At 43.8% G+C, this 576716-nt stretch overlaps 1 protein-coding gene across 2 annotated transcripts; it reads left to right on the plus strand.

Annotated features, from left to right (window-relative positions):
* The first annotated feature begins 341 nt into the window (after nt 1-341).
* On the plus strand, nt 342-239847 carry Arhgef28 (Rho guanine nucleotide exchange factor 28). 2 transcript variants are annotated; one of them, XM_052159966.1, is made up of 34 exons: nt 342-381; nt 59354-59501; nt 82777-82960; nt 85523-85703; nt 91521-91587; nt 106634-106689; nt 107176-107236; nt 138821-138942; nt 141105-141376; nt 146112-146316; nt 148830-148941; nt 152628-152670; nt 155492-155615; nt 155881-156013; nt 165472-165527; nt 166591-166639; nt 168680-168824; nt 168905-169032; nt 170660-170800; nt 174644-174891; nt 179868-179990; nt 181016-181133; nt 183569-183823; nt 185662-185738; nt 189935-190113; nt 191079-191170; nt 192126-192308; nt 194286-194417; nt 197562-197662; nt 200272-200310; nt 200411-200458; nt 205523-206008; nt 207083-207377; nt 239546-239847. In XM_052159966.1, the coding sequence occupies exons 1-34, from the start codon at nt 349-351 to the stop codon at nt 239713-239715; spliced, it is 4806 nt and encodes a 1601-aa protein (XP_052015926.1). In that variant the 5' UTR covers nt 342-348; the 3' UTR covers nt 239716-239847. The 2 variants fall into 2 exon arrangements, with proteins under 2 accessions (XP_052015926.1, XP_052015925.1); XM_052159965.1 differs by lacking the exons at nt 342-381; nt 59354-59501 and adding an exon at nt 61448-61741.
* The last annotated feature ends 336869 nt before the right edge of the window (nt 239848-576716 follow it).

Genomic DNA, 576716 nt, shown 5'->3' on the forward strand with positions numbered 1-576716 from the left:
CTTTGGATGTTTGTATATAGGACGGCTATGTCCAACTGAGTGCATTTTCATTTTGGGTATAAACTAGAGATTGAGTTACTGAATGGTGATTTACATTTTTGAAGGGCTCCCATCCTGTTTTCTTGGGGAGAATAATTTTATATAAGATGGAGTCCCTTTTCTATATCCCCTTTTAAAAGGGGGTGTTGAGAATGGACTCCAGTTCTTCGTGTCTCTGTAGCTTTCTTAAGCTCTGTACCCCTTCCTCCCTAATGCTGGTGCTGAACTGTGGGTCCCAGAGGGCTCTGAGGGCTGGTGACGGGCTCCCACCCTAACGCTCCTGTTCTTTCCTTTGCAGATGCGGGAGCCATGGAGCTGAGCTGCAGTGAAGTGCCTCTTTATGTAAGTCCCCAAGCACTGGGCTTTAGGTCATCTGAGTGGCCTTCTCTAACCTGAAACCTCCTGAGGGAAGTGGGGGAGAATGGTTTACTTACTATGGAGTCGAGGCCTTTTCAGAATACTCAGAGCATTGCTAAGTCATGTGGTTTTGTACAGCTTTTTAAAATGGCCTAGCTTCTATTTCTGAAATCTAGGTTTTATGATTATGATTATTATTGCTATTATTATTATTTTGAAAAGCTATGTAATTTCCAACTCATTTGGTTTACTTTTATAAGTCATTTTTGTATCGTTTATTTTGTGGTAATTTTCTAATAATAGTAAAAAGTGATTTTCTGTGTGTGATTTTTGGGGGTTATGTGGGTCTTTTTTTTTTTTGAGAGATGCCCTGCTGCTGGTGGTAGGACACCTCCCCTCAGCTAGGACACCCTCCCCTCAGCGAGGACACCCTCCCCTCAGCGAGGACACCCTCCCCTAAGCTAGGACACCCTCCCCTAAGCTAGGACACCCTCCCCTCAGCGCAGACGCCCTCCCCTCAGCTAGGACACCCTCCCCTCAGCGAGGACACCCTCCCCTCAGCGAGGACACCCTCCCTTCAGCGAGGACACCCTCCCCTCAGTGAGGACACCCTCCCCTCAGCGAGGACACCCTCCCCTCAGCGAGGACACCCTCCCCTCAGCGAGGACACCCTCCCCTCAGCGAGGACACCCTCCCCTCAGCGAGGACACCCTCCCCTCAGCGAGGACACCCTCCCTTCAGCGAGGACACCCTCCCCTCAGCGAGGACACCCTCCCCTCAGCGAGGACACCCTCCCCTCAGCGAGGACACCCTCCCCTCAGCGAGGACACCCTCCCTTCAGCGAGGACACCCTCCCCTCAGCGAGGACACTCTCCCCTCAGCTAGGACACCCTCCCCTCAGCGACGACACCCTCCCCTCAGCGAGGACACCCTCCCCTCAGCGACGACACCCTCCCCTCAGAGAGGACACCCTCCCCTCAGCGAGGACACCCTCCCCTAAGCTAGGACACCCTCCCCTAAGCTAGGACACCCTCCCCTCAGCTAGGACACCCTCCCTTCAGCGAGGACACCCTCCCCTCAGCGAGGACACCCTCCCCTAAGCTAGGACACCCTCCCCTCAGCGCAGACGCCCTCCCCTCAGCTAGGACACCCTCCCCTCAGCGAGGACACCCTCCCCTCAGCGAGGACACCCTCCCTTCAGCGAGGACACCCTCCCCTCAGCGAGGACACCCTCCCCTCAGCGAGGACACCCTCCCCTCAGCGACGACACCCTCCCCTCAGCGACGACACCCTCCCCTCAGCGAGGACACCCTCCCCTCAGCGAGGACACTCTCCCCTCAGCTAGGACACTCTCCCCTCAGCGAGGACACCCTCCCCTCAGCGACGACACCCTCCCCTCAGCGAGGACACCCTCCCCTCAGCGAGGACACTCTCCCCTCAGCTAGGACACTCTCCCCTCAGCGAGGACACCCTCCCCTCAGCGACGACACCCTCCCCTCAGCGAGGACACCCTCCCCTCAGCGACGACACCCTCCCCTCAGCGACGACACCCTCCCCTCAGCGAGGACACCCTCCCCTCAGCGACGACACCCTCCCCTCAGCGAGGACACCTTCCCCTCAGCGACGACACCCTCCCCTCAGAGAGGACACCCTCCCCTCAGAGAGGACACCCTCCCCTCAGCGAGGACACCCTCCCCTCAGCGACGACACCCTCCCCTCAGAGAGGACACCCTCCCCTCAGCGAGGACACCCTCCCCTAAGCTAGGACACCCTCCCCTCAGCGCAGATGCCCTCCCCTCAGCGCAGATGCCCTCCCCTCAGCTAGGACACCCTCCCCTCAGCGAGGACACCCTCCCTTCAGCGAGGACACCCTCCCCTCAGCGAGGACACCCTCCCCTCAGAGAGGACACCCTCCCCTCAGCGACGACACCCTCCCCTCAGCGACGACACCCTCCCCTCAGCGAGGACACCCTCCCCTCAGCGAGGACACTCTCCCCTCAGCTAGGACACCCTCCCCTCAGCGACGACACCCTCCCCTCAGCGAGGACACCCTCCCCTCAGCGAGGACACCCTCCCCTCAGCGACGACACCCTCCCCTCAGAGAGGACACCCTCCCCTCAGCGAGGACACCCTCCCCTCAGCGAGGACACCCTCCCCTCAGCGACGACACCCTCCCTTCAGCGAGGACACCCTCCCCTTCTTCTTGCTCTCTCACTCCTGCACCTGCTACATACACCACTGTATTCTCCTAAAGAAGACAGAATACTAAGATTTCTGATAATAATAATTAAAGGAGACGCCTTCTGAGTTACTCTAGTGTCTGTAGTTTTCTCTCCAGATTGTGACTGGTGGGTTATAAAATGTCCCTTTGGTCTTGTCATAGTTAAGGATTAAAAAAACCAAAAACAACAAAACAAAACAAAACAAAACAAAACAAAACAAAACAAAACAAAACAAAACAAAACAAAACAAAACAAAACGGTCCCAAGACTAAAGTGCGAAAGGTTCCCCAGGCTCGTGCTGCTGCCCATCTGGTTTCTCCCTCTTTCTGGCACTGACTACACCCTGCTTCCTCTTCCCCCCAAACAGACAATCCCCCAAAACTATCATGTTATAGAAAAAACACAGAATCTTATACCTGTCATCCTCCTGCTGTAGCTGTCTGAACACAGACATCCTGGGCAGGACAGAATAGGAGAAGAGCTCATACACTTGTCTGAGGGACAAGATTTTTTATTATTAGTTAATTTGTTAATGTTTGTTTACACCTGAAACGATGATGCTGCTCCTGCTCCCTCTCTCACAGAGTTGCTCCCCACTTCTCCTCTGACAGGGTGGGGCCCCAGCCCCCCCCCAGCCCCGCCCCGCCCCGCCCCACCCTGGTATATCAAGTCTCTGCCAGATTAGGTGCATCCTCTCCCACTGAGACCAGACATGGCAGCCATGAAGAGAGCTGCACGTTGACTGCCTGTGTGCCCAGGGCCTCTCCTCCAGGGTTCTTTGCTTGGTGGTTCAGACTCTGAGCGCTCCCAGAGGTCCAGGTTTGTTGACTCTGTTGGTCATCCTGTGGGGTTCCCATCTATTTAAGGGCCTTTAATTCTTCCTCCAACTCCTCCATCAGTGTCCCCGACACTATCCACAGTTTGGCTATGGGCTTCTGCATCTTTTTTAGTCAGCTGTTGGGTAGAGCCTTTCAGGACAGCTACACTAGGCACCTGTCTGCGAGCATAACAGACTATTATTAATAGTTAGGGACTGGTGCTTGCCCATGGGATGGGTTTGGAGTTGGGCTGGTTATTGGTTGGCCATTCCTTCAGTCTCTGCTCCAACCCTGTTCATCCCTCCCCTATTCCACCCAGTTCCCTCCCTCGCTCCCTCTACCTCCTATGATTATTTTATTGAGGGACAAGATATTTAAATGACGCAAGCATTCACACGTAACCTTTCTAATTACCAAATGTATGCTGATTAAAACACAAGAAAATGCCAAGTAGTATTAAGAAAATAAGTCACAACCTCAGGCCATCTGGTTGTTGCACTGCGAGATCACTATAGCATCATTTCTAAGGCCTAGACTCCTCCTCTTATTTCTGAAGCTGTATCCTGGCTCACCCTGCCCTGACAGATTCTATCCCTGGCTATCTGTGATCTCAGTCACAGTGGTTCACATTGATGTCATTTCAGTTGATACTGTACAAAATAATTGATTTCACAATGATTTCATTATGAAGTAACACACAAAGCTGTTATGTGAAGGGAAAGACACGGAAAGGTCTGTACATGATAAGATCTGTGTAAAAATTAATTTTAGAAGAACTCAATTAATGACCTGGGCATCTGCTGGGGGTCCTCGAACCAGGGCATTGCTGGATATCAAGGGGTGAATGATTTCGTGACCTTTTCTCCTAGTTCACTGTATTTTGGTAGATAAATTATATATATGATTTATATATCATGGGTTGTATTCTGTACCCTCATTGTATAAACTAAAACTAGAGGAAGACAATAAAGCTGGAAGCCCTATGTTTAATCTCACCATGAATTCTCAGCCCCGTTGACAGTTTGATGCACACTCTTCCAGGGGTCTGTCTGTGTCTGTGTTGGATTTTATCACGAGTCCTCTCAGCATTGATTTCTGTGCTTCAGTGTTTGCCCAGTTGACTGTGAGGCACCATATCTCTTAATTTTGGTACTTTTTATGTAGTTTTGACGATCTCAGTTGTTTTAACTAAGACATGCCCCATCACAAACTGTGAAGACTTAGAACAGATCAGGATGTTGTCTAAAATTACCTGACAATTATATGTATTTATATCCCGTGAAGTAGGCATTAGTATTTTTAAAACAAATTTTAAAATTTTAGCCACTGAAACAGACTTTTTAAAAATAAATTAATTTATGTGATTTGCCTCAGGGAAAATTAGATCATTTGTATAATTTAATAATTCCAGAAGGCAAAACATCTATAGAAATGATTCCCTAGCCTCTATTCACAGCTCAGAAAAGAGCACTGCATTCAGATGGTTCTTACAAGTAACTTCTTGATTCCTTTGTTGGGCCTGACTTGTTCTTGTGACATTCTTACAGTTAAAATGCCCCCGCCCCATGTTTCTACTTTGGTATCACTATGGATAACTCTTTCTAAAAATGATAGAGAGATGTCTTTCTAAGTACAGATTATCTGTGGATATGAATATATGCTTTTAAATTCCCCATTATTTTGTTTGGTAGGAAGGAAGCTTTCAGTTTTAGTTTTCTAACAGCTTTCTTCTATTGTGTCTTCTTTTTTCTCTCTTTTATTTATTTATTTATTTTTTTTTTAAGAGAATGGTGTGTTCAGGGGCTGAACTGTTTGGTCTTTTGGGAAGATAGGGGCTGAATTCTGGAAACGTGTTTTCACATTTTTTAATTATGTTTTTGTTGTGTCTAGTTTCTCTTTTTTTCCTGCTTGCCAGAAGTTTTAGCTTCTATTATTTTTAGTTCCTATGAGCATTTTTAAGCTATGCTGACCACCTTGTGCCCACAGTCCTGTTGAGATAATCTTCTGTATTTTCCTTTAAGTACAGAGAAAGGACACACACTGTTTTTCTATTCTACTAGGAATCTATTTCAGAAGGAGATATGGATGCTGTCTGTGTTTGTTCAACTTTAGGGAGGTGGTTTTGCCATAGTTTTAGGGATGTTGGGATACTCATGAACTTAGCTGCAGGCTCACACGAGTTTTTAAACGTGACCAAGTATGGGTGGTCCATTGAGACTCTATTATGAGAAAAGAGAAACAGACCATGGTCAGGTCAGAGGAGTGGAGGAGTGCCCCTCCAGGGCAGCCAGGAGGGCGTCTCCAATGGTGATGTGTGCACTGTTGGGGTATAGGCATTGGCAACCAAGAGGGCATCTCCAATGGTGATGTGTGCATTGTTGGGATGTAGGCATTGGCAGCCAGGAGGGTATCTCCAATGGTGATGTGTGTACTGTTGGGGTTTAGGCATTGCAAATGCAATAGGCAGCCTTGGAGCCGGTGGTCTGGGCTTCATGCTCATCTTGCCTCTCCAGTGATTACTGCGGTGTACTTCAAGCTAGCAGAGCTATAGAGGTGAGGCTCAGAGATGTGTAAGCCTGGAATGGTACCCAGGGCACCCAGTCTGCAATGTTTATTTTATGTTTAAGACTCTTTAACTCTAAAATATCATCTCAGTACAGGAGAGAAAAAAAATGAGTATCTGTTTTCCAGAGTGTGGGTGTACTTTACTCAATGAACTGACTTCCGGTTCTATCCTGGAAAAAAAAAAACAAACTGATTCAGTTCTTCTTCATGGTTAGATAATGCTCCATTTTTAAGGTATATGGTTTGTTTTGTTTTGTTTTATCCATGCTAATGGGAACCTGGGCTGGTACTCTTTCTTTACTGCCACAATGAAGGTGGTGTGCAGGTGTCTTGGCTGTGTGCTGACTGACCTTCTGGGGTGTGTCCAAAGTGAAGTTGAGGGCTATTTGGTAGTTTCATTGTTACAGTCGGAGGAGAATGGGGCAAAAGAGGGAAACGGAGACTGGATATGAAGTAGATACATTCCACACATGTATGAAAAAAATATATGTGGTAATCAGAGATTGTTTTACTTCTAGATTCTGAAAAGATAAGTCTTGTTATATTGCTATAGTGCATAATTATGTAGGCATGGAAGTGAGTTTTAAATGAGAGGTCATAGTTCATGTTTCATTCAGCAACTTTCAGATACATGTAATGTCTTGAATTTTAGCCTTATAATTGTGATAATAATGAAATTAGGATTTATTGTCTTATTTTCATTTTTTCAAAGCAGTGTGTTAAAAATTTTTAACCATAAGTTTATAAGAACAAAGATTTTATTTCTGTCTTTTCTTAAATTCTGGCCAATCCATAGGGATCTTTACAACATCTGCCGAGGTGCACCTGTGTCTTTTCTTGCTGGATCCCTGTCTGACATGTGGTACTACTGATGAATTTGGAGTCAGCTTGGGGAGGGTAGGATCATTTCTCTCTGGGGCAGCATGTTGGCTGAACAGTGACGTTCTCTTAGTAACTCACTGCCAGTTAAGTCTAAGTTAATCTTCTATTCCTGTTGCATGTTATGTTCATATTATAATTTTATTTGGAGTCTCTATCCTGCTGAGCGATGCTGGGTTTCCTGGGCTCACTGAATGCCCTAAATGAAGTTGTAACCTAGTATTTAGAGACCTGATCCATACCTGAGGGAGCTGAGCTAACTTCTCCATCCATTTTCCAGTAGTCTGGATCTTTGAGCTTATGTCGGTATCTGGCTCAGCTGAGACCTAGATACCGACCCATTAGAGGTTTGTTAGAGGTCTGAGGGACAGGTCTCAGGCTGCCTGGTTAGACTGTTGGAGTCCCACGGCTATTTCCTAGCTCTGGAAAGAAGCTTCCTATTGAGGCAGTAAGTGACTTGCTGGCTTTGTTCTGCCATCACCAGGCAGACATCTCCTTCCGGACTCCCACAGAGGCCCACCAACTTCTGGTTCCTGCTGAAGGAAATCCTGTCCTGAGGCCTGCCCTTTCTCTGTCTGTAGCTCTGCATGCCTCATGACTGGCCTCTCATGTCCCTTATTAACCACACTCCTGACTGGCTTGGCCTGACCACATCATCTGGGAATCTGTGAAAGGGCGCAAGTCACCCTCAGTTTGATGATGAGGAGGTTAAAAGCTCCTATATAGGGTGACGTGCTTCACCATGTTGACTCTACTGTCTTGGAACTATGACTGCATTTGCAAACTTTGCATTAATAGTTAACCTACTATACTATACTATATATAATAATACATAAATATAAAATTTATAACAATATCATTTTAATGTATATTTAATTTAAATTTATAATTTAATGTAATTTTGATATAATTAACTATAATATACATATATAAAATATTAGATACAATATAAACATATATAATACACACATGTGTGGTATTTATATATTTATAGTATATAAACAAAATTATAATATATAATATAATATATTGTATATTATATTACATATAAATATATATTTGTACATGTATTTTCCATAATATGTTTGTGGAGCAGTTAGTGGCAGTTCTTTCAGTGACTTTGGGTTTTTTCTACCTTAAGTGGTGGATAAATAACAGTGACTGTCCCAGTCATTGCTCTGTCACCAGAGCTTCATTTTCTCAGGCACTCAAGGGTGCTTATTGGGCCGTTCTTGCCCTGCTGTCTTCCTTGAACTTTCTAGTATGATAGTGACAGTATTTCCTGGTCCTTAAAGTGTCTCACTCTTTTCTCTTCTTTTTGTCCTCAAAGATAGTGGTGACCTATGTATATCTCTTGCCCACGACAGATTAATGAAGCTTTACCAGCAGACTCTAGCAAAAGGCTTGACTTAGAAACCCAATACAACTCCTCCATTAGCTTCATCTCCATCCAAATTCCAACGTACACATGGCTTCTGAGCACAGCGATGCTTCTGGGCGCTCCTCTCTGTCCTACATTCTGGGGAAAGCTTGAAGGTGAGGTACTTGGGGGTCAGCGTGTTGGGGCTACGGTGTCTTTTCAAATGTGTGCCGCTGAGAGTGGAACCAGGAGAGCCTTCTCCTGGAGTCAACCTCTGGGCCCCATGTTCACTTTGTGCAAGTTCTCAGCGAATGTGTGACTCCTTCCTGTCCTCACTTAGACACAGTGGCTTGTGCGTCCTCTATCAGTTGCGAGTTGTTGGGTATCGCAGACACTGCTGTTTAACCTGGGCGTGCTTAAGTTGGCCTGCTTCAAGGAACTCTTGCTAAAACTGACTTAAGTTGAGCTTTTCCCACTCTCTTCTTCTCTTTCTTCACTGCTTTTGCATATTTTTTAAAGCTCTTTTCTTTTTCACCTACTGGCTTTCAGAAGAGTCAAATTCCACAGTGCTGACATTGTAGCCACAGAGCGAAGAAGACCATGAGTGACTATTTCAGTTTGCCTGGCCAGCAGCCATTTTGCCCATCCCTACAGTGCCGGGAAAGGAATTTCCATCTTTGAGCTTTGAGGTCTTTAAGGACCAAGTGTTCTTAAGTCTGCTTCTCCTTGCTTCCCTATGTCGGTGACTTCTTGCCATTCTGGGTAATGTGCACCTTTGCATTTTTAATAATTTAAAGTCATCGTCTCAGTTTTTATTACATTTAAACATTTTTCCATGTGTATGCACACTCACGTATGTACATATGGGGGTAGTTGGGGGCGCATGCCACAGGTACATATGGAAGTCACAGGGTAACTTGTAGGAGTTGGCTATCTCCTTCCTCCACGTGGATTCCCCAGTTGGGACTCAGACCCTCAGGCCTCACCCGATGGACCATCTTTCTGACCTAACAATTTGATTTTTAAACATAAGTTACCATCTAAGGGGATATTTTATGCCTGATGGTTTAAGTCTCGACAGGGAGAACCTTAGTGGGAGAACCTTAGTAGAAGAACAGAGATGTGATCTGGTCAAAGTGCTTTATGGAGGTGTTTTGGGAAGCCAGTTCTTCCGGAAGGCTTCCCCTCCCTTACCCCAGGGCGTGCATGGTTTAGACAAGTCGTCTTAGCACTTGCTTACCTCCCTCTTCATAACTTGGTATGGTCTGGCTTTAAGCCTTTTGTTTTGACTGAGGCCAATCTTAGAAAGGTCGTGCATTATTTCTCTTTAAGATTTTTTTCACTCCTTTAAGTCTTCATTCAGCTCCATGTATTGTAATATTACAGAGCAAGAAAAGAAAAAGAGGCTCCAGGCTCTGGCCATCCTCTAGTTTACTTAGGAATGAGGAGATGAAAGTGAGAATCCCAGCTAGTGGTGTGCACAAAAGCAGCAGGGAGCCCCGCGTGGCTGTGCTAGAGAACGGTGTGTGTGTGTCTCTGCGCGTGTGAGGAAACGTGCACACAGATGTGCTCCTAGACAGTGTGGACCTGTGGGTTCACAACAGCGGAACCGGAAAACAAAGGTCCTGGGAGAGGGCATGAACTTCCGGTGTTAGAGGAGCAGCATGATTGGTGCTGTCAGTGCTTTGTGAAGGAGAAGGCAGGTGAGTGGTTCGAGGTGGGCGTGGCCGGGTCAGGAATAGCTGCAGTTACGGGGTAATGCAGAAAGTGTGGGCGCAGGCTCCACAGAGGATTGTGTGATCTGATTAATGATGAAAGGGCTCCATTTGGGGTCCCTGACCTCCTGCCTCTCCCACACCAGTATCCCAGAGCCGTGTGTGAGCTGCGCATCCTGCTCTAGCTGCATGGTTTTCTCCAGAGTCCTCTCTCCTCTCCTTCTAGGCCAGCTTATCCCTCTTCTTCTATTAAGTCTCCTCCTTGAATACACCCACATGTGGCCCGCCCGCCCTGCCCTCTGCACAGGCCGCCCCTTCTTTTTCCATGGACTCTGTTTGCTATTATCCCTCCGTTATCCAGCCTTCACTTAAAACCCAGATGGCGATTGTTTGTTTTTAAACAGCAGTTTTCAAGTTTCTCTGTAAAGTAGCCCCCTTTCCAGCTTCCTGACCTTTGTTGCACCAGTCTCCCAACGTCACATGAAAACCACAGTTTTCTGAGTCTTCCTCGGTCCTTGCAGTGGGTGGGTACATCTACAGCACCCTTGGGTACTGGGGCTGCCCCTTTCTGTCCTTGGCAATGACCCTAATTCATGTTGGACCGTGGCTTCTGCCCCTGCAGAGTTTTCCTTTGCTTTGATTTTGCGAGGCCTTCAAGCTTCCCCTGGGGCTCACCTGTCCTGTTGCTGCCATATCATCTCCTGTTCTGATTGGACAAGTCCCCTCTCTGCCTACACAAGGCTGTCTTCTCTCTGTCTCCAGTCTCTTAGTTCTGTGGCTTTACCCAAGTCCCTCCCTATCACTTCACCACGTCCTAATATCTTCTGGTATTCCGTGCACTTCAGTCTCCTGTGAATTTTTGTTGATTGAAGGAGAGCAGACTGCCCTCTGACTTTCTATAAGGCCATTTGAGGGGTGGCTGTGTCTCTTTTGGGGAAGGTCCAGCTGTCACAACAGCTGCTGATAATTCAAGGTGGCTCTTGATCGTCGTAGGGACAGCAGAAAGCCCACACACTAGAAGTCCTAGCCATGCTCTGGGTTCTTAGTTTCTCTCAAATGCTGTGTTTCATTCTATCCCAGCACGTTTGTGTGGCTGCTTCCTTTCTGGGCTCCTGTTTCCTCTGCGTTTGTGTAACTAAATTTATCCCACACAGGCTTCAGCTAAAATGCCAATACCTTCAGTGAAGTCCTGTAGACATACTTTATGCTTTACATTTTGAAGGAGTTTACTCTTACTCTCATTTCATTTCTCATCCATTAAATGTAAAAGCATCGAAACGTCAGAAGTTAAGATGATTTTGTACACAGATTTCCTTCTACTGCCTTATTACTCAGTAACTTAAGTAACACATAGTTCCATTTAGACCCCTCCCCTGTGTAGTGACTGAAGCGCATGGTGTGTGTGGGGATATGCTTTATATTTTTCAGTATGTATGTATGTATGTATGTATGTATGTATGTGTGTGCTTGTGCCACAGCACATGAGTAGAGAGAGGTCAGAGGAAATCTTTCTGGAGTTGCTTCTCTCTTAACTCCATGTGGGTTCTTGGGATTGAATTAATCTTGTGATAATATCCTCATCAATGTGTCAGCTCTAGAGCACTGTTTTATTGTGAGTCTTTGTTCTCTCTCTTTCTTCCTCCCTACCTCTCCTTCCCCCCCTCTTTTCCCCCATTCCTCCCTCCCCTTCCCTCTCTCTGTTTCCCCAGTAGGTATGTGACCACCATTGTTTGGGACAAACAATGAGAGTCATTGTATTGATTTGTTTACTTTAGTATTCCAGGTACATAGCAAGACTGGGGGTGGGAAGGAGTGGGGGGAGTCAGTCAGGAGAGGTTGTAATCATTTTGGGAGAAACATGTCCCAGAGTTTGAGACTTTACTAAATTTCTGGGCACTGTGTGTATAAATTTTGTGAGGGAGACAGATCCTTGTTGGGGACTAGAATTCAAAAGAGAGGCTGTCTGTGAAGGGGCAGCTTCTGAGCACTCTCCTTCCCTCTCTAACAGATTCTTACAGACTCCTCCCACTCAAGGAACAGTCTGCATGAGTCATGTTATGTGCACTTAAAAAAAGGTTTTAAAAATGTGTGTGTGCATGCATGTGTGTGTGTATACACATGTGTGTGCATGCACAAGTGTGTATGTCACATATATGTGAGTACCTGCAGAATTCAGAAGAGGGTGTCAGATTCCCTGGGGCTGGAGTTTCAGTCAGTTGTAAGTAGTTCAATGTGGATGGAAAGAAGCAAATACTGGGTCCTCTAGAAGAGCAGAAGCATTAACTGCTGAGCCCTCTCTCTAGCCCCACACGAACAGGCTATACAACAATAGTTCTTAGCATGCTTCAGTAATATTTTCCAATAGTCATAGCTGTTTTGAGCTACAACCCTGAAAGAAGTTGAGCCACTACCTTGCTAGTTTAGGGTATTGTGTGGTGTCTTACAATGTTTTCTCATTATCTAGTTAGTTCCCTAGAACCTCACATGACTGACAATCATGATGGTCTCAGTGATGCTGAGAGGTTAGCCTTGACATTGGTGCTGCCATTAATTGACTGCAGGTGACAGGTACTTAGTGAATTACAGGTGGGGACGGATGATGAGGCCTAAGTTTGTGTCTCTTGAAAGGTTGCCTTTTAGAAAAGAAGAATAAACTTATAAATACAAAACTAGATAAAAGTGAGTACTTATAATGAGAAATTAGAAATTATAAAAACTGGCAAATTCCATAGGTTAAAACTTCCGGATTCAATTGCTTCTTGTCTCGGTATTGACATGCCCCCAGACTTTCCAGGGCCACTCAGCAGGAAGAGGAATGTCTCAGGGGAAGTGCATGGAGAGGAAGCAAACATTATTAATTGTAGTTGAAATGTCTACTCCTACCCTGCCATCACCACCCTTACCACCTCAGAGAATAATTTTAATTCTTTTCTGCAATGTAATTCACACTAAACACTCTGGACAAATACCAGATTATTACAAGCGAATTCTCACCATCACATGCTGTCTTCTGCTGGCATCTGAGGTCTACTTCAGCCTTGTGCAGGTCAATTTTGATTGCATTCTGGAAGTTGCTTCCAGTTGTAGATGCATTGCTCAGGGTCCCTTCAAGGGTTTGGAAGACACCTTATGGACCAAAGCCCCAAGGTTTCCTCCCTGTGGTTGGTGTCTGTCCCTTGGGGACTCTAGCTTTATAGACAAAGGGAAAATGGGCTGTCCTGCCCTTGAGACTTCACAATTAGGGAATCCATTACTGAGAGTGTTAATCATGATCACTGTGACTCAGGGCTGGATAGATACACATCAAGCTTCCTTCAGAGAGTTCTTCTCAGGGGAACTTGTACAGGGCTGGCTTTAGCACTGTGAGCACAGTTAACCAAAGATCATTAGGAAATAATGTGGCCAAGGGATGGGGCGTGTGTTGACTGGGCCAGAGGGCCCTAGGAGAGCAAGGACCTTAGGCTGAAACAAGCCATTGCACCTCCAGCTGTCACAGGGCGAAGTGACCTCGGAGCAGGTGGCCTACACCTTCTTCCTATACCTGACTCCTACTGTCCCACATTCTGTGATGTCCCGTGCGTTCTTCAAATTCTTGACTTAACTTTGCACACTTCACTTCTTTTAACTATAGAGGAAAATGACAGAGACTGTTTGTGGAGCTATTTTTGGGGAGGGGGAAGAATCGGCAGCCACAATTTCTTTTCCAGAGGTAAGGGTAGGGGAGAAGAAGAGTGAGAAGGGGCGGGAGAGAGAGAATATGAGAGGGAGAAGAAGGAGATGGAGAGAGAGAAGGAAAAGGAGTGAGAAGGAGAGGGAATAGGAGGAGAAGGAGTTGGAGGTCATTTAAGAATGACTTTGGGGGGGATGGGAGCGGGATTCAGGATCAATTGCATATGGAGACCAAAGACTGAAGTCTTCTTCTCCAAGACATCAAAGACGTCCATGTCAGCGTGGGATTGGAAGGGGCAGGATGGTAGGAGCAGCCTGTGGAGAACCCAGTCTCTGTGGGGGACCTGGGTGTGGGAAGGACAGAGCCAAGGGAGAGGTGATGGTCGGCAGAGGCTGTGAAAATCAGCACTACTGAAAGGGAATCCATGCGAGCCTCCTCCGACACAGTCATTGTCATTTAGAATCCATCTGTTGTTGTGGAAAACAATTTTCTAGGACTGGGAAGCATAGCATCTTATATTCTCATGAGAACAAGTAACAAAAAGCCCACAGGGAATAAACTGAGGTGATTACTGAAGAATTCATATTCAGCAGGGATTTTGATCAGATGATGTAATAAGCTTGTATCATTAGAGTACTGACTAATTTAAATATACTTGAATATTCATAATTAGTTAAGGGCATGTGCAAGTCAAGGAGGATTCGTTGACTTTTATCACTTCTAGGCCGTGTATGGAAGGGATGATACGGGTTTGGGTAACTGAAAATGTTCTGCATGAACTGGAGTAAACTCGCCCAAGCATGGACCCATTAATGCTAGCTGTGCTACTTTTTGGTGGGAAGTTCAAAACCTTATTTGATAGCAAGAAGTTGTCTCTTTTTATCTTGACTTGTGACTTCATGGCTCTTGACCTCATGGACAGTCTTCATTAGATAATCAAGGTGTTTGGGAGATGTGACTTAGGCTTAGAATCACTGTGCATCAGAAATGTGTCATGGAATAGAGCCCAGTAGTGAGCATGTGTGATAATATACAAAAATTGTGTGTGTGACTTCAGGCTTACAGACAGGTTGATTTCTACCCAGAGTACCCTGTGTCTTTAAATTGAAATGTAAGAGGTGTTTGAACATAGATGGAAAATGGTTAAACACACTCTACTGTAGAAGATACTGTGTCAAAACCCTTCCCTAGAGAGGAGGGGAAGCCTGGAGGAGCAGATAAAACTAGTGCTCATGGCTAAGAGTGACCTGGCAGGTAGGTGGTCAGCGAGGCTCTGTGTTTCCAGTGGAGGCTGAAGTGGGAGGAAGTGGGAAATAGCCACTGGATCACACGTGGTCCTGTGTGAATGAATGGGAGGCCACTGGATCACATGTGGTCCTGTGTGAATGAACAGGAAGCCACTGGATCACATGTGGTCCTGTGTCAATGAATGGGGAGCCACTGGATTACATGTGCTCCTGTGTCAATGGGAGGCCATGGATTACATGTGGTCCTCCGTCGATGAATGGGGAGCCACTGGATCACATGTGGTCCTGTGTGAATGAACGGGAGGCCACTGGATTACCTGTGGTCCTGTGTGAATGAATGGGAGGCCACTGGATCACATGTGGTCCTGTGTGAATGAATGGGAGGCCACTGGATTACCTGTGGTCCTGTGTGAATGAACAGGAAGCCACTGGATCACATGTGGTCCTGTGTCAGTGGGAGGCCATGGATTACATGTGGTCCTCCGTCGATGAATGGGGAGCCACTGGATCACATGTGGTCCTGTGTGAATGAATGGGGAGCCACTGGATTACATGTGGTGCTGTGTTAATGGGAGGCCACTTGATTACATGTGGTCCTCTGTCAATGAATGGGGAGCCACTAGATCACATGTGGTCCTGTGTTAATGGGAGTCCACTGGATTACATGTGGTCCTGTGTTAATGAATGGGAGGGCTCTGGATCACATGTGGTCCTGCGTTAATGAATGGGAATGTGGAAATGGTTTTTGGAAACTTTTTGATGATAGATAGTTGCCTGTATCTTTCATGAAGGAGTAGATAAACTATGACATATTGGTGTATCTCCCTCCTTTCCTTCCGTCATCTGCAAATGCTGGCCATCACTGATCTCATCCTCATGTCTAAAATTTTACCATTCAGAGAATTTGTTTTGCGATAGGGTCTCCATGGCTGGTCTGGAAACCGCGATGTATTTTAGACTGGCCTTGGACTGACAGACATCTGCCAGCCTCTGCTTCCCAAGGACTGAGATTAAAGGTGTGAGCCACCCTGCCCTGCTTAAGAATTTTATGTAGCTTGGAATTGAAATGTTGAGTTCTGACGCCACCAGCCTTATCATATTATGCAACAGGTGACCTTTTGATACTAGTTTTTTCTTTTTCATCTAATGTGAGTGATGCTCACAAGAGACAGCCAGTGTGCTGCAAATGTCCATACTCCATTCTTCTTGTTAAGTAATATTCTGTGGAATAGGTGTGCGAGTTTTTATCATCTTGGGACCTCTGCAGGACTTTTGACTGCTTCTAGGCATAGGCTATTATGCATAAAGCGACCATAGTCAGTTTTATATCAACCTTAGCTCAGTTATAACTTGAAACTCCTTGACATAAATCTGCAGGAGCATGTTTGCTGGCTTGTGTAAATATATGCTTACTCTCTAAAGGCACGGCCAAGCTCTTTTCCAGGGGGTAATAGCATTGGACTTCTCACCAGAGTGTGCAATGGAGAGACCCTGTCTCTTGCATCCTTGTGAAGATAATAGCTTACTATAGTCCACTGCACTTTTGCTTTATTTTGATGAATCATATGTAGTCAAACATAGCATTTCCACCATTTGTGTTATGTGTGAGATGTATGCATGTGTACATGTGTGTGTGTGTGTGTGTGTGTACAGGAATGTGCACACGTGTGCATAGAGACATCCAGGGGCTGACCTTGCTGTCTGTCATGCTCCATTACATTTTTTGAGACAGAGTCTCTTTGTCTTTCTGAACTGAGGACTCACTATTTCAGCTAGATTTGATGCAAGGCCCCGGAATCTTAAGTCACCTCCCATGTATACCTCTTCTGGGATTATAGATAGGCTTACCTTTTCTACATGGGTGCTAGGAATCTGAACGTAGGTGTGTGCCTAGCCCTTCACTGGCTGAGTCATCCGCACAGGCCCATTTTTGAGTGTAGCTCAGCGGCACTAAGTACATTCCCATGGTCAGTCATCCATCCCTGCATAGGTCTCTGAGACTTTTCCTCGTCTCCCTCTAGAAATCCTTATCTCCTAAGCACTAACAGCAGACCCAGTTCCTCACAGTCCATGGAAGCCACCATTGCCCTTTAAAAACATCCCTATGGACTTGATTATTCTAAAAACACGAATGTACGAATATCTGTTCCAGTTCTCCCTTTAATGCTTTGGGTAGATACCTAGAAGCAGAATTGCTTGGTCATGTGGTAAACAAATGCTTAGCTGTTTGAAAACAGGCCAAATTGTTTCCCACAGCACTGGTGTGGATTCACCCTCCACCAGCAGTGCACAGGAGACCTATTTTTCCCATGTCCCCCCCACCAAGACTGATTTTATGTTTGTGTTTGTGTTTTGAATGAAGACGTCCTGATGGGTGAGAAGAGACGTGGTGTGGATTTCGGTGATGATGACATAGATGGACATCGGGAGTGTTGGGCATCCTCACCAGAGTTCCTCAGAGCTTTGTACACTAGACCTTGGCCAAAAGGCAGGGACACAATCCTCAACCTCTTCGCCTCATAACCCATGTCTGCACTCACTTGGGGGTAACATTAGTGTCACTTCCTTATCCCTGTGACACAAGGAGCACCCTCCATTGCAGTGTAGATTTAGATGAAATACCAGCTTTACATGGTGAGTTCAGTCAGCTACACAGACTCTGAGCCCAGTTCAGAGTCTGCTCTTCAGGTTGAATCCACTGAGTATCTTACATTTTATGGTTGTGAGCCTAGCCTTTAACAGCTGAGCCATCTCTCCAGCCCTTCACTGAGTATCTTTATGTACACCAACATATGCATTTAGAGTCGTTTGAATCCATCTGAAAGCTGGCTTACAGAGTAGAGGCCTTGAGAGATGTGGTCATTATTGTAAATGTAGCTGTTGTGCAGAAAACATCATAGGTGAAACTTAAGCAGGCAGGGCACATGACATTTTATGGCTAAATTTGTGTCATTTGGTCAAATTGCCTTAACTGTGATTAAAGAAAAAAAAAACAATTTTCACAGTGCCTTATAGATCTAACTTAGAGGGTCTTATTTATTTATTGGTTTTTTTGGGGGGGGGTTCAGAATTCTCTGACCCTCCCCTTATTGATTCTGTCTCAGATGCATAGGAGAAAAACCCTGGAGTCCTTAAAGGTCCAAGTGACAGAAGTGTATGTGGTAGTCTCCTGTGGGAAGGAGCTACAGCTCCCAGGCCCTGGAGTCTCCAGCCCCAGGAGTCCCAGCCAGAAGGGGAGGCAAGGGAAGGTGACAAGAGGGGACACTAAGCTCATCAGTGTCCTTGCTGACCATTGGCCACCTGCAAGTCACCGGAGGGGGAAGGTTATGTATACATCATCTTTTCCTTCTGATTTTTAGTTCAGGAATTGCAAAGTCTTTAGAATTTTATCCTCTACCAGAAGTCAGCCAGCCGGTATCTCTCTCCCTCTCTCTGTGAGATGACTACTGAGTATTTTTAAATAGAGTATATTACACTCCCATGCTCTTCAAATCTCATTGGCTTACTTTCTTCAAGCAACACAACCATGCTCTGATGTGAGTGTGTGGAGGCATGACTACATGTGGGGACCAGGAGAGTGCCATTCAAGAAAGACAGTCTTGGTGAGGCGCTGATTGAGGAAGTCTGAGTTACTACCAGGGTGTTCCTATGCTGTTCTTATGATGGTGAAGGCTTGGAGGGTCTGCTCATTGTCCAGTGGATCTTCTAGAACTACCTAAAGGATGGCTGCAATTAAATCTCCCTAATATATATATATATATATATGTGTGTGTGTGTGTGTGTGTGTGTGTGTGTGTATGTGTGCATGTTTGTGCTTTCACATATGTACCATGGTGCATTTGTGGACCAGATAACAACTTGCAGGAGTCAAATCTCTACTTCCACCATGTGGGCCCCGGGGATTGAACCCAAGAAGCCTCTTTACCTTCTGAGCCATTTCTCTGGCCCAAATGAAAGGTTTCTAAAAATGTATGAAACACTGGCTATGAGCATGTGGTTGTGGCAGCTTTGATGAGAAGGTTGAAGCATGTTATGGTAGGGTAGCAAATTTCAAATCTGGAGTAACAGCCAGCCGCCATGCAGGCTTACTAAGGACAGCAGCACCTTGAAGAATTTCTGACAGCAGTGTGTGGTAGCTCATATATGTAATCCCAGCTAGTGAAATATGGGGGTGGGGGAACTGACCTTGTGGTCTCTAATGGGCCATGTTTCATCACCCATCAGTCTATCCGCATCATTGTGAGTTTGTGATTATCCAGGGCTTCTGGGAGCAGCACAGAGTCAGCTGGTGTGGAGTTCGCCCGTAGCCCAGTCTCCAGCAAGGTGTCTACACTTGCTTGTCAGTGTTTCATGGAGGTAAGAGAAGAGGGACAAGAAGTTCACAGACAATTTGAGGAGAGTAGGCAGGACATTTTTGTGGAGGAATTGGAGGAATTTAAAGTGCAGGGAGCTGAAGTACTTAGGCATTTTAACAGCACGGTGCTTTGTGGCCTGAGGTTTCTTTCCAAAAGCTCGCAGTCCCATGGATTGCTTTGTGTCTAGCAAGGCATATAAGACACAAAGAGATGGAAGCCACAACCCCACTGACTGGGGCATGAAAATCAGTATGCCGAAGAGAGGGGACTCTGGCCGGCTCCCAGGCTGCACTATATAAACAGCAAGATACAAAGACAACCAAGTGTCCATCAACAGATAAAAGGATCTTTAAAATGCTGACTAGAAAACTATTCTGCCTTAAAATATAAAACAACCAACCCAGAAAATGAAATTTTGTCATTTGCAATGACACTGAATCCAGAGGTCAGTGCGCTAAGTGACATGAGCCGGGTAGAAAGAGACCAATGCTGTAAGGCTTCGTTGCCAGGTGATATCTCAAAGTCAGACTATCAGAAGTAGAAAGTCAGAAGATGGCTCCTAGAGGCTGAGGGGGAGTGAATGGGAGGAAAGAGGGAAGCTTGGCCAGTGGCAGTCTCAGGCAGAGAATGTGCATTTCAAACCTGCTGCAAAGGATGTCCAGAGTTGTTCTCAACCACATAGAAGTGTTTGAGGAGAAGGCTATGTTACACAGCCTGAGCTAATCATTCCTCCAAGTTTAGAAGGATGCGCTCGACACATGCACTGTGTAAACATGTGCAGCTCAATTCCTCAGTGTGCAATAAAATATGCACTGAAAGGCAGGAGCCATCCTCGGTAACTGACCCAGACTTTCAATCGGTCCGAAGAGCCGGGTCCACTGAGTGAGTCTCTCCTCCCTTAGTGATGACCCGGGCAGCGGCCCTCGTTCAAGCGCTGCTCCTGTTTCCCTCTCTCTCTCTCCCTCTCTGGTTTGTTTTTTGTTTTGTTTGTTTGTTTTTGTTTTTTAATATGACATTTGATGTGAGTTAAGCAGGTCATGGTTTATCCTGAGTTATCTGCAAATGCTTATTGACTGAATTGTTATAAGTCCTGTAATTAGAATCTGCCTCCAGATAGGTTTTTTCTCTGTAGGTGTGTGTGTATGAGTGTCTGTATGTGTGTGCGTGTATGTGTGTGTGTGTGTATGTGTATGTGTGTGTATGAGTATGTGTGTGTATGTGTGTGTATGTGTGTGTATGTGTGTATATGTCAGTGTATGTGTGTATCAGTGTGTGTGTGTGTGTGTGTGTGTGTATGTGTGTGTGTATGTATGTAGGTATATCTTGGATGTGGAGGTGTGGAGGCTCATATCATTCTTTAGGGAACCATTTACCTTAGTTTTGAGACAAGGTCTCTTACTGGAATCTGGGGCTCACAACAAGGCTAGCCTGCCTGGCCAGCTGCTGAGCTCCAGGATCCTGCTGTTCCTACCTCTGTGCTGGCACTTACAGGCATAACCATCACACTGACTTTTTGACTGGGTCCCAGAGGGCAGAGCTGTTTCTTCCTGCTCATTGGTACACACTGTGCCTACTGAGCTGTCTCCCGTTCCTCTACTCCCCAGTGTCCCATCAGTTAAAACCTCCCTTTGGCTCTGCTCTGATTAGGTTTATTCTTCATTCTAAATCTTGAGTGTGGATTGTAAAGGAGGGAGAGCAGGGCAGTCCCTAAGGAGACAGGGCCAGAGGAGATCCTGTTTCTGGCTGATTTTCACTGTGTGAGTCCCTGGCCGCTCATAGGTCATATGTGTAGACATGTCATCACTACAGGCTGACTACCATTACAGACAACTGAAGGGGCTGCCTAGTGCTTCTTAGAAAACTGAGTACACACCAGGGGATGCCTGTAGTGTCCCCTCATAGCAGGTTTCAGACCGCGCATATGCCCTTGTCTCCAGACCACTGCTTCACTGTGAGGGCAGCTTAGCTTAACTCAGGGGAGCGGAGACTCAGCAGAGGGTCCACTGGTCATCACAGTTCTTCAAGGCAGGACAGCGTTTCCACACCTCCATCATGTGGCTCTGCATTGGCTCAGAAAAGCTCCTTGGCTAGAGGGACAGGAATAGATCTTAGAGGAAGCAGGTGAAATCAAGGTTATTGTCCGTAGCCTCTGGGGAAGGCTGTTCAGAGGAAGGTCATTTACAAGAAGCAGGGTGAGATGCAGAATAGCCTGGACAATGATTTTGGTTTCGCTGCATTAAGGTTAACATTCTGCAGGGAAACAGCGCCATATGAAGTTTCAATTCAAAGTCATCCACAGTTCTTTCGACTTTCACTGGAAGAGATTGGAGGGCATCTGACTCTGAGCTTGCTGCCTGGTCCTGGTCCTGACTTTGAGTTTGCCTGTTGGTTCTGATTCAGGCCACTAACTTAGGCCTTGGATGGTGACTGCATAGTCTTAGGTTTGCAGCATTAACAGAAGGTCTAGGTCAGCCAAGAACTCTGGGGAGTACCCCACCCCCCATGTGTATCCTGGAGGAGAGCATTGGGCGGTAGTGTGGAGGGAATCAAAATGCAGGGGGACACACAGCATCCCTGTAGGTTCCACACCCCACTCCCCACCTCTACCCTCACCCCACCCCCATCCTCTCTCCTTTCTTGCTGTTCCTGCCTGCCAGCAGCAAATAAGATTTTCTGGGCATGCTCATAAGTGATGTGTGGTTGCAACTCTTGACTTGAGTAAATAGGGGTATGTGTCCTGTGTGGACTTTAAAGGTAAAGTCCTGGGGTCCAGAACTGCCTTCTCTCTGCAAACTGCTACCTGGGGTAGGATCACATCTGTTCCATGAGATCGGGCACTCCTGCTGACCTGGGTCCTCTGCCGAGAATGTGGGATTTCCCTGTTGCCCCTCAAGGGAGATTACCCACGCTGCACTCTGCATGAGCCCCTGCCTATGTGATATCCCTCTGGGGTCTTGCTAGTCCTAGATGGTCCTATCTTAGATTATAGCTGCCTGTGACCAGACCAGAGCAGAGAGGCAGATGGAAAAGTCCAAGATAGGGAGGGTGCTTTTGCTCTGTTGTTATAGTGCCTCTGTATGCATGTCAGCTGTGTACAGAAATGGTAGCAGGAGATAAGTGGGTGGCTGTGGTTTGGCCACTCGAGAGCCTGGTGAGGATATTAGCTCTGCCTCTCTCCAGGAAGTGGCAATCCTAATCAGTTCAAACTAGGAGGCTAGATCTGAGTTGACTGGGGAGTTCTAGCTGATAAGATCTCAGAGCCCTTGGGACTGAATCTGAGCAGATATTGGGGGATTCCCATATGCAAATATAAGCTTTGCCATAAGTATTGCTGAGTGGAGTCATATGTTCAGTTTAGTGTAACCATCCCAGACTAAAATGCTCTCTCGGATTTTATAACTTTTTATTTGAAAAGTGACAGTTTGTTTTTATTTTTGAGATGAGTTTTTGCTGTCTTGGCCAAATTGTACTAGAATCCTGCCAATTCAAGCCAGCCTCCTGCCTCAGTCTCCTTACTGGCTGGTACTTCAAGTATATCTTAGTTCCATGTCTGGCCTTATAAAGTTGGTTTTAACATATAATGTACTTGATTCTCTTTGGAGAATAACTTTCCTGCAATCAACAAAACAAAACAAAATAAAACAAAACATTAGCACCACTCTAATTGAATAACAAAACAAAAGCAAAGAGGTTCCCCTCCCCCCCCCATTTTGTAAGAAGAACAACCTATACATCTCTGGGGAAATAGCAGTTATTGATGCTTCATCTAGCCATGGATGGGACTGTTTTCCTGACTCTGGTCCATTCTGATACTTAGTCTTTGAACTATTTTCTCTGATAGTGAAAATCTTGGCTGTCATTATCTACAGCATTTTTAATTATTTTTCCACCAGTTTACTTGTAGTAGTTTTGGAGTATTGCTGACCTGGACCGGAGAGACTGCAGATATACCTATTCGAACACAATCTCCATTCCGCTCTTCTCCACCTTGCAGTCAGAGCACAGCGGCCGAGTCTGCTGCCTTCTTCCATAACTCTTTCCAAGTGGTCCCAGCACACATCTGAAATACAGTTGGCCCATCACTCCTGTTTGTCGTCCATCCCCGGACCCGGATCTCCCACAGTCCTGGATGGTTTTTATATTTATTTATTTATTTATTTATTTATTTAGAGACAAGGCTTCTCTGTGTAGCCCTGGCTGTCCTGGAACTCACTCTGTAGACCAGGCTGGCTTCCAACTCAGAAATCCGCCTGCCTCTGGCTCCCAAAGTGCTGGGATTATAGGCGTGTGCCACCACCAATACATAAAATAAAATTTCTGAATTATAGAGTTCTATAAGTTTGGCAAAACAGACTTGCACCAAGCAGTTCCGTCAGCTCTCTTGTTTCTTGTACCAGCCCTGGCTGTCCTGAAACTTGCTTTGTAGACCAGGCTGGTCTTGAACTTAGAGATCCACCTGCCCCTCCTCCTGAGTGCTGAGATTTATGGGGACTGGCTTCCTTCACCCAAGCAACCTTTCTACCAGCCTCTTGGCAGCTGGGACTGCAGCTCCCTGAGCAGCTTCTCCGTGGTGTCAAACACTGTTATGTGCCTACCTGACACCAGTGGGTCTTCTTCAATATGGTGCCTGTAGCCACATATTTCACTTTCCCACATTTTATATCAGCTCACTTGTTTTCCTGTCGATTTGTAGAAGTTCTTAAATATTTTGTATCTCTTCAGTTGTGTGATTTACAAGTATTTTTTTTCTCTTGGTCTGTGGCTCATTGTTTTCAGGACATTTACAATGGTTCTTGATTTGTTTTTCTTTTTAAACTGACTCTAGTTTACTGAACTTATTTTGTTTTTTAAAAATTATTGCATGTACTTTGGGTGTTTGTAACTGACAATGCATGTGCTAGGGCAAGCCTGTGGCAGTCAAAAGATTCCATTTTCTTCATCACCACTTGGGTTTGAACTCACATCATCAGGCTTAGCAATGGTCCCCATTACTGACTGAGCCATCTTGCTGACCCTAAAATTCTCCTTTTATGTGTCCTATATTTGGTGCTGTATGTTAACATTCTTTGTCAAACATGAAATCCTTCTGATTTTCTCATTTTCTTTTAAAAATCTCCAGTTTTGTATTTACATTGAAATCCATGATGCTGCCTCAGAGTTAAATTTGGTTTAACACTAGGTATGTACTATCTTTTGAATACATGTTTCAATTGTTACAATGAATTGTTACATTACAATTGTTCAGTTGAAACAATGTATCTATTGCTCAGCATCTTTTGTTGAGATCATTTTTTTCATATTAAACTGCTGTTGCAATGCATTACTATAAAAATGTCTTCTGCATTCTAAAAGATGGGAATTTGCTGAACCCCACAGTCAGAGTAAATAATAGACCAGGAGGTCGTTTCAGACCTAAGACTGCCATCCTACTGTGTGCTCAAGCCTGCTTAACAGGTTTTAAAAGAGAACAATGTTAACAACCAACCTTACTTGCCTTGGGCCTAGTTCCACTTTTATTTGAACAGAAATGGTTTCTCCTTAAGTACTGGAACACATTGTGCTTGCGATATAATAAATAGTCCTGTTAGACACAGGTGGTTTTGTTGTTGTTTTGTTTTGTCTTGTTTTGTTTATACTAAGCTGAGGTGCCAAATGCACCTTTATTGCTATTAAATTTTCTCCATCAACAGCTCCGTATCTACAGACCAGGACCAGGGTCGGTCCTGCTAAAGCTTGCCTGATTTCTGCAACAGGCAGAGTCTGAGGTTTCCTGCAAACTTGGCCCAGTTTGCATAGAGCTCTTCCTTGTTAGCCAGTGAGAAAAAAGTTGAAGCCAAGCATCTGGAAAGGGCAAAGATTTCAGTGAGCTTTCCCCCTGAGCTCTCCGCATGCCGTGTACACGGGACAGAAGAGTCCTCACGCAGCAGCTGCTGGAGCAGAGGCATGCTTTCCCTGCTTCCACGTCTTCTAGGCTCACAACGCAGGCATGGGCTGGCTTTCTTTCCCTTCTCTCTCTCAGGAGGTCAGACCCACTGCCCAAGCAAACCAACAGATCAGTTCCAGCCACTCAGACAGCAATCAGTGGGTTGTACAACACTGCAACTCTGTTCTGAGCCTGGATATCATTACTATGTGTATTGATCAGCTGAAAATAATTATTTAAATAATGAGCATTAATAAAAGAGGGGTTTCTTTACTTACCATTTCTTGTAGTATTCCCACATATAATTACATGCCCTTTCCCATTCATTTGCAAATAGAGGAAATATAATAACCCTAAATGAATTGATTAAATTCATAGGTAGAGAGTATATGCTTATGAACACATTTGATAATATTGCTATTATTCTAATTTTAAAAACATAACATTTTTATCAAAGTTTTATCAGGGGTCAGATTCATGGTCCGAACAAGCCAACAACACATCAGTTCCAGCCACTCATTCTCTCAGGACTATTGGCATATCTGGCTTGTTTTTGCATCAACATTTTAAAGTATTTCCCCCCCTTATATCCACCTTCCCTCTCTCCTCCAACTTCCTTTCTTTCCTCTTGTTTTCTGGCTGCTGATTGGCATTGAGGGTCCAGGACAAAGTGTCAGATCCCAGCAGAGACAGTTTTCTTCCTGACCCAACTTAACTTTGCCCCTTGGGAGTTTTGAAGGGTGGACTCTGCAGGGACAGACTGTGGTAGACAGTGAGCATAGGAGAGGAAACTGGTTACCAGTATCTTTCCAGTCTGTTGGCTTCAAGTCTGAACAAGTAGAGGTTTCTAGTAGAGCTCTCCTAGATGAGGTCATAAGGTCTACATGAAGCTTGCTGCTTAGAAGGCTGAAAACTGAAAACATGTCACATTGGGCACCAGCCAGGAATCCCCATTGTGAGTATGTCTTATGTAGAAAGCCATCATGGACTTTTCACGGTGAGTTAAGTAGTCTCGATTCTTGTCTGGAAGGAGGGAAAATGGATTAATGTGGAGCTCAGGTGGAAGAAAGAAACCTTGCTCTGTTATTCATCATGAGTCATCTTTGGCCGTAAGAAGAAGAGGAAGGGAGGGGAAACTGGGGAGACAATATAAAAGGCAGTAGATGTCTTTAAACAGAAATTATTAGTTCATTGGTTCACCGTCAGGGAAAATGAAGGAAGACAAGAGGATGTACCGGCCTTGGATTTTAGCTGTAACTAGAACGGTTGACTTGCAACGGTTGACTTGGGAGACCCGGGTCAAGCTGTCTTCCAGCATTGAAGGGTCTGTTTGGCTCCTAAGTATCTTAGTTTGTTCACAGGGATAGGAGGGTGGTGGTTAGTTGGCCATGTCAAGTGCTTGGGTCAGCAGTGGGCACGAACCGTAATTATCATTATCTGTGGGGTCAGTTAGGGAGATGGCCCAGGTCATTTGCATAGAAAAGGAAACAAGAGGATTTGAAGGGCAGAAGATTCAGCTTCGAGGTTTACGTGTTGGAAGATGGTGACTCAGAGATGACAGAGCTCTGACATCCGTGTTGGGACCACCAAGTTGGATAAAAAAAGCTGAAGGTGTAAAAAAAAGAAAAAGGTGGTGAAACAAAAATTGATCATGAGCCCATCTCCAAGGTGTGCTGAGCATTGGCCTGTGTTCGCTGGGGATGACCTAGCATCAGATTAGGGTGCCTGGGAAAGTCCGGGCTCAAAGGAGATGACAGTGCCAGCTACGACTGTTCCACGCCATCGTGTGGTTATGGATATCTTCATGCTTCTTTATGGTTCCACGTGCATGTGTGTTTGTTTAGATAATGGTATGTATTAGATTACTAGATGTGCATGGATCGTCACCTAATATCTTTGCAAATATGTATGTGCATGCTACCTTGGCCCTGATGAACATTCAGAGCTCCTCCAGGGACCCTAGGCGGTTTTTTTTTTTTTTTTTTTTTTTTACTGCCCTTCCCTGTCTTTCTACTCCCCCACAGTAAGCTTTGTTTCCACTCCCATCATCAGAGATTAATTTCATAGAGTAAATATTTGAGCCAAATGTTTTTCTTCATAACAAGCTAGTGTTAAAAGAAAGTAAATTTTCTCAGACTGTGTGGTGTTTGCGTAGAGGGCTTTATTATTGTCCTCCAAGTGGCTGCTCCCTGGGGTTTATTAACTCCTTATGGCTCAGACGCAAAACACTTTTCCCCTTGGGTGAGTCACATCCCTTACTGTAAGCAATAGAAGTCTGCATCATGTTAGACAGAACATAATGTAGATGGAAGAGGGCTGGAAGGCCAGGCAGAGGACAGAGGCAGGAGCAGTGCAAGGCCCTGCCATTGGAACTGCAGTGTGGATGGAGTCTGCACAGGCCAGGGTTGCTCCAGAGCTGGCCCAGTGGCTGAGGTGCTTTGCGGACTCCCTCCCACGTGGCTTCCTGTAGCTCTTGTGAATAGTCTCTAAGGACTCAGTCATTGTGTCATTCTATTCAAATTCACAGCCTGGGAAGGGACAGCTGAGCCTAGGCCCTATGACTTCCAGGGAGCAGGGGAGGAAATGCCCATTGTGAGGTAGGGTCTCTCCCGCCACCAGGACTCACTCACTCACAATGGGCGAGTCCCTCAGATAGGAAGGCAGTTTGGATGTCTTTCAGACCAAAGAGAAACAAAACAAAAACTCCCTAATGGCAAAGGTTCACAGCGCAATAGGGTTGCTCATATTCCATCATTTTATCACTAGTTCAGTGATGTTTAGAAACAAATCCTTACTGTAAAGGTGGATTTTGACCAAAGATCACAGCACATTCTAATGCAGTCTAATACACAGCACATTGCATAGCAGGCCCCAAGTGCAGTGGGTAACAATAAGCTGTTCTTTGGATAGCAAGCCATCTTTGGAGACCCTGACAATTAACCCTTAGATGTGGGGCTTTGGATTTTCAAAGAAAGTTGTTCTGGTGTTGTCAGGAAAGTTATGCTAACATTGTAAAGAAATTTTACTTTTTCTGTGACTGAGAGGTGATGGGCCTGCCAATCAGAGTTCTTCATACACTTGAGTGATGTCCCTCACTGTAGGGGCACAATCAGTGCCTACAATATGGGTTCCTTTAAGCTTCATTTTAAGAAAGAGGAGAATCCTGTCTCCTTTAGACTGCGTGATTTTTTGGAATAAAGACCAATCTAAATTTTATTCACTTGCCCTCAGGAAGTTGTCTTAGTTACTTTTAAATTGCTGTGGTAAGACACCATTGTTGTGATCATAAAAATAGAAAGTGGCGTAAGAATATGTTCCACGGGGTGTGGGAAAGGGGTGCCTCAGTGGGCCCATGCCGAGGCGTCTCTTTCCCCTGAGGGACCAGACAGTATAGTATAGAATAGAGTTTATTCAGGGCATGGGGAGGGGAGTTAAGGGGGTAGGAGAGGCAGACAAAGGTAGAGAAGAGAGAGTAGAGAAGTAGAGGCCGGCCATGACCACGTGGAGAGAGGGGGAGGGGGAGGGCAAGAGAGAAGCTAAGAGAGTAAGAGGCAAGAGCAGCAAGAGAGAGAGAGGGAGGAGGGGCAAGCAGCCCCTTTTATAGTGGGCCAGACCTACCTGCCTGTTGCCAGGTAACTGTGGGGTGGGGTTTAGACAGAATCCTGACAACCATGACCAAGGCAACATTTAACAGGGCTTAAAATTTTGGAGGATTAGAGTTCATAATTAGTAGGGAAAAGACATGGTGGCATAAATAACTAAGAGATTATATCTTGATCTGCCAGTAGGAGGCAGAGAGTGCTAACTCAAAAAAAAAATGTGTTTTGGAACCACAATGCCCACCCCAATGACACACTACCTCCTAATCCTTCCCAAATAGTTTCACCAGCTGGGCACCAAGTAGTCAAACATGAATCTATGAGAACTCTTCTCATGCACATTACCACAGAAGGTAAAACCTTCTCAGGGAGTGATAGACTTTTTTTCCCCTCTTTAACCCTTAGATGTGGGGCTTTTTTCCCCCTCTTTTTCTTCTTTAACGGATCATCTACCACCCACCAAATATCTTTATTTCCTAAATTAATCCTAACCATTAAATTGTTTCCCAAAGTAATAATGTAATAATGCATTACCTGAGAATTATTGCTTTGTGACAATTTCTCCCTCATTAGTTGAAATGATTGTTCTGGAGACCCCCTCAGATAACAAAATCTGTAAGTATTCTAGTCATGTTACAATCTCTCTCTCTCTCTCTCTCTCTCTCTCTCTCTCTCTCTCTCTCTCTCTCTCTCTCTCTCTCCTGTTATGCTGGGGCATGAGTCCATGGCCTTGTGCATGCTAGGCAAACATTCTACCACTGATCTATACCTTCTTTATCCCTCTGTTTTTGGCGATAGAGTCTTGCTTTGTAGCCAAGGCTGTCTTGGGCTTACTATATACATTAGGCTGGTCTGAAACTTGAGATTCTATGTATGGCTTCTGCCTCCCTGTTGTGATGCAAGGATGTGCCACACCCCCAGAATCCACCATATGCTTTAAATCATCTACTTGTAATACCTAATGCAATATATATGCTTCGTAAATAAATTGAATTGTTTAGGGAATAATGACAAGAGGAAAGCATTCATGTTTGTTGCAGACACATTTTCTTTCTGAATATTTTTCATCTGAGGTTTGTTGAGTCTATAGATTCTGAGCTGGAGCTTATGGAGAGCTGACCATACTGTCAACACAGAGATCTGAATTTGAACCCAAGTCCGCCATTCCTTATTACACTTCTATGTATGATTTTACACACACGGCACGGCCCTTTGTGCCGAGGTTTGATTGTGCTTGTTGTTTTGTCTTGAGCAAATCTGGGTGCAGATAAGGCTCCTGAAACAAGGTCCACTTCTCCGAGCAGTGGTGGACTGCTCTAGCCGTGTTTGCTGCAGAAGGCTGTGGCCCCCGGGGAGCTCCTCAGGCGGCCAGCAGAACAGCTTGTGTTTGTTGCTGTTTCCTTGTTATGGAAACACCACCTCTCTCGTACATGGCCAACCCCAGATGCCACAGTTCTTAGTGACATTCTTCAGACTTACTAGTGTATGTTTTTCTAGGTTGTCTACATTCATATCAGTGCTCAGAGATTAAGGTCGTTTGAAGGAGTCCTTGGGGGAAATGTTTGTCTCCGCTTATTGAATTTGGCTGAGAAGTACTTAGTTAAGCTAAATTCTAAGTTAAAATTCTGCGAGTTCTGAGTCTTAGGAAGTCCATGTTTAGATTGTGGACTTTTGAGTAAAGGCCTCTGTTCTTCCTGAACTTGTTGTTTCTCCTTGTTTCTTACTGGGGCTGGGGACATAACTCAGTGATACTGTGCCCAGCATGCGTCGTACCCCTGGTTCCATGCCCAGTGCTGGAAAAAGAAAAACAAGGAAGAAGGCTATTGCTGTGGTGGCCATGACCTATTTGCACACTTAGCAAAGAACACGTTCCTTACTTGAGTACCTGATGAACTCAAAGCACTGAAACAGAGGAGTAAGGATAGATTTGGAAAAATCTTGCCCTTGGTGTATGCTCAGGTAGCCCCATAGACTGCATACCTCCATAGTTACAGCTCCCAGTGATAGCTTGTCGATGTGGCTGTGCCGCTGCCCTAACAAAACAGATTAGTGCATGTGTTTGCTTCGCTCTTGTCCTGTAAGCCTGGTCCAAGCCCTTCTCTGCCTTTCTTTCTTCCTTTCCTTACCCCGATTCTTTCTTGATGAATCTGCCTCCAAATGGTTTGTATCCGTTTATCCGTTTATCTGAACTCCCTTATTTTTACTCTCTTGGTGTTACGGCTGCTGTCCCAGTCTTCCTTGTAGCCCCTGCTGGCTAATCTCTTTACAGTTCATCAACACAGTGTTTGGGAAATACTAATATGGTGTCACAGCTCAGGCTGTGTGTGTTCTAATGACGTAGGAAAAGAACCTATTGCATTCCATTTTTGTTGACTGTCCATCACACCTTACGGCTTCACTGATTGCCACATGCCAGATGTTGTAGGTGGGAAAAGTATAGAAATAAGAGAGTAATGGTTTTCTGGATGTGAAGGAGGAACGAGAAGCCACACTGCTGTTGTGAGCCTTCGAGCGTCTTGTGTGAGAGCTTGTTCTCATAGCAATAAGACATGGTAAAGGGTTGTGGCTATCAGTCATGGAAATGACAGCATCCCACTGAAAATTCTTTATGGAAATGGAACTTGTGTTCTGCTTATTAATTACTGGGATTATAGATCTCCCAATGCTGTGCTCAAGCAAAAAGCTGGGTAATTTCTTCATTTTTTTTTCTAAGCAAGATTTGGGGTTCCTGATTCCCCTGACCACTGGGAAGGTGATAACAAACGGAGTCAACTCTGACATTGGCGGTCTGATGCAGGCACGGAAACAGTTCCTTCCAGTTTTGTATATTCATTTAGTTAATAGACACTCCTATATTTGCCCTCCTTTGGGCTCCTTTCCTGGATGGTGTCTGCATGTTTGAGGAAGCAGGGCCCGAACATGGCAATCTCTGTTTCCGTGCTACTCCTCAGTGGGTTCTCCGTCCTTGCTGCTGTTGGGTTGTAAAGTCATTTTCTTTCAGCCATGTCAGAGTGTGACTATTGTCTGACCTTGCTTATACTTCTCAGTTCCTACAGACATCCTTCTGAATCCCTGCACATCCCTGTCAGGCCTTTCATTTGCCTATGGTCTGGTGGTCATCCTTGAACCCTCTGCAGTTTTCAGGGACCGCTGCCCTTCAGCAGGACCTGCTGTTTGTTGATGCACTGCTGGGTTTATTTGTGGTGGACTTGTCACACCATCCATTCCACACCAGCACGGTGTCTGGTGGGGAAAGCTTCTGCTCTCCTCACTAGGCTATCCTGCCTCCGTGTGTGTTATATGTGGAGGAGGAGGAAGTCTAGGGGCTTGAAAGTCTAACCCAGTGTTTTTCAACCTGTTGGTCACAATCCCAAACGGCCACAGGAAAACACAGATATTTATATTACGATTCAGAACAGTAGCAAAATTACAGTTATAAAGAAGCAATGAAAATAATTTTATGGTTGGGGAACAATACATGGGTAGTGTGGTGGACTGTGAGAGGAAGCTTGGTAAGGTTGAACTAAGGCTTGAAGCCCCAGGGACCCCGAAGGGACAGAAGGAGCCTTGCCAGCTCCTGGCACCAGGCCCCGGTCATGTAGCACAGTCTTCCATAGAGAGAACTGTAGCCATCAGTCATGTAGAGGTAGTGCCCCCCAGCCTCTCCACACGTGGATGAGGTATCTCTGACATCTCAGACGGAGCCAATAAATAAGAAGCACCTACTGTCAGACCCGATTCACCCCCCAAAACTGTATATAAGATCCTATCCAGAAGGAATAAAGGTGTGGGAATTACTCCATCATCTGAGAGCACCTGTCACAAGAGTTGTAACACTGCCTGGGAAGAGAAGGCTCTCCTGGAAGCTTTCACTACCAGAAGCTCCCCCATACTCTGAGCTCAGTGCAGCAGGTACAGTGTCTCACCCCAATAGTGGCTGAACAGAACAGCGGGCAGCCGGCAGCCGGCAGCCGGCAGCCAGCAGCCAGCAGCCAGCAGCCAGCAGCCAGCAGCAGCAGAGGCACTTCTCCTCCTGCTCCTGCCCTTTCCCCTTAGTTTGAACCCTCCCACCTGGCTGCGTCAGAGATCTCTGCAGATACCCTCAGTACACAGACCAGCACACAAGGAACTGTATTAAAAGGTGGCAACATTAGCAAAATTAAGAACCACTGGTTTAACCTGACAGAGCTTAAGGGCGTGGGTGGAACTGGACAGCAATGGGGAGATTTGGGGTTCCTGATTCTCCTAACCACTGGGAAGTTAGCGATAACACAAGGTGTCAGCTCTGATATTGGTGGTCTGATGCAGTCATGGAAACAGTTCCTTCTGGATTTGTATATTCATTCAGTTAATAAAATACTTCGACACTCCTATACTTGCCCTTTGGAGACTTGGAGAGATACGTGAGGAGAGTTCATGGCAGTTAGACAAGAGTTTCAGAGTCATATTTCCAATGTTTAGACTTCTCTGCACTCACTGCTTCTCGCAGAAGGCAAATACGTGTGTATAATGTCTCTCAAAGTTGTCAGCAAACAAAACATACATTGCTTAGCTCCCACAGCACCAGAGGCACTGTCTGTTGCCACTTTCCTGATGCTGTAGCTCTGAAGAGCCTTTGAGGGAAGTGGGCCAGAGTCTGCAGCTTTATCTGCAATGGGCCTATTTGCACAATTCTTCTTCCTGGGAGAGGCTTGGGTTTGTTCCATCTGTCATTCCTCTTTAAACTGAAACGTGGGACATTGTGTCTGTAGTTCACTCTGCTATGTTCTGGGGATCTGGAAAGCAGGAGACTGCTAAGTTTGCATCTCTCCCTTCTTTCCTGGGCTGGACTTGAGGGATCAGGGAAACCCCAGGGCTGACTTCTACGGTGTCCATGCGAGCTGCATGGTATGAACTTCCAGGCCAGACCCCTGTGGATACAGGTTGGTCTTCTTGCTTCTATGTTTTCCTGACCCTCCTGTGGGCTGGGGGAACCCTGGCTATGCAAGATGTGATTCACAGTTCCATTAAGCTTGCAAGGAAGGAGGACCCAGGCCCTCAGCACTTGGGGTTGCCCTACTGGGCACGGACTTTAGAGCTAGTTTCTTCCCAGGAGTACTCTTTCTCTGAATATTGTTGAGGCTTTTGCCTAAAATGAGTCTGAATTTATCTTGTAAATCTGGCTTCTTTTTAAAAAAATGTTTATTTTGCTTATCCTTGAGAATTTTATACATGTTTATCATGAAACATAACTATATAACTGCCTCCAGTTTCTCCTCGCCAAGTCTACCCAAATTCCATGAAACATGGCCCTCTCCTGACTTAATGTTTGTTGTTGCCTGATGGTGGTAGGTATTTGTGTTGACCATTAAATTAAATCAGTTTGTTTGTATATGTATGAGGGTGGGACCATCCTTTGGAACTTGGGAAATCTTTTAGTTGCCACAATCAATCAATCAATCAATCAATCAAACAAACAAACAAACGAATGAATGATTACTCCTCCTATACTACCTGCCAGCTACCAACAACTCCTGATTAAGAGATAGGGCCTAAAGGGTGCCTCCTCCATTTGTCTGGATATTTTTGACTGGATCAACCTCATATAGGTAACCCTAGTTGGCAGGGGTTCATTAAGTACAACAACCATGTCAAAACCCTCCCCACTGAAAGAATTCATTACTATGATTATTTTGATTAGCAGGATATTTATTTATTTATTTATTTATTTATTTATTTAATTCTTTGCCTATACAGCTAAAAGTTGTCAAACTGTGCTTGAGAACTGCTTAGGAATTGTGATTCCATCCATTTCTATCTTTCTGTCAGAGTTGCCCTTGGTATGGAAAGGCTTGGCTATGGTTCCTGTGGTCTATGAACTGGGGCTGAACTTGTCTTAACTTGGAAAATCCTCTGCAGTCTGAGGCACACATCATTATATTTGGGAGCCTGTCGAATAGTGTCTTTTGTGCCTATTCACTATGAACTGACAAATAATTCATCAGTCGCTCATGCATACAATTGACCCACGAGGCCTCAGGAACATCAAAGCCTGTTTCTCTGGTAGACTCCCTGCTTGGGAGACTGCAGAAATGATCCATTGTGACTACATAACCAAAACCCTCTAGAAGGAAAGGTGAGGGGAGAAAAGATAGAGGGCGTTCTTGCATTTCCACAACCTGCCTTGAAGCCCGCTGGCTGTTTGTATGTAAGCCTTTTATCTAATTTTGACTTACTCAGAATGTTAAGTATGATTTTTTTCCTCTTCAAGGCTCACCGATATTATAAATGGCATGTGTCATTTTGCCAAGGCTGGCTTCATATTTGCTAAGTGGCTGCCTCTGGTCTTGAACTGCATTAAAGCCCAGAGAATAGAAAAGGCATGTGTAAAGTTAACAGCTGCTTGTGTGATATCTTGGGAGTAAGGAACATAGGACAAAAGAAAGGATGGTGTGTCTGGGTCGACTGGAGAGAGGTACCACACACATGTGCACACATGCACGCACATACATACATACAACACAAACTACACATATATACATACACACATGCCATACATCTAAGCACACATGTGCATGTAGATGCCTGAATATATATACACACATACATACACATATAAATACACATGCATATACATACATATACACATAATACACATACACATATACATGCATACATGCACACACATGCACATATATACATACAAACATGCACATGTACACACACATGCATACACATGCATGCACACACATACATACATTGTTTTTCTATGCTTTATCTTTTAGGGAGTCTTTCTTTGCTTTGAGTAGCACATGAAGAAGGGGCTGTGAATTTTCTCACTCCTATCTATGCGTTGTTGGACATTTGGTTAGCGATATAAACTTACCAGTGCTTCTCATGGCACTTACTAGTTTGACCTCTGGAAAACTCTGTCTAGAAGCAAACAGATAAATGTCTAGTTTTTTGATAGATTTTTATTCGGAATTTCAGAGGAAATGAAGATATACAAGATGTGCACGTGCACGTGTGTGGCAGTGCATATCTTTATAAATATTAGAAGATAAGGCTAAGTTTAAAGGTAGCCATTCTTTGGTGATCTGGTTGGTTTTTGTTTACATTCTATTTTGTATTTTTAAATTATTTGTGTGTGTGTATTTATGTATGTGTGTGTGCAAACACACATGCACATGGAGCTAGAAGTCGATGAGTGTCTTCACCAGTCACACTCCACCTTATTTTCTAAAGCAGATCTTCTCCCAGAGCCCACCAGTTTAGCTAGACTGGCTATCTAGCAAGCCATGGGCCTGCCTATCTGCACCTCCCCAGGGCTGGGTTTGCAGGCACAGTGATGACCAGTTTTGTTTGTATCTGAGCTCTGGTCTTTACCAACTGAGGCATTCCTCCCCCAGCTCCAGGTAACCCAGTTTGTAAGTAAATTACAATAGGATACCTGATTTTCCACTTTTTAACCTAAGTCTCCCTTCCTCTATTCTCCTTGACCCCCACCTCATTTTCTTTGGTGTGACTTGGTTTTTGAGACCAGGTTTCAGACAGCACCATCTGACCTTTGTGTTTAGCCAAGGCTAGCCTTCAACTCCTTCAGCCCTGATCTACCTGCTTCTACCTCCCAGTGAGATTATGGGTGCATGACTCTGACCAGCTGGAATGTAGAGAGTCTTATTAAGGCCTTAAAAATAATTTAATATCTTAATTGGCCAGAGTGTTCTCTTTCAAGAGTATTAGTTTGCCAGGCAGCCTTTCCCCTATTGTATGGTGTCTGCAGTCCACATGCTGATCTGAGAAGGCTGGACGATCTTTTCAGGATGTGTCCCACAGACTGGAGGGATTATGCAACTGCTGCCCAGTCATGTTTCCTGCACCTGTCTGGGCTACGCTTTCATGCTCTCCATAGAAAACAAGTCCCATACCTTCCATTTGGAGAAAAAGAATGTTTCTTTAGAAAAACATTTTTCTTGCTTTATACAAACTAGTTTGCACATCTGTGATCTCAGTATGACTTTATAATTGGCAAGGATTCAATTATGGCTCCCTTGTATGTGCTTTCAAATGAAAAAGAAACAGAAAGAATCTCTCTCTCTCTCTCTCTCTCTCACACACACACACACAATTTAGGTGAATGGAAAGTTCCTTGTTCCCAGATCCAGCTAGGGCCTGTGGGTCTTGACCCCTTTGGGAGTGAAATGACCCTTTCACAGGGGTCACTTAAGACCAAGCAGAAAACATGCTTTTACATAATGATTCAGAACAGTAGCAAAATTACAGTTATGAAGTAGCAATGAAAATAATTTTATGGTTGGGGTTCAACACAACATGAGGAACTGTATTGTATGGTCAGAACATTGGGAAGGTTGAGAACCACTGATTTAGGAGAGAAGCTGTTTGCATCTCCAGTGAGTGACAGACACTTTTATAATGCCAAGAAGGAGTGGTGAGCATAAGTCTGAAGTGAGACTGACCAAAGCGGCCTGGTGACCACTTGGTCGTGTGTATGTTGATAGAGAAATGTTTGGGCAGAGGAGAGAGGAACTGGCGGTTGGTGTGGCTGGAGCTCTGGCTTCTACAGGGACTCTGCCCTTGAGAGCTGACAGCCAGCATCTTCAGCCATTGTTCCTCAGCTTCAGAGCCTCCTCTCTCACTCCATGAGATCTCTCATGGCAATCACTGGCTTATGGCAGTCCAGCACAGCTGTATGCAATGCACACATCTCTATGAAAAAAATCCTCATATCTGCTGGGTGTGGTGGTGCACGCCTTTAATCCCAGCACTTGGGAGGCAGAGGCAGGTGAATCTATGTGGTTTTGAGGCCAGCCTGGTCTACAGAGTTCCAGGGCAGCCAGGGCTACACAGAGAAACCTTGTCTCAGGAAGCAAACAGCACAACAAAACCAACAACATCCTCATATCTGTGTCTCATTCCTTCACAGTCCTGTGCCTATGTAATATTCACATAAGCTTTAAAAAATAACCTCCCAGCTCTTCCCCATAGGAACATTTTGGAAAATAATTTCATAGAACCTATATAATCTAGATGGGAATATACCTTTAGTTTTAAAGGGTGATTACTTGTAAAAGGCAAATTCATTAGGGTACAACTTAGACACAAAACAGTTTAAAACACCTGCTGTCCATGGTCAGCACTAGCATCAGGTGTACAATGTATCAATCACCCCCAAGAGTCAGGGCTACTCTTCACCTAACCCCACTCTCACAACTGTCCATCTTTGTCTTCTTGATAGTCATAAAAACCAAAAGGAACTTTCCAGGTGTCATATCAGCAGAATCATGTGTGTCTGTGTCTGTGCAATGTGAGGTGCTTCCTCTAGGGAAAATTTGAAATTTCTTTGGACATTCTAGACTCCCGAATTTCCTGTCTACTGGGTATGACTTGCCATATAGTCTCACATAGTTTTCAAATTATGTAGATACTAGTTTACTATCTGCTGTATGGATACATAGTATCTTAAACCAAGCCGCAACAGTTACAGCTTTTGTTTTCTTTTAAAATAGTTGATTATAGGGACTGAGGATGTTCAGTGGTTGAGACAGCATACTGCTCTTCCAACAGGATCTGAGTTCAGATCCCATCACATCATGGTCAAGGGTATGGGGGAGGCTTACAATCCCTTCAGGGGATTAGATTCCCTTTTCTGGCCTTTATGGGCACCTACATTTACATCCACAGGCCTTACCACCCACCCAAGTACAGATATAGTTTCAAATCTAAATTAATCTACAACCCAGTTGATTGGAACTTGATATTTTAAAATCATTTAATCATTTTATATGTATGGGTATTCTGCCTATATGTTTGTCTGTGTATCCTGTATGTACCTAATATCTCTGTAGAGGCTAGAAGAGGGTATCAGATCCCCTGTAACTGCATTACAGATTATACATGAGTCCTTAAGGCTAGTCATATTTGGTAGACAGGAAATCCAGAATCTTGAATGTCCAAAGCAACTTCAAATTTTCCCTAGAGGAGGCACATCACATTGCACAGACACAACCCATGCACACACAGAGACACACCCACACATGACACCTGGAAGTTCCTTTTGAATTTTATCACTACTATGCAGGCGCTGGGAATTGAACCTTTGGTCTTCTGTAAGATCTCTCCAGCCCCCGATTTTCTTTTTCTTTCTTTCTTCCTTTCTTTCTTTCTTCCTTTCTTTCTTTCTTCCTTCCTTTCTTTCTTTCTTTCTTTCTTTCTTTCTTTCTTTCTTTCTTTCTTTCTTTCTTTCTTTCTTTCTTTCTTTCTTTCTTTCTCTCTCTCTCTCTCTCTCTCTCTCTCTCTCTCTCTTTCTTTCTTTCTTTCTTTCTTTCGTTCTTTCTTTTTTTGAAAAGCATTTAAAGATTCTAGAATGTGCCATCCTGCTCATTGGGAAATGAGGGGACCTAATGGAAACTGATCTGTTCACTTGCCTCACTGGCAGATTAGTTTGGTGTGGCTGTGTAGCATTATGGTGTGTGATCAGTTTGCCAAGCTCAGTGGAGGTCACCAGGAATAGATCCAGCAAGAATTCTATGCTAAGCATGTTTCAGAGCAGCTGCATATCGGCAGCCTTTCCAGTTTCTATAGAAATGAGAGAAGGACCTGTTTCATTGAAGCTGTAGTTTGGTGCCTTCTTAAGTAACGTTGGCATTAAAGAACCAAGTAATGTCACCAGCCTTGTAAGGCTCTTCTGTGGGCCTGCAGCCCGTGGTTGTTTGCTCTCCATTTTGAGTGGTTTAATCTAAGCACATTAAGTCCCTGCCTTGTTCTCTCTGCAAGGAGACAGACATCTGGGTCTGAAAATAAAGGCAGGACTCTTGTACAAGGAGTCAGTGTTTGCACTCAAAGTGAAAGTGTGCAGAGGCTCCTGATGGCTCTCAGTTTTCTGAGGGACATTTGGCATTCAGAGATTTGGGAGAATCATGGTTTTTAAGTTCTAAAAAATAAAAATAAAAATAAAAGTAAAAATAAAAATAAAATAATTGTTTTTGAAATCTAATAAGACAACAGCCCAGGTCATTAGAGAATGTTGTGTTCTAATATTTTTAAAAATTTCTATAATTACTTAGTTGATTACATGTATGTTTTTTGTTTTCACGTGTATGATGTTTTGCCTACATGTCTGTCTGTATATTATGTGTGTGCCAGGTGCCAAGAGAGTGTGTCAGATCCTTTAGAATTGCATGACAGATGGTTATGAGTCACCATGTGGGTGCTGGGAGTTGAACCCTGAGTCCTGTCCTCATTGTGGTGACTTGAATGAGAAATCTCTCCCAATGCCTTGGGTATCTGAATATTCACTTTTCAGTTTTTAGTGTTGGGAGGCTTAGGTGGTATGGCGGTGTTGAAGGAAGCACAGTGCTGGGACATCTGAAGGTTTGCACTTTCAGCTTCCTGCTCCTGCGGCCACTCCTGATGCTTTGGGCAGGCGTCCTCACTGTGATGGTGGTATAAATAAATAAGCCAATATAAACTCTTTCTCTCATAAGTTGTTTTTAGTCTTGGTGTTTGCCACAATAACAGAGGAGTCACCATGTACATTGGTATAACTGGGAAGGAGAAATTGAGTTAGACTGTGGGAAGAACTTCCCCCAAAGCCAGGGCTCTGACGATATCTTTTTGGAAACATATAAAGAAAAAAAATAGAGTGATCTGTATGGGTAATTTGTCTCCTTGGTTAGAATTAAGAGAAGTTGTGAAAAGATCTATTGTGACCACTTTCATTGTGAACTTTCCTGACTCCCCAAAAGAAAGGAGTTCTTGTTTAGCATGGACATCTCCTTCATCCTGTGTGCAGGGACTCTTGTGTGCAGGAACTCCCTCTGACAAGGGGAAAAGATGTTATCTATGCTCCTTTAAATCTGGCTAATGCTGTTGGCAAGTTGTAGTTATTGCAAAGTAAGTTTTAATTGTTAGTATTTTAGTTTTTATTGTCAACTTGACATAAACTAGAGACACCTCGGAAGGGGGTTGGGGTGGGGTGGGGTGGGGTGGGTCCCATTGAAAACTTGCCTTAATCAGATCGGCCCACACCCATCTGTAGTGAGACTTTTGTTTTCTTTAAAAACATAGAAATGTTATGTGAATATGTTTTTTGTTTTAGTCCCAGGTGTGGGACTGCTTCAGACTGTCCACAGCCGCTGACTGTGATTTGCCTCACGCTCTGGCAGGGTGTCATTTTCCCAGCTGCAGATAGTTTTTGCAAATGTATGACTTGGGAATTCTGGGGACTCTTAAGAGGGTATATAAATGCAAGCGCTACAAGAGAGGTGCAGTGGCTACTTCTGCTTTTGCTGCAGCTGCTATCAGCATGGCTGCCACCCCACCCCTACCCCACCGCACCCCACCCCTACCCCACCTCCACCCCCACCCCCACCCCCACCCCATTGCTGCTACTGTCACCTGCTGCTGCAGGGTGCTGCAGGTGTTGCAGGTTGCTGTTACTGTTGCTGATTTCTATTTGCTGGTTGGAGATATCTTGACAATGAAGAACAAAATTGCCTCAAGGCACTCAATGCTCCCAATCGGCAGGAGGTTATTGAACAGTATCAAAGCCCCCTTTCTTCTCTAGCCTTCTTTCTCTCCTGTCTAATGTTGGGGAGCTGGAAGGGATTATGATGGACAAGGGTGGTAGAAATACGAACTCACAAAGTAACCCAAAGTCCAGTTACAAACTTGCAGGAGAGACCATCTTGGCAGATGACTGATGTGGGTCCCACTGTGGGTAGCACCATCTGAAGCCTGGTGGCCTGGGTCGTATAAGAAAACTAGCTAAACACGAGCCAGAGATGGAGCCAGAAAGCAGCATCCCTCCATGGTTTCTGCTTGGCTTCCTGGTTTGTCTCCAAGCCTCAATGATGGATGGTGACATGGAAGTGTATATCAGATAATAAAGCCTTTCCTCCCCACGTTGCTTTTTGGTTATGGTGTTTGTTACAGCAGCAGAAAGCAAACTAAAAAACAAATGTTAATAATTTTAATAGACTCAATCTCCCCCCAATAATTCTCTCCTTTTGTTTTAGTTCTGACCCCCAAGATATTGTGTGGTAATTCTGCTCTGTCCTGGATAGATTCCCTGGAAAGTTTCAAAGAACTTTCATATCTCCCTGCAAGTGTCTCTGTGTCGCCAGCCTCAAAGTGTGACTTTGAGGGTTGTTACCATGCATACTCTTCTAACATTAGAATGGTGTCCCCTAACATTGTGAGCATGTGGTGTTCATAACTGGACAGACCGCTGCATTGCCTCTGCTCAGTGCAGGAGGAAAGGCCACCGCCACCTTCCCTGACCACAGGCCGTCTTGATGAGACACAGCTCAGTCTGGACAGCTGCGTCGTGTTTGATGACCCAGCCTGCGCTCACAGCATCCTGTATCTCCAGGTCCTTTCTTCAGCAGCAGTGGTTAGCTGGGCCTCTTCCACTTTTGCCATGCGGCTGGTGGTCTGGACCCCAGCACGGACAGTCAGTGACGCTCTTCATAGTATGAACCATCTTTGCATTCTCTTTGAATCTTGGTTCATCAGAACCGACCCTTCTAACCTTGTTTCTCCCACTGGCAAGTTTGGTAAGTACATCTCTGCCTTCACTGAGGCACACTGAGAACAGCACAGAGGGCCACTTGTTGCTTCAAAGGTTTCTCATTCTTAAGATAATTACCTCTTTGTTTTATCCCAGTATAATAAGGAAACAGGCTAGTGTGTGATTAAATCAGTGTCACAATGGTAGCTTTTTTTTGTTAACAGTGCCTAGGCAGATTTCAGATAGACTCTTTCACTTTCCAAACTTGAAATTTGGTTTTTCTTTCAAGCCAGATAGGCATCTCTGCTCTTCTTGTCTCCTCCCCTCCCCTCTCTTCCCCTCCCCCCTCTCCCCTACCTTCCCTCCCCTCCTCTTCCCTCCCTTCTTTTCCTTTCCCTTCCCTTCTTTCCTTCCCTTCTTTCCTTTCTTTTCCTTTCTCTTTCTTTCTTTCTTTCTTTCTTTCTTTCTTTCTTTCTTTCTTTCTTTCTTTCTTTCTTTCTTTCTTTCTTTTCCTTCCTTCCTTCCTTCCTTTCATTTTCTTTCTTTCTTCCCTTTTTTCTTTTACTTTCCTTCCTCCTTTCTTTCTTTCTTTCTTTCTTTCTTTCTTTCTTTCTTTCTTTCTTTCTTTCTTTCTTTCTTTCTTTCTTTCTTCCTTCCTTCCTTCCTTCCTTCCTTCCTTCCTTCCTTCCTTTCTTTCTTTCTTTCTTTCTTTCTTTCTTTCTTTCTTTCTTTCTTTCTTTCTTTCTTTCTTTCTTTCTTTCTTTCTTTCTTTCTTTCTCTGACAGAGTCTTACTATATAACCTTAGCTTGCCTGCAGTAACCCTCCTGCCTCTGCCTTGATAATGTTAAGCTTGAAGCTATCACTGAAGATTAACTTGTTAACGATATATTAAGGGACTGTGGATGTTCCTCAGATGGTGGAGTCCTTGCCTTCCATTCTCAAGGCTCTGGGTTTAGTCTCTAGCATGGCATAAACCCTTGTGGGCAACACATTCCTGTAGTCCTACCACTTGGGAGGTGGAGGCAGGACCAGAAGTACAGGGCAGTCAGCTATCTAGTGAATTCTAGACTAGCTTGGAATTTCTGAGGCCAATAAAACATTTAAAAAGATATATCAGAATTATATTGGGGAAATATCAGAATATTATTGGGAATATTATGGAAAATAATATACTGAAGGCCTCTTTGAATTTACTGCCTACAGTGAAGCTGGCCTAGGAGGTTGATGGACATGATGCTGCGGAATGCTTTCTGCCACAGAGAACTGTACGGTAGCCAGTGCTGAGCACAGCAGTGGTCAGGTTGAGAAGGAGGGTCCCCTGGGGAACCTGGCCAAGGTCACCTGATGATGGTGCAGCTGGACCATCCAGGCTAGAGCATGTCTTTCAGTCCTGCTGCTTTCTGTGGCTGTCCTTTCTGCCACCTCCTTGGTGTTCAACACCAAGGCTGATGATGTGACAGAGTTGACCACACCTGTGTGGAGTTGTTCCCACGAGCATTGATATGTGAAGGTCTTTTATAAGCACAGCACAGTCAAGGTTGTGGAGAATGAAGATGAGCGAAGAATCAGGTAATGACAGCCATCGGTAGTGAGCCCTACGTCTGTCAGTATATATGGAGGCCTCCCAGTGAGAGTCCAGTAAGAGTCTCTGTTGACTTCCAGGTAGTTGAAGAGTGTGTGAGATCACCATCCTGGATAGCTCAGTCTCTCTAAGGACCTGGGCACAAGATGTCAAGAGGCTTCCTGGCTTAGCCTCCTAACAAGCTGTAGTGCCTTGGACAGACTAACTTAGTGATACCTTAGCCTCTCTTGGCCTCCTTATTTATCAAACAGAGATTATAATGGACATCAGCCTCAAAGAGTGGCGTGATGAAGCTGAGGGCTGATGGGGTGTGGCCGGCCACGGAGTGGTGATCTGGGATGCCCTGCTCATGGAAAGGCTGTCTGTGGGTAGTGCTGACACTGTCTTCAAGGCCATGTTCTCCGGACAGAAGGAAGTCTGTAGCTTCAGGAGCACAATTGCCTCCACAGGAAGCTGTCAGGCTGAAATGCTCACCTGTCCTGGCTCGCCGTTACATCTGGGTAAATGCTAAGTGAAGACTGAGAAATCCCCATCCCATAGAAATCTCAAGGTTTCCTGTTTTTAAACGAGTCTCTGTTTCTTTGTTCCTCCTTATAGTATCCTTGCTTATTTCAGTGCATGAGATGTGTTAAGTTTATTATTTATTTAGGGCCTGATCATGTTCTGAGGATGGGGCTGGTGTTTTTTTGACGTTAGAGAGGCAGGTAGTTTCTTTCTCTAATAAGATGTCCAAATTCTAGTGTAGCCAATTTCCCCCCCCCCCCAAATTATTTGGACTATTTTTGCCAGCTCAAGAGAATAGAGCTCCAGGCTCTTCAAAAGAACTTGTTTCTGGTGATGGTGGGGACTTTAAATACCCAGGATCTGTCTACACTCTAGCAATAGTTTTAATCTTGAAATAGGAGTAAGTAATGGACGGAGATAGGCCTGAATTTGAATCCCAGCTGTGACCTAATTTGCTTCACGTCTCACTTTCCTCATTGTGAAAGTAGGAGTAATAGAAAATACATGAACTTCTCTGAGGATTGTGTGTGTTGGTGCCTGTTGTTATCCACTGAATAGATAGCTAATCTTGGCTTTAGATTCGTTTACTGAGGTTCAGGGACAACACAAAACACTAACTCCATGTTATATATAGCTTATAGTTAACTTTATTTTACAGCTTACAGTTCTGTTCAGAGGTTTTTATTTTTTAAATTTTTTAAATATTTATTTTATGTGTGTGAGTATTTGTTTGCATATGTGTCTGTGTACCATGTCTATGCCTGGTGCGCACAGAGGAAAGAATAGGGTGTTAGGTCCCCTGGAGCTGTAGTTACAGATGGCTGAGTCAACATGTGGAACACAGGTCCTCTGCAAGAGCAACTAGTGCTCATAACCACTGAGCCATCTTTCCAGCTTCTGTTTATTGAGTTTTAAAGTAGAATTTAATGAAATCTCAATTTAGCCTTAAATTTCTATCATATCCTGATCTGTCTCAGGCAGAGTGTTGTCAGTGTCTACTTTACACAGGGCACTGGTGCAAAATGCCTGTAACCCTACTGGGTGGGTCCTTAAGAAGCCTGGGAAAGTGATTGACAGGCAGGCAGTTGGCTAGGGAGGGAGGAAGGGAGGTGGAGGCCTACAGCCCGCCTTCCACTGTAACTCTTCCTCTGTAGGGGCCTTTGAGACAAGAGTAATGCACTGGGCTACAATTCATAATGGATGCAAAATACAGCTCACACCGGTTACCACTGTCCCACACAGAAGCAACTTACTTAAAAGTTGGTTTGTTTAAGATTTAACAGTTTCGATTCAAAAAGAAAAATTTGTTCTTTGAGATTTCCTAAATTAGTCACTTTTTTAGACTTTGATGTTTCTTTTTTTTAAAGTTTGTATTGGATCTTTAATCAAACCATGGAAAACATGCATCTCAGCTGCACAAGCTGGTGCTTTTTATAATGCTCATATGATGTGCTTTGATTTTTTTCTCTTTCTCTGGTTATGGCCAAAAATCAAAACAACAACAAAAGGCAAAAACAAAAAAACACCTAAATCTCTTATCCAGAAATGTTTAAAGCCTGACAAGAAGACTCTATTTTTAGCAACTGCATGCTCAATAAAATTTAGCATATTGGGTGTCAACAGGAATGCTTTGATTTCTGTAATTATTGGGAATTTGTTTACACTGACTCAAAGGAATTATGTGTGCTGTCTTTATGTGGGCAGAAGGTTGGGAATTGCAGTCTTGAAGGAGTAAAAAACTGGTTTAACAAATTTGAGGGCCTCTTCCAAGAGATGTTTCAGATCTAAGCGACAAGATCTGAAGATGTGTGGCAGCTTACTTGAGGAAGAATATTTTTAAGGGCACAGGGTCTTGTGTAGTATCTTGAGATTATTTTCATTTAAGGAAATAATTAGGAACCTCTGGAACAGTCAGAAGAAGCCCATAGTTAAGGCCACCACACAATCAGTAGGTTTCTGTTTAAACAGTCGGTTTAGAAGGAATAGGGTGTTTATGGAGTGAGATCTGTCTTACTTTCTGATAGGTAGGTTAAAAAGCCGTAGGTCTCTGGCACACTTACTTCTATTTGGGATTTGGGTCATTTCAAAGGGTACAAGCTAGAGTGATGGCTAGGTTTGATTGTCAACATCTTTGAATTTATAATCACTGTACTGGCTAGTTTTGTGTGTCAACTTGACACAGGCTGGAGTTATCAAAAAGAAAGGAGCTTCAGTTGGGGAAGTGCCTCCATGAGATCCAGTTGTGGGGCATTTTCTCAATTAGTGATCAAGTGGGGAGGGCTCCTTGTGGGTGGTTCCACCTTTGGGCTGGTGCTCTTGGGTTCTATAAGAGAGCAGGCTGAGCAAGCCAGGGGGAAGCAAGCCAGTAAGAAACATCCCTCCATGGCCTCTGCATCAGCTCCTGCTTCCTGACCTGCTTGAGTTCCAGTCCTGACTTCCTTTAGTGACGAACTGCAATGTGGAAGTGTAAGCTCAATAAACCCTTTCCTCCCCAACTTGGGGAGGATGTTTGTGCAGGAATAGAAACCTTGACTAGGAAAATCACCATGGGAATGAATCCCTGGGTGTGTCTATGAGGGATTTTCCACATTAAGTTAATTGAGGTGGGAAGACCCACATTATCTTGGCACTATCCTATAAATTGGTGCAATCATTGCTCTCTGCTTCCTGATTGTGGATGCAACGTGACCATCTGCCTTCTGTTCTTGCTGCGTAGCTTCCCTGCCATGAGTAGTTGTATCCCTTTGGGGGACGGAGGAGAGGTGAGAAGGGGGTGTGCTTTATAAAAACTTTGTGTGCGGGAAGATATTGCTTAACCAGTATTTCCAACAGGAGTCACTGATTTTCTGACTTTCTTCTCAAGGTTATTTTGGTGTGTTTTGTTTTAAAGTACATTCTTCAAATTTGATTAAACTTGGGTTGCTATGAGATCAGCTCCCTGTGCAGTGCCTTCTCTGCCTTAGACATTCTGAGGGCCTTATGGCAGACATAGAGCCCATAATCAGATCATTCTGCCCTTTTCTTGGACTCTTGTTTTTAAAATACTTCCCAGCCACAGCTTGGTGCTGAATTCTTACTACCTGAATGGGGGTGGAAGAGATGGGTGCCGTGCACAGGCCTGAAAGGCCATGGTGTTCCATACTCTTTTCTTCCTCAGACTGGTTGAACTGGAGAAGGTAAATTGGGAATTAGGTCGCAGTCTGCAGAGCCACAAGGTAGGGGGAGCCTGGGTCCTAGACCACGCCTGGGGGGTGGCAGTTACCCAAACACCATTTGGATGCGACTGTTAGATGCCAGCTTATTGTGATACCAACAGATTTGTGGGGTCTCTGTAACCAGCAGCTGGGTCAGCTTTGTGCTGCTCCCAATGACACTGAATTTAGGGTGGTGCTACAGCTCTTTCCATTTGGTTCCTGTGTTTGGGCTCCTTTTGAGGTTCCAATAGATTGGCTTTTGATACCCATCTTTATTTCCTCCCCATTCACACCATTCTCATTACTTTCCCTCCTGATTAAACCCCTACACACCTTGGCACTCTGATGTCAACAAACCACCACACACCTTACCACTGTGATGCCAGCCTCCATGCCTGACTCTGAGAGCTCTCTGTGACTGACCCAACAGAAAGTGGCTTTTGGTCATTGAACCACATTCTTATTGTTTCAAAGACTAATTTTAGAACCATTTTAGATTTACAGCAAAAGTGAGCAGAAGGTGCAGAGATTTCCAAATGTTCTCTCCCTCCACGCATGTGTGGCTTTTCCCATTATCAACCCTTCACCAGAGTGACACATATATTATATTCCCATGAAACAACATCAACAATCACCTGAACTCTATGGTATATGTTGGAGTCCTTTTTCGGTGTTGTGCATCTTCTGGGCTTGAGCTAAAGTGTAATGGCACCTATCCAACATTGCTCTATGAACCACTGTGTTAGCTAACGCTCATTGTTGACTTGCCTTGGAATCACCTGAAAGACACACCTCTACATGTACCCATGAATGCATTTCCAGAGAGGTTTAAGTGAAGAGGGAGGCCTTTAGTGTTGGTGGTGCCATCCCCTGGTTGAGTAAAGCAGCAAGGGAACTGAGCACCAGCAGACGTTTCTCTCTCTGCCTCTTGCCTGTGAGTGATGTGACCAGCTCTTTCAAGCTTCTGCATCCATGCCTTTCCTCCCGCAATACACTCAACCCTCAGACTATGAACCCAAGTCAATCCTTCCTTACTGAAGTTGGACTTAGTTGGGAATTTTGGCATAGCAACAAATAAAATAATTAATACAATAGCCTGCTGATTTACAATTTCCCTGCTCACTATTTCCCCGGAGTCACTAATCTTTCCCCATTTCCACAGTTTTGACTTTTTCAGATGCCATATATTTGAAGCATACAGAATATAGACTTTTAAGATTAAGATGAGCACAGAGGATTCCTAGGGTGACCTTTGCTCTTCTTATGGTGCCAAGCAACTTCAGATAACAAGTACAAGGTTTTTGCATTGAAGTTGAACATTTTTCATATTTGATATTGCACCAGTGTCTAATGATCCTTTATACCTGAGTTTACTTTAGTAATGTCTGTACAGCAGAGACCCTGACAATGTAGGTGTCTTCAGAGTCACCTGTCCTGAAATGCTTTGTAAACAGTTTCAGGTTGTATATGCATGTTGATTGTTTGGAGTTGACATTATAAAAATTTGAATCTTGTTAATCCCAGTAGCCACAGCTGAAGTGGGAGGATACTCAAAGCTACTCTAGTGTTTAAGTTAAAATGTCACAGGAGCCTGCCTCAGTCTCTACAGACAGTGCTCCATAGTGATGCCTACTCAGATCTTCCCTGGACTGACACACTGACTTCCTCAGGTTTAAATTTCCCTGATTACGATTTGCTTTCAACAAAACAACCAGAATGATCTTTTCAGTGCCAGATCTTGTTAATTTTCTATTTAACTTGGACTCACTGGACAAGTCCTTCGGATGGCTTCTGCTTGTCTGTGACCTTACCTCCTGTGCCCTCTGGAGTGTGTAAGCAAACTTCCTTGATGTTTCTCACACACCTCAACCCTTGTTAACTTCAGGGCCTTTGTGCTTGCTGGCCTTTCTGCCACGTATGCCCTTGCATAGACCCGCATGGCTCTGCCCCTTACATTATCTAGGTCTCTGTTGAAATAGCACTATGTTAGAGTCTCCTCCCTACTATCTGAAGCGTCTCTCTCCTTTCCCACCCTACCTTCATCAGCTCCAGAGTACTTCTTGGATGCCCAATTATTTATTTATTGACTGTGCCTCCCCACTAGAAAAAGTTTGACAGGGGCAGGCAGGTTGTTTGTCTTAGCTAAAGTACCTAGCATATTCCCTGTCTGTGTCTTTACTATAAATAGGTGAATGGGGACATTCAGTGTCACTGCTTGAGGGACCCTTGAGCCATTTACTTACCTGCAGTGTCTGTCCAGTTCATGGCAATCACTGAGGAAATGGGAGGAATATTCCTGACAGGATTAACTGCACTCTCCGGCCTTTCTCATTTAGCTCTCTGGGTCTGTGGTTACAGTTGTTACTCTCACACTGCTAGGCCTTGTGCTGAAGAATACAGGAGGGCTGGACCCTAATTTACTTTGGCCAGATGACACCTCTGGAGAAGCCAAGGTTTGGCATCTCTGTAGCAGGTCTGTTTCTTTCTGGCTTAGAGCCCCAAACAGTTGACCTGAGGAGAGAGAAACAGAGGGAGGGAGAAAGGAGGGGGCGTGGAGATCAAGAGTGCCAGAAGGAGAACAAGACAAAGAATGTACCAAACAAAGGGCAGAAGAAGACAGGGCTGTCAAAAGCAGCACCTAAATGGCCAAGCCAGGCTTGCTCTGCCTGAGCCAGTGGAGGGTAAGACACGCTGTCCAGGTGGGGCTGGGCTCTCCAGCAGGGCCTCTTCCTCCTGCCTGGGGTCCAGCACATGGAAAGACAGACTTAGCAATGTGAAGATGCGTGGCTGGTTGGGAAGGAGGGCTTTGGTAAAGTACCTCCACTTGCCACTATCAGGAGAAGATGCATTGTAAGGTGCATCCCACCTTTGCGCAGTTCCTGATGTGTGGGCACCCAGTCAGAAGCCCATTTTCTCCCTGCTTTCACCCTATTCCTTCTTAAGACTTCCAAACTGCTGTCCCTGGCAGACTTGGATCCAAATGAGCTTTGTTTTCTAATCTCTAAATCCACGGTTCTGATGCTGAGAACAGCCAGATTCTTTATCTTGCTTGGTACTGCTTGATAGGGTCTTCAGTGCTCGTAGGGACAGCCTGCTCCGTGGTACAAGTATACATGAGGCATGTGTGCTGCAGGCAGAAGAGGGCGTTCTGGCTCATCTGAAAAGTACAGTTCCTTGCTGCTGTAGCTCCTCAGAGGGTCTTTCTGTGGAGCACAGTGGTCTGCCCCTGCGGCAGGATGGTTGCAGCACTGTTCTTAACCAGGGCAGATCAGTTTACTAAGACTTAAGGCTCGTTTTGTTCTGTATGTTGGTTTAGGTTTGGCATGTATACAGCTGTCAGCTGACCTATCCTGAACATCTGGCAGCGTTTGGTTTAGCATAACCCCACAGTCCTCAAATGTTAAATAATTACAGTGTGTGGTTGCTTATCTGTGTGGGTCTAAAATGACTCCAAAGTGTGCAACCTCACAGCGTGGTAGCCAGGTTGTTTTTTTTTTTTTGCTTTGCGTTAGCTACTAAGGCATTTAAGTCAATTATAAAAAGGGTATGGGGAAATATTTCCTTAGACCGTTGGTGACTTTTGTCATGGATAGAATGTTTCCTTCCATTAGGAAGCAAAGGGTCTGGACTTACAAGTCAGAGGGACCTTAAAGACCGGAAAGAGATTATATAGAATTTTTTATTGGAGAAATATTTTTCTCAGAGCATTTTAGGGAACTTCAAAATATGAACCTTAAAATAATTTACAATTATGATTTTATTCTTTGAGTTTAAATTCATTACCTACGTCCACTCAGCTGAGGTTGGCAGTTTGGAGCCTCTCCAGGATCTTAAAATTTGGTTAATAAAATCCACTAATGCAAATAGCAGTCCTTTAAGATTTAATTTAAAAAAATAATAAAAGAAATGCGTATCCAAGATGAAATTTGAATGGCGTGTTTGCAAATTCCCAATAGCCTTCCATTAGAACCACAGGGCTCTGTTGACTTCAGTCTGGAAATCTCCGGTCTACTGAACATAACTGAGTTAAGCACCAGACCAAAAGCACGGGAGGAATGGATTGGAACGAAATGTGCTCAGTTTTTCACAGGGAAGCAATTCCTCGTAACTCTGCAGCAGATGGTATGGGCTCTTGGCTCTTGGGACTGAGAATGGTTTAGCGCTGTTGTCTTGTGGAGTACACAGATAAGCCGAACAGAAAAACAACAACAGCCACAAACACGCCCCGTCTCTGGTAGTGTTCATTCCCTCACTCCGAAGCCTGACAGCTCTCCTCTTCTCTTGTCCTCACAGCACTCTCACAGAGCTGGGCTCTGTCCCTAACCTTTCCCTCCATTGTCTGGGTTCTCCCCAGGGGCATGCAGGACACATGGGATCCCGTGTCAGTGTGGCAGACCCTCAGATATTTGCAGTGTGACTGTTTACCCACCAGTCTGCTCTTTTCTGACAAAGCAGCTCCGGTTCCTCCCATTGTTTTCCTGCGACGACAACATGCCTTTTACATTGCTTTGGCATCTTTGTCACTTTCCTCTAAACACGTGGCCGGTTTCATCTGTTTTTATACTGAAGCAGTTCGTGGCCTACGTGTGTCTGACAGGGTAGGGTATAGCTGGACTGTACTCCTTCCTAGAGGAACTACTAGGTTTCTCCAGTTCTGAGCAGGGCAGAATTGAATTTTGTATCTCTCTAGACTGACTCATGATAAAAGATTACTGATCAAATTCCCATCTGTGATCCCTGTGTCCAGTTGTTAAACACAATTTAAAAAAAAGTTATTTATTTATTATTATTTGTTTGTTTGTTTTTGTTTTTGTTTTTCGAGACAGGGTTTCTGTGTGGCCCTGGCTGTCCTGGAACTCACTCTGTAGACCAGGCTGGCCTCGAACTCAGAAATCCGCCTGCCTCTGCCTCCCAAGAGCTGGGATTAAAGGCGTGTGACACCACTGCCCAGCTGATTTATTTATTATTATATGTGAGTACACTGTAGCTGTCTTCAGACGCATCAGAATAGGGAGTCAGATCTCTTTACAGATGGTTGTGAGCCACCGTGTGGTTTCTGGGATTTGAACTCAGGACCTTTGGAAGAGCAGTCAGTACTTTTACCCGCTGAGCCATCTCTCCAGCCCCAGTTAAACAGCATTTAATATGACTGATTATTTTGAGACCAGAGGAATAGTAAAAAAAATACAGAAATAGAGATGGTAATGTACCTTCCTTCCTTCCTTCCTTCCTTCCTTCCTTCCTTCCTTCCTTCCTTCCTTCCTTCCTTCCTTCCTTCCTGTGTACCCCAACCTGACTTTGAATTCACTATGCAACTCAGACTAGTCTCAAATTCAGAGCAATTCTCCAGCCTCAGCCTCCTGGGCATTGGGTTTACAAGTGTGTACTGCCGTGTCCATCTGGGAGTGGAGATTATAATTTCTGTTTTCTTACACTCTACCCTGTGTTTCCCACCATCTGTTGTAAGACTCAGGTATTTGTGTTCAGCATCTGAGTCTTTGTGCTTATTATGAAATCTTTATGTTAATAATTTGGAAATTAACCGAATTGAGGTGCCTTTAAAAGCCACCTTCTGAAGGCTAGGGATGTGGTAGAAGTTTTATCTAGTATTCATGAGGCCTTGGGTTGGCTCCCCAGCTCCAGAGTCAGAGAGATGTACGGCAGGGTCTGCTCTGGTCTTATAGGGAATATCTGTCTTGAATTAGTCTTTACTTACTTTTGCTGTTAGAGAAACAAAGGTCATTTCAGTTGCAGAGTGGCCAATCAGTCCATTAGGAATGAAAGTCATGATGACCTTTTGGTTTGCATGTTTATCCTTTCTGATGTGCTAAGTTTAATGTACAAGTTTCAATAATGGATCACTCCCCGAATATAAACACACGCCTGTAATTTAATGGTTATTATTTTCATTGATAGATGATTACTTTTGAAATTTCAGTTTTATTTTAAATAATATTTCTGTTCCGTGTGGGGCTTCAGGTTGTCTCGTGAAGCACGTTGTTTCACTGTGTGGTGATGTTCTGTCCCTTTGGTCCTTACCATCCTATCCAACTCTGATGTCCCGAAGAAGGACCTTTCAGTTCCTCCCTTCCCCAGTCCCTCCCTGCTGAATGGTGGCTTATTGCTGTCCATTTCCTCCTACCTGGAGGTGGAAATCATTCCTACCCCAAAGGCAACTGCTGTAGAGATGTTTCGTAAGTCTGTTGACCTATAAGTAAGCCAGCCTTCATATATATATATATATATATATATATATATATATATATTCTCATATCTCATTCCATTTTAGTCAATCTGTGTTAACATTAATTTTGTTGGGTGTTAAGTTTAAATAATCCTGGTATTTTACGCTATAAAAAATGAGATACCGTATGTACCTTGTATTGCCTTCTAATATTGTATTTATCCTTACATAAATGTCGCTGTCACATGTGTCTTCAGGGAGATAAAAGAGTACTGCCCCCATCCATGGATTTCAGGATGAGAAGCATAGAGGCCTGAAATCAGCATAGGGTGGCATCCCTCAGGATGTGCCAACCGTGCATCTTAGAGTAGGCTCTCTCACTGGCTGGGAGCCTTCCAAGCAGGCAGGGCTGGCCAGACAGTGAGCTTCAGAGCTCCATCTCCCAGATGGAGCTTCAGAGAGCCACCGCCCCTGCACTGGGATTGCAAGTGCGTGCCACTGTGCTTGTGTTTTTGTTTGTTTGCTTTAAATGTGGGTTCTGCGGATGAAACTCAGGCCCTGGCGGTTGCTCACGGGCTGTCTTCCCAGTGCCCATGGTTTAAGGAAATTCTTTAGTTACACACAGAAATTTGAAGTGAAATGCTGTCAGCTCTTGTCGTTTCTTTAGTATCACAGGAAGACCAATGGGTGTGATGAATTGTGAGAAAGAGAACCAGCTTGCCGGGGAAGCAGAAATCAAGAGACACGATATTGTGTTTCCGACCCTAGAGTCCTGAGCTAGTTATCCGAAGACTCTGTGGTGTGTTTTAACTTTCTTATAATATGGCAAGGTTATCCTGGGGTTTTGTTGTTTAACTTTTCAAAGATTCTGCTCCACAGGGGAGGCTTGTACAGAATTATTACAATAACGATATTTCAAATATAAAATATCAAAATCTTGGTAGTTCACTTACACTGTAGTGTTAGTGACAAAATAATGTATTTTATGGTATGTATTAGACAGCTTTCATAATTAAACAGAATGAATCAGTTTTCATTGGCCTGTCTTGTGCTCCTGTCCCTGACTCTCTCACACAGGGGCTGGGTATGATATTTGAATGTTTTGGGAATATAGTAGAATATGTTTTAAACATCTTATTAAAAGTTGACAATTACCGTTTAAAAGCTGTAAAAATGTTTTGCATTTCAATTTTGCCTGTTCTTATAAAAGCTAGCACTCATAAGCCTTTAAAAATCTTTGAGCCTTCGAAACGATCATGATGACTCATAAAGTGGAAACAGCCTTGTGAATGATGCTTACGTGTGCTGAGACAGCCTAACGCCCACTTATAACCTCTGCACGGTCCTAGATTGCAGAAGCCCACCACAAACAGATGCGCCATCTTGTTCTCATTATGTTGGCTTACTGCCCAAGCAAGCTATATAGTTTAGAAGCTAAACAGAAAAAGTAGCCCGGCAAATAATACTGTCGTTGATGGGTTACGACTATATGCAGGTGCCCTACGTGATGGACAAAATTAAGGGAACATTAGTATGAGAAAGTCCAGTAATTAGGTTAATATAGTCACCCTAGAGAGCAGATTAAGAAAAAAGTCCTGAAGAAGCTGAGAACTTTTCTTACCAATGACATGAGATACCACCATACTTATTTTTTTGTCTTGTTTTTTTTTCCTTTTTTGAATGTATTTTTATTGGATATTTTATTTATTAACACTTCAAATGTTATCCCCTTTCTCGGTTTCCCCTCTGCAACCCCATCCCCTCTCCCTCCCCCTGCTTCTATTAGGGTACTCCCTCACCCACCCACCCACCAACCCACCCACTCCTGCATCACCGCCCTGGCACTCCGTTACACTGGAGTATCAAGCCTTCACAGGACCAAGGGCCTCCCCACCCACTGATGCCAGACAAGGCCATCCTCTGCTACCAATGTAGCTGGAGCCATGGGTCCGTCCATGTGTACTCTTCGGTTGGTGGTTTAGTCCCTGGGAGCTCAGGAGGTTGGTTGGTTGATGGTGTTCTTCCTATGGGGTTGCAAACCCCTTCAGCTCCTTCATGCATTCCCCTAACTTCTCCATTGGGCTCCTGTTGCTCAGTCTCATGGTTGGCTGAGAGCATCCATATCTGTATTGGTCAGGCTCTGGCAGGGGACAGCTCTCAGGGGACAGCTATACCAGACTTCTGCCACCAAGCGCTTCTTGGCATCAGTAATAGTGCCCACCATACTTACTGTGCAGTTTTCATATGCTCATGTGTCTGTTTCTGGTCTCTATTTTGCGTTCTGTTTCCCAGCCACTGTCACACTGTTTATAAGACCCTGGTTTTATTCTTTATTTCGCTTTGGTATGGCAAGGGCTTATCCACTCAAATATTATTTCCTCTTCAAATCGTCACTCTTACTTATTCTTCCAAAGAAACTTTCGAATAATTTTGTTCAATTTTCTTTGAAAACGTTCAGTTTGGGTGTCGAGTGGACTATGTTAAATTTACAGATTAATTTGAGGAGATAATCTGGCCTTGCCTGTCTTTTATTGTTTCCAGAAGTTTCAGGGAACTATTATTTTTAGTGATTTATTTATTTTTATTTTTTTCTGCGCTTTGATTTTTCTTGCCTGCGTGCATGTCTGAGTGAGGGCGTCAGATCCCCTGGAATTACAGACAGCTGTGAGCTTCCTTGTGGGTGTATAGGGAGTTGAACCTGGGTCCTCTGGAAGAGCAGCCAGTGCACCTAACAGCTGAGCCATCTCTCTAGCCTCTTAATGCAGTATTTGAGAATGTTGTAAGCGAGGCCCAGTTCATAGAGAAGAGCTAACACACCCGTCTGCAATTGTGACTCTGCCATTGATCCATTGGTTTTATTAGGACAGGCAATTGTTTTCAGTTGGAAGCAAAGCCTGCAGCTGAGTTCAAATGAGAGCAGGCATAAGGATTGTATGTGCGAATTCCGGAAATGGAGTCTCTCTACCACATGGAAAGTGAGTGGTTTCCAAAGAACAGTGGTAGACTTCAGTGGCCACAGTGGCCAGAGAGACCTCAGTCTCTGCCTGGGGTTGTCACCTGCAGAGGATTATTTGCACTCACAAACTCAGCCTGTTCTTCCCGTAGCCCCCTTCCTCGGGGTCTCCTACACGGCTCGACTCAGTTGGTTTCTTTGAGCCTCCTCTTCCTTTTCCTGCCTACCAATAGTCTTATGCTTCCTCCATCAGATCCTTCCTCCGCCATCCTCTCCCACCTGCCCACATCCACCTCAGCTCCTGGTATTTCTGAGGTTCGTGTGATTACTACGTAGGTGTTTCCTTTTATTTTGCGTATCATCTTCTGTGCTGGGACACTAGGTCACCTCTCTTGAGTGGACCCATAGTCTTTCCTGTCATAAAGCATGGAGTGGTTCTTGAGAGGGAGGAACCATGTATCAAGACAGGGGAGGGAGGGACTTGGGATGGCCGTGGCGAAACTCTTGCCTAAGAGGTAGTTCTTGTTCACCTGGCCAAAAGAAAGCCTCCTCTGACCCGTGTTTGGAGTAGATGCAGATTAGATATCTTTGTGGTCCATGCAAATCTTTGATCTATTTATACAATCTGTTCTGTGTTTAAGAAAGCTACCATAGCGGCAGGTCAGAATCTATCTGTGGAGAATTAACAGCCCTTTAGCGACCAGGAGCAGGAGCAGAGCTGGCTGCTCTTCGTTTTTAGGAAATGGGAAGCCCGTCTGAGTTTCCTCTCTCAATCCTGTCAAATGTGTGCTATTGTTTTGTGTCTTTTGCTTCTCAGCTCTCCTTCCTGTGCTCTTTCTGAAGCCATTGTATGGGAGATTTTCCTTGGCACATCACTTCCTGTCAGGTCCGTTCGTGGGACACATGTGTGCTTGCATGCAGAGACAGGAAAACTCAGAACCAAGTACCAGTGTGTTTTTTTCCCACAACTATGATTTGTATTTATGGTAATCTGAAATTTTAGATGCCTTGCAACTGCAAGCCAGTATGAAAATGCTTTTTTATTTCAAAACATTTTTAGGTCGAATAATGATATAGTCACTGGAAGGAGGAGCTTCAGACTGCACTTGCTCCCCTGAGCCTGACTACCAGCCTTCCAGTGCCATGGTGCCGGAGGGACTCGAGTCAAGCTGACACCCCTGCCCAGGAGACTTAGCTCAAGTCTTCCTGGCTTCCTTTCTCATTCATCCCAGGGTGAGAAACTGGCTTTTTGTTGTTGTTGTTGTTAGGCAGCTACACAGACAGCCAGAGTCTTCTCCACTTTGAATAAGCTCTGGAACCTTCTAGAACAGATGGCTCTTCTACTCCTTGCTTTCTTATCACCGCCCTGCCATTCCCTTAGGCGGAGTGCGTCCTTTCTCCCCAGAGGCCTGCTCTGTCTGGACTGCCTTTTTGTACTTGAGGCAGGGAGTATCCTGACTCTTTGAGGCCTGCAGGGTCCTGAGATGATCTGGCAGGCTTGGGTGCCAGCTAGCTAGCTCCTCATGTACTCGACAGGGCTAGCCTGATGTCCCATTCCTTTGAAGGACTGCTTCTCCTTAACATCACTGTGCATAATAAGGTTATCTTGTATGTGAAATACCACTATAAATATGAAGGCTCTATGTATATAATATATAGGACATATAATGGAGAATCATGAGGAAAATGAAGAAATATTTTCCAAGGTCGGGAGTTCACATGGATATATGTGCATGCTCTTAGGAAGAACACATGCCCTATGCCAACAACACTCTGGAAGGCTTTGTACTAACCAGAAACTCCTAAGGCCAAGGATGAGACCAACCAGCTGAGAAAGAAGGCTCAGATATCACTCAGAGGAGACGGAGTCAATGCAGTGAATGAGCACTCTTGTTTTTCTCTTGCTTATCTGAAAATGTCTGTGAATATTTATGGTTCTTGCAGTGTACAGTAGTCTAGCATATGCTAGGGCCTGAGATAAGAATAAGTATCATTTATATACTATTAAAATATACATTTATATACATATACATACACACACACATACACATACGCATACACACAAGCATATGCATATGCATATGCATATACATATACATATACATACACATATACATATACTTATAGTATGGAGGCAGCTATTTGGATGAGCTTGCCAGGACTAAGCCAAGGCAGACACTAGTAAAGAGGACCCAGGGCACATGTCCTTTTAAGAGCATGCACTTACACGCATGTGAACTCTTGACCTTGGAGAATGTTTCTTCATTTTCCTCATGATTCTTCAATATGTTATATGTTATATATAATATATCTATATAAACCTTAATGTTTATAATGGTATTTTACAAACAGGATAACCTTATTATGCACAGTAATGTTTGGGACATAAGAATAGATCACAGGAGTGGATCTAGCAAATGGAACAAATGACTCTTTCCTGTTCCTTGATCTTCTTCAGCTGTCGGAGCAGCACCGGCCAGCCCTGACTCCCATATTAGACACATCAGGAAGGTGTCACTTGGAAAAGAGTTGTGAAAAGAGGCTCTGTGACACTTGAGCTCACTCACGTGCAGTGCATATGACAGGTGTCAGTGCTGTGGCTCTGCGCCCCTCCCTGTGGTTTCTCAGAGCCAGAACAAGGAAGTGTACTGATGCCCAGACTTACTTATTTTTCAGGGACAGAGGACGGTCTATGCAAACTTTGGCAAAAACGTGTATCTTCCCGAAGATGCGGAGTTTTACTTTATTTATGACGGGTCGCATCAGAGGCATGTGGTGATTGCTGAGCGAGTTGATGATAATGTTCTCCAATCTAGTGTTCCAGGTGAGGAGGTCTCTTTGGGATGGGGTGGGAGACATCTTCCCTCCAGGGATATTTGCCAAGTAGTGAATCACAAGGAAAAAGAAGAAACATTCTCCAAGGTCAGGAGTTCACATGCATGTGTGTACACGCTCTTAGGAAGGACACGTGTCCGGTGCCACCGACTCCTGGGGCCCCTCCACTAATATCTGCCTTGGCTTAGTCCTGCTAAGCTCTTCCCATTGGCTGCGCCCAGCTCTCAAGGTCTAGCGTCCTTAGATGGAGCCAATAGAGGATGTGCCTTGAGTCACCTCCTTTGTCCCAGCCTGATGCCTGAGTTGGCTCAGGACAAGCTGACATGACAGACCATGTCTTCATTCTCCTTCCTTGTTCCTCTGTGGTCTGCCTGGCAGCCCCAGGACCTCATAGATAAAAAAAAAGACAAAAACAAGTGCCTGGCAGTGGTGGTGCATGCCTTTAATCCTCGCACTCAGTAGACAGAGGCAGGTGGATCTCTGAATTCGAGGCCAGCCTGGTCCTGCATTTTCAGGACAGCATTTGAGATACACAGAGAAACCCTGTCTCAAAAACTGAAAACTAACTGAACAAAGAAAGAAATCAGAACCCCTCCCTGCTGTACTGTGTTAATGACTGCCTTTCCTCTGTGAGTCCCCTCCCCTCTCCCTTTTACTCTGGTAAATAAACTGACCTCCTTTATGCTCCTAGTCTCTTTACAGTTTCTTTTTTAATGAGCAGCTTATAGAGAAAGAATAAAAACAATGAACGCACCCCTACTGACAGAAAGCGCACTGCTTTCTTTCTTTCTTGTTTACACGGAAGGGCCAGCCTCACTGAGCTCCTATATGCAAAAGCAAGGCTTTCTCCTTGTCTGTGGCCTGCTGGAAGTGAGGGCCCTTGGCTTCATTTTGACAGGTTTCATGGGGTGAGCGATGGTATATTTCTTAACCTTAAATTTCCCTGATTATATTACTGTTAAGGAAACCTTTAAATGCGGGGAAATGGTTAGCTTTACCACCATAGCCTTATCAATGATAGAAATGTTCTGCAATGTGTAATGGATAGGTACAGGGTAATGGGATGGCATCTTTTGGGCCCCTGCTTTTGAGAGTCATTGTGAGGATAGCTGATGCTCTTGGTTTTTGGAACTCTGGCAGTGTAGCCTGGAGAGTTGGGCAGGGCAGGAGGACACAGACCTATGAGCACTTGCCAGTGGGTGTGAGGACATCATGCCCAAGGGCCTGAGTAACTCTTCTCAGTCCAGTCATAATATCATGATCCCAGGGTTTTTGGGTGCTATTGACACTCTTGGAAATTCTACTAAACCCAAAGATACGTAGCTGGGCAGGTATTCACCAACTTGATTATCAAAATGGGAAATGGAGGCAAGGAGTGAATGAAGGGAGCAGGGTGATCAGCCACACAGGAGCCATTGCTGGAGGCCCCCCCCCCCCACCCCGGGGAGGTCCTGCTTTCTGTTGGATATGTTAATTTATATACACTCTATTTAGTAATCTTCATGCCCCATCCAAAGCAGTCCCGTGGAATTCGGGCGCACTTCTATCTGTCTCTGATGCAGATTAAAAAACCTGTAATCTCAGTCACTGGCTAAGAGTGTGTGCCCCAGTTGAAGCAGAGTAGAAAGAGGGGTGATCCTTCAGATGGTAGACTGGAATCCAGGGATTGGGTAGATGTTGAAAGATGAATTGGGGCAAATGGCTTTGGCTGGTGGAAAGAGTCTCAGAAGTCCCCAGAGCTCCTAAAGGATCTTTTAAACTCCAGCGTCACCAAAGTAAGATGACATCAGCTCATGGCTGCCCCCACCCCAGGGATGGTAGCGTTGAGAGATGACAGCATACTTCCTGCTTGTTCCCTGGAGAGTGCTGCCCACCCACGGCTACTGTGTGACTCCTGTAGATATGGGCTGAATGGTTAATTATCTTGTCATTTAGGTCATTGGCTTCAGGAGACGGTGATGGTATCTGTGTGCCTCTGCTCAGAAGGGTACTCCCCCGTGACCATGGGCTCTGGCTCAGTGACCTACGTGGACAACATGGCCTGCAGGCTGGCTCGTCTGCTGGTCACTCAGGCTGACCGACTCACGCCCTGCAGTCACCAGACGCTGCTGACTCCGTTTGCTCTGACGGCAGAAGCGCTGCCGGCCTTGGATGAGGAGCTCGTGCTGGCCCTGACCCAACTGGAGCTGCCTTTGGGCTGGACAGTCCTGGGAAATTCCTCCCTTGAAGGTAGGTCAGTGTCAGAAAACTCCAATGTGGGCCAGCTTTCCCAAGTTTAGAATTGTCCTTACAGTTTACTGTCCATTTCTCTGGGTAGACTTTAGTTCCCAACTCTTAGCTGAGCTCTTAGCCCTGGTGTGGCTGGGTTCTCTGAGGTATTCAGCTATTTATCCCTCAGCTGACTGATGCCCCTGTTCCCAGGAAGTCTGGGGAGGAGGCATTCCAGGGCTTTGCTTGGGGTGGGGGACTGTTTCTCTATGTCCAACTCTTGAGCTTGTGGCTTCGGACTGTGGCTCCAACTTCCTTGCCTAGTTTCTTGCCATGAAAAGGGACCAGCGCTACCATTATCCCGATAGGAAACAAGAACAAAAAAGAACTCTGTGGAGTATTTGGAAGAGATGCAGGGTGACAGAAAGGCAACAGATGAGCTGACTGATGAACAATGCAGGAGTCAGGGCGGAGAGGTGAGGTGGCTCAGTGGAGAGTGCTTGCCGAGCAAGCGTGAAGACCTAAACTTGATCTCCAGCACCCACATAAAACGATGATCATTTGTAACCCCAGCACTGGAAAGATGGAGGCAGGAGGATCTCTGGGGCTCTCTGGCCAGCCAGTCTAGTCAAATTAGTGAGTTCTAGCTCCAACAAGAGATATTGTTTAAAAAAAAAATCAAGGTGGGTGACCTATGGGAAACAACATTCTGCCTTCCACATGCACACACATCTGAATGTATGCACACACACACACATACACACACACACAATATCCAAATATATGCACATGCATGCACACACCCACTGTACACACATACCATGGTGCATACATGAACATACACACATAACACACAAATGTATACTTGTGCATACACCCTCACTGTACACACATACACATTGCACACACACATGCATACATATACTACTGTATACACCCTTACACATAGCACACAAATATATACTTGTGCACACACACACACACACACACACACACAAAACTCCCATACACTCATATGTACACAGACACACACACACACACACACACACATACACAAAACTCTCATACACTCATATGTACACAGGAACACAAGCTTCAAAGTCAATGTTATCCAGGGTATTTATAGTTTAAAATTTTAATTGAAAGATGGATTAAGGTCATTGCCAGTCTGAAGCCCTGGTCTCAACACAGTGAATTCTAGGTCAGCTAGGACAAGGTACAGACACCCTGTCTCAAAAGTACTTTAAAATGGACACACATTTGTATGGGTCTGTGGAGTATGCTGTGATAATTATATACATGTAAATAATGCAAACACAGTAATTATTTCCATTTCCTCAGACATGTAATTTCTTTATTTATCACATTTGTATTAGCTTTTAGAGTTACTAGGGGGGTGCATGGATTCTTGTTCTACTGTGTTAGAATGCATGGTGAGCTATGGAAGTCATACACAAGCTAATGTGGGCATGAAGTCAAATTCTTCAGTAGATGCTCCTTTTTAAAACATTGCTTATATTTGTTCATTTAGACTGTGTGAGGGAGAGGGGTGCAGCTTTGTGTCACCGTGCACAAGTGGAGGTCAGAGGACAAGTTTCATGAGTCAGTTCTCTCCTCCCAGTATGTGGATTCCACAAATTAAACTTGGGTCATCAAGTTTTGACACCAAACACGTCTACGCACCGGGTCATCTCCCCAGCCCATCGGTAGCCATGCCTTAAGGTGGTTACCAATGATGTAATGTTATTGGAAAGCCAGAGATGTTTGCTTGCAGACAGCATCTATCATCAACGTGCAGTTTTCTTCTCATGACATTCATTCACTATATTGGATGATACTACTTGGATAAGTTTGATTCTTGATACATTCTGGGTGTGACTTGCAGGTTAGCTTAAATTTTTGTCATTGGTAAGATTGAACATACCAATTTAAGTAAAGGGTTAAACAGAATACTGAGGCCACCATCTACAACCAAAGAGGATATTCCTTTCTCCACTCAATCAGAATTATTCTAACCCTTCTCAGGGTACTTATAAACGTTTCTGATTTTATAAGACCTTGGATAAGAGGTCATGAGTGCTTCCAGCATCGAGCCCACCTAAGCCATGGAGCGATTTGCATTACAGACTTGCTGCTTTGAGTTTTCCAGGGCAAGATTCAGAATTTAAGATTTTCTAATGTCTGTGGATTTATGATATGTGTATGTGATTGCCCAGTGGATTGACAGTCGTGTGTGTGTGTGTGTGTGTGTGTGTGTGTGTGTATGTTTGTGTATGTGTGTGTATGACTTCCCATGATGTGTGTGCATTTGTGATAGAAATATGCAATAAAATAAGCTCAGAGAAACTACAGCTGCCAAATTCCCTGTTGCCATTTTTCTAGGCTATCTGGAGGTCCATGTTTGGGTGAGAGAAAAAGGGAGGCGGCTTCTTTCTGTTTGATAGGGAGACATTTTACTCTATGGGAAAATAATTCTTAGTGTCATAGTTGTTAAACAAAAGTGCTTTCAAATCTGGCTAAGACCTGACCTTGCGAATTTTGGAATTTCCTGACTTTGGGGCTAAATGTGACCTATATAAATTACTTTATATTTAAATTGGTTTTTCCTAGTTAAATCACATTTTATTTATTCATTTATTATTAATTTTAAATTGGAATAAACAGCAATGGGTTTCATTTTGGCGTTTTTGTGGTAGTTTGTTCTCATTTATTCCCATACCCCACTAGCCTCCCTGCGTCTCTGTCCTCTGTTGGTCTCCTTGCTCCCAGTGACCGTGGTTTCTACATCATGGGTGGTCCATTGTCTCTTTCTTCTTGTCTTTCTTCCCCAGCCTCTCTCGAGCTGTTTTTTCCTCATGTTGTTGTCCCCTTCCGTCTCCTGACCTTTACCAGTATAATGACGACGTGAGGACCAGGCCAAGGGTTGGGCCTGTGGGAATTTGTGTTGTATTCCTGGTGGGGACATCAATCATAAGCACAATCCAGTTTCCTTCCCAGCAATTGTGTTTTACATTTACTTGTTTTAACTGATAGAAACATAAATTTGTTTTTTACTATTAGTTAGTGCTGTGTAGCATTTTGATATGCGTGCACATTGTATAATGTTTAAATCTGGTTAATTATACTTGTCTAAAATATTCAGCATTTCTTTATGTTTAAAACTTTTAAAATACTTTCTTGTAAGATTTTGAAATATACAGTTGTTGTCACACAGGGAACTCTTGTTCCAAACCAGCTACAGCTTAACAACTATTGATCAGCCCTTCCCTTTACCACCTCCCCTAGCCTCTGGGGACCATCATTTGGTTCTCTGTTTCTATGACGTAATACTTTTTGGGAGCCCACGTGTAGGTTAGATCACGTGGCACTGGTGTGCCTATGTCTGGCTGCTGCAAGGTGACTGGGTTTCATTTCTTATGGGTGAATAGCATTCCATGTTGTGTATGACTATGTTTTCTTTAGCTGCTCATTACTGGTTGTGGATTTTATAGCCCTTGTATTGGGGTCTGCCTGAGTACATGCTGTAGAAGCTTCTCCAGCTGACTGTCTTTCCTTTGTGTATCCAGTAGTGGAATTACGGGGTCACATGGTTGTTCTCTTTAGGAATTGTAAAGGACCCTACAAACTATTCAATTATCCATTCTAGTAGCTGCCAAAAACTATTTAAAAACATCCCTTGTTATCTATTTTTAATGATTTCTTTAGGTATAGATGTTGTGGTACAAGACGAATTTAGTTAACTTTGATAATAGCTTTGTTGTAGAAGGAGTCTAACCTAAGGCCCACCATGAAACGTTACTGTATTCCTTTACAATTTGTGATAAATATCTCACTCTTTGCTTCTTACTTTGATGGCTAACAGGGAGAGACAATATGTGAAGCACTGCGTCCCTTAGAAAGGCAGGGTCTCCCAAGGTGATGATGCCCAGCCCAGGCTGCCGCTGAGGACCATGTCTGGGTCTGTGGTATCATTGAAGCCGGGGTCTGTGTTGATGTCTGTGGCCGGCCCAAGGGCCATGCAGATGTCCATGGTCTGTGCTGCAGTGTAAGGCCATGTTGGTGTTCATGGGTCAGGCTGCAGCCTAGGGCCGTATTGATGTGAGTGGCCTGCACTGCCACCTGAGGTCACGGTGACGTCAGTGGCCCAGACAGCCCCCGAGGACCTTTTCTGGGTCCATGGGCTCACTGAGCAGGAAGGCACGTTCATGGTTTGTGTTGCTGCCAGAAATGTGGTGGCCGGTGATTTGTGCTCTCACCAACCGTGAAGAGCCAGTAGGCTGCTTTTGCTGTGATATCATCGCTGACTGCAGATACATAGTTGAGAGGAAGAGACTTGGATAGCTTCTGTGACAATCCCTACCTCCCCCTCACCTCCAAAGTAACAGCCTAACAGGAAGCCACTGAAAAGGACTTTTAAACAGTGTGATGTGGATGCTGAAGACGAGCTCTCCACAGTTGATGGCTTCTGGCAGAGGGATGGGAAGAGGGGAGCGACTCAGTCCTATTCAAGGGGCAGTCCACTGAGAGTGCTCCAGTGACTATATAGATAACACAAATTGACTTTTATTTTTTAATTTTTATTTGGGGGTGGGGCTTGGGTCACAAGGTGGGGGAGGGACACGGAAGGACTGGGAAGGGTATGTGATTGGGGTACATGATGTGAAACTCCTAGAGAATCAATAGAAACGGCATGTTGGAAAAAGCAAAGCAAAACGAAGCAGGGTCCCCTCTTGGCCCGCATCTTACCCATCATCGGTCCTGATGCATCTTCATTATGCACGCAAGAGAAGGAAGTGTCCCAGGTCTTATTTAATTTCAGGCCTTCCATTTAAACTGCACATCCATTTCATAAAATCAAACCCATTTCTTCTTCTAAATCACTTTCACGATAGAAGCTTTTGCAGGGCCTCTCTCTGAAACTCCTAGTTTGCAGTAAGAGGCTGGATGAAGTAATAGAATCACCCAAGAAGATGTCAGTTTGTCTGCTTTGGTTTTGCCTTTCTTGCCTGTTTGTGATGTGACAGACATGTTTTTGAGGAGGTTGGCATGATGTAGACAATTAGGTTAAGCTGGGAGAAAATGTTCTAATGTCTTACTGATTTGTGCTCAGCTGATGTTTGAGTTGAAGCCTCCTTCCTGTTCTACCAAATGGCTTTCCTGCATTTGTGTTCCCAGAAGCCTAATAGGGAAGGCTGGTAACCCAGGCTTTGCCAGGGGAAGGCCACCATGTGGCACAGTAATTCTTATGTCACTGGTGAACAGTTACTTCTTGCCCAGCCTACTGAGAGATACAGCTTGTCCTGTGCACGCTTTGTAACTAGAGAGCAAAGATCATGTAGAAAATATTTTTCATATATATTAATGCATACATAGTGATATCTAACAAATTGACAGATTGACGATGTGATTTGTGTAAAGTGTCCTAGTTAGAGTTGTCATTGCTGTGATGACACACCACAACCAAAAGAAAAGTTGGGGAGGAAAGGGCTTATTTGTCTTACACTTCCACACTGTAGTCCATTATTGGAGGAAATCAGGAACTTAACGGGAAAGGATTCTGGAGGCAGGAGCTGTTGCTGTGGCCATGGAGACGTCCTGCTTACTGGACTGATCATACTAACTTGCTCAGCTCACTTTCTTATAGAAACCACCAGCCCAGGGATGGCACCACCCACAAAGGGCTGGGCCCTCCCCCTTCAATCACTAATAGAGAAAATGCCTTATAGCCAGTTCTTACTATTTTTCTCAATTATGTTCTCTCCTTTAAGATAATTCTAGCTTTTGTCAAGTTGACATGAAACTAGCCATCACATTAGGGTAAATTAATATCATGAAAGATTAATTTGGACCCCTCTGAAGGTGTAGGTGGGTTAATTACTTCAGGGTCTTCTAGGCAGATGTTCTTTTATCCCTAACGGAATGGCATGGTGTGTTAGTCAGGGTTCTCTAGTCACAGAACTTATGGGTAGTCTCTATATAGTAAGGGAATTTGTTAATGACTTACAGTCTGTAGTCCAACTCGCCAACAATGATCAGCAGTTGTGAATGGAAGTCCCAGAATCTAGCAGTTGCTCAGTCCCACAAGGCAAGCAGTGAAGAAGAGAGAGTCTTCCTTCTTCCAATGTCCTTATGTAGGTCTCCAGCAGAAGGTGTGGCCTGGATTAAAGGTGTGTATCACCAAGCCTGGATCTGAGACTTGCTTTGTCCCAGATGACTTTGAACTCAAAGATCTCCTTGCCGTAGTCTCCTGGTATTCAAAGCCACTATGCCTCAAAATCTCCATGCCAAGATCCAGGTCAGAATCTTATATCTCCTAGCCTCAAGATCTGGATCACAGCTGAGCTTTCCAATTCTGGATTGTAGTTCATTCCAGATACAGTCAAATTGACAACCAGGAACAGCCACTACCCATGGGTTCTGTCAATACTCACCAAAGACATTAAGCTTGGCGTTATCAGTGTTGCTGAGAACTGAATCTACAGGAGAAAATATTAAATCTTGAGCAAAACAAAGTTTGACCTGTCAGGCTGCTTTATGAAGTCTGAAGAGGTCAGCTTTCTTTCTGCCTTTGTAAGTCATTTTATCTACAGAGAGAAATCAGAGGTTAAGCAAATTGGTCCTTTCAACTTTTCTTCAGGGCAGTCTTGGGCTTAGACATAACCCATGTAGCTAGGAGGCTATTTGTACTTGCTATGTGAAGATCCATCATCAAAGAGGGCTGATTAGAGGTACTGGTGGGACCCAGTGAAGATGTGTTAGAGAATGGAATTTTGTACATATTTATTTCATAGGTCAGATCTAGAATATATTCTCTAGCTAACTACACTCTCTTAGATTTAAACTTGAATCTAGAAATTAGAGTTATGACTTACCAGTTGCAGAATGCAAGTCCTTGAGAGCAGGTCTGTCTGAGCAGCATTTTGTTTGTATAAGAACCGGTTACAGCATGAAGGAAAAACAGTGTACATTGCCATGAGGCATACATGTACAGTACAGGGAAAGCAACACTATGCAATCACAGTGGAGGCAGCATTTAGCCTGGCCATGCTCTGCTAGGCAGAGTCATTAGCATCCCCTGAAGAACACTCGGTTCTCTGTGCACTGCAGCCAATGAGAGGAAAGGCACACAGAGCCCACGGGACTCTAGAGGACTGTTTGTAAGATTAAGAGGCCTTCAGTAGCTGCAAAACTGTCTGGATCATCAGTGTTCACCAATGGACATCTTGCCCATGCCACGTAGACTCACCATCTCTCTACTAGGCAGCAACAGAAAGGGGGACATGTGGGTCAGCAGTGTGTGCTGAGAAAACTTGCTCTTCCTCTGTGTGGGAAAGAGACCTGCAACCTGCAAGAAGCCAGATTGGTGAGCACTTGAGATAAAGCTGGGCCCTTTTTGTCCTTGAAGCAGGAGGGATGGAGAGCAAGGCTCAGGGGCAGGCACTGTTGACTGGGCTGACATCCCTGTGCTCCAGGCCTGAGGAGGGAGGGCATGCTGGATCACACGGCTTGCTTTCTGGCCTGCAGATCATGGGGCCTGTCTGTTCTGTCCTTCTACCTGAAGCTTTGTACTGGCCAACAAGTTTCAGATTGCAAGAGCTGAAATACCAGTGGGCAGGAAAGCTATACATACAAATTGCCTGCTTTTTTTTTCCCTCTTGCATTTTGAAATTAGTGTATTGTAGGAAACAGTGGATCCTGGCTTTTTTTTTTTTTTAAATAAGAAGTAATTGTTTATGTGTTCAGTACTGTTTTCTAGCCTTCTGTTGCTTCCAGTATTTTTTCTGGGGCGGCCATTTCCATCCCTTAGTTTCTGACATATTATACTGGTGTTCTATTCCTTTGGTTGCTAAGGTAACCTACAGGGTGCACACTAGTGCCAGAGGACAGAGTTCTTTGGAATGGTGCCTATGGTAAACATCTATGTCAAATTGATAGAATTATCTTACAGGGCTTAGGGTTGTGTGTAGGCATCCTTTAGGGAGATTTAAATCCCTAATTTAAAAAAAATGTTTTCATTGTCTCCCAAGCCTGTTTTAAGTTCTCAAGGAATAGGATTTCTGGCAGTCAAGAATCAATGCAGAATTGAATTCCTTAAAGAGGAGAACTTTGTCCTCTCCAGATGGAGTTGTTTTGCAGTTTAAGTTGCTATCTCTTATTGGGCACATTCCCCTTTTTAGAAACTGTGACTTCAAGAAAAAACATCACAAAGTCTTCTTAAAAATTTATGTTCCTGACAAGAGACATGGTTCAGTGGTTCAGAGCACTGATTGTTCTTGCAGAAGACTCGAACTCAGTTCCCAGCACCCGCATGGTGTCTCACATGCTGTCTAAAATTCCAGGGTATCTGATGCTCTCCTCTGACCTCCACAGGCACCAGACGCACACATGGTGCCCAAACATGGATGCAGGCAAACACTCATACATGTAAAATAAATATTTTAGAGACTCCGCTTCTGTCTAGCAACAATGGACCTTAGACTTGGAAGAGAGACCCATATCCCTATTCTCGTGTCCGGGAAATAGAACATAAGGCTGTATTTGGGTCACTTTCTCTCCCAGTTATAAATTTCAGGAAAAAAGGAGTTTAAGTGGGAGCTTTTCTTTTTGAACGCCCTACCCTGGTGTGCTCCCCACAGGACCCCATCCCTGAGGTTTTGTAGTTACCTCTGCTGGCCGAGACCCATCCATGTCCCGCTTGCTCTCGGATGCTCCTGAACACATAGGAACTCATGACAGACTTTGATTACACACAAGCAACTAGATAATGACAGCAGCTGAGGACTCATTTTATGGTTACCTTTAAGTGGGGGAAAAGGTGAAAAGTTTCAGTGTTCTTACATTTCTTAATAGGGTTTGAATGGGGGTAGCTGTTCTTGAGCTGCTTTATTCAATAAAAAATGACACACGAGTTTTAATACCACCAGTCTTTGATGGTTAAAAGCACAGTGGCCAAAGGTGAGTGGGGAGACTGGAAAGTGGGCGGAGCAGAGGGTTGGATTCTTGCATGTCTGTGTGTGTGTGTGTGTGAGTGTGTGTATGTGTGTGTGCATGTGTGATGTGTGTATGTATGTGCATGTGTATGTGCATATGTGATGTGTGTATATATGTGCGTGTGTGCATGTGTGCTGTGAAAGCCCGAGCCTGGGGCATGAGCCTGGATCCTTAGGGTCTGTGCAGCTCATTTCCATCATCATTTTTTTTTTGGTTTCCTAAGGGGTCTACCTTTTCATGTCCTCTTCTAAGACACCTATTTTTGGCTTTTTCTTGTTTTACAGATTATTTTTCGCTGTAATTCTAGCTTTCTGAAATTTATAGTAGGAATAGCATAAATAGTATTTAAATAAATCCACCTCTGATTCTTTAATAATGGAATTTTGTATAAATTTGTTTCTATTAAAATGTTAACCATTATTATCTTTTTATTGTTGGCTTTAGTACAGTTTCCTTCTTTTTTTCCTGCTTTATTTTTTTATCCGATATATTCTTTATTTACATTTCAAGTGATTTTCCCTTTCCTGAACCCCCTCTCCCCAAAAGTCCCATAAACCCTCTTCCCTCCCCCTGTTCCCCAATCCAACCCTTCCCACTTCCCTGTCCTGGTATTCCCCTACACTGCTGCACTGAGCTTTTCCAGGATTGGGGCCTCTCCTTCTTCTTGGGAACCATTTGATATGTGCATTGTGTCTTGGGTATTCCAAGCTTCTAGGCTAATATCCATTTATCAGTGAGTGCATACCATGAGTGTTCTTTTGAGACTGGGTTACCTCACTTAGGATGATGTTCTCCAGTTCCATCTATTTGTCTAAGAATTTCATGAATTCATTGTTTCTAATGGCTGAATAGTACTCCATTGTGTAAATATACCACATTTTCTATATCCATTCCTCCGCTGAGGGACATCTGGGTTCTTTCTAGCTTCTGGCTATTATAAATAAGGCTGCTATGAACATAGTGGAGCATGTGGATCAAGAACCTCCACACAAGACCAGACACACTGAAACTAGTAGAAAAGAAACTGGGGAAGACCTTTGAGGACATGGGCACAGGGGAAATTTTCCTCAACAGAACACCAATAGCTTATGCTCTAAGATCAAGAATTGACAAATGGGACTTCATAAAACTACAAAGTTTCTGTAAGGCAAAGGACAGTGTCAAAAGGACCAAATGGCAACCAACAAATTGGGAAAAGATCTTTACCAACACTACATCTGACAGAGGCCTTATATCCAAGATGTACAAAGAACGCAAGAATGTAGACTCCAGAGAGCCAAATATCCCTCTTAAAAAATGGGGTACAGAGCTAAACAAAGAATTTTCACCTGAATAATATCGAATGGCTGAGAAGCACCTAAAGAAATGTTCAACATCCTTAGTCATCAGGGAAATGCAAATCAAAACAACTCTGAGATTTCACCTCACACCAGTCAGAATGGCTAAGATCAAAAAGTCAGGAGAAAACAGGTGCTGGCAAGGATGTGGAGAAAGAGGAACACTCCTCTACTGCTGGTGGGGTTCTAAGCTGGTACTACCACTCTGGAAGTCAGTCTGGCGGTTCCTCAGAAAACTGGGAATGATACTTCCAGAGGGCCCCGCTATACCACTCCTGGGCATACAGTTTCCTTCTTAAGTACACTGCAGTTGAGGCCACTTCAAGCTTTTGCATTGTGGGAGGGATAATGGCTAAGAAGGAGCTAAAGTTTTGGAGGAAAAGAAGGAGTCTCAGTTCTTGAGGCTCTCCCTGCTTCCTGAGTGACGTTGGGTCATGCGCCAGGCATATTAACTCATCCTTATCACAGGTACCTTATAAACATGGGATGAATATGTCTTTCATGGTTCAATTTAAAATGAAAGCTTTGTTGAAATATATTTTACATTTTATAAAAGTTGGCCATTTATATATAGTTTTATGAGTTCTGCAAATTTCTACTCCTTTTCTTAGGGATTGATTTTATTGTTTTAGAAACAATATTTTTATTAATCTGTTGATAATTTCATACCATGCTTTTCCCTCCCCTACCTCTCCCCCCATTCTCCCTACTTCATCTCTTCTTTTCTTTTTCCTTTCCTTTTCTTTCCTTTCCTTTTCCTTTCTTTCTTTCTTTCTTTCTTTCTTTCTTTCTTTCTTTCTTTCTTTCTTTCTTTCTTTCTTTCTTTCTTCCTTCCTTCCTTCCTTCCTTCCTTCCTTCCTTCCTTCCTTTCTTTCTCTTTCTTTCTTTCTTTCTTTCTTTCTCTTCTTTCTTTCTTTCTTTCTTTCTTTCTTTCTTTCTTTCTTTTGCTCTTCTTTCTTTCTTTCTTTCTTTCTTTCTTTCTTTCTTTCTTTCTTTCTTTCTTTCTTTCTGTCTGTCTGTCTTTCAGTCTTTCTTCTTTCTTTCTTTTTCTTTCTTTCACTCACCAAATCCAATTTATGCTATTCAAATACCCCTAGGTGTGTGGCCATCTGATGGACTGTAGTTGATCTAACAGAGGGGCACACCCTCAAAACAAACAAAATAAACTGACTCTCAGCAGCCACCTGTAGGCATACATTTTTTTGCCACCTACTTTTAATAAGAGTTCGACCTCTCTTCTAGCCCACCACCCAGCAGAGGTAGTGGAAGAGTAATTCGTATGTGGGGGGAAGTGGACCCGTTCGGCAATAGTTCTTTGGGAGCGAGCTTGATATTCTTTGGCAGTGGTTCAGCCCTGTGGCAAATACCAAATATGATCTAGCAGCTGCAGACCAGTCCTCTAGGAAGGCAGACCCCAGGCACGAACCAGCAACTACAGTCCAGTCCTTTCAGCAAGCAGACACCAGGCAGCTGAAGTTAAACCCTAAAGAAGCTGCCAGGCTCACCGACTGACCTGAGGTGAGGCCTCAGGAGCAGCAAACTGCCACAGGAGCCTCTTGAGCAGTTCTTGGGCGAGTCTCTCTCAATGGCTGCATCATCACAAGTTGAGCTCAGCAAGGCAAAGGCAAACCAATGCATGCCTTGTTGTTAGCGAAGAATGTCTGGGTGGAGCAAAGCAACCCGATGCTCAAGGCTCCTCCCCCGCTGTCTGTGGGGTCATAGTTTCACTCCTTCATCAAGCCCTCGTTCATGTGTCTGCTCTATCCAAACATCCATTCACCCGTGTCTGCTTAAGGAAAACAGTCTTTCACGTTTGCTTTGGCAAGACATCCTTATACCTGCATGCCCCAGCAAAACAACATTTGACATAACAAACTTTCCAAAGAACTAGAAGCTTCCACTTCAACTACCAGTTGTCAATTGTTCCTCAGCGAGATGAGGCTTCATGCCTACCTCTTCCTTTGCATCCTGGGGCTCTACTTATTGCCCTGGTATGAGACATCAGATGCCTCAGTCAGAGCTTCGAGCTTGTGTGGGTCTGGTCAATGCTGTCACAATCACATAATGTTCATATGTGCAACTGCCCTGTTGTGTCCAGAAAATACTATGTCATTGGAACCATCCACCATCTCTGGTTTGTAAAATCTTTCTGCCCCTTCTTCTGCAATGATCCTTATGCCTTGGGAGGAAGAGGCTATGACGTCTGCAGTTCTATTGAAACATCTCTCCAACCTGCCCAGCCTCACACAGCCCTTTGATACCAACTTCCTGTTTGGTCAATTCTGCTTCCCTTCTCTCTCTTCCCCCTCACTGGAACTGCCCTGGCTGATTGTGACCCTGACGCTGAATGAATTGGATAAAAATCTCTCAATGATGCTGTAGTTCATTCCCTAATATTTTAACATTTCTTTGCCTGGGATCTGGGACCTGAGGCTCTGATGTCTGGTACCAGGGCAATAAGCAGAGCCTGCCCAGTTGTAGATTATTGGCTAATTTCCTAGTTGTACTTGAATTGAAACAACTACTGCTGACTTCAAAAGGCTAGCTGCAAGATAAATCCACTCTTTTCCTGCTTGTCAGTAATGCAGTAAAAATTGCAATGCATTTTCTTTTGAGTCCTACAAAAAGCAGGGTCCCTGAAAGGTCAACAAGGCATGTGTCTGAGGACTCTGCACACCCGAGGTGTGAGGGAAGAGCAGAAGCTGCAAGCGAGCTCACTGCGAATAGATGGTGAACCTGAAGAAACATTAGTCAATGAGAGAAAAATGGATTGCATAGTCTGGAAAGAAAGTCTGGGATAATTGGTGTTCTTGACACTTAATGACAGCCTGCTGCCCCAGGCAGGGGATTGCAGTTAATTTGTCTTAATGGCTCATGTCGACTACTGAACTGATACAATTACAGGGCGTACTAAGCCAGAGATAGTTCCCTTCAATTATGCTTTTAAATGGTAACCAGAGAAAAACTGTTTCCAAACACGCCACAGATCTATTTAACAATGACAGTAGACTGCAATTTTTTTTCCCGATTTCTTATATTAGAAAGATCGTGTATTGTTTGTGAGAACCCTGGCTTGTATGTTACTTCTGACATTCTGAGGTAGTTAGCTGGGTCAATATTATTTTCCCTTATACAGACCAGGCAATTCCCCAGAGATGAAGCTCCATGAGTGCCCACATCCAGGTCTTGAGCCTTTTCATTCACTGCCCTTTGCACTGTGCAAGGTCGTGTCTGGATTCTTATTACCTAGTACTGTTGCCTGGGTTGTGCTTTTCAGTTTGGAATATCTCTATAAGTGGAAGCCAAAGTGAAGTCTTCATCTTGGAAGTCTAATAGACTTTTCAGTGTTTCAACTATTTAGATCTAGTCCCAGAAACTAAAATACGGCCAGGTCCATCTAAGTTGTAGACACACAGGGCAGAGTCTCTGGGATGATGGTTCATGATTGGTATTTTCTGAGACTCTTCCCAGTTAGCTATGGATATGATCTGACTGTCTCACATGTATCGGATGCAGAGAGAAACCTCAGGCAAGCATGGCCTACCATAGTGCTAATGACTCTCCATGCCTCCTCTTTGGTCTTAGGATCTAGTTATGGTTGCCGTGTTGGTCAGCTGTGTGTGATGTTCTGTATCTTTCTTTCTCATAAACACATTTATAGTTGTGATGCCTACTTTAGAGTCTCCAGCATCCCACCTTCTATACTGAAGACTGGTTGTATATTTACCACTGGAGCCCTGTGCAGACTTCAACAGTAGAAGATGCTGTTCTGCATGGCCCATTGTCTTAGTTTCCCTGACAACCTTGCAAACATCTTAGAGCCTGTGTGTGTGTGTGTGTGTGTGTGTGAGTGTGTGTGTGAGAAAACAACCTTTTCTCCTATTTTCCTCTTGTTTATGTACAGTTTGCTCTTTGTATTTGGCATTCTATGAACATTCCGGGTCATGATACCTTGTAGGTTGGGCAAATGGATAAGTTTTCTTATTGGCGCATAGTTTTCTTATTTCCTCCTATAGTCTTTGTGTCTAAGACTTAGGATTCTAGCTCACCAGACAATGATTTTATAGACAGGCTTTATTTTATTCTGAACACAAATGGGTGTGTACTGTTCACAGGGAGAGGCCACATCCATTTACACTTGGGTTTGGCACATAGAAATGCTCACATTTAATATTTGTCGGCTGCATAACTTGGGAGCACAAGTTGAGACCTGCATGATTGTGCAGCTTGGGAAATTGGTAGAACTTGTTTTAGTGAATTGGTTGTATGTGAATGAAAAGCCACTGGTCTTCAAAAACTTACTGTGCTGAACACCTTCCGGTAGTGGCTTCCCTCAGGAGTTGCAAAACATTACTAAGTCCAGTTCCTGAATGTCCTTGTGTTTTAAAAGGATTTAAAACTGTCATTTGCTTCTAGATTTTTATCCTCGTCCAGTGTTAGTCTTAACCTTTTGCTAAGTGTTTAAAGCATTTCCTGGCTTAATAGGGCTTTCAGTGAAAAAGAATTTGTTAAACTCAGAGGGCTTTAGTTACTTTTATCCTTTGGTAATATTCTTTTTAGTTGATCACAGTTCTTCAGAGCGGATTGGGAAAACCGTGCTCTAGAAGGCAGACCTTACGGATGTATTTTGATAAACACTGACTTCAAGAGCTACAACCCCAACTCTGGTTTTGTGTTAGAGTTGCTAGGAAATGTGTCTGCTCACACCCTTCTTCAGATGTCCTGATTTAATTGTGGGAGGGCCTTGAGTGTTTACCTAGTTTTAGAAATCTTATTCTTAGCCGGGCAGTAGTGGTGCCCGCCTTTAATCCCAGCACATGGGAGGCAGAGGCAGGCGAATTTCTGAGTTTGAGGCCAGCTTGGTCTACAGAGTGAGTTCCAGGACAGCCAGGGCTATACAGAGAAACCCTGTCTCTAAAAACAAACAAATAAACAAACAAAAAAAAAAGAAAAAAGAAAAAGAAGAAATCTTGTTTTTAAGTGTGGGGTGTGTGGGGGGGTATGTGTGTTTAGTTCTGTGGCTAATTTTTGAAATTGATTGATTGATTGATTGATTGATTGATTGATTTAGTGTGTCTGAATGTACTATAGTGCATGTACGGATGCCAGAAGATTCTCTCCTTTTACCATGGAGGTCCTGAGGGCAAAACTCTGTCCACAAGGGCTTCTCACTGGCCTTGTAATTTAATTTATTGTTATAATACTATTATATAACTATTTCCCTTTTTCTTTTCTCTTCCTTCTTATTTTTCTGTGACAAAACAGCAAGACCAAGGCAACTTAGAAAAGAAAGAGTTTAATTGGGCTCATGTTATAGAAGGTTAGAGTCCATTATTGTGAAACAGAGGCACAGTGGCTGGAACGGCTGAGAGCTCACATCTCATGAATAGGGAGAGCTGACTCAAAGTGTCACGAGTCATTTGAAAGTCTGCCCCCAGTGACATATTCCCTCCAGGAAAGCCATGCCTCTAATCCTCCCAAAACAGCCATCCCATGAGTTTGTCATGGGATGTAAAATACAGGTTACAGGTTTCTTTATTACATAATGTAATGAGTCTATATATATGTATGTATATATATATATATATATATATATATATATATATATATATATAGGCAGTGACAATGAGGTCCAGAGTCTTAACTAATTATGTTTTAACTACTTTTATTAGCATATATTAACTATACAAAGCAATTTGGTTTCATTCACTATGACGTTATTTACACATATACATTGTACTTTGAAGAATCTGGTTTAGTTTGCCCATGTCCTGAAATTTTCAGTGAGGCTGAATTAAAAACAATGGACAACATTATTTGGACACTGGCCTATTTAGGATGTGATATGGTAACTACTTACAACATTGACCAAGATTTAGATGCAGAGAGAGAGAGAGAGAGAATCAGAGAGAGGTGGAGAGAGTGAAAGACACAGAGACAGAGAGCACAGACAGCTGAAAACTGAAGTTTGTTGAGGAGGAATGGATCTTAAGCCTGGGTGGGTGCTGAGAGAGTCAGATGGTGAGGTTAGTATTGGTAAGAAGAAGCCCTGGACACGGCCTTGGGACACTCGGGAAGAAAGTCCAGGACTGCTTACAAGTAGATTCCCAGAATTGCCTTTTAAGACACAGAGAGATCAACCACACAGAAGCTAAGGTGGACTTATGACAGTTAATTTCAGTCGTCAACTCAAGTGGGTTAAGAAACAGCCGGGCGCTAGTACTGAGGCTTATCTTTGGGTTCATCCAAAGAGCACTAATTAAGGAGACAAGACCTGCACTGAACGCAGGGGTCATCATTCTGATGGGCAGGAGAAAGCCAGCTGAGCACCAACATCTGCCTCTTTCTGCTTCCTGATTGTAAACACAATGCTCCCAGCCACTCTAGGCATCTGTCCCCACGCCTTCCCCATCAAGAAGGACCTTTTTTTTTCTCAAACTATGTGCCAAAGTTAATCTTCCCTCCTGTGCGGCTGCTTGTCAGATAGTTGGTCACGGCAATGAGACTGGATGAGTTCGATCCTTTTTGCAAAGAAACTGATGCTCCCCAGTATGAGGCCTGTGGAGACAGAGCTTTGTCCCCTGTTAAGGGCAGATGGGCCCTCACTGTTCTGAAGCAGGAGTGGTTTATTGAAAGTCACAGCCTGTTTGGTTCCTCTCTGTGTTTGGTTGATCGTGTTCCCAGGGTGGCAGAAGTCCTACCTTTTAATGTGCCCCATCAGAACAATTATTAGTAATTCTGCCTGAGTCAGGTTACTTCAGATAATGCCTAGTAGTACTAAGCAAACACCAAGAGACATTTATTTGGTTCTTTTTTCTTTTGTTCATTTAAATTAAACAGCCCTACCTCTGCCAGATTGTATGATGCCTTTCCACAGCCTGTTTTCTTGGGTGCTGTTAAGAAATCTGAACCTCTAACAAGCAGAATTATTTATGTATGTCATGTCACTTCCTATCACAAGCTGTTTGCCCTCTCCATTCTGAACTTTATACTGCTCAAGAGTGCTCTCTTTCTAATGCTGGCAATTTTATTTATGTGTTCGCTTTAGCCATCAGAAGACTCTTCCCTCCCTGCCTCCTCTTCCTCTTCCGAAGTAGAGATCTTCTGAGGCTAGGGGAGAGGGAACAATGACCTGTGTGATTCTTTTTTTTTTTTTAATTTTTTTATTGATATATTTTTTATTTATATTTCAAATGATTTCCCCTTTTCTGGGTCCCCACTCCCCGCAAGTCCCACAACCCCTCTTCCCTCCCCCTGTTCTTCCATTTACCCCTTCCCGCTTCCCTGTTCTGGAATTCCCCTATACTCTTGCACTGAGTCTTTCCAGAACCAGGGGCCACTCCTCCATTCTTTTTGGACATCATTTAATATGTAGATTATGTCTTGGGTATTCAAAGTTTCTAGGCTAATATCTACTTATCAGTGAGTGCATACCATGATTGATCTTTTGAGACTGGGTTACCTCACTTAGTATGATGTTCTCCAGCTCCATCCATTTGTCTAAGAGTTTCGTGAATTCATTGTTTCTAATGGCTGAATAGTACTCCATTGTGTAAATATACCACATTTTTTTGTATCCATTCCTCCGTTGAAGGACACTGGGTTCTTTCCAGCTTCTGGCTACTACAAATAGGGCTGCTATGAACATAGTGGAGCATGTGTCCTTATTGCATGCTGAAGAATCCTCTGGGTATATGCCCAGGAGTGGTATAACAGGGTCCTTCGGAAGTGTCATGTCCAGTTTTCTGAGGAACCGCCAGACTGATTTCCAAAGTGGTTGCACCATCTTGCAATCCCACCAGCAGTGGAGGAGTGTTCCTCTTTCTCCACATCCTCGCCAACACCTGCTGTCTCCTGAGTTTTCGACCTTAGCCGTTCTGACTGGTGTGAGGTGAAATCTCAGGGTTGTTTTGATTTGCATTTCCCTAATGATTAATGATGTTGATCATTTCTTAAGGTGTTTCTCAGAACTTCGGAGGGCTGAGACCTGTGTGATTCTTACTGTTCTCTCAAATTAGAGATGCTGGACAGACTCCTCCCTGTCCCCCCCCCCCCCCACACACACACAGAGGAGGTGCCTAGGATGAGCCAGCCCACAGGCCTGGAAGTTTCTAGAGGAAGCAAGGCTCCTCTTCTTACTCAGCTGAATATAGTCAGCAGAGCCCCAGTTCTAGAACAGTGCAGCAGACAAACTAAGGAATACCACTGGCGCAGCTGGCACCGCATGCAAACCTTTACCAATGCTACGATTTTAACACCATGGCGTTAGTTATTTTTGTCTCTCAGTTGTGTTTTCCACAGAAGAAAATTGCAACCTGTACAAACATGGGACATTTTTCACCCTGTTCAGATGGGGATTTGTGATATAAAAATTCTGTTCACTGTGGCTGCTGCATGTCTTGTGCTAATAGGCTGTCCTCCACTGGTGTGTGTGCGTATGTGTGTGTGTGTGTGTGTGTGTGTGTGTGTGTGTATGCAGGTGTGTTTATTTTGTTACCTGATCCTAACAATTCTCTTCCTGGTTATTATTTAAAATAAGAAAAATATGTACAGATGTTGTCAGGCTTGTCCTCTGGGAATCTGTTCACAATGAAAGCCATGATTTACTTACTTATTTATTTATTTATTTAGTCAAAAACTCTTCACGGTCATAACTTCAAGGGTAAAAGAAAGATCAGTTCTTTCATGCCTAGTGTCTATGGGCATTAGGTTTAGTTTCCAACATCTGAAAAGGGGAAGCCAATAGTTTTGTGATTTTCAAAAGGATGAGACAAAGCGTATCAGACAAATGTGTGGGAACTGTGTGCAGCCTGGCTGCAGATGTGTTTGTAGATGGGTTGGTATTTGGGCTGTTACTTCACTGTGGAAGGGGATATATGCTATGTCACATGACAAATGACAGAGCAATATGCAGGGAACTTGGTGGTACTTTGCTGTGCCAAGGACCCACATATGGGTCCTTGTCTATTTGAAGTATAAAGTCCCATAGTCACTGATGTCGATGTAGAGAGAGCAGGTTAGACCCGTGAAAATGCAAACTGAGCACTTTTGTTTTGTATTCATGAATGGCGAGATATTGCCTCCGTTGTGTTGGGTTCAATGTTCTCTCCACAAACACTCTTAACACTGAGAAGGCAAAACTGTGTGTATTGCTGTCATAGTGAGCCAGGTAGCCCTGCTACAAACCCTTAGTGGTTTCAGGGGCTGGGGGTGGCCAGAGAGAAATTCTCTGAGAAACTGAAGCCTGGTTTAATAAAGAGTTTTTACTGAGGGAGTAGGGGTAGTGATGGTGGGGACAGATGGCAGGTTTGGTGGGGACTTCCTTAGGAGTTGTCAAGGATCATGTTTAAAATTGTACTTAGGGCTTCTCTGTACTGTCTGTTGGTGACTCCTGCTGAAGGGTTGATGAATCTCTTGGAAAATGTTTGCACTAAACAATCTCTGGTCTGCTTGGAGTCTCTGGCAATAGTGAGGTTATGTTAATGAAGACGGGAACAATAAGATCATGGTTTTGTGGACAGTGAGCTGTGTGGGAAGCTGGCATGTTTGTCCTTAAAGACCCAGTTGTATGTGGGAAGACAGTTTCTGTTGTGAGATTCCATGTAGGAGCTGTGTGAGAGAGAACTGAGAACAGTGGGTATTCCATAGAGCAGCACAGTCAGAGACAAAACACTGATTCTGCAGGGGTTTGCCATTCATGTGTAATATCGTCTCATCCGCAAATGCTTAGCAAGAGTGCCGTGCGCTGTGATGCTCAAGGAATCCCATAGGACAGCAGGCATGTGCCACCACAGCCAGCTTGGGTCAAGCTTTTTTAATGTAAAAATGTTTTTTTTAGTTTATATATTTACAATATTGTCTATCATGAACCACCTATGTCCTAGATATTTGGCTAATACAGTAGGGATACAGGTATATAAATACTCTACAGATTATATATGAAGTAAACATACATATACAATTGAAACTGCAATAGCTAATCACTTTTAAGTTCTTCAAGTACTTAATGGCTTTTTGCATTGCCAGCTACTGTTAAGAAGGAAAACCATCAAGAGCCTGTCAGCCTACACAGCGAGAGTCAGGAAATGATCATAACACACAGCACTAAACACTGCAGAGGAAATCATCATGAGGCTGTGGAGGATGGCCAGTCAGGGGCATCATAAAGGTCCAAGCCTCCCTGCAGCATAGCCCCAGGGTGCCATTGGCATTGTAGTGTCTCCAGGGATCTAAATGCTAGGCAAAAGTAACATAATGAGGCTGGAGATGACCACAGTCACAAGTGCTCTGGGCTTAAGAAACTGCCTCTGTCATGGCCTCACAGGAGGGATGAATGGGGGAACAGAGGCTTCTTTGTGCTTAGCCTTGATGGCTTCTGTGGCCGATCTTCTTCATGGATACCTTAGAAGGTGACAAGTGTGTTTCCAAAGGATGATTTTTCCTGAGAGCCTGTGTCCTCAGGCAATGTTCCTGTATCCTTAGTGACAGAGAGCAGCAAGGTGTAGCATGGTGGACAGGAGAGCCAGTACCAGTCATGAGTGCCCTAGTGTGCCCCCTGGCTCCGTGTCCTCCAGCAAACCCAGGACCGCGTGAGGTCAAGATGTGTTGCTTTTGGTTCCTTCCAGATCTGATCTTCTTTTATACCCAGCACATCATCTCTTTAGGAAAAATGTACAAAGCAAACTTTATAACTGGAGGAACTAACATCACACTTTTTCTTTTCTTCAGTATCTCTACACAGAGAGTCTCTCTTGCACCTGGCTGTGCGATGGGCCATGCCTAAGCTGTTCCATTTCCTCTTGTGTCTCCCTGGAGGAGTCAAGGCCTTGGAGCTACCTAATGAAGAGGCCACCACACCATTAGACTTAGCGTTGCGTGGTGGACACTCCACACTGGTGGAAGACATCACAAAGTGAGTTCAATTGCTTGATAGTATCTCTCTTAGTCCATGTCTATATAAAGCCTGCCAAGCGTTACAGGGAAATGGAGATAAAGAAGACAGATGCTAATGTTATCTTATTGTTTTTTATGGCTAGTTTTCTTGTATACAGTATGTGTGGCTAGTGCATAAGTAGATACCTTTGTTGTGAGTACTTTGTAAGACAGAGATGGGAGACAATGAATACAAGATTGGCCAATCAGTAACCTACACTGTCTTTTGGATTTTATCTTCAACATTATTTCCTAAGCAAAAGTTCTGAGTTACATCCTTTTATGAATATGATTAATTTTAGTAATAATCACAATTAATAATTACACAGATATGACCATTTATTTTATGGCTGTCTCATTTGAAAGTTGGAACTGTTATGCTTTCCTTACTGGACTATTTCTAGTCCAATGCCAAGGTTATAATTTTCATTGTCAGAATAATAGGCAAACCCTATGGGTTGGTCACTAGGGTTTAGTTAACTAATATAAGGGAAACAATTGTGTAATTGTCTGTGTGGGAGATGTTCTCAACACTCCTAGTAACTGACCAGTGGATTATGTGCCAGATGTTACTCTAAATTGTGAAAGAAGAAGTCATATATAGTGATTGCCTTGCTATCACATGGTAAAATAAAAATTATAAATAAAGTACAATCATTGGAAATTATAACATAAAGTTTAAATATTTTTAGACTATTATTACATGGTATGTCTTAGTGGAATGACTTTTCTTGTTTGGTTTCATATAATTCAATGTAATTAATTTGATGCAATTAATTAGTGGTAATTTGATGCCTAAGTAGCAGAAACCAGAACTTTCTCTTTCTCCTCCTCTGCCTTATTTGATCAAATAGTCATTAACCAAGGGACAAAGTCTCTCCAGAGGGAATTGTTCTTTCCTTTGCTTATGAACACAATCCTGTTTTCTATAAAGAACAAGGCAAAAAGGTGTCCTTTGACTGAGGGGCGGTATCTGGTACAGAGTTATCCCTGGAGAGGGACTCCTTCATCTGCTGGTTGCTTTGTATCACCTTCTGATTCCAACCCTAGAAGATACTGCATGTTTTAAAATGTACATGTTGAATAGACCCATTCATGAGTGGGATTAAAAGTAAACTCAATTCTGATCCTGTGGTTATAGGATATAGGATCATATGATGGAGTGTCTGTATTCTAAATTAACCAGAGCTAGACTACTGCCCAGGCTCATGGTCCATTCACTTCAGTGGCTTATTGTCATGACTTGTTTTCTAGAAAAACTCTGGAATTAGTGCAAAGACTGCATCTCTGAGTACAAGTGCTCTTTAAGAATCTCTTTTTTTGTCACTCTGGATAATGGAGATAGGTCAGCTTAGAGGTTCCTTGATTTTAAGTGGAAGTGTGTCCTGTGGACCTATTTTAGATTGAAAATAACCCAAATTGCATTTACTGTAAACACACCCCAATGCATTTACTATGCCTAGCCTCCTCTACATTGCTGGGCAATGCTGTCCACTGTTGAGAGATCAGATTTTAGCTCATGGCTGTGTAGCTGACTGCCAGATGATGCTTTCTGCTGCTACCCAGCACCTGGAGAGAATAATATGCCATGTATACGTCTCTCTCCAGCCTGGGCAAAATCAAAATTCAAAACCTGACAGTAACATTTCTAATGAATTCATGTATCTTGTAGAGCATTGTAGCAGTTGACAAATTAGAAATCAAGCCATCACGAGTTACAGGCTCATTAATTCATTTCTGTAAAGCAAATACTCATTAACAAAATGAGATCAGGCCAACAGGAAGTGGTAGAGCTGGTTCTCTAAAGTGAGGGATCTGGGGACAGTCTGTTGGGATGTGACCACAAGATAAACATGGATGTTTTCATCCTGGGCATCTTTACTGTTATTGCCGGATCTTATAAGCTGTGCTCATTTACTGCTGTAATTCCAGCCGTTGAGAAGGTGTATAGCTAACATAGGTGTTCTTAGTCAGCCAAGACAGATGAGAAAATAAGCTTATATTCAAGAATTTAGTTTGGGTATATCGATTCATTGTTAATGACCTATATAACTTAACCAAATTTATGCATGTTTTAATTTGCATAAGGACATGATTTAGCGCAGTGGTACCAGTGTGTTAAGAATATACTGGTTGTTTATCACGTCTAAACCTCACCACACTCCCTGGAGATTCTATCTGTTTTCCATTATAATTACCTGACAAACTATTGGTTGCCAGCTACTTCATTCTCTGTGAGCTCCATTAAAGGAAGAGGCATCTTTTCTGATTAAAAGGAGAGTGAAGTAGTGAGGTTAATCTCCACGCTTTAAAATCAGGATAGTTTCGTTATTTTATGGGAATCCTTAAAATATACGTTCTCTTTAAAAATACCGCTAAGGAAAAACAAAGATGGCTTGACCGGGATCAGTTTCCATGAGCTTGTGTAATTGAGTGTGTAAGTGACTTTTCAGGATCGTTTTCCATTTGGATTTCTAATATCGGGGCAGGGTGGGGAATGGGATCTGTGAAGCTGTGTGGATTTTGACTTGTGATTTTTCAGTTTCCAGGGTAGCCATTCCCCAGGCTTCTCTCGACTGCATCTTAATGAAGATGCCACTCTGCAGTTCGTTCATTCTTCGGAAACATTGACTCTGACTGTTAACCACACAGCCGAACATCTGTTGGAAGCCGATATCAAACTCTTCCGGAAATATTTTTGGGACAGGGCCTTTCTTGTCAAGGTTTGTATTATTATTCTAGTACTCAATGACATCTGTTCCTTTAGTAACTGAGGAGGCCGTGCATTGTTTTAGAATGGTGTTTTGTTGTGGTAAATCTCCAATCCAAATATGTCCTGACAAAGAAAACACAACTCGGTTAATATGAATACATGCTGTGCACCTAGATTACACAGATCTATCTCCATACCACCATCTTCCCCATCTATGAGGCCCCTTAGAACTTGCAGTTTCCCCAAGTCAAGTGCTTCTGCTCTGCTCTCCTTCTACCTCCTCCTCCTCCGTTGTTCTCTCTCTCTCTCTCTCTCTCTCTCTCTCTCTCTCTCTCTCTCTCTCTCTCTCTCTCTCCCTCTTTCTCTCTCTCTCTCTCTCTCTCTGCCTCTGTCTCTATCTCTCTTCAGATCTACCTTTCCCTTGGGTGGGAGATTTACCGAAACAGTGCCTGTTAGCTAACACTTTCTTTTCCTAATGAAAACTTGAGGACTTGGAGTTAGAACCTGGCTTGGGTCAGTGGAATGAAGACCAATATAGATTTATGTGGCACAGAATCAGTGGTCCATACACAGAGCCAGGAGTCCACAGATTTTTGTTTCTCTTGCATTTATTTTGTTGGTTTTATTTTCTGAGACAAGGTCTTGCTGTGGAGTCAAGGTTAACCTTGAACTTGCAATCTTTATCTCTTTGTACTTGAATTACAAGCCTGTGCCTCCATAGCAGGCTCCCACAAGTGAATTCTATTATTCTAATATTGTATTTTTTTGTACTTATTGATGGTATTCTAATTCTTACCGAAAACAGTCGATAGCATCTACTGACGGGCTTTCCTATGTGGTTTAATCTTCTGTCCTGTTTGTGTACCAAAAGGACAGGTGAGAAGGCAGTCCTTCCGTTTAGAGATTTACCCTTCTGTCATGGCAGTGACACGAGATAGGAAGGCTGTCACAGCATGCCCATCTCAGGGTTAAAACACTTCATCACTCTTAGTAGCTCATAAACTCTCAACAAATATAAAGAATATTTTTACTCTTTTCTTCATTTGCATCAAGCAAACTTTGTTTTGAATGAAACAGGTTCATCCTAGTGCCCAGTGCTCAATGGCCCTCAGACTCACTGTCTAGACCCTGTGTCCTCCTGGGTGTCTGCTAAGTAAGACGCAGTTTTCCTCAGCTGTACAGCCTTTCAAACAGATTCAAACAACAACCCAGGGAAACAGAGACCACAGACAGTCTATCATAGCCTTTGGCTTCTATGTTTATCTTATATAATCAAAGTATAAATACAATTAAAATGTTTATATGTCAAGTAAATATTATCAGCACATCCCATGTGGAATTTTATTGAATTGAAGTGGAATATACTCTTCAGAGTCTGATCTGACTCCCATTGAGTTAGTTGTAGGAAATTTTGTGGGAAATTTTCTGTCATGTAGTATTGTATTTAGTATATGCAAGTGAGGGCTTAGCTTCAATTTATTTTCATTTCTCTCTTCATTTTAGTTGTTATTGAATGATGCTAAAAACCTCCAGCCACTCATGTGGCTTCTTGTAAAAGTATCAAATGGTGACAAGTCCCCACCAGGCAGATGCTGGGCACATGTTCTCAGGAGGGATCTGTCCCCAGAGACCCCAGGGATAGAGCCTGGCAACATACATGGCCCTGGGAGAGCTCAGCAGAGAACAGCGTGGCACACGGTGACTAAAGCAGAGCGACTAGACAAGCTCTGTGTGCAGCAAGCACACTGCGCATCTGCATCCTTACAGAATCCTTCAGCCGGTCTTGTATTGCACACACCTGAGATACGGACTTTGGGAAAGGCTCAGGATGATGAAATGAGATGGCATCATCATGTATTATAGGGGACTCTATAGCAATCACAGCAAGGGAGTGGATAGAACCAGTTAAAACCTAGGTGTGGTGGCTCAGTCCTACAATTCTGTTGCTTAGGAAACTAAGGCAGGAGGATTGCCGTGAATTTGAGGTCATGCTGTGTCTTAATAAACAAACAAAAATAATCAACTACAATGAAATAACCTTTTGGCCCAACTGCCCTCACGTTCTTTATCCTTCTTGCCTTGAGGATGTTGCTGGGTAGTGAACAGAGAGACCGGAAGGTAGGGAGAAGGTCAACCTCCCTTTAGACGTCCAAAGTCATTCACTCCAACTGGCTGACAAATGATTCTATGTATTCTTGAATTTAAAATTGGTCATGCTACAACATATGCGATTATATGTTATTGTAAGTATAAGCAAGAGGCAGATCATTTAAAAAACATATTATTTTTACTTTCTATGTATGCATGTTTTGCCTGCATGTGTCTATATATAATATACTGAATGTGTGTCTGGTACTCTTGGAATCAGAAGATATCCTGGAGCTAGAATTAAGGGTGGTTGTGAGTTGCCATCTGGTTTCTGGGAACTGAACATTAGTCATCCGCAGTAGCAGCAAGTGCTCTTAACCACTGAGTTATATTTCTAGCCCCAAGAAACAATTTTTATTTGGAATGTCTGTACTACATTTAGACAACTGTGGACAATAAGTATTAATGTGATTACATATGGAATATGAATACAGTGTATTTGTGCTACACCAGGAGTGATGACTTATAATTCTATAATTCCAGCACTCCAGGGGCTAAGACAGGAAGATCACATGTTTTAGTCTGGCATGGGAAACATACTCAGATCCTGTTTCAAATCAAAAGAAGGAAAGAGAGGGTAGAGGGAAGGGAAAGAAAAAGAACTCAAGCTTTATTGGATCTGTACTGAAATTTGTTTTTGTATGACCATGGTCTGAGCAGCTGCTCTGTGGGCATGGAAACACAGCCATACTCTGCCCCCTCAAGGAGACATGTTCATTCCAGGTGGTCTGAGCTTGCCTCAGTCACCTTCAGCTCTCTAGAGCTTAATCATGAAACCTTGTCAAGTCCCGAGGTTGTCTCTTGGAACTTTCCGAAGCCACATTTGGTCAGGTTGTTACTGTTTTGTATTTTCACTCTGTTGTAGAGCTGATGATAATTATACCAATGGCAGTGTGCAATAAAGACTTGTCTTAGATTCTGATCTATTGCTGTAAAGAGACATCATGATCAAGGCAACTTATAAAAGAAAGCAATTAATTGGGGGCTTGCTTATAGTTTCAGAGAGTGAGTCCATGACCATCATGGTGTAGAGAATAGATCTGGAACAGTAGCTAAGAGCTTACATCTGATCCACAAGCATGAGGCAGAGAGAGTGAGAGAAAGAAATAGAGAGAGGGGGGCAGAGAGACAGAGAGACACAGAGGACAGAGAAAGAGACAGACTGAGCCTGACATAGGCTATCGAAGGTGTCGGGGTGTGACACTGGGTGTGTGACACTCCAACAAGGCCACCCCCCCAATCCTTTCTGAACAGTTCCACAATTAGGAACCAAGAATTGAAATATATGAGCATATGGGGGGCCATTCTCATTCAAACCACTACAGTATTAAAAGTAAAACTGTTGCTAAATATCTAAACTATAGTGACAGATGTCAAGGAATTTGGGCTGTCAAAGTGGCTCTGCAGATAAGGGCACTTACTGCCAAGCCCGATGACTGAGTTCCATCCCCAGGACACATCCAGTGGAAGGAGAATCTTCTTGTACAAGTCGTTCTCTGCTTCACACACATAGCAGCACATACATGCCTCACATAAACACGCACATACACAAATAACTTAGTGAAGAATTTGAAAAGTAGTTTTTCTCTACATATATGTGTATGTATAAATGTATATAACACATATTTGTTTAATTTGTTGCATGTGTTGGGGCTTGAACACAGAGCTTTTAATATATGCACCCTGATCTGCCATAGGCAAGAACTTGCCTATACATTTAATGGTTTTTAAACTATCTCCTTTTCACAAAACCTCTTTGTATTTATTGGTGTGCTGGTAAATTTGGTTCTAGAACCTCGATATAATGAACAAATCAACTAAGAAATTTAAGTTTTTAAATCTGTATTACGAAATATTCACCAAAATAAAAGTTTGGTTTTTATACATTTCATTTATAAGGGGGAAAAAGTTAAGTGTTTTATTTTCTGTTTAGTCAGAAACTCGTGTTGTCTGATACCCTTTTCTCACACAGTCTTGGTAACTCCTTTCAGTGAAAGACAGGGATACCAGGTCAAGGCTGTCCCTGGGAAAATATGTGGCACAGGGTTGTCTGAGGTCTTGATCTTGTGTGATGACCCCTCTCCTATTTCCACTCCTCACACTAGGCGCCCTCTCCCACCCCACCTGTTCCAGTTTGCTTTCTGACGCTGTGATGAATACCACAACTAAAATCAACTTTGGGAGTAAGGGGTTTATTTGGCTAACACTTCCATTTGCCAGCCCATCACTAGAGAACATGGGGACAAGAACTCAAGGCAGAATCTTGAAGGCTGGAACCACAGAGAAATACTGCTAACTGCTAGCCCACTGGCTCGCTCTCCACTTTCTATCCTTATTAAAAGTAATAGTTTTTAGATTATTTGTTTTGTTTTATGTGTTTGGATGTTTGACTGCATTTGTATATGTGTACTGTGTGCATGCCTGATACCTGCAGGGTCAGATGAAGTCATCAGAGCCCTTGGAACTGGAGTTATGGGTGATTGTGCATGCAGGTGTTGGGATGAGCCCAGGGCCTCTGGAAGAGCGGTGATGCTCTTAACTAATGAACCACCTGCCCTGATTCAGTTAGCTTCTTTATATAGCCCAGGTCTACCTGCCCAGGGACGGTGGGTGTTGTCTACAGTGGGCTAGGCCCTTCCACATCAATCATCATCTTGCAGACATGGCCATAGGCCAATATGAATAAAACGTTTCTTCAACTAAGATGCCCTCTTCCCAGGTGACTCTAGGCTGTATCAAGTTGATAATAAAATTTAACTAAGTTACACTTCTTTAGTAGTACCCATTGTAGACTTGGCCTAGTTCTTTCCTAATATGTGAGGCCCAGAAGAGGGAAAATATTTCTTATAGGGGGCACTGACAGGGGTAGCCCATGGTGGATGCCTAGACACACAGTGCCCTTTGTGGTGTTGTATATTGGGTACATTGTAGTGTTGGATATTCTGACCATAGGATGTTGAGATAGTAAATGAGGCATTCTATTTACCAGCCTAATAGTATGCCTGGTAGGATTCAGCAACTATGTTAGTTGTGTGATTTTCCACCTAACGAGACTGAAGGTTTCTTGTAGAACCTATGCTAATACCATTTTTGGCCACTTAGCTGTTCAACCAGTTAACACAATTCTATATTTTGTCACATTTTCATGGGTTAAGGAAGTCTCAAAAGGAAATCATTATGGTCACGAGAGGGTAGCTTTTAGCTGTGGCCCTGGGATGGTTCAGTAATTTGGATACAGCCAGGGATAGCCTGTGCTAGCCTGCATACTTTTTTTTCCCTGCAGTCAGTCTGGATAGGCCCTGACTGTGGTCCTGCCTCCTCATTCAGTCCCCTTATATCCTGTGTGTATGATGGTGGATATAGAATACTCCAGAAGGACAGGTGTACACACACTCAGCTCCCCCTTTTTGTCTCAAGATCCTGTGTTGGTTCAGACATGGTGCCTCTGAGAAACTTGTGGTTATAAACTGCAGAAAAGTGAGGGTTTGTGGCAGGGTTTTTGCCTCTGGCCAGCTCTTTTTGTACTCCTAGGACACTGGCTATGCGTTCCTTTAGCTTACCTTCTCCTCACCCCATGGACTTCCTTGCCAGCTCTCCCAGATTGTGATGGCTTTGCCTTTCTTTTACATATCTGGAACCCAAAATGATTTTCAACAATTTCCCCCATTTTATCTTGTAGGCTCTTGAGCAAGAAGCCAAGACAGAGAGAACAATCATGCCTTCTGGAGCTGTGGAGACCGAAGAAGGTAAGCCTGTTCCTACCCCATGTAGGGAACCCAGAAAATGTGGGGTTACTAACCAGCCTGTTGATGTGTGCAGCAAAGAACATAGCAGGAAATGAGGGGTGTAGAGACAAGATCCGGGGTCGTGGGGAATGCGCAGAGTGCCGGATTTTGTCTGCTTCTTACTCAGCATTTGCACCATGCTATTTGCTAGCCCTGGACCAGGTCCTTGTGGTCCAGATCTTCAGGGCTGTCCCAGCACAGTCTTTACTGGTGTCTCCCAAATGCTTCTGGTTTCCTTCTTCCAAATTAACTGCGTTCGTGGTTTGAGACAACCCTCTGTTCAGTCAAGCTTTGTACAATTCCTCCTCTGGGCTTGGATGGTAGATCTTCAGGAGGATGCTTCCAAAGGTACGAAAGTGCCTTTGTTGTCACAAGGAGTAGACAGTACTGCAGTCGTTTAGAGATGAGGTGTAGCCGGGCGGTGGTGGCACACACTTGTAATCCCAGCACTCTGGGAGGCAGAGGCAGGTGGAATTCTGAGTTCGAGGCCAGCCTGGTCTACAAGAGTGAGTTCCAGGACAGCCAGGGCTATACAGAGAAACCCTGTCTCGAAAAAAAACAGAGAGAGAGAGAGAAAGAGAGAGAGAGAGAGAGAGAGAGAGAGAGAGAGAGAGAGAGAGAGAGAGAGAGAGAGAGAGATATGAGGTGTGATGCGTCAGGGGTGTTTGCCAAGGGTCCAGAATGTTCCTGACAATCTTGGTCCTACTGAGCTGATAGCAAGGTTAAATTCAATTCTGCTAATGGTGGGAGTTCCCACGCAAGATGATTTTATAATACAGTGTTATTATTCTATTCTACTTAAGACACGAGGAATCACTCAGCTTGCCAGCAGGAACACCATTTGCTCCTAATTTTATTCAGCATGGCTGGGTGTTTTGTGAGGTGCGAGGGGTGATATAAAAGCCTTGCTGTAGTTCACACATTTTCCCTATACAAATAATTCCGATAGTAAGTTGAATACTAAGTATGCTTTTATTATAGGAAGCATTCTTACTTGGCTTTTTGCATATTATTGTGCTTCTCGTGGGAAATAGAATCTTAACTTCCCTCTAAATCCAGGCAGCACACAAATCCAATCACCATGTACACAGAAAACCACTGGCTTCTTTGTTTTTGTAGTATAAGTGTGTATTGGGGTGGCGTGTAAGGAGACCAGTCCTGCTTGGCCAAGGCCTTCCTCATGGCTGCTAGCACTTAGTTCAGCTCCTACCACTTCCCCAGTGCGGATGTGTGGCCGCCCTCTTCTTGATGAACTTGAGCATGCTTATCACTTGGACACCCTGAGCAGCAGCTCCACAGCGCACTGGTAAGCCCATACGCCTCCCGGATCAAGTCCGGCTGGAATCCATGTGCCTGGTGAGGAGCTTGATTCAGCATGTTGCTGTTCATCAGGGTGTGGTCCTGGTTGGGGTGCGGTCCTGGTTGGGGTGCATGGCCATGAGGCAAAGCAGGGCCATGGCTGATGCTTTCTGGTGGCACAGGAAAACACTGTTAACACTGAAAACAAGTGATCTTATTCTCAGTTTCCCTTTGCTACATGTTATATTGTCTCTATATTATATATAATATCCAATATTATGTGCAATGTATTGTGCATATATAATATATATTATAGGGTATATAATATATTATATATGATTATATTTATATTATTATATATTATAATATATTATAGGATGTTATATTGACATCTTTATTTTGAAATTATATATAGATATAAATAAATATTCATATGTCAGTGAATTATTTCTCTATTCACATAGAATAGAGAATTAATTATCTATTTGATTTTGGGATAATGATGGGACTTCATGAAGTATCAGAGAATGTGATGGAATGCCAATCTGATGGGACTGAGATGCTGGAGTCAGGGACAGATGTCAGATCCTTATTTCTCCATAAGTGTTAACAGCTGGTTAGTACTTTGATTCTGCATTTAATTAGCAGTGCAGGGTACCTGCATTCCAAGTATTTAACAGTTAGTGTAAAATCAGGCCCTTGGCCTCCGTGTTGGCTGAGAGAAGCCTTGGAGGATGAGCATTTATGAAGAGCTGCTGGGGTCTGGGTATCATCCATGCACACTACACTTGCTCCTGGGTTAAACCCGAGCAACTGAGCTTCCTGCCCTGCTGCTTCCTGGGGCTGGAGTGGGGCTCGGAATTGCCTTGGCTGTGTTCTCTGACCACTGCTGCTCTGCCTGCCCAAGGAGTTAGTCCGAGTAATGTTGTTTGTCTCTTGGAAGATTGTATAAGAAACTTCTTTCTAGTCTAGTGTCAGGAGCCCTGGCTTCCCCTAAGCACTTGGCTCATTCTTTTTACTGCTGTAACTGTGGCTGATCAGGTTTCTCACTTGGCTGACAGACAGACTTGGAGGAAAGTTTCTGAGCTGCCAGGTCTGAGTGTTCACTGCATCTTTATATCACCTAAATTCCTTATGCTCCACCCCTTTTACAAGTCAACTTCAAAAGTTTTTTAGAGATCATCTCACTTTATACATCTTTCTTCCCTTATTGTCCACCTTCAAACTAATTGAGAACAAAAATGAAGTCTATATATAAACACTGGATTTTGGAGTTCTTGAGCCCAGGGGGCTGATAGTTGTGGTTGGACAGGAAATCAAGCGCTCTGGGCTGAGAATGGTAAGAGCTCCATTTGCAAAAATTGCCTCAAGCATGTTGTAGCCTGTGACAATGGCAGAATCACGGTAGGCTGCGTGGAAGACGTGCCCTTGGAGGTGGGATCTAAGGGAGGGAAGGGAATTCCAGCTAGTGGAGATGAATGGGAGAGAATATAGGTCATTTCCCATCTGCACGCCCTTGTGTGGTGGTAGAAATACCAGCAACACAAGCTTGAGGGCAGACAGATTGGCAAGAATTTTAGAAGAACTGGGGGTGGGGTGGGGAGCTGGAGCTTTTCCCTGAGAATTCTGGGAGCTGCCAAATGGAAGCCAGGACTATAACTTGGTGAGGTAGGGATAGATGGATGTTGTCTAGGGCAAAGAGAGGCCAAAAGAGTATTGTCTTGGGTGAAGTGGGAACATATCAATGTTGTGGGGAGAGTGATGAGTGTAGTTGGAAGGGGACACAGGCCTTCTGTGCCTGGAGTATGTTTCTAGGTGGACTAGAAGGCAGGACTATGCCACACAATGTACTCAGTTTAGACAGGATGAGTTTGATAGGCCTATGGGACAACCAAGTGAACAGGACTAAAGGCACCAAACCCAAAGAGTTTAGCAAGAACCCCAAGTCTGCTCTAATCCACATAATTTAAATTTTGTAGACCTTCTAGATGATGTGTTGAAACAATGTTAAGAGCTGTTTGCACCTTCCAGCAGAGGGCAGTGTTTGACTAACGTGAAGGTAATTGGGTTTTCTCCTCTTCTATGCCTACCAAGATGTAACTGGAAGAAAGGGAATCCTGAAGATAAAAGTATCCTCTTTTATTTCTTCTTAATGCTAAACTAAACTTCTCTTTGCACATTAGAAATTAGACAATTGTGCTTCTCTCCTCCTGCTGTGGTAATAATCAGGGTGGAAACTTTAAACTGGTGTCTGTAGCTGTCCTAGAGTAAAACTGTAATAACTTTAGCCTGGAATTAAATTTGCTGTCTTTATGCCTGTGATAAATGATTTTATTATTACTATTGTGAACCAATTATGGTTTTATAATTTCATGATTGTTATTGTGCCTGAAGAATAATCAGGAAGTTATTCTGAACAAATTAAATAGACCTGTCTAGTCACTGTTCTATTGCTGTGAGGAGACACCATGACCAAGGCAACTCTCGTAAAAGGAGGCATGCTTACAGTTATAGAGGGTTAGTCCACTATGGTATGAAGCATGGTGGCACATATGGTGCTATAGCAGTAGCTGAGAGCTGCATGCTGATGGGGAGGGGGGCAGAAGGAGGGAGGGAGGGAGAGAGAGAGACAGACAGACAGATTGACAGAGACAGGGACTGACAGACTGGGCCTGGCATGGGCTTTTAACACCACAAATCCCACTTCCACCCCCAGTGACACACCTCCCCCAGGAAGACCACACCATCCAATCCTTCTAATCCTTTCAAAGAGTTCCACTCCCTGGTGACTAAACATTCAAATACTCGAGCCTATGGGGGCCATTCCCATTCAAACCATCACAGGCCCCAGATCACTGAAAAAGTAAGCTTCATTATCTCACTTGCCTTCTCAGTCTTACTCAGGCTCTTACTCTTAGGATTTTCCTTTTTCTTTATTTTCCTAATCCCCTGAAAGAAGGTCTCCTGTATAGACCAGGCTGACCTTGAACTTGTTACGTAGCAGGGAATGAAGTTAAGTGGCTTAGCCTCTGCCCTCCACATCGCAAGCATAAAGCTGTAATCCACCACACCTGCTTTATACCCTAGGAGTTTCTGAAGAGTAATGCCCTAACCTAGTCTTGGAAGATGCTCTGAAAAATACAACTTCTTTTACCAATAGTACCTAGCAAATGCTCAGCATGAAACCTTAGAGACAGCTGGGTCTCTAAGGTTTCATGCTGAGCATTTGCTAGGTACTATTGGTAAAAGAAGTCAGGAACTTGTGTAGCCTGTTCAACTCAGATGAGCAATGAAAGACCCTTGGGAAGTGGTCTGAGGAAGGCACTCTGGAGAGTGATGCTGTTCCGCATCTCTCATCTCTCCTGCCCCTTCTTCACAGGACAAATTTTGTTCCACTGCCACCTGGCTTCTCAGCATCTGTCAGCACAGTGGTGTTCTCTGCAAAAGGTCTAGGGAGGCATCTTTGCAACTACTCATAGTCACCTTGTGCATGGGAAGCCTTCTTTACCTCCTAACACTCTGCCAAAAATTTCTTTATATTCTTAGGCTTTTGAGATCCAGCTTTTCCCTTATCTGAGGCCACTTGGCTTCTCTGTCTCTTGAGTTATGAGAATAAAGTTGTAAGCTGCCACACTTGGTTCCCACAGCTCTTGGTGCTGTTAGAGGCACTGCCTGCTTACAGCTAATTGGTCATAAGAGAAGCTCAGAACCATTGCAATCCCAGGAACCACGGTTCAAATCCAGGTTGTGGTTGTTGTTGTTTGTTGCTGCTGCTGCTGCTGCTGCTGTTGTTGTTGTTGTTGTTGTTGTTGTTGTTCTTCTTCTTCTTCTTCTTCTTCTTCTTCTTCTTCTTCCTCCTCCTCCTCCTCCTCCTCCTCCTCTTCCTCCTCCTCCTCCTCTTCTTCCTCCTCCTCCTCTTCCTCCTCCTCCTCTTCTTCTCCTCCTCTTCCTCCTGCTCCTCCTCTTCCTCTTTTTCCTCCTCCTCTTCCTCCTGCTCCTCCTCTTCCTCTTTCTCCTCCTCCTCTTCTTCTCCTCCTCCTCCTTGCTCTTCTTCCTCTTCTTTATAATATTTATATTTATTACCATATATTAATTACACAAATGAGTAGATTTGATTATGGTACATTTAAATAACATAGTTTGATCCATTTAAAAATTGTCTTGCAGATGGGATAAACCATCTGGGTGGTATGCTATCTCAACTTCTGTGTGTCACTGGTCTGTGACTTTATTTTAATAGCTTCTCCCTTTAGTATTGACTTCTATAGTTTCCTTAACAAGGAAATGGAATGGGGATTGGAACATGTGTTCCAACCGGGCGAAACCATTTCCTTTGGAGCTGGGCGGGCTCAGTAGTTGGCCTGAGTGGATCTGGTGGAAGAGGCCAAGAACCCAACACAAGACACTACCTGAGCAGGTAGCATGAGTCCTGTGGCTTCTCTTCTTGCATAGTCTGTACTTGTGTGTTTTGTGCCTACTCTGTACTGGGCACTCTTGTAGGTCTGGAAATTCAGCAGTGACCAAAAGCAAGCAATGAGAACCCTGCTCTGATCTTTACTCTCAATAATTTCTTCCAGCATTTCTGAGGACTTTCTGTATGCCAGGCCCTGTTTTAGGTACTGAGCATGTGGATGTGAACTGAAGGAAGTTGTGTGTACCCGAGGAGTATACACATTAGTGGCCATGAGGAAGAGACATTTCTGAGCATTTAGAGTTGACTTTTCTTTGTGATTAGTAGCTCAACAGAGATTTGGCTTAAGTAGCACATCTTGTCTGGGCAGTCAAAAATCAGTCAGTTATCTATCATTCTTCCCTGTTCACTGTGATATCCCAACCACTCCCAGCAAGAGAATCTATTTATTGCTTGTTCATGCCGCTCGCTGGTCTAGAATCTTCTCTGGTGTTTGTGTGATGGAAAAAGTGTAACATTAGGATCATTGCCTGGAAATGGTAATCTCAAGCTTTGTCACTGGGAAGTTTGTGGCTTACGTGCTCAGACTCGTCTGGCTGCCAGGCAGCCAGCAGCCAGCTCAGAACTCAGCCCTGCCATGAACTGGCTTTTTGGCATTATGAAAGCTACTCAGCCCTGTCTGCCTTTCTGGCAATGGCGGGGGAGGGTAGAGGGGAGCGAAGGCGGGCACCTTGCTCAGCATCTCTCCTATAGTCATGGCCTAGGGCTTGATGCTTGGTTCTAAGTGTAGGTTGTGTTGCCGCAGCCTATACCGAAGTGTAGGTGGTGATTTCAGTATGTATTATGAGATACCAGGGCATACCATGTGTGTCATAGTGACTGAAGTGAGTGGATTCTTGCTCGAATGTTGATCATGTAGCTTGTGAAGAAACGGGGCTGGTCTCCATATTTGAGTGTTCCTGTGAGTCAGTGCTGGTAGAGCACAGTTTTCTTCCTAACATATTTTATTTTAAATATTATAACTTGGGGCGTTTTAGAATGGTCACATGTTGTGTAAGTATATCAAGATGTAAGTCCTTTAAGCCAGGGCTGTTGTGGGCTGAGGGTGTCTATCACCAAGGAAGCTGTTTTCTGAGATACAACCACCTCCTCCACTAGTTTGAAGTGTCTAAGGCCTGACGAGTGTCATTCACTAGGAAGCCGAGGAAGCTGAGTAGCGGGGCATGCCTTTAGTCCCTGTACTTAGGAGGCAGAGGCAGGGAGATCATTGTGAGTTTGAGGCCAACCTGGTCTACAAACTCAGGGCTATAAAGAGAAATCACATCCTGAAAAACTAAAAAGAAAAAAAAAGAAAAGAAAAGTAAAAAGAAGAGAAGGAAGGGGAAGGGGGAGGAAAAAGAGGAACAGGAAGAAGAAGAAAAGGAGGAAGAAGAAGAGAGAGTAGAAAAATGGTTCTGGTGGCTGAGAAGGTGGGATGGTAGGGAGAGGATGGAGGTATTATGGGGAATTTGAATGAGAAGTGCCAACATTCTGACATGTAAAAGGAACATAGTGTTCCATAGCACAGCAGGGTGACTGTAGTTTATAGCACCTTAGATATTTTAAGGACTAGAACAGAGGCATTTATAGGCTCTGAAACCTAAGGCATGGTGGAAATGTAAATTTCTCTGATACATTGCATGCATGTAAATATATATAAACCTATGTCGATGAAGAGAATTGTTAGCTCCTTGAGAGTTTCATATAACTTGTTTTGATCACACTCACCCCACTTCCCCATCTCTTCTCAGATTTAACACCTCCCTACCCTTCCAACTTTCTGTCCTGTTTTAACCCTTCAAGACTAATTTTCCCTGCCCAATTATTCTTGGATTTGTGGTCTTCCACTGGAGTGTGGTCAACTAACCAGGGGCTATATTCTTAAAGAAATCTGCACCCCGCCCCCATTTCTCCAAGTCCAGCACCTAACAATTGCCAATAGCTCCAGTCAGTTAGGGATTGGATTGTGTGCCCAATACCCACCTCCATGCTGGGATTTTGTCTGGTGTTTGCTGTCCCAACCACTGTGAGTTCATATGCATACTATCTTGCTGTTCACAGAAGACAACATGTCATCCCCCGCATCTGCCTCTCCCATTCTCTCTGCCTCTTCTTCCACAATGCTCCTTAGGGCTTGGGAGGGATGTATTATTTACATATTTTAGGGCTGAGCGTTCTGCAGTCTCTTAGTTCCTGCATCTTGGCCAATTGTGGGTCAGGATGTTAATCATCATCTAGTGTAAATAGAAGCTTCTCATGACCATTTCAAAATGTATTGATCTGTAGGTATAGTGACAGATGCTGGCGTGGATGTAGGGAAATTCATATTCCCTCACATATTCACTTGTGGAGGTGGTGCAAACGGTACAGCCAATATAAAAATAAGTGTGGAGATCCCTAAAACAAAGTTTTAAAATTACAAAAAGACTGCAGAAAATGTTCCTCTAAGCCCATTTTTTTCTAGGCTTTCTTTAGAGATTTAGCTTGCCACTCCATTTTCCCTAAAAGGATATTACTTTCATTAGCAAAGGCCCAAAGATAAAGTAAAGATAAAGATAAAGCTAGGGTGTCAGTCTGACAGCATGCTCATTTTGTACATTATTAGAATAATACTGGCTTTCCCCCATGCATAAATGAAAAGTCTTCTCACCTTCCATTATATCACAGAATTGAAGGGTGGTGGTTTGAGCTGGAGGGAGTTTTACCGACCATCTGCTTAGACCACCTTCTGTAGCTCACAGCCTCCCCCAACCATGGTTCACCACAAATTTGTTTCCCTCTTAATTTAGAGTCTTTCTTCCAAATGGGTCAAATTAGCAGGATTGTGACGAGTATAAAACATAGCTAAGGACTAATAGATTTGGAGAGCTTATTCTAAAAATGTAGCCCTGTAAATGACATTTTTATATTCTAACTAGCTTGTATAAGAGACATACAGCCCTGACATTTTATTTACAAGCTGTAAGCCTAGTTTGGGCAGGTTTTGAGCTATTCTAACTTACACCCCAGCCATATGTCCCTGTCACTTGCCATTTCTCCTGGTCACGTGCTTGTGACCCATCTCCTCTCATGGCGGCCTCCTCCTCTCCGCTGTGCCCTTTCTCCTTCCCTGGTCTCTCTGGAGACCCCTCACTTGATTCTCAAGCCCTGCCTTTCTCTCTCTATGGCCCAGTCACAGGCTTTAGCCATTTATGGATCAACTAATTTGGGGAGCTAGGTTTGCACAACGAACACTGGTGTACATGAGAATTCTTTAATCTTGGGGCAGGCAGATGGATCTTCAGGTATAGAATTTAGCATTTGAATACATCGCAGCACCAGACCAACCTCAGCACAGCCCATGAAGTCCTTTCCTGAAGTAGACTCTAAGTGAAGAAGGGACATAAAAGCATTTCTAAACTAAATTTACATTTTGTTTATCTCTTTGAAAGATGACTTACTTCATCTTACTGAAGTAGTTGATTAAACTAGGAAAAAAATATGCCCTAATTTTACTTTGAAATCTAACAGCTTTCTAAAAGCCTGTGCCTATTGGTGATTAGTGATTTAATCACAACCAAAATTTGAGGCTGAGGTTCTCTTCCTCAACCCATGCTGGAATCTTTCACTCTTGAGAGCCTATGGATAGAATGTGCACCGATGTTCATAAAACATATTAAACAGAACCATCATGTTACAGATGCTCAAGAGGAAAGAGGGCATGTGTCTGCACGCGCTTTGTACAATATTTTATGTGATAACTACGTTTAAAATAAAAAAATTAAATTTCCATTCTACATGATTATTAATTGCTCATTAGTTTCTACCAGATAAGTTTTTCTGAAGATCAGAGCATCAAATGTTTTTTCAAAATGATTCCAAATGTTTCCCTAAACATTTTCAGAATGCCAGTCAGGTTTGAAGCTGAACTCAGAAGTACCTTTGGGGAGGGGGGCTGTCCATGGCATTCATTAGCATTAGGTTTTTTTCTTCATGTGGTGACCTTTAAAGTTGAGCCAAGGAAATGGCTTGGTGGGTAAACCTTGTGCTTTCTAAGTGTTAGAACCAGAATTGAGATTCCCAGAACCGACATTCAAAGTAGGGCCAGTGTGGAGGGTTGCCTGTAACCTAGGCTTTCCAGGTAGAGACGGGGTTTATTGGGACAAGTTGGCTAGCCAGAGTATCTTAACAGGCAGCTCTGGGTTCAGTGAGAGATCCTGACTCAGTAAACAAAGCCCACAGTGACAAGACACTGTGTCAGCCTCTGCCAAACACATGCCCATGCTCTTGGGAACATACATGAACATTTGCATATGTACAGCACACACGCACATGTATGCAAAAGTAAAAAATAAACATTAAACTGTCATGAACTGTGTTTTTGGTTGAGTTTTAGGTGAGATGTGTTCATATCCAGAACTCATCCTTAAATGTTTGATTTTTTTTTTCCTCCCAGTGCTTGACACTTTAGAATATAGGGACTGCCTTCACACCTGCTGGTTTAAATTCTCCCATATTTCATATATAGCCTCTTTTTTTTTTGGTGGCAGATCATCCTGTTTTTTTTCACTCAAGATCATTTGGAATATGTATATGAAGAATAATTGTGTAGTTGAGACATTTTTTTTACATTTAATAAAACTGGAGTGGTAGATTGTTGTGAGCTGATTGATGTGGGTCCAGGGAACTGAACTCAGGTTCTCTGAAAGATCATCAAACATTCCTCACCACTGAGCCATCTCTCCATAACCCCTTAAGTAAATATTTTAATCGTTAAAAAATAAAGAACTAAGCCCTGGATGTGGACAAAGAGAGACCTGTTGATGATGTAAAACCACCAACTCTTACATCAGTCAGGGGCAGGGCAGATGTCCTTTGTTCTGCCTAGCTTGATGCCTGGCTTGGGGGCCAAAGCTGTCTTATGCCTGGGACTCATAAAAATCAAATCAAATTGAGGCAGCGCAGTGAAGGGGGAGGAAGACAGACAGAGAGCTGTGGACTGCCGTGCCGCCCACAGAGCTGCCTTCCAGGGCATGACACAGGAGGGTCGTATACACCTGCTTGCTGTCACACCTGCTTGCTGTCAGCACGGATGGAGGCTATCACCCTGGGGCTTGCTGGCTGCATGGCCAGCCTGTACCTGGAACAACCACAGTGTGAGTATGTGGTGGTCAGGTGGGAGAGAAAGAGAAATGGAGCAGAGAGAGAAGAGAGATGGAGACTCAGGGTGGAGAGGAGGAGCCTGTTGTGAGTGGGGACCCCTGTTACCAAGGTGAGGTCCCAGCCAGAGCTACCTCTAAGGGCCATGTCTGAACCTGTAGCTACACAGCAACAGGGGTTGGTATCAAGGTCCCTGGCTCATGGAGATGAACCATGGAGACGTCCCTGAGAACATGGAGATGTCCCTGGTTGGGGCAGCCACCAGGGACCACATGGATGCCCACGGGTTATATATAACTGGCCCCTCCCCTCCCTGGATGCAGTGCTTTGGAGAACTGGGCCCATCTGAGTGGGCTCTGCTCCTCGCTCAGGCAGCACAGTGGAGCTGGCCCTGGCAGCTAGGGTGTGGCTGAGCCTGCCCCGGGGGTGTGTGTGGGAGAGCTGGCTCCACCACCCATCTGCCATGGGCTGGCACGGGTATAGAGGTGATGCCCCGCCTCCCACCTCTCAGCCAGGAAAGCTGCCCACGGGCTCATGAGGTCAGGAGAGCCGTCCCTGTCTCTCACCACTGCAGCACCAGGGAGAGCTGGCCCTGGTGGAGGAGGTGCAAGTGAACCCTCACCATGCCTGTGCTGGTCTGTGCATGACATGTCTGTGCTGGTCTGTGCCTGACACGCCGTGCTGGTCTGTGCCTGACATGTCTGTGCTGGTCTGTGCATGACACGCCGTGCTGGTCTCAGGTGTGGCCAGTAGACAGGAGAACGGAAGAATAGAAGGCTGGCGGACCCTCTGGCTCTGCTGAGAACTTTTCTCCTGCTCCTTCCTTTCTGGGGGGAGGGTCCTCGTGGTTAAACCACAGGGCAGTTGAGAGAGTTCTGGCTCATGTTTTGTTACCTAAGCCTAGACTCTGGATCCATCTTGCAAGAAGATGTAGGAAATCTTGTCCACAGAGGTGAGCTTTTCTCCAGGCTAATCTTAATGAGCCACTGATATTAATCTTACAGCTATTTAACCCTGGGGGTAAAAATCCCTGGTTAAAAATTGCTGGTGCTGTGTCATTAGTGAACATATGTACTGGAGATTATCTCTTGTTTTTATTATAGTCTGGCATTTTATTTTTTTAAAAAAAAACATGTTTATCAAGTTCGGTAAGTCTGATTTAGAGAGGTGATCCTTCCTTCTGGGTGGGCCTTGAAGACAACATTAATAGGCCCTTAAAGCAGGCCAGGTAGAGTTACTGATACTGTTATCCACGAAGGTTACTATAGCAATGAGTAGTTTGATTGCACTGCACAATGGATGGTACCCCGGCTGGTGTAAAAGGAGCCCACTAATTTAGCAGAAACTCTCCTGCGGCAATTTAGTGAAGCTGGAATAGAATAATCCCCAGATTCTCTGAAAAGCTCCGAGATGTCCCTCTGGTGAGCATCTCTGGTGAATGAAAGCTGTGTTACTGGTCTGAACCTGCACATCTTCATAGCACTTAAGAAGTAATTTTAGGGTGAGGATTCTTATGCATTTGAAAGTTTCTTTTTTAAAGCCAAAAGTGATTATAATGAGAACCTGTCAGTTTATTATGGAGTGTAGTCGATTCTAAAAACCTTGAGCACTTCAGTGTCCCTGAAACATTTTACCAAGTGGATATTTTATGTCGAGTGCAGCCCATGCCTCCTACCCTCATCCTTCCTCCTAGCCTATCAGTTTGCTTTGCTCCTAGCTTTGTTGTTACATACGTACATGCATGCATATGTACACACATACATGTATATACATAAAATCTAGGAACCAAAAATGGAAGAAAATATATAATCTTTATCTTTCTGAGACTGGCTTCATTCACTTAATGTGATTGCCTCCAGTGCCTATTTTTCTATGGCTGTTGTTTTAAAAGGCAGAAAGAGAGGGGGGGGGAAAGATCACAGGAGACAAGGGCGAAATGTAAGGATGGAATGCTGAGATCATGGGGTCAGCCTTTTTAGGGGGTAGGAAGAAAACTGAGTGAGCCCTTTGATACTGCAGAAGATTACAGGCCACATCCTGTTTTCCAGGGTGCTCTTCAGGATAAATGCCGGCATGTGTGGGGACACGTTAGAGATACAGTGGCCCGGAGCGGCTTTAAGGGCATGGCACATCCAGCAGGATGGAGCTGCACGGTCCCCTTCCTGTCTGGTGCAGATGTGTTCCTGGAACCTTTGGCTCTGTTACTCCCTTCTTTCTGTGGCACGCTGTAGCTGTCGTCGTCGCTACTTGAAGTTTTATTATGTAGGTTTGAGTTTCCAAAGGGACTCCGCAGCAACACCTGCGTGGCAAACACCACGCAGGCGAGTCTCAATTCCGTGCATCAGTGGACTGGAAAACCTTGCTTTAACTTTTTGCTTGGCAAGTTTGGCGCTGAAAAGGCGCACTCCACAGGCAAACCCCGCCCAGTTTCACTTGCAGGGCTGGTCTTCATGCAAATGTTACTCTTCTGCCACCTGGCGACGAGATTTGGGAAACGCATTTTAAAGCTGGCATTGATGTTCCGTGTACAAGCTTTTCAGGCTGGGCGTCTGTATTCTCCATGGAGAAGAGCTGACATAACCACACAAAACTGAGGTTTTTACGTTTTGATCATGAAACCTAATATTGCGTATGAGGTCATGATCAATACCATATGTCCACTGTCACTGCAGCATGGCTTGCCTGATATAAAATAAATTCAGTTATTCTTTTTAAAAAGTCATTTACTTTTACCTATGTGTATGTTTGTGTGTGGATGTGCATAACATGTATGTGTAGGTTCTAGTGGGGATCAGAAAAGGATACATAAAGTTATCAGCAGTCGTGACTGCTGGGAGCAGAACTCAGCTCCTCTGTAACACGGGCGAGTGCTCTTAGCATCTGGGCCGCCCTGTTCTTGCCTCTCCCCTTCTTATTTGCATCCTGTCGTCCTTATTGTCTTGATTTGCCATGGAGAGCTGCATATGTAAGGGCTTGTACATTTTCTATGAAATGTAAATGAACCCCCTGGCAAAACCAAGAGCTTAAATAAATCCACTTGGAGGTTTGAGGCAGTAGGTGACCGAAATTAACAGGAGCAGCAAATGGAGTAAGAAACGTCCAGTTTGTGAACTTTCTGGGAAAATCCCTGGCATTTCCCTAGGACCACATCCAAAAGGTCCTGGAGGCTGAGAAGCCGAGATTCCGGAAAGGATCCGAGGCCCAACAGGGTTGTATATTCCTATCAATTCAGGTGAAAGGTTTTCAGCTAATGACCCTGCCAGCACTGATTCTTTCCGAGGCTAAATCTGCACCGTGGTTATTTTGACTGTTTTTGGACTTGTTTCTGGGAAACTGAGTATTTGGGAACAGAACCAATCAGTCAAGGGACAGAGAAAATGCGCCCTCACCTGGGTTTCCTGTTCATCACAGAACATCCTGAACACTGTTTCCAGGAAAAGCTTGGTTGGGAAGGGGAGCACCTGGGGCATCTGTGGCCAGTCACCCCTTAACCAGTCTGGCCAGCTGTGTGGTGTGCTCCACTTTCAGGACTGCAGAGGGGACAGCTGGGTGTCTTTTGGGATGAATTAGTCATTTTTCTTTTCTTCCACTGACGTCTGTGGAATCCAGGGGAAGAGAGAGTAGGATTCCCTCCGGTGGGTACCAGTCACATCCTCGCCATCTGTTAAGAGGCTGGGGGGGCGGGGGAAGAAGCATCCTTTCTTTGCAGTCAAGGACACAGATGTATTTAAGGTACACCCCTCCCCCACCCCTGCCATCCCAGGATTTCCAGTGAGAGCTCCCTGCCTTGTTTACAAAGTAGCACAAATAACACTAGAGTGAGTGCGTGCAGTCAGGTGATCCACATACTTCCCTCTCCAGTAGAGCTGCCTGTTAAAGAGGCTGATCTAAACCTAGCTAATGTGTGCAGAGGATCTTGGGTGACTTGTATATACCTGTCATGTATTTTTGTCTTTCTTTCTTTCTTTCTTTCTTTCTTCCTTTCTTTCTTTCTTCCTTCCTTCCTTTCTTTCTTTCTTTCTTTCTTTCTTTCTTTCTTTCTTTCTTTCTTTCTTTCTTTCTTTCTTTCTTTCTTTCTTTCTTTCTTTCTCTCTAACTAAAGAATGATTTTTTTTTCAGAGGTTAGGAATTTGGAGCCTGGCAGATCACCATCGGAGGAGGAGGAAGATGGAAAGGTGAGGAGATGGTGGTCCCTGTCACCTCTGTGGATCTCTCTAGAGTTAAAGTAGGTGTGACAATTGAGCGTGTGTTCACAAAAATCCACAAGGAGGCAGGGGTGTGCCCCGAATCCGATTTCTTTTATGAGGATCACAATGGGGCCACATGTTACGACCAAGCCTTGCTGTCTTTCTGAGTTGTCACATAAGCACAAGGTGACCAACAGTCCTCCCCCCCCCCCAAGCATCTCATGCCCTGATGTTTGCTGACACTGCTCTCCCCGTGGCCAGCGTTCAGGTGTGTGTGAGCTGGACACACATCCTTTCCTGATTTTTAGCTCTCAGTGCTAATTATAAACACAAATGAGTCTCCTGTTTACGTGTTGCTATTCCAGCGTTGTGCTTTTTATTGGAGTTTTCCAAGAGCGTCATTCTGGCTCACGAGAAACAAACAACGTGGCAAAGATGGGATTTAATGAAATTCCTCTCCTGTGTCTGTTTCAGAGCATCAAAAGCCAGGTGGATGAGCTGAAGGACCGCGATGACCAGGACCGCCTAGTTCTGGGTATGTTCCAAAAAACGCCGCATTGCCTGCAGCCAGGGGTGGGTGCTGTGGATCGGGCTGAGGAGAACAAAAAGAAAGTGTGTTAGTATGGAACACGCCTTGCTGAAAACTGTGCTTGCTTCTCTCAGCCTTCCTAGGTCGATTTTCTTTAGTGTTTCAGTTGTAACAGTACAGCTTGAGTTTACAATCTAAAATACACAGGAAGAACCAAAAATATTCCCTCGGAGTTTCGCCCTGCCGCACTTGGGGATGGTAGTTGCTATAGTTACCTCATTATCTCAATGTGGGTGGTGGGTACCGGACCGGAAGCTTCTTTTCAGGAAGCTCCTGAGCATGGAGAGTGGACTTTGGGTGCCATTCTGCCTGCTACACAGTGCTGCCCAGTGTGTCCTGCAGAGATGAGCCGGTATGGTGTATTCCCCACCCCTGGGGTCTCAGGAGAAGGCCAGGTGCTGCTATGGTGTGTGGGTCCCTTAAGCCTGCGAGAGGGTAGAGGTGATTCTTTCCATGGACCTGGACATTCTCATTTATTCACATGTTCTATACCCTTCTCCCTGGGCTCGTCCCCTGCTTTCCCATACCCATCCCTGGAATTACGTAGAGGCCATCGGAGTCGACTGAAGTTTGGGTGGGAGGACTTGGGCCCAGACACCAGCAGATGCCTAGCGACTGGTATGCGTGTGAGCCTTCTTCAGGTGCAGTGCAGCTGAGGCAGTTTGCACACCTGCCTTAGTTAGGGTGTGCATTGCTGTGAACAGACACAGGAACCATGGCAACACTTACAGAGGACATTTACATGGGGCTGGCTTACAGGTTCAGAGGTTCAGTCCATTACCATCATGGTGGGAAGCAGGGCATCTTGCAGGCAGGGATGGTGCTAAAGTTGCTGAGAGTTCTATATCTTGTTCCAAAGGCAAAAAGGACAAGACTGTCTTGCAAGCAACTAGGAGGAGGGTCTCAGAGCCCACTCCTACAGTGACACACATTCTCCTGCAAGGTCACACCTACTCCCAACAGTGCCACACCCTACGGGCCAAGCATATTCAAACCGCCGCAACCCTCGAGGGGCACGTGAGAGCAGAGCTGTCTTGGAGTTGGTCCTTTGGGGCCAAGGCAAGTCCTCAGGCTGAGGAGAGTTGAGGTGTATTATGCAGCAGGGGTGGCTGACATGTGGAGGCAGCACGAGCAGCTCGTGAGGGGTTCCTGGAGGCTCGGGCATTGTGCTTGGCATCGGTAGTAGACACGTGTCAGAGCTGTTACAACTGTTGGGAAATCCCGTAGCCTAGAGCAGGCCAGGAGGAAGCACCCACAGCGTCGGTTGAGTGTGTAGCTCTGGGCCTGGCCCTTTGCCAGCGGTGGTTTGCTGGCTGGCCTGGCCTGAGGAGCCACTGACCTTGGAACAGAAACTTAGTTGTGTTCCGAGCAGTATGCACACATCTGTTACTGTTGCTATATAAGGTGAGAATAATAATTTACGTCCAGAGCCCACAGCAGGGGAAGAGGAAGGAGGAAAAAAATAAAGCAAACATGGAGAACTGGATGCCTCTCGTGGGCCCCAGAGCCTGGAGTGTGGCTCTTATTCACGCATACAGGATGTCTCATCTGCAGATTGCATCACACTCTTGGGAATGTCAGCTCTGAAGAATGTTTACGCAGACACATTGCTCGGGGAGGAGGGGTTGGCTGTTAAAAGTATTAAATAGTGGGATTATTTTTAATTTGCGACTCTAAAACCTCTCCCCAGTCTCCTACTGGTGTACTTGTTAGGTGAGAAGATTTTTGCTTTGTAAACTGCAGTAACCCTGTCTAAGCTGAGTGCTTGGTCAGTGACGTCATTGCATCTGAAGATGAACATTAGGAAGGCAGAGAGAGGGGGGGGGGGGAGGGAGAGAGGGAGAGGGAGAGAACGGATACACAACATGGATACATGGATATGCCTTTCAGACTCTAGCAAATGATAGCATTTGCTCTATCATTTATTTAAACGTTTGAATTAAGAGGGAAAAAGAAAGCCTCCTGACTTTATGAAATAACATGAGAGTAGGCTTTAAAGGAACCACTGAGACAGGAGAGCAGCCAGCAGTAACCAGCAGGTGTAAGCCAGAAGCAGGAGGAATAGGAGGCAGCGCCCCCTAGAGGCCACTTCAGAACTCTTGCCTTTCGGGTGCGTGCGTGCGTGCGTGTGTGTGTGTGTGTGTGTGTGTGTGTGTGTGTGTGTGTGTGTCTGCTTGTGTGCGCACACGTGCACGTGCGCCTGTGCAATGGTATTCTGCCCAGACTCTTAGGAACTGCTGATAAAATATCCATGATAGAAGTGTTAAGACGTTGCTGTATTGTGTGATTTTAAATTGGATGGTACAAACGTAGTATTGTCTTGCAAACAAGATCGGTGTTGCTCTGGTGGAACTTTCTGTGTGATGGTTGTGTCTGGCAGTGCTCTATCCAGAGAGCAGTGACAGCTGCTTATGTTTGTTCAGCACCATCTGTGTGACCTGTGTGTCTGAGGGAGTGTAATTTGATCCTATGAGACGGTCAGGTTAGGTTAAGCTCCCTTTGCGTTGTTCCTCAGGACCCCTCTCAGGTATCAGAACCGTACCTGCTGTTAGTGTAGACACTAGGAATGACTGTAGTTGAAGTGGGCATGAAGGAGCTGGTGAGCTTACCAGGCCTGTGGACCAGACCTGTCAGGGTGGGTGGCTGGCATAGATGTTGAGATGACATTGATGTTAAGACCAGGAATAATGATCTTGTTCTCTGTGGACACGTTAGCAAACGTGTCCACTCTTGTCGTCTGTCACACAGTCGAGTTATAAAAAGAAATCATAAAAAAACTTTTCTATGTTTTAAGCATGTTTTTGATTCCATGTTGGGCTGCATTCAAAATTATCCTGTCTGGAGAAACTGCAGGACGAGGCTTTTACTCAAAGAGAGAATCCTCCGTTGAAGTGATGGGATCTGATTTGTAGCTGCTGCTCTAAGAAGATAGTGGGATTCCTTTCCAGTAGTCAGCTGGAGGAGGGAGGCAGGGCAATGCCCTTGGGGCCAACGGAAGAAAAATTTGTAGGTAGATGCTACACGCGGTCAGCGCTGAGGGAGAGATGGGAAAAGGATCCATTGGGCCCAGTCTATGGGATTAAACGATATAAAGAAACAGTGTTAAACTTTTCAGCAGACCTGGGGTCAAGACTGCACAGCAGTTCCATCGCAGGGAGGATGGAGGGGAGCACCTGCGGGATAAGTGCACAGCCTCTGGGACACACCGTGGGGGAGGGTACACTGCATGGAATCTGCCACAAGGATCCCTGCCCACTCGGAACCAGCCAAACAGCAGACAGCTTGATCGCTTGCTGCTTTTGGCAAATGCCTGCTAAAAAAAATTCACTCTGAAAAAGAGGAAAACTATATGGCTTTGGTTAGAAATTAAGAATTCTGTTGGAAGTTAAGCTTCTGTTTGAGGACTGTGAAGCTGCGGTCCCAGTGTCTTTATTGAACCACAAGAGCTTCTGGAAAGTGATGGCCCCATTCTGGCAGCCAGGAATATTCCAGAGTGTAAGCGAGGCTGTATGGGCCACAGACCTGATGCCGCGGCTCTCACCCGGAAGCTAAACTGCCCGCAGGAACTAATCGCCATGCTCTTTGTTGGATTAAAGATTGTGTGAATGCGGTCGGCTAGAGTTATGTGTCATGTAGCTATCGGCATGGAAAGAAATATGAGGGACCGGTGAAACTGAGATGGTGAGACATGGAGGTGTGTCTTAACTCTTCCTGTGGGGGAGGGGCAGCGGGAGAGAGGATGGGGTGGCGAATGGAACTGGTTGGCGTTCTTCTTGGGAAGTTTCAAGACTGAGAGGCTCTGGCAAGAAGCCCTACCTTATCTGCTGCTGCAGATTTGGCTGGCAGACAGTGGGCTTGGCACCATGCAGAGATTTCAAACAGAATCTTGACAAGTAAGACTTTAGGAGGAACTGGGGAGATGGCTCAGTGGTTAAGGATACCTGCTGCTCTTGCTAATGACCAGAGTTTGAATCCCAGCACCTATAGCAATGTAGTTCCAGGGGTTCCAGTGCCCTCTTCTGGCTTCTTTGGGTACTGCATACATTCATTGTATAGTTCACATATGTAGGTAAACATAAGTTCACATATGTGGGTAAAACAATGTCATTTTACCGTTCATTATTTACTTTGCATTAAGTAACTGCTGTCTAAGAGAGTCACAGGAAAGGTTGCTGTACATATTTTCCACAAAAAGAATGAACGCCAAGAAGAAAAGGAAGGCGGGTCCATCCTGTAGATGTTCTGCAATTTTTTTAAACACATGGGTCACAGTTTTCACATTTAGTAATATTTTCCTCATCTTAAAGTATCTGTTTTTATGGATATGTGTGTTCTGCCTGCATGTATGTTTGGGAACCATTCAGTGAATGCATACAGTACTCACATGTGCGCCTGGTGCCCTCGGAGCGCATCAGATCCCCTGGAACTGGAGTAACAGATGGTTGTGAGCTGACATGTGGGTGCTAAGAATCGAACCCTCATCATCTAGAAAGCAGCCAGTGCCTTTAACTGCTAAGGTAGCTCTCTGGCTCCTATTTTTAATTTTTAAACAGTATTTTATTATTTGAACATTTTATACCTTTATACAATACATATTGATCACTGTTACCGGTGGATTATTTGCTGTTATTGTTGTTATTTTTTTCAGATAGGGGCTCATGTAGTCCAGACTGGCCTCAAACTTACTAAGTAGGTGAGGTAACCTTAACTCCAGATGTTTCTGCTTCTACCTCCTACTCACAGAGATTAAATTCTCCACTATGACATCTGGCTATAATTTTGAGTCATTTCATTTCAATTGTTTATTACATATACTATGAGAAAAGGAAAACTTTTGGTGGGTGTTAGGACAGGGAGTGTGGACACTGGGGAGACAGATGAACTGAAGCTGGCTGTGGATAGAAACCTAACTTTGAAACCAAACAAAACAGCAAAAACCATTTGGTAAGCAGGAGATGCAGGAATAGATGCAAACAGGGAGATCTGAAGCTGGGATTCCTCAGTCAGCAGGACACAGACCTACCAAGGCCCCATGCAAACTTTAGTGGGGCTATCAGCAGAGGAAACTGGGAGATGAGGACCCAGCAGAACAGCTCCCCTAAAGCAGGAAGCTAAAGCACAGCTCTGTTGTGGGTACCCGGGGACGATCTTTCTCTTGGCTCCTAGAGGTGAGGCAGAGAGTGAGTGTGCTCGGTAGTGCTGCCACCCCCCCCCCCCAGTCAGCTAATAATTGGGACTAATTAAGTGACTTCTCACATCTGCTGATAGCCGTGGCCACAGAGCTATGTAATGCTCATAAAACAGCTCATGTTAATCACCTGTGAATGAGACAATGAAAATCGGCTCTGAGCCCTTGTGTAAATGGAAACTGGCCCTTTCCTACCCCTTCTCCCTTCCTCCTCCACCCTTCCCCCTCCCTCCCCTACCCCTCCCCACCCTCCCACCCCTCCCCTACCCCTCCTTAACCCCTTCCCTGCCCCTCTGCTGCCATTTCACTGTGCACAATCTCTGTCAAGGCCTTGGGAAAACATGAAGGAAAAGGAAAAGAAGAAAGATGGGATCTTCAAGGTTCTTGGGCTTCTAGAAAGTCAGCTTTTGAGCCTAATTTTTGATAGATGTCACTATAGCGTGGGCTATAAAATAGATTTTTCTGTGAACTAACTCTCTCTCTCTCCCTCTCTCTCTCCCTCTCCCTTTCCCCCTCCCTCCGTCTCTCTCTCCCCCTCCCTTTCCCTCCCTCCCTTTCTCCCTCCGTCTCTCTCTCCCCCTTTACATTTCGGTTTTTGGGTGGGGGTAGGCGACATTTCTCTACAAGGGACTAATTTCACCCATGGTTTGAAGTAAAGGGCCTGGGGCAGGGAAATATTCCAAGAAGGGGATTACAAATGCAGAGTTATTTGTGTAAAAAATGGGTGCTTTCGATTATTTTTGTTCATTTCAAATTGGTGGTCATCGAGGCTTTAAAAATAATTTTGGTAGGAAAACTTGCTGGCCTAGGCACTTGGCTCCTGTTCACTACAAGGTCAGCTCGGTTCCCGTGCCGACTTCTGCCTCTGTCTGTGGGTTCCTTCTTTGGGTAAAGTTCTGCTCGTGGGATGTAGAAAAGAAATGCTTGCTTTCTCTTAAATGAGATTGCTGGAGTATTTGTTGACAAACATTCATCCCATAAGTTAAAAGAAAGACTATTTTGGGGTTTTTAGGATTTTATAAACTGTAGGCTTCGAGAGAAAAAAACCTGAAGCTTGCAGAGCCAGAGGAAGCCCCGCTGCCTTGATCTAAGCTTTGCCTACACACCAGGATGGGAACTTGAGAAATTCTGAAGCTGGTCCTAAGGTCCAGATCCATCCAGGTGGCGCGTGTCCATCAAGACTTTGCAAAGGGCCAGGCAGTGGTGGCGCACGCCTTTAATCCCAGCACTTGGGAGGCGGAGGCAGGTGGATTTCTGAGTTTGAGGCCAGCCTGGTCTACAGAGTGAGTTCCAGGACAGTCAGGGCTACACAAAGAAACCCTGTCTCGATCTCCCCACCCTCAGCCCCCCACCCCCCACCCCCCCCACCCACACAAAAAAACAAAACAAAACAAATACCAAAGATTTTGCAAAGGGTTCCATGCAGGTCTTGAGAGTCAAGGCTGAAAGCCACAGCTAGGGTTCTCTGGGAGCCCAGTGATGTTGGGATCAGTTCCACACTACCCAGTCCTCAGTCCCTTTGCCACCCAGAAGTGGAGCTGCACTTTCATCTCCGGTGATTAAGAAAGGAGTGAGTGGAAACCTGATTATATTACTTTTGCCAGTTCTCAGCAGTCATACTTCAGTCTCGTGTTTTAGGAAGGTTTGGACTTCTGTATCTTTTATTTCCTTGACCCGGCTTCTCATGCGTGATGACACCTTGTTGTATTTAGCCATCATGTCTCCCTAACTTCTTGGCTGTGAGAGTGTCTCCCACTTTCCTGGGTTCTGATGATTTTACAGTTTCAAGGAGAGCTGGTCAGGAGTTTTATAGATGGTCCATAGATGGAATTTAAGTGTTTCTCCATCATTAAAGTTACCGGTTTTGAAAGGAAGGTTAGCTGGGTGGTGATAGTGCTTGCCCTTAATCCCAGCACTCAGGAAGCAGAGGCAGACAGATCTCTGAGTTTGAGGCCAGCCTAGTCTACCAAGGGAATTCCAGGACAGTCAGGGCCACACAGAGAAACCCTGTCTCAAAAAAACAAACAAATCAAAACAAAGAAAAAAGAAAGAGAAATAGATGAAGTGCTATATTGGCATCTATCATATGACACAAGGTGTTTGTCCTGTCAACTTTGTTACTCGCCATTGATGCTGATATTCATTTCCTGGATGTGGCCATGTTAGTCATTTTTTCTCCCTGTGAAGTTATTCCTCCTCACCCCTTCCTCATTCTGTAGTCTTTGGAAGGAAGTCAAGATGTTTAGTCCAGAGTTAAGGAGCAGGGAGTGGTCTGCGTGCTTTCTCATGGGTGCGGTAGCTGCATAAATTGGAATTCTTTTACATGGAAGGTTTGTATTCCTCCAATGTTTGCTCATTTACTAACATGTTTACAAAGATTTTTTAAAATAATAATCTAATAATGTTTTATTGTGGAAGCAATGCAGCTTTTGTATTAGGGACTATCTTAATTGGCTTGCGGTACCCTTTTTATATCTTAATTGGTATGAGTTGTGTGTGTGTGTGTGTGTGTGTTTAGCATGGTGAAAATATCATTTGTGATTTGTTAGTTGATGATACAGGACACTTTGGATTTGTGAAAAGCCATAGAATGTTATAGCACATCAAGTGAACCTTAATGTATACAAACAAACAAATGAAAATCACTAGTGTGTGTCTTAGTGTTTGTTGCTGTAAAGAGATGCCATGACTATAGCAGCTATGAAGAAGGACAACATTTAAATGGGGCTGGCTTACAGTTTCAGGGCTTTAGTCCATTATCATCATGGAGGGAAACATGGTAGTGTGCAGGCAGACATGGTGCTGGAGAAGGAGCCCTGAGTTCCACATCTGGATTTACAGGCAGCTGGAAGAAAGAGATGATGGGCCTGGCTTGAGCCTCTGAAATCCAAGGTTCAAATCTGCTTCTTTGAGGCTAGGGTTTAGATGCAAGTATTGGAGGACCAATAAACACTGTGGTCTGTGCCTTGAGCAAAGGGGATTGAATAATGAGTCGCCTCGTTGTTATGGTCTTTGTCACGTGTAATCAAACCTTTTGGTTCCTCACAGGAAGCTTGTTCAGAAAATGGTGTGATTTTCTGAGTGTGACCCGAGGGCGACTGTGGTCTCTCGGAGGTCAAGTGGTCATATCAAACTAAATGTGGGTGACAGGAAGGGTGGGTGGCTTCTACAGGTTTGAGTGACGTCCAGGTTTCTGTAAAACAGGTGGCCACCGTTACCTCCCCGATCAGTGTATCAGAGCTGCAATCTATTCCTGAGTTCTGTGACTTCTAAAATGATAAAAGAAATAACCATAAGGAAACAGAGCTACCTGCCCTGGAGGTAAAGGCCTGAATATTTCAGTAGTACACTGTAGAAATAACTCTGAAAGGAAATTCTATTTCTAGCTAATACTTAAGGTCTACTGGAAATGTCTTTAATTTCTTTGTGCTAGAATCTCCTTTATTCCTCACGATAGCTCCTGCAGTATAGGTGTTATGGTTCCGTTTTAACTGTTTAACTGTGTTCAGAGCTTGTGAGGGATATGGTTAAGGGCACTAAGTGATAGATCTGCCTTGTATATATGACCAGCGCTCATGATCTTTCTTGTAGCTTGGGATGTCTTTAAGATACATGTTAGGCCTAGTTTCTTCCCTCAAGGAATTTGGGATCCCTTTAGAAGATAAGAAAACCTCACAATTTCTGTTCCTCAAACCCTGTTTCAGTACTTGAAAAGTTTTAGTTTTAACAAGGTTGAGAGGGAACCTGTTGTCCATATGAAGAACGTGGAGGGGTATTTTCTGCCTAGGGCCTTCAGGAAGCAGACGCCACAGGAAGGCAGCATGATCTGCCATGGGTGATTAGAACCTCAAACAGCTGCTTTGCTTAGTAAAATGATTGTTAATTTTAGAAGGCACAGTGAGGTAAAGGTATAGCCCATGAAGTCACTAGCACACTACTGTAATGGTTGTGTAGTAACCATTTATTGAGTTACTCTTAATTTCTTAAACCGGAGACTTAAATTCTTCCAAATGCAGTTGCTATCAGCCAATCCGACAAAGCAAATGCATTTATCTTTTAAATATGGATGAGATGCAAATAACCTCTTGAATTAATTTAAATGCAATTAAAATACAAAAGGGAGAGGGAGGAAAAATAAGTCCTTCAATGACAGTAGGAAATGATGATGAATGTCACGTGTTTAAGGAGTCTTCGGAAGGTAAGAAATTGGTTGAGCTGACTTAGAAATAAAACAGGCTATGCTAGTGGTGTTTCCTGCTTCTCTCTCCATGTTAACTGCATGGACAGATCAGGGCAAAAGAGGGCGCTGGAGAGTCTCAGAGGCAGGAACTGTTTTCCCAGGGCTGGAGCTCTCTTAAAGTCAAAAAAGTTTCATAATGTAAGTGACTGTACTTTGTCAACAATGATTGTGCCTCTGGGAATACAGATTGAGACAGACCCACTTAGCACCTCAGCCCGCAGCAATGCCTGTGCCAGTCCCTTCATAGCTCCTTCTGAGCCTTCTTAAGTTCTTCTGATCTGTTATTATAAAAGATAGTCGGGGGAGGAACATCTGCTCCAGTAACTTCTTTTAAAAGATTTATTTTAATTGGACGTGCATGTGTACATGAGTACATGCGTGTGTGTGTGTGTGTGTGTGTGTGTGCGCGCGCGCGCGCGTGCGTGCGCATATTTCTAATAGCCTGGGAAACCTCTTCAGCAGAACTGAAGGAAAAGCAATATCCCGATGTATCCCAATGTATCCCGATGGTATTTCAGGCTATGTGTGTACAGCTCCCCTTTCTTTGGTCTAGAGACACCTTAGAAACTGCTTGTGGCCACAAGACATCCAAGTATTATCTGAAGCTTTGGGGGACTAGAAATTTTCTTTTCTGATTGTCTTAGTCCGGGTTTCTATTCCTGCACAAACATCATGACCAAAAAGCAAGTTGGGGAGGAAAGGGTTTATTCAGCTTACACTTCTGCATTGCTGTTCATCACAAAAGGAAGTCAGGACTGGAACTCAAGCAGGCCAGGAAGCAGGAACTGATGCAGAAGCCATGGAGGGATGTTCCTTACTGGCTTGCTTCCCCTGGCTTGCTCAGCCTGCTCTCTTATAGAGCCCAAGAATACCAGCCCAGAGATGGTACCACCCACAAGGGGCCCTCCCCCCTTGATCACTAATTGAGAAAATGCCCCACAGCTGGATCTCATGGAGGCACTTCCCCAACTGAAGCTCCTTTCTCTGTGATAACTCCAGCCTGTGTCAAGTTGACACACAAAACCAGCCAGTACACTGATAAACTGTGTTCTTCCTACAAATACAATTATATTTATTACATAAATATAAGTATATTTAAAATGTTAAGACTCTTTATGCCTTGACAGAATACATGGTTGTGGTTAATAGATGCTATAGCTGCTACAGCTGTCATATTAGGTTTGTCACCCCCATGCTTTGACAAACTGGCATGACTCATTCATTTACCAAATGCCTGCAACCTCCCATGTTTTGTGGCTTTCTCTGAGCTCCTCAAGACTTCACAAAGCTCAGCAAAAGGTAGGACTTCTTGGCCTTCCCCCCTCTGCAAGAAGTGCTTTAAAGAGGCTCCTGTGGGAGAGGCCTCTGTAGACCTTGGCTGCTCAGCCTCTTATTTGGGCCACACATCTCTGCACGCCTATCAGAGTAGGGAAGACCGGTGAGTGACAGCTGTGGTTTATGGGAAGGTAGTGTAGGCTTCCACTGCGTGCTAATCACTGGAAAGCATTTAGGGGACTTCAGGAACCATTGAAAGTTCAGAACTGAGCTACAGAGTCACCTAAACCTTTAGGACTGACCGATGAACCTGGTGACAGATCAGGAAACAAACACACAAACTACAGGTCCTGCTAGCCAGTAACTATCGACTTTGGATGGATCCAGTGAGATGTGTCCACTGCAGAGGTAAAAGCATCTGCTCACCTTAGGAACAAAAGGACCAGGAGACCAGACTGTTGAGTAAAATACCAGCTGCGCCCTCAAACCTGCCTGAGATGCTCACGGTGTAGATTGTTAGCTTCTGAGGAGGGGTCCATCCTGGAGTAGGCTGCCTTGCGTTTGCTGTGGACTGGCTCTGTTCTGCACAGAAACTTCAGCCTTCATCACCGGGCATAGCCCAGCCCAGCTTTCCCGAGGAACTATTTCCTAGCTCTCAACAAAACAAGCGCCTGCTTAGGAAACTTCTCTTGAATCAGATCAGGCAGCGATCTTTCTCCTCCCTGCTCCCTTCTTCATTTCCATATCCAGCCACAAGAAGAGGGGAGTTAATGATTCATTTGCTCCCCGGTGACCTTTTGAATAACTGGACGGAGCTGTATCAGCCAGACTCCAGGTCCCCCGCTGCCCCCCTCGGGCTTCTCTGGTTTGGCTTTAATATTTACAGCCTCCTTGTTGGTCTGCATGCCTGAACGCCCGAAGGAAGCAAAACATTTATTGCCTCTCCCTCCCTGGGTTCGGAGCTGTCTCACCCAGCCCCGTTCCTGCCTTTGACATCACGGGGAGGCTCCTGGCTGGGCACGGTCTGCAGGCACTCCTCTGCCTCAGCTGATCATTTCTCCCAAACAAACAATGGATTCTGACTCGGACTCACCTTTCAACTACTCCTGGCCTTCCTTCCCCAAGATGAAGATTCGGCGCAGGGCATCCAAGAAAGGTAGATCCTGGAGCCTTGGCTTTGCCCCGAGCCAAAGCGGCGCCTCCGCATTCTTACCTCTCTGTCCCGCGTTTCCCTGCCTGCTGTTTGCGAGTAAAGTTCCTGTTCTCACAAGTCTTTCTAGAGCTCTTGCCGTACAGACACTTTGTGTGTGGACTTCCCGAGGTATATGTGTTTCCCCCTCTGGTCCCTTTACTTTAAAATCTACCTTAGTGTCAATATCCAGACTTAAAAAAATGGGGGGCTCAGGGTGTGCTGGGGGTCAGTACAAACGTTTTGAATTCGTTTAATCATAGTTACCTTGGAGTTACTTTGACAATAAAGAGTCTTGTTGATTTAAACATGTCTAGACATTGTAAAGCTTAAAGAGAGCCCGTGCTTGCTGCTTACTCTGCTTCTATTTGTGTGTGTGTGTGTGTTTTGAAGTTAATTATTTAAAGGAAATTTGTTCGTCAGGAGTCCTACCTATTTAATGATTTTGTACTTGTTGCAAGGAAAGGGTTTGAACAATGAGAAAGTCTCTAGAGAACCCAGAGACCAATTCTGCTCACCTGAGTAATAACAAGTAAGCAAGATCAACCTGGAGGAAGGAGGGCTGGGACCCTGGTGGCTCGCAGTGGAAGAGGCTTGCTTGGTTTAGCCCCTGTTGCTTCTTGGGCCCTCTCTGTAGTAGGGGCTTGGCAACCATGGGGACTGTTCTCTGGGAAAAAAACTCTCCCATCCTGGCCTGGGCATCGAAGGAGACCATGGTTGACTTCTGAAGCTTAAAAAAAAGCCAGAGAGTTAATGAACATCCCTTTCCATTCCTTGTCTTGTGTAGGGACATGTGTGGTCATGCCTCCAACTCCGGGGAGGGGGGAGGGACATGGAAAGTGGCAGGAGAAGAGGTATGTCTCCTAATGTTTTTGTCTTCTGGAGCCTGGCGCAGTACAGCGGTGATGTCCCCGAGGTACTCTGTGTCCCCCACATGAGGATAGATAGACTCTTGTCCATGTATCTGGTTAGCTTCAAGCCCTGTGTTCCCATAGGAGGATGGACTAACAGTTATCCTCAAATGTGGTGAGCTTTAAGGATCTGTTTCTGACCCTGTCGGATAAAATAAAGTTTTCCTTTGTTTGCTTTTTAGCTGGGCTTAAAGCAATTTCAGGAAGGTGCTGAGTTGTCCTCGAGAGGCAGCAGGAAGCTTTAGTGACAACACCTTTCCACTTTGCCCAGGCTGGTCCTTTACCATCCTTAAAATGCAATTATCAGACCTTAGGACTTAAGTGTTTAACCTATTGTCTTCTTACCGTGTCTTAAAACCAATTTCTTCTTTATTTCGTATCTCCAGAAAGGGGTTCTTTTTATTTTATACAGTTTTGTTGATTTTATAGATATAAGGATGGGATTTTAAAATATCAGTGGTAAAGCCTGTCTCCCTATAGAGGATGCAGTTCATACATTAAAGGATTGTAGCGTATTACCATTAAATGGTTCTGGGAAGATATACATTACAGGAGAGCAGTTACCTGCTAGTAAAAGTGAGCCTGTGTTCAAATAGAAAGTGGAGTAAAACTTTATCAAAGGTAAAGCGGGGTAAAGAGTCTGTGGTAAACTTTGCGTTATTCCCACCTTTTCAGATCTAAACAGTAATTTTTTTTCAAACCTTAATGTATTCCCAAGAGGGGAGACACATGGAGGTCCCAAGAATTAAGGGTATATTTTTCTAGTTGTAGTCCATTGGGAGAGTAGCAAGGGCAGGTTACTTCTATTTATGTTGTTCAGAAAACTTCCTGGATGCCCATACTGTGGGGCCTGGGACCCCAGGTAGGGAGGGAGGGAGCTGGGAGGGAAGGGCTCAGGATTGGAAGCCAGGGAGAACCTTGAGAGGCCACTAGCCTGGTAGGAGCACATGACTCACACCCTCCCTTTAAATCCAATTTGGAGCCCTGCCAGCCTGAGCCGGAGCAGAAAGTCATAGCAAAGCTATGTATAAATTAAACCTGGTTCAAGTGAAAGCAAGTACCTGGTTAGGAAGATGATTAACTCTGCCAGCAGTAAGCAAAAGGCAAAATGGAGTCAGTGGAGCAGCATGACGAACTGGTAGCCGACGGGGTGCATGTCCTTCCTTGGATAGATGGTGGTGACCTAGTTGAGAAGAACACGGTCAGTCCTATTCCAGTACCAGCTGGACAGACTCCCAGATGCATAACCTTGTAGAGAGCCAAGCGGGCTGTGGGGATACACTGGCCTGGCTGCCTTCTTCTCCAGGTGGAGATGACAAAGCTCAGGGAGATTCAGCCAAGAGATAATCAGATATGTCCCACAAGCATCTCTGGAGCAGCAAGTGTTTACAGGTTAGTGCTGGGACTGCACTGCACAGGTCCCAGGGCCCAAGCACACCAGTTCCTCCCCTCCCCCACTTAGTGGCAGCCCCCCCCCCCCCCAAAAAAAAAAACTAACAACTAAGAAATCTGGCCTTTTTTTTTTTTTTTTGAGACAGGGTCTCACTGTGTAGTACCAACTGGCTTCAATTTGCCATGAAGTCCAGTTTGGCCTTGAACTCAGAATCTGCCAGTCTCTGCCTCCCAACCATCAGGATTAAAGAAGTGTGCCACACATCTGGCCCAATAAATCTGATTTTGCAGCTCAGTGGCCGTTTGTGAAGAGCACTACTTTCTTGCCTCTGGAAATGATGACATTTTTAAGTGTGTCTTTAACAGTAAGCATTTCTCCTCATCCTCTCTATCCTCCCTCAGTATGTGTGTGGTGTGGTGTGTGTGTGTGTGTTATGTGTTATGTGTGTTGTGTGTGTGTGTAGTATGTGTGGTGAATGTATATGTGTGTGTATGTATGGTGTATGTGGTGTGTGTGTGGTATGTGGTGTATGTGGTGTATGTGGTGTGTGTGGTGTGTGTGGTATATGTGGTGTGTATATATGTGTGTGTGTGTGTGTGTGAGGGTGTGGGGTGTGTGTGTGTGTGTGGTAGAGGCCAAAACTCAACCTCCAACATTGTCCTTAAGAGCTGTCCACCTTTTCTAAGACAAGATTTCTCCCTGGGACCTGGGGCTTACAATTAGGTTGGGCTGGCAGTCAAGTAAGCCCCAGGGACCCGCCTGCCTTTGCTTCCCCAGTGCTGGGCTGGGATTACGAGCCTGTGCCCTCATATTTGGTCTTTTCCTTAGGGGCTGAACGCAGGTCCTCATGCTCTTCCAGCTGAGCTAGCTCCCTGGCTCCTGTCCCCCCCCCCCCCCCTCCTTCCAATCATCAGGGAAGTTTTTCTCCCCCAGAGCTCCAGGCACCTTGGAAGTCTTGAAGGAGGATCTCAGGGCTCCGATTTATGGTCTGTTAAGCAAACATCTCTTATGTTTATTGAGATAGACGCTCTCCTAACCTCTTCTGTTGCTCCCCTGTCTTCATCCTCTTTGCTTATATTGCCTTTCCTCAGGGCCTCTCCTGTCCCTGTTTTCAGTTTCTTTGATGGATGTTCAGACACATGCATACTCCCAGCTTCCTTATAGAGCAATGTGAGGTTTCAACAGAGTTTTGTAACAATAAGAAACCCCACGGAGCAGGATTTTCACTTAGCTCTTGTTTCTCCTCCCACCTTCAGAAGAGGACACTATGTCACTGTTCTATGACTGGTATCTCATGGAGCAGCCATAAAAGTAGCAAAAGCCAAGCTGGCCGTGAGCCCTGGGAGGGCCATTCTCAGAAGCGGTCCTCCGCCATCTTGCAGGCAGCTCCAGGACAAGTCGCTTTTGGAGCCCAGAGGTTAATAATTAGAGTAGGTCAGAATCCGTGACCGTTCTGCTTCAGGGGATATAGGAATGCCTGGGTTTTTGTTTTGTTGGTTTCAGTGGGCAATTCAAATAAGAAATGCAGTGGTTATTAATCAAAGATTAATTATAAAAAAATTCCACAGAGATTGAACCTCATATAAGGCTCCATCGTTACCATTCAGTCTTAGAAGTGTGTGCTCAATGTAAGCCCTCGGAAGCCTTGGAGATGTCGGCACACACTGTCCCTTTGTGCATTTTGTTTACCCCTGTGGTGTCTCCCATTCTCTCCTCCCCGGTCATAGCTGGTCCCTCTTTAGGTAGAAAGGATGTGAAGGGACAGCATATATATTAATGTGGGCAAAGCTTCTGTAGTTTCTAAGGAGCCAGAACGAACTAGAAAATTTGACAACCGTGAAAAGCTTGGATAGCACTAGAATTTTCGGAAGTCACAGTCAAACTAAACAGTACTATGTAATGTTTTGCCAATCATATATATATATATTATTAAACTATAATGTATGCTTGCCAAGGGGAATGTGGTTCTTATATTGGATCCTTAACATAGGGAATATGATAGCTCTGTAATAAGGAGATTACCTCTGTTTTATAAGCTGAAGCTTAGAGATTGCTGTCTTTTGAGTATGGTTTGTGCTACCTAAAGGCTCATGAGTCGGCTGTTTGACTCCTAATATAGTGCTGTGGAGAAGAAGAGAGTTTGATGAAGTAAATACCCAGAGGAAGTCATTATGTCTTAAAATCTTCTTCCTTAAGAAGGGATTAAAGTAGCTCTCTTGGGACCCTTGTTAGTTTTCGAGAAGATGGTTATGAAAAAGCAAGACTGGCCCTTGCCTGTCTTCAGGTGGCCTGGCTTGCATAGGATTTCTCCCCTGACAACCTCACACTGTTGTTTTTTGCAGTTAGTAACTTAGCCAAGGAGCCCTCACAAGAGTCTGTACTGTGCTGTTTCAACCTTAAACCATGTGAACTGTGAGCTAAACAAACCTTTTTAGTTTATAAGTCACCTAGCTTCAGATATTCTGTGATAGTCATAGAAAATAGTCATCCCAAAGGAATTCTAGGAAATGCAGAGACTGGTAACCAGGTCAGGAAGGAAAAGGAATGAATGGAAGGATGACATAAGGAAGATGTTTTCACACATGTTGTCGTGTTAAAAAAAAAAAAGAGGCAGACCCTCCCCGTGTGCTAGATATGATGTCACCTTCCTTTATTAGTTGGGGACTCTGAGGCCCAGAGAGAAGAAATGACTTGCCCTGCCTTGGAGTCAGGCAAAATTAAACCTAGAGCACAGACACATGAGCGAATTCTGTTTCCCAGTAAGCGTGCCACCTTTTAGTCAGGGTAATGGAGCGAGGATGGCAAAGACTTGCCCCTGTGGGTGGAAAGGTACCATTGCATCTCACCACTTTAGCCTCCCGCTCCCTTCCGTGGACTGTTATTGAGGAAGAGAGCTGGCAAGGATAGCTTTAGAGGGTCCAGATGCAAGACTTGTTACTAGCGTCTGATTTGGTCCCCTATACACAGCCATGATTCTTACACACACCCATGCTTTAGGTCTGGGAATTGATGAGCAGGGGTCTGAAAGTAGGAAAATTGGAACCTCAAAGGGGTTTGTTTTAGTTAAGGTTTATAATGCTATGGAGAAATGCCAAAGCCTCTGGGCAACTCTTATAAAGGAAAACATTTAATTGGGGGGTGTATTACAGATTCAGAGGTTTAGTCGATTATCATCATGGCAGGAAGCATGTTGGCATGCAGGCAGCGGGATGCTGGAATGTGACTGAGAGTTCTACATCTGGATAGGCAGGCAGCAGGGAGAGAGAGACACTTGGCCTTTAGAAACCTCAAAGCCCACCCCCTGTGATACACTTCCTTTAACAAGGCCACACCTACTCCGACAAGACCACACCCACTCCAACAAGGCCACACCTACTTCAATAAGGCCACACCCACTCCAAAAAGGCCACACCTTCTAATGCCACCCGTAAGCATTCACATATGAGTCTGTGGAGGCCACTCAAACTCAAAACACTACAGAATGAGAATGTTGGGAAGCCTACTGTCTTCTCTGAGATTGAGAGAGGTGTGGACAGAGTGATAAAGTGTACCAGGAGCAGAGACAACGGCATTCTGCTTTCTCTTCTGTGGGGTCTTATTGTCTTGCTTAGGCTGGTCTCGAACTCTGGGTCTCAAATGAACCTCTTCTTTCAGCCTCCCCAGAGTAGTACTGCAGGCACGTGACGCCATGCTTGTTTGGTTTGGTTTTGGAAATACAGTGAGCTAACAGAGCCTCTTACTCCCCTTAGCTGAACAAATACTTAGCCAACGTTCTGCAAGTGAGCCCCTCGTCCCATCTTGTGGGGGCAAAGAAGACAGTATTACAATTTATTGTCTCCATGTTTTGGAAATGTCATTAGAAGGTGTGGCCATGTTGGAGTAGGTGTGGCCTTGTTGGAGTAGGTGTGGCCTTGTTGGAGTAGGTGTGCCTTGTTGGAGTGGGTGTGGCTCCATCTCCCACAGGAAAAACTAAAACTTATGGTTGAATTTCATAGTGAAGAGAAGGCATCCTGGCTGGGAATGTGGTTCAGTGGTAGAGTGCCTGCCCAGAATAAGACATATGCTTGCTCAATCCCCAACACTCAAAACCAAACCAAAACAAAATTTGAAAAGCTGTAGGAAGGTAAGGTGGAAGGCATTGTGAAAGGATGTGGGTCAGCGGCCTGCGGTGAACAGATGAGGTTTGCACAGGGAAGGTGGTCCCTCAAGACAAGGTGCAGAGTCAGACACACTCATCATAGCAGAGTGATGGAAGAGAGCCCAGTCACATGGACCGCTGATTCATGAGGACACGGGAATGTTGGGTAAGCCCGGTTCACTAGCTGCCGTGGTTATCTGTCTGCTTGGCACCTTTTCCTTGGCCGAACAGTGCTCACATAGTGGAGTGGGCAGCTCTCCAACCCTGGCCATGATGCTCCCGCACGGGAGAGCACCTTCGTAGGAACACTGAGAAGAGGCTCTCACACAGATGAGGCCTCACACAGATGTGTTCCTCCTGCCACAGTGATAGGCCCATGGTGAGCACATCACCCGGACTCCCAGTCAGAACCCTTTCTTTGGGTTTCTCAAACTGGAATTCGGAGGGACATGCCTTTCTTCTTCTCCAGTGGCTTCTCTAGAAAGATTGGTGGCAACGCCATTGGCTGTATAGTCAGAAGGAACATAGAGGGAAGCAGATGGATGGTAAGTCCCTCCTGTGAGGCCACAGGCCACCGAGGCCTCTGGGCCGCCAAGGCCGCCGTAGTTGCACTCTTCCTACTTCTCAGACTTTGGCTAGTGAATCCATTCAGCTCTGTGAGTCACCCTCAAGGTCTCCTCCATCTCCGTTTACTTTAGCTGATTCAAGCCAGTGTCTCATCTCACAAACTGGAAACCTCTGTCGGACTTCTTCAAACGTAGCTCCTGGGCCTTTCCCCAGTCTTCCCCGCACCCCTCAGAGGTCGGCACTCTCTCAGCTGCCTTTCTGCTTGGCATGGGTTCTTTGGATAGCCCTTTGTTCTCTGTCACAGCTGGCATGCCACATCTCTACCCTGAGGGGCCCTAAAAAGTAGGGGTTGTCTTAATACATTTCAAATCTCCAACCGGGAGTAGAACTTGGGCAGTGAGTGTGAATTTATTTACTGCTAATTTCATCTATGTTCAGTCTTACTTTCACAAGAACAGCTCTATAAGCCGTGGGGTGAGGGAGGGCAAGAGTATATTTTTAATATGGAAAGCTTGGTTTGATGGATGGGACAAGGTAAGCAGTCATTTTCAGCAACTGCTTGGCATCACCGGATAATAAGTTGGTACCCTGGATTTCTCCTGACAGTTCTTCACCCCACTTTTCAACCTTGTCAGTATCTATTGTGGCTTCGTGGTGGGAGTGGGGGGAGTTGCTGGTTTTTGAATCTTTGTAGTGATTTATGGGTCTTTCTGGACTGACCTAGCCTCTTCTCAGAAATATGAGCCTTCAACATTGGCTTTGGGACTTGTGACCAAGGCCTGATCTTGAGGTCCAGCAGGACTTAGTGATTCTCATTTTGGACTTATACCAGTTTGGCTTTACCTTGCCTCTCATATGACAGGACCTTGGGGGGCTCTGCCCCTGGATGCTGTCCCAGATGCCCTCTCCAGAATCATCTACCATAATCTTTTGTTCTGTGGTGTATATGATAGCCAGCCTTATGCGCTGAGCCTGTCTCCTGATTGCTTCTCTCTGAGGTATGTAGGTACTCAGAGTGTCATCCTCACATGTAGGCCACTGAGGGCAACCTGGGAAGCATAACCTGGCACTGCTGTTTGACCTTGGTGTATACAGCCATTCCCTCATGATTCACGTGATCTAGATGAAACCAGAAAAACCCACCCATTCTCAGAGTGGTCCCTACCTGTCTCACACTGCTTGCCTCAGCAGAGAAATCTGTCTATCTGTGCCTTTAATCTCCATTATCCTACAGTGGAGAGCTCTGATTGTGGATAGATCCCATTTCCAGCTCTCTTTCATGCTAATCTGTCCAGGGTTTCCCCATGATGACAAAGTGAGTCAGGAATTCAGTAGTTTCTCACCTAGAAGAAACATCAAATGATTTGAGCACTGTCAGGCAGTACTTAGTTTCCATCATTCCATTCAGTTTCCCACTTGTTCGTTCATTAATTTATTCATTCTCCCATTCATTCATTCATTCATTCATTCATTCTCTCACTCATTCATTCAAAATGTTCTTCCTGAAGACACTTAAGAAACAAGTGACTTTATATTTCCAATATCTGATTTATATATCATTCTCCAGTGTGCTAATGCAGTGCCTTGCCTAGGTAGACCTCGGTAACTTTTGATGGTGTTTAGAGGGCAAAGCATATATATCTCTCTGGAGGCAAGTCCTGGGGCATTGGAGCTTCTTGCAGCACTAGAAATGAACAAGTTCATTGTTCATCTTCATTGAACGTGCCTGTGTGCCAGTGTCTTTCCACATGAAGGGTTTGAATTACTCGTCGAGTTCCCATGATGATGACATGTGGGGACATCTTCCTGACCCATTTGTTTATGATTTTGAGTTGCTTGAAGTGGTTTTGAAAGAGCCAACCCACTTTATATTTGAGGTCTTTCCGTTCGCTCTTGGGGCTTGTGCCATGTGCTCGCTGCCCCCACGGCTCGCCAGTGCTTCCTTCTTGGTCATTTGCTATCGGCCTTAGAGGATGACATCAAGAAGGAAAGGGGTTGTCTACGGAACCTAATCGCACCAGAGTCCATACCAACACAGCGTCTACTTGACTGCCCTGTGGAAGCGAGGCAGAAACAAATTACACGGAGAGTCTGTTCTCAGATGCAAACATGTGCTTTGGAAATGGCCGCTTTGGGCTGCTATAGTTAGGAAAGAGGACTAGGAAAGTCCTGGGGGAAATCGTTGCTCTCAAAAAATGGCTTTTTCTCTCTGTGCCCTCCCTGTCCCGCCCCCCCTTTCCTCAATGTCTTTTAGGTGTTATGAATCGATGAATCCGGATGGGGGTGGGGTGAGGGATTGAGGCTAGTTTCTCAGTCAATAATCATGACTGTTAGGTTTTTTCAAACAGCACAAAAAGACTTTGCTAAAGATCTGACTTAACAGAACCAAACTTAACTGGGTATGGAAAAGAGGATTTGAACATCTGAGAAAGGCCTTTCACCTCTGTAGCCATCCTCCTGGTAACAGGACTAGGCAGTGAGGTATGATCCCAGGGGGTAAGGCAAGTTCTAAGGACATTGGAAGCTTTGGAATGATGGTCAGAGGGCCCCTGGTTTCTCTTCTTGGACTTCTCTTGGTATAGACTGCAATCTACAAGTGACCTAGCTTCCATCCAACCCACAGGAAATGCCTGGGATGGAGATCTTTTTCTGGAATCTGGATAATTTTCTGAGTAGCCACAGGTCTAACTCAGAAGAGTATGAGGTGAGGTTTTCCTCGCCAGCAGAGTTGCGAGGGACTTTGCAGAGGAATGGTTGAGGAGACTGGCCAGAGTTCTCTGGGAATGGTCACTACTGGCAACGGCAGCTGCATTCTTTCTTGTGGTTCACACTGAAGGGGTGAGGGCCTTCTCTGCCTTCCAGAACTTGGCAAGGGTCCCTTAAATTGGGAAGCAATTTAACAGGCAAGGATAGAGTTTGTTCTTGGTCATTGCAAGGTTTGTGGCATGGTAGTCCATCCGCTTTATCTGGTAGTTCTGGGATAGAACCCAGGGCTTCATGCACATTAGGCAAGTTCACTATGGCCAAATTACATCCACAGCCCACCTCACACTGCTAGATGTGAATGTGTGTGGGAGATTTGTTGGGGTGAGCTGGAGTAGACGGGAGATGAGAGTGGTTGGAATGTATCACGTAGTGTATGAAACTGTCAAGTGGAAATTTTAAAAAAGAGAAAATAAAACAATTAGAAAAATGGTTGTGTTGATACCCATGTGGGTATGAAGAGTATGTATGACAGATGGTTAAAAACAGCCCTGTGTGCTCTTAGGGAAAACATTTCCAGATAATGCATTTCTGCATATATTATCCAGTAAGGGGAGCTTACTGATAAACTACTGTTTTGCATGAAATGACACATTACAGAAGAAAACAACTCCCCCCCCCTTGTTTTATATATAAAAATGCTGAAAATCTAGAAATTGTATGTCATAAAAATTTGAAAGTAAAAACCAAATATACTCCATGACATGCAGCGGCCTGTTGGCATCTTGGCTTTGTTTCCTAGCGCTTTCTCCTGGGTGTTTTGAATGCTGTGCTGTTAAAACAAAATAAAATTATATATCTGCTGCTTTATGGATGCTTTCTCAGCCAGGCTCACAGTGTCATATCTTGGCAGCGAGTTACTAGGAGAAATTATACACCATGGGCCCAGGAAGAAGGCAAACATACCTAGAAAGAAGTCACACTGTAGCGTGCTATTGAGACTTCTGAATGGGAAGATTTCAGATATGGCTCAAGTGCCATTTTCTTTAATTTTTTAATGCACATGCTACATAAGTTGCATTCAGAATGTATTTGTTACAAGTTGATTGCAGTTGTGTTTATAATCTATTTGCCTAGTGTAATCTATCATTACAAAGCTGATGGGAATTTCAGATCTTCCTACTTGAACACAGTAACACAATAAGCTTAAAATCACGTTCACCTTGTCTCAGATGCGTGCTATACTCCAGAGGCATTAATTTGTGGAGAAAGAAATTAAACTGTATCATCTTTGACAATTCATTCCTCTAAGAATAATAAAAAAAAGATTATATGATCTTTTGAGACTGGGTTACCTCACTTAGTATGATGTTCTCCAGCTCCATCCATTTGTCTAAGAATTTCATGAATTCATTGTTTCTAATGGCCAAATAGTACTCCATTGTGTAATATATACCACATTTTTTTGTGTCCATTCCTCCGTTGAAGGACACCTAGGTTCTTTCCAGCTTCTGGCTACTACAAATATGGCTGCTATGAACATAGTGGAGCATGTGTCCTTATTGCATGCTGAAGAATCCTCTGGATATATGCCCAGGAGTGATAAAAACTGCATGGTATTGGTACAATGTCAGGCAAGCGGATCAATGGAATAGGATTGAAGACCCAGAAATGAACCCACACACCTATGGTCACTTGATCTTCGACAAAGGAGCTGAAAGCATCCAGTGGAATAAAGATAGTCTTTTCAACAAATGGTGCTGGTTCAATTGGAGGTCAGCACACAGAAGAATGCGAATCGATCCATTCTTAGCTCCTTGTACTAAGCTCAACTCCAAATGGATCAAGGAGTCTTTGCTTTTCAATAGGACACTCAGTGTCGCTGGTAATAAAGTACTTAGTACAGGTGACTGCCAGCTGTTGGTCATGTGACTTGGGGGCGGGGCCTGAATGGCTCAGGTGACAGAATGTCCCTTTGCAGTAAGCACAGTGTATGCAGTTGGAGCAGTGGGAACCGAGACCGCTGAGGATGATGCTTCTGCTGCGTGTCCTATTTTATTTCTTCGCCCTCATTTCGATGCTTTTTTCCTCCTTTTCCCCAGTTCCTTCATTTGCAAGTTTGCCTGATGCTCCCTTATTTCTTTAGGAGAGAGTAAATGCCTGATAATCTATTCATTTTTTGAGGCAGAAGCTCACTGGGTAGCCCAAACAGGCTTTACACTCACAATTCTCCTGCCTCAGCCTCTTGGATGCTAGGATCACAGCCTTCAGCCACTAGGACCAGCTCCGGATGTTTTTAGTAAAGGGGATAAATAGTTCAGAGGAAGCACACGGGGTCTGCGCTGTTCAGTTTGCTCTGTTTATTGGTCAGAGCCAACCAGAAAGCTACCTCTATCCAGAGGAGTGAATTAATTTTCCCCCTCTGGAGTGTGGTTGATGCCACAGAGCAAGATACAAGAACTCAGGAAGGAGGGCCTGTTGGCCTGCAGAGACTTGGCAGCTGATGGCAGTGGATTCGCCTTGAGGATGTTTACAAAGGTCAGAGAGGCAGAAAGGCCTGGGCTGGCCCCGCAGGTCATTCAGTTAGCAGGCTCATGGTAAATACTGGGGAAAGAGTTGGAATAGGTGGGAGAAAGAAGAAAGTTCTGGGGCAGAGCAAGACACAGCCAAGGAAGCTTCCAGAAGCAAAAAATAAAAGCATTTCAACCCTGAAAAGAGTATTCCCTCAATTGTTCCTTGTACAAGTGTATTTTCTTGAGGTGAAATTATTCCTTATTTCCACAATTAAGGATGGCATATTAATTGTGGCCTGCCCCACTTCTCTGCCCTGAGGACAACGTGAATAAAACATACAAAGTCACTCTTCTGACAGGACTCATGTTCTTGGAGGGGAATGATCTCTTACAATAAGCAACTATAACCGGTGTAAGAGACAGTGAGACAGTGGGCGTGTGAGTGGCCTGGACGCACACTGCCGTGGTCCCGGTGGATGCTACAAGAGCTGACCTTTGAGGGCCACTGTTGACAATAGTGCTCACTGCTTCACAGGCTGCTCTGTGCTGAACTCTGAAGCCAGGCTTACCCAGGGAGCCATGACTCCCGTATGCTCTAATGGCCTATGACAAGACAAAGCACACTGCAGGAACCATAAAAGGAAGGAGGAAGGGAAAGAAGAAAGGAAGGAAGGAAGGGAGGAAGGAAGGAAGGAAGGAAGGAAGGAAGGGAGGGAGGAAGGGAGGGAGGAAGGAAGGAAGGAAGGGAAGGAAGGAGGGAGGGAAGGAAAGGAAGGAAGGAAAGGAAGGAAGGAGGGAGGGAAGGAAAGAAGGAGGAGGGAAGGAAGAAAGGGAAGGAAGAAAGAGAAGGAAGGAGGGAGGGAAGGAAGGAAGGAAAGGAAGGGAGAAAGGAAGGAAGGAGGGAGGGAAGGAAGGAGGGAGGGAAGGAAGGAAGGAAGGAGGAGGGAAGGAAGGAAGGAAGGGAAGGAAGGAGGGAGGGAGGGAAGAAAGGAGGGAGGGAGGGAAGGAAGGAAGGAAGGGAGGAGGGAGACTAGTTTGCCATACTGGGCAAGAGACTTGTAGACTGTAAACCTTGCCTAGCTTCTGTGGTAAGAACTTGGCAGGGAGCCGGTGAGGGCAGGCGAGGCAGCTGCTTTGCAGCAAGCTGGCCACAGGTTTGTTTACATCTGTGTGTGTGTGTGTGTGTGTGTGTGTGTTACATAACCAGGCAAGTAGGCTGCACTTTCCTTTAGCTGCCCGGCCTGGCCTTCTACACAGCAAGCTGGGTTTCATCAGAAGTCAGTTTACTGAGGTCCAGGCTTGCTCTGTGTTGTGAACTACTTCCTGCCAGATTTGTGGCACCTTCCAGAGAGGAGAGACACTCCAGTCACCTCCACTCCCCACCCCATTCTTGGTGCCAAAGGGCCCTCTTCTCAGGACAAAAAAAAACAAAACAAAACTAAACAAAAAACAAAACAAAACAAAACCCTCCCTTGTAATCTGTTGCTAGAGCATCTAGCATAGCAAGGGATTGCTGAAGGAAATCTGTGGTTTAGACTTCCCTGTGGAGCGACCCAGTAGTGAGGATACAACTGAAGGTGCCCTATGGATCCCCTGAGAAGCTGTGGATTCTGCAGGCACACAGGGAGAAGCTGGACCACACCCACCCTACCTTGTCGTGTGTGTCCTCTCATTCCTGAGCCACCCCCGCTGTTCTGGGGAAGCCAAGTGATCTGTCTCTTTCCCTCCACAGTTATAATCCCTTGGACTTAGAAGTTTTCGCTCTTGTCATGTGAGAGGAATCCTATGGGAACAGAGATAAAAGTAGCATTTTCACATGGTTTTTATGTAGCACATGCAATGTTTAGTGTGTTCCAGCTGCTGTGGTGGGTTTTGTTGCTGGACTGTTTTGCCCAGGCTGGCCTTGACCTCACTGTGTAGCCAAAGATGACCTTGAACTCCTGATTTTTAGGAGCTCTACCTCCTAAATGCTGGGACTATAGAGTTGTTTTTAAACATGTAAAGCTATAGTTAAGAGTGGAATTGTTTATTTAGTGTGTGAGTGTGAGTGTGTGAGCATGTGTGTGTGTGTGTATGTATATGTGTATGTGTGTGCGCACACGCACACGCGCGCATGCGCCTATGCACGTGATCACACATTTAAGTCAGAGGACAACTTTGTGGTGTCAGTTCTCTCCTACTTGATATGGACGCTGGGAGGGCCCCTCAGCAGGCTTGCCCTTTAACCCACTGGACCACTGACTGGCCCAACGTTCCTTTTTTTTTTATTCGATATATTCTTTATTTACATTTCAAATGATTTCCCCTTTCCTGGCTCCCCACTCCCCAAAAGTCCCATAAGCCCTCTTCCCTCCCCCTGTTCCCCCATCCACCTCTTCCCACTTCCCTGTCCTGGTATTTCCCCACACTGCTACACTGAGCCTTTCCAGGGCCAGGGGCCTCTCCTTCTTTTGGACATCATTTGATATGTGGAGTATGTCTTGGGTATTCCAAGTTTCTAGGCTAATATTTACTTATCAGTGATTGCATTTCATGTGTATTCCTTTGAGACTGGGTTACCTCACTTAGTATGATGTTCTCCAGCTTCATTCATTTATCTAAGAGTTTCATGAATTCATTGTTTCTAATGGCTGAATAGTACTCCATTGTGTAGATATACCACATTTTTGCATCCATTCTTCTGTTGAGGGATACCTGGGTTCTTTCCAGCTTCTGGCAATTATAAACAGGGCTGCTATGAACATAGTAGAGCATGTGTCCTTATTACATGCCGGGGAATCCTCTGGGTATATGCCCAGGAGTGGCATAGCAGGGTTCTCCGGAAGTGAGGTGCCCAGTTTTCTGAGGAACTGCCAGATTGATTTCCAGAGTGGTTGTACCAGCTTGTAATCCCACCAGCAGTGGAGGAGTGTTCCTCTTTCTCCACATCCTTGCCAGCACCTGCTATCTCCTGAGTTTTTAATCTTAGCCATTCTGACTGGTGTGAGGTGAAATCTCAGGGTTGTTTTGATTTGCATTTCCCTAATGACTAATGATGTTGAACATTTCTTAAGGTGCTTCTCAGCCATCTGAAGTTCTTCAGGTGAAAATTCTTTGTTTAGCTCTGTACCCCATTTTTTAATAGGGTTATTTGGTTTTCTGGGGTCAGTCAAAACTACACATAAAGATCAAAACCCAAACCTGGAGAGACTGTCACAGTGGGTCATCCTTGGGGTGACGAAGCGATGACAAGGTCTGAGAGCAGTTTTCTTGGAGGTGGCTTACTTCATGCTAGGTCACACCAGGCCACTCACGCTGAGCCATGCAAACATAGTTATACTCTCAGCTAAGCTCGGTGCTTTTTCTTCTGTCTGTGGCAAGCAGTCTGACAGAAGTGGTTTAAGGGAGGGAGGTTTTGTGGGAGATTCATGGCAGGGAAGATTGGTAGGAGAGGCTAGGTCTGTGTGGATGGGAGCTTGTAGCTATGACTCGTCCAGTGGAGACAACTTTCACTGCCTGTCAGCATCTGCCCAGGCCCCATGGCCATCCAGAAGAGTGCTCCAGGTAAGGACTAAATGCTCGAATCCATGAGCTCAGAGGGGACCCTTCAGAGTCAAGCTGTAATAATTAGGCATTTTGTTTACAAGTTGCTCTGTGTGTTGCTGTGTGTGTGTGTGTGTTCACGTGTGCACACATGTTCATGTGTGTGCATATGTGTTCATGTTGTAGAAGCCAGAGAACAGCCTCGGTGTCCTTCCTCAAGAACTGGCCCCCTCAGAATTGAAGCAATATAATACATTCCAAATATAGTTACTTATGCAAGGCCTTTCCTTGCCATGGGACACACAGTGGCTTGGCTGGCTGGTTAGCAAGCTCTAGGGATGTGTTCGCCTCCCCAGGATGGGGATTACCGGCATGCATCATCACGCACAGATTTATTTTTCCTTCCTGACACGGGTTCTGGGATTTGAACTCTGATCCCAATGCTTATGTGGCAAGGAATGTACTGACCGAGCTCTCGCTCCTGCTGGTCAGGCTCTACTCATCTGTCCATTGTTAGGAAGAGCAGTTCAGTTGCATGTGTCACATCTTTGGAGCTTCTTGGGTCCCTTGGCATCTCCATGCATTTGACTGAGGCACGGGTAGCTGGCCTGGGTAACTACACTTGGAATTTATTGTATCACTTCAATTCTGAGGGGGACAAAAACCTTCTCCATTTCTACTTTTGTCAGAGAAGACTGGCTTCCTGTACGTATTGAGGATAAGGTATTTCTTTCAAAATGACGTCATGTAAAGGGGAAAAAGTGTGCAAATCTTATGGGAATACTAAATAAACAGCAATGAAGATGTGTCACCATGGTTCTTAACCTTCATAGCCCTGCAACCCTTTAATACAGCTCCTCATGCTGTGGTGACTCCCAACCATAAAATTATTTCCATTGCTACTTCACGGTAGTAATTTTGCAACAGTTAGGAATCTTAATATAAACATCTGAAATGTGGGATATCCGACACGGGAGACCTGTGAAAGGATCCTTTAACCCCTTTCCCCAAAGGGGCCATAACACATAGGTTGAGAACCACTGCTATAGAAAAATGTGACTTTGAGAGAGAAATGGCAAAGGTTTGGGATGTTTTGGTCCCAATGTCAGCTGTGGCTACTATTGTAGAGACTCACAGTCTCTTCCTGTAAGTCTTAGCTCGGTGTTTTTGGAAATTGTCTTTTTGGCACGGGGTTTCTACTTCATGAGTCGTGAGTCTCACGGGAGACATAAGGACAGAGCAGCCCATCGACACTAGTGCTGTCTCTGTGGCAAATGTCTGCATGTTGACCTTAAGTCGGGGAGATAATGACTGTACAGGAGTTTGGATTAGATTGGCCACAAAATGTGTATGTGATCCAAATACACATTTTGGAAAAATTTTGATATTTTGGAGCTTTGGATATTTAAGGGATCATTCATAGCCTGCCTTTGTAACTCAATCATATCATTTTGTAAGCCCTAATTAAACCGATAATTCAGAATACAAATGAGACTCTTAATTCTCCATACTCAGCCACCTTGTGGTTTATTTTGAGATGAAGACGCAGGCACTGTTTAGAGCCTGACATGGTGCATAGGACACAGGCTTGTGGGGGACAAAGTACACTCCACCTGAGTGCTGGAGAAAGTAGTGATCTCTGAGCCTGCTCACCCCCTGGCGCAAATGCACGGTGTCCTCAACATGGTGCTTGTTAAGAACAAGGCTCTTGGGAGAGACGCCTGTTAAAGAGCACTTGCTCTTTAAGAGGATTGGAGTTCTGTTCCTCGAATCCTTACTTCATTTGGAGGCTCACCACCACCTGTCATCCAGCCTCCAGGATCCGATGCCCTTTTTGTGCCCTCCCCCAAGCCCCCTCCCACTTATATGTGACTATGCACACATGCACTCAGAGAAAAGGTCCAAATGGAGCTGAGGTGACAGAGTGATACCTTCATCGAGGCCCCATCATTTAGGATGAGATTTCACTTGATTCTGTATCTTCTATTCATATCTTACCCACGCTTAGGTTAATTCAGTCATAAATGAAGTCTTAATAGGGCGGCCATCAGGAGGGAGATGAATGGTCCCTAAGTTCGGTGGCAGAAATGCCAGGTGTTTCACGCCTGTAAAAACAAAACACTGTTGAACAGCCCGGCTGGATTGATCACATGCCACAAGGTCACGCTGTATTATTCTTAATTGCTTTCAAACATTCTCCAGCATGACAAATGAGCGAGAACTTTCTGGCTTTGCAGAACATTGAAAGTGTTTTCTTGTCTCCTTGATTTATAACCATTGGAGCCTCTTCTGCGTAATTAGGATGAATGTGCATAGCCATTTATCAGAAAGGTTTTACTTGTAAAGGGCCTGTGGGCTTTGTGTGTGTCATGTCGCTAGGTAACTAAATACATTTATAAAATAACCCATTATGGATATATGATAACACCTTCCTTTATTTTGTATATTCTCTTAAGAAGATTAATAAAACTCCGTTTTAGTATTCTTTGGGGGAAAGTAGATCTAGATTTATAATCTGAAGCAGGCTCATTTGGTCTGTTCAATCCATACGTCTTTATATCTTTTATGTCCTCCAGAATTTTCTATGGAAAAATAGAATTTATAACTATAGCACATCAATCCAGGCAGTAGTCATGAGCCATGTTTCACAGTCAGGTTTTACTCTACAACAGAGGTAAGACAGACAGGGGGACACATGCCAATTCTAATGGCCTGGGGGGGGGACAGTAATGTCACTTACTTTGTTTTTAAGACAGGGTCTTATTATGTAGCCCTGGCTGGTCTAGAACTTGCTATGTAGACCAGGCTGGCCTCAAACTCAGAGCTCCACCTGCATCTGCCTCCATGCTGTGTTTGAGGGAACACGCGCCCCCCCCCCCCCCGACCACACACCCCCAGATCTGTTCTTTCCCTTTCGTATCCACTAAAGAAAACTTTCTGGGCAACACTGTGGATATACCATGTATCTGCCGTTAAAGTCGCTTACAGATACAATACTATGGTTAGTGTTCTTCTCCTCCTACTTTATATTGATCATGAATAAAGTTCATAAGAATGGCAGCATGCATTAATAACAGCAACATATTGTATTGGTGGAGCACTTGCTGTCAGCTGCTGTATGTATCCAGACTGATTTTATTCAGCACACAAGGGAAAGAGTGCTGTTAGCCTCCTTTTACAGATGAGGAGACTCCATGAGGGTATCTGGAGACTGAATCCACCAGCCGGGCACGGGAAGGCAGGCTGTGTCGCCTTCAGCCCTGTGCTCGCTGCAGACACAGTAGCATCTCAACACTCCAGGGCCCCGCTCTGAGAAGTTTTTACTATTTGGAACAAAGCTGAGACCATGGAAGCTAGAGATGCCATCTCTGTGATTCACAATGATGGAAAGAGCCACCTGCGAGGGTTTGCAGGTGACCCAGAGCCGCCACCGCTGGGCTTCCTGCTGTGTTTGGATCGGTAGTAACTGGTCCAGTCTGAACCTGTTGCATACTTGAGAAGTGTGATACTGACTAATGCTTACCTGTTATTAGTAAAGGAAACAGAGTTGGATCCAATGTGTGAGATTTTAAGGGTCTTTTATGAAGGGGGAAATCTATGCTTGCGGTGGACTGATATGTACCTGTCTAGAACTATGGATTATATTATAGATTAATATTTATTTCACATTTATTTGAAAAATTATGCCCCTCTATTTTTTTCTCACTGTGTATAACTATTTAAGTTCTTGATAACTGAGTATTAGGTGTAGAAGCGAAGGTACTTGCGTGGTTATCTTAAGGTGTGAAGACAGAAAGTACCCTGTAAAAACTGCACTTGTTCGTTTGCCTGTAAGATGAATTGCTCATATTTCATAATTTCTCAGTCCTGTCCATTGCTCATTTCTTCTAGATCACTCCTTTGACGGACTCAAAAAATCCAAGCATGCCCCAGCGTCCCTTGCCGCAGGACAACTCTCTGGCATGCTGAATGGGGGCGACGAGGTCTATGCTAACTGTATGGTGATTGATCAGGTACAGCAGGCTGAGGTGACCAGGGGTATTTGGACCACTTCCCAGAATGAAAGGGAAACACTGGAAGAGAAGGATCTTGAGTATAGTGGAGGGCAGGGTGGGGGAGGGGATGAGAAAGTTCCTTGGTGAAGCCAACCAGGGAATGGCAGTGGGTTACCAATATCGCTCACATAGCTTTTCAACAAGAGCTCTCTCTCTCTCTCTCTCTCTCTCTTTCTCATTCTGTCTGTCTCTGTCTCTCTCTCTCCTCTCTCTCATCTGTCTTTCCCTCCCTTTCTTTACCCCTCCCTTCCTCCTTTGTGTGTGTGTGTGTGTGTGTGTGTGTGTGCAGCTTCCAGCTTCACTTAATTTGGGTTTATTCTTCAACCCAGCCATCTTGAAGCTTTTTGTATTTATAAAATTAAATAATGTTATTAATGTCAATTTTTGCACATCCTAATTTGACAGAACCTTAAGGGGATTTTCTTGGATAACTTTGATGATATGAAAATCCTGCTTTTATTTGTTACCTTAAAGTAGTCTCCATTTAGACATGTCATAGACACGTGCACATGTTGGTTTCAAAATGATGGAGAAACCAACATATCAGAACTGATACCAACTATAAACAACTGCTTGCTTGACATAAGCCCACTGAATGTGAGCTGTAGCTACAGAAATCAGGTTGGAGTATAGGCTGAGCCCTTGAGGGTTCAGGGTGGTTAGACTGTGTGCATTAGCCACACTTACATGGATATTAAATGTAAGATTTATTATATTTGTGACAATATATAAGCTTTATTTTCTAGCTCTGTTGAGGATAGTTACTGAAATGCACTGAACTATACAAGATGACTAAGAAGACTCACACATTGTGAAGCCACGAGTAATGTTTCTGTGTGCATGAAAGTAGAGATGGTTCCTGATAACAGCGATTGTATTGCTCTTGGATGTGTACCCAGAAGTGGGGTTTCTACATGGTACAGTTGTAATAGTTTGAATTTTCCAAGGAATCTCTCTGGTGTTTTCACTGATGGCCCCGTTAATTTACAACTGTGCCAGAGCCCTCTTCTCTACACGGCCCCCTGCCCCCCCCCCCCATTAAATCTCTTCTGCTGCCTTTTGGTGACTTGGTAACAGCTTTAACATAATGCTTCCCTGTGGTTTTGATTTGCATTTATATGATGACTGCTGTTAGGAGGCATCTTTTCATGTGCATGGTGGTTGTTAGGGATTCTGGAAAAATGTCTGTTTAGGACCTTTGTATGTTGAAAGGGGGGAGAGGGAGGGACAGGGAGAGAGATAATAACCTCTCTGTATCTCTCTCTGTCTCTATCTCTCTCTCTTTAGTGTGTGTGTGTGTGTGTGTGTCCAGGTGTGTACAAGCCACAGTGCAAATGTGGAGGTCAGAGGCCACCAGCTCTTTCAACCTGTAATCACAAGGGCATCTTTGCATTTCTCTGTATCTTTTTAAAATTCTTTCATCAGAGTTTTATGGTTTTTAACATGCAGATAATTGTTGTGGTCATGGTCTGGTCTTAAGGAGAGTTTTGACTTTATTATATTAACCCCATAATTTCAGTGGGCTTTTTGAGTCTTTATTCCATCTTGCTCTAAGCCTCACTGGACAGATTATTAATCCTACTTCCATTGACACAACTTCTGTGAATGTTTCAACTTTATGTGAGGAAACTGTCTTCACGATGTCCTACAAACGCATTAAAACTGAAAAATAAAAATCCAAAGATGAAGTTAGGATAAAATTTTTGTTTATGAATGCTTTAGGTGAGAGGCACATTGGCTTTAATAATACAAAACAAATAAGAAAAAGAGAATGCAGACAGCTCCATTCAATAAATGTGGCAAAGGATTGCTGACCATCAGATGAGCTGGCGAGCGGGGCTGCACCGCAAGCTGTAGGCGTCCATGGTCTCTGTCTTCCTGTTGCCGGGGTCACAGACACACACCGCCACGCCTGGCTTTTACATGTTCTGGCCACTTGAATGCAGGTCCCCAGCACTTCACCAACTGAGGCGTCACCTTAGCCCTGTCTACCCTTAGAGTCTCATTTGCTACAAAAGATAAATGTGATGGAGATTTGCTATCTCTGGGAGTTTTGCTGATTTTAATTAAACCACACCTTTCTGCATTCGCTTGACAAAATGTTCTCTTCCAATGTCCAGGTTGGCGATTTGGACATCAACTATATAAACATAGAGGGGCTCTCCACCCTTACCAGCCCCGAGTCCATGAGGTCTGCTCCAGGGCCTCAGGACATCTGTCCTGCCAGCACCAGTGCCTGTGGGCGCCCACTCGGTGAGGACGGTGAGGGGACCCTGGATGCCGTGGCTCCGCAGTCCTGTCTGTCACCATCCAGTTCTCACACTTCCAATTTGAACCTTTCTTTTGGTCTCCATGGATTTGAAAAGGAGCAGAGTCATCTCAAGAAAAGAAGGTAAGACACTTTGTTCTGGAGGAAACCTGTAGGGAACTGGGGGGAAGGTTTCATTTTAAAAATTGCCCCCATCACTTTGATGTCTATATGAAAACGTTGCCCCCATTTTAATTTTCTGTGTATTTTGATTTGAAAGTAAGGCCTTTAAGAAAGCCAGTGAGAACGTAATAGAGGAAAACTACAATGCTGATTATTAGCAAACTGGTAGAAGTCTGACATTACCATGTTTGGTTACACAAAAACAATGGCACCTAAACTGTGAGCATTGTGTAACAACATTTTGAAATGATTTGACACTGTTACTAGTGTTTACCAGCAGACCAATCTATCACTGTTTGTAACAGTAGGAAATAACTCAGTTTGGACTAGATACCTAGTTACACACAGTTTTAAATGGTATAAATGGAATACTATGCAGTCAAGGAAATGAATTAAATATGGTGTATATGTAATATGCATCTCAGAAGCATGAAGTTGGAAAACCATAAGCTACAGACTTAATTTTAAAGAATGTAAAATAAGACAATGTAGTGCACATGTGATAAGCTATAAAGAGAAAGAAGAGATTGAGGAGAGGGGAAATCCCTAAATTCAAGAGCTGGAACTAGTGAGAGAAAGAGATGGGATAGAGTAGGCCACACAGGCTTTCCATGGACTGGTGAACATTTATGCTTCAAGCTGGCTTATAAAGGATTTATTTTTTTCTGGTATACATGAAATGACATTTTTTTAAAAAAGCCTTTGTGCATGCCATGACGGCATAGACTTGCATGTTTTCATGCTATCTGTGTCTCTGTGTTCATTTTCTTTAAGGAACAAGCCTGTTTCCACTCTCCTTGGGGGCTGATATGTTTTTCTCTCATGTCCTAACCCTGCGATTCTGTTCATTTCTCCATGTGAAGTTATGAAGTGAACATGGCACATACACATGTGCATGTGTATGTAAATGTTTACAAATGAACATGCATGTAAAGGAATGGATACTCAGCAGAGCTATAGTTGATCAAGAAGAGAAGTCAGGGAGGGGCCTGCTGTCGGTGGACTCCACCCAACTGGACTGGATTTTATATGACTCTACAAACTTAGGTTTTTTTTTTTTTTATAAGTGCCAAGTATTGATATTTTGACCATAAGTCCTAAAGTCCTCACTTTATGCTTGAAATTCATCACACAGTTTTATAGATGCCAGAGAGTGGCTATTTTCAATTGCAATGTAGGTTTTTGGGAGCTTGTATGTGCTGGAGATAAGAATCCAACATTGTAGGAACATGTAGACTCCATGCCGTTCTGCAGAAGTAGATTAAACTTTGTGTGACTTAAAACATTCTAACAGAATCTTTTGAATATGTTAAGTGCCCATCAGATCGCAAGAAGTTGGTTGTTTAAAGAGACAATTGAGTCATATACAGCCGAAAATGGTTATTCTGTTCTCCTTATAAAAAACATTCCCAGAACTTCAAATTTGATTTTCATGTTCTCGTTCTGGGAATTTTAAAAATTTTCTTGCTATAGATTAGAGTTTTTCCTTTTTAGAATATCAGAAAAACTAAGTCAGCACTGAGGGGACAGAAGTAGGAAGATTGCAAACTCAAGGTCAGCCTGGACTGCACAGTAACACCACATGTTTATCTCTCCACCCACCTGCCAGCACACACATGTACAGTTCCTCAGAGGAGGAAGGAGAAGCAGTCCTGCTGAGACCACTCTCTGTCAGGCTGCTTCCACAGGCTAGCCCACTTCTGCACACTATCTCCATGGTGACAGGGGTAGAAGGGAGGCTGGTGGCTGCAGATACTCCTCTTTAGCCTTGAACTGACTACAGCTCTATCCCATCAATGGCTGCCTTCTAATAAAAATAGAATTCAGGGACTATGGAGTCAGAAGTGTGGATGGTATAGGGACAAGGTTAACTAAGACGAATCCTCCATTTCCTGAGGGCTAGAGCCATGTTTAATGGGGGTCACACACTCAAACCCAGATGCTGCAGCTCTCTGCCTATTCTATATCTAAAAACTACAGAGGATTTTTCCAGCTTAGCAGGACAGCAGAAGTTCACAGACTCCATTCTGAATCCAACCTCTGTGCAATAAAAGGAGGTCAGGCTTGTAGAAAAGATGTGCAGGAAGCAGAAATCGAAATTTTGGTCACACTAACAATTTAGGGAAGCGTGGGTTTACCGTAGTACCTGAACCAGTCTGAAATCCCACTAGCAAAGTAACGGGTGTCCTCAGGTAACAGTGTCTTGGCCACAGTTAACTTACTTTCCCTAAGGGGACAATAACAAATTGTGATCAAAATTTACCCTGGGACAAGTAGCCTGTGGATAGGTTATTCGCTTTCACACTTCTTTCTCAGATTTAGTCAAGGTTTTATAAAATAACTTTCCTTGTGGATCCTTTCAAACTGGGGACACAGCGTATCTATGGTAACAGAAAAATCAACACGCTGTAGAGTTTGTACTATCGGCCTGAATGTGAGCTGATGCCTCAGTTTCAGCCCTGTAGCTGGGTGCCTTTAGTCACCTGTTTTCTACCATGGGAGTTTAGCAGAGGCCACATCAGCTGCCACACAGGTAAAAAACAAAAAAGTTAAGCACTTTTGTACAATGGCCTATGGAATGTATTTTGGCATCTTACACTTTATGTTACTGTAAAGGAAAATTCTGATCATAGCCTAATGCATCCACCTTATATCCCATTAATGATCTATGACCATAAGTCTGTAGGCAACCTTTGAGAGTGCCAGCCAGGCTTCCAGTGTCACAGTTTAATGTGACTTAGATGAAGAAGAGTTGTCACTGTTTTCTAGTGAAGAAAATAACGTAATATTGGGGCATCCAGGGAATGTGCACAGTGATGGAGAAACTTGTACTGTAACCAGAAGGCAATGTACCTACAGTAGGATATTATTGCGCACTGACAGAGTCCATTTCACCAGTTCAGAGACCAGAAGCTGAAAACACATGCAGAAAGCTATGATGTACCTGTTCTTCTGATCTTAGACTGTATGTTAGGAAACCATGCAGAACCTAGAAATAACTATAAGTTACTATACCTCCAAACCAATAACATTTATCAAGAATATTTTATTTATACCAAGCTTCATTTTTTATTTAAAAAAGACTCTAACTGACTCTAAGACATTTGGTGTTAAAATAAATAAAGCAGAAGCAGGCCTCCAGATCTCTCTTCTGCTCCACGCTAAGGGAAAGATTGCATGAGCTCTTGGAAGAGAAGCTGCTTTGGAATCTTGCATGGTGCTGACCATGGCCAATAGCTACTAACAGGTTCCCAAGTGCCTTCCTGTGCCCAGGGACTAACTCAGGGGTAGAAGCTGATCTAAAGTTTAAATTATAAGCATGGGGTAAGAACTCTGAGACTCATTTAATTTATATAGTCAATACTCCACTAAATTAGCCTGTTTTAAAAAAGAAAAACCAAACTGGGTCATTCAGAATTTCATCTTCTGTTGATTGCAGTCCTAATAAGATGATTTTCTAGTATTGTTGGATGAAAATCCCATCTTCTACCATTGAAATAGCCAAGAAATATACTAAAAAGTATGTGTTAATGTACCCATGGCCATCCATGACCACCCATGGTTACCCATGACCACCCATGACCACCCATGGTCACTCATGACCACCCATGGTCACTCATGACCACTCATGGCCACCCATGACTATCATGGTCACCCATGGCCACCCATGACCACCCATGGCCACCCATGGCCACCCATGGCCACCCATGGCCACCCATGGCCTTGATGCTTGGCAGAATGGTTTTAAATGTAAATGTTAGAAGGGACTGAACCTTGAAAATGGACAGTTGCATTCTGTACACTGACGTTATGGTTATGAAAGTTAAACAAGAAGAAAAAAGTCGTAGTCAGGCAGAATCTTTACATCCTGAGACTTTCAGAGTCTTTAACTTTGGAAATGATTGTCTCATGTGACAGACTTGAGGCTTCATGGGTGACTTATTTCTGACCCTTGTCTTGTCCTATCGAGGTGAGTGCTTCACTTTCTCCCCGAATGTTCACCTCCACTCTCCTGGCTCCCCAGCTGTGGGGAGGAATACCAACTGCACCTTCCCCGTGTCATTGCCCAGAGGGTGCTGTGCATGCAGGCCTGTGGCTCGGTATCACCGGCATGTTCAGAATGTTCAGAATAGCTACGTAGGGCTGATGATAATGACATTTACAAAACAAAAATAGTGAGGTTGCCAGTATAGATCAGACCTGCCTTCATAAAGTAATCAAAGAGACTGTTGCTAGGCAGGAATAGCCACGTGGGGACACATAGACTTGTGTTTAAAGGGCTGACGAGGCAGCTCAGAGCAGGTCGGGGTGCTTGCTGCCAAGCATGATAACCTGAATTTGACACCCAGGTTCCATATGGTTGAAGAGAACTAACTCTTGCACATCATCCTCTGCCATCTATATGTGTGTTGGAGGCACATGCATGCACATGTCTACCCACTTGTGTCCACACAAAGAAAAGAGATAGAAACCATGGTTAAAAAAAAATGTTTGTTCCAAAAGAGATTTGGATGGAAAAAAAGTATAAAAAGCAGAATCAGTGAGAAGTTACATGACCACTCATTGCATCTCACACCAGTGAGAGAAGCTGAAAGAAGAAAAGTAAAAGCCAGTGTGTGTGTGTGTGTGTGTGTGTGTGTGTGTGTGTGTGTCTGTCTGTCTGTCTGCTCACTGAGTGGTTTATTCCATGCTTTAGTTCTAGCCTGGATGCCCTGGTTGCCGACAGTGAAGGGGAAGGGTGCTCTGAGCCCCCCATCTGCTATGCTGTGGGCTCTCAGAGTTCCCCAAGAACTGGGCTCCCCAGCGGGGATGAACTGGACTCTTTTGAGACCAACACTGAACCAGACTGTAATATCTCCAGGACCGAATCACTTTCTCTGTCCAGTACTCTGCATTCAAAGGTAAGCACCTCAGTGTTTGTTCGGCATATAGGAAACACACAGGATGTGTTCTCAGTGAGTCCGTCTCCACCTGCAGAACAGATTCTGTCTTCCTCCTACAAAAGCAATATGTGTTGGGGTAGACTCCTGTGATACCTGATTTTTAATGCCCATGACTCCGTTTTGATTTGTATAACACTTGCAGCAGTTGCTTGGTTTTACCAGCTCATGAGGAGAAATGGCATTTTTACATACATGGGAAATGTTCCCATTTCATATACTATTTCCCCTTCCCTTCCTGAGGCAGAGGAAGGAAACCTGTTGGAACTGGGTTAAAGTGGTCAAGCTTGTTTTGCACATATCACCTATAGCCTGGTCCAAGCAAGGAGGCAGACGATGCCAGTCAGTCAGAGGTGACGTTTGTTGGGCATTCTGGCTTACTGAGCTAATCTCTAGTGTCACTTTGTCATCTTGAAGTTTTACTCTTCTTGAAAATTTCACAAGCTTCATTTATTTGTGTTTTTTTAAAATAAACACTTTAATTCAACTTTTCAAAGGAAATCCTTCCGCTTGAACATATCTATTTTTTTTCTATTAGAGTTCCAATGCCATCTACTCATTTTGTTCTTAAATTGCATTCACTACTGTAAAACAGTGTGTGAAATGCCAGTGTTCTATCAGGAACACGTGGTTAGTATGATAATACATTGCTTTTGCACTGTACCCTGTAATATATAAAAATGCTTTGGTATATGTACAAAACACAGAAGTTTTCATAGTCCATCTAAGACATAAATAACTTATTTTATGGTTTGAAAGAATCAGAGTTTTGTCTAGGTGACCCCAGGTTGGTCACACATCATTACTGAAATTAAGGTCTTCTAGCCCCTCATACTGAATCCATTCCCTCTGCAGTGTGGAGATCTAGCCTTATCTTTTGATCCTGAACAATCTATGATAATCCTGAGTAGTAAGTATAGATATAGAGATGAATACTATTCAAGAAAAAAATAGATATGATTGTGAGTGTTAATAATAGCTAGTTTTGAAGGTTGACTGGAATGTGAAGACCTTAGCATTCCCCTGAATGAAAGATAGCTCGTTGGAAGCAATTTCATATTCATTTTCACAGGAAGAGTCTCTCCTATAAAACACAGCTTGCTTCACCTCTGTAATTACCCAGTATAACTTTGCCAAAAGGTTTAGGACAGTTTCCGGGGTTCCATTGTCATGAATAATGGTTACTATGCATGACATAAGTGAAGAGGGTGGCACCTGGTGACCCTCTGTGGTCCATTCCCTGCGGGGTTCGAGGACACTCAGCATCCACTGAGCCTCTGGGCCGAGTGGGGGCACCAGAATCAGCAGCTCAGCCAAGGCCCTTTCAACCTAGGTCAGGCTTCTGCGTCAGTTTTGCCCTGAGCCCTTTAACCAATGGCTGTCCAGGGCTGTATGTTTTCACTCAGGAAGAATAGGCAAGTCCAGCTCCCACACAGGGTGCTTTGAGATGCCTTCATTTTAGTAAAGAATTCTGCATCACTTTCTCTTACCCCTCACCGTAAGTAATACCTCAGAGATAGGTGGGCAGGATGAATGCTAAGGTATTGTGGGCTAGGAGTTAGATAGCATCATAGAAGGCTTTAATGAATTTCTATTGCATATTCCTCTAAAATTTCCAGAACATGTAAGAAAACAATGTTTTAGTTATCTCGTCATCTTGCATTTTTTTATTATGTTGTAAATATAATAGAAATAACATGCAATTGGGAAATAGGAACAAAATGGCAGGCACATCATTTGAAAGGGATGGTTTTAAAATCTGGGAAGTCCAGTTGGAAAGTCTATTAACCAATGTGCCCAGGAGAACAGGATTCACAAGGACTTCCCCTAGAGGATACACCTACAACTATAAACAGCTCTTCGAAAGCATAAAACCTCTTATAATTAGAAGTAGGTATTTCTCTATCTTCTAAAATGTCTTAAGGATTGAGATCTCAGTATAGAATTTTGTCTGAATGCTGAAGTATAAATGAACAAAAATTAAGAGTTCATGTAAGAACAAATTAAAGCCATAGTTGAATACTCAGAATGTTATGTAACTTAATTTTCTCATTTTTAACTAAATTGTTGAAATGGCTCAAAGATATTCTTTTACATGTATGAGAACTAGTCCATGAACTTTGAGTTTATCAAAGCATTAAATAAAAAGGAAGACACTAAAGAAGTTTTGAGAGACAAACAGAACAAATAATAATTAAGTTCATGCATAAAATATTGGGGTGCAGTCTCTTGACCCAGCTACTTAGAAGACCTAGACAGACTATCCAAGCTCTTTGCCACCCCGGGTAACTTAGTAAGACCATGTCTCAAAGACAGCTGTAGAAGATGGTCTTGGGCGCATGGACTGGGGCTCAGTGATAGAGGCTCTGCCTGGGGTTCAATCCCCAGGACAAATAAATAACCGTAGGGATGAAATGTGTGGAGTTTGGTTTTATCCAGTAACAGTGACTTGGTAATGCCATGGCGTTTCCTAGGAGTCCTTGCTTTCTGGAATCCGATCACGCTCCTACTCGTGTTCATCACCCAAAATCTCTTCAGGAAAATCCCGGCTAGTGCGCGACTTCACAGTGTGCAGTTCCAGCGAAGGTAAGTCCTGTCTACCATCTGACTTCAAACTCATTCAGTTCCAGAGCAGACATCCTGTTAGTCCAAGTTCATAAAACATGAAGGAGCTGCAGGCGAATTCCAATCCTATTTCCACAACCAGATTTTCTAAGCTTAGTAGAATCTTTTCCTCATGGGACATTGGTCACGTTATAGATTTAATTCTGATAAAATGGTACCTCTGTGCTCACTTCTGTGTTGCTTGTTTTAATAAAATATTGCTTTCAAGGATGGTGCAAACAAGAATGGATTCCAGGCATATTATTTTGAGGGCTGTAGAGGATTTAATTAAAGTAAATTCTGAGAATTACTTTTGTCCTCTGTGTACAGTGCCGAGAGAGGCAGCTCCTCAGAGGTAGGCACAGCATGGCGGAATGGAGTCGCTGCCTTCCATATTTCGTCTAGGACTTGAGAGAGTTGAAGTAATAACAATGTATTCACAACACCAGTAACGGATCTCAGCCTGGGAGGAAGAGCAGCACTGTAAGGGAGCAGAAATACAGCTTTTATACAATAAACTTTTATTAAAATAGAGTGCAGCTATAAGAAAGCGTTCCCATTAGAAGAGTCTGTTTCATTTTCAAAAGTGAATTCAGCCCTAAAAATAGAAAGCTTATAAGCGAGGTGGGCTTCTACTGGGAGCTGCACTCATCCACCGCCTGCAATTTAAACTTTGCTTTAAAATTTAATTACTTCATAGTTCCTGTACACAGATTATTGTGTAGTGGTCATATTTAAGGGCTGATTTGGGAATGTTCGTGTCTGTATGAATTGCACTTTAGTAAAAAAACTTCCAGTACATCCAACAGCACCCTTGTTTTCTTTTCTCCATGAGCCATCCAGCGGCAAGCTTCCCAGCATGCAATGTTTAAGACAGGAAATCTTCACACTCGCCCTCCTTTTCTCCTCTTCTTTTTTCTCTTTCTTACTTTGTTCTGGTTTTATTACCATTTTGCATTTTTTGACATCACTTGGAACATGTAACTATTGCAGCAAGATCCGCTGCATAAATAAGATAGACAAGACGCAAGAGGCACCCAGCACGGGCTGCCTTGTGTCCGTCCCCTTTCATGTGGGATGCACCATTAGCAGAGAAGGAAGGCAGGTCATCAATGTTTCTAAAAGTTCTCAGTATAAAACTGGGTGCAACCACTGCAAGAAGTTAGAAGTTGGCTTTGCTCTTCCTCACCCTTTGTTTCAAGGGTCTTCTTGGGTTTCCAGGTCTCCAGGTCTCCTGTCAGCCGGTTCTGGTTTCTTTAACTTGACATCTTTTCATTAATAGTCCTAGGTGGTAGCTTAGTCTCATGCTATTGCTGTTTGGAAGACATACTGGTATCGGAGACTCAGCATTAGAACGGTCTCCAACCTGGAGGGTTTGAAATCAGTGACATTTGATGGCTGAAAGGCAATTGTTTATTTAGTAAGGCAAAAGAATCTTCCATTACAAATTTGAAATAAAAAACTTAAATCTGTGCATTCGAAATCAATTGCCCTTTTAGCCTATAAATAAAAGATTGTCTTTAAACATGTATTTAAACATAGGGCTATTTGAATAAAGTTTGAAACCATCCAGAAGGTAAGAATTTGAACCAGGTGAATTATCTTGATACAACACAACACAACACACACAGACATACACAGACACACACACACACACACACACACACACACACACACACACACACACGAGCTTCCAGTAGACAGAAACTGTACAGTTGCCAGCATCACCCCTGATACCATTTATGGGTCAGTCACACCCACATGGCTGCAAGCAATAATTTACCTCCTAATGGACTAGAAATAATTTATGTAACCAAACACAGGTGTGAAAGTGTGTTTAGTTGAAGGACACATTCAAATGTCTTATTGTTTAGTTTGCTAGAATGAATCAAAAGTAAACTGGTATTTGTGTTGCTGTTACTTCTCTCTTAATGAATTTTGAATAGTTTTCTTTATTTAAAGAGATGCCAAGTCTTCCTCTGCCCCAGGGGGGACCCCTTTTTATGAAGCATAATACAGACACCTAAACTTAGGATTTGTTTGTACCATTTTTGATTCTTTTAAAAAATGTTTTAATTAATTAATGTAGGTGTTTTGCTTGAATGCATGTATGTGAACCATGTGTATGTCTTATGCCCTGAAAGGCCGGAAGAGGATGTCAGATCTCCTGGGCTACAGATAGTTGTGAGCCACCATGTGGTTGCTGGGAATTGTACTCAGTACCTCTGGAAGAGCAGTCAGTGCTCTTTACTGCTGAGCCATCTCTCCCTTTTAATTCTTAAAAAAAAAAGCCCTTTTATTTATATTTGCTTTATTTTACATATATAGATATGTGTATGTGCTACATCTGCATGGGTACCAAGACATTGTGAGCCACCCACTCCAAGTACTGGGAGCTAGATTCCAGTCCTCTGCTAAAGCACTGAGCCATCTCTTCAGCCCGTCTTTCTAGTTCTTATTTGATATCTTCGGTCTTCCTTGTTAATTCTGAAGGATTACTTGCTGATATTTCTCATGCTTTCTTTTTTAAAAAAATATTATTTTGAATAGAGGATTTAATGGCAGCAACTTTAGTATTTAATGTTTGTAAACCTAAAATAAAGTTCAGCTATATAGTTTTCCTTTGGTGCTTGTGGATTTCCGTAGAACAGAATGCTGCTGGTATTGAAGTAATAACTACAACCTCACTGTGAAGTCCAAGTTAGTCTACATTAAGATTTGTAGGGTGATGTCATATGCTTGAAAGTTGCTATAAACTGATGGATGGAATCCCATTAGATTGTGACCAGTTTCTTTATAATGGACTTTATAAGTTAATGGTTTGGCAGGCTCTCTTATTTTCTTGGAAGGTCACCCTATTTATTTATAAGACCTATGACTTAATTTGAAAAACATTTTATAATGACTATAAAAGCCTTTGATTTCCTCAAAGTAGACTTTCTATTACATACAAGAATTCAGGGGGTATTTATTTATACTCTGTCTGTGACTGGCTTGTCCCCCTACATTTCTAGCCCCACCCACACCTCCTGGCTTCTCCCTCTACTCTGCATTATGTTGGTACAGGATTGTCCTGCTCTGTGGGTGGTGTGCTCCTCAGTGGGTGCTCCCTTCCTCCCTCTCTCCCCTAAGTCAGTGTCTCCCTTTATCCTTAGTAAGTATTTCAACTCTGTGCTATGTTTGCAAAACCTGCTCTTGCGCCCCACAAGGCCAATGGGAGGGCCAGTTCTTCTTTCCTACCAACTACAGAATGCATGTACGATTGGAATGCTTGAGAATTTTACAAGACATTAAGGTAGACTCTCCTTGTGATAGCCTTTAAGGCTTTCTTAGGGCTTTGCAGAAAAGCAGCCAGTTACTGATTCCCCGATTTTGGTGGATTAGTGTCACAGAAAAGGGTTGAAGTTTCAGTGAGAAGTATCCAAAACTAATCAATTACCTGTGCTGCTTGCAACTCTCAGCCCTTTGTTGATGCTAACACAGTCCCTGAAGCCATCGATCTGACCTCTTCCCCTCCAAGCTCAGGAAAGCAATAAAGCTTTACATGCAAAAAACTGGTTTCCTTGTGATTTCTAACTGAAAATGTGTAAAATGATAAATATTTCAGACTAACAAGTGACTGCAGCCTGTCTTCGTTTTCTCTTTTTTTAATTTTTCGTGTCTTACAGAACAGAGATCATATAGTTTCCAGGAGCCACCAGGAGAAAAAAGGTATGTTTAGAATTCCCACTACTGATCTGTCTTTGTCTAGATATCACTCTTTCTATGTGTCCATTGTTGTTGAGAGATTTCTGTGTAGTAAGCTGCCCAAGACCCATTGTTGTCTTTCTAGATTCAGTGTAGTCATCCAGATAATGGTTTTCCATCCTTAGAGATAAAGGCTACAGGGTTGGGGACAGGAGGGTTCCATTTTAGCTATGCTGATAGTTTGCAAGAAGTTCAGATTTGAGTATCTCGAGAGGCTGTGAGGACCACCAGCTTCAGAGGCGGCAGGTTTTCTACTCTACCATAACAAGACTCTCTCCAGCAACAGTTCCCCAGGTAGTTGTTGTAGAAAACACAAACACGCCTGCCTTTGCCTTCTGGATTTCTGCTGAGCAGTGTTGGGCTTGATGGAGGAGCTGCCTTCAGCACTGCCAGGCTTCTAATAACTGTGTAGATCTGAGGCTTAAAGTCCAAGCTCCTGGGTATCCTAGAATGTAAAGCTAGTGCCATAGCCAAGCTTGGGAAGAGACCAGGCTACAACTCCAGATGGCCAAGTTCTGTTGGCCTTGGATACCCAGCTGGCATGAGTCACCCATGGAAATAGTCCTGGGGTTATTGCAGCACAAGTGACAGAAATGGCATTGTGACAAAGATGATGATGATGACGTTGGTGACAGCTGAGGCAGTAGTAACTGACAATTATTGGGTGATTGCACATGCCTTGTGCTGCTCTAAGCAGTTTGTATTTAAGTAGTCTATTCCAGACATGTAATTTGATAACCATGTTGGTTGTCAATTCATTCTCTTTGGAATCTTATCTTTCTCACAACCATAGTAATAATGGACTGATTATTAAGAAATTTTTTAAATCAAAATATCTTCTGTTATTAAAAGGTTGTAAGATAAGAAGAGCTAGTGTAACACTTGATTAAGTCACAGCTCATGCAGTATTGTTACCTGCATGGGGTGTGTGGGAAGTCTTACTCCTGGTCATTTCTGTGCTTTTGTGCTTCTCTCTCTCTCTCTCTCTCTCTCTCTCTCTCTCTCTCTCACACACACACACACACACACACACACACACACACCCCTTTCACTAGAGGACCCAATACAGTGGATTTTTCTTCTTGACACTATTTCTGGAATCTTGTTGGATGTTCCAAGAAGCTCCTTTTCTACACTTGATGCTTTGCCTTGGTCATTGTGTAGGTAATTACTAAAGGAGTTGCTTTTGTTGTGATTCTCTTATTTAGACTAGTCAGTTTTTGGACAAAGGACATGCGAAAGGGACTTATCCCAGACGCTGTAGGCTTATTGCAATAGACAAGCCATTTTCCAGGTCACCATGATTATATAGTACAGATTACTATAGCAACTGTCCATTTTAAATTAATACATCTAATTAAAATATCTTTAAAACATCTAAGCATCTAAGCATTAAAGAAGTACTATTACATTGATCCTCAATTTGCATAGTGGGAATTTACTTTAATACTTTGAAATCAATTCACTGAAAATAATAGCTTATCAGTAAAATTGATTCAGGCTAAGATTTGAAGATCCATAGTCCTAAGACATTTGAAATACATGTCTACCTATTGGAAAAGGTACCAGGAGAGTTTCTGAAGAAGAGGGTTCATAAGATTTCATGATGAGCAATTCCCTCAGTCATCAACCTCAAACCAGAAATTGAACATTTCTTGTTTGGAGATGTTGAAAAGAATTGTTTCTGACTTTTATAAATTTAAAAGTCATTTAAGCTTAGTTAGTTCTTATCCAAAGCAGCTAAGTGCTAGAGGAATACTGCACAGTCCATTAGGTTAAAACACAGGATGAAACAATCTCTTGCATTTGCATAGAGACAGCACTGCTCCCATAATGCAACAGTGGCTCATGCCTGTGCTATCCACTGTTCCATCAGGTCAGGTGGGTTCTAGCTCCTCACTGGTTTGTTAACACTTAGATTTAAGTCTCCTCTGCTCTGGGGCTAAGGATTAGATGGTATAGTTTTATAGCATTCTGAAGAATGTGGTCTAGTGCAGTCAACATAACAGATTTTTTAAATAAAAACTAATAGTTTATTGATAATGTCTTCTGTGTTACAGAAGTAGAGTTTAGTGACCAGGAATTTATTTTATTTTATTTTATTTTATTTTATTTTATTTTATTTTATTTGAGATGGTTCAGTCTGTTCCTTCTAGGAATGGCTACACAAACTAGGGGAAGGCAGAGTGATCACGGCTCAGTTACTTCCAGTGTGCAGCGTGGGTAGCCTCGGCTCCTCTACGACCTGCAGTCTCAAGTTGTAAACTACCTGAGTGGGACAGGCTGAACCGAGAGACGCGCAGTCCTTTTTTCAACTGGTATCAACCAGGGAAATGCCTGTCTATTGCAAACCATTACTGTTCCCGAGATAAATAAGTCTGCTTCCATACTGTCAATTATATGGCTTCCCTGTCTCAGGAGATTTCTGTTGGCATGCTAAACAGATGGATGAATGTTTTTCAGGGTAAAGTTATAAAAGTATATTTCGCACACACTTCTGTTTAATTTCCAGGAATATAGAAAAGTGGAAACAAGTGTTGGATGACTAGTCATACTGTTAGATTCTGCAGTTCTTATCATTGCTTTATCAAATCTGGTCACCTGTTCATTCATTTGTATGATTCGCTTTTTAATTAAGAAGCTGATGCTTTTCTCTTTAGAACCATTTAAACCTAAAGCAAAATGTAACCACACCCATACGGATGTACAAGCAAACAGACGCTTGTGCTGTCCTTTGTCCCGCTTCAGTCCGGTAAAGCCTGTTCACAGGGTCCTCTCCTTGTAGAATCCAGGAAGAAGAATGGGATGAATACATCATCCCGGCCAAATCCGAGTCCGAGAAGTACAAAGTGAGTCGAACTTTCAGCTTCCTCATGAACAGGATGACCAGCCCCCGGAATAAATCTAAGGTAACTGAGTGTTTGCGCCTTCCTGCTGTAGCGTGTAGACAGCTTCTATCCTCAGCAATTAGCGTAGTCTCCGCATGTGCTCCCCTTGGATCGCCTGCCTCTGACTGTACGTGCCCCTTCTTCCGGATTCCTGTCAGGCCATTAGGATTATTAAGGCAAGCCCGTGCAGGGGTCAGCTCACATTGCTGCACGGGTTCTGTAAATGTGTCCGATGATGACTGTTTCATTTTTACATTTCCTCCTGCTTTTTCTATCGTGACTGAAGATGAAAAACAAGGACGCTAAAGATAAAGAAAAACTCAATCGACATCAGTTTGTCCCGGGAACTTTCTCCGGGGTGCTGCAGTGTGCCGGTTGTGATAAAACACTCCTGGGGAAAGAGTCACTCCAGTGTGCCAGTAAGTCCTCGAGTCCCGTGTGAAGTGTTCTCTCTCTCTGTCCTGTAAGCTCCCAAGGGTAAAGCCACTGCTAAGCATGTGTGCATAGACCTTCTCTTGAGGGCCTTACATATCTTAGAGCTATTTGCCTTGCAGTGGTCAATATTAGTCATTCGGAACTTGTGTCTGGTTAATGACTTTCTTAAGTCTAAGCCTGTCTACCTCATTGTCTGCGGGACATCTCCACTTGGATATGTCACAGCTTTTGAATGTTACATGCTGAAAACTGAGATCTTGATCCCATCTCAGTGCTTGCTGGCAAGCTACCCACCCCTGACCCCAGACAGATACTCATGACAAGACTTTAGAGGATTTGTTTATGACTCCTTTTCTCTTCATGCTACAGCTGGTCCTTTAGCTACTCTCTGGACTCTGTTTCCAACGTGTATCTCAAACCCATCTGCTTGCTATCCATCACTACTTACCTAAAGCCACTATTCTAATTGGTCCCCTTAAGTTTGTTTTCTATGGCTGTGATAAACTCCACTGACCTGGATCAGCAGGTCGTTTTTCAATGACAGACTCCTGACAGGAAGGACCAGGGGAGATCAGAAAACAAAGAAGACAGGAAAGTCTGAAAATCAGGAGGTCTTACATAAGCTCTGTCTTATGCCAAGCAACTTTCTGAAGAAATATAGTATCTTCTGTACAGTTTGCAGGGGAGAAACGAAACAGTCAGTAGAAAGCTATCTTACTGTGGGAAGAAATCGGCAGGAAGTTATCTAGCATTGTTACATAATGAGAACAAAGGATATTTCAAAGGCATCAAAGACAGAGTATGTAGAGCCCTGGGACCAATAACCACAGCCCGAAAAGGAGGGGAGAGTGAGTTCTTAGGATCCAGAAAACTAGCTCCTTAAGGCCTTGGCCCAAGCCATTCCTGGCCTTGCCAAGAATGAACCTGGTTTCAGACAAGGAACTAAGTTCCTCCTCTGTATATCAGGTCCTCAGGGAAAGTCCTGAACCAGCCTGGCCCACAACACACCATGACCAAAAGCACCCATAGAAGGAAGGGTTTATTTACTTGACACACCCTGTTCACAGTTCATCACTGAGGAAAACCACGACAGGCACCGGGGCAGGGAAGAAACTGAAACAGAGGCTGTGGAAGAATACTGTTACTGGCCTGTTCTCTGTGACTCACTTGACTTGCTTATTATACAACCCAGGACCTCCTATCCAGTGGCAGCACTGCCCATAGTAGGCTGGGCCAGGCCACAGCAATCATTAGTTACAAAAATACCCATAAGCCAATGTGATGGAGGCATTTTCCCAATGGAGGCTCCCTCTTCCCAGATGACTTTAGCTTGAGACAAATTGACAAAGAACTAACCAGGACACACCACAAGGCTATTCTCAAGGCTTTTGCTGGGGGAGGGGCATTCTTAATGTTTTGGAGTGACTTCTCAAGGCATCTGCTGGGGGAGGGGCATTCCTAATGTCTTGCAGTGGCTTCAGAGCTCTACAAGACATGGTCCATTCCCCTTCTCTCTTCTTGCTCCCTTTGGTGGTCACACTCCCATCTTTACCGTTCTCACAGGACAGCATGCTCCTGTCTTAGCGCTTTCTGTCTTTGAGGCCCTTCCTTCAGTAAGCCCTATAGATCTTCAGATAGCACCTCCTAGGCCTGGCCACACTGTGCCTGGCTTTCGTCATAGAATCTGTTATTTGCCACCATCTATGTTATGGCTGGCATATTTCCATGTCAGTTTTCTCTTCCATCTCCTTCACTGTAAGTTCTGGAAAGGGAGAGCGAGGGCAAAGCAGTTTTTCACAGCCCCTACAGGTGCCAACACAAAGCTAACCCTGAACACTTATGTTTAATTAATGAGTCCTAAGGTCAACTGATGGGTCGGTAAGACCTGCTCCAGTGGGGTCCATTAAGTGGGTGTTGATGGCATTGCGGTCAAAGCTAGAAATTGCCGAAAGTGCTGCAGACACGCTCACTGTCAAACCAGATATTACTTTAAAAAATAATTGTCTGAAGACTTACAGAAGATATACGGCATGAATAGAAACTTAAATTGTCTCAAACTTTTCCACCTGCAAAAGCTTTGCTGTTAATTTATCATTTTATTAGCATTTGATATTGTTAGATTAGTGGGTTTCATGATGACACTCATAATGCATTTATACCTTCGTCATCTTTAATTTCTCACTGTCACCCTCTGCTGCCCTCACTGTTCCCCCCTACTTCCAAGCCCTTCTCTATGCTTGTGCATCATCTCTCTTGTTTTCCTTTCTCTTTAATTATTATTATTATTATTATTTGGTTTTTTCAAGACAGGGTTTCTCTGTATAGCCCTGACTGTCCTGGAACTCACTCTGTAGCCCAGGCTGGTCTTGAACTCAGAAATCTGCCTGCCTCTGCCTCCCAAGTGCTGGGATTACAGGCATGCGCCACCACCGCCCAGCTAATTATTATTTTTTTTAACAATGACGCATATAAATATACATATACAACCTGAGACCATCTAATGTTGCTCTGTGTTGAAGGTTGGGCATGCAGTATTGTGTAGTCACTTAAAGGGCTCATCCCTGGGGGGGGGTGTAGACGTTTCCCCCACTCAAACAGCCACTAATTACTTATATAGTCACTTAACGGCAAAACCTTGCATCAGGCTTTAATCTGAGATTGCATTTGATATTATCAAGAGTATTTAGTTATTTCTCATGATATACCTATTCCTTTTTTGTCTATATTTTCACAACATAAATGAACTTTTGTTTTCACGCAGATCTGTCTACATTGCTGATTCATCCCTTAGATTAAGTTCTACAACCAGGTTGTGAGTTAAAGTGTACACTTACTAGTTCTCTTTAAACCACAGTGGTTTTTAGAATTAGTGGTTTAAGAATTGGGGACTTACAAGGTTTTCGTTTGGAGGGCAGTGCTGGTCACTTAAACCTGTATTACTATCACATTTTGACATTGGGTAGTAGACTATGACATGGGCAGCCCCTACTGTGTTAGGTGTCTAATCATCTATGCATAAGGGTTAATAACTCTAATATTATAGACTAATAAGATGTAAAACAATATGTTGTAGAAGTACTCAAAATCTTCGTGTCATTTTTTTTTTCTGTTAGATTCCTAGTTGCCAACCATTCACAGACATTGCAATTCTGTAGTATTCTCATGCCTACCTGGCTTAGGTGCTCATACATTGCTGTGACATTGTCTGGTGAGCAGGCCCTCTCACTTGCATTCATCATGGATATCACTTCACTTCAACGTCCCTTCCTGCCTCCTGCCACTGAGTTCTACTTCTCTCAAATGCTCCCCTTGTTTGTCCTTCTCTTTGTCTGTCGCATAACCGTTTCTGTGGTTCTCCATCTCGGGGTGTGTGTCTTTCATTTAGCTGAGAGAATCTGTAATGTGTCGGAAAGCCCTTGTTTTATAACAAAGGGCTGTTCTTATTTACATTTAGTTTTACTGCTTCCGACTATCTTTGATGGTTCCTGGCTGTTTCCCTGGCTGTCTGGCTCAGCTCTTCAGACCTTGTGCTGTTCGCCTTTATTGTTTCCTGTGATTTGGCAAGATAAGGGCTTTTAATATCTACTAATGGTAGTGTTATGGCCGTGCAGGGCTCATCATTTAATACAGCCTCCTCCTCCCCTCTGTTAATATATTCAGTTGTATTATTGCAGTCCTTTTTATATGGCAGGCTAAGCATTTTAGGAATTGACTCGGCTGTTTCAGGAACAATTCAATGCTTTGATTCAGCTCTCTGTGTATACTTAGAATGGTTTTAAAACTGTTCTTCTTCCTTTTCTATCCCCATTCTTTGCTTCTTTCTGCTCTCCCTTTCTTCCTTTGTTTTGTTGGGCTAAGGTCTCTTATAGCCCAGGCTATCCTCAAACTTACTATGTAGCCAAGGTTGACTTGGAACTCTGGATCATCCTGCCTTCCTCTCTCATGTGCTGAGATTACAGATGTAATCAAAGTCCAGTGAGCCTTCTGTTTTGTTTTTGCCTGGGTTATTGCTTACTTTTAGACTAGAGAGGGCTGCGTGACTAGGAGAGAATGTCGCTCTTGCAGAGGACTTGAGTTTGGCTGTAGAACCCACACCGGATAGCTGTCAACCACCTGTAACTCCAGCTCCAGGGGATCTGAGACCCCTGTGGGCACCTTCACACGACTGAGCATCCCACCCCCCACCCCCGTGCAGACACACAGACATAACTAAAAAGAAAAGGAAATCTTAAGAAAAAAACTAAAGACCTCTTGTCAACCTATTCTCAGTCTTTGCTGCCTATTCTTTATCAGACTAGGATGCAATAGGGTAGATTTTGGAAACCTTTATGCACTTTGCTTGTTTCACACTCAAAATGTAATTTATCTGGCTAAATGAAACTCCAAAGTCTTTGCCTTCAAGCGTCTGTCTACAAGGTCCAATATAGTTGAGTGGAGAATCTGGGACCCATGTGACCTGCGTCCTTGGTTAGTAACCCTCTTCTCTCTGCCTATGTTCCACAATACCTTTAAACGTTCTACCACATGGCTGTTGTCAGCATGTTTCTATGGCCTGTATCATTTCATTATTCTCGTTCGGATGGGAAGCAGCGGAACGTTTCCATTTGCCCCTGAGCTTGCCTCGTCAGCCTTGTGAGATTCTTCCTATTGAGGCTTGGGCTGTTACTATTCAGATTTTTCTGATGTTGTCCTTGGCAACGGTCATCTCCAGTATCCATCTTTGTATGCCATTGCCTATTTTATAATCATAGCCTCCTTCCCCACATCTTGGGATCTTCGGAGTTAGATTTCACAGCCATGCCTTGACATCTTGGTCACATGGATCTGCCTCTGTCCCATTGGGAATCTGTCCTTGCCCTCACCTGCCTTGTAGTCTGTCTGTCTCACAAAGCTCCAACCTCATCTCATCCAGTTGGCCCACCCACAGCCTTTTCTTTTTTCATGCCTCCAGACTGGATTTCATGTTACACTCTTTCTTCTGTCTTATCAGAGGCATATTTTATTTGTTTTTTCTTTTGTTTTTATTGGATATTTTCTTTATTTACATTTCAAATGTTTCCCCCTTTCCATGTCTCCCCTTCAGAAATCCCATATCTCATCCCCCTCCTCCTGCCTCTATGAGGGGGCTCCCCCACCCATCCACCCACTCCCATCTTCCCACCCTGACATTCTACTACACTGGGGCATTGAACACCCTCAGGCCCAAGGGCTGCTCTTCCCGCTGATGTCCAACAAGGCCATCCTTTGCCACATATGTAGCTGGAGCCATGGGTCCCTCCATATGTACTCTTTGGTTGGTGGTCCAGTCCCCAGGAGTTCCAGGGAGTGGGAGGGTCTGGCTGGTTGACACTGTTGTTGACCCCCTCAACTGCAAAGCCCCTCAGCTCCTTCAGTCTCTTCTCCATCTCTCCATTGGGGACCGCACACTCAGTCCAATGGTTGGCTACGAGCATCTGCCTCTATATTTGTCAGGCTCTGGCAGAGGCTCTCAGGAGACAGCCATATCACACTCCTGTCAGCAAGCACTTCCCAGCATCCACAATAGCATCCGGGTTTGGTGACTGTATATGGGATGGATCCCCAGGTGGGGCAGTCTCTGGATGGCCTTTCCTTCAGTCTCTGGTCCATACTTTGTCTCCATATTTCCTCCTGTGAGGATTTTGTTCCCCTTCTAAGAAGCACTGATGCATCCACACTTTGGTCTTCCTTCTTCTTGGGCTTCATATGGTCTGTGAATTGAATCTAGGGTATTCCAAACTTTTGGGCTAATATCCACTTATCAGTGAGTACATACTGTGTGTGTTCTTTTGTGTCTGAGTTACCTCACTCAAGATGATATTTTTAAGTTCCATCCATTTGCCTAAGAGTTTCATGAATTCATTGTTTTTAATAGCTAAGTAGTATTCCATTGTGTAACTGTACCACATTTTCTTTATCCATTCCTCTGCTGAGGGACTCTGGGTTCTTTCCAGCTTCTGGCTATTATAAATAAGGGTTCTATGAACATAGTGGAGCATGTGTCCTCATTACATGTTGGAGCATCTTCTGGGTATATGCCTGGGAGTGGTATAGTTGGGTCCTCAGGTACTATGCCCAATTTTATGAGGAACAGCCAGACTATAATATTCAGAGTGGTTGTACCAGCTTGCAATCCCATCAGCAATGGACGAGTGTTCCTCTTTCTCCACATCCTCACCAGCATCTGATGTCATCTTAGCCATTCTGACTGGTGTGAGGTGGAATCTCAGGGTCCTTTTGATTTGCATTTCCCTGATGCTAAGGATGTTGAACATTTCTTTAGGTGCTTCTTGGCCATTCACATTTCCTCAGTTGACAGTTCCCTGTTTAGCTCTGTTCCCCATTTTTTCCTTTGTTCGCCCCACTCTGGCCCAAAGATTTATTTATTATTATAATTAAGTACACTGTAGCTGTCCTCAGACACACCAGAAGAGGGCATCAGATCTCATAGGTGGTTGTGAGCCACCATGTGGTTGCTGGGATTTGAACTCAGGACCTTTGGAAAAGTAGTCAGTGCTCTTTCCTGCTGAGCCATCTCGTCAGCCTTCTGTTCCCCATTTTTAGTAGGGTTATTTGGTTCTCTGGAGTCTAACTTCTTGAGTTCTTTGTATATATTGGATATTAGACATATATTGGATATAGGATTATTAAAGATCTTTTCCCAATCTGTTGGTTGCTGTTCTGTCCTATTGACAGTGTCCTTTGCCTTACAAAGTTTTATGAGGTCCCATTTGTCGATTCTTGATCTTAGAGCATAAGCCATTGGTAGCACAAGGAACTTTCCCCCTGTGCCATGAGTTCTAGGCTTTTTCCCACTTTCTCTTCTATTAGATTCAGTGTTTCTGGTTTTATGTGGAGGTCCTTGATCCACTTGGACTTGAGTTTTGTGCAAGGAGATAAGAATGGATCAATTTGCATCCTTCTACATGCTGACTGCAGAGACACATTTTAAACATTCTCATTTTTCATCTCTGTCTCTGGGCCTGAAGCCCAGTGGATAACTCTTCTGTGAGTTTGTTCAGTGGGGTCTCATAATCTCTGCTCTGCTCTGCTTTCCTTTCCTTTCCTTTCCTTTCCTTTCCTTTCCTTTCCTTTCCTTTCCTTTCCTTTCCCCCTTTCCTTTCCCCTTTCCCCTTTCCCCTTTCCTTTCCTTTCCTTTCCCCTTTCCTTTCCTTTCCCCTTTCCTTTCCTTTCCCCTTTCCTTTCCCCTTTCCTTTCCTTTCCTTTCCTTTCCTTTCCTTTCCTTTCCTTTCCTTTCCTTTCCTTTCCTTTCCCCTTTCCTTTCCTTTCCCCTTTCCTTTCCTTTCTTTTCCTTTCCTTTCCTTTCCCCTTTCCTTTCCCCTTTCCTTTCCTTTCCTTTCCTTTCCTTTCCTTTCCCCTTTCCTTTCCTTTTCCCTTTCCTTTCCTTTCCCCTTTCCTTTCCTTTCCCCTTTCCTTTCCCCTTTCCTTTCCCCTTTCCTTTCCTTTCCTTTCCTTTCCTTTCCTTTCCTTTCCTTTCCCCTTTCCTTTCCTTTCCCCTTTCCTTTCCTTTCTTTTCCTTTCCTTTCCTTTCCCCTTTCCTTTCCTTTCCTTCCTTTCCTTTCCTTTCCTTTCCTTTCCTTTCCTTTCCCCTTTCCTTTCCTTTTCCCTTTCCTTTCCTTTCCCCTTTCCTTTCCTTTCCCCTTTCCTTTCCCCTTTCCTTTCCCCTTTCCTTTCCCCTTTCCTTTCCCCTTTCCTTTCCTTTCCCCTTTCCTTTCCTTTCCTTTCCTTTCCCCTTTCCTTTCCTTTCCTTTCCTTTCCTTTCCTTTCCTTTCCTTTCCTTTCCTTTCCTTTCCTTTCCTTTCCTTTCCTTTCCTTTCCTTTCCTTTCCTTTCCTTTCCTTTCCTTTCCTTTCCCCTTTCCTTTCCCCCTTCCTTTCCCCTTTCCTTTCCCCCTTCCTTTCCCCTTTCCTTTCCCCCTTCCTTTCCCCTTTCCTTTCCCCCTTCCTTTCCCCCTTCCTTTCCCCCTTCCTTTCCCCTTCCTTTCCTTTCCTTTCCTTTCCTTTCCTTTCCTTTCCTTTCCTTTCCTTTCCTTTCCTTTCCTATTCCTTTCCTATTCCTTTCCTATTCCTTTCCTATTCCTGGTTGGGAATAAGAAAAGACACTGGATTTCAGTGTTTGTATGGGGAGGTGGTATACAGAGCTGCCTTGCTCTGCTCATTGGTATCAGGTTCCTGGCCGAAATGCCTTTTAGGACCACTGAAGTGCAGCTTGGGGACCAGTTCTCAGCCTCCTGCCTGGCTCACAGTGGGCTGAAAACTCTTCTGTGGTTGTGGCTCTGGTTGGCTGAAATAGGGTTTTTATGGACCAATTCCCAAAGACGGTCCAGGTATAGAACATGGATCCCCATGTGTGTTTCAGGGTAGGGGTGTGTGAGGTGAGGATGTCAAGGAATGGGAAGCAGGCTAGAAAAGAAACACGACAGCCTCCAGACTATAGGCCCCATGGATGCCCATGTAGATGAGCTAGCCTGGTCTCTGTCCCGATGGGCAGAAAGCTTATCTTATCTTCTTGCAGAGACACGAGGCCACAAGAGCAAGTGGCAAACTGTTCTCATATAGTTTTCCTGCTTCCAGTCTCCGTTCTTTTTAAAGATGTATTTTTATTTTAAAATGTATATATGTATATGTGACTGTAGGGGTGTGTGTATGTGTGAGTGCAGTTGCCAGCAGAGGCTAGGATGATTAGGAGGCAGGAGTTGGTGGGTAGGTGGAGGAACACCCTTATAGAAGCTGGGGGAGGAAGGAGAGGATAGGGGGTTTCTGGAGGGGGGAAACTGGGGTAAGGGGATATCACTTGAAATGTAAATAATTTTAAAAAATAAATTAAAAAAAAGAAAAGTGTGTTGGATCCTCTGGGGCTAGACTTACAGGGGGTTGTGAGGCACTGGATATGGGTTCTGGGAACTGAATTTTAGTCTTTGGCAAGGGCAGGATGTGCTGCTACCATTAAGGCATCTCTCTAGGTCCCTGTTTCTTCTTAATAAGACTTCCTGTTGAAGCAGACAGTGCTCTTTTTTTCCTCTGTTAGTGTTATTGTGAGCTTATTCCTCCCTGTCCTCTTAGACAGTTTGCCTGGTGTGAAGTTGAAGGAAAGCCTTAGAAACCCCTGAGGTCACAGAGTATAGCCTAGGAAGAGAACCCTCGGGTAGATCCAGAGAAGTCCAGTATATACAACTGCAGGCTTTATACTTTACACAATAGTTACAGAGCATGAGAAATATCTCCACGGAGCTTAAAGTTCCCCTGCATGCTGACGCTTATGTGGAGCTGTGCCTCATTTAAATATTCGGCTTCTTAATGTGTCTTCTTCTTTGTGTCATTTTTATAACGACCCATAAAAGCATGATACAATCTCACTTCAGATTCATTTAAGTCAGATGGAAACTTTTGTGCCTTCTATTTCAGACTGTAAAGCAAACACTCACAAGGGCTGCAAAGATGCCGTGCCTCCGTGTACCAAGGTAACCTCCCGGTCGCCACACTGCTCTGTGCCATATCTGCGTGCTTGTTTGCACCATCTGCTACCCGACACTGAACTCGTACTGCTATCGGAGTTACTTCAAATGGGGTTGTTGCAGTGGTTAACGCATGCTCAGAGTGTATGACTATTTATCTAGCTATTTACTTTTAACAGTAGAGAGAAGATCCGCTTGTGTTATGTGAGATGTGCAGGTGAGGCAGTAGTCTCAAATAGCCATAATCAGAATTACCTGGAAGACTGTAACAATCGCAACTTCTAGAGCCCTTCCCAGGTTTTTATTTTCTGGAGGTCTGGGAGATGGCTTGGGATGGGTATTTCTAGCACTGTCCCTGGGAGCACTGCTGTGGCTGAGAACCTACCTGGAGGCATGGAGCTGGGATGCGCACTGGGGATGGGGTCACGGAGGGGGGATGACAGTTGTGATTCCAGTCCTTTTATTGCCACTCCACAGTCCTGTGGGGGATGTGTGCGAGTTTGAACAGGATGCTCCTGTAGTATGGAAGGGGCAGAGGGGTCCTTGTCACAGCACTCTGTGTTAATTAGCACAGTTGAGGGTTGTAAAAGATGATGCCACAGAGACACAAAGAGAAACAAGGCAGCATCAGTAGGTCTCGTTCCCCAGATTCTGCGCGCATGCGCTATGTATGCTGGTTGGTCTGGGTCTGGGTACATGCGCTTTGTATGCTGGTTGGGCTGGGTCTGTGCGCATGCGCTGTGTATATTCGTTGTTCTGGGTCTGTGTGTATGTCCTGTATGTGCTGGTTGGTCTGGGTCTGCGCGCATGTGCTGTGTGTGCTGGCTGTCCTGAGCCTTTTGAGCACCAAGTGTTCACTAGGCTCATTCTCATTCCTTCTTGCATATGTCATTGTCACCACCCTCTACTTTTTGTTCTGTTTGCTGTCTTTTGCTTTGAATTCTTCTTTGAAACATAAGATAATAAATATGAGGCAGACAAGAATCCTACTCTCTGTAACCACGAGGCAGTTCTTACAGCCCAGCAGTGCTTTGGTCTTAATTTATGATTCTAATATTTCTTTTACTAGAAACTCCAAGAGAAATACAACAAGAACAAACCACAGACTATCCTTGGAAGTAAGTGATGTGGGAAATGACAAGAACTTAAAAAGGTGTAATGTGCATACACTTTTTTCTATCATAAAATGGCCTCCTGCTGCTGTTTTCTCTTTGATCCAGATATTTCTTCTTCATAATATATGCATGACATAAGTTTTAGCTGTGTAAAAAGTGAAGAAGGATATAAACGTCTAGGTCAGCCCTAGACTTTCTGCATTGCATATAGGGCATGGTCTGTGTATCATACAGGAACTGTATGGAAACAGTGTAACCTGGTGGTCTCAATTCTAATGTTTTTTATTGGAGAATAGCCTATTGATTTAATGATTTGGAGGAAACAGAGACAGTGTTAAATGGATATGATTTTCGTGCTTTCCTAATAATAGCATGTACTCACCTGTAGAAATACATGCTAAATACATGCTAAATACATGCTAATAATTGCATGTACTCACCTGTAGCTGTAGAAATACATGCTAAAATCGCCTTAAAGAGTTATAACGTTCAGTGGGAAAGAAGCCTTTGGCTTTGGAATCTGTCCATTCTTGCTGGTCCCTGTGGCAGTGTTACGGAGACCCCGTGCTTCGATTAGTTGTGTGTGAGGTTGTAGTCTCATTAGCACCTTCAGTATGATACTGAAGTTATAAAGCATGCTGGTGGTTTATTTGGATATTTCTATATTTGATGACTCTTGTTGTCTTAATTACATGCTGCTGAGGCTTAAATAGTTTCTCTTGAAAACAATTAGTAACCTCTGGCTACTAATGTGTTGTGTTACACACAGAAGCCGGTCACACTAAAATATCCTTAGCTTGAAAAACATTTGCTTTATTGTGAGAGACTTTGTAATTTCTTCTAACTGAGCTTGCTTTGCATGCTGAGTGGCAGCAATTTTAAGTGCCTGGTCACTTTTCAGTTCAGCGCTGGAGCAAAGTATAACTGGCATCTTGAAAACCACTTTGGTGGCAACAATTAAGTGTGCTAAGTCACGGTGACATGCTTTTGGGGGTGGTGTTACCCAAGTTGGTTTGAGCTCTCCGGCCACTTGGCCTCTCGCTTTGGCCTTAAGCATCTTTTGAAACCAATTCTGAGGTGCTTCTCATTGTCATGAGGTTACACAGGTGACTAAAGAGAAGCTTAGAATTTAGACATTTCCTTGTCATCTGGTCCTCTTCTTTATGTGGAATTCATGAGACTAAAGCAGAGATGTGTACATTCCCTTGTTACATCCCGGGACCTTTGTAAACATTTCTCCCTTTGTGTACTCAATAGCTACACTGTATACTCAATAGCTATACCATGTAGTCAATAGCTACCCTGTGTACACAATAGCTACACTGTGTAGTCAATAGCTACACTGTGTATACAATAGCTACACTGTGTAGTCAATAGCTATACTGTGTACGCAATAGCCACACTGTATACTCAATAGCTACACCATGTAGTCATTAGCTACACTGTGTATGCAATAGTTACAACCCAAAGGGGCTGAAGCATCCTGAGTTGTTTATACCTTAAACCAAATGTAAATGTGTCCATGCCCACCTGTGAGTATATGACAGAGAAGGGCCCTGCTGGGCTTTGGGTTTTGTTTGCCTGAGCGTCCTGCTCCATACTGGGTAGACTCTCCATCATCATTCCTTTCCCCTGAGCTGCTCTCTGGGTAGACATGCTTGTTTACACACACCATATGCATGTTGCCAACAGAGCTAATAACACCTTGCATCTACTTAAAGCCGGCTTGGCCGAGTACAAGCAGTAGTTTATGGGAAAGCTGGCCTGTGCTTCCCCATTCCATTCGCCTGTTTGCTTGGGTCACCCCAGACATCCACAGTCTTTGAGGGAAGGTGTGGAAGTCGCCCTGCAGCATGGGTGTTGGAAGAATGAGAAAAGGAAGGGACATCTGAAAAGTGCCAGGAGGTGGCGGAGAGACCGGTTTCTAGGCTGGGCCACAACACTGTAGAAGTGGTTGCTTGAGGGTTGACCTGTCTGGACACCTTTGACTTTCTGTGCTTGTAAATGCTGTGCTAGCACATGAAGTGTCCACTGTGCTTCCAGGCTCCTCAGTTAGAGACGTCCCACCGCCCGGGCTCCCCCTGCACCCTTCCTCCTCCATGCCCGTCGGGCTGCCAGCCGGAAGGAAGGAAGCTGCGGGGCAGGTGCATCCGCTCTCCAGAAGCGTCCCAGGCACCACTTTGGAAAGGTGAGGCTCCGCATGCCACTTCTCTTTCATGGCCCTGGAAGGTGGCTGGGGCTAACTAGTGTCCCCTCCCCTTCTCCCAGCTTCAGGAGGGCAGTGACATCCTTGGAGTCTGAGGGTGACAGTAACAGCTGGAGAAGTAGGTCTCATTCCGATGAGCTGTTCCAGTCCATGGGCTCCTCTCCTTCTACGGAGTCATTCATGATGGAAGGTGAGCTGTGTGTATGTTCCTCTATCTCTGTGAGCATTAAACCGACGGAGGTATTCTGTGCAAGAAATAAGATGCATTATTTTGTTCTTTTTCTTATGTTTATGTATGTGTGTGTGGTATACACATGTGTATATGCATGTTGACATGTGTGAGGGTACGCATATGTGGATAAGAGAACATATGTGTGGAGGCCTAGCACTGATGTTGGGTGTCTTTTTAATCACTCTTGGCATTATCTCCTGAGGCAGGATCGATCTCTCAAACCCAGAGTTCACCAATTCTGGTTAAGCCGAGTAGTAAGCTTATCCTGAGGTGTTACCTGTCTCTGCCTCACAAGTCCTGGGATTACAGGAGGTCGCCATGGCTGGCTGGTTTTTGCGTGGATTCTGGAGGATCTAAACTCTGGTCCTCACACACCAAACACTTACCTGTGAGCCAACCTTTCAGCTTTCTGTTGTTTTTTTAGAAGTTGTATGCTATCTACTTGATGTAGAAATGTGAAATGTCAAAGAGCAAATTCAGTAAGAGTTTTTAGAAATGACAACTTATTCTTGAGGGACATGATCAGGAGTGAGATTATCAGCAACATGTCCCTAAGAGCTGGATATAATTAAAAGAATGAGCCACACTGTGCTGTTATCATTGGAAACATTCCACGGCTATGAAGAGATTGGAGCACAATCCTCAAATACAGATTTAATTAGGACTGCTGCCTGGATCTCAGGACTACTGAGAGATGCAGTATGTGCCCCACCCCTCTGCCTGCTACTTCTGGAAAACAGAGCCCTTTGGAATGCATTTTGTAGGGTGTAATTCAACCCGAGGAGTTGTTCTTTGTTTCCAGGTTGCCTCGATAAATGAAGGCAACAAATAGAAGGAGAAAGAGAACTGTGGAGAGACTGTGGATTCTGGTTCTTTAAAGCCTGCTGTCACCTCACCTTTACAACCACCAGTTGGGATCTCTAAGGAGGGTTGTTTAGGCAAACAGGTGTAGTTTTCCTGAGAGGTTTATTCGTGCGCATGCATGTGTATGTGTGTGTGTGTGTGTGTGTATGTGTATGTGTATGTGTATGTGTATGTGTATATGTGTGTGCATGTAATTCTTTTCCTGAAAGGTGTTTGTGTGCATGTGTTTGGCTCTTTCACAAAAGTTTATACTCACAGGACTCGCACTGTACTTCCAGTTTTGCCAAGTCCTAGGTAATACCAAGCAGACACAAGTTCAAATTCAGATTTGAGCAAACTGTATAAAATAACCCAGGCAAAAGGTATCGGTGAGGTCAGGACTCTAAGCAGGGCATGGGCTGTGAAGGTCACCAGGTAGAACTCCTATAGAGTGAGCACAAACTAGCCAAGGCATCTCCAGCAATTTCAGGACCTCCCTGATGGTTGCGGTTGGAGACCGCTCTTCTGTGCTCTCATGGTAGTTGTCTTGCTGTGGACTGCTGCTTCTCCGGTTTTCAGATGCTTCAGGTCCATGCTGCATCACTCTTGCTGGGACCTTTCTGTGCCTTTAGCAGGTTTGAGCCTGGGAACCTGGTACTTGAAGATCTCTTCTCCTTGTGATGTGTGCTTTACACACTTTTGGCTTTGTGTGCTTAATACACTTCTGGCTTCTCTTTTCTAGATGTTGTGGATTCTTCTCTGTGGAGTGATCTCAGCAGTGATGCCCAGGAGTTTGAAGCAGAGTCTTGGAGTCTCGTGGTGGACCCTTCCTTTTGTAGTAGGCAGGAGAAGGATGTCATCAAAAGACAAGATGTCATTTTTGGTGAGCATTTCAAATATGCCCCTGAGGCTGAAGCAGCAGGTTGTGGGGGAAAACATGCACGGTGACACTGTCCAGACCTGAGTTCAGGCCTGATCTTATCATTTTCCAGCTATCTGATCCCAGACAAACTATGCAACTCATCCGGACATTGGTTTCCCTGTAGTGGGAATTAGTTAACCCACTCTGTGCTCACAGTGGGCATGCGCGAGTCTCCGCCCAACCAGGAGCTCTCTGGATTCTCAGAGACACAAATGCACACACACACACACACACACACACACGCTCACGCACGCACGCACGCACTAGCTCAAAGGTTGGGCATTTCTAATCTTACCACCCCCTTCCCTCACAGCTAGCATACATTCTTCCCTCCAACTTTCCTGAGTCAAATTGCTAAATCAATATTTTTATCTCTGCTACCCCAGACCCAGTGGGGGAGTGGCCACTCGGGCCATTTTCCTGAATTCTTACATGACCGGTTGCTGTCTTTCCTGTAGCTCTTAACGTTTGATCCTTTCCTTCTCCCTCCAATCTCTCTCTGTCTCTCTGTCTCTCTCTGTCTCTCTCTCATTCTTTCTGTCTCTGTCTCTGTCTTTGTCTCTGTCTCAAGCCCAGAAATCTGAAAGTCCCACCTCAGTCTTTCTGCCCAGCCATTGGCTGTATAGCAATTCCTTATTATCAGTCAAAGCCAGCAGGAAGGCAGGGACCCTCAGGTCTGGAAGTGTGACTTTGGGAGCTGAATTAAGACAAAGCATTAGAACCGGTTCCCAACATTTCCCCATCGGTAGAACTGGGGTCGTGATACTCAGGTATAAAATGTTTTTCCAAGTCATAAATGCTATCTTGATATTATAATATGCAATCCTTGATATTATAATATCAGGGAGATTTACTTCCTACACCTTTTGCTGCAGATATCAGAGCCTCATGTATGGTTAACCGTCCATGGCAAGGTCCCTCTGCCTGTACATACTGTGCAGGGCCCTGAGCCTGGGTTAAGACACCAGTTCTGTGCCTGTAGTCCTTACTGTCTAGCTCATCTGCAGTGAGATTTCACCACGATACACTTGCGGGAGTAGAGGCAATCTGAAGTAGAAACAATTAGGAAAATCCAAAGTGCAAAGAGTGTACTAAAAAGTTGTTTTGATAAGACACCCACTTTAGCTGGGGGGGGGGGGCTCCTCATTCTCCTTGATGTGCGTTTTCATGTCTTCTGCTGGGTGGTACCCTGCTCCCCTTCAGCAGGGCTGGGGGTGGGCCTTCACCAAGATCAAGGGAACTGGGGGGGGGGGGTGTCAGAACCTTCCAGGGGCCTTGGAAGTCACATGACAGGAAGTTAAGGGGGACGATGCTGTCCCTCTTAATGTTTGTTTCTCAAGCATTTAATAGTCTGCTGCCATGTCTCTTTAGTTGCGGGTCAACCCCACACACTGTAAAGCACAATCTCACCCGTGGGTGAAGTGTCACAGGTCATGTGACTGTGACCTTCAGTGGTGGAAAAGTTTGCCCTGCAGGTAGGATCTTTCCCCGTTGTTCCTCATTGCTTCCTTTTCAGAGATGAGGAGAGGTGCCACGGTGGCTGGCTTGTGCCAGAACCTCAGCTCCTTGGCAGGACTGAGCATCCGAGGCCAGGTACCTGGCTCTCTAGTCTCAAACTGGAAACCAAGGGAAATAAAACTAGAGCCGGAGGGCAGCTTAGTGCAGTGGGATTGCCTAGAGTGCCCTGGAGTTTACACTCACTGTCACCATCCCACCAGCGCCCCCTACCCACAGAGGACAGAAGTTTCCCCCCCAACACACACACAAAGCCCGGGCAATATTACTCCTGCTCAATGTAGTCATACTGAGTTAATGCAGTAAAGGGTTGAATGAAATGCTAGGGGTAAGTTCAAAAGGACTCTAAATAATGTGGAAAGAAATACGGCTTCTTTGATACTGTGGTTCACCCTGAAAGGTGTCTGCTTATGATGAAGCAAAAGTATTGAGATCAGTTTCCTCTCCATGACTGATACTTTAAATGGCTCCCAAACATGGGTGTAGTTTGGAGGCTTGTGTAGAACTTCTCATGCCCCTACACTTTGGGGACTACTGTTTTCCCTCACGATGGATTTGAACTGTTGAAATGTAATCCATACATCATAAAGTTACCCACCATATATAATCAGGTGTTTTTAGTGTGCTCCTGAAAGTTGTGAGCTGTCAACATATCCAACTCTAGGACATCTGCATCTCTTCAAGAAGAAGCCTTCTGCTCATTAGAGCTCATTTCTGCTTCTCTTTATTCCCTGGATTTGGGCAACCCCTTCTCTACTTTCTGTCCTTTACCTTACTCTGTGTGTGTGTGTGTGTGTGTGTGTGTGTGTGTGTGTGTGAGTGAATGAGTGAATGTGTGTGTATATCAGAGAGAGAGACTTTACATATTTGTAAGGATCATCCTACTTAAAATATATACAACCCATTCCCTTTTATATCCAACTAATGTCCCATTACGTTTATCTAATCATCAATGGATGGACATGTTATGTTGTTTCTTCTTTTTCTTTGGAGTCATGGTAACTTCACTTTAAATCTTTTGGTGATTGCAGACTGTTTCCTAAGGCGACTGCGGCATCTTACATCCCTTGCCAATGCAGGTGGTTCTAATAACCCCGCCCCCTTACCCACACGTGCTTATTGTCCATCCTTATTATAATTAGCTCAGTATGTGTGGCATGCTGGGGATTTTGGTTTTGGTTTGTATTTCCTCACTAAGGATATAGAATTTGGGTTGGAGGTGATGGAGGGTAGAGGTGGGGTGGAAGTTGTGGTAATGGTGGGAGTGGGTCATAATCTAACCCCAAACTTTTTGCCTTAGAGACAATCCTTCCACTACATTTTACCTCAGGCTCTGCTGAACATCTTTTTGGTTACTTAGTAGCCATTTGTTTGTTTTTGAAGTAATAGTTATTAAAATCCTTTGCTCATTTTTGAATTCTTGAAAATATTTAAAGACTCTTTCATATATATATATGATATTTTATGTGCATATAGCATATATAATAAGAATTCAGCCTTTATACTATATATGGAATACTGTATACCATATAATATATGTATGTATATTTTCCTCTGAAGAAAATTGAATTTTGGAAATGATCCTGTGACAGAAAGAATCTACTAGTGTAAAGCCTTGGGAGACTTTATAGTTCAAGTCATTTCACCAGGTATTAACTGTGCATGTTCTCAGCTGGCGTGCACTCCATGCAAAAAGCAAGGAAAAGAGACTTCTCCCTCACAAGTTGTTATATTTTATGGAGCTTTGGCATGAGAGCCGAAGCTTTTGGAAACATTTGATTCTTAGCTGCTATACTTGGCTTTCATCTGTGGGCCTGCTTCTAATATTGGAACAATTAATATTTGGAGTGCCCATAAAATGCTAATCATCACTGACTTTTATTTTGGGGAAAATGGTGGTCCTTTTTGTCTCAAACATTCTCTCAGTCTCACTTGTGTAATGTAGAAATGAGTTGCTTTTTGTCTGGTTCATGATCTGTCTTGTTCATGACAGATCAATTTTTTTATATAAGCTGATATTATATAAGTTTCTGTAGCTCATACAAAAACTGAATTTGTATATTTAGGAAGTGGATTTCAAAGTGGGTTATGAAATGATACAAAAGTGACCAGATACTTGTTACTCTTTAGTATCTCCATTGGTCTGTGAAAGGTGAATTGTTAGGGAGTAGGCAGATACAAGCTGTGGTTCGGAATTCCTTTCAGCATCTGTGCTTGATTGTTCATAGTCATGTAGAAAAGGCTGCACACCCATGTTACACCCACATCATACGTGTGCTCACCTTTCAGAGCTGATGCAGACGGAGGTACACCACATCCAGACACTGCTCATCATGTCTGAAGTCTTCAGGAAGGGCATGAAGGAAGAATTGCAGCTGGACCACAGCACGGTGGACAAGATCTTCCCCTGCTTAGACGAGCTTCTGGAGACACACAGGCATTTCTTCTTCAGCATGAAGGAACGCAGGCAGGAGTCCTGCGCTGGTAATGACAGGAACTTTGTGATCAACCAAATTGGAGACATTCTGGTACAACAGGTAAGAAGGATGTTGAGCTGGTCTCAGAACTCTAAATGTTTGCAGAACTCTCATTTTAGACTTATATATTTTGTAAGAATGAGTGTTTCGTCTGCATGCATGCCTGTGCACTTTGTGCATGACTGCTGCCCACAGAAGATAGAACACAGTATCGCTTCCCCTGGCACTGGAGTTACTGATGGATGTGAGATACCATGTGGGCACTGTTAAAGAAACCCAGGTCCCCTGCAAGAGTAACAAGTGCTCTCAGCCATCTCTTGAGCTCTGGTTTACAAACCCCTTTATTGATTAAAATCCCTTGGGGAAATGGAATTGATTTCATTAGAGTTTCTAGGTATAGGGGCCAGGGGCTTTCTTTTATAGGGTGTTAGTTGATCCTGGCTGTATAACAGATGTCAGGGGGCTTCTCACTGCCAATGACTATCTCCTGTGTATGGCTCAGGACCTAGCTTGGATTATTCTGTTGCCTCCACCAGATACCAACATCAAAACTAAATTCCATGGTAAGCTTTGGACTCTGGACTTTTTGATGTGAGAGAGGGCTTCTTATAGCATAGGTGCTCTGTAGTCTTAGATTTTTTTAAACCTACTTTAATATGGGTTCTTAAATGCTTTAACCTCCCTTCTAGCTCACCACACAGCAGAGGTAGTGGGAAAGAAAAGTTAGTATGGGGAAGTGGACCTATTTAGAAATAGTACTATGGGGGCAATTCTAATCTTTGTTGTCAGGATATCAGCAGTTCAGTCCACCAAACACAAATCAGTAGCTGTCATCTAGTCCTCATGGCTAACACCATACACACAAGTCAGCAGCAGCAGCTCAATCCAGAATAAACCAGGAGGCTCTGCTGGATTGGCTAAATCTGCAGAAGGGTAAGAAACTACCAGATTATCACAGGAAGTTCTACAAAGTCACGACAAACAAAGATCAGCAATGTGGTGCAAAGCCAACCAATGTGTGAGCATTGTCAGCAGAGACTAGTGACGCAAAGCAAGGCGAGCTGATGGGCTAGCCTCCTCCCACTGTTTGTGGGGTCATATTCATATTCTTTCTAAACCTCATGCATCTTTTCACGTGTCTACTTCAGTGAAACATACTTTCACCTGTGTCTGCTCCAGCAAAACATTCTTTCATATATCTGCTTTAGCAAAATATCCTTTCACCCGCGGGTCCCAGTAAAACATCATTATGATCTGAGTCTCCAAAGAAACCAGAAATGTCCCCTTCAGTTCTCCACTGTGATATTATAAAGAATGATTTCAAGTCAAATACTGGCTCACCCTAGGAAGATGTGTATAAACCCTTTATAATTAACCTAGAAGACAAGATAAATAAATCTCCCTTCAGGCGTTTGGGATTTTGGGGGCATTGCTGAGAATGGGTTGTGCCTTTGGCTAATCCAGAAACAGCAGCCACCTGCATTTGGCAATAGCATTCGCTGCAGGTCTCTCTGGAGGACTTCTTGCTCAAAGCGAGCTCACTCGTGAGGTAACATTTTGATATGGAAGGAGCCGTGTGTTCCCCATGTGTCTCACTGAACTTTCAAACCATTGTGAGACGGATGCTATTTCCCCGCTGTCTAGACGTGAACACCAGGGGTAATGGCTGTCTCTGGGCACCACCATCTTACAGGTCACGTAACTGGGACAGAGGTCAAAATCTTCTCTCTCATCAAAATGAGCCAAGAATTTTAGCAAACAGCAAGAAAGCCTTTACTGTCATGAGATTGTGAATCCCAGAACAAAAGGGTTCTTCTCACTTGTTTATTAACATACTCTATCGCCTGCAGTGGACCCTTAGACTTGGAGTATTTATTGAATGAATGACTCATGAGAGAGAGAGAGAGAGAGAGAGAGAGAGACAGAGACAGAAAGAGACAGAGACAGAGACAGAGAGACAGAGACAGACAGGACAGAGACACACACACACAGAGGAGGAGGGAGGGAGAGGACCGACCAGGAGCTCAGTGGACTGCCATGTTTTGGGTTGGTGGAATGCCTGCGGCTCTTGGGGAAGGCCCTGAAGCATCGCTTTAGTGTGACTTTTCCTAGGTGGATGTTGAAGTGTCACCTTCTCTAAGAATTTCAGTCTTTTCAATGCTCTCACTCTGTCCAAGGCAGCCATGGAGTTAAGCTGTTGGTTTGTATGTGAAAGATGGAAACATTGGTTCACTGATGGCATAGATGGAATTAAATACAGCATTTTAGACGCATACACAAATGTGGGGGCCTGTTGCCTGGTAACCACTCTTGCATGCCTAACAATACTTTTCTTTTAACCAAAGAGGGATCTGCTTTCCAGCTCAGAGTCTGCGACCCGTTCTGTCTCTGCCACTCATTTGAGACAGGGAGGGTGCCACGAGGCACCTTGCAACACAGTTTAAATAAAACTGTCAGAATGCAGAGAACATTCAAAACTGAAATGGAAGGTTTTAATTCTGTCATCTGAAGTTATCTGAATTTCTCTTTCCTTAATATAAATAATCCCAATTTGACCTCTCTTGAACTCTAAATCGTTGACTGAAACCAGTTTTGTTCTTAGATTCTCTCTTTTTTTTCCATATTTAATGGAAATGTGTGTCTTTATCACTTCCATATTTAATTTGTGTGGCTAAAGCAGGGACAACAGTCTGGTCATTGGCATCACTGGATGTGGGCCCAGCAGCCTAATGGTTAAAGCACAGATTTCCCTGTTCAGGAAAGGATGAGCCCGTTCTCCTGTCCCTTGTTGGTCAGGGTGGCGAGTGGCCAGACTATCCCACTAGCATTGTGCTCAGGCGGTGGCTGAGAGGCTGTGCTTCAAGGGGACTGAGGAGCAGAGGAGGTGCTTCAGGGTGTGGGAAGGCAGACCCAGTACTTCCTAGGGTTTAACTGGATACGCGCTTCAGAAGGCTGGGGTGACGTGCGCTGGCACGGAGTCAGCAGGGACTCCTGTGTGGGTGGGAAATCGTGGATACGGTCCAAGGCAATCAGTCTCTCATTTTAGCTTCAGGGACATAAGGCTTACCCGAAAATTGTTAAAACCCGAGGCTCAGTGTTCTGCCTCTCTGTGGTTTCCATAGCAACGAGCTAGGATCTGAGATTTGTTAAGAAGACTTTTAATTGTTTGCGTTATCATTCCTCAGTTGTAACAAAGCTTTAACAGCACGGTCAGCATGGTAATATCCGTGCCGTCGGGACAACAATCTCACCACGACGGTTCCCGCTTCCCCTTGACCTTGCTCCCATCTCCTCTCTAGGTCCTGGAAACTATTTCTGTCATTTTCAAAGACATTACGCAAATGGAAATACATAGTATGTCGTCCTCAGGGAATTCTTTTTCATCATATCAGTGGCTATCTGTGTCAGTAGTTGATTCTTTTTTCCTAGTAAATAGTATTTCATGCTGTGGATGTACCCTGCTGTTTTACACTGCTCACTTATAGGAAGGCATCTTGTCATTTCTAGTTTATATCCACTACAGCTCAACTTGCCGTGTTTAGGTACAAACCCAAGTTCTGACTTTGTTTGAATAAAATCTAAAAATGCAATTTCTGCATTTTCTAGTTAGTTTTTTTTAAAATGTGTTTTGTAAGGTTGAAGTCCACTTGTATTTCTCTTCTTTTCTGATTTTGTATAATTACAGAAAGGCAATTCTCTCCCCCCACATTCACATTGAGCTGTTTTTTGTGCCTTTGCCAGAAATTGCTTGTACATGGGGTTTCTACTCTGTTCCATTGAGTCTTGTGTCTGTATCTTTTGATTTGGCTTGAAAATGGGAGCTGTTTAATAATCTGGAAAATTAAACACTGGAATTGAGAATTCCAGTGTTTGTACTGAGAATTTTTTAGATTTTTTGTATTTCCTATAAATTGAATAATCTTAGGCATATTTATAAGGAGCACTGCAATTCTGATAAGATTTGGGTTAAACCTGTATTATCTACTGGAGAAGTATTGACACCTTTATTATACTATTTTCAGTCTTCCATTCAGTGAACTTGATGAAGCTCTCTATTCATTTAGATGTTTAAAAACATTTAAAACTGATGTGCACAGGTGTTTTGCCTGCATTATATCTGTGAACTACTTTTATTCCTGGTACCAGCAAAGGACAGAAGAGGACCTCAGATCCCCTGCAACTGTAGTTACAGAAAGTTACATGTGAGCTTCCATGTGGGTGCTGGGGAGCAATTCTCTGTCTTCTACAAGAGCAGCAGGTGTTCTAAACTGCCGAGCCATCTCTCCAGTCCCTAGTCATTTAGAGTTTTGAACTCTTAGTATTGTGTAGTTTTTATACAGTGTCTTGTTAGACTTTATTTTAGTAACTGTGGCTTAAGGATCATCTCTTCAGACATACGATCATCAACACAGACAAAGCTGAGCAAAAGAGAAAAGTCCAAAGATGGCGGAATGCATTCTGAATGCTTTCCTAGCGAAGCTGTCTGTTTCCCAGGAAGGTCATTACCTTCCTTGTGGACAGATTGTGTAGACTGATCACAGTCTTAAAAGAACCTCACAGCTAACTTATGTAGCCAGCCCTCCCAGCGCTGCCCCATGCCTCTGAGTTTTATGAAGATCCCCCTAGGTCAGGCTGATGGAAGCATTTCCTTCTCCCTCCAGTTAATAAATTAGCATGTTGGTTATTCTCCATTCTCTTCCCATCCTGGCTAATGATCACCTGTGATGTCAGACATTCAGTGTAACAGGTACTACAGCTACAAGTTTTAATAATGAGACTGCATAAAAACAGAGCAAAAATTAAAGCATTGGATGTTTTCCTTTGGCTGTTTGATCGTTAGTTCCGAACAGTGTGGTCCTGGTAGCCGGCCCTGGCTACCTAATCATTTGCTTTTATTTTATTTTAAGAAGTGCCTGGGGAGGGAGGGTGATTGTATCTGGGAAAGCCATGGTGCTTTGAAATACACAAACACTACATGTTCTTTTTTCTACGATCATAATGGCTACATTTATAAACCATTATGGAAATGCTCTCAGTTTTCAGAAGAAAATGCAAGCAAAATGAAGAGGATCTATGGAGAATTCTGCAGCCATCACAAGGAAGCCATGAGCCTCTTTAAGGAGCTCCAGCAGAACAAGAAGTTTCAGAATTTTATTAAGGTACGCGTTATCCAGACTCCTGGCGGGGCAGGAGGCTGGTGTGCGGCAAGAGTTCATGTTTGCGTCTTAATGATCTAAACAAGTTTCATGTCTCCGTTCTATCTCTCAGGGGAAGGAGAAGGAAGTGGTGGGTTCATGGCACAGATGGAAAGTCTAGATGGTAGTAAAATATTTCTCCCAGACAATTTCATTTGCTATCTTGTATCTGTAAGGCCGTGTTCCCCAAGCTTCTGAGAACATTGGCAGTGTTCTAGGAAGTGGTTTCATACCCTGACAAGTTGTGTATCAGAAAAATCTAGGCAAAAGCAAGAGAATCTGTTTACCCCATGGATTTGCTTCAGAGTGGATTCATTTAAGCCACGACATCATATAAGTTCATCTGTGTCTCCGAAGCACTTTGTTTTCTAACTCATCAAGGTAACATTAGCACCCTTAAATTATCGGTCATTTTCTCATATTGTCAGCTTTCACTGTTCGTCTCTTGAAACTGTGTTGTTAAGCCAGGACCTGGTCAAGGCCCAGTGAGGCCTCTGGCTGTTATGTCTCTAAGACCTCCTTTTACGAGAATTCCCTTCCTCCCTTCTTCCCCCACCTTTCACCTGTATTGAATGGAAGACATTTGTCCAAGCTTTTGGGTGCCTATGTTTTTGTCTGTCATTTTGTGATGCTACCAGATTCTCCTCTGGTTTTCCATATACATGTACAATAGAGAATAGTTTTGGACTGCTCTGTGAGGAGGGGCTTTAAGTGCCACACTTGGTCAGCTTTAAGTGAGATAGCAAAGATGGAGGGAGACATGTCAGAAAAACAAATAGTGGACACACTCAGATGTCCGTTATTGTTCAGAAGCGTCTTCCTGGCCCCTGCGTGTGCTCATTTGGGAATTAGAAGTACAGCAGATGAACGTTGAAACGTTTTTCCTCCTCAGCTAAAGTGGTTAATGACAAAAGCACAGAATGCAACGGCTATGTGTACATGTTAATTAACGGTGATTGGTATATGTGAAAATGTATATCTTTTTCAAGATCCGAAATAGTAACCTGTTGGCTCGTCGCCGCGGAATCCCGGAGTGCATCCTGCTTGTCACCCAGCGCATCACAAAGTACCCAGTCTTGGTGGAGAGGATCCTGCAGTACACCAAGGGTGAGAGATTGCTTCTGGGACCTTTCTCTCTCTTGTGAGGTTTAGTCACACCTGAGGGGTCCTTGAGTGCTGGCCTTCCACTCACAAACGCTCTCGCTGCGAGCAAGCCCATGAGTTGGAAACTCATGAGAAATTACTTTATTTTTAATCCTGTTTGTTTTGTGGTAGGGTCATAGTATGCATGGTGTGTGTGTGATGATCAGAGACCTCACACAACTTGGTCCTTTTCTTAGACCACTTTTCTGCTTCTTTAGAACTTAATGCCCAAGAGAATATAAAAATAGCTTTTGGAGAAAGCAGCATAGAGTTTGCTCTCAGCAAGAGAATGAATATAAAAAAAAAAAAATTAAGGCTTTTTACTTTGTATTGTGTGGCTTTTCTTAAGGTTCTACAATACCCCAGGGACTAAACTGTGTCAGATAATGCTAGTCAATTAACCTCAGTCCAGGATTCACTCCCATGCCAAGTTCTTGGTAGACTAGATAGCAACAGTGGTCTGCTCCCCTCGACAGTATGAGCTTCATCTGTGAGTTCTGGCTCTCGGCAGAGTCATCGAGGTAGCATACAGATGCCCCCTCCTCAGAGCAGGCATTACCAAAGGTCACTCCTGGAACCTCCTGGAGCCTTGGCCATCGCTTCACAGGACTGTTAACAGGAGTGGTCCTCAACTTCACTAGCTGTCCCTTCACAAGGGGATGTGTTTATGCAAAGATTCTGAATCAGTGGGTGTGAATGGAGCTCAAGAGGGCATTTGAAAAGACTCCCATGAAGGCTGGTACTGTTATATTTGAGTTGCGAAGCATTGGGAGACAGTGATTTGTAAGACTTTGAACCTTCTCTTTGAGTTACTCTGGGTCATCTGGTAATTCAACTTCACTTTTCTTTCTTAGTTTTGAAATAGTTTCTTTATAAGTAAATCCCCTCTCTGGAAGAGAAATACACTGCCAAGTGTATTTCTCAAGTGTGTTCTTTGGAGGGCAGTGATCCCTTTTGAACTATGGGGATCTGGTGTACTGATACCGCTCCCAGCATCTGTGTGTGCACTGAGAACCTCCAAAGGAAGAGATTTGGATTCTGCTTCTCTCCTGGCTGCTCTTTCTAACATGTGCTTCTGCAGCTGTAGGCTCAGGAGAGAGAGCCTTTGGGTTTTCTGCCAGTTTTCTGTTTTCCCTCCCTCCTCCTCCCTTCCTCTTAGCTCTTCAGGTCCAGGCACCTGAGCAAATATCAACTAGCTGATCTTTATCATCAGATCAGGAAGCAGCTAAACTCCCTTTCATCTGAGGCTTCCAGAGCCCATCCCTGGAACTCCTCCAGACCCTTCTCTTAGGACAGTCTGGAGGCGAGGGGAGTGGCCCTTGGTTTAAAGAGTTTCTGGAGCTACAGTCTGTTCTGTATACATAAGTCAGGCTGACTTCTGTGAGGCACGGTGCCTCGAAATATTTTCTTTCATGATCAGAAGAAAAAGAGCAGGTCAAGAACATTTTAATTATAACACTAAGATCCTCAATTTTATGCTGATAGAGTTTTATATATACATATATATATGTATGTATATATAATTTTGTTTTGTTATGGATTTTTTTGAGAACCCAGAAGACAAATGAGTCTGAGGCCATTTAAATCACCCTGTGGCTCCATTTCAGAGAACATGAGCTTGGCTTCACAGCTGGTTTCAGTCGTTAAAAACACAGCGTTATGTGGTGTTACTTGCTCACCTGTTTCTAGGAAGGGAGGAGTGTCCAGGTTACTCCAAATATAGCTGATATTGCATATATTTATTATAATATAACTATATTACATATATGTATACATGTAGATAGATAGACATGTAGATAGAATTTAATATATGCTACTTTTTTCTTGCTGTGACAAAATACCAGATAAGAAGTAGCTTCAGGAAGAACGGGTTTATTTTGTCTCACAGTCTGAAGAGACACAGTCTGTCATGACGGGGAAAGCGTGGCAGTAGGGGGCATGAGGTAGCTGGCTACAGGTGGGAGGGGAAAGGGGAGGGGAGGGGGAGGGAGAGGTTGGCGTTCCGTTTGCTTCTCCCTTTTTGTTCAGGTAGGGTCAGCAGGCCATGCAATGCTCCTAAGTGAAGCCACTCTAGGACTCTCACAGAAATGTCTGGAAGCATGCTTCTGGTTAATTCTAAATCCAGCCATGTAGACAACGAAGATAAACCATTGTACTGCTACAGAGAACAGACTTATCGACGCCTTACTGTCAGCTAATGCGTGCCTACTAATGCAAATCTTTTATATCGAATATTGTACTGCTTCTTTATGGTGATGCAGAGAGACATCTAAATATTTGAACTTGATCCAACGTCTTTCTTATGGCATCTTTGTTATATTTAAAACCTTACAAAGAATAATCACTCTCGCTGTTCTGGATTATTACGATCCTTCCTTTTTTTTCTTTTTATCATGCAGAAAGAACTGAAGAGCACAGAGACCTGTGCAAAGCTCTTGGCTTAATTAAAGACATGATTGCAGCCGTGGACCTAAAAGTCAGTGAATATGAGAAGAACCAAAAATGGCTTGAGATCCTAAATAAAATTGAGAACAAAACATACACAAAGCTCAAAAATGGCCACGTGTTTAGAAAGCAGACACTGATGAGCCAGGAACGGGCTCTCCTGCACGACGGGCTTGTTTACTGGAAAACCGCCACAGGCCGCTTCAAAGGTACCGACTGTGGCTTCACCAAAGCAACCACTCCTTTCCTACAGGTTACTCATTCAACCCAGGACAGACTTCCAAGAGAAAAATGGTTCTGTCTTGCAGCCACACCTACACAGACCCTTGACTTTTTCAGTTGAAACATCAGGTCGTGAAGCTCAGTAGGTAAATGTGACTAGGCGACACACACACATTTGACTGCAACTTGCTGTCCCAAGCAAAACCCTTCATGTGTAGTTTCATGACTATGGAAGCTTGTGATGTCAGGAGCCAAACTGAGCCAGAGTTGAGAGTTCTGCACGTTGTTGGCATAGAAACAGTCTGCTAAATGTGGTGTGTTGAAAGCAAGAAAAGCACACTTCTACACAGAGAGGGTCTGCTGCGTGCCAAGACAGCCTGGGGCTTTCAGACCATGGAGGGGAGAAATGAGGGAACTCTAAATATCTGTGTTATTAGCATGACACATTTACCTGCACATAGGCGCCAGGGTAAGGAGGAGAGGAAGGACTTATTCTGTTATAGTTGCTCTTCCTCAGTGGTATAATTTGGTAACAGACTTAAACTTGACTCTGCTAGTTGGCTTACCGTCCTGGGCTGTTCATTCAGGTTTCTCCAGGTCCCATACTCTGGCTGCTACTGTGCCTGTTCTGGGTTTCTTACCTCTGGGCCCTGGAAACCTGATTTGGGCTCGAGTCTCCTTCCAGAGACTGGTTTTATTGATCAGGACCTGAAGGTCAAGCTTAAAGGTTTGCCTGTCCAGTTTCCACCACAGCCTCTAAGGGCCTTGCCTCTGGCCTCCTTCCTCTTAATCACACCCTTAGGCAAGGAGGAGAAGAAGAATTTACTTCACTGTAGTTACTTGATGGTCTTTACCCATCACAGGATGAGCAGGCTTTGATGGGGATTCACATAGAGGTATTTGCAAATGATCAGCTTGCAGTATTGAAAAACTCTTCACTGCAATCCACACGCTGCTATTTCTCTTCCCTACAGAAGAGAACCACCTGTTTAGATCAGAGTATGCAGTGGTTATAGGAGGAGACACAGTTCTTGCAAAGTTCCCAAGGGAAGAAATCAAGGGTCACTCAGACTCAGAGCAGGTTTGGTTCTGTCATTTGATGTGGAAGCCGTTCCTCTATATTTTTTTTTCAACACAGGGTTTTTCTGTGTAGCCCTGGCTGTCCTGGAACTCACTCTAGACCAGCCTGACCTTGAATTTACAGAGATCCACCTGCCTCTGCCTCCTGGGATTAAAGGTGCTGGGATTAAAGGCCTGTACCACCACTACGCCTAGTACTCTCTTGCATTTTTAATTAGCTACATTTCCTCCAAGGGCCTGGTCCAGTCTCTTAGGACCTTCTTTCACAGAGAGGAGGCTTGGGCGCTGGCTGGCACGAGGTCTTATTATGTAACTCAGGCTGGCCTCAAACTCATGGTCCTCTGGTCTCAGCCTCCCAAGTACCAGGATTGCACATTTTCCATCTCGGTACCTTTTTATGTAGGATTTTTTTCTTTCATTTTGCGAACTGTGCTCTTAAGCATTTTCTAGAGATTCACATCTTATTACAGTCCTATAGTTTCCCTATAGTGCCACATTAAAAAATACACACTTAAACAACTTTCTATGCATTTTACCTATGATAGATCTTAGCTCTCCTGATGAAAGGTTATGGGTTTTTTTTGTTGTTGTTGTTGTTGTTGGTTTGTTTTTTAGTAAAAGTTTCGCAAAAAGTCTTTCATTTTTGTTAAACTGATTTAAATGTCAATCATGAAATGAAAATAGCTGGTAAGGCTGTCTAGGCTGTGGTTTCCTCCTTAATACTGTTGTGTTCCTGTCTTTGAAGACATCCTGGCTCTGCTTCTGACTGATGTGCTGCTCTTCTTACAAGAAAAAGACCAGAAATACATCTTTGCAGCTGTTGTAAGTATATGACCACGCAATGCACATTTTTTTTCTTTTACTAGTTAGTTCTGTATTTCCTTCAACAAAGCCTAATGTTCCTAATTTAAAAAAAAAAAATGTTGCTTGGCAAGAATATGCCCATACTATATCCCCACGGCGACAGCGGGTTTCATAGCTGCTGGGTTCAGGAGGCAGATTAATCTGTTGAAAATACTGCAATACTTCAGCATTGATGGTGAACAGACACTGCTCTCAGGGCCTCGAGTGCCTCTCCACTGCCTGCCTACCTGTGCTTGGCTCTGGCCGCCGAGGCATCAGCGTTGGGCGTAGGTCATTTCCAGCATCTTGCTCTCTTTTTCTGCTGGAGGGTTCTCTTGATTTGTCAGCCTCACCTATAAGCTACCGTGATAAAACCCCTTCTTCCAATCACGAGAACACCACGATTCCTAAAGGAGAGTATTTTTTTTCCCCATTCTTCTTAGTGCTTAGGGAATGAATCAAGGACATTTTGCATACTACAAAATGTTCTCCCACTGAACTGTAGCCTCTGGCTTTAAGATCCTTGGTCCTGCTGTAGCTGCTTCTAATGACCACAGTCCTTCCTGTGTTCCTTCCCTTTGTGCTATCAAGATCGTTCTCACTGTTCGCACATAACTAGATTTTAGTCTACCACTGAAAACTAGTAATGTAGCATGTCATACACAGCCTCCAGTACGGCCTTTCTCCTCAGGGTACAGAGGAGAAAAAATGTCACAGGTAACACTCCTCGTTGGTGTCGTGGGGCATCCTGTTCTGTTAGAGAGAAGCCCAGTCAGTGTGCATGGAAGTGCTTAGTGTGCATCCAATGATAAGCAAAAAAGCATGTCTGACCAGTGATGGGGTGTGAGAAGGAGAGGCTGGAGCCTGCCCGCCTGCGCTCCACAGATCGGCCCAGACGGCCTCGTCCTCCCTTTCACGAGCACCTGATGCTGACTACAGCAGATGATAGTGTGGAGCCTTAAACTCCTGTGTCCCCCTATTTGCATTTTATCTATTACAGATTTTATTACAACTTTCCATTTTGTCTACTAGCCTCCCCATGCCAGTACCTGGGAATCCCTGAAAGAACACAGAGGAAAGCCCAGGAAGATGGACTCATTGAAATTAACCGATGGGATGTTGAGGGCCAAGCTGAAGAGAAATGTTCATACCATATCACTATAGGAAAGATTTCTTTAGGTCCAAATGCCCGAAAACAAGTGACTATTCCTTCATAAAGGTGATATTGAAGAGCAAAGGAGAAAATATTCTCTTACCTTTTGAGAGTCAAGTATGCCCTATTTTTAGCTCATATACTTTCTTATCACATTTATCTGATAGAAGCCTTGTCTCATAAATCTCTTATATTGTCTCTTGTGATTGTCTAAGGGAATTGAACCTTTAGCTCAGAGTCTACCATGTCTGCATTTCCTAGTTCCCACTATAATGTTTAGAAATTTGTCCTCATATTAAGACCCACATGTGAGATGCTTCATTCCCCTAGCCCAGAAGAAAAAAATCTTAATAGGTCCTTATCTTGTGTACATAGAAGACATGACGAATTTGGAAACTCTCAGAAGTATCTGAAAGCAATAAGAGTAGAAAGTACTGCCCTTAAAGGAGAGTTATGCTCTCGCTCTCTCTCTCTCTCTCTCTCTCTCTCTCTCTCTCTCTCTCTCTCTCTCTCTGTGTGTGTGTGTGTGTGTATGTGTGTGAATGTGTGTGTGTGTGTGTGTGTGTGCATGTGAGTGCGTGCACAGGTACCCTCAGAGACCAGAAAAAGGTGTCAGATCACCTGGAGTCAGAGTTGTGGGTGTTTGTGAGCCACTTGAAATGTGTGCTGGAAACCAAACTCTGAGTCCTCTGAAAGATTTAATTTTCTTTACCTCCGAGTCATTGCTCTAACTCCAATGTAATTTAAAAAAAAAAAAAAATCAGCCAGAAATGGGATCTAGAATAACATTGGAATACCTTCTTTCTGGAATATTGCATCTAGGATGACTATCTTGACTATTAAAGAAGGCAGTTTCAACATTGAAACAATAGAAAAGAGAACATGAACATGTTCGTCTATGAGTTAAATGTAAAATAGGAAGCGAGCTCTGGAACTTTCTGCCTCAGTGGAATGACAAGCACCAGTGGAGATGGGGTAGCAGTGGGCTGGAGGCAGCCTCTCCTTTCCCCATCCCCTTTGTCAGAAGGAGAGGTCTTCCATTCCAGATGTCTGGAGAGATTAGGCAGGAATGTAAGTGGAGTTGGCAGTGAGTGTGACAAAGATAGTCGCGAGCAGTGGGGACTGTCCTCAACTAGTGAGTGTAGGCCTAGTGTCAGGGCTATTGGGCTTCTGAGCTACAGCTGATTCAGACTTTAAAATACTGTGATACAGACAAAATATCCCTGCAGTCTGCATTAGGCCCTTGCATCTTGAGTATGACATCTGTTCAGAGCTGATGTGTTACCTTCATTCCTGGAGATGTTGGATCTTGTTTATATGGTTAATATAGACAATGACAAGCATACCCTTGATACCTTCTAGTTGGCATGGGTTTAATTAATTTTCCTTTCTACCCTTTATTCTTCACTTTTGAACCATCTTGCCACCACCTCCCTTTCTCTGGAGTACTAATCTATTACTACTAACTTCATATTATTTCATATATCAAGCAACTCAAACGCCGTGCTACTCTTTAATATACTGCATTTTTACACATAGAAAAGAGAAGCTGAAATGTAGATCTCTAATACTAAAAGAGATCTTAATGATACTCAGAGGACCTCTCTATTACAGAGGGAAGGATTCAAGATCTTCTTTAAAACCAATTTACCTTCCATTTCCCGAGGCCAAACATGAGACTGGGTAGACCAGTAGTCTGATCTCCTCCCCTCCCCCACTGCTCTGAAAAACATGAAAAGCACTCCAGAGATGCCTTGGCCAATAACACCAGATGCTGCATAGCTATGCAATGCTGGGAAGGCAGGCAAGACAGCACTGAGAAGTCAACTAGTGGAGAATATGGAATGGTAAACTGTGGATAAAGGCTTCACTCAGTCCACAAGGGAGGAACAAAACCGCATGCTGCAGCCAGCTCTGTAGACAGTGGTGAGAACCACAGACCAAAGCAGATTCCATACTCCCACGTAGCTTCTTATTCTGCAGACATTCTTTTGGCCCTTCTTTTAACCATGCCTCTTGAGCCAGGTGTGGGACTATTAACTTTGTCAACTGTCAGGCTCCAGGGCACAGCTTAGAGGCATCGCAAGACTATGGTAAATGCTGGTTAAGGTTCCTTCCTTATCCCTTGGACACCAACTCTTAAACTTTCTTCCAGTTTTCCTCAGATGGAATTATATTTAATCCATTTTGCAGACATCAATTGCATGCCTATTCTGTGCAAGGCAATGTGTCTGGCATATGAAGATGAGTTAGGGCCAGACCTGTTTACCAAGTGTTTGTCTGGTTGGTGAGAAAGAGACACCTACAGGTAGAGCGGCAGTGATTCTGGGGCTGAAATCTACAAGGCTTGATCAGAAGAGGCTGGTGATGCCTAAGGACTCTTGGATCTTGTCTGCCCATTTCCACATTTTATTTGCTGACCTTATTTCCTAGGGCTCTGTTTCTATCATGATCTAATAATTGCCAAATCCAGTGGCTTCCAGGTCATTACAATCTTATTGTAATGTCCGATATACCATTTTTTTAATCCCTTCTTCAACCACAATATTTTCATTTTTCTTTACCCTCTGATCTTTTTAAAATTGCCGTTTGAAATTACAGACTTAAAAAAAATACTTTAAAAAATCTGTATGTTTCTGCGTGGGATTAAATCTAGTGCAGAGGCCAGAAGAAGGAATCCTATCTCCTGGAGCTACAGGTGGTTTTGAGTGATCCAATATTAGGTACTGGGGACCAAACTCAGGTCCTCTGAAAAAGTAGTAGCATTTGCTGTTAACCACTGAGCCATCTTCTCAGCCTCTAACCTGCCAAACTTAAGGATAAATATTCTCCTCAGTCCTCATTCTCCATCTGCTTGGGTTTGAGCGGTGCCACTGTCATAGCCAGGGGAGTGCTAATGTGATATTCTTTCTGCTCTTCGTTTGTTCCCAAATCCTGTTGCTCTCTGTGGTTCCTGGGTCCTGTGTAACTCTTGCTTTAGAGACAGTGCAGGTTCATCTGTGCATTCTCTTAACTCTCACAGGACCAGAAGCCTTCAGTTATTTCCCTTCAAAAGCTTATCGCACGAGAAGTTGCCAACGAAGAGAGAGGCATGTTTCTGATCAGCGCTTCCCCAGCCGGCCCCGAGATGTACGAAATCCACACCAATTCCAAGGAGGAGCGGAATAACTGGATGAGGCGGATCCAGCAGGCAGTAGAAAGGTAACTTTGCTGCTCTTCACCTATGGAATGGCCTTGTTCAGTTGGGGAACGTGTTCTAACCATATCTCCCCTGCATGCAAACTTTGCCTCAGCCGGAATTGTCTGCTCCCTGACCTTTGCCCCTGCCTGCCGTAGCATGTCGCCTGCAGCTCTGCCCTCTGCACGTCTCCCTGCATGCTGTGCCTTCCCACTCTACCTGTGTGCTTTGGTGTGGCTCCTGCTCACCTGCTTCATGAAGACCTCTTCAGTCCAGGTGTTCTCTGTTGTACCTAAGATGCTGTCACTCCCACTGTCGAAGGCACTGATTTGGCATCCGCCATCTCTTTCTGGTAGTTGTCACATGTGTGTGTGTTTCCGTAGACTGGAAGCTCCTTGAGAGCAGGGACTGTGTCTTCTGTTTCTCTGTGTGCCTGAGGAGCCATTCAAATAAATGCCTGGCAAATTTCAGTTTTCTCAGTTGCTTGTTACTTGCACAAGGATAGTTTTGATAAATGAGGGGTGAGGGTGGGAGTTATAATTATTACTGGTAATTTGATTAGTTGGATGAGCTTGGAATTCTGTAAGTTATTCCCATCTCTACCACATCTAACCAATATGGAGGTCTACTGTGTGTCCCATAATCCTTCTACTCTAGATCCATCAAGAGGAGTTTCATAATCACCAAAGCCACCACCATCAGGAGTACAAAACCAAAAATGTACCATTATCTTAGTTGCACTGAATGACATAATGCCCGGTTGCTGCTGCTGCTAATGTTGATAGTGGGGGGTTGGGATATCGGAACCACCCTGTAGAGACTTTGAATCTCTTGGAGGGAGGAACAATGAATTCTCTTTGTTCTCGTTTGTTTTTGTTTTGTTTTTGCCTCTGTGGCTAGCTCTCTCACTAAGTTTCCACATTTTTCTAATGAGCTTAGAAATCCTTGAAGCTGGTTTCAGTGATGCCTTGACTGTTGTCTTTCAAAGCTGTCCGGAAGAAGACGGAGGAAGGACAAGCGAGTCTGATGAAGAGAGGCGGAAAGCTGAAGCTAGGGTGGCCAGGATCCAGCAGTGTCAAGGTGTGTGCGCAGCGCTGCTGTGGTCTAGAGTGGTGGGAAAATGGTGACGTCATTAGTTTAGGTGATGACGCTGGTTAACCATGTGCACCTGAGGTTCACATTGCCCACCCTTCACCAAAGCCACCATCAGCAGACATCTTACAAATTCCTGAGATACTCACCCAAATTTGTGTAACACACATGAGGCAATGACTGTGGGCCATATGGTGCTGTTGAATAATGGAAGTTCTGCCATGCTGTGCTTCTGTGACTGGACAGGGAGTTCAACAGGCAGGAGGGCCAGGTGCACTGTGAAGCCAACGAGTATGTTTATCTTACTAATTCTCAACTCCAGGCCTTATGTTAGAGTCACTCGGGGAGGTCAGTAAAAGTTTCTGGTCTGTTCCTCAACTCCCTTAACAAAACGAAGCAGGAACTCTCTGGATTTAATGCTAGTTAGGGTCTCTCGGCTCTAAGACTCCTGCAACACACTGAAGTCAGGTGGAAACTGATGCACACAGAGATGGTCATAGAAACTGGACGTTTAGAAGCAGAGTCATAAGCTAGTTTTGGCTTTGACCAAGACAAAGAGGCTTCTCAGCCCTGCACTCTTCCCCACCCCCCTGAGAGCCTTCACTTGCTCCAGAGAGAGGGCTGCCTCAAGTCTCTTTCCTGAGCTGGGTATTCGGTCTTAATAGGAAGACATCTCCATAAACAAAAAATAGCTTTGCAAGGTTTCCTGGAATCTGGGAAAGGTACACTTATTTATGAAGTGCAGTGTAGGGTGGGAGAGATGCTAAGTCACTTGCATGAGGTCACAGCCTCGAGTGAAGGCATCAGAATTTGAATCTGGTTCTCCCCCACCTAACAAAGGTGCTGGGCCAGACTGCTTGCTAAATCATGGTGCCTTGTCCTCCTAACTTGATTTGCCAAGCCAGGCTCACGATAACCTGTTATGATGAATACTGTCCCACAGAGATCCTCACCAACCAAGACCAACAGATTTGCACGTATTTGGAAGAAAAGCTGCATATCTATGCTGAGCTTGGGGAGCTGAGTGGCTTTGAGGATGTCCACCTAGAGCCCCATCTGCTCATCAAGCCTGACCCCGCAGAGCCCCCCCAGGCAGCCTCCCTGCTGGCAGCCGCCCTGAAAGAAGGTGAGTTGCCCTGGAAATGATTTGGTTTGACGGACTGAGCTTGTGCTTACTGGCACCCTATTACAAGTCACGCATGGTGGCCCTGGTGCCAAGGTGTAGCCAGATGAAACGGAATACTTATTCTCATAGAACCTATGTTCCAGAAATTTCAAAGACAAAGAAATTAAGTTTGCCAGATTATAAGTATGAAGTGAGATGAAGAAAAATAGGCAGAAGTGGAGAATTAGAGAGTCATTGAGGGGGAGTGGATGTGCTTTACGTTTGGTGGCCAAGACCATTGGCAACGGAAGCAGAGTAGCAGGCAGATTTGGGACGCATTTGGGAAATAAAGTTGGTGAGGCTGACAGCATCCAGGATGAAAGCCTTAATGGAGCAAATCCCTGCTCTTAGACTTAGCCAGTGGCTTCGGCCTCCTTCTCTCCATCAACTCTTCCCTACTGCGGGGCCGGAAGGCCATTGACTTTTGTTACAGGAGGGGGATACACTTGTAGGCTCGGGGAAACCACAGCAGTGGAGATATGATGTAAGCCACAGATGAGAATCCATGCTGGGTCACTGGTCCATACCTGACTGCGGGGAATCCTGCCAGGGTGGGGACATCACGGGCTAAATAAAGGCAGTTGAGTGCACACTTTGAAAAGCCCCCTTGCTCTGCTGGACTGCTGATTTCCTTCCCTTCTCTTCTTGAATCCCATGGCCCTTCCAAGTCTGCTCAGCGTCCACGCCTTTAGGAACTTCTTCCCAGTCCCAGTCAAGATTGTTGCTCTTCTGTGCCTCTGTGTGGCCATAGCTGCGAGGAGTGTCTCTTTCCCCCTTCTCTTTGAAAGTCCCTTGATTAGTCCTCAAATAACCCCAGCATGAGGGCGGGATGCTCAGCAAGTCGTTCTCTGACCCGAATGTGGTCTGAATGTGTTGAGGGTGCTTTAGAAATAATTACAAGGTCCTTAATGTATTCCACGTGCTAGCCGAGACCCCTTTCTGTAAGTATATGTGGCTCCTTTTGAGGGGGCAGTAGTTCCCAAGAGGGCCAGAGCACAGGTGGGACGTATATCATTAAAAGCAGGTTTGAAGAAGAACTCCTTTGAGGAATGGCTAGTATCTTTGTAACAAAGTTTAAAATCCTAATACCCAATAGTGTATGTATATTAATTTAACAACAGGAAGGTTTTCAGCATACTAATTTACTGAAAGCTACATTTGAGGTATTTTATACGATGGATTTTTTAAAAATTATGTTAAATTCTCTATGCAAAAGGATGCTGCTATAAATTGGTATAGACTGCAGGGCTGCATAATTTTTCTGTAAGTGGCCAGCTGTAAGTATTTTAGTCTTTGCAGGTCCCACCCTTTAGGGGATATAGGTTTATGTGTTCACGAACATGTGTTTATACAACTTTTATAACCATGAATGCAGGCTAGGGACATAGTGCAGTGGGTACAATTCTTGCTGAACATGGATGGAACCTTGGGTTCAATTATTTTGTCATATAAACCAGTCGTGGTGTCACAGGCCTGGGATCCCCTCACTTGAGAGGTAAAGGCAGGAGGGTCAAGAGTTCATAATTATCTTCAGCTCCATAGGGTGTTTGAGACCAGCATAGTCTGCCTAACGCGCTCTTTTAGGGGAGGAAAAAAGGAAAGTAAAACCAAATTTTAGTTCTCTGGGTTATATAAGAACAGTTGCTGACCAGATGTGATTTATTGACTTTTAGATCACGATAGATCACGATATCTAATCTTTGGTCATCGTGTTGCAACAAATTGTCTTCTACAGAGTCCATGCTTAAGAGCCAAGTGGCAGAGTTTTAATCAAATTGATTAATTCACAAAACAATCTCAGAACGGTTTAAGTAAGTTTACAGCTTTGCATCGAGTTTTATTCATTATAGCCTGGAGCACATGCAGCCCACCTGATAAACTGAACTATCTCTCTCTATATTTATTGCTTAAATTTGGTTTTATTTTTCTCCTCCTTAGCTGAGAGTCTGCAAGTTGCTGTGAAGGCTTCAAAGATGGGTGATGTAAGCAAGTCATCTGAAGAAGGCCCTGGTGGGGCTGTCCTGACAGACACACCCAGTACACAGGGTGAACCAGCATCGCCAACTGCTTGTAAGTGACAGTGCAGGCCTTGGCCTCGAGCCTGCCTCCAGGGCACACAGTGGTCACACAAAACAAAAGCAGTAGCTACCTGATTTCATGGGAATTTAATGTATTTTTTTTTTTTTTGTAATTAGAAAAACAAAACTTGAGACTAACCATGCTGGCCATAAATGGGTAATATATGTGACAATTAAGGGCACTTGTACTTCAAGGACAAAGACTTATATTGGTAGGCTGTGCTGTGCTGTCCTCTGGCTAAGTATTGTGTCTCTCCCAAATCATACCCTGCCTAGGGTTTCATGATGTCTTGGATGAATTTTTGAAAGGACTTCCAACCCTTTTTAAAAAGGGTCTCTGCACTCCATTAAGGGAACAAGTTTTTGAGTATAATCTTCTGGGCGTCAACTTAGGAATGAATCCTAACTCAGAAAGCTAGGAACATACAGATGCACACGTGAGCCTGAGGTTTGGTCGCAGCATTACAGACACAATTGCCAAACAGTTCTTTTTTGGTTTGTGGTCCCAGGATGATAGACCCCAAGGCCTCGGACATGCCAGGCATGCAGGCTCCCACCGAGCCACACCCTCAGACCCCTCAGAGAGTCTTCTTCATGTTGGGATAGATTCTGCATTTTGAGCAGATCTCAGTTTATGATCCTCCTGCCTCAGACGTGCTGAACTTACAGGTGTACGCCATCATACCCAGCTGTCGATGTATTTTAAGAACAATAAGGTAGAGAATGAGCTTAGCAATGTCTCAGGGCCCAATTATGCTGGTTTATGTATAGTTTTATGCTAAATATGGAATTCCAAAAAGGATTCTAAGAGTATAAAGAGTATATTTTTCATGTGAAGATGGTAAAACCTTACTCGGAAAGAACATGTCTGCAATAGCTGCTTTTATTTTATTTTATTTTATTTTAGACATGGTCCCATGTGGCTCACACACTGGCCTTAAATTTACTCTTGTAGTTGAGAATGGCCTTGAATTCTCAAATTTCTGATTCTCCCAAGTGCGAGGATTATAGGTGTGAGCTACCACAGGCATTCTGTTTGAGAATTTCTTTAACAAATCCCTTAGTTTAGTAGAATGCCTAGAAGCAGTATAACTTTTTAGTTCTACTCAATTTTTTTTGTTTTGTTTTATTACAAGCACCCAAAATTATTTTCCCCTCTCCAATTCTGCTCTATTTAATCCTGGCTTTCTATTTTCAGAACTTGCACATATGTTTTTCATTTCGAACGGACAGATTCACCAGGGGAGTTGAACTGCTCTGGGTGATTTCCTTTAGAAGAGCCTCATTATGCCATTGAGGAAGTGCTCTCTAAAAATACTGAGGGAATGCTGCTCTCAGCCCCGCCCCAGGGACAGCTGGGGGCCCCTCTGTGCCCCTGCAGCTGTTTGGAGCACTGGCCAGGTTCTCTCCTCCCTCCAGGCAGAGCAATGAGGGTTCTCCCTGTCAGAATCTACATTTCGCAGCCTTCTAAAGGGACACCCATTTACTAGACCTAGAACAGCCTGCCGTGAGGACCAGGTGGGGGGGGAGGGAGGGCATGGGGCGAATCCATTTGCCAGAGGCTGTCCATTTTGGCTGGGCTTCGAACATGGTGCTCTGAGAGTTTGGTCTCTTTATACCCTTGTTAAGGGCAGAAGACTATTCCTCAAAGAAGGCCTGGGATCAGAGTGACTTCACAGTGGGCTTCAGGGAGGGTCTTTGTGAAGTAAGTCACGTCAGTCTGAGGTTACAAGCCGAGCTCATCCGCATACTTACCGAAGGAAGAGGAGACTATTATAATCTACTGTCTAGAATGGTCAGTCCAGAGGAGACCCTGTTGCCTACCCTGGAGCTACACCTGGGGCGGGGGGTGGGGAAGAGGGGGAAAACCGAAGCTTATGGAAGCCCCAGCCTTCTACCTCTGCTCGGCCCCATATCCGATTCCTTCAGCGTCTAACTGTTAATGTGAGGAAGTTGGGGAAGAGGAGCAGACTGGTTCCTTGTTTGTAAATGGCTTGAACATCTCTTTAGGAGTTAGGAAAAGTTGCTATAAATTGTCCTTCCAACATCATTGCCTAAGAAGCACTCAGCTTGCACCCGGAGACCTTGGATTTTTCCCTTGGTTCATTCGAGATGGTTCCCACTCACATGAAACTCTGGTTTAGAAGAGACTTTTGGAACCCTGGACAGCTGTTATTTTCTAATGGTGATATAAGTCATTTTTAGAATTTAAACAAAGAGAAAAGGGCAGCCCCTTGTTAGAAATAAAGATGTGTTAATGACACCATATTTTTTAAAAGGAGTTTATAAACATCACAAAATTAATATTTTGGTCAGGGTCCTGGTCAGATAATGCTCCAATGAAGTGTGTGTGTGGCCCAGTGCTGGGAGGCCTGGTTAGATTAGTAAAAGGTGAACATAGCTTAAGTCTTTACTGAGTTCACTTCCTCCTTCAAGAAATGATGAAATTGTGCCGACCAAGGTTTCACGGGTAAAGGTAAATTTCTATTTGGTACTTAACATCTCTGGACCGGTTTCTGTGTTTTCCTAGGTTACATGTACAGTTTTTACAGTGTTAAAGCATTAGTGGGAAATGTAAACAAAGCTGGAGATGAGGAGAAACTGAGGCAGGCTCCCAGTTTTTATGACTCTGAAACCATAAAGCATTAGCCACCTCCAGCCTTCTTAGAACACTATCCCTTTTGCCTCTGGACCTGCCTTCTAAACCCTGTCCATCAGCTGTTGCTCTTGTCCTGGCCACGAGGGAGCCCTTTACGGACCTGGGTCTGCCAAGAGACCTGTTTTAAATTACTTCTTTCCCGGGAGGCTTTTTCCTATTAAATGAAAGCAAGACATAGACTCGGTGCCACAAACAGCACATGGACACATGAGCCCGAGAAAGAAGCACAATTAAAAAGATGGGCGGCCAAGGATGCTGTTTGGTTGGTGTCTCTTAGCCTGTAAGCTCCAGGAGAGCAGGGACTGCGGGCTTTCTTGCGATCTCTAGCGCCCCCTGTAGGAGCATTCAGTATGTATTATCTCGTGATATACTTCTTTTTTTTTTGAAGTGTGCTTCAGTTGTGAACAGAAGAATCCAATTGGCCAGCTGATGTTTGATGTTGTCCTTTTTGTTTCTGTCTCAATGGCCTGATTCCAGCATTAGTCACAGAAGGGACAGAAGGAAGAGGCTGTTGGGATGTGGATCCAGGGCTCCAGGGTGTGGTAACCGACTTGGCGGTCTCTGATGCAGGGGAGAAGGTATTGTTGATTGTTAACCAACTTGCTAGTAGCCAGAACTATTGCTTTGTGTACAAAGTAACTTCAGTTCTCAGGCAGTGAGTGGATTGAAAATACTTTTTCTGAATGGTTTCTGATCCATTTAAATATCTATATTGAAACTTTCTAAACTATTTCTTCTTTAAATATTTGTGTTCTTTCTATATCATGTAAATGTTAAAAATACTGTAAAGTTATTAAAAACCAAGACAAAAAGCTTGAAAACCCTCATGTGTGTGTGTGTGTGTGTGTGTGTCTGCACTCTCTGACTTCCGGCTTCCTTTCTGCACTGCAAACTTTTGCTTTTCCTCACTTCTGGTGACTATTTGAGAAGTGGCCCCGACACTGGGATGGCTCACCACCAGATGGCGCCCTGGGAGCCGAACCGATTTCCACTTTGGGATGGCTTGCTTCTGATCTCTACTGTGACCCTCCGCTCCTCACCTGATCTCCACCTTCCTCTCGCAGACTTGGAATCCGCATAACCACCTTTTGCCTGTGTTCTCTGATTCTTGATATATGTAGGCTGTAACTCTCTCTGTAGAAATTACATGTGTACAGCTTTCTGTTGACTTCACGAGTGTGATTTCATAAGCAGGGGAGGAATAACACTGTGCTTCTGGGAGGGGAAGTCAGGTCAAGAGTTTTTACTTTGTCTAGCATTGATTTAGCTCCATCTCCAAGTATCGATGCGCACCAGTGTGGGACTACAGCATATGTATGTTACAGATGCAACATCTTACTGTTTGGTGGTTTCTAGATAATGTGACGTAGGACAGAACCAAGTCTGGCTTTCAGAATTTCACAGAAAAGTCAGCTCTGATTTAGTATTCATTTGCAAACGTCAGAGGCCCAAGTTAATTTATGGATACAGAATTTTACTCTATTACTCTGATTGAAAGCTTTAAACTAGTTTGTCTTAAATTGTCCCTGCTTTTCCACGTGATCTTCACTTTGAAACATGAAGCGAGTGGTTTTCAATTGCTCCTAAGTTTTTAGGGAGGAAAGATAATTGGTCGATGGAAACTTAATTCTGCACAGAAAATGGCTTGACTCCTACTCCTCACTCAGTTACAGGTGGAAAAGTGAGTTCAGGTTTCTCTTTCTATTAACCTCTGGAAAATCTGACACTTGATGGGGCCTTTGAGAATGGATATAAACAGATTTATAGAAAGACTACTTGGCTAAAGCTTTAAGCAAGTATATAGTGGATGTCTTGGTATTAGTGTCCTTAAAAAGATGAGGTTAAAACAAAATTCTGAAAAAAATTAATAACACAAGGGTAGAAATTCTCAATAATCAACTGTAGTTATGCAGTACAACCACCACCAGGGGGCACATGAAGTCCACTAAAAAGATGATGTTTGGGCAGCCCAGAGGTTGGAGCAGTAAGGAACCAAATGTAGCACAATCCAACTCATTTCTACATTTTGCTTCTTTGTAGAATATAAACCTTAGAAATATCATGGGTTTTTTGTTTTGTTTTCCACAAAAAGCAGTGGATGGGCCAAGAAGGGCTCAGAAGAAACGCAAGAACTTAAATCACCTTAAGTTCTGGTATCTTCCCATACATTTGTGTGCAGTTCTAAAGTACTGACATGGTCTCTCTCTCTTCTACCTTTGTCCTTTCCCCATTAAGGGACTGATTAGCAACACAATCTGTACTGACAGTGTGAAGGAAAAGGAGATTGGGCTCACTCACCACCAGCTTAAGCTAAGTGCCTCCTTTAAGCCACAAGGTGAACCGAGGTTGACTTTCTTTAGGGCTTAATGTGACGTGTGTTCAGACGAAAGCAAGCCCGTACAGGAGGCTGGGGAAATGGATGGCTTCCTAGCTCCTAAAATGTGGAGTTTGTAATAGCGTTGGTTGCTGCTCATTAAAGAGAATTGGAGCAAGCAGAGCTTACAGCCATTTGGTGGTCGAGTGTCCCTTACAATGTTAAGCACCATCCTTAGGTTTGCAGATATAATATTAAATGCATAAAATCTTACTATCCATTGGTTTTCTAATGAGAGAAAACAGACGACACATAAACACATGCTTATCGCAATTTGGGGAACAAAAGTTCTCAGTATTGACATATTCCCTGATGTTCAGTGGCTTGAAAGAGACATCTGAGGCACAGACCCCACCCCCAAGGACAAGATGGCCAGCGTCCTCTGGCTTCACTCATGGGTTTTAAGTTGGTGATGAATTGAGGTGGGTTCTGGAGACACCAACTAAGTGCTTCCCTGGGGCCGTCTCTAACCACTGCTGCTTGGGTATCACGATTCTCCAACATTAAGGTCGGGGACCTAGAGTCCCTGTGATGGTCTGTAGCTTCCCAAGAACAGGGTGAAAGATCCTTTCCTGGGGTTTCTTTACCATCGTCTATGCCATTTTAAGGGACAGTTGGGTAAGAGTTGTCACACATCTCTGAGTTTGAATGAGTGAGACCTGTATTGTCAAATGGCTGCCAAATTCTCCAGCCTGGGAGGAGACAGTTACTGAGGTAATGGAATTTAGACAGGGAGGCTCATGTATCAGGAATACTTGATAGCTTTCAAAAGTTGCGTGGCTGTTCATTTCCCTGTGTTTTTATGTATTTTAGGTGGAATATAGAAGTTTTTCAGGTTCTTCACAGTCAGAGGTGAGCTGCACAATGCTTTAAACATATACCATCCTTTCTCAAATTGTAGCTAAGGAAGCTTTTCAAGAACTTGACACATGTAATCTTTTTATATCCCCAGATCATACAAGCGATACAGAATTTAACACGTCTCCTTTACAGCCTTCAGGTAATGACTCTCCTGTAATTCCAACCTTGTCAGTGTTTCTTTTAGTGTAAATTGATGATTTCCAGACCTCAGAAATTAGAACATTTGAAAGGTCGTAAGCCATCCTAGAAGAGTGCCAACCCCTGCCCCGACCCCCAGGTGTGACTCCGCTGGACAAGCTGAGTTCCCTGGTTTTGTAATCACGAGGTAGCACGGTGCTGGCACATTTTACCTGATTCTTCTCAGAAACCATAAAGCTCTTCATGTCTCTCAATAATAGCAATGAATCTGCTTGGGTCAGACACAGTGAACTTCTTAGGTGAGTGCAGCATGACTGGGCGTCACCTCCACATCTGGCCTTTGGGAAGAGCTGCTAAATAATTTACATGTTCCTCTGTGCGTTGGTTTGTTCATCACTCAGAAGCAAATGGGCCGCTGTGCCTCCTACTAATGGCTTTGGTAGCTTTTTAGGAAGGCATAGAAATCACGCTAGTGGTGTGAATTGGAAGACTGTGTAATCCATCCCTCAGATGATACCCACTAAAGAAGCTACCGGTGCACCCAATGTGTTTTCTGTGGTGGTTAGAAATTTTTAATGCTATCAAGACAATAGTTACAGTGTAGAAATTTTTGAGGATAAAAATCAAGTGCAATGTCTGTGGTTGTAAAAAGAGAATTGCTGTTGCCATAATTTAAAAAAAGGGAAACAAACAACTAATAAGACATTGGTTACCATGTCGTGTGTATTCCTTCAGTTTAGACTGTTCTGTGTCACCCGTTGGCGACACACATGCTGCCGTGACGTCAATTATTATACACAGCATGCTTGTTAATGTATGTACAGTATTCAGGTCTATAGAATTCAGTCCCAATTATTTATATTTGTGCATTGATAGCACAAAGCATCAGTGTCCTTGTAGTAAGTATTTTTTACTGTAGCTGAGTGTTTCCATGGGCTAAAGTTACTAAAGTTGTCTTTTTGCAATTTTAGTAAACAGCCAAAATTAATCGGTCATCTCTTTTTCTTTTTCCTCCTCTTCAATTTAAAAGTGAGCAAGCGCTCAGATGACTCTAACGTGCACTGCTTTACTTCTTACCAGGACCAAGCGTGGCCTCCCAGTTTTCCCTTAGTCATTCATAGCTCCTAGTTTACACCTTAGGACTCTTAAAGGTAAATTAAGTCTAAATTTGGAACAGAAAACAGAGAGTCACGGCAGCATTAGACGTTTTCTTGCGTATATTCTGACAACAGGAAAACTTTCTCTTAAGCACTACGCCTGGTCTTGCTCCAGCGCCAGCACCGCTCCTCAGTTCTGAAAGCCTGGGGTTGCGTTTGAGTGCACAGCAGCACTAGCTCCTCTTAGTGTTGTTCTACATAGTTTGCATATGTTGTAAGGTTTGTAGATCACTCTGTCCAGTGTCCTAGATTAAATTGGCATTGTATTTATGAATGGAAAAGGACTTGTGCTTCTTCTCTGGCCAGTTGTGTCTGAGAACAGGGTCAGTCCCTACTTATTTTAGGTTATGCTGGAAGCTTTATAATTGTCTTCATACAGATACTCTAGAAATTGAAAAAAAAACATATATCTGTACTTATCCAATTATGGTTGTGAATAAAAGATATTGGTTTTTGTGTATTTTTTTTCTAATATCATTCAACCCATTTAACTTCAGTTTTTGTTTTAATAAAATTTCCCGTAGATTCTCTGGAATATTTCATATAGAAAATTTGAAAAAAATAGTACTATGACTATTTTTCAATTATTATATCAATTGAATTTTCTTGGTTTATTGCTTTGGGTAGCTATAGGGTTATCTAAGTTTTTGGCACGGTGATAGAGCACTGTGAGCTACAAATGTGTTGTGATCCATTTGGAGTTATCCTGGGATACATGTGGTATATTGACCACAATTTGGCCATGTCTCCATCTGAAATTATGTTAACTAACAGTGGTAACAGTAAGCTTCTTATCTTATTCATATCACATAGCAATGCCTTTATTATCTTATGTAAGATAGGGGATCTGAGAGTCCCATTGATTGTATGAAACAAGCTGTTTTTAGATGTCAGCTGAGAAGCTTCAGGCATTACAAAGTCCATTCAACTCTCAGGGGCTGTAAACATTGAGCATCCTGACTCATTTTGCCTGATGAAAAGATGTACAGTCCTTATCTTTTTTTTTTTCAGTGTATCTTGGCTTCAGATGAGGTCAGCAGCCTACTGACCTCAGTTTGCAATACGTTAAGTCATTGGTTCTCAACCTTTGGGTCGTGACCCCTTAGTGACCCTTTTACAGGGGTTGTTTAAGACCATCAGGGAAGACAGATATTTACATTACGATTCATAACAGTAGCAAAATTACAGATATGAATTAGGAACAAGAGTAACTTTATGGTTGGGGTTCACCACAAGATAAGGAACTGTTTTGAGGGGTCACAGCGTTAGGAAAGTTGAGAACTGCTGTGTTGACTACAAGTAGGAAATATCAATGTCCCCAATAGATTCCCTTCATCACACCAAAGATTTTGAGTTGGTCTTAGGATATGGGGTCTGAAATATTTCTGTTTCGTGGTGTGGTCCTCTCTTTAGAGGCTGAACTTTTAGCTGTTTCTGAAAATGTCATGAATTAGTCCCTGTAGCGTTGGAGAAGATAGACAGGCTGGAAAGGGAAAAGACTCAGATATGTGAAAGGAGAGCAAATTAAGAATTCCTGAATGTAACGCTAAATGTGGAAATCAATATCCAGTCTTCGGTGTATGCTTATGAGAGGGAATAAAAATGACCTTATCCCAACCTCAAGCAGACATAAGTTCCTTATGCTTACACTGAGTTATGCTAATTGCAGTTCTTACACAGAACTAATACCTATTTGTTTTGGCATGCAGAATAGGGGGTTTGTTGGCTTCATCGTTTGGATAACCTCGGAGTCTAGGGTATTAAGTAGTGGTAGCACCTACAGTGTGCTTCAGGCCAGCAGGGTACCAGGGGTTTATTAATGTCAATTATCCCATGTTTAAAGACCACAGTGGCGAGTGCCCATTCTCCACGATGGCCATTGCTCTTCTTATAACAGCTTTCCAAAGTCATTTGTCCAGAGCGGCCATGAATTTTTTTTCAAATAATTTTCAAATTTAAAACTACAAGTTTTATTTCAAAAGGCCCTGGGCATTACATTTTTGAGTCTCATTCCAAGGCCAGTATGAATTTAAAACATCTTAGTTTGTGAACTTTCAGAAATATAGAAGATTGCTGATCACACGCACCAATGGGCAAACCCCCATCTTCCCAGGGTGCGTGCTACACAGGCAATTAGGAAACAAAAATTTGGATTTATCCTTGGGACGGTGATGACTTCTCATTCAGAGTCAAGCCGTACATTCCTACCCAGTGCGTGTGTCTTTGTGATGTGTTCCCTCTGTACCTTCTTGCACTTTAAATGGGAACCTTCAAAATTAAAAGCTTCCAAGAGTATTCATTATAGGTTTGCTGCTGTTTTGGGTTAGTAGCATCTTTTCAGATCCTGGTAATTCTTTCCTGTGATGTCGCTAAGTTCTTCATAGTCAGATGCTATGACTCCAAATGGTTTGTTACTGTTATGCCTGTCTGCTGGTATTTAGAGTTCCCATTTTTCCTTAACTGTAGCTGCCTCCTGTTAGCGATCTAGTAAACAATGACTTCAAACTTAGATTTAGTTTTTGTATGACCTTCTCGCTCTGATGCTAAAACCTAGCAGTAAGGAGACTAGTTCCACCCACTTCCATAGCTCCTAAAAACAGCATTAACTTCAATTCTCAGACATTATGTTATAAAAAGAGTATTTGCCAAAAGTCTCCAAATAGTTGACTTTTATTTTTATGTCTTCATGAAAGCAATATATAAAGCTCAAATAATTTCTGGCTTGGGACTCAAATAAAGGATACTACTGTGTTTATATAGATTCTTAAATTCCCACGAATGATTGACTGGGGACCTCAGAAGGAGAATGAGAATAGAACAGGAATTCAGAGTGTCGTGAATTTACACACTAAGTTTATACCCAAAGGAGTGACTTAAATACAACCGAACAACCAGTCACTTCTTCAAAAGCAAGAATGAGAATAATCAACTCTCTGTAGCTGTGAGCTTTTTATCCTAGGTTGAAACCTAACCAACCTCGGATCAAAAAGATGGAAAGAACAGTTCCAGAAAGTTCAGGAAAGCAGTTGGCTTTCACCCCTCCCCATGTGAATGAAGCAATGTATGGACGGCACATTAGGTGTTGCAAATGATCTAGAGGGAACTCAAAGAATTGGGAGTGAGGTGGGGGTATGGGTAGGTTATGTCTTACTACTAAGTCATTTCAGTTAAGGACTTGAACATCAAAAGTTTTGAATAGCCACTGGAGTCATTGAACCAAACCATCTTAGTTACAAAAGGCCAGTGATGTTGTATAAAATATTGTATATGTATATATTATCGTATATGTTTGCATGTGTAAATCACCAAGTCATCCTGCTAGGAAATGTAAACTCGAAGTTTAAAGTGCCTTGGATCCAGTTGGGAAGGAACAGGATATAAAAGTAATCCAGCAGGCATTCCATATCTTAGAAATATTTCTGATCAAGAGGTAAAGAGTCCACAAGCTGTGCTAGCTTTGTGTCTTACTGACAAAGTCCCCAAGTAACAAGATAGAAGAGGAAAAGCTGACGTTGGCTCCTGGTTTCAGTACCTGGACGCTTGGTGCCACTGCTCTGGGGAAAGCAGAATTTTGTGGTGGGGATACTAGGTAGACAGAGCTATTCACCTCATGGTACAAAGAGGGAAGGTCTGGGTCCCAGTATCCCCTTCTAGGATACGTGTGCGCACGCGCGCGCGCGCACACACACACACACACACACACACACACACACACAGGCCCGAACCTCTTCACCCCCACTTCTACATGACTAAACCTATCTCCTAAAAGTTCTGCCTTCTCCCACCAGCTCTACAGCAAACAATGAAGCCTTTAACCCATAGCGTTTGGGATCCCATTACCACCCCATATGTAGCACAAGTCTGTGTGTACTAATTTGGCCTCTTCTCCCCAACCCCCATCCCCTCAGGCTGCCTTGACCATCCAGGACAGCCACATTGAGATCCACAAGCTGGTTCTACAGCAGCGGGAGAGCTTGGCCCCTAGCCTCTCCTTCCGAGGTGGCCCCTTGCAAGACCAGGAGAAATCCCGCTACCTGGAAAAGCAGCGTGAAGAGCTGGCCAACATCCACAAGCTTCAACACCAGTTCCAGCAGGAGCAGAGGCGCTGGCACCGCGCATGCGACCAGCAACAGCGCGAACAGGAAGCCCAAGAGAGCTGGCTGCAGGCACGGGAACGGGAGTGCCAGTCCCAGGAGGAATTGCTGCTGCGCCACCGTAGTGAGCTGGACCACCAGCTCCAGGAGTACCAGCAGAGCCTCGAGCGGCTGCGGGAGGGCCAGCGGATGGTGGAGAGGGAGAGACAGAGGATGCGTGTCCAGCAGGGTCTGCTGGGCCACTGCAAGCACAGTCGCCAGCGGAGCCTCCCAGCTGTCTTCTCTCCAGGGAGCAAGGAGGTATGCCTTAGCTCTGTCTACCCTGGGCTTACCCAAGCATACGTGCTCCTGGTTCTTGTGGAAGAGTTCACAAAAGTTTCTCAGTTTAAAAAAAAAAGCCAATATTGTTTAGAAATAATTTGTAAGTTTCTTGACTAGAAATACAGAAAATTTAAGGTCCTAGGCTTTTTTTTAGGGGAGAGGGGAGCTGTGTGCTCTGAGATACCCTTACCCTAAGAAAAGGATGGAGTTACCCAAGTAAGATAATGGTGAGTTGACCTGGAGGCACATGCACTGAGCATGCTGGTTTCTTGGTGTTTGAAGGACTCATCATAAACGATCTATTGTTGATAGACTAATAATAACCTATCATGTTGTATGGCACGTGTGTTTTTATAGATCAGTTAGCTCTTCACATGTAAGTATTGTGCTAAGCAATTGATATAGGAAGTTTACTTGCTCCTTGAAAGTTGGATGTAGCGAGTTCAAAATCCACGTCACTAAAAGCTGTTGTGAACCGCCCTGAGGAAGGACTGAGTGGGTCGAACCGTTTCAGAAGACCCCTGTGCGCTCTGCATATGTCGTACCATTGCTTGACAATCCCATTTGTCTGGGCAGAGTTTCTGCACTCTGCACCACATGTGTGTTTTTATGGATAGCACATAAAGCTGTCAAAGTTAACAGGTATATAAGAAAGAACTATGTTGCATCTGATTTCCCCTTTAAGTCTGCTAAATTTCATTTATTACAAACTTCTTGTGCGCTGAAGGATGTTTTCGACCTTCTTACATGGCAAATGAGGAGACGCTGATTGCTTTGATTAAAATAAAGTGGAGATCCTCTGGTGGCGTAGATCTCTGCCCGGCGTTTTTAAAAAGAAGATACATTGTGCATGGCTAGTTGGAGTTCCTTGTTCTAGCTCATTTAGAGGGGTTGGGAGGAAAGTGAATGGTAGATTTCTTTCTAAACTCATTTTTATTAAATTCATGATTTCTAGAACAAGAGTTTTCAGGCTTATGGGATAAATTAATACTTCATGAAACTTGTTTAAATTGCTAAAGAAATTACTATATTTTTCTGTATTTCTTTATACAGGTGACGGAACTTAATCGAGCTGAGAGTCTGTGTCATGAAAATTCATTTTTCATCAATGAAGCTTTCGCACACATGTCACTTAACACGTCCAATAAACCAAACCCATCAGGTGTCCCCTGGGGTGCTCACCCCCCAGGTGGATCTCATTTTGATTTGGCAAGGACTAGTGAAAGTCAAACAGAACTGAAGATAGACGTTTCTCAGCCTTCCGATGTCAACTCTGAACTCTGGACAACAGGGCCGGGCCATCAGAGACCTGTTCTCCAGGAAAACAGCAAGGAGTCTTGTAAAAATGGTAATTAATTCTTTACACATCTTCTGAATGATGTCAGTGTGAAATCGTTCTCTGAGTGGTTGGCTCCTTAGATTGAATGAACCCCAGGAAGCATAGCTTAGCAATGGGTTGGGGGTTTCTTTGGGAAGCCTGATCCCTTTGCACGCCTAAGTATCTAAACAAATGAGGCCTTGTAGTAGGGCTTAGAGCAATGGTTCTCAATCTGTGGCCTGTGACACTTTGGGGGCTCAAATGACCCTTTCACAGGGGTCACCTAAGGCCATCAGAAACCACAAATATTTGCATTATAATTCATAACAGTAACAAAATTACAGTTATGAAGTAGCAACAAAAATAATCTTATGACTGGGGTCACCACCCTGTAAGGAACTCTCTTAAAGGGTTGCAGAATCAGGAAGATTGAAAAGCAGTGGCTTAGGGTATTCAATAGGGCATGGCCAACAGTGGTTTTTTAGGCCAGCAGGCTAAGTGATCGCCACTTAAAAGTGATACACCTTGATATTTATTCTCTGCTGTAGTTGGACCCATGATGTGTGTCTTGATGTGTGTCTCGGTTGACACTCAGAAATAAAAGGTACGGACAGGATTTGTGCCGGGACTTTATTGTCTATCTGGGCGGATTTCCTGTAACATTAGTGAAGTCTTCTGTTGTACTATTAAACACTCAGAATGAAACTGTTAACATCATTTGTCATTGTAAAAAAAGGTGTTGTCTCTCCATAAGTACCTCGTAAGAACACAATTTGCCAACCCCAGTAAAGCATTTGCCAAATATAAAGGAAGGGCAGCTAGGGTTTCCAACTCCGTGTGAATCCAAATGATTGAAATCTCTGTCCACTTTGAGTTGTTTTCCCTGGGATGGGAGGTGGGGAATTAGAAGAACTTGAAACCTCCCTTCAGAAAAACAGATGGCATGCAATCGCATAAACAAATGGCCGGCCACATGGATAGGAAATAAATCACCCACAGTGCAATGTTTCAGAAACATAAAACAATCAGGAGTTATAGCGATCTTTAGAACTGGACACAGATTTGTTTCCGGGCTTAACATATATTCTTAGTTTGTCAGTTGGGAGGATCATTTTTCAGCAACAAAAAGTTTTAAAGGCATTCGGTTCCTTCCAATTAGGGAGCAGTCATTCTGACACTGCCTGTGACTTGATTTATGACTGATCCCGGGAACGTTGAGCCTTAGCCCTGGCTGACTCTTGACACGGCTCAGTCACTACTGTAGTGTTCTCTCGGAGAGAATGAGATCCTTCTTAAAACATTGTTTTAAATTAGAAAAAAATAAGTACAATGGAATACTTTGAACTAAAAAGTAAAGGGTCAAACAAAATTTAGAAACTAGAAACCCGTTTCATACATTATCTTGGAACTCGGCCCTGTGGAGTCCAGGCGGGATATGCTGCCTCACTGCGTTGACTCACTGGCTTGCTATGTGCAGTGTTTTATGTGCTCTTGTCGGTGTGGTTTTGCATGCTGGCATTGGCATAATTCAAAAACTCCATTTGAGTCAAACCACACTCGTCTTTTGTTTAGAAGTGTTCTTCTTCCTCCTTGGGTATCATTTTCTCTCACCCCGGGCCTTAACGTCTCAAGCTCTAAAATACAAGCAGGATGCTTGTGGCAGGCAGAAAAATGTACCAAGGAAATAGGAAGTGATTAGACACAAAGCCGACGTGTGGGCATAGGAAGGGTGAGATGGAGTCCATCGAAATGCTGAGAAAATCGACTCTCTGCTTAAGAAATCATCCATATGTCCAGTGGAGACCAAGGATACTCAGGACATTGGCCTGAGGGAGGAAGGTCAACTTCAGCCTGGGGCTTAGAAATAGGAGTCTGGTCAGATCTGTTTACTGCTGAACTTGAACTAGTCAAAACCTGTTTCTGCATGAGAGAGAAGATAGTCAAAGAATAGGAAGAGAGAGGACAGTGGAATAAAAATGGTTCTTTTTTTTAAAGGGGTGGTGGTGGTCAGGGACAGCTAAAATTGTTCAACTCATTCCAAGATTGCAGAGCTCTGTGGCTTGAAAACAGCGCAGCATTGGCCCCTGGAAGGGGCATTACTAGGCTCTGAGCACTCTCCACACATGCTCTTGTGGGAGCCAGGAGTTGCAGGGGACTGGGTTGGGCAGAAACCAGCCAGGGCCGTAGTGTTCAGTGTTGAGATGGTGCTCAGGCCAAGGCAGGGTGTTTGACTTCTGAATCTTTGAGGGAGTGGTTTTTAAGCAACCACTACAAAGGAGTCCTGTAGAGCACAGTACTCTAGCTGTGTTTGCCTACGATGTCCTAGGCTGATATTTTTGCTAAATATGCCTTTAACTGTGATTGATGAAAGCTGTACTGTTTTATTGTTGGAATAAGGGCCTCTGTTTCAGGAGGAGCCTAAGAATCGTTTCTTCTCTTGTCTGGCCCCATGTTATGTTTGGGTCCAGCTCAGAAGAGTAAAAAATAAGGATTTCAGAAATAGGAGGGCTGATAGAAAAAAAAAATGTATGTGAAAATAAAGTTCACAAGTATGTCCAGAAGTCACCTAGACTGGAATTTTCAATGTTTTTGTTCTTTCCTCTTTCAATCTGATCTCACCAGGACACTTCAGTTCACTCTGACTTAGTTTAGTTTTTGAGTTGTTCTTCTACCACCACCACCAGCAGCAGTAACTACACAACAGGTCAGTTTGCAGCCTCTGTACAGAGGTTCTCCATGGAGAAAACCATTTAACATTCCCAGCCACCAGCACAGTTCTGTGATGATCTCATAGCGGAGGGATAACTCTGACGCAGCAAGGCAAAGCACATAGACCAAGGTCACACAGCCAGCAAGGGAACCACCAAGAATCAAAGCTGGGCAGAAGGTCTCTGCAGCCCGTGTTCTCAAATCATTGTGTGGAACCAATCCCTAAGAGCTGCGCAGCCGGGTGGATTTAACAGACCTCGGAGGAGATGTGGAATACATCTATATTTAATGCCTGGCAGGGTTACTCACAATTAAGGACCAGGATTTTGTTTTTGTTTATCCCCCTTCCTCTTTTAATATTACCATTTGGAAGCTATTTCTAAAGGTTTTAGATTTCTGTGGCCAAGTCTTCCTTGGGACCTGAGCATCTTCAAATATCATAAATAGCCTGTAGCTTCAGTTACATCCCGGGAGACACTTCTGGTTTTTTTTCTCAAGAAAAAAAAATGTGGTTTTCTAATGTTTAATAATAACTCCATTTTATTTCTAAATACTTAAGGTAACACCATAAAGAAGTTTACTTTCTAGTTTTGGAAGCTATTTCATGAGTAAAATTCTTGGATATTTGAATATTAAATCCAAATTGGCATTTGATTTTGATTTTATTTATAATGGATGGATGGTTGGTTTAAGAACTTTTTTTTCTTACCCTCTTCTGAGGGATACCACCAGCCAAGACCACAAAAAGTTTGAATTTCTTTGAACAATGAAGTCTCTGTGGGGCAATTGCTCTGTAATCGGTCCCATGAAAGCCCAATGACACTACTCTTAAAGCCCCCCCCCAAGTCATTTTATCTTATTACCGTGATTTTTATTCCTCTTAGCTTTTAGAATTCTACAAGTTTATACCGAATGCATCCAGTCAGTGTCTGTTATTTGTTCTTTTCAGCCATCAATGAAGAAAGCATTTTATGGTATGGAAATCTAAAATCTGTTTGCACATAGGCTCATCTTCCATTTAAAAATTTTAAATATCTCAGTACTCCACTTTCAGATTACCTAGAAGGTTGTCTTTGGTGATATACAAGAATCATTATTATGTTACGTGTAAAATAAACATTAGATTTAAACATTTAAATGATTGCTATTGCACATTGTGATGTGTGTGTGAGAGAGTACGTGTTTGTGTATACCGAGTCTATGTGTGTGGGGGGAGTGAGGGGGGTCAGGAGACAACATTTGGGAGTCGGGCCCTTCCCCCACCTTGTTGAAGCGGTGTCTTTCTTGCTGCCGCCATGCCGTGTGCCCCAGTCTAGCTGGACCATGAGCTTCTGGACAATTCTCCTGCCTCAGCCTCTCACCCTGCTTTTATGGGTGCTGGAACTACACATTCAAACCACCACAGCCAGTTTCTTTTGTATGGATTTTGGGGGATTAAACTCAAGTCATCAGACTTGTGGTGAGCCCTCTTATTCACCCGCGTCCTCACTGGCCTGTGCGTCTGTGGCAGTCTTATAGAGATGGAACAAAAGAGTACCTTTATAAGACATAAGAAAGCCCAGGCTGGTTCCAAACTCCCTATGTAACCAAAGATGCCCTTGAACGTCCCACCTCCTGCCCCCCCTCCCAAGTGCTTGGATTACAGGCTCGTGTCGCCGCCATATGTTTAGTATATGGTGCCCAGGTTTGAACCACACTAAACAAGCATCCCCTCCAGCGGCTGAGTCGCAAGAGCAACATCATTGTTTTGGCCCCGAAGGAATTTTTCTTTCATTACATATTAGAACCTGGTGCCTAGCAAAATATTTTGAAACTCAAGGGCCCTGTATTCAGAATATCTCATCTTGGTAATGTGTTGTTGACACATTTCTTTTTTTTTTTTTTTTATTTGAACAAATAGAGATAGGTGCGTCAGACTTTTTGGTAACAGACTTTCCAAGCATAACTGTTTTGAAATTGAAAGCTATGCTGTGGTTCTTAGTCTTCAGACAGTTGAGAATCTGGGGATTGCCAATGTTTAATAACTATTCTAGAACTTGGCACCTTATGTGGGCAATCTGAGTTGAAAGAAGCCATGCAGGAGGCGTGTGGGGCCATTGCCCATAAAAGTGAAATTGGCTTCAGTCTCCATCAGCTTCGACAAAGGTGCGTTTGAAAAGACAGTCGGTTCCGTTTCCAAGGGCTGCCTAGCCAAGTACCTCAGATTTGGTGGCTTCCACAACGCAAATTTACATCCTTAGAATGCTAGAGACTGAGTGCCTACATGGGGGTGCTGGGGGCTTGATTTCTGTGGCAGTCTCACTCCCTGATTGATCATCTTCTCCCTGGGAATTGACAGAATCTCCCTCTCTCTGTTCCTGTTCAAGTTTTAAGCAACTCTCCTTAGAAGAACATCAGCTATATTACACTAGGGGCTATACTAATAAGCACCTTTAACACACTTCTTGGATGGCCATATATCCAAATATATCGTGGTACCAAGGGGTATGTGTTCACTTCTAAAGAGCATAATTAATCCCTTAACAGGGAATAAGATGATGGCTTTCTTCCCTACAATAGTTTAGATGTCAAGGAAGCTTTAATTTTCATTTTAGCCTACTGAAGTTGAACTATAATTTACCTGTTTTGATTTTTTTTGGGGGGGGGGGAGGGCAATGTTAGGGCAGAGAATTGAACTCTGTTAAAAAATATGACATTAAATTGTGGTAAATTAGCCTATCTATCTTTATAAACATAAGTTTTTGCATTATCAAGCCTATATTATTACATAGGAACTAGGGCAGCAAACCTCGACTCTGTGGGCTTATTTACTGTATACTTAAATTAGGGTTGGAAATATTGAGTCCTTAAGCTCATTTCCTACTGCAACCTAAAGAAGAAATTTAAGCTGTGCTTGCCAGCCTAGGCCTTCATTAAACGGCTTTGGGAATTTTTGAGCTTCCTCGGTGATTGGTGGCTATTAGATGTCTGTGGTTTGGATTGTTTAAATGAGTCAACAATGAAGGCATTGTAACAGTTATTATGGCGTCAAATTATTATGCAGACGTATCTATAGGAGTTCGAAGAAGTAAAAATTCAGAAACCAGTGGGCAGTTCTGCCTTTCTTCTGGATCCTGCTATTGTATGTAGGTAAGGCTGAAGAAGCCACAGTACTGCTTGGTTTTAGTAACCCACTTCATAACGGAAACATAAAGAAGTAAGCTCAGAGGCTCAGTTTTATAGATGATTGACTTTTAGCCTTTTACAGATTTTGTACCAGGAAAAGGAAACATGCCATTTGCTGGTAGAGTCTGCTGAGCTACAAGCACTATGCCAACTTCCTGATGCCATGTTCTCTTGGGGCAGGGGGGAGGCAGGTTGGCTACAGGAGCCAACTGGGCCTGGGCCATCCTGCCTTACACACGGAGCCCAGAGTCAGGAAGCCAGCCCTGTGGCTGTGTTCTTTCTCCTCTCTGCACCCCAGGTTCCCACGTGTGTTGGACGAGCTGCTCACAGCTGCTCGAATAGGAAGAGTCCAGGAAGTGTAAATGGCTGCGAGTCTCGGCTTCCCTCCACTTTACCTTTAACGTCAAAAGTGAAGTGAAACAAAAACACATGCATGTGTATACATGTGTGGCCTCTGTGTCATATATCTGACATTTCTAGAAAGGCCAAAGTGACTGACAGTTAGATTTGGAAGAAGTATTGTCTATGACCATTTATGGACTAAATATCCCTGAAAGATAAAGCTTTTATTGCACAAATCACAGTGGCTTGTTAGGGCCATGATCTAACCCTGGTTTAGGAACCATTGCCCTCCCCAGGTATCAGGTTCTGGGAACTATCACCTCTCGCACCCCAACCACCAAGATCCCCTTGTTAGAATCAGTTAAAATGTTGTGGGTTCAACTGAGAATCATTTAAGCTTTGGTTAAGAAGAATATGGCCACCCAGTTAGGAGATAGCAAGACTTTTTTTTTAAAGGGTCATGCAGTAAATACTTATGTTATTTGAACCATCAGCTCTTCTTTGCAAATAACAAACTCTGCCCCTATAGCTTGAATGAAGCCATAGATAGCATGTGAAGAATGCAATTAGCTGTGTCCCAATATAAAGCTACTGAGTAAACAGGTAGCTTCAGGCTGGAGAGATGGTCAGTGACTGTGAGCTTGCTATACTCTTGTATAGGATCACAGTTCAATTCCCAGCACCCACGCCTGGCAGTTCACCACCTCTTATAACTCCAGCTTGGGGTTGGGGGGACCCAGTGCCCTCTTCTGAGCTATGTGTGTTCCTGCATTGACGTATGTGCATAGTCCTCCACACGTATACACAAAACTAAAATTAAAATCAGTCCGGGAGCTACAGTTTACCTACTCCAGATATTGGTTTCCAAACTCCGCCCCCACCCCCCCCCCCCCACACACACACCTTCTGCTTGAGTTGAAGGGTGAGGAAGATTAAACCCCCTGAGCCTTAGAATGTTTATCCAGATCAATTCACCTTTGGGTCAACTAATTCACCTGGATGGATTAACAAGGTAATACTGTATGGCACCTTGTGCCATTCAGATTACATTTGAATTCATGATCTCATTTGCTGCCTTGTGAGATCACTGTTTTCTCAAATAAGGCAGCTCTGTTTTTCAGTTTCAGTGAAAAGATGAATTCATAAATCAATAGTTAAATGTGTGTGATAGACTCCAAGGTTTGTGGATTAAAATTTGAAGACATTCCCTACCCCCTAAGCTCCCATTCTCCCAATTCTGTTTTGGGGTTGACTGGGTCATTACCTGACTATAAGCTAACAAAAAAATAAGATATTTTGAATGGGATGTGGGACAGTTACCATAGCTGGAATTTCTTACTTGGTTGATACTGTCATGTCAGGGTTTCTTGCTGCATGCAATAATAAGGATTTTTTTCACCAAGAAATATGATTTGGATGAGGATTAGAAGGAAATATGCAACCTGTGTTTTAACGTTTTTCTTTGATGATTTTTGACACTGTGACAGACCCAGCATGTCATTGCCTCACTGACCTGCCGCTGGTTGTTTAAAGACTTCAGTTCAGACCATAACTCTAATGCCTGCCTGCCATTAGAATTGGGACCCTCCTGCTGTGTAATCTCACAGTTGTGGTTTTCCCATGCATACAAAAGATTGGGAAGTGTTCAGAGGACCTAGCATGCCTGGGCATCTGAAGAACTTTAGCATCTCTCCTTGCATATTATGGAAATAATCCAGTAGGATTGAGATTCAAAAGTAACATGCTAATAATATGAATGTGTCTTCCAACATACACTAGAAAACCAGCAGCTTATGATTAAAACCTGAAGATGTGAACATGTTAAAGAGACAACTGTCTGTGCCAGGTTCATGGGAGGCACTTTACAGATACCCTTACTAATCACTTCAGAATGCCATGCAATGTATTTTGATTGTTTTTACTCCCAACTCCTTACCCATACCCAACTTCATGCCCTAAGGGGCCCTTGTAATATCATTAGTCATGCCCTCCTGGGGAAGCCCCAAAGCAGTATGTTTAGTTTTTGTTGTTGTTGTTTCTGTCTAGAGTAGAACAGGTTCCATCAACCGAACACATTTATAGACTCAAAGGAAAGTACCAAAATGTAGGACATTCTGACAATAAAAATGAACTTTCAATTTCAGATGGAAGGCGGCCATCTAGATTAACCGAGCCCCAATGGATGCATCCCATAAACACATCCCCAGAACAAACAAACTTCCAGTCACTTTGGAGTTTTGGGTGGGTTCTCTTACTGCAAAAAAGATGCCAGACACAGGCAACAGAACAAGGTGGATATGAACCATTTCTTACCTTAGGTTTAAAAGTTCTGACCTTCATCTCCTTAAGACCGATTCACCCCAAACAATCTGTGCCTGACCGTCCCAGGCAAACTGACAAAAACCAAGCCCAGAGCCACCAGAAAGCAGCTCCTGGTCATCCTTGCTCCTTGAATTAATTACGTGTGCAATGATTTTGGTAACACTCGTCTACTCTACTAGAGAATGGGCATCACATGGATGGGAAACTCCATGTTAGCCACACTTTCACAGACACCACACACAGAGTTTAGCGTACAGCAGGTAAATATTTATGAAATGAACTGAGGCCCAAGCTCTTCTTCCTCCATCCTCCTTTCCCTCCTCCTCATCTTCCTCCTCCTTAATCTCCCTCCTCCTTCCTCCTCCCTTCTTTTCTCTTCTCCTTCATCTTCCCTCCTCCTCTCCCTCCTCCCTCCTCCCTCCTCTCTCCTCCTCCTTTCAAATAAGGCAATTACATTCAACTATATGTTCCTGAATTTATGTTTCACTTAAAAAAACTGGCTACAGTCCTGTGTGTCAACTTGGTATAAGCATTTCTATACAATGCTAGAGAACATCTTCCATCATTAGTGATTTTTTTTTTCACTTAGGACATGGTACATGTAACTGCCACATGGCCATGTGCAGTAAATGGAAACAAGTTAAAATGTGTTTTCCATAAAATACTTTAAGTGAGCTGAGTCTCCTGGAGCCAACCCACTGCTGTCATTTGTGGGAGAAGACACATAAACAGCTCACCACATAAGAATTGTTCCATCAAAGCCAGCTTATCTGGTCACCGGGGCATTATTTTTTTTTAACATAAAATATCATGAACACCAATATATTCAGTGTGGGTGGCTATCTGAGGATCAGTGAAACACTGTCTTAAGCTCTTTTTCATCTGCTAAATCCTATTTAACAGTCCAGTGTCTCTCCCCAGGCAAAACAATTAGGGGTTGTTTAGCTAAGTACACTCCTAGAGTGTGAACTGACTTCCCTGGCACGACCTTCTGCTTGTCAGCCTTAAAATGTGGCCTGAAATATCACACATTTAATATAGCCATCTGCAGAGTGAGCGTGCTGTCATCTTTAGAAATATATCCCCTTGTTTTGCCAGACCGAAACACATTTCACATTCTGGTTAAGGAGGGAAAATGACTGTGATCAGACCTTGGGCCAGATGATAAATAAGTCTGTGCAGATGTTAATTTGTCATAATAAATCACTAATGAGTCTCTTTGGATAATGGGTCAGATATACACACACATATATATGTATATATATTTGTGTATATATGTATATATATATAAAGCATATAGTATTAATTCAATTTAATTTGATATGTTAATGTTTGGTTGGTAAGATTTACCTAGAGAAAACTGTAGTTTCACACTATGTAAGAGAACACTGAGCCTTTCTTTGCACAATTACACAGTAAAGCTTTTCAAAGTCTAAAACAGTTTCCTCTTTTTCTTTTTTTGTATGTGTACATGTGTACCTGCATGCCTGTGTGTATACAGTACACACACATGTGTACACAAATACAGAGGCCAGAGGTTGAAATCTGTTGTCTTCCTCTCTCACTCTCTACCATATTTATAAGGTATCTTTTAGTGAGACCGAGGCTCATTACTTCAGCTAGACTAGCTTGCCAGCAAGCTCTGGGCATCCTCCTATTTCTCACTAAGGAGCCCAGCCCTGAGATGCCACTATACCTGGCTTTTATATAGGTCTTGGGGACCTGAATTTGTTCTCATGCTTGAGTAGCAAGCACTTTATCCACTCATCCATCTCTTTAGCCCCCATACAAATACCTTTGCTCCATAGCCCTCTGTCCGGATTTCCTTTCTAAAACATAGCCTGCTAGATGCTTGGTTTGAGTACAGACCCCAGGGATCAGGCAGCAGAAACACAGGAGGCTCTGCTTTCTTGGAGATGTGGCTGCTTTTTCTTCCCCTAGTGTAGTACTCTAAGGCTTCGGGGGAAACATTCACAAGCAAAGCACTGGCAGAGTTTTAATTTTCTTTAATGACTTGCTTCCTACCAGTGATCTTGGCACCCTGTGCAGTGATTTGCCATCAATTAATCACGCAGAATGGTGTAATGCTGCAGCGAGGGCAAGGCCCTCTATGAGTCTCATAAATCTACCAGAAACAAACAACAGGAATTGCGTGCTTAAGACTCTTCATGCAAAACACCAAACACGGAGGTGGTTTTATGCTGTTTCTTTTTTTTAAAAAAAATCTGTCCTAGGAAGCCTGAGTACTTTGTTGTGGATTCTGCGTTTTGCAGTTCCAATGTCTCCGGAATGATTTGTCCTAAGTTCTTGTTCTGGGAATCCATATTGGGAATCTTTGTGTTGTTCCCTGATTTCAGGGCAATCATGCTCAATTGTGAACGACCATGGTTTAGGGATTCTTGGAAAAGATGTCTTAGAAAGGACGCATGAATCCACCCTGGGAATCCATGACATTTGCAGATGGCAGAACGAGGGTTAGCGTGATATGAGACGTCAAGCAGCCTTCACGACGCATAGCTTTGCCAGAAGCTTCTAAGGTCTGTGTTCAGAATCTTCAGCCTGCCTTCTTGTCAATTCAGATGTATGCTTATAGCTAACAGCTTAGCTACGATGGGTTTCTCCTCCTAATTTTAGTGTGGTAAATATGACCTATTTAATATTAAAATCCCATGAGCCTAAACCCTGAGGCATACATACAGTGGGTCTTTATAAATGTTCTTATGCTTCTGTCTTTAGAATATTCTTGCAACAAGAATGTGCAAGCCTGGCATCCATTCCATCTGGTTCCAAATCAACCCCCCTTTACAGAAGCTAAAGGTTTTCCAAGATGGTTTACTTCCGTCGAGTAGATTGAATGTCTGACTGAATGGATTTATTCCTACCACGAAGTCATGTATGTTTGCCCAGATTGGTAGGATCTTTACAAATGGAGCCTGTCCTCTATTTTTAGTTTCTTAATGCTCCTGTTCAACCAGAATCCTAAAATCCATGCAGTTTTTGTTTTACATATGCAAACTACTTGCCATCAGCTTGAAGACTGGAGAGGAGGGAAGACAGCATGGTGATCATTCTATCCAAAACATGTCGGGTCTGTTAGTAAGCATGTAGTAATGGGGTCACAGTATAAGGAAGTGAACTTGTCTATAGATGTCCCCTGAGGTCTATGGCCTGAAACCATGGCTACCATGAGAGTTTGGTTATCTTTCAAACTCTTTAGCCTTTTTTTGTAGAATACTCCACTTAGCTACTGTCTGAGTTAGGGTTTTATTGCTGTGAACAGACACCATGACCAAGGCAACTCTTAGAAGGATAACATTTAATTGGGGCTGGCTTACAGGTTCAGAGGTTCAGTCTATTATCATCAAGGTGGGAACATGGCAGCATCCAGGCAGGCATGGTGCAGGAGAATCTGGGAGTTCTACATCTTCATCTAAAGGCTGCTAGCAGAATACTTGCTTCCAGACAGTTAGAATGAGAGTCTTATAACACATTCCCACAGTGACACACCTACACCACACCTTCTAATCCTGCCACTCCCTGGGCCAAGCATATGCAAAACATCACAGCTACCTAAAGAGTTATGTTTGTACATTTGTTTTTTTTTTTTAAGATTTATCATTTACTTATGTGTATAGATATATGTAGGGGTTAGTTTTACATCAGCTTGACACGTTAGAGCCATTAAGCAGAGGGACTCATAAGTGAGAAAAGGCCTGGAACAAGCCTGTAGTGTACTTTCTTGGTTGGTGATTGAAGTGGGGTCCCACCCAGTCTAATATGGTGGTTCTGCATGCTATGAAAAAGCAAGCTAAGCAAGCCAGGAGGAGCAAGCCAATAAGCAACACCTCTCCATGGTTTCTGTGTCAGTACTTGCTTGTGGCTCTTAACATGTTTGTGTTTCTGTCCTGATTTCCTTTGATGATGGACTATGATATTCAAGTGTAAGCAAGATAAACCTTTTCCTCACAAACTTGCTTATGGTCATGGTGTTTCATCCAAACAATAAAAACCTTAACCAAGACTGTGTCTGTGTGTGTGTGTGTGTGTGTTGCCTATGGAGTCACGTAGTATAGATGCTAGGTACTAAACTGCAGGGCTCTGAAAGAGCATCAAATACTGTTACTTATTGAGCCATCTCCAAGCCTGTTTGTTTTTGAACTTAGATGATGCTCAGCCTGAGGTAAAGCACAGACTGACTTTTGTGAGTTGCCCTGTTCTGAGCTGGCTTTGAGTCCATTACTTTCATGAGTATGAAGGAAATACCTGAAATTTCCATTGTCTGAGCTTGGAGCAAATACTACTGGGACAATTCCCATTAAAAGTAGGCAATTTGGGTGGGCAAGATGGCTCAGTGTATAGAAATATCTGTTTTGCTCAATCCAAGGAACACACAGAAAGGTGGGAGGAGAGAGAAAACTCTACAAATGTCCTCTGAGCTCCACACGCACATTCTGCAGCATGTACCTCCCCTCCTGACGTCAGGTGAACACACATACACTAAAATAATAACAATCACACACATAACAAATTTTAACTAGCCTGCTTACAGAAGTTACTGCATTGTGGTACTTCCTTATGATTCTTGGTAAAATATAGAAGGATTATCTTTTTCAAATGTTCCTGCCAGTAAATTAAAATATTTCCTCTTTATACATGTCAGATGACAGCTGTAGACATTTGGATAAGGAGATAGGATAGAGAGATATGCCAGATTCAATCTCTTCCTACACTTAAAAGACCTAGTAACCATCTCATTATCCTACTGACAGGATGGAGCCAAGATTAAATTCAATTTTTTTTAAAATTATAAATCAAAGCATGCTCACAGTAAAACATCTATTTCATCAGACAGACAGACTACTTCTCGGATGGTTATTTTCAAGATTGTTAGTGAGGTCAGTGTTTAACTTGCTGATGTGTATGGTTCAGAAAAATTCCAGAAGTGCTTTACAGAGAGGTTAGCTAAATGCCTGCATCAGCACTAGTCCAGAACCAAACCAAACCAAACAAAAACAAAACAACCTGGTCGGGTTGAGATGTACTAAGGATTCTGCCAATTTGGGGCCAGAATGTTGACAAACTTAATGAGACCAGACATGTCCCCAGAAGGAGAGCAGGTGAGGTGATTTTTCTCCACCATCCAGAGGTTGGTGAGAAACTGACAGATGCTGCCAATGCCTGTAACCAAGTCTGAGCAAGAATAAACCTGTTTTAATAAAGAATAAAGCCTGTTTCAGTGTAGTGACTCTTATGTGCATGCATTGGTGTCTTACTGATTCGCAAGGTTGGTCATGTAAGTGGATGAGTAGGTGAATATGTGGGGAAAAGAGCTTGATTTGTATTGGGCAGTGGCGGGGACACCGTCATGGTGATTAGGGCGGAGGGCCTGGGACTTAGGCCGGGGTTTAGGTTCCAGCTCCGTCACTTATCTATGAAATTTTAAACGGGTGTTTAAAATTATTTGGCGTGTCTCAGATTTCTCATGCTCCCGATTATATCTTCTTTGTGGGTGGTGTAAGGATTACATGAGACAATACATGCGAAATTCTTAGGATTTAGTAAACATCACTGGTGATGTTAATTCTGTGGCGAGAGAGGTCTGAGATCTTAGGAGATGTCTCTGGTTACTTGAGCCGTTGGCCTGCTTCCACAGTGCTCTCTGGTGATGGGAAGTGCCTCTTATGCCCCATTTGGGGTGACGCCATTACATCTTTGCTAATGTTCCACAACTTGACTGGTTGGCTGGTCTTAGGTATTATGTGATTTTCTTTTCAAGTTCCCATGACAATATTGGGAAATGCTGTGGAGGGGATGGCAGGAGGGTTTCGTACACTCTTGTTGTATTTACATGCTCTATGACTGTCCCAAAGTGCCACTTCCCTAGTGTGTCTAACTATAGCCTCTTCCTCCACAGCCCAACATCTTTCAGGACTTTTTTTTTTAAAGACATCTTTTGGAAAGACTGATGTCACTGAATGTTGAAATCAGCTCCTTGCATGTGACACGCCCTTTAAATACAGTCCCCTCACCCCCTTGGGAACACTTGAAATCCAAATGATATATCTCAGCATAATTTGCTACAGGGGTTGTGTCTTGCAACCCAAACCAGGCACAATGAACTTCGGGCTGGGTTTTATTTACAACAATCCGTCCCCCCTCCCCCCCCCCCCACACACACAAGCACACCTCTGGCCCACACTGGGGATGCTGTCAAGGGCTGGAGTTCTGATCTTTTAGGATTTGCCTGGGTCAGCTTTATTGGCTCCTGGAGGCCTTCTGTGTGTGGAAGTTGGTCACCTTGAAGCACAGGAATTTACATGTGCCCTAGAAGCAAGATCCAGCTTCTAGTCATCCAGCTTCATAGAATTTCAGTTTTAAAGATGGTAAAGAAGGATGGTATAGATAGTAAAGAAACTATCCAATCAAGATGTTTTGGTTCCTTTCTGCAGCAGGCTGGTACCCATGACTCACCAGTTTCCTCCGGCATTAGTATCCCCACTACCTTATATGTTAACCTTATCACCCCAGCCCTCCTCATCCTTCAGAGTTACTCTGGGCCATTTTCTTCCAAGGGCCTCTCCAGACATCCTTAGCTAGGGACAGGAGTTCCTCTCACATGGCTCTGTGGAAGCAAACAGAAACTTTGGTTCCCTTCCACAAAGTTCCTCTGTATTCCCCCCTCCAGACAGTGTGGTGCTTTATATACTATATCAATATGTCAAGGTATAAATTACATTTAGTAACATTCTTAGCCATTAATTTGACTATCGAGTTTTATAGAAAGCATAGCAAGGTACAAAACATGTCTATTAACCTGGAGAGCCACATAGGTTTTTTCAGTCAAGCCTCAGACCAGTGGAGACCGCGCCTTTGCTTCCTGTCACCACAGGCTAATTTTGCTTTTCTAGAATGTAATGGAATCAGTCAGCCCATAGCTTTTTGTGTGCCTAGCTTGTTTTTGCCTGGCATGTTATTTTTGAGATGTATCCATGTTGCTGCATGGGCCTGTGACAGGTTTCTTTGTTTTACAGAGGAATCTGTTGATTATAGCTGGCCTGCCTCTAGTTTTTAGCTATTTTGTAAATTGTGTTTTTATATCTCTCGAATCAGTGCCCAAGAGTGGAATTACTATGGGGGTAGGTGCCTGTTTAATATAAAGAAAAAAACCATGGGGAGGTTTTGTAAGTAACTGTGTCACTCTTAAGTCTCTTGGGTACTAAGCACAGATAAATCTATTTCACCTTGGTCCCTGATGCCCAGCCCAGTAAGGTCACACAGTAGGGACTCAGTGTAGCCTAGCACAGTAAGATCACACAGTAGGTGTTAGTTTCTGCGCAAAAGGTCCGTCTGCCTACCCTGTGACACAAGTCACCTGTCTGCCTGCGTGGGCTGCGTGGGCCGCAATGAGATACACCAGGCCAAACAGTTCCACGTGGGACTTTAAGATGGGGAAGGGGTAGCAGGCAGGAAGGAAGAAGAGAAAGAGAGAAAAGAAAAGAGAACGGGGGAGGGGGGGACAAATGTTGCCTGGTTATATACCAGTGATGACATAATTACAGGTAAAGGTGGGCCATGGAATTCTGGGTATATGGCGGCTGTTGCCTTGGCAACAGACCTATACATTGTCTTAATTGTCGCTTGTATGATGTCACAAGCCTCGCAGGTCTTGGTACCTACAATAGGGACTCAGTGTTGCCCAGCCCAGTGAAGAATACACAGTAGGGACTCAATGTTTATACAGGAAGACGAATAAGATGCTCAAATTAGTCTTCATTCTGACCCTCTGACCACAAACAGATGCTTTGTTCATTAAGCGAGGCAGGGACCAATGCAGGTTCATTAAGGTCAGGCCTGTTCTTGAGTGAGCCTCTTGTGTCAGGGTGGCATGGGAAGGGAAGCCAACAACATAAGCTGATGAGGAACTGTAAAGGAGGCTTGATCACTAGGAGTTGCCAAGTTTTAAAAACCCTCTGAGGTTCAAACTTCTCTTATCTCCTACTGCGGACCCTGCTTTTCCAGTTCGATTCCTCTTTAGTGGCGTGCATTTCATACAAACAGGACACCTTTGCTCTATGATAGCTAGCACTGCCCCATTACAATGGCTGTACACTTCACTGGAAAGGCTGTTGACATCTTGAACATTTGAGGTTCGGTTCAGACGCCTTCTTCTCCCCCTAAACCTGTCTTGGCCACCCATATCTGCAAACTTTGCTGCTGTAGACAGTTTTTGATGCTCTGCGTCAGGGTAGTGTTCACTGGCCTCTGAGCAGGATGGCCCGCCTACTGAACTTAGCTGGATTTCTACCTTGTTATGCTACTGTGGGGAGTGGCAGCTCTATGGCCACAAGCTTGAAGGCCCTTAGCATAGCAGCTGGGACTGCCAGGCTTGAAGGGAATGCCGGAGGCTACCAAACAAGGCTCCTGCTCTTGTGTCTTTCACTAGGAAGGAGGAAAATTGTCTGCCCAGATGGGTGTTGTTTCTTGAACAGGAATTGTTTATCAAAGAAACAGATCTGTGTCAAAAGAGGAAGTTACTATACAACCTTGAGTCTTTGTTACCTAGATAAGCAAAGGCTGCTAACTGGCTTTCCTTCAGCTCTGGCCTTGGGTCACGGGTCAGAAAAAATATCTACAGGTACACAACTCCATTTTCAGCTGAGCTTATTTACAAGATGGCCTTGAGTCAGTTCTCTTGAGAAAGATATTTCTAAAGAGATAATCATTCATTCATATTCTCTCTCTCTCTCTCTCTCTCCCCACTTGTGTGAAGTTTATTTTTTTAACTTAACAGTAATTCTGTTTCTACCCCCAGAATGTTGGGGTTACAGCTATGCCCCACAACACCTGACTTGCTTTTGATTGTTGTTCCAATAATTAAAAAAAAAATCTTAATTTCCTCCCCTTTCCTATAAACTGTCTACTTTTATAATTATATAACTCCTAAAGTATTTTCATTTAAATATTTGAAAATGTAGTGTTCTTTGCTATAACATGCTTGGAGAGAACCAAGCTGTGAGACCTTGTTCAAACCATACACATTTGCTGTATATTACACCATGCTTCTTAAATTATAATCTTTTTGTGCGACATAGACGCAAGGCTGTAATTAGAAATGATACTTCAGGATTTGGCTTCTTATCAAATGTCATTTTAAACAAATGAGAATTAGCAAGTTAATGTTTCTCATTAAAATCTATGCAGCCAAAAAAAAAAAAAAACAACAAAAACAAAAAAACCCCAACACCCTATATTGCACACAAAAACATGCCAATTTTTCAAAAAAGAATGGGCCTGCAAATTCTTCAACATCCAACATGTAGTTAATCAACGGGGTGGGGGAAGCACCAAAAACAGAGTTGGATTTCATTTTTAAAAATCTGGTAATAGCATAATTACGAAGAAGCAGGTAGAACTAATTAGCTTGGGTGTGTTTGACTAAATTGCTTGCCTTTTTCGGGATTAAAGGAAAATACCAAGTCTGGTATGCTGGAGCGTTTTAGCAGCTGCTTTCCCCTCTACTGAACCAGTAAGCAGTAAATGCAGCAGTAAAACTCCTAGGTTGACTTCCTGCCTTATTCAGCTGGCAGAGAAATGAATCTTCTTCTCTGAGCAAAATGAGAAGCATTACTCTCTGAGCGTGGGTAGCGTCAAGCTGCTGGCAGTTTCTAGAATGCCCGCTCTGTTGTTGTTGTGCTTAGAAACTCCCAGGAGCTGCAGAAAGATCCGGTACCATGATGACACCGCCTGTAGCTGTGTGATGCTTCATCCGGCATTTCCTGACTTATCCTCCTCTCTTTCCAGTCACGCCAGGATTTGATTGTTCTATTTGTTTTATTTGGGATGAGCACATCTCTTGTCTACCTGGATATGTCATGAACAGTTTCAAACAGACACAAAATTAACAGAGGAGTGTAGTGATTCCTCAGATACCATCACCAAATTATGACTAGTCATGTTTTATCCGGATTCCCACCTCCCTCAATTCTGTATTTAAAGTAAATTGTAAGCATCTCCATACGTGTATATTAAGCCCTAAACATTTCAATAAATATCTCTACTAGATAAGGCACTCTTTTTTTAATAAAAATACAATTTTATTCATCTATTGATGATTATTTGCACATATGGTTTTTGTAAAAAATATAACAGAATTATCTTCAATTTATAACAGATATTTAAGTGTGGATTTAATAAGGTTAACATAGGTAGTGTCTTTAAGACACACGTTCATACTTCAGAGTAATTTCTGAAAGTCATATAAACACCAGTTTACAAAATCTAATCTCACTACTAGAATTGCTTCATATAGATGGAGCAATTAAAATACAGCATCATAGGGCTTTATATTTTGGATATTCACTACACGGAATCTCTGATGCAAATGTTTTTGACACCATCACCATCACACCTAGGGAAAAAATTGACAGGGATTCCATATCAACGTGTGACAGCTGTATGATTAAATTTCTAGTAGGTTCACAAATATCATGTGTGTGTTTTTCCAGTTATTAAAAATAAACTATTGAAGTAAACACTACATTGCAACAGCAGTTCCTTCCTGTGTGTTTGATGCATGTAGAGGGCAGAACAGCTGGCCACACGGCGCATGGCTATGTTTGCTTCAGGTCACTGTGTTTTCTTCCCAGGGAATGCTGACTTACAGAGAATGCTGTTTGCCCTCCTGTGACTCTCAGTTTCTTCTTCAGTGGTGACTAACACCTTAACTGTGGTGAATATGATTTCTACATGATATTTTCACTCTTTTCCCCAGGCACAGATGTGCCTTCATATCACATATGTCAATGATATTTTTTGTTTTATGTTTGTAAGTAAACATTTTAAGTATCAATATCCATTGTTAGAATGCCTTACAATGTTTAGGACCTGTTTGTGTGACTGTTATGTACAAGTCTTTCTATAGCTTCCTCTTCTTCTTCAATGTATGCATTTATACATGTGTGTGATACATGCTAGTTCAACTTATGAACGAGGCCAGTACATATTTCCTATGCTTTTCCATTATGAATTATGACCAGTAAACAGTCCTTGTGCACATGAATGAGAGTTTATTTAGAATATAACACTCAGGAGTGGAAAGGGGTCCTTAGCTTTGCTGGACTGCTTGGTTTCTGTAGTTGTGTAGTCTACTATTGCTGTTGGTGCTTCTGGACCTCCGCAGGGCTTAGCATCATTAGGATGCTGACGTTCTGCAGGCAAAAGGTATTTATTGACACTGACCAGAACATAGACAAATATTTCCAGAGAACAAGATGAGAACACTTCCTGGTTTATTTTCTCACAGAGAGCCACGGGTACTCTGAAATCAAGAAGTGCTCTTTGTCCCTCTGTAGAAAAGCCCAGGCAGGCAGCGTATGACAATGGTGAGACGTTCTTTCTTTCCATCCATTCCGTCTGCTCACCACTGAGAGACCGTGTCCTAGCGTGGTCTCAGTAGCTTTTCACATTCCACCTCCTGTGACTTCTGTGTTTATGCTATTGTTGCTTTTTTTAACTCCTATGTTCTAGAATTTCAAAAGAGCCACTCTAGAAATTCCTTTTGAATGGGCTCACCGCATTTTTGTTGTCAGAGAAGTAGCTTTCAAAGAAAATCTTTTTAGCTATATGTGGACACTTTTACGATCAGAAAGAGATCAGTCTCTCAGCCTCTTCTCCCTCCCTCCTTCCCTTCTTTCTTTTCTTTCACTCTGTCTGTCCATCTGTCTGTCTGTCTGTCTGTCTGTCTGTCTGTCTTAAATTTTGAGTGATGGCTCCTTGGTCCTTCTGCTCCAGTATGGACTTGTATTCTCTCTAGCCCTGTGCTTTTCCCTTCATAGTTTATGCTCTGTGTGGAAACCTGTGTGTTCTGCACCCAGCTTCCTTCTCTCTAATATATGCCTTTATAGGAACATATACAGGTTTGTGTCTCTGTGTCTGTCTCTGTGTGTATGTGTGTGTGTGCATATCCATGTGTGTGTACATGTTGTGTGTTTGTGTGTTTGTGTGTGTGTGTGTGCTATGTGCATACTTGTGTTGATGGGGGAGCTGCTTGCCGGAGGGATATATTTCCTAAGAAAAGATGTAGTGAAAATAAATTTTTCTAACAAATTAAAATAGCTTACCTCACTTATTTTGCCACTGTGACATTTAGTTCTTAACAGTTCACCCAGGATCACAACTTGTTGAATTTGGAAGAATTTGTTTTTCCACTTCCTCTGATTCCTGCTGAGACATTTGACCTGTCTGGCTCCTGACCTTTCCTTTGTGACCCCTTAGCTCTAGAGGCTTTTAGAACCATCTCTTGTCCTCACTTGTGTAAATTTTATGATAGCCGTCTGTAAGATCATCTGCTAAAATAATTTTTATGATTTATTCATTGGGCCCTTTTCACTCAGAGACATGTTTCCTTCTGTTCTGGGAAGTGGTGTTTTCTTCCTCCTCCTCCTCCTCCTGCTCCTCCTCCTCCTCCTCCTCCTCCTCCTCCTCCTCCTCCTCCTTAAATACTGCTTCTCTTAACTTACATCACAGGAAGTGTTTTTCTGTGGAACTTGGGTTTCTCCAGTTCTCTTTTTGTTTTTGTCTCCTTTTTTCTATTTTTTCATATTTCTTTAAATTTTAACTCTGCTATTACCCCACCAACTTTTAAAAACATTTTGCATGTGTGCATATGGTGTGTGTGTGTGTGTGTGTGTGTGTGTGTATACGCATGCATGTGTCCACATGACCCACATATGAAACTCAGAGGATAACTCAGGTGCTGGGCACCAGATCTTTCTTGTCCTCCTCCCTGTCCCGCCAGGCTAGCTGGCCTGTAAGCTTCAGAGACTCTGGCCTTTGCCTCCCATATCTCCGTGAGAGCACTGGGACCGTGCCCTTGTGCACTGCTGTATCTTACTTTCATATCAGCTCTAAGGATCAGAACCCAGTTCGTCAGGTTTTACACGAGTGCTTTCCTCACAGAACCATCTCCCTGGCCCCCATTAAGTTTTTTTTTTTTTTTTTTTTTTTTTTGACTCAGCTATCATTATTTTGACTTCTGAGAAATATTCCTCAATTTTCTTACTGTTACTGTTTAATATACTCTAGTTTTACATTTGGAATGCTTCTTCAATATTTCTTTGGAGATGCTAATCATGGGTTTGGAAGTTTGCTTTAGCTTTCCATGTGCCGTCTCTGGCTTTGCTTTAAGCTTCTTCAGTAGTTAGTCCACATGATAGCCGCCATTTTGGATTTTGACTGTTGAATTGATTGAGAGACATGTTCAAAGTATGTAGAACTGTGTCTGGCACAGATAAGAACTCAATATTTTATGTTGATTTTGTCCTTAATGGTTTTCCACAAACCTGGATATTCATATATCATCTTGAAATCCCTTTAAAATCTAAACAGAAAGTTGAACCTTTTCCAGCTAAACTAATGAAAATTAGTAAAAATTGGTTTTGTAAGAAACCTGAAAAATGTTTTTTAATTAAAGAAATTTCATCCCTGCATGTTTGTTTTGAGAAGCAACCCGAATAGTACATTAGGAAAACAGAGATCCTACTGCCATTTGTACACTACTGATGTTTGATATATGCTGTTATAAGATAAGGAATGTTTACATTGTTCTTTGTAGTAACCATCTTCTCCATTTTTGGTTGACTGACTTTTCCCTTTTCATGGACAGAAGAGATGATTCCTAATAATTTATAGCTTATTTTATTTGTGTGATAATTCATAATTTGAGTAAGTATATGAGTGTGTGCTCTGCTGCTAGACGTTATCCTGTGTGTTATCATGGGGGAGAGGGAGGGCTTCTGTGACTCCAAGTTCACCAATGAGTGGATGGAGGTTCTAGCTAGGTATTGTGATGGTCATCAAAGGTCAAATGATATTAGTGACTTAGTGGCAGAAGACCTGCAGAGAAATTCTACCTTTATTGTACAGCCCAGCACATGTCTGCTACCAAGCCAGAGCCCAACCTGAAGCCCTGCCTTTCCTTTCCTTACACTGCGATTCTGCCAAGATGACCAGACTAACTGCATTTTTATCTTTAAGTTGCCTTTCCTGACTTACCCTATTTGCTCTTGAACTATTTATTTATTTTATGTTTATGAGTACACTGTAGCTGTCTTCAGACACACCTGAAGAGGGAGGGCATCAGATCTCATTACAGATGGTTGTGAGCCACCATGTGGTTGCTGGGAATTGAACTCAGAACCTCTGGAAGAGCTGTCAGTGCTCTTAACTGCTGAGCCATCTCTCCAGTCCCTCCTATTTTTCTTTTCAATGACAGATCTTTGTTCTTAGAACCAACCTTATCATCAATACCACTGTCTCTTTGAACCACCTTTAGAACCACATTCTTTCTTACTTGTATCAAGACTCATGCTGAACACTGACTTCTTTTACAGAATCGGTTTTATTTTTGTGTTTGTCTTTATGTCTCTGTTCAACACACACACACACACACACACACACACACACACACACGCAAGTGCTATTCATTTTTAGTCACTCCCGTCTATTTTTCAGGAAGCACACACAAGATTTGCATATCTGTGTCATACTCCACTCCTGATCTTCCCTCCCACCCCATACCCCCCCCTTACTCTACCTCCTGCTAATCTTCCTGATAAAATCATTGGAATTCCAAGTGGCTGTTTTCCTGGTGAGTATGATCAAGGTAGTTCCGGTTTTTGAACCAGGTATTCACTAATGCATGCATTCATCTGATAATGTATTGACATCTGTTCTTACTATAACTGGAAATTTGCTTTGATATTATCAGGTTAAATGAACTACTTTTATTTCCTGTGTCTTAAGCATGTTAGTTTCAAGTGGATTCAATCTAGAAAGGACAAAGGTTAAAAATCCAAATTTCAGAAGAACCTCCCTTAATTCATTGCTAAAGGTAGACAGATCCAGGATATCAAATGAGATGTTCTCTAGGTTAGAATTCACCTAAGAGATATTATTGGGTTCCTAGGCAAGAACAAAGACCATTTTGGAATCAGTATCAGTTTTTATAAGGACATATAAATGCAAATTAACCTCATGCATTTTATGGGCAATTTTTACATCTTACTAAAGCACATGGAAACCCAGACATGAACCTGCCAAAGACTTGTTATCCCGTTACACTAAAATTGATGTAAGCATGCTTGTATGCAGGCGAGGCTCCTAATGCAGCACCACAGCGGCCCATTTATATCAGATATATAGAAGCTGTACTGTCGGAACAACAGAGAACCTTTTATAGTATTAGGATCCACATATATAAGAGGCTATTGACTTTTAAGAGTAGTCATGGCAATTTTCAAACATACACGGAAGCCATTGGATGAATTTCATCTGCCCACAGCCAGCTTTAACTCTTACCATCCCACAGCCGCCCTTGGATCTGTTCCCTTTTCCCTCTCATGTTGAGTTATCTTAAACATATCCAAGACAACTTACCATTTTATTGGAAAAAATATTTCATTAGCATTTTCTGAAAGAACCCAGTTTTTCATCTCTGTAATGCCATCATTGCACCCAAAACAATATCAACAATGTTACTTAAAATCAAGCTGTCGGTATGTGAGTGACAATGATTGTCTTATAAATACCCTTTATTATTTTGTGAAAATACAGTCCAAGTAACTTCATATGTTGCCTTTAATTGGCATTTTCCTTAAGAGTATTTTAACTCTGAGGTTCTTTTGCCTCTCTCTTTTAATGTACACTATTAATATTCAGTTTCTTTATTAAAAAGGCAAGTTTGACTTCTTGAGTTCTTTATATATATTGGATATTAGCCCTCTATCTGATGTAGGATTGGTGAAGATCTTTTCCCAATTTGTTGGTTGCCGATCTGTCCTCTTGATGGTGTCCTTTGCCTTACAGAAACTCTGTAACCTTATGAGGTCCCATTTGTCAATTCTTGCTCTTAGAGCATACGCTATTGGTGTTCTGTTCAGAAACTTTCTCCCTGTACCGATGTCCTCAAGGGTCTTCCCCAGTTTCTTTTCTATTAGCTTCAGAGTGTCTGGCTTTATGTGGAGGTCCTTGATCCATTTGGATTTGAGCTTAGTACAAGGAGACAAGGATGGATCAATTCGCATTCTTCTGCATGCTGACCTCCAGTTGAACCAGCACCATTTGTTGAAAAGGCTATCTTTTTTCCATTGGATGTTTTCAGCCTCTTTGTCGAGGATCAAGTGGCCATAGGTGTGTGGGTTCATTTCTGGATCTTCAATCCTGTTCCATTGATCCTCCTGCCTGTCACTGTACCAATACCATGCAGTTTTTAACACTATTGCTCTGTAGTATTGCTTGAGGTCAGGGATACTGATTCCCCCAGATTTTCTTTTGTTGCTGAGAATAGTTTTAGCTATCCTGGGTTTTTTGTTGTTCCAGATGAATTTGATAATTGCTCTTTCTAACTCTGTGAAGAATTGAGTTGGGATTTTGATGGGTATTGCATTGAATCTGTATAGTGCTTTAGGCAAAATGGCCATTTTAACTATATTGATTCTACCGATTCATGAGCATGGGAGGTTTTCCCATTTTTTGAGGTCTTCTTCCATTTCCTTCTTCAGAGTCTTGAAGTTCTTGCCATACAGATCTTTCGCAAAAGAACTCAAGAAGTTAGACTCCAGAAAACCGAACAACCCTATTAAAAAATGGGGTACAGAGTTAAACAAAGAATTCTCACCTGAAGAACTTCGGATGGCGGAGAAGCATCTTAAAAAATGCTCCACTTCATTAGTCATTAGGGAAATGCAAATCAAAACAACCCTAAGATTTCATCTTACACCAGTCAGAATGGCTAAGATTAAAAATTCAGGAGACAGCAGGTGTTGGAGAGGGTGCGGAGAAAGAGGAACACTCCTCCACTGCTGGTGGGGTTGCAAATTGGTACAACCACTCTGGAAAGCAGTCTGGCGGTTCCTCCGAAAACTGGGCACCTCACTTCCAGAAGATCCTGCTATACCACTCCTGGGCATATACCCAGAGGATTCCCCACCATGTAATAAGGATACATGCTCTACTATGTTCATAGCAGCCCTATTTATAATTGCCAGATGCTGGAAAGAACCCAGGTATCCCTCAACAGAAGAGTGGATGCAAAAAATGTGGTATATCTACACAATGGAGTACTATTCAGCCATTAGAAACAATGAATTCATGAAATTCTTAGGCAAATGGATGGAGCTAGAGAACATCATACTAAGTGAGGTAACCCAGACTCAAAAGGTGAATCATGGTATGCACTCACTAATAAGTGGTTATTAACCTAGAAAACTGGAATACCCAAAACATAATCCACACATCAAATGAGGTACAAGAAGAAAGCAGGAGTGGTCCCTGGTTCTGGAAAGACTCAGTGAAACAGTATTTGGCAAAACCAGAACGGGGAACTGGGAAGGGGTGGGAGGGAGGACAGGGGAAGAGAAGGGGGCTTACAGGACTTTCGGGGAGTGGGGGGGGGCTAGAAAAGGGGAAATCATTTGAAATGTAAATAAATTATATCAAATAAAAAAAAAAAAAAAAAAAAAGGCAAGTTTGAATTTTCTGGGTTAGAGAAAGAAAAAAAATCCCCGTTCCAGAGCTCGCAGGTTGTATCCCCACGGTACCATCTTACATATTCTGCAGCTGTATAGCGTTCCTTTGGCTGAGCGTGGGCTTTTGATGGAGTGCAGGCCTCTCTCCTACCCGGAAGCTTCTCTATGGATGGAGCTGTGTTTCCTTCTCATCCCGTCATGGGGCACAGAGGGTCTGCTTCCTTCCATGAGTTTGATGCGGAGCTTGAGCCCTGGCCCAGCTGCCAGCCTGACCTAGCCAGCCATTATGGAGTTTCCTGTCAGCTTTCCTCTTCATAGTTTTCAGCAGCCTCTAATGAGTCGTCTGGCCTTGCTCCACTGTAGCTCCGAGCTTCCGGATTTAGAAGACCTTACCTATTTCCACCCTCTCACCCAGGGTTTATTCTGGCATCTTGTCATTTGTTTTCTCTGCATAGTCTATAATGGATTTATAGCTCTCTAGTGCCCTAGCCTGCATTTGTTTCACAGAATAAAATACTACCTGGGACACTGTGAGAAGAGACTCCCTGAGTTGACATTTATTACATCACTGATGCTGACCATCTCAAGAACATCAAATACTGCCAAAGTCCAGTTTCCAGTCACAAGGTTAAGAGCCATTGTCACACAATTTACTTTCTTTGTAATTTCAACATGCTCATACCACATCCATTCTCACTCCGTCACTTCCTCCCTCGCTCTCTGGTTACTTTATTTTAGGTGCAGTATTAGTACACAATGACTAGGGAAAAACAGAGTCACAACACTAATTTAGAATTGTTTTTTGTCTCAGCTGTCAACCCTAGATGGCTTTTCACATCACAAGCCCACATCCTGTTTTGTGGCTCACTATGGAAAATCGAATTGAGCAAAATTAGGGACAGAGACCAGTTTTTCTTTGCTCTGAAGATACCTCAAGCTCTGTACAATAAATGTTTTCCATTAGAGGGAAAATGTTGTGCATTAATGCTCCTGAGAAAAAAATAATGATTGCCAGTGATGCCATCAGGAAATGATTTTTTAAATGTTTCAGAGTATAAACACAATCGGCAACTAAATGGCGATACAAATGATTCTGGAGAATTGGAACACTAACGATAAAGTCATCTCTTGGAGAAGAAGTTATTCTAGGAAAGTGTGACTTTTGAGTTTGGGGACATGCACAAGGGACATGGGAGTAGTAAGACACACAACTCAGCAAGCTTAATTAAAATAAACAAGAGCAGAGCCACGGCTCGGTAGACATGGAGTTCTGTTGTGCGGGGTAAGAAGGGTTAAACAGCATGCCGTCAATGATTTCAACAGAAGACTAAACATGCCCGCTGCACCCCTGGGCGTCTGGGTCCTCGGCCATGAGTGCTCAATGTTTCATTTCAAAATGATCTTGATTGTGCGTGGCTTTTTCTGAAGGATGTAGCAACACATGCTAGCAATCCCAGCATTTGTAAGGTAGAGGCAAGAGGGTCATGAGTTCAAGGTCAGTCTGAATAATGTGAGACTCGATCTGAAAACACACATGCAAACACAACACACACACACACACACACACACACACACACACACACACACACACACACGAAAATAAATATGTAAATAAATAAAATGTTTTTATTTACAGAAAATTCAGGAAAAGGCAAAGAATATGTTAACTAAATGGCTCCAAATTAGAGACGAGCCTTGTCTTCTTGGCAAGCAACTCTTATATTTGCCAGTCACAAGAGCAGAGACCAAGTGTAGATTGTAGCTATGAATGGTACTAGTTAGTTTCCCAGCCGTTTAAGGATAATGTGTGGGCTCTGTTCAAACACGTGTTGTTGAGAAGGCTGAAGACAGATGAATGGAAAAAAAGATGACTCCCTTATACACATTAATTTAGATGCAACTTCAAGTAATGGATTTGATTGCATTGTGCATTCTTTTGTTTTGTCTTACCTCTAGAATGTTGTTTGTAAAGTCACTGAACCCAAACAGAAATGTAAGAGGATTTCATGATTTCAGCCCAATCCTTCATGACTTGCCCAGGGCGACATTTCACCCCCTGGTGTAGATTTGAATCACTTCATGGTTTATGAGTCACTTCGTTCATCGTAGATATAACACGATGATGTTTTCTAAACCATCTGTAGGCTGGTCATGAAAATAGCTAATTATCAAGTTGTCTCAAAATGATACTAATTATGGGGAGGGCCAGTGTTTGATAGAAATTCCAGTATTAGGGGACAGAGGAAAGGGTGAAAGCAATCACAGCAGTGTCAACAGGCAGGCTGTCACGACGGGACCATCTCGGGCTATGCATGCGTGTCCCTAGCAAGGATTGTGTTCTTTTGTACCAAACGTCTACAAGAAAAAGAAATGATATCAATCAGATTGAAGGAATCTCTTTTATTTTAAGCTGCATTAGAGGGCTAGCCTGGACCCACAGTGGCCCTCACAATATGGTTGTGGAGACTTCTTTTGGAAGTCAATGCTTTAGTGTGCAACTGAAGTCAATGCTTTAGTGTGCAACCGGTAGCTCGGGATAAGGCAGAAAAGGCCCTGAACCAAGCTCTTACTTTTCCACTTGGTTCAGCCAGACTTCTGGGTTTTAAAATGTGTTTCAGTTTATTTGTCTCTATTTTAGGCTTAGTAATCTGTACTCTGTTCTGTTTCCAGAGATGTGGTGAGGTTCAAATTATTCTGTCAAAAAGGGAGAGTGGTGCAGTTTTGAAATTGTGTCTCTTTAGAATAGTGTCTGCCTTTCAGTTCACTAGATCCTGATCCCATCAAATTTCTTTTTTTTTTTTATTAAAAAATAAGGAAGTTTTATTTTTCTCTTCATGAATTATCAGGCATTTTGATCACCAATGAAACTGGATAATTTCATTTTAACTCCCCAAGAATTTTGCCTTCTGAACCAGCAAGGTTCCATTTGAAGAAATATACTTTCCATTTCAGGTTCTGTGTGAGGATCACATTTTTGGGGGGTAAAAAAAATATGGAAAAGGTAGCTGGCTTTCAGAAACACACGGCTGCTCTGCTAGAGTTCTCTCAGGGGATAGAAATAGAGTAATAAGATCAGAAATCACAGAATGGCTTCTATTTCAAAATTAAACTGCCTGACCTTGCCTACATAGTTCAGGTAGAAATGAAGAAGGAACAGGGAGCAGGAAATTGAGTTCCCCCTGGGTGACGCAAGGCCACACAGCATCCAGCTGGAATGGCCAGTCACCTTAGGGCTCAATGTCCTGGTAGAAATAGTGTTCTCTTATGTCTTTGTCCTCATTCCAAAATATTCTGATTAAAAGTCCTGCTCCCCACTATACATGTACAAGTGCGCGCGCGTGCACACAAACACACACACTCCTGTCCCATGATCATTATTGTGTCTCTGTCTTCTAGAACAGCAGTCAATCATTTAAAGATAGGAGATTTGTTTTTTTCCAATACACACTTGGTTCTTTGGCTTGTGTGTTGCTTTTCTCCTGAAGCCATTAATGAGACATCCCAGGTTGCCAGACCTTTGGGCCTTTTGGACTCTGCTTCATCTCAGAGGCTAGGAGCTTCATGGATTACAGGAGTGTGCCCAGAGCTGTCAGATTTCAGCAAGTAGCTCCTAACCATCTCTTTCCATGGATGATTTTTTTCCATTCTCATTGTAGTGGTTTGTGTGTCCTGGCTGCCCATTCATTGGCAAGGGCTGGCCATTGGCAAGGGGACAGAACTGCTGCAGCATAGGTGACCTGCTCCATCTGCCAGTATTTGCTAGATAAAAGTGTCGAGATTTTTTTTTTTCTTTGAAGTTGTTTTTGTGTCAACATCAGCTGTTCCAACAACTGGGGAGAGGCATTAAGATGGTGTGAACAACATCATGTCCACAGACAAACATACCCTGACTCTCTAAGTGGTAAAATAGGCTGGGGAAGTGCTTCGGGTTGATTTATAATCTTGCCCAGGTTGCCCTGAAATCATTGCTTGGGATCTTTGCATTTGTCTGAACGTGTGGGGGGAGGCTGCTAGGTCTGTAATTACTGCCCTGTTGGTTTAGGGGGGCTCAGTACACCTTTTTCTCCTATATTTTAGGGGCGGGGGGAGTGGAGAGAAGACATTAGATATGTAGGATCTTGTAAGCTGAAAGAGCTGGGCAAGTCACTTCCAGCCCACTGAGAAGTGAGGTCCTGAGACCTGAGACCAGAGGAAGGAGGTGTCTTTCTGGAGCCTCAGTGCTCTAAGCTGAGGTCTGGGATACTCCCAGCTGTGGGATGCTAGGCAAAAAGTTGAACTGGCCCCAAGCCTTAGTTTCCCAACTTGGAAACTGTGGGTTACATTTTGAGTTGCAAAGAGATGCTGAACAACGAAGGTTTGGCACAGCTTTCGGCTGGAGGCGAGAAGATACTGACAGGTGTGATGGCTCCTGCTCAGAAGCATCGTCAACAGCCTTTAGATGATGCATGCCTTGTGTTTGGGATACAGGACCTAAAGTCACGTTGCCCCAGCATAAGAGGTTTTCTTCCTGGATTGGTGATGTAGCTTAGTTGGTTGACGGCCTACCTAGCATATATCCAGAACACCATGAGTTGATCCACGGTTCCACATAAACTGAGCATGGTTGCTTGTATCTGTAATTCCACAACTCAGAAAGTAGAGTGAGGAGAATTGGAAGGTCAAGGTCATCCTTGGCTATCCCAGGGTATGAGAGACCCAATCTCAAGGTGGAAAAGAAAAAAGAAAAAAAAGAAAAAAAGTTAGTCTTGGCCTAACTTTGAGCAGCTGCAGCAGGCAGCCTCGCCTCCTCGCCCTACCCTCAGGGTCCTCCATTGCTTCAGAGTCACGTGATCTGACCCCACTTCCTAAGGCCCTGGATGCTGCTCCCCAGTCATCCCTACCTCTTATTGGAAAAAAGAAAAGACCTGAGGGGTAGCAAAAAGATGGAGCCCAGTAGGTGGACATTGTGCCCTTCATTTTTACCAAGCTGTCTATAATGCATTCCCTAGCAGCCAAAATTCCTGTCTGGAGGGAAAGGTCAGAGGCATTTTATCATTAGAGTGGAGACAGGTATGAGATCTGTCTAAATAATGGTCGCTTAGGATAAAGTGTGGCAAAGGTTATAATGGTTTCTTTTTGATGACCGAAATAGAAATAGGCAGACCTCGGGATGACCTACCCTCACTCCCCAGGCAGATATGCTAACTAGAAACTGCTTACCTGTGATTTTGCTACCCCAGGGGAGGTTGGATATTGGGAGAAAAGCCATGAAACTGATTTGTAACAAGTTTCTTTCTTCAAATCAAAGCACCCCTTCATCTACCCCCTTAAAGCACAATATAGAAGCTTTTATCGGAAAAGGGGAGACAGTGCCTGCTGTTGCTAGGCAACCCAGAAAAAAAAGCTGCAAGCCCAGTCACAGTCTCAGTTGGCAAGATTTTCCCAGAAACCTAGCTGCTCTTGCAAAGTTCTTTGTGTAGCATTAGCAGACATTTGTAGTGGGTGGGGAGACAGTCTTCTTCATTCTTCAGCTCCCTTTTCCCCACTAGCGAACCCCAAGATAAATGGAGTCTTGAGACCATGTTTTGTTTGATGGTATGGTTGGTTAGTGTTTTGTTTGTTTGTTTTCTGGAGACAGGATTTCTCTGTGTAGCCCTGGCTATAATGGAACTCTCTCTGTAGACCAGACTGGCCTCAAACTCAGAGATCCACTTGTCTCTGCCTCCAGCATGCTAGGATTTAAGGTGTGTGCCACCATGCAGCTTGAGACCAATTCTTGGCTTGAGCGTTCTGAAGGAAGATACAAACAGAGTCTGAGATGCACACAAGGCTGTCTGCATTTTCGAGGCCTGAACCTCCTTAAGAAAATCAACGGGAATTCTTTTCTCTGGCAACAGTGAATACTGCCAGTCTTTATGCCCTTGACACTCCCTTAAGAGTATTCTGTGAAGGAAATTTTCACTCCTAGGATGCTTGTGCCCACAATTGAATACTAATATCCTCACTAGATAGCTGCCCTGTTCCTGTCTTCCTGGGCTTGGGCATTTTCTTGCTGGTTGACCAGAAGGTTGCTCTATTTCCTAATTCTGAGGCAGAATGTGTCATCTGTCTTGTGGGTCCCAAGTGGAGTCCCCTGTAACCTATGCTGTCTTTCAGTTGCAGATTTGGACTCCTTCCAGAATGAATCCTCAGATCCCCAGGACTCACATCAACGTGGCCCTCAGTCACAGACACTCATAACAGAAGCAAAACTACATCTCCCGATGGTGGCCAGACATGGTGGAGATGCTGGAGACGGAGCTGAAGAAAACATTGTTTACCTCTGATCATGTGGCCACTTGCTTTTCCAAACAAACAAATAAAACCATTGGCACTTTGGGGGGAGAACCTTTCCTCAGCCCCAGTCCTCGAGGGTGTGATTCTCTGTACCCAAGTTGCTTTAAGAAGAATATTTAATATTTCATGCATGTTCAATTTTTGGCATGAATCTAATAATTAAATTATTAAAAAAAAACAGCTCTGTGTGTGTCATCTTTAACTGATCTCACCCACTTTCAAGTTTCTCGAGGAGAAATTTCACTTGAGTGAGGCAAAGGATGCGAAAAAGTTGTTTTCACTTTGAAATTCCATATTACACTGTGTGCCGATTCATCTGGAGTGTGAAATACATTTTAAGATAAAGATGAAGCCATTTTGATTTGGAGAATGATCTTTCCCAGAGCTGAATTTCCGATATCACAGCAATTGCTTATTGAGAGTAGCCTTGATACCCCAAAGAAGTCAGAGGAAGGTATGGGAAAGACTTTTTCTCATTTGGTTCTTGTGTGTGAATGTTGGGGTCTTCAGAGTTGGGGTGCTGCCACCCTTACCATGCAGCCCTGTGTCCTGTCTAAGAACCTGTTCATACCGGTTGGGCGCTGAACTAGAACACAATCTGGACACGCTTGGGACTGGAGTCACCCTGCTTTCTGCCTCCCTTTCTTGACTGAATGCTGCTGGTTTCTGAGTCTATTCAGCACCATCTTAGCCCAGCCCAGAGCCTCCAGCATGACACTGTAAATAGTGAAACTCCCAAGAGAGAGTCCTTACTTGGGCCTGCTGGGCAGGACTGAGCCTCAAGGTACTCAGCCTGCAGATCTTAAGGACAGACTGGCTAGCTCTTGGTGAAGGTCGCTGCCTGCCTGGGCTTTTCTACAGAGGGACAAAGCACTTCTTGATTTCAGAGTACCCGTGGCTCTCTGTGAGAAAATAAACCAGGAAGTGTTCTCATCTTGTTCTCTGGAAATATTTGTCTATGTTCTGGTCAGTGTCAATAAATACCTTTTGCCTCATTGTTTTACTCTGTAAATTTAATATTAAACACAGGACCATAGCAAAACACACATTTCACACACACACATCAGACTTAATGGAAACTGAAAAGGAATGATGTTAGGGGTGACCATTAATTTTATGCAGAATTGCAGCAAAGGCACTGGGAGACATGGGGAGGGGAGGGGGCGGAAGGGCAGGCACTTGGATCCCAACTTATTTTTCCTAAAGTTATAAATTGTCTCTATATTTTAACAGGTCAAATCTTACAGTTTTAAAGAATCTCTTTGGAGAAGTTCTCTTTTGTAGCTCCTGTATATCTATGCTTTTCTTAAAGTGTGTTAAAAAGTCTGGTGACTAAGTTTTCCCCAGCAGGTATAGTCATTAAAATTCAGACAGCTTACTAAAACTCTGTCACTTTATCTTTGAGGCAAACTCCTAATGACATGATCCCCACTCCACGCCAAAGACACCTAGGAAGAAAAGTTTCTTCTGTCTCCATTAAAGCTGATCTCAGAATCCTATATACTTTTAATGGAAAGCTTAGAGTTATTTCCGTCTATATCTTTGCTCTGATAACTATAAATATCTTTTTTTCATGATAGAGAAGATGGAAATGGTAAAATTATGTAAAGATGTTAAAAAAAAATCCCCATGGAACTCTGCTTTAAAATCTGTACTCAATTGACCTTCAGGCTCTGAAAACCAAGGCCTCCATGCAACACTCTTAGGACAGCTTGGACAGTTTTTGAGATTTTACCGGTATTCATAGGTTCATCTTGACCATGCTGTTATTTAATGTTTTGGTGTTTTAACTGATATAACTAGATGTCCAAGCTTCCTCGGGAAGTTCTCACTTTTCACATGTCTTTACTGTGTAATGAGCACAGAGCTAGCATCTGAAAGGCTTGTCTGTCCACCACACCCACTCCTATGTTAAACACATAGCTACCACTATCTCGATAGCAGATGGGGCCTTTGAAAAGTGATTCAATTATGAAAGTAGAGCCTGCATAGATGGGTTAGTGTGCTCAGAGAAGCCATGGGAAAAGCCCACAGTCCTTTCATCATAGGGAGGATGTGCAAGAAGACCTTTTCTATAACTCAGGAAGTTGGTCCTCATTAGACACCAAATCTGCTAACACATTACTCTTAGACTTTCCAGCTTCTGGACATAAAATTCTGTTTTTGCTAAGTTGCCTAGCTCATATCTTGTTAGAGTAACCTGAATAGGCTATAAAAGAACTCAATGGAGGTTGTTGACTCTCACACAGAGTCACTAATCTTGGTACCGTTTCCCAGATCACAGATGAGTATCTCCCATCCATCATGAGGATCTGCTGTGCCCCTCAAAGAGAAGCTTAAAGGAAGCTGTCATTCTTTTGTCCTGGGATGAGAAGCATAGTGTTCCGTCTTTTCCAGGCAGCTTGAGTTTATGCATCACCTCAAGTCCAAGTTACTCTGCATTTCATCAGGGTGTGTAATTGCTATATCCATCCTCCTTCCGGATCACTCACAGCAGGAGTCCTGCTCTTTGAGAAAAATATAAAAGCACTTGCTGCCAAAAAGCTTGTGTGTATGTGTGTGTGTCCACATGACCGTGTCATGTAAGTTAAGAAGATAACACAATTCAGTCAGAGATAACCGGCAATAAAAAGGGACAGGGACAAGCATTCCTTCCTGTGGCCTGAGGTCATTCTTCTCCCTCCCCTTGTCTTTCCCACCAGAAGGCAGCCGCTGTCGGCACTGGAGCGAATGGGTTTTGAAGCCAATGCTCCACTTAACTGGCTGTGTTCCCTTGATGCTCTGCTTCACCTCTCATTTCTTCATCAGTGAAAACAAGGACAGTTGTTTATAGGATTGTCATGAAGACTAAACAGTGAAGCAGCATGGTTAGAACAGAGCCAGGGTGCAGTAGCCATTTGGTGTGTGGGGTCTACTATCACTAACAGTCTACTAAAATCTGCTCAGCTGTGCCCCAATGGTCAGGACGATTGCTCTTGCTTGCCGGAAGATGTGGGTGGAGAATTGTAAGTGCTTAGAGGTGACAGGAGCAAGAGCCCGCAATGTTAGCTTTCAACTCATTCGCATCCCTAAATGTCCTGTCACTCCCGTGGTCAACCAACAGTTACCGACTGCATGCAAGAGGCCGAGTGTTTAGTTGGGGACAAAATGAAGATGAGCAGGCAGGCACATCTGCCCTAACCGCTGAGCAGATGATCCTGACAACGGCACAGACAATGACACGGAGACATGCAGGTTGCCATGAGAACTCATAGGAAGAGGCTGCTGGGTGGTATGTGTAGGACTAGGGGGCGAGTGCTAAAGAAAGAGATGCCTGAGGCTTGAATAATAGGAGGAGTAGGTAGAGAAGACATTTCCATCAAGGGGGAGAGAGCCACCTGTGAGTCCGAGTCTGGAAATATACAATGGGGAAGATAGAGATAGAGATGTGGTGACAGGCATTTGGAGGTGTCCATAATGAGTTTCTTCTGCTGGATCAGGTATCCCGTGAAATTGTCTCTTTGCCTCTCCAGTCACCCTTATACATGTAGCAGGGAAACAATGAAGTCGCCCATCATTCCCTGGTAACTGACCAGGTTCTGTGAAAGGCCAGACTGTGGAGTAGAGAGGAATATTGGTTTCCATATTAGCATGCTCTCAAAGTGTGACGCACGCAGGTTCTGTCATCTCCCGACTCTATACCAACCTCTACCAGCGATGTAGATTCTAGTCAAATGGGCATTGGCATGTCTGCCTCCTTGGACCTAAGTTGCAGTGAAAAAGAAGTAAACAGGTCTCTGGGATCCCCGTGAGGATGCAGATTATAGTGGAGTTTCAGAAAAGAGCGTCAGAATGCTTCTTTGGGATGAAGCTGAGAATGTGTGTGATGACACACAATGCAGGATTGTGGCGGGAGGAGGGAGAAGCTGCCCTTCTTTCTGTTTCTGCTTCCTTCTCTTGTCAACTCTGCTTCCGCCCCAGATCCCATTTTCATTTATCATTAGATAATTAATATATTATTAATGATATCAATATAATAATATCATTAATGATATTGATAAATCAAAAGAAAGAAGGAAAGAGAGGAAGGGTAGGCGGAATGGAGGGAGAGAAGGATGAGGCACGTGGATAGAAGATTCCAGAATTTTATGATTGACATGAAAAAGCATTGTGCTCTTTGCAGATTGTCTCCTCTGCACAGACTATCTCCTGTGGTAGTTTGATTGAGATCCCCCGTAGTCTTGGGAGTTCAAGTACTTGTGCTTCTAGTTGGTGGCACTACTTGATTTGGTTTAGGAGGTGTGGCTTTACTTAGGCAGTATGTTACTGGAGGCTACCTTTGAGAGTTTAAAGACTCTTGCTAGTTCTAGTTTGCTCTTTCTGCTTCGTGCTTACCATCCAAGATGCAAGTCCTTGGTTCACTTTCTGCCGCCATGCGTGATGATTGTTGCTATGTCTCCCTACCATGATAGACTCATCCCTCGGGAACCATAAGCCTAAAAGAACTCTGCAGTAAGCTACGTTCATCATGGTTTTAGCATACAACAGAAAAGTACATCCTGTTACTAGAGAAAAGGAGGCAGTTAGAAGATACTGGAAAGGCAGACAGACCTGAGCTCTGCTTCCTAAATGTCTCCAGCAGGGCTGGAGTCCACCACCCCAAAGATCCTATTCAGAGTGTGTGCTCACACTGGGCAGCACCTATGTTCCTGGAGGCCAGCAAGAGAGGAGCCTGCTGCCAGCTGCACAGGCCTTCAGCTTGGCTTCTGGGCCAAGCTGTTTAATCTCTAAAGTAAGCACATTGGCCAAAAGTCATACCTTGCAGAGTTAGATGGAGAAATATATGAAACAAGATCAGGACAGAAAATAGACACAGCAAGCATTCTCACAGCAACGTGTGTGGAGAAGAGGGATGAGGGAAAGGTGGGCACGAGTGTGTTTGAGAAACAAACCAGCCAGGGCCTTCTTCAGGTTTTCAAAGTTCATGCTCTTATGTCCAGGAAAGACGTCCAAAACCCAGGGGTACTGGCTGCTCAGCTCAGAGCAAGAGCTCCCAGCTCAGCACTGCAGGAAGGAATGGAAGCGTCTGTGCCAGTCTCAGATCAGCCTGTGAGGAAGAGGCACAAGAGACCCAGCCATAGAGCTCTGACTCTGGCTGCTGGGTTTACAACAGTCCCTTCAAGCGGCTGAGCACACACGGCTTGGGGCAGGGGAATGTCAAGTGGAACCACAGTTCAGTGGTTGTGACTCTAGAGGGCTTTATGTCTGAGAAACTTCAACATGGTTACTTGAATTCCAGTAATCTGCCCAGGATACAACTCTTGGAAAGGTGGGCAGGGCAGGAGTTTTAAATACTGCCAACAAACAAGAATTTTTCTTTTGTCTTTTCTCTGTCTCTTTCTTTCCTTCTTGCCTCTCTCTCTTACTCTCTCTCCCTCCTTCTCCCCTTTTTCTTTCTTTCTTTCTTTCTTTCTTTCTTTCTTTCTTTCTTTCTTTCTTTCTTTCTTCCTTCCTTCCTTCCTTCCTTCCTTCCTTCCTTTCCTTCCTTCCTTCCTTCCTTCCTTCCTTCTTTCTTTCTTTCTTTCTTTCTTTCCTTCCTTCCTTCCTTCCTTCCTTCCTTCCTTCCTTCCTTCCTTCCTTCTTTCCTTCCTTCCTTCTTTCTTTCTTTCTTTCTTTCTTTCTTTCTTTCTTTCTTTCTTTCTTTCTTTCTCTCTTTGTTAATTTTACTTGCTTCTATAGTTCTATTAAAGATGTCTCCGATTCCTGCAAAAGTCCCAGCTCCCATTCTCTCAATGAATTTTAATTCATAGGCCTGGCAACCATACCGATTAATTTATCTCCATCTCTAGCCAGCTCAGGTGTCAGCTGTTCCCCAGGATCCATGGTGTCTCAGCTCCAGGGAACATTTAGGAAGCTATCCCCATTCCGGATGCTCACTGGAGGAGGACTCTCTCTGTAAAAGGAATCTTACTTGTCTGTTAAAATTCATTTTCACCTTAGCTGTTCGTTTGTCTGCTTTTTTTATTTTTCTTGCCTTCTTTCTCCTCAGATGACTTCATCATGTTACCTGCCTGTGTGGGAGTGTGGATGGGGGCAGTGAAGGGGGAAGGAATGGGACACTCAGGGAATGGTTTACTTCTGGTTAGCAACTCAAGTTAAACATTTAAGGATGGCTGGATGTTGGTCTGATTTGAGATACCACTCTGGGGTAAGTGCCCGACTCCCGTTTTTCCTGTGTTCTCCCTGCCTCTTGCCTCAGGGCCCTGACACTGTGGCTAATGTCTAAGCAGGCTTCCTGGGCACTTTCCAAAGCTTATTTTTACAATCTCTAAGCTAAGAGCTTCAAATATAAACATAAACGCAGCCAGCATCGGTGGGAGGGTCTGCATGGGCCAGGCACCTAAAACATTCTCAGGAGCAAGCTTCCCATTTCCCTTGGCAGCGCCACAGCGTGCTTGGAAAGCCTCAGTCCACCTCGCCACTGCTGGCAAGGCGGGCTGTGATTGGTGTAAGACATAAGCAGGTGCCAGCAAAGGACAATGGGCTTTTAATTAAAGTCGGAGGTGCCAAGGCTCAGAATGCCCCTTGAAGATCTGCCTTGAAACACTTGGTTCTCCTAACAACCCTGCAAACAATAGCCCTGTGCCTCCTGAAAGTCATCGATCTTCTTAGCATAGGAATCTCTTGCAACATAAAGGTAGCTGTACAGGTTTTCTTTTTCCTCTTCTTCATCTTCTTTGTAATATCTTGGTAGGGGGGAGGCGGGGAAAGCGCTTTCTTCTATTCCAGGTTTAAAGCCCTTGTTTGTATCACGGCAATCATACAACTTGATCCTTCCAGGCAAACCTCCCTGTGCAAAGTTCTCATTAGTTCTGACACTAGAATTAATGCAAACATATCTCGGTTAAGGCCATATTTTTGAGTCACTCACTTGCAGGAAGATTTTCCTAATGTGGAGTCTGAGCCTGCTAAGCACTGTTGCTATGGAGACGGTGTGAGAGATTAATTAAGGCTAGAACAGATGTTGTGAAGTGTGTGGAATACGCTGTTTGCTGTTAGTAATTAAAGAGGGTGTGTATGTGAGAGAAGAGAAAAATTGAACCAGGCAGGCAAAGCAGTCAAGGCACCGGCCACATAACCTTTCCCCCAGTAACACTCACCACCAATAACACTGCTGACACCACTGAATTCCTCATCCACCCAGGCCAGACAGAACAATTACTTGAAGAGGCCAAACGGTCTGCCCAGTCTTCCTTTCTTGGTCTGATTTATACGAGGCATAAGGATATACAAAAACATGCTCTTGGACGAGTAGGTTCAGAGGACCTGTCATCTGTCTGAACACTTGAAAATCAAACTGGATTGTGCAAATGGTTTTTAAACAGCCCAGCAGGGAGGCCAAGTTTGCAGATTGGAGTTAAATTAGTCATCCAGCCTGCCAGGGGTGCTGTCATTGGTGCACTAGCTACCAAGAGGAAGACTGGCTGTCCACTGTCGTGGGCAAATTGTCATGGGATGCCTTCGGGACTGGAAAGGGAATTAAGCATCAATCTGTTTCAGGTTTCATTTGGAGAACTTTGATTTCAGATTGGACTAAACTTTTTGATTAAAATACAAAAAAAAAAAAAGGGAAAAGAACACTGTATATTTTTTTAACTTTAACTTGAATAAAATATTAGTGATGATCAAGATCAGCATAGGTCAAGATGAGGTCTGAGTTTACAAACAGGGGTCCATTTGCATCTGTTTAATGGTCCCTGTGAGTAGCATCCTCATATTGCTCCCACCTGGTTGGTCAGGAGTGGTTAATGGCTTCAAACAGCTCTAGACTTTCTTCGACCGTGGGGAGCAATTTTACTTGGACTGGCAGCCCCCCCTTTTCCCCTGTTGTCTCACAGCAGCAGAAGTTGAGTTGTCTGAGGTGAGGAAGCAGAGAACATTATAGGAGACCTTTGCTTTGCTGTTGGGGTGGAGCGGGGCTCATTTTCCTCGTGTCCGAAACTCTCTGCTCTCCGCTGCCCACAGACTGTGGAAAGTAAGTCCAAATGTAATGACATAATAGGCAGCTGTAAGGTCTGAGACATTACAAATGCGTACGTTGGATTGTTGAAGGCACGTGCTCTCAAACAAAGCGTGGTGTTTGCTCCAGTGTAGAGGCTTTCGACAGACAGGCACCCGAGAAACTCCTTATGCCCAGACTTGCCCTGTCACAAGAGGTTGTGTGAAAGATTTGGTGCATGAATAAAATTGGTTCTTTCTCTCTTCCTTGTTCCTTCCCTTCCTCTCTCTCTCTCTCCCTCCCCCTCCCTCCATCCCTCCTTCCCTCCCTCCTAGCTCCCCCTCCCTCTCTCCCTCCCTTCCCCTCCTCCCTCCCTCTTTCTCCCTCTCCCTCTCTCCCTCCCTTCCTTCCTCCCTCCCTCCCTCTCTCCTGTCCTTCTCTCTTGTCTCCCTTTTAACTGAGTACCATCTACAAGCACCACGTGACAAGCAGGTCAGATGCTTCCCAGTTGTATGCTGCTTAAAACCTTAGAGACAGAGAAGAAACAAACTGGATCCCAGGGAATTTGTCCCTATCTGCATCTCTGCAGATGACCTAAGACTCCGTTGTCTTAAACTTGATGGTTGAATGTGCTTTGCTTTTCATTTTTTCTCTTATTTGAAGGTTGTCTGTGTTGAACTCACAAAATAAGACTTTTTACACAGAAGTAGAAAGAAGTTGGATTTGTTCTCTGACCCTACTGCGATTTCTGTCTCTTACTGTGAATAAGAAAGATGGTCTTTGAAAAATGAAAGCGGACCCACCTCTTCTTTTTCCAAGCACATGTAGAAAGAAGGGAATGCTTGTTCGGGGTTTGCTGTCTTAGAATGAACGCGGGCCGTGAGGAAGAAACAACGTCAGTGGTTAGATGTCTACAAAGGGACACCTGATTTCGTAAAAGAGGAACAATCCTTGGAACAATGGGAATAAAAATACGGAATCAATTCAAAAGGAAAAATGTATTACCCCCTACCCCAACCATCAAGTTTTGAGAAAATGTTTTATACCTGGCAAACACTGGCATTTGTTTTTAATGTGTGTGTGTGTGTGTGTGTGTGTGTGTGTATGTAGGTACATATGTGCAAGTAGCACATGTATCTGTATGTGTGTGTGTAAGTGGCACATGCGTCCACATGTGTGTGCACGTGTATGCAAGTGTGTGTATGCTTGTAAGTAACATATATGTGGGCATTTATGTGTCTGCACACTTGGTTTGTCTCACTTTAATATACCTGCTGTCCCAGTAACGGAATTAAGCACTGTCCTTCTACCGTGCCTTTCTGTTTGTTAGTATGATGAAAGGGACCCAGCTTCCCAGTGGCTACAGTGCTGCAGTCACGACCCACTAAAGGACTGCATTGACTTGGGGCATTTGCATCGCTAACAACAGAATACTGCAGCCTTGGGGCAACCTAAGCAACAGAGGTTCTGGAGGCTGGGAAGTCCAAGGTTAATGCTCTGGGAGATTTGTGATTCACAAATGGCTTTCTCTAACTGTGTTCTTTCAAGGCAGAAGAGGCACAGCAAGCCTCAAGGGTCTCTCTCATAAGGACAGGAATCCACAAGGCCCCGCCCCCTCATATCATCACTCTGGGTTTCAACAAGTAAATGGGGGTAGAGTACATACCATACCCCTCATACCATAGCATCCACCAACCTATCAAAATGAGAAAAATTTACAATATATTGTATTTCTTACTAAACCATTGGTCAGTGGTATGAGATTTAGTTTATCTCTATTATTTATACATAGATAATTTGGCAGCATAAAGTGAATGGATAATCTATCAAGCCCAGGACCCTGCTTAGTCTGAGGACATGGTAAGTCCTATCGTAAAATACCTACCACCCATAAGGATGCAGCTATGTATCCTGGCAAGACCAGTATCACCAGCAGAAGAATTAACACCTACAGGAAGCATCAAAGCAGCAGACCGTAGCAATGAAATGAGCAGTTTTAGGGAACGATATAGAGAGATGTGTTTGGAGAGTCCCCGTGTGGAGATTGTCACTGGCAAAATCTTTTTGAGTTTTTGCCTGGTGTTAGGATTTGGAAATTTTGGATTTAGTCTCTGTAAGTGTGCACTACACCTTACAGAAGTTTTTGGAAGTGTATGGAAATATTTTGGGTTGTCAGAATTAGGACAGAAAAAATGAACTGTCTCTCCTGGACTACTGTAAGTCACAGGCAACATCACCGCCACAGCAGAAGGGCGGGGTAGTGAGGAAAAACATAACAAGTTTATTTACTCCGTGTTTTACATGGTGTGGTAACCTTCAGAATTGAAGACCCCCTGCCCCCCAGCTCAGGGAAAACTGTGTTTTTGTGCTAAGGTTTTGTGAAGAATTGACAGCCATGTAGATTCAGAACTGAGTAGCAACACTGAGAGTGGGCTAGACCAGGGTGGGGCAGCAAGGTCTGACATTCAGGGTCTTCTTGATCTCAGTCACTTTTCTTCTGCTCAAGAATAGGACAAGGACCCTGGAATGAGACTTCAGGAGTGGCTTTTTTATGTCTACAGCTTGGTTTGGGGCTGAGTTCTAGTGTTTATGGCCTCATAGAAATGTGACTTGTATGATTCACACTGGGAAAGTAAAGGGACACAGGGACAGGAAGTGAAGAGTTTCTAACACCTTACTTCCTGTCTCTGCCAGTTCAAAGTATAGAGCAGATCAAGGTGCAGTGCGTTAGGGCGTCATGTTCTGAGAGCCGGAACCTCAATGACTGGTAAGGAGGTCTGGTGTTTAATGGGCAGGAGATGCAGGGGAATGAAAGGCCAGGCTATGAATAAGACTGTCCTGTCCAATAACATTTACTAACCCCCAAAAGGCCACTGAACAATGTCAGTCAAATCTCAGTGTAGCTGCTTTGGAATTAGCAAGCTTGAAAGTCATTGGGGGTAGACCACGCCCTCTTAGTCCACTTAGGGCTCTGCCTCCGGCCCTGTCACTGGTAACACGCCCATTTTAAAGAAGGGAAAATATCACAATTGCTCCCCTCCTCGAATTAGCAATGCCAAACGAAAGTGGCATGGAGACCCAAATAAGGAAAGGCTATATATTACAGGTGACAGCAGATTTTAGGTACTTATTACTGTGTCATTTCAAGATGGCAAAGCCTTAGAAACCATCTCTGTGTTCTAAGAGGTGGCAATTTAGAGACAAAGGAAATTTGGAGCCTCTCAAGTTTTGAACCACATCCAGGTTTTTAGGGACGGTATCAGAAAACATCAAAGAGGAACCTTTCTGCAAGAATTCCTAGTATTTAACATTGTCAAGATAAAGTGACATTGTCAACCAAAGTTAGTGAGACTCTGGCTTTTTTTTTTTTAACACACTCTAACTTTAGCTGACATTTAAATTAAAAAGCTCAGCAGTATAGCAGGGAGCTGATTGATCTGGAAAGCATGGATGGGAGATAATGAGGGCTCTGCCATGCTCCTCTGCTCCTCTTGGTGATGGGTTAGAAATGATCTATTCCTGGCTAAAAGCGAAGGGGGCGGGGCCGCGTCTGCGTTGAACTTGAGGGATTTGCATTGCACTGAGAAGTCACATCTCTCCTCCCTGCAAAGGATTTTCATATCACCCTTGAAGGTGGTTAGGAAAATGATCCTGGTAGACATTTCATGTGTCAAAGGCATCAATGGTTGTTTTCTTAATCTTTTTCCCCAAAGTGCTGCAGACGCATTAGACGTGCAGACAGCCAAATAAAGACTGGTTCGGCAGCATGTTGCTCTTTCCTCAATCTGCTCTGCTATGTGAGGGGTGTTTGGAAAACCTTAGGTTGGAAAATTGAGTTGACCTTTGTTTCCTCGCGAACTTTAACTTTCTTTCAAGAAAAGGCTGATTCTGCAGAGTCCCGAAGCATCGAAGCCTCCTGCATCCAGGAGGGAGGAAGTTCTGCCTGGGGCCTGGATCTCAGGCCCTTCAGGGTTGCTATAAAACTCCCCTAGTCAGTTTTCCCTATCCACATAATGGCTCAATTGTAAAACTCGCCGTCTCACCGAAGATTAATGAGGTGAGCCGTGTAGACATCTCTCACTCAAGGATCAACTCCAAGTCCTTTAAATCTCTGGAATAAAAAAACGACTCCAGGGATGTTTATCTGAAAGCCTGATTGTCCAAACCTTCTAGGAAGCCAGGGGAAGCAGCACCGGGGGATTGGTCCTTTCTTTCCAGAAGAAGTGGCTGCTCGGTTTATTTATTCTAGGGAGGCAGATGCCAGAGGTTCTTCCAGTCCCATCAGTGGGCACAAACTTAGTTGACAATAAGTGCTGTCCTTTTAATCTGCTTCCATTCGTTGTCCTAAATTAACCACAGTTCTGACTTGTCAAGAAGCCATCCATTCTCAGAATCTGACTTGGAACAGGATTTTGGTCTGCTCAGTTATATCCTGGTACTTCTCTTGAGAAAGCAGATTGCTCCTGAGCATGTAAAAAGAAAAAGAAAAAAAAAATCCCATAGAAGCTTGGAGTATCAACAATGATTTTTTTCTTTAAAAAAAAAAAAAAGAAAGAAAAGAGTCCCCTAGGTCCTTGAAATGTGGTATATATTATACTAATTGGACATTTTTCTAGACAGATCTATGCGGAATGACTCTTAGGGTATTTATCTTAATTTGCTCCTTGGAGAAATGTTTAATTATCTTTTTTTTTTTTTTTTGGTAAGTCTTAAGTTGGTTGCCCTTACACTGTCTGATAATAAACTCTTTCCTCCTTGACTTTCCCTCTGGGATCCATCAAGGGATTGACTCTCAGGCAGTTTAATGAAAGACAAGGGCCCATCAACATTGCTTAAGGAGCCACGGGAAGTCTGCTAATTACCACAAGGCAGAGGGGTTGCTGGCTGCCTTGGGCAGCTTTCCGGGCACAAGCATCCTGCCATTTACCTGAACTCTGACTGCAGGGCAAGGGAGGGTGGCGGGGCACTGCGGAATTCTGACAGGTGCAGATGAACCCATCTGAGCTATCTCCCATTATAAATTAACCTCTAGGAATGGCTGGCACAGTGCCAAGTCTGCAGACCTTCTACAGCGGTTGACCCTGCCAACGTGGACATCTGTGTTTGAAGTCCCAAAGAACTCCTCCAGAGGAAGTAGTGAGAAGGTCAGTCAAGTATCGGGAGTCCTGGGGTGAGGGAGGTAGAGAGGCTGGGGACAGAAACAACTCAAGGTTAGCTCATCCTGAGCTTATTAGATTCTTATCAGCCAGAATGTGTTGGAGAGAATCCTGGCTTCTGAAACAAAATTTATCCACATAATTTTTTTCTACTTTACAGAAACAGCTTCAACAGGATGCTGTTGATCCAGGGGGCTGTAACAGACGCACGCAGCAGGAGGCAGGCAGCAGGCAACAGTAGCTATGAGCCTAGGTTCAGATTCCAATGGTGTGGATGTGAAGGGCTGGCTCAACTGACTATGGCTTATGTGGCCATACATCGCTATTTAGTGTTTCTGTGTCTCATTTTCTTATTGCAACTAGGGACCAAAATTCCATCTATCTTGGTTATGAATCAAATGTGTTCTCACAAAATTTATCTGTTGAAATCTTAAACCCAACCTAATAGTATTTGTAAGCATGGACTCTGAGAGGATATTATTATGAGAAATCATAAGGGTATGGCTGTCTCCATAGGATTAAGGTGACTATGAAACAGGAGGAGAAATGGTGACATGGCTCACACTTATAATCACAACATTGAGGATGCTGAAGCAGGAGGATAGACATGAGTTCAAGGCCAACTTGTTTTATATATACATATACATACATACATATATATATATATATAAGTACATATATATATATATGTGTGTGTGTGTGTGTGTGTGTGTGTGTGTGTGTGTGTAGGCCTGGAACAGTGTAAGATCCAATCTGAAAAAAAACAAAAACAAAAGAAAATAACAGGAAACACGTTGCTTCTTGTTCACCTTTATAGAACACGAGAGTACAAGAAGACACTAGCGTGCACTGCAGAAGAAGGTGTGCCCCTGAACCTGATTGTGTTTGCACCATTGGATTTCAGCCTCTAGACCCATGAGAAAATTAATTTCTGTTGTTTATAAGCCACTACATCTGCGTTACTGTGCAATTATACCAGGTGGAGTAAATCAACTTCATCATGTCATTTTGATGTCTGTCTCAAGCTCTAGCTATGCCTGGTGAATGTTTGGTAAACTTCCATGATCCTCAGCGTGGCTGCTGTTTGGGGCTTCCTGTCAGATCCTCCCTTAGGTGCCAGCATCCACCGTCTCCACCACCACCTCACCATGACTTTATTCACATAGAAGAGGTTTTTGCTTGCTTGTTTTTAATCTGAGGAGTTAGCTGTAGATGCTAGACCTCTTATTAATGCTCAGAATATCATTATAGGGTAGCAAAGAGGGCAAGGATAAATCACTTTCCCACAGTCAAGCAGAAAGAGAGGTCCTTCCACTTGACTCCTTGTCCTCATTAACCGGCTGGTTCTCTGGTCTTTCATCATTTCTTTCTCTTTGCCCTGGCAGCAGGTCATGAGTTTAGGGAGTTCCTCTGGGAAGTGATGAAAGCTACTTCACGAAGCCTCAGGAAGAGATGACGGAAGATGGGCAGCCCTGAACTGCTGTTCCTCAAGAGATGTTTAAACACATTGGCTTCCGGTTCTCAACTCCAGAGCACCTGCCTGTGCACCACTGAAACTCATAGACAAAAGGCAGTGACATTCATGCAAACTACCTCCTGGGAGGAATGTGGGCTAACTGTTCCAGTATAGGCTACTCCTCTGGAGCGCAGACACCACATTGACTGGCAATTAGTTGAACATATGAATAATTTCCTTTTAGCAGGGCCTTCTGGTGGTCTTAAATTTGAGTATCACATGAACTCATAATGGGTTAAGTGCAGTGAGAGGTATTGCTGAATGAGAGAAAAATCCCCAAATCTCAACTCCAATTTTCTTCCCAGGCTTGAACAAGGGGCCACAAATACCATAACAATCACTCTGAAGTCATGCATTATATATTATCAGAAGAAAAAAAGACACCCCAAACTTGATCAGCCCACTGAATTCAGTATCTTTTCTTAAGCCCAGCTTCTAAAACAAATTCTCCCCTTCTACTCTAGGGTCCATCAAAAGGAAAGTGGTTGTGTGTTCTCTGTCTTCTCTGGTGGAAAGTTAGCTACTGTAGCAGTTACACGTCACCAATGCAGTTTGTGCTTCTTGGCTTTGTCCCCATCTTCTGGGTTGATAAGCCCCGCCAATCTTAATGCAAAGACTGAGCCACATGTGGCAACTTGGGAGCCCGGGCTCTGTAGAGCCAGAAAGATGAAAGAGAGGAGTGGGCCTTTGATTTTTCTCAAGAAACTTGGCGTGTTCGTGCAGATTTTTTCCTGAGATGACATAACAGGTTTCTTAGTAGCAACATGTAATCTGGCTCAGGGCTGTTGGTATCACTCAGCTACCTACTTGGAAAAGGAACAGGCCAACCAGCCTCAGCCAAACCACCTCCAGACAGTGACCTCCTTTGTGCCCATCGTGTGTCTTACAGGCTCTTCACACCAAGGTCTGTGATCCACCTGCACATGGAAGAACATGTTCTCATTCTGCTCTAGTGTGATCCTCTTCTGGAACCCATTAATATTCTTCTTAAGAGCCACCTGTCCAGAAACCCAAGGGGCCGTAGATAAATGAACAAACAAACAATAAACAAAGCTGTTTTATTTTGAATGAAAAAAAGTCTCCCCCTGCCATGAATTTCTTTCTCATCAGAAGTTCAAAGGCCGCAAGCAAATCAGAATTGTGTCACGTCTCCTCACCTTCCTACACGAAATGAAAGAAGGACCTTCTCACCCAGATTTGATCCTGGCAAGCATCACATCGCAGCAAAAACCAGGGCCTCTCTGCATGACAAGTCCTAGGGTCTGGAGAAGCTCAGGAGAAAGAGACCAAAGCACTAACCACTCTTCTTCTGGAAGAGTTGGCATGACCTCATACTTATAGCTATAGTCCAAGAACAGGTCTAAGGCAAAACTAAGAGCCCTACACATGAGGACTCCATGCTTCACTGACACACATGGAGCCTGTGTTGTAGTCATACCTCGCATGTGAGTCTGCTGGAACTGTCATCTTCGACTTACAGAGGGGCTGAGGCTTGGAGATGTGGATGAGGAAAGGTCAAGGTTATTTATCCGTAAAGATGTGATTTCGAGGACCACGTAGACATTTAAGCATGAGCTCCGCTGCAGTTGTGTTAGAGACAGAACATTATTTCACCGTGGGCTCTGGAGCACAGAGCATCAAGTGGACTCTTTGTGTTGCTTGGTGAAGAAGCATTAAGCTCTGAATTTGATATCGAAGTAATTATTATTACCGAAAATGGCTAATATTTATTGATGTTTGCTAGGTGTAAAGCACTATACCAAGGATCTTAAAGTACACATCCTCATCTAATTACCACCAACTGATGCTGTTAACTGTCTCTTACAGAGAGGCAAACCGAGGCATAGAGAAGCATGCTCATGATCCTGTGATATTATATAGATGCATTTTAGAGAAATACTAATCAAATACAGTTCAATTTCCTACTAACTAGTAAAATTAGATCTGAGCCCAAATTTGGCAACTAACTTATTTACTGTTGAAGAAATAGTCACGGCATAAAAAGTCTAAACCCATTGGTTCTGGAGGAACATTTCAATCTCAGACCAGAGAGAATAGGTAGCAGAAGCCAGCTAGGGTGGCTTTCTACCTAGGGTGGAACACACACACACACACACACACACACACACACACACGAGAGAGAGAGAGAGAGAGAGAGAGAGAGAGAGAGAGAGAGAGAGAGAGAGAGAGAGAGAGAGAATGATATCTATTAGTAGGATGCAGTCTCAGCTCCCTTGTAGATCACTAGACATCCGACCCATCTTCTTGTTTTCCATGCACGTCTCTCTGTATCCCTCCAATTCTACTGTTCCATTCAGGAATTCCTGATTCCTGCCCCTGGATTCATCTCTTAATCCTGCTTCTCCTGCCTTGACTTGCTTTGCGGAGGCTCCTCCTCTGCATGTCTCCAGGCATTATGTTGCCCCGTGTGACTCATTCCTTCTCCAGGTTCCCACCTCTCTTCACCCGGGGCCTGAGCATTTTTACTCCTGTCCAACCCTCTGCGGCTTCTGGCTACAGCTCTCAGGCTCGGCCCCACCCAAGCAGCTCTTCACCCCTGGGGCCTGACCTTAATGTTCTTCTAGCTCCCAGTATTCCATACTAACCACATTTCTATCCCAGACTCCAGAAGAACCAATTTCCCTCCCTTTCCCTCAACTCATTGTGTGGGTTGGGAGAGGGCGAGCTTTGAAGGTGTCGGTGATAAGTTTGGAAGAGGTGGGAAAGTTAGCGAGCTCAGTGTGGTTCCCACGAGCATGGAGGGCCAACCCTGGGAAAGGCCATAAGAAGCTCATGGCTGTGTATGGTTTTAAGAAGAGGGCAACTATAATAAAGGGGTGTGGTGGGAAGTCAGGTATGGAAGAAGCATAGGGGGTGGGCATGACTGGTTCCCTAAATATACTAGTCACCTAACAGCTTGGAACTTAGAAACCATCAAGGTGGCAAAAAGATGAATGGGCAATGCCTCTGAGGAGCAAGAGAAACAAGGACAGTGCATCGGGTCTTCCTTTTCCCTGAACTGATGAAAAAAAAAAAAGGTGTGTGTAGATGGGATGGATGGCGAGCGGCTGTCCTACCACCTTTTTCCTATGGAGCATGTCCTCATGTTGGTCCTACTGAGCATCTGGTCCCATCTCCGTGGGACAAAGAATTTAAAGGATGATAATGCTAGTGAAGATCTGGGAACTAGGACCCAAGGGAAAAGGATGCTGAATGACCGCAGTAGAAAGAATGAATCTACTTTAAAGGGAAATAAATTTTTAAAAAATTCATGGGGGACATGTGTGGGCTGAGTGACATGTGGCTAACAGGAAACCAGAGAGTGTTGGGTAACTGACTTAGGACTACTTACCTACGACTGACTTACTAGCTAGGACTGGGTGCCTGCCTGATCCTGCGCAGCAGACGCATCCAACAATTTAGCCACCTTTGTCCTCTACTACACCGTTCACATGGGTGCTAGAGTCCTAGCGCTCAGGCATGGCACAGCAGGGGACTAGACGTTTCAATATGGAAGAATAGAGGCCGGAAAGAGCAAAGATTAGTGGGTTTGGCATCCGATGTCTGGGTTCAAATCTTAATTTTACCATTTGGGCAAGCCTCCTTACTCTTCTGTTTCCCTGAGTATAAAAAATAATAGCTCCCTCGTGGGATTAAATGGGAACATCTATGCATGTAAAAGGCTCGGCACAGGGCTTCATTCATATGAAATGCTGTGAAAAAGGAACAGGTAAAACCATCATTACGAAGACGATGAGTCAGGGGTAATAGTGAGGAGCGTTTCCTTTGTTCTCGGCCACAGAGACCTTCTTTGATCTGTTGCTTTCCCCAAACCTTGGTCCTTCTGCAGATGCTGGCTCTAGGCAGGTGGTTATTTCCTCCTTGTTCTATACTACCTCCAGTGCAATGGTCTCAGGATGGGCAGTGACATCAGACCTCACCAGGAACTCCTAACAGAAGACACTCTATAAAGGCTAGGACCTTTCCCACTGGCACTGGGGGAGAGTATTCTTGCTATCAAAGGCATGCAAGAAGGACTGGTTGCCAAGTAACCCAGTATCACATCCTGTTGGGCTACCAAGCACCCTATAATGCCTCCCTTTTTAAGCAACAGGGTTATTGAATAGAGAACTCATCATCTGGGAAGACCTGATTTCAAGACTGTTACTTGATACTTCTCTAATGGGAAATACTTCATGTGTGTTTACTGGAAGTGAAGCGTTACCATTCTGTGGCTCACTTGGGCCACGCTGATTAAAACATGTTTGAGAACTCCATATGCTTGCGGTAAATGAGTGATATATGTTGGTTGCTCTGTTTTCTCTCTGGTCCAGCCCAGCCTATGTTATAAGTGAGAGGAAGGGGGTGAGGTGGGGGTGGGGCATAAGTACTTTGGAACCAATTTGCACTGGAATCAAATGAACGTAAGGAGTTGGTATGGGTCAATAAATGTGCTTGAACATGTTTATTTCAGTGTGTGTTCAAGTATGGACATATTTACAGTTGGACTGAAATGGATTATAATTAAAAAAGGGATGAATACCTCTCTGAACATTGATTGTTTTCTCATGCTTGTACAAATTGAACATATACACAGACCTTCAGTTACAGGGCTGCAGTAACATCTTTCCTGATTTTAGCCAGAAACTGAGTTCTCCATGAGAATTTTAAAGATAACTGGGGCTTATTCTGTTTAAGAGAAAAACATTAGGCATTTAAGTCAAGCTCTTTCTTGGGATAGAGACATATTTCTCTGACTTCTTACTCACTGATCTTCAAGTCAAGTCAATCTTTCTTTACAAAAATGTACTGGGATACAGTGTCCATGATGAGATGTTTTCTGTGTTTTATTTTTAAATGTCTTTTGGAGGAGATATGTGCAAGCACAGCCCACATGCAGAGGTCAGAGGGCATCTTTGGGGACGCCCTTTCTCTCTTACTGTTTGGGTTTAGGAATTGAATTCAGGTCAGCCATGTTTCCAGCCCCAGATCAACCTTTCACTGTCATTGACCATTGGAGTATTAACAAAACTGTAGCCACTGTAGCAACTCAGGGCTCCCTGGAAAATATTAATGTCCCCTCACTAACGGCACTACAGAGCAATGCCTTTGTAATCCTTGGTCTTGGATTTTAGAAGATTCTTTTGTCCTTCCTTGGGCTCATTCTGTCCCGACAACTTACTGCTGCTATCAACAGACCAGTTTTTTTTTTCTTGAACTTGTCATTCATCCCTACTCACCTTTGAGTGAAGAGACCAGATAATCATTCTGAGCAAACATTTAAGCAAAGCCAGAATAAACAGTCTCAGAGAGAGGTCTCCTTAGGAATAAAATATTTATACTTCAGTACATTGACTCTGCGAGATCTGTTTTGGCTATCTTAGTGGTCTTTTGGGTTTGTTTTGGTGTTTCCCCAAAAGCATTCCAGAAAGAAGAAGTTGACAGGCTTCTGAATTGTGATGCTGTTGTTCCTTTGAAAATGTAATCTAACCTTTAAAAGTCTCTTCTTGCGTGTTCATTACAACACTCCAGAAGCAAGTGGTGAGTTTTTCTAATCAGTGTAGGCCACATTAATCTCTGCCACGATTCTCTGAGGATAGTACTGAGATCTCCAACCATGTACCTAGTGGTTTATTATACAGAAGAGACACTGGAATTCACTAGAGATACATTCTGAAGCCTTGATGAAGCTGTAACACTGCCAATGTTATTACAGTGTAAGAGTGTCCTCTCTGCTTTGCAATAAAGTGAGATCGAAAAATCCAAGTACTCTTAATGACTCTATAAATACAGGACTTAAGTTACTTACAAAGCTTGTTGGGTTTTTCTCTAGGGTGATTTCTTACAAAGAAATAAAATTTTATTATTTATTCAACAGTCCTGCATGCAACCTGCTGAAGGAAATCACAGCCTGGTTTTTGGAGTGCATGCTGTGCGTTACCGTGGGTTCCCATAGTCATCCAAGTGACTCCTTCTACACACGAAGTTTCTGCCTGGGATGATCCGAGTTATTGTCATGGTCCAGAAGTGGCCATTTCACATGCTTACAGGTCCGTGTAAGTGAATGACTTGGAGCGTTCACATCCATCCATGCCTCTTTCAAACATGGTTTTCCATATCTCTGTCATGTATATGACGTTGTACTGGCTAGTTTTGTGTGTCAACTTGACACAGGCTGGAGTTATCACAGAGAAAGGAGCTTCAGTTGGGGAAATGCCTCCATGAGATCCAGCTGTGGGGCATTTTCTCAATTAGTGATCAAGTGGGGAGGGCCCTTGTCGGTGGTTCCACCTTTGGGCTGGTGCTCTTGGGTTCTATAAGAGAGCAGGCTGAGCAAGCCAGGGGAAGCAAGTCTTTAACATCCCTCCATGGCCTCTGCATCAGCTCCTGCTTCCTAACCTGCTTGAGTTCCAGTCCTGACTTCCTTTAGTGATGAACTGCAACGTGGAAGTGTAAGCTCAATAAACCCTTCCCTCCCCAACTTGCTTCTTGGTCATGATGTTTGTGCAGGAATAGAAACCCTGACTAAGACAGACATGAAGTCTCATTCATATGCCTTACATATATCTTCTTTTCCTTTCCACTTTTTTTTTTTTTTGCCTCTAGTGGCTAAAACTCGATTTCCAAGTTTTCTTGACACTAGTAGAGCTGTGTGTGTGTGTGTGTGTGTGTGTCCTGTTAGCAGGACATGACAGAGGCTCCTAGGGAGGGCTGCTGTTTCTCCTTCTGCCTAAAACATGTGCAAGATGCTTCCCAAACACGAACACAAGGAAAAAACCCCTAACTTAGATGTTAAAATAGCCAGTAGATTAGATAACCGTGTGGAATTCCCATACTCTTCATTTGGCCATTGCTTTGCAATGTTCTATTACCTGTGGCTGAATGTAGTCCTAAAGTTCACTGGCTACAATCTTTACCATAGTTTCTTTCACAAGGGAGCATTCATCTATGTTCTCCACTCAGAGACACCTTTCCTCTACTAAATGCATGGATGTGATTGGGTATATATAGTGGTACATATCTCTAATTTTAGAAGAAGCTGAGGCAGATGGATTTGTGATATTGAGGCTAGCCACAGCTACATACCAAGACACTGTCTTAAACAAAAGGTGATGGGGCTGATAAGACATAGATTCTCACCTACAATATCTGTTCCCCAATCCCAAGTAAACTATGTAACTCAGTCTGTTTATCTTTCCATATTTTGAAGAGGAAAACTCTGGAGGGTATTTCCCTATGTGTCTATGCCCAAGTTGTATATCTTTACAATGTTCAATTTCATTTAATGCAAAGACCATTTAATGGTGGTTACATCAGACCAACTGAATACTTTAGTGCCCTTTCCCTTGTTGCTCCATTGTTGTCAGCTTTGTTTTCTACATGAAACAGTAAGTGGCAGAATGGTGAGTACTGTGGGGACAGAGGCCCATGGCCATCCAGACAGAGCACAGGATGGTGATCCTGGTCATCATTGCCTCCCGTTTCTGCAAAAGGAAGAAAAGAAGGAATGAGAAAATCAAAGCAAAGCAAAGCTCAGCAGGTGCTTGACGTCAGGAGTGGCCCAGGCCGCCACAATTCCAACCCTTGGGAGAAAAAAGCAAGATAGTAAGGAGTTTAAGTTCATTGAAGGCTATGTAGTGAATTCAAGGCCAGCCTGGATTACATGAGACCTTGCTGAGAGACAGAGAGAAGAGAGAGACAGAGACAGACAGAGAAAGACAGAGAAACAGAGAGACAGAGACAGAATAGAAATATAGATATTGGTTGTGGGTCCTATTTTTGTAACTATGTGTGTCTGAACGATGATGTGAGTCTAGTATTCCATCTTTAAACCTTGCCTCAGAAGGTTAACGCTAGGCAACTAGAAATAAGGAACAGCTTGTATTTTTTCATGTGTTTTAGGACACTCTCCCACTGCTGACATAGCAAGCTTGCTTTAATGGTTTTTGAGGTGTCCAATGGACCATGTTATCCTGGTGTTAAACCATAGACATACATGTAATGGACCATGTTATCCTGGTGTTAAACCATAGACATACATGTACACAGTATTAACAGAGGGCACATCACTACAAAAAAAGTGCAAGAGAAAACAAAAGTGTATAGAATAAACCACAGCATAAACTTCTGTGCAACAGGAGTGACTGTTCACAGATCTTAGCAACCTGCTGAACCAGCAACCACAGACTATAAACACAGGAAGGAGTGCTGTGCAAACTGTAGACACATATCCCCAGGGAATGAGAAGAGGTGCTGTTATTACTCAGAGAACTATCAGGCAGGCTGTGATCCTGTGGGTATTGAATGGGAGGAGGCCTCACCAGGGCTGGGAATCCCAGTTGCGCAGATTCTAAACACCGGGAATCTTCTCTCCTAACACAACGCGAGCCTTGACAGTCTTTCCTGAGACAAGCGAGAAGCGTTACCTCTGTATGAACTGTTTATTTGTATATACATAGTATATTTCCCGACAGGTAAGCGAAAATGGAGCCCGTGAAGGCTGAGATCACGCCAGCTATGTTTGTTAAACATTAACGTGATGTCTATGGTAATGCATGCATGCTTGCCGAGCCGTGAAAATGTTGAGCAAGATGAATTACCAAGTACCTCAGCGTATTTAACAATCTTGGGATGCTAATGGGGCTGGCAAGTTTAAAGTTAATGCTATATCCTAACCAGGATGCCAAGCACCCAAAGAATGTGGAACCACGGAGCCAGAGATCTTTTGACAAATTTCCAAACTTGACCAACACTATGTGCCGGCTTGACTCCTCAAGTTTCATCAGGCCAAGAGCCAAATTTTCTACATTCATTTCATACCTGTGACAGTTCCCCAAAACTAATGGTTCTTGCTTTTTGTTTGGTGTGCAGCAGTCAAGGATGCCAGCACCAGCAGAATAGCAAGACGGGAGGAAGGGCAGAAACGGACAGAGCAGCTGTTGGAATTTATACGCCCTGTCCAACTGACTTCAGAAGCCATAGTTCTAAGTGACAGAGAGAGAAATGAATATGAGGTTCAAGTCCGTGTTCAGCTGGGTACTGGGTACTGTGAGGAGGCCCAAAGAACCACGCATGAGGCCTACAGCAGGAATGTTTTAAGAATGGAGAGGTCTCAGCCTTTAGAGCTTCAGGTCTATCGCACCGTGTATTTTCAGTTGTATGAATTTGGGCTTCAATGTCTTTGAACTTCAGCATTCTTATATACAGAAAAGGCTGGCACCTGTTCTGCAGAGGTCAGTGGGGTAATGCAGACAAACACTTCGATGAATTGCCCGATCAGAGTCCCTACATAGTGAGGTAGACTGACATGTTAACGGTGATGACAATCAGGCATTACCAGGTTGATATTACACAATGGCTTTGTTATCCAGACAGGTGTTTTTAGGTAAGTTTCCTCAACACGCTTAAGACCAGCAGGCCACGGGTTCCTGCACAGAAAGACAGAGGAAGGTTAGAGCAGCCGTTCTCAGACTGAGGAATGACTCCTTCACAGAGGTCGACTAAGACCATCAGAAAATGCAGATATTTACATTACAAGTCATAACAATACCAACATTAGTTTGAGGTAGCAATGAAAATAATTTTATGGTTGGGGGTCACCGCAACATGAGGAACTATATTAAAGGGATTAGGATAAAGGCATTAGGAAGGTTGAGAGCCACTGGGCTAGAGTGACATTTCTAGGTATTGTTGCTGGCTTTGGGAAAGAAAGCACATAGTTTCTACGGTTCATCTCAAAGAAGAAGAATTCTTCCTGTGGTTTGTGTTGAAAGACACTGTGAGCAAGAGAAAAGCAGGTCATGGGAAGGTCAAAGGACTCACTTCCAAGGCCCTCCAATTTCCTTCAGTTCAATGTAACAGCATGGGATGGTACCTTGTTATAGAGCATTGCGTTCTGAGTCTTGAACTGTAAACCACAGTGCCTGGCCCAAATTGCTTTTGAATTCTATTGTGCAGGCACCCTGATGGATACTTTCTATGAGCACAAAGCAGGGAGGAGCCTGGAAGGCTTTGGTGTCTGCCCCCTTGGATGTTAGCAGATGAATTTAGAACAGAGCTGGGGAAAAAAAAATTAAAAGGGAGCTGTCTCCAAGGCTCCCGTGTCCTTGAGTTTTCAAAGTCTTGAGCCAAGCATGATCAAAAAGGTCACACCATCTGAACAGCTGATTTTATGGAAGAAGAAATCTGTTCATCTCTGCTCATGCTCTGTCTCTCAGACAGGCTGTTGTTTGCTGGGAGCCTGGGCGAGGGGATAGATGTTGCTTATCTTTTAGGACAGCCCTCTGTTCTCTACACACAGTCCTACTTCCCAGCCTTCCCTTGGCCATGGATCAGTTAAAATAGCCTAGCTTCCACAAAGGAGAAGAGTGAGGGGTACACTTCCCTGGCTGTTCAGGGAATGCAGCTGCCCATCTAGTCTGGACTGCATGGCATGAATCTGCCTAGATGCAGACGAATGAGTCCAAATGAGCTCTAAGGCACTGCTAACACCATGGGCCAGGATTTAGCAATCAATCAAATAAAAAGAAGTAAACCCTCCTTTGAAGGCAGAGGAGGGAGAGCGTGCCTGGCCCTGGCCTGGGAATCGAGAAGCTGATGAAGCTAGTCATTCATCTGAGCCTGTGTCTCTCTAGTTACCTTGTGTTTTCTAGGAAACAATTATGTCAGAAAATTTCATTAATTTTATGTCCGTGGGTAATTCACTGACTCTAATTGGCTTTGAGAGTTGGTGACTGCAGCCTCTGTGGATGCACACACGGATGGGAAAAAAACAAACCTTTTCTCAGTGTGCTGAAATGTAACTGAATGATCGTTTCCATTTTTAATAACCTCCAGAACACGTGGAGAGCACAGCTACTGAAATGAGTTACAAAATGGAGCATCACCCGTCACTCGTGGATAAAGAAGCCACCAGGGTGTTGACAATGGGGGCATTGCATGTACCCAAAAGTAACAAAAACCACACTAACACTAGTAGCTCATATCCACCAAGAGACAGTTATCATTTTGAAAATTTTGTTTATCATTGAATCCTTTCAGCACAGGTGTTGCGTATGCTGTAGCTTACATGTATAGAAACTAAGGTGCAGAGACTGAAAATCTTAACCAAGTACATATAGCCACTGCACAATAAAAGCAACTTAGGGAGAATTCCAAGATCCACTTCCACCTATAATTCCCCCAAAATGCCAGATCATCAACTATGTTGGTGTCTTGCCCAGTATCCTAGACATTCTTTCCCATACACACCTACTTTCTAGGTTTAACCATATGAAGCTTCTGTTCATGAGTTAAAGATCTTTGGTTGTTAATAGTTCCCTATATTCCAACCTAAGAGTCCTTGATCTAGGGATTATCCTCAATTACGTAAGTTAATGAGGACAGTCAGTCTTCTATTTACCTAATCATAATCATCTAGAGGAGGTTGTATAGATCAATCTGGATGAACATCAGAAGGGACACGTCATAATGTCTAGACTTCTGGTGGCTGTATCTATAATGGCTTCGAAAAGAAGTCTGCTTGGGGAGATTTTTTATACCCACCATAGCAAAGACAGTCAACATACGGAGCCATGTCTGAGGATGAACCACGCGTGGTCATTGGTCTCCCCTATTTTTCACAGAGAAAAGCCAATCCGTGGTCTTTGAGTTTAAGTTAAGGGGGTTGGGCTTGTCTTTACTCTCAGTCAATCGCACACATTCTGGAAAGGTGGAACGAGGAAAGGACTTTTCAGTTTTGTAATTGACATGAGCAACAGAGATTGCAGAAATGTCCGATGATCCTTTGGAGTTAAGACTTCTGGCTCTTCAGCCTGTTGTTGTGCCTACTGCTTTCCTTCTTTCACCTTAACCTATGCTGTCTCTAAAGCAGTGTTTCTCAACTTGTGGGTCATGACCCCTTTGTGGGGGTGTCTAACGACCTTTTCTCAGGGGTCAAATATCAGATATCCTGCATACCAGATGTTTACATTATGATTCATAACAGTCGCAAAATTATGGTTATAAAGTAGCAACAAAAATAATTTAATGGTTGGGGGGGAGGTATCACCACAACATAGAGTTGCAGCATTAGGAAGGCTTTGAACCACTGCTCTAAGGTGACTCAGGCACCAGGGAAAGGGCATAAGGAAGTGTGCTTTCTCATTAATCACCTTATAAAGTGAAATAGTGGAGCTGAGGCAAAGGAGCTTACATAAGACACCGAACAGTGAAGCTTTATGTTATTCAGGCAAAGCAAGAAGTAAGGCACTGGAGGCATGGTTCTGGTCTTCATTATGACTTTACCCTGAAGTTTACAGATTTTTTTCTTTCAAGCAGAATTTCTCCACTTGAAATTGACAACCACTTACATTTTCCCCCAGATTATAAGGGTACCTAAAAAATTCATCGAGGACAACAGTGGCTTGCCTAGTATCTGCCCATCTCCCCTATTTCTTCCAAACAGAACCCTGGTTTGGCACAGGAACCCACAACAACCATCAGTAAGAATGCTTTCCAGTTCTTTGTGTAGAACATAGCCTGGGCAGGGCCTTTTCCATGCGTTCAAGGAAGTCAAGCCAATTTCCAAGATGGAAATGATTGTCCAATAGCTTAAGGGCATTGCTTTGGTGGTAACTGATGGCTGCTCTGTCGAGGAATATAGAAAGTGTGCATTTTGGTGGTAATACTGTAGTGTTCTTTGATCATTGAGGATTTAATTACAGGCTCAAGGACTTTAAGCTATGAGGGAGAGTTTTTCAATGGCATTTCATTGAACGGGTGTTACAAACCACATACCATTCAAAATGGGACTGGTTCCCAGAGAGCGATTTTATTTCTGGTCCTGGGTGGGGATGGGAGCTAAGTGACAGGAGGAGCTCCCGGAATTTATTAGCCTAAACTCATCGCCACCAATCACAGCCCCAAAGACGAAGACGGAAGGTTTAAGCTGGTCAAGAAAGAGGCCGATCCTCTGGAGATCCTGCATTCCTGTCGTACATCATAATAGGCTTCCCTCCACCTCCCAGAGTCCACACCATCGCGTGAGTCAGGCAGTACCAACATTTAATGTCAGGTTGCTAAATTCACTGGCTTCTCTGTCTGTTCAGCCATCATAATCCTCTCAGGACTAGTGAGGTTGAGAGCATTATTACCACTTTTGGATAGGACAAAGGGAGGCCTGAATGGAAGTCTAGGGTATTCTGGAAAATAAACAGGCTGTAAACTCTGGTGTTTTGGAGTGATTACATACAGGACAGTGGTTCTCAACCTGTGGGTCACAACCTCTATGGGGGTCACAGGTCAGATATTGCTAATATTACTAATTATGATTAGTAGCAAAATAACAGTTATGAAGTAGCAATGAAATAATTTTATGGAGGTCACCACGGCATGAGGAACTGTATTAAAGGGTTGCAGCATTAGGAGGGTTGAGAAACACTGATGCAGGAGAATGAGGGAGTGGCAGTGAGTATGGAGAAAGCACCCATGTTCAAGGCCCCTCCTCTGGCACACATGAAGAGTCGTCGTAGACAGTGTGTAGAAACAATGTCCAGGAAAATCTTTGACAGTATACATATAAGTTCAGCATTCTGTCCAAGACAATACAAAAATGGATCTGAGGATTCTTGCCCAGCTGGTCTTAAAAGATAGTGGGAACTGGTTATGAGCCTCAAAAAGTTTAGAAAACATTGTCTGCTTCTATAATTTCTTTAGACTCAGAAAAAAAAATAGTCATCACCAATTCTGATGTCATGTCCCTGACCAGCTAGAAAAATGAGAAAATAAAATGAAAATTAGAATGTTATGAAAACTGGACCCATTACAGCCAGGCGTGGGGGGGGGGGGCTGAATGGTGATTCAGGCCTGGTGACCAGGTCAGAAAATGAGGGGCACAGATAGCATTTGGCAATACCACACTGACTAGATGTCAAGCCAGTCTGCCAAATTATTTACAATTGTGGTATAAACTTCCTAAAGACAAGGTGTTTGGCCTGCCCTAGCCTACACAAATGCGGAAATCACAGCAGCCCGGGCTGGCATGGAAACCATCACAGCACCATTATGATCATGCCAGTGACAAACTAAGTTTTCACTGAGGTCACCCCATGCCTGAGCTTGTGGGAGAGCCTTATGTACGATGTCTTATGCAGTTCTCACAATCGTGCTGTGCCATAGACATTATTGTTTCTATTTTTCAGATAATCCGGGTGACTTTCCCACATCACAACTGATAAAAGGCAAGGCCAAAAGGCAATCATGGGTCACTGTGACCCTTTACTGGTTCTGGTGCTCTCCCATTAGTAAACTGGATGAGAAGCCTTCAGGATACCCTGAACCATTCAAACCTCTCAGATGTCTTAAAGCCAGGGTGGCACGTGACATCTCATGCCCATGTGGACTGAACAGAATGGTGTCTGCTAAAGGCACTCACTGTACATGAGAGCCAGTATTTCAACAGAGCCCCCCAGGTTCAGCCCGTCTGCATTCGGGTGTTTTCTTTTTCCTCTGTTCTTTTAGAGGGGGTATCCAGGCTGGCAGGCTGGCATGCATATCAGCCTGTGGCATGAAGCATTGTTCTGTCTAAGACAGTGGAATGTCTCTGAGCCCTCTCCAGCGTGGGCTCTGCACTGCCCGCAGCATTTGCCCTTGCTGTGCCTTGAGCAGCCACCCTGGCCAAACCAAGATGTTCAAGTTAGACCGGAGTGCTGCCCATAAGATAAGCGATCGCTATCAGATTCCCCCAAAGGTTCTTCCGCCCTTCTTCAATTCCACTCTAGGATTGATTCATCTTGGGTTTTAAGATAGGGAGAGGTGGGAGGCAAGAGGAAATTTATAGGCCTGCTTCCCAGGGCGATTGCCAGTGTTTGGTTATAAATATTTTCAAGAGGGATAAAAGCAACCAGTCTGTTTCCGAGGGCCCTGTGCACACTGCTCCAGAAGCAGAGGAAGGGGGCCGAGTGTGAGCAGAGCAGTCCTACTCTCCAGCCACTGTGCTCTATGGGAAGCAGAGGGGAGGAGGGAGGGAGAGAGGGAGAGAGAGAGAGAGCGCGAGTACAGAGCGCCCTGACACCCACTCTCCCTAAGTATGCCTGCTCTGCTGCTGCCAGCCATCCCTAGACAATAGCTCCTTTCCATTTCCTCTCCATCACTCCAAAGTGGGGAGCTAGCTACAAAGGGAAAGGCACGCTGAGATCCCACGAAATGTTTTTATTGAAACCCAGCTCTCCAGAGAGAGATCGAGGAAGTGACTTAAGCAACCTTATTACAAAATAAAAATGTATCCTCTGACTTCATGACAGGAAATCCAAGAAAGAGAGACAAGCTCATAAAAAGGTATACACACACACACACACACACTCACACACACACACACACGGAGTAAGCAGTGTTCAAAAGGACCGGAAGAAAGAAGAGATGATGAATCATTATGTGCAGAACAGGCAATCACAACATGAAGCTCTCAGAAAGGAGTTTTAAAACCCCATGAGTAATTTTGTCTTTTTAGGAATATCATGCATTCAAGTCCGAAAATTCTAATTAAAATAGATTCATCAAGCTGTGGGAAATAGCTGGAATTCGTTGTTGTTCGCACCATGGTTTGTAAGAACCTCCCCGACACCACACCACTGACAGCGCTGAGGGGATCTGGCAATGCTTCCAGAAAGATCTAGGTGTTCGTGCTTTGTTTGCACGACACGTGCATATCATCTCTTAAGAGCATCTAAGGAGATCTGCTTATTAATGAAGCTAGGTAGGAAACAAGCATGATGTCACAGAGCCCTCCTTCCTGACTCACTTTCCACTGACCCTTCTCCCCAAATGGACTGAACAGCATGTTCCATGCTCAGCTCTGTCATGGGAAGCATTCTCCTTACCCCATCTCTGCTCATCTTTGCCATCAATCATTGATGGCTAATCTTTTAATAGATCATTTGGGATTTTTAGAACTCAGGATTTTGTGGATTTTTTTCCCTCTTCAGAATACATGCCTCTTAATTTTCACATGCATCGTATCGGGGCTTCTACTAGAGAGTGGTCTGGGAAAGTCATAAATGCTCTATCAATGCTCCTCAAAGCAAGACTTTTATCTGAGGACCCATTCATTTTGCAGCAATCATTTCCCACCCTCTGGGTTAGCATTTCTTCTTCAAGTACAACTGCTCGCTCCCTGAGAAGAGTGAAGGCCAGTGGTAAACTCCAGAGCCGGGCCTCTGCTTGCTCACCTGTTGACAGAAGGTGTATCTGTTGGATTCAACGATGTAGTTCATGAGTGTTGGTCATGGGGAAAACACGGAGCTTGTCCCTTGCTGTGTGAGCTGGGAACAGGCAGGGAGAGGGTGAGGTGAGACGGCAGACTGGAGTGGGTGTGGGTAAGGCTGTGCGGAGAGGATCGAGGTTTCCTTTGTGGAAGGAGGTGGTGGCCCAAGAAGCCTTATAATGGCGTATAGAGAAGATGACAGTTCTCAGCTACACATGGTCTAGTCTTAACTATTCCTAACCTCTGAGGAGCCTACTGCAGCTCCACACAAAACATGCCTGCAGACACACAGATCTCTGGTGGTACCTGTTAGGGTTCTGCCTAAGCTCCACCCCACAATTACCTAGCAACAGCCAGGTATGCCCCTCCCCACCATTACCTGGCAATAGCCAGGTAGGCCTGGCCTACTATAAAAGAGGGTGCTAGGCCTCTCCTCTCCTCCCTCTCTTACTCTTACTTATCTCTCTCACTGTCAGCCTCTCTCTTGCCCCTCTTGGGCTCTCCCCCTCCCTACTCTCCACCTGATCATAGCCTGCCTCTACTTCTCTACTCTCTTCCTTTCTGCTCTGCCTCTACTACCCTCTTAACTCCTATCCCATGCCCTGAATAAACTCTATTCTATACTATGCCAGTGTGTGTCTGGTCTTTCGGGGGAAGGGATGCCTCGGCATGGGCCCGCTGGGGCACCCCCTTCCCCCACACCGCTGTATACCATATTCTCTAACCTTTTTCCCTTTTTATGATCACAACAGTACCCATCCTATTTAGATACAGGGGCCACGCCGTGTGTTAACATGTTAACAGCTCAAATATTTAAGTGCACAAGGGAACAGGTACAGAATCCGAGCCAGGCTTCAGTATTTAAGTGACCCAGTTTCTCTCTTGAGTTTTTAGGATGCATAAGGCCACATGAAAATCAAAGTAGGCAGCAACATTTTTTTTTTCTCCAGGTATGTTTGAGTCAGAAAGATCCCAATTTAGAAACAAAAAGCCATTGCTTCAATTAATGTACCCACTCCCTTAATAAGCCACCAAGCCACTCCTGCGCTGCTCTGACAGTGGATATACATCTTGTTGAGACACGTATAATCAAAGTCCAGGATATTGTCTAGGAAACTTGAGCCTGCAGCCTTCGCAGAAGCAACCATCCCTGCATAATTTCTTCCAGAGGACTAGAAGCCCAGGCTCCAGGCAGCAGCATAGTTCCCAGAGGAGACATCATCATTGATTTTCCATGTGGCTCTGCACTCGGTGCTCGCTCGTGTGTTTTGAATGCTATCTTATATTCTTTTCATGTCCCTGCCTTTACCGTGCCCCCAGAGACGGTCAAAGCCTCCCAGCCGTTCTACAATAAAAACTCAGCAAGTTGGAAGGACACAGCCCAAAGCTTTTCAGACAGCCAGGAAGTTCTGCTGACAGCACTAAAATTCAGGATCTTCATACAGCATCTGAGGCAGGTGTGTTTATCCAGCCGAGTGGAAGCAGGAAATGTGTCCTCTGAGGATGGCCTCTCTGTTTCCTGTGGGCTGAAGACTTAGTATATTTTCCTGCTCCCTGACCTTGAACCCTGACTCTCCACTTCTGGCTCTGCATTCAGATTGGATTCTTGGGCTTTGTTTGGATTGTGGGGTGAAGTCCCTTGGGAGCCTTTGTATGGTAGAGAGCCAAGGATGCGCCCTCTCAGCAGGATGGATGGGGGTTGCTTCATGATCTAAAGTCAGCGTTTAAAACAGTCACATTTTGGCCCCAGATTAGCAAGCACAATCCATACATTTTTATATTCATCTATACATATATTTCTATATTCATATATACATACATTTCTATATTATACAAATACATTCATAGCAAAATAATGATTTGTACCAAAATGCACAGAGGCCCAATGTTTGAGGATCATAGCCCAGCTCTTCTTTCCAGGTAAGTTTTGCATCCTGCTAAGAAGATCCATCTCATTATTTTTATAAATTTCTGAACTGATGTAGCCTAGAAGATTTCCCAAGTTACACTAAAATCAACTGTTCTCAAAACTTCCATTATCAGAATCACCTGTGCGCCCCACCCCGACCCCACCTCACACCCGGTGCTAGAAATTATTGAGCCAGGAGACTTGTACATGCTAGGCAAGTTCTCTGTCACCAAGCTATGTCCCCAGCTCTTGTGTCTAAATCTGGATTTGTTGACATGGGCCTCCGATGGAACAGACCTTAGGGAAGGCCAGAACAGCCATACTCGTGACTACTTCTTAGATACACTTGGCCATGTTAGTCTGTTCAGAATGATAACAAAATGCCCATTGATTGGGAGTTTCATAACAACAGATATTTATATCTTACACTGTTGGAACCTGGGAAAACAGATAACGGTTGTTTGATTTGGTGTTCATCAAGGGCCAAGTTCTTGTGCTTCCAGGAGGCAGGAGAGGTGAGGAGCTCTCTGAAGTCCCTTCTAGAACCCTTTTAACTTCCACAGCCCACTGTCTAGCATCACCACATTTGGGGCGGGCAGAGATGAGAGTATTCCAGACACCAAAAGTCATGACCTTCCCACGATCTCCAAATGGTGATTATATAGAAATAGGATCAAAATGACTAGTCAAGATGGCGTCCCACTCCCCTGGAGTAGGTCCCTGAACCCAGTGTGACTGGCACTTTTAGAACAATAAGTAGGAAGGGACAGTCAAAACTAGAGACATGGGATGTAATGTCATATGAGCACAGAGGCATGAGTGAAGACTTTAAACCAGGGTGTGCTGGTGATTACTGGCAAGAACACAAATAAAGAAAAGGGATTGAGACTTGAGAGTCTTTTGAGATAGTCTACCTCACTGATGCCTTGATTTCAGACTTTTGACCTCTAGCACTCTTTAAGTATAAATTCCTTTGTCTTAAGCGCCAGTTGAGGACAGTTCATTAGGTCAGTACTAGGAAAGGCATAAGGCGGTCTGACACCAATGGCTCTGAAACCCCTTTGGAGAACCACTGATCAAAGTTAATGGCCTACTCCTTCTTTGGCTCCTGGTTTTTTCATATCATGCCCATGACAAAGTTTCTTCTCTGGAGTAATTCTTATTGTGTCTATTTGTGTCTTCCTACACCTGATTAATACTCTAAGAAGAATTTTCACTAGCTCCTGGTTTTTGAATAATTTGGTTTTTGTTTTTTTTTTCCTGCTGACCTTTTTATTCCTATATAATCCTAGGAGTTTACATATGCTATATTGTGGCAAATAAGAGTCTCTGACTATCCACCTGTCTCTATCATCCTCATAGAACATCGGTTATTTTCTGTGGTTGGAGTTCCATTCCCTCTGGCAAAGGCCAAAGACACAGATAGCACAAAACCATTGCAAGAGACTTCAGGGAACTGGAGAGATGGGCTGGAAGGAGGGGGTTTCAGCTCCAGGAAGACAAGCATTAAGAGGGATTTATTTGCCTTCAAATATATGAAGTGTTACCATGCACTTGATGCAGACTGTCTGCTTCCCATCATATTTGAGAGTGGGCCAGAGGAAGGCAGCCTTAGGAAGGGGAGCTTTGAGTAGAAAGAATTTTCAAGGAAGGTTTTTTAAGTCACCGTGACACCAAAGGAGAAGTTTAGATACATGCAGACACTTTGTCATTTAATTTTATTTAGGCAGAGCCCTTCCTGGAGTCAAGTGAATGAAAGAAGTGCATTTTGGAGATGTCTTCTTCTGGTGGTTTGAATATGCTTGGCTCAGGGAGTGGCACTTTTAGGAGGTGTGGCCTTGTTGGAGTAGGTGTGTCACTGTAGGCATGAACTTTAAGACCCTCATCCTAGCTGCCTGAAAGCCAGTCTTTTCCTGTCTACCTTTGGATGAAGATGTAGAACTCTCAGCTTCTCCAGCCCCACATTTGCCTGGATGCTGCCATGCTCCCTCCTTGATGATAATGGACTGAACCTCTGAACCTGTAAACCAGCCCCAATTGAATGTTGTTCTTATAAGAGTTGCCTTAGTCATGGTATCTGTTCGCAGCAGTAAAACCCTAACTAAGATACTCTGCTTTTTGAGTTGACAAGCTTAGAAAAGAACCAAAATGTCCACTTAAAAAATAATATCAGCTCCAAGGGATGAACCACTTCTTTGTTGATGCAGTTGTATTCCGAAAACTTGCCTCTATTTCATCTTCTACATTTAAGAAAAATGTATATTTTTATCTTTTGTGTATAGGTCTTTCGCCTGTATGTATGTCTGCAGACCACATTCATTCAATGTCTTTGGAAGCCAGAGAGGGCATCGGATCCTCTGGAACTGGAGTTATTGATGGATGTACTACCCCATGACAGTGCCGGGAGCTTAACTTAGGTTCTCAATAAAAGCACTGAGTTGTCTTATCTGTTGTGCTCTCTGGCCTGTGTCTTCTACATTTTAAATTGAGCTCTTGGTAGATACCACTCTGTATTGTGGATTCGATTCTTCTCTCTCTCTCTCTAGTGTTACCCAGTCTTGCCAAATCTAGCTTCTCTACCAACAAAAGTAATATATATATATTTGCTTTTTCCTTGCTGTATACAAAAGCATCGCAAACCAAGCAGCTTCAAACGGCACATTATCTGTTGAGTCAATAGCGTGGGTCAGGAGCCTGCCTGCACATGACTCAATTGAATGCTGCCTCAGGGCTTCATAAGGCTGCTCGTAGAGCACAGGTGGCCTGTCCCTTTCTGGAGTTTGGGATGTTCTGCCAAGATCACATGAGTTAGCTGGCTCTTGTGTCATTCAGTTGCACGGCTGGGATCTCTGCCTCATCACTGCCTATCGGGTAGGGCCATCAAACTGCCTCAGGTCTCAGACCCCCAACAACAAGATGACTTAGTTCCTCAGGGCTGGTAGGAGAATCTCTCACTCTGTAATAGTCAGGCTGGCCATGCCCTCTACCAGCTGGAGGTGGGTCACATGTCCTGCCTGTATGACAGAGGATCACACTGGGTGTGAGGCTGATTTAGGACTCTGCTTACTTCACTGTAGTTAGAAGGGGCTGCTTGCTCTTGTAGGTGAGGTCCCAGCTTATCTGATGCTAACCTGATCATATAAATGAAGAAACTAAGTTCAAAATAGAGAACAGAAACTATGAATGATCCCGGTTTTGTACGCTAGTTGTACTCTGAAGTTTAATTTCTAGAAGATAAGTTTATTAATTAAATCACTATTAAATAGTGATTTTTTTCCCACCCATCCCCTATTCTTGCTAGGCTATGCCATGCAGAAGGCTGATCTTGATGCTAGACTGCCTGGGTTTAGATCCTGATTACAGTAATAGCTCTGCAGTCTTGAGAAATTGTGGGTAAAGCATAGGGTCGGGGTGGGAAAGATGATCACCTTCCCACCCTGACCCCATGCTTTCCCCACTACCACAGGGTGTACACTCAAACCCTTTCTGCCATAAGTTCCTTTTTCCTCAGGTATTTTGTCATAGCAACGAGGTAAATAACATACTAGGCAAGCACAGACTATGCATCCCGGCTTGTATACAATGTGCTTATCAGTACTGTGTAATCCAAGCAACAGAAAACACTGTGACTGTGGGGGTGGGGATGGGAGTGGGGTTTTGGTACCATCTCTTTCTCTATTAGGATGCTGAGGCTCAAACATTGCTAATAAACTCCACGGAGTCAGAGCTAGCACGATTTCCTCTGTTCCTTTTTTTTTTTTTAAGATTTTATTTATTTTATGTATGTGAGTACACCATCACTGTCCTCAGACACACCAGAAGACATCAGATCCCATTACAAATGGTTGTAAGCTACTATGTGGTTGCTGGGAACTGAACTCAGGACCTCTGGAAGAGCAGTCAGTGCTCTTAACCACTGAGCCATCTCTCTAGCCCTCCATAGTTGTCTTAATGTTTCCAATGCTGTCTTAACAATGTATAGCCAAAGAACCAAAAGGGACCATGGTAGCAGAAAGGATCTGAGTGAGGGGAGAGAAGAGGTGGACATGGGTGGGGCAGGAAGATGAGGCCATACCGACTCTCACTAGCTCAGTTGCATCTGCAATGAGTTGATTGGGCAACAGGCTCTATCAAGACCCAGTTCTACAATGTGTCTGTCTCTGCAGCCACTCAACAGCCTTCAACATCAGTTTCTCTATGTTCTCAAAGAAAATGTTCCTTGTTTGAAGGATGAAGTGAGATCATTTTGACAGCACTGCGTGGATGTTGTAGCACTTTATGCTTTTCATTTAAGAAAGCATGGGAAGGAAGAAGAGAGAAAGAGTGAACCAAAGGTAGTCATTATTTCATCTAATTATTTAAAATTTTATTTATTTTTCAGTATTTAATTAAATGTTTTTCATATAATATATTTTGATCATATTCTTTTCCACTCCCAAGTATTTATTTTTATTCTACACATATGAGTGTTTGCCTGCATGTATGATTCTGCATCACATTGGTGCAGCGCCTGCAGAGGCCAGAAGGCATTAGGTCTTCTGGAACTGGAGTTAGGGGTGATTGTTATCCTCATGTGGGTGCTGGGAACTCAACTGAGTCTTCTGCAAGATCAGGAAATGCTCTGAGCCTCCGAGCCATCTCTCCAGTGCCCAGGAGATTATGGCCTAGCAGATGAAAAGAAAGCTCAGACCTGGAGTCCCAAAAGTCAACTCAGAATGCTGTTTCACTGTGTGGAGGGGGGGGGGGGAAGGAAAGGGGTGCCCAGACAGAGCTGGGGAAGGAACCTAAAGCCTCATGTATGCTCACTGGAAAAGCACTCTTCTACCAAGCTTACCATTGCTTTTTTCAGTTCACTTCTGGACTATAGAGACCAGCTTAAAGAAAGCATCATAAACTGTTATCTGTGTTGAGCATTTCATGGAGCACAGGAGGCAGAGCCTGGAGCTCTGGTGTTGGATGGTCAGTGGTTCTACTGTTCAGGTTCCCTCTGCTTCTTTGCGTCCCAGCGGCATCTGCTGTGGCTATCCCTCCACTGTGCCGTCACTGTTAGAGCAAGAATGAAGCAGGCAAACGGGGATCAGTAGGCTGCTATAAATACTGTTGAGAAAAAAAATTTCAAATTTGAATCTCATCTCTGGCTGTCACTCTGCAAAAGGCTCGGGTGCAGGGCTAGGGGACCAGGTAGAAACATGTATCTAGATGGTTGTGGTGCTGGGGACTCTGGTAATAGAACTTAAGAGCATTTAAAGTTTTTGGGATCACTGAGAAATGACCTTAAAATAAACATCCACCTCTCAAGTGGAGGTTAACAATGGCACCGGAAGAGGGAATGGTGTGGAGCTGGGAATGTTCTTTCCTGTTTCTGTCAGAATTTCCTGCAAGAGGACTCAATACTGTTTGCAGGTGCAGGTTCTGAAGCAGGTTGTTATCAGTGGCCTTAGGTCATTCAGTTGGTCCCCTGCCACTTCAACTGTTTCAGCACACTGTCCCTTAGACTGAGGTGGTGTTGTGTAGTGCTGGCTCCCAGGTACTTGCAGTGACCCAGTGAGTGGCACACCAACAGTGACATCCTCTTTGAGGTGAAAATGTTTAGACCCCTATGTATTCTAAATATAATATATTATGTAGAAAGCTCAAAGGCAGATTCAGATGAAACCTTTAACCCTGTCCAGAAACAAAGCAATTGCTTTAATCTCACTGGGAAAAATGACTGCAATGTAAAAACAGACAACCGAAAACAGGGTGGTCAGCTATAGGGAACAGAGGGAGCCCTGAATGAAGCAAGTCCTTGACATGGGTATGGTAAAGTTGAGGATGCTAAGGCCTCAGTCCCAAGGGAAACTGGCAAAGACATCCTCATATGGCCAAGGGTGGCTTAGAGGACTAGCAAAGCTTTTCTCAGAGGTTCACGTGTGAGGGGTGATCAGTGAGTACAAAGACTAGAAATACAACTTCCTCCTCCTCCCAGGTGTTCATGGCCCGAGACTGCTGGCTTACAGGAGCCTCTTTCCAAGTGGCCACCCCCTCCCCACTGTGCTGTCCAAAATAAGCAAGCTGAGGTCCAGGGGTGTGGCAGTAGTAGGTGCCCTTCTATCAGAGTACGCATACTGTGCCCGTCTCCAGCTTTTCTGTACATGTATCTGCGAGTCTTCTCTTCCTTCATCCCTTCAGTGTTCCAGACAGATTTCCAGATCCAAGCCACTCCAGTTGCAGATTTTGCAAGGTTTGGAAGAAAAGAGAACCCTGGGTGTGGTGATACATACCTCTAATTCCAGCCCTTGGGAGGTAGAGGCTGGAGGATAGTCCTTCAAGGTCACCGTTGACTGTATAGTCAATTTGCGATCAGCCTGCACTATGTGAGAATCTCTCATATGCTAATACCCTAAGGCAAGGCAGAGGGAGCCCAGGCAAGCAGTGTGAGTGTGAGTCCTGTACCTGCCTCTAGGCTCTAGAGTTTGGAGTCCTGAGTCAAGAGTTTATCAAGTAGGGATGGAACTTGGAAACAATGGCCAATAGATTTCAAATGAGAGCAAAGTAAAAAGTTGGCACTTTGCTTTCATTAGCAAGTAGGATACTACCCCTGCCTCATTTCTCCATGCACCTCCAGTGTCCAGTTTGAATAGGTCTTGGGGAAGGCAGAGGAAACGCCGAGGAACAAAGTACTGAGTGAATGTGTGTCCGTAGTTAATACATTGGCTGAGTCAAGGAACCCAATGCTTCAGGCCTCTGAGAGCGGCAATGCCTTCCCTGTGTGAGGTTTAAAACCCTTTCTACAGGCACTGAGAGCATTGACCAACTATGTAGAATATTTCCACTGTAGCTTTGCCCCCCAGATGTTTATGGCTTGAAGACTGCTCTCCTACAAGAGGCAATTCCTATTGAGATGAGCTAAGCCTGCCTCCTGGTTCAGCTGTAGGTAAAATCTCGGCCTCCTTATCTGTACGTAATGGCTCCACTGGCTTGCTCAGCTGTATGCAATAACCCTACCTCCCTGTTCAACAGTACATAATAAAGAGGCTGAGCTTCCGAGATGCTGAGGTTTCTCCATCAGAGAGCACAGCAGTTCTGCATATGTGTGTCTGCGGTCTCCTCTATGTCTGTCCTTCCTTCATTCTCCCCCTGCCCCAGGCAGGTCAAGTCCCTAAAGCTGTGCAAACACTTGGCAGATTGCATGGAATGAGCTATCCACGCCATGACAAGTCACCAAGGACCACACTTTCGACTTCTAGCTAATCTTTCCAGTAGGCAATGTCCCCCTTCACCGTGGACCAGCCACTGTCCCAATGGTCTAGCCTTGGTTTTTCTCAACTCCACACTCAGCAGACAGCTTTTTAATAAGGAGAAACTAGCTATGGGGTGAATGTTTTGGCAATTGCTTTTGTAGAGGTTGGGCCAAAACAGCTCAAGAAGAAGTTACCTTGGCTTGGTGTGTCAGATCTTTAATGATCCCTCTGTGACTACTTAATTGCTCTGTTTCTTTTCTGCTGAAATGTAAAGCAATGATACTCCCTAAGCCACTTAATACTTATGTTTAAAAAAAAAAAGGGAGGAGGAAAGAATGCAGGGCTTTCAGGAGGGACTTGGAAGTCCCATGATTATACTCCATAGTCTGGAGGGCTGGGCCAGATGTGGAAAGGGCACCTTTCCCAGGACAGAGTAGCACACAGCAGCCCCCAGAGCAGATCAGTTCTGGTTGTCCTGACCTGCTTCACCAACAGCCAACAAGGAAGGCTTCCAAGTCTCAGCTCTTTCCTCTTTTATCCCCATGACTCCCATCTTGTCCAACCAACATTTTATGTTTCAAAAAAAAAAAGGAAAGGCACATCAGATGCATGTAACAGGAATTCACTTTGCAGTGGCTTCAACAACTCAGGATATATCTTTCTTTCCATACATCAAATTTAAGCAGAGTCCTAAGAGAGAGTTTTGGCCTGGAAGTAGTGGTGCACACCTTTAATATCAGCACTCAGGAGGCAGAAGAAGGCAGATTTCTGTGAGTTCGAGGCCAACTTGGAATACAGAGTTAGCTCTAGGCCAGCCAAGACTACACAGAGAAGCTCTGGAGAGAAACACAGAGACAGAGATGTGGGAGAAAGAGAGGAGAGAGGGAGGAAACATGGAAAAGGGTGGGAGGGAGGGAGAGGATGAGAGTTAGCCTTGGTAAAGTCTGAAATGTTTCAATTCTTTTGTGATTTTTTTCCAACACGCTTCCCGTTTCGTGGCCACAAGGTCTCTGCCGCAGTTCTGTGTATGAGATCTTCCTTTCAGCCTCACAGAGGTGAGAAGGGGATTAGGAGGTACCTGTTCATGCCTGTAGGCAGCCTAGCAAAAACCTCACAATCCACCAGGCTTCCTCTTCCATCGCACAGCTCAGCATCAGATTTATCGCTACCCTATCTTCAGGGGAGGCTGGGAAAGTGAGTGTTGGGATTCTCAGCCTCTGAAGCAAGGATACCCTAGGTTCAATCAGATGATGACACTCATCTTCAAAGGCAGTGTCTAAGGAAAACAAAGAATCCCTTGCCATTCATCCTAGAGGCACAGTCTGAATCTTAGAAAGCTCTTGCTTAGTTTGGATTATAATGAAGATCATTCCGTTGTTGATCTCCCTGAGGATTTCTGCTTCCCCATAAAAACTACATGACTATTCATCCTGTAGACAGTGTCAGCTAAACGTTAGTCTAGCAAAGCTGGCTGCTGTAGTGCAGCTCTGTTCTCCAGGCATTACAAGTTCAGTTTGACCCAGAGGAAGCTCTCACAAGATCAAACCTATTACTGTTCCCCACAGACGATGAAGGAGGATTCTCACTTGAGATTTCACCTTCTTGTTCCTTCCAGCCCCTCTCAGTTACATACAGAGTCTTCTCCAGCTGCACATAGTCTTATGGGAGGGTCTAGAGTATATAGGAAGTGGTTGGATGAGATGGGTCCTCCCATGGTCAAGCGAGACTTCGGTGATAACAGAGACGGCTACCATTAAGTTACCTATTCTCCTATACAAAATCTTCCTTCACTTACATTCCTGAAAATAATCCAAGGAAATGCACTGATTTACCAAGGTAGACTTAGATTAAATAGTTTCTTTGGTCATTGGTGTCTTACCTGTTACATATAAGTGTTTCCATACCTCTTGACCTAGAAAAATTCACATGGCACCCTCTTATCCTCCCTGTGATGTTGGATAAGAAGTGAAATCAGCCCATGGCATGTACACACTGGTCTGCAAGCTGTAATAACCATTATCTTTTTATATGACCCCAAACAATGGGAATCCAACTTGCTAACCTATAAACAGATAAGAAGCCTGGAAGCCAAAGCCTTTTAGTCTATAAAATACCATAGTAGGAAGCAAGAAGGATTCACTGTGAATCTCTGTGATGTGCAGAGTTGGAGAGGGAACTGGAACTCAGGGTACACAGAGTTGGATCACAGGCTTAACCCTGGGTATACCAGCTCTGGCCTCTTCAAGGCCAGGGTGTCACCAGCTGGCTTCTCACACAACCATAAGAAGTTCAGGCACACACAGACTCCCTGTTCACACCCTCATCTCTCTGTGATAGACAGAGTTAAATCCTGATTCCTTGCTCAGAGTGCATTCTCATCCCATCTTGGTTGGATGACTCTTCATCTGTCTTCCATTCTTTGAATGCAAAGAAAGGGTTAGATTAGGAGACATGGTTTTGTCTTGCTTTTTTCTTATCTATGTATGTATGTATGTATGTATGTATGTATGTATGTATGTATGCGTGTATGTGTGTATGTGTGTATGCGTGTATGTGTGTATGTATATGTGTGTATCTATTTATTTATTTAATGTATGTGAGTACACTGTTGCTCTCTTTGGACACACCAGAAGAGGGCTTCAGACCCCATTACAGATGGTGGTAAGCCACCATGTGGTTGCTGGGAATTGAACTCAGGACCTCTGGAAGAGCAATCAGTACTCTTAACCACTGAGCCATCTCTCCAGCCCCAGGAGACATGTTTAAGAGGTTCGAAGATTGTAGGCATCCTCTGTAACAAGAGCTTCCAGATCATATCAGAGTCTGATTTGTACCTCTTCGCTTCATTTGATTGCAAAACTGTCATCCCTCTCACCCTCATCCCCACCTCCAACAAGCAACAAGCGTCAGTGCCAGACCATCTACCAATCAGCTTGTGGCACTGAGAAAAGTGTAGCAAACACCAAGGATACAGATTGTTCTCATACATTAAATGCACATGGTTCATAAGTGGAAAGAATTTCATTTTACTTGAACTCTAGCAAAACAAATTTCTGTTTCTTCTTTGTTTCGAGTGGTGTGGCCCTCACTTTGAACGTTGGTGCTGGGCATTTCTTTCACCCCCAAAGATGTAAGCATCTGTCCTGTGTCTCTGCAGACTGATCCCAGAACCTTGTTACTTGAGACATAGCTAAGAGCCCTGTATTTCTGGTGATTGTTTTGTCTTTTGAGACAGAGTTTCTCTGTGTAACAGTCCTGGCTGCCCTGGACTGGATTTTGTAGACCAGCCTGACCAGGAACTCAAGAGATCTACCTGCTTCTACCTCCTGAATGCTGAGATTAAAGGCGTGCCCCACCAGGCTCAGCTCTGGTGAAATTTTACGGGATCATTTCCAGCGTCTGAAGATTATCAGATCTTTTTCACTATTCTGTGATTCTGATTTCAATTTATTAGACTTGTGAGATAAATCTGAACTCATCCAAGTTGCTGTATGACTTTTAGAAGCTCTCTACTTACATCCTGCCTGGATTTTATGGAATCGTATTTGCTGTTGGCTTCCCATAGACTCCAGGCGCTGTTGGTAGCGAGAGAGCAGCTGAGCACACCCAAGAGACAGCATTGACAGTAAACACCAAACACTAGCCTCAGCTCTGCTCTATTTCACGTATTGCACCCGTTTTTTTCATTCATTCATGCATCACCAGGTTTGGGGTGGGTCTTGGATCCTGAGCCCAGACATGGTGTCCTGAAGGCGCACATATGGCCAGGAGGTGACCTTTACCCTATGACCAACCCCCATCATCACATGAAGCCTGTGAAAATTTCTGTATTTGGAAACAGACAACATGGAACTGCAAGTTGCTCCCTGGTGTGCCCTTCATGTGCTGAGGGTTTTTTCCTGTGGTAGACCACACAGTAGGGCAGACATAGATATGACCATCCTTCATCCTCACAGCGACCTCGAGATGGGTAGCATGTTCTCGATTTATAGGTGAGGAAGCAGGTTTGATGAGTGTAATTGGGTTACACAGCTGGTGATCAAGATATTAGCTCACAGGGTCCCCACTGCCTGTCACTAGGCTACTGCTATGGTTAGTAGCCCTGAGGGCACATGTACTCAAAGGGCAAAGGTAAGATTCTGGGGAAAGGGCACCTGAGTCATTTAGGGAGAAAAGGAGAGAAAAATAAATTTAAAGTGTTAAGAATACAAACCAATCATTGGGGCTGGAGAGGAGGTGGCTTAGCCTCTAGCTATTGATGCAGAGTCTGTTTGCTTCCTGGAACCCATGTGACAGCTCGCAGCTGTCTGCAACTCCGGTTCCAGGGGACCTGACACCCTTTTCTGGTCTCCATAGGCATCAGGCACACATGTGCTGCACGCAAATACATGCAGGCAAAATACCTATACACATAAGATGAAAATAAATAAATCTGCCAAAGAGTATACCAAAAAGGTTGAGTGCTCAGCCGGCGAGCCTCTCTAAGGGAGATAGATGATAGAATTAAAATCGAACAGTGATCAGAAAGCACCTCCAGCTCTGGCTCCTGTTAATGTTGTGCTCTTGTTACTGATTTCTTTTAAAATCTTCACTGGGCTGAGAAAAATCAGAAAATGAGAGGGGTGGCCTTCCCTAAGGATGAGAACTCCAACTGGTCACCCAGTGCCAAACATTCGGCCCTGAAAACACTAATACAGGCTACAAGTAGCATTATACAGACTGAATAGGTTATATTTAGCAGTGTACACGTATGCTTGTATACCTATATGCATACAATAACAATTCGTAAGAAACAAAAAAAGACCATGAATGTGAAGGAGAGTGGGCAGATCTGGAGGAAAGGGAAGGCAGGGAGAAGAAAGGTTATAATTAAATTAGAATCTAAAAAAAAAAACAAAATTGCTAGCTGCATACTTAGAGTACCTTAGCCAATCATAAAGCCAGGATTAATGGAATTCTGGAGGAAAAAGAAATAGAAAGCAATTCAGAGCAGGGCATGTCACATTTCCTGTCAACTCGGGACAGGCTTGAACTCTTAAAAGAAATTTCTAAAGTAAATAGAAGAGGTTCAAATCTAACTCTGCTTATCCTTATTCAAGAAGTGTTGAAGCCAGTGAGTGCAGGCCTGGCTTCAGTACCCACACAGTGCCAAATGTTTGCAGCTGCGAACCCAGGGTCCAGGTTCACTCTCTGCTCATCAGTCGCCATGTCGGGTTATAAGGCGTCCTGATGCAGGACATGGCCACCCCTCCACTGACTGTCCTGCTGACACTGCTTCAGGAATCACTCTAGTCTCAGGGCTGGTATCTGGATAGCTCCAGTGCTGGGGGACTTGGAGCACCCATATGAATCCTGGGTCACTCCTTGTTCCCTCTCAGTGTTACAAAGTCCTTTCCTGGGTTAATCTAAACTCTGCCTCTCCATGACAACCTCGACAGACTGACCTCAGTCCTGTGTTCTTGGCAGTATAAAGCTCAGTCCCACCCTGTCCCGCAAGAGGCAGATAGCACAGAAACCCATTATTCAGGTTGCTGGCAATTTGTTACTTCTAAAGATTTGTTTTCTGGGGAAAGTGGTCCAGGCCTGGGAGACAAGCCTCAGTATTATGCCGGGAACAATGTGCTTACTGTGTGGACTGTGTTTTTGGACACAAACAATCTGCATTGCTTAACAGTTTTGTGCAAACATGTTCTAATAGGCAGTATGAGATTTGGTCATTTTAGCTCAGGGCCAATCTGGCTGTATTTCAGGCTTGTAGTAGACTCGCTGGTTCCTAGGCACCCATATCACCCAGATTATTTGTTTTGTTTCCTGTAATGAAACCTTTCACCTATTCTGATAGCATAAGTCCTGATCATCTTTGACTATTCTCATATTCAAGGCAGAATTTTCCTTTCTAGTCCCAATGTCTTTGCAGCTCAGAAGTAGCGAAAGCCCCCTGTACAGAGATCTGTTGGCAGCTGTTTCACAGGGCCGAACTTAGTTATGAGAGAGTTACTTCGGTATTTAAGACAGGGCTAGCCCCACATTCCCACTAATAATAACTTCTTCGTTCAGTCACTTCCCTTCTGAAATGGAGTTCAAAGTGCTTGCAGGAACTGCCTAATTAGACCATATTATGTTAGTAAGTCTGAGTGATGTCCTGTATGATTAGACCCATTTGATAGAGAAGGAATGCTGGGAACCTTGAGCATGGGAAAGCCGTAGGAGCTGGGAATCTGCCCCAAGACCTAATCCAAGCTCTTTGGCAGGGTCTTCCTTGTCTGTCCTTATTTCGCCCCTCCCTCCAAGGCTACTTCCTCAGGCCTCACCTTTCTGGAAACTTTCTTTCCCTAACAATGCACTGCATATCATTACTCTCAGCCTGATTTATGTCTTTGTTTTCTAGGTAGGTGTTTGGGAGACTTTGATTGATGGCCATTTAGTATTTCAATTATCTTTTATCCTTCAGGTAGAGGGTGAAAGTTCCTTAAGCCAAGGACTATGTGTTCTTTATTTTCTGTTTATCCCAAATTGCACTTGCATAAGACAGATGCATCAGGGCAGGGGTGGACATAGCTTTTATTTCATAAAATGTTAGATGAATCTTTCCTAGTCACTTAGATGGCGGGCTATGGCACCATCACTGATTAATAATTCACACCCAGAATGTGATCCTGGAAAGGACACCAGTCAACAATCGCCATGGTAATTGATCTCCCACCGCATTGTGTTATGTTGTAAGGAAGATGCCCAAAAGGGCAAAAATCTGTTTCAGGAACCTCCAGTCTCATGGCCTGGGTATTTAGAGGATGCTCTTACAAAACACCAAGTGCTTATGAACCACAGATATTCATTCCTTCAGTTCTAGAGGCTGGGAATTCCAAGACGAAGAAATCTACAAAGTTGTGGCTAGTGAGGGCACAATTCTCATAGATTCCATCTTCTTTTGTGGTGTAAGGTGCCAATTAGATTTTACAAATATCTTTTAGAAGGAAGAGAATTCTACTAGTGAGGGTAGGATATGTCACCTTCCAAGATGTGACAATTCTATTGAATAGAAAATCAATGTCGCTGGGCAGTGGTGGTGCATGCCTTTCATCCCGGAACTTGGGAACTCAGATTTCGGAGTTCAAGGCCAGCCTGGTCTACAGAGTGAGTTCCAGAACAGACAGGGCTATACAGAGAAACCCTGTCTCAAAAAACAAAACAAAACAAAACAAAAAAAGTAAAAAGAAAAAGAAAATCAATGTCGACAAATGGATTTGAGGTGGAATGGTACTCAGACCATAGCTCTCCTAGAAAAGAGGACACAGTAGAATGGGGGGTGGCATGGGATCTGCTGCAGAGAGATGTGGCTTGGAGTCTCTGGCCTGCCAGTCATGGGTGGCCTTGAACAGATGGTTTTAGTTCTCCAACCTCTAGATTTCTTTTTTCTTTTTTTAAAATCCAAACGTTGATAATGCAGAGGTGATAAGTGACATGATATCCACAAAAGCACTTAGCACAATGGTTCATATGGAGCCAAGAATTAATAAATAGGTTTTTGAACATTATTGTTATAAGGCTGGCAATTCTAAAACAACAAAGCAAAGGACGTTTACAGAACTTCAAAGAATGGCTGGGAAATGTCACGCAGGGGGAGATCTGCAATCAGCTTGGAAAGATGGCTGAGGACCTTGGTTCTGAGAAGTCAGGGGTTAGAGGAAGTCTAGGGAGGGCATGGAGCAAGCTCCGGGGACAGGCAGGGACACGGGGCTGGGCTGGCTGAAGTGAAAGATTTCCTGGAATAATGCTGAGAGTCATGAGCAAAGCATGAGCCAGACCACTACTGTGAAGAGGGCGAGTGCTTTCTCCAGTAACAGGATGAGATAAGAAAGGATGCTGTAAAGATTAGTAACCAACCAACAGAGACGAATTGCATAACAAGTACAAGCAATCTGAAGCCGCAGCCAGCGTTGCTGGGGATGGGCCTGCTGGTGGGCTGCTGGTGGAGGGCAGCCTGGCTTTCCAGAGAGCACTTTGATGGCAGTTGTTAACAATCATTAATTTCTCTTCAAAGGACTCATCCTGGAGCACATTCATTTATAATCAAAGAGGCATGAACGATTATGTACGTTAGACAACCCCAACCATTTGGATCCAACTCAAATGTCCACTGATGATGGAATTCTGGAATATTCTAAGCACCAATATGCCCATATTGTGGGTTTTCTTTTCAGCATTTCAATATAGTGAGGTAAATTTGCATGACTGATGTAGTACTACATGTAAAAGAAGTTGGTTGGTGAAAAGTTGTGAGTCAACAAAACATTGTAATAGTTTTTTTTTATTATTATTTTTTGAGAACTCTATGCGTGTTTCCTAATGCACAGCAAAAGATCTGGAGGAAGACAAATCTAACTTTTCATGGTTATCTCTGGAAAGACGGATAGGAAGATGTGGTGGTTTGAATATGCTTGACCCAGGAAGTGGCACTATTAAGAGGTGTGGCCTTGTTGGAGGAAGTGTGTCACTGTGGGAGTGGGCAATGAGACCTTCCTAACCATGAGGGAGCTCATCTTCTCCTAGTGGCATTCAGATGGAGATGTAGAACTCTCAGCTCCTCCTGCACCATGCCTGCCTGGTCACTGCCATGTTCCTGCCTTGATGGTAATGGACTGAACTTCTGAAGGTATAAGCCAGCCCAATTAAATCTTATTCTAAGAATTGCCTTGGTCATGGTGTCTGTTCACAGCAGTAAAGCCCCCTGACTAAGACTTCTGTTTCGATCTACGGTCTTTGTATTGTTTTCAAAGAAATTCTATTCAGCTATTTTTCCAAGTCTACAAGTAAAGTTTTAAAAACTTGCACTAGTATAGCCATATACAAAAGAGGCTAGATAGCACTCAAAAAAATTAAAAATAGAATTCTCACATGATCTATCCACTACTGAGAATGTACCCAAAGGAAGTGATGTCAGGATGCTAAGAATTGTTTGTACTTCCTCATTCACTGAGACCCTATTCACAACAGCCAAGAAATCTAAGTACCCTTAACTGATGAACACATAGAGAAAATGTGACACATATAAGGAGGACTATTCAGTCACACAACAACTAAAGCCTGCCTTTTACAACAATACGAATGGAATGGGAGATGGTGTGCTAAGCCAGGCACAGGGACATGAGTATTATATCATCTTCCTCTTCTATTGTATCTAAAAGCTTTAGTTCAGAAGTCGAGAGCAAACTTGTAGTTGCCAGAAGCTGTGGAGACTAGTGGTGCTGGTGAGGAATAGGGAAATGTGATTGGACACTCGTGGTATGGTTCTTCAATAGAGGAGTGCTTACAGATGATAAAAATGTACTGTACACTTCTAAAAGGTAAAATAAGAGATTTAAACTTTACATTATAAATGATTAAATAATTGAGGAAATAGATCTGCTTAGTTACAATGTTACACAATGTATATATTTATCTATATAAACAGTATGTATATATTATGTTATCATGTATCAGTTAAAAATATACTTAAATGGAATGAAGCTGGGGGTAGTGAGCTTGGCCAGCATTGGAAAAGCCCTGAGTTTGATTCCCTACATCAATACTACAAACCGTTTTATCGTCATTCGATATGTTAAATATGTTATAAGCCTACATTTTTATTTGGAAAAAGATTCCCCCATAAGTGGGGCGGGAAACCCCACACATTTTCAAAATGCTCTCACCAAGTCCTTTACAAAGATTGGTGTATACGGAGAGCATACAGACATTTTTAAAAAGAAGAAACTAGAGAGTAATCATCTTGCTTTTGTGTGCTGTTCATATATATTCATGGCAATTAGCATTTTTCTACAACAATACTGCATAACAAAGTATTCCAAAACTCAATGCCTGAAACAAAGCCCACTTTGTCTACAGCCCTTTTACTGGGTTATAACCCATTCCATAGGCTCCTCCCAGGAACCTAGCAACAGCTTACATCATCACTTGCTGCCAGGTGTGAGCCAATCAGACCTCTAAGAGGAACTGCTTGGCTATCCCAGCTCTCCCTCTCCTCTCCCTTCGTCCTTCTCTTCCTCTGTCTCTCCCCACACACCCCCTTCCCACGTGTTCCCCTCCAGTCTCATCCTCTCTTCTCCCTTTGTGTCTTCTCTGTTCCCCTGATTCCCTTCTCTGTCACTACCACTTTTCCAGGTCTCCTTACCTTCCCCCAAATGCTTCCTTTTTTTGTTTTTTTTTTATTCGATATATTTTTTATTTACATTTCAAATGATTTCCCCTTTTCTGGCCCCCCATTCCCCGAAAGTCACATAAGCCCCCTTCCCTCCCCCTGTTCTCCCACCCACCCCTTCCTACTTCCCTGTTCTGGTTTTGCCCTATACTGCTACACTGAGTCTTTCCAGAACCAGGGGCCACTCCTCCATTCTTCTTGTACCTTATTTGATGTGTGGATTATGTTTTGGGTATTCCACTTTTCCAGGCTAATATCCACTTATTAGTGAGTGCATACCATGATTGATCTTTTGAGACTGGGTTACCTCACTTAGTATGATGTTCTCCAGCTCCATCCATTTGCCTAAGAATTTCATGAATTTGTTGTTTCTAATGGCTGAATAGTACTCCATTGTGTAGATATACCACATTTTTTGCATCCATTCTTCTGTTGAGGGATACCTGGCTTCTTTCCAGCTTCTGGCTATTATAAATAGGGCTGCTATGAACATAGTGGAGCATATATCCTTATTACATGCTGGGGAATCCTCTGGGTATATGCCCAGGAGTGGTATAGCAGGATCTTCTGGAAGTGACGTGCCCAGTTTTCTGAGGAACCGCCAGACTGATTTCCAGAGTGGTTGTACCAATTTGCAACCCCACCAGCAGTGGAGGAGTGTTCCTCTTTCTCCACATCCTCGCCAACACCTGCTGTCTCCTGAGTTTTTAATCTTAGTCATTCTGACTGGTGTAAGGTGAAATCTCAGGGTTGTTTTGATTTGCATTTCCCTGATGACTAATGAAGTTGAGCATTTTTTAAGATGCATCTCCGCCATCCGAAGTTCTTCAGGTGAGAATTCCCCCAAATGCTTCCTTTGTTCTAGGTCTGTAGCATGGAGAGATTGTTCAGGGAGATGCCTTGAAGCGGGCCAGACAGGAGGCTTCCTCCCTCTCTCTCCTGCCACATTATACCACCTTACAAACATAGCACATGAGCCTGAGTCAGCCAGTCTATGTTGGGTTAGGGCAACAGAGTTTACCTTCAAACTATAAGCTAGACTATGGTTTTCTTTATGTCTTTCAAAGCTCTTTGGCCAGTGGGCTAGCCCAGTCCATGGAAGACTGCAAAGGAGTAAGTGTTGCCCTGGGTGTATACGCAATTCTCTTAGCCTGCTCTCAGGGACCTACAATTGCTTAGTCATCACCGGCCACCCACTTGCCACCCCAGCTCTCTCCACACCAACCGCATCCCACCCCCTCACCCCCGCCCTCCTCCACCCTGTCCTCACGGCTCTCTCAGTTTCTACCCCTTCCCCAGGTCCTCACCCCTCTCTCCAGATCTGTTGTATGGCATAATTTCTTGGGGGTGCATCTTAGCTCCGCCCACCAAAACCTCCTTGCCACATTATACTTTGTGACTGTCACCCCACGTCATCCTTGACACATTCATTTGAAGTTGGCACATCGTTCTCTCTGCCCACATGACCACACCTAAATCAGTGGGAGAGGGAGATCGGTTCTAGCTGCAAAGTCACGTGACAGAGGTCGGGAACAGGGCACGGAGGAGGATTTGGGACCTCTAATGGGCGTACCGCAATTTACAGGAGTTTCTTAATTTCTCCTTCTATACTAATTTTCTCTTCAGTGGGTATGTATTACTTGTGAAAAAACATTTAATATGCACTTCTTGAGAAAATAGATGATAAAGAGTTGGGGAAGTGGTGCTTTGCTTGTCTGGCTTGGCCCCAGAATCTTCTGTCTGTGGACTGTGTCTAGCCTCACCTCTGGTTTCTGTTAGCATTCGTTCTAGGCTCCGCCCAACAGTTACCTAGCAACAGCCAGGTAGGCCAAGCTTACTTTAAAAGGGAGTGTTTGGCCTCTCCCACTTCCCCTTTCTCCCTCTCTTCCCTTCCCCCATCCCCTCCTCTTTCCACATATTCCTGACTGGTCTCTCTCTCTCTCTCTCTCTCTCTCTCTCTCTCTCTCTCTCTCCTCTGTCTCCTCTCTTCGTCTGCCTCTACTCCCTTCTTAGCTCCCCTTCCCATGCCCCCAAATAAACTCTATTTTATACTGGACCTGTGGTATGTATGACTGGTACCTCAGTGGAGAGGGATGCTTTAGCGTGGTCCCGCTGAGGTAACCCCTCCTACCGCGCCATACCACACTCTATAAAACATAACCTTGGTTTTTTAAAAACACATCACCACCAGTGCCCTTTATGACACCACCAGTGTCCTTTATGATGTCCCTGAGACTGCTTTCTGATGTGAGCTGCTTTGGAGGCTTTTCTTTCTTGTATCTGGATTTTCCCTCTTTTATTATGAGACGTGATGGCACCTTGGAGAATATGCCAGAAGGTTATATGATTTCCTGAGAAATACAAAACCATGACTAAGAATGAGAGTCAGCCATTGCTGCGGAAGTGAGAACACATACTGAAGTTACCAGGAGCCCTATGGTGAACTTTTCACAGGTCCCCCGCTGTAACCCGGAAGTGCACACCCAGGTGCAAGTAGAACCCGGAAGCACACACCCAGCTGCAAGTAGCCTGCAGTGAAGGCACCAAAGTGTCCGGATGTTGGAGTATTCTGCAGCGACCTAACTCGGTATTCCAGACTTTTTGTGCTCTTGGTTTTTCCACCTCTGGTTTCACAAAAGCATCAAATCACAGGTAGGACAGACTTGAATGCTACCTGCCTCATTGTGTCTGTGACAATACCCAAAGTGCTGGGGACAGAAATCACTCCCTTCTTGTGCCTCATTCTTCCCTGCCCAAATCTGAAGCCATATTTGAGGCTCAAATTCTTATTTAATGCTCCTGGGAGGAGGCAGTGGTCCTTTTCAGGTTTGTGGGAATCTCCCCCCAGGCTCTTAGAGCTGCTCAAGAAAAGATAACTGACTCTCTCTGTGGGGAGGACAGCAGTGGGTGGGAAGGTGGGGTGTGTTTACAGGTAAGTGAGAAAGAAAGTTTTTCATGATGTAAATATTCATGGCCTTTTAAACCCCTCCCCTGCTCTGTCTGTTTTCAAGGACTCTCAAGACTGCTTCCTTTAGAATTCTAAGCTATTCCTTGTTTCTCAAGGAATAGCTTAGAGAATTTCCCAGCCCCACCCCCAGATTCTGGCTAAGTCTTCCAAAGTAGGGATGGGTCTGAAAGCCAGTGTTAGAGGCAGTCTCTATTGTGACTTTAGACACTCAACATTTCTATTAAGTAAATATCCTTTGGTCACCTCATGTGGCCTTTGAGGGAAGAGAAGCAGTGGCCTTTTACAAAGAAGAGAACATACCAGAAGGCCCATGTTTTCAGCTCCTCTGAAACCCAAGCTCTGTCCATGGGTGAAGTAATCACATATTCATGCATACGAATTGTCACAAGTGTACACATGCACAAAACGTGCAAGAAGCCACCAGTTTGGGATGATGTGTGTGGGACACAAACTCTACCCTACTTCTAGCCCTAAAGCCTTTGCACCTGCCACCAATTAACCTTCCTGTTCAAACTCTGCAGTTGGTTGTGAATAAGTCACCCCTGCAGGGCTGCCCCAGATGAGTCACACAGAGGAGGCTTGGGAAAGGCTGTAACAGCCTCTGAGGTGACAGGGAACTTCCAAGCAAGAAGCAGGGGATCCCCACAAGTAAGTGAGGGCAAAGTGGGAACCCTTATGTGCTGAGATTAGTTCAGCCACCGTGGAAATTGGCATGGAAGTCTCCCCACAAAACTGCTGCAAGACCCAGCTATGTAAACCAGAAGGACTCTAAATCAACAGAGATCCTTGCACATCTGTGTTCACTGTGGCACTCTTGTGAAGCTATGGAGTCAGCCTAGATGTCTGTCAGTGGATGGATGGGAAAAGAAGATGTGGTTTGCACGCATCTGTGAAGTCTCATGCAGCTGTAGAGAAGGTTGAAATTATGTCATTTGCAGGAAAACAAATACAGTTAGAAGTTATATTAAGCAAGGTGAGACTTGAGAAATATAACTTTTTTTTTGTTTTCTCTCATTGGTTAACTTTGGATTTTAGATAGATACATGAAATCACTTTTATACCTGTGACAAGTAGACACAGACTGGGAAAAAAGTGGCACTCATGGGGGGGGGAGCAGAATACAGAAGTCATACTAAGAAGTGTATGGTAGCTCATATAAAAACAATTTTATGAAACTGTCACTGAGGACAATGAATCTATGCCCATAACAGTTTTTTAGAATGAATGAACCTTATTTGATTCAACACTTCTTAAGAAAACAAGGGGCAGAAAAATACTTCCTGGAATCTTAGAGAAAACACAAGGGACAGGCTCCAGATAGGCCACGACTTTAGCAAGAGCCTTTTGACCTCATCATCTTAGGAAGTTTCCGATTCTTTCTCAAGACAGCTGATGCCAATAAACTGGCTTTGGCAAATTATTTCATCAAGCATGCTTTATTTAAAAGCCACAGCCAAAGTTCCACAGTGGAAAATGCAAACCCTTGTTCTGATGATTTGGAAAGAAAACATTACAAACAAATCAACGTGAGTTCCTAAGGGCCACCTTTCTGGGTGAGAGGAAGCAGGGCATCTAGTAGAACAGTGGAAGATGCAGGATGTTATTAGAGATGGCATTGACTGATGGTAATAAAGGATACATTCTCTGCCAAAACGAATGCTTCAGAGGTATGAAAAATGTACCACAGTCCAAGACTTATTCTGGAACAGAAGAGAATGTCGTGGGTCCATCTTTGCATTCCAGACTGGCTCTAGGAGAACTGGAGGAGCTAGGGGAGTAGTTGTTTATTTCTGAGGTCCTCTCTTGGGTCTTGCCATTCTTTGTACCATCCGTGTGAGGCTGGTTCCAGGCAGAGAGAGATTGGTGTGAGTCAGGGTGTAGCAATTGTGAAATTGTTGTGATGGATACAGGCTCTACAAAAGGTCGCCCAAGGTTCTACACCCTGAATCCCCAGAGGGTGCGGCATGCGGGAGAGCTAGCATGCAAGTGATATCGTTCCAAACATTCTCACCAGACAGCCCCCTCTGGCCTCTTTGCCTGGAAAATTCCTTTAGAACTTGTGTTTTATGAAGTATTCTGTGGCCCTGTGGAACCGTGGACCATGCCATCAGAGAGAAAAGATGGTGAGGTCCAGAGGAATAGACAGTTTATCTACTCCTGACCAGGTTCCTGTCCTGGACCATGTGACCACTGTCTGAGAGCATCTGTCATATAAGAGCTGTAACACTTTGGGGAAGAAAGTTCTCTCCAGAAGCTTTCACTGCTAGGTGGCCACAAACTTGGCTTCCAGCCACCAAGTAGGAGCAGCAGTGGCCAGGGATGTCCCATACTGATCAGGTAAAAATAGAATAGAATAGAATAGAATAGAATAGAATAGAATAGAATAGAATAGAATAGAATAGAATAGACCAGCCAACGAAAAAAAAGCAAGTAAACAAACAACAAAATCTGAATAAATCGGGTCAGGAACAAGTGTTTTTCAGGTTGCCTTTCTGATTTGACTTTGGTCATTTTTAAATTAGTCTTTTTTTAAAAAAATATTATTTTATTTATTTACATTTCAAATGTTGTCCCTGTTCCCGGTTTCCCCTCTGCAAACACCCCCTCCCCTTTGTCTCTATTAGCTTGCTCCCCCCCCCCCCACTGGATTAGTCTTATCTTCAGTAAGAGCAAGTTGGGACCAAATGTTCCAGAATCTTGAGTTTCCTATGTATGTCTTTTTTTCCCTCATTCATCTCTTTTTGCCCCAGAATCTCATTTGCAAATTCCTCTCAGGGCATCAATGTGATGGCTCTGTCAGGATGGACACAGTCGTCTGCTACTACTTCTGTGGTTCAGCTGGTTGTCTATCACAGTTAGGCATTCTGGGAACACTGGTTTACTCTGTGCAATGTGCTTTTGACAAGCTAACAAATATGAATTACATCTTGAGCTTGAACTTCAAATCCCTTGCAAAAAAAATATAATAAATAAATAAATAAATATCACATTTTGTGCCCTGGCCAGGAGTACTTTTCTACACGGCACAAGACACGCCTACTTTAGACTCTTGTCAGAATGATAAACTGTTCTGGAGCAGACAGAACTTTTGAAAAATAGTTGTCTGGTGAAGGCTTGGCTGTGCCTTCCCTGTCCTGCAGGGGAAATATCACAAGTCAGAAGCACGGGCAGGCCAGGACACTGCAAGAAGGAGGACAGAAGAGTTTCTTGGATTTTTTATCCACTCATCAATAACTGTTATTTGAGCAATGGCCGGGTCCCTGAGCAGTGACCGGGTCCCAGAGCTCTGACAGCTAACATCGTTATTGTTATGTCATCACCAGGACAGGTTCCTTTAGAAACATTCTTGTCGAGGGTTGTCCCTGGTCCTGCTCGCCGCCTCCCGTCTGGGTCTCAGCCCCTGGGACCCGAGGTCCAGAGCGCAGCTTCCCTGCCAGTGGCGCAATGGGTTGTGGGAACTCCATGGCCACCAGTGCCGCCTCGGGCCGGAAGTCCAGCAGGAACAGTCAAAGACACAACAGAAGATTCCATCACCGAAGACAACAAGAGGAGAAACTATGGAGGAGTGTATGTTGGCCGGCCCTCTGAAGTTATCAAGTATGTTGGCATCTAGTCAAGCAAAGACTGTACCAAAAACATTAGAGGAAGGTAACACAATAGCTGGATACTCAAGAGCTTGCTCATGAATTTGGAAGCAGTTTGGCTCCTGGGACATTGAATGAACACACATATCTTCAAACAAATTCTGAAAGGTTGTTCCTGCTGTGCCACCTTGCCCATATCCTAGCTGTTTAGTTAAAACCATGGGTCCATACCAGATGTTGTGGTCATAGAAGGGACTTTGTGCCACCCGCCAATGAGAGACCATACAGGCTGTTGCTACCCTGCTCGGGACACCAGGCGCCACACCATGGTGTTTTCCCTCCTGGTCATTCAGCTCAGTTCAGCAAACGCATGTCTTTTCACTGATAATCTTTTGATAGCTTTTATATGACATAATAATTATTGTATTTATAACATGGTCGAAGGGCCACATAAAGGAATTACCTAAAGTAATATATTGCCTCTTGCCTCCGATGTTTCTATGTCATTGTTTTTTATCTGTAAAGTTGCTAAATGGAGTCTTACAACCATCTCCATTTTTTACTAGTTGGTTTAAAATTTTTATTTTAATGCTGGGAGAATTCCCTTTGTTAAGAACATGGCAGCATTTGAAAATGAACTCGTTCAACATGCATGCTAAACACAAAACAAAAACAAACAACAAAAAAGAAACATTCTTGTCAGTACTGAGTATTATATTATTAAAAATTAAAAACTGCTTTGCTAATTTTGGGTGTACGAAGTGGTCTCTTAACAGTAATTGTAGCTTGAATTTCTCATACCTGACATTTACAATTTTTAAAGATAAAAATTTCTTTGTAAGTTTTATATTTGCATGTTAGCCTCTTAGGTGCCGTGTATAAGTAGCGCCCTGCATATCCCCCAAAGCCAGGGTCTAGAGCAGTAGTTCCCAATAAATGGGCCGCAACCCTTAGGTCCTGAACAACCCTTTCACAGGGGTCACTTAGGACCATAGAAAAACAGATATTTACATTACAGTTCATAACCATAGCAAAATTACGGTTATGAAGTAGCAACAAAATAATTTGATGGTTGGGGTCACAACATGAACTGTATTAAAGGGTCACAGCATCGTGAATGTTGAGAAGCTTCTGGATATTGTTAAGACCAAGAGGCAGATGATAAGGCTTCCTATATGTATGAGCAATATGACACGCCCACTACACAATGAGCTGGACTCTCTCTATGGCCACTGTAGTACTGGCTGTAACATTCCCACTCTGCCCCTGTATGCTCCTCAGGACACAGGGAGTGACTGGTATTGAGATGTAGGGTGTGGACCTCTTGTAGAGGAAAATATACTCTGCAGAGGCCAGCTACACCTATGGGCCAATGATTTTGTTACTGAACAATTTTTTCAACTTATTCATCTTCCTCCATCCCTCTCTCCCTCTCTTCCTTCCCCCTCTCTTTCTCTCTTTCTCTTTTTTCTAGACAGGGATTCTCTGCATAGCCCTGGCTGTCTTGGAACTCACTCCGGACTCGAACCCACAGAAATCCACCTGCCTTCTGCCTCTGAAGTGCTAGGATTAAAGGATGCGCCAGCCAGCACTGCCCAGCACTGACAGCCTCGATTCAATGTCCCCGTGTAATTTTGCCTTCTCATGGGGAAGAAGCAGTAAAATTCAGAGCCCACCTGATTGACAGCGCTGATGTTTGTGCCTCAGTGACTGCCCCCACAAACCCAAATCCTCTGCAAACTTGGAAGCCAGCTTCTTGCCACCACCGTTTCACTCTTCAACATCTTAAAATGTCACGCACAAGCAACACACCAAGGAAAAAGTGTCACATGGCTTATGGAACAGTAGATTTTCAGAAGATCAGGATACACAGAAAGCTTCCTGATGGTAGACTTCCCACCACTTACACCCTCTCCTATAGTTCCTCTCTTGCCTAATAATACCTGAGGGGATTCGCAGTGAGCCCCCGGCTGCCCAGGAGGCCAGGAAGCCTCTCTCATTAGTTCTCCTGTTCTCAGCATCAGACTGTTCCTTAAGTAATGACTTGTCCCAGCGAAAATTGTTTACTTATGAGCTTGATTTTAAGAAGTAGGAACATGATATCTTCTGCCTCAGGAGACTTAAAGAAGCCCTTCCCAAAGAGCTCACTTCATAAATGCATTTGGAGCCTTGGAGTTTGATAATGACATCTCCTAACCTGTGACTACCACGCATTAGAACCAGTCTCTCTTTTGTCTCATCATAATCTCCTGCTCCAAGTCATGATCTCACACAACAGCCCAGATCTGTGTTCTGGGACAGTGCGTTCAACCTCTCGTACTTACACCCCATGTCACAGATTCAACCAAGCATGGACTGAAAGCATTTTTTTAAATTGCACCTGTACTATGTCTGTTCAGATGTTTTCCTCTTGTTATCTTTAAAGGAATGCAGTGTAACAGCTACCTACACAGAATTGTATTATACTAGATAATCGAGTAACTTTAGAGATGCTGTATAAGATATGGGGACATGGAAGTTAAGTGTGAATGCTTTGTTGGAGTATATAAGGAACTTGAGAACCTATGGACTTGGGCATTTACGAAGCCTAGAACCAATTTCATGAAGATACTGAGAGGTAACTGCATCTCACTTTTCTTACCATTAATAATAGAAGGAACTATGGTGCTTGTCTCAAAGAGTTGTTGAAAGACTGAATAAGTTGATATGTATAGAAAACGCAGGACAGTGTGTGGAATATGCTGGAGAATCAGTAATTATAGTCATGTCGATGGTGATGGTGGTGGTGATGGTGGAGACAATGGTGATGATGATGCTGGTGATGGAGGCGATGGAGATGATGATGGTAATGTTGATGGTGGTGGTAGTGATGGAGGTGATGGTGATGGAGATGTGGATGCAATGATCAGAGAGGTCCCAGTAAACTGAAAATGGAAGTCTCTGGTCACCTTGAAGAGACAGGATATTTCACCAGGAGGTGCTTCAAAATACCACCGGCTATTGTTTTGTGAATAGTGGACCAGCTGCAAAGGAAACTATATTGGTTAGCTTCCTATTTGGTAAAATACATGTGTTTTTCCTCCTTCTTCCTGCCTCATTTCCTGTTCCCTCACTTCTTTTCCCTCTCCCCATTCCCTTTCATCTTCTTCTGCACATACGATCTTGCCATGTGCAAATTCGAGGGCTGGCCTCGAATTTGTGACCTTCCTTCCTCAGCTTCAGTGTGTAGATTAGAGGCACACGCTGCAACACCCAGCCGAGCTCTCTATAAAAACAATCAGTGATTTTTTTTTTTATAAACCACCTCGGAAAGGAAACTGGAGATCATCATTGTCACTCTCTTTCTGTCTTGTGTGTGCAGATCTTTTTTCTGCCACTAACACGCGTAAGGTAGGTTGTGTTTTATCTTCTATTGTCTATTAAAGAGCACTTTCAAATGTTTGGAAATGAGAGAGTCACTATTAGAGTTTATTGCATGTAGTTTATTAACATTCAGTCTTTAGCTCACTATGGTTTAACTCCAGAAAGGATTGAGCATAATGAAACCTAGATAACCCGTCCCGCGGGTCAGTTATTCCAGGGTTCCGAAGGGGTGCTACCTGCGGGTCAAAAGGGGGGGGAGAGAGACGGAGGCCAAGCACGAAGAAGGACAGAGTCACTCTGAGTTGTGTCAAAGCCTCGTTTATTGTTCTGGGGTACCCACGTTATAAGGCTTTCAGGAGGGGCGTACCCCAAGGTAGGGACAAAGGAAGGAAGGGCAATTAGCAGTTTCAGCAGGAGGAGATAAGGGTCCTCCGGTGGAGACAACAGGTGTTTGCACAGGCCGGAGCCTGCCGCAGTTATCTCAGGACTTCCTTCCATCGCAATTACCGGAGTCGGTGGGTGATGGTGCAGGCAGGATCATTCTGTAGTTATCTTCGAGACAATGACTAAACCAATGCCCACGGGAGAGGCTCTAGTTAATTGTTCTTATATTTTAGCAGCCACCACCTTAGGGCCATGAGTAAGCAATAGTCCGAATAGCTCAGGATGGCTTCCCACATCTCCTCCTTTTTCCTTTCTTAAGTTGAGGGGTGGCTATGGAAAGAGGGTCAGTGGAGAGCCTGTTTTAGGCTATGTGGTTTTGCCCCCACGTCCAGCACCGCAGTAACTAGGCCCTTTTCTGATCCTAGTAGGGCAGGGCCTCTGTCTTAGGCTATGTAAGTTGCATCCACTCCTGGCATCACATCCCACTCCAATGGCTTAATCAGGCCCTTGGTGGGTGTGACGGGCCTCCAGGTAGCGGACTCACAATAATCCCGTCATGGAGTCACCCTGCAGCCAATAGGCGGTGTGCATCTGGCTTGTGGCACCACAATATTTCCCGTCATTGGCTACTCCACAGCTTATGGCCCTCAGCCACTATTAGGAGCTGGAGGTCACCCTCTCTGGCATTGACGTTTCTACTGCTTAGGAACCAAGAAAGCTCTTTGCCTGCAGCAAGGGTAGAGAACTGAAGGCCGAGATGGTTGCTACTTCCATGTCTGTCAAGGCAGAATCAATCTGTGATTTAACAAAACTGGTTAATCTGTTAAAGGCCCAGGGGCCAAATGACAAAAGAAACAAAAGACCCAGGAGGGGCCCCAAAAGGCTGGAGAGCAAGGTGGAAAGTCAGGGTGAAACCTCAGCATCAGCATACTCTGGCAGCTAGCATGTTCCTTCAGCATCCTGTAGAAAAAACACAAACATACCTCTTCTCTACACTTAGAGTTCCCTGGCATTAAAATTTAAAATTTTTTATGATATATAGAGATGTTATTCTCCCCTCTTTTATTATAAAAATATTGCAAAGTTATTTTTATTATAAAAATATTGCAAAGTTCTATGGGCTTGTTCTATAATATCTTGTCTTTGCGAATTATGAGGAATCTCAGTAATATGACTAATATCAAATTGTTAATAAGACATCTTAAATGACTGGTTATAATAATCAGTTATAATATTTGTCTTAATCTGATTTGGAACATTTAGTATAAAAAATAACATATGTAATGACTAATTTTATTTTTGTTTCTTATGTTAAAACAGTTATAACTAGAAAGCCTGAAAAGCTGTCAATAGTCGTATGTATATTTTTGATTAATTTTTTGAATTGTATTTGTACAAACAATTGTAAAAGTTAAGAATTAGTATCATTAAAAGGAAACAACTTTAAGCAATTGCAAGCCATGAGCTATATATGTATATTATTAATATAAAAATCAAGTTTGATTTTTAACATTTTAAAACAAAATTGTATCTTTTAGATAACAATTATTAATTTTGTCAAAAGGCTTGTCATGTAATAGATTAACAATTAATAATAATCAATTTGATTGTTGTTTAAAATAAGGAACAAACATTTTATCATGCTCTTAAAACATTCTTTTTAAAATATTTTTTTTATTTTATTTTGTAACATTTTATTATTATATCAAATCTTTATTGGAGGATGTCAAAATCGTATTTGGAGAGATTTTACATTAATGTTCTCTTTGTTAAGGAATGGAAGTGAGCATATATCATAAACTGTTGACAAATACTTATGGTAGCTTTCTCCAAGTTATGTCTCTCAGTATTTGTTTTGCATCTATCTTGAGAACATCAGAGACTTAAATGACAAACTTAAAGCAGTGTCTTAGGCAAAATATTTATCTTAACATCTTTTGAAAATCATTTTCTTAAAAAATTTAAAAGCCCAATGTTAAGAGCAAACCATTTCTTGAGGAATAACCTTCTAATGAAAATCTTAAATCTATAATAATTTTGTATGTAGTAGGCAGGCCAAAATTTTAGATCTAAGTTTGAATTTCATTTTGAACCACATCTGTATGGATCTGTTAAAAATGTTCTTTTGGCCAGAAACTCTCTAAGTGAGGCCTGCAAGACAAAACTGCATCTCTCAAGCCTCTGCAGCTTTGAGCAGCTTTGAGGAAACTCTGAGCTTTGTATTAACTCAAATGTAAAACTCCTGCTCTGAGTTTGTTATCTCTAAGGCCAGACCTACACCCACGGTCCTGTAAAGAGTAACCTGTAATCAGACCCTATTGTATAGAAGTCAAATAACAAAAGGAACCTGTAATATCAAAGCATAACTACAATTTGTTGAAAGCAAAACCCAGTTTTAAACAATCTTTTCTCCTTAAAATTAATGGTAAACACATTTTTACATTGTAAAGTTTGTCCATCATCTTGTGTTTGAATGTATGACTTTGTAACTTATTGAAGAGACATTATTTTAAATCATATTTCTTATAAGTCCAATCTCCAGGCCAAGATTTACACAAAACACCATGTCAATTTAGAAGCATCTTAAACGCCTGTATTTCCTGGGTTGCGTCATGCCACATGTAGCTAGTTAAGATGGCTCCGACGCTGAATCAGCAGTTTTAAACTAACCTTTTTTTTTTTGTAACATTATACCTTTTAAATCATAACCAATTAATTTATAACTCTATAGTCAAGATATGTAAAACATTTATACCTTTAAGACTAATTAGAAATAAAAATGAAGCGATCATACAAATCTCATAAATTTAAACCAAATATATATTTTTTTCTAGCTGTAACTTCAGAGGAATAAAGCACTTTGAACCCAATCATCATCATGATAGAAATTTTTCTAGGAGAATTAACCATTTCCACTTGTCCGGCTGCTTGCTCTTTAAGAAGCAGCTTTTTTTCCAGCTGTCTTTGACTCCTACCTTAGAATGTGAGGCACGTCAAATTAGCCTCCTCTGTGTAAACCACAATTGGCAGGACTGCCAGCAAGATAAAGCCTTTTTACCATTTTTTTTTTTTACATAAAACATAAAAACAACCAATCATTCAGCCAAACAAAACAACAGACAACATGAATTGACACACATATAGACAAGTTTTGGTGCACCAAAGACGTACAATAGACAACGAGGGAACTTCATGTCCCAAAAGATCCAAATATCTTAACCTGAACTAAGGAGATCTCCAGTAGGTTTCAGAGAGAAAACAGGACGTCTCCCATTTTCTTCTCCTTTCCAGGAGAGTTTTGAAATAGCTTCTAACCATTTTTTTTTTTTTTTGATACTGTGTCCTACACATGCAAAAACTGCTTTTCTGTAACCTGCTTTTTCTCTTGTTTAAGATTTAAGAAGGGGGAAGGAGGATGCCTAGTTGAACACACACACCTGTGGAGAGGGATGGGAGGAGAGTCCAGGTCTTACATGCTGCCCATGAGCAGTTTTTCTCTGGCCGCCTCAGCAGCAGTCTCTGACTTCTACCTGCATGGGTCTCCCCTGTCCATTTTTGCCTAGTCCCTGTCCAGGGAGATAGCCCTGGGAGAGCATTTGTTGAGCAATAACCTCATTGGGACCACACATAAGGACTCTCATTTGAAAGTGAATGTCTCTTCCCCAGAGGTTAACAGGCAGACCAGAAACCACAGAGGGCTGAGTAGAGCCAGTATTTCCCTCTGTCCTCCCAAGTCAGCAACTTTGAGCTCTGGAGAGTGTTTTTTTTTTTTTTTTTTTTTTTTTTTTGATTGTCCAATCCCCGGCAGATGGGTCAGAGAGGCTTGCAATAGGCCAAGCAGGGGGCCAAGCATATTGCGAGATCACAGTAGAATCGGCACCTGAGTCTAAGATGCCCTCAAAACTTTTACCATTTATTTTAAGGCTGAGTATAGGACGATCTCTGGTGATTGCCTGGACCCAGTAAAGGTCCGAGGAACCTGGCTGAGAGGAGCCGCGCTGCATGCCTATCGCTGGGTATAGGGTGGTAGGCCACGTGGAGGGCCTTGTTTTGGCTCTGGCTTTTTCTAGGCATTTGACTTTGAAATAAATCTTGAAGTTAGAGTGACCATTTGTCCCTTGTAGCTCCTTTAAGAGGACTGCTTGCTCTCTGCAGCTTTTCTCCTCCAAGTTGGCTTTCTCCCCAGGGTGTCTCTTAACTTAATGGCATATCAGCAAGGGATGAGTCCCTCAGGAGCGGAGGATAAGGAGAAGTTACAGGAGCAGATTGCGGGGACTCAGACCTGTCTATAACGACCAAGGAAGGTTTTGGAGAGTTCTTTTTATGGGAAAGCAAGGTCACAGAAGCTGCCCGAGACAAAGGGCGGAGGCAATATTCAGCAGGGTCCTCGTTCGCACTCTGAATGAGCCTCCAGTAACTAAAGAATGTATCAAACATTGGTTCACCTGTACCTGTTTTTAAAATCTTATTAATTTCTTTACCAACCTTATCTCAAGTTAACGGGTGAATGTCAGGTCCACTTAAAATTAACCAAGGACATTTCTCATGACAAAACAAAAGAACTTAATTAAATCTTTTTTCTTAACTCTTACTCCTCTCTCCCTGAATGATTGCTTGATTTCTCCTATGATTCAAGCCTCTTTAGCCTCTTTTTTTTTTTTTTTCCCCCAATGACAATCGGACGACAATGTTTGGCCACTCACCTGCCCCTCCAGCGACGCACGAGCGATGCGGTCTGTGGGGTCCTTGATTCCTTTTCCCGGAATTTCTCCTCCGTCGTCCGGTAGTTGACCGTACTTCTGGTCCCTGGTTTGGGCGCCACTGTAACCCGTCCCGCGGGTCAGTTATTCCAGGGTTCCGAAGGGGTGCTACCTGCGGGTCAAAAGGGGGGGGAGAGAGACGGAGGCCAAGCACGAAGAAGGACAGAGTCACTCTGAGTTGTGTCAAAGCCTCGTTTATTGTTCTGGGGTACCCACGTTATAAGGCTTTCAGGAGGGGCGTACCCCAAGGTAGGGACAAAGGAAGGAAGGGCAATTAGCAGTTTCAGCAGGAGGAGATAAGGGTCCTCCGGTGGAGACAACAGGTGTTTGCACGGGCCGGAGCCTGCCGCAGTTATCTCAGGACTTCCTTCCATCGCAATTACCGGAGTCGGTGGGTGATGGTGCAGGCAGGATCATTCTGTAGTTATCTTCGAGACAATGACTAAACCAATGCCCACGGGAGAGGCTCTAGTTAATTGTTCTTATATTTTAGCAGCCACCACCTTAGGGCCATGAGTAAGCAATAGTCCGAATAGCTCAGGATGGCTTCCCACACCTAGAGAGTAGGCAAAGGACACAACACAGCTTACAAGGCTCTGTGTTCACTCAACACCAGAGTGTGCAGCAAACCCACAAACCCCCTGCCTAGGGCTAAATAAACAGTGGGTGCAAGATATGGAAGCAGCTGCCTGGGAAGGGCAGGTAACTTCTTTGGAATGAGTTAAAGGAAACTGCAGCTGATGGTCAATATCTTATAATAATTCATGCTAAAATTATTAGGCATTATCTCTGCTCTCAGCACTCCCCTGGAGGCTCTATGGTGTCTTATCTTCTTAAATTCCTGACTAATAACCTTTGGAATAGCTATGGCTATCAGCTCTGTTCTGCAGTTGAACAAAGAGAAGCTCTGGAAGGCCAAGTAGCTTTCTGAAGGCGATGACTTACGAGTGGGGCAGAAGCAGAAATTAATCCAGGCCCACGTGACTCAAAAGTTTATGTTCACAATCACAAGGCTGTAATCCCTCCCACGTTGATGTGGGGGTATCTTGCATAGCCTCTAGGGTATCTGTGTTGGATGAGTAATACAAATGGGTCCCCTCCTAAAAGGAAACCACATTGCCTCTTACCCTGTGGCTCTTCAGATCGTCCTTTTGCAGTGTGTCTGGGGCAGGCTTGAGTCTGTGAACCAGCATCTTTATGGACTACATATCTGTAGAGGAAAAAAACAACAGCTTGGGCCCAGCATTGCCACGGTAAGTGAGCTATGCATCATGGACACTCAGCAAACCATAAATAATAACGGTAATTCATAAAATCAGACTCATGCGCACCAGTGCCATCGTTCAAACGCCAGCCCTTCCAGGAGCCTAGCACATCTGTTGCTATAACTCAGGAGAAATCTGACTCCTGGTATTTCTAGTGAGCAGTGTGGGATAGCTACTTTTTAAGAAGCCTGGAATAATCTTACATACTTTGGTGACTATGCAACTGACAGATAATTTACTTCCCATTCGTCAACATCCTCAATGAAGGAAAATGTTGTTTTGATTAATATGATGATTTAATGGGGGAACGAATTGGAAAAAAAATCTATCTGGAAACCGAGCATTTGGATAATTTATGGGCAGCATGGCACAGCAAAGTCTGCATCAGTTTCTGGGCAAGAACGAGTTATGTGCTTCAATAAAGAGCTTATAAATAAACATGAAGGCCCAGCAATCCTGAACTTCAGGATTAATCTCATCAGAATCAATAAGGGATGCAGCTTCAAAGAAAAAGATCTAGGGCAGAGTGCCCAGCGCAGCTGACAATCAGAGGGAAGAAATCGACGCTTTCGGAGAAATTAAAAATCCCTCTTTGTTACTTATCTTTATTTTTGAGATATGGAGAAGAGTTGCAAGGTTCTATACGTCTATGCATGTAATCTCTCGCAAGTGTAAGCCAGAGTGGAAAGGCTTTCCAATTTATTAAGGCCAACCTTCTCAGGTTGTAGGATGGGAGAGCCCAGAGAGCCAAATATTCGTGTGGACAGGGAAATATCCAGCCCACCTTCATTTCTTTTCATAAGATTTAAAACTCAGACACGGAGGGTGGGGGTTGAGCTCAGTGCTGCAGTGCTTGTTCAGTATGTCCCAGCTCTGTCCGCCTGGGTTTAATTCTCTCAATCTATCTCACCCCACCACTCCTCCCACCCCCCTCCCTCTGTCTGTCTTCCCCTCCCTTGCATGATCTCTCTTCCTCTTCCCCTCCCTCCCTCTCTCTCTTTCACACTCTCTCCCTCCCCCTTCTCTCCTCTCCTCTCTTTGTCTCCCTTCTCCCTCCCTCCTCTCTCTTCTTCCCTCTCTCCCTCTCTCCCTCCTCCTCCTCCTCTTCCTCCTTCTTCCTCTCTCTCTCTCTCTCTCTCTCTCTCTCTCTCTCTCTCTCTCTCTCTCTCTCTCTTCCCCCCTTCCCCCACTCCTCACTCCCCGTGCATGATGCATGCACATGAATATGTGGATGGTACTCTGGTCTTTGCATACATGGAGGCAAGGGCAGGACACTGGTGTGTTTCAAGTGTCCTATTTCCGCTAGACAGCCTAATGAGTTGCGCCACTGAGCTCTTGGGACTGGCCTGACGCTGTCCCACCCCAGCGCCAGAGTTCTGTGCATGCAGTCATGCTGTTTCCTGTATGGGTGCTGGGAACTCAAACCCAGGACTTCAGGGTTGCAGAAGAAGCATTCTCACCAGCTGAGCCACTTCCCCAGGCTCTCACAGGAAGTCTTTTAAAGATGAGTATGTTTGCTTGCACTTTCCTATTTACTGAGCCCTGTGAGTCTCTAATGCAGACTAAAGGTCTTTGGCGATCAATACAGTCACTGAACACGTAAATTTCTCCACTAAGCTACTTCGGAATCTTTGTCAGAAAAATCATGTATTTGTGAGTCGTCTTGATGAACGTGGCTTTATAATTCATCTTGAAATCCAGAGTCCGGAACTGCCCCTGGTCCTCCAGGTTTGTTCCATTTCAAAGTTATCTGGATTCTTTTAAGTTTATTGAATTTTCATGAAAATAAGATACCTACTTCATTAACTTTTATCTATTAAAAAATCACTGGGATTTTGATGTGGATTGTGTTTTCTGGTTTTATATTTCCCTTTTTTTTAGTTGTTTTTATTTTATTTCCTTTTCCATTTCTAATTTCTTTTTTTTATTCGATATATTTTTATTAACATTTCAAATGATTTCTGCTTTTCTGGCTCCCCACTCCCTGAAAGTCCCATAAGCCCTCTTCCCTCCCCCTGTTCCCCCATCCACCCCTTTCTACTTCCCTGTTTTGGTATTGCCCTATACTGCTACACTGAGTCTTTTCATAATGAGGGGCCACTCCTCCATTCTTCTTGGGCATCATTTGATGTGTGGATTATGTTTTGGGTATACTCTAGGCTAATATCCACTTATGAGTGAGTGCATACTGTGATTGATCTTTTGAGCCTGGGTTACCTCACTTATTTTGATGTTCTCCAGCTCCATCCATTTGTCTAAGAATTTCATGACTTCATTGTTTCTAATGGCTGAATAGTACTCCATTGTGTATATATACCACATTTTTTGCATCCATTCCTCCGTTGAGGGATACCTGGGTTCTTTCCAGCTTCTGGCTATTATAAATAGGGCTGCTATGAACATAGTAGAGCATGTATCCTTATTACATGGTAGGGAATCCTCTGGGTATATGCCCAGGAGTGGTATAGCAGGATCCTCCAGAAGTGACATGCCCAGTTTCCTGAGGAACCGTCAGACTGATTTCCAGAGTCGTTGTACCAATTTGCAACCCCACCAGTGTGGGAGACCAAACTGTGGGAAACCAGACTCTCAACAGCTCCCCACCCTGAGATTCCACTGACTCTTTGTCAGAGCAGAACCACCCCCCTCCTTCCCCCCTCCTTGCTGATTGTGAGAATCAACTGGTCCTTATCTTGGCTGAACACCTGGGGTTGTCTCGGTGGAACCAGCATTCCAGAAAAACTACTAGATGTTTCAAGCCTGCAGTCAGCATCCGCTCCAGATGACCTTCCCTCTTTCTGTGCCTTTAGCATTCCCCCCAACCCTTCCCTACTTCCTCTCACCGTGTGTTCATAACCAGGCTTTCAGCCTTTCAGTAAACAGACCTTGTCAATTTTGCCCCATTTCGCTTCCTTTTCTCGCCCGCCCGTTTCTCTTTCAGGCTTGGTCCTCCTAGACCTTCCTCCCCCTCCCCCCTCCCCACACCCCCTCCCCTCTGGGATGGGATACACCAGCAGTGGAGGAGTGTTCCTCTTTCTCCACATCCTCGCCAACACATGCTGTCTCCTGAGTTTTTAATCTTAGCCATTCTGACTCGTATAAGGTGAAATCTCAGGGTTGTTTTGATTTGCACTTCCCTAATGTCTAATGATGTTGAGCATTTTTTAAGATGCTTCTAAGCCATCCGAAGTTCTTCGGGTGAAAATTCTTTGTTTAGCTCTGTACCACATTTTTTAATAGGGTTACTTGGTTTTCTGGGGTCTAACTTCTTGAGTTCTTTGTATATATTGGATATTAGCCCTCTATCGGATGTAGGGTTGGTGAAGATCTTTTCCCAATTTGTTGGTTGCCGATTTGTCCTTTTGATGGTGTCCTTTGCCTTACAGAAACTTTGTAATTTTATGAGATCCCATTTGTCAATTCTTGATCTTAGAGAATAAGCTATTGGTGTTCTGTTCAGGAACTTTCCCCCTGTGCCGATGTCCTCAAGGGACTTCCCCAGTTTCTTTTCTATTAGCTTCAGAGTGTCTGGCTTTATGTGGAGGGAAGGGAAATTTTGAGATTACCGATTAAAGAGCTCCCTTTTTGCCTCATACAGACAGTGGTGCTATGATTTCCTCCTAGCACTGCATTAGCACACATCCTCATAAACTCTCTACTTATTATCATTCTGTTCAAAACTATTTCCACCTTGTTATTTAGAAGTGTATGAATTAATCGTATGTGTATGTGTGTCACACTCTTCGCATTTAAAAGAAGTCTGTTTAGTTGGTAAGTCTTTGAAGTTCTCAGAGTTTGTCTATTGTTAATATCTCATTTAATTCTACTGTAGTCAGAGCACATCTGTGGTCATTTTACATTTAAGTGTTTACTTTAAATTTACAGAGAGAGGCCTCCTTTACAATTTAGAATATGGTCACTCATGATAAATGTCCCAAGTACAATTGTAAAGGAGGCTGTTTGTCACTAGGCAGAATGTTACATTAAATGTCAATAAGTCGAGTTCTTTAGATAGATAAATAAGAGATTTCTTTAGAGAGGAGCACACCAACTTGTTTTCCAATATCAAAAGGTCATCCCTGAAAACAAAGATACAAGTAACATTATACGGACTGCTTCCCACTATGAAGAGGTTTTTCTGACCAAGATTTGGAGCAATCTCAGCCAATCTATGGGTGTAAACATAAATATTTAGAAGGCAATTTGACAGCATGACCATCTAGCAAAATAAAAATAGGGGCTTCTCATCCTGGAGCCTATGATCTCTCAGACATTGCTTTTGACCAGGTTTACTGTACCAGGCATAAATTCCCTCCTATGAAGCAGGTCTCAATCTATGCAGAAAGAGCCTGGTTACCCATGTCAATCATGGCATCATTGCCCCTGTGGGTACATCTTGCCTGGCTGGTAAATAGCACAATAAATACTGCATAAAACCATCAATATCTTCCTACCCAGTAACACTCAACCTCCTGGCACATGTCTCTAACAAACAGGGAAGAAGTTTCATGGTGATTTGAAATTGATTTCCTTATGTCCTATAGCTGGATCCTGTGGCGTCTCCTGCAAGAGGGTCTTCCCATATACTTATGGTTGGTAACTAGGATCAATGACAATAGTTTATACTGTTTCAGGGAAGGCTTCTGGGGTCTCTCAGACGATAATTCATAGGGGCTTAGCTCATGCCTCATCCTGTCATTTCCACTTACTAACCCATGTCTTCTAGGAGCAATGTCCACCCAAACATTTGTTCAAGCTCCTTAAGAAAATATAAATGTGCACATATATAAATTAGTCCAAAATAGTTCACATTCTGGGGCATATTTTCTACAGTTGAGACAGGATTCTTTGGTGTGCCTGTGGATTATGAGACTTTCCTTGTTTGTCATATGTGGGAACATATTCTACATAAAAGCCTGAGTGAACACCAGGTACTTTGAATTCTAGTGCCATTAATTTTTTCTCCCAGTCTGGAGGTTTCTGCTCATGATTTTTTCAAATGGTAAAGGATTTGTCCAGAACCTAGTTCTGAGGATTCTAGTTGCTATGGTCTCCATGACCATCCACCTTCCTCCAGTCAACTCTGGGGAGGTCCAGAGTCCATCCAGGCCCTCCATGCACTGTAGGATGATCTGGTATCCTTACCAGAAATCTCACTTGTTTTGTTTCCTGTCTTTTGGGGTTTATTGTAATGTCCTTGACTAAGATTCCAGGTCTTGAAACTCTTTGTTAGAACTCTATAGACTTTGATTTCTTTTCTTTTCTTTCTTTCTTTCTTTCTTTTTTTTTTTTTTTGATTTATTTTCTTTTCAGTAATTCCAGGATGGAGAATTTTTTTTTGTTCTTCTTCTTCTTCTTTTTTTTTTTTTTTTTTTTTTTTTTTTTTTTTTTTTTTTTACACACCATCTTGGCTAGAAGTGGAAAACACATGAACAATTTTAAAGTTTCTGACACATATTTCCAAACTGTTCTGCTGTACTATAGGATCCAAGAGTATTATGTTCAATATTTATTGAATAAATGTGTCACCTGGACAAATGGTAAATACTGCTTTCTAACATGCTATTGCTATGAACTAGTTACCTGAAAAGCTCATTATTAAAAGCTTTGCCCTGGGTTCGGTTGGTAGATGTCTTAGTTAAGGTTTCTATTTCTGTGAAGAGAACCCATGACCATGGCAACTCTTATAAAGAACATTAGTTTAGGCTTGCTTATAGTTCAGAGATTTAGTCCATTATTACCATGGCTGGGAAGCATGGCACTGCAGGCAGCCACCGTGCTGGAGAAGGAGCTGAGAGGTCTACATCCAGACCAGAAGGCAGCAGGAAGAGAGAGCTGGCCCTAGCTTGAACTTATGAAACCCCAAAGACCAGTCCCAGGGACATGAATTCTCCAACAAGGACACACCTCCTAATGCTGATCAAGTAAGACTATTCTCTAATGACCAAGCACTCAAATATAAGTCTAAGGTAGCCATTCTTATCAAACCACCAGAGTGAGCCCAACCATTAAAAGGTAGCTACTATTCTTTCTGTACACACACACACACACACACACACACACAGCATTGGGAAACAAACCTAGGACTATGTGCACACTAGGAAAGTGCTCTACCACCTTCCTGAGCTCCGTTCTCAGCCAAACCAGGTGACTGACTCACGAGGGCTCTGGCTTTATCAGTGAAATATCTCCAGGATGGATTTAGGATATGGTGGTATTATTGGTACGGTGGAAAGGAGGTGGGCCCCACTGAAGGAATTGCCTCACTGGAGGCATGTCCCAGAAAGATATACCTTGTTCTTGCCCTCCTCCTATCTCATCCTTTCCTTCCTGACAGCCAAGAGACAAGGTACACGAGCCTTGTCTCAAGCTGTCAATCAGTGGTGGAGCTGGTTGGGGACTGAGGCTTCAGACACCAGAACTTTGGAGTCTCTAATTTTGGAGGCTTCTGTGTTCTATTAGGTTTTTTTTTTTTTTTAAGAGATTTATCACAGTAACAACTAGTATACATATCATTCTCTGAGTCACCAATGAAATAGAATGTGCTTTCATCTCTTCGTGAGTCATTCACAGTTCCCTCCTTGGTGGTCTTGACTGTTCATAGACTTTATGACAAGTTTATTAGATTCAAGTAACACTTATGGGATCCAAGTCAGCACCAGGGGCAAAGACGCCATGAAAACACTTCAGATTCCTGTTCCAGAAAGCTTTTCTGTGTAACAGGAGGCTGGAGAACAAGAGGGGACAGGGAGCAGAGAGCAGGGGCTAGCAGGAAGGAGCAGGGAGGAGGGAACAGGGAGGAGCAGGAAGGAGTAGGGAGGAGGGTACAGGGGGGAGCAGGAAGGATTAGGGAGGAGCAGAGAGCAGGAAGCAGGGAGCAGAGTGGAAGTTCCCAGTGGAGGTGATCTACAAGCCAGAGCTAGCCTGTTACCTAATTCAGAACACACACTAACTAGCTCTTTCTTAGTCACGGACATGGGTTTAATTACGAGCCAGTCCGTGTACAGTTCTTCTGACAGACACTAGCTGCTTGTGTGATTGCAGGTGGTGGCTAGAGATCTGGGTTTACTGGCAACTTCACAGAGAGAATGGGGGTTTGGCACATGGAACTGTGTTGGTCAGATCTATGATTAGTCAGACTGGGCTCTGTGGCGTCTGCTTGGGCCAAACAATACTCGCCATTGAGAATAGAGTCCTATTCACTCTTTAGCTCATTTCACTGGGGAAACATAACTTGGTGATTTAGTTAAGCTGCTTCATCCTGCTGCATGAGAGCAGATTAAAAAGTAAGTGGAGAGTTATCTGAAACACCACGTCTACTTCAACAAACTTTGAAAGGTCTCATTAATTTTGATTAAATTTAATCTAACACAACATATAAAAAGAACATTTCATACTAATGATGAAAGTTTCCAAAATGAATCAATATCTTAAAACAAAACTGACACTTTTTTTTTTATTTGTCAGACTGAGTTATAATATTCTGCAAATTGTCCAGTATCAGCGATCTCAGCCCTCTTGAAGGATTCTGTCCGGCAAAGGTCAGAGCAGAGCAAGTGCAGAGCTTGCAAATGTGTTCACACAAGTGCCAGCGCCATTTCTGGCTTGTGCATTTACCAAGAAGAACCCGAAGATGTTCAAGAGTATTCTACATTCATTTGTAGATGCCGTGACTTGTAGATGCCTCAGGATGCCGTGACAAACCTTTGTGGCTGGGTGATTTAAACAACAGAAATGTGTAACCGTCCTTAAGCCCAGGATAGCAAGATGGAGGTACCAGTGGAAATGCCTCCTGTGGACAGACTGGCTTGCAGATGGTGGCCTTCTCGCCCTGTCCCCGGGTGGCCTTCCCTGTATAGCTACCTCCCCCATATCTCTTTTTCCCCTAAGGATATTGGTGCTGCGTCTCTTACAAGCTCACTTAACCTTAATTATCTCTTTAAAGGCTCTATATCAAATAAAGTTACATTGAAGATTATGGCTTCCACATATAAATTTTAGGGGAAGCAATTTAGCTCATAGTAGTTTGCAAAGAGGACCCTGTGCTGAAGGTTAGGGGGAAAGTAGAGAAAATAAAGAAGAAAGTTTAGTGCCAAGTTTCTTAGTGCTTCTAGTAAGAATATTATTGAGAAAGTGTGGGAGTCTTTTTTTTTTTTTTTAACTCCAGATTACAACTAAGAAAACTCAAAGGGAGACAACTTTGGAGATAGAAAGCCTTGGGAAGAAATCAGGGCTCCCTCTGAGCACATATTCTGCCAAAACCAAAATAATCTATAGAAAATTACAGTATTGTCTTCGTTAGGGTTTCTATTTCTGTGATGAAACACCACGACCAAAAGGCAAGTTGGGGAGGAAAGGATTTATTTGGAGTATACTTCCGTATCACTGTTCATTATTGAAGGAAGTCAGGATAGGATTCAATCAAACAGGGCAGGAACCTGAAGGCAGAAGCTGATACAGAGGCCATGGAAGGGTGCTGCTTACTGACTTGCTTGACCCGGGTTGCTCAGCCTGCTTTCTTATAGAACCCAAGACCACTGGCCCAGGGATGGCACCGCCCACAATGGGATGGGCCTTCCCCCATCAATCACTAATCAAGAAAATGCCTTACAGCTGGATCTTATGGAGGTATTCTCTCAGTTGAGTGGGCCTCTTCTCAGACGACTCTAGGTTGTGTCAGACTGACAAGGAACTATCCAGCACATCCACAGTACTGAGTTGGTAGCAAAGCCAGCACGGCACACCAAGCTGTTTATTATAAAAGTCACTTATAAAAGTATAGAGGCAATGGAGCTACCAGATGTTAAAATCTTAGTTTAGGATTATTAAATAAAATGCATTAATCAAGAATTGAATGTAAGCTAATGCCTACAACAGAACACAACGCTGAGCTGGCAACAGACCCCAAAGAAAACACTGTAGACAGGTGCCTGATAAGGAATGGAAGAGTGCTTAGAAGGAAAGTTAGTGAGAATTCGGAGGGTGCAGAAAGTTGAACAAAATTAGGGAAACAACTTCAAGTGTGAATGAAAAGCTTCATAGAGATAGAATCTTGAAAAAAAATAGAAATTATGGAAATAAAGAGCTAAAATGAATGTCTTGGGAAAGATGCAAGGTTTTCTTCCTTCCTTCCTTCCTTCCTTCCTTCCTTCCTTCCCTCCTCCCTTCCCTCCTTCCTTCCTTCCTTCTTTCTTTCTTTCTTTCTTTTTCTTTCTTTCTTTCTTTCAATATTTATTTTCTATATTCTTTGTTTACATTCTAAAAGCTTTCCCCTTTCCCAGTGCCCCCTCATATGTCCCATAAGTCCTCTCTCCATCCATTCTCCTATCTTTTCCCTCCCTTTTCTCTGTCCTGGTACTCCCCTACAATGCTGGATCAAGCCTTTCCAGGATTAGGGCCGTCTTCTTCCTTCTTCATGGGAATCATTTGATATGCTAATTGTATCTTCAGTATTCAGAGCTTCAGGGCTAATTAATATCCACTTATCAATGATTGCATTCCATGTGTATTCTTTTGTGATTGCGTTGCCTCGCTTAGGATGATATTTTCCAGTTCCATCCATTTGCCTAAAAAATTCATGAATTCATTGTTTTTAATTGCTGAATAGTACTCCATTGTGTATATATACCACATTTTCTGTATCCATTCCTCCACTGAGGGATATCTGGGTTCTTTCCAGCTTCTGGATATTATAAATAAGGCTGCTATGAACATAGTGGTGTATGTGTCCTTGTTGCATGCTGGGGAATCCTCTGGGTATATGCCCAAGAGAGGTATAGCAGGGTCCTCCGGAAGTGTCATGTCCAGTTTTCTTAGGAACCAACAGACTGATTTCCGTAGTGGTTGTACCATCTTTCAATCCCACCAGCAGTGAAAGAGTGTTCCTCTTTCTCCACATCCTCATCAACACCTGCTGTCTCCTGAGTTTTTAACCTTAGCCATTCTGACTGCTGTGAGGTGAAATCTCAGGGTTGTTTTGATTTGCATTTCCCTAATGGCTAATGATGTTGAGTATTTCTTAAGGTGCTTCTCGGCCATCCAAATTTCTTCAGGTGAAAATTCTTTGTTTAGGTCTGTACCCCATTTTTAATAGGGTTATTTGGTTCTCTGGGGTCTAACTTCTTGAGTTCTTTGTATATATTGGATATTAGCCCTCTATCGGATGTAGGGTTGGTGAAGATCTTTTCCCAATTTGTTGGTTGCCGATTTGTCCTTTTGACAGTGTTCTTTGCCTTACAGAAACTTTGTAATTTTATGAGGTCCCATTTGTCAATTCTTGATCTTAGAGCATAAGCTATTGGTGTTCTGTTCAGGAACTTTTCCCCTGTGCCCATGTCCTCAAAGGTTTTCCCAGTTTCTTTTCTATTAGTTTCAGTGCGTCTGGTTTTATGTGGAGGTCCTTGATCCACTTGGAGTTGAGTTTAGTGCAAGGAGATAAGAATGGGTCAATTCGCATTCTCCTGCATTCTGACCTCCAGTTGAACCAGCACCATTTGTTGAAAAGGCTATCTTTTTTCCACTGGATGTTTTCTGCTCCTTTGTCAAAGATCAAGTGATCATAGGTGTGTGGATTCATTTCTGGGTTTTCAATTTTATTCCATTGGTTCACTTGCCTGTCCCTGTGCCAATACCATGCAGGTTTTAACCCTATTGCTCTGTAGTATTGCTTGAGGTCTGGGATACTAATTCCTCCAGAAGTTCTTTTACTGTTGAGAATAGTTTTAGCTTTCTTTCTTTCTTTCCATTAATGTAAGTAATGCCAGATACTATTTGCCACTGACAAATAAGATGAAGACCACTTGAGGAGTTATGACTGGGAAGAGAGCCTTAGTTAGGATGGGCTGTTGTAACAAAAGCTCATAGCTTGTCTGGATGGCTCAAACAGGATTTGCTCATTGTAGTTCTTCAGACTGGGAAAGCTGACTGCAAGGTGCTGGTAGACAATGCGTCTAATAAAGGATCTCTCTCTCTCTCTCTCTCTCTCTCTCTCTCTCTCTCTCTCTCTCTCTCTGGTTTGTACATGACTATCTTCTTGTGTTTCCTTATACAATAGAGAGTCAGATAGAGAAAGAGAAATCTAGCCTTCTTATAAAAGGCCTAACTCTCATCATGTGGGCTCTACTCTCAAGATGTGACCATATCTCCATCTGCTTCCAAAGGCCCCACTCCAAACATAATGCTTACCATCACTGTCACCACCACCACCACCACCACCAATAATAATAATAATAATAATAATAATGGAATTGATGGCAACCCACGTTCAACATGTGGAATTTGAAGGGACACAAGATTTCAGTCCATAGCAAGGGGTTTGAAAAATAAATCAAATTTTCCAAGAAGGTATGAGGATGTGAAGTGGTGAGGAAGGACACAGAGATGGGCATCCAAAGACAGAGAACAGCCAAACAGCACACGGCACACGGCAAGTTTATTTAGGACATGGAGAGAGCAGAGAAGGCTCCTCAGTTATTGACATATTTTACACCAATGATTTTCTTTGCCAGAAGTGGAAGTTATTTGAGGTTTCCACACAGAGATCATATTTGCATTTCAGACATACCTCTCACTCTCTGGAGAAAGTCTAGGATGGATTAGAAGAGAATCCAGTCCTGGAGGCAAGAAACTATTCTGAACACCATTGGAAGAGTCTAGAGGACAAGGAATGGAGGTTGAAGTAAGGTGTCGGTGGGCTGAACTATCACTTACAGATAGACAGAGAGAATAAAGGAGATGCTGGAGTAGAGGCATCTTGCTGTTAGAGGCAGGGCTAGCCTGAGACTGTGTGTGGCTTGGACCTGAGACTTGGAAATCTTGGAAGGCAATTATAGCAGCTGCCAATTATTGAAGGCTTGCTGTGGGCCACCCTGAAGGTTTTCGTTGAAATGATTAAATTCAACTCTCGTAAATGAGCAGAGCTTCTGATTCCAAGTTAGATTTGACTCCAAAGGAACGGTCTCGACTTTCCAGCTCTACTGCCTTTCTAGGCAACCAGAGAGAGACCCTGTGAGTTGATAGGCTTGTTCTGTGATCTTCTGGGAAAGGCATGACCTGAGCAACAGATATCTATCTCATATGCACATATAGGCATCTAAGCCTATTTGCATATGCATGTGTGTGTGTGTGTGTGTGTGTGTGTGTGTGTTTATATGCAGATGTTTTGGATGTGGGAGAGCTATATACATGAAATAACATTCATTTTCTATGGATATTACCTCTTAAAAGTAAAAATTTTAAAAAGAATGTATTAAGTAGAAAAATCCTTTTAAAACTATCTCTGGGAGAGAGGAAGCAAGCAGGGATGAGTTGCAGGGCCTTCAGCACCCTGTCCCCACCCCACCCCACCCCCCCCACACACTACAAATATTTTTCCCTCTAAATGTAATTCTCACACCGTGGAAGCTGGAACCCAGGGATGGATAGGCTCAGGTACTGCCCATGTTAGGAGCAAATGGATGCAGAGGATAGGAAGAAACAGAAGACGCAGCTACCAAGAGACTTAGATGCCTAATGTCTGTGTCTCATCAACACAGTCATACAAACTAGATCCCCTGCAAACACGGTTCGTTAGCTCTGCAGTCTGCAGCTGCCTCTTCACTGCTGAGAAGGAAGATGGCGATGCTTTCTGCCGTGGGTCAGTGTGAACCTTTCTGTCCTCCCTCTTTGATCTTAACTCCGCCATATCATACATAGCTCCTGCATGAAGAGATGGGTTTTTCAGACAGCCTTCCTTCTGAAGGGGGAGCCTTTCACCTCCACACAAAGCTGCAGCTGTCCCCCCTCCCTTCGCCCTCCATCTTAGAGAGCCTGGGCTAGCACCGTTAGAGGCGGGCACTGTTATCTGACTTCCCCTAAATGCACCATGTTTTCCATTTTCCCTGGTGTTATTTAATACAAGTGTACTCTTTCTTAAAAAAAAAATACAAGCATACTTTTAAAAAGACTTTTTGAAGTCTATGGAGACTAATTACAAACACGCCGTGCAGGACACTGAGCATGCGCACAAGTCAAGGGTAAGAGATCCTGCAATTCAGTGGGGTCCCCAGGCAAACGACCCTGGCTTTCATGGGCTCTTCACAGTGCAGAGTTGTCTGGAGAGAAGCCTCAGCCAGGTGATAATTATACAGATTCTGGTGCGGTAAAAAGTCAGCTTAGGAAAAATCTTCTCCTAACAATAATTTTATCCCTGTTCTCTCTGACCTGATAGATTTTTAGCTGGATTGGTGTTCCCTCTTGGCTTCAGCCTTTGTGGGCTCTCACCATACACATCAACTCTTCTGCCCCAGCTGTCCCAGGTCAGTCATACCAGGCCTGAAGTAAGTAAGGCAGGGCGGGCTCAGCCTCTACATTTGGTACACAGCACCCATGCCTGTAATGAGGCAGATATGTGAACAAGAGGGGCATGGACTCGGAGCCGGACAACTAGATGCAGATCTTGGTCTTCAGGGATGAGTTGTGGGGCCTTCAGTCTGTTACGTGCCTCTCTGGGTTGTGGCTGTTTCGGCTATAAAGTGGCAGAACCTCACTAGAAATCTGACAGCTTTTCCAGCTCTTCAAATTTGCAATATTCTTAACTCTCTTCACACACTAAACACTTCTGGATGTTCCTCAAAGTACGCTGGTGTGATTGACACCCAGAGATCCTAGATCAGGGGCTTGATCCAGGGCCAGGGTTCCCAGAAAGCATGCTGGAGGGCCCTTGTCAAGAATAACAGGGCTGGAGAGATGACTTGTCATTAAGAGGCCTGGCTGTTCTTCCAGAGGCCCTGGGTTCAATTCCCAGCACACTCATGGCAGCTTATATTTGTCTATTAATTATAACTCTGGTCCCAGGGAGTTGGTTTTCTGGTCTCTGTGGGCACTGCGCACCATGGTACACATAAACACATGGAGGCAAAACACCCGTGCACATAAAAAATAAATAACCATTTTTAAAAGAACAAAATAAGAGCTCACTTGCACAAATTTTCCAAAATCCTTCCACGGGTACCATATTTTCAGCATCTCTTCTATCCTATAGCCTTCAGAGTGATCTCTGGAACTGAGTGACCCCAGACACTGATGACTGCTTCCGAGTGAATCTTGGGGTGCTCAGAGATCAGTATGTGCCACAGCTTCCCAAGCACTTCCAACACGAATAGTTCCAGTGTGGGGATCCCTGGGGTAGATTTTGAATTCCAAGGATAGAGGTGGAAACACCTGGCTGTCTGCATGACTTACAGGAATACTTTTTGTTTGGAAACATGCTATCCACGAACCTTTCTCCTAACAGATCCTCTGTTGTCTGAAGGCTCTCCTTGTAAATTACCTTCTCTGGGAAACCTTCCCTGATATTATGATTAACAACCCTTTTCTCACTCAGTTCCAGACCCTACTCTACAGTACCCTGTCACCATGTTCCCTCTCCTGCTAAACTAAACTGTAAGCTTCTTGAGGAAAAAGATGTGTCGCTGTAAGGGGAGAGAGAGGTTCCGTTGCTAAGGTCTTTTTCCCCCAATTGGTTCTTGACTTGTCAATAAAGAAGGTTGGGAGCCAATTTCTGGATGGAAGGTACAGATGGGACTTCTGGCCCCAAGAGGAAAAGGAGAAAAGAAAGAGGGCTTTTCTGCCATGCTTTGGAACGAGAAGAAAGCAGCAGTCATGTAAAGTCTTGGGGGCAGCTAGGGGCTGTGGCCTCTGCGCGGGCGGGGACCAAGGACATTGGTGGGGGCTGGCTGAAGCAAGCCACTATGCTTAGAACCTTGGGAGAGACAGAGATAATAAATTGATGAGGGCATGAACTTCCACTGTGGAGAACAAAGCCCAGCCACACTGCCTTTGTACTCATGATACCTTGGTCCAAATAAATCCCTCCCTGCCCTCAGTTGCCTATTATTATTAAAGCACAGGAACGAGAGAGGAACTGACGCAGGCGCCTTGTAGTGTAGTTGGAAGACTGCTCAAAATCCAAGTTCTCAGTCCCCTACTAAATGCACAAGAAGAAGCTGGACTAACCATTAGACAGCACAGATGCTAGGGCAAAGGGTTTTTAGCACAGAATATTTGGAGGGTTACAAGGGATTCTGGGAACAACCAGAAGGCATATCCAGATGAGATCTGAAGATCACTTAGAATATTGACCATTTATAGAAGAGAGTGAAGAATTTGGAGCTTAAGACACCCAGGGAAGCCAGGTGGTGGTGGTGTACACCTGTAATCCCAGCACTTGGGAGGCAGAGGCAGGCGGATTTCTGAGTTTGAAGCCAGCCTGGTTTACAGAGTGAGTTCCAGGACAGCCAGGGCTACACAGAGAAACCCTGTGAAACCCCCCCAAAAAGATACCCAGGGACCAGCAATGATGAAGGGATCCATTATCCTCCTGGTGATAAGCAAGAATGAAGCCATGTTCCCCAATCACATCCAGGACTGGACCTCAAAAGAGAGGCTGTCCAATGGAAACTAATTCTAGAAGGATGTCCATACCACAAGAATGGATGTCTTGAAAAATGGACCATGGTTCCTGGAAAAGACAGGTGATTGGAAAGAATGACTTGAGCACCTCTCTTCTGGCCCCCTCCATTGGCCTGCTTCCATTCATCCAAACCAACTAGGAGCCAGAGACAAAGGAGACAGCCCTGTGAGGCATGAAGGCCAGATCTTCTGACCAAGTTCAGAGCCAGGTGGAGAAAGTCACAGTGTCTCAGGAGGAAGGGTTAAACAGAAAAGTAAAGTGAACTGGGTGAAGGGGGTGTCCTGTGAGGGGAGGGGTATGCAGTAAAAATTGGCTATGATTTAGATCTGTCCCGAGTCTATGTGGTTCAAAGCAGTTATACTGCCTTTCTTAACAAAGTGAAAAAATAATCAGACTCTGCTTAGCTTATTACTAGCTAGAAAGTCAGAGAGCAACATGTGTCTACAAACCCAGCTGCTGCTCTCCAGCAAGCCAATGTGCAGGGATTTGGGCTTTTACCTTTTTATTTCTGACCATTATTTTGGGGACATGATTATTCCCATTTTATACACAACTCACACTTTTTGTCCCCAGACTCCATAGCTGTTAGAACCTGCTTCTCCCCCTGCCGCCTGGCTCGTCAGCTAAGGTGTGGCTGTTCCCAGTCTAAGAAGTAGAGCTTGTCTTCCAAGCACAGCTTCCACGTTAGCTCACATTCCTTCCCATGGACCATAAGGCTGAGGATCTGCTGGTCACCTCAGCCTGAGCCTCTGGAGATGGCCCGTGCCACAGAGGTACACAGTGCGAAGAAGACTCTTGGCATCTGGCTCTAAGGAGTATGTATGGCTTCTGCAGTGCTCTTCAGGAGGCCAGGAGGAGTGTTCCCACCTCAAATGCTTTCTTGTCCCCGTTTACCTCAGCCTATAAGATCTTTCCTTATTGGCCTGAATTCCTTACATAGAGAGTCACGTAGCAGGTAGTAAGGTATGTGCAGTGTCTTTGTCTGAAGTCTACCATCAGTCCTTCTTCACCTCTCCCATCAGCTTTTCCATACCTGAGGGAAGATAATGTAGGGGGTGGAGGTACATGGCTCCTTTTTTCTCTGATTGATCTGTTTGTTTGTTTGTTTGTTTGTTTGTTTATAGAGTGTGTGTGTGTGTGTGTGTGTGATGAGGTCAGCTCAGGACCTTTGGAAGCTTCCACCAGGCACCCCTCGCCTCCTAGAAGAGAGAGGTCATGAAGCACATAAGCCGGAAGGGAGAGGCTGATTAAGCCCATACTACCTCATTCCCTAAAGACCAATCAGTTCAAAGGGTGCGCTGTTCTGCCAATAATATTGTGTCTAGTTGCTGAGGCTCTATTCTGCCCTTGGAAACTGTATACAAGCTCATCGGATGGGTCGGGGGCACTACCACCTCTCCTTCAGGTGCAGGATGACCCCAGCAATAAATTCCTCTTGCTTTTGCATTGATCCCCTGCTCCGTGTTGTTCACTCGGGGAGTCCCCTGTAGCTAAGGCTCGCCAGAGTCTTACATCTGTATGTGGTGAAGGTCACGAGGACAGCTTGCAGTGGTTCAGATTCCTCTTTCCACCCATGTAAGCCCTGAGGATCAAATTTAGGTTCTCAGGCATGACAGGTCTTGCCAGTCCTTTCTCTGATTTTCAGCGGTCTGGAGGGCATGAGGATGTGCCCCAGCCACTCTCTAACTTCCTAGATCATTGAACTTGTGGTTGAGCTCAGGCTCTTGGCTGTCACATGGTGTCTCTCCAGTTGATATTTTCCAGAAAGCAAGGAGGTTCTGGTGGAGGGAGTAGGAAAGTCAGCAGTGGGAAGAAAAACAAAACAAAAAAACATCTTTTTGGCTGAGACTGACAAGGTAGCTTCAGAAAGAGCCCAGGGCAAAGGAGGTTGTGAATGTCAGAACAGGAAGCCAGAGGGGCCCCTGTGGGAGGGGAGGAGCAGGTGTCAAGAGTCTGCCCAGACCTGCCTGTGTGAGAGAGCTGCCAGGAGCCTCCCGGACCTGAGGCTACAAGATGTTTCCTTCCTACTTGGCTTGGGAATTTGGGGTCAGGGGTAGAGCAGGGGGTGACTCTAAGGGACCATGGAGACCCTAGATAAATAATGCAAGTGCACCATTAGGTTGGAATTCCCCAAGAATGTGGCCCACGAAGTCTTCATTGTCCTCTAATCCCCAACACATGGGATGTTCAGTGGGCACTGGAGTGTCCAGGAACCAATGAGTTAATGGCTGTGTGGATGGATGGATGGATGGATAACGGGTGAAAGAATGAACTAAAACAGTAATTTTCATTATCCCTTCCTGGTCCATCTCTCCTCCTTCCTCAATAACAGGGAGACTGGCTATAGATTGGGGTCCTAGCTAGCTTTTCTTGGTGCACTGATAACCTATGGCTGAGAAAAACCCACAGATGACTGTTTCTTTTTATTCAGATATCAAATCCACAGTTATAAAGCTTGGACCATAACTCTAGACAAGGGTGTGGCCTCAGTGCTTTGGGCAGACAATCTTCTTGACCTCAGGTTTCTTGTTTTGTTTTGTTTGTCTGAAGTTGGTCTCCCTCTATCTGGGGGATAATTATGAATAGCCATGCCCATGCCAAAACTGGAGATTCCGAAGGCCTTATAGGGATAATTAAAGTACGCTTGGAGTGCTGAGTCCATCCCCATAAAAAACAACGGCCCTGTTGCCTGCTCTAATGCAGCAGCTCTATGACTTAGAGTGCCCCAGGCAGGGTTAGTAAGTTCCACAGTTTCTCCTCTCACTACTGTCTGACAGCAGGAGGGAGGCTCTACCCAGGTGATAATTGCCTTGACCTTGAGTCTACCAAAAACTGGTAAGAACTTACTGTGGAGGCCTGGGACGACTGGGAAGACAAGAAGCAAACCCAGGCATATAGAAGCACGAGAAAACCCGGGCCTGAAGCTGTGCTAGGAAATTGAACATAGAATCCTCTGGTTTTCTTTAAAAGTTTGGACCTATCCAGGAGACATGGAGCCTCAGAAGGGACCTGATGACACAGTTTGGATGCAGCTCCTGGCAGGATGATAAGCAAGTGTCTGCCTCAGTTTACTTATGAAAATGGAAACAATCATAGTATACACCACACATTGCTTTAGTCTTTAATACATAGAAAGAAGCCAAGGTGACCTGAATATTCATAATTTATCTAAAGGACTTTCCCTGCTGTCCAGAACTGACATTAAATATAGCAAAGACGAAAAGACAGATGCAGGACTCTCAGTGCAACTGGAGGGTTGATCCTTGTATACCAGTGTGCAGAACTTTACATTCAATACCTACACCGCGTGTAATCCTTCCAACTTCCAACTATCATGTAATCGTATTAATTATATTAAGCTGCTACAAAAAGGGATGGCAATATGTCAAGCCCTGCCCACGGGGTGCTCACAGTCTTCACAGAAATAAGCTCTAACATATACAGTAGGCACTAGGGTTAGGGCTCAACTGCAGTTGTCCTTGTACTAGCCTGTCTCAAAACCATTAACAGACTTTAAGACACATGTTGGACTCCACACACAGCTTCTTATTTTAAGAATCAGGCCTGTGAATTATGTTTCTAGCAAAATACACTATTGTTGAGACATTGAGGCTATTTGAGAACCATTGTTACGGTAGAATTCAAAAGTGATGGGCTAAAGAGATGACTCAATGGTTAAGTGCACTTGCTGCTCTTACAGAGGACCAGAGATCAGTTCTAAGTACCCATAATGGATGTAACACAGTTCCTTGCAACACATATGAAGAATGCCTGGGCTCTGAGTTCCCTCTTCTGGCCTCTGCAGGCACCTACATGTGCACACACCTAACCCCAACCCTAACCCTAACCCTAACCCTAACCCCCTAACCCTAACCCTAACCCCCTAACCCTAACTCTAACCCTAACCCCCTAACCCTAACCCTAACCCTAACCCTAACCCCCTAACCCTAACCCTAACCCATATTGGTTATGTTTGCATGTGTGCATGTGTGCTTATAAATTATATATATATATATATATATATATATAATTGTATATACATATATGTACAATTAAAATATATATAATAGATATATATGCACAATTTGAAAAATGTATATATATACACAATTGAAAAGAAATATTCTTAAAGTTTTAGGATAATTTATAGAAGGAGACATAATAAAAACAATTTTTACGGAGTTGGGGAGGGTAGCTCTTAGAGAGACTTTATGGAGGAGGTAGTATTAAAGCTTAGAGAAAATTTTTAAAAGTCAAGAGAACTTCTGCTGAAGATCCCTAGCAAGCCCAAAGGTGCCAGTGTGTGTGTGTGTGTGTGTGTGTGTGTGTGTGTGTGTTAGGATAGGAGGGAGGAGGAAACGTTTGGTGATCACTGCTTTCTAAAAGGCTCAGCTGCGGGGTTGGAGCAATGGCTCAGTGGTTAACAGCACCGCTTGTCTTCCAGAGGACCCACAACATGGTGACTCACAACTATCTGTGACCCCATCCCCAAGAAATCTAGTGCCCACTTCTGGCCTCCTCCAGGACTTAATGCACATGGTACATGGACACATTCAGGCCAAACATCCATATAGATAAAATAATACATTAAAAAACTGCATATGTTCTGGTTGGACTGATTCTATAAAGCACAGTACTCACCAAATGCATCTGAAAATGGGGATAACATTTGCAATTCACTGACCTGATGGTTATAGTGAAATGCTTTCAGGGCATGAAGGGAATACTGAAACCAGTTGACTCACTATTCAAGTCCCTTTCGTGATAGGAGGTGGGCTGGAAGCAGAAAGAAGGCCCTAGACACAGAGAGTGGAGTGGGTTTACATGTGGCCTGCAGGCTAGGCACAGATACAGAGATCTGTGATGGGTTTGGCCTGTTGCTGCTTATTCTTATGTTAATTCAGGTCCCAAAATCGTTTGCATGGGAACCTACACCTAAGACACTGAGGGGATTCTGCCCTTGGTTTGTTCTGATTGGTAAATAAAGTTGCTGGAAAGGAAAGACAGCCACACTTTGGAAGGTGCAGTACACAGTTGCCATGTAGAAGCCAGGGGATAGTGGCTCAAGAAGGCTGCCCAGCTGGGTCCAGGGTTGCAAAGATGGAGTATAGGATTTAGTAAGTAATAACTTGGGAATATTGGAGGGAGGTGGATTAGCTACATAGAGGTTAGGAAGTGGCCCAATCATTGAGCTGTTTTTGGCATATCAAAATATAAAGGCTGTATGTGTGTCTTTCATTTGGGGAAACCCAGAACATTGGGGCCAGTAGTGAGGAATGCGATCTCCATGGGCATCTATTTAAATATTTAATTGGGTACTACTACAGAGATCAAGTCCATCTCGGCTTAAATTCAGGTTTTTGTATGAAATCGGGTATGGTAGAAGAGGGACAGTAACAATGGATAGATTTCCCTAAGGAACAGAGTGAGTTTGTATGCCAGGACAAGAATAGGGATTTGGGGGGGGGGGGGGTAGGATTTAAATGAGGACGACGGAGAGCTTGATCCTCTACCTGGCGGACATGAGGTACTTACCAGCTGTGCAGAGGCCTGCGTTGCATCCCTGGGTTCAGTAGAGAGATTATTAGCTGGGTGCTCACACCTGAGCGTCACGTGGAAATTATCACGAAGCTAGGGGAAGTAGATGACTTCACACATGATGGGACATTTCAAAAAGAGAAGGGGACAAACAACCAAATCCTAAGTAAGGTCCACTATTAAGGAGTTGTCGGAGAAAGCTAGCAGAGAAGATTTGGAAGAGTGGTGTAGGAGACACTGCAAGAACAGCTTTCTATTTGGAAAGGTGTGTAGGGGAAGGCTTTAGCAACGCCGGGATTTGTAGCATTATCTACTCCAGAAGCTGAGCGGGGAGGAGAAGCCAAGCCACCGGAGTTATCTATTGGGACCTTTGGGACACATTTACTTCGCTTTGTGGATCAGGATGCTGGCGGCAGAAGCCGGGAACATAGGGAAATGTAACGCAGAGGAAGTCGGTGTTGAGTGCTGATAGGGAAGAAAGGAGACAGTAACTCAAGGGAGCACTGCTCGCTTGCTGTTCATTAATTATCTATGGTCCTGTGGGGGGTAAAGAGGGAACGGAGCGTGTGGGAAGTAGAGATTAAAGAGGGAGGAAGGAGGGAGATGATGGATGGATGCTATGGAATCCGGGAGGAGAGGAGATGAAGGAATTACCTAGAGACCGGATGTCCCGTTTTGAGTGAGATCTCCTGGTGTCCTGGCAATAACACTGCCCTGGATGGGATCCAAGCAAAACTCCCCTTTCACTGAGGCCAGCAACATGGTGAACCAACACACGGTCCTCAATCTCAAATACAGGTGTCTGCTTTTTCTCTACAACCGATCTTCCCCCTTTCTAGAATTCCTAACAGACCAGAGCTGAAGTAAGACTTTCAATATTCCATTTTCCCGACAAGTTTATTTTCTTTCTGAGTTAGCCAAATCAAGGCGTCTTACCCTTACCTGGCTTCCTAAATTTAATTAGCTAACTTCTTCCTCCCGCTCCGCTCCGGGACTTAGAAAGTAGACCTTGTTTCTCTCCTCCCCTTCCCAGCTTCGCTTATCTAAGCGAAGGGCCCCGCGGGGGCTTTCAACTGATTTATTTCAGCTGGTTTCTTCTAGCCAGGCTGGCTCTGGGTTAACCTTCTTCAGACCCTGGGGGCCACTTTTAGGGAGCTCTGCTAGGTATTCTGACTTGCTAATAGGTCCCTAAAGGGGGAGTCCACACTGTCACAGTAGATCTTACTACCTAACACCTAGTGAAACACCAGGCTTTGCTGAGCTCAGCCAAGACAGTACAGGAAACGTGATCTGGGGTTCCCCGAGAGACTGGCTGGATCTCGAAGGATAACTCTAAACAGAAGAGGGCGAGGCTGGTGGAATAGCTTCTTTGGACTTTATGTAAAGGGCCCCACTCCGTATTTTCTGAGTTTGTATTTTGAGAGTGAGGAAGACTACGAAGCAGCAATGGAGGAAAAGCGGGTTAGAGGCTCAAGGTGGGCTGTTCTCACACAGCCTGCGGCAGCTATTATTAACTTGTTATTAACTCTCCTGGAGGAGCTGTTGGCAAAATGTTGCATAGTCAAGACCCGTGTTCACTTTGTTTTGCTCGCAGAGAATGGATAACAGCTCACCATATGCTACTAGTTTTGGACAACAGGAAAAAAAAAATGCTCGTGACTACTCATGAAGTTAATTAATACTGGTTCTTGAGATGTTTGCGCAGCAAGCTGTCCTGTGTCGCTCCTGCCTCACCCTCCAGGTTAAATCCAGATGGTAGGAGGAAGGAGGGGCTAAGTTAATGACTGAGTTAATTTTTGCCCTGTGACATTTTGTAAACTTTGTAAGAACACAAATGTGAGGGCGTTTATGCCCTACTATTTGATATTTTTGTTTGGGGCTTTAAAAAGATAGTCATGGGGCCTTCATGACGGCTCAGCTGGGAAAGGGCCACGCCCTAAGCCAGAAGACATGAATTTGTTATCCCATGTGGTGGGAGGAGAGTTGTCTTTTGACCTCACACATGCACCCCCCCACACACACACATGCATACATGCATGCATGTTCATAAAATAAACATCAAAAAATAGAGTCATGAAAATTGAAATAACTGTAACTATTTTTATATATACTTTAACTATCGAGTTTGCTCTGCTTTGAAGTTAGAACTGGAGTAAAAGCCAGAAATCTGTATAGGAACAATGTGTAGTCCAGGTGCAAAACATCATTACCAAGGGCTTATTTTCTCATTTCCCAAACTCTCAGTCCTAGTTGTTTTCATGCTGTAGTAATATAAAATGTTTAATATTTGCTTGTAAAATGTGGTCACTTTGTCTGAGCGGGGACCGCTAGCCACAATGGCCCCGGTGAGTATGTAAGGGAGAGGAGGATCACTCTTTGCTGTTTTACATCTCCCAGAGTAACGTGCAGAGGCTGGCTGCCCAGCTGAGACTCAGATGGTCCTGTTAATTGATCATTCTCTGAGTACATCATCAACTTCCACGCTCTCCTGACACCTCAGTTCTTCTCCTGTAACATATCATTATCATAATCATAGTAACCCGCCTCAAGAGATGGGGAGATTAAATATCCCACTCACAGGTGTGGATGCTCCCCGCAGACACCTTCCACACATCCTTTGACCCTAGAGGTTTGCACTACTAAGGACTCACACCTGCCCCCTTCTCCGAGGCTTGTCCCCAATGGCAGGCTCTACCTCACTGGCCACGCCTATTCTGAACCCTCCTGAGGCTACCCTACTGGGCCCATCGACTAAGGGCTTTAAGAGCCAGCGAGTATCCTTGCTTCAGGGCAGAATAGTGCTGACAGGATTCAGGACCCGAGATGCTGGCACAGTTCGGGACCCCGAGATGCCAGACATCAAGCTTAGCTCCATTCTGAAGCTGCGTGCGGCTGAATCCCTTCCTCACTTCCTGCCGTTCTCAGTCACTGCTCTTCCTGTGCCAAAAACACCAGCTAGGGACCCCGCTCTCAGGCTGAGCCAGGGATTTTGACCTGAAACGAATTCTATTTTGACTAGCACTTACTGCTTTGTGATCAGAAAGTGACTAAGGAATTTAGTAAAGAACATATTTCTGTTTAGTATAGGTGTAGACGTTGAGTGACTTGCTAATCTGTCCTCAGAGGTGAAAGTTATCTTGGGAAGGTCACGAGAAGTACTGGAGGTGAGCAAATGCCCCAGGGAATGCTATAGCCTGAGTTCAAACCTGAGGATCTGCTAGTGTCCTACAGCCCGGGAGAGCCTCAGCCTTCTTACGTGGGTGAGCATGACCTCGAGCCTCTACCTCCTTAGTGCTGGGATTGCAGATGTGGCCCGCCATGACGTTTTGGGTTCCCCCACCCCACCCCCAGCCCCTTTCTCTTATTTCAGGAACTTATCGAGTAGCCCGTGCTGCCCTTAAATTCATGACATTCTCCTACCATAGCCTCCTGATACTACAAGGAATAACCTCTGTCTCTTGGCTTTCCAAAGCTGGAGATGCAGGTTCAGTTTCTGAAAACATGACAGTTTTGATGAGGGAAAATGTATAAGTGTTTACAACTGTTGTGGACAGTTATCAGAAAACTTTGACAAGGTAAAAAAAAAAAAATCTAGGTACAAACTATTTTCACTTCTTCTGCCGTCTGAGATACTAGTTTCAGACCTCGTAACAGCTAGTTTGCCCAGGACACACTGAAGAAGCAAGGGCTTCTTGTCAGCTCCCTTCAGGATTCATGAATTTGATTCTCTCATGGCTACTCATTTTAGTGGGTGACTCCAGGGTATTCTACCCGAGCTTTTCCTCCTCTTTTCTTTCCGTGCAGGTTTGTGGCAAAAAGTTGCTCTTAAAATTCTTCCTTGCATTCTTTGAACCCATGACCAAGAAAGATGGAGCACAGACTCCTCGCTGTCTGCAATGTGCCTTAATGGAATAGAGAAAGCAGAGGCCCTGAGGTCAGCAACACATGAAAGATTAATGTATATATTAATATATAATGTTATATATAATTATATATAAGCTTTATAATTATAATATATAATTAGTGTGTGTGTGTGTGTATGTGTGTGTGTGTGTGTGTGTGTGTGTGTGTATGTGTGTGTGTGTGTGTGTGTGTGTGTGTGTGTGTGTGTGTGTGTGTATTTTGAGACAGGGCCTTTCTATGTAGCTGAAGAGTCTCTCAAACTGACAATCCTCCTGCCTCAGTTTCTGAAGTGCAGAGATCATAGGCATGCACCACCATCATGCCCAACAGTTATTTAAGTTGACAGGGTGATTTTTGTATCTGTGTGACTTTGGGTGAGGTTTTAACCTCCTAGCCTCTGTACTTTCATCTGGGAAACAGAAAGAATTTTGAACTCATTAAAGGTGGTTGTGAAGATGAGACCTCAGGCAGTACCAGCCTCTACGTGGCATCCACACTGGTGACTCACAACCTCAGCTTCAAAGCCATCTTTGGAGCGACGTTTTGACTGCTGTTGAGCAGCTCGTGCGTGGTTTGCCACATCCTGTTGATGATGCAGTCTTCCACAGCACACAGCAGTGATAAATCCCATCCCCATCCTTGTAACATCAAAGGATTCTGTGTCATCAATTAGTCAGAAAGCTGCCTTTCCCTGTACAGTTCACCACAATATGATTCTGGCCCTTAAGAAGCATCAAGGTTTATCTGGGGTCAGATAAGCTTGGAAATCCTACCAGTTGGACCACCCACAGCCACATAGCTTAGTGACAGGTGCCTGGACTCCCAAGAAGCAAACGCCATGGAGAGCAGGCATTCGCAGGCATCATCTGAGGTATAGTTTCTGGTTTTCTGCTTTCGTTATTTTAGGATGTCTGACATCCTGAGGAAATGAACGCAGTTCTGGGCATGACAGTAATGCTGTGATGGATTGCCTTGACGTTCCCTCGGCCCCTGCATCTATTAAAGGTGGGGATTGAATTCTACCTAATCAGGACGTTCATTCTGCTCCTTAATGGCTTTATAAACTACTGCAATGAAAAGTCACGAATGAGGCACATAATAGCTATTCCTCCTATCTTCAGCCCATCCCTGCCACAATCCCATCTTTCTGTCCTTCAACATAGCTCAGCAGCAAAGATGCTGGGAAATAGCTGGTCATCTCTACACTGCTCTGGGAGCCGAGGGGGACTCTGCTAATGGGATTCACGGTTCTTACAGTGGAAGAGAGTAAGTTAGGAAATGCACGTCATGGACAGGACTCTAACCTATCATTCAGGGGAACGAGATATTGACACAGTTCTTCCTGAACTGAAACACTTGACAAGCTATTTGCATATTTCTTTTTTGGATGCTTTGATCTAGAAGACAGTCAGTCATTAGAGGCTGTCAGCTTATTGTGTGAGAATTCTGAGTACTTGAAAGCCGAGGAAAAATTCTCTCTTGAAGTGCTCTCTTTCTTCACCACTTCTATGGCCTTGAAGAATATTAGCAGAGGCCTAACTAAATGTCAAAATCTAACCCTAATTCTAACCCTAACTGGGTTCACTAGCACCCTTAAAACAATCTGATTAAGGTTGTTGGAGGGAAACCAGTCTACAGGATTTGCATTCTTTTTGTCTATTCTATTATCTGTTCTATTTTTTTCCTAATACATTAGGGAATACTGCTACATATGCAATATGCAGTAGGGGGGCCACTAGCCTCAGATGCTATTTGCATTTGAAAATACCTACAATTACATTGAGTTGAGGTTTCAGGTCCTCCACAGTACTTGCTCTGTCTGCCCTGCTCAATGCTCCCCGAGTCTATTGGATGGCGCAACTGCAGGCTTTGGGAATGGGCAGACAGCTGTGTGAAGGAGCTAATCTCCCAGCCTGAGAACCTTGAAATGCTCCACAATGGTTAATCATCTAATTAGCAGCCTTTTGTAAAGGCCTTTCCCTCTTATTAGCGTGTGATCACATTCATCCCTCTTTCATGACCTCCCTCACCACGGAGAGATAGTTTGCAAATTAAGGTTCGTGCGCTCACGGTTCTAGACCGAGTTAATGGTCAGGGTCACATGTCAGTCCTTCTGAACCAAGCTTAGCTTCATGTATTAATTTTTTTTTGATTAAGCATTATTCCCCCAAAAGAAAAAAAATGGCATTCGTTTTGCATAATGCTGGCATTCAGCTGATAAACTTATGCAAATTCAGCATGAAAACTGGGTTGGGTATGTGAGAAAAAAAAAGCAGCCAAGACAACAACTAAACGTGATGCAGTTTCTGATTATGAGTTCACCCATGAACCTTGATATTTTAATTCAACCCGACCTGCATTTCAGGAAGGTAGCAGCAATATTTTATGTGATTGGTTAATAAAATCTTCATTATTCGACGCTGATATGTTCTTTCATAAGTGTCTCGAGGGCAGCTGCTGACGGGTGCTTCTACCTCCATCTCTCCTCATTGTGTGGACCCCATTGACCACCAGTTGTTACTTGAGAGAAAGGAGAAGGCAGATGGAGTGACCCATCAATAGGAATCTTCGGAGAAGCTTCGAGGACACAACAGGTAGTGTTGTGATCCCAATGGAAGCATGGAAAACATCAGCTTTGAAAGGGCTTCTTCTGCACCAAGTGCTCTCATGCACTTGTTTAATGATCACAAGAACCCCCCTTTCTCTCATGAGGAACTGAGCAGAGGTAAAACAATTCACTCAAGTTCACATAGCAGGCTGCAAAACCCGACAGTGTAGGTAGGATCACAGCTCAGTGCTTCAGTGTGAGGTTCATCACTGTGTCTTGTCCAAGTTCCTTCCAGACTGTGTCATGGTCTTGAGCATAGCCTGGGGTTCTGTTGGTTCCCAAGAGTCTCATAGCCTCACATGGTGGGATGAGAGCCCTGTGATAGGTATCATGGACTTCACCAAAAGATGTCAGGAACAGCAAGCATGCATGCATGTTTCTACTACTCCCTCATGTGGGCTGTAGTTGTTGGCCAAAAGTGGGGGGGGGGGGGGGGCAAGTGAATTCTGCTCTTTCCTCTTTGTCCAGCCAAATCCAGGCCTCAGTATGAAAAGGAGTGCTTCCCTGGGTGCTCATGGAAAGTCACGTAGTGTGTTGCCATGGTCCCTTTACTTCCCTTTGCAGGCCCTTTGGTGGGCTTGGAGCAGACAGGCATTTGTGAGAAGGAGAGAGTAGATTTGGCTCCTCAGGAAGAGAAAACTGCCTTTTAAGTGATGGGGTTGACAGACCAGAAACATTCACGGGTCAAGATCCATTTCTGACTGTTAAAAACTCAAGAGAACAAAGGCTTTCTCTTGTGATTGCTCCTAAGTGGCCCATTTCTCATAGCATATCTGGTATGAAAAGCTTACATAGAAGTCCAGTGCATATATACCTTATTGGAAGTACTTGGTTGGCTCACAAACAGGCATGGCTCTCAGGAAGCCTGTGTGAGTGGCACGGTGGTGTCCGGTAAGTTGAGCTGCTGGGAAGCCACTCCCCTTCCCCATATCTGCATCACCAGCACTGATAGGAGATGAGGTGACAGGGCCAGATAGGAGAAGTGATGTTACCTCTCTCTCTCTCTCTCTCTCTGCCTGGGTGGTCTTCATTCCCACCACCTGAAAAGATGATTAGTTACTGGGTGGGAGAGAAGCTTCCAGATCATAGGTCCACCCTCCTTGTTGTTTTGCAAATAAGCACACTGCATCTTGGAGTGGTAAGAGGATATGCCCAAGATCAATCTGATTATGACTGCTGATGTCATTCAACGGAAACCAGCTCTACATCTGCCCCAAACTTTGAGGTGGAGCCAGTGTGTAACACGTCCATCTTAAAGGCCTTAGTGCTACTTCATATATGTCTGATCATTGAGAGCTACTAATCTAGGTGGAAAGAATTGAGGTAAAGGACATGTGTTTTTAAATTCCTTATAATGGCTAACCCACCAAAAGGATTTCAGGTAACTTGTAAAGGCAGTACAGAGGAGAGAGACAGAATAGTTATTAATATATAACAAAGGAAAACCTTATGGAAGGTCAGAGAACAGAAGTCTACCAAACTTCTAGGTTAGAGGCAGCTAAAGAGATACCTGGAGTAATTTAATTCTTATTATCTTTAGAAAGAAAGCATGCTATTGCATAGTATCACATTTTTGGAAAGAAGACAAATTTTTATTTTCTACCAACTTCCTGCTGACATTTTTGAATCTACTCAGGCAGATGGCCACACTGGTTCCCTGACACTTAGGTACGATGGGTAGTGTCCAGGAGGAGGTAGCAGAGGGCGTATCTCTAAGACATGCTTCCTGGTGCAGTATTTGGCTCATAGTCATTGTAGCTTTTACCTAATAATTTAGTTGTCCCTTTAGAGCCTGTCATATTATTTGCTTCTAAGAACGAGGACATGTCAGGGCACACCAAAGGCAGAACTGCAAGCCAGGGAGGACTCATTAGAATCCAGCCACCTCAGACCAACGGTGCAAGTTGACTGTTATTTTATATCATGTTAACACTATTACATTGCATTAAACATTATTGGACCTAAGCAAACCGAATCTCTTCATTGGGTACAGTGCCTCCCCAATGATATGCACTAGAAACGCACTACAGAAGAAGAAATTCTTCCCAGAAGCCTGGGAAGATGGTTCCCAGGAGAGGTAGTATTTTATTTATTCTCTTAACATCTATTAAATAGTATGTATCTCTTTCCAAATGCTGTTAGGTGATGGGATTGTGGAAGCCATTTTGGTCTCTATTCTGAAGGAATGTGAAGGCACTAGGTTCGCTGTAGAGGAGAAGACTCCTAGTGTCTTCCAGAGCTGGGGTTAGGGAAATTCAGTGCTCATAAATGAGAGGACGGACAAGCTGAAGGATGACCAGAAGAAGCAAGGTGCATGCCGGAACCCAACTCAATCCCGCAGGCGACGGAGAGGGAGGCAATAATTTAAGGGAGGGAGCGGCACGCTCATCTGTGTGCTTTAAAGTTAATTAGACACAAAGATTTAATTACATGAAAGGGAAAGCATTTGAAAGGACCAGGGGAACAGGCAAGTGGATGACTCTGGCGCAGAGAACCAGCTTTTACCTTGTTGATTCAAAGCCTTTAAACAATATGGGAAAACAAGACCTGCAGACTGGACTACGTGAAGATCCGTGGGTCACTAAACCAAACACAAACGGGGAAATGGACTTGTGGGGTAAGAGAGAGACTCAAGGTGTGAGGCTGAGAGTAAACAGGCTGTTCTATATGTGTGAAATTATCAAGGAACAGGGTCAACCAATAAAAGTAATCTTTGAAAATAAATAAATACAAACTTAAAAATGAAGTATAACAGAAATTGGAATTAGAACCGCAAAAAAGGCTTGAAATGTTTTTAAAGGTAAAATGGGCAAGTTTGGATGGATGAGATGGGCCAGTGGGTAAAGACGCTTGCCAAGCCTGACCACTGGAGGAAGTTCCACTATAGGACCCACTCCGCAGGAGAGAACCAGCCCGACAAGTGACCCTCTGACTTCCTTGCACATAAGTGCCCCAACACATGCACACATCCATGAATAAATGAACAAACAAATACATACATAACTAACTAACTGACTAAATAAATAAATAAATAAATAAATAAATGTGATTTACGTTTTTTTTAAGGGACAAAAATCAAGGAAAGGTAGTGGCCTTGTTATACAAATGACTCCTGTACATGCACGAGAAAAAGCATACCTCATAGGAAATAGGCCCAGAGCATGAATACAATATTTGTAAACGGAGACATTCAAATTATTAGAGGCTAAAAAAAAATATGCTCAAAATTCACCAGTTAAAAGAAATGGAATCACGCAGATGTTTTTGTTATTTTTTTTACTTGCTAGACTGAATAGGTTTTTCATTTAAGCAAAGACAGCAACGATACCTATATTGGGTCAAAGTTAATACTTGCTAGCACAGTCTGGGGGGAGGAGTGTTAAAGAACAATTTACGACATGCACCAGAGTTCTAGGGATGCCTCACACCCTGCCTCAGCGAATTTACTCACAGGGATATATCCTAAGGAAATGTGCCCGTTTAGTTCTTTCTCACCCGTGTCAATGGTCCTTACGGTGGGAAAACAACACAATACAGAAGAAACCCAAAGAAACCAAAGTAGCAACCCAAACCCACAAGCGAACAATAGGAACGCCCAGCCCTGCTATAGAAGTTTGTTTGAAAGGATGGCAGAGGCCGAGCAGCCATGCAGAAGGGTGGGGTGCTCTGCTTACTGACCTGGATGCATGCCAACAAAAGGGCCCAGGGAGAAAGACACTGGGAAACAACCACAATGAAAGCTCTGTTTTTAAAATATCTGCGTAGATAGCAAAAGTTCTGGGAGTGTGACAGCAAAGTGATCTATGTTCTTTCCTTCTGCTCACTTTTATTTCCCCAGTCTTCTAGATCAAACACGGATCACTAGGAGCAATAAATTCAGTGTTCTGAAAGGTTGAGATAATTCATCAGAGAAGCAATAGATAAAGGTTACTTCCGGTTTTGCCATGATCCAGTGAGAGTGAAGATGACTTAGATGCACTCAGTGGTGTCTGTTTCTGACTGTGTGTTAGACGCACCGAGGCTGGCACCAAAACAGAGGATGGTATCTGCTGACACATGGCAGATAAATTGAACACTGGTAACCAGACATGGGCCCAGCACTCTAGGGACCAGACTGGACTGTGGAGAGAAAGCTGTTTGGGGTTCAGATTGTGTTTCAAAAGTAAGATTTCTAAAAACAGAGAAGGACCATTTAACATTCTGTCCCAGTTACCATGAACTCGAAACTTGACATACCTTGTAATCATCTGAAAAAGACTCTCAGTTGAGTAATCATCTTTAGATTGGTCTGTGGCTCTGTCTGTGAAGGATTGTCCTGAGCATCTTAATTGACAGAGGAGGGCCACGCCCACTGTGAGTCACTGCTGTTTTCCTAGTGGTGGTCCAGCCTGGGCTGTGTAAGAAAGCTGGTTAAGCATGAGCCAGAATGCCAGAGCCAACGGCTAGTGTTTCTCCATTACTTCTGCTCTAGATTCCTGCTTTGAGTTCCTGTTCTGACTTCCCTGGTGATGAGCTATGTCCTTTTCCAGCGAAGAAAAGAAAAAGAAATACAACCCCATGGAGTTAGCTTTGCTGACCTTTCTTTCAGCAAGTATAGCTCTCAAGCCCAAAGTGTATTGCTGAGCAGATTGTGGCGTCTGTGAATGGGCTACAGTGCTCAAATGGAGGCACTTCCAGCATATTCTGAATGCTAAGATGCTACAGGAAGAAGTGCCCCATCTCCTTAAAACCCCAGGAGTGAGCTAGTGCTTGGTATCACTGCCTAGGAAGCGAGTTTCAACACTACAAAGAAAGGATGACATTTCCTACTTGAGTGAGCAGAATGGTGACTTCCACTGGGACTGTGGCTGTTTTCATGCGAATGGTCCCTGAAGGCTCATGTGTTTGAATACCTGGTCCCCAATCAGTGAAACTGTTTGGGAAGGACTAGGAGGTGTGGCCTTGTTGGGGGAGGTGCGTCATTGGAGATGAGCTTTGAGGTTTCAAAAGATTCTCTTCACTCCCAGTTTCTCCTTCTCTGCCCCTTACTTGGGGATCGAGAAGTAAACTCTCAACTTTTCCTGCCACTATATCCTTGCTTCCCCTCGCTGGCTCTAGTCACCTGAGACTATAATCCCAAACCAAATTCTTTTATTAGTTGGTCATGGTGTCTTATCACAGCAATAGGAAATCACCAAGGTAGAGAGTATTTGGAGGAGTGCTTTGGTCTTAAGGTCTATTGAAGCTTGCTGCTTTATTACAACCCATGTCCTAAGTGGGTGGGAGCTGACATCCCAATAATTCAGCACACCGCAATAGTTTCCCTTAAGGTTTAAAAATTATGATTTGCCTCTAATTACTACCTGTCTTCATAAGTGTTACTCAAACAGGAAAGAAAACTCCACATATTCGCAGCAGGCTTTGATGCCAGAGATTGTTAGGGCAGTTTGGGGAGAGATCTTAAAGGTGTTAGATAAATACAGATAAATTTTGGTACAGTGTGTCCATTGATGTTTCTAGATCTCATCAGAGAGGGACTTTGGAGGAGTTCTACTGGATTTTGGCTGAGGGGGGAGTTGATACTTCTCACTTCTGGTTGGCTGAGAAAATATTAATGAAGCCATTATAAACAATATCAAAATATCAATCATACCTTCCATAATTAGGCACTCCTTTAAAAATAAAAATTACACAACTCATCATTTGCTTCTCTTTGACTTCATCCCAACACCAGTGGGAGGAAAGGAACTCTGGTTGCAAGCAAAACTGACAGTGACTTCGACTTTGCGTGTTGGGGCAAAGAGCATTACCTTGCCTTCTCTCTCACCTGGGATCCATGCTCTATAGAGACTTCAGCACGATTTTCCCACAACCTGGACGAACCAGGCAGGAAATGACATTTCCACCAAAGGTCTAAGGGTGCATTAAGATATTGGCTTAGTCCCAGACCAAATAATGAGGATCCTCTTCAAAAGGTCTCAGGACTAGGAATGCAGACCCAGAGCCTCTCTCAAAAGGCATAAAAGCATAATGAGTCACTGACTGCTGAGAGCAGACAGGGGTGTGTGTGGGGGGGGGGTAGGTGGGCACGTCCAAGTTACCTTTCCAGTTGGTTTTTGACATCAAAGTATGTGCGCGAGCTAACCTCTAATTGGCAGGTTAAAATGCAGGGCAGGTGTCAGCAGGTCTCTGGGAAGATAAGAACCATCAGCTTTGAATCTCAAATCCAAGATCTTCACTGCAGCTGGTCTTCTCCAGTCAGGACAGTCTTGGGGTTGTGACTGACCACAAAACCCTTAGGGCAGAGGCTGTGGGATTCCTACTGTGGTCTCCAGACACTAAAAAAAAAAAAAAAAAAAAAATGCTCAGGCCCTACTCAAAAGACCTCATCTCCTTTTACATTTTTCAGGACTAGATTACTTGGTAAATAAAATTTAGACAAAACCAAAATATATTCCTAAGTGATGTGCCTTTTGTGTTCCTAGATGTGCCTCCTAAAGGCACTGGGTTTTTTTGGTATCCTACTAGACATAGGTTTTTCATGTAGCTTCTCTGTCCCCCACATACCACTTGACTTACAAAAGGATTATGTCCTGATAAATCCGTCTTAAACAGAAAATATCATGACAAGTGTATTTAGTATACTCAAACTACCAAACATCAGGCCTCAGAAACACAGTCCACTGTAGAGTCATTGTTGCCACTAGTGATCATAAGGCTAGCTGTGAGCACAGGCAGGGTCAGCTGGGAGCACAGGCAGGGTCAGCTGGGAGCACAGGCAGGGTCAGCTGGGAGTACGGGCAGGGTCAGCTGGGAGCACGGGCAGAGTCAGCTGGGAGCACAGGCAGGGTTAGCTGGGAGCATCTTCTGCTCTCTGTCACCACCTGTAATCTCAAGCAACTATAGTGTGACTGTTCTCTGTTTCTAGCTTGAGGAAAGGTCAAAACTCTAAACTCAAAGTATGCCTTCTGCTGAATAAATGCAGCATTTGCATGCTCGTGAATTTTAAAGAACATTAAATCAAACCATACACACAGACATATACTTGTGAATTCATAAATATGTGTGTTATTGTGTTATTTACATGTTCAGCTTAATACACACATTATACATACACACATACACACAGACACAGACACACACACACACATACACATACATATACATATGCATGTTAATTTTCCTATACAGGTATAAGTCAGCTTTAGCTAGACATGGCAGCTTATTCCTGTAATTCTGGAGTTTGGGAGGTAGAGGCAGGAAGCTCAGTTCAAGTTTATCCTTGGCTGTATACGTAAGTTCGAGATGGCGTTTCTGCCTAAGAGCACATCTCAAAACAAAACACAAGCAAAGGGGAAAAATAAAGAAGTCAACTTTATGCACTTGTGCGTTTGGTTGTTTCCCTTATATTCACTTATAGATGGATCTGGAGGGCATTCTGTGCCAGCCCAGCCTGGATTGACTTAGGCCATGAATGGTCACACACCATGCCACTATAGGCTTGAGTCATAATCTACGTCACCAGCCCCCTCACTAATTTGGCTTTTTTCCAGTCTGTCAATGCTGTGATGACTGTCTCACTATAGCTATTTCTAAGAATGTGGAGATATTCCTGAGGCAGTCAGTTGTATTGAATGTACAATCTTGCAGTCAGTTCAAGCATCTTAAGTTTTCCTACAGACACATACTCTCCCCCAGCTATCAGGTCAACTGACCATCCTTCCTGGATACAAGAAAGACTGCATGAGACCTTGAAAATGGCTATGTGATGTAAAAGAAGAAAGCCGTGGAAGCTACATTGTTTATGATCCTCATGTAATATGACATCCAGAGCAGGCCAATGCAGGGGGAGTAGATGGCAGTCACCTGGGTGGCAGTGGGAGAGGGGATGCATGCAAAGCGGCATCCGGTTTCATCTGGGGATGGAGAGATATTCTGATTTCTGTTTGCACAGGTGATTATGCTATACTACTGAGTTGTATATTTTTTTAGGGGATCAATTTTATGATATGTGGAGTCTATCTCAGTAAAGCTAGTGTGTGTGTGTGTGTGTGCCCACAGGCCAATAGTCACTGCCGGGTGTCTTCTTCAGCCCCCCTCTCTTCATTGTTTAAGGCAGGGCCTTTCACTGAACCTGGAGTTCACCAATGCATCTAGAGTGGCTGGCCAACAAGGCCCAGGAATCGCTCTCTCTGCCTCCCCGGCTCCAGGATTACATGTGCAGGTCACAGTGCTTAGTGTTTTAACTTAGGTCCTAGGAATCGAACTCAGGTCCTCATGCTTGCTCTGCAAGCCCTTTTCCAGACTGAGCTTTTTTGAATACCCAGCTCTCTCTTGTCGATGACACAGTAAGATCAGATCTTTTATCACCATCTTAACTGCAGGCTTTCTCTATTCTTCTTAAAGATGGAGAACCCTGCAGGAAACATAATCAAAACGTCCAGCCAGGGATTGTAAGATTCAGCTGGTCAGCTAACAAGTAAGATAGCAACAGTGTAGAGAGTTAACAATTCCCAAAGAATGTGGTAGTGAAGTAAGGCAGACATTTCCATAAAGAGATGAGGGACCCATTATTCCACCCTATGTGATTTCAACAATACTTTTGTATACTTTATGCTACATCAGGTTGCAAAACACAATTCACAACTGCCTTCAGTGGGAAAGGCACAGAAGCCTCTGTAGGTAAAAACAATGTGGAGCCCGAGTAAAGATGTGATTGATTTCTGCCCACGATTCCAGGGCTAGTCTTAAAGCTCGCTGGTGTTTTCGACGACACGGGTTTACTTTAGATTCTATTTCACCCCTGTTCACCTCTCACCTCTCGATTAACCCTGCTAAATTCTTCTTTTTCTATGACGTCTTATATTTCAACCTGCTTGTGCCCTGTGGGATTAGAGGCTAAATACTCCCTAACAAGAATAATCCCCTAAGTGGGTAGAATTCTAAGACTGTCAGGCATTTGATCTCAGAGGAGAGGGTTGGGGGAGGAGCAGAGAGAAGGTAGGAAGTGAGGATAGTAAGAGGTTTACGATTTGCACCTTGGTAATTGATTGCAAAGGGACTCTCCAAGCCAATATTTTGCATGAAAAAAGCCTGTCTTAATTCCCAGGAATAAACTCACTTCCCCCTACTTCCTTTAAGAAACAAAAGGACCCCCAAGAAACTGAGCTCCATAGCAGAGCCCTTGACACCCTGTACAGTTTGGGACTGGCTCATATGACTTTAATAAAAAACAACAGCAACAACAACAACAAAAAACCAAGCTCTTGTACTGGAGCCTGTGGGAGCCTCTGGCCTGCTTGCTGGTCTCTGCTTGTACTGTGAGGATCACTAGATCCTCACAGCTCTCCAACTGCTGCTCCAGACTGACGTCTTATCTGATGTGCTGGCCCCAGGGTGATGGAGATGGGGCCTTAAGGAGAGGGTTGGGGTTAACTGGAGACCTGAGGGTGGTCCCTCATGATGGGATTGGAGCCATTATCAGAACAGACAGCAGAGAGACTGCTTCTGGCTCTCTCCCCTTCATCATGTGCAGACAGGGTAAAAAGCCATCTAAACTCCATTGGGGAAAAAGGTGCTCAACTTGGACTCTGCCTGCCGAGCCTGGATTTTAGATTTCACAGCCTCCAGAGCTCTGAGGAAGACATATTTGTTGTTTAAGCCGTGCAGTTTGTATTCTTTTGTTGCAGTAGTTTAAGCTGGTTTATAAATAGCTGCCATCTTGTAGACTTGCACAGTAAGAAGAAAGGGATGAGGCATGATCAGACCCACACAGTCCCTCCAGGGTGTTCTCCTCATTGCCATGGTTACAAGGAAGGCTACGCTGTCCCTGTGCCCTGTCTATCTCTCCTTCAGCTCCCTTGAATCCCACCAAGGACTCACAGGAGACTGTTCTCCCTTCTGCTGTAGTCCTCCCTGTTAGCATCCTGTCTGTGCTCCACCCCACAGTTACTGACAACAGCTAGGTAGGTGTGACCCACTATAAAAGGGAATGATAGGCCCTCTTCACCCTCTCACCCTCTTGGTCTCTTGCTCCTCCTTTGCCCTTTGCTTTTCCTGCTTCCCTTCCCCCCTCTCTCCACTTGCTCATGGCCAGCCTGTACCCCTCTCCCATTCCCTCCACTCTCCTCCCCTCCCCCTCCCCTCCCTCCTTTCTCTCCTCTCCTCTCTCTTCCTACTCTTCCTTCTCCTCCTCTTCTCTCTCTCTCTCTCTCTCTCTCTCTCTCTCTCTCTCTCTCTCTCTCTCTGCCTCTACTACCTTCTTAACTTCCCTCCCCATGCCCTGAATAAACTCTAGTCTATACTATACTGTCAAGTGGCTGCTCCCTCAGGGGGAAAGGATGCCTCAACATGGGCCCGCTGAGGCACCCCCTTCCCCACACCTCACCACACCTCCATAGAACATATCCTCTCTTCCTTTTATAAACACCCCTCCTTATTTCATATTTTGGATGCCATATCCTCCATTTATCTGGGAGCCCTATAATTACCATGTGATCAAAAATTTCTGGAACAAAGTTGTGTCCACAAAGGGTGATTGATTACAACTTCAGTAAAGTAAAGAGGTTGGAATGTTGTAAATCCAGAGCCTAATTATAATTTTTTCTTGGGTTACTTTTAACCCACTGAATAGCCATTTCTTGCTTACCTCCATGCCAGACCTAACCCTGTGACTATCAGATGAAAAAAAAAAAAAAAGGAATGTATTGATTTGGCAGACTACCAGTTTCCACCAATTCAAAAGTTAAACAGGTCATCCAATAGCTTATAAGTCATATAGCTGAGATTTCTCCACTCTTATAACCATCTTTCTCTTGTTTCTACCAGTATATTTGAAAGGTGTATTCATTTATCACTTTCCTTGTTCTATTATAAAAAGTTCATGGAACTGCTTCCATGTAGGAACTTGGAATTTGGGGTGATCTATCTGTGTTCTGGGGCCATGGATGCTCATATTTGACTCCAAAATAAACTTCTTCTTCTTCTTTTTTTTTTTAACCTCCTTTGAGGTAAGAGCTGTGTTCTTGTGCAAACACAGGGATGTTTTTCCAATTCTGAATCTTCTTACTGTGCAAGTCTCTTACCCTCTCTGGTCTCAGTGTCCTTCTCCATACTATGGTGCCTTGGTGGGTATGAAATAAGTCCTCCTCCATCTTGATGGAGTCTTGTGTATCCCTAATTGGTCTTGAGAATAACAGTAGCTGCGGCTGACCTTGAACTTCGTATCTTTTTGCCTCCCTCATCAAAGGGCAGGGCGACAGGTGTGCACCACCATGCTTGCCCAAGAAATGCAGGGAGATGAACGTAGATAAACTCTGTGCATGCTGAACAGCCATTCTACCACCTGAACCACATCCCCAGCCCACAAATCTGTTTTGTATTGTTAATCTTTTGAGTTGTTTGACAAGAAGAGTATCATGGGAGAATGGATAATAACTCAGCTACCCAGAAGAGCAACCTAAGTCCTAGAACCAGCACAGACCTGGTGACCTTTTGCTGTTTATGCCAGAACAAGCTTGAAGGGCAGTCAGGGATTGAGAGCTTCTACTTTGCTCTGGGTCACTTGCTCATAGAAAGTGGTCAGTTACTGGTTGCTGAGGGCGCAGGCTCAGAGATAGAAATGGGGTACAGCATGGTCATTGCACAGGGTCCTTGGGAACCTTATCTGTGGAGGCGCGAATGATGTAGAAGCAGGACTGGATGCAGGAAGAAGCTGTGATGTGGGCATGGGGATGGCCTTGGCCAACCTCCAGATCTTCTTACTCAAGAATGCTCCATCACTGGAGGTGGGCTGCATGGATGGGTGTGACCTTGGGCAAGGTGGCCACTGAAGGGAAGGGTAGCTGGGCCAGTGGGCCCCTCACATCTGCATGATGTCCTGAGGTGTCCTTTGCACGACGACTGCTTCCAGCAGAGGAGCCCAGCACAGAGAGTACTCTCCCTGCTTTCAACTACCATCAACTCGTGAGCCAGATTCTTTTATGACTCTTGGCAGATGCCCAGCACCTGTGTGACTGGAGATGGTCCTCTGGATCTGCATGTCTGTCCATTCTCTCTTGCCTGGCATCCCCTGTTAGGAATACTCTGGCTCTAGCAGTCTACCTTTTAATCTGCCCATCTTTCTTTCATACCTCAGAGGGAGAACAATCCTTCCTCTTCGCTCTAGTCTCCCACCTGTAACTTTGACTAGATTTTTTTTTTTAAATTGCCATAGCAAGTAATAGGAAGAGATGAAATGGCTGAGACAATTTAGCTCAGTGGTTTGGTTTAAAGAGAGGCTCTGCCACTTATCAAATTTGTGACTCTGGCCAATTTACCTAAGGTCACTGTGCCTCAGCTTCCTTATCTGTAAAATGTGGATATGAAAAATGCCTTCCTAGGGCTGTGCCTAAAATGAAATATGTTAGTGTCATTGCTGTGGGGTTTGCCAACCCCAAGAACACCTGTCCTGCTGATCCTGACTGATGTGCTCCTATCTGCTCCTGGCTTTTCTTTAGGAAGTCCTTCCACCTTTTGGTCCCTCTGCCTGCCTCACCACTGGAGACTGCGCTGCATACATGCTGATGTATTCAAGTCACAGCTGTTTAGCTCAGAAATGGACATCTTAGCTGGGATGGGAAATTTTCCCCTTGTTGTGAAGGAACCTGAGTCAGTTAGCTATGGATTACTGAACTGAAAGTTTTGGTGCACTCAGGTCTGAAGGCTTTGCTTCATGAAGCCTTGGTACATGAAGAAAGAGAGCGTTTCTGTTAAGATGAACACACAGTCGGCACAGATATATGAGAAAACCAGAGAAGAGAAGCAGCATGTCCCATATATAATGGGGAGTCCTTGTAGGATGAATGTTCTAGCTCCAGAGACCAGCCTAGGTTGAGCAATCTGTGTGCTCCCTCCAGATCTCCAGCTTCAGATTCAGTCACCCTCTGGTTCTTAACCTCTCTTAGAAGAACTTTAGGGAGTGTGTTCAATACACTGAACTTTGGTGAAGAAAGAACAGTCTAGAAGTCACACACACAAACACGCAAACACACACACACACACACACACACACTGGTTTTCAAAAATACAAGAAAGTCTCGGGATGGGAAGTAGTGATTCACAAAAGTAACCTTATCATCTTCAACTACATCGTGACGTCTCTGGACACTTTCTTGATCAGAAGCATACAAGCAAAGACTCTCAGTGTAAAAAGACCACTTCTGATAGCCTCAGGACCCTTGTGGGGGAGATAGCTCGTTAGAAAGAGTACTGGCTGCACACGGACCTGAGTTTGGATACTCAGCCTCCAGGTATAGAGTTTAGCTGGTGACATGTATGTATAAGCCCAGCACTGGAGTTTGATGGAGACAAGCAGGTTGCTGGAACTCCCTGGCTAGCCAACCTGACCACATTAGTGAATTCAAGGCTCAGCAGGAGAGCCTATCTCCAAAAATAAAGTGACGTACGAGTGAGGAAGATCCTGTACATAAACCTCTGGCTTCAACGGGCATGCACACACATACATCACATACACACACATACACATATGTACACACACACACACACACACACACTCACAAACACATATACAAAATAAAGAGTAGAGCCCCCACTTTGTAGTGAGGGCTTGTTTCCACACAGTTATCGTCTTGGTTTTGAGAATATGGAGCAGATGACAGTGAGCAGGATGATTGAGTCCCAATAAAAGTTTGTCCCCAAAAAATTTATAGCTGTCCCATGAGTTTCTGGTTGATTCTCCTGGTTCTGTAAGAGTCACGCTGCATTTGCCTTAGTCAACTGCTTTAATACATTGATGCATTGCTTGCTAAAGAAAGAAGAAAAAAAAACCCACAAAAGAGCACACACACAAACACATACATAAAGATTCTTAAAAGAAAAATGGAAAGTTTTATTTATAATAGTTTATTCACTGCTTTTGGGGGAGGGACCACCCTGAAATGATATCCTATTATTAAAAAAATGTTTACAGATTGTTAGTGGGTGACTTTAGTGGGAACTCCTTCCAATCCTGTTCAATCGTTTGATAGTCGTTTAATAAGTCTTCATGTGTTTTTGGTATACGTGCCAGAAACTGGGAAAATAAGTAACTATAATGCCAAATTATTTTGCAAGCTGTGCAGTTTCCAGTTCTTTGATTTGAACAAGCTCAGAAGAGTTATGTTTCACCTCGTGTGTATGTGTGTGTGTGTGTGTGTGTGTGTGTGTGTGTGTGTGTGCCCTCTACAAAGCACAAGAGGAAGTCAGAGGACAGCTTTCAGAGTCTGTACTCTCCTAACTCTGGTGAAACAGTCCCCCTCATTTCCGCTACTACACAGTGCATTCCAGCCTAGCTGTCCTGTGAGTTTCTGGTTGATTCTCCTGGTTCTGCAAGCATCTTCTTATAGGAATGAGCACTGGGATTACAGATGTGAGGAACAACAGGCTGTGATTCAGATGGCAAGCTCTTTTACCCACAAAGCCAGCCTTTTGCTGGCCAAACATGGTGGACCAGTTTTTAATTAAAAAATACTTATTTAGTATGTATTTATTAAATAATATATTGCAAATTTTATTATACTTTTATCAATATATGGTTCTGGTTATTTTTTACTGTTTTTCTTTGCCATAGGCTTTGAATGCATATTTTTCAAAAGATGAAGATGATATAACTTCTTAACTTTAGGAACTATTAACATGGATCTACTTGGCAAGGCTCATATTAATTTGCAATTAAATTAATGAAATTATTGCTGCCTCTTGCCAAAAGACTATGACTTTAATTTCAGTATAAACTCTAAAGAGAAAACCATTATGAAATGCATCCTGAGATAGGTCAAGATTAAAAATAATGAGAATTAAACATAATTAGTTCATTTAAATATCAATATAGAATTATAAATGAATATTGTCTTCTAATTTGTAATAATGTGAAATAATTTGAAGGCAATAAAAGTTAAATGTAAAAAATTAAAAAGAAGTGCAATGAATTTATTGGTAACTGGTAATTGCCATGAAAATGATTTGGCAACTTTTTTATACATGTGGAGATTAAACTCTGGTGTTTGGTTTGAGGACAATAGCACCATGTATAAAAGTAAAGATAGCTCCATTAATTTTATTAGACATTCTTTTGTACATTTAATAAAAGAGTAAGTTATATACCAAGGAAAGTTAACTATTAAGGAATATATAATTACATTTTTTGAAGACTAGTGGTAGAAGATATTATGCATGTTATTAAAAGAAATAAAATCAGGGCTGACCATAATTGAAATGCATATGCAGTAAAATTTGATAAAATATATTTTATATATATTATTAATAACATGTGCTAACTGAAAACAATCCCTTAAAATTTTTTAGGGAGCCTAGAGAGATGGCTCAGCAGTTAAGAGCACTGGCTGCTCTTCCACACGATGTGAGTTCAATTCCCAGCACCCAAATGGCAGCTCACAACTGTCTGTAACTCCTGTTTCAGGGACTCTGATACCCTCACACAGAAATACATGTAGTCAAATCCTCAATGTACATAAAATAAAAATAAATTAATTAAAAAAACATTTTTTAAGACAGGATTTTACTATGTATCCCTGGCTGGCCTTGAACTCACAGAAGTCTGTCTTAGCATCCTGAATGCTGGGATTAAAACTAAGAGTTCTACTCTAATGTTTTGTGAGAACTAGATTATCATAGACAGTCTGTTCATGTTCGAAAGGATGCTTAGAAACCTGAACTATTTGGACTATGTGTTTTTCTTTCCAGGTAGTGACCTATTCCAAAAAAATCTCCTTTGGAGGATAATTGATTATTGTGACTTTATTTAAATATCTGGGTTACAGCCATTTAAGAAGTCCAGTATTTCTCTGATCTCATTTGTTCAGTCTGCTGGGATTCACTGTTAAAAGGGAAGGATAGAGACAACAGCTGGTAAGGAGGAGAAAAAAAATAAAGGGGAAAATAAAACCAACAGTCAATCAAACACACAAGAAACTCTCTACCACAACAACCAACATGCCCCCTTCAGATCTATTGAACCAAAATGCACCCTGGTGGAGACTTGGGAGCTAGAGACTCTGTGCCCTAAAACCAGAGTCTGTCTGGTACCCCGGAAAGACCCACCTCTGCTGCCGTGTACCAGGGTGAGATGAGAGAGGACTCAGCTTTCTTTTCTGTAGCTCTCAGAAGTTCTCTGGGGACAGATTAGTTTTAGGGAAAAAATACATACAGAAGCTAAAGATCCAGAGAAAATCATCTCTAAGCTGTAGTTTCTTGAAATGTAGCTTCTTGAAACCCATACTCTGCCTGCTAGACTCTAAAAATTAAGGTTTTTTCTTCCCTTTTCTTCTTAAAATACATTATTAAAACTATCAAGGAAGCATTAAACAAGAAAGGAAGGAAGTCAGTAGGTCAGAGTTGCACTGTCCCAGTACACACTATGTTCCTTCTGAAGCTCCGTGCCTTGTAAACCATGGAATGCCTGCTGATATAAAGCTAGATATTTGAGATTTGATGTTTTTCTCCATTTTTCCTTTCTGATAATATTCTAAGCCATACCCAAAGCCCACCTAGAACATCCATCACCATCCATGCTGAGAAGACTCTGTCTTAGGTTTGTGTTGTAGCTCTCACCATTATCATAGAACCACAGTTTAGAAAACCACTTTCCTATTACCATAGTCAAAAGTCTTAAAATCAAGGTGTCAGCAGGACTGTGTTCTTCCCAGACTCTTCCAGGGAAGAGCAGCCACTCATGCCTTTTACAGGTTCAAGAGCCCCCTGCGTTCTTGGAACATGGCTCCCTCCTTCCTCAGTAAAAGCAATAGCAAAGCATCCTCAAATCTCTCTGTGAGTCTCCCATCATGCACTTGCACCAGTAAGAACTTTATGATTGTGTCCGTCCTACCTGGAGAAGCCTGGCTAATTCCCTAATCTCAAGTCCAGCTGTCATATAGCCTTATATATTCATAGGTTCTAGAGACTACACTACTATCCTTAGGAGGACATTATCAACTGTCTACATATCCTAAAATAAGAACACCACCAAATTCCTCTTTTATTTCTGGAAAAAAACAAGAAGGACCATTTGGTGTTATTATCATTCTATGTTGTTTGCCTGCCAACAGTGCAGTGAGCCCTTCACTGAAACATATTTAGAAACAGTCTCTGCTCAGTGTGCTTACAAACATGATTATTGTTAACATTTTCAATTATTTAACATTTATTGAGTACCAACCATGTGCTAAGTACTCTCTAAAACATACAATTAGTCATAGTTAGTGCCTAAAGCTCTTACTGTTTAAAATTAGACAGACAGGTCTAAAATTAGACAGACGCTAACGTCTATAAATAGCAACGCTTTGTGAAAGAACTGGAAATCCCAGACTACTCAATACTTTATGTGAGTGTTCTCTAATTGCATCCCTAGTCCTAGCAAAGTATACTCTTCAGAAAAGATCATCTATGAAACTTTGTGAGAAAGAAAGGACAGATACTGTTTATAAATACTGTTTAAAAGTTTAGAGCAATGGTAGCAAGATTCATTCATGAAAATAAAATCTTGTGAATAGTGCATCAGTGAAGGACATTATTCTCAAAAGCTAGAGCTGTGACTGTTAAGCAATGCTCTAACAAGCCCAGAAGTCATTTGGAAGACTCTCCTCCCTGTACTTCAAGAACAGCCAGGAAACCATTCCCACAGCTAAGAAGATTGGGTGAACCTTTGTATCAATGCCGGTGAATGTGTACATGTTATTTATTCTAGAATCTCGCTGAAATTTTTTGGCAGTAACTTGCCCCACGTTTCTTTTACAGGCAAAGAAACTATCAGAATGAATTCACTTCCTGACCTTGACCTTTTGTGGAGAAATGGAACTATGTTCATAACAGCTTTGTTTGATGAAGCCTGAGGATTAAATCACCTCATCCACTTAACAATGACCACATTGAGAGTCTGAGGCCAAGTGACTTGTTTAAGGTCATGAAACTAATGAATATCAGAGTTGGAATGGGAATGACAGTCACCTGGGAGTGTTTTTCCACTTTGTCCTGATGTCCCCCATCTGCCTTCTACCCTGTTCCTCTCTTCATCTACTCCCAACCCACCTTTCCCCACAACTCTTTAGGAAGGGGAGTTTCTACAGTGCTGTGTGCCTGTCATCTTCTGTTCCCAAGTGTTCTTTTACAAGTTGTGAAGTGGGCCATGAAGGCCTCTGTCTGTAGCTTCCTGGAAAGGCTGAAGCTATGATTCCCTGAAGAGCAATGTCACGAGTTTCCCTAGTCAGGATGATCGGTGAGGATTGAGCTCATGCACCTGGCTAACACTCCTGTTATCACTCAGTCCCACTCAGGAAGGATTCCACAGCCCACCCTCATCACTGGGCACAGGGCTGTCATGTTAGACAGCTTGGGCACTACATGCTAACGTGTTTTCTGCTGTGGGGAACAGGAAGCAACCTTAAATAAAGCATCATCCCAGTGTGGAATGGAAAGAATACTGAACATGGGCTGTTGTTCCGAGAGAGAAAGACTCTCAGTGGAAGGGGATCCTAGAATAGATCTCACTCTCTCCACATTTTCAGTTCAGCCTGAGAATGCTGTCTCACTCAGCCTTACCAAGTCACTATAAAAATGTTAATGTCTCCATCCCTACCCACCCTATATCATGATGGCCACTGTAGGGTAGGTGTAATGCTATCACTTCCCTCTCAAGTAAGATCTAGTTAAGCCTCACTGTGCCTCGGTTTCCCTTGGTGTAAAATAGAGGTGACTTTGAACTTTACCCATAGGGTTTGCTGAGGAAGTTCCACAAAAGTCACACGAAACATATTTATAAAATATGAATATTAGTAATGTTCGACAAACAATACAATTATTGTTGTTATTCATTTTGATACATATGAATGGACAAGCAAATATCTTCCTTGTCCTAGGGTAGGTCTAGGATAGGGGGATTGCTACAGTGTTCATGGGCTTTGTCCTCAAGATAAAGGGAAGGATAATCTGAGAAGGTACAGGAAGACATTGTCAAAGTAGATGGTAGGTAATTGTAAAACTAGGAGGAAAGGATCCAGCAGGGAAAGGAACACAGACTCAAAGCCGGGATCCTCTACACCGCCAACATCTGAGACAATTTCAGGTGCTTGGAAAGAGGTTAGCAGCATAAAGGGCCCAGAGTCTATTTTAAAGAGGAACTAAGTAGGCCTAATTAATTAATTTATTATACCAGGAAGGAAAACGGCCTATCACACTTTCCACCATGCCCCATTGACAGGAAGTCTGCCTAAAAAACTTCTGAAGCAGGTTGGCTCGAAAGTTAGCAGATTTTTCTGAGTCCTCTGATACAGCACTGTCTGACAGTAATAAATTTGAGTCACAAATGCAATTTCATTTTTTTGCTAGCCACAGCAGAAAAAAGGGGAACATGTGAAATATCATTTATCAAAATGTTTTATTTAACTAGCACATTAAAATATTATTTCAGCACATCATCAATGTAGAATTATCAACAGAACAGTATATATTTTCGTAACATCTTTGAAATCCACTGTGCTAATTTTTTATACTTAATCTTAATCCACACTACAATTTAACCACGGCTAGTGGTGCTGTATATAGGGAGTACGAATCTAACAGGTTTTGTGTGTGATTAGAGGTTAAAGGAAAACATTCCGGGAGATACTGTGTTTCAGAAATTAAACCCAAGCGTTGGGGAAGATGCTATACACTGCACAGAACATTGGCTGGCAGAACAAAATGTGATGGTTTTAGTTATCATCCTCCCCAACCCCTCACAGAAGGACAAACATAAACCCAGACTGACACAATGATTAATTAAGACACATGGGTAGGGATAAAGCAAGATTTCCTCCTACAATCTGTCTTTTCTTGACCTTCATTAAGGACAAAGAACATCTTAATGGATGAAGCCTTCGCCTTTAATAAGCTTTTCCTCTGTTATTTTCTAGGGAGCCATTCATTACATTAACAAAGCAATGGTAGCTAATGACAGACTGAGGTTGGAGCCCCAGGGAAAGCCCATGTCACCATTAGCACCTCAAGGCAAAATGTCATTTGGGCCACCTCCTTCTTCCAGCCAGTCAAGAGGACTTTGACCAATAATTTCAGTCAGAGGGCTCAGGAGCTCAAGCGGTTGCAGATGGGGTGAATGGTCCATTTGCTGCATCAGCAAAAGCATGTGTGCAAACAAAAAAAAAAATGGAAGTCAGAATGGGCAGAGATGGAGCACTCAGACCGCCTGCTTCCAAGTGCTATTCCCATTCCCTGGGGATCACTTGCTGGAGGTGTATTTGTCTTAACTGTTTAAATACATTTTACAAGTTTTTGGAAGAATTTTGGATGTACAGAAAAGTTGCAAACCTAGAACGACAAAGTTCCGTGAATGTTTCATCCAGCTTTTCCCTTACACAAATGCTACATTTGTCAAAGCTGAGAGATTAGCATAAGCAAAATTCCTATTCATCAAATCCCAGATTTAGTATCGCACCCCACAACGTTGACTTTCACCCACAAAGAATTACGTTAAATTAAAAGATTTAAAGTACCTATTGATTTGATTTTAATCTTAGAGATTGATTGTCTTTATCTTGTCAGCAGGAGATCTAGGGATCAAAGTTGTGAGGCAAGGATTTCGACCCTGAGAGTTCATTTTCATTGTCAGTTTTTGCCATCACCTGGGAAGCATACTTCTGGACGTGTCTGAGTGTGCTTCCGGGAAGTTTTAAGTGAATTGGGAAGATGAAGTGTGAGTGTGGGCATCACCATCCTGGGAGCTGAAGTTGCGAATTGAACATAAAGGCCAACGTGAGCCCAGCACCAGCATTCATAGCCCTGTCTCCTGGCTGCAAACACAGTGACCAGCTTCCTCATATTCCTGTTGCCATGATGACCCCACCATGAAGCACTACACCCAGCCAATCTGTGAGGTCAGGAATCCCTTCCTTGAGCTGCTTTTGTTAGTTCTGTCATAACCAACAGAGACTGAACTAGTATGTAAACCAAAGAACTTACTTTAGCATTGCGGACACATGTGCAATCTTTCACTATTTGGAATTGAATCAGAGGGCATCTCCTGTGTGAACCATTCCTGACCTTATACCAGTCATGTGGTAGGGTGGACAAAACCCTAAGATGCTTTTGCATAGTAGTCTGCCACTTCAAAGACAGCCAGATGCCCGCTGAATACTAGTGAGGGACCAGAGTGTTCTCAAGGAACAGTTGCTACAGTTCCTTTCTCTGCTTGCCTCCTCTAAGCCCAGAAACTACCTAGACGTTGAGCAAAACTACAAGCACCGCGCTTTACTTAATCTTTATGCTTAGATGCTCAGTGCTTGACGAAATCCCTGTTGTCAAGGATACCAGAAAAAGAATGGAGAAATAACCAACACATAGACTGGTTGGATGAATGCAAAAATGCGGGAGTGTGTAAATGTCACATTACTATAACAAACACTATCTGAGATGACTTATTTGTAAAGATAAACAGTAAATTTAGCTCACACTCTGTGATCCATTTTTTGGACCTGAGACAAGGTAGCCCATCACAGTGGGAGAACATGGTAGCGTGACATCACTCACATCAGCAGCTGGGGGTGGGGAGGACCAGTGGTTCACAGTTCCTGCAGAGGGACATCTAAATGATGATCCTGACACAAGGTTCCAGCATTTCCTGACATAGTCACCCTAAGAATTAGTGCGTTAACACCTGTGCTCCGAGAAATGGCTCAGCAGCTAAGGGCACTGACTGCTCTTCCAAGGTCCTGAGTGCAATTCCCAGCAACCACATGGTGACTCACAACCATCTGCAATGGGATCCAATGCCCTCTTTTGGTGTGTCTGAAGAAAGTGACAGTGTACTCATTTACATAAAAATAAATAAATAAATCTAAAAAAAAAAACCCATGTTTATGTGACTGGCAGGAACATGGAGGTAAGTACTGGAGAATGGCATATATACATGCATACATATATACATATACACATATGCACTATGCATATATGCATGTATAAACATATATATGTGTGTATGTATGCACATATGCATGTATACATGCATGCACATAAACACATAGGCATGTATGCACTATGCACATGTGCATGTGTACACATGTACACACATACATGCACATAGATCTTTACAAACATATTTGTATACATGTATATGCACAGACATACATACTAGGGAATAGATGCATACCTTTGAACATCTCTATTAATTGGAAGTGGTAACAGACACAGACATGTTATAAGAAGAAAATGGTTGAGGTTGGGAGTAGTATTGTTCAAGGACAGTTTTTGAAAACACACTAGGTCTAAGAGAAGATTTAGAGGATAAGGAAAAAATGTGTGATAATAGGATGATACAGTCTGTTGTTCATTTTCATAATGAGAAATCAAGTGTCCAGTCAATAAAGCGTGAAAGCAATTTTATTAAATAAACAATGAAATAGCAGTGCTTGTAAACCTAACACTCCTTTAATTTAAAAAATTTTTTTGATTATGCACTTGTATGTGTGCGTTTGTGTTAGAGTATGTGCAAGCGAGTGCAGGTTCTGTGAAGACTAGAAGAGTGCAGCTGACCCCCTGGAGTTGGAGTTATAAGATTTTTGTGAGCTGAATGCTGTGGGTTCTGGGACCCAAACTCCCAAACTCGGGTCTTCAACTAGAGCAGCAATGAACTGCTGAGCTGTATCCCTACCCCTCCCGCTCCTTAGCCCAAGACTCTTTTTTTTTAAAAAAAAATATATTTATTTATTTTATGTATATGAGTACACTGTAGCTGTCTTCAGACACACCAGAAGAGGGCATCAGATCCCATTACAGATGGTTGTGAGCAACCATGTGGTTGCTGGGAATTGAACTCAGGACCTCTGGAAGAGCAGTCAGTGCTCTTAACATCTGAGCCATGTCACCAGCCCCCCCTCCCCCAAGACTCTTTATGTTACATGACCAAGTTGCCCTGAGGGTTCCAAGCAGTAGCCAGACAGCCCACTTTTCATGGTTAAGAAGTGAAAGATATGCATTGAATTACAGTACTACTCTCAATGGTCAAAGGACAAAATACGAGCATCTCGTGGGGTTAAAGAAAGCATGTAATTGGAAAGGAGAGTGTGGCTTCCAGCAAGACTTTCCATGGCAAGGGAACAGGCCTCTGTGCTTCTCCTACAATCACAGGCAAGACACACTGAGCCACTTGGCAGGGACCTTTCAGTTTATTTTCGTTCCTAAGGGGACCTCCAGCGGGAGCCCGGTGCCTTAAAGGCTGGCCACCTCTGTGAGCTGTGGCACCCTGGTTTGCAGAGAGGAAGGCCAGAGGCTCTCATCGCAGCGATTACTGCCTGTGCTGTGTTTGCACATCTGTGGTGGCCTCCTGAATTGAGTTTCCACCAGACGGATGCACAAGCCATCCCCCTGGCTCTTTATTTTCAGTGTCGCACCATGAAAGGAAATGAGATTATGGCACAAATCATCGGCCACGTGACGCTAGCATAGGAGGTTAGTGAGATATTGCAGGGATAATTCCACAGCCCCATGGCTCCTGACAGTAATTACGATGTGACCACAGGGGATCACCTTCTAATAGGCTTTTGTTCACTGGATTCAGGGTCTGTTGTGTGCTCCAGTTTGGATAATTAAAGTTGTGTCTCCAACGCCACATGTGGTAGTTTATAATTATGTAGTCCAGAGGAAGAGGAGTCTGAGGTGACTGACGTTAGAGCTAGAGTGCAGAATAGAGCCCTGCAATGAAGGAGAAAGAAACCAGTCCTCTCAACCAGGGAAACAGGGCCGATGCTCACTCCTCAGTGTCAACTGCTGTATTTATTTTAAGATGGAAATGACTAATTACAGCCCTTCCTAAGCCAACCCTCTGCCCTCCACAGGGACTATTTGTAACCCTGTCCTATGGCCCCCAACAAAGGCAGAGTAACTGACCTGAGCAAGGGAGAAAATATAAATCACTTATTTATACCCTGTAATGGTTTGATTATTTAATCATTTGCCTGTTGAGAGATTTACATAACAGCAGGAAAAGGCCCATGCCACCATTTGGCTCTCTCCCTCTTCATCTCCGCCGGACAAAAGAGCCTGTGCTCAGCCTCATTCTGGCTCTTGGATTTTTAGAGAAATTTGGACTTTCGGGGGGAAAAAAAAGTGGGTTTGTTATTCCAGGGACATAATGTTTGAAAAGAAACCAAGTCCGAAGACTATATCCCACTGGACCATATATCCCTAGCCAGTCTACAGCTTCCAAGATGCAGAGTAGTTAATACTCCTGAAGAGATCTAGGCAGAAGGCTTTTTTGGTAAGGGGTGGAGGTGGGCTCGACAGCATAAGACTAGCCCCAGATTGCCTGAATACGCACTGTGTTCTTTAAAAGATGGTATTCCATCGTTTTGTTAAAAATGGAAAAGTAAGCACAGGACATCTCTTATCTTAAATCTTTAGAATGCTTAGAAGATTCCTGGAATTTACTTCTAAAGGGCTTTGAATTTCTGATCTTTAGAAGTTGAGTTCTACTTTTTTCTCACACGCAGAGAAAAATGTCTCCCCCCACCACCCCACCCCACCACCCCGCCCACCCAGTTTTGTCAGGTAGAGAAAACTCTCCTCGTTCTTTTCAACATCATGGTCTCTTTTGAAGCACAGAAAATTTATTCTTCACCAGTGTGGGAACAACAATTGATATTCAAAATGCTGCCCTTTCCCAAGGCTTCGCCTTCGTGAAAATGAAACATATTTCGCGCTAGGCACCATATGGTGTTTGTGAAGAGTGGACACGCGGATGCTTCCTAATTAAAGCATTAAAGTTTGTCATGAGAAATGGCAGCCGCAGATGACTTTGGCTCAGTGCGTGCCAGGGAGGAGGTGGCTGGGACGCAATCCCAGAGAGTGGATGAAGTGCGAGGCTGATGCCCAGTTCTGCTAACGCACGTTCTGATTGGTCCTCAGGGAGCGGATAATGGCAAGAGGCAGTTAATTTGAAGATAATTGAGAGATCTCGTTCCTGACTTCGCACAATAAAGCAAGGTGCTGGGGCTCAGCTGGCGCTTGCACTCTGGCTGGAAGAAAAGGGCTGGAATTGGTCAGGGAGAGCTAGCTGCCTCTTTCCCTTTTCTCAGACAAAGCTGAGGGGCCCCTTTCCTAGGCTCCCCGGCTCCCACACTCCCACTTCCAGACGTGCATCCATGTTTATTGTGTCTACGCATATACAGGTCATAAATAAGAGCTTCCAAAGAGAGGCTATCAGAGGGTTGGTGTGATGTATTCTGGGAAACGAGGGCTGTGCCTCAGACATCTCATGCCAGGTGCCATCCCAGATGGTGGAGTTTCTGTGAGAAGATAAACAGTTTTTTTCATCTCTTTCTCTCTCTCTGTCTCTCTCTGTCTCTGTCTCTCTGTCTCTCTCTCTCTCTGTCTCTCTCTGTCTCTCTCTGTCTCTCTCTGTCTCTCTCTGTCTCTCTCTGTCTTTCTCTCTCTCTCTCTCTCTCTCTCTCTCTCTCTGTCTCTCTCTCTGTCTCTCTCTCACTCTGTGTGTGTGTGTGTGTGTGTGTGTGTGTGTGTGTGTGTGTGTGTGTGTGTGTCTGTGTCTCCCAGAGTGAACATAGCCACACACCTTGGTAGGGAGGGGCATAGGATCTCTGAGGCTTCGTTCAGGAGGAAGGGTCTTAAGCCCTCTTCACAGTTGCTTCAATAAAACCCACTGTGGAATGGAGGGGCTAATGAATGACAAAAAAGGAACTTCTTTCGCTGGTGGAAATATTCATCCTCTGTCATGTCATCCTCCTGAGGTTTCACTCTAGGTCAGGACAGCTTGCTCATATATTCTGAGAAAGTCTTAAGTGGGGGCTGGGAGGGAGACATAACCTTATTTCCCCCCTTTTCTCTCATACACGTGAGGAATTACTGGAAGTAAGGATTACATAAGTGTGAGAAAGAATTTTTTGTTGTTGTTCCCTCCTTAGGACTGGGAAGTGAAATAGTGTCAAACTCTTAGGTACAGCCACGCTGAGGAGAGTCAGAAAGTGGAAAAGGCTGCATTCATGAATTCATCTCTCCTTAGTGAACTCTAGGAGATGGAGTTGAGGACACGGGTCCAGAGCTGAGCAGTCTAGACTAAGAAGGTATCAGACAACTTGGCATAGGGTGGTTTGAGGGCAGGAAAGGTAGCTAGAAACTCAGGCTTCTAAATATGGGTTCAAAAATATTTTTTGAGGTTGAAATATATTTTGTTGTTACTCTGATACATTTAGCCAAGGGTTTTCTTCCCCAAGCCCTGAGCAGTGGGACTGTGGGAGCCGGCCTCCGACATGACTGTCTTCAGTTTTGTTTCTATGGGATGCCATGGTGGAAGGGAGTTCATTTACAGACACAGTTGGAGGGTGATAAGGGTGAACTTCACATTAATATGGATTAAAGTGAGTGTCTGCTTCTGAGGGGGAGGTAAGGGGGAGGCAAGCACAGTGTTAATCTGCTTCCCAATATCCACTCTCTTTTTCTCCATGGTGCATATAAGTTTAAACATGTATTTGTATATTACATATCTACATGCATTCTACAGATTACATACATATAAATATACAGCTTCTGATTCCTGGTAGTGTGTCCAAACCTCACAAGAATCCACAATGGAAGGCAGGGGAGAGTGAGTGATTTGCCCTCTATCATAGTTCCCTGCAGAGTTGTTTAGTTTTGCATTTGTGTATGTGCATGCCCACATGTGTGTGTATACACACACACACACACACACACATATCACACATATATATATGTGTGTGTGTGTAATGTGCAAACACATTTATATACATATATGTGTGTGTACATGCCCACATGAGTGTATACATATATGTGTGTGAAATGCACAAACACATATGTATATGTATATATGTGTATGCCCACATGTGTGTATATACACATATTTGTATGTGTGTGTGATGCACAAACATGTATATATGTATTCTGTGTGTGTGTGTTATAGTTGAGATGTCACATGCAAGAGAACACTGCCTCTTCACAGGCAGCCACTGCATGGGCTGTGAAGATCTCACTGCTTTAAAGGCCAGGTCAGCTTACAGAGCTGGGTTAGAAAGAGAAGTTCCTCCTCAGCCATCAGAAGTTCTGACACAAAACCCTCCTCAGATGCAGCTTTACTTTTTTTGGTAAGATTGCAAATGCTTAGGTTATTCCAAAAATAGCTTTGAACATTTACAGGGTGTCAAATGGAGGAAGAAGAACCCTGACTGGAAAAGTTTGACTTTGGGAACTCGATTATTACTTATACAACCTAGGATCTCTTGCTCAGAGGACTGTGCCACTCAGAACGGGTAGATCGTCTCACTAGTCAAGGTAATTCTCACATGATCTAGAGAATCTCTCACAGGACCCTCTTCCCAGGTGATTCCACACTGCCTCAGGCTGACAGTGAAAAGTAGCAATTTCAGGTCATTTATGACCCCTATTTCCCTTACTATTGCCCCAAATGCCCTCAGAGACAACAATATCCCATCTACTCATGGTGCCTTCCAGAAGACAATAGTGGCCTTTAAAGGACCTGAAACTCTGCCTCTGATTGCTATAGCTCTGGGTCCCAGCTGCTGAGGCCTAGCAGTCCATCATAGTCCTACAAGAACCCCTCATGGCAGGCAGGGGAGAGTGATTTGCCCCCTGGCATAGTTCTCGGCTGGTGGCCCTCTGAAATGTATAGATATCTACAGCTCGTTTTCCTTATAGAGTACACAGATGTGCCCAGGGAGTGGGGCTGGGCACAGATTTGAGGGACTCCTAGGAGTCCCACCTCAGGCTCAGATTATCCCTAAGATTTTGCTAGTAGGTGAGTTTATCACTGTCACGAGCTTACTGTGCCAGAAACAGAGACAAATACCCTTGTGTCTTTCCACGGTGTCAGAATTTATTGACTAGCAATAAATTCACAAGGCACAGCAGTTTCTTTGGCAGCAACTTGCCTTAGAGTCCCAACTTTCTTGATAATCAGCCAAGACAAATGCAGGTTCTCCTGTCTCTCTCTCTCTCTCTCTCTCTCTCTCTCTCTCTCTCTCTCTCTCTCTCTCTCTCTCTCTCTCTCAAAGGAAAAGGTTGACTACTGATATTGTTAACTCTCAATCACACGTTATACATCACACAGTAAATACTTATGTGTGTGTCCGTGTGTCTGTGTGTGTGTGTGTGTGCATGTGTGGCATGCCTGTCTGTGGTGTGTATGTGGGTGTGTGCATGTGAGTGTATATGTCTGTGTGGTGTGAGTGTGTGTTCCTATGTGGTGTGAGTGTGTGTGCCTGTAGGTTATGGAATGCCACAAAAGGTAAAAGAGGCTGCACAGAGTTCAAGGAGAGGGGTTTTGAAGGTGGAGGCAGAAGGATCGGAAGTACAAAGTCATCATCTGCTACATAACTTTAGAAACCGAGATATATGAAGCCGTATCTCAGAAGCAAATAAGCAACAACAGTCAATCTCCAAAGAGGCCCGAGAAACAGATGCAGGAAGCTGATAAGGATGGTAGGAGAATTTCCCCAGCAATAAAACAAGCACCTTGCCTGGTACACTGCTGCAGAGTCCAGTCACAGGGTCACACTCTGATCCAAGTCTCAGGGTTAAATTGAGCTGCGGAAGTGAGGCATAGGACTGTGAAGGCCATAGAAATGAAGAGGAGGGTCAGGGTTAGGCAGATGAACAGATAGAAATTCAAAGAGGCTGTGGGGACCAGGCTGACCAAGGCCCTGTGATAATCAGCTCTCTGCCTGTCCACCCTTTGGTGTACATACCAGGAGGTCGGATGAGAGCTTCCGTGGGGCACTTGAGAATATGAAAGGCGATCCTGAGAGGCTGGATTCAAGAGCTTATAGGTCATACCAGATTGAGGAATGGATATAATGCCCTCACCTGGACCCGATAAAGGTTGGGGTCCTAACACTCTGAAGACATGATGCTATAACAACCTCTCACCTAACACCTCGTGTGTGTGTGTGTGTGTGTGTGTGTGTGTGTGTGTGTGTGTGTGTGTGTGTAGAACCCGGGACTCCCCAACTTGAATCTATTGCCCACAGGTGATATGGCCTACTCAGTGTATGCCTGTCCCCTTGCTCGCTTGTCTCTGACCACTGTTTCCTGCTCCTGATCCGGCTGTGGTTCACTCAGCCTAGCTTTAGTTTTTCATTTTTGAATCTGCTGCTTTGCTCTTAAACCTGGACACCAGAAGTTTTTACTGGCAGCTCGCTGCCAGCCTGGCCTTGTCCTTTATCTTCATGCGCTCTTTCTCAAACTGCTTTTGTAGATTCTGAGCTTGTAACACACATACACACATAGATACACACATACCCCCCCCATATATATATATATATATATATATATATATATACATCCACATGCATACACACACAACACATGCACATGCACACATACATCTACCACACTACACCATGTGTATACAGTACACACACAAATCACATATGCACATATACACACAAACCACATACCATACACATACACACATAGACAAATGCACACACACAGATTGTATAGACATGAGCGCGCGCACACACACACACAAACTGACACTGCAGACAGACACACACATGCCTGTGTTTTTGACACATGGTGCTCATAGCTGTGTGTACGTTCACATAAAACTATATACTCTAGATTTTCACAAATATTGTGCTTCCTCTTAATACAATGGACCTTTTAAACTGTCTTGTGTGTGTATGCGTGTGTAATACAGATTCAACTCTGTATTACATTTATGGTAAGGAATGATATTAAATAGATTAGCCACACATTCTCAAAAATGTTACAAAACAACAAATAAATATTTCCATTGTCTTACTGTTATAAGGAAGTGGCTTTGATTGTTCTTTTTTTTTTTGAATGGATATTTAGAAACAAACTTTCATATTCTTATTAAAATCAATGTACAGGAAAGGATTGCAGAATCACATTAAAAAAATAGCTATACATATCAATAAACTTTTCTATAGACCAGCACTACTTAGAAAACAAAATTAAAATCTATCTATATCCAATGGCTCTAAGAGCCATAAATGGCTAGCAACAAGAATTGTGTGAGACTTGTGTCAATAAAGGGATAAAATTTTATTGAAGGACATAAAACAAAATTGAATATCCCAAGTCATATAACTAGATGTCCGCCTGACAATTGTGCCTGTCATAAACCAGTCAGCTATTTGAAAATTTACTTGCAGTGCTATGACAAGAATGATAAACCACCTAGTGAGGGTTTGGGGGGAAGAAACTTGGAAAACTGTCTTATGACATGCAGCTCAGAAAAACTAAGTTAATGCTGAAAATGAAGACCATTTTTGGCTCCTGCCAAGGGGGAAGGCTGCTGTGGCCACTGGTTCTCCTTCCAGTGTTAACTGGAAAAATTATGGCATTTATTTCCTGAAATGACTGTTCTGCTTAGGGTTTGTTTGTTTTGTTTTGTTTTGTTTTTGTTGTTTGTTTGTCAAAGCTTAGGTCATCAAGGAACAGGAAATTCAATCGAGGAAATGCCTCTATCCGATTGGCCTCTAGACAAGTCTGTGGGCGTGCATTTTCTTGATTAATGGTTGGTATGGCGGGGGGCACCTAGACCACTCAGATGCCTCCTGGTTGTGTAAGACAGGCTGAGCAAGCCATGACAACTAGCCAGTTAAAAGTTGTCTTCCTTGTTCCTTGCTTCATTCCCTGCCTCCAGGTTCCTGCCTGGGCTCCTCGCAATGATAGCCAGGTAAAGCCTTTCCTCACCAAGTATCTTTTGGTTCTGGTCTTTTTTTAAAAAAAATAATTATTATAATTGTATTCAATTTATTTATTTTTTATGTCATATCACCAGTGTGCAGATTCATGATGTTTATATCTTACAACATTGTCATTCTGCATATTATATAGAAAATTGCTAACTCAATGATTTCCAAGATATCTTCAAGAAATTACAAGATACTTCAGGATGAAAGGATATGTGGACATTTTAAATCATAAATTATTTCAATATAGACACTCAGCTATCCAAACAGATAAACAGCTATTGTTCTACAAAAAAAAAAAAAAAAAGCCAGAACAGGCTGCTCATGATTTGTGATGGTTCAAGAATCCTTTGCACAATATATGATGAGAGAATGTAACTAACATTCAGTAGAATCCATTCCAAGCATTTCACATTTTAACTTAATCTGAAGCAGCAATGCCTGGGGTGTCACTGTCTTGGTGTTGGAAGCTGGAGCTGTGAGGCACACAGTGATGCACCTGGCTCACTGCAGCGCACCCTGAGGTTACAATCTGGTATTCAGCTTCCATGTGTATGTGGGATTTCTGTTATTTTTGTTGCTATTGAAGACCAGCCTTAGTCCGTGGTGTTCTGATAGGATGCACGGGAATGTTTAAATCTTCTTGTATCTGTTGAGGCCTGTGTTGTAGTCAATTTTGGAGACGGTACCATAAGGTACTGAGAAGATGGCATATTCTTTTGTTTTCGGATGAAATGTTCTGTAGATATCTGTTAAATCCATCTGGTTCATAACTTCTGTTAGTTTTTACTGTGTCTCTGTTTAGTTTCTGTTTCCATCATCTGTCCATTGGTGAGAGTGGGGTGTTGATCTCCCACTATTATTGTGGGAGGTGCAATGTGCACTTTGAGCTTTAGTAAAGTTTCTTTTATGAATGTGGGTACCCTTGCTTTTGGAGCACAGATGTTCAGAATTGAGAGTTCATCTTAGCAGATTTTTCCTTTGCTGAGTATGGAATGACCTTCCTTGTCTTTTTTGATGACTTTTGGTTAAAAGTTGATTTTATCTGATACTAGAATGGCTGGCTACTCCAGCTTGTTACTTGGGACCATTTGCTTGGAAAATTGTTTCCCAGCCCTTTACTTTGAGTAGTATCTGTCTTTGAAACTGAGTTGTGTTTCCTGTTTGCATATCCAGTCTGTTAGTCTTTGTCTTTTTATTGAGGAACTGAGTCCATTGATGTTAAAAGATAGTAGGGAAAAGTGATTGTTGCTTCCTGATGTTTTTGTTGTTAGAAGAGGTGGAATTATGTTTGTGTTTGAGGTTTGTTGAAAGATTACTTTGTTGCTTTTTCTAGGATGTAGTTTCCCTCCTTGTGTTGGATTTTTCCATTTATTATCCTTTGTTTGACAGGAGTTGTGGAAAGACATTGTGTAAATTTGGTTTTGGCATGGAATATCTTGGTTTCTCCATCTATGGTGATTGAGAGCTTTGCTGGGTATAGTAGTCTTGGCTGGCATTTGTGTTCTCTTAGGGTCTGTATGAGGTCTACCCAGGATCTTCTAGCTTTCATTGTCTCTGGTGAGAAGTCTGGTGTAATTCTGATAGGTCTGCCTTTATAAGTTACTTGCCCTTTTCCCCTTACTGCTTTTAATATACTTTCTTTGTTTTGTGATTTTGGTGATTTGATTATTATGTGCCAGGAGGACTTTCTGGTCTGGTCCAGTCTGTTAGGAGTTCTGAAGGCTTCTTGTATGTTCATGGGCATCTCTTTCTTTAGGTTAGGGAAGTTTTCTTCTATAATTTTGTTGAAGATGTTTACTGGCCCTTTAAATTGTAAATCTTCACTCTCTTCTGTACATATAATCCTTAGGTTTTGTCTTCTCATTGTGTCCTGGATTTGCTGGATGTTTTGAGTTAGGAGCATTTTGCTTTCTGCATTTTCTTTGACTGTTGTGTCAATGTTTTCAATGGTATCTTCTGCACCCGAGATTCTCTCTTCTATCTCTTGTATTCTGTTGTTGATGCTTGAATCTATGACTCCTGATCTCTTTCCTAGGTTTTTTATCTCCAGGGTTGTCTCCTCTGTGATTTCTTTTTTGATTTTATTTCTACTTTTAGATCCTGGGTGGTTTTGTTCAATTCCTTCACCTGTTTGGTTGTGTTTTCCTGTAATTCTTTAAGGGATTTTTGTGTTTCCTCTTTAAGAGCTTCTACCTTTTTATCTGTGTTCTCCTATATTTCTTTAAGGGAGTTATTTATGTCCTTCTTAAAGTCCTCTATCATTATTGTGAAGTGTGACTTTATATCTGAGTCTTGATTTTCTGGTGTGTTGGGGTTTCCAGGGATTACTATAGTGGGAGAACTGGGTCTCATCATCTGGATATCCCTGGTGTTAGCTGGTCTTACTGTCTCTGACTGTGGCTTGTCCCTCCTGCAAGGATGTGTGTCAGTACTCCTAGGAGACCAGTTGTCTCAGGGATGAATTTGGGTATGGAGAGCTGTGGCACATGGTCAGCTCAGGGTCACAGACAGAAACCTCAAAGATCCTTTCCCCGGGTGCTCCTTGGTTCCTGTGTCCTGATGACTGTGGGCTGGTCCTTCTTGGGCCAGGAATTTAAACAGAAGTGGTGCTGTTGCCTGTGAGCACTCCTGGGAGGCCAGGTTTCTCCTGGCTTTTTTTTTGGGTGTGGAGCACTGTGGCACAGGATCAGCTCCTGGCACAGACTTAGTCTACAAGGTTTGAAGTCTCAGGTGTTCTTCAGTATATGTTCAAATTCTGAAGAAGTAGGCTCTAATGCCAGTGAAGAAATGGACTTGCTATTTAGATAAGACTCAGCAGGCAAAGACCTTGGCTCTGATCTTTATCCCACCAATAGAAAGCAAAAAAGACACTAGCCAGCAATGATTCCCCAAAACAAAGAAGAAGAAAAACTAAGGGAGCAATTCTCCACCTTCCTAACACTGTGACCCTTTAATACACTCTTGATGTTGTGGAGACCTCTAACCGCTACCTCATAATATATATAAGTTTGCTCCTGTTGTGAATCATAAATACTTTTTGCTGAGAGAGGCTTGCCAAGGGGCTTGCTACAGACAGGTTGAGAACCACTGCCCTAAGGGGACTGAAATTACTTTTTGTTTGAGTCTATCTGTCTCCCTGTCTCTACCTTTTTCTGTCTCTGCCTCTGTGTGTATGATGTCTACATGTGCACATGCATGTGTGTATGTGTGTGTGTGTGTGTGTGTGTTGGAAGCTTAGAGAAAGCAGTACCAGCTGCAGGCTGGAGGCGGACACAGGGTAGCATGTGGCAGTTGGGTTAGGACCTGTGCTTGACTGTGTGGCTTCTTGCCAATCCCAGCTGCCCTAAGGCCATACAGATGAGTTCTCCATCTCAGCTCCTAATGTACAGGGAAGATTTGGCAGAGAAAACACTATTGGGAGAAGTCACTAATGAAAAGATCTCCATTTGTCTCTCCCTTTTAAAATAAAAGTATCCAAATTTGGTGTGTGTGTATGTGTGTGTGTGTGTGTGTGTGTGTGTGTGTGTGTGTGTGTGTGTGCATAATCTATGTATGTTTATGTTTCCAAGATAAGGTCAACATCATGACCTTGGTGTTGAAGATCACCCATGAAGATGTTATATAGACTCCTCTTTGGTTTGTTTTGGGCTGGTGTTTTCTGGAGGTCAGATGGAATTCATACATTGTATTAGTTAGGGTTCTCTGGAATTACAGAACTTACTGGAATGATTTACAGTCTGTGGTCCAACTAATCCAACAGTGGCCAGCTGTGAATGGGAAGTCCAAGAATCTAGTAGTTGCTTAGTCCCATGAAGCTAGGTGTTTCAGCTGGTCTTCTATATAAGCTGGAATCCTGAAGGAGTAGGTTCCAAGAGGTGTGCAAGTACAGACCCAAAAAAGAAGAACAAATACTTCCTTTGTCCATTGTCCTTTTATAGGCCTCTAGCAGGTGTGGCTCAGATTAAGGCATATACCACCACCGCACCCGGATTTGAAACTTGCTCTGTCCCAGATTGGCTTTGAACTCAGAGATCTGCTTGCCTCAGTCTCCTAGGATTAAAAGTGTGTACCACCTTGCCTGGGCCTAAGCTTTTCGTGGCCACTATGGCTGAAGAGCTGGATCCCAGGTGTGCCCTCCATTTCTGGAGTATAGTCCATTCCAGATGTAGTCAAGTTGACAACCAGGAATAGCCATCACAATTATTTTGTTCAGCATACTGCAAAACCTATGTCCTTTGTGCATAATGGCACATGATGCTGATATTTCCTCTAACTGGTAGTGTGAGTCCTAATTTCTTGGTGAAGATTGTGTCTACTCAGTGTCATTACCACAAAAACAAAGCTACTGCTTTTCTCTTTGGCACTGATAAAATTTTTATGGGGAAGATATTTTGAGGTTGAACACATTCTATTTCCTCTTGAAGTGTGGTCCACTCCTCTTAGCAGTCATTGATAGATCTTGTCCAGAGTAATACTTATTTGGTATTCTGATGGTGAGACTCAATTTCCTCTATTGTTAGAGATTTTGATTGAGGTTCTGTGAGGAAAAACTGGCCTCCATCTTCTCCCATAAATTAATATGAACATAGTTTGGCAGACATTTATTTTGGGTTGTGAGGTAAAATCCAGTATCAGTGCTATTGTTTTGCCTTCAACCACTGAGGACTCCTTCAGATCTGCTGTCCTCTTTTTCTGGTACTATAAAATGTGAGATCCTTATTTTGTTTTTTTCTCTTTTTCTTCATTTTAAAAAGTAAATGCAGTGCAATTTTGGTTCTAAAGATGGGAAAGAACTCATGGAATAAAGAAATGTTCATTCACCTATGAGTACAAATTTAAGATTCTTCTCAGTAAAAGAGAGAACCAAACCCATGGGTATAAAGAATAAAGCGATCAAACATTAACTCCAGGATTGCTAGTGTGAAAATCCCCAAACTGAATTTGTTAGTTCTGGGGTTCATTTTCAAAGGAGCCTGGTTTAGGTCCAGCTACAGACCAACAGAGAACACTAGCCCCCTGAGCACACCTGCTGGTCTAGCTATTCCTCCATCCATATTCCACTAAGCTCCCCTCTGCAAACCAGAAGTTTAAAGTAGACAAATATGAGCAGACAGGATTATGCAGCTGATAAGTTTTCAAGTAGACAAGTTATAAAACATACAGATGAATCCCACACAATTTTGTAGGGAAAAAGGGACAGAGGGAAGCAGGTACCTGAATAATGGGAGCTGTGCACTCTCCCAGTCATCAGCCAAAGGGGGGAGCGGTGTAGCATGTAGGCTTCATAAACTCAGTCTAGGTCGACACTTGCCAGGTCTTTAAATGAACTGCCTGGCTGATTTCACTACTCTAAGCTTCTACTGCTCTTATTATGAAACGGGAGTGTTCATATCATGTAGCAAGGATCACTGTTTCTTACAGATCTTCCATATGGTCCACCAATCCTACTTCTTAGATATGTCAGAAGTCTTGAAAGGATCTTGAAGAGGCATCCAAATGCCTTTATTCAGTGCAGTACTAGCTATGGAAGACCAAATACAGAAGCAATCCAAGAGTGTGTTGACAGGCGAATAGATAAATGAAACACAGCATGGGTACTATCAACAGTCTTCAGCTGAATAAAGAAAGTCTGCCTTGATAAACATGAATGAGCTGGTAAGTTAGTAGTAGGATAAATACTGCAGGACTCCACCTCTGTGCTGAGCTAAAATAATCAAATGCATAAAAGTAGAGTATGCAAAGCTACAATATATAGGCAGGAAGCATGTTAAAACCACAATGAATACCATACAACTGCCAGGACACCTAACATCTGAAAGACTGGCAGTGCAGAATGTCGACAAGGAACACCAGAAATTTATACCTTGCTCACAGTAGTGAGGAATCACAGAATGGGAGGCAGTGTGTCCATCCCTGGTGCAGGGTTTTAGGCAGTTGACACATCATCTCCAGAGGGCTTTAAGGTAATCATAAGATTTCATAGACCAGTCCGGTTTTGGAGAGAAAGGGGTTGAACCCAGGACTTTACACATAGGAGGCATGCACTGTACAACTGAGTTGTATCCTCCAGTTCCTGCTTTTGTGAGCAATACACATTATCAGTCTTAAGATATATTTCTTTTTATTTTATGTATATGATTACACTGTAGTTGTACAAATGATTGTGAGCCACCATGTGGTTGCTGGGATTTGAAGTCAGGATCTCTGGAAGAGTAGTCAGTGCTCTTACCTGCTGAACAATCTCTCCAGCACCTTGCCCACCCCACCCCCCCACCTACTATCAGTTTTAAACATCATAAAACACTTCTACCTGAAAAGCATCTTGCTGATGCTAAGTGATTGTGGCCACCATTCTCATATTATCATAATGCACATATGAGCAGTTGATGAGCATGGATATATGAGTTATTCTTTCATCCTCACTGCCTACAGTAGAGTCTCATTCCTTCCTGATGTTACAAATGCAGACTTTCAGTGTTGAAGGATGAGCTATATTCCATTATACTTATATAGATTCTCTCATTTTTAGTTCAGTTGTTCACTGATGAACGTGTAGATTAAATCTATATTTTGGCTACTGAAGTTTTGTTTTTGTTTTGTTTTTCAGAAAGTGATTCACTGTGCAGTTTGGACTTACCTGAAACACATTATTGGCCCAGATTGGCCTTGAATTCACGGAAATTCACCTGACTTGGTTTCCCAAGGGCTTAAATGACATCATAAGCTACCAGCCCTATTTTGGATACTGTGAATGAACTTAGGGGTGAGATAATCTCTTCCACATACTGATTTAATTTCCAATGAGTATGCAACCAGTAGTGGGGTTGTTAGATTCTATGCATGAGATTGCATACATGCATGGACACATATGTAGCTGTATGTTTAGAGTTCGTTTGAGGAAACTCCATGCTTTCCTCCATATGCTTCTACTAATTTACACTCCAAAGCCGCCAGTTAAGAGTTGTCTTTCCTCTGTACACTCCCTAAAGCTCATCTCTTGCCTTTTGACAGCAGGCGCTCTAACTGGGATGAAGCACTGTCTTGCTTTGCCAAGTGTCCTAGTCAGCCATCTGTATGTTTTCCAATGGGCATCATCCATTCCTATCACATATCCAACTTGAAAGCCCTGTTATTTCTTTCTCTTGACTGAGTACCATGGCCAGGGTTTCTACCACTGTGCCCAACAGAAAAGGTAAAAGTGAACAAGGCTTGTCTGGAAATGTCTCTTTTACTCCCCCAGTTTGTTGTAGAAAATGATTCTCTAAGGATTTTGAAATCTTTCCTCAGTACTTGCTACCTTTAGATATTACTGTTAAGAAGTTAGATATTGAGACCACGGAGATGGCTCAGCCGTAAAGGAAGGCAGTGTGGCAATTGTCAAATCTTATGACTTGAGTTCAAGCCCCAGAACCCATGTGATAGAAGCAGAGAACCAACACTTAAGTTATCCTCTGACTTTCATATGGATGCAGGAGTGCACACACACACACACATGAACACACATACACAATAAATACATCTTTAAAGCTTATATAAAAGAAGTCTGACACACACAGACACACACACACACAGACACGCAATTTCTGATCTCCATAGCTTTTAAGTTTTTATTTCTTTCTAGCATTCTCACATTTCAAAGAATAATATTCTATTGGGTGTGCTTGCTTTCATCTTGTTATAAATTTCATGATTCCCCTAAAGCTATAAACTTACTTTTAAAATTCTTTCTTTGAAAAAATTCCCCACCCCCATTTTCCTTCCTTCCTTTCTTCCTTCCTTCTTTTCTTCTTTCCTTCCTTCCTTCCTTCTTTCTTTGTTTGTTTGTTTCTTTGTTTGTTTCTTTGTTTCTTTCTTTCTTTCTTTCTTTCTTCTTTTTCTGTTAGTACATCACTTACACACTGGATTTCCTTGATTAATTCTCTAATTTTCTCTCTCCTGTTACTTTGTTTTTTGAGTCTCCTTTCTGAGAGAGTCTCTTGACTGAAATACCACATTTTCCACACTTCCTTCTCATCTCTGAAACCCCCCATTTTTAAACTTCTTCGTTCACTTATTTCCTATGTGGGGCTTTGGCCCTCTCTTCTTGTAGGCTGTCTGAGAGGAAAGGAGGACTTTGGCAGCCTCCTTGTGGAATGCTTGTTAGAAGACATCAATCGGTCTCTAGTCTTTGGGAACAGTGAGACTGTACACAGAAATGTCACTCCCTAACTGGAGGCACACAGCAGGTTGAATTTCATGCTGAGGTGTTGTCAGTGCCCTAATTTTTCCTCTCCAGGAATGTGTGCTTTGTGTGGGAACTGAAGAATCTACCAGTCTTTCTTCTGCTGTGTACACCTGCTGTTACCATTTAGTGTCATTCAATATTTTTTATTAAAAACTTCATTATTACTCTCTCTCTCTCTCTCTCTCTCTCTCTCTCTGTGTGTGTGTGTGTGTGTGTGTGTGTGTATACGAGTGTGGAGAACCATGCTTGCCAGAGGATAATCTCAGGTGTCGGTCTTGATCTTGTTTGAGAAGACAGGGTCTGCTGTAGTCCACCACTGTGTGAGGCTAGCTGACCACTGAGCATCTGTGTATTTTGTGCAGGCTTACAGATGTGTATGCTACAGCTCCTCGGGTTTACAGGGGTTCTGTACACCCAACTCCAGCACATCAAACTTGTCCAGCAGACACATTGCCTACTGGGACATTTTCCTAGATTATTTCCTAGTCCTGTTGTCAGCCTTGTTGAAGGAAAGGGAAAAGAGGACACGGGAGTATCCCAGCTTGCACCCCAGATTTTTAGTCCTTAGTCTTCTCCGATTCTTCCATCCTCATCCTTGCTGTAGCTGAAATCTTTGGTTCTAGATTTTCTTCAGTCCAGTTTTCCCAGAGACTGAACTTTGCTCTCTCCCCCACTTCCTCCCTCTCTCTCCCTCTCCCTCTCTCTCCGTCCCTCTCTCTCCCTCTCTCCCTCTCTCTCCCTCCTTCTCTCTCCCTCTCTCCCAGTCTCTCCCTCCCTCCCTCTTTCTCCTTCCCTCCCTGTCTCTCCCTCTCTCCCTCTCTCTCTCCCTCTCCCCCTCTTTCTCTCTCTCTCCCTCCCTCCCTCTCTCCTCCTCTCTCTCCCTCTCTCCCTTTCTCTCTCTTCCTCCCTCCCTCTCCCCCCCCTCTCTCTCTCTGTGTGTGTGTGTGCAAACATGTCATGCACTCCAGGTTTATGTTTAGCATCACATTCTGCCCTTCGTTGATAGCTATTGACACTTGGTCCTTGACCGGATTGCCTGAATTCAGTCAGATGAAGTTGCCTTTCTCGGGCTGTCTCCCAGTGCAGATCCTGGACCTGCAACCTTGACTACTCTAGAGTAGACATGCTGCTTCTCTGCTTCCCTCCAGTCTTCTGTTGCAACCTCTTACTTGTCTGACTCATGTTCCCTTTGCCTCTGTGATTGTATACACTTTCATTTCTGCATTCTTATTTTAAATAGCCTTTTATGGGAAGAGGATATAAACACACTTGGTCAATATGCCATATTTAACAAGAAGCCTATAAATAATGTTGATAAAATAGCTAATTTTATAATGCTTGCTATAAAATGGACAAACTCTATAAACACCATTATCTCAAGCCAGTTAAATGTACAGAAAAGAAAAGGAAAGAAAAGAAAAGAAAAGAAAAGAAAAGAAAAGAAAATGTGAATGGTATTACCTATTCCACACAAAGAAACAGAATAATGGTGGTCTTTACTTTCCCTATAATCCTTTTCTTCTTGAGTGTCTGTGTAGAGCAAAAATGACTTTTGTTATCAAAAAAATAATTACCAAAAATAGTTTTCAAAGTAGAGGAAATAAGCAATTAAGAGATTATCTCAGTGGGAAGTGTTTTCCTGTAGGCATGCTGTGTGCAACTGGAATTGTCCACAATTGGGTACTTCTGATTCTATTGCCTGTGAAGAAGCAACAAAGTTAATACTACCCATGCTTGCTGTTCTTAAGTTGCTTTCCTTCTTTTCTTTTTTAATAATTTACTTATTTTATTATTTTTATGTGCATTGGTATTTTGCCTGCATGTCTATCTGTGTCACATCCCCTGGAACTAGAGTTATAAATAGCTATGAGCCTCCATGTGGTTGCTGGGAATTGAACTCAGGACCTCTGGAACAACAGTCAGTGCTCTTAACTGCTGAGCCATCTCTCCATTCCCACCCCTACCTTTATACCTGCTTTGCTTCTTTTCTCTCCAAATGGGTACCATGGTCAGAGAGAAAACACTCCTGACCCTATGCTTCTGAGCAGCAGAGCCAGAGTTTGGATGCACTAAGTCTAACTCTACGGAGGTATCTTAACTCTAACTTTACAATCTCACCAAATATAGTCCTTCTTCAGTATTTGTAAGAAGTTGGTTCCAAGACCACCCAGGAATCCCAAAATCTGGGAATGCTCAAGTCCTTACACAAAATGACATACAACATTTGAGTCTAACCTTTGCATGTCTTCCTGCATACTTTAAATAATTTCCTGATTACTTATAGTATCTAACACGATGGCAAGCCTATGGTCCCAAGTAGCTTACAGGGAGAACGTATTGTTTCAGGAATCTCTACATGTTTTGCACAGATGTAATCTTTACCCAAATACTTCTGGTCCATCCATGATTGTTTGAATTTATGGGTGATGGCTACAGAAGGCCATACACATCCTTATTTATCTCTTTATGCACATTTGTGCTTACATCTGTGTTTTTTCAAGTGTATTGGCTGTGGAATAAACTATAAATTGAACACAAGAATGAAAGCCAACACGACACCTCATGAAACGCACAGCAGAGGTGTCTGTCTATACGCCTACCTCTGTCTGAATCCCCATCTCTCTTTCTTTCTCCTATAGTGTTCCATGTTAATGAAGAGTCTCCCACACATGGGAACAGGGAGCCTGGCTTCTGCACGCCCTCGGAGTGAGCAGCCCTCACACCTGTCCAGCCTTGTGTTTTCTGAGAGCTTTGGCAGTATGTTATGGCCCCAGGTCTTGGTTTCACTGCAGTGAATGGAGTGGAGGAGACATCTCACCAGCCAGAACACATTAAAGGTTCCCCGCAATGCCCCCAAACCACTGCTGTGTTTTCTATTATGGACAGACTCGGTTAGACTCCTGAGTGTTTCCAGGAATGTAGGAGGTTTTGATCTGTTGTTCTTTCCACCCCATTGTTTCAAAGCTCCAGTTAGAGAAGGCCACATGCACTGCTCCCAAGGCATGAAAGGAGCTAGAATCTGCATGATCTACAATGGTCTGATTCTCTTTAAAACTTTTTTTTTAACAAGTAAGTGTTATGTAGACACCATTCTAAATATATTCTTTCTGGTGATCTGATACTCCACACTTGATTCTAATTGGCAAGGGACTTGTCATTATATACCTCTTGTGTCTATTGATCTCTTCTTTGCCTTATGAAATAGTATACTTCTCCAGACTCATTTTATTTTTAGCATGCTGTATGTATATGTATGTTGTTTGTATGTATAGTTAGCGTGTTGTAGTCATATATCATGATTCACACATTTAAAGTGGACTATGAGCTTCATAGCTCAGTTGGTAAAGTACTTGTCACACACATGCGAGGTCCTGCTAGGCACAGAAGCTCCAGTCTGGAATTCTAGCTCTCGAGAGGCAGAGATGGCAGACCCCGGGGCCCACAAGCAGGCGTGGCCCAGGCCAGTGAGAGAACGTGCTTCAGATACAAGGTGAAGGCTGTCTGGAGAGGAATTGCACAAAGGCTGTCCTCTGGACTCTACATGCATGAGCACACATGTGCACACATACTCAAATAAGCACATATGCACACATGCAAGAACACACACAAGTGGAAAACTCAATGTCTTTTAAGCATAGTCACAGAACTGTACACCAGACAGTGGCACCGGTTTAGAGTGTCCACATCACTGTAAGAAGGAAAGCTAAGCCAGAGCCTGGGTCTCAGTCGTTAATAAAAGAATGGAGGATTCTTTGGGGAAACTGGATGATTCTAGAACTGAACCTGATATTACACAGATGACACAAGAGTATTTTTGTTTTAACTACTAAGTAAAGAAATTCTTAAAAACTGATCAAAGTACCTAAAAGACCAAGTCCACATTCATGGGGCCTCATCACAGAGAACTGGAGGCCAGCTAAAATGGCTCCCAGCTGTTGGACTGTTGATAGCATCTTGGAGAAGAGGTTTCTTTAAGGTTGCAGCCCCTGGTAAGGAGATTACACTCCAGTAGATGACCTTACACACATGAATCAATGGGCAGCCCAAACTGGACTTGTGTGTGTGTGTGTGTGTGAGAGAGAGAGAGAGAGAGAGAGAGAGAGAGAGAGAGAGAGAGAGAGAGAGAGAGAGAGAGAGAGGACAAGGTTGAGAGTAGTTGGGTGCCATGTGTGGATCTGGGAGGAGTTAGGAAATGTGTGTGGGGTGAATATGGTCAAATGCATTATATGCATGGGTCTGACATTCTCAAGGAATTAATAAAAATATATTAAAAAGAGAAATAGCTCTCAAATGCCCAGAGCTGGAAATTTAAGCAAGAAAATAAAGCAGTACTGGTTCATAACTCAAGAGCAAATAAATATATAAGGGCCCAAAATGATATGAATTAGCGACTCATTAGAAAAGTAATCAAGAAAGAGAAAAAACCAAATCTCTACTACAAAAGAATTTGAAGCAACTTGCAGTTTTAAGAATTTCTATCTCTTCATTAGTATTCTCTACTTCATTAGATATTGTCATCAGATTGTTTTAATTTGGAAAACATGTTTTCCTGGGTGTTTCGAAGTCTCTGCCGCCGACTCTGGTAGCCTGCCCTCGTACAGGAGGTTTCTGCTGCTTGATGTTTTCCCTGCATATGGGTCCCACTTCCTACCTTTCCTTCCACATCTCAATATTTGTTGGATGTTTTTAGATAAAATGCTGCGGCAGTTGTCCGTCCTGGTCTCTTTCCTTCGGCTCTTGTCTACTGAATCATTTGGGTGATTCATTTTACAGCTGTTTCCTACCTTGGGAAGTTCAGGGTTTTTCTAAGGATGGAGATTGAGTTGTATACAAGGTCACTTTAAGGTGGCAGCAGCTTGGCCAGTGCTCTTCTGTGGTTCATGCCCTATCCGGTCATCTGTCCCTCCTGGGGTCTCATGGCTTCTAGCCTCTCTCTAGTTCCTGGCTGACGGACACACTATTGTTTTTAACACGGCTTGGTGTGTAATTGCTTCATAGTCTGTCAAATCCCGTTGAGTCCAGTCACCTTGGTGGGGGTAGCTTCGAGGTTTCTCCTGGCAGAGGAAGTCTTTTAAAAAATGTAAACCTCCCTCAGCTCCACCCCTGCCCCCCCCCCCCCTTTTTTTTAACTGATGAAACATCTGGCCTAGGAGGCTTGTTGTTTTCCTAAAAAGACTGGCTGCCTCTTAATTGCTTGCTAGCCAAATCTCCATTGTCCTTAAGAGTGTCTCCAGGCTTGACCTTCCCCAGGGGTCTGCTTCTCACCATTCTTTTGACCTCTCCATGGTCTTTATGCCCTGGGTGAATTTTCTCAGGGGCTGCTTCATATCAGGAATGAGTGGAACCCTCACTCCCAGGAACAGACTCTTTGGCAGAGGCTGTAACCACTGAGCTTCCTGGCTTACTTCTACCAGACTGGAACCAGCACTCAGTGAGCAAGTTGTCCATGGTTTCCAGTTTCTCTGTGGTACAACCTCTTATCACCATGGATTTTGAAGACGATGGGAGTGGCCTCCTGGCTGAACTTGGTGGGACTTGAGAGGCTGAGAAACCATGACTGGGCCTTCTTAGTCAAGTGCTGCCTTTCTGCACTTGGGCACACATGCCCAGTGTGGAACTTCTGAGTCTTTGAGCTGTGGGGTGTGGGGAAGGTAGAGAGAAGACTGGGGTCTATGTGCCACACAGTCCGGCTCTTCTTACCAGACTTGACTGGAATTTCTTGAATGAAAGTGTCTTAATTTTTTGTTCCCCCTTAGGACATTGCAAGAGATCTGTTAGGATTAGTTGCTTTCAAAAGTAATTCTCACCTGTCCTGGCTGCTGGGCCAAGGAGCAGCTCTGTGGATCCATGCCACCCTTCTCAAGGGGACACCCCCCATTGCTTACCTCAAGTCTCAAACATAACTTGTTTTTCTTTAACTCCCTAGTATTGAACTGTCTGCACACTTAATTCGTATTTCCTATTTGACAGAGTCATGGGGCAGTGAATTGAGTCAACTTCCTGACAGAGAAAGGCAGAGAGGGATGTGATCCTGACCTGGGTGTCTACCCAGGGTGCTCTGGTCTTTCTGTTCAGTATCTTCAAAGTGCTGCGCTTAGTGAGTAGGACATCCAGACACCAGGCAAGATTAGGCTAGGAATTCACTGCTGGAAACCCACTGGGCTGAGGAAGCATACCTACAGCCTCTCCCTCCAATTAACCAGCCAAATTCAGTTGAACTCATGGCTGTGAGCTACACAGAACATGGGGTGGTGACGTAATCCAGAGCAAGTTTATTTTGGTGGTGATTTTAGGTGCACTGTAAGAAAGGACTTAAATTAAAAGAGTCTGGGAAGACAGTTCAGATAGAGGTGAAGCAGATAGGTGAAGTGCACGTCGCACAAGCATGAGGCCTTGAGTTTGATGTGGAGTGTGCACATGAACACCCAGGAGCAGATGGTTGCCTGTGCCCGTCCTATGAGTGCTCTGGAAGCTGAAGCAGGGGACTGCCCCTGGGCTTGACGGCCAGCCTGACGAGGCAGTTTCATGAGCTGAAGGTTCAGTGAGACTCAGCTGTCTTAACAAATAAAGTGGACAGCATCGGAGGACTCCTGTCCCACGTACTCGCATATGCGCACACTCACACATACACACATGCACACATACCACAGCACATACACACCACCCACACCATGCCCCCCCACTACACACACTGCACCCACACCCACACCATATACACATCACACATGCACATACCACACATACACATACCACAAGCATACATATACATACATACCATATACACAACACACACATCACAGATACACTATAGATACACACAGTGTACACACATACATCATACTACATACACACCACACATACACCACATGCACACCACACCACATACACACCACACACATATACACCATACACACACACACCACATGCATACCACACAAACACACACTATATCACACCTCCACACCACACATACACCATACTACACAAACATACACACACACCATACCACCCGCATACCCCCCAAACACACACTACAAAACACACATCATATACCCCCCCACCACACCACACACACACCATATAAACATACACACCATACACACATACCACACACACACACACACACACACACACATACCTATTTTTCAAATTGAAGGTGTACAAACGAAAAGCTGGATTCGTGCAGACCACGCTTCTCACGGGGCAGGGCGTCAAAGCTTCCCTAAGCTGCTTACAACTGTCATGTTTCCTTTTTATTTTTAAAATTTTATTTTCCTTTATATGTATGAATAAATGTTTTGCCTGCATGTATGCCTAAGTACCACTTGAGTGTCTGGTGCCCATGGAAACAAGCAAGATGTTTTATGCCCTCGAGCTGGAGTTATAGATGGTTGTGAGCTGCCATGTGGGTGCTGGAACAGGAGCCCAGAGAAGCCGGGGCTCTTAATGGCTGAGCTAGCACACCTCTGTGCCCGCAATGCTTCTCTTTAAAAAACAAAGACAAAAGCAAACCAGCTTAGGCTCGCATGCCTATTGTCATGAATGTAGAAGGTCTCCGAAGCTGTTCTTATTTCCACTTTATTGTTTCCCCTTGAAGAGTATCATATCAACATTTTACTATGCTCCATCGGCCTAGAAATTTTGAAGAAGATAGTACTGAACATTCTAGAAACAATCCAAGTGCAAGCACCTCCCAAGCACATCACAATCGAAATTTCACAATATTATCTCTTAGTGAAGGCTAAAGTAGCTAGTTCCTTTCATAAAAATCAGCCAATTTAAACACTCCGGAGGCATCAGAAATTATAAAGCAGTGTGAAACTATGGGAGTTTTTGAAAAGAGCATACATACCAGGTGAGAAGTTTCCACAGCACCCAACTGTTTACACAGAAGTAATCACATTGGTTCCTTTGACGCTAAGTTAAATTTTAAAGGGGCCATTATTCTGAATTCTCTCTTCTAATTAGGTACACAGGAGACCTTGAAACATTGGGACTCCAAACAGAAAAAACAAACAAACAAACAAACAAACAAACAAACAAAAAAACCCTGCTTTCATTCCTCCATCTGCTTTTTTGAAGCTTCAGGTAGGGCTGATCTTTTTATTTTTTGAAAAAATACTGTCAGGATTCGCTTGGCTAGGTAGAAGGCGGCTGGGCCCTAGGGCCCCAGTTGACTTAATAGCAGAGGATATGAGGGGGGACCCTCCCGATTTATACAGCAGAGGGGGAAGTTGGGGGATGGGGGCAGGCGGGGGATGTGACTGGGACAGAGACAGAGGTTAATTAGGAGCCACCAGCTGAGAAGCAGTCCACATGAACTGGAAGCTGCCAATCAACTGCTGACGTCATCAGAATTTTCATGTTTCAGAGCCACCTTCCAGGGGAAGCCTGGGATCTTGGCCATGGGCTGGTGGCCACCTCCACCTCCACCTCCACCTCCACCCTCAGTGCAGGCCTAGGTTTTAGCTGCTCACATGGTCCTGAAGCTGGCTCCAAATTCACACAGTTGTTGGATGGGGCAGTGATGGAGATTGGCAATCTTCCTGCTCTACAGGAAAATTGGCTCTCAGGGCCACCGTAGGGTTAGTTTCCCAAAGACATTCATTGTGCTTCAACTGCCAGAGCCGCTCCTTTTCTGTGCATCTCACCTCCCTCCCTCGCCCTTTTCCTGAGGAGGTCAAGTCTTAAGGAAACAGACACAGGCAACACATCTTGACCCACCTCCACGCCTCAAAAGAAGCAAGCTCTTGCTGAGAAATCAAACTGAAGCAAACAGGATCGGGAACTAATTCTGTCCTTATTCTTGAGTTTCGGGACAGCTGTCCTCATTCTTCGACAGCTCGCTTTACTGTTGACCAGAGCTCCTGAGGGACAGCATTGAATCCGTGCAAGGCTGGCCTTCCAAGCCTCACGTTGCCCTTGTGGAAGACCTAATAACTGGCTGAAGGAGGATAAATGTGCAGGACGCAAAGAACCAGTGGCTCTGGAAACTTCTTGGCACCCGAGAAGACTGACCACAACTGATCACATGTGCGGTCAGGTCTCTCCACTCCCAACCTCACGGCTTCCCTCAGATCCTCATCTCCAAGACTGGCAGCCAGAGGCAGGGAGTGGATTCATTCAGGACCTCCAGAGTCTCCAGCGCTGTCTTGAACCCCCTCACTTCCCTTAAATTGTGTCAGCGGCCCACCCCACGTGGTTCAGAATCTACTTCCCTGAAAGAAACATGTTTCCAAAATAGGCCAACCTAGAAGGCTAGGGGGATTAACTCTGACAAGATTCCTTTAGACAGATGGAGACAAGAGAGTTTGTCTACAGCGGTCTTTCTGTCTCCCTCTCTCCGTCCTTGAGCTGTGCAGTTTTTGGGTTACAGGTTTTCCTGGAGGGTACACTGGCTAACAGCTGGCTCTGTCTTAGGCAAGTCTTGTAACATAGTAGCCAGGACTGTGTGTTTGATACTTCCCAGGAGAGGAGGGACACTTAGAACCTTCCCAGTAGTGTGCTTTGTGTGTGCTATGCCTCCCACAGATACAGGTGTGTGAACGCTTGGTTCACAGTGGCTAGCACTGTTCTGAGGAACTGTCCAAGTTCCAGGAGGTAAGGCCTGTCTGCTACTTGTGGGTCACTGGGGATGGGTTTGTTGAAGGTTATCCTTTGGCCCTGCTTCAGATCCTACACTTTGCTCTCTGCCTGAGTCAGTGTGACCACCCGCATCACGTTTCCTTGTATACAGACTGCTCATTGTCCATGCCAACCTACCAGGGTGGACTGAAATTCCCCGAAAACAACAACCAGAATAAATCCTTCCTTCTGACAGCTATGTTGTCACAGTGACACAAAAAACAACCGGATACAGCCAGGCCTGCCCTGCGCTCTGTAGCCATTCTTTTGCCTATTTTGTGGCCTCCCTTTTCTTCTGATCCTTTTCACTCTTCCTCCTCCTCGTCCTCCTTGTCCTCCTCGTCCTCCTCTTCCCTTTCAACTCCCTAACACTACATAGGAGAGAAAAATGGATAGAGGGGGAAGGGGCGATGATGTCATCGTAGCACTTCCTGCTGATTAGGGCATCTCGCTCCTTGGTGCCTGTTTGCTCCCATGTGTGCACAGGCCTGTGTTGTGGAGACCTGGTGTTGGCCGTCCTCCCCCATCACTCTCCACTCTCTTTACTGAGCCAGTCTCTTGAGGAACCTGGAGCTCACTGACGGTGGACAGCCTAGCAGGCCAGCTTGCCTTGGGTAGCTCCTGTCCCTGCCTCCCGAAAGCTAGGGACAAGTAGATACCGCATGTGCCTGCTATTTACAAGGCTGCTATAGTTTCAAGCGTGCGCCGTCTCCTCTGAAGTTTTCCACAACAGTTCCAAGATTTTCTTTTTGTCTGAGTGTGTTTGTGTTTGCCAGGGTATGCAATCCTTTCTTTCTTTCTTTCTTTCTTTCTTTCTTTCTTTCTTTCTTTCTTTCTTTCTTTCTTTCTTTCTTTCTTTCTTTCTTTCTTTCTTTCTTTTTTTTACTTCTCTCTTTGGGGAAACCCATAGATGGGCAAGCTAAGATTAAAGAAGACACTGGCAGCTCTTTCGGTGGGTTTTTACATTCCTGTCTTTAATTTGCCAGCCTAAGTTTCCAATTAATTTTGATCCCCCAATTCTGTGTTTTCTTTCTTCTCTACTTGGCAGAACTTGATGTGTCCCTTAAAGCCCAGCTAAATGTGATGGGGAGGGGGAGGTGTGTGTGTGGGGGGTGGGTCTTGCCTCTTCTATCAGTCTTTGCTGTCTAGTAAGATTCTTGTTCAGAGTTGCATCCTTGCCCCTAGACCTCCAGTGCCTACACAGAGGGAGCACAGCATAGATAAATGGTCCCAGTGTTTAGAAAAGGTCAGGCCACATCTCATCTGATGTGAAAGTCTTTGGTGCCCCAGGTCTGTACGGCCAACTCCTGTCCTCCCGCAGCCTCTTGAACTTTCAACCAAAGTCAAATTTGGCCCCAGGAATCTTCACCACCTCTCTTCCCTGGAACAACTCTTGGTTTTATCTGCATCTATCTGAATGCTGTACAGGGTCCGCTCTCCAACCCCGTCAGGCGTGGTGGAGTAGATGAAGGCAGGCGGCTGTCACCTCACCTTAGCTTTGAAAGTGACCAAGGCTTGGCCACTGTTTTCTCAGCCCTGTCCCCTCTGCTCTTTTGCGCAGTAGGGCTGCACCCTTCCCAGGAGCAGGGGCTGTGACTGACATCCCTTCAGTCAACATCCTGGTCTCCAGGCAAGCAAGCCAAGCTTGAGCAAATACAAGCTAACTGATTCATATCTGCAGAGATTAGCCCGACCAGCACAGGGAAGAAAAGTTCACTACAAGCTTTGGACCATTATTTCGAAGTTATTGTTAAATGTTGAAATCTAAAAAGAAAAAAAAAGGATTTTTGCTTGTTTTTACTTATATCAGCAAGTACGGAGAAAAAAATCTGACACACACATTTTTTCTATGTCTGGAAAAAGAAATACTACTGTATGTTAGGAGAGTTTATTAAAGCCTTCTTGGGTTCCTTTTCCCCAGCATATGCTACAAATCTTCAGACCAGTCAGGGTACATTTTTTTCCAATTAATTTTTCTCTTTTGCCATACTGGCAGTCAGTTTTACTAATAGTCATTTTTCTAAGTCAAATGCTTTAATTAAAACTGGAATGAAAAATCTGATTAAAATCTAAATTGGCTCTAGGAGCTGTGATCTTTTGCTCCGATCTTTACAGTTACATAATTTATGTCCCAAATTGCTACATTAGGATTTTTCAGTCCATTTTTTCCTTACCTACGGCATTTACAAAAACCTTGAGCTTTGAACCAAATAATCCTGATTTGAAAATCTTCACATATTCCATGTCAATAGCATCAAGATCAGCAATAGGTTAGAAGGTAGCTTTCCAAAATGATTTAATTCTTAAGCAATTCCGAAAGACAAGCACATAAAGCCTTCTTCCTATCTGCTGCCTTTCCTATCCTAAGCTGATATTTAAATATACTCAATATTCATCTTGAAGCTCACTCCTGGTGATAGATGCTCTGACAGCATCCAGAAGAAGCCAATTAATTTCGAATATATAAAGAAATAGTCAGGGAAAAAGTGATCTGGTTTATCCAGGCTTCTCTCTGCTTTTCAAAAAACCTTTCTGATGAATACACTTTTAAAGGCAGGACTTGAAAAATCCATAAAAAAAGCAATGTTTTGTGCCCCAACGCAAACAAAACCTGGCACCCCAGAGTGAGTTGATGAATCTGATTCCGATTTAGTGTCGCAGGTGGACAGATTAATAATTTCATAAAAAATGTATGAGTCCATCGTGGGCATCTGAATTCTAACAAAGGTTTACAAAAGTGGGGAACCCTTGCAGAATGACATAGAAGTGACCCGGCACATTGGTTGTTCTCCAGCCTTAGCTTGTGGGGGTGACCAGAGGGGAGCTGGCCTCATGGCTCTGTGCCACAGATTGAAATGGACTGCTGCAGGCAAAGGTCACCCCACGGTGTCAACTACTTGCTGCTACCTGGAAAATTTGATTTCACGCCCCACAGTAGAGCTGCTTTCTCCTCTAGCTGGATGGCAGTCTCTCTGGTTGGTAACAAGAATAAGCGCATTTCCTTAGAGTCATTAGACTTAGGAGGCTTCTCCATTCAGAAAGTCCACCCCACAGATTGCCAGTGTAGCCCCCAAGATCTGGGGCACTCACGTGCTGAGTGAATGGAATTGCAGAGACTACCACCTTCTTCTAAGCCTTTGAAGATGTGTGGTTTCTGGTGAGTGGCCGATGGAGTCAGATCTACAGCGTCCAAACTCCAGCATACAAGCTCTGTTTAGGTCAACATGGATTTCTCCATGGAGTTCCTCAGAGAAGGGGCTAACCAGAGATGTGAGCACATATAAAGCATTGGGGAATCTGAAGAAAGGAAAATTTGTGCTGGTCTGATATTTATCTAGTATAGATATTGATTATCTAGTAGTGATATTTCTCTAATATCATTAATGGTTTCTAAAGAACAATCCAAGTCATAGCCTTCGGAAAGATGAACTGTTGTGAGACTAATGTTGCAGTAGGAGACTGGTAGGAATACTTTAAACACATAAACAACAAACCTTTTTCACATTACCTGCTCCATTGTTGACCTGGCTGTGAAGTGAAAGAATGAAACTACAAAACAACCCTGCCAGAGATGCTGCCAGTCTCTGATCTAAGTGAACCACCTACAAAAGGAGCTCATACTTACGCCTTATTTTGTTTTTATCCTTTATTTCTTTATTCTTAATTCTAACTCAGAAAGATTTTGAATGTCTTCATCAGCATTGGCAATAACATCTAATGTTGCAGACTAGCTAAAATTATACTTTTAAAGGGGATTAGATGCTGGAGTTAGAGGTGATCTTCTTTTTCAGGGATGTAGGGGGATGCTTGTCAGCCCACGCGACACGGACTGTATAGCCAGGCCTGCCAGTGAGGACTCAGAGGAAAACGACACCGTGGAAACACATGGGTCATCCTCTCCAAGGCAGCTTGGCAGCTCTCATTAACGAGATCAAGTCCCAGGCGGTGAAAGCATGTGTGAGACAGTCAGACCCTTAGGGCTGTGGGCGTTGGGCATCTCCCAGTGGGGGGGAATGGTGGGGGCGTGAGGGAAGATGAGGAGGTGGGCCAGAACTGCTTTTTCTCTGGACATGAGTTCTAAGAACACTGGCTCATTTGAGGAGTGCTGCCATTGTTAGAGGAAGCGGCAAATCTGTCCCGCTGAGGGTCAGGGGATTTCAAATTATTCCAAGCCCTTTGATACAAAAGGCCAGACTCCCTCCTCCTCCCTGTGTGAAGGAATAAATGGGCTACCTAGTCATGTGTTGCTTTAAACTGACCACTATTATGCCTTAGCCAAATGGTTTTATAAATGCAAATAATCCTCTCAAAGAAAGACCTTTAGAAAAAGAAGAAAAGGAAAATTATGTTTCTTAGTTCTTCAGATCAACCAGGATAAAAAGAAATGAAAGATTTTTTTCTATGTACCTCCTTCGTCACACAAAATGAGAAACTGTGATTCAAAAACGCAAAGTGATTTAGCTTCTTAGAGACAGAAATACATGTTTCTTAATCTGGGAAAGTTTGAGAATCAGAAGTCATTGCAGGGCATTTTATCCCACAGATTAGAATAAAAATCCCAACTCCAGATTTGCATGTGTGTAAATAGGCAAGAAGGAGGATTTCTTCTGCAATAAAATGGTTACTGTGAGCAGGGAAGAAATGGTGGATTCATAGACGGGTTATGAATGTTGGAGTGAGAGGGTTCACAAGCACACAGTGGAGTGTGGTAGCAAGGCTCCCTGGACAATCGTGCCGTCTCTCCACAGGCGTGGGACTACGGCTTATCTCTAGGAGTGGTCACTCAGCTTCCATGAAGGCCTGCGGCAAGTCATTTGCTCTAAGGTACTAGCAGACCCTCCCAATTAACATCTTCTCTTGCATCTGAGAGATCCGGTGACCCTGTGCACTCTCCTGTGGGTCTTAATCCCTGTCAGATAAATGACAGACATTCTTTGCTTGAATTGTCAAACAAAAATGAGGAGACAAATGTTCCCGAGGAAGCTTCTATTTGGGAAGAAGAAAATGATTGCCATCTGGGACACATTCACAGGCCATGCAGCCTTGCTAGGTTTAGAGAACAGACAAAAGGAAAGGTTGATGTTTTTATTAAGACAGGGAAATCTTGAAACTTGAAAACAAGTTTGTTGGCACCTCTGGTGCTTGAGGATACTGGCAAATTCTGACTATTTGGCAACAGAAATAATTTTCTTTTTGTGGGGACAGAGTTGTCAGTTTTCCCTCCAGTTGCTAACAAGAACATAAGCTCTCAATGATAAGGTGGTCTGTTTCTCCAGAATTAGCCTGGCTCTCCAGTTCAGTATATGATGCTGAATGTTTCCACCCTTAGCCTCTTATATAGATGAACGTGAGCAGAAGGATTTTATTAGCATGTTCTATTTTCACAGAATGGACCATATCCTATAAACTCAGGGTCCCTGGCTCCTGTACCAGTGGAGGTCACTAGAAGGCAGGGACACAACAAACATAAAAAGGACCATGATAACACCGTGTTCTGCCAAAGCTCTGGTTGTAGCCTAAAGTTTTCAAGAGAAGATGTACTTGGAAGGGGTGCCATTCTATGGCTGTGCTAGGAAATTTCCAGGCACAGATTTAAGATGGCTGAAAAATGAATCATTGTTCTCCTTTTCCTGAATCCTCCAATCAAGACTTGCATTTGTGGTTATTCATCTCTAAGACCCAGAGACAACATTGAGAGTATCACTGGAAGCCGTCATTAATGTTCTGCCTCATGAATGATGTTGAGTCATGAGCAAAAAAAAAAAAAATGTTATTAAACCAACAGAGGCAAAGGTAAGCACATCTAGAAGATGTGAAGAGCCAGGCTATTGTCAGTAATAGTACTATCGCTGCCTTTCCCTTGTGGTTACAAATATGACAGAGAATGAGCCTGACCAGTGCCCTTTACAGTAAGGACTAGAAGATGCAGATTTAGTTCCTGAACTTAAGCAGAATGGATGGTGTTTTTATACCTGCACTTACTACAAAGTAAGCAAGCATACAAGGGAGTTCTTGATCTCTGATATTTCACACCTCACTGACAAATTTTGATCTCCAATAAATCTATGTTTTAAATGTATTTTAGAGTTAAATTGTTTCTGTAAATCCAAGCTCTATGCAGTGTCGTGGAGAAGAGGGTTTTGCCCATGGCACCATCTTAGTTTGATGAGAATATCTTATGAAAGGATACAAAGGGTATCAAGAATCTATGTTTTTTTTTCTTATATAACTGATGTGATATAAAAAATAATTCATGGCTTACCATGTAAATCAGTAGTAGAGTACTTATCCATCATATGAGAGATCCCATGTTTGATTCTTAATACCATACACAAGAATTAGTAGGGATTTGTGAGGAGTGAGTGTACCCCTGTGTAAATGAGCATTCATGAAATGAACATGTCAAGGACTGTGATGGCTCAGACCCACAGGACTGGCAAACCTTCCACTGTTCGGAACACCAGTGTTGACAGGGTATACAGAAACTTTCAACCATAGCTTCCTCCTCCCAAATGACTGTAGCATGAGGCTACCCCCATACAGAGACAATCCCCATCCCCCACACACACACAGATTAGCTACAGTATTAAACAGAATATACAGAAATTTTCAACCACACTTCCTCCTCCTAAATGACTGCAGGATGAGATGCCCCCACATACATAGAGATGAGATAACCTATCTCCTTGTTCAGCTGTATATAATAAATGTGCTAAACTTCTGGTATGTTGGTGCATCTCCATGAGAACATGCAGCTCACTTGATCCCAGCTTTCCTGGACATATGCCTGAAACGTCTTCATTCTCCGGGGGTGGGGTGGGAGGGGGTCAGGTCAATCCTAACCCCATGCAGGTCTTGACAGGTATTTATTGTATTATACTGAGAAACATTATTGTCAAGTCCAGGCAGGCATACAGATTGTCTGGCTTAAGGACTCCATCCTTACAGACCTAACCCTGGAAGCAAAGCTCTAAGGGGCAGTGCTGATGCTGAGGTCCTGTTCCCCAATTGGTTCTTGATCTGTCAGTAAAAGAAAGCCTTGGGCCAATTGCAGGGCAGAAGAAGGTACAGGCAGGACTTCAGAGTCCCAGGAGGAAAAGGCAGATGCAAAGAAGGAGAGGGTTTCTGCCATGCTTTGGAGGGGAAGAAGCCAGCAGTCATGTGAGATCTCAGGAGGAGCTGGGGCCTGTGGTCATGGATGTTTGTCAGGGGCTAAGTGGGACTAGCCATTTAAGTTTAGGGCAAGTGGAAGGAGCAGAGAAAAATAATATTATTAAGGGCATGCTTTTCTAAGCAGAGATAGTAACACCCAGTAATTGTGTCCTAAGGAATGTTGAAAAGGAACAAGTTGTGTGTGTGTGTGTGTGTGTGTGTGTGTGTGTGTGTGTGTGTGTGTGTGTGTGTCTTTTGTTTGAGAATTCAAATGAAGCTGCGTAGGAGCCGGTAGCACAGCTGCTATCCCAGAGCTAAAAGTCGGTAGCTTAAAACTACACACTACAAAGCTATGGAACCAGAAATTGGGGAGTTTATTCTATAAAGGAAATGTTTTATGTTTTTATAAATGTCGTCACCTGGAATCAGCCAGTTTGGGGTAGCATATTGGGAAGTAGTTTTGTTTTAAGGTACCATTTTCACTCATGACTGTGATGAGAGAGAGCATTCTAGTCCTTGGTATTGAATCTCTTTACCGAAGCTCATGATTGTGGCTGACCAATCATCCTGGTTTAAAGGTAGCTACTTTCTTTATCCATGTTAACTATTTCCAGTTAACACTTTTCTTTCAAGGGAGCCAGAGCAATGTGGACACTTAATATTTCTTTCTGAGTTTTTATCACTGGACTTTAACTCTCTGGAGGTAAGATTTTACTAATTCCCCATATTTAAATTCTTCAGGAGCAGTATCTTATTAACTGAAGGCTTGTCTCTTCTACAAAGGACATGAGCCTGCTAAATAGCAATGCTTTAGAATTTGTTTTATGCATCTATCAGAGAAACTTTGCTCATTGAAGTTTACATTTCCTCACGGAAGCAACTTCCTTTGACTCACTGAAGAGCCTCTGGACTTTCATCCTTCCCAATCCATCAGGCTGAGATGCTCCTGCCCTCTGCCCCAACACACTGCCTACAATTTTCACAGCATCTTCTTTTAGGATAATATTTATATTGTATTGTTTTTGTTTTATCCTTCTGCCTCTTCTGATGGAATGTGAGCTCGTGAAGCGTTGGCCCATACTTGGCTCACCTTGAGTCTCCCAGAGGCACAATATTCCAAGGTCAAGCCTGCCTAAGTGTGATGTTTGTGCCACTATCTCTTCCAATTCCCCTTAGCCTCCACTTTTCTCATCTACAAAAATGGGAATATTAATAGTAACTTCTCCATTAGAAGATTGGGAGGAGAATAGGATGGCATTGTAAGATGATCAGTATAGTAGGTGCCACTTAGACACACTCAGTGTCACTCTTTAGTTAGGAAAATAGAAGATGGTTGTGATACACAGTTACTAATAAATGGATGATGTTGTAATAAGTCTCCAGCCCCAATAAGCCCATACAAAAACACACAACTCAGTTACAATATTTTAAGCTGCGTGCCTAGATTGGGAAGATTTACCATTACACTGGTCCCCAGCTCTGAGATACCTTGCTACTTGTGGCTTCTCCGGGCCATATGGTTCTGCTCCATCTTCCTTCCACCTCCTCTTTCTCCATCTTCTCCTCTCTCCTTCACTCTCTTCCTCCACTCTCTAAACCTCCAGCCCCACCTTTCCCTTCACTGCCCAGTCACAGGCTCTAGACTTCATTTGACCAGTTAAAATGGGGGGAGGGTTCACATGAAATCACCTGAGCATGTGATTCACTCCTCTTGAAGAAGCAGAATTAACATCAGAATACAAAACAGTACCAGGGCAACCTACAACAGGGTGATACAACCAAGCCTGTACACTGAAATCCAAAATAGAGCTCCCAGTCTGATCCCTGTCAGTCTACCAATAAGCAAAGGCATTGGTTCAGTAGAAGAAATCTCAGTGGCTGCTACAGATAGGTAGAAGGCTCACCGACCTACTGAGATTTTGAGGATGCCATTCTGTGCCTAAAGAAGCTTTCCCTGAAAATCTGACAGCGGAGATTCAGCCCCATTGTATTATGTGATGAATATGTAAGGGTGGGACATTGGGCTTCTGAGGTGGAAGTATTATATTCTTGCATAGCTGTTTACCCTCCCTGGTGATGTTGCAGAAAGGGGCAGAACCAGAGGCACACAGTGAGAAGTGTCTTCATTTGAAGGCAAAAGGTTAACAACCAAGCTTTAAGGCCCTTTTGGGAATAATGTCTTTAAGAGGGGCTGCCTTGATGCAGACACACTGGTATATGTCACAGAGACAAGTAGACACATCTTAAAGCAAACTTCACAAACAACCGAAAACAACCCAGGTCTGTAAGAACGTGTTCGTTACATTAGCTCATCAAGTTCATCCCCTTGTCAAAAAGAATCGAATCTCCAGGTAAAAAGGCAAAGCAGTTGATCCTTTCCAGAAGGCTAAGAGAATTTAACTTCTTTCCTTTCCAGAACTGATAAGATCTCAAATAACCACATGGGTCTGGCTCACGGGAGGGGCCAGACCTGTCTCTTCTGCAGAGCTGGTAGTTGTTAGAGGGAGCCCACGACTACAGAGAAGAGGGATTTCAAACCACCAGGCTGTACTTACGTTTGGTTTTACATCAGGCTTTCTCGGTGGGTGCTTACCTCACCAGCTTGCAATGCAGCCCCCAAAGAGATGAGTGTAACAGAAATTGAAGAGAACCGTGACGCTCCCTGCCTATGTGCGGTGCCTCTACCCCTCTGGGCAAAGAGCTTTTGGTTGAATACATTTATAACCTGTGTATTTATGTGTTTTGTGTGTGTGATCCTCATAAACAGTCTGCCTGAGTGACAGATTGATGGGAGAGAAGAACACAAAGAGGTCTAGACAGAACCAAGCAGCCAGCAGCCAGCAGCATAATGCACAACCCTGCCCTTCTCCCACCGATGATTTCCCCCACTTACTTTTTTTCTCTCTTAAATGTTCCTCCAATGTTTGGGCCAGTATTAGAAGGTGTTGCTATATACGGCTCTGCCAGCTCCCCCTGCGTCCCACCGTCTTGCTGTCCCACCAGCCTGCACCGTGGGTACCACCATCACACTCAGCCGTTCCATATTTTATGTTACTTTGCTTTCTATATTACGCTCAGCTGGAGAATTCTCCTAGCAAGGCAGCTTGAGCACCCGCCCCCCTGTGAGTTTTAGAGAACAACTTCTTACACTTCCTCTCTGTGCTGCTCTCCCATGTTGAGTCTGTCATAGGACTACCTCAGGAGGCAAAGAATTGGCACACTGTCCTGTGCGTAGAGACGCCTTTCTAAAATGGTGGCTGAGACTTAGCTTGGGTCTAACCAGTTATATCTCATTTCTTTCCTTTGAAGATGTGAGACTTTCCTTGGGAGAATAACCAGTAGCCCCAAAGTTTATGTCATCGTTTTTTCACATATGCTCATAAAGTTTTGTCTTCATACACATTGCCACTCCTTCTCCTGTATGCCATAACACTTACTAGACAATTTTTGTAAAGACTTATTTTTTTAATTATGTATATGTGTGTTTGAGAGGGAGGTGGGTTATATGCACGTGTGAATGTATGTGTCTAGGAAGTCCAGAAAAGAACTTAAGATCCCTGAGCTAGAAGTACATATGGGTGACTGTGCACTGCCTGGTGTAGGTGCTGGAAACTAAACTGGGGTCCTCTGTAAGACCAGCATGTGCTCTTAACAACTGAACCATCTCTCCAGTCCTCTCTCTTTTACCACTCTAAAAAGATCTTTTGTTTACATTTATATGTGTGCTCGTGTGCGTATGCCTGTGCACGTGCCTGTGTGGGTGTCTGCACCATGGTGGAAGAGGTCAGAAAACAACTTGTAGGTGTCAGTTTCCCCTTCTGGCGGCAAGCGCTTTGACTGGCTGGCTCATCTCACCAGTCCGCCATTTCCACCATTTTAAACACTCATTTCATAGATTTCTTTCAAGAATATTTGCTATGTGGACCGTTTCTTAAGCTGTAAAATTAAATTGTGTTCCAACTCTAAGCAGCAATAAAAAACACTCTGTAATCTAAAACCTTGCAGCCCTGCAAGAAATTAGGCTTGTGGAAAATGGAATGACTTAGTACTGTGATGATTTTATTGCTTAAATGGAGTTGTAAGAGATCATTTAAATAAAATCAAACACGGAAATCGATTTAGAGAGTCTTATTAAAAATATTTACTTTGAATTGTACCTTACTTAAAACAGTGTATGTATAACTTTACATTTCAAAATCCCGAAGCAAACAAGTTCATTTTGACTGTCTATCTCTGGATCTCCTGGAGCCTTTAAGTACTAGAAAGAACTAGATGCCTGCAGATGCAGGAGCTGGAGTGATGGACAGCAGCTGAGGTCGGGAGAGGGCTGAGCTGAACCCTCTCCTATCTTTGCTGCCTCCTCTCACCACCACTTTATCCCCTTACCCCTCTAAGAAGGTCTTAACCTATCTCTGCAAAATACTCCCACCAGGTACATAGCGGGATGCATTGAGTATCAGGAAATAAGAGCTGCTCGAGAAAGGGACGAGAGGAGACACTTGAGAAGAATTCTTTACTGTAAAAGTGTCTCAGCTCTTCTTCTAGAACAGCTTGCAGGGGTTGGTCCCTACAGGAGCAGATTACAAACTGAGACCACAGCTTATTGTCCTATGTGGAAAATCTGAGAGAACAAAGTGTGGGTGAGCTGTGCCTTCTGCTCACACCGGATGTCTCCCTTCCACATTTTTGCTTCCTTTCCTCTCTGATCTCCTTTTCCACCTCAGCATTTAGAAAGCCCTATCAACTTATCCTGTCACAGGCAGGTTGCGACCTGATTTTTTTTCTGCCTGGTCATGATTTGTTGATGCTACAGTTCTCTTTTCTGCTCTTTGATCGTTGGCTAAGTTGGCAAAGGGAACTCCAGGGAACGATTTATTACACATTTACTTTAAGGTATTTAAAAAGAAACAGATAAACAGCCGAGTGGAGGAGATGCATAGGTCACTGGCAGCCAGAGCTTATGTGTATTCTCCGGGGAGGTCAGCCTTCAGGTACACCTACCAGGTTCAGAAACCTTTGGCTTCCAGGATTCATGGATTTGTATAACGGTTTTACCACCCAGGCATAATCAATATTAAGTGGGTCTCCAAGTCAAATCCCCTTGATGGAAGACAAAGGGTCAGGCTGCAGGTTCCAAGCATCAGCTCACCCATGGCTTGGTCTTTATGGTGACCTGACCCAACTAGGAACTCGGGTCACCTCAGTAGAACAAGAGATGTTCCCATCACTCTGAAGTGCGGGCAGGAACTGAACCCAAAGGCTGTCTATAAATGAAAGGCATGCTTAGCATTCATACCACCCAGTAAATTATGAAAGCTTTAGAGATTCCTCCACACCAAGATCCAGAAGCAGAGAACAAGTGCATATTTATTATTCCATCAAAATTTTCACACAGTCCAGATCAAATGATAATCTACAGCCTTTGCTTTTACTCACACGAATTCTGTTTTCTCTTGTCTGGGAATCGCCTTAAGGCCTAGGGTCAGTTCTAATCTGGTTCCAGCCAAATGTCCCAGAACACTGTCATTTGGCAACCTTTAAGCTAACTTTCCTACTAATGATATTTCTCACCAAAACAGGTGATGTAAGTTCAAGTCCACAGGATGCTGAGCACAAGGCTGTGAATTTCCCACTCACAACCCTGCTCAAACCTGCACTTGCTACTGCCCTCCCATGTTAGAATCTTTCCCTTTAGCCAACACTTCAACTTCAGTGGTCCAAAGTTTAGACAAGAGTCTCGGTTCTACTACCCCAACTGGCAAAGACCTTAAAATCCAAGGGCACCGAAGTGCACAGTGAGCTCCGCTCAGTCACCATTCATTGCCTCTTTTCACGGTGGCTTTAACTCTTCACTTCCATTGCCTTACCATTTGTTCCACTCTCCCAGAATTAGTTGGACATTGTGTCATAGGAAGGCTTTCAGAATGTATAGTATTGGCAGAGACAGAGGTCCACTGCTACTCTTTACGATGATAAGATCTGGTGACCGTTAGCATGAGAAGAGGAAAAGAAGAGTTGTGTGCCACCTACCTGGGGCAAGGGTCCTATTTGCAAAACTGAGAGTCAGGACATACAACCCCAAGTGTGTCACAAGTCCCAGGGGTGGAGCCTTTTCAATAAGAGCAGGTCTGAGAGGTCCCTGGATATCTTGTCATTGTCATTCTCATCTCTAGCTGAAGAGAATTGTCTTCAGGGGCCAAGCAAGAGAGTAAAACTAGGCAGGTGTCCCCAAGTTGCCTCCTGTCAAGTCTCCAGAGATGAAAAAGTGGGACATTCTGACTCCGACAATGTCCTGATTTTCTTTCTTAGGGTGAGTGTCTGCTCTAGCCCTTATTTTCCCAAAGACTTGGATCAGTAAGGACATATCATAATATCTGAAATACTCAGTGTTTTCAGTGCCATGTGTCCTGTTTTCTTAGCAGAGAAAGGGACTGAAAGAAACCGATTCTTACTGTAGGACACCCAAGTTGAACTCTGAAACATCCATTTGATCTTAATATGCCACAAGCAGAGTCTTTGCTGAACACAAACTATTCACTCTATCCTGGGAACATTCTCATACGAGTCCCTGGGCAGACTTTGGATGTTGTAAGGGTTGATCTTGATTGGATTGATAAAGCACTCCTCTTGCACAACTATGGTCATGGGGGCTCCAACTCAGTGAATGGTCTGATGGACTCAAACCATGAATGGAGTGGTTGGGAGGCACCGGCTTTAGGGAAGCTGTATCTTGACCTGACTTCTTGTCTCTGCTGCACAATGCTCTCTGCTCTCTGTGGTGTGTGTGAGTTGTTCTGTGCAGTTTCCCAAAGACTTGACTGAAACCTTGAATAAAACTCATCTTTCCTCTCTGAAAAGGTTTCTGTGCGGTATGTACTGATAGTCACAATAAACTGACTACCACAGGAGGTGTGGTAGTGATGGTGAGGCAGGAGAGTGGCTCTGGGTTAGAGTCCTCCCTGCTCTCCTGGGCACTCCCGCTTGGAGTTTATTTTTCCATTACTCTGTACCTAATCAACATAAAGCTCCCAGTCCCAGTGAACTGTGTTTTTTTATTATTATTATTATTACTTGTACCATTAAATTTCCAGCTAGTTATGGAATCAGTATTGAATTTGCATGCTTATTGTGTAGGAAGCATTTATCTCCTGTGAATTCTTCAGCTGGGGGAAAAGCCATGAGCAGATAGCATTAGTAAGTCTCAAGTGAGTGTTAGTAGGGTACGTGACACACAGACATATTTCAACAATTGACAAATTTGTATTTATCTGGATGGTAAGAAATGTTGGGCCTCAGGATGGGCGGTGCTATCCATGTTTTTCTCCATCTCTCCACTCTCTTTAGAGCTACCAAACTTTTAGTCACTACATTTTCATACCAGAAGGGTCTTTCTTTCCTCATGTCTCTAAAGTAAAGTTCCTAAAGGGTCTGGTGCTGTGCTCTCCTGAGGTTGTGTCCTTCAGTGGTTTTCTGTCTCTGTATCTCAGCCTGCCCCTTCCTCAGGACAGTAGTAGAGGACTTGACAGACAGCTGGGAAGTATTCCCTCCCAAAGCCATGTAAGGTTTGGTTCTGAGGAGCTGTGTTGGCTCACATGGATTCAACATAAACATTTGATGATTTCAGAGGCCAAACAGACCCTACCCTGAGCTGAGTCTTTAACTCTCCAGGCCAATCAGACAGGTCGTGTCTGGTGAGGCGTTTCAGGAAATAAACAGTTGCCTTTGATTTTCTATTAGGATCAAACTACTCCCTCAGCTTGTAAAGTGGAGACTGTGGTTTTATGGGCGTGGGATGTTTGCATCTCTTGTTCCGTTCTTTGTGCGAAAGGATGATGCCATTGTAATACAGACCGCAGCTCCGGGTGTCCAGACCCTCCATGCAAACACCCCCAGTTCAAAGAACCTTTAAACCAATTCTCCTTCAGATTGTATTAGAGAAAACAGAAACATTCAGAAAATTTGAAGGATACATTATCTATAGAGGTCATTAGTCCCATGATGGCAGTGGGAAGTCCTGTTTTTCAGTCCTCAGTGGAAAGGGAGCTCTTGATGTTAGAGAAAGCCCTGTTGTAAGTAGATGGTAATTTTGTCATCCTGACAGCAGAATCTCCCAAGACATCTTGGAGGTAACCTAGGTCAGAGTTCACATTCGTAACTTCGTATCGGAGATGAAAGCAAATGTCCTGGATCTAAATGGATCATGCAGAGAAATACGGAATACCCAAGGATTAAGTGTGGCCATGTCTGCAACGCAAATGGTTACTTAATGGGGGATTCAGGGGAACTACAGTAACAACCCAGGCCTTTCTGTGGTGTGACCCTGGTTGTGGTCCCAGCATGACTCCCTTTCTATGTGCACATCTTCCAAACCTTCTGCTCTACAAGCTATTCGGTCTTCCTCTTGAAGAATCCTTTTTCAGTTCAAGTCAACTGTAATGATTTTCTGTTGCTTGCAACCACCTGATTAACCCAACCTTTCTGCAGTCTGTTCCATGGAAGCAGAAGGATTTGAAAACTGCGTGATAGTCGTGTGCATCTTAATGAAGGGAAGCGGAAGCTGGAGGCTTTCGCGATCTGCTTGAAGCTTGGAGGACTTCTACCTCGCTAGCCATTGGTGATGGAAAACAGAGGGCCATTCAGAGGCAGCAGGAGATGGTGGCCCGTGTTGAATTGCCCATGTCACTTTGTTACACCCTCTGCCCCACCTCCCTGCTTAGGAGCAGGTACTGACAGGCATCCTGTGGATTTATTTTTCCATTTCTGACCCCCTCCTCTTTCTGGCTCTCCTTTCTAGCCAAAAGTCAGGCCCCACAGCTGGATGAAATAAAATGACTATTTTGGAAGGCCTGTAAATGAACATGGTTCAATATGTCTTAAAGTTGGGGCCATTCCCTAGGTAGAGAACGGGGCTTTTCTCACTTTCTCTGTTGCAGCTGCAGGGGATAAAGTCAGGGTCTGTCTGCTCCTTGGGCTCCCCACCCCCAGGCTTAGCTCCCCCACCCCTTGCAAATCCATTCACTATTCCACTTGCCGTGCATCCCAGTGAAAGACACGCCACTCCATCAGCGGCACATTATCGTGTGCCTTCCATTCTTCTTGATCACCTTATTCCTTTGCTCTTCCAAAGTTGAGGATAAATTATTTAACAAGTCTCCTGGGGCTGACTTTATGAGAACTTAAAGCCGGTGCCCATCTGCTACAGGTTAGGCTGGGCCAAACCCTGAAAGCTAATCCTTCTTGTTCCACTCTGGAAACCACCCAGCTACACACACACACACACACACACTGCACGCACGTGTGCGTGCACACACACACACATACACGTGCACAGATGAACAACCCCCAAATCCAAACACTCTCTAATAGCACCTCCCAAACACATGGCCCAAGTGCTAAAACATCAAGGCCTGAAGGGCCATACAAGGGCCAATAAAAACTTAACTGCGTGCCCTCGGAGAGTCTCCCCTTGTGCCCGCCTCTGTGAGGGAAACACTGCTGTAGCTTCCAGACAAGGGACTGGGTTCCAATGGAACAGCTACACCTTCAGATGCATCCGTACCTTTACTGAGAGGTTTATTGAATGCATGAAATATGAGAGACAGGAGGGAAGGTGTGCGCTCTACGCACCTCATCATATTGTATAATTTTAAACATTACCGATTTCTACACATTTCATTTCATCTAAGGGGCAGCTGATGCAGACCTTTCCAGTCTGTAACAACACGGAATGGCTTGTAATATGACTCTGCCACATTCTCACTGGCTGAGCTTTCTGAGCTAGGGCTCAGTTCCTTTTGCTGTGAAACAGGGATTAAAAAAAGAAAAGAAAAAAAAAGAAAAGAGAAAAGAAAAGAAGAGAAAAGAAAAGAAAAGAAAAGAAAAAGTAGGCACCTTAGAATATTCATGTGATAACAAAATAAAAGTTGAAATGAAGTCCTGGTCGTTATCTGCCAGATGATGAATGACTTTATACTCTAGGGAAACAGTAGCAACGATGGCTACTATATTATATGATTCACGCTAATATGGGTTTTATTTTACACAGAGGTTTGTCAGCTCTGTGTATTTATGAATGAGTGATGCATTTGTCCCTTGTCCTTTAATATTTATAAGAGTTACAACTATCCCATCCGAACTTCCCACCAGCATTTCTATCTTACACAAGTAGAACTGTCTTGTTGTCAGTGGGTTGTAAATAGCCCAATCCTTTTGAAACAATGATTTATGTACAGTTGGTCTGATATGTTTTTCCCCATTGCTCAGAAGAGAAAAAAAGATGTTCAGAGGGAAGACTTCGCTCTGGGATACAAAGCAGAACCAGTCTCCAGCCCTTAAGTCTCCTGTAGTCTACTTGAGCTTGTTCAAACTAGGAACGTAAGGCCTGCTCTCCAACTACTAGTCTGTGTGTCTTACTGAGCTACCCTAAATTATGAGACCAATAACTCACACCCTTCCCACCTTTTGGTGACCTCCTCTACTCTCCTCAACTCCTGCCTACAGCTTCTGAAGACCTCTTTCTTGGGGGAGTAGACTGTGAATCAACTCATATCCAAGGGCCTGGAAGTGATAACTGGTTTATGTTGGGCCAGTGGGAATAGCTCTTTGTAGGACTATGGAATGAGGGGCAGAGAGCCAGCCTTGGGTAGGCACTGTGGACAGCTATGCTGTTGGTGGTTACTCTGGGAAGCAGAGGAGTTACACAAGACTGTGAAGGAGCCAAGAGTAGGGGAAGAGTCTCTTAGATTCTAGTTTATTCTAAACTAGTGTGCCTTTGCTTCTGAGCCTCCAGAAAGCATTGTGGGAGTGAGCCTTCCTGGATTTAAGCTAGTGACACATTCTCAGTTCCCTGCTCCGGCAGGCTACACTGCAGGAGTCGGGAACTCTGAGGAATCTGCACTCCATCGCCCACTTAAAAGGAACTCCATCCTATGAGGATGTCTTTTCTGGTCACCACTGATGGCTCTTCCATTGCTTCAGATGTCTGGAAGGCAGGGCACACCCTGCCTATAGACTCTGAATTGATCAAGCATATCCTTTGCAAATTGTCTAAGGATTGGTGCCATGCCCCCGCAGCCATCCTTTTTCTTCAGTCAAGCTTTATTGTATTTGTACTTTCATCTCAGCGTAATTGCTCCCACTTGGCAGTTGTGGCTCCTGCACATAAGCACCTTTTGCACGAATCTTGGATTGTAACACTTGCTCCTGGACACAAGCTGAGTGACCAGGAGAAGAACCTCCGTGGTGTTAAGTGACAAATGTCACAGAACACCCAGAGCATGGCCCTTGCAGATGGTGTGCAGAAATCCAGGCTGGAGGTTCTCCCTCCTTGAAGAAGTTTACTCAGAGCATAGCATACACCAATCGCCAAGCAGGATTGTTAAATAAAAATATTAAATATTTAATATCAAATAAAAATATTAATTAAATACATGAACAAAGAAACACCAGAACATTAATTCAGAGGCATGCATCAAGTCAGCTATGTAACATGGGAGGAATACATACCTTTGCAGCCACCCCCAAAACATTTGTTGGTACAGGAACCCAGAAAATTTGTTAAAACCTATGAAGACTATTTGGACTTTGATTCATACCTACTATGTGCTGTGTAGTAGTACAAAAAAAATAAAAATATTTGTCACTATGGTGATGCTGTCTTAGACACAAAAGTTCTAACAGAAACAGTAGCCATGGAAAATAGAAGTGAAACTGCTTTCTATTTATCATGTGTCCAAGATACTGTGCCAATGGGGATTTATACAGTGTGTCACATGTTCTACAGGAAAATAACCCTGCAAGTGATGGGCTCTTTATCTTAGTTCTTTGAGACAGAGTCTTAAAACAGACAGTAGCCTAAGCTGGTCTTCAGTGCTCTGGGTAATTTAGACCGGCCTCAGACTTATAATCCTCCTGTCTCAGCCTTTTGAATGCTGGAATTACAGTTGTCTGCCACCTGCTTGCTTGGGACTTTCTCTTTTTATTCATTGTGAGCCCTCTCTCTCCTTTCCAGCCCAAGTGTTTATGTGACTGCACACATATGTTTGTATGCAGGTGGAGTTCAAAGGTCAATGTTGGGCATCGTTTTCCTATCCCTTTCCCCCTTAGTTTTTGAGATAGGGTCTTTTGCTGAACCCAGAACTCACCAGTTGAACAAAACTATGGGCACAGCTAGCTCCAGCAAACCCTTTGTGTTGGGTGGGAGGCAACCACCCCTCCCCCAAGAATTTTTATACAGGTATTGAGAATTTGCGTGCTCCATGCTTTCCCAGATTAGTCAGCAACCACAAATGAGATACAGTTCATGTGAAAACCCCCAAACCCTTAGTTCTGCCTCCATCTGCACGCTCTTCTGAATATCTTGCCTGAAACAAAGCCCCCACCTCCCTTCTCCACGTCCAGCACATTACACATAAGCTTCTCCAGGAGAAGGCACTGCGGCCGCTCTCAGGAATGTCTTCCGGGAAGACAGGGATGGGAGCTGTCAGTTCTCCCATAGCATCCAGCTCTGAGGACCTAATCAGAGGAGCTTGGTTTCTGTGATAATAACCTTAGGAGGGTGGTCCCAGAGTCAATGGCCCAGCCTGCTCCTAAAGCTATCTAAGCCTTACGATAGATCTCCTTCACGGTAAGTGAAGGCTCTTGCTCTCTGTCTGTCTCTGTCTCTCTGTCTATCTTTCTCTTTCTGTCTCTGTCTTTCTGTCTCTGTCTCTCTGTCTCTGTCTCTCTCTCTGTCTCTCTATGTCTCTCTATGTCTGTCTGTCTGTCTGTCTGTCTGTCTGTCTGTCTGTCTGTCTATCTGTCCCTCTCTGTCTCTCTCTCTGTCTCTCCCTCCCACCCCCAACCCCTGCCAAAACTTTTCAAGATTAAGCCTGAATGGGCGCAGAGACTCCCACACATCCAGGTAGCAGAGCACCTGGAACATGACATTCCTTTCCACTATGAGTCACCGAAGCATTTCGTCTTAAAATAACTAAGCACTGCCATTTTGACGAAAAGAAGAGATCTTGAGTTCTCATGTGGATGAGCACTAGAAAATAACAGACTAAGAACAGGAGCTGTAAACACACTCAGACTGCTTACAATGGACGAAGCTTAACTCACATTGCATGTGAGTGTGAGTGTGTGTAGGTATGTGTGTGTGTGTGTGGTATGAATGTGCCTGTGTGTATGAATGGGAATGTGTGTGTATGTGTGTGTGTGAGAGTGTGTTTGTGTGTGTGTGTGTGTGTGTGTGTGTGTGTGTGTGTGAAAGAGACAGAGAGACAGACACACACACACACACACACACAGAGAGAGAGAGAGAGAGAGAGAGAGGAGACAGAACAAGAGGGTGGTACCTTGAACGAGTCAGATAAACTAGGAAGTGGCTGAGCCTCAGAGCTAACAGGTAGCCCAGTGAGTTCCCTCAGCAGCTGACCATGTGGGACATCCGTCCTCTGAGACTTCAGCCCTAACTGTGACACAGAAGGATTAGACTCACAGTTTCACTGGTCTTCATCCAGTTTCACCCCTTGGAGACATCTCCTAAAGTGGGCAGGCCTGGGTTTAGAAAGCTGTGGGATAAAAGAGCATGCTTCAGGGAGAAAAATGCCAAGAAAAGAAGTTTATTAGGTGGGAATAAGTTTACAGTACAGCCTGGGACCTCGCTGTGGTCTGCATCTACAAGGGTGGTACTGTAATTAGGAGACATTTTAAAGGGAACACTCTCAGCCAGGAATAATATAATTCTAGTTTTTTCCCCAAGCATCTTGGTGCCTATGCACTTGAACTTATTAAGCCCCACAGACTCCTAGAATGAGGTATAAATATCATTGTGTCCCTCAGGCAATAAAAGGAGCTGTGGCCACAAGCAGTGCTACCTCTGGGCTCCAGAGTTACCCACCAGCTTAGGGGTCCTCCAGGGGTGGTCCCTGCTCCCCTGGTGGTCTGCATCATGTCGGGGCCTCTGGAGGAGTCAGGCTTCATCAATAGCACCGACCGACCGACTCTGCTCTGCTCGTGTTCCAGAAGGGATCAGTACTTTCTTCATGCTCTGTGCCTTTTGATAGCTTGCCAGACATTTCCCATTGTCATTCTTCTTGTGTCTTTGACATTGTCCATGCCTACCCTGCTCCTCCTTTCTATGATGCTAACTCACTGAAGGTGCTGGACAACCTGCAGTTTCTTTGACTCCAACCAGGTAGTCTTTGACTCCAAATCCCCTGATTCCCTGGCTCATCCCTGGGAACACCGTGCCTCAGGCTGCCAGCAAACATGCCCTTATTCAAGGTGTTAGAGGAGAGGTGATTCCTTTTTTACAGTAACAGTCATTTCTGACATCTAACAGGAAGTGGTGTTTGTTAAGATATCTTCCAGATTGTGCCTCTTGCTTGCTAGGAAAAGACTGAAATAAATTCATGACAAAGAGAGACATTATTTGTAGGTCAGGGTTTGTTATTTAACATCAAGGCTTTAGTTTAGTGAGAAGGGAAGAATACTCCCAGGCCCACCCAGAGAGTCTACTAATGTGCATGGTTCTTTTCTTCTATTAGTAGCTATTATTTCAAAGCCTCTTGAATATATACATAGTCATATTTTTAAAATAGTAACTGTTTGCAACATTTTATATTTTAAGTTGAAGCTTTAATCTTCTAGCTCAATTTTTCAATGAACAAACACTCTATCACAACAACTGGGGATCCATGAAACATTTTTCACTTTTTCTTTTGGCTTATTTGTTTGACAATAAAATTTCACATCTGGCTGACAAACCCAGTGCCAAGTTTCATCTAATGTAATTCTGAGCGGAAGAGCTGTTCCGTTCAAGCAAGCAAGAAACTCCAGGCACTCTAACGGGACGACTTGATGGCCCTTACACACAACTGCCGCTAAACCGACAGGGTTGCTGTTTTGAGTGACTGAGATCCTGCTGTAGACCAGCTTTCTGGAGAAGAATTGTTCTAAATTCATTCTTCACTGATTAAGATAACCACATCTCATGCATCTTGCCTCCTACTTGGTTGGTTAATTTGGTCAATTTGATAAGATCCAGAATTACCTAGGAAACCAGGTTGTGCTGTGGATGTGGTTTGTGTGTTTGTAGATGGAAGGATTCACCAAGGTTAGGTGGGACACCATTCCATGGGCTGGCATCCCAGACTAAGTACAAAGGAGAAAGCAAGTGGGCTTTGGCATTTGTCTCTCTGCTTCTAGACTGCAGAAGTGCACAGTGACCAAGCTCTTCAAGGTCTTCACTACTTTTCTGTCCCAATGACCTAGATCTTCAAACTGTGAACCCAAATAAATCGTTCCTTCCCTAAATCGCTTTGTCGGGTATTTGTTTTATCACAGCAAGTAGGAAATTAACTGATACATAAGGCCAGAAAAGGAAACCACAAAGGCTAGAAAAAAAGAGGGCCTTTCTCATTTCCCCATTTGTATCAAATGTTTGACTGCCACCACACAGATCCTCTGCGGTAAGTGTTCCCAAAAGCTTGTATGTGAGAATAAAGGTAATCATAATTCAATTCAGTTGGTCAAACTCATCTTCCTTAAGAGGAGCCCTTCCCAACTCGATACACTGCAATTAATTCTTTTCTGCTTCTCTTATCTTAGCATACCAGCAGTGCTATGCTCAAAACCCGATGCAAATGTTCTGTAGCAAACAGCTTCCCACACCCAAGTTTTCATGGCTCAAGTGTGATCACGATTTAATATTTCTTGCTTATATCACACCCAAAATATGTTCCCAAAAGGCAGCCTGCTCTAACTCATGTGAGGCAGGGCTCAGGGTCTTCCTCCCCATGGCTCTGTTATCTGTCTCTCGGGCCCTATGGACACCAGCTCATCTTGGGAGGAGAGTGGGAACAGTTATGTGGGAGGAAAGTAGGGCGGAGCCTCCTGCATCACTTCTGCTAACATTTCATTAGACCTGACATCTAACCGCACCAGGAAGAAGGCTGGGACTGCAGAGCAGCCATCTGGTCAGGAGGAAGAGGATATGGGAGTTGAGTCACAGCCTGCTGTCTGCTTCCTCAGCTGGAGCTGAACTTGACCATAGATTTGGTGTTCTGTCTTCCCCCCAACCCCCAGCTACAGAGGCTATAAAGGCCTCCAGCACAGGTACTTGAATCACATCTGCCTTTAGTCCTGATCCTGTCTCCAGACAAGGGAACACATGAATTTTAGCCAGATGAGGAATTGTGTAGACATGGTTTATGAACCTTAGACCTTCTTATTGCAAGAACAGATGATGAAGAGGAACAGATACAGCCGGTAAGGTCACCTTTTGCAAAACCAAAAAAAAAAAAAAAAAAAAGATTCTTGTCTTTTCTAATTATTAAAATAGCATGTGCTTATTGTAAAAGAGTGGACGAAAATACTGAAAATCTTTTAAGAGAGAAGATAAAAATCACCCGTAATCCCCTTTCCTGAGAGATTCTAAAATTTTTCTGGCTTATATATTCAGATACTTCTTACATGCACACCGTTTCAATTATTTTGTGTCTGTAAAACAGATCACCTTATCTAGTATACACCATTTTGGAATGTGCTTTTTCACTTGCAAAGATATGTTATGAATATCCAAATATATAAATAAGGATGTTTTTGACTACACATTATTTAATAGCATATATTTGTGTGGGGACAATCACACAATATGTCATTTAGCTTAGCTAAACAAGTATAGACTTGAGAGTACCAGTGAGACCCACGATTGTGCCTATTTTATTTATCAGTTGTCCCCAGAGTGGGCTATATGGTGTTTTATTCATGATAGAAGTTTAACAGTATTCTGGTTAGGCAGGCCATAACTGAATCAAGTGTCCTCAGAGTTTGGTATGCCAACTCACATGGGGACCCTGTTAAAACAGATTCTTATTCAGATTGTCTAGGCTGGCCTAGAGGTTGTGCCAGGCATCTAGAAGCTATTTACACTTCTGTTACCTGAGTAGCGATTATCTAAACTAGTAATTCTCTACTAGGGAGATGTAAAGACTTGGATGACATTGATTGTGAGATATTTCTTTCTGTCTGTCTCTCTATCTCTGTCTCTCTGTCTCTCTCTCTCTCTCTCTCTGACCTAGTGAGTAGACTTTACATATATGAATGTGTGCACGTACATGTGTGTGTTTATGTGTGTTTGGAGTTCCTAGCTGATTCTGTTTCTTTTGAGAACTTCTATTAAGACAGTGGATATCCTGATCCTTCTAGGAAACTGACCTCCATGAAGCTGCCTGACCCTGTTTTTCTGGACTCCAGGTGTCTGTGTTTACACAGGAGCAGGGTTCCAGCCTTTACAGTTGCATAAGCCAGGAGCACTCACAAACATGACATTAGCTAGAGAATATTTGCTAAGCAAAGGCTCAATGTAAATAAGATTAGGGGAGAGTTCAAATATGAAAATGCTTGAGAACAAATTGTGTGCAAGCATCTTAAAATCATTCATCAGTACTTAGTAATTTAAAATTAATTGCAAATGTGTTCTGTCGGGCCATGCTGTTTATATTTCCACATACACACATGTATATGTGTGCATATAAAATAAGCAAACAGATGCTTTTTAACCTCTCTGTAATCCATGGTTTTATTTATATCTCAGATACCCTCAGCACATCAGTTTGTGGACTCAAATGAAATGATACCACAATTACTGCCCATATTCTGAAACCTTACCTCAGATATTTAATGCTCCTCAAATATATATGGAATTTTTAGAAGAGTGACATCCTTGCATCTGTGACTCAATTTGGTGTTGTGGCTTCTCCCTGCCTCTGCTACCCACATGCAGACTCCTGGGGTGTCTGTTTCCCACAGCCCTGACCCCAGCCAGCCCACCTTGGCCTTTGCCATTTGCAGCTGCAGACTCCCACAGAGTTGGCGCCTCCTTCAGCCACATTCTTGCTTTGACCTGGACCCATTCCAATGGCTTTCTGCTTGGCCAAGTTTTCAGCTATTCAACCCTGGCCACCAGTGCTCTGTCACCACTGGCACCCTGACAGCTTCACAGTGTCTTGTAATTACAAAGAAAATCCCTCCTACCCTTCCTCCAAGCCATCTTCAGATGAGGGTACCATATCTGGATCCTTGGGCCTCAGTTACTGGAAGGTTTATTGCAACACCTGTTAGCTTACCTACTTGGCTCCTAGGATCCTATTCCTCAAGGAGTGGTCCAATGCCACCGTGACATCAGCAGCTGGGAGGATTCATGTTACTTAGACTTCTATCTAGGAGCACCGAGAGAGGAAACTCAAGAGCATAGGGCAATATTTTGAAGACTTAAAATTTACATTTTCCATTAGAAAGGTAGAATACATTTTAAAAGTTGAAAATGTTGAAAAACGACCCAGTTGTGTGACAAACTGCTGCTTAGTATGAACAGTTCCAAAAGACACAATCCACAAAACACTGCCTTGTCTCTGTGTTTTTCTCTAGGAAGCTCATAATTCCAAGTTTACTCCAGTTTCACAAACCTTTATTTTGACATGGTTTCAAGAGAGCTATGGAAAATCAGCTGGGAGTCTAGTGGAATTCTTGCAGTGGAAGTCTTTGAGTCTTTGAGTGGTGCTTTCCCCAGTCAGGGGTGAAGCCAAGAGCTTCAGGACAATGGCAAAGGGTCACCCAAACTGCTCCTCGTTCTTTGCTACAGCAGCTATGATTTAGTCTTTACAATTTGACTTTACCCTGTGGTTTTGTGTGTCCTCTTCCAATCTGCCTCTCCAGCCTTGATTTCTGCTGAACGTTGGGTGTGTGGCAGTCCAGACCACACCTAGCAGGCGTCGTCTTTATCCGCAGCCCAGTGCCTGAAGGTAGATTCACTCTTCCCTCCCCCCACCCACCGCCCCCAACCAGATCCATGTCCGGTGTTACCCATTTGAGAAACGGTTGTATTTTGCTATTCTATAGGAAACTTGATAAATGATTTTCAAAGAAATGAGAGGATTTAGAAACTTGTTTACTCCCTAGAACTGAGGTGAGAGCATCTCCCTTTCTCTCATTGCTTTGAAAGATGCATGCATGAGTGCATATATGTATGAATGCACTACATATGAATGCATGTATGTATGAATGCATGCATGTATGATTTGTACATGTTTGTGTATGGGTACACTGTGGCACCATCATGGAGGTGAGTGGACAACCTGTGGCAGTCAGTTCTCTCCCTCTACCATGTGAGTCCTGGGGAACAAACTCTAGTCATCAGGATGGGTAGCTAAGTTCAATCACCCACTGAATGATACCATCAGTCTCCCTCTTACTGTTTTTTTTCAAAGATTTATTTTGTAATATGTAAGTACACTGTAGCTGTCTTCAGACACCCCAGAAGAGGGTACCAGATCTCATTACAGATGGTTGTGAGGCACCATGTGATTGCTGGGATTTGAACTCAGGACCTTTGGAAGAGCAGTCAGTGCTCTTAACTGCTGAGTCATCTCTCCACCCTCTTCTTACTGTTTTTAATAAGAGAGAATCTAACAAAGCTGAACCATTGCAGAAAATTATAATGGCAGAGAGAGAGAGAGAGAGAGAGAGAGAGAGAGAGAGAGAGAGAGAGAGAGAGAGATGAATGACTTTGTCTTTGTGTTGAGATGGGGTTAGGCAGGGATTCCAGAGCCAGATGCCATGTTGGAATAAACTCAGTGGCCATTGCTCCTGCATTCCCAGCATCCCGGGGGAGCAGGAGTTGGGCGCGCACTACTGGTGATGCGGTGTCTCCAGCCAGCACGGCTCCATGCAGATGGACATCAAGCATGTTGATGACATCACCGAGCGCAGCTGCTGCTCTATCTGCTTTGGAGTTGGTTCCCAGCCTGGCTTCGCCTTGGCATTGTTGCTGGCTGGGCCTGAGCAGTCAGCGGAAGTCTTTGAGCACATTCTGTGCTTTCGAAGCTTGTCCAGGATCCGATTCGCTTTTCTGATCTATTTATCCCAAAAGGGGAGGTTACAGCCGCCGCTGCTGCCCATAATTCTTCCTTCATGGTGTCTTTCCACACCAGTGTCAAGAGAGAGAATGTGGACCGGCAGCTGATACTGCCTGACCCTTTGTCTTCCAGTGCAATGATAGACATCAACAGAGACTGAACTGTCCCGGGGGAGAGCAGACTCCACACCCAGGCAATTCGGCCTTGCATCCTGCTCCCACCATCTGATAAGCTATGTGATATTGGGCAAAAGTCTTAATTTCTCTAAGTCTCAGTTACTTCATCTATTCAAAGTAAATACTAATCTTGCAAGACTGTTTTAGTATTGTGCTTGACCTGTGCAGTATTGTAGTTATTATAGCTTTTCTTACTGATGATTCATTTCACAATGTTCAATAGTACAACTAAAAGTCTATCATTTCTAAGAGGTGTCTGTAACCTAATAGCCATTTCTGATATAATTGTACCATAAATCAGTAATTTCACTTTCACGAGTGCATGTGCAATAGATGAAGTTGAGAGGTTTTTGCTATATTCTGCAACAAAGTTTTAATAATCAGCCCAAGATCTCAGAGTTTTAAGAAGTAGAATCAAACCTTTGCCTTTGCTCAGATGCTGATCTGTTCTTTTTGTTGTTGTTGTTGTTGTTGTTCTTACTGTTTCAAGCTGATTTGGACTCTGAAGAGCTTGTTCAATCATTATTTGTTGAGCCTTACCTTGGTACTAGAAGAGGGATGAAACTGTTTCTTCTTCACAAAGAAGAAACAGCTATCCATAGCAAAGCTATAGTAGGAAGGCTGGTTTACGGCCATTCACCCAAGAGCTGGGTTCTTCACACGAGGCACACATATCGCTATTTTATGTGCTCAGAGTGCAGTGCAGCTTTATGTGAGATGTAATGGCATCTTTGACTATTATGGAGCCTGGACAATGAATACATGACGTGACAAAAGTTTTTAAATCAGTTCTTTGAGAATTCATAAAATGTGGTCTGATCATAGTCGCCTCTCTCTGGGCTCCTCTCAGACCCGTTCCTCTTCTCTACTACTCAACTTTGCATCATTTTCCTTTCTTTCTGAAATACCAACCGAGTCCAATTTGTGCTGTCCATATATTCTTGCACATATGGCCTTCTACTGGAGTGTGGGTGACTTATCAGGAGCTACAACCATAAAGAAATCTGACCTCGCTCCCAGCAGATCTCTGTTGCTAATAGATCTTCAGCTAGGGGTAGGACTTGATGCTCCCCCTCTCTCCATGCTGGTATTAGACGAGACTGAGGTTGTACAAATGTGTGCAGGCTGTTATAATCACTGGGAATTTGTATGTGCCACTGCCCTGCTCTAGCGGGACAACACTGTTTCCGTACGTCTGTCTACTACCTTTGGCTTTTACAGTCTTTATGCCTCCTCTTCAATAATGATTTCTAAGCCCTGGGGATCAGGAGGTGTGATCAAGATTTCCCATTTAGGGCTGAACATTTCACAATCTCTTAATTCTCTGTATCTTAATTAGTTGTGAGTCTCTATGTTAACTTTTATTTATTTCAAATAGAAGCTCCTCAGAAGGTTAAAAAATGAATTAATATATGAATTCACAAGGAATCATTAAAATTCAGTTTAATATTACGTGAATTTAGCACATTAATAGTAGTAGGTTCTTGCTCAGGGCATATGAGCTGGGTAGCCACAGGTTCTTGAACTGATGATAGTGGTACCAGGCATGGGTTTAATCTTGTAGAGCAGACTGAAATCCAGTCAGAAAGTGGTTGATTGCTTCAGTGGTGGCCTCAGCACTATTGTATCAGCTGGTGTGTCTCACCAGGCCAGTCACCGTTCGTTGTACCTCACTGGGCTCACACCTGAATGAAATTGATAGTAACTGTTCTCTTCTGCCAGTGTGCACAGCACCTTCCCATACCCCGAAAGCTAGCCAGTAGGGACAAAATTCCCAAAACTCTACCAGTTTAATATCTGCATAGTCTGTGACTTAGGTATGCGATGCCCTCAACATTAGAGTCTTACCATCATATTTGGGAGGGTAATCAATAAAATTGGTAATAGCCTGCAATGTGTGGTGATCCATGGAACCCCACTAACCAAAAACTCCAAAAGAAGTAACCTATTTCCAGCACATGACCTTTATTTATTTGCCCATGATTTCCAATAAGGGCAGTGTCATCTCATTATTTGGTAATTCCATTCTAATTTCCCCCTTTCTCTGTCTCTCTGTCTCTGTCTCTGTCTGTCTCTGTCTGCCTCTCTCTCTCTCTCTCTCTCTCTCTCTCTCTCTGTGTGTGTGTGTGTGTGTGTGTGTGTGTTTGTGTTTCTACAGTAGGCTTCTAGGTGATTTTTTAAAGGTCTTTAGTGTTATTTATTCTTCTGGTATTCTTTCCTCTATTCTGCCTTTCCATACCCCATCCCAATTTAACACCAATTGTCGCATTAATTTCTTTTAATCCTTTCTTTTGTTTTGTTTTGTTTTTTGTTTGTTTGTTTTTTTCAAGACACAGTTTCACTGTATAGCCCTAGCTATCCTGGAACTCACTCTGTAGACCAGGCTGGCCTCAAACTCAGAAATCCACCTGCCTCTGCCTGCCAAGTGCTGGGTTTAAAGGCGTACACCACCACCGCACCGCAATCCTTTTTTTTTTAATTTTATTTATTCGATATAATTTATTTACATTTCAAATGATTTCCCCTTTTCTAGCCCCCCACTCCCCGAAAGTCCCGTAAGCCCCATTCTCTTCCCCTGTCCTCCCACCCACCCCTTCCCACTTCCCCGTTCTGGTTTTGCCGAATACTGCTTCACTGAGTCTTTCCAGAACCAGGGGCCACTCCTCCTTTCTTCTTGTACCTCATTTGATGTGCAGATTATGTTTGGGTATTCCAGTTTTCTAGGTTAATATCCACTTATTAGTGAGTGCATACCATGATTCACCTTTTGAGTCTGGGTTACCTCACTTAGTATGATGTTCTCTAGCTCCATCCATTTGCCTAAGAATTTCATGAATTCATTGTTTCTAATGGCTGAATAGTACTCCATTGTGTAGATATACCACATTTTTTGCATCCACTCTTCTGTTGAGGGATACCTGGGTTCTTTCCAGCATCTGGCAATTATAAATAGGGCTGCTATGAACATAGTAGAGCATGTATCCTTATTACATGATGGGGAATACTCTGGGTATATGCCCAGGAGTGGTATAGCAGGATCTTCTGGAAGTGAGGTGCCCAGTTTTCGGAGGAACCGCCAGACTGATTTCCAGAGTGGTTATACCAATTTGCAACCCCACCAGCAGTGGAGGAGTGTTCCTCTTTCTCCACACCCTCTCCAACACCTGCTGTCTCCTGAATTTTTAATCTTAGCCAGTAAGATGAAATTTCAGGGTTGTTTTGATTTGCATTTCCCTAATGACTAATGAAGTTGAGCATTTTTTAAGATGCTTCTCCACCATCCGAAGTTCTTCAGGTGAGAATTCTTTGTTTAACTCTGTACCCATTTTTTAATAGGGTTGTTTGGTTTTCTGGAGTCTAACTTCTTGAGTTCTTTATATATATTGGATATTAGCCCTCTATCTGATGTAGGATTGGTGAAGATCTTTTCCCAATTTGTTGGTTGCCGATTTGTCCTCTTGATGGTGTCCTTTGCCTTACAGAAACTTTGTAATTTTATGAGGTCCCATTTGTCAATTCTTGCTCTTAGAGCATACGCTATTGGTGTTCTGTTCAGAAACTTTCTCCCTGTACCGATGTCCTCAAGGGTCTTCCCCAGTTTCTTTTCTATTAGCTTCAGAGTGTCTGGCTTTATGTGGAGGTCCTTGATCCATTTGGATTTGAGCTTAGTACAAGGAGACAAGGATGGATCAATTCGCATTCTTCTGCATGCTGACCTCCAGTTGAACCAGCACCATTTGTTGAAAAGGCTATCTTTTTTCCATTGGATGTTTTCAGCCTCTTTGTCGAGGATCAAGTGGCCATAGGTGTGTGGGTTCATTTCTGGATCTTCAATCCTGTTCCATTGATCCAGAAGAGAAGAGAAGAGAAGAGAAGAGAAGAGAAGAGAAGAGAAGAGAAGAGAAGAGAAGAGAAGAGAGAGCAGCATGACCTACAAGAGATTAAGATGAGATGTTTGCTCCTGGTTTGTTATTTCAGGAAATATGACCTCCATTAATGCTGAAGACCAAATGAGGAAGGAAAAAACTAAAATATTTTCTGAACAACCTGACTGATTTAAGGGGATCAAATCCATTATTTAATGTTAAAGTAGTCAATGTGTAATATCCACAAGTCAAGAAATTAGTAAGGGGTGATGAGGATGGAGCTCTCAAAGGAGAGAAGATGGGAGACAATAATAGAAAGGATTGCGGGAGAGAGAGAGAGAGACCTGAAGAAGCACAACAGTGAATGTGGCTATTTTGATGGCTAGTCACCACATGGGAAGAACTTGGCATTATTAGTCATTAGTAGAGTATGGGTTAAAGTTACAGTGATAATAACATTTCAAATTCCCCAGAATGTGTAAGTTTATAAGGGATGAATGAATGAAAGCATGTGTTGATGAGATTGAAGGCAGCGACACACTTCCACAGTGCTGGTGTCAGTGCATAATGGCATAATCACCTTGGAAAACTACTTAGCGACATCAACATAGCCAAATGTGTGAATTGTTTTCCTAGATATATGCCCAAGAGAAATGAGTATTTATATCCAACAAACCTTACTAAAGTCCACAGGAGCTTTATTTATTATAATCAGAAACTGGAAAAATAATTCATCAGTGGTACAAAGAATAAATATATTATAGTATATTTATACGACAAATACTATACAGCAATTTTAAAAAACATTAACTTTTTCTCCATCATAAAACATCCTTAATTCCTGTCTTAGTTAGGTTTTTTCTGCTGTGAACAGACACCGTGACCAATGCAATTCTGATAATTAATTGAGGCTGGCTTAGAGGTTCAGAGGTTCGGTCCATTATCATTTAGGTGGGGACATGACAGTGTCCAGGCAGGCATGGTGCAAGAGGAGCTGAGAGTTCTACCTCTTCATATGAAGGCTGCTAGTGGAAGACTGACTTCCAGGCAGTTAGAACTAGGGTCTTAAAGCCCACACCCACAGTGGCACACCTACTCCATCAAGGCCACACCTCCAAATAGTGTCACTCCCTAACCAAGCATATTCAAACCAATTCCCAAAGAGAGAATGCTGATTTAAGAAACTAATAAAAATGAAATTCTTCCCATAAGGTTATATGCAGATAAGGTAATCAACTACTCTATGGTCATAGAAGTTAGAATTAACATCATCATTGGCAGAGGCTGGGTATTGACTGTGAATTCACCAAGGGAAGTTTATGGGAAGTTTTATGTCATGTTCAGGGAGGTAGTTACATGGGTGTGGGTGCTTGTAGAAGTCCCCAGAACTAAAAGGTGTGATTCGTGCTTTACTGAAGGCATACCATCAGATAGGAATAAAAATCAGGGCATAGTTATGAATGAATAAGTAACAGGAAGTATTGGTCAGTGTATCCTTAGGTTAGTTTGTGCTTGTCAGAACATCATAAGCTTAGATGCTGTGAGTCCATCACTTAGAATGTCTCCTTGATGCAAGGGAGAAGCAAGAGAACACAAGAGACAAGTGAAGCTGTCGTGGTCACTATGAGGTGCATTTTCAACATTTTGGTTTGTTATTGTGTATAGATGTACAGTGTGTGCATTTGGGCACATGTGCCACGGTGAGCCTGGGATAGACTGTGAGCAAGTCTCTCCTTCCATTTTTTTGTGAGTTCTGGGGACCAAATTCAGGTTGCTTGACTTACAGAGCAAGCCCTTTACCTTTTGAGCTACCTCACCAGCCCAAGCATACTATTTTATGGTTGGCTTTTTCATAAACAGAAGTATATTCTTCAAAATGGCAACGCAAGTACATTGTAGTAAATACATATGCCAGGGGTAGCCATTTTCTATCATCTAGCATTAGGCACTGAACATAATCATGGCTGTTGTTTTCCATGACTGGCAGCTCCATAGACTCATCTATGTCAGCGTCTCTCCAAACAGCAGCTTACCGTTCTATGATCCCAGTTGGCTTCAGCGTCACTTCATGGTAAGAGATTTTCAACTCCATCATGGCGACCACTGTCACATGGGATCTACTGTTAACCTAAAGCTGGCTTTTCTAAGGGTCATATTAAAGGACTTTAGGGGATACACATCACATTTAGTTTCTCGTAAAGATTTAAATTCTCCAAGACACACATATCTTTGGTTGTCACATCCAAGTGAGTCTGCAAAGCAAAAGGACCCCATGCATTTCCTGTCCTCCACCCCTATGCTACAAGGTGAGTTTATGCAGTGTATGAGAAGACAAAGATAGCCTGGTCCCTATCACAGTGATTTGCATACACCTTGCAGACGGATGTTTGCCAAGGCTCTGACTGAGTCTTTGCAAGCATGTTCAACCCCATTAAAGCCAAACAACAAAGTGTCTAAGGCATCAATTAGCACATCCTTTTACAAGAGGAGGACCTGGCCCATCCCCTCACTGCATGTCCAGGTGACATTCACAAAGCCACTCTCTCATAGCGTCATGTAAGGCATCAGAGCCTGTCTCATGGAGATGATGGGGTCTTCTAATTGTTGCCTCCCCAGCCTGGGAGAGTCCTTTCCTGATAAAATTTGCTGGCCTGATACCCACTTCCTATCCTGTTGTACTCCTTGGCTGCTGTGTAAACTAGACACTCTACATTTGAATAATCCTATCACCAGAGAGGAGCTTAGCTCAGTCTAGCCACAGACTTAAAAGTACCTGCAGTTTTTGTTTTGGAAAATCCATCCATGTCTGGAGAAACGAGCACCCCCTCCCATGAACTCCTAATAAATATCTGCAAGATCTCAAGGAGTGAACCTTGGCTGACCCACTGGTGCACATCTTTGAAATCCCTCCCTTCCGCACTTTCTGGGGAGCCAAGAGAGGGGATCTGAAAACCCCTTGAACATTTTCATGAACCATAAATTCGGAGAACTGTTAGTTTGGGGATTTGAAGAATAGATGTCAGGAAGTAGCAAGGAATAATCATGAGTGGGGTCATTTCATCGGGGTCCATTCCCAAGGGTTGACACGTGTTCTTCGCCTGTATCCCCAGTGGATCTGCATTTCCTGCTGGAAGGAAAGAAACCAAGTCAGTATTCAACGTGCAAGTGATATTAATCAAAACTGTATTTTAAGTGACAGCTCAGTAATGTGGGGAGAGCCGTATCTCTCACTGAAGACCTATTTTGTCTGTTTGAATGTGAACAGAAAGTGGCATGCATCTTCCCTGCATGAAGAAGCATCTCATAAATATATATTCCTTTCCCATCTGGCACATCATCTTCTCAGCCTTCATTAAGTGTGCGTTTTCAGCAAGAGCTCACAGGAACTTGGGGCTCTAAGACCAAATTCATGCTATTTTAACAATCTAAGGATTCAGCCTCAGTTCAACAGCCTTCCTTTAAATGGACAGATTCTATGACTTATGATGATAAAGATGGGAATTCTTGGCTTGATGAGTTTATTTCATCATCTCTCTGGGATAGAGTCAATGGGAGATAGTAGTAATTAGGGAAAGAAGAATTAATGCATTTATGTCCTGGGTAGAATTCATGGGCTGCAAGTTTTGGGCTGTAGCCTAGAAATGGAGTCCTCTGGTGTTTGAACTTGTTTATATTGGTCAAAATATGACTACAGAGGAAGAAGATTAAAATGCGTTTGAATACATTCCAAATGCATCTCAGACATCAAAAGGAGTCTATAAAACAAAATCTTAATGATTTAATGTAAATGAACCAGAAACGACATACTGTGTTTTCTTTAGATGTGCACCGGATTTAAATGAAAGAGAAGATGTTGTAAGATAAGCTGTTTAGTTCTCTCTCTCTCTCTCTCTCTCTCTCTCTCTCTCTCTCTCTCTCTCCCCTCTCTCATTTCATTTCCAGACAGGGTTTCTCTATATAGACCTGGCTGTCCTGGAACCCACTCTGTAGACCAGGCCAGTTTTGAACTCCTACAACTGACTCCCAGTGCTGGGGCTAAAAGCATGGGCCACCACTACCCAGCTAAACTGTCTGATTTATTAATCAAAAAACATGTTTCTAAAACTGATCTATGCTGGAAAGAATTAAAGCAGAATAGTTTACTTTCCTTAAAACATTCAATTATTGATAATATCTTTTAACTCACTAGCACTAGGGTTTTTTTAGTGTTTTTTATAGTGTGTGTGTGTGTATGTGTGTGTGTGTGAGAGAGAGAGAGAGAGAGACAGACAGACAGATAGACAGACAGACAGAGACAGAGACAGAGACAGAGACAGAGAGAGATAGGAAAGAGAGAGAAAGAGAGAGAGAGCTGCCTACAGAGTCCAGAGAAAGGTTTTGGATCCCGTGGAGTTGGAGTTACATGCAGTCCTGAGCTACACATCATGGGTGCAGGGACCTAATCAGGGCCCTTTGACAAGAGCAGTAGTCACTGTTAACCACAGAATTATTCTCTAGCTCCTAACATTGTCTAAATACAGAGCATTTTGCTCATTATTAAGAAGAAGGAAGCTACCATGGTAACAAGACAAATTATTTTTTCCACTATATATGGATTTATTGTAACAATGGAACATAAAGAGTGTGACGTGTGGGTGTCAAGGGAATTGCAAGGGTCAGTTACGGCAGAAGCTGCCAATTGGAGACCTGTGGGCTGAATCGACTCCAAGCATGGGGTTTACTTGGCTTAAAGAGCACAGTGTCTTTCGATTATCTTCTAAGGTTTGAAACTCAGGTGTCTCACTTGATGATCTATGGTTCCTACCTTTTCTTAACAAGTGGAAAATCTAGCTGATCCCAAGACCCAGCTCTTGCATGTTGGCCCTAGCAGGAGCGGAGCACAGGCAACCTCTTCAGGGAACCTGTTCTCTGTAGTTTGTAGAGTCATCTCCTCAGGGGCATCCATCATTCACATCATCTCCCTGGACCTCTAGGCTTCAAGAGTGTGGTCCGTATTGAAGGCAGTCATAGAATACAACACTCCCAGAAGACCCGGGCCTTCTTCATGTCTGCTTTGTGTTCTACACATGAAAAGTCACCTCTGAATGGCTCATGGCTGGCGCACTTCACAAGTACAAAGTCTTCATTCTGTTGTCAGTCCCCTGGCTCTTCTAGTTTGTTTGTCATGGGTCTTCTCAGGAGGGTCACAAGATGCCCCCATCTCCTGCTGTTCATACAACTGCTAAAAGACATGGCCCTTGGAAACAAAATTGAATTGCAGAATTAATTATAACAATAACTTATGACAAATAAGTCTCTAAGTCTCTTTGTATTGGGAGCTGTATAATTCAATGGGTTTTAAAACATCATTTCTGGGAGTCTTTTGTAAATGCAAAATAGCAATAGGTTCTATTGCCCCAAGTTTTGGGTTGGTTAAGATACTGTTCTAGGTAAGACCAGATAATGAAATCAAATAATGATACAGACCAAATTCTCATATGATAGAGACGTTCCTAAACAAACCAAACCCCTTACTTAAGTAAGCTGTTTGTCATAAGCAGAAAGGAGGTTGAGACAGGTACCAAACTTATTATGAAAATCCATTGCTATCTGAGGAAGCAGTTGCAGCAAAACTGTAAGCAGGAATATGTCATTTTATAAAGGGGGGTTGCCAATTTATACCCTCTTTATAACCATGATATAAACAATCTAGCTAAGTCTGTACAATAATGTGTAACATGTAACTGATTAATATGGTGGTTCTCAGCCTTGGAGACTGAATGGTCCCTTCACAGGGGTCACTTAAGACTATCAGAAAACATCAATATTTCTGTTACAGTTCTTAAAAATAGCAAAATGTCAGCTATTAAGTAGCAATGAAATAATTTAATGGTTGGGGTCACCATAATATGAGGAACTGTCTTAAGGGGTTGAAGCATTAGGAAGGCAGAGAGGCACTGGATTAACATGCAATAAGAAAACCTCTCGTTACATCCTCTCTAATCACAGCACACAAGTGAGGATAGGACTGTGGCATGCAGGCCTAGGCGACATGTGATTGATTTTGTGAGAACTAACATGGTGCTCTAAAAAAAATGATGAAACCTGGATTCTGTCAAAATTCACCCAGTTTTTGACTGCTCTATTCACATATACACCACATTATGATTATATTCACCTTCCATTTCCATCTGTTCTCCCCTCCTTCCTCTTGGAACACATTTTTCACTTTTTAAACATGATTGAGATCCAATGTTTGGCCACGAACCCTGTCGTCTCTAACTAAGACTGACACAGACCTGGCTCATCATTATAATCACCACGTGGGAAGGAGCCATCAGTTCCGTGTGCCTCCCTGACCCTTCGTGGTCCCAAACATTACCAGGATTGCCTCTCACAGAACATCCTGGAAGTGGCTCTCCACCGCTCAGACTTTAGCCATGGGGAAGTCCTCGGTGTCCCTTCTCAGGGACAGTTCTAGGGGCCTGGAACCAGGATGTGCGGGAAGGAAGCCTCTGAGGAGTTTAGAAGTTATGATTTGCTCTTAGTTGACGACTCTCATCTGCTTCTTGGTTCTTTATTCACTCAACAAGTCTCATTGGCCAGGCTCTCTGGATCAGATACAGCTCCTGAACTCGGACATTTAACTCATCAACTATTTCTCAGCATCTTCCGCGGTGGAGAATGAGCCCGTCACAGTCATTGTCGTATATTACCTTTTGATTACGCCGCTCACGTATTCTCCTGTTTGTTGACATCACACATACTGACTTAAAGCTGAAGAAGACACATCACAAGAATGTGTCATGGAGACAGAACACACTTCACAAGAACGTGTCACGGGTGGTAGTCACAACGAAACTTGCATATTCTTTTACTTTCAACTGAGTTGAATGCATTTAATAGGAATCCTTTTTTCTTTTCTTTTTTTTTTCCTTTTTAGGACTGAGTGTCATGTAGTTCATCTTGGCATATAGCTTGTTATGTAAGCGAGAATGACTTTGAACTTTTAATCCTCTTGCCTCTGCCTCCTGAGTGCTGAGGTCTTACCCATGGACTAAGCAAGCACCCTAGCAAATGAGCTACATTAATAATCCTTAAAGTGAAAGTTTCGGATGGATACCTTGTCCCCTAGCAGTGACAAGCTTGTTCCTTTATTATTTCAAATAATTTGTTCCATTCCAAACTGAAAATTTACTTTGTCATGAGTAGTTTGTGGTGTGCTGAGATGGCATATCTCAAGGAAGGTATTTTCACTTCCAGATCTCCTAAAGAGCTCAGGAAACACGACAGCTGTCTAGAGTTGCAGATGGATTTCTGCGAGGAAGGCTAAAGGGTTTGGGTGGTGGGGCTGCCAGCCGAGGACTCAAGTAAGATAGCACTGAGCCACTGAAACGCTGCTCCTGGCATGACATCATGGTAGGCATCATGCAAGAGTTCTGATGTGTGATTCAGCCTCCCAGGGAACTCAGGTCTCTGCTGCTTTTCTAAAATGAAGGCTCTTTGTACATCCACAGGCCTTTCCAACAAAGGCATCTTTCAGGGTCTTTTTACAGCTAAGAGACCAAGGGAAAGAAAGAAAATCACAGGAGAGTTCAGACATAAGCCAAATGAGCCTAAGAGAAGACAGCTCTCCCTCCCTCCTCTGGGGGTGACTATTTTTGATTCAGTGTGTTATGGGACTGATGGACCACAAGGCCATAGTGAATGGAAACCTCTAGGGACTTGTTGAAGATAAGCTTTGCAGAGATGTGAAGTTCTCAAGAATCTTGAAAAAAGCCTGTAACTAGGTAGAAAAAAAATCTGTGTTTATTTATTTGAGCCATCCATTCAAGAGTTATTTACATTTATGTTCATGAATGAACCTTCCAACAAAAGTCACGTGGTAAGGGCAGCTGAGACAAAGTTCAGGTGAGAAGCCTAGAAGGGAATTCCATACCACACAGCATGAACGGGAAGAACACAGGATTGCCTCTTTGCAACCTATAGCTCCAGCTTGGACCTGTGCAACAGCCTGGCTGGCTGCCAAGAGGTAACCTTAATTTTTACCCTTGAGTATAAATTAGTCCAGCATGCTGGCTAGGGACACTAGAAACTCAGTGCAGACTCAGCTTGCCTGAATACCACTGTACACTACAGCCAGGTCTCCAAAGTCCACAGGCTAATTATGCTCACTTCCTGCAGAGGGAATCTCAAATGCACATAGGCTGTGTGACAGAGATGGGTGAAATACTACTGAGATGGTAGGCAAGTAAAGGGTTATATCAACTCCAAACTCTCAGATACAGTTGGTAATTTTATAAACATATTATTTATTTATTTCTCACAGGGCAAAAGGCAAGCCTAAGACCCAGAAAATATCTTCTTCTTTATTGGAAAAGGCTGTTGAGTAAAAATTATTTTTATGACTAAGTAAATTTTTAAAAAAAAATGTTCAACCTAAAACTATTTCAGAAGCATTAGGTTAGTCCATATTAAGTATAATTAGATTAATTATTGACTTGATCGAGAATAAACTTAGTTACTGTCCTGGAATTGTTAACATTATTATTTCATGGGAAATGTCAGAATAAAATTATAGCTGGAACCAAAAACATGGACATGGAAAATAACCTAAGTGCCCACGGGGAGACTGTCAGCCTAGTCTGAGGGATCTCTGTAGGGAAGCGTAGAGGGCAAGGTTAGCCACAAAGTCAGTGTCAAACACAGTGGTCCTCAACCTTCCTGCTGCTGCCCCCCCTTAATACAGTCCCTTATGCTGTGGTCACCATAGCCATAAAAATAGTAAATTGTTACTTAGTAACTCTAATGTTGTTACTGTTAGGCATCTTAATGTAAATTACACACACACACACACACACACACACACACGCACACGCACACGCACACGCACACACACACACAGACACACAGAGTCCCTTAAGGGGTCAAGAACCACAGGTTGAGAACCACTGGGTCAAGGGTTTGTGGGGAAAAAAGCATCCACTATTTCTTAAAGCTAGAGCTGCACAGTGGTGGGTGCAGCTGTAGATAATTGCACAGTGATGGAGCACTGGCTTGCTCTGCACAGAGACCAGGCTGGATCCTAGATGTTAGACAATGATTATCATGAAATCTTAGACTAGCTCTCGGTTTCTCATACAGAAATCAAACCAGGTGAGTAAAGGTTAAAGGTGATCTAAGGGTGTGTTGTGAACTGGAGGGGAGGGAGGGGTAAGAGGAAACCTATACAGACTACTGAGATGCCAGTCTACTTATATCACACATTGCTGGGCTAAGAAGCCAGCAAGCCCTTCCACAGGAAGTTGTAAAGAGGGAAATATGCAGAGTGAGAGGTCAGGTTGAAGACAGCTTAAGTTCTACAAACTAAAGCTGGAGAGATTGCAACCAGCTAGCCACACTGACAAAAAGGGCAAAGTGTGGGTTGTTAACTGGAAAAATGTTAAAGTAGGACACCGTGGCAGAGGAGACTGAGAATTGATGGAGAATAATCAGCTAAACTTACATGGGTGGGGTTGTCACTCCTGACCAATGGCGCAGGAGAAGTCCAGTGAGGTGGACTGGTGTTCGGGTTGGGCAGGTTTCACCTGGAGGTAAGGTATCTTAGGGTTTGTTGCTGTGAAGAGACACCATGACCAAGGCAACTCTTATAAAGGCAAACACTTGATTGGGGCTGGCTTACAGGTTCAGAGGTTCAGTCCATTATCATCATGGTGGGAAACATGGCAGCATCCAGGCAGACATGGCGCTGGAGGAGATGAGAGTTCTACACCTCATCTCCTCATTGATTGGAGGGCAGCCTGGAGGAGGCTCTCATTCCACAATGGGTGGAGCCTGAGCATAGGTAACCTCAAAGCCTGCCCCCACAGTGACACACTTCCTCCAACAAGGCTATAACTCCTAGCAGTGCCACTCCCTATGGACCAAGCATTCAAACACATGAGTCAATGGGGCCAGATCTATTCAAGCTACCTCATGATGTAAACTGAGACAATTGTCATAAAAAATAGCTCAAAGTAAAGGAAGATAAGGTATGAACAATGCATGTGACATCAGCTTTTTAATAAACAAAGATGACAAAGACAGTAGAGGAGGGATAAGGAGATGGGTCAGAGTACTTAGCATGCTTTAGGACCGTAGTTCAAATCCCTGACACTCATGTAAGAAGCTGAATGTGGCTACCTGTAAGCCAGGTGCTGTGAGGACCAGAGACAGGAAAGTCTTTAGGGCTTCTTGGCTGGCAGTCTAGCTTCAAGCTCAGTGAGGGACCTGAGCTGAAGGGAATAACGTTAGGGTGTTGGAGCAGGACTCCGGGCTCTCTCATCTGGGCTCTGCATGTGTACACACGGCCTGAATATCCAGACACAAACACACGCAAGCACCTCCCTGCAAACACACACAAAGAATAATGAAGGAGCCAAGATTTTCACAATACGTTCACACTAATTAGTAATCCTGAAGAAGGCATCGTCTTCCCAGGGCTGGATAGCTGTGCCTTCCTCCTAGAAATGGTACCAAACCAAAGGTTGCCAGTGCCTCAGCTTCTGCGATGCGTAAAAAGATGTCAGATGAATGGCTGTCTTCCGACAGATAATAGACAATTTGCATATCAGAATCTGAACACACAGAAATAGCATAACTTTAAGTGTTTAATAACCAACACCCAGAAGGACAGCCGGTAGCCTGTAGGTCTTTCCTGATAGTGTTTGAACTTCCCATTATCCTGTAAGATGGTGAAAGTCACAGCAAAGACACAGCAAAGTCATCACAAGCCAACAGCTCTTTTTAAAGATAAAAGAAAACAAAGTAAAAACTTAATCTTAGCCTCTGCCCTCAACAGGAAAGAACCTGATCAAGATCACCAAACCAAGGACAATTAAACAAAACAAAACTAAAACAAACAAACAAACACCAGACCTCGGCTGAACTGGAGCTGATGAATGATAAAGAAATAAACCAGTCAGATTAAAGACTGATGTAACTACTGCTAATCTCTCATCCCACTAGGGTGGTCTTGAGGACCTTAGAGCACTGGCCTCCGATGGTCTGTTGGAGAGAAACTGGGGGCATTTATGCAGCAAGATATAAATAAGGAACAAATTCAGAAAATAAAAATGCCTTGAAAATAAGGAATATATGTTCAGGTCCCTTCCACGTGTTCCCGAAGCCTAACATACCAGTGAGAGGCTTCCCCCAATGCTCCCTCCGCCCCGCTCACCCTGCTCATCTCAACCCACTCCGACCATGTAGTTCATCTCTTTGTCGGGAAGGATGGTAAGAGGTGTGGTGTCTGGCCCACTGGCTGTGTAGATGTCCGATCTGGAATGTCTGATGTCAATTCCCACCTCCTTTTTTGATAAATTTCTCACAGCTTTTAAAATAATGTCCTTGTTGCTCCTTTGAATTAACAGGAGGTGGTTCATGGCCCTGTCAAACACCCACAAATGCAGGGCTCTCCCTCCTCAGTCTCTGTGGGTCAGGGAGAGTGTGGACCAGTGAACAGGAGAACTGACTCAGCCAACTATCAGTCCCCATAGAGAGCAATCAGCCAATGCCGAGAATTCTCACTAGGATGTGGACATCTTCAACACCTTGTTTTCAGTTGGTTTTCCCCCCCTAGAGAACAGAATCCTTTTATGAATCAACAAATCAATGAATAGGCAAAACCAGGCTAGATCAATCAACAGAATAGTCAAGTCCCCATTTCACACTCTAAACATTGGATCGAGGACCTTTACTATAATAAGAAACGGAGATGGGCATCACAGATGAGAGAGAGGTGTGGCTGTTCTCTTCGACCTGAAGTATTCTGCCCCAGGGCTTTATGTGGCTGGCTTTGCCTGCTTCTCTCTTTGAAGCAGCCCTGAGGACAGCCTGGGGAAGGTCAATGCCGCATAACTAAGTTGGATTATTTTCGTTGTTTCCACAGGAGCCGCCCTGTGTGAGGAATGTTTGTTCTGGGGAATATGTTGCACTTGTCTTCATTATATCCAGTTGTCCACAGGAGTGATTGGATTTTATGTCCTAAAACTACTGCTGCAAAGCATGCTTGAAGTCCATTGGCAGCCGGGCAGTGGTGGCACACGCCTTTAATCTCAGCACTTTGGAGGCAGAGGCAGGCCGATTTCCGAGTTCGAGGCTAGCCTGGTCTACAGAGTGAGTTCCAGGACAAGCCAGGGCTACACAGAGAAACTCTGTCTTGAAAAACCAAAAGAAAAAAAAAAAGTCCATTGGCTTTAGATAGGATCTGCCTTTTCTTTCCAAACTCCCCGTACTTGCATTCTCTATCCTTGTTTTCTTACTAAGCTGATCAATACTGTCCCCCTTGTTTAGACATTTTTAAAACCTAGAAGCCAGAAGGTGTTTGCAAACCCTGGGCTGCTGGACTCGGGGCTTTGGTATTCTGGGTGGCAGCAGAGTCTTGATTCCATTACTGCTTGATTGTTTCTGAAGTATGTGAGACAGAAGGCTTCAGAATGGCAGGGTTGGGAGGTCAGAAGGCTCTGTGGCCTTGGGAAGTCACTCGCTCTTCCTAAATGACCATTTTGTTATTTGTACCCTGGCTGTAAAGATCCTACCACTCCCTCCTGACCAGGGCTGTGGGGAGGATTAAGTAGAAGATGCATGGAGACCTCTTAGGACAGTGCCTGACACATACCAGTGCTTATAAACACGGTGTGTTTGAGGAGCAGGATGAATCAGGACGAAGAAGAAATGTTCTATCCAGTAAGCACAGAGGCAATACAAGTTTTCTAGGTACTCGAGCAAGAAGGAATCATAGAGTTAGAAAACCTTGTCTGTGGGTTCACATTCTGCACTTGCAAGTGTTGCTCCTGTTGACTTAGCTCGGTTGCAAAGGCGCACAGCACCCAACAGCACTTATCATCTTCTGATGCAGGAATTTTCCTGTTCAGGTGTATCAGCGCAAAGAGGGTCTATGATTGGACGGGGAAATAGGGGGCGGAGCTAGGAGTTGAGAGAGCGGTCACAGGAGGGGAAGAAAAGGTTAGAAATATTGGGATAAAACTTTATCACTTCGAATTGGCTCTGGAATTACTATAGTGACATCTTGTAAATTGTAATATTATGTATACATAAGTCGGATTGGCTAATTAAGCTTTGAGTCTTGATTCTATCGCATAATTAGGTGGTGAAGAGGCAGATGGTGGTGTGGGGGGGGCATTGTGTGGAAGCAAGATGAGCTCTGGGGACACTCGCCGGACAGTTCGCTGAGTGGGGGCTGGAAGTGGGCAGGCTGGCAGATCACGGGCGGGTGGGCTTAACCCACGGAGAGTTCGTGTGTCTTTTAGTGGGCTAGCAGGAGCCCTGTGGCCCAGCGGCGTGAGGTCTGCGGATCACCATTGCCTTGATGGCGGGAATGTGGCGGTGTACTTTTTTAATATTTCCTGCAACAATCTTCTGCATTTATTTATTAACACTCCATCTAGTCCTAGAAGGAAGTATTTGTTTTCTGGGGTAAAAAATAAAACCCCAAAACAAACAGGACCTGTCCGGGACAGCAGACAGCTCGGCTCTGCTTCTAGGGTCCACCAGAGTCTCGGGTCCCACTCGTACTGAAGACTTTATATCCTTCAATTGGATGCAGGTTTTGCTGCTGTTTGGGTTTTTTGTTGTTGCTGGTGTGTGTTTGTTTGTTCCCTTGTTCGTTCGTTTGTTTGTTTGTTTGTTCCTTTGTTTGTTTGTTTGTTTGTTTGTTTGAGACAGGGTTTCTCTGTGCAGCTATGCCTGTCCTGGAACTAGCTCTATGGATCAGGCTGGCCTCGAACTGAGAGACCCACCTTTGCCTCCTGAGTGCTAGGATTAAAGGCAGGCAGCATCACTACTCAATTTAAGATTTTAAGTGTAGGAGTTTCACATTTGCATAGTGAGAGCAGCAAGATTGGAGAGGAGAAACTGCAGCAGTGATCACTTTGAGTTTGTCCCCTCCCTTTTCTCTAAGTGACTGGCCGGACTCATCCTGTAACCTTGACAAAGCTCATCTTCCACCCCTGGCAGTGCAGGGCCACACTGTGGCCGATCCTCAAGTCCCTTCCACTGCAAATGCTCCACAATCTCATGGGCTTGGAGAAGGGAGATGACTCCTATGAATGACTCTGAAAATATAACAGATTTTAGAAATTTCAACTTAACTTTCTTGTCATTGAGTGATACTAGGCAAGTGACAACTTTGTGTGCTTCAGACCCAGAGGCAGTACAAAGCCAAGTCAGCCGTGTCTTCATAGCCTCAAGACCCGAGAAGATCCTACTCAGGACCACCTGACCCTTCTGGCTTTTTCTGATGTAAGTGGGTACTGCTGCTCTCTGCTGGGAAGCTTCCGGGCAGCTGCTGTTCTTAGATCCCTGTTCCCATTTGTTGCCAAAAACTGAGCTCACGGCATGCTGCTTGGCCTAGCATTCCATTCTGAGATCTCTCTCTCTCTAAAGACATTGCTCCATTCTAATGTACAGCTGCCTTCAGGAGCATTGAACTGTAGGATAATCACTTAACTGTGCTTTAAAATTGTAGGGGCCCTGCCTTCCCCTCCTCAACAGAGATACACACACAACAACAAGGCTTTGGTTGTCTCCTGGCTGCATGTGGCCTGTGGTGCTGTTTCTCATGAATATATCCCATAAGGGAAATGCTCAAAGAGCCAATAATTCAGAAGTCTGTGTCCATTGTCCCCAAATGTGGCTTCCTCTATATTCTGTTTTCTAAAGGAGAAGTGCTGGGTAATTCCACACACATTTTGGAAGCTGGGTGATTTTTCTCACGGTGTTCTGTAAGAGGACTGTGTCTTCTAACACCTCAAAGTCCAGTCCCTTTGAATTTCAGACAAGACAATATCACACATTAATGGCAGAAGAACGCAGGGATGATCACAAGTATCAGAAGTATATCTTGCACATCTTGCAGGGTGAGCATTTTCTAGAACAAGCCTTCCTATTATCAACACCATTTTGGAGATGAGAGATCCGCCATGGTCACAAAGTCACACATGGCCAAACCTAACCTTTCATTAGGGTTAAAATTAGAAAGCTAAGAAGGGCCTGGTGCTTTCCAGGGAGGCGTCTCCTAAGGCTTAGGAGGCCAGAGTCTCCTCTGTGGGCCCCCATTACTTTCACCCAGGGCATGCTCCCAGCCACCACTGTCTTCTTTCTCTCACCTGGGGCCTCTACAGTGCTGACCAAGCTCCTGCATGACAGACACCGAGAGGTCCAGAGGCACGCCCAGTGCTGCAGAACACAGAAACCCAACAAGTGAAACCGCTAAGCTTCTGACAAAGTACTCCTCCATCATCCAGGGTGGCACACAGCCAACTGCAGGGAAACCCTGCAGGCTAGAGTCAGGGCCCTCGGGAAGGGTTAACCACGTGCACGGCACCTGATCTATCAGCTTCCACTTCTCTACTTTCTGCTACTTCTATAAATCTTCCCATTTTGTTTCAAATAACTTTTTATTAAAGTATTACATGTTATGGATATAAGTATTACATAGTCATTTATCAAGCACACATATCCCAAGTCCATATGTTTCTATTATATACAATTTTTATTGGGCCATATGAGCAAAATTAGACATGTCCACCCAAGTGTACATGCCATATGGCTTTGAAAGATCTTTAAATAATTATCTCATACTAACTAGTACCTCTTCAGAGAAGCCATCAATGACCCCTAAAGCCCCTCTTTGTTTCTCATCCACTAAGACTACTACTCTGGGTTCTACCACTATAGATCTATTGATTGGTTGTGTACCTTATAATCACAATGTAAGTATACTCACACAGACCATATGCATATATGTATGTGTATGTGTGTGTGTGTGTATGTATGCATATGTATGTGTGTGTGTATGTACATATATACATGCTTCAGCATCTGTTACTCCTACTCAGCATCAGATCTGGGAGATCTACCCGTCGCCGTCCTGATCATGACTTCTGTTTACTGTCAAGTATCCTTAGGTTGGCTCAGGTGCTCAGAGCTATAGCTTAGCTCCAGGGGAATCGGAGGAAGAATGATTGCAAGTTCAAGGTCAGTCTAGACACCTTAGTGAGATCTTGTCTCAAAAGCAAAGGTTAAAAGAAAGGGGCAGGGAGTATGGCTCAGTGGTAGAGTGTTTGCTTAGAATATTAGGTTAGAACCTAGTAAGGTTCTAGGTTCAACCCCTGGTGCTCTGATGAGAAAAGTATTCCACTGAGTAGAAATAGCCATGACTTGTCCATCCTTCAGATGCTATGTGGGGGAACTTTCCTTTGGGGTCTATCAGACGTAAGCATTTAATCCTACATACATAAAATCAAAGACAGATACACACACACACACACACACACACACACACACACGCACACACACTGGAGGGAGGGAGAGAGAGAGAATGAGAGACCATGCATACTTTCAATCCCAGCACTCAGGAAGCAGAGGCATGCAGTTTGTGGGTTCAGGGTCAGCTTGGACTACATATTATGACTCTGTTTAAAAAGTCTCTGGCAAAGCCACACACATAGTCGCTGTACAACTGGGGACTCAGCAATGGCCTCTTCTGCCTAGGTTCAGCTGACACTCCCAGACTCTTGGAGTCAACAGAGAAAGTCCCTGAGTTCTGGAAAACCCATGCATTAACAAGTCTGATGGGTGGATGTGGGTCAGCTCATGCCTTGAGACACTATCAAAATATTCTGGGCAGCCTTGTATTGCTTGCTCCGAGTCAGGGAAGACTATGTTATAATTTGAGACAACTAGGGGCATTGGCTCCTATCTCTCAAATTTCTGACACAGTTGGAAGAGAGAGATCTTGAGGCTAGGAATTATATTTTGAGGTAAACCCGTCACCTCAAGTTCAGGGTTTTTCTCTGCGGAGAACAATTTGGGGCTGGCTTGGGTGTGTGTGGGCAGCCTGAGTGGGCATCTCTTTGCATATTTTAGGTTACAGCATAACTTATGAGAACCACATGGGCAAAGGGCAGGGTAAAGGCCATTAGTCCTCAGAAAATATCCAATTACAGACTCAACTGAGCTCAGAAAAGGGGAATGGAGCCAGGGAGCCTAGCAATACTAAACAGTGTGGGGAGAAGTATGATAAACTGAGGCCTCGGGGAGGCTGATAACATCATCATCATCATCATCATCACCATCATCATCACCATCATCATCATCATCTCAGTCCTAATCACCCAATGTAGAGCCACTTCCTTCAAACTACAGGCAGGTCCTGACCCATGGTGAGTCGTCTTTCCTCTGGTGTGACAGCAACAGGCACTGGGTAATTCCGATTTTGAATTCTGAGTTTTTTCCCCTGGCCAGCACCATATCCTTGGATACTTTTCTCTGTTGCAGGCAGCACTGGTTGTTAGTACCAAGTACCTGTGACATCACATAGGCGACAGTGAGCAGCGCTACCTATAGGCCTGTTGCCAAGGCAACAGCCACCATATACTCAGAGTTCAGTGGGCCTTACCTTCACCTGTAATTTATGTCACCATCAGTATATATTTGGGTAGCGTCTCTCTCCCTTCTTCTTTCTTTTCCTTCTTTCTGCCCGCTGCCCCTTTGTCCCATCCTAAATAAAGTTCCACGTGGAACTGTTCGGTTTGGTGTGGTCCTTCATTGCGGTCCGCGCAAACTTGCACGGCGTGCAGACAGGCGACCTGCAGACAGGCGACCTGCTTGGAGTGCAGGCAGACAACCTGCGCAGAAAAAACAACACTGGTGAGTTCCAGTTCCAAGCCAGCTCAGTCGTGGGGCAGGAAGACAAAAGAACCTCTGAGATAAACTGTGTTTCTACACTGTCATCGTTCTTTAGTGGCGTTTTTGTTTGTTGGTTCTTTAGAGATGGAGTCTTAGGTTCCCAAAGCTGGCCTTCAAGGGGTGACTTGATTGTCACAGTGTCCGGAGTACTGTAATCACAGGAGTGGGCCACCGTGCCCAGCAGCTAGATGCATTCCCGAGTCTTGGTATATTCAACATGTAATGGGTTTATTAGGACACAACCCCGCTGGTATTTTCTACTATTGGTGGGTTTATGGGGATCAAACATCATCTGTCATAAGTCATCTGTGTTGCAATTTAATAAGATAATGTTTCCCAACTGGTGTCCCCAACTACTTTTGGGAAATGTTAATATATATAAAAACTCTCCAATCTAAGAATATTAAAATTTTGCTTTCTAACTTGGAAGTCGCTTTGACTATTTCAGCAAAATTAGGCAGTTAGAGATGGGAAAGAGAAAATCAGACATCCGACCCCATCATTCCCAGTTTACGTTGGCATACATTAGCAAAGTCCCTCTGTTCTTTCATTTTTCCCTAAATTTCTCTTTTTTCCTCTTTCTTCTCTCTTGGTGGAGGGTATCACACACCATGTGATAGCTATCTTGGTTTGTTTGGTGGTGGTGTTTTGTTTGTTTTGTTTTGCTTTGCTTTGCTTTGTTGTGAAACAGGCTTTCACTGTGTAGCCCAGATTGGCCTCAACTTCAGGAGTGACCCACGGGCTTCAACCCCCAAGAGCTCTAGGACACAGACCTGTACAGGACACAATCCTGCCTAGACAGCAGCAGTTTAAATCCTATCTGTAACAGTTTATAATGTGAAAAAAAATTCACATATCCTGGAAAGTTTCATACGTCAAGATTATTTCGTCTCCACTCTCTTTTAGAGATGATTATTCTATTTTATGCCTGGCCTCATGCATTGCTGGAGTATTTTTTTATCAGCTAAATTCTAATGCAAACATATGCAGATTATCCTCACTGGTTAGCAGAGAATGTGGCTTTGGGTCTTCTTCCTGCCTTTCTCTGAGAGGGAAACTGAGAGGCTCAGCACTTTTTTTGGTGTTTTGTTTTGTTTTGTTTGTTTTTATTTTGTTTTTCTTTTTAAAGGAGCCTGTCACTATTGTAGCAAAATCCATTTCTTATCGTGTATACTATGAGTAAACTATGAACTTGATCCCCAGAATCAAGATGCCTCATTGGAGGGAGTTCCAGAGTTTGGAATCATTGGGAGCCAATGCACTGTCTGAGATGTGGTCACATTCAGTCGTGAGTGTCCCTTACAGAGGAAGCCAGGCACTGCCACATCCCCTATATAGTTGGCAGTGTGCAGTTGCAGTAAGGAGACAGGGGACATTCCTGTAATGATGCTATGCTATGACACTGTCATCAGAATCTCTCTCTCTCTCTCTCTCTCTCTCTCTCTCTCTCTCTCTCTCTCTCCCTCCCTCCCTCCCTCCCTCCCTCCCTCTACTCCTCCATTTCCTCTCAGATAAGAGCAGTCCTCCCAGGGATATCCACTGAACACTAGGTGCAAAGCCTCCTATCAGGCCTGGGGAAAGCAAGGCATAAGAGGAAAAGTGTGCCAGGAGCAGGTGAAAGACTTGGAGACAACCCTATGTCCACTGCCAGGAATCTACAAAACACCTAGCAAAACATGATTAGCACCTGTGCTGAGAACCCAGCACAGACCCGCGCAGGCTGCATGACTGTCCCATCAGTCTCTGTGAGAACCCATGAGGCCTGCCTAGTTGATTCTGTGGACTGTATTCTCCTGGTAGCCTCAACTCTCTGGCTCCTGCAGTCCTTCCTTCCCCTCTTCTGCAGGCTTCCCTGAGCTCTAAGAGAAGGGGCCTGATGGAGATCTTCAATCTGAGGCCCCTATGTGCATAATGTTTGGTTTGGGTCTCTGCATCTGCCCCCATCCGCTGGCAGCAGAAGCCTCTTCTGATGAGGACTGGACTTCTGGGGACCTTCTCTTTCTGAGCCACTTGTTTCTTTCACTCCACATCACAGAGATTTGCTTCTGAGGAATCTGGTAACAGGGATATTGAGATGCCTGCTGGCTCTGGGACCGGCAAGATTACAGGAGTCACTGGCTACTCTAAGAAAGAAACATCATATGATGGTAGAGTGGGTGTCTCTTAACAGTGAGAAGAATACACAGTCTGATTGACCCCAGGAAATCGACACAATTTTTGTTTTGTTTTGTCAGATGTAGCTCAGTCTGTCTGGAACTCACTATGCAGCTAAGATTGACTCTGAGCTTTGTCTTTGTTGTTATTGCTGTTTTTGTTTTAACCAGTTTTAAATAATTTTTGCTATTGTTTGTGTTGAGTATATGTACATATAGGGGGCATGCGCACTCTCCAGAAAGGACCTCAGACATCCTCTTGTCTTACTCTCTAATTTATGACCCTCAGACAGGGTCTCTTGCTGATCCTGGGATTAGGCTCATGGTCAGCAAACCCTGATAATCTTCCTGTCACTAACACCCCTGGGTTGCAGGCACTCATGACTACTCCCTGCTTTTTATGTGGATGCTGGAGATTTGAACTTGGGTCTTCATGCCTCTTCAACAAACTCTCTTACCCACTGACCACCTCCCAAGCTTAAGTCTGACCTTCCGACCCTCCTGCCTTCACTTCCCACGAGCTGAGATCGCAGGCTTATACCAGCAAACCCAGTATATTTGGTGTTGAGAATGGAACCCAGGACTGCACGCACGTCAGGAAAGCTTCCTGTTGAGTACCCGTCACCTCTGCATTCTTCTCTTTGGACCTACGAGGCCCATCAAGGTTACTAGCTGCTGCTGGGGGTGGAGGGCAAGAACCAGAAGTCACTCCTGTTTGTCTGCCCACATGCATCCTGGCTCCACCTTCAACCTAGCAAGGATGGATCCCTGTCAGGAGGAGTGTAGGGAGAGCCCAGCCTCCCTTCCCAGCAGAGATGCTCCGACTACTTGTGTCCTTTCTCTATAGACACATCTGCTCAGCTCTGGCTGTCTTTGCCTTTTAGCCCTTCTTTCCAGAGTCCCCGGACTCACCTATCCACTGGCCTCTCCTCAGCCTCTGTGGAGGACTGCACATGTGTGTGCAGACACACTCCTGCCACCTGGAGTCCTCTCTGTGCCACCCCTCTTTGTCTCATTTTGGTTCACAGCAGGGCTTCACGATCCTCTTGCATTCTGTTAATAAAAATTAAGCAATCAATTTTCTTCCCCTTCATTACATCTAATTCCCTCTCTAACTCAATTATTATTGCAACCCTGGCAAGTGATTTGAGAGGCAGATGGCAGGAAGGACAGGTTGCCAAAATAAAGGGCATTGTTTGCTGAGGGATATTGTTTCCATGAACGTGATGACACTTTCCTTCCAAGGATGGATTATTTTTTCCTCTCAAATCAAACTCGTGTAGCTCTGTTAATGGAATAGGTTTGAGCAAGTGCTGCCAAGAGAAACACGGGCACACACAACGAGCTATTGCAGCCATTAAGACTACTTTATATAATTTAGTGATGTAAAATAATACCGTGATATATATCATTTTCTTCGAAAGAAATTAGAATAAACGTATGATGTGACTTTGCGTTCCCAGCCGTTTGAGTTCTAAACTATTTACTTGCAAAGGTGTTTTATTTGGTGCCACAGTACAGAGCCAGCCTGGTAGACTGAGTCATATTCCTTTCCAGTGCTGCTTGGGAAATTTCTGTCTTACTAAGAATGGCAAGTATCCAAGCCCAACTGCAAGCTCTAATTGATCTATCGATCGATCGATGGATTGATGGATTGATTGCTATTGTCTGTGCTAATGTGATAAGAGGGTAAGAAGGGAAAGGGCACCCTCTGTAATACCTCAAAGTGTGCTTCCCCAGGGTTTAACCCTGAAGAAGTTTGGAAGGCTATTTTTTTTCCTCGTGTGTGTGTGTGTGTGTGTGTGTGTGTGTGTGTGTGTGTGTGTGTGGCGCATGCGGCATGTGTGAACCTTGCCTATTGTTGCTCAGGAGCTGCCACCTTACTGTCTTACGACAGGTTTGCTCACTGGCCTAGAACTCAACTCTCAACTTCTGAGATGGAGGCTTACTATGTAGCCCTGGCTGGATTGGAGCTCACTGTGTGGCCCAGGATACCATATCCTTGAACTTGCAATAGTTCTGTCTGTGCTTTCTAGTTGCTGGGATTACACCATGCTAACCCCAGCAGGCTATTTCTACACTCTATTGGGTAGAGAGGCTGTTTTTGTTTTGTGGGGGTTTTTGCTAGCTTCTTTGTTTTGTTTTGTTTTTCTAAGTCTACTGTAGAATCAGTCTTTTTATTTGATAATCAAGCTCCATTTATAATACTTTCTGTTGTGCTTATAAAATCACCTCTAATCTCCTGCTTCTAGTCATTTGGTTTTTCTAGAATACAGGAGAGTCCCTGAGACGGAGGTCTCAGAGTCAAGAATTATCGGTAAAAGGACCTTAGCACATCTTTCTACAGGCCAGGAAACCTGGGCATCTCTGTCCATTAATTCTCAGAGTGGACTTGAATTTATCAGGACACAGTGAGCCTAAAACATCTGGCCGAGGTTTCCCTTCCCCTAAAACAACTTGGACATGCATTGCAAAAGAGATTGCTAGACATAAACGTAAAAAAAGTGCTTCCTTTGTACGATACATTTATAACACTGTATAAAGCGGCATAATACACTCACCGTTGAAAACTCAAAAAGTGTAAACAAGCACAGTAAATTTTAAGAACAAAAAGCAAAATCACCTATAATTCTTGTCTATGGAGACATCAGCCATTGAAATGTTATTGCGTCTGAAAGCTTTTTCTGTTTAGACTACATCTGCTGTTGGCCAAGGGAATGGCGTCCCTACAAGCAGCCTTGTCCGGTTAGCTTGTTAGTTGTTTTAGTGAACTCTCGGTTGATGTGAAGAAACACCTGAGATATCCACTTTACAAGGAGCAAAGGCTTCAGCTCGTGGTTGTGAGCTTTGACACAATAGCAGGGAGGATGTGGCAGACCCCAGCTACCCCCTGCGACAACTGGGAACAAAGGAGAGAAGAACGAACGGCCCAAGGTCTTCACATCACCTACAGGCCGCCCATCACTTCCTAACTGGCTTCACCTAGGCCCCACCTCCTACAGGTTCCACCGTCCCCCAGTAGCAGTGGGAACCAACTGTTTATAAATACGCCGGCTCTAAATAGTAGTGGGAACATATTACTATTGCTAATATGTCCATCATTTTGCCAGATACCCCTTAGTATGTTTAATGGCTACAAAGTACTCTGTTACATGGATATACTGTAAGTGATTTTTAACCACTTTCCTGTGTTTTCCAGTTAGAAAATGTCTGAAAGTTAAACGATAATATACATTTTACTCAACTTCTCATCAATGCTTTACGTATGTCACAATGGTTACCTTTGGACAGATTAGTAGAGGTGAACTCTTGAGTCAGAGTTAGTTTGTTCATTTGCTTGTTTTTAATTTAAGGATTTTAATGCTGCTTGGCCACCTGACTTCCTATAAGGATGTGATATTTTGCAAATTGTGATTTTTCAAATGTGTATAAATTTGATTTTTATTTTCATTATCTGAAAATCGTGCATATACATGTACTTTACGTACACCCCTTCCAGTTTCAGCTATATGACCTTACTGTACTTTAGAGCAGTTGTTAAATAGGACCCCTTCCAGTGTACCAGGCTCTTTTGAAAAACAGTCCTCATTTATACAACTCTCACACTTAACATACAAATGAGTGGCCTTGAGCTCGTGGGATTCAGACGTCTGTTCAATTAGAGCCATTTTCATAATGTAGTTGAAGACTTTTGCTCAATATTCATAAAGCCAAATGTTCAGATACTTTATTTGCCAGGCTATTATGTCTCTGCATAATGGGAGGCTTCGGAGGCCGGACTGGCTGCTGTGCCCTGGCTCCGGGAGCACACTACAGGTAACGTGCCTTTGGCTTCACTCCCAAAACCGCAGCACACAGATGGTGGGGAACAAAAGGCCCGTGTGGCCCACCACGTTTCAGCTGCTCTTCCAGCCTCCCCTCAGCCCTCCCGGGTCTGTCTGCCCCCTCCCTTCCTCTCCACCCCCACCACTATCCCGCACCTCTGCCCTCCAGGACTGACAAAAGACCATGCTCAAAATACCCAAATGTTGGTCCAATATGGTAAAGCAGACAAGCGAGCCATTTGATGTCACCCAGTCTTCTCATTAGACATTGTCACTGTCCTTCTCTTTGAATGTCAGGGAAATAAAGTCCATTTAGGTGCCAAGAAATCTTCCTGATAGAGAGGTTGCTATAGCAACCGTGTGGTGATGAATTAACCAGCAAGCCATTCAGTCACAAGGTGCTGGCTTGGAAACTGCTCTGCATGGTGTCCTACCTTCTTTTGAAACTAGATGGTTCTGTATGGCCCAGCGTCTGTTTTCGATTTCTGTGTTTCAGGCACGACTGTTTGTTAAGGTATTTGGTTTGCTATAGAATTAAGACTCCCAGAGGGGAGAAGAGGTGGGGTGAAGAACAAGTTGAAAGGCTAGCAAACTATAACAAACCCAGAACAACTTTTTAAAAAGTGTAGGGGGCAGGAGTGGGAGATCAAACAGAATCGGCTCCCTACAGAAGCAGGTGCAGAAGGCCTAATGTAAATTCTGTGCCCTGAGAGGGGGGTAAAACAAAAATCAGCTCTATCGAATGTGGGACTGGTTGAAAATAAACCTCACGCTTTTATTAATCTAATCCCTGCTTTGTAAGCCATGACATTTAACCGGGTAATTAAATAATAATTGAATAAGTCTGCGAGGCATAGAACCAGGCAGAAAGGCACATTCCCTTGAGACAATTTTTTATCAAATATTGACTTACTCTTCAATATTAATGATGGGGAGTTAATGCTATATTTTATATTTACATACTAACATTGTTTGGAAGATCCTTTGTGATTTATAGGTTCTCAGCTTACACATGTGAGTTGAATTGAAAGCACAAAAGAAAGATCCAAGGTCTGGGAAGCATGCGTGGACAGGAACGTGGCACCGGAAGCTCCTGGTCGATGCTCCTGCCCTCACCTGTCACGACCTTCGGAAAGGCACACTCACTAACTGGAAAGTCTAACTGTCCTCATCCCACAAACACACTCACTTGGTGCCGGCGGGGAGGTGGTGGTGGGTGGATGGGTGGTGGGGGTGGGGGTGGGAGGGTGGGGGGGAGCTTCTTTTTCTTTTAAGATTGTGATATTATTAGTTTTTAGTTGTGTGTGCAGGTGTGCGCATGTGAGATCAGGTACCTGTGGAGGCCAGACATAGTGAATCCCATGGAAGAAGTATAGACAGTTGTGAGCTACCTAATGTAGATGCTGGGAATGAAACCTGAGTCCTCTGCAAGAACAGTGTGTTCTCCTAAGCCCAGAGCCACCTCTCCGACCCAGGAGTTTCCTTTCCAAGCAGCCCCTAGTGTTTTGCTGGCACACAGGAAGCACGGGATAGAGGAGGGTGTGGCATCCCCACTACAGTGTGCTAGTAAACGGCTAAAGGCAGATGGGTGTATATGTGTGCATATGTGCACACATTCATCCTGACTTTACGCCTGTGAAGGTTACCTTACACATGATTTCATAACAGTGCTAAGATACAGTGTTCTAGCTTTCATAAAGCCAGCTCATTTGCATAAGTGCAGTTAGTGTTTGGGTCTGTGCTGAATTCTTGTGTCTGCACTCAGCCTACTGTTAACTGCCATCGACAAATAGCTTGTGCCTGAATGTGAACTGTCTGTTTGCATATAACGAAAGTCCAACCATAAGGGTGTGTCGGAACTTGACTCTGGTCTATAACATAGTCATTCTTAGCTGAATGGCCTCATGGCTTTGGAAGGCTGTCCCTCAGCATGTTCAGCCATCCATAGCATCCTGGCTACAGACATGTCTCCTTTCTAGGTTTAATCTCATTGTTAGCAATTCTCTTCAGGTCAAATAGAAACAATCAGCAAAGCAATAAGTTACATCCAGACTAAGAGTTTATAATTTCCCCTCTAATCCTGGAGACATTGTTGGAGGCTACCAACAATGAAGAATTAAACAGAGCTGAGAATAGATGATCCTGGGGACCGTTATATAATATTTCCAGCATGCACATGTAAAAGAACTTTTAAAATCTCCAGAATACCCATTATACTAAAAATGTGGTGACATTTTAACAATGAATTTCAAGCACTCGCTGGCTCTGGCCTGGTTTTGTGTGGTACAGGGGTTGTACCTATGATTTCATGTACACTAGGCAAACACCTAACTAAAAGGACCTACATCACCAGTCTCTGTAATGTTTTAGCTACTGAAAAATCCTTCTAGGTCTCCCCTTGGGTCGCTTCAGTGCACAAAATGGTTCAAGTTTGGAGACCACAGATCCTAGATGGCTATGTGTCATTTTGTTTTATTCAGATAATGACAAACAACATTGACATCCAGCACAAATGGGACTTAGGGATTTTGCTGACTATTTTCGAAAGCTCTGTAGGATGTGTGGTAAGGAGGAGCACGGATTAGCCCTGACTGTGGCTTCTGAACCAGACTCTGTGTAGCCATGGAAGAACAAAGCTCTATGCACTACATGAACTGTGCCTCTGCTGCTCACAAGCAAGACTGTCAGACAGCGAGCCCAAACGTGTGCTCTTTCTATTGTCCCATTAGCAGGACAATCTGGAAGATGCCACCTGGTCAATCGCTTCATACTCTCCACCTGACCCAGGGCAGCCTACCAACCTCACATCACTCACAGGCTGCTTTTCTTATTAGGGTAATCACTGTTTTTTCTCATCTGTTTGGATTTTGTAAGTATTCAAATTTGAACAAAAATAAAATAAAATAAATCGTTAAGCTAATCTAAATGATCTCTCTGTGCGCACAGAGAAACCTAGATCCTTTTGCTGACTTCCTGACTGTAGTAAGCTTTCCTTCAATGTGTCGAGAAAAAACAGGTCCAGAATTTCCATAGGATTTCAGCAGGGGAAATGTAGAGGTGTCTCGTCTTGCTTTGCTTTGCTTGTCCTTCCTTCCTTCCTTCCTTCCTTCCTTCCTTCCTTCCTTCCTTCCTTCCTTCCTTCCTTCCTTCCTTCCTTCTTTCTTCCTTCCTTCCTTTCTTTCTTCCTTCCTTTTTTCTTTCTTTCTTTCTTTGTTTCCTCCCTCCCCCCTCTCTTTCTTTCTTTCTTTCTTTCTTTCTTTCTTTCTTTCTTTCTTTCTTTCTTTCTTTCTTTCTTTCTTTCTTTCTGTCTTTCTTCCTTTCTTCCTTTCTTTTTAAGAGAATCACTCTCTGGTTTTCAGGCTGCCTGCCAACTCCACACCCACAGAAGAAATTTGAGCCTTTTATTTTCTTTGTTTTAGGGGAGCTTAGAGACTTCAGACAGAAGGCAGAATGTGAATCACAGAGCCACTGGTGCTCAATGCTCCACCAAAGTGAGTGAAATGACAAGAAGCTAGCGGACCTCAAGGTTACTGTGGAACCGCTGGCCTTCAACTGAAGTTCTCCTACATACATATCAAAGTGGCCAGTCTTCCCCCGAGCCAGAAAGCTAGTTTAATCCTGCAGTGTGAGACTGCTGATTTTAATTCTGGGAAAGAAAGGCTTGCAAGATCCTTTTCTTCCAATACCTGAACTACAGACAGGCTCCAGTGCCTTGGGTCACAAGGAATGCAAAGATGTCCTGGCAGCCTTTTGAATCCTTGAGACTTCTTGGTAGTGTGGGAGAGATACTTTTCCATGAGCGCTTAGGTAGAGAGAGGACCCAATTTCACTATAAAATATCACTAATTTTCCAAAGGCACATGCCAGTTCTTAAGGAAGGCAATCTGAGCCATCTCCACATCACAGGAGTAAAAAGGCCTCCTTCCTTCCTCCCAGACTAACAGTCTGAGTGAGTGTCCCAGCGGCTGTGCTGTATGTAATCTTTCTTCAGAATCAAGGTGGGGTCAGAGAAGCCTCTCTGTCTTCTAACAGCAGTCCTGAAGTCAGAGCAAGAAAATTTGCTTGCTTTCGTATTTGAATCACTCCTGTTGGAGGCTCATGAGGACGGTTTTGGGTTTTTGGTGTCTTTCCATTCTCCACCTTGGCAACCTTCAAGTCCAGCTAAGAGGCTGGTGCTGCTGAAGGCCGATAATGAATTTTCATTGAGGGGAGGAGCTGCTGCGGGAAGCGATAACACGCTTGAATGGTGAGCAGTTCAGCTCCCCTAGCCGTTTGCAACTGTCCACTGATACAGCCACGGGCAGATCAGAGGTGGCCTTGGAAACCCAATGTGCCCAGAGCTGGAGCAGGGAGCAGCTGGACCCAGCCATGGTTGACTGGGAGGGTGACAGCAGCAGACACAGAGGCCAACACAGAAGCACATGGCTTCTGGGAGAAACCTGGGAGCATGTGATATGCAGATAAAGTATCCCCAGGGACAACCAAAAAGAGACAGAGGGACAAAGGCTATGATTGGCAGCAGGAGTCTACACATTCCAGTTAATTCTATACAGGAGGATGTGGCCATGTTGCTGGCTCATGTTTGCTGAGGTCTTTCTGTCACTGTGAAGTCAGCCTGCAACACTGTCATTTATCCAGTGATGTAATGCCTTGAGGTCAAACGCCATTGTCATTTGTCTAGATTTCCAATCACCATGGAAACACACCTGGGGTGGGGGTTCCAGAAAGATTTTATGGAAGAGGATAGATCCAACCTGAACATGAGTGGTACCTTGGGGTTCTGAATCAAGTAGATGGGAAAAGAAAGCTGAGCACTAGACATCATCTCTCTGCTTCCTGACTGGATACAACACGAGCAGTGGCCTCACTCTCCTGCCAGATGATTTCCCCAAACTGCTGGGCTATACCCTCTGTCTGTGCAACAAATTAAATCCGGACTTGAGAAGTAAATTGACTAAGACACACCTCTAGTCACTGGAGTCTGGTGCCTGTCAATGGGATCTGGTGCCCATCAATGGTGTCTGGTGCCAGTCCAATGTACTTGGAATGAAGGAACAAAAGAGGAAGAGGAATGGATATGATAGAAGTGGCGTGGACACTGGCATCTGAGGTACTTGAGTTCAAACCCTGACTGATCCTCTTTTAGATATGAATCTACAAGTCTTGATCTTCCAAGTTTCCTTTAAAAATAAGAACAAGGGACAGCAATACTACATCTCCGTGTTCACAGTACCCAGAGGTAGAGGCAGAAGGATTGGTAATTAAACACCAATATGGGTTACACAGAGAAACTATCTTAAAACTGCATCAAAAAAAACCCACATATAACCAGACACATGCACACACCCATACACATCCGTGTACACACACACATACATACAAATACATACACATATGCACATGTGCACATGCACACACAAGGGAAGAAGATGGGATGAAAGCATTTGGGACTTGTGTGTACCTTTTCAGGTTACCACTTATTCACAAAAGCATGATATGTTTTTCTTGTCAGTGGTCTTATTTGCTTTTGCAATTCTATACTAAGTTCCTCTTTGTAAGATAACAAGATATATTATTACTGTGTGCTTGAAAATAAACACATTTTTTTCTGATACAGGTCAAAGTGCTGTCTTGCTAAGTCAGACTTTTACCTAGAATATCAAATTTGACATGCTAAAAATTACTATATGGTCCAGAAAAAAAATCCTTGATCTAATGCCTATTTATTAAGAGAGAAGTTAACTGTGTTTGAATTTATCTAGGGAGTTAGTATGGACAACTATCATAAGTCTTACAGTTACAGTTGCTTTTGAATATCTTGGTTTTTTCTTATATGTGTTAATTATTGATCATGTTGTTCCTGTTAGAGGTTGGAGCTCTTAATGATTTCAAATGATACATACTTCTTAGAAAGACATAATGCCCATAGGAGCTAAAAAAAGTTCACAGAATTTAAATGGGTCTGTTTTAAATAATTTTCCTTTCTTTCAGAGAATAGTATTTTGTCCATAAACACAAGATAGAGGCTAAAATCTTCCTCAAAAATTTTTTTTCCTGATAGATGTATATCTGAGTCCATAGATGGGATCCCTAACAGGACGACCATTTTCTGCTCATAGACTCTCAGAGTACAGCCTTAGGTGCGATGCCTCTGTAATCAAAACATCTGCCACCCACCTGGACACCGTCTCCTGAGAGCTAAGCAAAGAGACTCTGCTTCTTAGAGAATCTTGAGTTTAAGCATTGGCTGAGGCCAGTACTGATGGAAAGGGTCTATGTGGATGGAGGATGAGGGTTCTGAGACAGAGTGAGATAACCACCCCATTGGGACATTAACAGAGAGCTCTGCCAACATGGATCTCAGACCCATTGCCTAGCAGGTGCCCGAACAATGGTCAGATGTCCAGAGCTCAGGTCCCTTCTCACACAGCAGGAAAGCAAGCTTGGGGAATAGACACTTGGCTGCTCCAGAGTCCAGGGCCCAGATTACTGGTCAAGCATACTGTTAGGAAATACTCTGTTTATGGCTGTGATGGTAGTGTCAGGAACCCACACACCTATGGAAAATGTACAGTAAAGATGATGATTGGTCCATCACTGGCAAGGAAGAATCTCAGACTGGGAGCAAGTTCAGGTGGTCAAGGACGTTCCTTGTCATGCTGGAGAGATGGAGCGATGGCTCAGCAGCCAAAAGAGCACATTGTTCTTCTAGGTCAGAGTTCTTTTCCCAGCGCCCACATTGGTAGCTCACAGATGCCATTGGCTCCGTCTTGAACTGCACCAACACACTGTGATCCTGGTATGGATGGAGGCTGTACATGACGGAGGTTGCCAACAAGGCTAGCCTACAGGTAAGCCACCTTCTGTAAGACTGGTCTCTACTTCCTTCAAGGGCTACCAGGAGAGCGGCTGTCCTCAGGAAGCACCCTCAGCAGTGTGGGTTGCTAGTATTGGGCTCCCCAAGCCACGAAGCACTGAAGACGAGCAAGCCATTTGTCTTACTGTTGTCATTTTGGCAATGACATAATTTACAGGCAATGAACTGTTCAGAGCTTTTGGTGTGTGACCCGGTGTCTTTAAGTCTCAATCTCTATTCATTTGTTTCTATCACATAAACATGCAGTAGATGCATTTTATCCCACTTCTTGGTTCTAGCATGGCTCTTGAGATACTTTGGGGCTTCCCATGTGAATAATGGCGCCATCGGTAGACAGAGAGCTTTATTTCTTCCTTTCTGATTGACATTGCTTTCATCCTGGTCATGTTCTCAGTATGGCCATGAACACAGACAAGACCATAAGCCTTCTTGCCTTTACGTGGATCTAGGAGGTGAGACATCAGTATGTGAGGCCTTAGTATCATGCTGACTCTGGGGTTTTGGTAGATTTCTTTTGAGACTGGAGGAGTTTCTTCCTGTTCTTAGTTTGGCATGAATTTTAAGTATAGCCGACACTGTCTGTTGTCGGTGGCTTACCTGCAGTGGTCACGCTGCTTCCTGCTTTGATTATTAATCTTCGTGATTGCCCTGATTGGATTTCTGATGTTGAACTATCCTCACACACATGAGCCTGCTCCTCCTTGTCTATAATGACTGTTTTGTTTTTCACATTTTGCCAGGTTTGATTCACTGGTCTGTCATGAAGGGTTTTTGTGTTTATGGACCTAGGTAATACTGGCTTGTTGTTTTCTCTGTTTTGGAATGTGTCTGTTAGGTTTTGACAATGGATTATGCTTGCTTCCCAAAGTAAAGTAGAAAATGTCCCTTCCTTTTGACTGTCAATTTTCTCCCACTCTCCCCACACACACCCCTCTCCAATCCTTTCTTTCTCTTTCTGTGTGTGTGTGTGTGTGTGTTTGTGTGTGTGTGTGTGGGTGTGTGTGTGTATGGTGTGTATATGTGTGTGGTTTGTGTGTGGTGTATATGTGTGTGTGTGTGTGTGTGTGTGTATCTGTGTATGGTGTGAGTGTGTGGTATGTAAATATGTGTGTGGTGTGTGTTTGGTATGTATATATGTGTGTGTCTGTGTGTGTGTCTATGTGTATGTTGTGAGTGTGTGGTATGTATATGTGTGGTGTGTGGTGTGTGTGTGTGTGTGTGTGTGTCTGTGTGTGTGTGTGCAGTGTAGGCCAAGCTGCTCTCAGTCTTACAGGACTCCTCCATTCACCCCTGAATGCTAAGGTTAAAGGTAGCATGGCTCCTGCTTTGGATTACTTCCTTTTGTCTCCATAGACAACCATCAACACACACAGTCACTGTCTCCTTCCCATCTGTTAGGATATAAATTATCAGAATGCTTCCCACAGTTGAGAAAAATCTCTAAAACCTTTAATATACATGATCCTCTACTTACCCGATGACTGGGACACCTTGTGGGGAGAAGGGAGCTGGCACACTGCTGTCGTTATCTCCAATGTGTGCCTTCCCATCTGTTCCTCGCTGCTGGCAATACACGTGGGTGCACTGCAGAAGACCACAGGTTCCAAGCAGTCCTTTCTCTTGTTGTCTGCACACAAAGGTGCCTTTTTGATTATTTGCCCATCTACTCAGATGGCTTACATACAATTGTATTTCCTGTCCCACCTTGCCAAATGCTCACACTTCTATCAGTCTCCAATATAAAGGCAAACCATGAATAGATTTTATGATGTGTAAAAATGGGAAGACACTTCAGATGTTGCAAAAAGACGGGGTTAGACCTCTGCAGGGACTAATGCACAATCCAATGATCCTTGACTCGAGAGCATGTGGCTGGGTTGCTCTGATAGGTTTTAGTGGGTGTCTTTGGGCCTGAGTATCTCCTCCAACACCATGGATTTGTGGTCTCTTCCTGTATAACAGAGACTGCTATAAAATGAACAGAACTGGGAATGGCTAACAGTTTGCAGGGATCAACACTAAGTTAAAATTCATGAAGAAGCAGGGAGTTGGGTGGAACACTCCTGAGGGTACTTTTAAAAAGTGCTGTTCTGTCACATGTGGTTCTGAGCATGTGAGGTAAGATGACTCTCGAGATACCTGAGGACCCTCCCTTGAGTCTGGAAATGTGTGGAGTGTATTCATTAGAGGTATGTTCTTCCTGACAGGGACTAGAAGGAGGCTGGGAGATTGGACCAAAAAGTTTTCTTTCTCGAAAGCTCATTGTCTAATCACTGAGCTGTGGATATGGTGTGTATCTCCCAGTGGTCCTTATGTTGGAAGCTGGATGACTGGGCTGGGGATATGGAGAAGTGCTGGTATCTTTAAGGGGAGGGGCTTGGTAGATGTAATAAGATTGACGTTCTATCCTCCAAAGAGAGCTCTTTGCTTCTGGTGTGATCTCATCTAGTTCTCATGGGAGTAGATTCTTATAAAGAGATGAATCTGACCCCGAATTGCTCTGACTTGTTTTGCTGTGTGATAGCTCCTTCTCAAATGTATATCTTCCTTGAAGCCACCTGCCATGGTGAGAAAGGTCCTTATTAAAAAACAAGTGTACTTTTGTTTGGGCTTTCTCTCTCCCAAAACTATGAGCTACACAGATAAACTTCTTTTTCCATACAAAAGATTCAGCCTCTTGTATTCTGTTACAGAATAGAAAACAGGCTGGAATTGAACTCTTGGTCAGAGGATGATCTTCAAGGGATTATAATCTTTTTGAAAGGACTCAATATCTGAGTGATGATTGGAAGAAAATTCTCCTCAGCAGATTGACCAAATGGGTCAATCTCAGGGTCGTCAGCCAAGGATAGGGACAGTCATTTTCCACAAAGACACTATGGCGCATGTGGATCTGATCTTGCTCTTTGGTGCCTGTTTTCTTGCAGAGTTTCAATGGCTGCTGTGTTAGGACACAGGGACTGGGCAGGAGCTAAGACTCAGGGAGGGAGTGGTAGGAAGACAGCAGAGGCTAACTGTGATTCGATGGAGTCACAGAGACCCAAATGCATGCTCCTCTGTCCCATTGGGCTGCACCTAAGAACATAATATCAAGGACAAGGAGTGCATACCAAAAGACAGGACTCTTCTGACCAAGGAGCCTATATAAAACCATTGTCCAGTCATCCGTTAGGTCAGTCCTGTAAGGGAACCACACATGTAAGGGTTTGTATGCAATGCTTGAGACAAAGCTGGAAGTAAAAATCAGGTTTATTGGGTAGTATCCCTAGATTACCACATGTCTATGGGACTGGTGAGGTGACACACATAGCTGTAATCTCAGAATAGAGAGGTAGAGATGGAAGATCAGGAGTTCAGAGCCAGCCTTATTTGCACAGCATGTTGAAGGCCAACTTGGGCTACATGAGACCTTGTCTCATATAAAAAAAAATCATGGAAATGTCATGAATGTTATTAATGACTAGATCATGTATTTGAAATGGAATGTAGCATTAATGTATTGCAGGAAGATTAGTGAATGTGATCATGTTGATATCTGGGAAAGCTCTTTCCATCATTGGAAAGAGCATCTAGTAAAGGCTCTCAGCTTTCCAGAAAGTCACTGACCAAGTGCAGCCCCAGCCGAGAGCTTCACTGTGGCTCAGCCACAAGTCTGCTTTGGCTCTGTTCTGGCTTAAGTATGGTTTGGTTAAAAACAACCACAAATCTACCCTTATTTTAGCCAAAGAAAATGGGTTTCCCAGAGTTAGCTCAAGATCAGATCACCCTTTAAGAACAGTTACAGTATAAATGACTAGTAACCATGGCAGTAGGAGAAAGCCTTTTCTCTGTCCTCTGACTTACATCTGCAGCTTTGCTTAGCATGGCTACGGAAAAGTGGAAAGTGACTCCGGGCTGCTAATCACTGACATAAACACCCATAGGAGGGGAATAGTCTTAGAAGGAAATGTCAATCAGTTTGCTGCTGGAAGCAATGAGAGGCTAGGTCAGGGGCGAGCCCTGGACCAGCAAAGGCCTTCCATTGTAAGAAACTGCTCTGAAGAATCTGGACACAGGACACACGTCCCTCATTCATCGTCTCATCTGAGTCCCAGCACTCATTTGAAGCCTGATTGGTCCCCTTTGGAGCGCTCACATATGTTCTGTCACATGAGTGTGCTGGCCGTGCTTGCACGGGCTTTCTGAAGACTTGGCCCAAGAATTCTAAGCCATAAACTGATGGCAACCACTCCAAAGAAATGCTCTATCTTTTCCATCCAGAGATCAAGGCAGATAAGAAAGAAATGGTCAAAGATGAAAACCCTTGAAACAAGGAGAATTTCCCTTAAAACAATATGGCCTTTTTTTCTGTATTCTCTCTTTGCAACCCTCTGTAGACATCAAACCCTGTGCACTAATCAAGGTTTTGTTGTTGTTTTGTTTTGTTTTTTAATAAAGATTTGTGTTTATTTTTAATTATGCATATGCACGTGAGTGCAGGTAACTGTGGAGACCTAAAAAGGACGGTAGATACCTTGAAGCTGATGTTAACTGGCGGTGGTGAGCTGCCAGACATGGGTCCTGGGAATCGAACCTAGGTCCTTTGTAAGAACACGACTCACTCTTAAGCACTAGACCACCTCTCCAGGCCCCACCAATCAAGTCCTTTGTTTACAATGGAATAATTGTTGTGTCTGATCTACATATACCCTTCTGTACCTCTAGGCTACTTACAATATCTCATACAGTACAAAGTATACAAAAAACAACTGTTGCACTTTATTGTTTAGGGAATGATAAGGAAAGCATCTGTACATGCTCAGGATAAATGAAGGCTTCAAATATTTCCAATCCACAGGAAACCGAATCCATGTATTCAGATATGAATCTGTAACCACAGATATGGAAGGTCATCTGCACGTGGGAGGTGGGGGACCGTTGTTTTCTCATTCTATCTCTAGGAGTGTCTTGGTTAAGTTCAAGTACAAATTCCTCTTATAGATAAGGTAGGGCAGAAGAGTTTTAATCTGCAAAATTAAAGTGGGTATAAAAGGTCGCCCAAGTCACTCTGTACGACTCTCGACTCAACAGTATCCAGGGACTGGAGGCTGGCTTGGTAGGTAATGTGCTTGCTGAGCAAACATAGAGACTTGAGTACAGATACCCAGCACCCAGTGTGCTGCACCTGTGTATCGGTACCCTCCACACTGGGCTGAGAGCATCTGAGACGGGTCACCCTGGTCGCTCACTAGTCAGCTGGTACAAATGAAGTGCTAAGTTCCAGCTTCGTGAGAGGGGTTGTGTAAATACGAAAGTGGAAGAATAATACTAGACACTCGACTTTGATCTCTGACTTCCACACTCACAACCATAGGTGAGTGCACTCCCATGTGTGTGTTCACACACACATACACACAAAACAAACAACTAGCTTTCCTGAATTTAACTGTGTGTGATGTCAGCTATATGCCTGGGACTTTTCAAAGCTTCTTTCATGAATTAGCTAGCAACCTCACAACCAGAGGAGGAGACTTTATGGTAAGTTGACTCAGATAGTGGAAGGGCAAACAAACAATCCAATGGGCCAGAGCACACGCTCTCAACCACTCTGCCTGAAATCCAGCTCCATGCAGTGTGGTGGTTTTAGAGACCTGACTTCAGGAATCATCTAACCCAACTACCATTGCATAGGAGCTAGGCTCAGCCGCTCTCTTTTTCTGTAATAAAACCAGTTATTTCTATAGATCTAATACATTATCCATCTTTTTTTTCCTTCAAAAGTAAACAATCCACAGTAACAGAGTCAGGACCTTCAGTGAGGACCGGCGGGTGGAGGAGAGAACACAGGAACTACTATAATGTGACCACGCCGTCCTGGGAGTCAGGAACCACTCACGTGGCTCCAGTTGCTTCATTAAGACAAGACTGTGGAGAATATGTAAGCTGAGAGGCCTGTTCATAAGTGATCTGCGTCACCTCAGTCACCTGAGGATGTAGCTTGGAGCAGATATGGAGAAGGTAGGAAGTTGCAGTTTTGAACCTGTGAGAATTAATTGAAGAATGGGAGTGGGGTGTATGATAGAAATTCCAAATGACTTTCAAGTGTTTCACCTGAGCTATTAGAAAATCAGAAACTGCCTTTGGCTGGAAAGAGGAAAACTAAGAAAGAGATAAGTCTGAAGAGAGCATCTTAAGCGCTAGGGGTTGATGACACTAATGAATGAAATGCCTCGCAGCCATTGAAACAGGGATGCAAGATTCTCTGGGAGTCAAGAGAAAGGTTGGGCCTAGACATGAAAATTTGCTAGTTTTTAACATGTAAAGATATTTAAGAAAATGCGTAACATCATCACTGAAGTCAGCACTGATGGAAAAACTTAGGCAAGTTACTCAGAATACAGCTTACTGGTAAACAGTGCCGTATCACCTAGGAACATGTTAGCTATGCAAATCCATAGGCTTATCTACACCCTTGGAATCAGATACTCCTTGGGTAGGGTCCTGTATGTTGGTACAATAAGCCTTCCAGGTGTTTCCTTTGCCTGCTAAAATCTGAGAACCACTGACTTAGAAAATTAGAGAGCAAAGAAGGCCAAGGAAGAGCCCAGAAAGGAAGAAGACCAGAGGGCGTGGGCGTGCTGGAAATGAAGCCAACAAAACATTAGAAGCAGAAGAGGCATCCATGATGTGCCATGGCCACAAGCCTGGTGAGCAGACTCTAAGAGAGAAGGGACAGAGGGAGATGTAAGACTTCAAAAGCAAGTGTTCAGAGGAGCTAGGCCTCCGGGAGAAAGGGGGTGGACAGGGGCTAAAGTGGGAAATAGTTGCGAGAGTGCTCTCTCTCCCTCTCTCCCTCTCTCTCTCTCTCTCCCTCCCTCCCTCTCTCTCTCCTTCCCACTCTCCTTCCCTCCCTCCTTCTTTCTTTCTCCCTCTTTCCCTCCTTCCTTCCCTCCCTCCTTTCCCCCTCCCTCTCTCCCTCCTTCCCTCTCTCCCAACCACATCTCTTTCCTTTTAGAACAAAACTGGACAGCGCATTTCCACGATGCTGTATTTGATCTGATCCAGATGAGGAAAATCAGAACAAGGCTGGAAGGAACAGGTGAGCAAGGCGAGATGGGGTAGCAGAATTTTCCCTGTCCAATCACTTTAAATATTAATACAAGAAGCCTGTGATTGGAGAGAGGAAAGGGAGGTGGGACAGAGACAGAGATGGAGGACACAGGTAGGGAGAGAAAAGCAGAAAGACGGAGATGGTTCAGATTCCGTGTGGCTTTAAATGACCACAGGCAGCTACAATATCATATAGAGATAGAATAATTGGGACAAGTTGTCCAATCTAGGTGGGAAGCTTGTATCATTATCAATTGGCTTAGAAATTATTGTGTGGGCATCTTGTGAATTGAGAATTTTTTGATATATAAATCTGACTGATTAATTATAAGCTTCAAGAGTGTCGGTTTTACCGGGTTACTGGGAATTGTGACAGCTAACTGCGAGGTGGGTGGTCATTGCATGGGACTGGTGTGGCAACGACCCACCAAGGGAACTTAGTGAGTTGGGTGGAGACTTTCAGGAGCTCTGGGACAGAGAGTCTGCTAAGATGAGAACACCCCACTGGTTGTGACCCACCAGTGCAGGCATATCGAGGAACGAGCTGTTCATTTTAGTATTTCCCCGCAACAAGATAGAATGCCAGTTAAAAGCCAGGAGCATACCCGGGTGCTCTTTCCACAGTAAAAACAAGAAGATGACGTGGATGAGCAGGGTACTTGCTTGTAATCCCAAAACCTGAGAGGCAGAGGCAGAAGCACCATGAACTCCAAGACGGCCAGGGCTACATGGGAAGACTTTGCCTCAAGACGAATCTGGTATGTCCCGCGAGAAAATAAAAAAGTGGAAAAGAAGAGAAAACGAAAAACCAGAAATATAATCTGGAGCAAGAAAGGAAGAGGTTAAAAGAGAATTATGTGGACAATGAGAAGAGAGACATACACACTAGAGAACAAAGAAAGGAGAAAAAGAAGGAAAACGCTAATACACAGTGTCGTAATTATCTCCCTGAAGGATGGCTCAGCCTTGTTTTTTTGATAAGCACATGATGACTGGTTCTCAGAACATCCCGTGAACCTGAATGAGGCTCAATAGCGGACATGGTGGGGTCTTAACAGCCACTGAATATCATGATCAAAGTAAGCAAATAGAAGTGGACTCCTCGGCTTACATCAGGGTCCAGTCAGTAACTTGACAGCATTTTTAGGTTTTCTGATTTTAAAGGCTTTACATGATACTGCTTGAATGGTGTCAACCCCCCTAGGATGCGGCCTGTTGTGGATGGCTCTGTGCTGCTCGTATTTTATGTTAATTTGGCTCTCCAAAGAGCGGCTATCTGAAATGAAGAATAAGTCAACTAGTCAGGTTGCTTCTTGTGAGCCAATCCCCTAATGAATCAAGGAGTCAATCACTGCGTGAGTAGGCAGGACTTCCGAGTTGAACAGAGGAGAGAGAAAGCAGGCCAGAGTTAGGACATTTTGGATGGGGATAGCGTGAGGGCAAGATGTAATTACTAGTGTCTCCTGGTTTCAATGGCGGATCTGTCAGGATTCACCACCGGAGGATTTAGATTTAATAAGGTTGACCAGTTAGGATTTTAGTTGTTGTGCCCAGAGATTGAGTTACCCTTGTTTCTGAACTAAGGTTGTATTACTTTTTCCTTCACGTGGCGCTAGAAAGGTACAGTGGCAAAGTGTGAGTTTGCCTGACAAAGGCTGTGGGGAATTTGAAGCTTGGAGTTGGAGTGGTAGTGACCTATCAGTGGGAACCTAGCGAGCTGCGTGGAGGATTGTGGAGTTCTGAGTCAGAGTCTCAAGTTGGCCATTGTTCGCCAGTGCATGGTCATCCAGGCCACCAGGGCAGAGGCACAAGCGCAGGAACGTGCCAGTTCAATTGTTCTTATTTCCAGCAACAAAGGCCCTTCACACAAGCAAGACAGATGCTGATTGTCCTTCCAGGCAGGAGAAGATCTAGAATGTTCACTCACTGCCAGGTTAGCCTCAGAGGAATCAGAGAGACCATTCTAGTCCCTTTATGGACTTCATTTACATGTGAAGCTGAGGACTGAATTGGAAGAATTTTGTGACTTAAGCATATTCCTCTTAACATGATCTTTAGGATACTTGGAAGGCTTCTAGAAGGGAAGTTTCTCTCAAGTCCTTAGTCATCTTTCCCAGGATGCTAAGTCCCAGGTAATGAGCCTCCCCTGACTGACATTCTGAGATGTACCTGAGTACCCGTGTTCTACTCAGATGCTCTACTTCTTAGTTATTTTCAGTTCCGCGAAATATTTCTTGGTCTCTTGAAGTGTTCTGAGACCTAAGGAGAGACTAGAGCTCCCCAGAGGCCTTCACTATTTCCTTTCCTTCTGCCTGGGCATTTCCAGGAATGGATACATAGGCCCCACACATGAGACTCCATGTGTCTCTGGCCAGTGGTGGGGACAGGTCCCTGGGGGTGACCCACTGGCTCCTTCCTTCCCTCTGACAACACTTTTTCTGTGGTGGGGAGCACACGGAAGTGGGGACAGGAGGAATGAATGAATGAAAAATTAGTCTTATTATGTCATCATTCAAATCTTTTGTTTATGGCCTGGGTTCCCCCAAAAAGAGAAACCAGTGGTTTGATCAGTTTGATATTCATGCTTGGACATCCAGTAGTAATGGCAACACACAGGGACTCTGAGTTGAGGGGAAAGGGGCAGCGGCTATTACCTCCATGTTACTCTGTTACAGGAGCACACGCGTCTCACTCTAGAAGGTCTCTATTTCACACAATGTCCGGTGACATTTGTACCTTGCTGTGGGTGGATGGCAAGGAGCCCAGATGCCCCCCTGGGGTAGTACGAAGGCATTGCTGGCAGGCATTTGAAACAAGTGCCCCAAGAAAAGAGAGGAGCGTATTTTTGTTTAAGTTCTGGGACTTTGCTCAAAGCACATTTTCCGATCCTGGGGAAATGCACCAGTAAGTTTCCATGTGATGATGTCGTCTACCTGGGAGGCCCCATCCCTCTTGGCACCATCCCACTCCAAAGAGGCCCTGCTTGGAAATCTCATTTTTCTTACAACAGATGCTGGGGTTCGGTCCAGATGTCTTAGACATGTTTTCAGTGTGAGCACCGTGCTGGCCTGCGAGGGAAAATGAGCCAGAAAGGAATGGGAGAGGGAGCTAGGACCCTCTCTCCTCTGCCTGGCTCTCTGCACTTAGTTGTTTTCTCCTACAGACCTGGCTGGCAGTAGCAAGAGTTATGCTGGGGGCCAATCTAACAATCTGGATCCTTTCAGCGGAAAATACTCCTGGGTGTCTTAGCAGGACTCTGCCATCTCCATCTCTGAGATGAGGTGGGGTATGCGCTTGCTTGTGTGTGTGTGTGTGTGTGTGTGTGTGTGTGTGTCCATAATTCTCTTCTTTTTTCATTAATGTATTACTTATTCACTTTACATTCCAATACCTCTCCTCAGGCTGGCACATCAAGTCTGGAGTGGGGGCTGTCCCTGAGTCTGTCACTGCCCGCGGATCTCCCTCACCTAAGAGGGAGAGGATGGGCCTAGTCCTGCAGAGATGACTTTGTCTGAAACAATGTTCAAACTTCAATCAGCCAAGAAACAAAACAACAAAACAAAACAAGGAGCTAAGGTATCAGCAATGCAAATGCTAACCCCACCCCTAAGATTCTGTTGTCTTATGCCTGGGATGGGGGACCAAGAGACAACACTTTTAGTAAGCACCCAAGGAATTCTGATCCAGGTGATTCCAGACAATGTGCTGACAAACGCATGGGGGAGGGGCTTCAGGAGGTTTGTGATGGCCTTTGGCTTTCCATGGCTCCAGACCGTGCCATGTCCCTGCAGCAGGGTGCAAACTAGTGTCTCCTATTCCTGCCCACCAGCTTCAGTGGCGCAGCAAAACTGCACGTGTGCAACTGTGAGCCGTGAACCACAAAACAACTACAGGGAAGAAGCCAACGCAAATACACAATGGAAGCAGAGCTTCTGGATTGGATTTTGCAACTCTGAAGCACTTGTTGGCTTCATGCAGTTTAAGATTTCCGGGCAGACTGCCTTCCTGTTGGTTGTCTCACACTCTCTTTCGTTCTGGGGAAGAGAACTCTATTGTGATTTTCGTCAGTTTCCCCAGTGTCTACCTTCTACCTGTTTTGGTGCTTGTGACTAAGGAGAGCCTCTGATTTCTTACTGGGATATCTCCAAAGTTCATTGTTGCTCAGTTATTTGGATCTTGTAGCTCATTAGGACAACCTAATAGAAGGTAGCGATGCTCCCAATGTTTGTTTAACTGAAATGCAGTTGGACTATATTCTAATAGTACTACAGGATCTAAAATAACCTACAATGTGGGTTTTATTGGAAAATGGGTTCCAGATTCTAGTAAAAGATGCCAGGAGTTCATTTTTCTCTGGTCATTGTTCCAGAACAGGACTGGACTCATACTGTAGGAACTCCCTCTGCCTCTTTACACACACACACACACACACATACACACACACACACACAGACACACACACACACACACACACACACAGAGAGAGAGAGAAAGAGAGAGAGAGAGAGAGAGAGAGAGAGAGAGAGAGAGAGAGAGAGACTGGAACAAGTATGTACCTGTCAAAAATGCTTCCACTAGTTCTGACAGGGTCAGAACAAGTGATCTAGAAAGAACATTTCAGGGAGACAGAGTCAGTGAGCCTTTGGTCAGCAGTACAAAGGCCAGTTAGAGCTGTCTGGCTATGGTAACAGTAACAGCAATAGGGTGGTGGTGACACCGAGTGAGAATTTATCACACCTTATAAATATTTGAAGAAATTTTAGTTATTTATTACTGGGTAATAAAACACTAGAAAACACAGTAGTTTTTTAAAAAAAAACAACTACATAATGTTCTCAGGAGCCTCTGTGATGTGCTGGCTCGGGTGTATGGTGTGTGGCTGTGGCTGTGGCTGCGTCCAGCTCACAGGGAGTTGGAGACTGGACTTGGTAGATGTGGGAAGGGATTGCTAGGGTCCTTCTCCATCTGTACAGCAGTCATATATGACAGCTCATGATATCTAAGGAACAAACCAGAAATTTCCAAAGTCTCTCTTCTTTCTCTTCTTCCTTCTTTTGGACAGTGTCAACATGTAGCCCAGGTTACCCCCAAACTCATTATGTAGCTCAAGCTACACACTCACATTCAGTGCTGGGCATACAGGTGTGCACAACACACCTTAGCCCAAAAGTTCTAGAACTTTGCAAAATAGGCTGGGCATTGGCATAGCTTCATTTCTGATTAGAAAAGCCCAGGATTGCTGAGAGAGAGAGGGGGGGGGGGAGAAGGAGAGAGAACACTAAAGCTTGTACCCCTAGAGACATGGTAATGGAATGTCTTAGTTGGTGTAGGCTAGTTCTAGTCTGAGTATGTAGTACAAGCCATTTCAGAAGTATTGCTGGCATTCCCAGAAGAAACAGCTAAATGGTTTTATTTATAGTCTTTTCGTGTCTAAAGTAAGTGCTCTGGCCATAAATTTTACCTTGTCCTCTTTTCTTCAGTTTCCTCAACCTAAGCTTTCTATCCATCAAACACAGCCACCTACTTTATCAACTACGACGTCACAGAATTTTGGTATATTACCATGAATTTTGAAGTGCTGCCCAGATAATAACACATAAATTTCCAAAATTTCCATAGAGCTTACTTTAGAAAAAAATTTGAGCAACCCAGCATCACAGTTGACCATGGTGTAAAGTCCTCTTGTAAGACTCGACCAGTCTTAACTTACCGGACCCCCTGGGTAGACCACACGGAAATGGAAATCGATGTAAAACACAAGAGGATTTTTTTTTTATTAAATCCAGCATGCTGGGGCTGCCCTGTACACAGAGAGAGAATGACCTGCACTTTGGGCTGCATGGGCCTTTTATACAGATCTCAGGCAGCCGCCATTAAGCTCAATGTAATTGGCAGAACAATGTTACCTTTTAAATTAATTGGTTGATAGGAGATGAGGTAGGTGGCCAACGAACCCTGGGGCTTCCCTAGCTGCAGGGACCACCCTGTGGTTTGAGGAATATAATTTAGCCTCTCCCTTCTGGGATCACTTGCCTTCTGGAAGGGGCAAGTGTTCTATGACCTTTTCAAAGTTTCTGAGTTAATCCTTTCAATCTCAGGCTTGTGTATTCAGGTGAAGAGCTGAAAAAGAGAGCACGTTGGGATCTGTGTGTCACTGTGGTGTGGTGGAGACAAGCCTGGTTGACTCCAACAGTCCCCTCCCCACAGCACATTTCTTTTGGATTGGTGGTGGCCATGTGCCCTTCATCATTCTCTAATCTGAATGTGGCCACATGACTAAGTTCTAACTAGAGAAATAGATGACTCAAAGACAGACTACTCAAAGGGAACTGACTTCAAACTAGGAAGTGGTCTACTGAAATGGCTCAACAGATGACAGTGTTTGTCACACAAGCCTAGTGACTTAGGGTCCATCCCTGATCCCCAGAATCCACATTAGAGAGAACTGACCCCCACAGGGCTGCCCTTTGACCTCCATATGAATGTTGTGGCATGCACATACACATAAACATCATGCACACCCATATATACACAATTATAATAAGCAAAACTTTATTAATAGCACGTTATAGTCAGCTCTAACTCATGTACCTGACCCCACATGTGTAACACATTTATTAATATATCTACATGGTATATTACCTATCCATGTGTTTATTTCTGTGTGCCCTGTTACAAATATTGATTATACTATATATAGAAGCATAAAAAGGCTAAGAACTGTGACCAAAACAATAGGGAGTATTCACCTTGACTCTCTGCCAGGCTCTGTATCAAGATCAGCCTTCATTTTAATTGTTCCATTAATTTAATTTATCTGGGTGTGTGTTCGGGTGCCCAAGCAGGCCAGAAGAGGACCTTGGATCCTCTGGAGATGGAGTTAGGTTATGATGTGAGTCCTGGAAACCCCAACCTGGGTCCTCTGCAAGAGCATCAAGTCCTCTGAACCACTAAGCCCCTCTACCCACCATCTTGCGTAATCCGCCTTTAATGGAGGAAGTGTCACCTCTGACTGAACTATAAGGAGGATGCCTTTCTTCACCTCTGTGGCCTCTCACTCCTTCATTACAATCCCTGCTCCACCCCATCTCTCAGACACTAGGCTGTCATGAGGCTCACAGTGTAAGCAGCAAACACAATAATGCTCCTACCTCAGCCACTTAAGTGACGGAGTTACACGTGTGTGCCACCAGACCTGCCTCAAAGATCATTCTCAACTGTGCTGTTTGTGTCCTGTTCATGTGTGCCCGGCTGACTAGCACAGCCCCTGGTTCTGAGTATACGTTTAGTGAGTATTTGTTGAATGAGTGAACTCTGACTGCCATTGTGGCCCCACACAGTAAACTGCCTTTTCCCTTTCCTGCTTATTGTCACATGTCCATTTTTGCTGCACAGCTGTGCTCAGCAAGGCTAAGGCTGAGCCAGATAACTGTGATCAAACACCCATTAACACCCAGTGGTACTTACTGAACGGACGGTACATTTGGTGTCTAAGGCATTGTTTTACAGATGGAAGGGGCAGCTTCTCACGTGAAAGGGAGAGGCTGTTCTTTGCAACCTTGTCATTTTCCTAAGTGAGGCAAAGGTGGGCAGGAGATTCCAGCCAAGACAGAATGGGAAGGGTGGGAGGGAGGGAGGATAGTGGGAGCCTTGGATAGGAAGAAAGGGGCTCTTTCAGCTTTTCCATGATGGGCTGTGAGGGAGATGGGGAGGCAGTTCTCATAAAGCGGCATCAAATGGCAGTCTTTCTGTAGAGATTAAAGCTGAGAAGCAAGAAAATGAATGGACATACCCAGGGAGCCTCTGGTAGGCATCTGAATGGAACCATTCTATTGCCTCTGCCCAGTCTTCTTGCATAATCCCACTGCAGTGAGGACAGCGCCCTTCAGTCTTTTCATAGCTATTCCTACAGGGTTCCCTCCTACCCCTTGTTTACATTTAAGACCATTTGTTCGTTATTTGAATTATAAAGGTGTACCATAAGCATAACCATTCCAATAGCAGAGCAGACAGCCCCAGACTCCAGCTTTGTTAGAGTTTATGTAGATGGTGAGTTTGATGAGGGTAATAAGACTTGTGTGTTGCCGGAAGAGCCACCACAGTTTACGTTACAGTTGGAAGTAATTAATTAAAAGGTACCTTCTGTACTTTCCATTAGTTCTTATTGAGACCCTGTTAGCCTGTGGGGCTGAGTGGCCATCCTTGTGTTGCTGCTCTGGAGGCTCCCAAGTGCCCCATGGTGACCTGGCCATGAGCGGTGTCACCTGTCTTGAAATGTTTTCAGTGTCTTCATTAAGAAATTTTACTCCAGGTTTTATAATTTAGCTAAATGGGGACTATTAATAGGAATTGCTTTTTGCAGAAGATGTTGTTTCCTTCTTAAAGATTATGCAAAATTTTACCACTCCAGGGATCCCATGGCCTGACCTGTTTCTCTGACCTGAAGATTCATGCTTATTTTTTGAAAAAAAAAAAAAAAAAAACCAGAATGCTCCACCCCCTTGGCCCTTTCCAATTGGTTGGAAGGAGATTCTCTGATTGGACTTTGAACCCAAAAGAGTAACACATCCATCAAAGCCAGCCTGGTGGTAAAGAGTCTAGAGAACATTGGCTGTGTGTGTGTGTGTGTGTGTGTGTGTGTGTACACGTACATGCGTGTGTGTCGCACAGGTTGTCTTTTTTAGGCTTGCCATAGTCACTGTTCTTCCTTATACTTCGTCAAGCCACTTGCTTGTTGACAATACTGATGCACTCAATCCTTACTTTTTTTATAAGGCAGTTTGGTTGGAAGGACTTGCTTCTCTATTGTCTCAAGAGTTTGGAAACACTAATGCTCAGATTTGTCTGTCACACAGCACAGAGCCTCATGCAAACAGGGTACCTATAAAGGAATTTTAGAGATGACAGTTCTCATCAGAAATGTGAGATGCCTTTGAACAAGGCAGAAGCCTCGTGTGGTTTCACGACTGGAACTTCTTCTTGGGAAGATTTAAGCACGCTGGAAGCAGATAGCAGCACTGTGCAGAGAGACATTTGTCACACTTTCCCAGGGATTAGCTGAACTAGAGGAGAGCAGAGGCATCTGGCAGGGCCCAGTGAGGCCTCCAAGGCTGGAATCCATCCTTTGCTTTAAGGAATCTGAACTGTGTTTGGAATAAACACATCTGGATTGGAGCTTGGCTGTGTAAACAAGATCTAGACCCCTTGCTTCTGTCTGAAAAGAAAATATGAAGGAACTGGCCAGGGTTTTCTGAGCAGGTCCTAAAGAAGTTGAACATCACCAACCTTCTGTTCTTTTACCTTTATTGTTTATTTGATTTCTTTACAGAGGAATCTGAGTCATGTCTCCAACATGTGCCTAAACAGGGCCCTGACTTCTAAACATACTTACTTCTTGTTCTTGTCCAACAGTCGAATTCGGAGAGCGGGTGCCGAGTCTAAATCACTGCACGTGAATCGCTGGCTGCCTTCCTAGCGACGATGGAGCCATGTCTCAGGATGGCAGGGCTCGCCTGGGGCTGTAAGCTCCAGGACGGGGGCCTGGCTTCACTTTGCACCCTAACTCTAGCCCACCAAATGATTCAGAAACATCTGTGTGGTGCCTCGATGCATTTTAGAAAGCTTTAAAAAAACGGATTCTCAAGCATCTCCTGCACAACTTGAAGTGTCTCAAGGTTGCTACAGTCACTGGTGTGAAACAGTTTTCTTTGTCCATGTTCTTGACTTTTTATGCTCCTAAGAGCCTGCTGGCTTTTAGCTTATTTTCTGATTTCCAAAGAGTATCTCATAGTCAAATGTTTCTTCTTTTGGGGGGGAGCTATAATTTTATAAATTCTATGAAAAATTATTCTGCAGTAATTAAGCCTTGAGGGCAGAGGAACAATGCTTGCAGACCAAGATGTCACCTTCCTAGATAAGGAAGCCACCATCAAAGCAACCCAAGATAGGTTTCACTTTGCTGACAGCATGAAGAAGCTAAGGTCTCCACCATCAGATTATTACCCCAGCAATCACTGTTTAATGACATTTTCTTGGGGGTTGGAATTAGGGTTGAAACAGGTCTAATTCTAGCCTAAACTAACCTGAAATCTGCTATGTAGTCTAGGGTCTAAACTTGTAACAATTCTCCTGCCTCAGTTTCCCATTTGCTAGGATTATAAGCATGAACCAGCACACTGGTTCTTAATGAAACTTCCAAAGGGAAAATGGATGTTCTCAGCATAACTGAGTTCTGTAAACTCAGCACATTCACCTATGGTGATGATGTTGATGATATTTAAACTCAGCAGTTTGTTCCAGAAAGTTCTAGCCATGTACTTACTCAAGTGCTTTATCTTAGTGGAAGAACTCTGAGTTTCATTTCATAGAGTGCGCTGAAGATGCCACCAAATGAAAAGGCCAGGATTCCAGGCATGCTCTTCTGCTACAAGAAACTACAGGGCTGGGCTGGGCAGTGGTGGTGCACTCCTTTAATCCCAGCACTTGGGAGGCAGAGGCAGGCAGATTTCTGAGTTCAAGGCTAGCTTGGTCTACAGAGTGAGTTCCAGGACAGCCAGGGCTACACAGAGAAACCCTGTCCTGAAAAACAAACAGACAAACAAACTAACAACAACAAAACAAAAAAACGAAAGAAAGAAACTATGGGTTGTCCTTTTGTAACTCTGGCCCCAGAGGACAAGCCTGAGGATCCGGTTCCAGAATCTCTCATCTTAGAGCAACAGTTCATAAACTTGAGTGGGCATCGGAATTTCCTTGGAGGGTGTTCTAAAGGACAGACAGTTGAGCCCACCAATGGACTTCCTGACTCGGTAGGTCTGGAAGCAGACCAGTGGATTTCAATGTCTAAGAATAATGCAGATCCAGGAAGCATACGCTTTGAAACCAAATTGGCCTAGATGCTGGGTAGGCAATACCTGTCAGTGTCCAGCAGAGTGGCCTGGGAAATGTCAGAGCCTGTAAATAAATGTACCCAGGGAAAGAGGGGGCATGAACTACAGAGGGAAGACAGGGTTCTGTGCAGTGAGGTTGAGCTGGGCATCTGAAAGGGAGGTGTAGTCTGGGTTCTGTAGAGGAATAGAACCAAAAGAATGAAACTATACTAAAAAGCAACTGTCCTGTCAGCTTATATTAACTAACAAGAGCTGGTGCTCACAACGAGGGCACTTGCTTGGTCCTTAAGGCTGAATTCTTCGCAGTCACAGTAGTGTGACAGTGTCTGTCCTGCCCTGCAGAAACCGTCCCCTAACAAGGGGATAATTTCTCAATCCACAAGGGTCTCACTATGTAGTTCTGGCTGGTCTGGGACTCGCTATGTAGACCAGGCTAGCCTCAAAGTTACAAGCCCTTGCATGTCCTCTGACTTTGGGGATAAAGATATGTGCCACTAAGGCTGGTCTCAGTCCCACATTTTATTGGCGTGATTAATATTTAAAGGAAGTAATTTAAACGAGGAAATGGTGTGGGCTTATGGATTCACAACTTTCAAGCCTTGGTCAATGATCTATTGCTTTGGGCCTGAAGGGAGACAGAACATCATGGCAGTGAGAGGGTATGGCAGAGGCTGCTTACAAGTGGGGGGAGGAGGAGGAGGAGGAGGAGGAGGAGAGAGAGAGAGAGAGAGAGAGAGAGAGAGAGAGAGAGAGAGAGAGAGAGAGAGAGAGAGAGAATATTTGGAATGTTTGATCAGTGGCCTCCTTCGCCTTTCCCTTTGTTTCATGGTGTTCCCAGCCCGTCAGACATCTGCTTTCAGGACAGGTCCTCGCTCTCAGTTACTGTCCGACATGTCAGTTATCTCTGGAAACATCTTCACAGACACACTAAGAGTGGGCTTTACTCACTTCTTAGACATCTCTGAATCCAATAAAGTTGCTCAATCCTCTTGGGAACGGGGTTATAGAAGACCATCATGGGAATCGGTGGGTCACATTCAAAATATAACTTATTTCTGCTAAAAATCCACTGGTCATGTGACCACACTAAGTCAATAGAAGAATTTTAGTTGCCAGCTTGCCAGTCTCTGCCACACATAGATAAAGGGAAGCAAAAGACAGCTCATTTGTTATTAATAGGCCAAAGTAAAAGGTTCACTTACAAATGCATCTAAGTGCTGCCTCCGGAAGTGGTCCTTGTTTGATGTCTTGTCGTTGTACTGGTCTTCCTGTAGGTGTAGAGCAAAGAGACCTCTGAGATGGACCCAGCCAAGGAAGGCAGCATGCTTACCTCTTCCTGTGTGTGCTTGAGGGAGGTTGTGCTCTCTCCCTCTCTGAACTAAACTCTCCAATCTAAAAATATTGCATCCAGGAATGCAGCCATGTCTGGCTGCTGTAAGTGGAGATGCATGTTTTCTCCATCTAACATCCTTTGAATGGACCCATTCAAAATATCCTGGATGGAGAAGTCTACTTCAAATGTGGGCACACATTTCTTGCTCTGAGTGTATTTTTAGATTTTTGTCACACTGTCTGGAAATGTTAATTGAGAGGGGCTCTACAGCTGATCTTTTGGCACATTTTCGGAATATCTTCAAAGATGACACTAGAGAGTTTTAAAGAGGGTTTTAAAGTGCTAGGGCTCTGGACTGTTCACTTTGGGGGAAATGAAGACTGTGGGAATATAATCACACAAACTTCATGCGCATGAGCACACTCAAGTGCACATACAAGCACACGCATGCCCCAAAGCACACACAAGTATCTTGATCAATTCTGCTTAGGAGAAAGAGTCTTTTCTTTGTCTTGAAAAACAATCTGAGATTTAAAAGTCTGATTCCTCCAAGCGTGCAAACCACAGAACAATTCTAAAAGAGATTTTAAAGGGATAAGCATTTGAAAACAAGAATCCTACTATGGAACTAATTGAGGGATACCATGCCTGGGGACAAGTAGGATCTAAGCTGTGCTAGTGGGGATAGTAGGGTTGTGATTTGCTCTATGGTGGTGTCACAACAAACTCACTGGTGACTGATAACCTTTCGTTATTTTTTGTTTTTCCATTTTAAGTTTTGCTTGTTTGTTTGTTTGTTTGTATGTTTTATTTTGAGACAGAGTTTCCCTGTGTAGCTCTGAGTGTCCTGGAACTCGCTCTGTAGACCAAGCTGGTCTGGAATGCGAAGATCTAGCTGAGCACTGACATTAAAGTGCTGACACTATGCTGGCGCCTTTTAGGTTTTTAGTTGTTATTTGTAGATGTGTGTGCTTAGGGGAGGAGTAACAACGAGTTCAAAATATTGATTTGCAATTGCATAAAAATATCACATAAAAGCATCTGTGTGAAGTTAGTATTCTTTTGAAGTAACAACCTAAACACCAGAAACACAATTCACAGCAGTTAAATGAGAACTCAGCTGTGCCTGGCAAGCAGTTTTCTTTATGACTGAAATGTAGATACAGTAAGTGAGAAAATAACCTTCCAGAGTTCTCAAAGGGGAAGGAGATGGCTCACACACGCCATAGCATGCAGAGGTAGAGATGTGCTGGGGTGAGGGACGGTTTGATCTTGGCCTAGCACTCCATCCCAGGAGCTTTAAAACAATGTGGCTGGGGTTCCCTGGACCTCTGAGATGATTACATCCTAAAAGCCTCAAGAACAACTGCTCTGAGAGGAGAGTCTCTCTCGCTTCACTTCACCCATCCATCGAGTCTCTGTAAAAGTGGAAGGTGGGGATGCACAAACCAGAGCAGGGTAAGGAAGGGACTATGACATCATCAACAGCCTCTCACGATGTGCAGAGCACAGCCTTGACCTAAGTCCCTGAGCAGTGCAATTGGCCTTCTCATCCTCTCTCCTTTCACCTCAGGATCTCTGAAGCGTTACATGCTGGGAACCCAGAGTTTCAATTCCATTCTGCGTTCCCCTATTGTCCTGAGGTTATAGCATATGCTTTGCCTCTCTTCAGCATGGCTATCCAGCTGGGACAGCTGATTTCTCCTCAGGGTTTCAGGTAAACTATGCTCAGTGACACTCATGATTTATTTACTGATCGCACAAATATATCCACTTCCTTATAATGTATTCATTATCCAGCTGGACTGAGCACAGAAAGATCCAGAAAGATCCAGATCCAAAGCCTCACACTCAGCCACTTGGGTTACAAGGCCAGCTCTCTGACAAAGGGTACTGACTACTGATTGCTAGTTCCAGAGACCAGCTTCTGGGGTCTGACATGCTAATGGACTGTGGTAAGCTCACTGAATACACAAGACATACAGACTGTAGTAGGTTAATGTCTTCCAGTGCCACTCATGGATCGTAATTTCTGTGAGTTAAAATAACAGCTAGGAAACTGTCTATACAACTTATTTCTTCTAGGCCATGATTTCAGAAGAGGCAACATGGCAGAGTTTCCTGACATTGAACTGGTCCCTAGGACCATGTATAATGGCTCTCTCAAGGAGACTGCTTACAGTCTCTGTGGATAAGAAAACCAAACAGGTCATTGACATGCCATGCCAATAGGCCAACAACTCAAAATGCCACCTTTGAATTCGTCACAGGTAAACCATCTTCTGATTGTCACAGCCCATGGGTAATGCAGACTTTCAACATTTTAACTTTGCTCCAAATTTTTGGGAAAGCTTATGTTTCAATTGCCTTGAACTGGGGGATGGGAGCCTAGCTCCTACATGAAGAAATGGTTCTCTCGTTATTTACTTCACACGTGCACTATGGCAGAATGCCACAGGTGTGGTGATGAGCATGTGTATATAGAAGCCAGAGAGTGATGTCAGGAATCAGTGCCAATCACTCTTTCACTGAGGCTGGGCCCCTTCACCCCAGAGTCCATCCACATGGCTACTCTGCCTAGCCAGATTGCTCTGAATATCCTACAGGCAGGACACCATGCCCAGTTGGCATTTGTGGGGGTTCTGGGAAGCCAAACTCCAGTCCTCACCCTGACTTGGCAAGCACTCCCCAGTGTGGCTCCTCAATCCATTTATGAGGGAGGAACCTTCATGACATAACCACCTTTCAATGTTATCACACACCCATATCACCTGTAACCCACAGATAATCCATTCAAACCATAGCATCTCATGATATGATTACAGGATTGCTGCCTGAAATTATAGCCCATAGCTCACACTGCCTTCAAACACTTGGACCAGTCCATGGCCCCTGTCTAAGTATCAACCAAAATAATGGATTCCTGAGAATGGGTCTTTCTGAGTCAGGCTGACTGTCCGTTCCTCCAGGCCCTCTGAGCCCTCTGTATATCAAGATAAATCAGCAGAAAGGTTTTGGGTCTGGACCATGTTAGCTAAATTCCCCAAAGACATATCTTTGCTGAGTTATGATTTAATAAACAGCTTGCTCACGTGTTTACTGCAGGTCAGTATAAGAAAATGGCTGTATGAAAATCATTTCTACATTCACTTTTCAGTTTGTATTGTCATTTATATAAAAATCAGTTCAACAGCATTCTTCATGTATTTATTGCAGAAGAAAACATGTCCCTGTTAAGGAACCAGGTGCTTGAAACTGTGAAGATCAACTCCCCTCCCCATTTCCTAGGGTGACTAATGAGGCTTATGGTCCCATTTAGTGTTTCTGATACAACTGTCTTTAAGCTAGATCTCAGAGGTGTTAATCCCCTCTCTTTTTCAACTTCTAATCATTGCCCTACTTTGAGGATTACCCTTGTAATTCACATGTCTTCTTTCATTCCGTGTTCATTTTGGAAGTGCGCCGAGGCGAGCAAGCATCTCTACTTCATGTTCCTACTCCCCGGCTCAGGCTCAGGTATTTCTCATTTCCTCAAAGGCAGGCCTGGAAGGAACCAGACCCAAACTGTGCATATTTTGTGAGGGTGTGGATCATCCCACAGGAGTCAAAGTCCAAGAAGCAGGCTAGAGTGGAAAGTGCTAAGCATCTTGGGAAAATCACTATGTGCACGGAGAAGCCAAGAGACTGAATTTTACTAATGTGGTATAAAGTATGAGAAAGTTAAACACATTTATAGCCAATATCCATTAAATTATAAACCTCGGCTTAAAATAAACAGATCACATATATTCCTATCTTATAAAAGTGACAATTGCCAAAATACTTGCATATTTCAAAGTCATCGTGTTCTTATTAGTGGTGCATTTATTTTCTGATCATTATCAAACCAAAAGGAACTAGGAACGGTTCTACTAAAGTGCTCTGCTGAGTCCATTGGCTTTCAGTAGTTCTAAAAGGACTTCTGACTTGGTGCCCAGTGGGTAGGTGTCTAAACCGTTCTCTGATTCTAATAACACCTGGCTCTTTCGTCAGGAATGGTTGATGGCTACAGGTGTGTGGCTTACCCATCAGAAAGACAAAGCCCTTATAGATTTTGCTTACCTCAACTCCCCATGGATACAAAATACTTAGAAAAAATATTTAAACACACATTGAGCAAAGAAGCAAGCTTTTACCTTGGATTAGAGGTAGGAGCTTCTAGTGGGAGTTCATGTGGAAAGAAATGCTCACTCTGATGAGAGAGAGATGGATAAGACAGAGGCATGGTGAATGTTGAATCATGAAAACAAAAGGCTTAAGGTCAGGGTGGGGGTGGGGGATGGGGGCGGGGGGGTGGGGGTGGGGGGTGGGGGGGCTTATGAACAAAAGGAATTGGGAGAGAAAATTAATTGCCAAGGGAATAAAGATGCTGAATGTGTATTAATTTTTTATGTCTTCAAAAAATAATACAAGGAGTGGGGTCATAACTCAGTGAATGAAGAGCTCACATTTTGAGCATGAGGACCTGAGTTCAGTCTCCCAGAACTGACATAAGAAAAGCCAGGTATGGTGGTGCAGATTTATAATTTCAGCTCCGGGGAGGTGAAGACAGGGGGATCCTGGGGCTTTCTGGTCTGCCAGCTGTCGTGCTCTATGTTCATGCTGTGAAGAGGCACCATGACCAAGGCAACTCTTATCAACGAAAGCATTTCTTTGGGGCTGGCCCACACTGTCAGAGGTTTAATCTCTGACCCTCATGGCAAGGAGCATGTGGTATGCAGGCAGACATAAAGGTAGCTTAGAGTTCTACATCTGGATCTAAAGGCAGCAGGACGAGAAAGAGCTACTGGACTTGGCTTGGGTTTCTGAAACCTCCAAGTCCACCACCAGTGACGCACTTCCTCCCACAAGCCCACACCTCTTAATCCTTTCAAATAATGGTGCTCCCTCATGACCAAGCATTCAAATCTATGAACCTGTAGAGGTCATTCACCATCAAACCACCACACCAGTTTAGCCTACTTAGCAAGCTCCAGGCAATGAAAGACCCCATCTTAAAAAATGCATGGATAGAACCTGTGGTACCTGAGATTGTCCTCTTATCTCCACACATGCGTGCACGCGTGTGCACACACACACACACACACACACACACGCACACACGCACACACGCACACACGCACACGCACATATATATGCTTGCACCTACACACACACACATACACTCAATCAAATTATACAAGTAGCTATGATCAAGAAAAGAATCTCCCAAAAGAATAAGCAGTTACACATAGATTCTGGGACAACTCTTGAAACTGAATTGATCAGGTTCACCTTAGCAAGTTGTAAAACAACTTGAATTGTTTACATTTCAAACCTGACCTACATGTAGCTTTCTGTAGAAGAAGATCTATAAGTTGAAGGTGAACAAGGTCATATGGAGATTGAAACTTTTTTATAAAAAAAATTTCCTATGAAATAGCATTTTGGTTAGGTAAGTATAAATGAATTAGAAATACATGCGTAAAATTTTGCTTGAAGAATAAAGACATGTTTAAGATACTGAAAGGCTTCTACACATAGCAAGAAATCAACAAAATGAAGAAACATAGAGCATATTTGTGGACTACTTATCTTATAAGAAATTAATATGTCCACACTATGTAAGGCATTTATACAAATCTATAGCAAAGAACTTGTTGAAACACTCCTTTAATTTCAGTACTCAGGCGCCTGAGACAGGAGGATAACAAATTTGAGGTCAGCCTATGGTGAATACTGAGACTCCTCAAAAAAGTTTTAAACAATTTATTATTGATATTATTATTGTTGTTGTTGTTATTGTTGTTGTATATCTGTGTGTACACGTGTATATGCATACATGTGAAGGTCAGAGGACAATATACCAGAGTTACTTTTCCCCTTGCACCATGTTAGTCCCATGAATCAAACTCAGGTCACCAGGTTTGGGTATTAAGTACTTTTATTCACAGTGCTGCCGTGTTGACCTTCAAAATTATTTTAGTTAAGCAAAATACTTTTGTAAAGAACATTAGGCAAAGGCCCCGAAGAGATATTTGTTCTAGTTTGTTTTCTATTGCTATAGTAAAGACCTTGGCCAAAAGCAATTCAAGAGGAAAGGCTTTGCTTCATTCCACAGCTAGAGTCCATCATGGAAGGACTCCAAAGCAAGAGCTGAAGGCAGGAGCCCGAAGGCAGGCTGTGGAGCAAAGGCGGTGGGGGATGCTGCTTACAAGCTTGCTCCCCTTGGCTTGCTCAGTCTGCTTTCTTATGCAGCCCAGACAGTCACAAAAACCCATCACCACCTTCAGTGAGTTTGGGTCTCCCACATCAATCAGTAATCAAGAAAATGTCGCCACTGACCTACAAGACTTACCTATAGGCCAATCCAATGGAGGCAAATCCTCAGGCGAGATTCCTTCTTCCAAGGTAAGTAGTTTGTGTCAAGCTGACAAAAACTAACCAGCACAGTGTTTCTCTAGAGGATATATAAATATGGCCAATAATTAGATGAAAAGTCCCTGATCACCGAAGAAATGTAAATCAAAACACAGTTAGGTGTCGCTTCACTTCCTGGACAGAGGCGGATGTTAAAGGAACATCGAGGATGGGAATGCATGTTGTAAACATTGTGGAAATCAGTACCGAGGCTCTGAAAGATATCAAAATAGAACCGTGGCATGATCCAGCCTCTTTCTGCTGAGTTCAACTCAAAGTTAATGAGATAGTCCCTGTATAAAGCTTTCTAAACCCATGTTCATTACAAAATTACTTAGAATAGCTAAGACATGGAAACATCTGAGATGCCCATTGATGGGTGGATGGAGGGCCATGGTTGTAGATCAGTGCTAGATTGCTAGAGCACTTTTTAGCACAAAAAAAGTCTGGGGTTCAATTCCCAGTGATGCCAGAAAACTTTCAAATGGGGGGGGAGGAGACTTGTCTTATAGATTAGTTGACTGAGCAATTGTGATGCATACATATAACAGACTTATTATTCAGCCTTAAATGAAATGAGATCCCATCATTTTTAACAACATGGGTGAATCTAAATCACACTGTGCTCAGTAAAATAGCAGAAGTGGGAAGGAAAATACTGCATGGTCTTAATAATATGTACAATCTTTAAATAAAATGTTAAACACAAAGAAAATAAAATGGGTCTAACAGGGGTGTCAGACAAATGGGATAGTGAAATTCAAAGTCATGACGGATGAGTCAAGCTAGCCATTAAACATACTATGTTGTATCCTGAGAATTTGCCATGAGAGCAGATTCTCTTTATACATGCAGGCATGCATGCACATACACATGCAAGCACGCATACATGCACTCATACAAAGACACACACACACATACATACACACACCACTTGTGCACAGCATGCATGAATGCAAGCAAGTGCAGCTGCTTCTTTGAAATGATGATTAGGTTAATCTGACTTTACCATGCAGCCACATAATAAAACTTTGGTATGGGACAGATTACATACTTGGTAGTAGTACCGTAAGATTGTATATAAATTATCATGAAATGTTATTCAGTCTCTGCTTCGAGTGTCTGATCTCAGTGGAGGGAAGATGTCCCATAGGCTCCGTTTCTTCAAGGATCCACTGCTTCAGGTGACACCACAGACTGGGGCCAAACCCGTAAATAACTGAACCTTTAGAGATATTCCAGATCCCGTCTGCATCAGGGCATCCCTCTGAAGCTGTGCCGGTACACTGCACGATGTCTGCACAGTGAGCACATCAACTAGCTGTGCAGGTAGGTCTCAGAGCTCAGCTTCTTGCTGAGTGATGCATGACCATATGTTGACATAAACAAAAGTGCATCGAGATTTCATGTCACAGTCCTTAAACATATTCAACGAAAATTTAAGGATAGAAATGAGCAAAGCCAGCACTGACATAATCATGTCTAGGAGCTTGGAATATGACTGGGATGGAGGTAGACCCTGGGATACTCTAGGCACCTGACCAACTTCCAGGATCTCAAACTCTTCCTGGTCATCAGCATCTTGTCTCAGTGTCCATGCCTTGATGTCTTTTCTCCACTGAATAACTCTACTATTAGCATGAATATATTCCAAAAGCTTCCTTTATCTATTGCATATGATTTCTCAACATAATATTCCATCGTTGTTGTTGTTTTTGTTTTGTTTTGTTTTGAGAAAAGTCTTGACTCTTTTGCCTAGTCTGCCTTTTATCTCCTGTTCCCTCTACCTTGGTTTTCCACATGCTGGGATTATGGAACTGCACCACAGTACCTGGCTCCAAGGTATTATTACTTAATGAGAGATGAGGGGCATTGCCTTAGTCTATGCCTTCTTAAAAATACCTAATTCAGAACATGTCGTTTTTGTGGAGTCTCCCAGATGTAAATGCATTTTTAGAAGTGGCGGTTTTTCTTTATCCCGCCTGGGCACAGTGGATGGCCTACAGAAAACGAACTCAGTAGCAGCTTTGAAATCGGAAGGTCTTTGATTCAGAATGTTAAGTCAGGGCATATGTTTTCCTTTTTTTAAATTTACAAAGTCCTTCACATATATATTCTGGCTTTCTGTTTTGGGTTCTTCCAGGATTCCCGTGTGAGAGAATGCGTGTGTCTCTGTGTCTATCTTTTGCGGCACTTTCACGTTTTTTTTTTTTTTTTTTGTGATGCTCTGATTTGTTTTTGTTTTATCCTACTGTATATTGTTTTATTTTATTATTGTTCCTTAGATGCCTACTTGTTTTCTGATGAGGGATAGAAAGAGAATAGACCAGGGGGGGTGGGGGAGATGAGGAAGAACTGGGGGTGGGGGGGAAGGTGAGCTGTAATCAGAGTAAACTGTACCAACAAAATCTACTTTCAATAAAAGAAAAACAAATAAAATATTCTTTTAAAGGCTTTTTTTAAAGAAACTTGCGAAACTAGAACCCACATTTCCACATGCTGATAACTGGCTAAAACTCTGCTGTTGAACACTGGTTACCCAGGATAAGGGCTCATCTGTTTGTGCCTGGGTTAGCCTGGGTGATTTTCTTCTTCCATGTTACTTGCTAAAAGCAATACACCTTTAAAATGACATACATTTAAATTTTCAGAGTAATTTTAGACCTAAAATATTGCAAAAGATGCTCAGAGATTTACCATATGCCAATACACTCAGCTTCCCTAATGGTAACAGAAACTAAGCAATAGACATCGGTGGGCTGGTGGTAAAGCTACAGGCTGTATGCAGGTTTTCACTAGTTATGGTGATTGACTTTAATTGTTGACTTGTAACAGTCCAAACTTACCTTGGAAGAAAGATTGTCTGGATGGGTGGACCCATTAGCAAGACTGTGGGGAACTATCTTAATTAAGTTACATCTGGGAAGACCCAACCCCCTGTGGGTGGCATCATTCCCTAGGCTGGAGGTTCTAACTGTATAAAAGGAGAAAAAAAAATCAAACCAAGAATAACCCAGCAAGTGATTCATTTATTTCATGCATGCACTCATTTATTTCTCTCCATAAGGTCAAGTAGAACCTGGACTGTGTAAGAGTAAAAAGAGATGCATTAAGCATGAATGCATGAATGAATGCATGCATGCATTTCTCTATGCCATTGATAGTGGGTGTTATTAGCTACTTTAAGCTGCTGCCACTGTAACTTTCCTACTATAGGAGACTATAGTAGGAGATCCAATAGTGTAAGTCAAAAGCTACCCTTTTTCTCTAAAATTTTTTAGGGAGTCAGGGTATTTTAGCAGAGCAACAGAAATGAAACTAAACCAGTGTTCCTATGAACATCCTTTTCCTTTTGGTCTAGGATCTAATCTAGGTTCTACATTCCATTTAGCCTTTCAGTAATGATCAATTATCAAGAGCCACAGCTACAAGCAGCCCCTTCATGTCTCCTCCCTTTGGGTTGTCCCCAGGTACTGTTGGGCCCATGAAGGGCAAGTGATTCCCCAGAGTTTAGCTATTCCCAACACTCTTTTTATTCAAGCATCTGCACTGATTGTTTGATAACAGCTGCAGATGCCAATTGAAGTTCAATCTTCACATCCCCTGTGGAAAAGACTTCTTCATTCTTCATTCAGGCCTGTGAGCACACCTGCACTCACTAATGGTCCTGTCAGTAGCCTGGCCTTCCAATAACTAGGACAAGGTTATGATTTATCTATGAGGATTATTGCGTGGCTAGGGCATCCAGGTTAGACATGGGCAGCTGAACTTGTGTGTATAAATACCCTCTCTCCAAAGAGTTCCCACGCCTGATGTCTTTCGGGTATGGAAGTGTTTAAACACATTCACATCTGACTTTTCCATCCACGGAAGTGATATGAAAACATTGAAGCACTTTCTCCTCTCCCTCTGTTAGACTGTGCGTTTTCTTTCAGGCCACCTTTCCTTGAGAAGAAGTCTTAATTTTACAGTGTCTGAAAACACTAACCAGCTTACCCACTTAACTCCCATTCCAAACCCACAAGGATCAGGGCTGCACCTAAGCCATTCTTTAAAGTGAAAACATTTTTTGGTTAAGCATACTTCTTGGAGTATTTACTCACCTCTAGCCCTCCAGTTGTCTGCATCATCTGTGGTCTGTGATTGGAGAGACTGTAGTCTAATAAATCCATCTTTGCAGATTCTAGAGACCAGTGGTTAACACATTAGCCCTTCTAGCCTTTGTGATTTTCAGGGATGTCTTTCTCTGATTCTGATACCTTAAAATAATTCAATAAACAGTTCAAAAGACTGTTTATTCTAGAAATATGTATATTCTAGAAAGAGAATCTATTAAGGGAGTACTAAAGCCAAGGTCCAAATAAACCAAAATACCCCAAGTCTGTCAATGAACCGGTAAGGTACTAGGGTGCTAGCAAGGACCCTTTGTCTGTCTTAAGTGTGTATTACTTACTGCCAGCCCACTCAGGCTCTCTGGTTTCTGAACTGTGATCCAGCAGGCCCCTTGCTGTGTCTTGTACCTTCAAAGATACAACTTCCAAAGACTTGAGCAGTGTTTGTAGACAGCTCCCTTCCTTCCAGAATCCTGTGTCTTCCAAAGGTCACATCTACCTTGTACAAAACAGGAAAATCACCTTTAAAGTCCTACCTCAGATTTATTGAGGATTTTGAGTCCTTCAAAATACTGTTACACTCTTTCTTTCTCTGGCCGTTGGAGAGGGGACTGTGAAATGAATGCCAAGTATCCGTGTCATTTGCAGAATGGAGAAATGCTTCCAATGAGGCATCACTCTGCACGATGTTATACATATTCCTCGCTAGACTTCCGTCCCCAGTTCTTCTCAAATGGTATGCTATGAGCCCCCTGGGTTTGTGATCTCTCCTTTATTGGCTTTAAAATGTTCCACTGGCAAGACCTTTCAAAACCTAATTCATACTAGGGCCCTCAACACCTTTCTGGAATTCAGAGATTTAAGCTGAGGTTTCGACAGGAGATGCATGCCTCGGCCAGCCAAGAAATCAAAGACTCTGTTAATTATTTTTCTTATTGCTATGAACAACCTGACAAGAAGCAACTTAATGGGAGGGAGGGTTTGTTTTCACTTACTGTTTGAGAAGGGACATAGTCCATTATGACAATGAAGGCGTATCCAAGGGTCCTGTTGCTCCTACAGTCTGGAAGCAGGGAGGGTATTCAGTCCATTTTTTCCTTTATATTCAGTCTGGGACTCCAGCCTACAGTAATGGAGTCTGTGTGGGTCTTTCTACCTTTTAACATTTTCAGTTAAACCTTCCTGAGACACCCTCAGATATATTCATAATTGTATTGCCATGGTGGTTCTAAAGCCAGTCAAGTTGATGTTAAAAATTAACAAGGAGAAATTAACAGGGCTCACCAGCTCTCCAAATGCCACAGAGGTAACACTCCTGTAGACATTTGGTTCTCTTGTCTTAATATTTTGGTTTGTGTTTTGAGTCTGTAAATAATGAAAAGTGTTTGTCTTAACAAAGAGTCATTTGGAAAGCTGTACCAAGGCCCCATGTGCTGATGGGTGATCTTACACATCTGAATTCTGTGGTCCTCACTCCCAAAAATCAGATGCAGAGTCCTGATGAATGAGGTTCTTTAGTTTGAGTAGTCAATTATGTCATAGACCATTAATTATCCAACACCTCTGTCAATTCTATGTCACCATGTCCCTTTGTGTTATAACTAGCCAGAGCTATTATACTGTTTGTAAAATAAATAACAATAAATCATTTAAATTTTCTGAGAGAATGATAAATTAGTGACATTACCTGGATTCCAAAAAGATTCTCCCTCAATTAGACAGCTGAACAGCATTGAAATTAAAGGAGATAAAAAACCAGAACTCAAACATATATTGCTGTCACATTAACTCGTTAGAGAATTTCCCAATGCCTGCCTAGCATTCACTGCTTAAGAGTTTCCAACAGATCCTTGATTTTCCAAGACCTCCCAACACCTGAGACCCACTTACCTCTGCTCCTCCCAGCAGTATCTTAAGGCCCTCGGGGCTGAGGGTAGTACCATGTATTTAGTCTCCAGAAGGTCGTCCCCCTCATGTGGTTTACACGTGTTCATAATGACATCCTTGGAGTATGTCAGCCAGTACCATCTGGGGCGCCTGGAGGAGTGTCTGGGTGAGGGTGACAACTCAATCTTAGGCCAGAGGATGAGGGAACATATTGGGTGATTGCAGTTTCCATTTCAGAGGGAGTCTGGCAGGAGGATGTCCACATCTGCTAAATCCATTACAAAGACTCTGCTCATCATGAATATTACAATAAGACTAGCTAGCCATCAATCTGGCTCAAATCAGCACTGCTCTTCTTTGGTCATTATTTTCTCTCTGACCTCATTCAGCCTGCTCCTAATAGCTTGTTGGGGGAGTGTCAGTCTTTCACTGAGGCACCTGGTTAGTTATCTGCCTGTTTATGTTGGAAAAGTTGAACTAGGCCCCTTGATATTGAGTTGACAGGCCCTGAAAATGACAAAGGCCTGGTAGTGCCTGGGAGCTGAAATTGCTAAGGAAAAGGACACATGTCCTGAATTCAGCACATCTGGCCTTTGTGAAGCTCGATGTCTGGACCAGGGCTTCTCCGTCTTCTCTGTAAGAACTGCATTTGTTAAAACACCATATATACTCTTAACTCTAGGAAATTCAGACTCCATAGGATTATTGGGGCAGGGTCTGAGGATTTGGTGGTCATGCTTTGAGTAATACTAATTTATTATTCTCCAAGAACTTCTTCCTCACTGCCCCAGCCTTGTTCCTCCTGAGAACCGGTAATAACTGAATTCTCAAGCTCCATCTAGATCTATTACATCCAAAACCTGATTTTAACATAGACATTCTTTGCAGCCTGAAACATGAGGTGCATGAATCTCTTATCACTAATTCAGTGCTTGACCCAAAATTGAATATTATCGTCTGAGAATGCTATCTGGTTCAAATGCTTTGAACCTGAGCCTTCAAAGAGGTACTTTATTTGATCCAAATTACTTTATCTGTGATGTGGACTAAGGTTTTCTGAAGAGGCTGCATCTGTGTGAAAGATCTTGAAGATATGATGTTGGCTAACTAAGAACATGGTGTCTATTATAGGTCAAGAGCCAACATCGATCTTGGATTGTCTGTGGTAACACTTTACCACTTACACCAACTTCTGTATCTGAGCTAACATTCTCTTGATTTTCCATTACAGTTCTTGGAATATGTCTCTACCCTTGTCATGCCAACAAACATCACCATTCCTAATGATAGGAATGTTACACATACAACATATGTGTAGATTTCTTGCTAGAGCTCGTCTACCCACCCATGCAATTTTTTTTTTCAAAAACACTTATTCGTGCCTTTTTCCTTACTGTGACCCTAAGTTTATATAATCCTTGTAAAGTAGAACTAGCCACTTAGGGCAACCTGAATCTGTATTCCTAAGTCATACACATTGGATCAAAATGAACTATTCTCCTATCTCCTTATTGCAGAATTGGTATTTTGCATCAATGGGACTATCTGTGTCTTTTATTCACCTTATGAGGTAACCTCATAAGATCTATTACATCTAAAAGGCAGTAGCCATGCATTGAAATGTGCACACAGAATATCCTTCAGTAGGGTAGAACACAGGAAGCATCCATTGCTTGATATTATATTGCAATCACACATCACAAAATGACTGTATGGTCCCTTGCTTCGTTTGCAAAGGAAGGTATTGCCAGTTGTGGTGTGTGGTTATTTTGAAGTGTAAATTTACAAAACAGAAAGCCAGAGGATAATCTCAGATATGCAGTCTGACACCTTCTCCTCCCCCTTTCACAGTCTGATGTTACTGTATTTATAGGAAAAAGATCTACAGTAAATAAGGTTTTGGCTCGAAATCCATTGTTCCTTTTGGTTTTATCCAGTGTTTCCTTTGGAAAGTTTTGTTTCAGGAATGATGTAAACTCTCAATCAGGGGAACTCAGCAAACAAGCAAAATCCCACTTGAAGACCATAACTAATTTAGTCATCAGCCTTCCCAAGTGAACTCCATTACCATTCTTTGGGCATATTGAAGGACTCTGCTTCTTTAAACCTTAATACTTCACTTAGAAATGCTTTCATTCCAGACAGATGGCTGTCACACAGGGACAAACACTGGTCTCCTTTATACTCCTGAGGGTGGTGACAAGATCAACTGTGTTGAAGGAACCTTTTTTAGTTGCCCACTGGGATGCACTACAGGCGGAAACCATGCAGGTCTTCACTGGGAGTTGGTTAGATGGTGGACTCTCAGCCAACCCTTACCATCTAAGTCAGACTCTGCAGTGATGTCTATACACACAAGCCTGTTGGAGTACAGGGCATGTTTGAAAAGCCAAGCTCTCATTGGTTCCTGGAAGGAGACTGTCCCCTGTCCAGGAAGGGGCAGAACAATGCCCATGGATGAAGTACCATGGTGATGAGTACCATTGATCTGGGAAACACCTTTACTAGGGCTGCTTAATTGTGTGCACTTCTTTCCCTCTATTTAAACTGAACCTCATGTCAGTACCCTACTGATGGGCCTGGGGGTCCCTAAAGGGGACCCCTTTAGTTGTTCCTCTTTCCACTGTGGTCACATTGACCAAATCTTTCTCTGCTCATTTCACTATTATTGTGTCTTTAGTATTGTGTGATGGATGGGGGGGGGGGCTGAACCTAGCTTTCTGAGATAGCTCAGGCTAGGCTTTTACTGGAAAGGCTCCAGGAATGAGGACGGTGGGATAGCTTAGTGCATTTTAAGGCACTTGCCACCAAGCCTAATGACCTGAGTTTGATCTCCAGGTAAAAAGACAGAATCAGTTTCCAAAAGTTGTCCTCTCAATTCCACACATGCACCATGGCATGTTCATGGTCAAGCAATCAATCAGTCAATAAATATTGTCAATATAATTCCTCAGTCATAGAATCTTTATTCAAGAGCAAACCAAGGCACCTGGTGGATTTCACATAGAAAATTCCCCGCGCCCACCCCCTACGCCCCACCCCTGCCCCCCACCCCTGAGTTGGATAGTCTCAGACACTGGATTTTGGAAACTTGCCTGCGCTTCCTTGAGACACTGAATGTGAGGCAGAGATGAGAGAATGGAGGCTGAGATCTTTAGAAAAAAGGACTTAGAACAATTTCTCCATTTGAGAAAAGCCTCTAGTGCTGCTTGCTAAGTCCAAGAACTCCCCAGTCCAAGAAGACCCCTCAGGTCTGGCCTAAAAGTAAACAGCAGTGGACTCTTAATTACCATAGACCATTCTTGGGTCCTGCTTTCTCTGATGCACAGTACAGCCTGCCTAAGTACGATGAATGTCATCTCAGACCTGAGTAAATGAGTTGTCTTATTTAACTGGGGACTCATTACTGTTTTCCTCCAGTTCTAGGTGCGCCCCATACAAGGAAGGTATCACTACTGTGTCTCCTATGAACTCTGTTTATATGTGGAAGAAAGCCCCACACAGTGAATGCTCCAAAGTTGCACTCTTGAAAAAAGCTGTGAAGGCAGGATGCATGAATATGATATTTAGGGAAAAATCAGAAGACTCACAAAAGCTCAATAAATCTAAGACCCTGAGACCATTTACCTAGGAATTTTCCCAACACAGCTCATAACTCAACAAGCTCTGATGTCATTGTGCATCCTTATCAGTGTAGAATTATCCACAACTCACAGCAATGGCTGAGTCACCGTGAAGGTGGGGATAGTTCAGTCTCTGGAGTGAAGACGACAAGAACATGAAGCACACCAGTAGGGTACTTCTATCAAAGGTGGTGAGGATGAATACCTCATAGCTAAAGTCTGAGCATAATCCACTGTACACAGACAGAAAGCGCTCACCTTCTACTGATATCATCTATACTGAGAAAGCAAGACTTCATTACACTTCATAAGCAATTGCCTAGAGCCAACCCCAGTCAATTTACATTAGTGATGAGTGTATGTTCCTAATTAGCTGAACATTAACAAAATTCTTTTCTGGAAAAATTATAGGCTGGTGTTACATGTTAACAAAGACATTTTCCTTCTGTACACAGTTAATACTACACACCGAAGACCTCTGGAAGCATCCACCAGCTAGTAAACAAACGTAAACACCACATGAGGAAAGTAAGCAAAGGCATGAGAAACACGTGCAGTTGTCGTCAGCAGAGTTGATCGGCTGGTCCACAGAGGTTTCCACATGACACTGTGCTAATGTGGATGCTCACGATGTGAAGCAAAACTTCACATGCTCTATGCATCCTATGTGCTCAATACACTCTTGGAAAAGTTTCTTTCAGGTTCCAGAGATGACTTGGTGGATGAAGTGCTCTCTGTATATGCGTGAAGACCCAAGTTGGAGTCCCCAGAATTTTCAAAGCTGGGAGAGAGAGCACACATCTGTAACCCTATATGGAAGATGCAAAGCAGAGACAGGAGAATCTCTAGCAGTTGGAGGGCTAGCTAGCCTGGCTTACACAGTGCCAGCTAAGAACAACCAAGACGCCCCTACAAATAAGGATGAGGGAGAAGAAGGAACAGGACCTGAGGTTGTCCTCTGACCCCACACTTCTACCATGGCATGTACATGCCTCCTCCAGACACTCATACATGCACATGCCTGTACACACACACACACACACACACACACACACATACATTATCATCATCATCATCATCATCATCATCATCTTCGTCGTCGTCGTCGTCGTCGTCGTCTCCTTTTCAACTATAAATTTCCCGAGGATGAAGAGCATCATCTATGAACAAATATGGAAGCTGTCGCTTATGGGATGAAGATGACCTACATCCAGAAGGAGGGAGATTTGTGTATTTCTGTCAAGCTGACCTCACAGCATTATTTAAAACATAATTTGGAAATAAAGTTGTTTTGGCTTCCGTGACACCGAGAGTGGTGTTGTGTATTACAGGACAATTGCATGGTGCTGAGGTATTTTTCCACAAAATGCCTGCCAGGTGGGCATTAGATCCCAGCACCGACTTAAACTGTGCATAATATGCAGTTTGGAATGACTAATTTCCCTAGGCAAAATGACTCAAAAATAGAATTTGGGGCAGTATATCCAGAGGAAAGGATCTTTCAATTCTCAATAAAAAGGATAATAAAAAAAGATCCGGTGGGCCACGCTCTTGATGAGTAAGCAGTCTGCTGCCCAAAGTCACATGACATGTGAGTGGTGGCAGCACAGACGCTGTGCCCCTGATGCCTAGGCTGGAGCTGGGCTTGGCACATGCCTCATCCCCAGCCCATAATAGTTAAATAAAGCAGAAGCAGAGCAACAGACCATTCTTAGGACAAAGAAAACCTTCTCGGTTCTTTCAACAGCTGGACTGAATGTTGAGTTTTATGGACGGTTACAGTATGAGTCTCTGAATATTAAAACCCCACCAGATGCCTGGATACATCTTCACAACTACTCAGAGAATAGACGTTTGATAAGAGGGCTACTCCACCCAAGACGGGGCAGAAGTAGGAGACTCGAAACTTTAGTGGAACTGGCAAGAAGCCAAATGTCAGCCGTTTCTCCGCCTTTCCCATACAGCAGGAGGCATTTCACACTGTTTTCTCTAATTTCTATAAATCTGTTAAATGATAGGAGTCCTCCGCATGCCAAGAGACATATAATATGGATATCAAAATAGATGTCGAGGTTGCCATATGACAAGAACCAGACTTCGACAGCTGAAGAGAACAAGTCAGGCCTGGCCTTGATTCAGCACCATCAGGGACGCTAGCCAGAACCTTCCATGGTCTTTCTGATTATTTTCTTATTATTTCATTCTTGAATCATATATCTTCCATATTTGTTTACTCCCCAAGAACTCTGGACCATCTCAATAGCCTCTTCCTATTCGCAACCCTCCCTCCCTCTTTCCCTTCCCTCCCCCTCCCTCCTTCCCTCTCCCTCCCATCACCTGCAGCTGTGTCCTCCAGCCAGCTGAGGCTACAGAACATTAGGACTCAGGAATTTATTTATCCATTCAATAAATATTTAGTGAGTGATAGATATGGGCCAGGATTTGTTTCACACACCAGGATACTATAATGGATGAAGAGTCTCTGCACACCCAGAGAGAGGCTGACAATACTCAAATGATCAAGAATCTATGCAACTTGTCAGGTGGTGATGAACAATAGTGTCTAGAAAACTAAGCCGAGTGGGCGGGTAGGGAGTAATTGGAGGTTATCAATGGTTTTGATGACAAGATGGCATGTTATCAGAGACTGTGTGGAATAGAGTGAAATATATGGGGGTGGAATTTCTACTAAGAGGCAAGTGCAAAGGCCCTGGGGTGCTTATTTCTCTTATTCTGTTTTCTCAAGGACAAGCACGGAAGAGACCAGAGCAGAACAAGTGCATCCTCTGCCCAACCTCCTATGCCAATAAAAAGAAAAAGAGGCAGAAGGGCAGATGCTGACAAAGAAAAGACCAGTGGTCCTTAGGAGAAACAGCCAGAGTGCAGGCTAAGACCCTTCAGCTGCACCCTACTCAAAGCTGGGCACTATCAGAGGCTTGAATCCAGCATTGTCTGACTTACATTGATTCTGGTTTATTCTAGTTCCTGCCAGAACAGTGGTTGTCTACCTGATCTCCTACCATAAAGATTTCTTTTCATTGCTACTTCATAACTGTAATTTTGTTACTGTTATGAATTATAATCTAAATACCCGTGTTTTCCGATGGTCTCAGGCAACCTGACCCCAAAGGGGTCATGACCCACAGGTTGAAACCACTGTGAGGTGACTACCCTGGTGACAGGGGGACAGGCAGGAAGGCTTCTCCAGTCTTAACAAGGGCAGTGATCAGGGCTGAAAGAAGCAGGAAGATCCAGAGTTTATTGACACAGATAGTAAGGGCAAGAAAAGCTTAAGGTGGCTAAATGTCTGGGGTAGGATGGCTAGCGTTGTAACAGCACATGTGGCTGAGACATTACACACCACAATAAGACAATAGTATGCACCATGGACAACTGACAACCCATTTGATAGAATCTTCTGTGTACCCCATGTCAATACAGGAGAGGGTGACTAGAACCAGGGCCTGTTAGACTGGAGGTCTCTGGGCTATGTCTGGTCTAGTTGATCTGAAACTTTTCTAGGAGACTTGGCCCTTCTAAGTTTCTGTCATGTAGTGTTTTATTTTAAGACAAGTCTTTATGTGGTAGGGGTGTAACTTCAAGTTTATCAAAACCTACTTTTTTTTATTCTATATATTTTTTATTTACATTTCAAATGATTTCCCCTTTTCTGGCTCCCCACTCCCCAAAAGTCCCATAAGCCCTTTTCCATCCCCCTATTCCCCCATCCACTCCTTCCCCCTTCCCTGCTGGTATTCCCCTATACTGTTGCACTGAGTCTTTTCAGAACCAGGAACCACTCCTCCAATCCTCTTGGACATCAAATAATATGTGGATTATGTCTTGGGTATTCCATGTTTCTAGGCTAATATCCACTTATCAGTGACTGCATACCATGATTGATCTTTTGAGACTGGGTTGCCTCACTTAGTATGATGTTCTCCAGATCCATCCATTTGTCTAAGAATTTCATGAATTCATTGTTTATGATGGCTGAATAGTACTCCATTGTGTAAATATACCACATTTTTTGTATCCATTCCTCTGCTGAGGGACGCCTGGGTTCTTTCCAGCTTCTGGCTATTACAAACAGGGCTGCTATGAACATAGTGGAGCATGTGTCTTTATTGCATGCCGGGGAATCCTCTGGGTATATGCCCAGGAGTGGTATAGTAGGGTCCTCCGGAAGTGTCATGTCCAGATTTCTGAGGAACCGCCAGACTGATTTCCAGAGTGGTTGTACCATTTTGCAATCCCACCAGCAGTGGAGGAGTGTTCCTCTTTCTCCACATCCTCGCCAACACCTGCTGTCTCATGAGTTTTTAATCTTAGCCATTCTGACTGATGTGAGGTGAAATCTCAGGGTTGTTTTAATGATGGTTCTTAATTGCGTTAACTTCCCTTGTTGTCTGCCACCCACCAGAGGTAGTGGGAAAGAAAGGATACAGGGGAAGTGGACCTGTTTAGAAAGGTTCTTTGGAGCAACTCCTTCTGTGTTGTCTGGAAATTGGCAGTTCAGTTTGAAGGTTAGTAGCGGTAGCTTGATCTGCTCACAAACACTTCATGGATACACCAGCAGTCCAGTTTGGTGGAGTCAGGACAGCAAACAGGAGTCAGCAGTGGTGGCACTACCTAGCAGAGACAGCCAGGCCTCATCCTGGGCTCAAGTCAGCAGGAGGGATGCCAGGAGAAGTTCTCGGCTGTCCCTCTCTTAGAGAACCGAAGGTCAACGAAGACTTGAGACCCGCAAGTGTTGCACAGCTAGCTCTACAAGCAAGTCTTGCTCCCTCTCCATCACTGTCCATCAAGTCTTTCTTCTACTCTCTCCAAATATCACATGTCCTCCGCTGGTCTTGCTTCAGCAAGTGTGTCGGCCTCAGCTAACATCACTCTGCCAATCAGCCCGAGTCCGAGGAAGCAGCAAGAAACTGCAGCACACCACCAGACATTTTTTGGGTACATTTCTCTCTATGGAGTCCCAACAAATGCAGTGCAGCGATGCAATGTAAAGCAGACCAATACCTCCACAAGTCCTTAGGGAAGAACCCTTCACCATGCCTCCTTTCATGTCCTTGCTTTAGCAGAACGTCCTGTCACCTGTGTCCACTTCAGCTAAATATTCCTTCACATGCTTACCCCAGCAAAACACCATCCAACTGACTTTCCAAAGGACCCTTAAGTTGCCCTTCATAGGGGCTATCTTTGAACTCCTGATTTTCCTGCCTCTATATCTCATAATTGTTATAATTATTATTTTGAGTGGTGTGTGTGTGTGTGTGTGTGTGTGTGTGTGTGTGTAGATAGGAGGATAATCTCAGGAATGTCATTTGTCGCCTTTAAGACAAGGTCTCTCACTGGTTTGGAAATCACCAGTTAGGTTACACTGACTGACACTCCTGTGTTTTTCCAGAAATTATAAATGTATCACCATGCCCAACATTTTCAGCTCCCCCAACCTTGTTTTTGGTATTTTGAGACAAGACCTCCTTATATAGTTCTGCCTATGTCCTGGAACTCACTATGTAAAACATGCTGGCCTTGAACCCACAGAGATCTACTTGCTTCTGCCTCCCAAATGCTGAGATTAAAGGTGACTCTTCATGCCTGGCATTTTCAATGTGGGTTCTGAGTATAGAACTTGTCTCCCCACTTGTCAGGCACACGACTCTCCCAACGAAGCCAACCTTCCCACCACACCCCAGCTTCTCATCATGTAATTTATTTTAATGAGTGGCTTTTTCTTGGGGTTACTTTAATTTTTTTAATAAAAATAGAGTTAGATCATTTTCTTCTCTCCATACTGGCCACCATCTCCCTCACTGATACCAGTGGAGCAGAGAACAGCTGTGGAAGGTGGCTAACTAACCCTGTGGTTTCTAACCATCTCTACCTTCAGGGAGACTGTGATAATGATCGTGAAACAGGTTCTAATAGCCAAGGTATAAAACTTCCTCCTTCCTTCCTTCCTTCCTTCCTTCCTTCCTTCCTTCCTTCCTTCCTTCCTTCTGCCCTACTTTTGTTCCTTCTTTTCACCCTCTCTTCTTTCTTTCTTTCTTTCTTTCTTTCTTTCTTTCTTTCTTTCTTTCTTTCTCTTCCTCCTCCTCCTTCTCTTTTTTTTAAGATTTATTTATTTTATGTATGTAAGTATACTGTTGCTGTCTGAAGACCAGAAGAGGGCATGGGATCCCATTACAGATGGTTGTGAGCCATGCACAAAATCATGTTCTTACCAAGGTACAAAACAGACCTGTGTCACTCTCCTCAGTTACTGTCCTCAAAATCATACAATACTTGAACTGTTTGTTGATTCACCCCAAGAGAGACCATTTGACATGCAACAGATGACTGCAAATACTTAAATCATTTAGAGAGGATACGGCACAGCAGAGGGGTGGCTAAGATGACTATCAGGATAACAGAAAAAACTTGAAGTGTGCCCTTAGCAAATGGAACTAAACCAAGAGGAGTTCATAGATCAGAAGACAGACGAGCAGTCTACCAGCTTCAACCAGTCTGCCCATCACTTTTTGCAACTGAGTCTCTGCAATGCCCAGTGCATGTATCAATGAACAATGAGAAGTGTCCCAAGAGCTGAGATTTTCTGTCTGCTTGAGAGAAGAAACCAGAAGACCACAGGAGGTACCACATTGTCAAGAGCTTCCTCAGCAAGCTTAGGACTGTGACTGCAAGCCTCTGTCTTTGGTCCATTTGTGTGCTTTGTCTTAGAAGTACAGACTGCAGAATGTCACAGAACAGTCTTTCTCTGGGATGCACAGTATGTGGCTGATGTCAGCTCTGGAGTAGATCCTTTTAGCATGTTCTGGGACCCTATTTGACCAGTGGTTTGAGGAGGAGATGATGGGGGTGAGGGGTTAGACAGCGTCAAAGAGGTGGTTAGCAATAGCTTCCAATAGACTTGGGATGGTCTGACTATTCCTGAAGACTTTTCCAAGGCTACATGCATCTCATGAGGCACTAAGATATTCAAGGAAGGTTTCTATCCCTTTGCCAAACACCTGGGGAGTCAGAAAATGATCATCTGTCATCTCTAAACCCTGCACTAATGCTGTAACCAAAATGTTGGTCTTCTGAAAGTCTCCTGGCCTTCTAGTGGTACCCTTGATGTTTAGATAAAATATTTGAGCTTTAAGGCCGATATGGCCATGACTCAGTCTGCTGGGCTAACTAATGTCTTAGCTCCTGTAGCTGGCTTATTAGCACCTTTCCAAACTCAGAGAACAGCTTCATTTCCTCACCGACTCCACCCCTCACTAAAGATGCTACACAAGGCAAATGTGTACTAACGTTCCAACGAATCAAGGAAGAGAATTACAACGCAGAAGAAAGTTCAAGAAAGAGACTCGAACAGGTAGCAAAAGTTATGCTGTGGACCAGCTTAGTCCTCCAGTCCTTCTCCAGAAACAGTCCTCTTCATCCTCTTGGCATCTGTCCTGGAAGATCAACTCACTCACAAAAACTGTCCCTTGGAAAAGCCCAGGGGTATTCCTTGCCTGTCACCAGGAAACCCTGGTAGGCTCTAGAGGGTGTGGAATGTGAGTTCTCTTCCCCATAAGAGCTCTCTCTGTACCAGACCAAGCTGCTCTCTCTCACCCTCTTAGGACTCTTGTCTCAGCAGGGAGATAGCAAGATGGCAAGGGCATATTCTGGGAGGAAATTCCCTCTCTCCCAAACTCTCCACAGGGTAGATCTCAGCAGTGAAGATAAACCATATGGTCCTAAGAAAAGCACCAAAGCCTGCTCACCCTCTGGGTTTCCTCTGAGGCATTCCTTGTCACAATTCCAGCCATGATCTCTCCGGGGATGAGCAGTGCATGTAAGCCTGAACTCTCTTGAGAAATATTTCTTAATGAGCTGAGGCAACTCCAACTGAACCTGGATGTCACTGTCACCTGGCTGGAACTTGTGACAGTCACCTCACTACCTTGTCCTGTGAGCTTTTTCTGTCCCTGTCCCCAAGGCTTACTCTAAGTGGCTTGGCAATGTTTACCACACAGAGAGTAAGCAAATGTTTACTGAGAGAACCTCTACACAGATCCCAGAAAAATCTCCCTAATGAATAAAAAATGTCTTAGAAAAACAAGCTGGGGAGTTCAGGGTGTGCCCTGGCCGCTGCCTGTGCCCTCTGTGGCTCTTTCAAAGGCCAGGGGCCCAGGTGCAGCCTCCCAGTGCTGTTTGTGGTCTTTGTGAGGTTTACTCGGAGACACCCGGACTCAGATCAAGTACAGTGATCTTTCATGCCTCTCATAAATCAGAAAAGTGCTTCATCACAGAGGGCTAGGTTGTTCTGGGGCTGGGGAAACAAACAAAAGCAGGCTGCCTGCAAGGCGAGAGGCAGGAGAGAATGTGATGAATCCTGTTCTGAAAAATTCAGCCCAACAGTTCTAATAAGGTCAATATTTAGGCTAAAGTGTTTGGCTAGACCCATTATGCAATTCATCTTCCCACAAGACGACACAAATGATCTGGCCAATTTATTTTTTATGGAGTTAAATTAGACACTATTTATAAAGTGAAGAGGTTTAAAAAAAAAGTCTATTTAAGGAAGGTACCATTAGTTTTTTCTGAGTCTGTTTGCCTTTGGGTCAGTCTGGATCGTTTTTTGTTTGGTTGTGGTCTCTGAGTAAGTCAGCGGGTGCTATTTCTAAGTGTGGGTAAAGTAATATCAGCTGTCTGCATATGTAGACTGGCCATCCTGAAAATGGGGTGGCATACTGGGAAACACCAAGCAGCCTGTAGAAGTCAGCTCCCAGTGAGGCCAGGCTCTCTTTTCCAAATGTCTTTACCTGGTGATATCAAAGCTAAAGAAGACCCCCACCCCACCCCCACCCTCAGAAAACACACAGCCGGACAATCAGATGCACAAAGATACAATATTGCCCTTCTTTCCCCTCTTAGGTTTTCCAGAACCACTCATGCCTTCCTAGTCCTCCATCTTTAGCAGATAGACAGTGCGCAGCTTAGAGATGAATGTGTCAGAGTCCCAGGGGCCTGGCTGATGTGTGGCCTGAATGTTCAGATGCAGAGGAAGCATAGCAGGTAGCCGGCTGAGCACACACAAAAACCATGAGGGTGAGGTCTGGGTCTCGGCCGACCAGAGGGTGTTGGTTGGTCGTGGGGAGGACATGTGCAGAGGTAAGACCCTATCCATGGAGCTGGGCGTGAGATGTAATGTGAACCCACTAGTTTGACATGAAGCCTCTCATTCTTTTCAACCTCTGCTCCAGGGAGAAGTGGAGGCCCAGAACACCCAGAAAAAGACACCGTCTCCCCTGCCTTCACTTTATGACTGACTCTTTCCAGTCTGCGCCTCTCTATGACAGGAACAACCCCTAGATCATTTCCAGAACCCTGGCTCTCCTCAGTGGATGGTATCTGCATTTCCCCTGTCTAATAGCTAGAAATCACTTGTACTTCTCTCAGAATACTGAATCTGCGCACAGACCTTCTTACCCTACCTCCAAGCCATTGCCACATACCTTTAAACTACAGCACTTGGGGAAGGAGCATGTGGCAACTTTTTCTACCACAGACAAAAATAGCCTCAGCTCCTAGGTGAAATCTTCAGCTGTCACAATAGACCATGTTCCCCAGGCATCTGCTCTGAGTCAGGATCCTTTATCTTGCTGATAGCTGAATGTCACCTGTATTAAGGTACTTCCTACCATCTGCCTCCACTGTATGGGAACCTAAGGGTTCATTTATCTTCCCAGAGTCAGTGGGACAGATAGATTGACAAAGTGCAAAAGAAAGATTGACACTATTTACACATTCCCAAATCCTGATGGCTAAGGACAGATTGGGAAGCACTGATTGCAAGCATTTTTGGAGGGACCAAACCTGCAGCCAAGGCTGATGTACCCTGCAAATGATGTGTGTGATTTACAGCTTTCCGCTGTGAGATAGGCTAATGACAACATTGTCGCCGTAGCATTTTCTGGGTCCCTTCCATCTGCAGACAATGGAGAAGTCTAAAGGAAGGGGTAAGATAAAGTCCAGGCACTCCTACGATCCCAACTGTCTGGCGTCACGTTCCTTTTGGAGGTATTGCCCACTGGCCCACTAAATTGAGACATCCATACCTAAGGATTTCAGACCAGTATTTCTTTATGATTTGAAAGATTTCAAACAAAACCTATTTGTATTCGAACCAAAGGTAAAAATTGAGAAATATTTTCAAAGGTGCACTATTTTCCTATTACAGACTAAACAAGGCAAGGTAAATGTAGAACACTTTGAAATTCTATAATCCTTGGATTTGGGCTTGAATATTTCCAAAATGAAATCATTGTACTTGAAAGGATATTGATTAATGGACAAGATTAAATGATCCTACACCATGTTCACTTCAGATTCAGATGAAAGGACAAAGCTCTCCAGTAGAGTTGGGGTTTCTAGGTAACAAGCCTTCTGCTTGTGTATGCAGAGTGCCTGACAGAAACATAAAGGACACATCTGGATTTTGCCCGATGGTGAGGATCTTGACGAGAAGTTAAGGCAAGCAGAAATAGGTGATTCTACATGGCCGCAGTATCGGGGTTTATCAGAGAGGCAGAATCAGCTGAGATGTTCCATGGACAAGCAGTAGGACCAGGATAGTTCTCAGTGTCCAAAATCCTAGTGAGACAGGCTAGACTGACTCCATGACAGGCTTCAAACTGGTAGCTCAGGAGACTAGGCCTAAATCTCTGATTCCAAGAACTAGGCAAGTCCAGGCAAGTCAGTTACTGAAAAAAACCCCAGGCCTCAGGTAGCCAGTCAGAAACTGTCCAGCAATCGGAAACTGACCTGCTCTCAGAAGCTTCCCTGCCTCCTGACCTGAGGCAAGGGCCGTGGGTCAGCAACAGTTTCCAGTCCCCAGGCCCCAGCAATGGTCCTGGAATGGCCCTAGAGATAGAGCCAACAGATTAAGATAGAGGTCACCTACCCCTCCCAGAATTCCCCTAATGTACTTTAAATCTGGCCTTTGAGCTCACCTGGCGCCTCCACCTTGGTTGATGGAAGACCCCAGCATACTGGACTTCTGCAGAATAAAATGCTCTTTGTTTTTTCATACTATTTGAGTCTGCAGTATCATTCTTCAGTGAATCATGGACCCTTAGACTAGTGTCCAAAGTCCCAAAGTCTACAACCTCTGTTACAGGGCTAGAAAAAACATCAGGAAGTGAATGTTTTTACCCTGCTCTGCTTTTTGTCATATTCAAGTCCTTAGTTGATTCAAGGGTATATGCCTTCCTACCCTAGTGACAGTAGATCAACTTTACCCAGTCTATGACTCAAATGCTAATTTCTTCCAGGAATGTCTTGGGGACTCCAGGAAATGTTTTGCTTGGGATCTGGGTGTCCCTTAGCCCAGCCACGCTGCCTCATAAAAGCTCTCCTCACTACACTTCCAGAACTCATAGTAGGCACCAGAAAGGGACTTGGAAGGGGCAGTAGCCAGGGAGGCCAACGAGGGACAGTGTAGGAGCTGAGTGTACACTGCAGAATGTTGGGGAATGTGTGTGTGTGTCAGGGAAGGGCCATCTGAGGCAAGCCTGGGAAGAGATGGTGGCTGGCCCTTCAGGCCTACCCAACATACAGTCCAGCTTCCTCTGACAGCTCCTCAATATTCTTCTCATTCACCACAGTCCTAGTGGCCTTTGCCTTCACTGCTGCACCTTATGTCCTGGTGACAGTCTCCTGTCCTTCCCCCAGGTCCTTACCTGAAAGCTGCCTTTTCAGCCTGTGTATTCATTGCACTCTGCTCTCCCTATCTGCCTTCCCACCCAGTATCTTCTGTAGTATTTACCACCCTTTGACGTAGTCCCTAGTTTAAATACTGTAGCCTCCTTGCTTGCTTCTAACACCCAGAGCTAGTGCTGCCTAGCAACTACTGCAGCCCCTTGCTCCCTGAATGCCAGGACGCACGTAGTTACCATCATGTGAAGAATGGACGGATGTAGCCCTCTGCTGAAGGACTGGAAATCACCATCAGCCTTCCCCCCACAAGTGTTTTCAACTCAGCATACTGATGGATTTTTTCCATGGCAACTGAGCCCTGATTATCATAAAAGCCAACTGGAAAATATCATCTGCTTTATCAACAGTTGCTACCCTTCCAAGCATGCTAGGTGGGATCTATTCTATAAATCACCAAATACATTTATTTGTAGAATTTCTCCGAAATAACCACTCGCATCTCCCCAGCCCTATAAACGTCCCTGGTTCTCAATGATTCTAAAAAGGAATGTGCTCTTCCTGTTGCTATACACAGGCAGTTTGGCTGAAAGTACATCTTTGTGAGCCAATGTAAAAAATGACCACCCTGTTGGAGAGAGTTTTACAACTTGGGCTGTTCGGATCAAGGACCTTGGCTTCCGTGGTCCTGTGTAGACACGGGCCTTTGATTTTATGGTAGATGCTTTTCCTCGAGGCAGTGAATATTTCACAGACTTCCCCCAACAAACACAGATAAATATCTGTGTGGGTCTCATAACACGAACAGTATCTGCCTACAGAACCAGAGAAGCCACGGTGTGGGCACAGAGAATGTAGTGGGTCAACTCTGGGCAGGGAGCTGGCCACAGAATATGATTCCAGGAGCCGAATGGTGTTGTGGTGGATGACATTGCAATCAATCTCCCTACATGGGAATGTGAGGGTTCCCTTAGTCCCTGGACTAAGAAAATGGAGGAAATTACAAGAAAGAGAAAGCATTTTATTCAAGACTAAGGATTAATTATTTCTTTCTTTGCTTGCTTGCTTTTTTTTTTTTTTATAAACAAGGTCTCGTGTCGCCAAGGATAGCCTTGAAATTTGGACTCTCTTGCCTTTGTCTCCTTCCAAGAGCTAGGATTGTGAGCCTATATCACTCACTATACCAAGTTTTATGAGGACCTTGGACATGCGAAGCAAGTATTTTACCAACTGAGCTGGGTCCCTGCGCTCCTCCCAGTGTGAGCTCCTACCCTGTTCCTAAACATTTGAGCTCCTCAGGTCCGGAGCAGGAGCATGTTCCCAATGGGGCAGATCAATTCTAGAACAAAAGACTGTGTCTTCAGGAATTAGTTATCGCCTAGCTCTGTGAGAAGTCTCCACTCCCAGGAGTATTTCCAAAGATAGTACAAAGCTTTCCAAGGGATTCATGGAAACCAGCCTAGTGGCCCAAGGTTTTTGACAAAAGCTCTCATCCCCGGGAGGCAAGAAAACTCAGCTGGGCTCACAGAACTTTCCAATTTCATCTGCTTGGCAAAAGTAAAGTTAAAGATCCCTTAAGGGGGCCAGGGCAGCCAAGGGGAGCTGCTGGCCTCTGTTTTTCTTTCTGGGCCCTGCCAAGTATGACATCACCTAGTTGGATTATTAGCAGGCCCTATCAGCAAACACAACCCCATCCGTCACATCAAAGCAGCCCACATATGTGCATGCTGGTCAGGGCGCCAATTTGCATCAGCTTTGTGCCATCTTTAAACAAACCTGAGGTGATCTCTTGAGCTGCAAGGGCACCCATTGGCCTTGTTTTTTTTAACATGGAGGAAAAATGCCGGGGTGGAGGTAGGGGGTGGGGTCAACACCATGAAGACAAAACATTTTAATTGTGGAGATTTGACACACCACATAGCAAACTCATCCTTGGATTCAAAAAAGCTAATATTTACAGAAAGCACCAGAAATGGAATGGCCAGGGCCAAGGTGAGATGCAAACAAGGAGACATACACAGTTAGACAGGATTTATTAGGAAATGGAGGGAAGTCTGACCCTAGAAGACTACAGGAAAGAGGGGAAGAGAAGAGGAGGTAGGAGACTCACCCTGGCCTGCCCTGTATTGGAGGGAAGGTTTGGAAGGCTGTCTTGGAGTCCTCAGGGCAAACCCAGCCCTCACAGAAGTCTCCCATTTCCCAGGCTGGTTTGGTCATGCTCTGGCTGTGACAGCCCACAGGAAGCACACCCTTGATGAAATCATGCAACAAATTTCACCACCTAGGAGCTTGGGCCCTCTGTAGTTAAGTCCCCCACACACCACTCTCAGAGTAGAAAGTCTGATAGCTGCCACAAACTTCAAAATAGCTCTGACTGAGCCTTGTGGAGCAGAGGATATATAGAATATTACTGTTAAGGTCTCCAGGAATTAAATCATGTGCTCTGACCGGGCTCTTCCCGAACAAGGCTCTGCCCCTTGACCTGTGACCTTTGCCACTGCGTACTGATAGAAGTGGTTTCAGAGGACTGCAAGAATCAAGTAAACTAATGAAGAGCAGACACAGAACGATGTCAAGTTCACACTAGAAATGACCCATAAAACTTAGTTTTTATGAGATGTACTTTAGATGTAATCTGCCATGAGTTGAATTGAACCTCGTCAGAAAGACGCATCTTCCTAACTCTCGTCCAGCACCGTCATGTGCTGGCACATGCGCACAGGGAGCTCCCCAACAGTCGAAGTGAAACATAATTATTATGCTGGACTTTCTGAGCAGTGACTTTATAAAAAAGGAAGTCTGGACATAGGGAGTTTACAGGGAAGAGAGTGTGAAGGGGAATAATAAAACAGGGAGGGAGAGAGCCAGGGAGGGAGACCAGACACAGATCCTTCCCTCACAAGAAGGAAGCTTGCTTGTGTAAATATCTTGGCAAGAATTAAGGTCCTCTAAGGAGACAGACCGGTGCCCCATCCATCGGATATCAGACTTTTGAAGCAACAGTCTCCAAAGAATTGAATCTCCCCCAGGAATCTCATGCTGGAAGAAGGGAAAGGCTAAAGCCTGGTGCTAGAGCAAGAACCTGTCTCCCAGAAAGAAATGTCATGAAGTTCTGACTTCTTGCCAGAACACCTTGCAGGAGAGTCTAGAGCAGAGCCACTGGTGACCGACGCTGGTCGCAGGACCACACCTTGACCAGGACTGCTCAGTTCTGCATACTTCTTGCCCTCAATTTAAATCTAAACCTCATGTTAGAACCCAGAAGATGAACTTGGAGCTCACTAGACCGCTTTATTTGTTCTTCTTCCGAGTGTGGCTGCATTGAATAAATCTCCTTTATTCACTGTTCTTTAGTGTTGTGTGCTAAGGTGACGTATTGAGAACGGGTGGCCAAACTTAGCTTGTAAAGCCAGTCATAACCCAGGCTTAGACCCTGGCAGCCCTGATGACACTGATGCCTTGGTCTTGGATGTCTGGAATTCAAGACAGTAGATTTCTGTTGTTTATGCCACCCAGTTACGACAGTTATGGCAGTGTCAACACACAAATACAGTGTCTTCTTTCAATTTCGTTTTGAGACAAGGTCTTGCTGTCACCCAGGCTAGACTCAATTTATTATCTTCCTGCCTTAGCGTCCCCTGCCCCCAAATTCAGGGACTGCTAGTATGTGTCCCCCTCACCTGTCCTATACAGCCAATGCTTAAATTCTAAAAGTCCGGTCCTTTCCCCGGAAAGTTTTCTGTGCTAACACTCACACAAAGCACCAGCCCAAAGCAACTGCAGCCTCCTTCAGAATTTTAGACAATAGACATATCTGATGTCAGAGCAGCACAGACTTCTCAGTAGCAACCTGTGCCCTCCTCATGTGGGTCCCCACCCAAGGGACAAAAGCAACCCCTTACTGTTATTTTAGACCATGTACGATTTAGGCAGCGGTGGCAGACATGGAAACTGACATTTGCCCATAACCACTGTGACCTGTGGACAGCCTTGTTAGAAGATGGCGCTCCTGGGCATCATCTGAAGCGTGGTTCCAGATTCCACATAACAAGCAGCTTACAGAACCCCAGATGAGGTTTCCCATGAGCTCACCCTGAAAAGAGGGAGCCAAATGAATTAGATTCTTTCAAGATATTTGGGGAGACTTTTGAAAACCAACCAGAGCCCAGTTTCTCTATCCAGTGTTCAGTATGATCACATTGTGAGAAACTGCCATGGCAAAGAGGCAGGGGTGTGGTACAGGGGTGAGAGAGGATGTCCAAGAGGGAAGAAAGCAACATGTCTTTGAATGTTGGTGGCATTTGCCTAAGAATTCACGCAGATTTAATGAACTTTGGCATGGGTTTTAACTGGTCTGATTTATTCCATTATTTAAGAGGGAATACTTCTCGCTAGGCATCTTCTGTCATCTCAGCCAGGATCTCTCTCGTTGCTACTCCAACAAGACTTCAGACCTTCTTGCAGACTTAGTAACGTCAGTCAGGGCAAGAACCACCTTATGAGCTGTGACGCACTCCTTCTTGAGGCGGAGATTGACAGTGCTGGATAGTGTGTTAGGGAAGTCTTACATGTGCCTGGGATTAGAGGAGTGATGGCCCACAACCTACAGCTCACACCTAGACTCGAGAATTGACAAGCACCTTCCTGGCCACCTGAGTCAAAGGCTGGCTTTTCCTCATCTTCAAGGACATAGATTTTCAAAGAATTTGCAGGTTAAAAAAAAAAGAATGCGTGAGGTTAAGGGGCCTCTTGCAAACCCTGGATGTTCCCAAGATGAAAAGAATTCCTTACAGAAGCAGCTCCCTATTCGGTGGGTTTTTCTAGAAGTGGGTAAAGTCTGCGGGAACAGGTCTCTCTCTCTCTCTCTCTCTCTCTCTCTCTCTCTCTCTCTCTCTCTCTCTCTTTCTCTCTTTCTCTCTCTCTCCCCTCCCACTTTTCTGTCTCTCCTGGAAGGGATTCATACTATAAATTTATTGCTTATTTTATTCTCTGAAGCCAGAGAGCAGATGAACTGGAAGATCCAACCCTGCACCCTAACAGATTTAGAGCAGAGGGTGCGGTCTAGGGGAGTATAAATCACTGCTTCTCGGCTCACGCTGCATATGAGAATCACCTGTGGAGCACTAAAAATATCTTCCAAACTGTACCACCGAAGCCTTTCATCTGAAAAGACCAGGCCAGGCTCACAAGGGCGTTCAGAAGCTCCCAGTAGGAATCAACCCAAGCTGAAAACCAACCATATAGACCCTTGCCTCCAACTATGATAAAGTAACCCAAAAAAGACTTGGTCTCTATTCCTGGGTATAATTCCAACCCACTGTCCTCACTGATATAGAGAAGCTTCCAGACACAGAAGATCCAGACCAACTGAGTCACTAGTGACCCGGGGACACCAAGGGAGCATCCTAGAGTCTGAATTGAGCTCAGGACCACAGATGCCATGAAGACTTGTATAGGTTAGCAGTCGTTCCTAAGGAGCCATCTACCTCATTGTTTTTTAAGACAGGGTCTCTCACTGTGTTCTAGAGTATGCAGATTCAGGTGGACTGACTGGCCAGTTAGCCCCAGAAATCCTCCTGTCTCTGTCTCCCAGCACTAGGATTATAAGTACCCACCACCATACCTAGGTTTTTATGTGCATTCTAGGGATATGAAATTACATGCTTATAGCAAGCATTTTACTGGTTAATCTATCTTCTCCTACACTCTCCCTCCCTACTACCCTCAGTGAGTGACCTGTTTCTACCAGCTAAAGGTCACACAGTCTCCCAAACTAGTGCCACCAGGCAGACTATGAGTACTCAAAAGTGCTAGCCTACTGAGGCAGTTCAGACGCAAGCTCTAAATAAATGTCATCCTTTGTGCTAAGGATTTTACAGAGGTTTTGTGTGTGTGTGTGTGTGTGTGTGTGTGTGTGTGTGTGTGTGTGTGACGACATCAGTTGCAAGTGACCTCTTAGGTTTCTCTTCTGCATGCTGAAGGGGATGTCTTTTCCCATTCCAACCCCTCTTCTGGGGTCCACTACTTTGATGGCTGTCAGCGTGGGCTCTGCTTGAGGGGTGGGTGGTCACAGCAGCTGGGAGGGCAAACATACCAAGATTATCTGTATGGGGCTGGCTCCATCATGCAGTGGAGCATCTGTGTCTTGCTTCCGAGGCACCCTCCCTCCTAGTGTGGGCTTCTCGCAGCAGCCACCAGCCCCAGATGTGAAGGGAGCTCTCAGCGGAAGTCTGCGGGTTGCCGCCTTTACCTCCGAATTGCAGTTAAGCCTCGTTACTGGGAAATAAAACCAGATTGGCTTTTAAGTGCTCAAAGAAGGATTTCTGAGGAACTGTCTAATCCCATGGCCTTTGCCAGCCAGGCCTTTAATCTGTGCCCCTCCAACCCTGTGACTGGGATTAGAGGGTATCTGCGGCATGGAGGACAGGTGAGGAGAAGGGACTGCATCTGTTCACCTGCTGCCATTTTTGGGGGAGAGATAATTTCCTTTATTTGGGGGATTAAAACGTGCTTGAAGCGAGGGATGCTGTTTTAGAGAACTGTGTCTCGCAGCTCCTCTGGATGGGACTGGAGTGCCGACCTTTACTCCAGAGGCCTCTCGTTCACCTGCAAGTGTCCTGCAGGCCTCTGTCCTGTCTGCCACGGGCAGTGGTCTAGACAGAGCATGTGATGACGAACAGTGGAGCCTCTCTGCTGCCTCTGCCTTGACAGTCCCTTTGTGCCACATGGCAGATTTCCCAAGGTGTTTGTGACAGCTGGATCAGAGGAAAAAAACTAAAGAAGAATGCGTGGAGTGGGTTTAAGACTTTCAGTAGCTGACTCTGAAGAAGCTGAATAGGTTTGGCCCAGTTGTTTGCCTCTTGGTTGCTTGTACCCACCACTCACAGTGGCCACAACTTTGGGCTACTCTGAAGAGGGCGTGGCACAAGAGAGCCTCCAGAGGCAGAGAGCCACTGTTTTCCTGTTTGTGAGTGAAGAGATTCGTGGCTATGAAGTCAGGTGGCCCCGGCATACCATGGAGCCTGGCTGGAGAGACACCCAGTCGCGCCACAGGGTTCACCTCTCCTCCTTTATCAGGACAAACCTAATGTCCTTAACCCACTGAGAGACTAGGAGTTGGAGAGATGGAGAAACAGTCCATAAGTAATAAAGGTAGCAAATTTCCAATATGTTCAGTTTCTTCCTTACCCTTCTGACTCGAGATTAAAAAATCCACATGACGTAACAGTTGTGTGTCAAACAATATCGTATCTTCCTTCAAACTGACTGACCCTAAATTAGGGAAAACACTACCACCACCAAATCCAGTCCTCAAGAAGAGCCTGGGTTTGTCAGTTTTCTGAGTCTGAACCCCCTTCTGCATTGCAAAGGGACTTTTTCTCTGTATGTCTGTGTGGGCACGTGTTCCTCACCCTCAATAAATGCCTTTCTTCACCTGCTGACTCTAGTCCTGTTTGCAACCTTTGAGATTTCTCCACTGCTACTTGAGAATTTCCCTGCCATTTAATTATTTAACTGGCAGAGGAAACAAACCCACTCAAGACCCATAGACTGTGTCAGCACCTGTGCTGCTCTCTCTGACCAGGTTCAAGTCGTGCATTTCCATTCTCACAGCACCAATCAGCCTGCCTCACAGACTTAACCATAGCCACAGTGTCATTGGTGATGTCCCTCACCTTATGGGAGCCTGGAAGCCAAGAACTGCCCTGATCTCACGTCCTTTCTTAGTCTGGGCATCCAGCAAGTACTTGCTTCTTAACTGACCCACTCTTTAATAAGAGATTTTTGTGCAAATGTACACTTTTGAATTTGTCATTCCTTAAAACAGTAGGTTTGTTCTCTGTCTCTCTCTCTGTCTGTCTCTGTCTCTCTCTCTCTCCTTCTCTCATACACGTGTGAGCCCTCATGCTCTCTCTCTCTCCCATCTGGTACCCCACCCACACATATAGATAGACATGTCGGTATTATTCTGTCTCCCCTCTAAGTAAGAACGTGTCATAATCAGAGTTCTATCAATATTCTGGAGGAAACCAACCAGTTCTTGCCCTCCCGGCACTCTTCTCCCTTAGAACCACTTAATAATCCTGTGGGATCACAATATAAAAGAATAAGGGATGTCTTTAGAAGTGACAAGATACAGGAAACCACAGTCCTGTGCCTCGGGAACAGAAAATAATAGACCAAATCCTTAAAGATCTAATCTTATCCTTAGAAACACTTTGCCAAAGCCGTTTCAGCCTCTGACAAGTGCTGGCCCCATACACTGGCCTTATGAAGGGCAACAGCAACGCTGTGCACTTTGCACCAGCAGGCTTAAGGAATCAGAAAGCAAATACACTTGGAGGTTGACCCCAGACTGTCCCAAGGCGGAGGGACCTCGCAGAACTGGCTCTGTCCTGATCCTCCTGGGAGAGAGGAGGCTGCAGAGAACGCCATTAGTCATTCAACATGATTATCAGGGATGACTGGGAGGGTGTCCTATGCTGAGTGGGACTTGTCAGGGCTCAAGCTACTGTGTGTTTGAGGATAGAGACTCTCAGAAGACTAGCATGTAGACCAAGCTCCACATTTGATGGGGGTACATTGGAGCATCCTCAGCCCCCTCTCCTCACGTATCCCCACTCAAAAACAGGTTTGATCGTTGTACTTATCACACAGAGCTTGCCTAAGGATTTGTGATACATTTTACCTAACACACAAAAATCACTCAACACAGTGTAGATCCAAAGGCTTCTAAGGAACAAAAGCTGTGTATTTCTAAACACCCAGACTGTCCTTTTGCTGGGTGAATACAGAAAAGAAACACATTGGGCAGCTCTGTATCTTCTTTTATTAAAACATCTTTGACAAGTTCTGTTCACTACACCGTTCCACTGGCCCTCCCTAGGCTAACCTTCCCTTGCTCATTTACCCGGCTCAGTACCTAAGATCAGGTTGCATATGTTAAAGAATTACAGGCAAGGGACTTTTTAGGCAGGTTGGATACCATGCATCAGGAGGAATTTGAGTTCAAAAGATTACTGTCTTTTGTGCTGTTGAACATTCCATCAGTTCAAGAGGAAGAAGTCTGTTTACAGGTAGAGTCAGGTCTACAGGGACCAAAGCATAGCTCCTCCAAATATGTCTTTTAGGACATTCCTGAGATGATTTGCTTTGTTCAAGCCTCTTTTAAGAAACCACATGTAATTACACTCAACTGTTCAGAAGGTTAAGCTTCAAACTAGCAAATGCCAAAGCATTCTGAGTTCTCGTTGCCAACCCTCCCCAATGCAGCAAGCCAGCCTTAGCTCCTCATCAAGCATGCCAGCAGAAAAGAATGCAGACCAGCATACTCATGGGTCCTGGCTCCTCTCTGTTCAAGCGGCTCTTTCCACTGTTCGGGCAGGTCTTTGGATAATCAATTCTCATGTTATTTATAAACATTCTTGCATAGGAAGAAAGTCCCTTACACATCTTAAGAGAGGTCTGCTTGCTAATGACAAGGCCCTGTGTGGTTTTCTATGTCTACAGATAAGATCTTCGAGAATATTCTAAAGCCTTGCCCTCAAGTTTATTGTCCCTTTAGCTCACTTAACACACGCATATGCATGCCTCCTGCATGTAGAAACCTTGCCCCTTATTAATTATGGAGTAGACCCCTGTTGGATTTAATATTCTAATTATTTCAGACTACAGAACCTCCCAAACGTTTTCCTGCTATGCCTAAATTAACATCAGGATATTAAGATCAGACTTCACACAATTGTATATTAGAGAAAAACAGTAGCTTTCCCTCAGGGCCAGGTTTTTGGGGTGTTGTTTGTTTTTTTGTTGTTGTTGTTTTTTAACTTCAGCATGGATATGCATGCCGACTATGTATGCATGTTTGCATGTTCACATGTGTGTGAATGCAAGTGTGTGTAAGGTGCATATGCAAATGTGTATACCGGTGTTTAGAGGCTAAGGTTGGCATCAGATGTCTTCCTCAGTAGTTCTCCACCTTATGTATTACTTCAAGGTCTCTCACCTGCACCCATAGCTCCTCGCCAGTTCTGTTCACCCAGCTAGGTAGCTTGCTCTGGGGAGCTCCAGTTTCCACCAGGATTAGGATCACAGGTGGGTCTCCACACCTAACCTGTGCTTCCTTGAGTGCTGAGAATCCAAGCTTTGTTCCTTACCCTTCTTACACAGTAAGTCTTTACCCACAATCCCCCCCATCTGTCTTTATGGGGATTCTTTTGAGTTCGGGTTCTCAGGAAATTACTACATGGATACCTGTAATGAGAACAGAAAACCAAAACGAGGCTGATAGGTTAAAAACTCCCTTCCTTCATTCACAACTAATTAGCAGCATCCATCCTGATCCAGGAGCTGTTCTGGGCACCGTGAAAACAAAATGCTTGCCCATATGGAGTTCAAACTATTATGTTATATTTCAGTGTAAAATGGATGGTGGGTCACAGGGAGAAGAAAAGTAATGTAGATGGAAACAAAATGGGACTGGGAATTGTGGTGCATGCCTATAATTCAAGACCATGGCTGACAAAGGTTGGAGGAACACAAACACAAGGCCAGGTGGAGCTATAGCATGAGGTTCTGTCTCTAAGACAGGAAAGGGGAAGAGCGGATTCTAAAAGCAAGGTCATGATGCTCCTCCAATATCTGAGCAAAGACCTAAAGAATGAATGACTAGTTGGGTAGTATCTGGATTCAAAGCATCATGAATGGTCAGGGAAACTCAGCACATCCAGAGGGCCCTACTCCAGCTGTATGCAAGGAAGAGGCCAGGATGATTGGAACAAGGGAGAAAGGAACATCTGGAGTGAAAGGCAGAGAGGAGGAAAGGCACCCTAAGCAGCATGCCATGTCCAAGACCTGAACCTTCCAGTCTGAGTAAGAGCCATTGTAGTATTGTGAGTGGAAATGAAAGGACCTGGCCATTGCTATGGCAACTCTGCCTAGGAAGGACGCTGAAGATTCACATGACAATTATAACAAGTGGCCAGAGCCTGGGCTATTTCAAAGGAAGAACTTTAAAGGGATTTGCTAATGGGCTTAAATATAAATTGTGAAAGAGCAGGATGAGTCAAGAACAACTCCAAGATCTTTTTTTTTTTGCCTTGAGTCATTTCTTTTTTTAAGTTTGAAGAATAGAAGGGAAGCAAGTGAAGGTTTGAATATTGATACGCTAAGTTTGAGATACCTACATTAGACATCCTCATGGAGATGTTGAGTAGACAGATGTAGAGGAAAGTTTGGAATTTAAGGGAAAGGCGTAGGCTTGAGACGTATTTTTAGGCTCTATCAGCATGTGGATGGTGTTAAGACATGAGACCGGCTGAGATCACTCAGGTACTGAATGTGGGTGGAGAAGAGAAGGCATCGGAGACTTAAAACAAGCATGCAGCACTCCGGGGTTGGGAAATCCGCACCTGGCATAGCTCCGGATAGTTATGTTATTCAGAAATGTCTTATTCCTGCTTGGTTCAAAACACTCCATTTTGCTGAATCATGCAACTTGGCATTGATTGTCTTTCTCCAATTTTTTCAACTGGAGTTACTCAGACCATAAAATAGAACTTAAGGCTAAAATTGCAGATGACTTAAAGCCTTCTATCTCTGTGCTGAGGAATCCTTAGCCAGTGACATTCAGAAACAATTTTCAAAAGTTTCTTTGTCAACGACTAGACTAGACTAGGACTGTACATGCAAGAAAAGATGTATCCGATAGGCCTTTCATATGGACAGTAAGTCAAGCGGGTCCTGTCCCAAAGCCAAATAACCACAACTCAACCTTGTGTGTCACTAAATGTTATTAACAGTGACTGTCACTGCAAAACAAATTATCCCCCAAACTCAGTTTCTTGAAATAAGTATTGATTATCTTGTAGCTCTTAAGCCAGAAAAGCCAATCGTGATTGGGCTGGCTCCTGTGCCCTGAGTTTCACATAAGGCTGCAATTAAGGCATTAGCAGAAGGAGAGCTGATTCTCATCTGAAGACTCAGTTTAGGAATAATCCGTCGTTGCTTAGAGGGTATCTTCCGTTTCCTTGACACAATGGCCTCTGTAGCTTCATTTATTGTAGAATTATGAAGACTCAAAGGGAGCTAGCAAGGAAGGAAATGTCATCAGGATGGCTATCACAAGCTCTTATGGTCATCACAGGCTCTAATGAAGCACTAACAAAACATAGCATCTCGCCACTGTTAGTGTGGTCTATTAACCAGAAGCAAGTGGGTTGGATCAAATGATATCCACAGTGAAGGACTATTCAGGGTTGGAATCTCAGGAAGGCTATTTAGAGGTTTGTTTAACCACAAACAACATGAGAAATATTTTTAATTAATAAATTTACTTTTAAAGAAAAGTTTTTAGGCACATAGCAAAGTTAACCAGGAGACAGGCACAGAGAGCTTGTATACCTGCCTTCATAGGCTTAACCTCCCCTACCATCCATATCACCTACTCAGTCAGGAAATCCATGCCATCAATAAGGAACTGACACATTAATATCCTCCTGAATGCATAATTTATATTAGGACACACTCTTGGTGTTGTTCTTTCTGGGAGTTCAAGGGATAAAATGTGACATGTATCTATCATGACAGATTCATGCACAGTAGTCACCCTACCATATAAATTCTTTCTGTTCTACCTATGTTCTTACCTTTCTTACCTTCTCCAGGTAAGACATTCTCCATTGACAACCATTAATCTTTTAATTTTTGCCAATAGTTTCTTTGTTTTTCAGAGTGTCAGACAGTTGAAATTATCTAATATACTGATTTTCAGTTTGCTTTTATAAAACTTGATGTATATTTAATATTTAATGTATATTTAAGTCTCCTCTGTGTCTTTACATGGCTTGATAGTTTGCTTCTTTTTTTATTATTGAATAATGTCTCATTGTCTAGATATACCATAGATTGCTTGCTCATTTACTTCCTGAAGGACATCTTGATTTCTTACATGTTTAGGCAATTATGAATTAAAACTTCTGTAAATATTATGTGCAGGTTTTGTGTAGTTTAAACACTCAGTTCTTTTGGGAAAATACCAAGGAGTGTTGTTGCTGAATCATATGGTATCAGCATGTTTAGTTTCCCCAGAAATTGCCAAACTGTCTTCCAAAGTGTACTATTTTGCATTTAATGAGTGCTCCAATAGATTCACATCCTCATCAGTTTTGACTATTATTGCTAGCAACAGCAGTTTTAATTTTAGACATCTTAGCAGGTCTGTAGTGATGTCTCAATCCTGCTTTAATATGCAACCCTCTAATGTGTTCACAGTATGAGAAGCTGAATATCTTCTCATATATTTATTTACTCTCTCTCTCTCTCTCTGTGTGTGTGTGTGTGTGCGTGTGTGTGTGTGTGTGTGTGTGTGTGTGTGTGTGCTGGTCAGAGATCTTTTCATTTAAAAATATTTGCTCTAAAAAAATCAAAAATAAAAATACTTGTTCATTTTCCAAGAAAAAATTTTGCGTATTTTAGAGAATAGTCCTTTATTAGTTGTGTTTTAAAAAATGTTTTCTCCTAGTGGTTGGCTTGTATTTATATTTTCTCATAATTGCAACTTGGAACCTCCCCATACCCTTGGTTCAGAGCTGAAGGGTTCAGAGCCAAAGATACCCCTTCCTACCTCTACCCCTACATGGATGCTCAGGTGCAGGCCATGCCAGACAGAACAGAGACTTCATGCTGGACCAAAGGCCACTCTAGCTGCCAGAAGTCCAGCCCCCCAACTCTGATGGACACTCTCAGCTGGATCAGGGGTCACACAGGCCTGCAGAATACAGACCACAAAGACCAGGAAAATGAAAGAGGAAACAGAGATCAAGAAACGAAACACCATCCAACAAAGACAAACTCAGAAATAAACAACTAGACCTATATTCATCACAAACACTAATGCCTAGACATCAGTATAAGAACATAATCAACAATACAGCAACACGGTACCTCCGAAGGCCAGCTATCCCACTACAGAAACCCTGGAATGTTCCAACCCAGCTGAAGAACAAGAAAACTACCTTACAACAAACTTCAGGGAAATAATAGAGGACCTTAAGTAGGAAATGAATAAACCCCTTAGAAGAAATCTAGGAAAACACAAGCAATTGGAGGAAAGAAATAAATTCCTTAAGGAAAAGCCAAGAGAAAACAAACTGGTGAAGGGACTGGGACTAGAAATAAAAGCAATAAAGAAAACACAAACCAAGACAACCCTGGAGATGGAAAAATCCAGTAAAGAGAACAGAAACAGCAGATACAAGCATTGCCAACAGAATGCAAGAGATAGAAGAGAGAATCTCAGGTGGAGAAGATACTGATACATTGGTCAAAGAAAATGTTAAATCTAAAAACTTCCTGACACAAAACATCCATGAAATGTAGGACAAATAAATGTAGAATTAGGGTAAGTGCATTTTTAATTGAAAAATACCACCTAGACTTTGAAACTAGTCATCTATTCCGTGGTTTTAATAGGGAAACTTGTAACCCCTTGTTGAGTCAAAATGAACTCAATGCTCATGACCATCTTATTTTAATAAGAGAAAATGAAGCCAAGGCTACTGGCATACACTGCATAAAAGAGGCTTAGTTAGCCGATGTACTAGGTGGTAGCATAAACTGCATTCATTTTTATGGATCAGAGTTTAAGTTAGTGATTTCCATAATGTCACCAAATAGGCGTAAACTACAAAACTGAATTTGGGGAACACAGCCAGCGGTAATATGCCAATGAATGTCAGAGAAAAGGAAACCCCCCACACACAGGCTATCATCTGGCATAGATACAAACTTCACTCTTCTTACTCAGCTCCTTCTTAGGTGTATAAAGAATAATCAACAAGAGATTGAAAACTCCTGAACAGACTTGACATCCTGCCTCTGCAGAGGCAAAACAGACACACCACAAACTAATGAATACTATACAATCCTACCCATCTTGAAAGGTCAACATTTATTTATTTATTTATTTATTTATTTATTTATTTATTTATTTATTTTCAAACGACCTAGCTGTGAGTGCCTAAAACCAGTAGGCCTGCTCAAGACGGATGAGGCCATTTTTCAACTGGAACACCCCCTTCCTCTCTCAGGGGGCAGCCGCCACAGGCAGACTCATTTCTCAGCCACAGATAGAATGCACTGCTCATGCTCTCTCTCCAGGGTCTTGCTAAGCCTATTTGGAGCCTAGGTCTAGCCACTCAGCACTTCCGGCCTTCGTGTCTCTTCAGCCCATCTGAATGCTCTACCAGGTCAACTTGAGGAGTGGCTACCAACGGCTGTGAAACAAAGACTGTCCAGTTTAATTGCCTCTTTGGTGTGTCACTTTAAGACCAACGCTCTGGGTCCGCTGGGAAGCCAGCAAAGTCTTCACCCCTCATCCATCCTTATCAAGCAGACAACCGGCGAGCCAAATTTTGTTTACGGAGTCCAGATTTGCAAGCTACACTGTACGCCTGATGCTTCACATTTTCCACACCGCTGCACTGCAGATCTTCCTGGCTTCATGTGAGAGCGCTTCAGATCCCATGAAACCAAAGCCAGGAACTGGTGAGACACGCCGCTGCGAGAGAGGGCCTCTTGGCAGAGTTGACTCCTTGGGGAAATGGAGGCTTGTTTAACAGCATGTGCAACCTATTAACTTTGGGCTCCACGGGAAAAGGCCAAAAGAAAGAAGGAGATGCAGGGGTGGGAGGGCTCACTTTGTGGTTTTAGTCAAAGCCTCGGGCCCTCCTAATTCTCTGAGATAAAAAGAGCTAACCATTTGGGGGTCTTTGCAAAATGTGAATTTGGAAGTGTCTCTGCATTTTCGTTTAACATTGAATAACTATTGTCTTAAATTTTTCTCATTTAAAATTGGCCAATGAGCCAAAGGCTTATTGTTCTATTCATCCATTTGTTATAGATATAGAATTGGTGTATGGAAGTCAGGGAATAAAGCATTGTTTGATGGTGTGTTGTGCTATTAGCTAACTCCAAAATAGTTTTGACATTTAATTGAGGGTACTGAAGGGGCGAGGGGTCTCAGATGGACTAGAAACTGAGAAAAGAGTATTTTTCTTTTTCTTAAAAATGAGTTACATTAATGAAATCTTTTGTGTGTGATCAAATCAAAGAAGTAGAGAGAGTGTGGAGTTTGGGGTTGGTTGGTTTTCATTCAGTAGAGTAAACTGGAAGAATCAAATCACACTTAGATTTATAATAACTGGGTGTGCATCATTTCGAGTTGCTCTCTGTGGTCTCAGGGGTCTGGAATTCAATACCTAAACAAAGGAAAGGCTGTTACTGATTTTTAAGGCTGGACCTCTTTTTAAGTAGTTGTGTTTAATTAGGATTAGGCTCCTATTATGTTACAGTAAGGCTTAGATTAAGGTTGGTTTCATTATGTTAGATTAAGATTATGTTTAAGTTTAAGGTATACTCTATATTCTATATTAAGATATATATAATGAATAGTCAACCTGCCTAGCTAGTTTCATCAGCTAGGAATGCCCTAGGCTGAAATGAATACTAGCCTAACCAATGCAGTTTTACAGAAGACCACATAGAAGGGTCTGCTATAGAGGCTGCTATCCTGACAGGCAAAGTTGTTCAATTGGTCACTATGTTATGAAGCTAAGTGCTTTCACCTGGTTCCACGCCCTTAGCACATCAGCTCCTCTCTGGGACTGCCGGATGGCTATGTTTTCCCAACTAGTCTGTCCAAACCCAATGCCTGGCCTTTTGATTAAGAATGCTAAGACACAGACGACCTTAAATTTGTATCTCATTAACTTCAACTCCCCCTTTTGGCAAAGTATCACTCTGAGAGAAACAGAGAAAGCAAGTATTATTAATCTTCCCCTCTTTAGAGTAGAGATGAGTTGTAGAAAATGTTAGGAACAGACATCAGAGAAGTATAAAGGTCGGATGAGGATTTGCCACAACATATTATGATCAGACATGCTGGCATCTTCAGGAAGAACAGAGGACATGTCTCCTCTGAACAATAAAGGTAGGGCTTTATTGAAAACCTGATGTCACCTTCTTCCTGGATGGTACAGATGTATATATGCCCCTATGGCTAGAAATCTGAACTCTTAAAGGCCAATGAGAGACCTCATTACCAATGTAGGACACTAAAAAATATCTAGTATTAAAATGAAGACTCGGTGTAATAGTTATAAATTAACACTTAGGTCAGATGTATATATCTGAAAATAAGATAAACTAGGTAATGTTTGCTATATAGTTTGTGTAGCAATTACATGTGTGTTTTCAATGAGATCTGAGCTCTCATCATCATCTCTTACCTATTGCTATCTACACACATGTTCATTTAAATATCAGCTCAGTCGTCTACATTGGACCATCTAGCTCTGTGGGCACTGGGGACTCCGTGGTGAACACCAGTGGTCACGGTCCCTGCAGCAGGTTAAATTACAATCACAATCAGTCTTAGATTGTACAGCACATTTGGGGACTTGCTAAGAATAAGCCTGAGGAAAAGGGTTAAAGGGTTAAACCCCTGAGTGTTTAAGACATGTCTGATGGCTTAGGTGTGGGGGAGGGGAGGATCATAAGAAGGTCAGGTGAGAAGGAGAGGGGAAGTCAGGCTAAAGAAAAGAGCAAGCATTGCAGAACCTGAAGACCAAGGACAGCAGCAGCTTCAGGCTTCATAGAAGCGGAAATGGGTAGGGAGAGGATGGAGGCCGGAGGGCCGGGGGTGCCTATGTGTAATAATGATAGCACTGACTGAGACTTCTGATCTGCCAAAATACTTATAAACATAATAATGTTCACCTTTCTATTTCATGTGATGTCTAAGTCATTTATTAGATGCTATTTCATTCCATGCAAAAGCATGAATGTGAAAGATGCGGCATCATGTATATTTTACTCACAAAATGAAAACAAGTTAATCAGTCTCAAGGACTGTACCTTTGTTGTATCTAAGATGATCTTGGAAGAAGAAAACTTAACTATAAAGTCAGTGTGGTCCTTAATAAACTTGCATTCTAGAATTCTTAGTAGGGTATCATGGAGATCTTTTTTTTTTAAAAGAAACATTTTTTGTTTCTTTATGAATTTTATATCATGCATACAGTTCCACTTGTCTCCCCATCCCTTCATATTGACCCTCTGCCCTTGCACCTTCTTCCTCCCTCTCTCCCCAGAAAATAAAGCAAGATAGACTAAAAATAAAATCTTGTCATGGAAGCTAAAGCGTCTCACAGTGTGTCACACAGTACATCCTTTTGTCCACACATCTTTACTTGCAAATGTTCACTGCAATGAGTTATTGGTCTGGCTTGAGGCCTCTGACTTCTGCCATCCTGTCACTACTGGATCCCCATGTGGATTCCTCTAGCACATCCTGTTTTGCCCTGTGTCATGGAGAACCTGCAGTTTTGGATCCACGGGACCAACAGTTTTGGATCCACAGGACCGGTCCAGTAGATCATCGATGGGGCAGATGTTGGGGTAGCGGTGAAGGAGCAAAGGCATCTCTCTCTTGTACCATGCACATCTTACTAAGTTACTGCTCATGGATGTAAGGAGAACTTAAATCCAAAGGATGTGTTGCCTGGGTGAATGAGAACAGAGGTATTTGGAACATTGCAAAGGAAATAAAATCCTGGAGTTATTTATAGAAGAATGAGGTTAGAGCCATCAGAAAATAGACAAGTTATCTGTGAGGAGATAGAGAAGAAGCAAGTGAGAGTCAGAATGGAATTATGTATATTGAAGAGAGGGTGGGGCCAAAGTAGAAAGGACAATTATGAAGAACTGTGAAACTAAACAGCTGGGCTCTGTGACTGTCATCGGGCAGACACACGGACAGAAATGAAACAACACAGATAAAAATAGCTCTCCTTTAGAAGTCCAGGTCTGTTGTGCCTGGAGGGACCAAGATTCAGAGTTTGTTATCTACCTATCGTCCTCAGCACAGCCCTGTTGGGTGTGGGCTCTCATCGTGGTGATATGTAACATTGATGTTCCGGGAAGAACATGGCTTTTGAATCTGCTCACGAGGGATCTTCTCAGCTAGTGCTGAGCTGGTTCTGAAGGTCAAGTTGTCAGTCTGTCAGTGAAGTGTTGCTATAGGCTCAGTCTTGCTACAGATCATGGACCACTGGGTCTTGGAAGCTGCTATTTACTCCATCAGCTTAAACAATAAAGCACCCCAACTTCTAACTGCTTCGTTCTCAAATTGGGGCGTGTGTGTGTGTGTGTGTGTGTGTGTGTGTGTCTGTGTGATCTATGGTACATGCATGCGAGTGTGTGCACACATGTGTAAACCTGCAGAGGCCATAGGAGCAAATTAAGTGTCTTCCCCTAGCTCCGTTTGACTTGTTGCCTAGAGACAGCCCTTGGTCTCTTCATTGACACTCCATTGGTAGTTAGCCATCTTGGCCTGGCTGACTGACCCACCATCTGCCTGGCTCTACTTCTGGTGCTGATACAGGCACACACAACCATGTCCAACTCTTTGCTTCTCTTTGTTGTTTTGGGATTTTTTTTATTTTGAGGCAAAGTCTCACTATGAAGCCTTGGTTGTTCTGGAACTCACTGTATAGACCAGTCTAGCATTGAAGTTACAGAGATAATCTTGCCTCTGCTTCCCAAGTACTTAGATCAAAAGCACATGCTACCATACCCGCTGATATCTAATTCTGTATGGTGCTGGGGATTCAAATCAGGTCCTCATGCTTGCACAAGAAGCATTCCTACTCTCCTTCGCCACTGTTCCCACACTTAGAAGAAGCCAGGTGAGATTACCCACTTTCTAAGACTTAAATTGTCTTTAAGAACATAATATCAAAACTGCAGCCAAGTCTTAAGTGCCATGCCTACCTCAGCAACAATAGACCAACTCTTAACCTAGCAGGCTTTCCAGAGGCACTTAGAAGGAACAGTGAGGAGAGATAGGACATGGAATCTCAGAGCAGCTCATGTATCCAAGGCAATTAGAAATCGTTTCCTCTGTCTCCTGTGCCTGAACCTCCAGTACATTTAAAAACTAATTTATGCTCTTCAAGGCTTGTCTGCATGTGTTTGAACAATACCAATTACACAGTAAGAGAAATGTGATTCATTCCTAAAGCCACACTAATTGAGAACTCTGTGTAGATTGAGGAGATGATTTTTGATCATTCTATAAGACTTGAAAGCAACAAACATTTTTTGCTGGAAAGACCTGAGGAATTTAGGGTGCCCAAGTTCCCTTGGGGATCACTGTGTGCTAAATACCTCAAACCTAAAACCTAAAAGAGAAATGTAGTATTAATGTGTGGCTGGGGGTAGGGTACTAGTTGTGTAATATATATGAGGTCCTGAGACTAATCCCTAGCTTAAGAGAGAAAGAGAGAGGGGGGAGGGAGATGGGGAGAGAAAGGGAAGAGAAAAGGGAAGGAGGAGGGGAAGAGACAGACAGACAGACAGATGAGAGAGAAGGGGAGAGGGGGCATAAGGGAGGGAGTGAAGGATACACACACACACACACACACAGAGAGAGAGAGAGAGATAGACACACAGACACACAGAAGAAAGCGAAGGAGAGAAATAACTTAAAGACTTGAGGGTAAATATAGTGTCATAGATAACACTGAAATTTTCCCCAAACCTAAGATCAGCACACATTACAAAAAAGGGGATTCTATAAAAAAAAAATTGGGGCAGACACGAGATACAAAAGCTCTACCCCGGGGAGGTTTCATTTGTAATTTTGGCAGTCATGCCCTGATGTGGTTTGAAATTCCTTCCTTTACATGCTGCTGTATTCCCTGGGTGCCGTCAGAGCCTCAGAAAATCTGATGAATCAACACAAATGTAGATCTGCCTTTGACAAGTGAAGCGAGGGGTGGAGCCTGTCTGTCCGCTCTGTGGAGATCCTGAGGTGGGCAGAGGTAGCAGAGCTGAGGCCTGAAAAGCATAGTCCATTACTGCCAACCACTAGCACCAGCAGGGCCGGGAGGCCTTCCATAGGAGAGACTTCCTGGAGCTGCAGTAGGCTGGTCTGTGAACAGCTAGGAGCTGAATCCGAACGGCTTGCTTTGTCTTTGGATGCCAAATACAGGTGAGCCTTAAGGAAAAGAAATTTTTTCTTTCGATGGGACCTTCTGACGAGGAAGACACACTGCTCAATGATCCTCCCACTAAGAAGTGATCCTCCCATCTCTCCTTCCTGTGGCTCTGGGATGATGCTGGGTCTTCTTTGGCCAATTCAATATACTGGGACTAAGGTTACATAATTTACAAGGTCGGGCTACACAGGGCCGAACGACCTTTATCTTTTTCACTGGCATGGTTAAGGGATTCCGATTTACTCAGAGAGACAGAACAGAGGTCCTTTAATGGATCCTTGATGCTAACCCAGCCCAGGAACCAGTTATTCAAGTGAAGCCCCGGGGTGAGTCCCACGTCCAACTGTTCCATGTCCACCCACCTGAAGTTTCAGACATTGCTGAGCAAATGCAGGACAAGTCCACTTTGTCCCACCCACACTCCTGTCCCGCAGAATCTGTGCGGTCATTGTCTTTGCCATGGCCTTCAGGCATGATTTGAGAGACAACAGTAGATAACTGAAATGTGGGCCATAGATGTGATTCAATCACCTGCTCTCTGCATATTTTCTGCTCTATTCGTTTATTCAAACCCTAGAACACTATCTTGGTTTAAATGGTCACATGTGCTAAAAGCGTACAGTTTGGTTGCATCTATTTCCAGTGAATTGGACACTTGTTGAAGGTATGTTGATCAAATTTTAAGTCAGCCTGCATCGTAGTTTGGATTTCTATTGCTGTGAAGAGACTATGTCCACGGAAATTCTTATAATGGAAAACATTTAATTGGGGATGGCGTATGGTTTCAGAGGTTTAGTCCATTATCATGACAGCTGGAAACATGGAGGTGTGCAGGCAGATGTGGTGCTGGAGATGAAGTTGAGAGTTCTACATCTTGATCTGAGGGCAACAGGAGACTGTATACCACACTGGGCAAAGCTTGAGTGGGAGACCTAAAAGCCCACTTCTGCAGTGACGCACTTCCTCCAATAAGGACACACGTACTCCAACAAGGTCACACCTTCTAATAGTGCCACTCCCTATGCACTAAGCATTCAAACACGTGAGTTTGTGGGGGCCATTCAGATTCAAACCACCACAGCCTATGAAGGAAGGAATCAGTGCATTAGTCTGACCAAATCTCAGTAAGCTTGCCATGCCTTTCCCTCTTCTGAGGTACTTAAGCAAAATCATGCTGAAATGACCCATATATATTTTGACCAATAAACATTAGACAGGATGAAATACCTGAAGAAAACTTCAAACTCACTGAAACTTCACGAGTTACAGTGGAGCAAGATGAAGAATAGCTGATGAGATTTTGTTCTCACTAGATAGACTCGCAGACAGACACATACACATGGGGTGGGAAAGTGCTTGAGAGTTGACAGTAGATGGGAGATATGTAAAGGGACCAGAGAAAGCAGTAAGTAGAGTTCTAAGATAGCAAGAGTCCTGCAAGGAAAGCAACAGAGTAGACAAAGGTTAGGAGTAGGCAGGGACTAGCAAACAAAGGAGGGGAAGCGAAGTCTGGTGCTGGTGTCAGTATCAACAAATGGATGCCAGTTGCAAAAGGAAGTTTGCGGCCCATGGGCAGCTTAGCGAAGCTTACCGAGTCTTCATTCAGGGACATCGCACTCCAATATAAATTTGTTATAATGAGAAAATACAAATCCAGGTGGACAGTGTGGGACAATATGGTTTGTTTGTTTTTTAAACAGTTTGTAGAAGTCAGATTAGGGCTGAAGCACACACACCGTTCCTGTTTCCTACCAAATCTTTCATATAGTAGAGCCATGTTATATGAACACTAGTATAGGTTTGCTTCAGACACTGTCAGGAATCCTGAGCCCGGCTCTTTTGATGGCGCCATTGTCCCTGCTGACATCACACACAGCTGTAAGTTCCCAGGAAGTAGCAGCTATGACTCTATCGCCCTTGGAAAACATCCAGGAGGTCCCTTCATCTTTTCTCGTCTGGTTTCTGTAAACCCAACACAAGACCATCACAAGGTGGCCAAGTAAGACTCACAGGAAGCCCTGGGCCACTTCTCGAAGCCACCTTTCAGTGACAGCCAATAGCTATCAGAACAGAGATGGGCCACTTGATCCCACAGAGAGGCTGAGAGGAAGTCTTGCAGAGTCAGCAGTCAGCATGAAGAGACTTAGGGAGAGATGAGGAACTGAGCTCATACTGACACCTCAGAACTTGGACCAGCTCATCTCCAAAGATTTCCCATAAACAACATCCCAACACATCCATAAAATAGCCTTGGCCTTCCACCAGAAGCTTTAGATAAGTGTTACTGGAGCTGAGGCTGGAACAGAGAAATGCTCTTCTCACTTTGAGGCCCACATTGCCGCCATGGTGGGTAGAGTGTAGGCATTCTTCATGACTTGCCAAAGAAGAATCCACCTACGTGCTGCCTCCGAACCGTATTGTGTGTACCATATTATCTAATGGAACCCACGCTGACTACGCGGAGCCAACTTCCTGCTCCCTCTGGCCCTGGGCGGAAAGCAAACAATGTGGCCCTTTTCCAGACACTATTGTTTGGCAGCCACACACCCCTCATAAAACTAACCAGTCCCTCAGTCTGAAGACAACATGGGGGTGTCCATTAATGCTTGGGCTAATAGCTGAGAAGGCTTTGTCCAGATGGAGAATTAACTAACCAGGCATCTTCACGTGAGTGAAGAAGTAGGATTATGAGAGCAGACCCGGCGTTGTCAGCGTGGCGTATCCTCGGAAGCCTAGCAAGCAGGAAGTAACCCCCATGCCCCCATGTGCTGTGTTTCCACGAAAAACACGATTTAATAATAGGTGCCGAGGGAAGCGAAGTGGGGGGTGGGGGTTACGTGTGCAATACAGGGGATTAGTGCCGATTAGCGGGGACAAAGAAAAGGCCAGTTAATGTTTTGGGCAAACAAGGAGAGTTGACAGGTGCAGGGTGTGCTGTGTACACACGGCGGCAGCCGGAGTTAAGTGGCTTCCACACAGCAGCAGGTTCAAAACCGTCAGATTTCCTTACACAGCTCATTAGCGCAAGCTCTTCAGTCCTCTGGCAATAGCATGGCCTTTATAAACGTCCTACGAGGAAATGGAAAACCCACCCCACCCTGCCCCTATTTAGACTGGGTTTTCGTTGACATTTCTTTGCCCTGAATCTGGCCCTGGCATGGTGATGTGTATCTCAGATACACCTCAGCAATTGAGACCTGAGACGAAAGACTTGATCTTTCTGGAAGATGGAAAAGGAGTTCTGCTGGGGTCGAGGACTGGGCAGATGGAGGCATTGCTCTCAACAAAAGGTTCCCTGCCTGGTGCTCTTCTGTTCTTCCTCCTCTTCGTGATGGATTTTTCTGGCATGCCCTTTCTCAGGAAGCAGAAATCTGCTTTAGATGGGAGGCGTTTTGGTTTCAGCCAATCAGAACTTCAGGTGGGAGGAGCTCATTCCCCTCACTCTGTTCTTTTTTTTTTTTTTTAATATTATTTCTTTATTATTATTTATACAAGTGCACTGTAGCTGACACACACCAGAAGAATGCATCAGATCCCATTACAGATGGTTGTGAGCCACCGTGTGGTTGCTGGGATTTGAACTCAGGACTTTTCGGAAGAGCAGTCAGTGCTCTAACCGCCCACTCTGTTCTAACTCTTTTTGGGACCTAGTTTCTTCTAGGAGGGTGTTCCTGCTCTGAGCTCTTTTCCTCTCTGTTGGAGGCATGCACCGCCACACCTTCCTTTCTTTCCTTTTCTGATGGCAGTACTGGGTATAGAATGCTCCGCATGGTCTCATGAGTTTGAATCATTGATCCTCAGCTGGTGGCGGTGGTCTCTGAGTCTGTGGAACCTTTAGGAGATGCCTCATTAGAAGAAATGGGTCACTGGAGGATGGTCTTGAGGTAGAGGTCTCTTTGACTCAGTCCCTGACCAGAGCTGTTCCTGCTTCTTTATCTTCTGAGATGCAAGCCACACCACAAACTCTTGCTGCGGAGGCTTGAGCCCCCACTACCATGTCTTCCCTGTCACAGTAAACAGTATCTCCTTAAACCATGAGCCAAAGCTGTGAGCTATTCTGCCAGTGTGACAAATCAGTAACTAATACACTGGGCATTGAACCTGTGGATCCCAGGCAAGCACTGGACCACTGGGTTATATCTCTTTGCTTTGAGAAGGGTTTATGATGTCCAGGCTGACCTAGAACTCCCGGCTCCTATATCACTCTCACAAACACTGAGGTTAGAAACTGCACCACTGTGCCTGACTCTAAAGAGATCATTTAAGCATTTGATACTTTTTCCTTTTAGAGCAGTAGGGATTGAACCCAGGGCCTCGTGTATGCTAGGCCAGTATTTTACCACTGAACTATACCTCCAATCCCACTGCTCTCCTGCAAAGCAGGGGGCCTCTCTTCCAGGAAAAAACCTACCTACTCACAGCAGAACTCTTCCTCACCATGGCCTTCTCTCTGTTTTCTTTTTCCTGCTCTCCTCAAGGCCAGCAAGGGCTGCTTTTCTTAGCCTGTGACATTTAGGGCACAGAATACCTGATGTGTCCTCCCAGCCCACAGGTCCGAAGCAAGGCAGCACGCTCTATAGATGGCTCTATAGATGGCTCTCCACCCTCAGGCTTACTTCCTTCTAGTCTTTTTCTATCTCCCGCCTAGACCAGCCTCCTTCCGGAGCACCCTCAATCTGTCCACTGCGCACCGTTCCACTAGGCAAGCTCTGACTCATTTCAAACGGCCATTTAGCCCATTTGCATTTATAGTGGGCAGCGAGAGGAGACTCTTTAGGAGCTGAGGTAGCAATCCACAGCAGATGTTGAAAGGCCCTGGGGGATAGAAGCTCAGGGCATAAGAGAATCACAGGCAGACGCTCCACACACAGGAAGGATGGAGTAGAATAAGGTTAGCAGAGTTCACGAAATGAAGAAGGGGGAGGGAGGGAGAGAGGGAGGGGAGCACGGAGAGTGCATCTTACAGCATTCAATCTGCAGGGTCCCGGCTTCAGAGAGGAAACGAGTCACTTGGATTTCACTAGCAGATATGGTGCATGAGATGAGACATTCTGATAGGTTCCTGAATCGGAAGTTGCTTGATTCTCATTCTGGCCCCACCTCATTGCATTCTGGCCCCCCTTCTCCTCAGAGAGACCTCAGACCCAATGGCCTTTCACCAACTCACAGGCTCCAAGGCACAGCGAAAGACCTGGATGAATCAGGGTCTCTTTTGTCAGAGTAAAATCCACAGAAGAGTTTCACAGTCAGGAGACAACTCGGAGTAATTAAAGTCCAACACCCGATCCTTCCCTGGCACCCACACCTTGACTCATGGTCTTGTAGTCCAATTTTGCGCTTAGGAGTTTTCAAAAGCTCACAAACTTTGGATTCATTTGTGTTGAATGAACCCTCAGCTCAGTCCCAGGGCAATGCAACAGGGGCCTTACTCCTCTGTGAAGCTCCAACAGTCTTCTACAACACCATACTCCAGATAATATGGAGGCTGCCCCTGCATGGGTGGGTGACGCAAGAACCCTGGAGAGACACCCAATAGCCACTCGCATCTACAATTGCCCACTGTCCCACATATACGGTCTCCATTCCTATGTCTATTTCTTACAGATGAAGAAATAGACTTGTCTGGGGAGACACCTCTTTTGGTAAAGAGCTTGCCGCACGAGCATGAGAAGCGAAATGCATTCACTAACACAAAAGGTTTTCGTGTGGCTGTACGAGCCAGCAATCCCAGCATGGGGTGGCCGAGCTCATTAACCAACTGCATCGGTGAGCTCCAGATGGAAAGACAAAATGTGTCTTGAAAAATAAGGAAAAGATGGTTGGTGAGCTGACTCATCTAGTGAAGACCCTCGCTGCTAAACCTGACATCCTGAGTTCAATCCCCAGGGCCCACATGGTGAAAAGAGAGAGAGACTGATCCACAGATTGTCTTCTGATTTTCTTATAGCACTCAAGTTCCCAGGCATACACAACACATACACAACAAACACACAACGGAAGTAAATAAACAACTAGATTCACGCAATAGAATAAAATAAGGTGGAGAGTGACTGGGGAAGACACTCAGTGTCGATGCACATGTTCATGCTTACATACATGCAGACAACACACACATGCATGCACACACATGAATGGTTTTAAACATAGATTTGTAATTTGTCTTACGTTATATCACATAACTGTCAAAAGCTAGGCTTTCCATGAAATGACCTAGGCACAAGATTTCCTGTGAAAATGCTTCATCCCAAGATCTTCCTGGAAAAACTGACAGAAAGAATGAGGTAGTAAGACAGGGATGGACGCTGGTCAGGTAAAGAGACAGGACCAAGGAGAGGTTCAAAGGTTCGCTCTGAAAACCAACAACTCAAGAGAGTGTCCACAGATCCACGCTTCTACACACACACACACACACACACACAGAGAGAGAGAGAGAGAGAGAGAGAGAGAGAGAGAGCCAAATACCCCTAACCCCCAACCTCTAACCACACCCCCATCACAGACATAGCCATAAAGATGTAGGTCCTTTTCATCCAGAGGCCCCCATGTTGAGTTGTGATTGAAGCATCCCACCAGGCTAGGGGCCTAGGCTGACCTTCACACTGTCAAGGTCCATTGTACTGTAGCATAGGGGGCAAAGGGAGAAGGGTTCAATATCACACTCCACAGTCACAGAGAATTAAAGCTTTCAAACATTGCAGCGAAAAACTAAGACATTCTACAATTTAATATTTCCAAGTGCAGATTGTCTCAAATGTACTATAATTAATATTTTCCAATTTCCCCATAATTATGTGATAATTAGCCCATTTATATTATGTGACACTTTCTTCTGTGAAGGAACATTTTTGACCTACTTCTAGGATTAGAACAACTGCTTGCAAATTGTCGGTAGTAATGATTGAAATCCCTGTAAGCATATTTTTCTGCTTTTACCAAAGTTTAAATAAACTTATTTTATTGCTAAATTTTGATGTTTCACATCTCATCAGTATTTTTCCAATCATAGTATTGTGTAAAGACCTAACAGAGCAAGTCATTTCTTAATAAAAAATAACATTTTACTAAATGTGAAATAAAACACCATTTTTTTTCAAAGCTACAATTTTTGGTGGCCCTATTAGAACAAAGATCTGTGCTGGGAGCTGGTGTTAAAACATGAACAAATTCTACTTCCTTCTATTGGCTTGTAAGGAAATCAGCCAAAACCTAGAGGTGAGGGCACAGAGCAGGGAGGATGCACAGGAGTTAACAGTGGGTCACAGAGTCCCTCGGGCTAGAGCAAAGCTCAACCCAGCCAGCTGTAAAGAGATTAAATGTAATTATCATCCTCACTGCCCAATGTACAAACGGAAATGAAAACTTAGGAACTTAAAGGCAAGATCTTTTCTTAAGGTGTGGAAGGAATGTGATTTGGGGCGCGACGCAAGGAACTATGGCTGAACACAAGACCTCAGTAGACAGAAGTGGGCTTTGCACTCAGAGAGCAGGGAAGCAAGCCCTTGTCATGGTCGCTGGGGCTATGTACCGGTCCTGAACCTGACCGGAAGCTCACAGGGTGGGGAGGCAGGAACGGATCAGTCCTAGTATAGGAAGGACCTCTGCCCTTCAGCCCCCTGGAGAGAATCTTCTAGAAGGAATAGCATTGCCAAATGTTTTCTTCTGTAGGGATGTTTTCCCCCTTTAAAGGCCTTCTGCACTGTGTGGTACCTTTACAGCTGGTTGTCCCTTCACTGTCCTCTCCTACACCCATTGCCCAGTCAATCAAAGCCTCCTCCCCATACTTTTTGACCTATAGGGAGACCATTGCCACTGAATATCTATTTACCCCACAACTGACATATAGGAATCTTAGTCCTTAATGTGCAGGTATCCGAAGATGTACGGCTGCTGGTGAGCATTTAGATCATGAAAGCCAAAACCAAAACCAAACTACAAAGTTCCAGTGAGCTGCCTTGTCCTTACTACAGGGTGAAGATAGACCAAGAAGCATATGGCTGATGAAGCAGGTCCTTGTCAGACACTGATAAATCTCCTTGTTTGCAGGTCACCCAGTCTCTGGTGTTCTACCACAGCAGGCAGAATGAATGAAGACAGAAGTGTTAGGGAAAAGCCCAGGAATGCAAATGTGTCAGAACTCCCTAACCAAAGGGTAAACCCTTCCTTCTCATCCCAGTATCTGAGTTAACTTCAGTTGCCAGTCTGATTGCATTAAGGAACCCGGGAAATTACTAAGGCTCACCCTTGAGTGTGTCTGCAAAAGACTGGCTGAGCCAGGAAGACGCACTCTGTCTGTGGGTAGCATAGTCCCAGGGCCGGAGTCCCAAACTGAGCAAAAAGAGGCAAGGAGGAAACCAGCCGAGCTTCACCATCCCTCTTGCTTGGCTTCCTGACTATCCAGGATGTGAGCCTGCAGCCTCACGCCCCCACCCCCACCCCCGCCGCCATGCAGCCTCATGCCCCTGCCACCACTCAGCCTCATGCCCCTGCCGCCACTCAGCCTCATGCCCCTGCCGCCATGCAGCCTCACGCCCCTGCCGCCATGCAGCCTCACGCCCCTGCCGCCATGCAGCCTCACACCCCCGCCGCCATGCAGCCTCACAGCCCCGCCGCCATGCAGCCTCGCGCCCCCGCCGCCACGCAGCCTCGCGCCCCCGCCGCCACGCAGCCTCACGCCCCTGCCACCATGCAGCCCCTGCCGCCATGCAGCCTCACGCCCCTGCCACCATGCAGCCCCTGCCGCCATGCAGCCTCATGTTCCTCTGCCTGCCTCACCACTATCAACCTTCAACGTGGGAGTCAAAGTAAGTCCTTCCTCCTTTAAGTTTCCTCTTCATGTTCAGTGACCTCCATGAGAAAAGTAAGTAATACACCTGGGGACTCACTTCCTAAGTCTCTAAACCTCCTGACTGGATACCCAGGCCTATGAAACAAGCTCAGGATTTCTGTTTGGGAAGTTAGATAGACAGTACCAACAGTTTTGTAATGACAGAAACCCACCACCACCACCACCACCACCACCACCACCACCACCACTACACAGTTGATGCTGAAGTCCTAATTCTCAGGTGATAGTTTGGAGGCATGGCCTTTAGGAGATGAACAGGAAGATAGGCCTTAAATAGAGACAACCCTTATAGACAAATAGAGAAATGAGGCTCTGGGATTAGATATCTTATATTAGATATCTAAACTGGACCATTTCTGGGTTCTTTCTCCCTGTGTAAGACAAAGACTTGGTGTGCCTCGCCCCCCCCCCCACACACACACACAGAGGAAACTGAGTGGTTGGACTCTCAAGCTGTCCACTGAAGGGCTCTAGTGGCAGGAACCAATCACCTTCCTTGTCTGGATGATCCAATCCCCTCCAATAATTCAAACCAGCCAGTTCAGAAGGAAGAAGGGAAGTCACCTCCCAAGCATAAAAACCCTAGTTTACCAAGTAGATTTGGACACCATCTCTGGATCCCCTCCCAACCAGGTGTGTGTGTGTGTGTGTGTCTGTCTGTCTGTCTGTCTGTCTTTACTGCCTATGTCCATGCACATGTGGGTGTGAGTGTCATGGTGTATTGATCCACACATGTGTGCCTGTGTACATGTATGTTTACACTTTCTATAAAATTTGGCTGAGAGCTGAAATTTTGCTCTTCTTGCTTTTTTATTCTTTAAATTGGTGAAGGGGAAGATTCAGTTCCTACAACCCTGCACAGTACCATCACCCCAACAGTATGAATAATATTAAGCCCCACAATGGGATGGATCGGTGTCCTTATAAGTAGAGGAAGTAAGCAAGTGACATATTGTCCCCTCCTCCTCCTCCCTGCCACTCTCTTCTGTCTTTCCTACATTTGAGCACCATAATAAGGCATCTAATTGTCTTCAAGCCAGGAAGGAGTCCTCATTGGAACCCAGCCAGTCTGTTTTAGTCACCCAGGCTGCATAAAACACAGGTCAAAATGGCTTTGCACATGATAGCTTCTGTACTCAGTCCGTGTTTCCAAACCCTTCAGGCTGTCTGTCCTTCAGTTACCCTGAATCACCGGTTCCTTATCATTCTGTTCCCTATGTGTGCACAGCTGTGACGCAGAAGGCCTGCTTATTATCCCTGTCTGAAGGAGCAAGCAGTGAGGGCTAAGGTCACTGCAGACCGATGACAGTGCTTCTCGGGACAAGTTTCCCAGTCACAGACTCAGAATTGTCTGAGGTATGAACCCTTCACATTCTTGCCCTCTCATTCCTTCTAAGGGAAGTGGAGGAGAATGAGAGAATCATTGATTCAAATCTGGGGTATTCGTTCCAGAGAGTAGAGTGGACTTGCTTCTCTTTCCAATTTAGAAATTAGCTAGTTTGCCTCTGACTCCTCCCTACCCACTCAGCCTCTCATAAGCTTGTTTCCCCCCATGAGAGGTGGCGGTGTTGGCTCAGGGTGGTTCTTCCCACACCACTGCACACACACGCCCCGCCCCCTCTTCTCTGCTCACAGCCAAGCCCGGTGGCATGCTGCCCAGCTGCTGGGCAGGCCTGGTTGTCCAAGAGCTCTTCAGACGGCGTCTTTAAATTCATTATCCAAAAGGTGCAGAAACAACCATTTGAAGTCACTCTCCTATTTCTCAGAGGAATTATGGGGGGTAGGGTGCTGGGGGGGGGGAACATGCCCATTTGACAGAGATGGTATTTCAGGGGTGTCCTCTTTCAAAGAGTTCCCTCTTTATCTCCACTATCAAATTGTTCATAGATCTCCAGAAGCAGAGCAGCTATTGTCCTGAAAACCCACATGCAGAGTGTAAATGTCCGAGCTGGTTGTTATTTGTAAAAGAAAGCAGTTAGCCGCTGAGATCAGGTGAGTCCCAGGCCTTCTTTAGGGCGGTGGACTCAAAGGCTGCTCGTGAAGCCTTGCGCCTCCCTCTTCCTTATTCAGGTTACAGAGCCTGCCAAGCAGGAAGTGTGTGCCCGGGTGAGCAGAACCTGGGAACTGAGGCCCTTCCAGCGCCAGCTTCCATGTGGCACTTCAGCACACAGCTGCCCGGTATCTTGGGCTTACACACTTAATCCTTGTCCCCTTTCCAAGCATAAAAACGCATCGCATATTTCTTTTTCCCACCCTTAGGACAGGATTTCTACTCCTGTATACCACATGTCATAAGAGATCTAGATCTATGCTGAGGAATTCGAACATAAGCATGGTATTAAGTAAGCATGGGCCCTCCCATATCGATCATCAATCAAGAAAATGCACCACAGGCTTGCCCACAGGCCAGTGCAGTGGGGTCATTTTCTGGAGTGAGGTTCCCTCTTGTGAAATGACTCAGCTCATGTCAAGTTGACATAGAATTAGCCAACACAATGGATGATTGTGAATTCTGGTAGCCAGCTACCTGTGAGTCATTCTGGAGTCGGGAGCTTTTGGAGTGCCACCATCGACAAGAGAAGATGGCGTCTAGGTCAGACAGGAACTCAAAGGTGAGTAGACCAGCAAGAGGGCTAGCGAGTGAAGCAACAGTGTCAGAAACAATTGAGGATGCTTAGCCTTAAACACAAATCACAGCTTAGAGGAATTTATTCTAATGTCTGCATCTTGTTTCCAGAATCTATAATTATTCACTGTGCTGGCTAATTCAATGTCAATTTGACACAAGTTAGAGTCATTTTGCAAGAGGGACCTTCAATCCAGAAAATGACCCTACCGCATTGGCCTATCAGCAAGCCTGCGGTGCATTTTCTTGATTGATAATTGATATGGGAGGGCCCAGCTCACTGTGAGCAATGCCATTCCTGGACTGGTGGCTGGCTGATGGCTGCCAATGTTTGTTGGCAAATATTGAATAGAGGGCACAGTCTGTAGAATGGTGGAATTGTCAAGAGCTGGTCTCGAGAGGTGTGTGTGTGTGTGTGTGTGTGTGTGTGTGTGTGTGTGTAGGACATGGGTATTGGCAGCAGGGGCTATGGTGATAGAATGCCTGGGTGAACTAGATGGTCAATAGCACATAAGGAAATGGATCTACACTTATCAAAGACAAGAAATGCTGATTAGGAAAACACCGTCATTCTGTAGCAGAGATCATGTTGTTCTTTCACGCAGAACCAAAAAGGAACTTAACTCAGTGCTAGCTGGGCTTGCAACCCAGTCTTAGTTCCTAGGGATATGGGTAAGTGTGGAAAGTTAGGACCTGCTTGCCGTAGGGGCACCTCCCAACTCATGGAAGCCCCAGGGTCCACAGAAAGACCGAGGAATCCTACTGGGCAACTCATGTGGAAAGGTCCTATTAAGCAGTCCTTTAGCCACAGGAGAACCTGGCCAACTTTCTATACATAACTACCTGCTGTTAGAGCATGAAGTGGTCCCAATAGCATGATTTCGGAAAAGGAGAAGACTCCCCCCAAAATACACACCCCACACATAATTACCATCAGGTGCACTGTCCTAGGAATAGGCAGAACTGGTTCACACACAGATCCAGCTGATTCTGTAGGCAATAGTGAGCTATATCAACATGAGCTTATCACACATACACACACATACACACACATACACACACACACACAGAGGCACATGCACACACATAGAGCACACTTGCAGGTACATATGCAAAAGCACAGGCACACACACATACACATACACACACACACACAGAGAGAGAGAGAGAGAGAGAGAGAGAGAGAGAGTCCCATTTTTTCAGTGCTTTCCAGTGAAGAAGAAATCAACATAGAAATCAGGGGTGTTAGTTGGTTGCCACCTAAGTGTCTCTTAAATCCCCATCTACTCTAAACAAAAGACACTGGGCAGATGGTGGTGCGCTGTAATCTCAGCACTTGAAAAGCCAAGACAGGAGGATCGTGAGTTTGAGGCCAGCCTGAATATGTAGCAACACCCCCTGTCAATAAGTAAGCAGACATGAAAAGGAAAACAACAAAACACACAACACCCCCACGACTCTGTTCTCCCAGGGCTATTACAGAGTTATTGGTGTTATGGGGGGACAGGGTGCAAAATGAGACAGGCGTGGGACAGAATGAGAAGCTGGAAGGTGGATACAGTGGAGGGGGCCAAACAAGACAAGGTCAGAATGATAAGGGGGGGAAAGAGATGGAGCCTGTGCCAGCTGAGGGAGGGCTGAGGGCCAAGGCTTTGGGAACTGATGCCTGCGTGTGTCGAAAACAAAGGGCACGAAGGAAGGCCAGCAGACAGAACCTAACTCCCCCTACTTTGTATCAAGAAGGAAGAGAGACTTTTACCATCTCCTTGCATGGGTAAGGCAAGATTCCATGTGAGATTTTTCTCTGCAAAACAAGAAGATTACTGTGCGAAATAAACAAAGATTTCCTCCGACTCCTGTATCTTATCAAGCAGTATCCTGAACCTCAAGCTTATGAATTACTCAAGGTCTGTTGCTTAGCCCAAGGCCAGCTTGTCCATCCACTGGTCTAAGGCCAGCTTGTCATCCACTGGTCTAAGGCCAGCTTGTCCATCCACTGGTCTCTCTTCAACATTCTACTTCCTGTGGAAAGTCAGGTACTGCATACTGCTCCACACTGCATACCCTGCCTTCTGCTCCATCTGTGGGAGCAGGTGAATTTGGCTTTCTTTCTTTTATAGATTTTTTTGTAAAATTGTTTATTTTTATTTGTATGTCTATGAGTATTTTGCCTGCATGTGTGTGAGTGCAGAGCCCATGAAGGCCAGGAGGAGGCCTAATGGATCCATTAGACAGGAGTTACATATGGTTTTGAGGCACAATGAGAGTTCTGGTACCAAGAACCAGCTCCTCTATAGGAACAGGAAGAATATTTAACCCTTGAGTCATCTCTCCAGCCTCTACTTAAGCTTTCTTTAGGAAAGAACCCCAGATAAAACCCCACCCAGCTCCTAGATTCCAACTAACCTCACCATGCCAAGTGAAGCACTGCCTCCTAAGAGCCAGCAGGCCTGGCCCAATCAGCGCCTTGCTCTGACACTACAGCAGGATGCTTGTGTTGTAGCCTTTGTCTCCTGAATTCTCCGTGTAACCAAGGAGGACCTTGAACTCCTGATCATCCTATCTGTAACTTTCAAGTTCTGGTATCACAGGCAGTTACTACCAGACCAAACCAGACTCAACTGTGACTTTCTTTGGTAGTTCCCTTCTTAGACCTACGTAGTCACATGTAGATATGGATGGAATAGTAACTTTACTCATCATTTAAGTCCTCAGCTTTGCTATTAGCACCACCAGCCTCTGGAAGACATCTCACTCCCCTGTCTAATGTCAGACACACAGGAACTGCTGTCAGTCAAACTCACAGAAGGCTCTTTCATTTCTATCCTTATTAAAAGACAAAAACAAACACTGAGAGTTTGGTCACTTGAGACGTGATCCCCAGGACAAGACTCTTTTTCTAGTTGATTCTCTGCCTTTTAGGGAAAGTTATGTGTAGACACAGCACCTGCTTCTCCAACTGTTGCTAATTATCTTCAAAGACTCACAACAAATGATTCCAGGCAATTCCAGGATGGGATTTTGTAAAAAGGTGAGACTGTTTTGAAACACGAACAGCAGGTCCGGAAACAAGAGTGAACCACTTACCACGCCAATTATCTCTCTCCGACATCCAAAATCACCAAAACAGCTCTCCTCACGCTGGAAAAATCTTCGAACAGGTAACTTGAACCAAACTCAAAGTGAACTGATTTCATTTCCATCAACACAAATCAATACATAATCGCATGCAATTATAAATTAGCTCATCAGAACAGGTCAGATTTGATCCTTATCTTGGGTCTCTGATGCATTGTTGACCTTCCTGGAAGGGAATCCAGACAGCCTCTTTCTCTTTAGGCTTTTCATGGGCCAGACTCCATCCTACCTTCTATGTAGGCTAGGTGCTGGTTTATCCCTAGGACTCTGACCCACTTTCAAGAGCTCATAGTACAGGGGAGGAAACAGAGGCCTAAGTACCAGGAGAATGGAAATGCAGTCATGATGTGGTGAAGTGGAAGCACTAAGCTTGTCAACAGAGTGACTTATTCTGCTGAGCTTGCTGGGTTCAGGTGGGGAGAGCCCTACAAGCGCAATGCCTGCGCTAGAGGTCTGGGTTTGATTGACTAGTGGGACTCTCAGGGGATTTAGGCCAGAAGGAACAGCATGAATATACAATACAGGCTTACAGAGCCCAGGAACCAGTGCACAGAAGGCCAAGAAATTCAATGTTGCTATAGCAACCTTGAGTAGATGACAGGCAGTCAAGGAAGGCAGAAATGGGAAGGTATTAGCAGTCAGCCTGAAAAGAGCCTGTGTATGCCACAGTGAGAAGCTTTCACATCACTCTGGAGATAATCTTTAGGTAAAAATATTTGGTTTTTCTTCATCCCAAAATATGAGAGAAATAAAAATGCATAGAAATTAAAAGAAAAACATGTGTGTGCATGTGTAGGTGTTCACATATGCATGCTGGTACATGTGTGTGCACTTGCTTGTAGAAGGCAGAGGATGGCATGAGGTACCTTCTTCCTTAATCACTTTCTACCACCTAACTGTGGGTTGGCATTTTGTTTTGTTTTGGTTTTGGTTTGTATTTTGGTTTTGTATGTGTGTGCATGTGCATGTGTGCATGCATGTGCTTTTGATTTTGATTTTGAGACAGGGTCTTATGGTTCAGTTCTGGCTGTCCAAGGACTCACCTTGTAGACCAGGCTGGCCTTGAACTCAGAGATCTGCCTGCCTCTGCCTTCCAAGTGCTGGGATTAAAGATTCGAGCCACCATGCCCAACACTCCATCTAATTTTTATAGCAGGGTCTCTCATTGTCTTGAGTTTCTGTTGCTGTGAGGATGCACCATGATCATGGCAACTCTTGTAAAGGAAAACATTTCATTTGGGCCTGGCTTCCAGTTGAGAGGTTTAGTCCATTACTGTCATGACAGGAAGCATAGCAGTATGCAGGCAGACGCGGTGCTGGAGAGGTAGCTGAGAGTTCTACATCCAGCAGAGAGAATGACAGTGGGCCTGGGTTGGGCTTCTGAAAACTCAAAGCCCATCCCCAGGGACACACTTCCTCCAAGAAGGCCACACCTCCTCCAATAAGGCCACACCTCCTCCAACAAGGCCACACCTCCTCCAATAAGGCCACACCTCCTCCAATAAGACCACACTTCTTCCAATAAAACCACACCTCCTCCAACAAGGCCACACCTCCAATAATGCCCCTCCCTGTGAGTCTACAGCAACCATCTTCATCCTAACCACCACACTTAGTAAACCTCTGGTTCTCCAGTTTGGCTGTATCGGCCAGCCAGTGGGTCCCAGGAATCTTCCTGTCTTTGTTTCCTGAGAGCTGTGATTGCAGGTGAGGGACTCTATGCTCAGGATTTTTTAATCTCAGGTCCTCGTGCTTGTTCAGCAAGCTCTTTCTTGACTAAGCCGTCTCCCCAGGCCCCAAATAAAATAATTCCTTATAAACAACAATAGGGTTCCTTGAGATTTGCTCATCTATGTGCATGACAGACATTGATTTCCTTCAGTTTCCCTCTTGTCCTTTGTCTCCTTCCTGGTGGTCTGCCTGCCTGCCAAGCAGTCTCCTTTCTACTTGCATTTCCCTTTAAAATCTAGATTCTGCACACAGAGGATGGCATGCAGCTTTTGTCCTTTTGGGTTTAGCTTATTTCACTGAGCATGATGATCTCTATGTTCCCCACCACCATTTCCCACAGTGACATTTGTTCTGTGTGGCCGGGTAACCGTGCATTGTGTGTATATACCACCAACTTTAACCTTTGCTTTTTTGGTGGGCATCTAGGCAGTTCTATATATTATCCACTACTGTGACTACAGCTGCAGCAGATGTAGAGATACAAATGCCTCTCTGAAATTCAGACATAGATTCCTTCTAGCATGTTCATGATTAGGGCAGTGGGGCCACACGAGAGTTCTATTTTTAGTGTTCTGAGGAGCCATCATTCTGTTTAAAGGGGGGAGGGTTCCCCATGATCCTGAGGTCCGGTAATAACCACCATTCACATTTTCCCTCTTCATTGTAGACACACACACAACCAAACACGCATGTGTAACACATGTACTCACAGGCCCAGATGTGCAGTCTGCTTCCTAGCTTTTTACATGTAACTACATATTATAAAGTTTCCATCTCATTAAGCAGAATTTATCATATAAAGCTTGCACCGTATGCCAGTCTATAGTCATGTGAAAATTACTTAACCAACCTCTTTTGTGGGTATTAGGCAGTTTGTGATCTTTGCATGTCTTAATGAAGCTAGAAAAGACATGTGTGTCCCATTCTGTGTGCAGTCACTCTCTATTGACATACTTTAAAATTGTGACTTTTGATTCCAAGAGAACATAAAGGTCTTTCCTATTGAGGAAGCTTGTACCATTGATGTGCCAACCAGAGTATGAAAGCGTCAGTCTCTCACTTCATTGTCATTATTGACTATTGCAATTTTTAAAAGTTTGTCAATTTGTTGGTTTAAAGCTAATACACCATTGATGTCTATTTTGCATTTAACTTTAAAAATACATTTTTAAAAAATTATTTAATTTTATGATATGAGTACACTGTAGCTGTCTTCAGACACTCCAGAAGAGGGCATCGGATCCCATTACAAATGGTTGTGAGCCACCCTGTGGTTGCTGGGAATTGTACTCAGGACCTCTCTGCAAGAGCAGTTGGTACTCTTAACTGCTGAGCCATCTCTCCAGTCCATAAAAATACATTTTTAAATGTCCATCGACTTTTAAATTTTCTACATTAGTGAAAGCCTTGTCTCTCTTCCTGGGGCTATTGTTCCATTAGGCTATTTTTTCTTTCTGAAACTTTCACGAAAGTTTCTCAAACATCACAAATTATTTTTTGCAATGTGGTGATTCTTTGTAATTTTGTTTATGGTAATTTTAGATGTAAAGCAGGCTTTTAATTTCTACCCAGGAAAACTATCAATCTTCTCTTTCATCCTTCAAAAGACGGTCTCTGAGATCACAAAGCTTTTTGCTTTCACGTCTTCTATTTACATAGTTAACGTACTGTGGGTTTATTTGATGTACCAGTGAGATAAGAATCTAATTGAGCACTGACTGCAGTAAGGTAAATGATGTTAGTTCAAAGGTATCAGGTCTTAATCCCTGGAACCTGGATATATTACCATATGTATACAAAGATCTTGACAGCTGTGACTAAGTTAAAGATCTTGACATGGGGAGATTATCCTGGGTTAGTCGAGTGCCACAAGAACCCAACTGTATTGTTCTTGCAACTGAGAGTAAGGAAAGTTTGCCACACACAGAGGAGACAGCCAGGTAAAGACCGAAGCCAAGACCGGATGGTGCCCCACAAGCCCAGGGAAACTATGGACCACCAGAAATGGGGAGCAAAAGAAGAGAACCTCACCTACATCCTCCACAGGTACCTCTACCCAGACGACTCCGTTTGAATGGGAAGCAGTCACCGCAGTCTGGTCCCCTGATCTATGGGACAATAAATCTGTTTCATTAAGCCACCAAGTTGAGGGTAATTTGTTATAGCAGACTCGTATAACAGCCCACCAAGGGGTGTTCCTCGGATGGGTATATAACCAACCCATCCTCATGTCACTTCTCTGGAATGTCATTTCTACCCTCCTTAAGACGTTTATATATGACATCAGCTTCGGGCTTTTCAGCCTCTGTCAGTCTACTCTCTATCAATAGCATTATGTAAATTACACATCCTGTCTCTTCCATTTCATGTCTGGCAATTGATTATGCCGTTATAAATTTAAAAAACATATTAAACTAGTTAGTCCTCTGAAAAATAGAAAAATCAGAATAGCTTGTCTTAATTTTCTAAGAGTTTTTATTCAGGAATAAGTATATTAAGTTTGTAAAGTAATTTACAAAGAAACCATCTTATAAAATTATGACCTGATGCCATTTTTAAAGCAGATAACTATTATTAAAGCCTTCACTCTATGTCCAACAGTAATTTGTATTTTTTATTTTAATATTATTTCTTTTTTTATTGAGTATCTTCTTCATTTACATTGCCAATGGTAAAACCTTTCCCAATTTCCCCCGTCCCAAAAGCCCCCCTCCCCAAAGATTCCCAACCCCCCACCCCCTGCCTTTATGTATATGCCCCTCTACCGGACGCACTCCCACCTCTCCCCCACCCCCACCCCCTATCCCCATCGGTTTCCCTTTGTTGGGGCCTCTATTGAGCCTTTACCTGACCAAAGACCACTCCTCCCACTGATGCCCAACAAGGCATTCCTCTGCCACACTTTTGGCTGGAACCATTTGTACCCCTTGGTTGATGGTTCAGCCCCTGGGAGTCTTGGGGTGTCTGGATGTCCGAAGTCATTGTTCTTCCCATGGGGCTGTAAACCCCTTCAGTTCTTCTGGACCACCCTCCAGATCCTCCATTGGGGACCCCAAGCCCAGTCCAATAGTTGGTTGCTAGTTTCTGCCTCTGTATTTGTAGGGCTCTGGCAGGGCCCCTCTGGATACAGCCATGACATGCTCCTTTTGGTACACGCTTCTTGTCGCAGTGTTGGGGTTTAGTGACTGTTTATAGGATGAATCCCCAGGTAGGGCAGTCGCTGGGTGGCCTTTACTTCAGACTCCCAACAGTAATTTGTAACTTTCTCTTTTGCACACTTCCAACTTTTTACCTAGGTGCACTGTTCCCTCCCTCCTGCTTCTCCCGGCCTCCCCTGCCCCTCCCCATTCTTCATTTCCTTCCTCATTCCTCTGTCTTCTCCTCTCTTCTACCCTATTCTCTCTTCCCTTTTGCCTTCTCCCTTTCTTCTGTGCTGCTTATATAATGCTTCTGAGTGCTGGAGTGACATACGATTCCTTCCATGGCAGCTAATTTAAATTTCTAACTTTGTTTTGTGATTTTCCTAGGCTAATACTGTAACTCATATATAAGCTCCAGCAGATGCTGTGTGGGTGGTGGCAAGAAGGAGTGCTGGTTTGTGATGTGTGGGGGTGGGGATGGGGGGGCGACGCGTGTCATTTTTAATTAACACTTGATAATCGAGTGATCTGGGTTTATATACTATGAGTACAGTGGGCATGTGACTCGTACTCAAGAGGAAAATGTGTGCCCAAGAGTCATGGTTAGATTCACTCCTGCAGAGTCTCTTGAAGGAATCAATGGTTCCTTTATCTTAAATGTGGGAAGAAACTGTCTGTGCCACCCTGAAGTTTTGAGCCTTCACCAGCCCTGCCTCAGCTCCAGCCTCAGACCCAGACCCAGGCCCTACCCAGACCTATGGCCCAGGCCCAGGCCTGCTCCAGACCCAAACCTGCCCCAGACCTAGCGCTGTCCAAGACTTAGCCCAGCCCCAGATCTAGCCCCTCCCCAGCCCCGCCCCGGACCAGACCCAGACTCAGCCAGAATTCACACAAGCTTAAGTCAGGCAAAAGGGAAGCAGAAGAAGGAAAAGTGGTTTATGTCCCCTGCTCTACAGAGCAGTCATCTCTCTGGGCTACCCCACCGTGGGTGCACAGGGCAGAACCGGTGGATGAGGAGATGAGAGAGGGGCGAGACAAGAGTGTCTTTCTCAGTGGGAAATGGACAGAAAGGAAGAAATCTGCCCCTCCCTCACTCTTGCCATCCACAATGGATCCTGCAGCTCAGAACAGCTTCCAGCCTTGGGAATACACTAGGCAGATGTTTTAATGGGACCTCACATAGGACACCACACTAATAATCATTAAAGACTAATTAATTCTGGTGGTAATGACTCCACTATCATTTTTATTAAGGTGCAAGGGCAATCTGTAAAAAGAAAATCATCTTCCCAGCTAAGCAGACTTTCTTTAACTCGTCAACACACTGCCAAAGAAAAGGGAACATTCTGCCAGCATTCAAACTGGGGGGAAAAAAGTCCTCAGGCAAGTTTATATAAAACCCCAGAAAAGTGATACAAAATAAATTAAATATCCCGAAATAAGCAAAGCATGAATATTTAAGCACTGGGCTATTTTAATTCGGAGCAAGCAACAAGACCCATGCTCTATACACAGGATGGAAAGTTTAAGCCGGGAGTGGTAGCATGGGGAGCTGCCCTGGGTCCCTTTTTAGTCAAGAGACTGGCAAAGATCACGTGTCACTAACTCGGTGTCCAGTAGTAGACCAAGGGAAATATTTCCCGGGACTGGCACGGGCTCCTGTAGTCTACTAAGGTGAAGAACTGGAGCGTAGAACGTGCATACAGCGTGTGTCTAGCTTTTTGCCTGGAGATAGCTTATGGATGCTAAATGACAAGCCAGCAGCATCTTGCTGGGGTCCAGAACACAGGAGAACAATCTCAACAGGCAGAAGTGAGGACAAAGAGGAAGTGAGCTCCAGGAGAGCAGTGAAGGAAAACCAGGGTCTTACTGCCCCTTCCAAATGTAGTAAGAGGAAGCACTGAATACTCAGGGAGCCTCTCCCCTGGTGAACTTCAGGTCTTGTTCCCATCAAAATGTCTGCTCTCTGATGCTTAAATAAAATATATTCTGCCTTATGTCATGTTCTACATGGAGTCTGGTGTGTGTTCTACAATATTTTGGTGCACAAAAAAATAACACACACAGGATTTGGAAATGGCTCAATTACTAAAGGGATTGCCATCCAAGTATGAGGACCCAAACTGATCCCCAGCACCCAGGTAAAAGCTAAATGTGATGTTTCCGGCTTGGGCTCCTAGTGCTGGGAGAGCTCACTGGGTGGCCAGTCTCAGTGAACCTCAAGTCTTTGGGAGAGATCCTGTTTCAGAACTAAGACAGCTGATGTCCTGCTGAACAACATCTGAGGTAGACCTCTGGTTTCAGATTCACAAGCACACACACAGACACATGCTTCACTTTTAGCTTCTTCCTATTGTTTTGTCACATGCAGTGGTGTGTGTGTGTGTGTGTGTGTGTGTGTGTGTGTGTGGTTGGGGGCACTGATGAACCTCACCCAAAGGAATATTTCACAGAGAGACAGAAAGATGTTAAGAAGCAAAGATGAGTGGCCGCAGCATTGCAAACCACAGAGGAATGGATGCCCAGAGTCTTCTGGTCTGGGAAACAGATTACACAGCTCGACACTTCAAAACCATTTCCTTGCTGCCTGGCAAAGTATGAGAACATCTTATGCATGATTTTATTCATCCTCCCACGGTTCTGAGATAGGTGTTAAAACCTCATCCCATACTGTAGATAGAAAAAAAAAATAGACATCGAAGGCAGAGGACTTGTAGAAGCTTCTGCTTCAAAACCCATGCTCCTCACCACACACCAAATTAGTGGGTGTTGGTTGGGCTGAGGAGAGAAGCAGCATGTATCAGATCTATGCAGATACAGAGCCAGGGTCAGGTCTGGGAAACCCAGTGTTCTCACATGGTTATATTATAGTTTACATGCATCGACCTTAAAATGCAGCTGGTTGATTCCTGAAAATGACTTATGACAAGACAGCTAGGACTGGGGACATCAGCTAAAGCAGGAACTTCGGGTTCTCAGTGCTGTGAGTGAAAACCTCCTGTCCTCTTACTTTGGCAGAACACAATGCAGTGATCTGTGGTTTTGTTTTTATTTTTTCCCCAGACGTAGAACTCCTGCAAACTCCTCTGTGTTCTTGTTCTTTGAAATCTGGCAATGTATAATGAACTAGAAACATCTGGAATGGCTTTTTCCCCTCTCCCTAATGCTGCACAAGAATGGTCTTCTATTCTTGTTTCATATTCAAGGAGACTGAAGCCTAGAGAAACTGATTGTATCCTGGGCATGCACTCAGGGACCAGGGGACAGCCACACAGGCAGGATATTCATGTCTCTTCCATGAGACACAGGTTCCCCTCTTTGGAATCAGCAGGCAGAACAAAGGTTTCCACGCAAGGTATGGCCTGTGTGGACAGCCGTTTCTCAGCCAGCTTCAAATGCTTTTCACAGAGGAGAGTGATACTCAGGGGAAAGTCACCTGGCAGGCTCTGTTCTTCCTGGATTCGAAACATGCAAAGGCAAGGGGATGGACGCGAAAGAAGAGAAGCTTGCTCGCAGCATCCCTTGCTGATGGAGAAAGCACTGGTTTTGTTTGAAAAAAAAAAAAAAAAAGCCCGCTCAGGTGCAATCTAAATGTCATTTGATCATTTGATAGAGCCTGGCTGCCATCGCTCTAAAGAATGGATTTTCCCTCCTGCAGTGTCCACTTCATCAGCACCCTTTGGTCTGACCTTCAGACCCTCCATCAGCCTTTATACACCAAGCTGCACCCTGTGCTACAGCCCCCCCCCCCCAGGTCTTACATACTTCCACTCAGGGAAGGGCTGTGGGTTGGGGTGGGAAGAATTGTTCACTTCTGAGTCCAATCAGCTGGGCTTCTCAGTGCTTCTGCGCTGGGGCAGTTCACAATAGCACACTGTCTCTTCTATGACTGTGTGGTTTTCTGATTTGTACTTACTCATAAATGAAGACCGTAGACCATCAGTTCTCAATCTGTGGGTCTCAACCCAACAGGGGTCACACATCAGCTATTCTGCACATCGGATATTTTTGTTACGATTCATAACAGTAGCAAAACTATAGTCATGAAGTACCGATGAAAATAATTTTATGGTTGGGGGTCACCACAACATGAGGATCTGCATTAAAGGGTCGCAGCCTTAGGAAGGGTGAGAATCTCTTCTGTAGACTGTTCTTCCATGATTCTGATGCTAAGTGCATTCATGCGAATTCAGCCACACTGGGCTGCATTCATGAAAGGTGAAAAATGGCTAGATTTCCTTTGCCCTTTGGAAAATAATTTATTGAAGAGGGATTTTGCTTTTTATTTTATATTGATATTGTGCATGCTATATACCACCTAACATCTACATTACATATTAATATCTAGTGTTTATGTTTATCATATCCATTAAATTTGTACAAGTAAAAAATATGCTAAATATTTTTTCAATGGGGGGGGTGCAGCTAGGCTGACCCAGAAATCAAGGTCCTCCTGATTCAACTCTCCCAAGTGGCGGGATTACATGTGAATTCTGTGAATGGCTTACATGTACTATTATACAATTTTACATGCATTTTAAATGACTGTCATATTTTTGCTCATACATTTTATAATAGTAAAATGAATAGACACATTCATTTTAAAGAAACCCAAGGATGCAGTGATTTGAGAAACTATTACCAAAGGCTGATAATCATGCTTTTTAGAGGTAATCTCCGATTATATTTAGATATATGTCATTTTATCTTTGTTTCCTGTATATATGTTTATACATATATTCATGTAGACTTTTTTAAACACATGCACAGAATTAAAGCATATTTACTGGTTTAAAACTGACTTATGGTGGTTTTCACTTAAGACTTTCTTATGGGGGGCTGTAGAAATGACTCAGTTAAAAGCACCTGATGCTCTTGCATAGAGCCTTTATATATATATATAAAATATATTTATATATATATTTAAATATATATTTAAAATAATAATATACTATGAGCATCATTCAGTTCATAATGGTTTATGAGTGTCAATAAGTTTGATTTGAAGTACAGCATTCTATTCTATTGTCAGCCATCACTGCTCAGGCCAACTTTTTCTAATAGGAATAATATTCCTGACTATATATTTTTGGCCTTTTATCTAAGTGTGTGTGTGTGTGTGTGTTAAGTCTCTGTTATATGTGTGCAGGTACCCTTGTAAGCCAGAAAAAGGTTACAAGCTGAGTTATAAGCAGTTGTGAACCTCTCGCTGTGGGTGCTAGGAACTGAACTTGGGTCCTCTGCAATAGCAGCAAGCCCTTGTAACTCCTGAGCCATCTCTCCCTCCCTAGCCCCAAGTTTTTTCTTGCTGGACTGCAAGAGCTTCTCTCTGCAGAGGATGTGCCAGGCTGCCCTGCGGGAAGTGGTATTGTTTCTTCCCCTTCTGCACTCAGACACCGTGTGCCTACGCACCAAACATCTGCACTGTGGTCCTCTCTTCTCTTCTTTCTGCACTGGGTGTCAAACCCACAGCTTTGTACGTACTAGTTATGCTCTGAACTACATTCACTGAACTACATCTCCAGGCTTATCATTTTAAGGTTCTCCAGCTGAATGTGCAAACTTAAAATAGTCCATTGTCTCTGATGTGCAAGTGCGAAATGATGTATTACTTTTATTTAAGAACTATGGAAGAAAATTTTTTTATTTATTTTAATAATTTGTATTTCTTCTTTGGGGTGCCCATGGTTTGTCTATCAGGACTCTATCTTTTTTAATCTAATTGTAAATCTCTCTGTGTAAATCTCTCTGAATTGTAAATCTGTAGCCAAACAACACCGATATTTATCTTTTATAATACTGTAAAAGTTGCTCGGTGGTTAATTTGTTGTTGTTTGGCTCATAGTATTTTTGGCTGCCGAAGTTCTAAACTTATCTTAGACTTGTCAGTTGTTTTCCTTGCAATCTCTACTGCTGGTGACATTTTCTGCATTATGATGGAGGCTGCTTATTCTGTGACATATGTCATAGGTGGGAAGTAAGGCCATACGCACCGCAAGTCAGCTCAGACTCGAGGCGGAGCAGTAGATGTACTGAATATTTTGGCAGAGGGATGAGATTGCTGCTGGCATTCGAGCGAACTCCTTGAGTGCTCAGGAGCCCTGGGGATACTCAAAGGCACCCAGAGATGTCATGTGTTGTTATAGGGAGGGAAAGTTTTAAAATATACTGTCTAAGCTAGGTGTGGCGATGCACTCCTGTGGGAGGTTCACACACAAGGAATGGCAGTCTGTGGAGGCCACCCTCAGCTACATAATAAGACTGTCTTAATAAAGAGAGAGAGAGAGAGAGAGAGAGAGAGAGAGAGAGAGAGAGAGAGCCAAAGGCCATCAAATGACAGACAGCAGTTTCTAGAGAAAGCTATGCCTGCATCTCTATCCCATTTTCTCCTATGATGTCACCTTCACCCTCCGCCCATGGAGAAGTGGATTGTGACCCTTCCCCTTGGAGCTGGACATGCATGTCAGGCCATCGTAGAGCAACACAACTTGTTTGGATTGTCATGGAGCACATACGTACTTGCCTTGGAGTCTTCGGTCCTCCATTTGAGATCTCAGGGGCTCTGACGCCATCAAGAAAGAAGAAGCCCAAACCAACCCACAGGGATACAGAAGTGATGCGCTGGGAGGAGGGAGATGCACAGTCACACTCCCGCCTTCCTCTGGCCCTGGCTTTTCTAGCCATAGTTCTTTGTAACTCTGTCTTTGATCAGATCCAGAAGCCATAGCTTTCAGTGATTCCCCAAGTCCTGGAACCAATGCCCCTTCCCACTTCAGAATTCTTCAACCATCTTCTAACTGCCACTCTACACACCCGTAGAGGATATTGGGTGTGGCAAGGGCTCCATTAAGTGATGCATGCATACCCTGGCTATTCTGCACGGCCTCCAGGTGCCCCAGACCTTCCTGCCCCACAGTGATGACACACTCCGTAAACTCCCTGGTTTCTATCTTCCTTCTGCTACCCCACTTCCTTCCTGCCTAGCATTTGGCATTCACATCTGGGCAGAATAGCAGGGCAGGAGACTTCAGCTATTAACTTCCACTGTCCATTCCACTGTTTTGTAATACTAGCTGTCTTGGGAATAATATCCTTGCTGCTCTGTTGCTGTGGACTATCGTGTTCATAGGATACATACTCAGATTAAAAAGAAAAAGTGCTAGAGCAACAGCAAATTCTTTCCAAAGCAGTAAGAATGGGGCCAGAGTAAGCGGGGCAAACACAGCCTGGCTGGTGGTCTAGTCGACACCCACATAACAAGGCCAGAGGCAAGGATAAATGTGGCAGCTATATTTAAAGAAGTGGCACGGGTTCTGCACCACCCAGAATGACCAGAAAAAGAGGAAGCTGAATAGGTGATGTGTGATACGTCAAGAAGGAGCTCGTGTACCAGGCTGAGAAGGTAAAGATGAAAGGCTGTCTTCAACAGCAATATTAACCAGCTGCACTTTGGGGTATTGCTAGGATTTAGATGTAGGTGGGGGACGTGATTAGGCGAAGTGCTTTTCAGACAATTTTGGTGAAAACCACTCTGTCTCTGGCTGCGTTGTTATGGTACTTTTTCCTTATTCTGTGGAATCTGTGCCCTAGAAATCTAGCCTAAGCTTCTGCAGGAGGCTTACGCCCTATTCCGCTCTGTACCCACATTGTCTGTTGGTGCACAGCAATGATCGTGGCCAATACTGCACCTCAGTGTGTCTCCACTCATCCCCACATCCCTCTTTTCCCCTTCTCTCCCTGTCTCCCCCTCTTGCAGACCTCCTCAGGAGAGAGAGAGAGAATACCTTATGACTCATACGTGGCAGCATCTCCTGGAGAGGAATCCCCCTCTGCCACCTAGCCGGTCCACCCTCATTCCATTAACCCTGCTGACTGGCAGCTTCCCATTGCACAACCGATGTCATTATGTCTGAGGCACAGGCCCTGCTGCTGAAGAATTCCCAAGGCGGGAGTTTGGCGGCCTAGCCCCATGAGTGCTGAGCCACACTGCCACTTCACACTTCTCCCAGCTGTCATCGTCCCCCTCCCTTGCCTCTCAGTGTCCTTTCCCCTGAAGAAGCTCGTTTCCTGAGCTCCTCTCATTGTTAGGCACACCTCTGTAGCTTTTGGAGTGCAGGTAGGAAACCATCATGCTTTGGAGATGCCAGGAAGTGTCTCCCCAGGATGCGTGAAGAACAGTTCTTAGCTTTTGAATTGTAGAGATCAAGACCCAAAGAGTGGAACCCCTTAGATCAGGATTGAAGACATTTTTCTGTAAAGGACAGGACAGTGAGTTCTGTAAGCCATGTGGGGCATGGGGTTTCTGTACCAATTCTGCCTTCTTGTTTACAAAACTACCCATAGTCAGAGCCTGAACAGACCTGCCCAGTACCAGGCCACTTACAAACTTTGCTTACAGACAGTGGGAAGCTCTTTGACCTGCAAACCACAGCTAGCTGGCTGCTGTTCTAGATCAACTCTCTAGTTACACAAATGAAAACGCTGAGGCCTGGACAGGAGATGGTCTAGTTCTTTCCAGCAATCAATGGCAGAGCCAAACGGGGGCCCCGGGGGCTCCGAACCTCTGCACTCTTTCCGTTCTTCCCATGGCTTTGGTCCAGCAGAAGCTCGGCCGCTTCCACCTGGGCTAGCACTTGTCACTGATACACACTACTCATTTCCAGCCAGTTTCCACCACCCTGGGAGTCTGAAACTCCCAAAGCCCAGGAACTGAAAAGGTGTGGCCCCTTTCCCAGGCTCTTCTTGACAGGACAAGTAAGAGCTGTTTCTGTCTTCAGAATGCAGAATGACCTACCTCCAGCACCTATGGGTTCCCCCTTCTAAATCTCTCTCTCTCTCTCTCTCTCTCTCTCTCTCTCTCTCTCTCATCTGTGTCTATGTGTCTTTCTCTCTCCCATGTGAGTATGTGTGTGTGTATCTGTCTTTCTGAGTGTACAATGTACAGAAACATGTCTCAAAGCCTTTTAGGAAGAAAGTTTTCAAATTATGCAAATATGAATACTCTAGAGATGAAAAAGCAGGGTAAACGAAACAAGGAAACCTAGCTGAGTCATTGGTGGGACAGCCCAGATCCGCGAGCCTGCTGCTAAAGACTTTAAAAGGCACGTGGGACAGAAGAGCCTGCTTCCCACAAAGGTCGTCTGGCCTCGTGTCTCATCTCAGCCAAAACAGGCCTCGTGATGTGAATGATCTAAAAGGGGATTTTAGTTATGGAAGAACTTACTTTTCCCTTAAAAACAGATGTCTTGATGAGGGAGGGGGGGGAAATTGAGGAAGGGAAGAAGAGAAAGAGACTGAGAGACAGGGAGAGAGGAAAGGGGAGGGAGAAGGGCCTTAAATAAAGATATTCTTAGCTCTGCTCTGGCAAAGAACCATGAGGACCATGATTGCTTTGATAAGACAGCCCTGAATAGCAAATGCATTGCTTCTGGCTCCTTCTAGCCCCAAGCAGTCATTCCAAGTGTTGAGCACTCTCCACAGTAAGGAGCTACAGACACACAGCAGAGGGCGTCCGCGGTGAGCCTAGCGCAGACTGGGTCAGTTTTACTAGAGTTGCCTTCAAAACAGCTCACAGCTCGGGAAGGTCATTTAAGACAGAGATGCTGAGTTGTACCCAAGGGTCCTATTTACCCTAAAGACATCTTAGGGATGAGCAGAGGGCAGGTTAACTGTGGCAGCTACTACAGTGAAAAGGCGAACAGCTCCGTTCTGACTGAGGTCCAACCATTTCTCAAGATCCCGCTCCCAGCACCATGTAGGGGAAGCCCAAGGACACTGCTGACAAACCAAAGAAACAAGCCTCACTTTTGAAAGTGAGGGTGTGAACTAATGTGCCCTTTCTCAACCCAAGTAACCCCCCCCCCAAATTTCCACCTCTGTCTCCAAGAGATTTAACGTTTATACTAACTTTTACAACTAATTAATAAAGAAAAGGCAAAAGTCCCTCGGTGTTATTATAGCGTCAAGAAAGACACCAACTCAACCTACTTCCTAAACTCAACCTTGTATCTTCCATAAGTAAATGAATAAAAATGAGCTAAAAAATACAGAAGGAAAAGGGGGGGTCACACTATTTATCTTGAGATGATTCATGAAAGAGATCTTCATGAGGCAAGAGAAATTTTTGCTTCAATTAGAAAAAGATAATTACAACTGATTTTATTTATTTTATCATATTTAGCCTAACAGAGTAAAATGTTGCTTATTTACATTAGTTAATTTAATTGCTTATTTTGTGTTAATTCTTATCATTTTATGGAAAGATAATTGTTTTGTTTTATTTTCTGACAGTGTTTCCCAATGCATCCCAGGCTGGCTTTGAACTCGTTTCGTAGCCCAGTTTGGCCTCAGACTTACTGCTTCTGTAAGTGCTTAGCTGCTGTAGTGATGGGGTTATGGGTGTGTGCTGCTATGCCTCGCTGGAAGGTGACTGTTATCCCCATGGTGTAGCTGAGGAACTTGAAGGGGTATAAACATTTTGACTAGGATGACAAGCTAGCTAATGACAGATGGTAGATCTGCCTCTGGTTCTACCCGAGCTCAAGCTCCCTGCTGTCTCTGCAGTCATGAGATGAAGGAAGACACGATTGCTCAGCAATGAGCGCAATGCAATGACCGATAAACTTGTGCAAAGAGAAGAGCAGAGGGCAAACTCATTAGCCAGAAATCAAGTCCTAACTCAAAGTCATAGATGTCAAAAGACAAGAAGTTGAGTTTCTGTTACAACCCTCTAGTGACACCAGCAAATTCTCAAAAGCCTTGAGCTCTCAGCTCACTCCGTGGCTAGCAGATCATATTGACTGAGACACCAGGGAGAGATCTCTATGAAGAATGGACTCTTCAAGGTAGAGAGGTGAACGCTAACTTCAACAAAAGCTCTGTCTGTCCTAACACAAGCCTCATACTGTGAACACATTACTAAAATAGACCATCTGTAAATACCAAAGGGATACAAAATGTTTACCAGGACCTAGCGATCGACAATGTAGCCTTTATGACTGGGCAATCATAAATAATATTTTTATTAGTAGTGTAAAATTTCTTTTCCTCATTATTTAAATCAGTAAAAGAATGACTTCAACCTTTTGGAATGTTGAACTTACAGGTCTGTCTGTTTTACATTTCTGAGACAGGAAAATGGCCTTTCTGTTACTATTTCTATGTAACCTGTTGATACTCACGCATTGGACTTCCAGTCTAACTAGCTACAAATTCCTCTTCTGGTTTAATGGTACACTGATCATGCTTGTAGTTAACAGAATAAACATGATATATGACTTTGAATTAGCTAGTAAGGAATGTAGCACAAGTCAAGCTCTGACTTGAAAGTCTGCATTTTACTTGGGGTATGTATAGAAAACTACCAGTTTAGAAATAATGAGAATAAGCGATAACCACTGAGTATCCTGAAAATACATATTAGCACAATTTTCTTAAAAAATTGTTTGAGCAAGATATTTTACATGTAAAGGACTCTAACTTGATTTGATTTTATTATCTCTTGGGCACTGTGAAGATGTCTCATGTGGATGAAAGAAATAAAAATACGTAAGTGACCTGAGTCTTTGTGTGATAGAGTGAATGGTACTTACATTCACAGCTTTACATCGAAGACTAAGTAATGCTAATAGGTAAGAAATGTTGGGGAACTCTGGTAAGGGCCACTTCTGTCATCACTGCTGTTTCCACTGATACCATTGTTATCTCACAGTCTACATTTAGTTACTTAATGCACAAATTAGCCTAACACACAGTGGTTCAGGGACACTGGAAGACATCACAAAGCAAGACAGAGGTTCCCTGTGTGACCCTAAGATTTCCAAGTCCAGGGAACTACTTAGAATGTCATAGACGCCTATCCCTCTATTCTTCCATTGAGGAAGTCAAAAGATCTCCAGTTCCATTTGTGAGACACCAGGCCCTGGCAAGCCGACAGGCACCAGACCTTAAGAAACTAACATTGTTAGTACAACTAACAATTCAACTCTGTAGAACATTGGTGTGCTCACACAAATTCTTTTCTTAAAGCTAAATTGAATGAGAAGCTATAATTAAAATCCTTTACCACTGGAGGATGGGGGAGTCAGGTGCGAGAGTAAACTGCTTTCTTTGATGACAAAGGCCCTGGTTGTGGTAATTCCTCGAGTATGGGCTATTTATCAAGCCCTTTCAAAGATCTGCTCCTCCTTGGTCTGTTCAATGCAGACAAATACCTAAGAGGTGGACTTTGGGGACAATTGAGTGAGTGGAAAATTCCTGGGTGGGCTGGAGTGGTAGTAAACTTTGATTCATATTTAGACTGGTCTGGGGTGTATTATGTACATTAGCTCTGTATCTTTCTATACATACTCAAAAATGTCTCCCTACCCACATATGTTTTAAAATGTTTTTCAAAACATTATCTCTCTGTTCTTATCTTTATAACTTTAATCTCAAGCACAATATTAGATCAAGGGTAAATGGTTCATCTAGGCAAAAATCAATCAGACTTACTGTCCATGGGATTAGAGACCAGGACCCAGACACTGTTTGGCTGACTCAGAAAAGCAGAAGCAGAAAGTAATGCAGACTTGGGGGATGAGGTGGCTCTCTGCAGAGGTGAAGGGTGTTAGAATGTACATGCAAACACATGACAGGAATCCGCAGATAAAGGTGAGCTGAAGTGATATGGATATGATCAAGCAATGGATTCTCCGGTGATTTTCCACTTCCCATGAGGCATTTCTGCCTTTACTGTGGCTGTTTCTGTGGGATCCATTTGTATCCTCACAGTAAACTCACTTGGGCATCCTTGAAAGGATTTATTTTTCTAGAAGCCAAAGCTCCGTCGCTAAAACACCCCTGGCCACACTGGTATTTTGTTTTGAACTCATCCTTTCCCATCCTTGTAGATGCCGCAGTCACCTTCTAGCTTAGGGAGTGTCTAACTGGTCCAGGTTATGCTGGTGACTGGTAAGAAGCGAGAAAGAGACAGACACAGAAACCCCTGAGAAGTAAACAATGACTAACACTATTACAGAGAAGATCAAAGTTCTCTCTTCCCTAAACAGGAAGGTGGAGCACTCTGCCTTCCGGGCATCTGCTGTCTTTATTCCTCACCTAGATGGGTCATCAGTTGTTTCATAAATACGTGGAGCAAGAAATAAAGGAGTCCCTGGTGCCCAGCCTCATCCCTTTACTGCAAAAGAAAGACTGATAAAAACTGACCCAAACATGTGAACGCGCACCACACACACACACTCACACACACACACACACACACACACACACACACTTTTAACTGCTTTAATAGATAATAAATTCCTATGGCATTTAAACCAGCCATTGCCGGTAATTAATACGAAAATCTTCCTGAATAGCTGGTGGAACCATCCATCAATATACAATTCTAGAAAGGAGCCAGATACCAAGAGACAGGAGTGAATTTAATATGGCAAAGAAAAGGAGTTGTCTGTGTGTATGAGGTTTATTTTATTTGTTTTTAAATAACCCTACATGTGAAGAGCTGTCCTTTAAAGATGACTTTATTAGGAAGCTCTTTGAGCTTGGAATTAGAGGTGGGGTTGTTTTTGGTTTGTTTGGTTTGGTTTTTTAATTAGGAGGAAATGTGAGGCCAGTATGTAAGTAGAAGTATCCAATAAGAATGAGGATGAAGATGTGTGGAGCTCTGAGAGAGAGAGAGAGAAAGAGGGAGAGAGAAGAGAGAGAGAGAGAGAGAGGTAGCACTTGTATATGGAGATAAAGGAGGAGAGATGAGGACTACACAGTTAAAGAATGAAAAACAAACAAAAAGCAGGAATCATTTCAAATCAACCAGCAAGGTCACAGAATAGGAGCTATTGCTTTGCACAGCCTCTACAGGATTGTTAGTAGTCCTGGGCCTCAAATGATTTCCACCAGAAGCAAGTCAGGCTTCTCGTCCTACCATCATCATTCTCGGGGAACTCAGGGATGAACATCTAAATTCCACTGGCAACTCATTTAGAAAAAATACAATTAGAAAGAGAGAAAAGTAGAGGAGATAATGGAGCTCTGATCCCTCCAGAGCGGGCCATGAAAGCAAGCAGACACTGTGGATTCCAGCAGACATCAAGGCCTCTCCCGAGCTCCTGCACATCTTAAAGCTGTAAGCTGAAGACTGCATGGGCTGCTTTCTCTGGGTCCTGCTCTTAATGAGATTATTAACAGTGACCACAAGGAACTGATTGAATTTGCCAACAGGACATGATTTTGTCTCTTGCTTACTATGCTACAGGGCTCCTACATCTTACTCAGTACCAAGAATCCAGGCCTCCTGTCCAAGATGTACCGATAATCTGGGATTTGACATCGGTTGATTCCATTTCTACCATAATCTTGGGCAGAGAGCCGAAAACTGATATTTTCTTGCCCAAGCTCAGAAGAACCCTTTGGCTCTCAGTTGTTTTTTTTTTTTGTTTTTTTTTTTTGCCCCCAAGAATCTAGTTCTGGTTGTCTCTGAGTGACAAAAGCTGATGGTCTGCAATGTCACATTGGCTTCAAAGTACGTCTATGTTACCACAGTCTATGTTACCTCCACTGTCCTGCCCCACTATGGTCCATGGTTTCTTCTTTAACTATGGTTCGTGAAGGTTCCCTTTATTCTTTTTCTATTAATAAGGAGTTAAAAATGGTATTTAAAAGCAGTCCCTGTTGTTTGCCATCTTACAGTGCTGGGGTTGAGCCCAGGGTCTCCTGCCTATGAGTTATGCCTCTAAGCTACTTAGCCCTTAAAGTGGTTTGATACCTGGAGATTAGAGTAGAGTTCCCATGCAACCACAGCCCATTATCTTGGCTGAAAGTCCTCCTTTGCTAGTAAGGGACAGCTCTGGGTTTCAGATCTAGATATTCTATATCTGAAATTTTGCATAATGGTTTCTTTTATTACAGCACATTTCTTCCAGAACCTCTCTATAAAATGGACTTATCCAAAGCGCGTTTTTAACAAATGGAAGATAGAGGCAAGCTTGCCAAATTACTAATCCCCAAAGTCACTGTCTGATAAAGCTACACACTTGAGAAGGTTTTCAAAAATGGAGAGAAGCCCTGGGGTGCTGAGATACCCAGGTCCTGCTCCTGACCTCCTGAACTTGTCACTGGAGTCAGCTGGCCCCTCGCAGTACTCCCCCGTGTGCAGAGGGGTTTGATCTCACTTGGCACGTCCCACACTATTTTCGGCCATTGCAGGAAGGAAGGCTTTTGGGAAATACTCTTCATTTCCATGTCTTCACATCCACCTCCCTGCTCTCACAAGTGCTTGCTCATACTCAATTTGAGGCCAGCAAGACAATGCTGAGGGCACGGTGGTTGGTTTCCCTGGATTTCAGCACCAGTGTTGTGTTGGAATCGAAGCTCAAGTTCAAAGAGGCTATACCAGCCCAATACAGTTCCACGTGACAGAGGTTTATTGGAGGCAGGGGTGGGGGAGAAAAGGGTGATGAAGACAAAGGGAGAAAAGAGATAAAAAGGGGGCGAAGGTCAGGAAGGGTTTGCTTTTGATTTAAGCTGTGATGTAACTACTCACAAGTAAGGGTGGGAAGTGAACTCTGGGAATGTACGTGATTGCCATGGCAACAGATGTGCGGGTCCCTGTGGCCTGTGGGTGATGTCACTAGGTTCGGAGGTAATCTGCCAAGCCCAGTCCTGATACCAATGAGTCTTTATATCCAGAAGTGAGTTGTGTGAACTAGCATGTCTTAAGAGGTTGCCAGAAGAAATATGGGGACCCTAAGTGCTCCCAGAAAGAGAGCTTTTGGTGCCACACAATGATAAACAAACCTCAGATAGGTTGTCATGTTTGTTTTATACAGACCTTCCACGTACTAGCCAGGAATATCTCATCATGGCCACAACTGTATTACTTACCCATACTCTCCCATTCTCCTAATACTAACTGCTATTATGCGAGCATTGAGTAGTGATTGAATATTGACTATACTCTACCAATTCAATTAATTGGCTTGCCCGGAAAATGGAGTGTTTGACTGAGTAAGCTTTCTGTTTTAAATAATACAGGTTAAACCCTGCCTTTGAAGTTCTTTTTTTATGCACGTGTAGGTTAGCTTAAGTTAACAAGCACGCATCAAGAACAAAATTGTCAGAGCAGAAACGTGGACACAAGCTTGAGTTCTCATCAAGTTCCCACGTATTGCTGGCTGTGTGATCTTAGGGAAGTTATCCAATCACTGAGCCTCAGTTCCACCATCTGTAGCTTGGGTGTCATAAAGGCCACTGTCCAGAACTGTGGTGAAGATGATATGCAATCATGGATGAGAAATGCTTGGCACAGGCCCCATTGGGAGCTCACACCTCACAACTCGCACCCATTATTCCTATTAACATTGTGAGACTGAAACTGCCTCGGGCTCTCACAGCATGACAGATCCAGGACAGACTCACAGCAACCTAGGGCCCAAGTCATTTGGAAAAGGTGTGGCTGGAAATAGAAAGCAATTACTGGCTTGTGGTTTTGCACAAGAGAAAACAGACAAATAGAGACTGCATCCTGGGCACCTGGGCTGTTGTTTGTGCTGTGTTTGAGTCTGTGCCCTGATGCAACGGTGGTTATTCATGGACAGAGAATTCCTTGTCCCTATCAGATACAAATACTCAAGAGATTCAATTTAAGAGCCACCCACTCTCTGGACTGACTGTTGTAATCCAACAGCTGGAGCCAAGATTGTCTTCTGAGTGATTATATCCTGGGAGGGAGAATCATGGCCCTGAGTCCAGCTAAGGAGATTTAGAGACCCTTGTCATCTAAAGAATTCCAGCTAATGAACCCTCACGCAGCAGGAAGCGATTGTAAGCAGGCTCAGTAGACATTCATTCTTTAGGAACACCACCCCCTCACTGGACCTCTGAAGGCCACCCTCTGGAGTGTCTCTCTGATTTCCCACACGCAGTGTTTCTTCCTCTGGGCACAGCTTCTCAGGAGACTGAGGGGGGAAGAGACTGGTTTTCCAAGGTTACTGAACTTATCTCTTTTCCCTTCCTATGCAAACAACTGTGTGAAGGCCACCCAGATTCTGAAATTAAAGAGAAACTCACAGAGAAGGGTACGGGCCAAGGCTGTTTCATATTCTGCCAAGCCAGGGCTCAAGTTGCCTCTGTGGGAGAACGTCCCAGCCATAGGGAACTAAGGCTTCCTGGCCAAGGAACTAGACACTGAGGTCCTAGTCACTTCTCTTGTCTCTGAGCAGTGCTCTGGACACAGGCACTGTCTGCTTGAGAACCACAAGTTGAAAGTGCTTTGGCAGTAGCAACGGAGACCTACACGGGAAAGTCTAATACCTGTGGTTCTCAGGGTCCCGCCTGGAACAGTAGCCACCACATTACCTGGGAAATTGTTAGAAGTACAAACTCTTGGACCTCACACCTCCGCACCTACTGACTCAGAAACTCTGAGGGTGGGTGCAGCAAGAGCTTCTACAATCCTTCTTGTTTTTAAATAAAGGTGCCTGCAAAACGTTGAGAAGAACTGGTAGTAGAAGCGAAGGGGACCATTTCAAGGACAGATTTTTAAGAGAACCTAAGATATGTTAACCAGGTACACCTGTCCCCATTTGTCACATGACCTCAGACATGACAGGTGGAACTCTGTGACTTCAAAGCCAACCTGGTTATTGTTCAAGAAAGAATTCCAGGACAGTCAAGAACTATACAGTGAGATCTAGTGAGACCCTGTCCTCTGGAGTCGGGGAGAAAAGATGAAAAAGAAGGAGGAGGAAGGGGAAGAGGAGGAGGAAGAGGAGGATGAGATGGGAGGAAAGAAGGAAGGGGAGGGGAAGGGAGGAAGAATGAAGAGGCAGGCCAAGGGCTAGACAGAGTAAATATTCAAGAGAACACACCTGGGTCTGTTGAGTAATATGTAGAACATATTCATCCACCCTTCTATTAACTTTATCAGTGTATTTAAAAGGTTTTTATTATTTATCCTCTAAAAAGCCATCTTTGTGTACTAGATTCTGACAAACGAAGATGATCTGAGAAAGACAGGCATAGAGAGGGAAACAGAAGGATTTTCAGTACTGAAGGTTGGAACTGGACCTCACCAGGTCTCCATAAACATTGAGAGAGTCAAACAAGGTGAGCTGAAGAGGAAGGGTGAGTCTGTCCACATTCACCTGACCATCTTGGGGGCTAGGAGCAAAAGGCCAAATGAAGACACTTATACCATGAAACTAAACAAGAAAACTGAACAAGGTCTATTAATTAAACTGTAAGACATTCTCCAGCTTTAATGAGTAAATTGGTTTAGCAACGTGGAAAGCCAAGGTTGACAAATTGAGAAGCCCTGGATTTCTGGAGTTCCAGAGTGCTGAGAAGCAAGGGAAGAGGCTACTTGTTCCAGTCTGGCCCACCGTCTACTCCTTTCTTCTAGTTAACTTGGTCCCCACCATGAGGGGCTCCATTCATAGGCATGGATAAGCCTTCCTGGAGTTAGCTTTATCCACAACACTTATAAACAACCTCCTGTCTCTACTGCTCAGACTTACAAAGGAAACACAAAAGGCTAGAACCACAGGCAGGCTCTAGACATAGGTTTTTGACGTAGACATGGTGTTTGAGGCAGGGGAATCTTGGAATCTTCGTTTCTTGAAGCATGGTGCTGTGGGAGAGCTGAACCTAACTGGACATATTATGGGTCTGTGGAATATTCATCCCATGGGGAAAATAAGGACTTCAAGAGAAGATCCTCAAAGAATGAGTCCAAGATAGATGTCATTATGCCCAGGTCTAAAAATGGTACCAGATTGGGGGGGAGGGGGTTAAAGAAGAAAGAAAGAAAAGAGTTAGAATAACGATGAGGAGGACTTTAGAAATCCTAGGTGGCTTCTGCTATTACCTATATCTAGAGCTAATATTCTTCCCCTGGATTAGCGTCAGTAATGTACTGTAGAGAAGTTAGTGCCTCGGCTTCAGGCTCTGGCATTATTCCTCCACACACATTACAGGGCATAGACCAGACCACGGTCTCTGTCATACCCAAACAGTAAACAACAAAACTGAAAAATAAACATGAAAACAATGAGCCAGAGTGACCTTCACAAATGCGTTTGTTTGTGTTACCAGAAGCGGAGCCAAGGAACAACTATGTCACATACGCTGGGTTTTTCTCTGGGAATGCAAAGAGGTTAGGGAAACTGCTCACTGCCGAGCCTTGTGCTCATGGGAAAGAGTCATCCAGAAAAGCATTCCAGCCTTTCAAAACTGTTCCTTCAACTATTAGTTTTTGGAGAGGGGGGAAAAATGAGTTTCTAGGATAAAAATCAACAAAGTGGATGACAGTGGGAAATTATTCAAAAACACTGTGAGAAGTATAAATAAAAGTCAGCTGGCAGACAGGTATGTCCCAAACATGGCAGCTGCAGCCATGTCACACAAAAACTTCCACACACAGCAAAGACACCATACAAGCCTGAGGTTCTGCTTTCAGATCCCAACGGCCAACAGAAAAGATGGGTGTGGCAGTGTGTGTGGTACCAAGGGCTGGGGAGGCAAAGACAGTTGGGTCTGAGAGCTCTCTGGGAGTCAGCTTAACTGAACTGGTTGAGGAAGAGACTCTGTCTCAAAAGATCCCAGTGAAACGTAGTTGAGAAAGGTACCCAACCTCTGGTATCCACATGTTCATAAATGCACGTGCAATAGCATCTGCACAAACATGTGAGCCCACTCAGATGAACATGCACACACATATTTGTTTTTAAAGTTCTAACTTTAGAAGTATAAAAAAAAAAAAACGGTGGTGACCAGAAATATTTTTGAATATTCAAAAGAAGGTAAGATAAAGATAAGATTATGTTAATTTCTATGACCTTTCTAGAATTAGTTATGCCAAAAATATGTTAAGAGGATTTAAAAAAAATGTCATAACCTGAACTTTGCAATTTTTACCTAAGAGTATACTAGAAATGTCAAAATATGCTGATATAAAGAAACGAGCTTCACAGTATTATCTGGGATGGAATTTTAGGAGCAGACCTAGGGTGGAAATACAACTCATGATGAAGCATACGAGGCCCCAGGTCCAGCCCCCTGCATCAAAAACACACAAGCAATGTTTCTCCTCTTCCAGTGAGTTGTATCTCCACGCTAGGTTTGCTGTAAGGTGTGGAGTCACAGTGTGTTCCGGATCTCACTGTGACTCCGTACCATAGAGTGTTTTACATTCCATTCTTCTATTGTATGTATTGAAAATACCTCTTTATCTACTACATACATTTGTATCCATATGTGTGTGTGTGCACACGTGCGCATATGAATCTATATCTACATATTTTGTATTTATGAAATGTTTGGCACCTTTTAAAAACTTGTCTTATAATTTCATGCATGTATATAATGCATCCTGTATCTCACCACTAGTTTCTCCCCTACCCCCAATTTCATTTGCTTTTTTTGAGCCCACACTATTCAAGTCCTCCCCTCCTCTGGACAAGGAGACTCCAGTTCCCTCTGCTGAGCTCCCATTTTCCTAGCCCCTCCTGTTCAGCCTCTCCATACTGTCAAGTCCTTGACTAAATCGTAATTATGCCTTGCTTTTGGGCCTGCATCAATATTCTACTCTGCTCCTTCTTTGGCCACCAGGAAACCTCACTCCTGTTTTCCCACTTACTTCAATTCCACTCTCCACTGAACTGATGAATCACCTTTTGAGAAACAGACCATCCCAGTGGGGGGTGGGGGCAGTTCATTATAATTATTTCCTCTGCATACCCAAAGAGAACTTCTTGCATGGTAGCTCATACCTAGAATCCCAGCATTCAGGAAGCTGAACAATTGGATTGATTGCTATCTCTAGATCAACCTTCACTATATAGTGAGGATGAGGGGAGAGGGGGAGGGAGAGGGAGAAGGAGAGATGTCTTGACTCCATCCCCTCTCGAACACACTGATCTCTCTTCTATCTTCCCCATGTGTTTCATTAGGATCAGCCATCTGCTGTTTGTTATTCAAATGACATCATTGCATGGTCTTCTTGGTTCTTCATACTTCTCAACATCAACATGTAACCAACAAATATCAGTTGCCACCTGCAAACTATATCTTACCTGGAAGACTTTCTTCTTTCTGCACTGCCCCTCCCCACCACCTTGTTCTTAGCCCCTCCTGACTTAATAAATGGCTTCCAAAAGGACATCCCTACTGCTATATCCCCTCTCACCTTTCTTTGTTCCATACCAGGATTTCAAATTATTAAATATGATGATGGCTGGCAACTTGGATTAAAATAGTGTGGAAAAATTCTCACAATAGTGGCCAGGATGTGCATGCCCCTTTCCTGCCTTGTGGTCTGACCTTATCTGACATCTAACATTTGCATGCTCATGCTAATTCTGCGTGTTTTGATCCTGCATGATTCTGGAACACAGACACACATATCGTATTGTTCTCTTCAGTGCAGTCAACCATAAGAGATAGGATTGAAGCTTCAAAGGACAAGAAATCATTAATTTCTAAACACATTTAATGAATTTATTAAATGTGTCTCAGTTTTGGCAACTTCACTCACATGTCCGATTAGTTAGAAAACCTCTTTTGGCTGAATTAGTAATCACATCAATAATAGCAATTTTTCTCTCATGTAGCTTGAAGATCTGAGGTATATCATCCAGGGAGGGCAGAGATGTACATGCCACCATCTACGCCCTGCGGTTTCTCCTAATTTTCTCACTCCTACCTTATATGGAGGCTCCAAACTCAGAGTCATCTCCTGATCTGAGAACAGCTGTTGCAATTCTGGTGAGCATATCCTTGCTCCAGAAGAAAGGGGAAATTGTTGCAATTCTATTTGGCACTCCTGAAAGGAGAAACATGATAGATTATCCTCGAAAGGAGAAACATGATAGATTATCCTCCCGTGATAGCTGACAAATAATTTCTTGGAAATGAAGAGAGAGAAATGAGATGGATGTGAAAATAAATGTGTTCATTCTACTGCCAAGGATGAAGGAATCTGGACTTCAGAGGAGTAAGAAAAAACACCAGCACTATCTATACTGAATATTAAACGCTTTAGCCACCAAATCTTAAAATATTCCCCCAGGAAAAAGGTGTGAGGTGGTGTGTCCCTTCCTTAATCTTGCTGAAATCCCTCTTCCCACCCCATACTTCAGAATATGACTGGATTTGAAGAAAGGACTTTAGAAGCTACTTAGAAGAAGCCCTTGTTATGGGTGAATGAGATAGATTACTGTCTAGGCTCATGTATTTGAATATTTGTTTCCTATCTGATGATGCTTTCTCAGAAAGTATGAAACCCTTAGGAGGTGGGGCCTTACTAGAGAAACTACATCTCTAGGGGTGGGTTTTGCGTTTTTACAGCCTGACCCCACTTCCCGTGGTTTCTCTCTGCTTCTGTCTGTTCTCTTTCTCTGCTTCCTTATGTCCATGACATATGATCATCTTCCTAACAACAACCATGTCTGCCTCATATCCCTGTCACCATGACTGTATCCCCTGGAACGCTAAGATGAGACAAGCCCTTTCTATTCTACGTAGCTTTTGGTTATGAATATTTTACTAAAGCAACAGAAAGGTAACTAAATCAACCCCTAAGCCAATATGGCCAGTGTTAAAGAAAGACATTAGGACACGGACACACAGAGGGCAGACCGTGTGAGGGCCCACGGAGAAAAAAGCTATTAGCCACGTTACCAACACCTCGAGTGTAGACTACCGGACTCCAAAAACATGAGGAAGCCATTTTTCTTTAAGCCATTCAGTCTATGATGCTTTGTTAGCCTTAACTGATTAACATGTATGATTAAACTTAATTTTCCAGTAAAGACACTCCACTCACACTCCAAGAAGGTAACTTAACCAAGATCACAAGCCAGGTGTGGCAATACCATGATTCGGCCCCAAGCCAAAAGTCTGTGCTTTCCCCATTTTCTAGATTATTCTTTTCTGCATTGGGCTCTTCTCTAACTGATGAAAACATACTTCCTTCAAGATTTAAAAGGTCTATGTCTCCTCTTCATATGGTCTCATTAAAAGAAGGATACCAATCAGAATTAAGAAAAGAATGTTTCAAGATCAACTTCTAAAATCCAACTAAAACGACATGGCAGTGGAAACCACTCGCTAACACGTCACACGTTTAGGAATATTTTAGTTTACGAATATTTAAAACTAAGTAATTTGTCAAGCCAGATGGAAGCTGATCAACGACATAATCCCAGCTAACAAACTAACTTTTTAAAGGAATCTTAATCCTTTGAGTTCTGACATTCTGTTTACAGATTCCGGTTATTTTGAGATTCCCAGTTCTACGCAAAATTAGGAAGGCACGGGGTGGGGGGGGGCACTGGTATCTTCCTTAGACTACCTTCTTGTTATAGATTACATGTGATGCAGCCCCCAGGAGGGTCATGTGCTGAAGGACAATGAGAACCGCTTGGATCACAAGGATACTCATGTCATCTGTGGGTTAATATGTACCTGGAGACTAGGCTGCTAGGAGGTAGAGCTTGGCTAGATGAAGTGGGCCTCTCAGGGTATAGATCTGAGTAAATCTTATCCCTACTGGCTTATGCATACTCTCTCCCTCCCTCTCCACTCCCCATGCCCCCCATTCTTCTTGGTTGATTTTTAGAAGGTCAATTGCCTTCCTCGATTATAGACACCGTTCCTGGGGATTTTCATTATCCAAGATCCCAGCGCATTGAAATCAGCCAGCCTGGAATCAAGTCCTCAAAACCAATCGTGATCCGTAATGTACCTTTTTTTCCTCTAAATTGACTTATCTCAGGTGTTTTGTCATAGGAACAAAAATGAACTCATCTATGTTCTGCTTGGTCTATGACTCGTTAACATTTTTAGGTAGTTTGTTTTCCTGTAGGTGATCAGGGTTTTGGTTCATTTTAAATGAATGGTTGTATGTACAAAAAGATAAAAGATGTCAAAACAAAGAACTTATTTTTTTGTTAGCAAAATATTTTATTTGGTTTATATTTTTAATGCGAATGTATAAGCCAGAATATTTGATGATAAGGGAGCAAGGGGAAATTAAAGCAAAGAACTTCATGCATTGAAAAAAATCAAAATTTTGATCTTTTGTAAATGCCACCATCTCGTAATTCAACATATCCATCTTATTTCAGTTGAAAAAGATGAAGAAATGCTCAGGCTGAAGAGATGCTTGCGGAGCTCAGCTGCTTCAGGAAGAGCTCTCCCCAGAGGGCTCCTTAGAAAGCGTTTGACAGCAGTAGACGGCAGTGTCATCATCACCGACAGACCCAGGATTGCCGTATCAGGGTCGGGAGACAGTCCCCACTGCCACAGTTGTCCCACACAAACAGCATTCATTCATGTGAGATGTCACAGAACACCCAAGACACATAAAACAAAATGTGTGACAGACTCAGACTCCACAGTCGCGGATGCAATCACACCGCTTGCCTGCCAGCTGGACTCTCAGGACACTTGAACAAACCCAGCTTGTGTCATGATGATCTTGGGGTCCAAGACATCTTCAGTGTGAGACCTCAAAAGTTTGAGTAGTTAAGAAAACTGGAGCAGGAAGCGTCTTATGAGCTGGGGGGCCAGTTTCTCTAGAAGTCCAAAGAACTGTTTTAATGATTCAGAGTAAATAAGATTCCACCTCCAAGGGACAAAAAATACATTTTTTTTTAAAACTGTGAGCTTCAGAAATCTGAGAAGACACACTCTTCTGAGATTATTAAGGATTGTTTTCAAATTAAGGATTTGAAAAGAGTACCTTTTTGAAAAGAGTAGTAAAATAAAGGAGTATTGTAGGTAGAGGAGGCACAAACAAAAAAACAAAAAAAAAAACCAAACAAAAACAAACAAACAAAAAAACCCAAGCGGCTACTAAGCTAATGAATGAAAATTACAAGACAAAATGTTTGTCTACTCTGTACAAAGAAAGGATAGAGAAGGTTACACAGCAAGCCAACCTACAAGACATGGGGCAAATCCAATGAGATGCGCCTCCTTTTCCAGAAGAGAACAAGATGTCCTGAAAGACGTGAAGCATTTGCTCAAAAGTGCATGTTGCTCAGGAAAACAAATATGTACATGGATATACATTGCATTCAAAGACCATGGAAACCCACACACATTTTTGGTATATACAATTACATTCAAGACAGAAATAAATTGTATTATCAGTTTCCCATGCCACTAAAGCACATGCTGTAAGAGAGTTAAATTTTGTCAACTGAATTAGAACAAATAAAGTTGCTTGATACGTGATTGGTTATAAAATAGGTAAGCCCCTCCCCCAAAAATTGCTTTTTTTTTCTCCTCTTTTGGACAATATGGCAAAAAGTAAACTCCATTCTGGAAAATGTTGTTGGGAAGCGAGAAGGAAATTGAAGACTGAGAATCTGATATCAAAACACGAAGAACCTAGAGAGGTACAAGGCTGTCAGATCTTCACTGAGAGTCGGATGGAGGGAGTCTGGGCACTGAGAGTCAGATGGAGAAAGCTTGGGCACTGAGAGCCAGATGGAGGAAGCTTGGACATTGAGAGTAAGATGGAGGAAGCTTGGGCACTGAGAGTCAGATGGAGGAAGCTTGGGCACTGAGAGTCAGATGGAGGAAGCTTGGGCACTGAGAGTCAGATGGAGGAAGCTTGGGCACTGAGAGTCAGATGGAGGAAGCTTGGGCACTGAGAGTCAGATGGAAGGAGCTTGGGCACTGAGAGTCAGATGGAGGAAGCTTGGGCACTGCTAACATCAGGGAGAGAGTGGGTTGGTGCCTCCCATCATTCACCCTTTGCTTTGCCCCACATTGCCTAGGGCAGGTCATAGTTGGCCAGTGCCTCAGCCTCGCTCCAGTGCCAACTCCACTGTGCAAAACATGGGTGGTGAGGGTGGTGATATGTTAATGTTACAGACTAGCAGGGAGGAACCGGGGGAACAGGGACGGTGTCCAGCCCCTAAGAATGTCTCCTCAGCCTTCTCCCTTGGATAATATTACCAGTTTCTATCTGCATTTAAGTCAGGGAACCAAAGAGGAACACACACACACACACACACACATACACACACACACACACACACACACACACACCACTGACTGACTTATGTAGATGAGTTTCAGGAACTCTTCGACTCTACTTACCACATAACATTTTCACCCATGCCATGGAAAATGACCATCCGACTTGATGTGTGGTGGGGACTGTTTACAAAAGAAGTCTATAAGAACTGATGGCTGATTGCAAACAGTGTGCTATATTATATAATAAAATGGAAGCAAGAAAGCAATGCCCATAATTGTATTGTGCAGGTGTTTATATACGCACACACATACATCATCATACCATCATCATCATCATCATCATCACCTCTGCACTACCCCAACACCATGTACCAAATCACACCTATACTGCAAACATAGCACACCATAGACACTAACATACATAGCCACATACAGCGTGTACACTCCGTAGTCATTTTCTCTACTGCAAACAATACAAGCATACCACACAGTTTATTTTCATCACACTTCAAACATACACGTGAGTGCGTGTGCACACACACACACACACATACACAAACTTCTTGCTTTAAGATTCTATTTCTATTAATCTGCAGCATTCGTGACTCTCCTAGCACTTTTAGGCTAATGTATAACCAGGGACCTAGTACCATGCACTCATAATAGCTAAACAGAATGAAGGAATCTTAAGTGACTATGGGGACTGTGCTGCCAGCAGGTAAACGTTGCCTCGGCAATGTGGCTTTGGAAACCAAAGGCTGCAGTCTCTCACTACAGAATGACTGAGTGCTTTCAGATACTCCCCACACCACAGACACACACTTTCAGATCCACTCCCCCTCACATCCTGCCGTAAATCTTTCTGAAGGCTGAGCCTTCACTCCCAGATAATGGGTCTGTCTAGGCAGCTTGCGTCAAGTCTTGCTTCGTTAGCAGTTTCTCCGGGCTGTCATCCCTGCTCTCTCTCTGGCCCACAGGAGACAGGCAGGTGAACGAACACATTTGACCCACAGTTGGAAGTAGCAAAGTGGGCATTCTATTTATTGTGACATCTGCCTATAAGCTATTCTTATGTCCACACAGTCAGAGAGGATGTGTGTGTCCCTCAAGACAGCTGTGTAAAAGGGCCTCAGAAGCCAGCTGGAGGAAGTTCAAGCCCAGGATTGGTATTGGGTAAATAGTAGGCCAGAGCCTGCAGGGGGCAGTCTCTACTGACCTGTGTTCCATTGTGCTCTTGTCTTAGCCAAAATCAATCGGATGCCTCAGTGGCCTCTACACCTATCTCAAGGACTGGGAGGAGGCAGGAAGGGAAAGCAGTGTTCCAAGCATCCACACAGAATTGAGTTGAAGTCTTCTCTAGGCTTTATTCCTTGGAAAAAACATCTAAATGAATATAGATGGAAGTGCTGAGAACCCCATGGCTTTAGCTTCAACCGTTTTACTGGGCTTTCCCAAGATGTGTGTCCAGGATAATGAAGCCATTCCTTTAGGGAAAGTGGCATGCACTGGGGATCTGAGGACACTTGTAATGCCCATAAGGTTTCTGGTGCTTTTCAGGCTTGGGCCCTGCTTCCTGGAGAGAAAGCATGGGCCTTGTCAAGCAAATGCAAGACTAAAGAGTAGAGAAGGCTTCAGTCAGCTCTAAACGCACACACCCACCTTTCCAGCTGTGGGTTCTTGGGTGCAGTAAGTGACATCAAGACATCACAGTTTCACACCTGATATGGGGACAATGATAGTACCTGTCGGAATTCCTTCTACCATCTGCCCAACAGTTACCTAGCAACAGCCAGGTAGCCTGGCTTGCTATATAAGGGACTGTTTGGCCAGTCCTGGAGTGACTCTCTGCCCCTTTTCTCTCTCTTACCTGTTTCTGTCTCTCTCTCCCTTTCCCCCTTCTCTCTCCACATGTCCCTGGCCAGCCTCTTCTCCCTCTCCCATTCCCCCACTCTGTCTTTACCTCCTTCTCAATTCCCTTTCCCATGTCCCCAAATAAACCTTATTCTATATTAGACCCATTGGGTCTAGTATACCTGTTGGGTCTAGGTACCTTGAGGGGTAGGATGCCTCAGCATGGCCCTGCTGAAGTAACCCCTCCTATCACACCGTACCACACTCTACAAAACATACCCTTGGTTTTATAAAACACTTCATTTGGTGTCATGACTCAGATTTACAAATATTTCCCAATATTGCCACAAGCACTTTCCAGCCATTAGATTGTTAGATCTATCCATCCAAACACCAGTGAATTGGTAAGCTCACCCACCACTACACACACACACACACACACACACACACACACACACACACGTCAGCTTAAACAATCCCTGGTCCCAAGCGAAGGCTGTTGAGCTCACAGCCACCCTCTGATATTCTTGGGGACAAAGATATTCACAGTCATGACTAGCCCTCCTCACTGACTCTTCATCTTAGAACCTCTTCTCTTGGGTGAGATCTCTTTCTCTTCTCAAGACCATTTCTTTCTAGAGCTACTGGAAAATCCTAGGCCTAGGTAAACCATCCTCCTGCTTCTCGTGCCTTGGACCAGAGCTCAACCCCTGTTCACCTCATGACAACGACTTGGTGATCCATCCTGGATGCCACCGTTCCTAGCTATCATATTTATCCTTGAGCCACTGGTAGGAATAATTGATAATTTCTACTCTCATTCAAAGGGAATGTCATTGTTGCTACTGCAAGGATCCCTACTGAGACACCTCCTGGTATTAAAGGATTTCAAATTCATACCCTGAATTTGACCCCAATATCCACTAGATAATGACTCTAAACGGCAGGTTAATGGAACTTTGAAAAAAAAAAACTTTTACAACTTTCACCAGCTATCTGAAAAATGGAAGATTTTCTATGTGGGTTTTTCCCACCTTCACTCCCAATCACTCTTCCCTTCCAGCTCCATGCCCCTTCGATTCCTAAAAGCACTTTCCAGATGTTGTTTTGGACTTAACTCCTGTGCTCCTGCTGTCCCCACCTGCCCCCACCGCTGCCAGCTGTTTGCTCCAGCAAACAGTCTTAAATTTCTACTTCCTGGGAAATTTTTATCTCTAGTTTCTTTCCATTCCGGTCTGCACCAACTCTAAGCCACCTGCGGAGGGAGAAGGAGCAGCCAAGCCTTGCTGTGCACTGCTCAGACATGCCATTTCTCTGCTCCGACCCACACAGGATCAGAGGCTGCCTGTGGTGACAGAGATCTCGTCAGATGTACATAATGGCCTGTCTGCCTTCTAAATGTCTATTTGTCTCTTTGCTTATTTGTCTCTGCTGATACATACTCATGCTTCTATAGAAAATGTCATTCCGTTGTAAGGTATAACAAACAAGTGACTTTCCTCCACAGGCAGAGCTTTCGCTTCAGCGCCATGTTAGTTAAGGGCCATCACATGGTCATCTGTAGCTTTAGTGCCATCTTTATTGAGGGCAGGTTCCTGACTATCTGCCATCTTTGTTATGGGCAGTCCCCAGTTCAGGCTCACTTTAGGACTTAAAAGGTCTCCAAAGACAGATTTCAATTAATATAAGGTTTTCATATGATTTCTATCCTGCCTTCATAAATAATAATTTTAATATTAATTTAAAGTTTTACAACAGTAAAAAGGTTAAAGATCTGCTTTAAAGATACGTTTAGTCTTGATTTTGCTACTGTCATTACTGTCATTAAGTTACAATGTAACCTTTTTGTTTGCTCGATATAATCTAGACCAAATAATTAAAAACAAACACAGATTGTCTAATTCAGATATGTTTAATAGCTATTAGCTCTCAATCTTGTAAAAAAAAATCTGCTTTTTAAATGTTTAAGCTTATTATGACAGAGACTCCCAAATCCTACAGTGACACTCTTGCCTCCCAGGTCTCCAAATAGATATGGGCACAGTGACAAAAGACTACCTGGATTGTGGGATGTTAACCACTGATAACGCCGCTCCATTGCCTTGCTTGCTGCCAGGGCTCAGCCTACACTGTGGACAAACAGATGATACCCAGAGAGCTAAATGTCTCATATTGCCCAAGACAAAGTGAGTCATTTCTCCCACATTCCTTCTTCACAGGAAAAAGCTTCTCATCTGGGCCCGATGACCAGACTGCCTCTGATGGCCAGACTGATTCTGCCCAAGTTGTGATGGAGAACACAAGGATGTGGGAGAACTGTTTAGGTAGTGGACTATTGACCAATCTCTGTCATTTTAATTACTACATGACATCTAGATTATAATTTATTCTTCCCAGATTTCTGGTTACATTGACAGCTAAACTAACTACAGATTGACAGCTGAAAAAAAAAGGCAGATAGCTAGCTCCTTACCCCAAGGTAGTCCACAACGATATTAGCTCACTAGTCCATTTGTTAACTAGCTAATACTGCCATAGCTCTTATCCAAAAGACAGGTTTGGCTTGCCCATAGGCTCACAATAAAGGACACACAAGTTCAGATGTAAAGTTTCAGAGATGTAACCTTCTGCTACTTCCTTATCTGCACTCAGCTTCCAGCGACTAAATGCTTCAGATTTCCTCCGCTTGTTGTGCCACTGTCCTAACATTAACCAATATAATTCTTATAAATCACCCGAACTCTAATAAAACTTTCCATTATATGAGTCAACTGTATAATCGCAAGTTCAAATTATAAGTTTCCTTTGATTGTCTGACTATAGACTTAAAATGTTTCTCATACTAAATCTCCACTATCAGCTATCATAGTTACAAATTTAAGTTTCCATTGGTTGTCTCTTAACTTTAGACTTAAGGTGTTTCTTATGCTAAACTATATGATCAACTATCAAAATTTCATCTTTCCTTTAATTGTCTTTTAAATGTAAATTTAAAAATGCTTGCTATTATGCTAAATTTATATATATTCATTTTCCTAGACAAAAGGAAAAGCCCTTGTTCCTTCAGCTCCCCCCCCCCCAAAGGCTTTTGTCTTTTCTAAGTTCATCTTAGGAAACATGCTGTTAACAAATTTATCTCTTTTGTAAACTTTTAAGTTCCAGGAAACCCATTCGGATCTACCTCTCATGGACCAAATAAACTCCATCCATATAAGAACACCTGCCAATTAATAGGCTAAGTTTCTACCTGTTGCCTATTTCAGAGGGTGGGATTTCTCTCCTGTTCCCTGGTTTGGGGACTCTCCTCACCTCAACCACCAAGACCTAAGGGTTTCAAATGTACACCTAAGAAAAGAAAAAGGGTTTTCTCCCAAACCTACTTAACTTTATTTTCTACCTCTAGTTTGTGTTTGTGTGTGTGTGTGTGTGTGTGTGTGTGTGTATTTCAGCATCTTGTCAATTAGAGATGTTTACTAAAAATCTGCATCCAGGCTGCTCCAGAGAAGCAACCCACGGATGTTCCTGCCTCCTTTTACAGACACAGACACTCCTACTGGACCTGCACCTTCCTACCTAAGATGGTTGCACAGACCTTGGACAGCAAGGAAACAGCCAACTCTCCTAAGGCTGGACAGCATCCCCATTATCTTCTTCGTTTCCCAGAGACACATCACCCCAAAGTCAGCAGGAAGTAGCTAATGACCATGATGACCCTATTCCTGCTTCACCACCACTTCTTTCTAGTTTCTCCTTTTCTAATTAAACCAAAATGGAGGAATGTTGGCATTTCTTATACGCTCCCCTCAATAGTTACCTAGCAACAGCCAGGTAGTCCTGGCTTGCTGTAAAAGGGACTGTTTGACCTTTTCGTCAATGTCTGACTCTTTTTGCCTCTCTGTTCCTTCTCTCTCTCTCTCTCTCTCTCTCTCTCTCTCTCTCTCTGTCTCCCTCCCTCCTCCCTCCCTCCCTCCCTCTTCTCTGTCTCCTCTCTTTCTCTGCCTCCACTCCCTTCTCAGCTCCTCTTCCCATGCCCCCAAATAAACTCTATTTTACATTAGACCCATTGTATGGCTGGTACCTTAGAGGGAGAGCATGGGCCTGCTGAGGTACCTCCTTCCACCACACCATACTGTGCCCTATAGAACATATACTTGGTTGTATAAAACGCATCAGTACCCATCAACTATCTTTTTGTTTTTCAGATCTAGTACGATGATACAAGTGGATAAATAGCGTGATTCTTCAATGCTCATGTGTAAATAAATGCTAGTATAGTTGCCACTGTTGTGCAGGTTCTGACTGGGTGTGATGAGTGTTAGAAACGAAAACACTGTGGGAGTAAACACGAGACAGCAGAAACCCCTCCCTGTGCTTCATTCTCCCACCTCCAGCCCTTAAGGGTCATGGAGTCACCTTGGTCCAGCTGAAAGGCAGGATCCTTCTATGGGTGGGGCTTCCTGGGACATGTACAGATATGTCTGACTCTCTGCTCCCTGCTCAGGACTTCAGGGCCGGGACACATGTCTATTTGTTTCTTGATTCTGCATCTCTTATTTCTAGAGTCGTAGGTGTCTGCAAAGTACAGTTTCATGCTTCCCTCCGTCGTATCTCCCACTTTTGTGTTTTGTGGCACAAAAGATACACTACAAGGCTCAAGCAAGCCCCATCCCCACCCTGAGGACAAACAGCAGAGGGAAGTACATCAATGCACATCAGGTGACCATGGCTGTGCCTTACTTGAAGGGAGTTCCTGAGGAGAGTCTTCTGCCCAGCCAAGGGCACACTCTGGCACTCACCTGAACACTTCCTATTTAGTGCAGTGAGAGCAGGTACAAGTATCTTTCAAAAGCTCCTTGGACATTCTGAAATTCAGACAGACCCAAGAGAATCAAATGAGCACCCGCTCTCTGGATCTCCAGGCTTGCCTCCTGCGGGAGTAAGACCAGGAGCCCAGCGGAACCTGGAGCTCAGTCACAAGGGACCTTTCCCAGTGCAATGCCCTTAGTTAGGAGGTGGGGACGAGGGGCGAGAGGAGGGTATCAGAAAAGGAGGATAAAGCACAAATGGAGAGAGGAGAGAATTTCTTTGGTAACAAGGCTGGCCCAACCATTCTCAGGCTCCCAAGTGCCCTGGGCCTCTCACAGGTGCCTATAAATCAGATTGTGTAAGCCGGGGCTTGCTTGTATGTTATGCATTACCATAAAAAATTTTTTTGAGTAAAAAATTCTGGCTTTTTTTTTTCAAGTCACAGGACCCCAGCCCTGCTGGCAGGTCCTAAATGAAACAAATTACTTCGAGAGAGTAAGCTCTATGCCCCCGCCTCCTCCCTTATTGATCCTGCAGCTGGCTCTTTGTAAGCCTAGGATGTGGCTATTGCCCTAGGGGCAACCAAGGGGCTGTGTCTCCCTGCAGGTGTGCCAGGAAGACTTCGGTGTGTGTGTGTGTGTGTGTGTGTGTGTGTGTGTGTGTGTGTGTGTGCTGGTGGGGGGTTGTAGGAAGCAGAGGTTGGTTGGACCTAGAAGCTGATCCAAGCTACATTATTACAAAAAGTTTATTAAGCGAGATTCAGTTACAGGATCCTGGGCTAAACAAAGAATGAGGCCCAGGGCAGCCAAAAACCATGTGGGCCTGGAGGTTGCACACACCTGCATGGGAGCGAGCAGGCCCGGTTAGAAGCCGTCATCAATTCTAGGAAAGCCATAAAGTTTGGACTTGCTTCATGGCACTTTCTAATTAACTGTGCAGTGAGTTTTCTCCACTTTCCTATAAAGGCTGGTGCCCCCTCCTCCACCCCTCTCACTACCTTGTCTCTCTTCCCTCACGGCCTAAGACACCTGGGAAAAAAGTTTCACAGGGAAGATCTCCGGTAGGGTTTGGACCATGGAAGATACTCTAAGCAGGAAAACTGTACTCATGTGTCCAAAGCAAAAGACAGAGCAGAGTCCGCTGGGAAGGCTCTCATAAAGAAACAATTCAAAACCCATGAGCCAGCATCAGCTCCCTTAAAGAAGAAGGAGAAGCCACAAGTCACTGGTGCCGATAAAAGGAAAAAAAATGGTTTAGCCAATTCTATTTACCCAACAGACTGGATAAACAGAAAGTAGAAAGATGCATCTAAATTCTGTGGTGACCTGTGAGAAGATTTACCATCTAGTGTTTAGGTTCTTTGCAAAGCAGACACTGAGGTCGATGCCAGAGGTAATTTTGCTGGTAAATCTGTTCGCTCTTGTGACTCTGAGCCCTCTATCATGGTAAAACCCGAAGGTAGCTTAGTTTGCTGAGCTCCGTCTGTGACGTTCTCTCCTTGCCTGTCCCACAGAATTGTAGTCATGCGTTTAGAACGTTTGCCTAATGCACACATACACATAAATGAATAAATAAAGATGGCTAATTTTATAATGAGCTGGGGTGAAAGAGAAAAAAAGCAAAAACAAAAACCCTAAAAAGGTGTTAAGAGCCGAAGCGTACTCCATGGCTTCCTGGACTGCTAGCCCATGGATAGTGCAGTCGCATTCAGAAGCAAGAACTGATCTCTTGCCATTGTTCATCTGCAAAAGAAGGAGGAAAAATGCAAAATATTTCAAAGGGAGCAGAGGTTTCTTCTTGGCCTCTTACCTGACTGGGGTGATGATTCCTCCATCCGGTGCTGACAGCAACTCTGACTGGTGCTGAGGTGAGGCCTGGCCCGGCTTGCTCCTTTTGACCTCCATGATGCAAACCTCTCAAAACGATAAATGAGCAGAGTGTGAGACAAGAGCTGGAGCCTGGGTGGATGACTGTGCCCTGTAGCTTCTTGGAGCACCGCAGGGAGATGTCTGTACAACGCTTAGAGACCTGCATCGAGGCCCTGGTGGACTGCTTCAAGACAGCGCTCCGGGACCCACCTAGACCTAGCCATTTGCTCCTGGCTATTGAAACAGTAAAACCTGGTGCTCCAGGCCATGCTGTGCTTTGCAAGAGAATTGCCTGGAGTGAAAACTCAAAGTCTTACTATTAGTCTGTAGATGCATTTCTGCCTTCAGACAGGAATAACTCAATCCTGTGGGTCACAACCACCTTGGGGGTTGAATGACCCTTTCATAGGGGTCTCTTAAAACCATCTGCATATCAGATATTTATATTATGACTCATAACCGTATCAGAATTACAGTTATGAAGTAGCAACAAAAATAATGTTATGGTTGGGGATCACCATCACATGAGGAAATGTATTAAAGGGTCTCCGCCTTAGGAAGGGTGAGAACTGGCATGAGGCAATGATTTGAGGACCAGTCATGTCTGTGTCTTCTTCTCCTCCTCCTCCTCTTCCTCCTTCTCTTCCTTACTTCTCCTCCTCCTTCACTTCTGCCTCCTCCTCTTCCTCCTCCTCCTCTTCCTCCTTCTCTTCCTCCTCTTCTTCCTCCTCCTCTTCTTCCTTCTTTTCTTCCTCCTCCTTTTCCTCCTCCTCTTTCTCTTCCTCCTCCTCTTCTTGTCTTTCTTCTTTTATGATAGGTTCATACTATATTGCTCAGGCTGACCTTGAACTCGTGTTCTTCCTGCCTCTACCTTCTAAGTGCTTAAGAGCTAACATGCCCACTGGGTCTGTGTTTTCATTATCATTCTGCATGTGAGAAGAGAATTCAGACTTGGGAGAAGAGATTGGCACTCTCAGGGGGACAGAGTGTGGGAATTGTCAAGAGAAGGTCCCCACCCCCATGTGCTTTGAAGGATGTGAAGCAAGCTTACACAATATCTCAGAAGGGCGGAGGCCACGCTGTGTAATATTTCCAGTTACATTCAAGAAACAGCCTGAAATGATCAGGGTCGTAATTCTTGGCTGCAGCAAATGGAAGGGCAAGGCAAAGGGAACCACGCAAGAGTAATTAGGCATCCGGTGACCGTGGCTCTGAACCTGCTGGCCCTGGTAAACAGAACATAAATTCTTTTAAGGGCTACAGAGGACTCTGTGCAGCATAACTTTGATATCTGAGATGCAATTAGACTTTGCCCTTATGGAAATCAACTAAAAGCTTGTAAAATCCACCTGTGATCCTGGCATGTTTTTCTCTAGGCCAGTGTGCACACTGCTTCCTTGCGGCCTCCACAGTTGTGACATTCATTTGTGGGTCTTCTCTTGAGGCACTGGTCTCCTGGTGCACCAGGGACCCCATACAGACAGTGAAAATAATTTTACCAGTTGCTGCTTCCCAGTCACTCAAGGGTGATATTGGATCTGGATCAGTAAAGACTCCCTAGAGAAGTGAACCAGAGAGATAAAAGTCTTTTCTAGGCTCTACAAGATTCTCTGCTTTCAAGCATCTTGGTGTTTTAGAAGTCTTTCCTTTGCTCCTGTCTCGTGACATTTATCTTAGTGTGTGAGCAGACACATGGAAGATAAGATCTGCATGGGGAGATCCGCTGGAAACAAGGCCAAAGCAGCAGCGGCGCCTGCACTCCCAGAATACACTGTTCTTTTTTACCCTTTCTTCAGATCATCCCAGACTGAAACATCTCACTTCTGAGCACCAGGAAGGAAGGGAGGAAAAAAGATTGAAGTGGGGAGGGTAGAGAGAAAAAGAGGAAGGGAGGGAGGGCTAGGAAACCCATATGTAAGACAAGATAAATGTCACTTATTCATGCCTGGTACTTATTCCTTGTCAAATGGAGATCTCGTCCAACATTCAGCCACAGCAAGTCATATAGGAGAAGCAAGCAGTCCCAGGTCCTAGGACCAGGGCAGTTTGGGCATCAAAAAAATGCTTCTATCCTCTAGCTGATATGCCTTTTCCAAACACCTAGCTTCTAACTAGTCCAACAAAATTGATTCTCAAGGCTTCCATGTGTTGTGATTATAAAAATATAAAGTGGTGTCTTAGTCAGGGTTTCTATTCCTGCACAAACATCATGACCAAGAAACAAGTTGGGGAGGAAAGGGTTTATTGAGCTTACACTTCCACATTGCAGTTCATCACTAAAAGAAGTCAGGACTGGAACTCAAGCAGGTCAGGAAGCAGGAACTGATGCAGAAGCCATGGAGGGATATTTTTTACTGGCTTGCTTCCCCTGGCTTGCTCAGCCTGCTCTCTTATAGAACCCAAGAGCACCAGCCCAGAGATGGTACCACCCACAAGGGGCCCTCACCACTTGATCAGTAATTGAGAAAATGTCCCACAGCTGGATCTCATGGAGGCACTTCCCCAACTGAAGCTCCTTTCTCTGTGATAACTCCAGCCTGTGTCAAGTTGACACACAAAACTAGCCAGTACAAGTGGTATTAAGAATATGTTCTATGGGGTGTGGTGAGGTGTGGGGGAAGGGAGTGCCTCAGCGGGCCCATGACGAGGCATCCCTTCCTCCTGAGGGAGCAGCCACATGAGTCAGCAGAGTATAGAATAGAGTTTATTCACAGCATGGGGAGGGGAATTAAGATGGTAGTAGAGGCAGAGAAAGGCAGAGAGAAGGAGAAAGTAGAGAAGTAGAGGCCAACCATGACCAAGTGGAGGGGGGGAAGGAAAGGGGAGAGAGAAGAGCCCAAAAGGGCAAGAGAGAAGCAAGCAGGAAACAGGAGTAAGAGAGGGAGGAGGGGCAAGTAGCCCCTTTTATAGTGGGCCAGGCCTACCTGGCTGTTGCCAGGCAACTGTGGGGAGGAGCATACCTGGCTGTTGCCAGGCAACTATGGAGGCGGAGTTCAGACAGAATCCTCACACCATGAACCTTCCATCTGCAGATGGAAGAGTTAACGGGTTAGGAGCACAGACTCTCAAGCCAGACTCCCCGTTTTCACCTATCAACAATGCCACGTGGCTGCTGGGCAGCTTCCGATGCTCTGGTCACCTCACCTACAAAATGTGGACACACATCACATCAACTTCACGGTTCTTTTCATTAAATGTGAATGTATGCGAAGGAATTCAAGAGTACTTAGTGCAAAATATCTACTCAATAATTATTAACTACTCTTGTTATTGCTTTTTATTTCTCGTGGGGTTATCTTGTTCCCATCTGCTAGTAACTCATTTCCTCGAGGTGGTGGTTTTTTGACTATAGATTCTTCTAATTTAAAACCATATCTTATCATCTGTTCTTTAAGGTAAGATTTAGGGCCCAATTCTGTTCTTTATTTCCTCCCTTCCAAGTTGCATGTTAATGAATGAGCTATCAAAGATGTAAAAATGAGAGCAAATAAAAATTGTGTGAGCGGTGGAGACATAACCCCATACTAAAATGCAGGTTTGGCAGGCATGAGGATCTTGGTTTCATCTTGAGCACAAAGAAATTAAAAATAACACATGCGACCTCCCTGACTTCTGGAATCGTAATGTAGGGAAGGGAAGTACCTTATTCACTCTTGCTGTGAAGATACATCATCACCAAGGCAACTCTTACAATTGTAGGCTGGTTTATAGTTCAGAGATTTAGTCCATTATCATCATGGTGGGAGAACATGGTGACAGGCAGACAGGCATGGTGCTGGAGGAGTAATTTAAGAGCTATAACTTGATATGCAGGCAGGGGGAGAGAGACAGACAGAGAGACAGAGAAGGTGCATAAGGGAGGGGGATACTGACCTTGGCTAGGATTTTAAAACTTCGAAGCCTATAGCCAGTGAAAAATTTCTTCCAATCCTCCAAAAAGGCCACACCTATTCCAACAAAGGTCATACCTCCCAATCCTTCTCAAACAGTGCCACTGCCCACTGACTAAGCATTCAAATCTATGAGCTTATAGGGGCCATTCCTATTCATACCGCCACCGGAGGGCCGGTGCTTTGAACAGTGTGTGTAAAGAAAGAAGGAATTGAAAGAAAGGGAGAGGAGATCTCAAGATTCCCAGGTGAAGGAATGACATGGACCAGTGGGTACCACTAAGTCAAGCAATCAGAGTAATTAAGGCCATGATGGAAGCACCTAAGACTCTAATCTCAGGAAACACTGAGATCTGTGGTAACAACACAGCTTTGCAATGGTATCCCATTAGTCATGTTTTTTGTGCCCTCTAAGTTTGCTCTTTACCTTGGCAGCTCCTTTCAGAGAAGCTGTGCTTTGCCAAAGGCAGAGAACAAACTGGGGTGACCCTGTACACCTTCCACCTACCCACAGACAATATGGCTTCCCTGTGACCCATGGATGACATCCTCTCCCACACAGTCATGCTAGCAGCAGTGGCAAGCAGAACTCCAGGAAGAGTCTCTTGCCTGCTCCTTTGCACTGACAGGAGGGTGGAGGGCTTCCCTAACCTCTGAACCACTCAAGGGTCAGATTAAGAGATAGCCAACCATGTGGGCATGACCACCTGCCAACCCTCCAGGAATGGTGGATGCCCAGCATGTCAGAGCAGGTTAATCATCAGAGGTCATCAGATTGAGCCTTTGATTTCTGAAACTGGCATCCAGGCTCTTCCTCTTCCCATGACTATGAGAAATGCTGCCTCTGGGTTCAGGTCCCACTGTCTCCTTTCCCTCTCTGATCTCACTTCCCATATGGGAATTATGCTTGGTTTGAACAAGTCAAATGTCAAAAGCATTTGAAACTATATCTCCAAACTCCTTTGAACACAGCCCACAGGGAGAAATAAATCTTGACAGTGATTCAGTATACCTTCATATGCATGGAACCAAAGACATAAGTGTTCCTGATACCATCCTGAATCTCTCCACTGAACTGAATTCATGACGGAGAGTGTAGAATACACTGACTCAGTGTCTTTGCACAGGAGCCATATAAAAACACATGCTGGGACACAGACTGGAAGCTGGTGGATGAACCCATAGATGAGTCTAGAAAACAAACCTGAAATAATGTGGAATAGTGAGAAGGGAAAAGGGGGGAAATGTGACAAGCCACTTATGGAAAAAAACTAGAGCTCACTGGTCCCACCGTGACCCAATACAAACAATGCAGAACAGATACAGCATCTCTGCCTCCCCCACAATCAGAAAACCAGGTGTTGCCCTCTGTAGAGTCTTGGTGTTGAGGATTCCCACTGGGAATAGTTAACCCAGAAAATATCTTCTTTTCTTTGAGAGAGTTGGGTAGCTCTCTAGGAGGCAGAGAGCCCTTGAGCAGAGAGAAGCAGGAGAGCCTGGTGCCTGAGGGGGGACGCCATCTGCAGGCAGGCCTATCTACCTCTACTGCAGGCAAACAAACCCAGAGGCAGACAGGTGGAGGGAATTTGGAAAAGACATCAAGAGACAAGGTCTGCTCCATTGTCACGTGTTGTCACGCACTCCTTGTTAATCCCTCCTTCCGAGATTCTAAAACCAAAGAGCCCAAAAGAGGCAAAGTTGGGAAGAAAGGGTCAACGTGACAAGAGATGCTGTGGCATCGCCTTACCTCAGGAAAATGCCACATGTCCCCTTCTCTGAAGTTCACTCCATTAGAACATCCCTTGCTGTACATGGTGAGGGAGTTCTCTGTGATCTATAATCCAACTGTGGAGGGAGAATTTAGATTACAGCTCTCACTTCTCCTGCTTTAAACTTTCTGCCCACCCTCCAGCAGTGCATACAGGATAACTCGCCACCTCCAGAAGACTTGGGCCAGCAGAATGGCCCAGGGAAGCCAAACAGAAGGCCTGAGAACATTTCCCATCTGAAAGGACTTTGAAGATTTTTGAGGTTGAAAGACTTCATGTAATTACAAATTGTCATCATAATGCAAACATGTCTGGGTGGACAAGTCCAAGGGAGAAGTGAATTTTCACCAGTGACCAAGCCCTTGACTTCACTGATCAAATACACATTTTGAGTTTCCCAGGCCTGGCATGTTCACCCACCAGCATGTGCAGTCCATCTGGAACACATGGCGGGTGCAGACAGACAGGCACTGGGCTGCTGGCAGGACAGACCTGCACTCTTGGAGTGCTTCTGCCAACAGTCATGGGATTAAGGAGTTGCCTAAGTCCCCCAGCTTGTTTTCTCTAGATTGTGAAAGGGCTTTGAAGGGTGAGTAAGGACGACGTCATGGTCCTGAGAAAGGATCAAACAGAATGTTGCATCTTGGTTGTGAAACTTGGAATGCCCTGCTTTGGTCACTGCCCTGGACTTTCTGTCCCTTCTTCAGATGCATTAACTGCACAGATGGAACCAGACCATGGAAAAATGTCGGAGTTTATCCAAAGAGCGTTCTTTGTCCAGTTTCATGTAATGCTTTTGTTTTAAGCTCCATGACAAGGCCTAACACATGGATCTGCTCTCTCTATCTTGATTTCTCTCATCTTGTCAGCATCTACTACCATGGAAGCACAGCTGTGGAATTCCTGCACTTAGGAGGCCTTGGGCTGAGGAATCCATGTGGAGACAGGGCCTCTTAGCTATGGTTCTCAAGGGGATTTTATTGAAAGATGAAAATCATTCCTATAAATGAAGACATATCAACAGGAGGCACCAGATAAGGACCAGAGAAGTGGCCTGAATAATTGATGCAATCCAGGTTAGTCATGCTGTTTTCATAGAGGAGGCTGTACTCAGAACTTGTTTCCTTCTATGCTCCAGGAGTGGCCCTCTACCAACCATCCCTGGTTTTCTAATATATACAGTGGGTTCTTCTTCCATGGATTCTTGCTCCTGGATTTTCAATTCTTTCCCATTCAAAGCGGAACCCTCTGCGGGCCCCATCTGGTCACTCTGACTGCGCCATTCTCAGGCTACCATCTTTAGAGTCCTCTACACCCAGCTCCTCTGTTTCTTCTACCCTCACTGATTCCAAACCCCTTTCATCCTCATGGTCACCCAAGTGGGTAGCTGTTAAATCTGAGTTTTTCCTCCAAGCTCCCAGAATCATGACTCTGTGCTCAAACTGTATTAACAAACACCTTGGCTGTAAGCTTTGGTTGGTTCCGAGATACAATCATAATAAATATCCTATTTACCCTAATCTAAGTTCTGCTTCATGGCTGGTCACCTAAGAAAAGAAAAAAGGTTTTCTCCCAAACCTACTTAACTTTATTTTCTACCTCTAGTTTGTGTGTGTGTGTGTGTGTGTGTGTGTGTGTGTGTGTGTGTGCTTCAGCATCTTGCCAAGTACAAATGTTTACTAAAAATCTATATGCAGGCAGCTCCAGAGAAGCAACCCACGGATGTTCCCGCCTCCTTTTACAGACACAGACACTTCTATTGGACCTGCACCTTCCTGCTTAAAGATGGTTGCACAGACCTTGGACAGCAAGGAAACAGCCAACTCTCCTAAGGCTGGACAGCATCCCCATCCCCATCTTCTTAGTTTCCCAGAGACACATCACCTCAAAGCCAGCAGGAAGTAGCTAATGACCACAATGATCCTATTCCTGCTTCACCACCACTTCTTTCTAGTTTCTCCTTTTTAAATTAAACTAAAATGGAGGGATATTAGCATTCCTTCCACACACTTCTTCCTTTCTCTTTGTTCCCATGCAACTCCATCACCTTTTCTCTGTCCCAGAATTCAATCTCCTTCCAGATGTCCCACCTTGTAGTCTACATTTTCCTATAGGCCATGTGTTTTTATTGACAAGTGATGCATCCATACACTATACAAAGTATTTTCTTTAAGGATGGCTAGCCATCAAGCTAAAGAATGAACACTCCTCTATAAAATCTAGGGAACATGCTACAGCCTTTATCCTTCCTGGGGTCACAAGTCAAAGTATCCTTTGACTTGTGAAAGCCTTTATCACTTCATCCTCCAGTCGAAGAAGAAGAAGAAGAAGAAGAAGAAGAAGAAGAAGAAGAAGAAGAAGAAGAAGAAGAAGAAGAAGAAGAGGAGGAGGAGGAGGAGGAGGAGGAGGAGGAGGAGGAGGAGGAGGAGGAGGAGGAGGAGGAGGAGAGGAGGAGGAGGAAGAGGAAGAAGAAGAATAGAAGGAGGAGGAGGAAGAGGAGGAGGGGAGAAGGAGGAGGAGGAGGAGGAGAAAGGAGGAGGAGGAGGAGGAGGAGGAAGAAGAAGAAGAAGAAGAAGAACAATAACAACAACAACAACAACAACAACAACAACAACAACAACTCAGTAGCCGTGGCAGTATCAGAACTACCTATGCTTCTTTTTAACTTTTTAAAAGAATTATTTCTTTTATGTGTAATGTATGTGCTATGCAAATGTATGTGCAGTATGGACATGCAAGAGCCCTCAGAGGCCAGAGGAAGGTGTTCCATCCCAGGTTACAGATGGTTGTAAGCTGCCCCATGGGTACTGGGAATTGAACCGGGGTCCTTTGCAAAAGGAACAAGTGCTCTTAACCACTGAGCCACATCTCCAGTCCTGCTTTTCTTCCTCTAAGTAACCAGTTCCAGCATGCTGGGAACAGCCCTAAGGCTCTTCCTTTTTCCTCACAGATTCATCTTTATCATAGATTTATTTGGGGAGGGGGTTGTTTGTTTTTTCTCACCTTTTTTTTTTTTAGTTTTTAAGGTAGCATGCAAAGTAATAAATTTTAATATTAATATTTTAATTGTAAACATATTCATCTTCCTTTGTTTCCATTCATTTTCTTCCTTCAGTGCTTTCTGCCAAGTTCCTTTCCCCTCTGACTGATTCCATTCTTTCACCTAAATGATCTTAAATAAGCAATTTTTTAAAATCAGTATGCATAGAAAATGGCAAAATCATGGACCAAAAAAACGTGTCCAGATGAGCATGCTTCCCTTGAGCAGGCAGCCCCGCGGCAGCCATCAGTGTCTAGTCACTACTAACTGAGTGGTTTGGGGTCCTTCTCACACTTCTCCAGGTCTGAAGCCACGAAGAACAGCAGCCAAAAGCTCTCATCCCCACCTTTCTCCAATATTCACAGATGAAGAGAGCCTTACCCCAGGTCCTGTATCCTCTCTCGGAATATCCCATACTGGATGCATACTGGAGAAGCAGTTGGTATGCAAATGACTGTACTGTGAAGGCCCCGCCTCCAATCCAACCCGACCTGGAAGGCCAGAGCACAGCTGCCCCATTGGTTAGCTAGGACCCAGGCTGTGACTTTACCTCCCTTAGCCAGTATCCTTCACCTCTCCAGGTGCTTGCCTCAGATTACATCCTTAATAAAATTCCTACACTCCAATCTCTGCTTCCCAGGGACCACAAGATAGGATATCACCAGCTTAACTATGAATGTTATCGACAATGTATAGGTTTTGAAATTCACACCACGTGCCATGTGTGTTATTTAGGATGAGGTTTCTTTTTTGTCATTTATGCGTGAGGTTTATACTGTACACATAGAAGCCGGTTCTTTTTAAATTTTTATTATTTATTATTTTATTTTTATTATTCTTTTGTCATTCTTTAGGTAAATATACTGTAGCATATTTACATCTCTACTGCTGTTTTAAAAGATTTTTCCCACTTGAGGTTGTTATGGGCAATGCTCAGTGACCTTTTGCGTATGTGTTGTGATCATAAAAAGAGAAAGGCATAAGAATATGTTGTATGGGCGTGTGGGGAAAGAGGGTACCTCAGTGGGCCCATGCCGAGGCATCCCTTTCCCCTGAGGGACCAGACACACAACAGTATACCATAGAATAGAGTTCATTTAGAGCATGGGGAGGGGAGTTAAGAGGGTAGTAGAGGCAGAGAAAGAGAGAGAGAGAGAGAGAGAGAGAGAGAGAGAGAGAGAGAGAGAGAGAGAGAGAGAGAGAATAGAGAAGCAGAGGCCAGCCATGACCTCTGTGGAGAGAGAGGGGGAAGGAAAGAGCCCAAGAGGGCAGAGAGAACAAAAGGATACGAGGATAAGAGAGTAAGAGGGAGAGGAGGAACAAAAATCCCCTTGTACAGTGGACCAGAGCTACCTGGCTGTTGCTAGGTAACTGTGGGGTGGAGCTTAAACAAAACCCTAACATTATGTGCCTTTGGTATGCACACAAGACTTTGGGTCAGACCTGAGCTGACTTTTCTAAAATGGAGCAAATAATGATCGGTTTTGCCAGACACAGTTCTTCGTTCCTGCTAATCAGTTTGACTATTGTAACTCGCAAGCGGTCATGAGATATGTGCTGATGTAGCTTCCGTTTTCATCATCCTCATATTGTCACAAATTATCAGTCTTGGGATTTCTTTTCATCAACAACTAGAAAACATAAGGACCAATGGCACCATGCAGGTTAAACAAGAACAAACTGTGGTCTGTGGTCTGGACTTGGCAGGTAGGGTGTAGTCCACTGACATTTATTTCTTTTTGCAGATTGTGGAAGCAAACAAAACAAAACAAACAAACAACAAACCTAGGTGTGGTGACACACACCTTAAATCCCAGCCCTTGGGAAGCAGAGGCAGGCAGATCTCTGTGAGTCGTAGGCCAG

Source organism: Apodemus sylvaticus, chromosome 16, assembly GCF_947179515.1.
Source record: "Apodemus sylvaticus chromosome 16, mApoSyl1.1, whole genome shotgun sequence".
Lineage (NCBI taxonomy): Eukaryota > Metazoa > Chordata > Mammalia > Rodentia > Muridae > Apodemus > Apodemus sylvaticus.

Bases quoted from the DNA above. Each gene is read 5' to 3' on its own strand.
- Arhgef28 (XM_052159965.1), top strand. From the start codon at position 61,471: ATGGTATCTGTGTGCCTCTGCTCAGAAGGGTACTCCCCCGTGACCATG. The intron at 141,377-146,111 runs GTAAGACACTTT...TCCATGCTTTAG, and splicing joins AGTCATCTCAAGAAAAGAAG to TTCTAGCCTGGATGCCCTGG. The intron at 166,640-168,679 runs GTAAGTGATGTG...CTGTGCTTCCAG, and splicing joins ACCACAGACTATCCTTGGAA to GCTCCTCAGTTAGAGACGTC.